The sequence below is a fragment of the Macaca mulatta genome, chromosome 11 (assembly GCF_049350105.2).
Source record: "Macaca mulatta isolate MMU2019108-1 chromosome 11, T2T-MMU8v2.0, whole genome shotgun sequence".
Taxonomy (NCBI): domain Eukaryota; kingdom Metazoa; phylum Chordata; class Mammalia; order Primates; family Cercopithecidae; genus Macaca; species Macaca mulatta.
In genome coordinates, this window is record NC_133416.1 from 58759760 (window position 1) to 59327466 (window position 567707).

Consider the following 567707-nt stretch of genomic DNA (forward strand, 5'->3'; position numbering starts at 1 on the left):
TCCCAGCACTTTGGGAGGCTGAGGCAGGCAGATCATGAGGTCAGGAGATGGAGACCATCCTGCCCAACATGGTGAAACCCCGTCTCTACTAAAAATACAAAAATTAGCCGGGCGTGGTGGCACATGCCTGTAATCCCAGCTACTCGGGAGGCTGAAGCAGGAGAATCACTTGAACCCGGAAGGTGGAGGTTGCCGTGAGCCAAGATCATGCCACTGCACTCCAGCCTGTTGACAGAGCAAGACTCTATCTCAAAAAAAAAAAAAAAAAAAAAGAATTGTGTGTGTGTGTGTGTACTTGTTTAAAACAAAAAGACCCAGTCCTTATTATTATGTCCACATCCACAATGTTAGTGAATGACCGTGTGGAGCAAAGCCACTTCACATCCCTTCCTCCTGCTGCCCTGTGTGTTTATATGGGAAATAAAATTCTATTATGTTTAGCTACTGAGATTACAGCATTTACCTGGTATTGCAGTTTGTATGGTCCTCACTAATACCCTACTCCAGTATACAATTTTCATTTTTTTCACAAACTAAAATTGTAAGTGACTCCTTCAGACACTTAATAATTTATCTCACCTGATAATCATATTTTTGTATACAGACTGGAACACTTGCTGAAACAGATTCACAAATTGCTTTTTCTTTTCTTTTCTTTTTTTTTTTTTTTTTGAGACAGAGTCTTGCTGTGTGGCCCAGGCTGGAGTGCAGTGGCATGAGATGTCATATGTGACATCTCACTCTCTAAGCGATCCAATAGTTTCATTTTCTTACAAGAACTGCATTTTCTTAGACCTTTAATGTCTGTCTGTAGTGTTAACAGCTGCCAGCTTTCCTCTTACTTTTCTTCTTTTTAAAATTTCACTTTTTTATGAGAGGTATTATCATATACGCAGAAGAGTGCACAAAACAGAGAATATAGTTTTCTTTTTTTTTTTTTTTTTTTTTTTTTTTTTTTTTTTTGAAACGGAGTCTCGCTCTGTCACCCAGGCTGGAGTGCAGTGGCCGGATCTCAGCTCACTGCAAGCTCCGCCTCCCGGGTTCACGCCATTCTCCTGCCTCAGCCTCCCGAGTAGCTGGGACTATAGGCGCCCGCCACCTCGCCCGGCTAGTTTTTTGTATTTTTTAGTAGAGACGGGGTTTCACCGTGTTAGCCAGGATGGTCTCGATCTCCTGACCTCGTGATCCGCCCGTCTCGGCCTCCCAAAGTGCTGGGATTACAGGCGTGAGCCACCGCGCCCGGCTGAGAATATAGTTTTCAATAAAAAAGTGCAAAATGAAGATTTGATAACCACCATCCAAGTCAAGAAACTGCACATTTCCAGCCCCCAGGAAGCTCTCCCATCATCCCTTTCAAATTACCGCAGAGGTAGACACTATCCCGACCTTGGGGAGAAGCATTTCCTTGCTTTTCTTTATAGCTTTACCACCTATATGTGATCCCTAAATTATCTAATGTATCTGCTTTGGAACTTTATATGAAGGCATATATTTTGTGCCTTATTTCTGTGTTCAACATTATGTTTGTGAGAGTCATCCATGATTCTTTGTGTAGATCTATTAATAGTTAATCCATTTTCATGGCTGTAGAGTAGTCCTTTCTGTGACCATACTGAATTTCACTTAATTATTCTACCGTTGAAGTGTCTTTGACTATTGTAAACATTGCTTCGGTGATTCTTCTTTTGCATATATCCCAGTGCAGGTGAGCACGTGTTTCCTAGGGTATATGCCTAGGAGTGAACTTGTCAGCATATGGCCTATGCCTGTCTTCAGCTTTACTGGAGAATGCCATACTATTTTGCAAGTGGTTGTACCATTTCATGTGCCCACCAGTGGTATATGAAAGTTCTTGCTCTGCATCTATGCCAACACTGGTGCTTTCAGATTAAAAAAAATTTTCAGTCAATCTGATAGGCATTTCATTTTGGTTTTAATTTGAATGTTTTTAAAGGTTTAAAAAGGTAAAAGCCTCTTTTTAGACTTCTTGGCCATTTGGATTTTCTTTATTGTGAAGTACCTAGTTAAGTCTTCTATTTCCTTCCTTCCTTCCTTCCTTCCTTCCTTCCTTCCTTCCTTCCTTCCTTCCTTCCTTCCTCCCTTCCATCCCTTCCTTCCCTTCCTTCCCTTCCTTCCTTCCTCCCTTCCTTCCCTTCCTCCCCTTCCTTCCCTTCCTTCCCTTCCTCCCCTTCCTCCCCTTCCTCCCCTTCCTCCCCTTCTCTTTCTTCCTCCCATCCTTCCCTTCCTTCCCTTCCTTCCCTTCCCTTCCCTTCCCCTCCCTCCCTCCCTCCCTCCCTCCCTCCCTCCTTCCCTCCCTCTCTCCCTCCTTCCCTCCCTCCCTCCCTCCCTCCCTCCCTTCCTTCCTTCCTTCCTTCCTTCCTTCCTTCCTTCCTTCCTTCCTTCTCTCTCTCTCTCTTTCTTTCAACAGAGTTTTACTGTTATTGCCCAGGCTGGAGTACAGTAGCAGGATCTTGGCTCACTGCAACCTCTGCCTCCTGGGTTCAAGCAATTCTCCTGCCTCAGACTCCCAAGTAACAGATTACAGGCGCCTGCCACCATGCCCAGCTAATTTCTGTATTTTTAGTAGAGACAGTGTTTCACCATGTTGACCTGGCTGGTCTCGAACTCCTGACCTCAGGTGATCCACCCACCTTGGCCTCCCAAAGTGCTGGGATTACAGGCATGAGCCACGGTGCCCAGCCTTTCTGCCCATTTTCTAATGGTTGTTTTACTGTTGATTGTAGGAGTTCTTAATCTTAGACCCATGCCAGTTACATGTTTCAAATATTTTTCCTACCCTGTAACTTGTCTTTTCATTTTCTTTATTGTATCTTTTGAAAAATAGACACTCTTATTTCAGCAGGTCTGAATTTGTCTTTTCCTTTCTAGTGCTTTTCGTATCTTGTTTAAGAAATCCTTTTCCCTGAGGTCATGAAGTTATTTGCCAGTATTATATTCAAAGGTTTTATAGTTCTGGCTTTCACATTTAGATCTTTATTTCACCTGGAACTAGGGGTCTAATTTCATTATTTTCCAAGTAATTACCCAATCATTCTAGCACCATTTATTGAAAAGTCTGTTATTTCCCAGTTGATCTGCAGTGCCCCGTGTGGTCATACATCAAGAATTCAAATATTGGGGGTCTATTTCTGGGCTTTCTATTCTGCTCCATTGATTTATTTGTTTAACCCTGTGCCAAAACCAAACATTTTTTCCCCATTTCAGTTTTCGTCATTCATTCAACACATTTGGAATGCTTAATAGACAACATTCTAGGTAGTGAAGATAAAGCCCTGCCCTCCTAGAATTTATGGTCTAGTGGGAGAGTCACACAATAAACATGATAAATAAATAAAATACATGGTATGTTAGATAACAATACATGCTGAGGAGAAAAATAAAGCAGGGAAGGGGATTAGGAAGAGTTGGGGATGGAGTTGGAATTTTGAGTTTTGGTCAGGAGATAGTAATGTTAATATCTACGGGGAATAAGAGGGCCCCCCATGGCTGTCTGGAGGAAGAGAGCTCCAGGTAGAAGGACCCACAGGTGCAAAGGCCCTGAGAAGGGACCATGCCTGGTGTGTCTGAGTAACAGGTTTGGCCAGTGAGCATGTGTGGTGCCAGCAGATACAGGGAGATGAAGTCGGAGCGTTAACGGGGCCTATCGAGGGAGCCCTGTCATTCACCGTACGGATTTTAGCTTTTACTGCCATTAGAGGCTTTCGAGTAGAGTAACTTGATCTGCTCTATATTTAAAAGGATCCCTCTTGATATTGAGTTGAGAAAAGACCAAAGAGGGGCCAGGGTGGAAATAGGAAGACCAGCCAAGACTCTGCTGAAACAATTCAGGTGAAAGATAATGGTGACTTGGACCAGGGGCGTAGCCCTGGTGAAAGAGGTGAGATTCTGGATGTGCCGACGGATTCCATGTGAGGCTTGAGAGAAAGACAGCAGTCAAGGAGGACTCCAGGATTTCTTCTCAGGGACATTTTCCACAAAGGAAAGAGGTCTTTATTATCTGATGAGCATTACTGCACACAGAATGCTGACAAGCAGGGAACAGGAGCTTCACTCTGAGGCAGGTGCTGGGCTGAACTGATCCACCACTGCCTCCATCTGTGAAAGTCAAGGCAGACTTCCTAGAGGAGGCTGAATCCAATCTCCTTTTTTTGAAGGACAAATGAGAGTTCGCCAGATGAACCCTGGGCATTTCAAGCATGGGAACAGCATGAGTAAAAGTCTGGGAGAGTGAAATAGTACAGAGCAGACATTTCCAAACCTTCTCAGTTTACTGAGCCCTTAGTGTCTTGGTGAATTTTTCATGGCATTTCTAGTCCAAAAATAATGCCTAACTGTTCCATGATTGACTGATTAGGTCCAAACAACTTAATAACTATTTATATCCTAATACCTAAGTAGCTGCTTAAAAAATCATACACATAAATTGAAAAAAAGAATGTTTTAATTTTATTCTTAAATAACCATAATGACATACTAATAGAATGTGTGCACATGCTGGGTACTACTCAGTTTCCCAGACGCTGGGATCAGATTGGACACCACCGCCATGCTTTCCTGTTTCACATTGATTTTTCATATGGTATTTGTGTTTTATTATAGCAACTCTTGAAAACCCAGTTTTGTGAAGAGATAATGTCACTGAAAGGAGTGCGTGTATTTAATGTTGAAATTGTGAACTACTTAAGTTAAAGGTTATGCAGTATCTGACAGATGCTGAGAATTGGTATATTTCCCTCAAAAAGTTAAAATATTTTTCAAAGCCTCTGTGAATTAAGTGTCCTGGGGTGCCTTGGTGCACATTCTGGGAGCCACAGGCCTTGGGTATTTGGGGGAACTAAAAGCATTTTCTTTTTTTTTTTTTTTGAGATGAAGTCTCGCTCTGACACCCAGGCTGGAGTGCAGTGGTGCGATCTCGGCTCACTGCAACCTCCACCTCCCGAGCTCAAGAGATTCTCACACCTCAGCCTCTTGAGTAGCTGGGGTTACAGGCACGCACTACCGTGCCTGGCTAATCTTATGTATTTTTAGTAGAGACGGGATTTCACCATGCTGGCCAGGCTGGTCTCAAATGCCTGACCTCGTGATCCTTCCGCCTTGGCCTCCCAATGTGTTGGAATTACAGGAGTGAGCCACTGCACCCACCCAATTTTTTTGTATTTTTTAGTAGAGACGGGGTTTCACTGTGTTGGCCAGGCTGGTCTTGAACTCCTGAGCTCAGGCAATACGCCCGCCTTGGCCTCCCAAAGTGCTAGGATTACAGGCATGAGCCACCGTGCCCAGCCAAAGCATTTTCATGCTAGGAGAGAACATGTTTGTACAGGGGAGAGTGAGAGGAAATGAAGCTAAACTATCAGGCAGGGGCAACTTACGCAAGACATTGTCTGCCATGTTAAGCTTTATCCAGCCAATGGAACACCAGGAATGCATGGTCTTGGTCTCAGGAAATGTACGTTATAATTTGAAAGACAGATATGTGTACATATATACACACATATACATATATACCTGCAATACATTGTGAATATTCCCCTGAGAAAAAATATGTACTAAATGCTTGATTTTTGACTCAGGAGGAGGTTAGAGAAAGCATTATAAAGTATAGAATATATAGGTTGGTCCCTGAAGAATGAAGAAAAATTTACCAGAAAAATAGAGTCAACTGCAAAAGCAAATCAACAGATGTGATAGCGCATGGCATGTTTGTGAACTGCACAGGACTGGTATGGCCAATGAATTAAAATGGTAGGAGGTGACAATGAAAAGGTTGCCTGGGGCCAACTGTGAGTGGTTCTGAATGCAATACTGTGGAGTTTAGACTTTCTTCCAATAACTGTATGAAGCTGTCAAAGATTTCTAAGAGGTGACTGATTTGATTAGTTTTGTGTTCTAGAAAGACAAATCTGGTAATGTGAAGATTGACTGGAATGTGAAGAGATGAGTTGTAGGGAGACTGGCTAGAAAGATGGTTGTATTGGTTAGCTAGTGCTACACTACTGCTGCATAACAAACCACTCCAAAAGTAAATGTTTCTCCCAGCATTTCTTGCTCATGAGTCTGTGGGTTGGCTGCAACTCAGCTGGGGTAGGCTAGAGTCCAGGCACAATTCTGCAGGGTAGGTCCAAGTCTGTCCCATACTTTTCTACATTAGCTTTGGCCCAGAAACTACTTGGGGGCATGCTCTTCTGATGGTAGATCTTAGTGCAAGAGACTAAGCCAAATGGTGCAAAGGTACATGTAAAGCCTCTGCTTGTATTGTGTCTACTTTCTGTTGAACTAAGCAAGTCACGTAGCTAATCCAAAGTCACTGACATGATCGCTTGAGACCAGGAGTTTGAGACAAGCTTGGCCAACACAGCAAAATCCTATCACTACTAAAAATACAAAAAATCAGCTGGGCGTGGCAGTGCAGGCCTATAATCCCAGCTACTCAGGAGGCTGAGGTGGGAGGATTGCTTGAACCCGGGAGACAGAGGTTGCAGTGAGCTGAGATTGTGCCGCTGCACTCCAGCCTGGGCGACAGAGCAAGACTCAGTCTCAAAAAACAAAAACAAAAACAGAGTCACTGACATGACACAAAAGAGAGGGAAGAATGAACAACACTCCATTAACAATACTCCTGTACTGGCCAAGTACAGTGGCTCACGCCTGTAATCCTAGCACTTTGGGAAACCAAGGCAGTGGATTACCTGAGGTCAGGAGTTCGAGACCAGCTTGGCCAACATGGTGAAACCCTGTCTCTACTAAAAATACGAAAATTAGCTGGGTATGGTGGCACATGCCTGTAATCCCAGCTACTTGGGAGGCTGAGACAAGAGAATTTCTTGAACCCAGGAGGTGGAGGTTTCAATGAGCCGAGATCGTGCCACTGCACTCTAGCCTGGACAACAGAGCAAGACACTGTCTCAAAAAACAAAACAAAACAAAACAAAAAACTCCTGTGCTGTAGTAGAAACAAGATATAATTAGGGCAATAACAGCGGAAAGGTGGGCATAGAATCAAAGGTATTAAGCAGCACCAGCTCCTAGGACTTAGGGTTCTTTAGAAGTGAGGTTTCTATCTTGGGAATATGGATTATAAACTAATACTTACAGGGTGCTCAGTAGGCCCTAGGCACCATTCTAAGTGCTAACCTACACTGATTAATGCAACCTGTCATAACAAACCTATGAGATAGGAGCTACCATTATGTCCATTTTACAGATAAGGAATCCAGACCAGGCACAGCGGCTCACGCCTGTAATCCCAGTACTTTGGGAGGCAGAGGTGGGGGGATCGCTTGAGCCCAGGAGTTCAAGATTGGCCTGGGCAAACAGGGTGAAACCCCATCTCTGCAAAAAATAGAAAAATTAGCTGGGCTGATGGTGCATGTCTGTAGTCCCACCTACTCATGAGGCTGAGTTGGGAAGATCACCTGAGCCCAGGGAGGTTGAGGCTGCAGTGACCCATGATTGTGCCACTGCACTCCAGTGTTCCAGCTTGGGTGACAGAGCAAGACCCTGTCTCAAAAAGAAAAGAAAAGAAAAGGAAAGAAAAGAAAAAGAAAAGAAGGAAGAAACCCAAAGTTCAATGGTTATATAACTGCCCAAGATTAAAAGGCTGCTACATGGTGAAGTGTGGATTTGAATTCAAGACAACTGGCTGCACAGTCCACATGGCTGGCCACAATGAACACGATCTCTCAATTGTGCCTATTCAAGAGTGTACTTACTACATAAGATGCATAGCAGTGCCATCTATACCATTACAGATGCCGATTTTGAGGCATGAAGTATGCTCTTGTAGATGCAGCTTGACCAAATTAATTGGCAAATTATTTGCAAAGCTACAATAATCCAAAAGTAGGATAAACCAAGAAAAGTCCACAGGCTAACACATGAGGCCTATTGTCATAAGTTGCAGTGGAAAGGAGGGCTAGAGGGAGCGACATCTTCCACATCACCAATGTTTCTGCGGGGCTTGCCAGTGTGGGAGGAGATTAAGAGTAATCTCAGAGATAAAATCTTCAGACTGGAGTCTGCTGGCATCATAAAAAGCTAAGGGATTAAAATTCGTCTCCATCGAAGGGAACAGTACATTTAGAGGAAGCAATAATGTCTGGAATGAGGGATGGAAGATTAAGTAAACTATGATTGGGTTAAAAGGTAGAAAGAAGTGAGACAGAACATCCAAAGAAGGAAGGTAACTTCCATTGCTGGATTTCCATCAGGAAACCTTAAATAACCTCTAAGGTAGTGGTGAGAATGGGGATTTAACCAGAGGGTCCTAGACTCCCAGAGGTGGAAGGTGCACAGTCCTACTTTATACTTTAAACATCTGTATACCCCAGACATTGTTAACCTGGGCCTCAAGGATGAGTTTCACAGTCAAATGCAAAATTATGCATTACTCTGTGTGTGTGCATGTGTGCGCGTGTGCGTGTACATGCATACATGCATGAGTATATGTGCATGGATCTGAGCATTTTTCTGGGAAGAAAAAATATCCATAGTGTCCATTCAATTTTCAAAGAGGCCCTTGAACATAAAAGTATTCAGGACAACTGATTGTATAATTTTTCCTTGAATAAACATGGCTGGCTCCTTCTTTTGGTGGCCTATCTTGTTGCTGATCAGCTCTGTGGTAACATCCTTCCTCATATTGGGCTGGTGTTTATCCTCCAGGAACTCCCACCCCCAGTCCTGGTTTGCCCTCTGGAGAACACCGGATAAGTCTAATCCCTCTTTCATCTTTCTAAATGGAAACTCCTTTCTCAGAGTATTGAATTTTTTTTCCTGATATGAGCTTAGTTGTTAAAAGAAATCCTTGACATTTTTGATTCTTCTAAAGATTCTCATGGAGTCAGCAAATATCCTCATATTTGAAAAGTTTGTAAGCTTAGCTACCTGGAGGTGAAAGGTAACCGATTCCATTACTACTTAATCTGATGTAGTCCCATTGTGTGTAATTTTCATGTTTGTTAAAATATTGGAGAAAGGATATAGAATTCCGTCCTCTCTCCCTGTTTGGCAAATAATACTTAATGATAGCTCCAAAAGGTCTGATTTTCAGGAAATGCAGCTTTAACAAGGAGGACATAACATTCTGATTGTAACCACAGAACTTCAGAAAATGCAAAATAAAAACAAAAGTAAGTTTATTACGTGGTCTTTATGTCATAGGATTGAATTTTTTTTTAAATCCATGATCTCAAACTTTTCTTTTTAACTTATTTACACATTGGCTTTCTTATAAATTATACTATATAAAGCCTTTAGTAATTATATTTTAACCATATTTGTGGATTTCTCTTTCTTTCCTTCTGTTTACGATCATGTTGATTTAGTTACCATACTGGAAATCAATGCTCCATTTCCTTTTTTTTTTTTTCTTTTTGAGATGGAGTTTTGCTCTCATTGCCCAGGCTGGAGTGCAGTGGTGCGATCTCGGCTCACTGCAACCTCCGCCTCCCAGGTTCAAGCGATTCTCCTGCCTCAGACTCCTGAGTAGCTGGGATTACAGGCATGCGCTATCACGCCCGGCTAATTTTGTATTTTTAGTAGAGATGGGGTTTCACCATGTTGGTCATGCTGGTCTCGAACTCCCAACCTTAGGTGATCTGCCCGCCTCAGCCTCCCAAAGTGCTGTGATTGCAGGCATGAGCCACCACCCCGGCCTCCATCTCCTTATCTAGTATAAGATCTGCTTCAGTTGAAGCCAACTGCTAATTCAGCTATCTGGAGCAGCCTTAGCAGGTAATCACTAAATGTTTGTTGATATAAGCTGAGAAAAAACAAATGCTCACTCATTCAGTGAGTATGTATTGAAAACCTACTGTGTACAAAACATGCAAAGTGCAAGGAGTCAAAGCGTTATGGGTGGATGGTATCCAGGTAAAATAATTGGACAACATGCACAAACAAAGCAAGGAAAGAATGAAGCAAGGAAAGCACAGATTTATTGAAATGGAAAGTGCCCTCCACAGACTGGGAGCAGGCTTGAGCAAGCAACTCAAGAGTGCTGGTTACGGAATTTTCCAGGGTTTCAATACCCTCCAGAGGTTTCCCATTGGTTACTTGGTTTACACCCTATGTAGTGGCCTGCAATCAGTCTGATTGGTCAGAAGGTGACCAATCAGAGGCTGAAGTGAAGTTACAAAGTTACCCACGAAGTCTTGGCGTACAGCCATTTTGATTGCTGATTGGTTGCAGGAGAGGACCAATCACAGGTACTTTCATTTTTCATCTGCAATGCAGAAAATGGGGGTGTGCAAATGGATTAGCCTCTGATCCTTTTGTTACTTGGTGTGGAGAGGTGGGGTTTTCCCTTTTGATTCACTTTTAGGAAGTCACCGCAAATGCACCTTAGGTTCCCTGCCTCCAGACCCTATTCTCCTGCCTCAAAAGAACTTACAGTTTAGTACCCAAGTTAAGACACATATTTACATTGATGTAGACGTCAAATAACGCAACAAAGAATATAGCTGATACACCAGCAATGTATATAAAAGAATCGTAAAATATATACCAATTAATTAAAAGCAGAAAGAGAGAGGAAACAACATATGGAACAAATAGGAAACAAAATAGCGCAATGTTAGATTTAACCCCAATATTGATAATCACATCAACTATAACTTGTCTAACCCAATTGAAAAAAAAAAAAAGATTGTCAGATTGGAAAATAAAGTAATACCCAACCATATGTTGCCTAAAATAAACCACCTTTTTGTGGTGGTGGTGGGGGAGGGCTTTTAAATTGACAAGTAAAAATCGTATATATTTATGGTGTACAATATAATATTTGGAAATACGTATACATTTCCAAATTTGATTTAGTATACACTAAATCAAGCTAATTAACAGATGCATTTTTTTGTGATGAGAACACTTAAAATCTATTCTCTTCACAATTTTCAAGTACTGGTATATCTTGTTTTACTGTGCTTTTTAAATTTATTTTTTTATTTTAGTTTTTGAGATGGAGTCTTGCTCTGTCACCCAGGCTGCAGTGCAGTGGCACAATCTCAGCTCACTGCAACCTCCACCTCCTGGGTTCAAGCGATTCTCCTACCTCAGTCTCCCGAGTAGCTGGGATTATAGGCACCCGCTACCACGCCTGGCTAATTTCTGTAGTTTTAGTAGAAAGGGGATTTTGCCATGTTGGCCAGGCTGTTTTGAACTCCTGACCTCAAGTGATCCGCCTGCCTTGGCCTCTCAAAGTGCTTGGATTACAGGCGTGAGCCACTACGCCTGGCCTATTGTGCTCTCTAAAATTGCACTTCACAGATATTGTGGTTTTTTTCAAATTGAAGTTTTGTGGCAACCCTGCATTGATCAAGCCTATGGGTGCCTTTGATCCAACAGCACGTGCTCGCTTTATGTTTCTGTGTCGCATTTTGGTAATTCTTACTATATTTCAAACTTTTAAACTGTTATAACATCTGTTATATCTGTGGTTAGCGATCTTTGATGTGACAGTTGTAATTCTTTTGGGGTACCACGAACCATACCCATACAAGGTGGCAAGCTTAAATGTTGCGTGTGCTCTGCTCCATCAACTAGTTGTTCTCTGTCTTTCTTCTTCTCCTTGGGCCTCTCCATACCCTAAGACACAATATTAAAATTAGGCCAATTAATAATTCTATAGTGCGGCTGGGCACAGTGGCTCATGCCTGTAATTCCAGCACTTTGGGAAGCCAAAGTGGGTGGATCACCTGAGGTCAGGAGTTAAGACCAGCCTGGCCAACATAGTAAAACCCCATCTCTACCAAAAAATACAAAAATTAGCTGGGCAGGGTGGCATGCGCCTATAATCCCAGCTACTTGGGAGGCTGAGGGAGGAGAATCACTTGAACCTGGGAGGCAGAGGTTGCAGTGAGCTGAGATTGTGCCACTGCACTCCAGCCCAGGTGACAGAGCAAGACTTTGTCTCAAAAAAGAAAAAAAAAAGAAAGAAAGAAAGAAAGAAAAAAATCCTATAGTGGCCTCTAAGCATTCAAATAAAAGGAAGAGTTGTATGTCTCTCACTTTAAATCAAAAGCTGGGGATGATTGAGCTTAGTGAGGAAGACATGTCGAAAACCGAGATAGGCTGAAAGGTATGTCTCCCAGGCTAAAGGGTAGGGCACAACCATAGTCCATCTTAACCTCAAACTTCTGGGCTCAAGTGATCCTCCTGTCTCAGTCTCCCAAGTAGCTGAGATTACATGGCCCACGTCACTGTGCCCAGCTATGTTTTAAAGTTTTTTGTCAAGAGAGGGTCTTGCTATGTTGCCCAGGCTGGTCTTGAACTCCTGGCCTCAAGTGATCTTCTTGCCTTGGCCTCCCAAGTCCTGGGATTACAGGCATGAGCCACTGCACCTAGTCAAGGAAAAATTTTTGAAGGAAATTTAAAGTGCTACTCCACTGAACACATGAATAATAAGAAAGCAAAACAGCCTTATCGCTGATATGGAGAAAGTATCAGTGGTCTGGATGGAAGACCAAAGCAGCCACAATGTTCCCTTAAACCAAAACCCAATCTAGAGCAAGGCAATAACTCTCTTCAATTCAATGGAGGCTGAAGGAGGTGAGGAAGCTTCAGGAGAAAAGTTTGAAGCCAGCGGAGGTTGGTTCATGAGGTTTATAGGAAGAAGCCAAGAAGCCATCTCTAGAACATGACAGTACAAGGTGAAGGAGCAAGCGCTGATGGAGAATCTGTAGTAAGTTATCCAGCAGAACCAGCTAAGATCATTAACTGATGAAAGTGGTCACACTAAACAACAGATTTTCAGTGTAGAGAAAAAGCCTTCTATTGGAAGAAGATGCCATCTAGGACTTTCACAGCTAGAGAGGAGACGTCAATGCCTGGCTTCAAAGTTTCAAAGGACAGCCTGACTCTCGTGTTAGGAGGTAATGCAGCTGGTGACTTTAAGTGGAAGCCAATGCTCATTGATGATTTTGAAAATCCTAGGCCCCTTAAGAATGATGCTAAATCTACTCTGCCTGTGCTCTATACATGGAACAACAAAGCCTGGAACAACAAAGCACATTTGTTGACAGCATGGTTTATTAAATATTTTAAGCCCACTGTTGAGATCTACTGCTCAAAAAAAGAAAAAAAAAAAAAGATTCCTTTCAATATATTACTGCTCATTGCCAATATACCTGGTTACCCAAGAGCTCTAACAGAGATGTATAAGGAAATTAATGCTGTTTACATGCCTGTTAACACACCATCCATTCTGCAGCCTGTGGATCAAAGAGTAATTTCAATTTTCAAGTCATATTATTTAAGAAGTACATTTTGTAAGACTATGGCAGCCATAGGTAATGATTCCTCTGATGGATCTGGGAAAGGAAAATGGAGAGCCTTCTGGAAATGATTCACCATTTAAAAAGCCATTAACAACATCTGTAATTCACAGGAGAAGGTCAAAATATCAACATCAACAGGAGTGGGAAGAAGTTTATTCCAGCCCTCTTGGAGTGTAAATTAGGAACCATTGTGGAAGACAGTGTGGTAATTCCTCAAGGCTCTAGAACTAGAAATACCATTTGACTCAGCGATCTCATTACTGGGTCTATACCCAAAGGATTATAAATCATGCTACTATAAAGACACATGCACACGTATGTTTATTGCAGCACTATTCACAATAGCAAAGACTTGGAACCAACCCAAATGTCCATCAATGATAGACTAGATTAAGAAAATGTGGCACATATACACCATGGAATACTATGCAGCCATAAAAAAGGATGAGTTCATGTCCTTTTTTGGGACATGGATGAAGCTGGAAACCATCATTCTCAGCAAACTATCACAAGGACAGAAAACCAAACACCACATGTTCTCACTCATAGGTGGGAGTTGAACAACGAGAACACATGGACAGGGCAGGAAACATCACACACCGGGGCCTGTCGGTGGGTGGGAGGCTGGGGGAGGTATAGCATTAGAAGAAATATCTAATGTAAATGACGAGTTGATGGGTGCAGCAAACCAACATGGCACATGTATACCTATGTAACAAACCAGCACGTTGTGCACATGTACCCTAGAACTTAAAGTATAATAATAAAAAAAAAGCATATAAAAAGATTATGATTTGCTGCAGGCTCAGATGATGGTTAGCACTTTTTAGGAATGAAGTATTTTCAAACTAAGATATGTACATTTTTTAGACATAATGCTATTGCACCCTTAGTAACTACATTATAGTATAAACACAGCTTTTTATATACACTGGGAAACCAAAAAGTTTGTGTAACTTACTTTCCTGTGACATTTGCAATATCTTGGAGGTATGCTTGTATGCAATACATTGTTATTAACTATTGTCACTATGATGTGTAACAGATTTCTGGAACTATTCTTACTGTCTAACTGACATCTTGTATCCTTTGGCCAACATCTCCCCAATCCCCTTATCCCGCAGCCTCTGATAACCACCATTTTACTCTTTACTTTTATGAGGTTGACTTTATTAGATTTCACATATTAGTGAGATCATATGGTATTTGTCTTTTTGTGTTTGGCTTATTTCACTTAACGTAATGTCATTCAGGTTTATCTATGTTGTTGCAAATGATGGGATTTCCTTCTTTTTTAAGGCTAAATAAAAATACCAAATTTTCTTTATCCATTCACCCATTGATAGACACTTAGTGGACTTTATATCTTCGCTATTGTGAATAATGCTGCAGTGAACAAGAGAGTTCAGTATCACTTCGAGGTACTAATTTTATTTCCATTGGATATATACTCAGTAATGGGATTGCTGGATCATATGGTAGTTCTATTTTATTTTATTTTATTTTATTTTATTTATTTATTTATTTTTTTGAGGAGCCTTCATATTTTTTTCCATAATGGATGTACTAATTTACATTCCTATTAACAGTGTACAAGAGTTCTCTTTTCCCCACATCCTTGCAATAACTTATTATTATTATTATTTTTTACAGTAGCCATTTTAACAGGTGTGAGGGGATATTTCATTGTGGTTTTGGTTTGCATTTTCCTGGTGATTAGTGATACTGAATTTTTTTTTAAAAATATACTTCTTGGCCATTTGCATGTCTTCTTTTGAGACATGTCTATTCAGGTTCTTTGCCTATGTTTTAACAGGGTTCTTTGTTTCCTTATTATTGAGCTGTTTGAATTCCTTATATATTTTGGATATGAGCCCCTTGTTAGATGTATGGTTAGCAAATATTTTCTCCCATTCTGTTGGTTGTCTCATTATTCTTTTTATTGTTAAGGGACCCATTTTAAATATAAAGACACAAAGAGGTTAAAATTAAAAGAATGGGGGGAAAAGAAATACCACGCTGATGCTATATTAGACAAAATAGATTTCAGAGCAAAAAATATTAGAAGGATAAAGGTCATGCCATAATGATAAAGAAGTGATTTGATCAAGAGGACATAACAATCCTCAACATCAATGTACCTAATAACAGAGCTTCCAAATAAAGGAAGCAAAAACTGATAGAATTGCAAGGAGAAGTAGACTAATCTACAATTATATTCAGAAATGTCCTTTCTCAATAAATGATAGAACAAGTATAAAGAAAATCAGTAGGGATATGGGATACTTGGACATCACTATTAATCACCTTGACCTAATTGACATTTATAGAGCATTCCATCCAATGACAAGAGGGAACACACTCTTCACAAATGCATACAAAACAGCTGGGCACAGTGGCTCACGCCTGTAATCCCAGCACTTTGGGAGGCTGAGGCGGGTGAATCACTTGAGGTCAGGAGCTCGAGACCAGTCTGGTCAACATGGTGAAACCCTGTCTGTACTAAAAACACAAAATTTAGATGGACATGGTGGAGCACACCTGTAATCCCAACTACTCCAGAAGCTGAGGTGGGAGAATCGCTTGAACCTGGGAGGCAGAGGTTGCAGTGAGTCAAGATCGCACCACTGTGCTTCAGCCCAGCTGACAGAGTGAGACCCTCTCTTGGAAAATAAAACAAAAACCAAAAACCAACCAACCAACCAATCAACCAAACAAACAAACAAAATACAGAACATTTACCAAGATAGATCATATTCTGGGCCATAAAACAAGTCTCAAAAGACCATCCATTCATATAAATCTTGTTCTCTGACTACATGCACTAAAATTAGGAATTGACAACAGAAAGTAATCAGGAAAATCCCTCAATATTTGAAAATTAGGTCATATGCTTCTAAATAACCCACAAGTCAAAGAAAAAGCAAAAGGGGAATTAAAAGGCATTTTTAACTGAATTAAAACAAAAATCCAATATATCAAAATTTGTGGGATGCAGCTAAAGTAGTACTTACAGAGAAATTTATAGCACTAGGTGTCTACTTTAGAAATCAGGAAAAGTCTTAAATAAATGACCTCAGCTTTTACCTTAAAAAATTAGGGGAAATTTGGGAGGCCGAGTTGGGTGGATCACCTGAGGTCAAGAGTTCGAGACCAGCCTGGGCAACATGGCAAAACCCCATCTCTACTAAAAATATAAAGATTAGCTGGGTGTGGTGGCGGGTGCCTGTAATATCAGCTACTTGGGAGGGTGAGGTTTGAACCCAGGGGGCTGGAGGTTACAGTGAGCCAAGATCATGCCACTTTACTCCAGCCTGGGCAAAAGAGCAAAACGCTGGCTAAATAAAATTTAAAAATTTAAAAAAAAAATTAGGAGAAAAAAATGAAACTCAAAGTAAATAGAAGGATGGAAACAATAAACATTAGATTAGAAATCAATGAAATAGAACACAGAAATATCAGTGGAGAAAAATCAATGAAACCAAAAAGTATTTTTTTGAGATCAATAAAGTTGATTAAACTTTAGCCAGACTAACTGAGAGAGGGGGAGAGAGATAGATAGAGAGAGAGAGAGAGAGAGAGAGAGAGAGAGGATACAAATGACCAATATCAAGAATGAGAGAGGTGACATTACTACAAATTCTATATATAGTAAAAGAATAATACAAGAATTTTATGAACATCTTTTTAAATAAAATAGACAAATTCCTTGATAGATAAAACTATCAATAAGAAATTTAAAACCTGAAAATCCCTATATTAAAGACAATAAATTTGTAGTCAAAAACTTTCCCTCAAGCCAGGCACAGTGGCTCATGCCTGTAATCACAACATTTTGGGAGGCTGAGGCAGGAGGACTGCTTGAGCCCAGGCGTTTGAGAACAGCCTGAGTAACATAGCGAGAACTCATTTCTATAAATAATAAAAAATTTAGCCAGGCATGGTGGCGCATGCCTGTAGTCCCAGCTACTAGGGAACCTGAGGTGGGAGGATCTCTTGAGCCTGGGAGGTTGAGGCTGTTGTGAGCTGTGATGGCACCACTGCACTCCAGCCTGGGCAACACAGTGAGAACCCTGTTTCAAAAAAGCAAAAATGGGCCAGGCACGGTGGCTCATGCTTGTAATCCCAACACTTTAGAAGGCTGAGGAGGGGTGGATCACCTGAGGTCAGGAGTTTGAGACCAGCCTGGCTGGAGCCCCTTCTCTACTAAAAATACAAAAAATTAGCCAGGCGTGTGGCGGGTGCCTGTAGTCCCAGCTACTTGGGAGGCTGAGGCAGGAGAATCACTTGAACTGGGAGGCGGAGGTTGCAGTGAGCCGAGATTGTGCCACTGCACTCCAGCCTGCCAACAAGAGCAAAAACTTCATCTCAAAAGAAAAAAGAAAAAAACCAAACAAACAAAAAACAAAAACAAATCAAAACCCAAAACCCAAAAACTTTTCCACAAAGAAAACTCCAGGCCCAGATGATTTCACTAGGCAATTCTACTAAACAGTTAAGGAACATGTAATATGAATTTTACACAAATTCTTCCAGAAAATTGAAGAGAAGGGAATACTTTCTTTTCTACCAGGACAGCATTATTGGGATATCAGGACTAGACAAAGGCATTAGAGGAGAACTACAGACCAATGCACTTCATAACATAATTGCGCTAATTCTTAACAAAATGTTAGCAAACCAAAGCCAACAATATATAAAAAAGAATAAGTCATGATCAATACATTACCCTAGGAATGTGAGTTTAGTTTAACACTTGAAAATTCACCACTATATATACGACTAAAAAGAAAAAAACATATGCAGAAAAAGCGTTGACAAAATTCAACATCCATTATTGATAAAACCCCTCAGCCAAATAGGAATAGAAGATTCCTTCCTCAACACGACAAAGGGTATTTAGAAAAAGCCTACAGTCAACATCATGTTTAAAGGCCAAAGATTGAACGTTTTCCCCCAAGATGAGGAACTAAACAAAGATGTCTGCTCTTACCACTTCTATTCAACATTGTACTAGAGGTTCTAGCCAGTGCATAAAGGCAAGGAAAACAACAACAACATCTAGATTGGAAAGGAAGAAGTAAAACTGTGTATTTGCAGATTGTATGTTTATCAGTAGAAAATCTAAAGGAATCTACAAAAAGCTCTACTAAAGGTATTAAATGAATTTAGCAAAGTTTCAAGACACATGATTAATATATAAAAATTAATTATATTTCTATACAATGCCAATGAATAATCAGAAATTGCCATATAAAAATAGTATTCAATAACATCAAAAATAGGAAATATTTAGGAATAAATTCCAGAAAGGTGAGCAAGACCCATATTTTGAAAACTATAAAATATTGAAATTAAAAAGGACTAAAGTGTCCATGGAATGAAAAATTTGATTTTGTTATGATATAAGTTCTTCCCAAGTTGATCTATAGATTCAATGCAATGTTGATCAAAATGTCAGTGGATTTTTGTTGAAATTTGACAACGTGATTCAAAATTCATACGGAAATGCAAAAAACCTAGACTAGCAAGATCAGTACTGAAAAAGAAGGGCAAAGTCAAGGGCTGAAACTACCTGATTTCAAGATTTATTATAAAGGGAGAGTAATCCAGACAGCGTGGTATTAGTGCCAAGACAGACAAATATATCAATGAAACAGAAGGAGAGTTTAGAACTAGATTCTTACATACTTGAGTAAATGATTTTTTGCAAAGGTGCAAGGGTAATCAGTGGAGACAGGATACTGTTTTCAACAAATAGTATGGGGACAACTATATATCTAAGCAACAAAACAACAAAAGAACTTCAAACTACATTTCATACCACATACAAAAATCAATTCAAAATGGATGATAAACCTAAATGTAAACTCTAGAACTATAACATTTCTAGAAGGCAACATAGGAAAAAATATTTGAGGCCTTGTGTCGGGCAAAACTTATTAGATATGACACTAAAAGCATGATCCATAGAAGAAAAATAATAAATTTAACTTCATAAAAATTAAGAAGGTCTTTTTTTTTTTTTTTTTTTAAGAGACAGGTTCTGGCTATGTTGCCCAGGCTTGAGTGCAGCAGCTATTCACAGGCCCGATTATAACACATTATAGCCTCCAACTTCTGGCCTCAGGAGATTCTCTTGCCTGAGCCTCCTGAGTAGCTAGGACTACAAGTGTGCACCAGGGCACCTGGCTGAAGAAACTCTGCTTTTGGAAAAACACTGTTAAGAGAGTAAAAAGAATAAAAAGATAAGCCTAAACTGGGAAACAATATTTGCCAATCACATATCTGATGGATTTGTATCCACAATATATAAACAACTCTTTAATTTTTTTTAAAGAAATTTAGAATCAGAGTCTCCTGTGTTGTCCATGCTGGACTTGAAATCCTAGGTTTAAGCAATTATTCCTGCTCAGTGTCCAGAGTAGCTGGGACAGCAGGCGTGCGTCACTGGGCCCAGCCAGGATATATAAACAACTCTAAAACTTAATTAACATGAAAAAAATTTTTTTAAAAATACACTAAAGACTTGAAGAGACACTTCGCCGGAGGATTTAGTGATGACAAATCCATGAAAAGATGTTCAATATCTTTAGTCACTAGTGAAATGGAAGACAAACCCACAGTGAGATAAAACTACACACCTATTTAAACAGTTAAAATTAATCACCCCAAATGTTGATGAGGATGTAGAACAACTGAAATTCACATGCTGCTAGTAGGAATGGAAAGACATAACCACTTTGGAAGGCAGTTTGGCCCTTTCTTAATAGGTTAAATATACAACTAAAACAGGACTCAGTTATTCCATTCCTAGATACTTATACCCATGAGAAACAAAAGCATATATATCTATACAAAGACCTGCACACGAATGCTCCTAACAGCTTTGTTCGTAATAGGCAAACACTGGAAATAACCTAAATGTCATCAACAGGTGATTGAATAAACACACTGTGGTGTATCCCCATAAAGAATACTACTAAGCAGTAAAAAGGAACTCTTGATAGGCAACGACTGAATAATCTCAAAACGATTATGCCGAGTGGAAGAAGCCATACAAAAAAGAGAGTTTGTACTGTATGATTCCATTTATTTAAAATTCCAGAAAATGCAAACCAATGTACAGTAATAGAAAGAAGATCAGTGGTTGCCTGGAGAGGGTGTGTGGGGGCGAGCGATGCAGGGAGTGATTACAAAGAAGCACACGGAGAAATTTTTGGAGGTGATGGGTGTGTTCATTACCTTGGTGGTGATGGTTTCATGAATGTACACATATGTCAAAATTGTACAATCTAAACACATGCAAATATACTCCAGTAAAGCTAATTTTAAATGTATTGTAGAGGGCACATTATGTGATAAGCATACCGTGTGCCAGGCTGTGTTAGCAATGTGTGAAGTGCATTCTCCCCGTTAATACAAACAAGAAGTTTATCAGGTTGCTACTGTGATTGTTTCCTTTTACAGACGAGAACACTGAGGTCTGGAGAGGTTGTTACACCCTCTTTCCCTCTTGTGATTGGTGGTAGGAAAATATTAAGTAGAGGAGCAGCACAGTAAAGTGCAAAGAGCTCTGGCACTCCTTACCTAGATTCTGGAGTGAGGGTGGAGTGAGTGGTTGAAACGCTCATGCCTACTTTATAGATGGACAGACTGAGGATCGGAAAGACTGAGGTGGCCTGGGGGCTGTCAGGGAGGCAGCGCCTCCCCGCTCCTAGCAATAGGTCCCTGTGGGCTGAAACACGAGCCTCCACCTGCCGCTGATTGACTTGATTTTTTCAGTGGGCCCAAGATCCTGTAAATTGAGTTCCCTGTGCTTTTGGATGTCAGAAACTTCACTGAGAGCGGCACTGCTGCGGGGCAGGAGAAAGGTAAGACTTGGCACTGACGTGGGCCACGGAGCACGCGAGTCACCACGACAGCTTTCGGGTCTTGCCGCCCGGCGCTGGCCGGGAGCCAGCCGGCGTCTCGCGGCGGGTCCCGGCCCTCAGCCCGCGGCCCCTCCCGGCGGCTCGGCGGGGGTGTCGCGGAGGCGGACCCGGGGACGCTCGCTGGCGCTCCCGGGCGGCGCCCCCTGCCGGCGCCCTGCTCCCTCTTGCCCCTGATCAGCTCCCGGCGGCGCGGGGACGCGGGCCTGAGAGCCAGCGGGCGGGCGGCGCGCTGCGGGCGAGCGGGCGAGCGGGCGCGCCCTGCAGGGGTAGGTGGGCCGCGGGGGCGCGGGCGGGCGGGCGCGAAGCACGGGGGCGGGGGCGGGGGCGGGGGCGGTGGCGCGTGCGGGCGGGGGCCGGCCCGGGCAGGGGGAGCGCGCGGAGGGGTCGGCGCGGGGGCGGGGCGGGCGGGGGGCCCGGCGAGCGGGGCGCGCGCGCGGTGGCGCGCGGCGGGCGCGAGTCATCAATTATGCAAGGAGTCGGGCGGCGCGGGGGGCGGGCGCGGGGAGCGCTCCAAGATGGCGCCCACCGCAGTCCCGCCCGCCGCAGCCTCGGCACCTTTGCAGTCCGGCCGCGCCTCCCGGGCCCCGCGTTAGGGCCGCCGCTGCCTCCCTCGCCGCCGCCGCTGCCGTAAGTCGCCCCAGAGCCCCCGCCCTGGCGCTGCTTCCTGCCCTCCGGGTTTCCCTTCTCACCTCGGGACCCTTGAGCGGGGCTCGCCCATCTCCAGTCAGGGGCTTTGCCGCAGAGTGCGCGGCGGGGCTTGACGGGCCGTGGAGCTGGGGTTCTGCTCTCCTTGTTTTGGACGGGTGTTTGGAAGTCTTGCTTCCTTCTACCGTGTGTACCGGGGGTCTCTTAGGACAACTGAGGACCACCAGTCCCCACCCCGGACACCCTGCTCTCTCCGTCTCGGCTACAGTGAGGGACACGGCCCGTCCTTGGTGCCCCTTCCGCGGTGCAGCCCCCCACCCTCCCCCAGTGCTGGGGCAGAGTTGGGGCCCCTAGCCGGCTTGCACTGGGAAGGGCAGCGCTGTCGGGATCTTCCTACAGCTGCCCCTCAGCTCTACCCCTCCCCCATGTCTTACTGCATCCTTCTCCCTCACCCGGCTTCACATTGCTAAAAACTGCAGAAGCCAAGGGCTCCTGGGTTCTTCCGGCAGCCAGCGCTCCCGACTCCCTCTGTCCTTTACTCGGATGCATTCGTCCCCCTCCCAACAGGGTGCTCTGGGATTGTGATGGGGGCTCCCGGGACCTTCCTCGGCAGGCTAGGATCCCTGCATTTGGAAGCACATCACTTTGAGAATATCGCCTTCCCCCATCCCACCCCCACCCCCACCCCTATGCCACCCGATGCAGAGCTTGTTCCTCTCCTCTCCCTCCCCCACCTTACCATCAGCAGCAGCACCCTTGGCTTCTTGTTAGCGTTGGGGTACAGGACTGTTTGCCCAGCTCCGTGGGCTTGGACCCTCCTTTCTAGTTCTCACTTGGTACCTTGGGGCACCGCAAAGCCTCTGCAATTTCTCCTGAGAGCTCAGCTCTATCCCTTCCGTTGCCAGCAGCAACCACCAGTGGAGACTTGGCTAACTTTCCCGGGGTTAGCCAGGACTGTCAGACCCTTTCAGGGGCCCCAGCTTCGAATTGGGATGGAATGGGAACCATTTTTCAGCCCGATAAATAGGATTCTTCAAACCATGCATTGCATCCAACTACTCCGCCCTATGCCCTCTTCCTCACTTACACTGCAGTTTTTGAAGCATGGGGGAATACATTTTATGTGCGGAGATTCCAAGATTCTGCATCAGCGTTCATAATAAATGGATGTCATCTGTTTGGGGGGAGGGTAGAAGAAACTTTGGATTGCATCTGGCTAAATTCAGGGGGAGGGAGAAATAATTAGCATGGAGCAAGCTCTGCCACACAAGGAAAACTGCTTTTCATGCACAGTGGGCACCGGAGAATCAGGGATGGAAGCAGGAAGTGTGGGTGGGGGCTTTGGGGGTAAAGGGGGAGAGTGCTTTTTATAACTGTTTTCTCAAGTTTGAACCTGGAGAGCCTTTAGAGAGAGGTAGCAGTGTGTTAGGGCTGGGGGATGTTTTAGCTTTCCAATGGAGATATCGGGTGTGGTAGGTTTTTCACTATCTCAAAATCCCTCTGCACTTCTCTTTTCTCCACGTGCATTAGAAGATATGGCGGGGGGGATATTGTGCTTTTTTCTCAAAAAAATTTTTTTTTATTTGTAATGCAAATGGCTGGATAACATTACCACACGGTATCATCCTGGTAGGAATCTTGGGGGAATCAGACTTAAAATGCTGAAAGCTTTGTAGCACATTACATGTAACCTGGTTCTTGAAATACTGCAGCATTTTTCTTTGGAACTCATGACCCATAAGGCCTTCATTTCTCCCTGAAAGAGGATTTGGTTGCTGGTTGGTGGGGTGGTGGTTATGGGTAGTGATCCTTTGGTGTTCAGCACGCATTCCCTGTCCTAGAAATTGAGGTCCTCCCTGGAGAGGGCTGCAAGCATGTTCCGTGTTCTCCGAACATCTGATTCAGGGTATATGTAAATGTGTTGTGTTTCTGAGTAGAGCTTGTGGTGGGTATTGCAAAGCAGTTCATAATGGTGCAGGTCAGTTATTGGTTTCTTGGCTTCAGTTTGAGCAGCTTTGGTTTTCATTTGGGGTTTTGTAAACTTTTATCAAAATCCTTTGAGGATTTTGTTTTCAATTAATAAAGGATAATCAAGTGGAATACAGCATCCTTAAAAACAACCATCTGGTTGCTGTTGTTTTCCTTGTAGGACCCTTAACAAATTTTTCTCCTGGTCCAGCTTTGGGTTGCCTCTGTTTAGGCTTGTACTCGGGTTTCTTGCTGTGGTGCTGAAAGGACAGTTCCCCGACCAGTCCTGCGGCGAAGTGCACACACGCTGGACATGATTGGGTTTTTCTCTGCTTTTTATTATCAGCAGACTTTCCCATGGATGTGTATGTACATGCGCAGCTGGGTTTGTACTTGAGGTTGAAGGCCTAGTTATCATATTTTATTACTCCCACATAGCTCTTCATTTTGGCTGTCCCTCATGGAGACAATGTTTTACAGGCTGCAACAGATCCATATGTAAGCCATAGTGACATTTTGCTGACTGCATTATTTCAGCACACTTCAGTCATTTCAAATAGCAAGCAACTGTTAATATTCTTGGTCTCCACAAGAAGTAATCCGATAGCTGACTAAATTAAATTGGATCAGAAGAGCATCTTCTGTGGGTTGATTTGAATAGTGAACTGGGCAAGGCACTTGACACAGCAGAGGTATTTCTAAAGTAGATTTGTCCAAAAAACTATTTTAAAATCATAAAATAGGAAGGAGGCCATACAATTCACTTGGTACCACCTTCCATCCAATACAGGAATCTCCTTTATGGGAGATCTTTGCTTTGAATACATCCATTGGTAGGGAACTTACTGCCACATAACGTAGCTCATTCCATTTGGATTCCACTGTGATCAAAGTATTTTAATCTCATTGAAAAGGTAATATACATAAAGTTGAAAGACACATAAATTGGGGCTATATCGGGGCAAATGCCATTCTTGTGCTTGTTTCCAGGAAAAGATTGAGAATTATTGTTCTGTAGAGAATATACAAGAAATGTGCACTTAGTTGAAAAGAATGCAAAAATAGAGACATGTCCACCTAAAGCAAGAAAAACATTCTGTGAATGGAAAGAAAAATAATTATCTTTAATGTGCTGGTATTATGTAACAAATTGTTCTAGAAGGCACATGTTTGAATTAATGAATATTCAATTCCTATGGATTATATTTAAGGACAATAAAGCTATACTATAAAGTGTTATAAATCCAAAGTTTAAGGCCGGGCGCGGTGGCTCAAGCCTGTAATCCCAGCACTTTGGGAGGCCAAGACGGGCGGATCACGAGGTCAGGAGATCAAGACCGTCCTGCTAACACAGTGAAACCCCGTCTCTACTAAAAAAAAAATACAAAAAACTAGCCGAGCGAGGTGGCGGGCACCTGTAGTCCCAGCTACTTGGGAGGCTGAGGCAGGAGAATGGCGTAAACCCGGGAGGCGGAGCTTGCAGTGAGCTGAGATCCGGCCACTGCACTCCAGCCTGGGCGACAGAGCGAGACTCCGTCTCAACAACAACAACAACAACAACAAAAATCCAAAGTTTATCCAGAGTGAGATCAGTTACCATAATTATAAAAATACATACTTATTGCAGAAAAATTTTAATATATGTAAAAACAGAGGGAAAAAGTCATCCCTAGTTTTACCATCCTTACCATCTTTGCTTCTACCATAAGCAAAACAATTATCTGTGTTTTATTATGTTTTTCCAGTCTTTTTTATTTCCCATAGAGAGGGAAAGAAGCACTTGTAAAGTTATCCAGAATGACAGTATTTTAAAACTGAGCCCTTTAAGCTCTTAATTTTATAGTTCACTAGCTAGTCATTTAGGGACTTAAACAGATTGTTGTATTTCAATTTACCTTTTTCTTAATCCTTTAGAAATGTTCCAAAAAAACTTTAATGTGAAAGAATTCACTCATAGAATTGGACTTCTATAAAGTCTCTTTGTTTGTATTTAGCACATTAACTGAGGAAAAAATAAACCTTTTCTTAGTCAATGAATCAACAAATAGTCTCACTCCGCACCTACTATGTATAAGGCACTGTGCTGAACACTAGTACAATGCCTCTCTAAGCTGGTGAGCACCAGCTTGAAAAGTAATACTGTGCTCAAAAACTGTGGCTATTAAAGTGTCGAAGGAAACAGAACTTTTACTCTATAAGTTTATTAATTGCTGAAATGTGTGGCAGTCTGTTAGGGCCAGCCCAGTGATTTAACCTAAAAAAGAATAGTTTGTGCAAGAATGGGAAGTAAATGCAGGCAAAGAAAAGACAAAGAAGGTTTCTGGAAAAATTATCCCTTTGTGAAGTTAATAGAGACACAGCCAGGACATGTATTTAAGTACTATGTTAGAGATTAAGGTGAAATGAAAATGCAAGAAGGTTGCTATAGTTACACCATTGAGAAGAAAATGTCAGAAGCAGTATGGGCTTTGGAATCAGACAGAACTGGATTCAAATCCTGACTCTGCTACGTATTAGCTTTGTTACCTTGGGCAAGTTATTTAATCTATTGGAGCTTCAGTGTTCCTATCTATAAAAGTGGGAATAATAATACCTACGTTGCAGGGTATTTGTGGGGATTAAATGAAATCTCTGTTTCCTTATGGTTTCTGACACGTAGTGCTTAATATATATTAGCCCCTTTTCCTCTAGGGATTTGGCTGCTTAATGTGTATTTATATATGTATTTGACATGGTATATATGTACTGTATTGAATTTCAGTAGTCTGAAAAGCAGACGGTTGCTTTATCTTCAGTCTGGCATAGAGGATGGAACCCGTAGGTACCCTAACTTGGATGGACATTGCTAAGAAAAGTTTTACTGCACAATTGCTCTGCTGGCTTCCACCAACACAGTGCAAATGTGGTTACCAAAGTAACTTTTGCGTTGTCCATTCCCAAACTACAGTAGAATAGGACTCTCTACCCAAAAGGAATGCTTTGGCACTCTCCAGCTGGCAGGCAGCTGGGCTGTTTTTAGCTGTAGCCTGGGATCTGAAGGTGAAAGGGACTCAAAGGCTGAGGCCTGCCTTATGCTGACTTGAGCTGGATTTTTACATTGTGGTCAATGATTATACGTGTTTGGAGTTGGTTTTGTCTTCAGCACCATTTTACGTTTCCCCACTGTATAGTCTTTGAACTGCTTTATTTGTATGGGTCTCATAGGTGACCTGCCACCTTTGGTAAATGTTACTCTGTGTTTGTCTATTTATAAAAACTTTCAAAATCCTTCTATCAGTCGATTGAGAAGGAGGTAAGGCAAATATCCTACCCACTTTATAGCTGAAGAAACTGAGTATCGAAGAGCTTAAGGAAGGAAGTTGTCCAGGCTAAGGACTATCTACCTGGTGTAGTGGAGACTGGTACCTAGGTTGGTCGACTCATGTTTAATGACTTTTTTCTACTAAATGGTGTTATATTCTGATGTTCATATAACCAAGTAATGTGAACAATTTTAGTTTTATTTTAAGAAATTTTCATTAACCTAGGTAGCTAAACATATCTCAGTGAGTGGGCATAATGAAAGATTCTGGGATAGACAGAGGGAGGGCAAAAGTGCCTTTGAAGGAAAGCATTTTGGAAGCAGGAAGGATGAGGGGAAATTAACAGAAGATGTATCAGTAAGTAGAATATGGATGAAAACAGGAGGCGCTGAAGTAACACTCTTCTGTTCCTTCTGCAGCTATCCTAGCTACTTTTAAAAAGGTCATATCTTGGTGTCTGCTTATCTTTCTCTGTGTCTCTTTCATGTAAACACATATAGTTGGCTATTCATGAAAGCTCTCCCATTGCCAACCTAGGTTGTAACCAGGACTGTAGGGAATTATGACCACTGTTACCTGGACTTCTTTGCTTATGCAAGGCTGAAACTGGTGTGAGACTCAGAGAACAGAATATGCTGGGGATTGGTGATGGGTGCAGGCAGCAAGTTGGGGCCAAAGAAGTTCTGGGAGGACTTTAGGCTAGAAGTACTACAAAGGTAAAAGAGGATAACAGTTAAGATTTTCCTTGGGTATATGGAGATGTATCATACTGAGGAGAATAGAATGAAATAACAGCCAGAAGCCTGAGAGTCTGAGAGGTACTTTTAGTTTGGTACTGAAGCTCTCTTGATCCTGGAAGGAGTTGATTGGGGTGGGTTGACTAAAATAGGCAATGGAGAGATTTGGATCACTTTATATTCTCTATTGATGGTAGGCATCCTGTGTTCACTGGGCGTGTCCCAGGATCTGGAAGTGGAAAGCAATGAACTCCCTCAAAAGGCACATTCACAGGCTCCTTTCATATTCAGCTGATTAGTGCAGTTTTTGTGTTATAGTTTTTTTTGGGTTCCTGGGGAGTAGGAATGTTAGAGAAATGTGGATGCTTACTTATCCAGGGATGGATCATCAAGCCGGTGAATTACACAGTTATTTATTTTTCTCCTTTTTCCTCCATTATGAGCACTTAACTCATCATTAGCATTTCTACCAGCGTGAACTTTGGAAGGGAGAAAAAGCCAAAATTAAAATGTTACTTTTACTTTTTAGATAATGATTGATAAAGGAAGAGATGGCAACTACTTCGTCAATGAAAAAGCACCTCATATTTGATCTATTCTTCTCTGTTTATTTTAATAGTATAGACAGTTGAAGGCCGAGCCTCTAAAAGTTTAATGCCCACTGCAAGCTGGTGTAAATAGCATTTTTCTTTCATTTTACTGAGCAACAACCCTGTAAACAAGTAGGGTTTAATTTATTATATATTTAGCTCCTTGTTTCAGGATTAATTCCTCAATTAAGGATAAGGCAACAGGCTTTTGTGTTACATTCACTACTGTCTTTTTATCTTAGCAGGAAGCTGAATGCTTTTAAATAAAAAAAATTGATGCATTATTAAATTGCAGAAAAAAAAATAAATCAAGCAGGTTGCAAATGAGACTGGTAGGGCATTCTCAGAGGTCAGAATACCCAGAAATCACATTTGCTACAGACTTCTCAATTGGATTTCCTATGATTTGGTGAATACTATAAAGAGGCATAATGCCTTGTTTGTAGGAAAGATGTCTTGAAGATAATTAGTCATTTTTTAAGATGAGTATTGTAATAGGGAGGGAAGAAAGTGTTTGGAGTGTGACGAATCATCATAGGGAGAAAGCAAAAGAAGGTGAATGACAGAGTGAAAATGGGCAAGGGGATTTGGGTGTGAACGTGGGGAACTGCTCATATTTTAAGAGTAGGTATTCACTCCCCTCTGACAATTCTTTTGGGTACACCTCCATGTTACTGAACCATATTCTCATCTGCTGGACAGGGCACAGAACCTTAGGAAGGTGGTTTTTGTTGTTGTTTAGTTTCATTTTATCCTTAGCTCTGCTAGAACTTTGCTGCAAATTGCTTTCTTTATCTGATCTCTGCATTGAGAAAACTGGATAATATTTTCTTGCTTTATGGAAAAAAATGTAGTAATATTCTTAAACGTTTCTTTCATTTCCTCTTGATTTTTAGTCACATAATATAAAAACATTTTCTCAGAAGGCTCTGTTGACAGTTTCTCTTCCATTCTATGTCTTGAAATATTTGTTTGAATATTTAACAGAGGCACAGAATTCAAAAATCAAAAAGTTCGAAGTTAAGTCTTCTTTTACTGTCTCCTAGTCATGCAGTATGCACTCCATAATAGCAGTTACTGTTACTAATTTCTCTTGTAATGCTTCCTGCATGCATACATACACATATACGTATTATCTCCCCCTGCTCCTCACACAGTTATTTCCATTGTCTTTTAAGGAAGACTTAAAATAATTTGGGGATTTGGACTCTCATTTTAGATCATCTTAGATCAATTAATTACCCCTTTTCCTTAAGAAATACATGATCCCTCTGTTTTATTTTTCTTACTAAAATTTATATTCTAATTTCTTGGCTTATTTAATGTACGAAGTTTGTTTGGGCTGAAGCAGCCTTTCCTACTAACCTACATTGCTTTTAGAGTTTTCCTTATAGAATTATCTGTTAAAAATAAAAGTGCAGGGGGAGACATAGCCTTGAGAACTATTGGTTCATTGCTGTCTGTGAGTGAACTCTAAATCACCTGTCTTGACCACATCAGTCAACAAATATTTAGCAAGTAGCAACTATGGGATATGTAAAAGATAGATAGACATTATGTTCTAGGGACTTATTTATTTTGTGAAATAAGTCATAAACACAAAATATTAAATAAGAAAAGATTTTCACAATGGTTGATGATTAAAAAGTTGAAAAGGATTTATTGCTAAATAAATGGTATAGTTAATAAATTGATTTTTTTTTTAGGAAAGAGAGAGCATTTCAAGCTGGTATGATTAGAGACAGGTTGATGGAAGAAGCATGATTTGAGCTGGGCTTTACAGAATGGCTGGGTAGAACAGTGTGAGCCAAAGTGAGAAGGCAAGAATGTACAAAGTGTTTTGGGGGAGCAGTGAGAATCTCCTTGTGGCAGATAAGCCTGCAAAGATAGGATAGAGTTAGCCAAATATTAACGACTTTTTGAAGTTTCATTCATGACATGGAGAATGTAGAATTTCGAGAGTATAGAGTGACAGATGATCGAAGCTATGCTGTTGTGTTTTAGGAATACTGGGCAGCAGTCTAATTGGATGGAGTAGAGCAAGGAATAGACATCTACTTAGTTGGCTCTTTGATTTGTCCCAGCTGTGTAGTGATGAAGGATTGGAGTAGTGTAGTGGTGATAAGGATGGGAAGGAAGGAAAGTAAATATAACTTTGTATATGTGTGTTACATGGATGTGTATGTTTAACATTTTTTCTAATGTAAGAAATAGTTTATAGGAAGACTCAGCAGAACTGTGTGTAAATGTGTGTGTTTAACATTTTTCTAATGTAAGAAATAGTTTATAGGAAGACTCACTCAGTAGAACTCAGTGAATGACTTTACATGGAAGAAAGGGAGAGGGAATAAAGATTATTTTATTTTATTTTGAAGATTAGAGATGGAGAATCTCCTATTTTGAAAATCTGGGGAAGTATGTTCTTTAATACATGGTAGTCTGATCCATAGCATTTTGGTTAACAAGCTCTCTTTATTTCTAATTTTCTAATTGTTTCTCTGCAGAGGGTTTTCTTAAGCTTTTAATGTTATTTCTTGTAGGAAAACCTGAATCTTCTGAACTTTATTATCTAAGCTCTCACTGATAAAGATGATTGAATCTTTGTTTGTGGGTCTCTACCCTTGTTTTGGAGTTTTACAGTCTGTCCATTCATAGACACTTAACTTGTCATTTTCCTTGGCATTCTCAACTAACCTTCAGTTTGGAGGATAAAGGAACAAGAATTCTGTACCTTTTTATAGACTTGGTAAATGACTCTTCTGTCCTTACCAAAACTCAGTATATTTCATTTTTTGATCATTTGTTTATATTCCATGTACTTCATGACAGCCATAGTATTTGAAATTGCAGGCTGAGTTAAAGTTAGTAACTGAAAGAATTCTAGTAGGTGAAAGCAGAGGGAAAGAAAAGGCCTTATGAGCCAGTGATGTTGCATTCTGTTTCAGGTACTGAATCTTAGGCTATCGATGAAAAATGTCAGACTTGACTTACATGATCTTGGTATAGCTGGGGTACAAGACGGTGACCAGAGGGCCCTAACGTACAACTTCAGTATACAGTGGTAACTTAGAGCAAAGGTGGAGCTCAGGGAGCTTGGGTTCTGCTACTGCCCTTTTTCCTCAGAAATGATCTTCGAATAAGAAAAAATAAAGGGTTATTGGATTGTCAGAACATGGACATCAAAATAACAGAATACACCAAGAAAAAAAAATCAGAAATTTAATGCAATTTAAAAATCTCATTTAATTTGTTAAAATTATTTTCTTCTTACCACAAAAGTTACTGAGTTCTTGCAAAGTCCATCACATTTACCACAGTTTGCACTCAGACATTTGGCAGAAGTCCCCATGGTTTGCTGGGGAACCAGTGGAGCAGGCACAGTTCATGTACAAGATGTTAATAAATTTAGCACTCTATTTAGGGGTGTAAAGCACCCTTACAGTAATTCTATTAGGAGATTCTCTGTGCAATCCCATTATAAGTGCATACCTTTCTCCTAGTTTGAATGCTCAAAGTAACAGTAATTAAGAACTGTTATACAATAGCCTCTTGGAAAGGCATTCTTAAGGTAGCTTGGGATGAGGAAAGTCCATAAAGACCACTTAACTGAATGACAGCAATCTGTTTTATTAATCTGGATGTTCTCATGCAAGTAATATTTTAGTAGACCTATAGATTTTTATTATTTCTTAACCATCTTTTTGTTTGTGTGATTTCTTCTTCCTTGTCTTTAGAAATGCAGGAGAGGGTTGTGTAAAACCCAAGAAAGGTTTTACTAAGTGCATAGACTGAATGATTAAGTAGTGTAGTAGGGAAACAAAGTACAGTGATCATATGAATGTTTCACTTACCTAAGGAGGCCTTTTTTTTTTTTTTTCTGACTCATGCAGGAAATGTCACCCATAAGTGCCCAGGGGTAAGACTTATTTTGGGATCTTAAGGTAGACTTCTGGCATTAGAAATTGCTCAAAAGCTTTGTAGGTCAAAGAAAATAAATTCATCTTTGTGTTATGAGTGGATATCAAAGATTTGCTATTAATTAGATATGAGTGTTTTCCATTTTAATTTTAATTAGATTAAAATTAAAGTCTGACCCTTGGGGGCTGATGTGCTTCGTTCCTAGCTAGTTGCCTTGTCTTTCACCTCGCACTTCTCCACAGGCTGCCTGCTGGTTCCAGTGCTGAGGCTCGGCAATCAAATGGGGATGTGACTTATCTGCCCCACTTGGGCTCTACCCTGGAGCCCTATCTTTGCCAAGGGTGGTGCTCAGAGAAAGGTGTTTTTTTTTTTTTTTTTTTTAAAGAGCAATGTGTTTAATACTCAATGCAGTCTGTTGCAAAATCTCAAGGAAAAAAACTCATTCCCAGAGATGAAGGAGTGTGTATGTTTCTTTTCTAGTCAGGATGCTAGAACCATTAGCTCCTTATAGGCACTGCTTCTGTTTATATGGATGTTGAGTTGTCAGGCCTTTCCAGTTTTTTTTTTTTTTTTTCCCTTCCATGGTTTAATCCTAGAACCTAGAAAGAACTCTTTTTTTGTGGGAATTGAATGCTGACTTTGGGAGTGTTAGGAAAAATCCAGTGTGGATCTGTAGAGTTCAGAGCATTGGTGCTCAACAAAGGAATGATAAATATTTGAGATTATGGATATGCTAATTACCCTGATCTGATCACTGTATATTATATGAATTGAAACATCACTATGTACCCCATAAATATGTACAGTTATTATGTGTCAATTAAAAATAAAGTGAAGGTAAAAATTTGAGAAAGTTGGTAACACAAAAGGCCAAACATTGTGTGATTCTATATATGTGAGGTACCTAGAATAGTCAAATTCACAGACAGAAAGTAGAATAGTGGCTATCAAGGGTTGTGAGAGGCGGGTAATGGAGAGCTACTGGTTAAGGACTACAGAGTTGCAGCTTGAGAAAATGAGATTGTTCTGGAGATTTATAGTGATGATGCTTGTACCACAATGCAGGTACTTAATGTTACATACCTGTATACTTAAAAAATGGTTAAGATGGTAAATTTTATGTATATTTTACCACAATCAATCAATCAATATAAAACAAAAAATAGATTATGGATGCTAGTCCAGATTTTGGACAAGAGGGTATGTGGTGTTTTTATGGCCAAAATATAGGGACCAGAAACCCCGCATTCTCTAGTTTGGCTTTGGGCCAATACACAGTGCCCCTGGGACAAGCAGGTACTGTTTCCTAGTTGGAAATACTACATTTCCATAGTATTCCTGTTAGAATACTACAGCCAAATAAAGCACTACTTCCTTCACAAGAATAAGCTCAATAAAACTAATCTTTGAAAAGATTTTGAAGTTCTAGCTCATGAATGGCAAAAATTATTTTCCTTTTTTTCTTTCTTCTTTATCTACCCGAGATAGTATTTCATTTTTCCCTTTTAACATTTTAAACAGGTTTTGTTTTATTTTTTCTTATTTAAAACATTTTACAAACAGTAAAATTGAAACAAATCTTGGTGTACAGTTCTGCATTTTTACACATGTATAGATTCATGTAACCATGCCACAATCAGGATACAGAACAGTTCCATTACCCCAAAACACTCCCTCCTGCTGTCCCTTTGCAGTCAAACTTTCCCTAATCCCCAGCCCCTGGAAACCTGATTGGTTCTCCATTCCTGTGGTGTTACCTTTTCCAGAATGTCATAAAAGTAGAATCATACTACACTATATAACCCTTTGAGACTGACATCTTTTGCTAAGCATAATGCCTTGGAGATTTAACCATGTTGTTATATTTTTCAATTGTTCTTTTTTATTGCGGAGTAGTAGTGCATATAACTGTTCCATTGCATATAACATTGTATATAACAGTTTGTCAACCTGTTCATCTGTTGGAGAACATTTGGAATATGTCCAGTTTCTGGTGATTATGAATAGTGCTGCTGCAAACATTCATGTACAGGTTTTTGTGTGACCCTGCCTTTATATTTCTCAAAGCTGATCCCGAAGAGTAGGATTGCTGGGTAATATAGTAAGTGTATGTTTACCTTTATAAGAAACTACCAAAATGTTTTTCAGAGTGGTTATACCATTTCGCATTCCTAACAGCAGTGTATGAGAGTGCAGCAGTGTATGCGAGTTCAGGTGCTCCATATCCTCATTAGCACTTGGAATTGTCAGGTTTAATTTTTTTTTTTTTTTTTTTTAATCTTAGCCATTCTAATAGGTGTGTAGTGGTATCTCATTGTGGTTTCAGCTTGCATTTCTGTAATGGCTAATGATGTCTAACATCTTTTCACGTGCTCTCTGTGTACCTTCGTGAGGTGAAGTCTTTGGCCCATTTAAAAAAATTGGATTGTTTGTATTCTTACTATGAGTTTTGAGATTTTTGTTTTAAAAAATTTGTTTTTGAGATCTAAATCTTTTATCAGATAACTTACATGGGCATATTTTCTCCTACTGTTTAGCTTAGCTTTTCTTAATAGTGTTTTTTGTAGAGCTAAAGTTTTAAATTTTGATTTAGTCCGATTTGTCACTTTTTTTCATTTATGGATCGTGCTTTTGATGTCATATATAAGAACTCTTTGTCAAATTCAAGATATTCCTGGTTTTCTGTTACAATTTTGTGTAGTTTTGCATTTTACCTTTAGATCTGTAATCCATTCAAGTTAATCTGTGTATTAGGTATGAGATTTAGACCTAGATTTATTTTTATTTTTTTTGCTAATAGATGTGCAGTTAACTGAGCACCATTGTTGTTGAAAAGACTATCTTTCTCCTGAATTGATTTTGCACTTTTGTCAAAAGTCAATTGCCTATATTTATGTGGGTTTATTTCTGGGCTCTCTGTTCTGTTCCATCAATCTGTGTGTGTGTCTGCCCCTTCCTCAATACCACACGGCCTCTTTTTTTTTCCCCAGGTTTTTTTTTGTTTGTTTGTTTGTTTTATGATTTTTTTTTTTCTTTTTGAGACAGAGTTTCACTCTTGTTGCCTAGGCTGGAGTGCAATGGCACGATCTCAGCTCACCACAACCTACGCCTCCTGGGTTCAAGCAATTCTCCTGCCTCAGCCTCACAAATAGCTGGGATTACAGGCATGTGCCACCACGCCTGGCTAATTTTGTATTTTTGCTTTTTAGTAGAGGTGGAGTTTCTCCATGTTGGTCAGGCTGGTCTCGAACTCCTGACCTCAGGTGATCCGCCCGCCTTGGCCTCCCAGAGTGCTGGGATTATAGGCGTGAGCCACCGCACCAGGCTCCAGATTTTTTGTTGTTGTTGTTGTTAGCTTTTATTTTAGATTTGGGGGTACATGTGTAGGTTTGTCATATAGATAAATTACGTATCACCGGGGTTTAGCATACAGATTATTTTGTCACCCAGGTTATAAGCATAGTACCTGATGGGTGTTTTCTTGATCCTCACCCTCCTCCTAACGTCCACCCTCAAGTAGGCCCAGGTGTCTGTTGTTCCTCTCTTGGTAAATATGAGTTTTTCATGTTCCTCAATTAGCTATTCTATTGTCATAGCTTTCTTTTTTTTCCTGTAAGTTATTGGGGTACAGGTGGTATTTGGTTACATGAGTAAGTTCTTTAGTGGTGATATGTGAGATTTTGGTGTACCCATCACCTGAGCAGTACACACTCAACCATATTTGTAGTCTTTTATCCTTCACCTTCGTCCCCAAAGTCCATTGTATCATTCTTATGCCTTTGTATCCTCATAGCTTAGCTCCCACATGTCAGTGAGAACACACGATGTTTGGTTTTCCGTTCCTGAGTTACTTTACTTACAGTAATAGTCTCCAGTCTCTTCTAGGTCACTGCAAATGCTGTTAATCCATTCCTTTTTATAGCTGAGTAGTATTCCATCATATATATATATATATATATACACACACACACACACACACACATATATATACGCACACACATATATATACACACACACACATATATATATGTGTCAATCACAGTTTCTTTATCCATTTGTTGATTGATGGGCATTTGGGTTGGTTCCACAATTTTGCAATTGTGAATTGTGCTGCTATAAACATGCATGTGCAAGTATCTTTTTTGTATAATGACTTCTTTTCCTCTGAGTAGATACCCAGTAGTGGGATTGCTGGATCGAATGGTAGTTCTGCTTTTAGTTCTTTAAAGAATCTCCACCCTGTTTTCCATAGTGGCTATACTAGTTTACATTCCCACCAGCAGTGCAGAAGTGTTCTCTGATCACTGCATCCACGCAAACATCTACTGTTTTTTGATTTTTTGATTATGGCCATTCTTTCAGGAGTAAGATGGTATCGCATTGTAGTTTTGGTTTGCATTTCCCTGATCATTAGTGATGTGTTGAGCATTTTTTCATATATTTGTTGGTCATTTGTTTATCTTCTTTTGAGAATTGTCTATTCATGTCCTTAGCCCACTTTTTGATGAGATTGTTTGTTTTTTTCTTACTGATTTGTTTGAGTTCATTGTAGATTCTGGTTATTAGTCATTTGTCAGATATAGAGATTGTCAAGATTTTCTCCTCTTGTGGGTTGTCTGTTTACTCTGCTGACTTCCTTGTGCTGTGCAAAAGCTCTTTAGTTTAATTAAGTCCTAACTATTTATCTTTGTTTTTATTGCATTTGCTTTTGGGTTCTTGGCCATGAAATCCTTGCCTAAGCCAATGTCTAGAAGGGTTTTTCATTGTTATCTTCTAGAATTTTTATAGTTTCAGGTTTGGTTTTTTTTTTTTTTTTTTTTTTTTTTGAGACAGAGTCTTGCTCTGTCGCCCAGGCTGGGGTGCAGTGGCCAGATCTCAGCTCACTGCAAGCTCCGCCTCCCGGGTTTAGACCATTCTCCTGCCTCAGCCTCCCGAGTAGCTGGGACTACAGGCGCCCGCCACCTCGCCCGGCTAGTTTTTTGTATTTTTTAGTAGAGACAGGGTTTCACCGTGTTAGCCAGGATGGTCTCGATCTCCTGACCTCATGATCCGCCTGTCTCGGCCTCCCAAAGTGCTGGGATTACAGGCTTAAGCCACCGCGCCCGGCCTAGTTTCAGGTTTTAGATTTATTCCTTAATCCATCTTGAGTTGATTTTTGTATAAGGTGAGAGATGAGGATCCAGTTTCATTCTCCTACATGTGGCTAGCCAATTATCCCAGCACCATTTGTTGAAAAGGATGTACAATCCCTACTTTATGTTTTTGTTTCCTTTGTCGAAGATCAGTTGGCTATAAGTATTTGGGTTTACTTCTGGATTCTCTACTCTGTTCCATTGGTCTGTGTGTCTGTTTTTATACCAGTACCACACTGTTTTGGTGACTATGGCCTTATAGTATAGTTTGAAATCAGGTAGTATGATGCCTCCAGATTTGTTCTTTTTGCTTAGTCTTGCTTTGGCTATATGGGTTCTTTTTTGGTTCCATATGAATTTTAGAATTGTTTTTTCTAATTCTGAGAAGAATGATGGTGGTATTTTGATGGGGATTGCATTGCATTTGTAGATTGCTTTTGGCCGTGTGGTCATTTTCACAATATTGATTTTACCCATCCATGAGCATGGGATGTGTTTCCATTTATTTGTGTTGTCTATGATTTCTTTCAGCAGTTTTGTAGTTTTCTTTGTAGAGGTCTTTCGACTCCTTGGTTAGGTATATTCCTAAGTTATTTTATTTTATTTTATTTTATTTTATTTTATTTTCGGCTATTGTAAAAGGGGTTGAGTTTTTATTTTATTTATTTTATTTATTTATTTATTATGTTTTTTGAGACAGAGTCTCGCTCTGTCGGCCAGGCTGGAGTGCAGTGCCATAATCTCGGCTCACTATAACCTCTGCCTCCTGGGCTCAAGCAGTTCTCCTGCCTCAGCCTCCCGAGTAGCTGGGATTACGGGGGTATGCCACCATGCCTGGCTAATTTTTGTATTTTCAGTAGAGACGGGGTTTCACCATGTTGGCCCGGCTGGTCTTGAACTCCTGACCTTAGGTAATCCACCCGCCTTGGCCTCCCAAAGTGCTGGAATTACAGGCGTGAGCCACGGTGCCCGGCCAGGGTTGAGTTCTTGATTTGATTCTCTGCTTGGTTGCTGTTGATGTATAGAAGAGTTACTGATACATTAGTCTTGTATCAGGAAACTTTGCTGAATTCTTTTATCAGTTCTAGGAGCTTTCTGGAGGAGTCTTTAGGATTTTCGAGGTAAATGATCATATCGTCAGCAAATAGTGACAGTTTCACTTCCTCTTTACTAATTTGGATGCCCTTTATTTCTTTCTCTTGTCTGATTGCTGTGGCCAGGACTTCCAGTACTATGTTGAAGACGAGTGGTGAGAGTGGGCATCCTTGTCTTGTTCCAGTTCTCAGAGGGAGTGCTTTCAACTTTTCCCCATTCAGTATTGTGTTGGCTGTGGGTTTGTCACAGATGTCTTTTATTACATTGAGGTATGTCCCTTGTATGCCAGTTTTGCTGAGAGGGATCATAAAGTGATGCTGAATTTTGTCGAATGCTTTTTCTGCATCTATTGAGATGATCATGTGATTTTTGTTTTTAATTCTGTTTATGTCCCTGTATCCCTGATATGAAACCGACTTGATCATGGTGGATTATCTTTTTGGTATGTTGTTGGATTCGGTTAGCTAATATTTTGTGAAGGATTTTAGCATCTGTGTTCATCAAGGATATCAGTCTATAGTTTTCTTTTTTGGTTATGTCCTTTTCTGGTTTTGGTATTAGGGTGATGCTGGCTTCATAGAATGAATTAGGGAGGGTTCCTTCTTTCTCTGTCTTGTGGAATAGTGTCAAAAGGATTGTATCAATTTTTCTTTCAGTGTCTGGTAGAATTCTGCTGTGAATCTTTCTGGTCCTGGACTTTTTTTATTGGTAATTGTTAAATTACTGTTTCAATCTCGCTGCTTGTTATTCGTCTGTTCAGGGTATCCTAATTCTTCCTGATTTAAGCTAGGAGGTTGTATTTTTCCAGCAATTGATCCATCTCTTTTAGGTTTTCTGGTTTATGTGCATAAAAGTATTCATAGTAGCCTTGAGTGATCTTTTATATTTCAGCGATGTCAGTTGTAATATCTCCTGTTTGGCTTCTTATTGAGGTTATTTGAATTTTCTCTCGTCTCTTCTTGATTAATCTTGCTAAAGGTCTATCAATTTTATTTATCCTTTCAAAGAATTAGCTTTTTGCTTCATTTTTGTATTTTTTTGGTTTCAATTTCATTTAGTTCTGCTCTGATCTTGGTTATTTCCTTTTATCTGCTGTATTTGGGTTTTATTTGTTCTTGTTTCTCTAGTTCCTTGAGGTGTGACCTTAGATGTCCGTTTATGCTCTTTCAGTCTTTTGATATAGGCGTTTAGGGTTATGAACTTTCCTCTTAGCACCGCCTTTGCTGTATCTCAGAGGTTTTGATAGTTTGTGTCATTATTGTCGTTCAGTTTGAATAATTTTTAAATTTCCATCTCGATTTTGTTTTTGACTTAATACTGATTCAGAAGCAGGTTATTTAACTTCCATGTATTTGCATGATTTTGAAGGTTTCTTTTGGAGTTGATTTCTAGTTTTATTGCACTGTGGTCTGAGAGAGTGCTTGATATAATTTCAGTTTTCTTAAATTTATTGAGGCTCATTTTATGGTCCATCATATGGTCTCTTGGAGAAAGTTCTATGCACTGTTGAATAGAATGTGTATTCTGTGGTCATTGGATGAAATGTTCTGTATGTATCTGTTAAGTCCATTTGTTCCAAGATATCGTTTAAATCCGTTGTTAAATGGATTTATAGTTAAATCCATTGTTTCTTTGTTGACGTTCTGTCTTGATGACCTGTCTAGTGCTGTTAGTGGAGTATTGAAGTCTGCCACTATTATTGTGTTGCTATCTCATTTATTAGGTCTATTAGTAATTGTTCTGTAAATTTGGGAGTTCCAGTGTTAGGTGAATATATGTTAAGGATTGTGATAGTTTCCTGTTGGACAAGGCCTTTTACCATTATATAATGTCCCTCTTTGTTTCTTTTAACTGCTGTTGCTTTAAAGTTTGTTTTGTCTAATATAAGAATAACTACCCCTAGGCTGGGGGCGGTGGCTCATACCTGTAATCCCAGCATTTTGGGAGGCAGAGGCAGGCAGATCACCTGAGGTCAGGAGTTCGAGACCAGCCTGGCCAACATGGCGAAACCCCGCCTCTACTAAAAATATAAAAATTAGCCAGGCGTGGTGGCGGGCGCCTGTAATCCCAGCTACTTGGGAGGCTGAGGCAGGAGAATCTCTTGAACCCGGGAGGTGGAGGTTGCAGTGAGCCGAGATCGCGCCACTGTGCTCCAACCTGGGTGACAGAGCAAAACTCTGTCTCAGAAAAAAAAAAAAAGGAATAGCTATCCCTGCTCACTTTTGATGTCAGGTCATGTGAAATGCCTTTTTCCACCCCTTTACCTTAAGTTTATGTGAGTCTTTATGTGTTAGGTGAGTTTCCTGAAGTCAGCAGATGGTCAGTGAGTTCTGCAGTTTTGTATCCATTAAGGGGAGCATTTAGGCCATTTATATTCAATGTTAGTATTGATATGTGAGGTACCGTTGCATTCATCGTGCTGTTTGTTGCCTGTGTAGTTTTTTTTCTTGTTTTTTTGTTTTTGCTTTTTAACTTGTATTTTTGTTTTATAGGTCTTGTGTGATTTATGCTTTAAAGTAGTTCTCTTTTAATGTGTTTCCAGGATTTGCTTCAAGATTTAGAGCTCCGTGTAGCAGTTCTTGTACTAGTGGCTTGGTAGTGGCGAATTCTCTCAGCATTTGTTTGTCTGAAAAAGACTGTATCTTTCCTTCATATATAATGTCTAGTTTCACTAGATACAAAATTCTTTGTTGCTGATAGTTGTTTTGTTTGAGGAGGCCTGAAGATAGGGTCCCAATCCCTTCTAGCTAGTAGGGTTTCTGATGAGAAATCTGCTGTTAGAATCTGATAGGTTTTCCTTTATAGGTTACGTGATGCTTCTGTCTCACAGCTGTTAAGATTCTTTCCTTTGTCTTCCACACTGTCTTGATTACTGTAGCTTCACAGCAAGACTTAAAATTGGGTAGTGTGACTTTTCCATCTTTGTTCTTTTTTCAAAGTTGTTTTGGCCATTTTAGTCCTTTTGCCTTTGCATGTAAATTTCACAATCAGCTTTTATACCTGCAAAAACTGCTGGCATTTTGATTGGAACTGCATTAAATCTATAAATCAGTTTGAGAATTTATGTCTTAACTGTATCAAATATTCCAGTTAATCAACATAATACATCTCTTCATTTACTTGGGTAACATTTTATTTCTGTCATCAGCATTTTATAGTTTTCAGCCTATAGATTCTGCACGTTTTGTTAGGTTTATACCTAACTTTTTTTTCTTTTTTTTTTTTTTTTAGACAGAGTCTCTCTCTGTCGCCCAGGCTGGAGTGCAGTGGCGCAATCTCGGCTCACTGCAAGCTCCGCCTCCTGGGTTCACGCCATTCTCCTGCCTCAGTCTCCCAAGCAGCTGGGACTACAGGCGCCCGCCATCACGCCCGGCTAATTTTTTTGTATTTTTAGTAGAAACAGGATTTCACCGTGTTAGCCAGGATGGTCTCGATCTCCTGACCTCGTGATCCTCTCGCCTCGGCCTCCCAAAGTGCTGGGATTACAGGCGTAAGCGGTACCCGGCCATACCTAAGTATTTCTTAAACTAATATTTGTTTGTTTGTCTGTTTGTTTGTTTTCAGACGGAGTTTTGCTCTTGTTGCCCAGTCTGGAGTGCAATGGTGTGATCTTGGCTCACTGCAATCTCTGCCTCCTGGGTTCAGGTGATTCTCCTGCCTCAGCCTCCCAAGTAGCTGGGATTACATGCACCACCATGCCTGGCTGAAATTTGTATTTTTAGTAGAGACGGGGTTTCACCATGTTGGTCAGGCTGATCTCGAACTCCCTGACCTCAGGTGATCCACCCATCCCGGCTTCCCAAAGTGTTGGGATTACAGACGTGAGCCACACCGCACCTGGCCTAATGTAAATATTTCTATTTTAGGTTTCAGTTTCTAATTTATTTCTTGTATATAGAGATATGATTTTTTTAATGTGTGAATTTGTATCTTATAACCTTGTTAAAGTCACTTGTTCTAGAAGCTTTATTATAGGTTCTTGGAATTTGCTATATAGATAATCATAGTCCATGAAAAGTGATAGTTTTATTTCTTCCTGTCTAACCTGTATGGCTTTTCTTTCTTTCTTTTTTTCCCCATTTTTACAGACTTCCAGTAAGATATCAAATGTCGGTAGTGAGACTGGACATCCATGCCTTCTTCCTGATTTTAGGGAAAAAGCATTCAGGTTTTCACTATTAAGTATGATATTACCTCTTAGTTTTTTTGTTTTGTTTTGTTGTTTTGTTTTCGAGACAGGGTGTTACTCTGACGCCCGAGTTGGAGTGTAGTGGCACAAACACAGCTCACTGCAACCTCTACCTCCCAGGCTTGAGCGATCCTCCCACCTTAGCCTCCCGAGTAGCTGGGATCACAGGCACATGCCACCACACTTGGCTAATTATTTTAATTTTTTTGTAGAGACAGGGTTTTGCCATGTTGCCCAGGCTAGTCTTGAATTCCTGAGCTCAAGTGATCCATTCACCCTGGTCTACCAAAGTACTGAATTATAGGCATGAGCCACCATGCCCTAGCTGCTAGTTTTTGTAGATTCATTTTACCAGATCGGGTAAGTTCCCTTCTATTCCTAGTTTACTGAGAATTTTATCAGGAATGAATGTTGAATTTTGTCAAATGCTTTTCCTATATGACTTGATATGATCATATGATTTTTTTCTTCTTTAGTCTGTTAATATAATGAATTATATTAGTTTTCAGATATTGAACCTGCCTTGCATTTCTGGGGTAAATGCCACTTGGTGGTTATGTATTATCCTATATTGTTGGCTTTGATTTGCTACTCTTTTTTTTTTTTTGAGATGGAGTTTCACTCTTGTTGCCCAGGCTGGAGTGCAATGGTATGATCTCAGCTCCCTGCAACCTCCGTCTCCTGGGTTCAAGTGATTCTCCTGCCTCAGCCTCCCAAATAGCTGGGATTACAGTCACCCACCACCACGCCCTGCTAATTTTTTGTATTTTTAGTAGAGACGGGGTTTCACCATGTTGGCCAGGCTGGTCTTGAACTCCTGACATCCCATGATCCAACCGCCTCAGCCTCCCAAAGTGCTGGAATTACAGGTGTAAGCCACCATGCTCAGCCAATTTGCTAATCTTTTGTTGAGAAGTTTTGCATCATCTGTGTTCACTAGGATATTGGTCTGTAGTTTTGTTTTTTTCTTGTCCTGTCTTTGTTTAGTTTTTGCGTCAGGATAATACTGACCTTATAACATAAGTTGGGATATGTTCCCTTTAACATTAAAACATATTTTCGGAAAAAGATTGTGTAGAATTCTCCAGGGAAACCATCTGAGCCTAGGGTTTTCTTTGTGTGAAGGTTTTAAACTATAGGTTAGATTTTTCTAATAGATATAGAACAATTCAGGTTGTCTTTCTTTTGGGGTGAGTTTTGGTACTTTGTGGCTTTCAAGGAATTGGTCCATTTAATTTTTGTTGTCAAATTTATGTGTATAGATTTGTCTGTAGTATTCCCTTATTCTTTTAACATCTATGAAGTTTATGGTGATATACTTTCTTTTGTTCTTGATTTTGATAATTTGTATATTCATTCTTTTTTTCCCTTTGGCTACAGGCTTATTAATGTTATTCATCTTTTCAAAGAACCAGCTTTTCCTATATTGATTTTCCTCTATTTTTCTGTTTTCAATGTAGTTGATTTCTGTTCTTTATTTTCTTTCTTCTGCTTTCTTTAATTTACTCTGCCTTTTCTGTTTTTCTAAGGTGGAAACTTGGATTGTTGATTTGAGACCTTTCTTCTTTTCTAATATAATCTCTTAATGCTATACATTTCCCTCTAGGTACTGTTGTCACTGCATTTTACAAATTTTGATACGTTGATTTTTGTTTCCCCTGAGACTTTCTCTTTGACCTATGGATTATCTAGAAGTATGTTGTTTGGAGTGTTGGGAGATTTGTCAGTGTCTTTGTTTTATTGATTTCTAGTTTATTCCATTATGATTAGAGAATATACTTTTTATCATTTCAATATTTTACAATTTGTTAGGGTTTGTTTTATGACCAAGATATGGTCTAGCTTGGTGACTGTCCATGTGTACTTGAAAATAATGTATATTCTGTTGTTAGGTGGAATATTCTATGAATATTGATTATATCTATTAAAGTTGGCTGATCATGGTGTTTAGTTTCTCTGTATCCCTGATTATTTTCTGTCTACTTGTTTTATTGATTACTAAGAAAGGAAAATTGACTATACTTGTGGATTTGCCCATTTTATCCTTAGTTTTGTCCATTGACTATACTTGTGGATTTGTCCATTTTATCCTTAGTTTTGTTCGTTTTTATTTTGTATATTTGAAGGTTCTTTTGTTAGTTACATACACATTTTGGATTGTTCTGTCTTTTAGTGAATTGACTTTTTAAAATCATTATTTAGTATCTCTATCCCTGGTAATTTTCCTTGCTTTGAAGTCTACTTTATCTGATATTAATATAATCATCCTGTTTTTCTGTCGGTTCATATTTTCATGGCATTTATTTTCCGCTTTTAACTTAAAATACATTTTTCTCTTGAACTAATTTCAGATTTATAGAAAGGTTGCAAAAATAGTAAAGAGAGTTCTTGTATTTTCTTCACCCAGCTTCCCCTAATGTTAGCATCTTATGTAACAATGATACATTTATTAAAACTAAGACATTTGCATTGGTATAATACTTCATTAGGTAAGCTACAGACTTCATTTGGATTTCACCAAATTTTCTACTAATGTCCTTTTTTCTGATCCAGGATCCGGTCCAGGATACCATGTTGCATTTAACATTCTTTTATGTTTAACCTACATATATCATTGTATTTAATGTGGGTTTCTGGTAGATAGCATATTGTATGTTCTTTTTTTAAAAAAAAAATCCATTCTGACAACGTCTCTTCTTCTTATTATTTTTTAAAAAATTGTATTGTGGTAAGAACATTTTACATGAGATGTACCCTCTTAACAAATTTTACATGTACAATATAGTATTGTTGACTATATGTTCAATGTTGTACAGGAGATCTCCAGAATTTATTCATCTTACTTAACTGAAAGTTTATGCCCGTTGATTAGTAACTGCCCATGACAATCTCTTTTAATTGGTATGTTTAGACCACCTTCATGTAATGTAGTTATTAGTATGTTTGGATGGTCTATCATTTTATTATTTGTTTTCTATTTGTTTCCTTTTCCCTCTTTTGGAGTATTTTTAATATTCTTTTTACTGTTTTCATTATATAGTTATTTTAGTGTAGCACTAGGAATTACAATATACACACTTAAGTGTTCAGTCTACTTAGAATTAATATATTACCACTTTAAGCAGAATATAGAAATGTTAGTACCACCGGGTGCAGTGGCTCACACTTACAATCCAAACACTTTGGGAGGCCAAAGTGGGCAGATCACTTGAGCCCAGGAGTTTGAGACTAGCCTGGGCTACGTGGCAAAACCCTGTCTCTACAAAAAATACAAAAATTAGCAGGCGTGGTGGCTCAAGCCTGTGGTCCCAGCTTCTCTGGAGGCTGAGGTGAAGGATTGCTTGAGCCTGGGAGTTTGAGGCTGTAGTGAGCCGTGATCACACTACTATCTTCCAGCCAGGGCAGCAGGGTAAAACCTTGTCTCAAACCAAAACAAAAGAAAAAAATGTTAGTACCATGTAGATCTCTTTTCTGTCTCCCTTTTATGTTGTAATTTTCAAAAATATTGCATCTACATACATGAAAACCCCATCAACAATGTTATAATTTGTGCTTTTTAACCATCCTTTATATATATATATTTTTTTCCATTATTTTTTGTGGAGACAAGGTCTTACTCTGTCACCCAGGCTGGAGTGCAGTGGTGCAATCATAGCTCACTGCAGCCTCAAACTTCTGGGCTTAAGTGATCCTCTCACCTCAGTATCCTGGGTAGATAGGACTATAGGTGCATGCCATCCATCTTGCCTGGCTAGTTTAAAGAAAAAGGTTTTTTTTGTTTTGTTTTTTGTTTTTGCAGAAATGGGGGTCTCACTGTGTTGCCCAGGCTGGTCTTAAACTGTTGGTCTCCAGGAGTCCTGTCATCTTGGCCTCTCAAAATGGTGAGACTACAGGTGTGAGCCACCACAGTTGGCCTCATCGTTTATATTTTAAAGACCCTAAAAGGAGTAAAATGGGTATTACATGTACCTTGATATTTACCACTTCTATTGCTCTTCCTTGTTTCCTGAAGTTCTAAATTTCCCTGTAATATGATTTTCCCTCCATCTGAAGAATTTCCTTTAGCATTTCTTTTAGAGCAGTCTGCTAGTGATGAATTATTTTGGTTTTATTTATATGAGAATTTCTGTATTTCATCATCATCTTTTAAAAATATTTTCACTAGATATACAATTCTGGGTTGACATTTGTTTCTTTTCATTTTCCCCCCAGCACTTAAAAGTGTTTCACGGGGCTATGCCAGGTGCGGTGGCTCACGCCTGGCTCCTGGATCACTCGAGGTCAGGAGTTTGAGACCAGCCTGGCCAACATGGTGAAACCCGTCTCTACTAAAAATACAAAAAAAATTAGCCAGACATGGTGGTGGGCACCTGTAGTTCCAGCTACTCAGGAGATTGTGGCAGGAGAATCATTTGAACCCGGGAGGCATAGGTACAGTGAGCAGAGATTGTACCACTGCACGCCAGCCTGGGCAACAGGGTGAAACTGTCTCCAAACAAACAAAGTGTTTCAGTGGGTTGGACATGGTGGTTCCTGCTTGTAATCTCAGCACTTTGGGAGACTGACATGGGAGGATTGCCTGAGCCCAGGGGTTCGAGACAGTCTGGGCAACATAGGGAGACCCCCACCTCTACAAATAATAAAAAATTAGCCAGGCATGGTGGTGCATACCTGTAGTCTCAGCTGCTTAGGAGGCTAAGGTGGGAGGATCACTTGAGCCTGGGAAGTTGAGGCTGCAGTGAGCCATGATCATGCCACTGCACTCCAGCCTGGGTGACAGAGTGAGACCCTGTCTCAAAAAAAAAAAAAAAAAAACCTTTGTTATGATTTCTGATGGGAAATTTCAGTCATTCAAATTATTGTTTCCCTATGTGTAATGTATCCTTTTTCTCTGACTGCTTTCAGGAGTTTTGTTTTAGTTTTCATTGGTTTGATCGTGATGTTTTTGAGTTTATCCTGTTTGGTGGATTTTATCCTGTTTGAGTTTATCCTGTTTGGTGATCACTGAGTTTCTTAAATCTGTAAATTTATGTCTTTTTAAATTTGGGAAGTTTTAGCCATTGTTTCTTGAAATACTTTTTGTGCACTATACTCTTTCTCCTTACATGTTGGACCTTTCATGATACAAATGTTAAGTCTTTTGGTGTTGTCCCATGGGTCCTTGAGAGTCTGTGCTTTTTTCCCTTCTTTTCTAATTTTTTGTCTCTCTGTTGTTCAGCTTGGATAATTTCAGTTTGTGTATTTTCAAGTTCATCAACTATTCTGTCATCTCTATTATACTATTGAGCCCATCCAATGAATTTTAAAGTTTCTGTTATTGTATTTTCTAATTTAAAATTTTCCATTTGGTTCTTTTTAAAAAAGTGTTCTATTTCTTCATTGAGACTTTTTATTTTTCCATTTATTTCAAGACTGCCTTTCTTTCTTTGAGCATACTTAGAATAGCTGTATTAAAGCCTTTGCCAATTCTAACATCTTGCATTGATATCTGTTGATTGTCTTTTTCCTTGTGAGATGTTGAAATTTTCAAGTTTTTTTGTATGTTAGTTTGAATTTGTATCCTGAACATTTTCAAGTTGTTAGAAGACTGGGTCTTGTTTAAATCCTATAGAGAATGTTTCTTGCTTATTCGTGTTAGCAGGCAATCCAGTTAGATTCAGGCTGTAAATTCCTTCCTGCCTTCTGTGGGTTGGGGTCCAAAATCAGTTAAGTTTTCAAAGTATTTGCCATTCTATTTCTATTTATTCCAGGTATGTACCAGCCAGTGGCCAGTTTCAGATCAGGGCAGCAGTATACTCCAGAGATTAGTTGTCAAAACCTTTGGTGTGCTGTTTGGGGCCAGATACATGCATGCACAGCTTGGAGATGAGCCCCAGAATTCATATACAGTCTGATTGAGCTCCTTTCTCTTCTTGTTGTTTCCCATACTTTCCAGATCTGAAGGGTTTCCCATCCTGCTACCCTGCCTAGAAGTCTTGGACTTTTAGTTTCTCTGTTCTGCCTTTTACTTCCTATGACCACATCTCTCTTGAGAACCAAATGGCAAGATATGGAGAGTCAATAAAGCAAGGGAGGCTTTCCCTGTGCTCTTGGGATCCCAGCTTCCCTGGTCAGGGAAAAACTTTTCCTGTCGGCTGCCACTGCTGCTTAACTGCCGTGAGGTAGGGCCGGAGAGAGCAGGAAACACACACACAGTTCAGATTTTCTCCCCTCCCTTTCATGTGTAGGGGCTCCCTTTTCTGTTTCTCACACCAGAAACGGAGGTCTTCTGCAGCTTTTTCTGTCTGTGTTTGGGGCACAGTTCTGGATTTGGCTGCCTTATTTGAGTCCAGGCCAAGAGATACCAGAACAACACACACACACACACACACACAGAGAAAGAAAAAAAGGCAAAATTCTGCTGATTTTGTGATACGTTGAATTGTGGGTTTATTTTCCTAAACTATCTGCTATCAATTATTTTTCAGACTCATTAAGTAACGGATGGAGCAGCTGTGTCCAAGGATTTTAGTTGAATACAGTGGGAGATACAGGGTAGAGTGGACTTACTTCATGTTGTCTGGAGTGAGAAACTTTGTTTATTTGTTAAACACATGCTCAGAGAGGAACAAGGCTGGCAGGTGTGAGAAAGGTGGTGGCTTTGATGCAGGTTCTCAACCTTGAGAGATCAAGTGACTAGACTGACAGGGCTCAAGGTCCTGGGAGGAGACACCCCGAGGAATGACTCTGGTATTTTTGGTGCAGGATGCCCTCTCCTCCTCCTTTTTAATTTTTAAATTTAAATAAAAAGTGTTTTTTTAATATATAATATCTGCACTTAGCACCAGATTTAAAAGCTATAAAGGGAACAAAGTGAGAGAGGTAAGTCCCCCTTAATTACCTGCCTCCTAGCCACACAGTTCCTTTCCCTGGAAACAACCACTTCCCAGTTTCTCATGTGTCTTTACAGAGACTTTGTACTTATTACCAAACTAGAATATGGATAAGTGTGCATATATTAACAAAAATGGCAGTGTACTGTCCACACTATTATATACCTTACTTTTTCTCTTAATATGTCCTGGAGACCTTTCCATATCAGTGTCAATAGAAGGCCTCGTTCTTTTTAGCAGCTGTGCAGAATGCCATTAAATGGATATACTATCATTTATTTAATAAGTCCTTTATTGATGGGCATTTGTTTCATTAATACATGAATATTTATTCAGTAAATAAAGAAATATTTATTCCATTAATTTCAAACTCTCCTTATTATGGGAAAGTTGCATTCAATATCCTTGTATACATATTTTGCATATGTGAGGCTATATCTGTAGAATAAATAGCTGGGATTAGAATTGCTGGGCTAATGATGTGTGTCCATTTAAAATTGTTAATAGCACATCGATAACTTATTTCATGTAACTACAAATCATCAACTTTTAAGCCTTGGTATGGTAAGGAATATTAGAATAGATAATAGAAGCCTTCATATAATCTTAAAACTTTATTCAAACTCAGGTTAACATTTAACTCAGGTTTTACCAGATCTTTTACCAAAATTATGTGGAAAAAAATTAAAAGGATTAACTGGCATTTTCCTTCTTTCCTTACCCTTCTAATTCTAGTAAAAGATGTGCCAACAAGCTGTGAAAGGAATATTGTAAAATGACTAAATAGTAAACAACCAAAAGGGAAGGATATAATAGTCAAGAGGATTTAGATGACCAAATTGATTGGACAGTCAGTTCCCAATCCTCAAATGTTCGTTGGATTAAAGCTTTTCTTCTAAGAACATTTTGTCTATCATGTGTTCTCGCCTACACAGGCATGTCTGTGTAAGTAGAGAGGGCAGGTGGAAGTTGTTATTTACTGTACCGATGTACTGATAGTGGAATAGAAGCTCTGCAAAAGTCATAATCATTTTTTTTCCTGGTCCCTAGATCGGGACATTCATTGTGAAAAAATTTTGTGCAAGAAGCCGTCTTAGAGAAGTATTTAATATTATGGAGACCAAAGAGTTGTCATTTAGGGTTGTTTTGATGGATCGTGGTGATTATTTTAAATCAAGGCTTTCTTGGAAAATCTGAGATGCAGATTTTTCAATACAATGGAGCATTTTCTTAATAACAATCATTTTAATGTTGTACTAGTGACCAAAAATCAGATCAGTAGATGCTTAAAATTTTTCATGTTTACTTGGGTATGATTGTATTGGTTTCTACTTCAATTAATTTCAATAAATCATAAATGAAATTAGCTTTAAAATTAATCTGAAAAAGACTATTTTAAAGTGAATATTATGTTCTTTGTATGAGAGGACTCTACTTGGGTAGATTATTAAGTAATAAAACAGGTTTTGGTAGCTCTTTAAATAGTCATCTTTCTTTAATTTTTTCTTTATATAACTCTATATTTGAGAAATTGGGATGTGCAGGTACTGATTTATAAAAAAAATGCAATGCAGTAGAAAATATAAAAGAAAGAAAAACAGCTATGTTGGAAGGCTGTGCACTTAATAGAATGAAGCAATCATTGCATAAAACATTCTTGGAATTTCTGTTTTGAATTTTGCCTTCTGAACCTGTTCCACATCAGCCAGACTTAAAAAAAGAAAAAAACTACGTGTGTTGGTACATTACTATTAACTAAATTCCACTCTTTATTTGGATTTTACCACGTTTCACACTGAGGTCCTTTTTCTGTTCCAGGATTCAGTCGAGAGTACTACATTGCATTGTCATTGTGTCTCCTTAGTCTCTTCTGGTCTGTGACAGTTTCTCAGACTTCCCTTGTTTTTTAATGACCTTGATGGGTTTGAGGATACTGATGAGGTATTTTGTAGAACACCCCTCAATTTAGGTTTGTATGATGTTTTTCTCATGATTAGACTGGGGTTATGGATTTTTGGGAAGACTACCACAGAGGTGAAGTGCCTTTCTCATCACATCCTATCGGAGGAATATGATACTAACATGACTTATTACAGATAATGTTAATTTTGATCATTTGGTTGTGTTAGTGTTTGCTAGGTTTCTCACTATAAAGTTACTATTTTTTTTTTCCCTTTCTACACTGCATTCTTTGGCAATGGGTCACCAAGTCCAGCCCACGCTTGGGGAGGGAGGAGTGAGAATTAAACTTTACCTCCTACAGAGGGTGTTATCTACTTTTATTATCTGGAATTCTTCTGCAAAGGAAGATTTGCCCCTTCTACCTATTTGTTTATTTATTGAGTCATTAATTTGTATCTCTATGGACTTGTATTTATTTTATACCTTGGGTTATAATACAATACCATGCTATTTATTTTCTTCCACTGATTGTTCTAGCTTTGGCTACTGGGGCCTCTTCCAGGTTGACTTCTGTGTCACTTTGACATGCCCTCATCCTTTTGCTACTTGAGCACCTCCCTACTTTTTAGAACTAGAAGACATTCCAGGTTCATCTTGTATTTTCCTTGCCCCAGTTCTAGAATCAGCTTTTTCTAAAGAGCCCTAGTTCTTTTTATTGGAGAAACCAAGTTCTGAGCATTGGGTTGCATGCTGCTAGTAGGCCCTCTTAGTGAATAGAGCTGGGAAATAAAAGTATGTGTGCTAACCCATGTATATATACATATTTCTAATTATTTCTGTGTCAGTCTGTATACATACTAAGCTAAATGTGGATTCACACTGGTATCTCTGATTCCAACTCAGTACTGCAGAGTTAATTCTAGCTTTTTCCCCTTGCTGATCTGCATTTCACTCTCTGGCAGTGAGAAACCTGCCTCTCATCATCCACTGTGGTGGATGGGGAATTTACTTATTTGTTCAAACCCTTATGCATGTAAAGCAGTTTCAGATTTGTTAACTCATACTCCTATGAGCTACAGATTTACCAACTAGAGTTCAGTGTTTATGTACAGATTATTTTGTCATTAGCCTATAGTTGTCAGTCAAAACACTATTTTCTAAGGTTATATAGGTCAGCTTTTTTTTTCCTCTACCCCCTTCAGTGAGCTTATGTCATACATTTATAATGTGTTAGGTTAATTTGTCACAGTCTACATCCTATCCTGGGATTCTCTGACATCCTGGTTGACTCTTAAAAAAATGTACATACCTTAAAGTTCACTCTTTGTAAGGTACAGTTCTATGGATTTTAACAAATGCATAGAGTAACATATATGCCACCCTAGTAACACATAGAATAATTCTGTTATCCTAAAAGTTTTCCTATGCATCTCCTGTAGTCAAACACCTTCCACTGCAAACCCTGATAACTAGTAATCTGTTTTTCATCCCTACAGTTTTGCCTTTTCCAAAATGTCACCTGAACGGAATCATATAATTTGTAGTCTTTAACCTAGCAAAATGTATTTAAGATTCACTCATATTGTTGCAAGAATCAATGGCTTGTTGCTTTTTGTTGTTGACTAATCATCCATTCTATGGATATACCACAGTTTCTTTATTCAGTCACCTGTCAACAGACGTCGTTGCTTCCAGTTTTGGATGCTTATACACAAAGCTGCTATAAATATTTCTGTACAGGTTTTTGTATGAACCTGGTTTTCAGTTAACTTGGGTAAATAACTAGGTGTGTGATTGCTGGGTCATATTATAAGTTTATATTTAACCTTATAGGAAGTTGTCAAACTGTTCAGTATTAGTGTTTAATCACTCCCCTCCCTGCCTTTTTTTGGACAGAGGGAATAATCAAACAGTTGTTAAGATTCAGGCTAAAAAATGTCAACTATCTACTTGTCTATGTAAAATTCAGCTTATCAAGTAACTGCATGAAATTTGTTGAGTGGTAGATACAAGAGATCTTGTTCAAGTTTTTAAAGGAGTTTGCTATCTAATACGGAAGGTGAGAGTTTGTAAGCACCATTTAGGGTTAAGTTGGGTTGGGTTCTAGCTTTTTGTGTCTAGTGTCTATAGTAGTGGTAGTATCCAATTGATTTGTGGCTAGTGATGTAATTTATAAAGGTGACTCAGTGACTACACAGAGTGGTCAACGTCATTGAAAGAAAAGTTTATTACTTACAGTTCCCAAGACAACAGGGCATTCTGCATCACACAGGGCCACAGAGGGAAGCACCAGTGTCAGTCAGGAGGCAGAAGGAGCGAGGGAAAAGCATGGTCCAGAGCTCTTACTATGTTTTCTTTGGGAAAGGCAAGGCAGGGCAGGGGAAACAGGTTAGAATTGGCCAATTTGAATAATTCCAGTGGGCTTTAGGGCTGTCCTTAGTTGTCTGGTACCTGGCCCTGGGTTGACTTAGGGCAGGTGAAATATTGGCTTGATGTGTGAGTTAGATAAAGTAGGTGGTTCAGAGAATGGACTTTGGCTCTCAGGGGAGTTTTAAACAACTTTGGCCATTAGTTTGGCCTTGTGATCTGTGGATGCCAGATAGACAGATACAGAATCAGCAAAAACACAGAATACCCAACACGACCTTCCTGCATAGAGCTCTCCATACCTACCAGTTGAATTATTTAATTCAATGCATTATTGACTACCAACTTTGAAACAGGTACAGAAATTTATAGATGAAGACTTTACCCTCAAGGAGCTCATGATATATCATGAAAAACCATTCATTCATTCATTAAGCAAACATTTATTAAATATCTACCATGCACCAGGAACTTGCTAGTCTTTGAAGATTACAGGGCTTTAATCAAACAGACAGAAAGTTTATAACAAAATAGAGTATGTTTCTCTTCCTTATAAACATTAGTATTTAGGACAAAAATACATTCTCTCATTTTGCTATGTTTTCTTTTTTTTTTTTTTTTTTTTGAGACGGAGTCTCGTTGTGTCTCCCAGGCTGGAGTGCAGTGGCGTGATCTCGGCTCACTGCAAGCTCCGCCTCCCGAGTTCACGCCATTCTCCCGCCTCAGCCTCCCAAGTAGCTGAGACTACAGGCGCCCGCCACCACGCCCGGCTAGTTTTTTGTATTTTTAGTAGAGATGGGGTTTCACCATGTTAGCCAGGATAGTCTCGATCTCCTGACCTCGTGATCCACCCGCCTCGGCCTCCCAAAGTGCTGGGATTACAGGCTTGAGCCACCGCGCCCGGCCATGCTGTGTGTTTTCTTTCTCTTCCCTCTCCCACCCCCACTCTCCAGTTGTTTTCTGGATTTTTAAAAAGATTTATTTATTTTTATTAAATTATTAATTTATATTAATAATCTATTATATATTATTATATATTCTGTTAATTATATATAATTTAGATTTATTTATTTTTAGATTTTTTTTTAGATTTTTTAGCTTGGATTATGGATTTGAGTTTTCACATTCATGAACACATAAGCAAAAGCATGTGATTGACAGATTTTCTTTTAAGGATCTGGGGCAGATATTTAAAAAAACTCAAAAGTTTTCGTTTAGTTAGTTGTCTTTTTACTATTGCCTCTAACAGGCAGTAACGGGGGAAGTAGCATAGTTACATGTATGTGTGGCTGAAGGAGTGGGAACATGAGGTGCTGTGGGGGAATATTAACTTGTGAGGAGAGTTAGAGACTAAGGACTAGGAGTCAGGAGACTTATTCTAGTGTTGGTTTTGTTGTTAACATATACACTTTGGGTAGATGTCTTCCTCTTTCTAAAGCCTCAGTTTCCTTGTTTAGAGAATAGGGTTCGTGATTACAACTTGTTCTATCTTGTATTGTTGTTAAACATGAAATGAGATAATAAATATCAGCCTTAAAGTGCAATACAATTGTAAAGTGTAAGGCCTTATCCATAAAAGCCTCAGAAAATATTGAGGGAATGAGTGAGTGTATCTCTTTGTTTGAGATAGAGTCTTGCTCTGTCCCCAGGGTGGAGTACAGTGGCGCGATCTCAGCTCACTGCAGTCTCCACCTCCCAGATTCAAGGGATTCTCCTGCCTCAGCCTCCTGAGTAGCTGGGATTACAGGCATGTGCCACCACACCCAGCTAATTTTTGTATTTTTTGTAGAGATGGGGTTTCACCATGTTGGCCAGGATGGTCTCGATCTCCTGACCTAGTGATCCCCCCGGCCTCGGCTTCCCAAAGTGCTGGGATTACAGGCGTGAGCCACTGTGCCCGGCCCTCTTTTTTCTTTTGTTTCTGACATTTACTCCAAGAAATAAGCACTGAGAGACCTTGGTCTTCTTTTCTGAATTTTCTAGTATTAATAATTTATAGCTATAATTTAGTAATGTGTTATCTTGTATTTAGTAATATTTTTGAATGACTTAGTCTCAGCACTTCAAGGACAGTAAAGAGGGAGCATATGTATTTTCTATCTCCTAGAGTGCAAAGTACATTATAGTTGCTTATCAACCAGTTGTTGATTCACTGATACTTGTTGAATGTGTAGAACATCCAAATAAAAACTTTGGAGACTAATGCTAAAGCAGGATATATGCAAGTGAATGAGAAATTGGTATACAGACTGGGAGAGATCATCATGGAATGGAGTTGATAAAAAGGACTTGATAGAAAGTTCAAGGGAGATCCTGACACAGACCTTTAAGGCATTGTAGGTTTAGTTTGGGAAACAGAAGGGCATGCCAGGTGGGGGATTAGAGGCAGGAATGAGAGTGGCATTAGAAGATGAATGACAGGTGGAATGATAGTAAAGGTCAAATTGGTGAATTTTTAAGACTACTTTACATTTATCATAGACTAGTGACCTCCAAATTTTGTTTAGAAGTGAGTCATTGTCATTATGTGGACTGGCCCTACAAGGTTGAGACTTAATGCTTACAAAGTCCCTTGCTTCTGCAGAAGAAATCTCTGAGGCTACTGATGTCACTAATAATCCATGTAGAGTGTCAGAGGTTTTTTAGCTATTTTGTAGCCTGGTTAAGCAGATAGGGTAAGAATTAGCAATCTTTATGGAGACGTGCCAAAGTCTGGGTTACTGTCCTTCTGGAAGGTGAAGAGGATTCTTACTCTGTAGGGATTCTCACAGTCTGGGAGTGGTGGGGGAAACGGATGGTGGTGACTGCATGCTGGCCCCAGCTGTAGGTGACGTATAGAGATTGTTTCAAGTGGAAAGAAGAGTTGAGTATTGGCATCAACAGGCTGGTGTTTGTGTGGGTCAGCAATTTGGTACTTCTCCCCTGAAATAAAGATATCTTTCTTATTCAAGAATTATAGCAGGTTGGCAGATACCCACCTGTTTCATGTTTGCCTTCAATCTAGTTATATATTAGTAAGTACTGGTTATATATTATTAAATGCTAGTCTGGATAATATTTTTACTGATGAGCTGGGCAACATGATGTAGACACAATTACCTGGTCTTGAGAATTTCAGTCCAGGGTTCTTAAACCTAGATAAACATAAAAGCACGTATAGACAAGTTTGAATGTCTGTTTATAATGGAAGATGTGGTAGCTATCTTCTGATTTTGAAGAACTGCCATGAAGAACAGGGATTTGACTACTGTTTGGCCTCAAAAACTAACAGTAGAGTAATTGATAGGTGAAAGCTCATAGAGGCAAATTCTAATAGTACTTGAGAAATAGATTTCTTTGTTAGCGGATGAAATGGGCTGCCTTGGGAGGTCACTGTTCTCTGTCTGTCATAGCTATTGATATGGCAGAGGCTATTTTTTCCTGGTAATTTGTGAAGGAAGTACAAGCATCAGTCAGTGGTAGAGCTATCAGAGTGTCTCAATCTCGGCCTTTGGCATTATTGACATTTTGAACCAGTAATTCTTTCTTGTGGGGTTGTTCTGTGCATTGTAAGATGTTTAGTAGCATCCCTGGCCTCTACCACTACTTGCCAGTAGTTCCCCCAGCCCCCAAGTAGTGACACTCAAAAATGTCTCCAGACATTGCCAGATGTTCCCTGAAGGACTAAGTCACACAGGTATAGAACCTCTGGGCTAGGTGAAATTCAGGTGCCTCGCAACTCTGGTAATTTATACTTTTTTGTTTTGCAAGTGAATTCTGCAGCATGGTTTTTGTTTGTTTGTTTGTTTTTGTTTGTTTGTTTTTTCAAGTGAAAATGGTTTAGAGGATGTACATAATTGATGTGGTGGTGTTCTGTTACCTTCCAATTCAGGGAGACTTTCTGGGGATGGAAGCTTTTCAGAATCTTTGAGTGATATTGTGCTATTGGAATTTGCAGGACATTCTCTCTGGTGTACTCTTGGGAGAGGGCTAAGAGGTGGGAAGGAGAAGCTGAGATGAGGTTTGAGTGGTGACACCTGGGGTGACTAGTGTGAGGGAGAGGAGGACAGAGGATAGGTGTGAATTAGTCGTGGCAGCCAGATCAGGTTATGGCCATGCAGAGCTCTGAGGTTCTCTTCCTGATGACTGTCTTCATCCTTCTTTTCTCCCAAAGCCTGTGCAATTCTATGGTGGAGGAGGGAGTGCCGGGGAAATTATAAGGTTTAATCTTGTCTTGAGTTTTGTCTCCTCCATTTCCTAGTTTTGACCTGGCCAAGTTTCTTAACCTCACTGTGCCATGATTTTTTTCATTTAAAAAAATTGTGGTAAAATATACATAATATAAAATTTACCATTTTTACCATTTTTTAAGTGTATGGCTTAGTGGCATTAAGTACATTCACGTTGTTGTGTAACCATCAGCACCATCCATTTCCAGAAGGTTTTTATCTTCCCTAACTTAAACTCTAGCTATTAAACATGAACTCTCCATTCCCTGCCCCCAAGCCCCTGACAACTGCCATTCTACTTGCTGTCTCTATGGATCGACCACTTTAGGGATCTCATATAAGAAGAATCACACAGTATGTGTCTTTCTTCAACTGGTTTATTTTACTTAGCATAATGTCTTCAAGGGTCATCGATGTTGTAGCATGTGTCAGGATTTCCTTCCTTTTTGAGGCTGAATAATATTCCATTGTGTGCATATACTACATTTTGTTTCCATTCATCTGTCAATGGACACTTCAGGTTACTTCCGTCTTTTGGCTATTGCGAATGATGTTGCTGTGGCATTTTGTTTCATTTTTGTTGTAAAATGATTTTAAAAATGCTTCTTCCACAGCATTCTGGCATCTGTCTGGAAAGGCTCCTTGCAGAGTGCTGGGCACTGGTTCATCACAAGTGACACTTCCTCTCCTCACCATTTTTATGTCAGTTCATTGTACTTTTGCTTCTTTTACATCTCCCTCCTAGTATAAGTAATCAAACCAAGCAGTGACTAATGGATTTTTTTTTCCTGCCAATTCAAGTCCATTCTAGGACTGACAATTTCCAATCAATATTCTCTGAACTGTTTGTTTCAAGACTTGTCAATCTTTGGAAATTTGAGTTTGTTCTAATACTGCCTTATATGTTCAGGTTCTCTTTAATGGCTCTGGGAGTCCTTCACTACATCTCATTGTCACACTTTTCTCTAAAATAATTTGTTACAAAGCCTTGCTAATGGCAGCTTGCTGTGCCCAGGGTCCTGAGGTCCCATCATCAAGGGTTTTGATTCATCTGCCATTCAAAAGACTGTTGGTATCCCGAGGGCAAGTTTTAGATACACTTGGTGAATTTCATTGCTTTGTTCCTTTGACTTCTTCCTTTAAACACCCAGGCTCCCTCCCTCTGTGGGAAGGCGTATTTTTGGCTGGCCCTTTTCTGTCTGTGCCATCTGTCACAGGGGTCATTGCTCAGAGGCTGGCTTCCTCCCTGCTGGGAGCAGGTGGTCAAAACCAATGGCTATTGACAGGGTCAGGTTGGGGCAGCTTACCAATATGCCCCCCAAGCAGTATGCATAGTTGTTATCCTTCAGAGGAACAAGAGAAAACCTTACTTGGGGGTCTTTTTCTGTATTAAAGAGGAAAAGATGCAGATGTGATTCTAAGTTGTTGGTTTATTCTTGTGGTCCAGCCACTTGTCAACTGTCCTGTCTGTGCTCTTCTCTCTGCGTACTTCAACTGGCTCTGGACTCTAAGACCACTACTTGAAGCAGCCTCCAGTGTAGCAAGAAAGCAACATCCATGAAAATTATGGATGATATAATTACTCAAGCTGGTTCGTGTCTAAGATGCTAGAAGTGATGATCCTGACCCTTGATCAAACAAAATAAAATATCCCTGAGGTCTTTTGATGATCTCCGGTGGTAAAGACCATTGTTACAAAGTCTTACTTAAAGAGATTATACTTCCAAGCACTTAGGATTCTGGCCCTGACTCACAGGAGAGCCAGCCCAGTGCTGAGTCACTTAGCCGACTTCATTCATTGATCATGTGCTTGTGCACAGCTTGGTGGCAAGGTGGGAGAGAATTACTATTTTCAAATGTTCCTTCCTGAGGTAGCATAGTCCAGAAGTAAGCCGAGAGACAGGATGCTAGAGTTCTATTCTTGGCCCAGCTATGCACCTTCAGCAAGATACATCCCCCGACTCCCCTGTCTAATATAGGAGGATCCAGGGAAATAAGTAAAACCAGTAAAACAGATAAGAACAGAAGAGTTTTTAAAAATGCTTTTCCCAGAGAGATTATGGCTCCCAAACCCATGTCTCCCTGGCTGGCCAGGTTTTGTTGCCACCACTTGTTCAAGGAACTTACCATAGCCTCCACTGATAAAGAAGAATTTCTTCTCAAAACAGAAATTCTGGAATTCTTAGTCTTTGTTCTTTTTCAAACCTTTAATGCTTCTTTCCTGCAGTACTCATTACATCATGCTTGGGTATATTAATCTGTTTTTAAAAGCACAAATGATTTTTCTGCTAAGTGGGGGAAATAATTCAGAACAACAGTTTATAGAATAAGTAGTCTTAGATACGTAGTCTCAGGTTACTGAAATCAGCTTGACTCAGTGTAAGGCATTGCTGGTTTCTTTGGGGCCTCCCTAGTTCTCCTCTGAGTTCTAGTGTTGGTGACACTCCCCTCCCTTGTGGGTGTACTCTTACGTCTAACCTCAGTCCTAGACATAATTGTGCCTTTCACCTCTTCTCATCTCTGGAGAGATAAAATCTTTTCTACCTAGTCCTCAAGCATTGTCTACACCCTAGGGTCATATCATAACAGTTCTTTTTGCGGACACCTGAACCACATTGTAGTAGTATCTCTAAACTTGCTCATAGAATTTATTTTTAATATGCAATATAGGAAGCATACAGAAAACTACAGAGAATAATATAATATTTACTTTGGATCTTTCTTTTATGAACAAGAGAATTCATGATGAGTACATTCGAAGCCCGAGGCACCATGTCAACCCCTCTTCCCAGGGCTTTTGAACAAGCCATTTTTGTCCAAGGCACTTTGCAGCATGCTTAGCTTCCCTGTAGGAGGTCTGCCTTCCATGACCTATATTCATTATTTTGTGTCCTCCGTGCTTTTACAGCACCCCTTCCCAACCCTCACTGTGACCTTGGGCAAATTGCTTTACCTCTCTGAGCTTTATATTTCTAATCTATAAAATAAGAATAATAACAACACCTGCCTGCTCTGGGTTATTTTGAGATTCAAATGTGGTAATATATGTGAAGTACTTTGTTAAGCTGTGTGTTACACATGGCATCGATCATCTGTGTAGAGAAACTACAACAGTGTTTTCCAAGCTGTGGTAGAGGGTGCTGAGGGGAGGAGGGTAGCCAAGGGAAGTGGTGGATCAGAATCCCCACCGGCTTTTTCAAACTGCTATGTATCTACCAGTACTGGTATGTGTGTGCATACTCATATATACACATATATATTTACAGATAACAATTAGAAATATTTTGAAGGTAGGGACCAAGGGAAATAATCTCTTATCTAGATTCCCTGCCAGCATCTTCAAGGTTCTATGTTTTCTGGCCTATTCTATCTCCCACATAGTTTTAAACTGGGATGGTCATTAAAAAATGTCAATTTCTTAGTTTCTGTTTGCTCAAAGTTCACATTTTAAGTAAGAAACTTCATCAACTGTTTGACTGAGGAGGTTTGCTTTCACCAATTATGCTTTGTAAAATTCCTCCCACCAATTCTTAATCTAGAATGTCTTTCTCTCCTGCGTGCTCTGTCTCTCCTGCTGCACGTGGTCTGAAAAAGGTTATCCTGCTGTGTAAGCATTATGGGTGCCTCAGCACTTCCTCTGTGGCATATTAAACTTGAAGACAGTTGGGGCATACTCACTGTTGGATCGTTTCTGTACCACTATGGGTCTGTTCTCTATAGACATCCTGGTTGCTGGTCATTATCTCTTATTGTTCCATGTTTATGTAATCATCTGCATTTTATTTGATTATGATACTCTGGCCCAGACTAGGGAAGAGATACTTTGGTGAAGATATCTCTGTATAATTGTATTTAAGAACTATTCAGTTTTTTTTTAAATATTTTTTAAAAAATATTTAAAATATTTGAGATTCAAGAATAAATCTTTTAAGGTCAAATGTTGAAATCAAACACATCCTAGAACCCATTCATTATACTCCTAGGTATCTACCCAAGAGAAACTTATGTGGGCACATGGCAATCTGGACAAGAATGATGATGGTAACATTGTTGATGATAGCACATAATTGTTGGAAACAACGGTTCATCAACAGAGAGTAGATAAATTATCTTAGAGTCAAACAATGAACTACTACTATGGGCAAATACATGAATTAGAGGAAAATGTATCAAAAGAAATAAATGTCAAACATAATGTGGAATAGAAAAATGCAAATTTCAGGATATGATCAATATGTTACATTTATATAAAGTTTCAGAACATATAAAACAATCCTTATTATATATGGATACACTGTATATATGGCAATAATATATAACCCTGCAGGAGAGTGAGGGACACCTAATTCAGTATAGTGGTTGCTTTTGAGGAGGGTAGAGAGGAATTGTATGGAAAAGAAATTACACAGGGGCTTCCATTGTGTCTGCAAAGTTCCATTGCTATCTGTGTTTTTGTAATGTCTGAAATATTTCATAAAACAAATCAACTAATAAAAAGGATTAAAAATGTATATGGAATATGATCTACAACTTTTGAATGTTATTGGCAAAGGAAAGAACATGGATGGATTTAATAGTGATTCTCTAAGTGTTAGGCTCATAGATGGTTTTTATTTTTTATAGTTTTCTATATTTTTCAAGTTTTCTACAATGAAATATGTATTATTATTATTATTATTATATTTTGAGACTGAGTCTGGCTGTCGCCCAGGTTGGAGTGCAGTGGCGCGATCTTGGCTCACTGCAACCTCCTCCTCCTGGGTTCAAGCGATTCTTCTGCCTCCGCCTCTCAAGTAGCTGGGATTACAGGTGCCTGCCACCACGCCTGGCTAATTTTTGTAGTTTTTAGTAGAGACAGGGTTTCACCATGTTGGCCAGGCTCGTCTTGAACTCCTGACCTCAGGTAATCTGCCTGCCTTGGCTTCCGAAAGTGCTGAGATTACAGGCGTGAGCCACCGCACCCAGCAACTTAGAATTTTTAAAGCCAAAGAATGTTGTTTAGTATTATGTAAAATCATGTGATAACAAATAGTGATTTTTCAAAGACTGACAGAATAGTCTGCAAGTTAACCACTTCCTAGTCAGAAGAAATTCTCATGGGGCTAGAGGCAGACAATCAAACTGCAGAGAAATAAACAATTTTGATTTGTTGTTATTTTCTCTTTGTCTTATTCCTAGGACTTCATATATCTCACTACTCATAGAACAGATTTCTGTTTCTTCTTAGGTTGGGTATCACTAAGGGTGATATAAAAATAGGAAACTAGCCCTTCCCTGTCTACAACACACTTGCCCCTAGTGCTGGGTTATGTGGCCCTCTAGTACCTTATCCTTAATGCTGTTGTGTCACTGTATTGTAATTGGCTGGTAATCCATCTGTCTCTGCTGGAGTTTAAGCTCCACAAGGATGAGATGTAGGTATTTTGTTCATCATTGAATCAGTGCCAGTACCTAGAACAATGTCTGACACATAGAAGGCACTGGTAAATAATTCTTGAATGAATGAATGAATGAATGAATGAATGAACAAAAGGTCATAACTGAAGGGGACATTCTGGAAACTGAGCCACTTGATGGGAAACTTTAAACTAGGTTTTTCACTCATAGATACAAGAATGGTAATTAGGCTGAGTAATAAGATGTGAGTAATTCTCTCTGGAACTCTTAAGTGGAAAAGTGAAAAGCCAGAGCCTTAGATGCCAGTGCCTTACTAGAAATAATGAATGAGAAAATGGGGAAATAAAGAAAGTACACCCAAGATAGAGATAAATAATATTTAAAAAGTTTAAGGTGGTTCCTCCTTCATTTTATCCGATTTTAAGTGTTGTTTTTAAATCTTGCCTTAAATGATATGATTTCTTAATATTAGATATGTTTTATCAGTATTCATTTTTTAACATGTGTATAGAAAAATGCAAAAATCATGACCGTATAGCTTCACAAATTTTCAGTGCACAGCAACTCAGAAGCCCCCCCAACTTCTAATCACTGCCTTTCCCCAAAGATAACTACTACACCCAGAGTTTTTGTTTTTGTTTGTTTTGAGACGGAGTCTCACTCTGTCGCCCAGGCTGGAGTGCAGTGGCGCGATCTCTGCTCACTGCAAGCTCCGCCTCCCGGGTTCGCGCCATTCTCCTGCCTCAGGCCTCCCAAGTAGCTGGGACTACAGGAACCCACTACCATGCCTGGCTAATTTTTTTTGTATTTTTAGTAGAGACAGGGTTTCACCGTGTTATCCAGGATAGTCTCGATCTCCTGACCTCGTGATGCGCCCACCTTGGCCTCCCAAAGTGCTGGGAGTATAGGCATGAACCATCACGCCTGGCCGAGTATTTGCTTTTTAATAATACAATCTTTATAGAATGCCTCAACCCATTATGTCCCTGTTCGTATCTGGAGTAAGTCAGTCTGTTGGCCCAACACCATCTTCTACCTAGTAATCTGAATGAAGGCATGGCAACTTTAGTGCAAGAAAGACGACTCAATTTTATTGACAACAAATGTCATACTCCCAAATTATCATTTAACGTGTACTGCAGAGATCCTAAACTATGGATGTGTAGAAAGGTGGAGAACAGAAATTTACTTATATAGTTTATTTGGCATGAGCCCTGGTTTCCTTGGGTATTGAAGACCTCAAAACTGCTGGGTGTGTTATTTAAGAGATATTAGAATCAGTTTGTTTCCCAGTTTCAACATTGTCTTACTTAAGACAATAGCTGGATACCATTCTTTCATTTATGCCACAAACAACTATCCAGTGGCCTACTGTGTTCCTCTTTCAGGGCAAAGCATAATGCAGTGCAAGCCGTTGTGGAAAATATGATTAATAAGCATACTTTTTGCCTTAAGGCGCTTATAACCAAGTAAGGAAAATGAAATACATAAATATAAAAAGATACAGGCATACCTCATTTTATTGGGCTTTGCTTTATTGTAATTTGCAGATACTGCATTTTTTACAAATTGGAAGTTTGTGCCAAACCTGCATTGATTGAGCAAGTCTGTTGGGACCATTTTTTCCAGAAGCATGCGCTTACTTTGTGTCTCTGTGTCCCATTTTGGTAATTTTTGCAATATTTCAATTTTTTTCATTATTACATCTGTTATGGCAATCAGTGATATTTGTTGTTACTATTGTAATTGTTCTGGGGTGCCATGAACCACACTCATATGACAGGCAACTTGATAAATGTTGTGTGTGTTCTGACTGCTCCACTGACCAGCTCTTCCCCCATCACTCTCCCTCTCCTCAGGCCTCCCTATTCCCTGAGACACAACAATATTGAAATTAGGCCAACTAACAGCCTTATATGGCCTCTAAGTGTTCAAGTAAAAGGAAGAGTTGCACATCTGTCACCTTAAAGGCTAGAAATTATTAAACTTAGTGAGGAAGGGATGTCAAAAGCCAACTTAGGCCAAAAGCTAGGCTACTTGTGCCAGTTAACCAAGTTGCTAATGCAAAGGAAATTAAGAGTGCTACTCTAGTGAACACACAAATAATAAGAAAGTGGAACAGCCTTAATGCTGGTATAGAGAAAGTTCGAATGGTCTGGATAGAAGATCATACCAGCCACAACATTTCCTTAAGCCAACGCCCAATCCAGAGCCAGGCCCTCATTTTCTCTAATTCTGTGAAGGCTGAGGGAGGTGAGGAAGCTGCAGGAGAAAAATTGGAAGCTAGCACAGGTTGGTTCAAGAGATTTAAGCAAAGAAGTCATCTCCAGAACATGACAGTGATAAGATGAAGGAGCAAGTGCTGATGGAGAAGCTACAGTAAATTATCCAGAAGATCTAGCTAAGATCATTAATTGATGAAGATGACCATACTAAACAATGGATTTTGAGTGTAGAGAAACAACTTTCTGTTGAAAGAAGATGCCATCTAGGACTTTCATAGCTAGAGAGGAGAAGTCAATTCCTGCTTCAGAGTTTCAAAGGACAGGCTGACTCTCCTGTTAGGAGCTAATACAGCTGGTGACTTTAAGTGGAAGCCAATGTTCATTTACCATTCTGAAAATAATAGGCCTCTTAAGAATTATACTAAATCTACTCTGCCTGTGCCCTATAAATGGAACAACAAGGCCTGGATAACAGGATGGTTTACTAGATATTTTAAGCCCACTGTCGAGACCTACTGCTCAGAGAAAAAAGATCCCTTTCAACATATGAATACTCATGGACACTATACTTGGTCACCCAAGAGCTCTGATGAAGATATACAAGGAGGTTAATGTTATATTCATGCCTGCTAACACAACATCCATTTTGTAGTCTGTGGAGCAAGGACCAATTTCGACTTGGAAGTCATTTTTAAAAAAATAAATTTTGTAAAGCTATAGCTGCCATAAATAGTGATTTCTCTGATGGATCGATCTGGGAAAAGTAAACTGAACACCTTCTGGAAAAGATTCACCATTCTAGAAGCCATTAAGAATATCTGTCATCTATGAGAGGAGGTCAAAATGTCAATGTCAACAGGAGTTTGGAAGGAGTTATTCCTTTTTTTTTTTCCTTTTGAGACGAAGTCTCGCTCTGTTGCCAGGCTGGAGTATAGTGGCTTGATCTTGGCTGACTGCAACCTCCGCCTCCCAGGTTCCAGAGATTCTGCTGCCTCAGCTTCCTGAGTAGCTGGGACTATAGGTGCGTGCTACCATGCCCAACTAATTTTTATATTTTTAGTAGACGCGGTTTCACCATGTCGGCCAGGATGGTCTCGATCTCTTGACTTCATGATCCACCCTCCTGGGCCTCCCAAAGTGCTGGGATTATAGGCATGAGCTACTGCACCCGGCCAGAAGGAGTTATTCTAACCCTCGTGAATGACTTTGAGGAGTTCAGGATGTTCGTGGGGGAGGGGATGGCAGATGTGGTGAAAATAGCAAGAGAACTAGAATTAGAAGTGGAGCCTAGAGATGTGACTGAATGGCTGCAATCTCATGGTGAAACTTGGACAGATGAGGGGTTGCTTTTTATGGATGAGCAAAGAAATGTTTTTTTTTTTTTCTTTTTTGAGACAGGGTCTCACTTTATCGCTCAGGCTTGAGTGCAGTGGTGCAATTATGGCTCACTGCAGCCTCGACCTCTGAACTCAAGTGATCCTCCCACCCAGACTACAGCGTAGCTGGGACTACAGACTTGAGCCACCACACCTGGCTAATTTTTGTATTTTTTTGTAGAGACAAGGTTTCACCATGTTGCCCAGGCTGGTCTTGAACTCCCGGGCTCAAGCAGTCTTCCTGCCTCAGTCTCCCAAAGTTCTGGGATTACAGTGTGCTGGGCTGAAAGTGGTTTCCTGAGATGGAATCTACTCCTGGTGAAGATGCTGTGAACATTGTTGAAATGACAACGATAGATTTAGAATATTCCCTAAACTTAGTTGACAAACTAGCAGCAGAGTTTGAGAGGACCGACTCCAATTTTGTTTTTTCGTTTTTGATTTTTTTAAGAGACGGGGTCTTGCTCTGTCACCCAGGCTGGAGTGCAGTGGTGTGATCTTAGCTCACTGTAGCCTCGAACTCCCTTATTCAAGTGATCCTCTCACCTCAGCCTGCCAAGTAGGTGGGACTATAGCTGCGTGCCACAGTGTGACTCAAATTGTGAAAGATGGTCTACTGTGGATAAAATGCTGTCAAATACCATTGTATGCTGCAGAGAAATCTTTTATGAAAGGAAGAAGTGATCAATACAGGAAACTTCATTGTTGTCTTATTTTAGGAAATTGCCACAGCCACCGCATTCTTCAGCAACCACCACCCTGATCAGTCAGTAGCTATCAACATTAAGGCAAGACCCTCAACTAGCTAAAGGCTCAGGTGATCATTAGTGTTTTTGTTTGTTTGTTTTTGTTTTTAAGCAATAAAGTATTTTTTGAATTAAGGTATATGCTTTTTTTCTTTTTTTTTTTTGAGTTGGGGTCTCAGTTTGTTGCCCGGGCTGGCAGGCTAGAATGCAGTGGCCCAATCATGGCTCACTGCAGCCTGGACCTCCTGGGCTCAAGTGATTCTCCCACCTTAGCTTCCCGAGTAGCTGGGACTACGAGTGTGCACCACCACACTCTGCTAATTTAAAAAACATTTTTTTTTTTTTTTTTTTTTACACAGGATCTCACTGTGTTGCCCAGGCTTGTCTTGAGCTATTGGCCTCAAGTGAGCCTCCTGCCTTGACCTCACAGAGTGCTGGGATTATGGGTTATGAGCACATGTGCCTGGCCTTTTTTTTGTTTGTTTGTTTTTTAAGACAGTGCTTTCCCACACTTTATAAACTATAGCATAGCATAAACATAACTTTTTTATGCACCGAGAAACCAAAAAAAATTTGTTACTGACTTTATTGTGATACTTGCTTTATTGTGGTGGTCTGCAACTGAACCCACAATAAGCCTGAGGTATGCCTGTACTTTAAAGTAGTCTTTTAGAAGTGATCTAAAATACCAGGAGGGAGGGAGAGATTTTTTTTGACTAGGGGAATAAGAACAACTGTCCCAGGCAGCAATAGGTATGATAGCATTCTAATCAATAGGAATGGCACAGCCAAAATATAGGAGTGGAAAAGTACAGTAGGAGTGAGGAATGTTTTTGTGAAGCATTAGACACAAGCAGAGAATGTCTATTAATAGGTTGAAAAGAGCCCTGAGTGCTCGTTTAAGGATTTGAGACTTTATTCAACAAGCAGTGGAGAGTCTGATGTTTCTTAGGAGAAAGGAGCCATGGCTATCAAACCCAAATTTCATATTAGTTTCTGATTCATCCACCAGCTAAGGTTACTGTACCATCCTTGAGATTGAATGGATTGGGCCAACTTTGAGGACTAGTGAAATCATTTGTTATTAATGAAGTGGTTAACAATAGTTAAGATACCATAGCAATTATGAACAATCTTCTACTTTAATTTTTCCTATAGGGTCTTTTGCTTGTCAAGTCTTCTCTGAGTGTATGAGAGAGAGAACTTTGAACATCTCAGGGAAATGTGTAAGAGTAAGTTTTGTTAATACAAGTAACAAGTGAGATTGGAAATGCATTTGGCCCTCCATATGTGTGGTTTCTCCATCCCTAGATCCAACCAGCTGCAAATCAAAAATATCTGAGAGAAAAAACAGTAAACATAATAATATAACAGTAACAAAATTTAGAAATACAGTATAACAACTACTTACATAGCATTTACATCATATTAGGTATTATAGATAATCTATAGATTAAAGTAAACAGACGGCTGTGCATAGGTTATATGCAAATACTACGCCATTTTACATAAGAGATTTGAGCATCTGGGGATTTTGCTATCTAAAGCGGTGGTGGGCGTGTGTATCTTGGAACCAATCCCCAATGGATACCAAGGGAGGTCTGTATATTCTTATCTTACTACCACTCTGCTTGTCCCATTTTAACATTTTTTTCCTGAATGAGAAATATCATACTGTACAGAAAAAGCACACAGAATGAAGAGTCAACTCCTGAGTCTGAGTCCTGGCTCTGCTGCTTACTATCCTTGTGACCCTGAGCAAGTTACTTAACCTTGTGATCTTGTCATATGGTGGTTAGGAGATTCCAGTTGGAAAGTAGTTGTGAAAGCATTATTAACAAAATTGGGATGTATGTTGCCTTGCTTGTATTTGGAGATAGTGTCTCCTGTAGGCATTGTTGACATTGTTTACAGATGCTTCTGAAAAGACCAGTGCGTGTCCCACATCTTGTCCACTGTGCGGAAAGGCAGTGTGTTATAGAAAATCACTGGGGTGGAGAGCAGAAACACTGAATTCCAGCCCACACCCCGCCACTGGCAGTGTAACTCAAATGTAACTACGACCTCATCAGCTACCCTGCTTTTGTCTTAAGGTACTGTAAAAACAAAACACGACAGTCACAAAAACAACAGAAACAACACACACACACACACACACACACACACACACACTCAAATTCGATTCTAAGAGACTTAAAGAACAATGCAGATCTTTACTGGAGAACTGTTGAAGATGCATTGGACATTTTACAACTAGTTTTCTTAAATACTACTTTTTGCCCACATTGTACACTAGTTGTCCTATCTCCTTTTTTTCTTTCTCCTGCACCATGCTCTGCCGCATCAGCCACATTCCTAGATTGCTCCTTCCTGGCCTTTTTATTATTGCCGTCATTATCATTATTTGTAGAGTTTTTCACTTTCTCTTCCTACCTATTGTTCTTTTTAGCATAAGGAAGACAGCTAACTTAAACAAGAAAGGAATTCTCTCTTCTTAGAAAATGGACAGGTGGCCACTTAATATTTTGTGCCTGTGTCACTGACTGTTTGATACAAGGCAATTTCACCTTTTCTGTGAAGCTGCATCTAGCAATATTTGTTCCTTTAAACTCCAAGTAAGGATGAGTTGAGGTAAAGGATAAGGAAATGCTCTGTAAATGTGAAAGCACTATACAAATATGAGGTTGCATTAATTTGTAGCCTCAGCAACTGTTTGCAGTTTGTCACTCTGTCAGCTCAATCTCCTAAGATCCTAACAAGTCTAAAATCTTATTCAGGAAAGTTCCACTCTATTTTGAATCATGGCTGGCCACAGTGGATTGTTGCTGCCATTCATAGCTAGGCTACTGTGTATTTTTATATTTATAGTTGTATGCCACTTTGTAAGCTTTTGACAAACATTCTCTCATCTGATCCTCACAGTACCCTATGAGATGATTTTGTCACCCCCATGGTTGAAGCTGTACCTCAGGCCTCCCCATCGTTTTTGCCTCTTCTGCTTGCAGTTACCTTATTTGAGCACCACTACAGCTACCTGGGTAACCCATCTTCTCTTCCCCTGTAAAACTTCCTAGAAGAGTGAATGATGCTTCTGAATTTAGTCAGTAGGATATCCTCCAGTAACCGTTTGGTGGGTCTGCCCTTCTGCCTGTTAGCAATTGATTCAGCAAATGAGCAAAAAGCACACAAGCCTGACATGGCCTTTGTAATGCCTGTATCCAGACTTCTTAGCCACACTGAAGGCTGGGTGGCCTCACAGCTTTTGATTTGGAGTTTGATATTGCTTTAATGCTCTGTTGTTTCACAGTCATCTTTTTTGGTCAGTGAAGCAACCTGCGTGTTCCCTGAGTAGCAAAACTTCATGCGAGCTGTCAGTTCTCTTGTTGTCATTAGAAGTCTTCATCTTGTTTTCAGAGCTGCTTTGGAGTAGGAAAGAACTTGATCTTAGTCATTGTCAAAGATGTCATGGTACAGGAAAGCATGTTGACTTTGGAGAGGGGCTGATCCCAGTGTGATCCTGGGAATTCCTGTATTTTCTTCGAGTCTCACTTTCTTTCCTCACTTGTAAAATGAAGCTGTCAATGCCTGCCTAATTAGGCTGTTATGAAGATTACATATAATGTTTATAGAGTGCCTGTATATGTTATTATAACGTTCATAGGTATTACACCAGCTTTGCAGACAGGCCTATGACCACTTTCATATATCTTTTTTACTTCTCTGTATTTTGGCATGTCTATTTCAAGAGAACTTTATTAGTAATTAACTCCAGATCTATATTGTTGAAAGAATTGCCATTGAATTCTGGAGTTGAAAGAGAGCCAATTATTATTCTGTATAATAGTTTAGAGCCATCCTTATACTCTGCAGGGCTTCCTGAGAGGAATGAGGTGGACTTGAGGCTTATTCCTGCTTCAACCAGAGCAGAAATACTTTTGTTTATATTATATATTGACATTTCATGTAAGACATGATTTGAAAAAGACTTCCACTGATGGAAAACAAAAAAGCTTTAAAATTTTAATGCAGCTTTCTTCCTGTCCACACAGAAATCTGTTTTCCAGCATGACAGACAGATAATGACTTAGGAGAGTGTATCCTGATACCAGGTTTAAATTCTAAGCTTTCCAATACCTGGAACATAGTAGACACTCAAGAAGTTCTCATTGAATGGATAAATTCTTGGTCGTTGTGGTAAGGGTCGACTGAATAGTGCTAGACCTTTGTTCTAGCCTGTGTGTGTGCATTTTCATTCCTTTATTCAACACATAAATATTTGATGATAGATTTGAGTCAGGATATTATTCTTTCTGATTTAAGCCTCTATATATTTTGAATCTTGGTAATCCTCTCAGAGAAACCAACTTTGCTTAGTCTGTCAGAGTCCAGGAGAGTTCATTAGTTAAGTGTTATGAACTCATAGGGCTGGAAGGGATCTTAAAAGGGATGCAGGGAAGGGGAAAGAGTGCTGATCATAAGAAGTAGTGTAGTGAAGTTGTTAAGAACACAGACCTTGGGGCCAAACAACTTGGGTTTGAATCCCACTGTGGGACATAGAGCAAGTTACTTAATTAACCTCTTTATGCCTCAGTTTTCTCATCAGTGATACGGGATAAGAACAATAACTACCTCAGAGGGTTGTTGGAAGCATCAAAAGAATTATATATAAGGCTATTAGAACTGTGTCTAGCAGGTAGTTATTGGTCCATATTAACAACAATTATTGGAAGTATTATTAAGACCTACTTCATATGCATCAGCTCATTTAACCCTCAAATGAGGAAATGGTGGTCCCCAAGAACACATTCAGGAACACAGGATGCCACTAATGGATTTTAACCAAGGAAGTTAATTGATCAGAATTATATCTTTTAAAAGTCACTCTTGGGACAGGTAGACTGAAAAGGAATGAAACTAGAGGCAGTGAGACCAGTTAGACGGTTGCTATGGTAACTATACAAGAAGTAGGGAGGCTTTCTCTGGAAAGGGTTAGATAGTTAATATTTCAGGCGTTGTGGGCCACACAGCCTTTTGCAACTACTCAGCTCTGCTGTCGTAGCACAGAAGCAGCCACAGACAATACTTACATAAATATGGCTGCATTCTAGTAAAACTTGACTTACAGTGTTTCAGTATGGGATGACAAGATTTGAAGATGGATGGTGCCAATGACAGTACAACAATGTGAATGTATTCCATGCCATGGAACTGTATACTTAAAAATGGCTAAAATGGTGAATTGTGTATTATGTATATTTTACCACAAAAAAAAAAAAAACTTTGTGGGAAGAAATGAAACACTTTTCAGTTATAGAACAATGGGCAGGAAAAATTGTTTGCATTATAACTTAAGTCAGAGAAACTGGTGAAGAAAATGAGAATAGGTGTGGAGGCAACAACTAGAGACCACAAAGGGTTTTCTGTTTGGGATATAAAGGGAAAGGCTCCCGTGCCTTGTGGAAGAAATAAAAGAAACATGGAAAGCAAGTTGAATTTGAAGAAAAAATAGGTGATGGGGGAATGGAGAGGTAAAATAGAGGACAGCTTTGACTTGTAGTGTCTGCAGGGCCGGGGAGGTGGAAGCAGATAGTAGCTTGGTAGCTGTATGGATGTATATACAAGGTGGAAACCTGTCTTCATTTTGGACTGATGGAACTTGCTCAGAGAAGCTTTGGGATACTTTTATAATCATTATAATCATTGGATTGACTTCATTTAAATAGGATCCATTCTTACCTAAGCATCTTTCTTAGTGTTTTTAGATTAAAATATCTAAGTACTAACTTGGTGGCATGCACCTGTAGTCCCGGCTACTTGGGAGGCTGAGACAGGAGGATTCCTTGAGCCCAGAAGTTTAAGTCCAGCCTAGGCAACACAGCGAGACCCCATCTCTGAATTAAAGGAAAAAAATATCCAAGTACTTAAAGTGTAAGTGCTTCACAAGTATCTCCTGATAGTTACTTATGGATAATCATACATTTATATCCACACTAGGCCTCTGTCAAAGTATTCTATGAACAGATCCTTCAAAGGGTTTCTGTGGGAAGACGTACATGTAAGTCAACCAAGAGCGACTATCTCAAAAGAATTAGGAAGAGACCAGTTCTTGAGAATCAGAGGCAAATAGCTCAGCTTTGGGTCAATTTGATGGGGTGAGACGTAGGAAGGACAGACTTCAGAAGTGGCCTCACTAGGTGGAAATCCAGGGAGACAGATGAATGTATGGGCAGTTCCCAGTTAACATGGATGCGGACATTCACTAGGCTGATGAGGTCCCTGAGACCTGGTAGGAGGGAGAGCAGATCTTGATGTTATCAAGAGAGGCTGAAGACTGCAATTTTTAATGTTTAAAATGATTAAAACTAAGCTTTGACAAAATTGTTTTTATTTCAATTTCTAGAACTGTTATAGATTTTCCAAAGTGAAATCTGTAAGTGACAAAGTAGAAAATTGGCAGCATAGCATCTCGTTGTCATTGGAGAAAGGAGGAGCCCAGGGAGTGGGGACAGTGTAAACCATCCATCTGGCTGCATTTTTCTCTTCTCCTATGATAAGAGCCACCCACCTTCCTCCCAGTGCAGAGCTGCTCCTCTGGCTAATTCCAAATGAGCTATATATCAACATGCAAAGAGCTGTCTCGCAGTCCTCAGAGTCTAGCTATAGTTCTGTACCAAGCTTCTTATCTTCTTTTGCTTCTTGTTATTAAATCTTTCCCTTGAGGAGCAAAGATGGCGGCGTGAGGTGTGCTGCCACAAACTGGCCTCTGGGGAGGAGAGAGGTGGGAGCTGCTGACCCATGGGAGGCCAAGTGCATCTACAGGATTGGGCGAGATTTTTTATCACAGGAAGAATTTTTTTCATGACCTTTAGGTGCTTTTACCTTCATCTCAAAAACAAAATTCTGAACTCAGAACTTGGAAAATATAGAGTCTCACTATGTTGCCCAAAGGCTGAAGAGCAGTGGTTATTCACAGGTGTGACCATGGCACACTGAGATCTCAAACTCCTGACCTCAAGAAACCCTCCTGCCTCAGCCTCCTGACTAGCTGGAACTATAGGTGTGCCACCACTCTTAGTGTGAAAATGTGTCTCTATGTAGTCACCTAGAGTGGGCAGTCCTGCTTCTTTAATTAAGCTACTTTCTCTGTGATACATTCATGAAATGTGGATGTATTAGTCCTTTTTACACTGCTGATAAAGACATACCTGAGACTGGGAAGAAAAAGAGGTTTGATTGGACTTACAGTTCCATGTGGCTGGGGAGGCCTCAGAATCATGGCAGGAGGTGAAAGGCACTTCTTACATGGCAGCAGCAAGAGAAAATGAAAAGATGCAAAAGCGGAAACCCCTGATAAAACCACTGGATCTCGTGAGACTTATTCACTACCACGAGAACAGTATGGGGAAACCGCCCCCAAGATTCAAATTATCTCCTGCCAGGTCCCTCCCACAACACGTGGGAATTATGGGAATACAATTCAAGATGAGGTTTGGGTGGAGACACAGCCAAACCTTATCATTCCTCCCCTGGCCCCTCCACATCTAATGTCCTCACATTTCAAAACCAATCATGCCTTCCCAACAGTCCCCCAAAGTCTTAACTCATTTCAGCATTAACCCAAAAGTCCACAGTCCAAAGCCTCATCTGAGACGACGCAAGTCCCTTGCGCCTATGAGCCTGTAAAATCAAAAGCAAGCTAGTTACTTCCTAGATACAATGGAGGTACAGGTATTGGGTAAATACAGCTGTTTCAAATGGGAGAAATTGGCCAAAACAAAGGGGTTATATAGGGCCCATGCAATTCTGAAATCCAGCGGGGCAGTCAAATTTTAAAGCTCCAAAATGATCTCCTTTGACTCCAGGTCTCATGTCCAGGTCACACTGATGCAATAGGTGGGTTCCCATGGTTTGGGCAGCTCCACCCTTGTGGTTCTGCAGGGTACAGCCTTCTTTTCAGCTGCTTTCACAGGCTGGTATTGTGTGTCTGTTTCTTTTCCAAGCAAACAATGCAAGCGGTTGGTGGATCTACCATTCTGGGGTCTGGAGGACGGTGGCCCTTTTCTCACAGCTCCACTAGGCATTGCCCCATTAGGGACTCTGTCTGAGGGCTCCAACCCCACATTTCCCCTCTACAGTGCCCTAGCAGAGGTTCTCCATAAGTGTCCTGCCCCACAGCAAACTTCTACCTGGACATCCAGGCATTTCCATACATCTTAAATCTAGGCAGAGGTTCCCAAACCCCAATTCTTGACATCTGTGCCCTCGCAGGCTCAACAGCACATGGAAGCTGCCAAGACTTGGAGCTTACACCCTCTGAATCCACGGCCTGAGCTCTACATTGGCCTCTCTCAGCCACAGATGGAGTGGCTGGGATGCAGGGCACCAAGTCCCATGGCTGTCCTGGGCCTGGCCCACGAAATTATTTTCTCCTAGGCCTCCTGGCCTGTGATGGGAGGGGCTGCCATGAAGACCTCTGACATGCCCTGGAGACATTTTCCCCATTGTCTTAGAGATTAACATTTGCTCCTGATTCCTTATGCAAATTTCTGCAGCCAGCTTATATTTCTCCTTAGAAAATGGGTTTTTCTTTTCTATCACATTGACAGGCTGCAAATTTTTCAAACTTTTACTCTCTGCTTCCCTTGTAAAACTGAATGCCTTTAACAGCATCTAAGTCACCTCTTGAATGCTTTGCTGCTTAGAAATTTCTCCTGCCCAATACCCTAAATCATCTCTCTCAAATTCAAAGTTCCACAGGTCTCTAGGGTAAGGGTAAAATGCCGCTAGTCTCTTTGCTAAAACATAACAAGAGTCACCTTTGCTCCAGTTCCCAACCAGTTCCTCATCTCCGTCTAAGACCATCTCAACTTGGACCTTATTGTCCATATCACTATCAGGCTTCTGGTCAAAGCCATTCAACAAGTCTCTAGGAAGTTCCAGACTTTCCCACATTTTCCTGTCTTCTGAGGCCTCCAAACTGCTCCAGCCTCTGCCTGTTATCTAGTTCCACAGTTGCTACCACATTTTTGGGTATCTTTTCAGCAACACCCCACTCTACTGGTACCAATTTGCTGGATTAGTCTATTTTCGTCCTGCTGATAAAGACATACCCGAGACTGGGAAAAAAAGAGGTTTAATTGGACTTACAGTTCTACATGGCTGAGGAGGCCTCACTGTCATGGTGGGAGGCAAGAGGCACTTCTTTTTTTTTTTTTTTTTTTGAGACAGTCTTGCACTGTCGCCCAAGCTGGAGTACAGTGGTGCGATCTCGGCCCACTGCAACATCCATCTCCCAGGATCAAGCGATTCTCCTGCCTCAGCCTCCCAGGTAGCTGGGATTACAGGCACCTGCTACCGCACCTGGCTAATTTTTCGTATTTTTGGTAGAGAAGGGTTTCACTATGTTGGCCAGGCTGACCTCGTGACCTGACCTCCTGACCTCGTGATCCACCCACTTCGGCCTCCCAAAGTGCTGGGGTTACAGGCGTGAGCCACTGCGCTTGGCTGGCACTTCTTACATAGCAGCAGGAAGAGAAAATGAAAAGATGCAAAAGCGGAAACCCCTGATAAAACCATCAGGTCTCAGGAGACTTATTCACTACTATGAGAACAATATGGGGGAAACTGCCCCCGTGATTCAAATTATCTCCCACCTGGTCATTCCCACAACGTGGGAATTATGGGAGTACAATTTAAGGTGAGATTTGGGTGGGGACACAGCCGAACCCTAACAGTGGGTATCTCTTCTCTACACATTACATCGATGATTTGGAAGAGGCCACTTTTCTTTTTCTTCCACCTTCCAGATTCAACACAGAGAGCTCCTAGGATTGCAGTTATCCTGCCAACTTCTCCAGGGAAGAAGGAAGCAGCTGATATGGGTCTTCTGCTACTATTTAATTAATTATAAAGAAATTATTTTTTAAGCTGAAGCTGATGTTTCATTTGAAACAGGTGCTTAGCTGGTGGTATTTGTGAATTCTTGGATTTTTGTTCCAAACAAGAAGACTAAATAAATAGCAAGTATGGATGAGAAAAAAATCTTTCCCTTGAGCTTCAGAAGCACATATCCTGCTGCCTATATGATGCCTCCATTTGGAGGTACTAAAGCACCTCAGACTCAGCATGTTCAAAAGTGGTCATCATCTTAACCTGAGAGCTCTGCGTCACATCTTATTCCTTGTCTCGGTGAATTTCACTACCTTTCATCCCTTTGCCCTGATTTGGGTGTCTTCCTTGGTTTTTCTTATATCTTACCTTCCTCTTTTAGTTAGTCAACAGAACTGTCCAGTACATCATCCCTGCTGCTGCTACCTGGCTTAGGCTATTATCTCTCAATGGAATTGCTGCAACACTCTTCTTCCTGGTCTTCCTCACTCTGATCTTATTCCTCCCTCGTCTCATTCTGTACACTATAGCTAGAATAACCTTCCTAAAATGTAACTTTGATCAAATCATCTCCTTATTGCCTTCAGAGTTAAAGCAAAACTCCATCCTGTGAGAGCAGGGCTTTGCATTCCTGATGTGGTACCTGCTTACCTGTTAGCTGATTTTCTGAAATCCGCTTACACTGAACTGCTTGCAGTACCCAAGTGGCTTGATCTCTCTTGTCTGTAGTCCCTTGAATATGCTATTTCTTCTTCCTGCAAAGCTCTACCCATTTTCTTCCCATAACCCACCCTACCAGCCCGTCTGTAGGCTTTAGCTAAGATGTTACTTTCTCCAGGAAGCTTTCCTTGATCTCTCCAAACTTGGTTAGATGTCTTGCTTGTATATTCTGTAAAAGCCTATTTTACTTTATTGGAAGATTTAGCATACTGTACTTTGCCTGTTTACATGTCTACTACCTTAGAAGACTATAAGGTCCTTTGAAGGCAGGAGTGAGCTATTATTCATCAGAGTATCATTTATGGCATATGGTGGGGGACATAGTAAATTTTTTTTCTCTCTTTTAAAAAACTTGTAGTAAAATATCCATAACATTTAGCATCTTAACCATTTTTGAATATATAAACTGGGCCGGACGAGGTGGCTCACACCTTTAATCCCAGCACTTTGGGAGGCTGAGGTGAGTGGATCATCTGAGGTCAGGAGTTGGAGACCAACCTGACCAACAAGGTGAAACCCCATCTCTACTAAAAATACAAAACTTAGCTGGCCATGGTGGCAGGCACCTGTAGTCCCAGTTACTCGGGAGGCTGAGACAGGAGAATTGCTTGAACCCAGGAGGCGGAGGTTGCAGTGAGCTGAGATCATTTATAAACTTTTTCATTATCCCAAACTGAAACTCTGTACCAACTAAATAGTAACTTCTTGTTCCCACACAGCCACTGATTACCCCATTCTGCTTTCTATCTTTATGCATTTGACGATTTTTAGTACCTCATATGAGTGGAATCATACAATATTTGTCCTTTTGTATCTTGTTTATTTCACTTAGCATTTTTTCAAGATTCCTCCATGTTGTAGCATGTGTCAGGATTTCTTGCCTTTTTAAGGCTACATAAATATTTCATTATATGTATATTTCACATTGTTTATTCATTCATCCATTTGTTTATCCATTCATAGACATTTGGGTTGTTTCCATCTTTTGGCAGTTGTGACTAATGCTGCTAAGAACATGTGTGTACAAATATCTTTTTGAGTTCCTGCTTTCAGTTCTTTTGGAATTGCTGGATCTTATGGTAATCCTATGCTTAATTTTTTTGAGGAACTGCAATAATGTTTTCCATAGCAGTTGCACCATTTTCGTTTACCACCAGCAGTGCACTGGAGTATGAATTTCTCAACATCCTCACCCATACTTGTTATTTTCTGTGTGTATGTGTTCTTAGGTAAGAAATTTTGTGTTTTAATACTAGCCATCCTAATGGGTATGAAGTGGTATCTGATTGTGATTTTGATTCACATTTGCCTAATGATTAATGATGCTGAACATCTTTCCATGTACTTATTGGTCATATTTATATCTGTTTTTGGAGAAAAGTCTATTCAAGTCTTTTGTCTATTTTTAATTGGGTTTTGTTGTTGTTGAGTTTTAGGAGTTCTTTATATATTCTGGATATTAATTCTATCACATATGTAATTTGCAAATATTTTCTCTCATTCTCTGAGTTGCCCTTTCACTCTCTTGATAGTATCCTTTAAGCAACAAAAGTTTTTCATTTTGATAAAGTTCCATTTATCTATTTTTTCTTTTATTGCCTATGCTTTTGGTGTTATGTCTAAGAAGTCATTGACAGATCCAGTGTTATGAAGCTTTTCCTCTATATTTTCTTCTAAGAGTTTTATAGTTTTAGCTCTTATATTTAGTTCTTTGATCCATTTTGAGTTAATTTTTGTGTATGGTATAAGGTAAGGATCCAACTTCATTCTTTTGCAAGTGAATATCCAGTTTTGCCAGCACCATTTGTTAAAAAGATTGTTTTCCCCATTGAATGGTCTTGGTACCCTTGTCGAAAATCATTTGACCATATATGTGAGGGTTTATTTCTGGGCTCTTTAATCTATTCCATTAGTCTATATGTCTGTCTTTATGCCAGTATCACATTGTTTTGATTACCATAAATTTGCAGTAAGTTTTGATGTCAGGAAATGTGAGTCCTCCAACTTTGTTTTTTTTTTTCAAGTATGAGACAAGATCTTTTTTATTTTTCCCTTAAATCTTTTGTAGATATGGGGTCTCACTATGTTGACCAGGCTGGTCTTGAACTCCTGGCCTCAAGCAATCTTCCTGCTTTGGCCTCCCAAAGTGCTGAGATTACAAGTGTGAGCCACTGCACCCAGCCTGAGACAAGACTTTAATGCTACTTGCTACCTTTTATTTGATCTTCCTTCTAACATATTTTCTTGTGTGCCCTGTTTGCTTGTTTGCTTTATTTATTTATTGAGACAGTGACTCACTCTGTCACCCAGGCTGGAGTGCAGTAGCATGATCTCGGCTCACTGCAACTTCCACCTCCTGGGTTCAAGTGATTTTGGTGCTTCAGCTACCCAAGTAGTTTGGATTACAGGCATGTACACCATGCCCAGCTAATTTTTGTATTTTTAGTACATATGGGTTTTTGCCATGTTGGCCAGGCTGGTTTTGAACTCCTGGCCTCAAGTGATCTGCCTGACTCGGCCTCCCAAAGTGCTGGAATTACAGCACTTTGTAAGGCGTGAGCTACCGCACCTGGCCCTGGAGTGTTTGCTTTAACAGCCCCTCCTAGATGACTTCTCTTCCTTTTGTTCCTGTTATAACTGCATTTCAATACTGGTTTTCTTTTCCTCTTTCACGCCATGTCCCTTAATTTGGATTCTTCTTTGTGTTCAGGCCACAGTTGGCATTTTAAGGTCTTTTTTTTTTTTTTTTTTTTTTGCCTTTTTTAGAGACAGGTTTAGACACAAGAGTTGTGTCACTCAGGCTGTAGGGCAGTGGCACCATCATGGTTCACTATAGCTTCTAACTCCTGGGCTCCAGTAATCCTCCCATCTCAACCTCCCCAGCAGCTGGGACCACCAGGGGGACCCAGATACGTTTTTTTTACTTTTTGTAGAGGTGGTGTCTTCCTATGTTGCCCAGGCTGGTATCAAACTTCTGGCCTCAAGGGATCTTCCCATCTAAGCCTACCAAAGCACTAGGATTACAGGCATGAGTCACTGTGGCTGGTTGAATTTTAAGGTCTTAATCCTCCTGGACAACCAAAAGAAGAGAGCCCTACCTATTTGTTTGTCCCTATCTTTGAGTCTAGTTCAATCTCTTTTAGAACTGCCAGAGCCAAAAGTTGCTTTTGTTGTTCCTTTATCATCTGGGATGCCTGTGTCATCTTTAGCACTGCAGAAAGATACACAATGATACAGTAGTGGTATGATGGACAAGGTCATTGACTTAGAGATTGGGTGTTTTAGTGAAAAGAGCATTATAGGCCGGGCGCGGTGGCTCACGCCTGTAATCCCAGCACTTTGGGAGGCCGAGGCGGGCGGATCACAAGGTCAGGAGATCGAGACCACGGTGAAACCCCGTCTCTACTAAAAATACAAAAAAAATGAGCCGGGCGCAGTGGCGGGCGCCTGTAGTCCCAGCTACTCGGGAGGCTGGGGCAGGAGAATGGCGTGAACCCAGGAGGCGGAGCTTGCAGTGAGCCAGGATCGCGCCACTGCACTCCAGCTTGGGCGACAGAGCGAGACTCTGTCTCAAAAAAAAAAAAAAAAAAAAAAAAAGAAAAGAGCATTATATTGGAAGCCAAGAAACCTGGGTCATAGCTGTGCATCTGTCACTAATTGGCAGTTAGACAATTCAGCCTCTCTCACATAACTTGTGGATGAGGCAAATTGAACTAGGTGGTCTCTAAGTTCCTTCTAAATCTAACAAGTTTGTTACTGTGCAAGATGACTTCCTCAGAAACAGAAGACATTTAAGCTTGTTTTAATGGATGAATAGAAGAAAGAAAGATGTCAGGAGGTTTAAAATAAGGAAATGAAAATATTTTTAGGAGTCAGTGAAAGTAACAGTGACCAGACATTTTATTAAGTGATGCTGGGTCAATTATATAACCATGGGAAAAAAATGAACCTTGTCCTCCACTGTACACCATACGTAAATATCAGTTCATATGGTTTTCAAAACTAAATGAGAAATGTAAGATAATAAAGACTCTAAAACAAAGGAGAATACCTACATGGCCTTGGAATAGGAACAGATTTCTTAGAACAAAAAAGTACTAACATGAAGGAAAAGACTGATAGATTGGATTTCAATAAAATTAAGAACTACAGCTTATCAAATGACACCATTAAGACAGTTGAGAGGAAATATTTGAAATATTGTATCTGACAAATGACTTCAATGGAGAATATACAAAGAACTCTCACAAACTAGTAAGAAAAACGCAGTTTAACCCAATAGGAAAAAGTGAGCAAAGACTTAAATCGGCACTCCACAAAGGAGGTTGTCTAAAGGGCCAATCAACCTACGAGACAGTGATCAGTATCATCAGACGAATACAAATTTAGACAAGAGTGAGCCAACAAACACATGAGAAAATGCATCAGTATCATTAGGGAAGTGCAAATCAAAACCACAGTGAGGTACCACTTTACACCCACTAGGATGGCAGCAATTAAAAAAGAAAAAAAAAAGAAAAGGGAAAATAACAAGTGTTGGCAAGGATATGGAGAAATTGTAACCTTATATTGCTGTTGTGAATACAAAATGGTTCAGCCACAAAATGCAAAATAGTTCAGGAAAACAGTTTGGCAGTTCCTCAAAAAAGTTAAATGTAGAATTACCAATTCCACTCCTAGGTATAGACTCAAAGGAGTTGAGAACAAGTACTAAAACAAGTACATGTGTGCATTGTTCATAGTAGTCAAAAGGTAGAAAGAATTCAATGTCCGTCAACAGATGAATGAGTAAACAAATTGTGGTATATACATTTTTGGGATATATATTTTGGGGTTTTTTTGCTTTTATTGTTATTTTTAATTGGCACATAATATGTGATATGGTGTGATATTTTGATACATGTATACAGTGTGTAATGATCAAATTAGAGTAATGGCATATCTATCTCAAATGTTTATCTTTGTATTAAGAACATTCAAAATCTACTTTTCTAGCAATTTAAAAATATACAATAAGTTGTTGTTAATTATAGTCACCCTTTAGTACTATAGAACACTGGAACTTATTCCTTCTAGCTAGCTATACTTTTGTATCCATTAACCAACTTTTGGCTATCCCTCCCTCTCTGCTATCCTTCCCTGACTCTAGTAAATCACTAATTGTACTCTCTACTTTTATGAGATCAGTGTTTTAGGCTTCCACATATGAGTGAGAATACTGTATTTTTCTTGCTGTCCCTGGCTTATTACATTTAACATTATCTCCTCCAATCTCATTCATGCCATGAGTGACAGAATTTTGTTCATTTTTTAATGGCTAAATAGTATTCCATTGTGTATATACACCACATTTTTGTTATCCATTCCTTTGTTGATGGACACTTAAGTTGATTCCATATCTTATTTACTATGAATAGTGCTGCAATAAACATGGGAGTGTGGATATCTCTTTGACGTACTGACTTTTTTTCCTTTAGATATATACCCAGTAATGGGATTGTTGGATCATATGGTAGTTCTATTTTTATTTTTCTGAGGCACGTCTATACTGCTTTCCATGATGGCTGTATGAATCCACATTCCCACCAACAGTGTATAAGAGTTCCCCTTTCTCTGCACCCTTGTCAACATTCATTATATTTTGTTTTTTTGATAATAGCTATTTTAACTGGGAGAGATGATATCTCATGGTGGTTTTGTTTTGCATTTCCCTGATGATAAGTGATGAGCATTTTTACGTATACTTTTTGGCTATTTGTGTGTCTTATTTTGAGAGATGCCTATTCAGTTCATTTGCCCATGTTTTAATTGAATTATTTAGTCTTTTGCTGTTGAGTTCCTTATATATTCTGGATATTAATCCCTTGTCAGAGGAATAGTTCGCAAAGAGACTAGTTGTCTCTTCACTCTGCTGATTGTTTCCTTTGATGTCAGAAGCTTTTTAGTTTGATATAATCCCATTTGTCTATTTTTGCTTCTGTTTCCTGTGCTTTTGAGGTCTTCTTCATGAAATATTTGCCCAGACCAATGTCCTGAAGTATTTCTCCTATGTTTTCTTCTAGTAGTTTCATACTTACATGTAAGCCTTTACTTCATTTTGAGTTGGTTTTTGTATGTGGTGAGAGATAGGGTTCCAGTTTCATTCTTCTACATATGGTTATCCAGTTTTCCCAGCACCATTTATTGAAGAAATTATCCCTCCCCAATGAATGTTCTTGGTACCTTTGTCAAAACTCAGTTGGCTATTAATATGTGGATTTAATTCTGTGTTCTCTATTCTTTTCCATTGATCTATGTGTCTTCTTATGTTAATACCATGTTGTTTTGGATACTGTATCTTTGTTATATATTTTGAAGTCCAATAGTGTGATAACTCCAGCTTTGTTCCTTTTGCTCAGGATTACTTTGGCTTTTCAAGGTCTTTTGTGGTTCCATACAAATTTTAGGATTGTTTTCTCTATTTCTGTGAAGAATTTCATTGGTATTTTGATAAGGATTGTATTGAACCTATAAATGGCTTTTGGTGGTATGGTTATTTTCACAATATTAATTATTCCAGTTCATGAACATGGGATGTCTTTCCAGTTTTTTGCGTCATCTTTGATTTTTCACCAGTGTTTTATAGTTTTCCTGGGAGATTTTTCACCTTCCTGGTTAAATTTGTTCCTAGGTCTTATTATTGTTATTTTTTGGTGGCTATTATAATTGGGATTGCTTTCTTGGTATCTTTTTTGCTAGTTTGTTGTGGATGTATAGAAATGCTACTGACTTTTGTATGTTGATTCTGTACACTGCATGAAATACCATAGAAAGAAATGAAGTACTGATACATGCTACATTATGGATGAGCCTTGAGGACACTAGGCTAAGTGAAAGAAGTCAGACACAGAAGCTCACATTGTGTGAGTCCATTTATATGAAATGTCTAGAATAGATAAATCAGTAGAGACAGAATGAAGACTGATAGTTCCCAGGAACTGGTGGTAAAGGGTGGGGGCTGAAGGTTGGGAATGGAGAGAAACTGCTTATGTTTTGGAACTAGATAACAGTGGTAGTGTGAATGTACTAATTGCCACTGAATTGTTCACCTTAAAATGGTTAATTTTATGTTACATAAATTTTGTCCCAATAAATTACTTTTTTAAAAAAAAATATGAGATGCTACTATACCCACCAGAGTTGGTAAAATTCAGAAGACTGTCATTCCAAGTGTTGATGAGTATTTGGAACAACTGGAACCCTCTTATACTTCTGGTAGGAATATTACTAAAGCTAAGTATCTGCCATTCTCTGACCCAGCATTCCACTGCTAGCTATATGCCAAAACAAAATAAATGTATGACTACCAAAAGAGACCTACAAGAAGGCTCTTGGCAGCTTTTATTCGTAATAGCTTAAAACTATAAACAACTTAAATGCCCATCAAGGTAGAATGGATCAATTGTACTACATTCATACATGGAATACTATGCAGAATGAACTGCTGCTACACATATAAGAAGATGAATTTCACAGAAATAGTCTTGGGTGAAAAAAGCCAGAACCCAAAGAGTATGTTTATATTCTACTTATATGAGGTTCAGGTAGAAGCAAAACTAATATATGGTGATAACTGTCAGAATAGCTTTTGCTGGGGGTGATTATTGATGGTTCATGAGAGCTGTCTGGGATGCTGGAATAAATTTTCTACATCTTGATTTCAGTGGTGGTTACATAGGCATATACATATGTACAAAATAAGCTGTGCACTTAAGGTTTGTGAACTTTATTGTATTATACCTTCCGAAAAATTTCAGAATACAGTTACCAGCGCAGGCATTCTTGCAGAGAAGCCCTAGAAGAGAATGTTTGTGATGCATAAGGTTGTAGAATGCCTTGAGTGGCAGTGAAATGGCAGAAATTTGGAATCTGTCCTATAACTCTGGTAAGTTTGACAAAGGGAAATGACTTAATGAAAGCAGATTCTTAGGGAAATGGATCCTTGAAAATATGCCTGGTGGACTGAGGGCTGGTCCACTAGTGGGGAGACTATTGCAGTAGGACCTGAATTAGGGCAATACTTTGAAAATGGAAGCTCTGAAGGAAGAGCAATTGGAAAGGCTGATGACTGGTTGGGTACGGATAGCAAAAGGGGACAGGGCAGAGATGACTGAGATTCCATGCCGGATGGCTGGTCCAGAAATAAGAAAGCCAGGAAGAGGAATCAGTTTTGGAGTAAGATGAGTAGTTTTTAAATGCTTTAGTTTGGAAGTCATAGCAGGCCCCTAGAAGCAACTGTGGGACTCAGGAGGACAATCAGGGCCAGTGAGAGAAATCTGAAAATTACCAGTGTACAAATTTATTTTGAATAAATGAGATCCCTAAAAGACTGTAACAGAGAAATTTCAGAAGGCCAGCCCTTGGAGAAGGAAGAGTTGATGAGGAAGAGGAGACTGCAGCTGTAGTTCAACCAGGAAAACATAGTGTCACTTAAGCCAAACAAAGAGAGTGGGGGTGGAGATGTAAAGGGAGAAGATATAGGAAAAGGAGCGATTGAAAATGGGATGAAGAGCAGGGGTAATTGAGAGGACACAGTCTTGGAGAAGACAGGAAGAAACAGGATCTGAAAGCAAAGACAGAGAACTTAGCCCTGGGCTGCTGTGAAGAACCCAGGTGCCTGCAATTAGATCACAAGAATTTGTCAGCATCTTCAGTGACTTACTCTTGCAGTGTTCTTTGTCCTCTGCGTAGGAACAGAGAGTGACCTAGGACTCAGAATGAGTGTGGATGTAGGAGCCAAGGAATCTTCATGTATTTGGTCTCATTATGGGTTTCAGGCATAATCCTATTCACTGTGAAAGGGATACAAAAGAAGTTTAAGACCTCTGGGAATTTATTCTCTGAAAGGTACAATTCAGCAATGATTAAGTGCCAAAACAAGTTTATTTAGTGTGTTTCAAATCTTCTTCTGGCTGTATAACTTTGGGCAAGCTACATTAGTTTTCTCTGACTCTGTTTCTTTATCTGTTAAGTGGTGATAATAATATCTGCCTCATATGCTGCTCTGGAGATTGAACGAGTTAATACAGGCAAGGTGCTTGGAATAATGCTTGAAACATAGTATGTGATCAATGTTAGCTAAGGTCATGGTGGAGTGCTGTAGGAGTGTAGAAGGGGAAATAATTAGTCAAGGCTGAGTTGGTGGGAAGACTTGGAGGAGTAGGGATTTATTGGGGGGCAATGCAAGGATGGGTAGGAGAAGAATGAAGGAAAGGGAATTTTAGGTTGGGGAAAGCATTGGGACTGGTCTTAGATCAGTAAAGCCATAGCATCTATGCGATTTACTGACTAAACGAAACTATTCCTGTTGGGGAGTAGTGGGAGATAGGAAAGGAGGATAGATAACTGATATTTATTATAATGAAAGAAGTTCTGAGATGGGGCACCAGAGCATTTTGGTTGTGATTTTTATCCTGGACCTGTGACTCAGGGCAAGTTGTCTGATCTCTTAGGACCCTGCCTTTCCTCATCTAAAATCAAATGGACTAAATTTGTAAAATCTCTTATAGCTCTGAAATCCTTACATAATTCCCACAGGGAAATGATTTCTTTGACCCCTCTGTCTATAGGATGGTGGTGTTTTTGCGCAACATGAAGCCAACTGGTCTATGTGGGGCAAACTTGTGGTTATGGCCTACTTTAGCCCCCTGCTGTGAGTGAGTGAGCTGACCGTTCCTCGTACAGACACTACACACTGTCTTGCAACACTTAGCAATCACTACTGCTCCAGAGATCTGGAATCTCAGCAGGTGGATTTGTGGAAGGAGCTCTTGGGTATCTCATTCCCAATTTAGAGTTAACTCTACTACTGTTCTCTTGAGGAGCCTCAAGGTTTAGTTTCCTTGAAGTGGACCTTGAGGGCTAAGTAGGAGAGGAAAGAACAATCTGTAGCCTTAAAAAAATTCCCGGATTGTCCTTGCGGTGTTCACAAAACTAAAGAGAAAAAAGCAGTACCATGAGCACCCAGTGAACTGCCAGCAAAGCCCTAAGCCTTTCACAGTAAACTTACCTGCTCAGGTCATTTTTGTGCCTGAAACAGAATAGTGCTGCTTTTGAAACCAGGGATTGATTCCTCCATTTTACTGCATGTGTTTAAATAATCCAGGACTCTTATAAACATAAATGGAAAATGGGCTTTTTAAATACCATGCTTAGAAATCACTGACTCTCATAAGACATTACTTCAGTTTTCTTTTTAGAAGGGAATTTTTGTTTGCGACTCTGTTCTCACGTCTCCGTCCTTCCTGGTTTGAGCCCCTCTTGGGAGTCGCACGCAGGCCCTTCTGCTGCTGCTCAGCCTGCAGTGCTGCAGTGCTGTTGCATCAGAGGAAGTTCTCTAGGATTCCACTCCCATTTGCTTTTTCTAGTTGCTAAGCAGGCGGCACTTAGAGCAGTATCTGCCCTCTGAGCTTTATCATTAAAGAAGATACTTTTGGACTTTTATACTGGATGGATTTTACACAACTTGATGATTGAAAAATAACTTGAAATGGAAGAACTAAAGCAGATGGAAGCGGTTTTATCTACATTTTGTGTCTCCAAAGTTTGAAGGGTTTATTTTGTTTTCAGAAACTGAAATTTGAGAAGAATGATAATTTATCCTCGTCTTGCCCTTGAAAGGAAGAGTTTTTCTTTGGGGAGTGGAGCTTTAGGAAAGGAAGGTGACTTGAACTATAAGGACTTCACAGCTAACATATGCCCCTGGGTAACGTTACATATCCCTTATTTGTTTAGAATAGAAGTTCCTTGAGGGAATAGACTATATCCTTTTTGTTGTATGTGGTTCCTAATAGTGAGTTGCATCTAAGTGAATATAATAAACACTAGCAATTCAGTAGACTCCTGATCTTTGATCTCCCTTGGCAGATCGGTCCATGCCACAGATTTCCTGAAAAGAAAAATAACCATGTCATGGAAGAAACTATGTGTTTTTTTGCAAAGGTTGTGAATTAAGGTTGAGAATGAGATGGTTTAGTCTGGCCTCTTTTTAGAGCAGTGATTGATTAATGCTGTCTGTGTTGCTGTTTCTTCCAGAGCTGACCTGTCCTGGACGCAGCATAACTAACGAAGCTGCTGCAGGATGAGAAGATGGCAGCGCGGCTGCTCGCACCACCAGGCCCTGATAGTTTCAAGCCTTTCACCCCTGAGTCGCTGGCAAACATTGAGAGGCGCATTGCTGAGAGCAAGCTCAAGAAACCACCAAAGGCCGATGGCAGTCATCGGGAGGACGATGAGGACAGCAAGCCCAAGCCAAACAGTGACCTGGAAGCAGGGAAGAGTTTGCCTTTCATCTACGGGGACATCCCCCAAGGCCTGGTTGCAGTTCCCCTGGAGGACTTTGACCCATACTATTTGACGCAGAAAGTGAGTTGGAGGAGGAGGAACAGCTGCAGATACCCGTTTCCTAACAGGCTTAGGGAGATGGGGGAGAAAGAACTGTGTCTCTTTGCCAAAGTTCGGATAAGTAGTTAACCTTTTGTTTCAGTTCTGGCTTATGGGGATTATTTTTCATTTTAATTGCTACTAAGGGTCATTTGTGGTCTTGGCACTTGTCAACTCTATTAATAAGACTTCTGGTTTTGGCTCCAGGCCAGATCAGAAAAAGGGGAGGTAAATGAAATGGGACTACTTAAAAGAGTTTTTAAAAGATAGGACAACCTCCCTCTCTCAAACACACATTCAAAATTCTGTCTTTAGTATAAAGACGATGTTACTGTTGTGACATCAGTAGAGTAGTATGGTGGAGATGGTGTATTTGCTCTCTTGTCTAGCCCCCTCTGTGACACTAGAGCTGCTGGGGACGGGAATAAAACTGAGTAAAGCAAACAGCCAGTGAGGACAGACCCAGGTCACTGGCCCTGTTACACCGTTGTCTGGATTGATTCTTACAGCACCGATCTTGCAGTAGAGTCAATTCTGTTATTCCTGCAAGTAGGGAACTCAGGTGAAAGAACTACCAATCTTCATTTGGCCAAGAGTTTCAAACTTCCTGAACAAATATTTGATTAAATCTTCAGCTTCTTTCTCATGATTATCTTCTGAAACAAGGCAACAAGCAGAAAAACAAAGCCTCCTCGTTGATCCACCAGCTAAATAATTGAATCTTGAGGACTGGCATCAGACCCCATTTTAGGGGACTCCTCATTTGACAGATTTTTTTTTTTTTTTTGAGATGGAGTCTTGCTCTGTCGCCCAGGCTGGAGTGCAGTGGCGCGATCTCAGCTCATTACAACCTCCGCCTCCTGGGTTCAAGCAATTCTCCTGGCTCAGCCTCCTGCGCAGCTGGGACCACATGCTTAGAACAGCTATATAATAGAAAAAAGTGGAACCATTAGTCTATTCTTTCACTGAGAAATCTAGAAAGTTTAATGAACAAAATGATACGATGTAAAGAACAGTAGATTGGAGGTAAGAAATCCTGATTCTACCATAATTTACCGTGTTTATTATTTACTTTTTTTTTTTTTTTTTGGAAGCAGAGTCTCACACTGTTGCCCAGACAGGAGTGCACTGGCGCGATCTCAGCTCTCTGCAACCTCTGCCTCTTGGGTTCAAACGATTCTGCTGCCTCAGCCTCCTGAGTAGCTGGGACTACAGGTGCATGCACCACCACACCTGGCTAATTTTTGTATTTTTAGTAGAGATGGGGTTTCACTATGTTGGCCAGGCTGGTCTCAAACTCCTGACCTCAAGTGATTCACCCGCCTCAGCCTTCCAAAATGCTGGGATTACAGGCGTGAGCCACCGCGCCTGGCCTTTTATTTATGTTTTATTTTTCAGTAAATGTATTGTCTAAGATACCACAGATAATTTATGGGGAAATAAATGAAGAAAAAAACCTTCTCAAAACTAGTTTGTGACTTTCAGCAAGACACTTCATGTCTCTGGACCTAAACTATTTTTCCAACTCAAATGCAAATTAATTTCTCATTTTCTTTTCTTTTTGTTTTGTAGTTTTTCTTTTTTTTTTTTTTTCCTTTAACTTGTATTTTAAGTTCAGGGGTACATGTGCAGGATGTGCAGGTTTGTTACATAGATAAACGTGGGCCATGGTGATTTGCTGCACAGGTCATCCCATTTCCTACGTATTAAGCCCAGCATCCATTAACGATTCTTCCTGATGCTCTCCCTACCCCCATTCCCTGCCTCTGACAGGCCCGGGTGTGTGTTGATCCCTTCCATGTGTTTTCTGTTCCTGTGTTAGTTTGCTGAGGATAATGGCTTCCAACTCCATCCATGTCCCTGCAAAGGACATGATCTCATTTCTAATTTCTCATTTTCTTAAATCTGACAGGAGATATGAAAAAATATATAGAGCTAATCATTGTTAGAGCCCAATTTTCCTTTGCATACTCTTTTTCCCTGGTTTCTGCCCTGTAGACAGCCTCTTTTCATTCCCAGTGCCTCAGATTTCAGTGGCCTGGCTTGAGAGTGAGGACTTTACCAAAGAGAGTGGGTCTCTGGACCTGATGGGTGCCATTCATTGGATAGGCCAAATTGTTCTTGATGGTGCTCCATTAGAAGACTGGTTCTTCATGGTAGAAATTCTGACTTCAGCCTTCGGCTTCACCACAAGGCTAAATTGTTCCTGGAAAGGATAACTTTAATAATATATTTTTGGTAATCTTGAAAAAATATATACCACCATACAGAAAAGCTCACAAAATATAAATGCGTAGCATAATGATTACAAACTAACAGCATGTCAGGAAAGAACATTGCTAGCACTTTAGATATCATTGTACTTTTAAATGAAGGATATTTTACTTGATTAAAAATAATATTCTTGCTCAAGTTTACTTGCCAATCATTACCAGCAGTGCTGATACTTCTATAGGGGTGGAAAAACTCCACCTCTATTCTCCTAGGGTCCCAGCTGGATCTTAGAATTAAATTGACATAACATAGATTAACAGGAGAAAAGCATAATACATGCTTTATGTAGCACAGGAACCCTCATGAAGAAATGAAGACCGTGGGCTGGGCGCAATGGCTCACACCTGTAACCCCAGCACTTTGGGAGGCCGAGGCAGGCAGATCACAAGGTCAGGAGGTTGAAACCAGCCTGACCAACATGGTGAAACTCCATCTCTATTAAAAATACAAAAATTAGCTTGGCATAGTGGCACTGGCCTGTAATCTCAGCTACTCAGGAGGCTGAAGCAGGAGAATCACTTGAACCCAGGAGGTGGAGGTTGCAGTGAGCCGAGATCGCGCCACTGCACTGCAGCCTGGGTGACAGAGTGAGAGTCTGTCTCAAAAAAAAAAAAAGAAAGAAAGAAAGAAATGAAGACCTAAAGAAGGAGTTAGAGTCGGTTATTTATATACTGGATTGGACAAAAAATAGTAAATTGTGAAGAAGCAACTAAATTATGTGGGCAGGCTTAAAATATAAGACTTTTTATTATAACAAGGTCAGTACAGTATTCTCTTGGTCTCACCTTCTCGCCCTTGAAGGTAAGGATGTTGCCGTTCCTTCAGGTTCAGGGAGTGTCTTCCACACAGGAATTTCATCTTCCGCTCTTAAGAAACAGCAAGAAGGTCAGAGTGATCTTTTTGCACCTGCTGTTTTACAAATATCTTTAACTTAGTCAATATGCCAGAAGAGTATATATTAACCCCTTCACTTCTTGCTAACTAGGACTTGTACTAAATTAGCAAGATCTCTTTTACAAGGAAGCACACTGGGAATTAACCCACAAATCAAAAAGTCATAAGGGTAGAAATGACTTTAAGAGGACATTCCTTTACGTTTGCTCTTCAAGGGCTGCCTTAACTAATTCTTGGCAAAATAGAATCTCTTTTCTTTGCTAAATGATACCAGTGGAATCCTTTATGTTTTCCTCATTGGTCTCATTTTCTAACTGATTAATTATCTTTGTGACTCTCACAAAAACTTGTTTCTCATTTCCTTCCCTCTTTCTCCTAGTGGGTAAGAGAGAACTCGTTTTCTATTAGTAAAGTTCTGGTTTTATCTTGGATTTCACACTCCCAAGGGACACAGGGCCCTAAAAGTTTTGCACCACATTTTCGAGATACTGTTATTTATTCCAGCTGGTACTGGTTTGGCTATCATAGGCGTCTGAGGGCCTTGTTGGGTTTCACACTGACTTTTTCAGCTGGTTCCTGCAAACAATCTGAATCATTCTCTCTTTGAATTGCCTCAGACTTCTCAGTGCTACTTTACATTTTCTTTGTCTCTTGGTATTTCGGTTCTAACACCTCCTTTCTTTGGCTTTCTTGTTTTTCAGCTGTTTGCTACAAATAATTGTTCAAGGAACATTTACATTTTTAAATTCAATTTTTAAAATAGGTGATATATTTAAGTGGTTAAAAATTCAAGGTACTTGGTAAATAAGTTTCCTTTTTACACCTGTCTCTCATCTGCCTATTTCCTATCTCCCTGCACAGGCAACCACTGATAGTAGTATCTTCCAGAGTTTCTTTATGTGTATGCAAGCAAAAACAAATATGTGTTTTATGGAACTTGAACTCCATTAAAAGCCTTTGTTATTGGTTTTTTCCTGTTGTTTTCTTAAACCTATTGAAGTCTTAATTTTGTTTTTTGTTTTTACTTTTTAATTATTATTATTTTTTTGGAGACAGAGTCTGACTCCAGGTTGGAGTGCAGTGATGCAATCATAGGTCACTGCAGCCTCAACCTCCTGGGCAATCTCCATCTCTGTCTCCCAAGTAGCTGGGATCATATGCATGCGCCACCACATCTGGCTAATTTTTGTATTTCCCCCAGTTTTAAAAGATTTTCTTGTTTAGTGAAAAATTAAGAACTTTTTCTCTATTGCTCAAAGTGCCTGTCTTCGCTAAACATATGCTCTCCGATGCTTAATAATAACTTGTTGAATACGAAATGGCCGTATATATTTGTAATGACTATCTGAAGTAGGCATCCAGGAAATCTGTAGGTTAAGCTGAAACAAGGCCTTCAGAATTGACTCCAATCCCTTTTCAATTTCTTAGAACTAACAATTGATACATGTGTCTTTTTTGTTTAATGGGTATACCGTGTTAAAAGAAAGTCATATAAACAAAAATTTAAATTACAAGATTGATCGACGTGTTTTTCAATAGGGCACACTCCTATTGCATTAAAAAAATTATATATGGCCGGGTGTGGTGGCTCACACCTGTAATCCCAGCACTTTGGGAGACTGAGTCTGGCGGATCACCTGAGGTCGGGAGTTCGAAACCAGCCTGACCAACATGGAGAAACCCTGTCTCTACTAAAAATACAAAATTAGCCAGGTGTGGTGACAGATGCCTGTAGTCCCAGCTACTCGGGAGGCTGAGGCAGGAGAATTGCTTGAACCTGGGAGGCGGAGGTTGTGGTGAGCCGAGATCACGCGATTGCACTCCAGCCTGAGCAACAAGAGTGAAACTCCATCTCAAAAAAAAAATTATATATAACTTTCTAAAGTTCAGTTTACCTTCAACTTTTCAGGTTTACGTTTTTTTGCAAAGAGATATCTACTTATTAGAGTAATAGAAAATTATAATTTTGTAGCCTTAGACATCATCTAGTTGATCCTCCACATTTTATAAATTTTTTGAGGTGAAGTACTTTGTCAAAAGCCCACACCACTGTTGGTAATATAACCAGGACTAGAGCTCATGCCTCCTGACTCTCCATGTATTACATCACATTTCTAGTTCCTCACTTGTCTAATTTTTTATTAATTGATTCTCAGCCTCAATTGGCTCAGTTCTGCTGAAGCTGGGCAGGCAAATAGGGAGAAGAAAAATAAGCTCTGTTTTCATTTTTCCCTAATAATCCCTGTGATTTATAGATCAGGTCCTAAACCGTGCAGTGGTAAGAGCAGTGCTTCTGGGGGAAAGGATTCATGTCAGCCCCCTGTATTGTATCTTCTCAAGTGAAGGAGCTCTGAGTTGTGCTATTCCAGGGACTTGGGCTTATTATCAGTACCGCCAGTTTTTCAACTGGACATGTGATCTTGAGGCAATTTATTTAACCTTTCTACCCCTTGTTACTTTTTAAAGGAAGAGTATATCCTATCTGCCATAGTCCATCCCCAACCTATGGTAGGATAGTATACAATCATGTGTCACTTAACGATGGGGATACGTTCTGAGAAATGAGTCATTAGCCCATTTCATCCTTGTTTGAACGTCGTAGAGTGTACTTACACAAATCTAGATGATGTAGCCTACTGCACCCCTAGGCTAAATTGTCTAGCCTGTTGCTCCCAGGCTACACACCTGTACAGCATGTTACCATATTGAATGCTGTAGACATTTGTAACACCATGGTATTTCTGTATCTAAACATAGCTAAACATAGAAAAGGTAATGCATTGTGCTACAGCTACAACTTTATGACAGATACAAGGTCACTGGGCAATAAGAACTTTTCAGCCTCATAATCATTTTATGGAACTACCATTCCAAACATTGTTGACCAAAACATTGTTATGTGGTGTCTGACTATAGTGGAAAGAGTGCCTGACTGGGAATATAAAACCTTGTTTTAGTTCCAGCTTTGCTTCATGTTTGTACTTGGCTAAATCACTTTAATTTCCTTACCTACAATATTTGCAAAATAGAGTTAGACCCGTATCTTTATCTTTCTAATTGTGTTTCACACTTTTGCCTTCACATGTTGTATTTTAGCTGTGGCAAACTACTTCCCGTTTCTTTAGTGTGGAAGACCGCTCCACCCACCCACCTTCTTCTGGTCTCCCTCTCTTCCTGTTGGAATGTACTCTGTCTTTTAGTTTTACCTTTTGATATTCTACCCACACAGGCCCAGCCCAGAGGCCTCTTCTTCCTTGTAGCCTAACTTAATTATCCTACACTTGGAGAACTGATTCCTCCTTTTAAATTTTTAAAATACATTAGGATCTTCAGCCCTACATTGGATAAGAAATTGGTTTCAGGTTTAACTCAGGTTAGATGTGGAGGGTACCTGTGTTGCCAATAATGTTTGCAATTTTCTCCTTACTTCACTAATATTAGTGCCATCAGTTTAAGTGATACACACACATGCAGTCCTATATGAGCTCCTGGCAGAAAATCCTTACCAAAACTATGCTGACACACTTTCAACAGGTGTGCAGCACAGAGACCATTACAGAAGGATTTATGTTCAGTAGATGTGATTTGAAGTATTGCTAATGAGTTGTATTTCCTGCTTTTGCACAATAAGCCTAAATGCTGCTTTCTGTTTTAAATAAAAACTACGTATTTTAAAACTTTGGTTTATTTTCTTGTTAAAAATTTTTTCCCAACAATGTAAGGAAACAAAATGATGTTTCAGTTATTTTATTCACCAAATCAAATTGAGATAAATGCCTTTGAGACATTGGGAGGTGGGCCCTTCCCAAAGGGATGGGTCATTGACGTGCATGTATGGTCTTCCCCCTCTAAGTATGGTTACCTAGAGGAGAAGGAATTTAATTAAGCATTCCTAAATCAGATTTCTCTTTTGTAGCCTTGGCAATAGACCAAAGTTGGGAAATCTTATTTCTGATCCCATCCCTGTCTAGTTCCAGGTGATCTTGGGCATACCATTTAATTTAAGGTCTCAATTCCTCCAATCTAGAAAATTAAGATTATGCTAACAGCTAACATGTCACTTATTTTACAGGTTGCAGTATAGACCATTTCTCTAAGAAAAATCCAGGTCATCTAATTTGATTGGAATGTGGGGAAGTGACAGAGGAGCAGTAGAAGATGAGGCTGGGGAGGGTGAGCTGGAGCAAATCCTGGAGGGCTTAGAATGTTAGACTCAGAGGTATGGTGTTTGTTTGAGAAGCAGTAGAGAACTACTGAAGGTTCCTGAACGGGAGTAAAGATACGTGGTGATAGCTGTGCTTAGGAAGGTGAATGGGACTACAATAATGTAAGCTGGGCCAGAGGGAAAGAACTGAAACAGGCAGATCAGCTATGAAGTAATAAGGGTCTGAGTTACAGTGGTGGGAGTGGAAATTAAGGGGAATTGATTAATTTAATGGTTATTATAGAGGTGAATTGATATGATTTATGATCGATTATGGAGGGTTAAGGAAGGAATCGAGCATGCAATTATTCATTTGACAATTTGATAAATTGTTACTGAGTGTTTTCTATATGCCCAGGCTCTGTTCCGTGCCCTTGGGAACAAAACAGACAAGCCATATACATTCTTGGAAGTTAGTTTTTGTTGGGGAAACACATAACAAACAAATATGGAAATAACATTATTACTGATAATGATATGTGCATTAATGAAGATAATATGTTTCAGCTACTTTAGAGGCTTGTGGTGCTCTAATTTGGTACAGAGACTCATCTTGGAGAATCCAGAAGAATCAAAGATTATATGGTCTCTCAAATATTCAGTATCTTAAATAGGCCTTCAGCAAGTACTAAATTATAATCTTTAAAAGAGCCAATTTTGAAAGCATTTGCCCCTCTTGGATTTTTACATAGATAGGAATCAAATATACTTCAGCATCAATGTGAGCTATGGGGGTACTTACAGAGAAACCCAGCATTTTCTCCAGGTCTAACTCAGGTTAGATGTGGAGGGTACCTGTGTTCCAAATAACGTTTGCAATTTTCTCCAGTCCTAAGTTCTCATGCATGTACTAAGCTGTGATTCCAAAGTTCTGAGCCATATAGGGTATAGACATAGACAGCTTTTACCTGAATTCTAGGATGTGTGTTATTAGTCAGTCACCTCAGCCATAAAATTCCACTGACTGGTAATTTTAGGAATTAGTTTCTGTTGGTTTCTCCAGGGTGAGATTTGTGAAATCTTCATATCGTAATAAAAATTTACCTGTGGAATGGGACTATTTAATATTGGCCATTTAAATGTTAAAGAATGTTTCAAGATTATAATGATATCGATCACCTCTGACAATAATTACGCATATTTTAAGTGCTTTCTTAGTCAAGGAGAGAAGACTGTGTCATTATTTTACAGAGGGATGCTTCTCTTATGAATTGTTTCCAAATTGACAAATGAGTAGTAAATGTTTCTTTACATATAACCCTATTTGACACAACTTAAGATCAGGATTGTCCCATCATATGACAATTTCTGCTAACTCTGATTTTACCAGAAGAATTTTTGATACAAGCTTTGAAGATACATTTCTATTCCAGATACTGTTGAGCCTGCAAAGTTTGGCCTATGGAACCAAGTTTGAATAAAAGATTCCTCTGATTTCAGAGGATAGGGTGCCCCATCTACTGTTCAAGACCAATCCCTCACCCCTGTCTTTGACCCTGTGCCTTTCTACCTCCTCTGGAATTTCACTCCTTTGGTTATCCTCTCTCTTTTCTGTATTTTCCATCTTTCCTCTCATGTAGGTTCCTTTCCCATCGTCTGTAAACACACTCAAAGCCTCTCCCATCCTAATGAATCCTCACTTGACCTCCTGTCCCCAACTAGTCTACTCACTTCCCATGCCACTGAAAATCATAAAGAGGAGCCTTTACTCACCACATACACATATCCTACCTACTCCTCCATCCTTGAAGCCTGACTGCATCCTCACCCCTTTCATGATATTATAAGATCTTCCCAATAACATCTCAAATTGCCAAGTCTAAGTTTTTTTTTTAAGTTCTTAACTCACTAAACCTCTCTGCAGTGTTTGACACCATTTGTTATTCCCTGACTCTTATATCTCTTTACTTCCTTGGCCTAATTTTCCTTTTATCTCAAATGTTTCCTTCTCTTTCATTTTATCAACCTTTCCCTAAAATGTTTATATTCCCCCAGATTCAGTTCTTGGCCTATGTTCCTCTCAGTTGGCACATTCTCCCTGGATGATCTCATCCAACCTCAGTTTGAGGACTCCTGACTCTAGCCTAGCCTAGAATGTTCCTTAAACATTCAACACCTTGCCAGTCATCTGTGTCTGGATTTGCCACAGGTTGCTTAGTATATTCAGAATTGAACTCATTTTCTTCCCCTCAAACCTGCTTATCTTCTTTTGTCTACTTTCCTGGTTGATGGCACCATCAAAATTCTAGATACCATTTTTGACTCCCCAATTTTCTGCAGTCCCTGAGGATTGTCAATACCAGGGATATCTCAGTATAATGATGCACGTTTTCACAAGTGTGAAACAATTGTGGCTCCAGAAACATTAACTTGCTTCCTCAAGTTCCCTCAACTAGTATGTGGTAGAGTCAGGTTTCTGTTCCAGGGATCTGTGAATTTCACCTTCGTGGTCTGTCTTCCATGCCCTGCTGTCTATATAGGGCATATTGCAGAATGATTTTTTGGTTTTGTTTGCTATCATTTTTAGAGAATTTTCTATCATTTTGCATTGCCTCAATATGAAGTCAGTATAGTCAGCCCTCCATACCCATGGGTTCCACATTTAAGAATTCAACCAACTGAAAATATATGGGGAAAAACACATCTGTACAGAACATATACAGACTTTTTTTTCTTGTAATTATTCCCCAAACAATATAGTTTAACTATTTATAAAGCATTTACATTGTATTAAGTATTATAAGTAATCTAGAGATGATTTAAAATTTACTGGAGGATGTGCATAGATTATGTGCAAATACAACATCATCTTATATCAGGGATTGAGTATCTGTGGATTTTGGTATCCCTGGGAGTCCTGGAGCCAATCCCCCATGGATACTGAGGAACAACTCTATGTTGTTGTGTTTAGTTCATTTGTTTCATACCGTATCTTCAGCATGGTATCTGAGACATAGAAAAGGAGAGAAGACTTTTCAAACTAAAATTAGTGAATTTTTATGGGTAGATGAGCTAAGGGGTAGAAAAATAACCATATAGTTTCAGCTGGGCACCCAGAAGAAAGCTGGATATAGTTAAAGGTTAGGTGATTTTAGCTGTAGTATTTCTTTATGAAGAGATTCATACATTCAACAAACATGTATAAACTATCTACCTTGTGCCAGATAGGCATCGCATTATGTACTCTGCTTGCTAAGCTGAGAAAATCATAGTAGATGGAAGAAAACCCCTCCCCTTCACGGATCTCAGGGTCCAGTGAGAGATACTGGTATGTAAACCTCAGTAACAATATTCTGTGTTAACTGCTCTAATAGAAGTAAGTACAAGTGTTATAGGGACACACATGGGGGAAGGACAATTCTATTGAAGAGAGTTGAATGGGGCTGTCTTCATAGAGGATGTGATCTTTGACCTGGACCTTTAAGTATTAAAGTATGGTTAAAAAAAAAATGTACCTGTCAGAGAAGAGATGAGAGAGTAGTTCAGGTATGAGGAACAGTGCATATAAAGGCTGAGAGACACGACACAGGTTTGTTTAAAATAGTGAGTGTAGTTGTGACTGAAGCATAGAGTGTGGTTTGGTAAGACAGGAGATAAAGCCTAGAGGCAGTTGGAGCCAATGAGTGCATCCTGAGGGGTTTTGTTTTCTCTCACTTCCAGAGTTCCCAGGTTGGAAATAACCTTTGGGACCCATTTGGAGCTAGTGCAGCCTTGGTCTGGATTCTTGTGCACAAGTGTCCTACTGGCTTGTGCCAAGTGTGTGGGTCCAAATTAACAGAAATATTAGCCCCTTCTTGTCTTCTTCCTCTTCTTTTTTTTTTTTTTTTTTCTTTTGAGAGAGTCTTGCTCTGTCGCCCAGGCTGGAGTGCAGTGGCACAATCTCGGCTCACTGCAACCTCCACCTCCCAGGTTCAAGCTCTTCTCCTGCCTCAGCCTCCCTAGTAGCTGGGATTACAGGCACATACCACTACGCCTGGCTAATTTTTTTGTATTTTTAGTAGAGACAGGGTTTTGCCATGTTGGCCAGGCTGGTCTGGAACTCCTGACCTCAGGTGATCCACCCGCCTCAGTCTCCCAAAATGATGGGATTACAGGTGTGAGCCACCGCACCTGGCCAGCCCCTTCTTGTCTTCTAAAGGCCACCCCATGTTTGGAGCCAAAGAGCTGAAGGAGTGGCAGTATTGTGTGATAGCAGCGGCAGCATCATAACCACATTTAACGAGAGCCTGTTCTGTACCAGCTACTGTGTTGAGGACTCCTTATGACCCTTCATTTAATCTTGATAACAACCTGATAAAATTGGAATAGTGATTGATGGCACCCACTTTATCAATAAGAAAACTGAGCCTTAGCAACCTTAACATGAGTTGCGTAAGATCATGACAGCTAATGAGCAACAGAGCTGGGTATTGAATCCAGGTCTTTCTGACCTCAAAGCCTGTAAACCACTCTGCTTTCTTGCTTTCTAAGAGAGAGGAGAGTGAGAATAGATTCTAGAATATGAATTCAGTAAATAGAGGGGTTAACATGCTTTACATAATAAGCCTGCATTTTGCTCTTGCTTAGAGCAACTGTAGTCTGTGCACCTTAAGAGGTTCAAGGAGAAGGCGATCAAAGTCAAATTTATATTGAAGGACAACAAGGAAGAATGGCCATGGAGGAGGATCAGACCTGCCCTGCCCTGGGGAGCAGCCTTGTGCTGGCTCAGCATTGAAGCAGGTGCACAGTGCTGCTGTTCTGCCAGGTATGGCTTCCTGTGACCAGATTCCTGTGACATGAGCAGGAAGGGTGGCAGCTACTCCAAATGTGGGTTGGAGAGCATGGGGTTACAAGGTCAAAGCAAATGAAGAAGTGTATGCAGAAGCACCTGGAAAACTGTAAAGCCACAGGCGGATATGGTGCTAGCATTATCTTCATCAAACTGAACTTGGAGAAAAGACCATAAACAGCTGCTGTGACCTCTGAAGCACGTGCAGGGGGTTCCTTTTTGCAACAGTTAAAGCTATTAAGTAGAGGAGATTCGTTCATTGATCTGAGGGTTGGACCAGATGACCTGGTGCGGTGAAGAGTTTAGAACTAGAAGCAAGCCAGGAGGTCTAGCCCTGGCAACTCCCCCGCCCTCCTCCTGCTCACTAGTGCTGTGACTTTAGGCAGAGCATTCTGTGCGTGGTTTTTTGTTTGTGAAACGAATAGTTAGATTTGAGTAATAGTTTTGAAGCTTTTTAAAATTGTAGTATGCCATGATAATTAAGAATATAGGCTTTGTAGTTAGATTGCCTCAGTTTAATGCTAAATTTCACCACGTAATAGCTGTGTTGTGGGCAAGTTACTTAACCTCCTGCCTCAATTTTATCATCTGTAAAATACTACTTACCTCATAGAGTAGTTGTGAGACAATTATTATATAAAGTATCTTAGTAGGGTGACTGCCTGCCACTCAGTAAATGCTTAATAAATGTTGAATGTTATTATTTCTTCAAACAGACTCATAGGTAAAATTATCAGTCACTAAGAAGGAATTTTTTAAATATGGGATTTAGAGGTCTCTTTTGCTCAGTTCTCAGTATAGTGGAATAGAGGCATGGAAAATGATGATTCTAAATAGTCATGCAGCTCAAACAGGAGTACATGCCTAGGGAAAAATTTTGCTGGTGTCCTTCTGTCCTGGTTTGGTTTAGCATTTCTAAGGGGAGCTGGATAGCACCACGACACGGGTACTCTGGAAATGCATTCCAGTTATGCCTTTGCTGGAGCCTTTCCTGGGACACACTAGGGCCATATAATATAACCTATATTGTAATTTTACTGGAGGAATTCACTAGGCAGATTAGCATAAATCAGGATTCTTTTCAGCATGGCGTAGTCATTTTTACATAACAGGTCATTTGTTTCTGAACAGCTTCCTAGCCTGATATAGAATCTGTTTAGATTCTGCATTATATTTTCCCTTATTAAAACAGGGAAATTTTGAAAAGACACTTATTTGTTGCTTGCTATATTGGCTGTATGCATACTCATAAATGAATGCCAAATTGCTGTTGATTAATGAACAACTGGCCAGTTGCCTAGTTCAGAAGAGGTGCATAGGTCTGGGGGAATTAAGTACATATATTTTGTTTAGGCAGACAAGAATTTAAGGCCAGAGAAGTTGGCTAAAAATGAGAGGACCAGTTAGTTCCAGAGATCAAAACAGTTAAGATCTAGGGACAGTCATAGTCATTGCCAATAATAGTTATAGTCAGATAGACTCAAAGGTTCCCAGCTGCCCTCTTGTTGATTTAGCTCAATCTCTGAGCCCCTAGGTGTTCATTATGAAGCTCATCAGATGGCCTGCAGGTTACCTTTGCCCTAATGGAGATGTTGACCTCTCAGGATGGGGAGAATTGGTTGAGTGAAGAGCTGCTCTCCTGGGCCATGTATTTCCCAGCAAACCAGGAGCTGGATAATAAATATTTCTTGAAGAAGCGTTCTCTTTTATGATATGCTCCACCCCTGCATTGAGTACTCTTCTATATAAAGTCTTTTCATATGTATGCATCCTTTATTGTTTTATTTTATTTTATTGAAACAGGGTCCTGCTCTGTTTTCCAGGCTGGAGAGCAGAGGCGTGATCACAGCTCACTGCAGCCTCAACCTCCTAGGCTCAAACGACCTTCCCACTTCAGCTTCCTAAGTAAGCTGGGTCTACAGGCACATGCTACCACTCCCAGCAAAATTTTTAAATTTTTTTGTAGGGATAGAGTTTTGCCATGTTGCCCAGGCTGATCTCGAACTCCTGGGCTCAAGCGATCTTCCCATATTGGCCTCCAAGAGTGCTGGGATTACAGGATTACAGATGTGAGCCCATCCTATTTTTTTTTTTTTAATTTATACTTCTTGTGTGGCTAAAAAAATTATTTCAGTGGGTAGGGGTGGAGACATGCTAATAAACTAGCTGTACTGCAGTACTGTGATGACTGTGTGTGTTTATTGTTTTGCATGTGCAGTATGCTGTTTGGTATGTATGTAAATGTGCTCTACCTGGCCATGCACAATGTTCCTTCCCCTAATAGCAGGCCCCAAAGAGAAGATATCTTACCCTGAGTTAACAATGGCAATGCTCCTACATTGTGTGCTCCAAGCCCCACATTGCTAATTAGAAATGAAAAGCCTGTGCTTTTCAGAAGGCTCATTTTATGCCAGCATGACACATTTATTAATACTCCATGCCATAACTTGTTAAGAACTGTTCTACCGCTCTTAATGGGCCTTGTGCTGAAACACATTCAGTGGCTGTTGTTGTAAACCGATATTTCCCCTTGGGCAGTAACCGCAATCCAATTTCAATTTCCCTTTTAACTCATTTACTTCACAAAGATCTAATTTAAGACAGATTAGGTAAAATATTATTGGACTTCATGGGCACCAAGTGGTTGTTGTTTAAGAAGCATTGTAAAAATCCAAAGCTTGCTGTACTTTCCACTACATCTGGGCTTTGAAGGATCTAGCGTTGGAGCATAGTGTTGAACAAGAGATGACAAATGTCCTTTTCTGGATTCCCACCAGCAGTTTAAGAATGATTACAAAGGTTTAATCAGCCATGTGAAACATACATATATACATGTGTATATGTATATATGTGTATATGTGTGTGTGTGTGTATATATGTGTATATATATATATTTCAAAGTCAACCCATCACCAGTCATTCCTTTCCATTCTCCCATGTTCACTGTTCTCCTGAGAACAGGGGATAAAAGTAGGGGAGATAGTGCAGGGAAAAGCATCGTGTGATGCAGTTCTGCCTTGGGGCTGCTCTATGCTCCCCCCTGCTGACATAAGTATGGTACTATCAAGCACTGTTGACCCTGGACTTGACAGACTTCAACATAAGGAAGCAGAATAACTAATTCAAGAGAGTTCTACAAGGATAAAATGTGAAATAATAATAGGCTCTCCCCTCAAATTTATGGTTTGCTGCTTTGTTGCACTTAATCCTGGATGCTCTGTGAATTTTCTAAATCATAGAATTACAGATATCGGTGCTGGAAAGGACCTGCGCGTGCCCATCAGGCAGCCCTCTCACTTATTTTATAGATGAGGAAAGTGAGATCTAGAGACATGCAGTGGCCCACCCAGGCCATATAGTTAGGTAGAGGCAGGTGAAGAAGGAGAACACAAATGTTTTAGCACATGACCTGAGAGATCACCTAGGGGTTCCACAAATCTGGTGAGCACAGATTCCTGGATTCCTCTGCACACTTATTTAATAGAACCCCTGGAACAGGGATTTATGACTCTCTGTTTTTTAAAAAGCTACTCAGCCCAGGCCGAGCACAGTGGCTCACACTTGTAATCCCAGCACTTTGGGAGGCTGAGGCAGGTGGATCACGAGGTCAGGAGATTGAGACCATCCTGGGTAACACGGTGAAACCCTGTCTCTACTAAAAAATACAAAAATTAGCCAGTCGTGGTGGTGGCCGTCTGTAGTCCCAGCTACCTGGGAGACTAAGGCAGGACAATGGCATGAACTCGCGAGGCAGAGTTTGCAGTGAGCAGAGATCACGCCAGTGCACCCCAGCCTATCCAGCCTAGGTGGCAGAGCAGACTCCATCTCAAAAAACAAACAAACAAACAAACAAAAAACAGCTACTCAGCTCAGGTGCAGTGACTCACAGCTGTAATCATAATCCCAGCACTTTGGGAGGTCAATGCAGGAGGATTGCATGAGGCCAGGAGTTTGAGACCAGCCTGGACAACATAACAAGACCCTGTCTCTACAAAAAATAAAAATAAAAAATAAGACAAAATAGAAAGCTAGTCAGATGATTCTTATGCAGTCAGTCTGGCCTTAGTTAGGAACTAGTATTAGTGTATCCCCTGGGGCAGATCAGCTTTACCGTCTGTTTTTGTATGGCCCACAAGCTAAGAGTAGTTTACATTCTTAAATGGTTGGATGTGTGAAAATGATATGAAATTTAAATATCTGTGCCCATAAAGTTTTACTGAAACACAGCCACTCTTGTTGGGTTGCATGTCGTCTATGGCTACTTTTACACCACAGTTACACGGGTAAGTTGTTTTAACAGATACTGTACAGCCTACAAAGCCTGCAGCGTTGACTGCCTGCCCCCTTTCAGAAAAAGCTTGCTGGTGCCAGGTATATTACTTATCTCTTTCTCGTGTAACCACTGCAAGCCCCAGTATTAAAAGGGAAATTCTTAAGCTTTGAGTACTTGTGTTTATCCAAAGACTATCTTGCTTGTCTTTTTTTTTTTTTTTTTTTGAGTCTCGCTCTTTTGCCCAGGCTGGAGGGTAGGAGTGCGATCTTGGCTCACTGCAACATCCGCCTCCTGGGTTCAAGCAATTCTCCTGGCTCAGCCTTCAGGGTAGCCGGGACTACAGGCGCACGCCACCACATTCGGCTAATTTTTGTATTTTTAGTAGAGATGGGGTTTCACCATATTGGTCAGGCTGGTCTTGAACTCCTGGCCTCATGATCCACTCACCTCGACCCCCCAAAGTTCTGGGATTACAGGCGGACTATCTTACTTTTCAGATAAGATCCATTTGTGAAAAACTGCATGCAAAATATCTGTAAATCTAATTACTTCAATAATAAAACATGTTTTATTGTAATACAATTTCCTACTAAAGTATGGGAGATTTATCTTCATTTCAGTTTAGTGTGCTAGATGTTTATTTTTGTTAATAGAAGAACTGTTTTTATACTTGATGAAGATATAAGGTGTAAATATTTAGAAAGGGGTGATGGTGAATGAATTTCATTTTAAGTGCAACATTCAGTACCCAAATTAATTAGGAAATTTCTATTTCACACATCAAATGTCCGTAGTAAAGCCTTCTGCTTACAAAATCATAGTTTTTGAATTCATTAAAGATGCTTAGTTTCTCGCGGAATCATCAGTCTCCCACTTGACAGCTCATGACTGGTTCTAATTCAGAATCCTACTACCTCCTAGTTTTTCTTCAACCAAGGTATAACAGTTTCCATTTCCTAATGGCTTCCTTTTGTTTTTCTTCTTCTCCTTTCCCTCACCTAAAACAACATAAGCATTTGTTCATGAACCAGTCAACAGACATTTATTAAGCACCTGCTGTATGCCAAGCACTGCCGGCACTGATTTAGTGATAGGAAATATCCTCCATGCTACCTCTAGACCTATATTTCCATCATGACCAAACCAAGAGACAAGAGAAATGGAAAGTATAGAGTACATTACTTTAAAAAATCCTACCGGGCACGGTGGCTCACGCCTGTAATCCCAGCACTTTGGGAGGCTGAGGCAGGCAGATCATCCAAGGTCAGGAGTTCAAGACAAACCTGGACAACATGGTGAAACACTGTCTCTACTAAAATTACAAAAAAATTAGCCGGGCACGGTGGCAGGCACCTGTAATCCCAAGTACTGAGGAGGCTGAAGCAGGAAAATTGCTTGAACCCGGGAGGCGGAGGTTGCAGTGAGCTGAGATTGCGCCATTACACTCCAACCTGGGCAACGAAAGCAAAACTCTGTCTCAAAAAATAATAATAAAAAAATAAAAATCCTGTTGCCTGTCTCCTAATGAGAGGTTTTGTAGGTGATTTTGTAAAGGCCTGGCCTGGTGGTTTTTAGGTCTTGGGGCATGGGCCAATGCTTCTTTCATTGTTGCTTAGCTGCCCTATCCACCCTGGGCACTCAAATTTCTCATTCACCAGAGAATTCATCCCCCACACCAGCTTCATTCTCTGCCATGTTGTCACTAAATTGCCTCCCAATCTGGCACAGTAGAAGCTGTTAAGAGCCTCGAAGCTTGGCATAACATGCTGCTCTTTGTTGCATGACCTTTGATGGGTGGTGTTCTTCTCCTGAGCTTTTGTAAAATGTATAGAGGATAATAATTCCTCCTTCACCCATACCTCATGGGAACCTCATGAGGTTGAATGAGGAGGTTATTTAAAAGGCCATTTTCACAGAGGGAGTTGCTATAGAAACACAGAGGGGTACAAGTACTTCAGAGAAGGGGTTTGGGGGAAGCCCTGGGCTGTTTGTTTCTTTGAGAAGTCAAGATATGGAAGAGCCATAGCTCAGTCCTTGATGTGTTTGTTTCAGGTGAACCCTATGTCTCCTACTTCCCTTTACTTTTAGGATTAGGCTTTTTCTGCAGCATATCCCACCAGAACCAGCAGGCTCCAGTACAGGAAGAATTTCACTGCAGTACAATGTCAAACATTAGGGCTGGTATAGTGGGCATTTGTAGAATGAATCTAGCTCAATACTTTTCCACTGGGAAGAGAATGACATGACTGTGGTAGATTAGGAAAGGAAAGAATAGAAGATAAGAAAAGAACTTTAAAAAAGCATCCCCTAATAACTGTGTATTGGGAGTACATAGGCTGATCATTGTATTGGAACTGTGTAGGGAAGCATAAGATTGGTTCCTGCCCTCAAAGAACAAAAGCCTAATTGTGGGGGATGAAGGTTAAAAAAAAAATGATGGGAGCTTTTCATAAATGACTTTTCATAAATCGGGTTAAGAAAGACCTCTGTTGCTAGTTGGTTGAGTGCTTTTATTATGAAAGGTGTTGAATTTTGTCAAATGATTTTTTCTGCATCTATCAAGATGATCATGTGATTTTTCTCCTTTATTAATATGTTGCATTGCATTGGTTGATTTTCAGATGCTAAACTATCTTCGCATTTCTGGGATAAATCCCACTTTTTATATGCTATTGGATTTGGTTTGCTGGCATTTTTGTTAAGGCTCTCTGTGTCTATATTCATAAAGGATGTTAGTATAGAGTTTTCTTATGACGTCTTTGGTTTTGTATCAAGGTAATACTGGCCTTTAGAATGAGTTTAGAAATGTTCTATTCTCTTCTATTTTATGGGAGAGTTTGTTTAATTCTTTAAACATTTGGTAGAATTCATCAGCAAAACCATCTGGTCCTGGGCTCTTCTTTGTGGGGGTTCATTTTTTAATGCAAGGTACAGAAGAGTATTTATGGAACAATCCCATGTGAGAGAGAGACTTCTTAAGGACATAGATATATGCTTTTATTTACACAGAAAATTTCTAGAAGGATATACAAAAAAACTGGTATCAAAGGTTATCATTGGGTAATGAAATGGAACTTGGTCTTATGTTCCTTTTTTCTTTTAAAAAAAATCATGATCATGCATTGCTCCAAAATTTAAAAATAAAAAACTACTTAAAATGACTAGCATTTGGCCATTTGCTCTTTCACTCACAGGGTGAGATGTTAGGACTGTGTGTCTGCCACTGGCCTGTCTCCTTAGGAACTTGCCGTCTCATAGGCCCTTGCATCTGTCTCCATGGCCTGCTCTCCCTCTTCCCTATTTTATTCTCCATCGACACGGAATTACTGGTCAATTCTCTGAAAAAAACCGCAGCTACATGCTACTATGCTTTCAGACATGTGATTTTTGTTCCCTTACCTTTCCATCCCTTCCCCCTAAATCTGCCCAATTTTTCTTCATTCTTGTTTATCCTTTAAAGTCCCTTCCAAATACTAGTTACCTTCCTTTGTGCACTTCGCAGCTCACTTTCTTTTTTATTTCCCAGTCAAGGGGGAAAAAAAATCTCGCCCTCCTGCTGCCTCTCATACATTATGCATATTTTTGTTATTGAACTTTGTACTTACCCTGCATCATAATTACTAGCTCACATATGTGTCTTCCCTAAAAGTACAGTTTTATTCAGTGTTGTGTCCTGGTAATTAGCACAATGCTTGGCACAGAATAGATGCTCAAAAATATTTTAATTCAATTGAGTTCAGAAGACGGGGCATTCTGGGTAGAATGAGCCATATAAACAAAGGCCAACGTTATGAATTACGAGAACCTGTTCGGAAGACATGAGCTAGTTTGGCTAGATAGGAAAATTCGTGCTGGGAAATATGATTTAATTATTTTGGCAAGGCTGATATTGGGGGCTCTTGAAAGTCAGATAAAGCAGATTGAATAGTGGTAAGTAAATATTGATTGAATGAAGAACATTTCTCACTTCCTTCCAGTCTTTGCTGAAATCTCTCTTTTCAATAGGCTTAATCTGACCACCTCCTTTAAAACTGTTGCCTCTTCATTCACCCATCCCCTGACTCCAGCATTCTTGATCTTCCTCTCCCTGTTCTTTCTCCTTTTCCCATAGCACTCATCATCTTCTGTGTAGCACAACCTATAAGATTTACTCATTCATTACGGTTTCTATTTATTGTGTGTCTTTCCCACTAGAATATAGACTCTTTGGGCCACGACTATCTTGTTCACTGGCTGTTCCCAAGCACCTAGAACATTGTCTGGCACATAGTAGGTATCCAATCAATATTTGTTGAGTGAATGAATCCTAAATTAATGAACTTCAGTATCGTGTACAGAGCTGGCATAGAAGCTTAGGTATGATTCAAATGGCCTGTTTCTGAAAGAAACAAGTTTATTCTGTAAAACTGCCAAGATTGTGCTAGCTATTTGTATTATAATCTGGGCAGAGGGAGGGAGGTGGGGCAAAGGGAGATATATTATGTTAAGGTTGCTTGTTTAAAAACCAAGTTGGGAAGTAAAAATTATTAAAGACTTTTGAGTTTATGTATTCCTTACCTAGAAATCGTTGTTTCATGTGGTGACTCATACCCATGATTTAATAATTTCTCTCTTTTTCTTTCTCCACAGACCTTTGTAGTATTAAACAGAGGGAAAACTCTCTTCAGATTTAGTGCCACGCCTGCCTTGTACATTTTAAGTCCTTTTAACCTGATAAGAAGAATAGCTATTAAAATTTTGATACATTCATATCCTTTTCTGCAAATGTGGAGTGAGTGCAATTGCATGGTTGCTTGTTTACCTTTCTAATATTTGACAACTGGAGTATATGTTAAGTTTTTTACTGATAGTGTAGTTAACTAGCCCATCAGTCAGAGGTTTAAGAGTGAACTCCTGCCACATCCCAAGCTGAGCTTCAGAAAATTATTTTTTTTTTTCCTTAGGATGATATTGTGGGAGTCTGAAATTTTGTCGGTATCATTGTACGGACAAATTAAAATAACCTTTGTTGAAGTCTTAACTTTATTTAGTGCTCAGACTTCAGTGATTTCATTCTGTGGCCAACTATTCAGCTTAATATATTAGAGAGTTTTAAAAGTACTTCTTGAGTTACAAATAGTTGGATGAATGCTTTAGAAATCAGCTTTGAATTTTTTTTTTTTTTTTTTTTTTGAGACGGAGTCTCACTCTATTGCCCAGGCTGGAGTGCAGTGGTACGATCTCTGCTCACTGCAGGCTCCGCCTCCTGGGTTCACGCCATTCTCCTGCCTTAGCCTCCCGAGTAGCTGGGGCTACCAGTGCCCGCCACCACACCCCGCTACTTTTTTTGTATTTTTAGTAGAGACGGGGTTTCACTGTGTTGGCCAGGATGGTCTCGATCTCCTGACCTCGTGATCCGCCTGCCTCAGCCTTCCAAAGTGCTGGGATTACAGGCATGAGCCACCGTGCCTGTCCAGCTTTGAATTTTTAAAAAATTTTTTGAGCAGTGAGCTTAGAAAGTGAGATAGTTCTCAGATGAAATAACCTCTTTGTTATAGAGGTTTAGATGCAGATTGTAGGATAAATAGAATTTTTTTCTGGTATTTTTACTCGCCTTAAATAAAAAAATGCCAGTTTATTCAAGTGGCCTGAGTTGCACCTTATTAACATAGGAGAGTGCATGTGGCGAATGAAAAAATATTTGATGGATTTAGTGATGTTGCATGGTGACTTGAAACTTCCGTGGCTGGTTGGTATTTAACAGCATGTAGTCCCATGCTTCAAAGATTATTGTGCCCTCCAAGTAGGATGAAGGAACCAGCCGTGGCACCTTGGTGAATTGGTTTAGTAAACTTTTGCCACATTTTATTAACTCTTAAGAATTTAGCAACATGATTGTGAAATCTGTAGTTTATAAGCAACACACTTCTGAAACCCAAAGGTTTATAAGGAAATAAATAATTCACAATGGACTTCTTCCTTTCTGTCGGATCAGAAGATGGAGTGTTTTTTCTCTTCTGGTTCCAAAAACCATGAAGACAAATCCAGCTTTAATGAAGAAAAAGAAATCCAGCTGTAAGAAATGTTTTCTCTTTTTAAAACTCCACTGGTAGAATAAAGATAGTGAATGCCATTAACAAGAGAGAGTGAATTAGTGGCAAGTGGGATATGGCTCCCAGGCCTGTTAAGTGACAAGTAGAGTTTGAGTAACTTGTGCTGACCTAAAATGGTTTAATTTTTCTCAGAGACAAGAACAGAAAGGCCTGAGAAAAATTCTGGATGGAACTGAAATGGCAGTATGGTTTGCTCTCCATAAACATTCCTGGACACTTTCAGAATGGATTTTGCTCTACTACCTAATCTTCAGAAGTGTGGTGGTGCAGATGTCCTTGAAATCTTTACCTAACATGCTGCAGTTGGTTTCCCACATTGGACATATTCATCACATATGGGCTGTATGGGCTGATACCTTGCCCCCAAAGACAATTCAGCCCTTTAGAAGGACTAGGGAATGCTGGGTGTGGTGGCTTAGGCCTGTAATCCTAGCACTGTAGAAGGCTGAGGACGTAGGATCCTCAAGTGATCACTTGAGCCCAGGGGTGCAAGCCCAGCCCGGACAACATAGAGAGACCTTGTCTCTTAAAAAAGAAGAACAACTATGGAAAAAAAGTGAACCATTGCAAGTAGATTTTCAAATAACTAGCTATGTAAGGTAATTAACTGACCAATAAATGAACACCTAGTTGTATAGATTTAATTGATTTTCTTATCTGACAACTTTGGTTGAGAAAATGCAAAGGTATTGTACTAAGTGCAAAAAGTATTTAGAGGCTTAGTTCATAGTTGAGCTGAAAAGTGGTTAGAGGGGAGCATGTTTCATCCAAAGGGAGTAGAACAATGACAGCCTTTTTGAAAGAAGGAGAATATCCCTCCTGCCCCATCCATCCACAGTTCACAGTGGCATTCTGTGTTTATGGTGGTGACCACAGTTTTCATTGTCACCTTGTGTTTTTCTCTTCTGTACTTCATCTCCTTTCAGGTTATTGATTTAGATCTGATACCCAATGGAAATGTGTGTGTTTTTTGAGAAAATAAAAGGCAGGCCAGATTTTGATATTGCCCCTTGACTCTTCTCTACAGTATTTAGCATGATCATTATGTGCACTATTTTGACCAACTGTGTATTCATGACTTTTAGTAACCCTCCTGACTGGTCGAAGAATGTGGAGTAAGTAACTCATTTATTTGTGTGCTTGTTTGTTTTAAAGATTTTTAGTCACTGAATCTTGCTTTGCCACAGTTTACCCATAAAGGAGAAAAAAAAATTAGTTATTGCCTCTCTTTATTTCACAGAGAAGGCTGAAAGTACGTGTGGAATTTAGGAAATAGCCCTCCCTAAAAGTCAACTCTAGGAAGACAGAGTATGCTCTGGAATTTACTGCCCTTCACCCTTTCCTGTGCCAGGCAGTGCCACTGCCCTGCAGCCCCATCACCATCTTGTATCCTCAGTTCCTGGTGATGCTGTTTTCTCCAATTTTAGGTTTCCCTGTTTTTTGACTTCTCTAAAGTTAAAAACAGCTCTGGGGCCTCCTTACTTGCTTCAAAATGATCATGTACTAGATAGCAGCACAGTTACTTCCTTGGAATACAATTCAGGACCCAATACAACATTCCAAAAGTCTTGGTTTGTGCATTTCAATAAGTTTCATTCAAAGCATTTCTTTCTCCTCGTCGCTTCCTTCCTGCTGCATTGTCTGTGCCCTTTCTGTTTTGTCTCTCTTAGTTGAAGCGACACTTCAGACAAGTCCTAACTTAAAAGGTTCATTTAAAGTTTCTGTCCAGAAATTACCTCAAGCTATTCATTTCTTTGACAGGTACACGTTCACAGGGATTTATACATTTGAATCACTAGTGAAAATCATTGCAAGAGGTTTCTGCATAGATGGCTTTACCTTTTTACGGGATCCATGGAACTGGTTAGATTTCAGTGTCATCATGATGGCGTAAGTTCTCCCCTTACTTTATTGGTGTTCTGGGTGTGATTCTGTGTGTAGAGTTGTACTCCTGGGTCTGTTTGTAAGTGTGCATTTGTGGACACAGCTGTATGAGGAATTAATGGATAACAGTGTAAGGCCCTATGGGCTTATGTTTATGCTTCTTGCCTGTGAGGGCCTCTTGTGGTTCAGGCGATGATAATGTGTTTATGTGGGAGAAGGCAAGCAGAGGCTTTACAGCTGGGAGAGAAAGGAGGAAGTGATTTCCCATTGATACTGTCTCATATTTTATTCCTCCTTGTAACGTTGATCAAGGTTTGCACACCTATCATTACAAGGCCTCTGTGAAGACTTGAAATTTTTTAGTTGTAGACTTTCAGCTGAAAATGAGTTTCCTGGGTATGTCTTACTGTATGTAATTTAATGAGGCTGGCCAGGTGTTGCAGACTTCAGAGCACATTTTAGAGTCAAAACATGAGCCAAGGTATCCAAACTGGCACTTCCTGAAGAGTTACTAACCAGAATTTCGAACTATTGCTCAAGATCAGTGTAACTCCACATTGGTATGTTACTGCTCTTGCTCATTTGTGTTGTTTTAGCAATAAAAATGTATATTTGGGAAACTTAGCTGATGATAGATGAGTTATAGCAGGCTATTTATTATTCTTATTTCCAGGTTGGGAAAGCATTTTGTGGTTTGAGAGTATAGCAGGGGTGGTGTATAGGTTTTGCGTGTATGCATGATGTGTAAGAAAGAGTGCATTTGAATATGTATTGATCTGAGCATCTGGTGGAAAGATGTATTTCATCTGTAAAATGTGAATAAATGATATGCATTGAATACTTGACACTGAAACTGACTTTCTGTTAAAAAAGGCAATGTCTTAACTTTCTAGCATTATGGATACACATTGGTGTTCATTTAAAATTTTCAGGTGTCCTTGCTAGGCATAGAGCTTGTAATTAAAATGAGCACTTAACACAATATTTGCTCTGATCCCATGATTTGGATTTTCCTGAGCCCTGCTTTTGTATGTCACAGGCCAAAACTTCATTTATAGACATGACTACCATCATATGATTACAACTCTTGAATAAGTCATATATACAGACATTTAGTCAATGTTGCCATTGTCAACTAGGGAGTTGCTTTAATATAGATTTGTTTTTGTGGGTGCTGCAGAAATTTGTCTCTCTCTCCTAAGAAATTGTTCACAAAACCTGGGGATATAAGTCTTTGATACCTCCTGGCCTTCCTTTTTACTAAAAAATGTGAATGGGCTGACAGTAAAGCTGTTCTGATTGGGATCAGCACATTACTATGCTGATTAAAGGAGTAAATCCCAAGAACCTCCTGGTTCTATCAATTCTTTCCAATATACTTTTGAATTCTTCTTGCCCAATTAAAAACAAATGTTCCTTAAATATTTGTATTTTGAAACTTTTCTTTTTCAAGGAAAAAAATGAAATCATAGCTTGTATATAAGACCCTTTCTTCCCCCAATTCTTAAACCCTCGCCCAGTGGTACCATTACAAGTTAACTTTGGTTTGATTCTGCAGGTATATAACAGAGTTTGTAAACCTAGGCAATGTTTCAGCTCTACGCACTTTCAGGGTACTGAGGGCTTTGAAAACTATTTCGGTAATCCCAGGTAAGATGGTCCGGGGTTGGTGTTAGGTGTTGGGATAGGGCCCTGACGTGACGTATTGTACTTTTTGTTTTGTTGTGGTTTTGTTTTTTCCTTTGGTGTTTGTGTTTGTGTCTGTGTTTGTCACTTGTGTCTGTGTGTGACCTCCCTTACTACAGATATGTGACAGAGTTTGTGGACCTGGGCAATGTCTCAGCGCTGAGAACATTCAGGGTTCTCCGAGCTTTGAAAACTATCTCTGTAATTCCAGGTGAGAAAATTTGTACATAAGACTGACTTTACCACATCTCCTCTTTCTCCTCCATTCATTTTGTCCACCATTCTAAAGCAGCATCAGTACAGTTGATAATGGCCTTGCATTCTGCATGTTTTTCCTGGGAGACATTCTCTGGAATGGCCGTTGGGTCCTCAGGCAGTTTTCTCTGAGTGCTTGCCAGGCATGCAACCCCCATTCCATCCATGCTATTGAAAAAGCACGTGCTTAAGAATCACTTGGATCTCACCATATTTGAAAAAACTGTCACAGAGCTAGCTGTCTCTTTGTATATAAATCATTTGCTTCCTGGCTCCATGGAATTACAGTAATTTTGACATTTGCTGTCATTTCATTGCTTGTGATTTCTAGGCTTCCTATCGCATGGTTTGCTGATGGGACGTTATTCAAAGAATTATACATTTACTATTACTGTATTAATGAAATTTTTTAATCACAGAAGAGATCGCCCCAATTATCTAATCCAGTATGAGAGACAAATTTAAGAGACTTGGAGTTAGTGAACCGCACTTAAATAATCACTGTCTATCATGTTCTACTGCTATCTGTCTCACTAGAATAAGAACCAGTAGACATCTTCTGTACATATTCAGGGCTCATTCTCAAACATAAATCCCAATGAAAGCTTATGCAGGCACTGTTAAAAAAAATCAAAGGTAAGATAAGATACAACTAAAGGTATGGGCAATGAAAAGTACAGAAGTTTAAGGGGAAAAAACAATCAGTGGGTGGGTTGAGAGTGGATTGACAATCTCTTTTAAATTTTTGCCTTTTTCTTCTTGGTTCTGGTTGGGCTAGCCCAGTGGTTCTTAACCTTTTGAAGGTTTTAGATCCCTTTGAGAATCAGATGAAAGTTCACAGACCCTCCCCCACCGAAGCCCATCCATGGACCCCAGGTTAAGATTCCTTAATTTAATTTAAATCATTGGTACTGGATAATACTTATCTTTCTAGAGACCAGCCTTGAAATCTTAAAGGAAAGATATTTTAGTTAGTATTGTGAGCCTAAGATATACTGGCAGTAACTTGGCAGAGGTGAAGACTGTGTTGTTGCTCTTTGGACTTTAGTTGTGTTTATGGGTTTTCAAGGAAGACTCCGTAGAGACCAGGCTTTCCACAGCAGTTTTGTAGAAATAGGAATGTGGAGAAAGAACAGAGGCATCCTATTCTTATCCTATCCTATCACATGGCTCTTCCCCTTGTGGCTGACTCAGAAATATCTCTTTTTTAAAATTTATTTTCTAGAGACAGGGTCTCACTCTGTTGTCCAGGCTGGAGTGGTATGATGATGGCTCACTGCAGCCTCCACTTCCAGGGCCCAAGTGATCCTTCCTTCTCAGCCTTCCAAGTAGTTGGGACCACAGGTGCCTGCCACCACACCCAGCTCATTAAAAAAAATTTTTTTTATGTGGCAATAGGGTCGCCCTATGTGTTGCCCAGGTTGGCTGCCAACTCCTGGACTCAAGCATTCTTCCTGCGTCAGCCTCCCACAGTGCTGGGATTACAGGCATGAGCCACTGTATCTGGCCCAGAAATATTTCTTTTTCTCCTTTTTAACATTTATCTCAATAGCAGATAGAGAGGGAGGCACAAAGATAGAATCCTGGAGAGGGCAGACTTGGAATGTGGTTTACTGAGAACCTCAAAGAAGGTAAATTCATCTTCACCACTTACAAATTTGTGCCATGGAGTTGGCCAGTAAATTAGTGCCCTACCAAAGATGAATTCCTTTATTTTTAGCAATGGTAGCTGACTCCCTATCAACCAAAGGCTGGTTGTCAGTTGGAGTATATACTTGTTGGCAAAAAAAACTACAGCCCTAATCTACCAAGATTTAGTTCCTAGCCATTTTAAATCTGCTTAACAGAAAGCCCAGCTCATTCTCCAGACAGCCTCAGATAGCTCATTGATGGTGGCCTAATCCTTAGGCAAGCCCTGTCTTATTTTTTGAGGCACTGGAGTGCCAAATCTTTACTTTCATTTTTCCTATGGTCTCTCTCCTCCTCTGGCCCCTTTTAAATATGATCTTGTGTTTTCTGCTCACTTCCCCCAGCGTACTCTGCAAGGCATCTGTCTCTTTATGTTCTTGTGATCTCAAAACTTCTCTCCCAGAATTAAATTGGAAAGCTGTATTCTGTTCACTAACTAGGGCAGCAGATGCTATCTCTAGTCTAGCTCATAGCTTCTGTCTCTGTCTTTGCTATATTGTTAACTTTTGACCATGGCATTTCTGCAAGATAACTCTTGATTGGTGTCACATTATTTATTCTTTATATATATCCTCAATATGTTACGTTATTTATCCTTTATATATATCTGGAATATATGCAGTATCTAACACCATGCTGGGCCCATAGTAGTGCTCCATAAATGATTGTAGTAGCAGCAGTTATTATTATAAAGAAGAAACCTAAGCCAATAGAAAGGGTTTGTATCAAGATTTAGACATCAGCTTCACAGTTTGAAATAGAGTCCCAGATTCCTATTTCTAGAAGCACCCCCAATTGAGCTGGCTTTGGGAGGCTATCTGGGGTGGAAAATAACATTAAGGGATAGTAAAGCCAATAATAGATCACTGTCAGTAGCTGGTATATTTGGTTCTTGAATTAAAAGTGTGGCTCTCAATTTCAATCTTTTTGCTCCCGATTCTACCTTTTAGAGTTAGCAAGAGAAATCTGGTAATGCAGTTTCCCTCATGGGGAGTTTTCTCTCATCCCATGGGAAATTATGAAATTGCTGATTATGCTTTCTCCCATAGAGGGCTGTTGGTGCTATTCCTACCTGCCTGCTATGCAGTCTCCTTCCAAGGCAGGAGCACCAGTGTATGAGTCAGTGGATCTGGGCCATCTCTTGCTTGGAAGTCTAAGTCATTTTGATTCTTGTGTGGTAGAGCTGGCCCATGATTCCTCCTTATTAAAATCCATTGTTTTGTATACCAAGTTTTCTTGTGGATCACTTCAGTGGAATTGTTGTTCTCTTTGTCTTCTCCTCTTCCCAGTTTGGTTATAGGCTATTGCCAAGGGTGCCAAAAATAGAATGGAAGTGAGAGCGACCACTGACCTGGAGCCTGCAAGGTCTCACAAAGCTCCCCATGTGTCAACTTCCTTTATGAGAGCTTTTCCTTTCCTAGAGCACTCACCCACCCCCAACCTGGGCTGATACTGTCCTTTCTCTTTGTGTCTTCGGTAGATATTCTGAGTATGTCAGGGCTGCTAGGACTCCTGAAGATTGGACAGTGAAGTGCATCAGTTAGCTCTGCCCTTTTTTGTAAGAAATGCTTTGCTTTAGAGCTTTCTTGTAGCTCAGAAAAGATGAAACCCACCTTCTGACCCTTTTTTCTTGCTAACTTGACTTGGGTACATTGCTATTTATGCTTTGCGTTTTGCTTCAGAGGCATCAACTTGGAGAACAGTGTATACAAGCTCTGTGCTAAAAGGGTCAGTTACAGAGGAGACCTTTTCTAAATTTTCTTTAGTCTGGAATTTGTCAGGTTCACCTTGACATTGAAATATCCTGCCTAAAAGTTTATATGTCTTAAAACTTTGTTTTCACTTTGTATTTGTCTGAGTCCCGCATTAAGTGAACTTCTAAGTGACTCTGTCAGAAGCTTCGTCCTCTGCATGCTTTGATCATGTGCCACAGGGCTGACATGCCCAAAGAAAGGGTGGGAATCTTGAAAGAGTTTCTCAGGTTTTTCTTAGACAGCAGCATTTAATAGTATGAGTATTAATAGAACTGGTTGGGGGAAACTCACTTGTCAGTTCCTTTTCTGTCATTTAAATGGCTCCCCCAAAGCACTGCTTATCTGCTGCTCATTAGCACTTATTTAATTTCATTCCACCTTCTTTAGAATTGTACTTTCTTGGTTATTTTTCTCTTGGCAATTTTATTTCTCAGCTTTCATTTCTGTTACTTTCACTCCTAACCAGTGGGATCAGACAGGAAGCTGGGAAAATGATAGGCCTTTCCTTTTCCCATTCTAGTGAAAGCATTTTCTTTAAACGTGTACTTTGTGAATGTGGCAATTTCTGCTGCATAATGATGGGAGATAGAAAGTGTTTTAAGACTATATCCTGACTCATTGTCTCTTTTAAACTGTTCTGGTTATTAATTCTATTGCCTTTGTATTTCTTCTTTTCCCACATTGCTTCTTAGGAAAGATAAAGTTTAACAGTGGTCATAAGTGAAAAAACACTAAATGCTCGCAGGGTCCCACTGACCCATCTTTGAGAGCTAGTTTAGTTTTGGTCGCACTTTGTGATGTGAGTCAGGTCTCAAGTAAATAAATCTTAGCATCCCCCAATCTCTCTCAGATTACTGTTGCTCTAAAGAATCTTCAAGAACTACCACTGTAGGCTGGGTGCAGTGGTATACACCTATAGTCCCAGCTAATCAGGAGGCTGAGGCAGAGGATCACTTGAGCCCAGGAGTTTGAGGCCGCATTGAGCTATGGCCACACCTGTGAGTAGCCACTGTATTCCAACCTGGGCAGCACAGTAAGATCTTGTCTCTTAATAAATAAATAAATAGATAGATATTATCGTGAGGATTGCAGTTGCAGTAGGAAAAGTCAACACAGCACCACTTTATTCCTACACTTTGTCTGAACCCAAGCCTGACACTGGGAACAGGGCAGTTGTTCTTTCCCTGGGTTGAGAACTGCTTGTTACTGCTAGCGAGGCCTGTTCCAATATTAACTTTGTAGGGGAATTAGCTCATATTGCTTCAAACCACTTAAATTTCTCAACCTGAGCTACAAACTAGGGAATATGAATTAACTTTATTTATTTATTTTATTTATACATATATATTTTTGAGACAGAGTTTCACTGTTGTCGCCTAGCCTGGAGTTCAATGGCCAGATCTCAGCTCACTACAACCTCCACCTCCTGGGCTCAAGCAATTCTCCTGCTTCAGCCTCCTGAGTAGCTAGGATTACAAGCATGCGCCACCATGCCCAGCTAATTTTTGTATTTTTAGTAGATATGGGGTTTCACCACGTTGGCTAGGCTGGTCTTGAACTCCTGACCTCAGATGATCCACCCACCTCGGCCTCCCAAAGTGCTGAGATTACAAGCGTGAGCCACCATGCCCAACAAATTAACTTTATTTATAATCTGGCCATCCAGTGGTGGAAGATTTTGACCCCAATATGCTTGACTGATTTTTCTGGACATAGCACATAGGCAGGCATTGTTCATTTGTTCAGAGGATTCCTGGGCATTGTGAAAGGTGACAGGAGGTTCAGAGGTACCTTTGGACATAGAGTAGAATTCTTCACTAGCTTCTCAAAATTCCTTAATTATCCAGCTTTCCCTCTTGTCACTGACCATTCTCTACATTGAATCCAGCTGTCTTTTCTTGGCCTATAGTAAATGTATTAACTGTTTCTACTCAGACACATTTACCAAAGCAAGCTAATGTTAGCCTTTTCCAAGAGTTCTCACTGTCCAATTTGCCCCCACGTGGCTTCTGTTGCACACTCTGTTGTGTAGGAGTCTTCTGAAGAAGTATTCTGCTGTTTTGGATAATCGGTTTCCAGTCAGTATCTTGCTTGTTCTGGCATATGATGTTGTGAGCCAATAGAATGAAAAGACAGTGTCTGTGTACAGCCAGAATGGTGGCATTCTACGTTTCGGCTTGTGTTGGGTCAGGAATTCTACTAACAGCTTTTTGCCTTTATTGACAGGCGTTGATGGTACGAGGGAGCACTTTCAGGCAGTCACAGCTGGCAAGACTATAGAGCTTGAGCTTGGGAAATGAATTGATGGTATCATCTCCATAAATTGGCCTTGATGTCTGCAAATGTGGCCATTTGCAATTTATCCTAATGGAAGGAAGAAGAGTCTTGGCTGAGACCAATGTATAGTTCAGTGACTGTTTATATTTAATACTGCTGTGTGATCATGTGCCTTCCTTTACCTGAAAACATGAAGCCACATTCACTTTTCTTCTTCTTTTTCCTTTGCCTTCTCATTTTCTCGTGGTGATCCAGATGGGAATCTTGGAAAGTAAACTTTTTAGATGGCTGTAGTGTTATTTAGTGATTATCCTTGCATAATTAAGATTTGTTTATCTGACACTCTGTGAAGTATAAGCAGCTGAATACTGTTTCCAATTAAGCTTCTGCTTTAGACATCTTGAAAGCTAACTCATCAATGAGATGATCTAAGCCCCAGACTTCAAAGCTGAGGCTTGAAAAAGTGTCTTTTTAGCTTCCTTGACTCATGTTTACACATTTCTTCAGCAATAACATCTGGTTTATGGAGAAGAGATGTTAAACCAGCTGATTGTGAGCATTTAGGTCCATCTCCAGGAAAGTAAATTCCATGCAGGCTTGGCATATCAGATTAGTTGGGGTCATCTCTGGTTGCAAGTAACAGGACACAGGAATAATTCAGGGAACCCAAGGGCTGGAATGCACTTGTGCTTCTGGGAAGCCGGTAGAAACCAGAATGCAGAGCCAGAAAGCCATGGGTATGTGGAAGTACTTTGACTACATCTGTCTTCTCTCCATGTGTCCATTTCTCTCTCTCAGCATACTAACTTCCTTTACTTCTCAGTCACATCTTAATATAATGACAGAATATGGCTACCACTTAGCTTCCACATTTATTTATTACCATTCCCACCACATGAAAAGATTACTCAACTGTCTCTTATCCTGTTCCAAATTCCAGTAGGAAAGGAGCTGCATTTAGGTCAGATGTCCATCCAGACATCTGCAACTACTGAGAGAAGGTGACCTTGTACAGACATGGCTGCTGACAGCTCATTATTAAGGAACAGGGGATAGTTGGAGCTCATGACCTAGAATTTCCACTTATATGGGCCTGGAACTGTCAAAGACTTCCCAGCCCAGGAAAATCAGATTCTACTAATGCTAAAATTGTATGCTTTTCAAATGATGTACTTACAAACTCATTGGTTTGGCTATTTTATGATATTATACTCTTGTTACTAATACAAAGGACAGCTTACAGCTCATTTCTCAATTCAGTAAAATAGCAATGGTAAAGTCCTTTAACAGTCATCTAGTGTTTGGAAAGGTGATTGTCTGAATTATCTGGAGAGATGGCTGTATACGCTTCATAAAAAAGTCCAGGAAAAGAAACTCTACAACCATTTTTAGTGACCCATTCAAGTATTCTTTTTTAAATCAGTCTTTGAATTTGAAAACAGTAAACTTGCATAATTTTAGAATCCTAGGATTGAATTATTGACTCAATATAGACCTGCTCCAACCCAGTCAAAATATAATGAGGACTTCTCTGTTCCTTAGCAACTAAATGGAAATAAATTCCATACTTCTTGATGGCTGCCTTCTACTTTTTTCCACCAGTACCTTCTTACCTAGCTGTGCGATTATGATATGATTTCCCAGGGCTTTAGGTTTAAAAGATAGTTTGAAATTTCAGTTACTTAATCTCAAACAAATAAACATTTCTGCCTTATTTTGAAAGACTTTTAGAGAAGATTCTTCAGCTTCTCCACCATTGCCCACTGCTCTGTAGTGGGGTGTTTATCCATGTTCTGTAGATGAGAAAATGAGACTCTGAGAAGTAACTTTAAATTTGTTTGAAACACAATAGGTCATAAGTAGTGACTGAGCCAGGGCCAGAATACCCGCTTTTGGATTCCCTGTCTGATGTTCTTTCTGCACAGCCCTGTGAGGAGAAAAATAATCAGATTATAAATGCTTTGTTTTCTGGAGCCCAAGCAAGCTCTTCATAATCCCTTTGTGGCCACAGTCTCCATGGAAGGCTCACTCTAGTAAAGCACAAGACTCTGCATACTTCATCTCTACAGTCTACCTCTTGGCTCTTTTTTCTTTAATTCCTCTTAGATCACTTTCAAGATATTTGTGTAAGAGGAGAGAACTTTCTCATTCATTTACTCTCCCAATAAAAATTTATTAAGTGCCTGCCTTTGTGACAGGTCCTGTGCTAGGCAGAGCATTCATTTCTATTATTGGACTCAGAAAATTCTATTGGGCTCGACTTTGAAAAGTCTAGGTGATTACTTGCAAAATACAGCAAAAGAAGAATCATGTCCGTACCACCCACTAGATCACCATTATATGAGGTTAGCCCTGAGCAGTGCCATTTTCCCAATCATGTCCCTTTGAAGGAGGGACATGTCCTCATGAGGAGGAGAATGGTGATAACGAGTATTGAGTGCCAGCTATGTGCCAGGCACTTTACTAGATACTTTATAAAAATTACCTATTTAAATCTGACAACAACCCAATGAGGTTAGTATTGTAAATCCATTTTTACAGATGAGTAGACTGAGGTTCAGGCAATAATGGTCAACATTTGACTCATTTGCTACGTACTAAATGCTTTGTCAAGTTTTTTGTTGTTTTTGAGATGGAGTCTCGCTGTGTTGACCAGGCTGGAGTGCAGTGGCGCGATCTTGGCTCACTGGAACCTCCGCCCCCCCACTGGGTTCAAGTGATTCTCCTGCCTTAGCCTCCCACAGTAACTGGGATTACAGGCGTATGCCACCATGCCCAGCTAATTTTTTTTTTATATATATTTTTAGTAGAGACGGGGTTTCACCATGTTGGCCAGGCTGGTCTTGAACTCCTGACCTCAGGTGATCCGGCCTACCTTGGCCTCCCAAAGTGCTGGGATTACAGGCGTGAGCCACTGTGCCCAGCTGCTCTGTCAAGTGTTTTATATGAACCACACTTAATCCTCACAGCAGCCCTATGATACTCAACTATAATTTTCCCTACTTTAAAGATGAAAAAACTGAGATTCTAAGAGGTTAGAAGGCGTATTGCGTAGGTTAGACAAGTAAGTGGCATAACTTAGTTAAGATTAGTGATTATCTACCCAGCCACACCCTTCAAAGCCAGGAGTAGGATTCCCTTGAATTTCAGTTCAGTAGTCTTGCCTTCAGAAGTGAGCAGGGATGAGATTCTTCCTGAGGCCTGTGTGTCAAGGCTTAGCACCTGCCTCTTGCTCATCCTGGTGCATTGGCTACCAAGAGTGCTCAGTGCTTTGTTGACTGTATCCTATGGATAGCCTGATATCTGGGCACATAAAGACTCATTTGGACCCAAAAAGCATGAACCTACAATCATATTTTTCTGTCTCTCCTATCACTGATCTCTCCCTGTCCAATTAAGAAATACACCTTCAGTCTACATTTGAGCCAGTGTCTTACATTTAAACTTCAAATTAATTTTTTTATGTTTTTATTTTTAATTTAGGACAGAAAAAAGATTATTGTAGAAAGCAGGGAATATATATGATACAGAAAAAGTATATTTTTTAATGGAAAAAGACAAAGTATAAATACTGGATTAATAATAACCTTTTCAATACCTTGGCATTTCCAGAATCCTTGAGAAAATACTATTGTACCTTCTCACTTATTATTGGCTTTTAAACTTCCCCCTAGTGGTTTTGTTTCTAACCTGGAGGCCTCCTCAATTCCTGATTTTTCCATTTGTTTCTTTGACACATATTTACTAAATACCTACTGTGGGCTAGGCACTATAGATACAGCTATGAACAAGATAGATGTAAAAAAATCAATTATAACCATGACAAATGCTACAGAAGAAATTATAAGATGCTACTGAAACACTGGTAACAATGGGGAAGGAGAAGAGTTGCAAAGTCAGAGAAGGCTTTCTGGAAGAATTGACATTTAAACTGGGCCTTGAAGGATGAGTAGGATTTAGGCACAGAGGACAAGATAATATAGCAGGGAGCATTCCAGGCAGAGGGAGCGGCAGGTATGAAGGCCCTAAGGCAAGTAAGAGCTGGGCTCATATGGGGAACTAAAAAGTAGTCAGAGATGGGAAAGTGTTCCCAGGAAGAAAGGAGCCACATGTTGGTAGAAGGACCTTTCTTTTGCTTTTTCAGATGTATTCACTTAAAAATCGATACTTCGGAATACTGATAATTTTGCTGCCCTATTATTATTCTCATGGTATAAGTATAGAGTGACCATATTTCAAGAGTGGTGCTGTGGGGAGGAGTAGCAGCCAGTGGCTAAGAGGGAGGCTGGGGGAGGTGGGGAGGGCTTTGAGGTGCCTCTAATTCCGCGGATTCTGTCTCCTCAGGCCTGAAGACAATTGTGGGTGCCCTGATTCAGTCTGTGAAGAAACTGTCAGATGTGATGATCCTGACAGTGTTCTGTCTGAGTGTGTTTGCCTTGATCGGACTGCAGCTGTTCATGGGAAACCTTCGAAACAAGTGTGTTGTGTGGCCCATAAACTTCAACGAGAGCTATCTTGAAAATGGCACCAAAGGCTTTGATTGGGAAGAGTATATCAACAATAAAAGTAGGTGGCCTTTTCTCTGCAAGAGGAATAGGAAAAGTCTGTTCCTAGTTCATGTGGTCAGAAGCTACACAGGGCTTAAAAAAGTAGTTGGAGGCCGGGCATGGTGGCTCACACCTGTAATCCCAGCACTTTAGGAGGCTGAGGCAGGCGGATCACCTGAGATTGGGAGTTTGAGACCAGCCTGACCAACATGGAGAAACCCTCTCTCTACTAAAAATACAAAGTTAGCGAGGCATGGTGGTACATGCCTGTAATCCCAGCTACTCGGGAGGCTGAGGCAGGAGAATCACTTGAACCTGGGAGGTGGAAGTTGCAGTGAGCCAAGATCGCGCCATTGTACTCCAGCCTGAGTTGGCAACAAGAGCAAAGCTCCATCTCAAAAAAAAAAAAAAAAAAAGAAAGTAGTTGGAGCTGGAAAGGAATGGCAATGCTACTAGAACTAGCCTTGTGAAATTATTCCTTTCCTCGAGGTAGAATTGTATTCAGAAGCTCTCAAACATCAGCCCTCTCTCCCGTCTTCGCATGTACCCCTAAACTTTTACTTTGAAATTCAGGCTTAGAAGCTTGACAAAAGTTATTTTTTTCCCTAGCTGAGTTACTTGGGGTATTTACATATTTAGTCCAGAATGTATCTATGAAACTCAACTTTTCTTAATACTACTAAGACTATCGCAGTCCATCTAGTCTAGGGAATCAGGTGATCTCCAAGGCACTATTCAATCCTATTGCAGTTGAGGAGTTTTTAATCATTTTATTTGAGGAACCAAAGGAAAATTTGATGTAGTGATACTTTAGACTCATGAAAAAAGTTAGCTATGTCACTATTAGTCATTCCTGAGAAAATAAAGTCAGTTTAGTATCCATAAGAAAATGTTGCAAAGGAGATTTCAGGGACATATGCTGGAAAGGAAAACATGCCTTGTAATTTAAAATAGGACTGAGTATCTAGTGACCAATGAGCTCTAAAATATCTTTTATAAAGACAAGTTGTAAGGATGGAAGAATAGAGTGGTATAAAGGGGTGTAGGACTCAGAAAACTTACTTTTAAGACCTCTTTGATTCAAGTACCAGAATCTGGCATATAGATTAGAAGTATGAGTAGAAGTTGGGTATCTGTGAAAACTATATTGCATCAAGAACTTTGGGATAGCACTTTTAATTTGTAAATATATATAAGAAAATCATTAATGGGAAAGAATTCTTATCAGCTGGTCACAGCTGTTGGAAAAGATTTTTTTTTTTTTTTTTTTTTTTTGAGACAGAGTCTTGCTCTGCCGCCCAGGCCTGAGTGCAGTGGCCGGATCTCAGCTGACTGCAAGCTCCGCCTCCTGGGTTTACACCATTCTCCTGCCTCAGCCTCCCGAGTAGCTGGGACTACAGGCGCCGCCACCTCGCCCGGCTAGTTTTTTGTATTTTTAGTAGAGACGGGGTTTCACCGTGTTAGCCAGGATGGTCTCGATTTCCTGACCTCGTGATCCGCCCGTCTCGGCCTCCCAAAGTGCTGGGATTACAGGCTTGAGCCACCGTGCCCGGCCTGGAAAAGATTTATGAGCTAAAATCAATAACTGTTTCTGCTAGAGCTGGTTAAGAACAGTGTAGGCCGGGCGCGGTGGCTCATGCCTGTAATCCCAGCATTTTGGGAGGTCGAGGTGGGCGGATCACGAGGTCAGGAGATCGAGACCATCCTGGCTAACACGGTGAAACCCCGTCTCTACTAAAAATACAAAAAATCAGCCGGGCTGGATGGCGGGTGCCTGTAGTCCCAGCTACTCGGGAGACTGAGGCAGGAGAATGGCGTGAACCCGGGAGGCGGCGCTTGCAGTGAGCCGAGATCGCACCACTGCACTCCAGCCTGGGCAACAGAGCGAGACTCAGTCTCAAAAAAAAAAAAAAAAAAAAAAAAAAAGGACAGTGTAACCTTATTCTCTCATTCATTTAAATCTGCCTGTTCATTTCCTGCCTCTTCAAACTTTTCTAGCAAATTTCTACACAGTTCCTGGCATGCTGGAACCTTTACTCTGTGGGAACAGTTCTGATGCTGGGTAAGTAGCTCACCTAGTTTGATTCTCTTTCTTTAAAAATGTACCTATTATTAGTTGGGTCAAAATAGGCAAAATGTTTACTTTTCTCTGTGCTCAAGTAGTAGACCTTACAATTGCATCTGACCTATCGGTTGGCATAGATTTTCTGTTTCACATTTGTCCACCTAAAGTTGACATTTCACTAGTAAGTGACTGTGCTTGTAGTCTCAATGCAAAATGAAAGAATCCAAGGATAGAATCAATAACACCAGATAGCTTACCTGCCTGTTGGGGATTCCTCTCATCCTATATTACAATAGAGAGTAAAGATACCGTCTTAGTGATAGTTATGGATCCAAGGATGACCCAAAATATGCTTGACTTGACAGCATAGAGGAGGAAAAAGAGTAGCAACATAGTATTTGAGTCCTGATCCTGATAATTCCTGCTCTAAGACCTTTGGCAAGCCATTTAACTTATCTGAGCCTTGGTTTTTTCATCCATAAAATGGATTTATTTAATAAGCCATGCTCTCTCTTTCTCACAGGGTTACTGTAAGAATCCACTTACATTACATGAAAGTGCTTTGTAAACAGAGGGCTTTATAAATGTAGGGTGGTAGTGTCATTTTTCAGAGTATATTGGTCCTCTAAGAACTGGTGTTTTAACATGACTACAATGTCTAGAAATCCATTTAATTTCTATATTAAAGTAGACTACTAGAGATTACATTGAAATAAATATGAGGTGAATCTAAAAGCAGGAGAAATGGTATAACTAAGGTAACTGAAATCCCCATTATGACTTAGGTTGTCACAGTGAGTATAAAGAAAACAGAAACGATTAAGAGGAACTTCTGGCTGGGCGCGGTGGCTCACGCTTGTAATCCCAGCACTTTGGGAGGCCAGTGCAGGCAGATCACGAGGTCAGGAGTTTGAGACCTGCCAGGCCAACACAGTGAAACCCTTTCTCTACTAAAAATACAAAAATTAGCCAGACGTGGTGGCAGGCGCCTGTAATCCCAGCTACTTGGGAGGCTGAGGCAGGAGAATTGCTTGAACCCAGGAGGCAGAGGTTGCGGTTACCCGAGGTCATGCCATGACACTCTAGCCTGGACGACAGAGCTAGACTCTGTCTAAAAAAAAAAAAGGAACTTCTAGCCGTTTGTCATTTGGGATAGTAGTGAAGTTAAATTTGATTGAATTGCACATTAATATGAATCTAGAACAGTACTTCTCACGCTTTGGCATGCATAAGCATCACCTGGCATACCTCTTAAAAATGCAGATTCATAGATCCCATATCCAGAACTTTTAATTCCTAGATTTGGGTAAGGACACAGGAATCTGCCTTTTTAAAGAACATGCCAGGTGATTCTGATCCTAGGCTGTCCCCAGAAGTTGGCTAGCTGCTTATTTCCTTCTTCTTTTTCTTCCAATTTGTTGTCCTGGCTCTATCAATGGTTATTTATTATCTCCAAGGTTGTGGATTAAATAGAATTATGTTATTTGTTATCTCCAAGGTCACGGCTGGTGGAATTATGTTAAAAGTCCTGAACTTCCCTTTCTTTCTTTAGGCAATGCCCAGAGGGATACCAGTGTATGAAAGCAGGAAGGAACCCCAACTATGGTTACACAAGCTTTGACACTTTTAGCTGGGCCTTCTTGGCATTATTTCGCCTTATGACCCAGGACTATTGGGAAAACTTGTATCAGTTGGTGAGTAATACCTCTTTTCCTTTGGCCATAGAGTTTGCATGAGCATATACAGGGTTAGGGACATTCTGTGTGGGAGACATTCTGTGTGAGAGACATTTAGTAAAGACATTATACAAGATCTAACTGTTGTGTTTCCCACAGTCAGCTGGTTTTTGATGTTAAGTGAATTCTCTCAGTTCTCATCCCTGTTTCTTGAATGCTCAGTCATGTATAGCTGTAGATTCTTACAACCTTGACGGCCTCTTGTCTGACCTGAGAATCTGCTATCTCTATCTACTTCCTACTGTTTATCCTCTGCAGCATATCTCCTTTTGGAAATTTGGGCTTAGGGTTTGTTTTTTTTTTTTGCTTGTTTTCTTTTCTTTTGTTTTTGAGGTAGGTACTACAGGCATGTACCACCACACCTGGCTAATATTTCTACTTTTTGGAAAGTTGGGGTTTCACTGTGTTTCCCAGGCTGGTCTTGCAACTTCTGGCCTCAAGTGATCCTCCCACTGTGGCCTCCCAAAGTGCTGGGATTACAGGCGTGAGCCACCGTTAGGGCTTCTGTTTAAGAAATATTAAACACCTCTTTGTGCAAGGCACTATATAGATGGAATTTCCATAAGGACCTTGGAGTATAAATATATCAACATTTTTGAGATTTGTAACACATTTGGACTTGTTCAAGCAGGTTGTACAGATAAAAATAGGGTCAGTAACGTTCTGTTGGGCTACACTGGTGACTCTGGACATGTCATTTAACTTTGCTGGTTGTAATGAAGTTAGTGTAAGTGATTGCTAAGGGTCTTACAGCTTAGAAATTTTATGACAGTCCATTGTTTTCTGTTTGTCATTTGGTGATACCAGTTACTTTGAAAATGAAAAACTTGTCCCCTCAGGCATGAAGAAACCTCTTTTAAGGGAAGTTTCTATTTCAAATCTCTGAGTTAATTCTTACCTTTCTGTTGGACAGCCTAGAGTTCCCCCAGGTTGAATGTTTCTCATGAAATATTTGTGATTCATGCTGTTTCTTTTTTTTTTTTTTTGATACAGAGTTTTGCTGTGTCGCCCAGGCTGGAGTGCAGTGGCGCAATCTCAGCTCACTGCAACCTCCGCCTCGTGGCTTCAAACAATTCTCCTGACTCAGCCTCTCGAGTAGCTGGGATTACAGGCATGAGCCACCACGCCCAGCTAATTTTTTTGTTTGTTTGTTTTGTTTTGTTTTGTTTTTGTTTTTGTTTTTTGAGACGGAGTCTCGCTCTGTCGCCCAGGCTGGAGTGCAGTGGCGCGATCTCGGCTCACTGCAAGCTCCGCCTCCTGGGTTTACGCCATTCTCCTGCCTCAGCCTCCTGAGTAGCTGGGACTACAGGCGCCCGCCACCGCGCCCGGCTAATTTTTTGTATTTTTAGTAGAGACGGGGTTTCACCGTGGTCTCGATCTCCTGACCTTGTGATCCGCCCCCCTCGGCCTCCCAAAGTGCTGGGATTACAGGCGTGAGCCACCACGCCCGGCCGCTAATTTTTGTATTTTTAATAGATACAGGGTTTCACCATGTTGGTTGGCCAGGCTGGTCTCGAACTCTTGACCTCAGGTGATCTGCCTGTCTTGGCCTCCCAAAATGCTGGGATTACAGGTGCAAGCCACCGCACCCGGCCCATTTTGCAGTTAACAGAATAAAGATGAAAACTCTGTAATAGTGGGTTGCATGTACATAATCTAAAACCTAGTTTCCTTCTGCCTTTTTTTTCTTCCCTACTATCCTTTATGTCATATTGTCATATCCTTTTAAAACTCATCCTATTGCAAAAGAATAAGGAAGGGCGTCACTCAAGATGGGGATTTCCTGGCCAGATGCAGTGGCTCATGCCTATAATCCCAGCACTTTGGGAGGCCAAGGCGGGTGGATCACTTGAGGCCAGGAGTTCGAGACCAACCTGGCAAACATGGTGAAACCGCACCTCTACTAAAAACACAAAAATTAGCCAGGTATGGTGGCGCATGCCTGTAATCCCAGTTACTCGGGAGGCTGAGATGGGAGAATTGCTTGAACCTGGGAGGTGGAGGTTGCAGTGAGCCGAGATCATGCCACTGCACTCCAGCCTGGGTGACAGAGCAAGACTCCGTCTAAAAAAAAAAAAAAAAAAAAAATGGGGCTGGGTGCGGTAGCTCACACCTGTAATCCCAGCACTTTGGGAGGCCGAGGCAGGTGGATCATGAGGTCAGGAGTTCAAGACCAGCCTGGCCAACATAGTGAAACCCCATCTCTACTAAAAATACAAAAAATTAGCTGGGCATGGTGGTGGGCACCTGTAATCCCAGCTACTCGGGAGGCTGAGGCAGGAGAATCGCTTGAACCCGGGAGGCAGAGGTTGTAGTGAGCCGAGATTGCACCATTTCACTCCAGCCCAGGTGATAGTGTGACACTCCATCTCAAAAAAAAAAAAAAAAAAGATGGGATTTCTTGCAACTTGGACCTGATTTCAGAGACACAATGTGTCTGTTAATGCTATTTGAGGACCAGTAGATAAATAAGCTGCAGTCTTGTATTCTTTTCTTTATACTTGTCTTAGCCCAAAATCAAACTTTTTTTTTTATGAAAGGGGTATATAGGGAATATTTAGAAAAATGAGAGAGGATTTTTTTCTCACAATGGTTGGGAGATAACTACTGCCATTTAATGTGAGTTGAGGATAAGTGAAACCATTCAACCATTGAGAATACTGAGTGCCCACAATAGGAAGGAGTACTGCACAAGGAAACACAGTCCTGTTCAAAATGCAAATAGTGCCCTTACAGAGGAACTTGGCCCATTAGCTGTTTTCAGCCTGGTTCATTTGGTACAAGTGACTCAGAAAATGGCCTTTGTCTTTGCAGACCTTACGAGCAGCTGGGAAAACATACATGATCTTCTTCGTCTTGGTCATCTTTGTGGGTTCTTTCTATCTGGTGAACTTGATCTTGGCTGTGGTGGCCATGGCTTATGAAGAACAGAATCAGGCAACACTAGAAGAGGCAGAACAAAAAGAGGCTGAATTTAAAGCAATGTTGGAGCAACTTAAGAAGCAACAGGAAGAGGCACAGGTTGGTGATTAATTCTTTGCAATAGACCTTCCTGCCAGATCATGGTGACTAAGGCCCCATCTGATTTTCACTGCAGTTGATCTTTTCTAGGCATATTTTCAAATAGAGGTCATTGGTCTGATGAAAATAACCCAAGTAACAACTGCAGATGGTTGATCCAATTATTCAGTTTGTCTTAACGGCCAAATTGTTTGTTCATATCATCTTTTGTTGAATTTCTCAACTGTTCAATGTGCAACTGCCATGATTACTGGGAAGAAAAAAGTGACCAGGGTGGTTTATATAGTGTTTCACATAAGCATATTCTTTTTCTTGGGAAAAATGTTAAGATTCCTGTGGTCATAAAAAGTATTACTTCTAATTTAGAAGAAGATACAGGCAAAATATTAAAGTAAAACTTGAAAGACATTTGTGATCTCATCACCTTAACACTTAACTTTCTAATCCTTATCTAAATATACATGTATTTATACATTTTTAAGACCCATAATATATAATGTTACTTAGCATTCATTTCCAGACTTGCTCAGAAGGGATCCTCTGGTACCAAGGCAGCAGCCAAGTCCTTGTCTGAAATGCTCAAGAGAATAACTCCCAAAGTTCTCACCACTGGGTTCTGCTCTGTTCACTTAGGACTGTGTGCCGGAATACACAGAAACCCTCTAACAGTCTAGGTTTCCCGCCTCCTTTTTTCCTCCTTTCCCCTAGGTAGGGAAATGTTCTGTACTAACTGGTTGGCCTTGGGTGGCTCCAGCTAATTGCTCTGATCTGGCTTCCCTGCTGTGGCTTCTTTCCTAGGCTGCTGCGATGGCTACTTCAGCAGGAACTGTCTCAGAAGATGCCATAGAGGAAGAAGGTGAAGAAGGAGGGGGCTCCCCTCGGAGCTCTTCTGAAATCTCTAAACTCAGCTCAAAGAGTGCAAAGGAAAGACGTAACAGGAGAAAGAAGAGGAAGCAAAAGGAACTCTCTGAAGGAGAGGAGAAAGGGGATCCTGAGAAGGTGTTTAAGTCAGAGTCAGAAGATGGCATGAGAAGGAAGGCCTTTCGGTTGCCAGACAACAGAATAGGGAGGAAATTTTCCATCATGAATCAGGTAAACTCTTCTTTTTCCTATACCTTTTCCAAAAATGTATTTTTTATTAAGGTAAACTGTGTATATATGTATTATACCATCTTTACCATTTTAAGTGTACAGTTCAGTGTTAAGTACAATTATATTCTTCTTTTTCCTCTTTCCTCCCCTCTATCCCCTCCTCTTCCTGGCCTCTAGTAATCACCAGTCTACTCTCTACCTTCAAGAGATCCACTTTTTTAGTTCCCACATATGAGTGAGAACATGCTATATTTGTCTTTCTGTGCTTGGCTTATTTCACTGAACATCATAACCTCTGGTTCCATCTATGTTGCTGCAAATGATAGGATTTCATTCTTTTTATGGCTGAATAGTATTCCATAATGTAAATATACCACATTTTCTTTATCCATTTATCTGTTGATGGGCACTTAAGTTGATTTCATATTTTGTCTATTGTAAATAGTACTACAATAAACATGGGAGAGCAAATATCTCTTTAATATATTGACTTACTTTCTTTTGGTTATATACCCCATAATGAAATTGCTGGTGTATTAGTCTGGGTTCTCTAGAAAGATAGAACTAACAGGATATATTTATATATCTTATTAGTGTGTGTGTGTATATATATATACGTATATATATATATATATATATAAAGGGGAGTTTATTAAGTATTAACTTACACAATCACAAGGTCCCATAGTAGGCTGTCTGCAAACTTGAGGAGCAAGGAGAGCCAGTCTGAGTCCCAAAACTGAAGAGCTTGGAGTCGGATGTTCAAGGGCAGGAAGCATCCAGCATGGAAGAAAGATGTAGGCTGGGAGGCTAGGCCAGTCTCACCTTTTTATGTTTTTCTGCCCGCTTTATTTTCACTGGCAACCAATTAGATGGTGCCCACCACATTAAGGTTGGGTCTGCCTTTCCCAGCCCACTGACTCGACTGTTAATCTCCTTTGGCAACACACCTCACGGACACAGATCAATATTTTGCATCCTTCAATGCAATCAAGTTGACACTCAGTATTAACTATCACAACTGGATTATATGGTAATTCTATTTTTAGTTTTTTGAGGAGCCTCCATACTCTTCTCCAAACTGGTTGTACTAACGTGCATTCCCACAACAGGTAAACTCTTTACATTGGTTCAATAAACCTAAAAAAATCTGGTTTTTCTAATCCCACTTGATTTTTATTTTCCCCTTTGGCCCTATATTTTCCAGGCCCATCCCTGCATCCTCGTTTCTACCTCACTAAGCTCCATATTGTTCTCCTCTGGGAGGAAGTGTTACCAGCACATTTGGAACATTCTTCATTCTAAACCTGCCCTCCCTTCTCTGATGTAGAAGCCAACCCTAGACTATGTGATCACCTTTGGCAGACTTGCTTGGCAGTAAAGTATATGTCACACCAGCAATCTTCATGTTCTAAAACATCAGGGAGAGCGTTTCTCCTCTAAGCATCAGAATTTAGCTCAAACATCTCTGTTTAAGAATTGCATTTAATTATAGGGGACAATAATAATAGGAGTCATGAAACAGGACATCTTATTTGAGCATGGCAAGTTCTACTGATTAATTATTCTGGATATATAGTATCACACTGATAAGTTAGCCTATGGTAGATTGAAAGCCTCCAGTTTTTCCCAACTTTGATAAATAAGGAAACTAAGCAAAAAAGAGAAGAGAAGACTTAGGGTAATTGTTGAGCATTCTATTACTATAGATGTCATCACATAGATAGGTATTTTTGGATTTCAGAGAACACTACCAAAATCCAATTCTTAGGCCATTTAATTTCCCATTTTAAAGAAATGCTGGAAAGTTGGTAGGTATAGAATAGATTATAGTTACTGTTCATGGCAGTATATCCAGTGTCTTTTCTTTTTTCCCAGAGATGATTCATTTTCCCACTTGCATCTCTCACTTTCCAGTTCAGTCTTTTGCCAGTCTTACTCATTTCAGGGGATGAGCAAAATCCCTCATGTCCATCCCTTTCTTTTCATTCCTTAGCCTTATCTTAGTTTTGGCTTTACGATTGCATTATTTTGTTCTACTGCGTTTGTCCACTGCAGTTTTGTTTTCTCTAGTCTTTCTCCTTCTCCTTTGTATTTTATATACTGTCAACAGATCACGTCCTAAAATGCACTTCTCATCATTCATGTAGTAGGCATTTATGGAGTACCTACTACATATCAAGGATTGTGCTAGGTCCTAGGGCTTAAAAGGTGATTAAAACATCATCTCTACCCTAGAGAGCTTACCGTACAGTAAGACAGCCAAATACACTAAAAAATTATGTAGTAGCATGTATTATTCCATAATTGAGATACGCTGGGGGTGTTAGAAAAGCACAGATCTATCCCAACATGGAGATTCAGTAAAGTTTCTGGGAAAGGTAAATTTCTGAACTGAAGCTTAAAGGATAGACAGGAATTAGGTAGTGTATGTGTGTGTTGGTGAGGCAGCAATAAGAAAAAAAGGACGATCTAGGTTTAGAAGGGAAGCATATTCCAGTTTAGATATCCAAAGTTTGAATTATTTGTTGGATAACCAAGTAGAGATTTTTTTAGACAAGGATAGGCAAATAATAGCTCAGGCAAGAGGTCCTGAGCTGAGAGGTGGTGATTGAAACCGTGAGACTTGCGGAGATTACTCAAAGAGAATGTGTCAGTTGGAAGAACAGTGAGCCAAAGACATGACCATTGCTGTTCACCGGCATAGGAGATGGAATTCAGGAAAGAAAACAGATAAACAGTGTTAGAGAAGCTGAGAAGGCCAAGAGTTCAGTGAAGTCAGGACAGTAGCGATGTTGGAGAAGGCAGGGCAGTGATCAATGGATTGAAATTTAACAGAGATGCTTAGTGAGGTCAGAACTGAAAGTGTCCCTTGGATTTGGCAATATAAAGTCATTGAGGACTTTAAAGACATGTTTTAGTCCAGGTTAAGGAAGGATGCCATGTTGAGTGGGGAGTGGAGACAATGAGTATAGACTTCTCATCCCTGCTTCTTTAAAGAGTGTGGGTGGAAATAAGCATGTTTATAATCTGTGGAAGAAAAAAAAAAACAGAAAAGGGAGATGCGTTAGAAAATGAAACAGAATAGATAGAAGTAGAGCACAATCTTGGAAGATACCGAAATAGGTGTGGTTTTTAACAGAAAAGGGACCCTGATTCCCTGAAACCTTAAGAAAACAGGGAAGGATGAGGTGGATAAATTTGTAGAAAAAGAGTAGGAAGTTGAGGAAGATAACCCCTGACAGTTTAGTTTTTCGATAATGTCGGGAATTAAAAATCGAGGAGTTTGAGACCAGCCTGGGCAACATAGTGAGACCTCTGTCTCTGCAAAAAATGAGTTAGTTTTTTGATAATGTAGGGAATTAAACATCTTATTGAAGGGAATGAGAGGTTGTGTTTGGAGGTTTAAAGAAAATACTGACAGTTTAGAATAGTTTTTAAGAAGAATGGGAGAGGGAATTCCCCTAATTAGATTCATTCTATTTACTAATTAAGTCCCAACTCCTTAGCCTGGAATTCATAGCATTTCCCCATCCCCTTAGTACGGACACAACCTATGTGTTCATTCTCCAGTCTCTGTGCCCTATCAGGCACCCTATACCTAAACCAGAATGAGCTACTAGATATTTCTCATATATGATGTTTGTTTTCTACCCTCTGTGGTTTGCTCAAGAAACACCCGCTCTAAAATGTCCTGTTGGCCAGCACAGTGGCTCACACCTGTAATCCCAGCACTTTGGGAGGCCAAGGTGAAAGAATCGTTTGAGACCAAGAGTTCAAGACCACCCTGGGCAACATAGAGAGACCCCTGTCTCTACCAAAAATTAAAATATTGGCCGGGCGTGGTGGCACATGCCTATAGCCCCAGCTACTCAGGAGTCTGAGGCGGGAAGATCGCTTGAGCACAGGAGGTTGAAGCTGCAGTGAGCTGTGATCTTACCACTACACTCCAGCTTGGGCAACAGAAGAAGACCCTGTCTCCAGAAAAACAAAAACAAACAAAACAATCAAAATTAAATGCCCTATTTTTCTGTCTTTGAATTTCCACATCATAGTTATTCTTGATATCTGCCTTTCAAGAAACCTTCCCTGACTCTCCTGTTTTCTAGTTGGAAATCTTCATTTTATCTTTCTGTTATGTTTTATATATACCTCTTTATTTGTTGCTTTTTACTCTACATATAGAAAGTACTCTACATATACTCTGTGTACATATTTATTTATGTTCATATCCTCTTCTCTCTTAAATAAAGTGTTAAAGTCAAGGTCTGCTTCTTAGCACATGGCTAGATACTGTTAGACAAATGAATGCAAGACTTTCAGAAATTTGATTTAACCCTTTCTGAGACTTCTTTATAGCCTGAAGCCATCTCTATCTCACCTTCACCTCTCCTTTCTTCTAGTTCAGCCTCTTTTGGGGAAAGAATGATAGTAGCTTTGTTGTCATTTTACCCTTGTCTTCAGAGACTCACTGAGCTATGAATACCTTAGTGCTGTTAACACTTTCCTATTGAATGGTCTCTGATTATTCTATAGGCTTTAGTACAAAGGTACACTGATTGCTCCTTACAGCAAAAAATAAAACCAGGCTTTTGAGATGTCCTGCTTTGCATGAAAATATTCACTTGGTCTAATTTCTCCATTCAAAAAAATAGTAAATTCCCAGAGGCCAAAGCTGACTGCCAAGACTAGCTTAGATGCTCCAAGGGATAGTAGTATTCTTTGTCCCAGGACTTTCCTGAAGTTTCTCTGGAAGAGTGACTGAAGAAATCGAGGCCTAGAAAGATTAACTTATAACTATAACTAGTTATAGAAGGTTATATAACTAGTAAGTGTTCAAGCCAAGATTTGAACCCAGGTTCATCCAACTCCAGCGCCTGTGCTCCTAACCACCCCTTCTTTACGCCTACACACGTGCATGATCATTTCTTCTGTTAGCTTAATAGTGAGTGTGGCTTCAGTTTTCTCACAACATAGTTCAGTTATGTGTCAGTTTCTTTTATTTCCATAGCTTCTGAGTTCTTCTTCTTTTTTTTTTTTTTTTTGAAATTTTGAGATTCTTTTCATTTGAAGGTAATCGTAATGCTATTAAATTCACAAATGCTAATTTAAATACTCAATCCTATTTATCTAAAACACACGTTGCAAACACACAAATTATTTATTCTCTCCGCATGTCAGTACCCATTCATATCACGGTTTGGAAATTGGACGAATAAGATTCCCCTTAAACTGCAAGTCAGCAGGTGTTTCTTTACAGTTAACTTTAGCAAAATTCATACAAAATAGTAATTAACAACGATCTTGTTAAGTCACAAGGAAACACCTTCAAAACTGCATTTTGTTTAAGTTTCTGTACTAAAATGTAAAAAAACTGAACTACACAATATTGAAAAGTTAAAAATTCCTTATTTTTTTATTCCTGGTACCACTACCACAATTTACAGGGCAATATACCTGATGTAATGAAAAGAAAAAGAAAAAGACAAAGCTACAACAGATAAAAGACCTCAGGAATGTACCTCTAATTGACACTACATGGCATTAATCAATAGCTGCACTTTGTGCAAACTGTGAGCTATGACAGTCCTGAACAAGAAGGGTTTCCTGTTTAAGCTGCAGTAACTTTTCTGACTATGGATCATCCTTCCTTCTGTGGCAGATTTTTACAGTTCCTCTAATGCATTTGGGACGACTGTCTCAAAGTAACCTGCAGCTTTCCTGACAACCCCTCACTGTCTCTCCTACTAAGAACTGTAGCCCTTTTCTGCTGTTTTTAGAACCTTCTGCTACCATATCCACCCCTTCCACCACCAGATCCATAACCACTACCACAGGGACTGCCCGAGCTTCTTCCACCAAAACTTCCCCCTTTCATGGGTCCATAATTTGATTGCTGTTGTCCACTATAATTTTCAAAATCATTATAGTTCCCACCGCCACCATGGTTACGACTGCCAAAATTTCCTCCTTCATTGTAACCATCATAACCTCCACCACCGCTACCATATTCACCACCTTGGTTTCCATATCCTGGTCCACCACCACCATAGCCCCCTCTACTACTATAACCAGCACCACCTCCATAGTTGCCACTGTCACTACCAAATCCATTATATCCACCATCACCTCCTCCATAACTACCTCTGCTGCCACCACCTCCACCACCATAGCCTCCTCTTCCACCAAAGTTTCCACCACCGCCAAAATTACCTCCACCACCTCCAAAGTTTACTCCGTGACCCATAAAATTGCCAGATCCACCTCCACGACCTCTCTGTGATCCAGCAGACTGCATCTCTTGTTTAGAAAGGACCTTTTTCACTTCACAGTTATGCCCATTAATAGTGTGGTATTTCTGAACAACAATTTTATCAACTGTATCATGATCATCAAAAATTACAAAAGCAAATCCTCTCTTTTTTCCACTCTGCCTGTCTTCCATAATTTCTATGGTTTCAATCTTGCCATACTTTTCAAAGTAGTCTCTCAAATTATATTCTTCTGTATCTTCTGTAATACCACCAACAAAAATTTTCTTCACTGTTAGATGGGCATCAGACTTTAAATAATCTTCTCTAGAAATAGGAACACTTTTACACTGTTGGTGGGACTGTAAACTAGTTCAACTATTGTGGAAGACAGTGTGGCAATTCCTCAAGGATCTAGAACTAGAAATACCATTTGACCCAGCCATCTTATTACTGGGTCTATACCCAAAGAATTATAAATCATGCTGCTATAAAGACACATGCACACGTATGTTTATTGCGGCACTATTCACAATAGCAAAGACTCGGAACCAACCCAGATGTCCATCAGTGATAGACTGGATTAAGAAAATGTGGCACGTATACACCATGGAATACTATGCAGCCATAAAAAAGGATGAGTTCATGTCCTTTTTTGGGACATGGATGAAGCTGGAAACCATCATTCTCAGCAAACTATCACAAGGACAAAAAACCAAACACCACATGTTCTCATTCATAGGTGGGAAGTGAACAATGAGAACACTTGGACCCAGGAAAGGGAACATCACACACAGGGGCCTACTGTGGGGTCGGGAGAGCGGGGAGGGATAGCATTAGGAGATGTACCTAATGTAAATGACGAGTTAATGGGTGCAGCACACTAACATGGCACATGTGTACATATGTAACAAACCTGCATGTTGTGCACATGTACCCTAGAACTTAAAGTATAATAAAAAATAAAATAAAACACATTAAAAAAAAAAAAAACCTCTCTGGAAACAGCTCTTTGGTTCCACTACATGCCCATCAACCTTGTGTGGTCAAGCACACATTGCTGCATCCACCTCTTCAACACAAGAATAAATCACAAAACCAAAGCCCCTGGAATGTTTTGTTTGGGGGTCTCTCATTACCACACAATCTGTAAGTATGCCCCATTTCTCAAAATGTTCTCTTAAACTATCATCTGTAGTTTCAAAGTTCAGACCACCAATAAACAGTTCTCTCAACCGCTCTGGTTCCTTTGGATCATGGCCCTCTTGCCACCTGCGGCGATGGCGATGGCCGGAGTCGGGCTAGGGGCAACCAGGCGGCGGTTTTACCTCCATTTTGAGCCTGAGTTCTTCTTGAGACATCTCCTGCTCACCCATCTCCTACCTATTTCTCTATATTTTTAAGGCTCAGGGCAGTTTATAAGTATTAAGTTGAGCCTATTTTTTCAAAGTATTTTAATTGCTCTATTGCAGCAGTTTTCAAACTTTCTGGTCTTAGGACCCCTTTATCTTCTTAAAAATTTTAGGTACATATGTACCTAAAAACCTTTTTAAAATGTGCTTTTAATTTCTCATATTAGAAATTATAATTAAGAAAATTAAAAAATATTTATTTACTAATTTTAAAAATATGGTAATGATAAACCCATTACATGATTAACACAAATTATATATTTTTAAGAAAAATGAACTGTTTTCCAAAACAAAAAAAAGGTTCTTTTTTTTTTGTATTACATTTCTGCAAATCTCTTTAATCTGTGGTATAATAGAAAACAGTTGAAATATCATACTGGCTTATGCATGCATTCAGTTTGTTGCAATGTGATTTTCTTTTGTTAAAGTATTTGAAGAAAATCAAGTTTCATACAGATATATAGTTGGAAAAGGGAGGAATATTTTAATAACCTTTTCAGATAATTGTGAATGGTCCTCCTTAATGCTGTTCCAAAACTTAACAGTGACAATTTTTTAAACAGTTAGTTGTGACATGGAAATTGTATTAGTAACTTTGTACTCTGTTATAGTAAAATCCCTTGCTCCATTTTGTGTCATAGATCTTTAACCCATGAATGATTTCTAGCATCATGCATTGATCATTTGAGAAATTTTCATTTCCTGAGTTTATGCAAGTCTTCCAAATACACATGAGATTTTAAAACTATGTTTATTATTACCACCAATCTCATCAGAAAACGATTTAAATATTATGAAGCTGTCAGGCTCCCAGTATCACTGTGTGCTTATGAGAAGATGAGTGATAAAAGCACATATCATCTCAGTATTATTAGGAAAGAATTTTGACCTCGGGAGCCTTCCTTAAAAGGTCTCAGGGACCTCCAGGGGTCTCCAGACCACACTTTAAGAACCACTGTTATACTAGAAAGGAAAAGTGAAATATGGCATGGAAATAGAATATGTAAAGTCACTCCTTCATCACATTCTAGACATCTCAGTCATTGTAAGCCTCATCTTGACAGACAATTTACGTGTATCCCCTATGATCCCTAGAGATAATTTTTCTGTGGAATGCGAAAGTTACACCCTCAAATCCAGAACATCCCAGAGCCATTCTCCCAAGCAAACATCTAAACCTAAGTTGGAATTTATAGTTTAACTGTGACTGCCTGAGGAGGACTAAAAGCTCCTGGTTGGTTGACAGGAAGATTTTGAAAAGAGGAAGTAAGGCCTACTCATCTCATAAACTACACAGGATCCCAGGATTTAATAGAGCCATGGATCCTGAGTCATCACTGAAAACCTCTAGTCTGGGAAAATTGAGACTGGGGAGGGGTTGGGGTTTCAGCCCTCAGGATATAGCTCCTTAGGGAATGCCCTAAATCAGGATTGGATCCTGGGTACAAGGAGAAATGGGGCAAGTCACCTTTACCCCTTTCACATTTGTTCATTGCAGAACTACTCTTTTGCAAAGAGTGAAACAAGGAATTAGAAAATAATAGAACAGTTTTTCCTTGTATTATGGATCTTAGGATCCTGATTTTTAAGTGTTCATAGGTTCACCGAATTGGTCATGACCTTCATCACTGTCTCATCCTTATCACTATCCTCAAGGTTAAGAATAGTCTGACGTATTAGATCTCATGTAGTATATGATATTTCTTCCTGGCCTCCAAGTTTCAAGAGGGCAGGGACCATGTCATATATCTTGTTCACCACTGTATCCATAACACTTAGCCCATAATAGGTATTTGGTTAAATAAAATTAAATTTTGGCCAGGCACAGTGACTCACACCTGTAATCCTGGCACTTTGGGAGGCTGAGGTGGGCAGATCACTTGAGGCCAGATTACTTGAGGCTGAGGCATGAGAACCTGGGAGGCAGAGGTTTCAGCGAGCCAAGATTACACCACTGCACTTCAGCCTGGGTGACAGAGCGAGTCTCTGTCTCCAAAAAAAAAAAAAATTCTATAAAAGTAAATTTTATTGTAAAATACACAAAACCTCTTTCCTAATGTGAAGACCTAATGCACCAGATAGTATCAGCACCCAGCATTGACCTAAGGCAGAATTATGAAATCAGTGTAGTTTAGCTTGCTGTGAGAAGTGAAGCAGTGACCCAGTGCAGGTGTGGAACAACCCTAAAATGGGTGGCTAAGCTGCAGTACCTAATCTAAATGCATGTTAATTAAGTTAAACGTTGTAGTTACTGTGTACAAAGCACTCTAGGAGATATAAGGATGAATCAGTCAATGTGCCCTTAAGGAGTTTGTAGTTGGTTAAAAATGAGAGATAGAACATGTGTATAAGGAACTGTTGTAAAAAGTAGAGCGTAGGCTAGGGACAGTGGCTCACGCCTATAATCTCAGCACTTTGGGAGGCCAAGGCAGGAGGACTGCTTTAGCCCAGGAATTTGAGACCAGCCTGGGCAACGTGGCAAAACCCTGTATCTACAAAAAATATAAAAATTAGCCAGGCGTGGTGTGGCACATACCACATGGTGTGGCACATAGCTATGGTTCCAGCTGCTTGGGAGGCTGAGGTGAGAGGATCACTTGAGCCCAGGAGAATGAGGCTGCAGTGAGTGATTGCACTATTGCACTCCAGCCCAGGCAACAGAGTGAGACCCTGTCTTGAAGAAAAAAATAAAAAATAAAGTAGAGCATAAATATTCTGAAAGGGGGTTTGGTGCTATGGAAAGATTAAGGAAGTTAGTAGAGGAAGAAGCAGAAGGACTGGATCATGGAGAACTGAGAGGATTTCCCCAGCTGAAAATGCAGTGTGCACTGGAAGCAGAGGAAATAAAGACCTGTGGCAGGGTGGCTGCATGGTAAGGTGTATGAGAAAACAGTGAAAAATAAAGTAGAATAAGTAGATTAGAGTCAAAGCTGGGAGGGTCTTGAATGCCATTTTTAGGACGGTGTGATAGTGTTAAAGGTGATAGTGGCATTTAGCAAAAGGGCCATGAGTACCTGAGTCCTGGTTGTCCCAGCCATATTTCTCCCCAGTGATGCCCTCAAGAGAGATATATGTGCCCAAGGCACAGGTTATTAACACCTGGGCTTGTACCCTGAACCTCAGTGTTCTATGTTACGCTTGCCTTCAAACATGTTTTTCATATGCAGATCAACCAGTCCAAAGCCCACATTCCCAGCTACCTCCTTTATCTAACTCACTCACTAAGCCAATATTTCCCTGCCCTAAATCACCCCAGAGCCAGATACCAGACAAGTAGTTACCACCTCTGTAGGCCAGAGACTTCCAAAATTATTCAAACTCCCCAATCCTAAATTTGCTCAGACTTACCTATCCTGCCTCATCGCTTCCTTCCTTGGGAAACCACGGGCTCAGGCTAAACTTCCCCCCCTCACTCCTTCTGCCTCCTGACCAACACTTACATTTCCCCATATGGCCCTCCATGGCATGGCAAGCCCACTCTTTTTGGGAACCGAAGTAACGAACTCCTCTTTCAAAGGCAGTTGCCTCTGTGTCTGTCACCTTACTGTGATCTGATTAAAACAAAATCCCAAGTACATTTTAAGACACCATCTTCTGGCCAGCCACATTGTTTAGAGCAGTGTTTCTCAAGCTGCCTGTGGTAAAGGACTCATTTCTGCTTTTCCCAATTCTTCATGAACTGATACTATTGTAAAATATAATAACAATCAATTTCTAGAAAAATCACATTCTTAGATGTTATGACTATGTCTAATTGTCATAAAAGTTTCTAAATGCCCCTCTCAGTTTCCTTACTTGTCTCATTGCAGACCAATAACAAGTCATGTACTAGCTGCCTGTGAATCACACCGAGTAGAGCTGGTTCAGGGGAATGAATCAGTGATTCAGTGGGGGTGCCCAAACATATATGTAAGAAGAATAGTAAGCTTACCAATCCGGCAACATGGAAGAAGAACAGGCAAGGGCTTCCTCTGTTATGTGCTCCTTTACCACACAGTGTATGTGTCCTTTTAACACACAGTGACAACATCTACTCATAAATGAGCCTCAGTCAACATTCTGGAATCTAACCAATGTAGCTCCTCCTCTCTGGTACAAGGATGAGGCAGAAGAACAAAATAAGTCAGGATAATCCTGTTTTCTAGAGACCTATATATAGCATATGGCGTGTATCTAACAATGACATTTATATAAAATTGTCTACGATTAGTGCTTTTCTTGATGTGGTCCCCAGTGATCAAATTCATTTATTGCCTTAGAAGTTCGTGGGTTGCTTAAAGCCAAAGCAGGAAAAGCCTACATAACAAGTGAAAGACACAGGTGAGAGAATGGAGTATGCAACTAGAATTATCCAAAGAAAATATACCAACCTGGGGACAGGGGCTTTGTACATTACAGGAAGAGACAGGAACTGAAGTATAGAACCAGAAATGGAATTGTAGCCAACAAAAAGATAAGGGCAGAGTTGTTAAAGAGGAGTCCCAAGGCCCTTCCAGTGTTAATATCAAAAGTATTAACAGGCTGGGCACGGTGCCTCACTCCTGTAATCCCAGCACTTTAGGAGGCCAAGGCAGGAGGATCACTTGAACCCAGGAGTTCAAGATCAGCCTGGACAACATAGAGACCCCATCTCTATTAAAAAAAAATTTTTTTAATTAGCCAGGCATGGTGGCACATGCCTATAGTCCTAGCTACTTGGAAGGCTGAGGCAGGAGGATGCAGTGAGCTATGATCATACCACTGTATTCTAGCCTGGGGAAAGAGTGAGACCCTGTCTCCAAAGAAGAAAAAAAGAAATATCAAGAAAGGTTTCTTTAGCACCCGTAATATATGCACTACATTGTCATAGTCTCAGCCCACAAAGAACCTTAACAGCCCAATCATTTTATAAGAGGGTTAAGTCCTAACCTCTAAGACAAAAATCTCTTATAATTAAAGATTGTGGTCAGGCGCAGTGGCTCACGCCTGTAACCCCAGCACTTTGGGAGGCCAAGGCAGGTGGATCACGTGAGGTCAGGCGTTAGAGACCAGCCTGGCCAACATGGTGAAACCCCGTCTCTACTAAAAATACAAAAATTAGCTGGGCGTGTTGGTGGGTGCCTGTAATCCCAGCTTCTTAGGAGGCTGAGGAGGAGAATTGCTTGAGCCCACGGGGTGGAGGTTGCAGTGAGCCAAGATCGCACCACTGCACTCCAACCTGAGTGAAAGAGTGAGACACTGTCTTAAAAAAAAAAAAAAAAATTAAGGAAGATTGTCTAAGGGCAATCATTTGTCAAGTTTGTTTCTCTCAAAACAGTGTTCCTCAAATTGGGGTTGCATCCCCTTGGGACACCTGAAGACTTGCCTAGCACAGTTTTAAGGAACCCAGTTTCTAGATCTTTAATTTATATATACCTGTGCCTCAGATCAGTCCTGTGGTCCAAAATCACACCATCTGCCTTTCCCTTTTCCCTCTTCATACCCTTCTCCCTCCCACTTTACAAAAGGAAGGCATACCTCTATCATCCCAAATCTTACGTGGTGCATTGCCCTAAGGTATGTAAATCTTTGGAATGCCAAACAGAAAGACAATTGAAAATATTAATGTCTACAAAGTTTTCTTTAGTCCAGGAACCTTAAATCTATTGTAAGGTTTTTCTGAATTTATCTATTGTACATATTTCTGTTAAGAGTGAAACAGAATTATAACTGGGGATGTTGAGATGTTTTAATTTCAGGAGATTGTTGCCCTTGCAATACATACTAATACATTTATTAATAGTGAAAAATGGGATCATACTTTTTCAAATGAAAATAAATCTAAAGCAATTTAGCCAATTGCTTTGACATTGAGGACTGACTGCTCATTAGATCATGTGGTTGAACATTCTCAGAAATGAGCTAAATCTGTGACTTTAAGGTAGATTTTGATAAAAAATATTTAAATCATGTGATAAGATAAAATCATATTAAAAAATAAATGTTGGCAATGATGGAAAGACATTAATAATATTTTGATTATTTCAACCATCTGTTGGGTTAAACGCGCTTCTCTTAAGTACAAGAGTAACTCATATGAGAATAACCCACACAATTATTAGTAAATAATAAAGCTTTTTTGATGTCCTCAGAAATCAAGAAAGGGAATATGTATAGGTAACAAATCTTTTGGCAAATTGAGTTTTCAGTTCTTTGCTTTCAGTAAAATTGAAAAAAGACTTAATTGCCAGCCGATAGATTATTACAATAAATTTTGCTGACAGTTTGCTATATACTTTTGGTATATAACTTGGAAGGAGTCTAAAGAATTGAGTGACATTACTATAACAAAGTTTTTCCATTCCAAGATAATATTTATGTGAATAAGGTTTTAGCACATAAAATCGATTATTAGAAAGGTGGGGAGGATTGATGTTGAGCCATGTCTCATTCTAATGATTAGTAATACTACCAACAAATATTTAAACACCAGTTGAAAAGAAAATCTCATCCATCTTATTAAGAAATGCATTTTAATACAATTTTCTTTCTTAAGCCTATTACCTATAAAATGTGTACTATATTTGTATAGCTTGATCAGCTGTATTCATAAGAATATTAATAAAAACTCAATCCAGGAGAATTTTTTAAATGTCTTAAAGACTCATGGTCATAGAAAATTTTTAAATATTAAGTACAGTTTATTTATAATTTTTTGTATAATTTGTTGGAATTGTAGCCAACAAAAAGATAAGGGCAGGGATGTTAAAAGAGGAGCCCCATGGCCCTTCCAGTGTTAACATCAAAAGTTTAACAGGCTGGGCGTGGTGCCTCACTCCTGTAATCCCAGCACTTTGGGAGGCCAAGGCAAGAGGATCACTTGAACCCAGGAATTTGAGATCAGCCTGGGACAACATAGAGAAGTAAATTCAAGGGTGAGCAGTAAAATACATTAAAACATAAAAGTGTACATTCGAATAAAATTCCCTAGGGAATATGGAAAGGAAGTATGAAATTGAAGGAGAAGAATAAATAAGAAAAAATTTGTGCTAAAGAATTCTTTAAATACATTTATTTACCATAAACTTTATGGTAAAGAAGAGTTTTATTTAAAAATGTCAGTGCTGGACATTATATAACTTACAGCTGTTTGAGAATTATATAGTTTACAACTATGTAAACTTTTGATGAACAAAATATGTTTAAAATGGGGTGGATAGAAAACTATGCAACCATAAAAAAGGATGAGTTAATGTCCTTTGTAGGGACATGGATGAAGTTGGAAACCATCATTCTGAGCAAACTATCACAAGGACAGAAAACCAAACACTGCATGTTCTCACTCATAGGTGGGAATTGAACAATGAGAACACTTGGACATAGGGTGGGGAACAGCACACACCGGGGCCTGAGGTAGGTTGGGGACGGGGGGGAGGGATAGCATTAGGAGAAATACCTAATGTAAATGAGGAGTTAGTGGGTGCAGCACCATGGCACATGTATACATATGTAACAAACCTGCACATTGTGCACATGTACCCTAGAACTTAAAGTATGATAATAAAATAGTTTAATTATTAAAGTAATAATAATAAAAAATAATGAGTATATAAATATAAAAAATAATTTAAAAATATTTTAACTTAAAAAATAAAAAAAAAAAGGAAAAATAAATAAATAGATAAATAAAATGCAGTGGGGGGGGGGAGCATACATAATTTTCAACTGAACTAAAAGGCTTGAAGGCCACTCTTGTAGTATTTGACCAAGACATGTACTTGGAGAGAATGGCAAATGATACACGCACGTTTTAAATTATGTCTTTTTGGCCAGGAGCGGTGGCTCATGCCTGTAATCCCAGCACTTTGGGAGGCCGAGGCGGGTGGATCACCTGAGGTCAAGAGTTCAAGACCAGCCTGGCCAACATGGCAAAACCCTGTCTGTACTAAAAATACAGAAATTAGTTGGGGTGTGGTGGTGGACGTCTGTAATCCCAGCTACTTGGGAGGCTGAGGCAGGAGAATCGCTTGAACCCGGGAGTTGGAGGTTGCAGTGAGCCAAGATAGCGCCATTGCACTCCAGCCTGGGCCACAAAAGCAAAACTCCAGCCATATATATATATATGAAATATTTATTTATTGTTATATATATAAAATAATAAATTCCGTCTTTTTGCCCAGTGTGGCATAGACTAACTTAAGTTAAAGACATCTCCTCTGAGCCCATGGTAAAAAGAAAGAAACAGCCATGTGCTTCTCCCTGGATAAGTTGCGTCTAACATGAGATAAAAGCGTCTTAGGGAGGCGTGCAAGAACAGTGGGTAGACGTTTTGCATCCGTAACTGGTCAAGCACAGGTAAGTAACAATGGGTGATGAACCGTAGCAGTCAACATGCACAAGTGCTTTCTGGACACACTTGTGTTCTGATCACAGGACTGCGAGGGTGGGGCCGGCTGGGAACCTAACCACTTTGCTGGGTATAAAGGTCCACTCTTGTCTCATTTCCCCCTCCCTCTCTCTTTCTCTTTCTGCGCCTGCAGTCACTGCTCAGCATCCCAGGCTCGCCCTTCCTTTCTCGCCACAACAGCAAGAGCAGCATCTTCAGTTTCAGGGGACCTGGGCGGTTCCGAGACCCGGGCTCCGAGAATGAGTTCGCGGATGACGAGCACAGCACAGTGGAGGAGAGCGAGGGCCGCCGGGACTCCCTCTTCATCCCCATCCGGGCCCGCGAGCGCCGGAGCAGCTACAGCGGCTACAGCGGCTACAGCCAGGGCAGCCGCTCCTCGCGCATCTTCCCCAGCCTGCGGCGCAGCGTGAAACGCAACAGCACGGTGGACTGCAACGGCGTGGTGTCTCTCATCGGCGGCCCTGGCTCCCACATCGGCGGGCGTCTTCTGCCAGAGGTGAAAATTGATAAGGCAGCTACCGATGACAGTGTAAGGAAGAACAAAAATAGATCGAGGCTAGGCATGGCAGTCTCCCCAGCCCTTTCCCCTCCTCTTTCCCTGCTCTGCCCATCCCACTTGGTCCGTCTGGACCCCACTCCTGTTAAGACCCCAGCCTTTTCTGTGTTCTTCCTGGTCTACTTCTATTTCTCTCTTCAGTCCTCCCTCCCCCTATTACTCGCCCTGTCTTCTCCTTTCCTTTATTCTTTGATCTATTTTCCCCATCTTCCCTTCCGTTTGACATTCCTTCTCTCCTATCAACTCCTTCCTTTATTTTACCGTTTTCTTTCTGTCCATCTTTATCTTTGCAAGTCTGTGTGCCTATGTTTCCCTCCTCCCACCTGCTTTGACTGAATGCCTCTGGCCCCGGAGCCTGCCCGGATGGAATGAGAATGCCATCGAGCCACCACCAATGACCAAGTCTGAGCCGGTTTGGAACTACCATTGCTTCTCTTCCCCCACGTCTTCTACCCTCCTAGAGAAACAGCTTGGAATTTAGAGATCTTATCCTTTAAACTTCAAAAAAGTAATTGAGTTTTGAAAAATGTTCTAAGTCTCTTCTGCAAGAATGAGATGTGCTTTTTCTAAAGAGGAATGCTCATGTGATGTCAGGGTGGGAGATGTGTACCAGCAGAGCCAGGCAAGGAGAGGTTAAAGAGGCCAATAGGAAACTGGACCCGGACTTTTAAAAGGGATTGAAATTGAAATAAAGGAGGAAAAAGTGGGAGGTTGGGGCAAGAACACATTGTATATGGGGGAGGAAGGAAAAGGGAAGCAAAAGATGAATTTTAAATGTAATCAAATGTCAGGCTCTGGAGGAGTTGCATATAATAGCTTCACAAAATCAGTTATCTAGAGGTTTGGATAATGGTGCCCCTCTTTGGGAAGAGCCATCTCCTAACATTTCTTTAAATTCTAAGCTGTTTATACCTTTTTTTATTTTTAAATTCTTATAACCTCAGTGATCCTAATCCTTCATACCTCTAATTTCTAACTTTCCTCAGTCCCTCTTCAGCTGGTATAAGCTCCTTGAGATAGCATGTTAGTCTATTTCGTTCTAATATTTCTTCTAACACAGCATGAAGATAGCCAATCCTTTAATTAGCATGATGCATGTATGGAGGAAAACTGGACAATCATGGATAAAGTTTTTCAGAATTATCTATTTTTAAGCATTTTAGGGTAATTATTGAATGTATAGATAAAATATCAAAAGGCAATTTGTATGTGTTTGGGATTGTCTAGTCTCACCCTTCCCTTTTATTTAAAAGCAAAATACAGCCAGGCACAGTGGCTCACACCTGTAATCCCAGCACTTTGGGAGGCTAAGGAAAGAGGATCACTTGAAACCAGGAGTTGGAGACAAGCTTGGCAACACAGTGAGACCTTGTTTGTACAAAAACTAAAAATAAAAAACATTGGCCAGGCATGGTGGCATGTGCCTATAGTCCCAGCTACTTGGGATGCTGAGGCAGGAGGATCACACGAGCCCAAGAGTTTGAGGTTACAATGAGCTATGATCACTACACTTCAGCCTGAGTGACAGAGTGAGACTGTATCAAAAATTAAATAAAATAAAGCAAAAATACTCTCCCCCTTACATTTGTATAGCTTTTTATAAGCTACAAATTACTCTTACATGCATTATTTAATTTGTCCTAAATAAAAATTCTGGGCTGGGCGTGGTGGCTCACGCCTGTAATCCCAGCACCTAGGGAGGTCAAGGCGGGTAGATTGCTTGAGGCCAGGAACTCGAGACAAGCCTGGCCAACATGGATGAAACCCCATCTCTACTAAAAATACAAAAAATTAGCTGGATGTAGGACGCTGAGGCAGGAGAATCGCTTGAACCTGGGACGGGGAGGTTGCAGTGAGCCAAGATTGCACTGCTGCACTCCAGCCTGGGCAACAGAGTGAGACTCCATCTTAAAAAAAAAAAAAAATCTGTAAGGGTGACTAAGTGAAGATTAATATTTCTGTTTTTCAGACAGGGAGAAGGTTCAGAGAATTTGTGTTCCTTTGGGTCTTACAGCTCATCACTGATAGAACCAGAATCTCAGACCCCTCAGAGACCCTAATCTTCTGTGTGCCAGTTAATTTTAATTTGTTCTCTGCCTAGACACTTGGCCGTTGCTCTTCTGGAGACCTATTTATTTAAGATCAGCAACAGTAAGAACAATAATAATCTTCTGGTTTCTCTTCAGATCGTATAAATCTTTCACTTTTTATAACAATAATAAACAGTGGTCTGGGCATGGTGGTTCACGCCTGTAATCCCAGCACTTTAGGAGGCTGAGGTGGGCAGATCACGTGAGGTGCGGGGTTTGAGACCAGCCTGGCCCACATGGCAAAATCTCCATCTCTACTAAAAATACAAAAATTATCCAGGCATGGTGGTGTGTGCCTGTAATCCCAGCTAATCTGGAACCCAAGGCATGAGAATCGCTTGAACCTGGGAGGCAGAGGCTGTAATGAGCCAAGATTGCGCCATTGCACTCCAGCCTAGGCAAGAAGAGCAAGACTCTGTCTCAAAAAAGAAAAAAAACAGTAGCTCCAGATAGTTGGCCAAAATAAATGTTAGAGATACTTATCTTTACATTTAATTTTTATTTGATTTTCACTAATTCTGTGAACAGGGATAAATTTTGGTCTCCACAATTAGATAATTATGTTCTCAGAAAAAAACAAGAGATAATATCAGTGACAAATGAAGGATGAATCAACATGGGCAGTAGAGTTGGGGCAATTCAAATGTTTAGAACCAAACTGAATTTTGATATACTGGCAGTTTTTAAAAATGTTTAAGCCAAATAATGCAGCTTGCCTTTTCTCTGACCAGAGAGGTATTATAGAAGGTATTCAGGAAGAAGGAGCTTAAACTTCAGCTGAAGAGAGATGATCAGGTTTGGGGGTTTTGTTTTTGTTTTTTTAGCACCTTCTGTTACACTGTGTGGGAGAAAAAATTGAGAGTCAGTGAAGCAGATGGCTGTGGAATGTAAGGCTTTCTGTACTGCTTTACACTGTGGTCTGTAAAGGTCTGCCTTTGGGCTAGGGGACCTACATACCCAGTACCCTATAAACACTTAGGAGGTTCTCTGTAGTGACCTCAAGTGATGATGGTGACAGACTTGAGAATTCCCAAGGCCAGGAGGTCACAGTGGCAGGCATATGAGGTAGGCAAGACCATATCATTCCCAAGGGCCTCATAACTAGGAAAAACTATTTTTATTTATGTGTTTATTTATGTTATTAGAAGTCATAAAGAAACTGTTATGTCTGGTTGTTAATGGTGTGGGAAAATGCCTAAGTTACATTAATAGGCCCAAAGGAAGAAAACAGCAAAACGCGATGCATATAGTTTGTGTGGTGTGATACCAAATTATATAAAGACAAACTACATAGAGAAAAAAGATGACCAGCCGAAAGTTAACAATGGTTGCCTTTGAGAGAAGAAATTATTGACTTTTTCTTCCTTATACTTTTCTGTCCTTTCTGGTTTTCTGTAGTGGGCATACTGATTGTAGCCATCATATATTGAGTTCTTCTTATACTATGCTGAGTACTTTATATGCATTATCTCATTTTATTCTTATAATCACTTCATTCAGTAGGTGGTTTTATCCTATTAGCAGATGAGACTCAGAGAGCGCTCTAGTGACTTGGGGAATTGGACCTTAAACCAAGGTCTTTCTGGTACCAAAAGGAACTTCCTGACACCTTAAATATTAGCTCCTTTAGAAAGTGGGAAAAACAGTCACTTATTTTAGAAGGACACAGTATATTAATAATTTTATGTTACTGAGTATTATAAATTTAATTATAAATTTAAAGAGATTCTAATTGTTTAATATCTCTTAAATTAACTGGAAGCCCAAGCCAGATGAAAATTAATACCTCTTTGGGCTAGGATGTAGTGATTGTTACTAGCAGACACTTTGGATGCATCCACAGCCAGAGATTAGCCTGAGCAATTAGAATGCTTCCAGTCGTGTATACTCATGCTTCATAGAGTGGCACAGGAGCCCCTGATAGTGCACGCACTGGTCTCACACAATATTCCTGCTTAGGCTATGCCAAATCTCTATTTTTCCTTCAGGCTTAAGTTAAAAAATAGGCTGTAAGAAAAAAAAGACATTCAGACATCACTTCATTAGATAGCCTCATCAAAAATTATTTTATATCTTCATTAGTTATTCAGTTGTGATTGAGTGTTGAGATTTTTTGATCATTTTGGAATTTCACCTTTGCTTTTTGCTGAAGCAGAGGATAAAGGAACTTTTTCCTGCATCTCCATCTCTGAGCTGGAAAAGTAGATGAGAATCATTGCTCTTCACTCGTTGCTACTGGCAATCCAGAAATCACATGCAATTGAGAAATCATGTTGAGGTACCTTGCAAATGTATAAGCGTTATCTCATTTAATGCTCACAGCCCCGACCTTATGAAACAGATACTGCTATTGGCTGCGTCTGACTGAAGAGAAGCCAAGGCTTAGAGGACTAAAGTAACTTGTCCAAGATTGCACAGTAAGCAGTAGAGTTAGGACTGAATCCAAGCAATCTAACTCCTAAGCTTTTACCATGAACCATTACAATATACTAACTCTGAAGCCCAAGTTCTGTATTTATGCATGTGATCCTGGGAAAGTAAACTTCTCTAAGCCATTTTCTTCTCTATAAAAAAGAAATAAAAGGACCTCTGTTATAGGGATGTTGTGAAGATAAAATATATATATGTTATTCAATATAATATGCTTCATATATAAAATGTGAACCATATTGTGTGGCCCATTCTTGCTGTTCGGAAAGCCAATTTTCATTCCTTTTCTTACACGTTTTTGGCCCTGATAGCTGTGAGAAGTAAACAGTACCGAATTGCTTGACTTGGAGAAGGTGGGGGCCCCTTCTAAAAATCCTTTGTTTGAGAAAGAGAAATTATTATACAATTATTTTAAAGCAAAACACTATGCAAATTTGAGAAAGGCTTGGGAAGGGGATTATGGCTAGGTTCTAAGGACACTTATAAAATGCTATAAATTTTAATTCCAAGAAAGGTGACTGGCTAATAAACTTCCAATTATGTATTTCCATGTGAAAACAATTTAGAATCAATAAGAAGTCAAGCTTCCTTGGGCAGTTCTCTAGAAATGTGGGCAGAATCTGCCATCTACAGCTATTGTAGGATATTTCTTTGAGAAAGATTGCTGTAATTCAGGAGGTTGGAAGTCAGTGGCTAAATGCCCAAATAAACAGCATTTGGGTTAAGAGAAATGGAACAAACTTGTACTGGGTTTAACTTTCAAAGAACTTACTTGAGATTCTCAGTTGCTTCCTCAGTTACTGAGGGTTTTCCTCCAAGGCTTCTTACAGATTGAATTAAAAAAAAAAACAACAACAAAAAAAAACAAGGCTCCTAACTTTAAAATGTTAATTCTCCTCCCCAATCACCAACAACACAACATAAAACAAAAAAACATACACCTCCATGTACAAAAACAAAAACGAAAAACACTGAAGAGATAGAGAAGGGGAGGGAAAGGGTATGTGATCTTTCCTGTGGCCCTTGGATCACAACATAGTTGAAGGAAGAAGCCCTCTTCCCACTGCCAGGTGATGAGAATTGAGCAGCTGAGCCTGTAACAAAGCTACATCTCACAGAAGCCCAAGCAGAATTCTAGGTAGAAGCTGACTATGAGAAGCTGACAGTGAAGCTGCTTTACCTGGGAGAGAGGCTCCTCCATATTTTCTTCCCTTCAGTTGTCTGTGATTTAACATAAGAAACAGTAGCTCATGCCTATAATCCCAACACTTTGGGAGGCCGAGGGGGGCGGATCGTTTCAGGTCAGGAGTTTGAGACCAACCTGACCAACATGGTGAAACCCTGTCTCTACTAAAATACAAAAATTAACCAGGCATGGTGGCAGGTCCCTGTAATCTCAGCTATTCGAGAGGCTGAGGCAGGAGAATCACTTGAACCTAGGAGGCAGAGGTTGCAGTGAGCGAAGATTGTGCCACTGTACTCCAGTCTGGGTGACAGGGCGAGACTCTGTCTCAAAAAAAAAAAAAAAGAAAGAAAGAAAGAATAGCCAAGAACCTAGCCTTTCAATCCCAGCTTTCAAAACCTTACTTAGGGAAGAGGGCCTGCCCACCCCTCTTGGTGTACCCTAACTTTAACAGATTAGATTTTCCTGGTAGTACACATATGTTATTCTCTGGACACCATCTTAGCCCCCTCTTAGCACTTTTAGTGATGTCCTTCATAGACAATTTTAGTTTGTGTCATGTTAGTTAACACTGGCGAATGTATGTTGCCCTCTCTCTCTCCATGAATCAGCCTATTTTGATGAATACGATGAGACATCTACAAATGGACAATGACTAGACATATATAAAAATAGAACATTGACCTATGACCTGCCCAAGAAACCAACCCCCTTATCTACAATAAACAGTCCAAGAAGCCAGCCTGTTGTAAGTCAAACTTGCAGGAAGCCAGGTTGCTGTCTCTGGTGACAATCCAGGAAGCTAAATAATAATTTCTGTAGCAATAGTCCCCTAATGGGAGCTAGGCATGGTGGCCCATACCTGTAATCCCAACACTTTGGGAGGCTGAGGCAGGAAAATTGCTTGAACTCAGGAGTTTGAGACTAGCCTGGGTAACATAGTGAGACCTCATCTCTACAAAAAAATTAAGAAATTAGCTGGGTGTGGTGACACGTACCTGTAGTCCCAGCTACTTGGGAGGCTAAGATGGGAGGATCACTTGAGCCTGGGAGGTCAAGGCTGCCGTGAGCAGTGATCACATCACTGTACTCCAGCCTGGGCAACAGAGGAAGATCCTGTTTTCCCCCCCCAAAAAAAAAAAAAAATTCCCAAATGGCCAGGACTTAATAACTGACAGCTTTCCTTAATTTTTGTTCCCATTTTCAACTTAGGTTCGACCAGAGAGAGCGAAACATGCATCCCTCAACCCTCATATGAGATGTCCCACTTTTTATTACCTTGCCTCCAGCTTCCTCATGCCAACAACCTCCAATCAAGCCACATTTGAAGCCTTCCCTTTTCTTACCTATAAATCTTTGCCACTCCTCTCCCTGCGTTTGAGTTTCTGCCAAAACACAAATGGCAGTTATGGTGGCTGACTTACTCAGTATAGCAAGGTCTAAATAAATAGCCTTTGCTTTTCTCATTTGGTTGATCTTTATTTCCACAATACAGATAATATTTTATACATATTTTATACTCCATATTTTTGCATTCCATATTTCTTCTCAAAGGAATTCTACTGCATAGTCAAATTGCGGTAGGACATTGGGTAAGCCTCATCCAAAGTTAACCAAAGTTGTGGGTAAAAAGGAGGTGGAGAAGGAGTTATCTGAGCAATTGAGGAGCATCCCCTAAACCCATCATTACCACAAGACTCTCCTAAAAAGTACTCTCCTACCCCTTTCTAATCAGTTCCTTCCACTTCAGGCAACAACTTCTGACTCGTGTCACTATAGATAGATTTGTTTTCTTTTGTATGTGTAGACTCATACAATATGTATTTGTATTTGACTGCTTTCACTCAACAAGATATTTTTGTTTTTGAGACATATTCATGTTTTATATACCAGTAGTTTATTCTTTGTTATGGCTGAGTGATATTTCATCGTATAAACATACCCCAATTTGTGTATTCATTCTCCTGTTGATAGACATTCAGGTGGCTTCCAGTTTGCAACTAGTGTGAATAAGCTTGCTATGAGCATTCTTATAAAACTCTTTTAGAACATAAATGTTTTCATTTATATTGGGTAGATACGTCAAAGTGAAATTCCTGGGTCATATGGTAAATGTATGTCTGATTTATAAGAAATTGCCAAACAGTTCCTCAGAATAGTTACACCATTTTTTTATCCCACCAACAATGTATTAGGGTTACACTTGCTCCACATCCTAGCCAAACTTACTGTTGTTAGTCTTTGATTTTAGCATTTTAATGCAAATAAAGTGTTGTTTTATTGTGCCATTAATTTGCATTTCCTGATGACTAATTATCTTTTCCTATGTTTTTTGGTTTCTCATACACCTTTAATGAATTGTTTATTCAAATCTTTTGCCATTTTGATTAATTTTTTGACTTTTTATTATTGATTTGTTAGTTTTTTATGTTCCAAATACAAGTCAGATATAAAAATGTTTAATGTTAATGAAGTTCAGTATATCAATTTTTTCTTTTATGATATGGCTTTTTGCATCCTGTTCAAGGATGCCTACCCCCAAGAACCTGAAGATATTTTACTTCTGTAAGTTTCATGGTTCTGAGTTTTACTTTTAGGTCTCCAATTTATCTCAAATTAATTTTTGTGTGTGAAATGAGATAGAAGTCAACCTGTATAGATATCCAGTCTGTTAGCACCATTTGTTCAAGAGACTTTCCTTTCTCCGTTGAAGTGACTTGGCACCTTGGACAAAAATCAATTGATGTATATGTGTGGGTCTATTTCTGGACTCTGTTCTGTTCCCTTGATCTGTTTGTCTATGCTTATGCCAGTATACATTTGTCTTGAGTATTGTAACTTTAATTCTTGAAATGAGGTAGTATAAGCCCTAAGAACAAAAAATAATATTTTTAAGATTATTACGTAGCGTCTCAAGAGATTATTTTCCTATTCTAGAACCTTTGCATGTCCTTATAAAATTTTATTTAATTTTTAAGTTTTGTGGGTACATAGTAGGTATATATATATATATGAGGTATATGAGATACTTTGATACAGGCATGCAGTGCTTAATGATCACATTATGAAAAATGGGGTATCCATCCCCTCAAGCATTTCTTCTTTGTATTACAAACAATCCAGTTATATTCTTTTAGTTATTTTCAAATGTAGAATAAATTATTTTCACTATAGTCACCCTGTTGTACTATCAAATAGTAGGTCTTATTCTTTCTTTCTAATTATTTTTTTTTGAACCCATTAACTACCTCCACCTCCCCGCTACCCTGCCCCACTACCCTTCCCAGGCTTTGGTAACCATCCTTCTACTTTCTATCCCCAGGAGTTCAATTGCATTGATTTTTAGATCCCACAGATAAGTGAGAACATGTGATATTTGTCTTTCTGTGCCTGGCTTATTTCGCTTAATATAATGACTTTCAGTTCTATCCATGTTGTTGTAAATGACAGGATCTCAGTCTTTTTTCATGTCTGAATAGTACTCTGTTGTGTATAAGTACCACATTTTCTTTCTCCATTCATCTGTTGTATGGACACTTAGGTTACTTCCAAATCTTGGCTGTTGTGAACAGTGCTGCAACAAACTTGGGAATGCAGATAGTGCAAATACCTCTTCGATATACTGATTTCTTTTTTTCCTTTTTTTTCTTCTTCTTCTTTTTTTTTTTTTTTTTTCTTTGAGACAGTCTCACTCTTTCGCCCAGGCTGGAGTGCAATGGCACAATCCTCAGCTCACTGCACTGTAACCTCCGCTTCCTGGGTCCTATGTTCAAGCGATTCTCCTGCCTTAGCCTCCCAAGTAGCTGGGATTACAGGCATGAGCCACTGCTCCTGACCGGATATACTGATTTCTTTTCTTTTGGGTATATACCCAGTAGTGGGATTCCAGATCGTAAGGTAGCTCTATTTTTAGTTTTTTGAGGAACTTCCAAACTGTTCTCCATAGTGGTTGTACTAACTTACTTTCCCACCAACAGTGTACAAGGATTCCCTTTTCTCCACATCCTCTCCAGCATTTATTATTGCCTATCTTTTGGATAAAAGCCGTTTTAACTGGCGTGAGATTATCTCTCATTGTAGTTTTGATTTGCATTTCTTTGATGATCATGGTGTTAGACACCTTTTCATATACTTGTTTGCCGTTTGTATGTCTTCTTTGGAGAAACGTCTATTCAAATAGTTTGCCAGATGGATTATTCTGTTTTTTCCTATAGAGTTCTTTGAGCTCCTTATATATTCTGGTCACTAATCTCTTGTCAGATGGATAGTTTTCAGATATTTTCTCCTATTTTTTGGGTTGTCTGCTCACTTTGTTGATTGTTTCCTTGCTGTGCAGAAGCTTTTTAACTTGATGTGATCCCATCTGTCCATTTTTGCTTTGGTTGGCTGTGCTTGTGGGGTATTACTCAAGAAATTTTTACCCAGACCAAACTCTTCACTCCTGGAGAGTTTCCTCAATGTTTTCTTATGGTAGTTTTTGAGGTCTTAGACTTACATCTTTAATTCATTTTGATTTGACTTTTGTACATGGCGAAAGGGGACTAGTTTCATTCTTCTGCATATGGATATCCAGTTTTCCCAAAACCATTTATTGATGAGACTGTCTTTTCCCCAGTGTTTATTCTTGGCACTTTTGTTGGCAACGAGTTCACTGTAGGTGTGTGGGTTTGTTTATGGGTTCTCTATTCTGTTCCATTGGTCTTTGTGTCTGTTTTATGCCAGTACCATGCTGTTTTGGTTGCTATAGCTCCTTTGTATAATTTAAAATCAAGTAATGTGATTCCTCCAGTTTTGTTCTTGTTGCTTAGGATTGCTTTGGCTGTTCTGGGTCTTTTGTGATTTTATATAAATTTTAGGATTGTTTGTTCTGTTTCTGTGAAGAACACCATTGGTATTTTGATAGGGATTACATTGAATCTGTAGATTGCTTTGACTAATATGGACAGTTTAACAATATTGAACAATCCATGAACATGGAATATCTTTCCAGTTTTTTGCGTCCTCTTCAATTTCTTTCATCAGTGTTTTATAGTTTTCATTGTAGAGATGTTTTATTTCTTTTGTTAATTCCTAGGTATTTAATTTTATTTGTGGCTCTTATAAATGGGATTACTTTTTTTATTTCTTTTTCAGATTGATCACCTTTGGCATATAGAAATGCTACTGGTTTTTGTATGTTGATTTTATGTCCTGCAACTTTACTGAATCTATCACTTCTAAGAGTTTTCTGGTGGAGTCTTTGAATTTTTCTAAGTATGAAATCATATCACCTGTAAACAAGGATAATTTGACTTCTTCCTTTCTAATTTGGATGCCCTTTATTTCTTTTTCTTGTCCAATTGCTCTAAGTAGGACTTCCAGTACTATGTTGAGTAATAGTGGTGAAAGTGAGCATCCTTGTTGTGTTTCAGATCTTAGAGGAAAGACTTGCAGTTTTTCCCCATTCAGTATATTAGCTGAGGGTCTGTCACATATAGCTTTTATTATGTTGAAGTATGTTCCTTCCATACCTCGTTTTTTGAGGGTTTTTAACCACGAAGGATGTTGAATTTTATAAAATGCTTTTTCAACATCAATGGAAATAATCATACGGTTTTTGTTCTTTATTCTGTTGATATGATGTATCACACTGATTGATTTGCATATGTTGAACCATTCATGCATCCCAGAGATAAATCCCAGTTGGTAATGATGAATGATCTTTTTAATGTGTTGTTGAGCTTGGTTTGCTAGTATTTTGTTGGTTTTTTTGGGAAATATATTTTTGCATCAATATTCATCAGAGATACTAGCTAGCCTGTTGTTTTCTTTTTTCGATATTTCTATATCTAGTTTTAGTATCAGAGTAATACTGGCCTCGTAGAAAGAGTGTGGAAGTTTCTCTCCTCTTTTATTTTTCAGAATATTTTAAATAGGATTGGCATTAGTTCTTTAAATGTTGGTTAGAACTCAGCAGTGAAGCCATCAGGTCCTGAGTTTTTCTTTACTAAGTGGCTTTTTATTACAGCTTCGATCTTGTTACTTGTTATTGGTCTGTTCAGGTTTTGGATTTCTTCATGGTTCAGTTTTGGTAGGTTGAATGTGTCTAAGAATTTATTCACTTTCTCTAGATTTTCCAATTTATTGGCATGTAGTTGCTCATAGTAACCACTAATGCTACTTTGAATTTCTGTGGTATCAGTTGTAATGTTTCCTTTTTCATTTCTGATTTTATTTATTTTGGTCTTCTCCCTTTTTTTCTTCATTAGTCTGGCTAAAGGTTTGTCAATTTTGTTTATCTTTCCAAAAGATAAACAACCTCTTGTTTCATTGATCTTTTGTATTTTCTTCATTTCACATTCATTTATTTCTGCTCTGATCTTATTTCTTCTACTAATTTGGGGTTTTGTTTGCCCTTTTCTAGTCAAGATGCACCATTAGGTTATTAATTTGAAGTTCTTCTTTTTTGTTGTAGGTACTGATAGCTTTAAACTTCCCTCTTAGTAGCGCTTGTGCTATATCCCATAGGTTTTGTTATGTTGTGTTTCTGCTATTTGTTTCAAGAAACTTTTCAGTTTCCTTCTGAAGTTCTTCATTGACTTTGTCCCACTGGTCATTCAGGAGCATATTGAATCTCAATGTGTTTGTATCATTTCCAAAATTCCTCTTGTTGCTTTCTAGTTTTACTCAAAGATGTTTGACATTGTGGTCAAAAATGCTTGATGTTTCAAATTTTTTGAGTATTTTAAGACTTATTTGTGACCTAACATATGGCCTATCCTTGAGAATAATCCATGTAATAAGGTGTATTCTGTAGCCTTTGGATGAAATGTTCTGTAAATATCTTTTAGGTCTATTTGTTCTATTAGGTCATCCTTAGTGTAGGTTAAGTCCAATGTTTCTTGGTTGAGTTTCTGTCTGGGAGACCTGTCCCGTGCGGAAAGTGGGATGTTGAAGTCTCCAGCTGTTATTGTATTGAGGTCTCTCTCTCTTTGAGACAAGATCTTGCTCTGTTATCCAGGCTGGAGTGCAGTGGTGTGATCTCAGCCCACTGCAGCCTCGACCTTACAGGTTCAAGTGATCCTCCTGCCTCAGCCTTCTGATTAGCTGGGACTACAGGCATACACCACCATGCCTGGCTAATTTTTGTATTTTTTTGTAGAGACAGGGTTTTGCCATGTTTCCCAGGGTGGTCTCAAACTCCTGGGTTCCAGAAACCCACCCATCTGGACCTCCCAAAGTGCTAGGATTCTAGGCATGAGCTATTGTGCCTAGCCTGAGGTCTGTCTCTTTAGCTATAATAATATTTGCTTTACATATTTGGGTGTTCCAGTGTTGGGTGCGTGTATATTTATAATCATTATATCCTTTTGCTAGACTGACCCCTTTATCATTATGTAATAGCGATCTCTAACTCTTCTTATAATTTTTGTCTTAAAATCTATTTTTTCTAATGTAAGTATAGCTACTACTTCTGCTCTTTTTTGGTTTCCATTGGCATGGAATATCTTTTTCCATCCGTTTATTCTCAGTCTGTGTATCTTTATAGGTGAAGTGTGTTTCTTGTAGGTAACAGATCATTGGGTCTTTTTTTCCATGCATTTAGCCACTCTGTGTCTTTTTATTGGAGAGTTTAGTTTATTTACATTCAATGTTATTATTGATAAGTTGGGACTTACTCCTGCCATTTTGTCATTTGTTTTCTGGTTGTTTTGTGGTCTTCTTTTACTTCTTCCCTTCCTTCCTTGTCTTCCCTTTAGTGAAGGTTATTTTCTCTGGTGGTATGACTTAATTTCTTCCTTTTTATTTTTTGTGTATCTGTTGTGTGTTTTTCAATTTGAGGCTACCATGAGGCTTGCAAATATTATTAATGTCTTATAACCCATTATTTTATTTTATTTTATTTTATTTTATTTTATTTTATTTTATTTAGTTTTTGAGACAGAGTTTCATTCTTGTTGCCCAGGCTGGAGTGCAATGGTGTGATCTTGGCTTACTGCAACCTCTGCTTCCTAAGTGATTCTCCTGCCTCAGCCTCCCAAGTAGCTGGGATTACAGGCGTGTGCCAGCACGCCTGTCTAATTTTGTATTTTTAGTAGAGATGGTCTTTCTCCATGTTGGTCAGACTGGTCTCGAACTTCTGACTTCAGGTGATCTGCCCACCTCGGCCTCCCAGAGTGCTGGGATTACAGGCGTGAGCCACTGCGCCTGGCATAACCCATTGTTTTAAACTGATGACAACTTAACACTGATTGCATAAACAAACATGCAAAAAGAAAACTAATAAAAACTGTACACTTTAACTTCATCCCTCTGCTTTTTAACTTTTTGTTGTTTCTCTTTGTCTTATTGTACTGTCTGTCTTTAAAAGTTGCTGTAGTTATTATTTATATTGACTTATCATAACAGTGTAATTGGGAGTTTACATGCCACAATTATAGTTTTACAATATTCTGTGTTTTTCTGTATGCCTACTATTACCAGTGAGTTTTGTATCTTCAGATGATTTCTTCTTGCCATTAACATCCTCTCTTCTTTCAGATGGAAGAACTCCTTTTAGCAGTTCCTGTAGGACAGGTCTGGTGTTGATGAAATCTCTCGGCTTTTGTTTGTCTGGGAAGGTCTTTATTTCTCCTTCACGCTTGAAGGATATTTTTACCGGATATAGTGTTCTAGGGTAAAAGTTTCTTTCCCTCAGCACTTTAAATACATCATTACCACTTTCTCCTAGCCTGTAAGGTTTTCACTGAAAGACCTGCTGCTATATTCATTGGCGCTCCATTGTATGTTGTTTTTTTTTTGTTTTTTTTTTTTTTCTTTTCTTTTCTCTTGCTGCTTTTAGGATCCTTTCTTTATTCTTGACCTTTGGGAGTTTTGTTGTTAGATGCCTTGAGGTAGTCTTCTTTTGGTTAAATCTGCTTAGTGTTCTATAATCTTCTTGTACTTGAATGTTTATATCTTTCTCTAGGTTTGGCAGGTTTTCTGTTATTATTCCTTTGAATAAACTTTCTATCCTTATCTCTTTCTCTACATCCTCTTTAAGACCAGTAACTCTTAGATTTTTCCCTTTGAGGCTATTTGCTAGATCTTGCAGGTGTGCTTCATTCTTTTTTGTTTTTTTTTTTTCTTTTGTCTCCTCTGAGTATTTTCAAATAGCCTGTCTTCAAGCTCATTAATTCTTTCTTCTGTCTGATCAATTCTGTTATTAAGAGACTCTGATGCGTTCTTTAGTATTCAGTTGCATTTTCCAACTGTAGAGTTTCTGCTTGTTTTTAATTATTTCAGTCTCTTTGTTAAATTTATCTGATAGAATGCTGAATTCCTTCTCTGTGTTATCTTGAATTTTCTTGAGTTTCCTCAACATAGCGCTTTTGAATTCCCTGTCTGAAAGATCACATATCTCTGTTTCTCCAGGATTGGTCCCTGGTACCTTATTTAGTTCTTTTGGTGAGGCCATGTTTTCCTGTATGATCTTGATGCTTGTAGATGTTTGTTGGTGTTTGGGCATTGACAAGCTAGGTATTTATTATAGTCTTTGCAATCTGGGCTTACTTGTGCATGTCCTTCTTAGGAAGGCTTTCCAGGTAGGTATTCGAAGGAATTTGAGCCCCAAGTCCAATAATGCTGTGGTTTTTGCGGATTAATAGAAGTGCCACCTTGGTGGTCTGGGATAATAAAGATCTGGAAGAATTCTCTGGATTACGAGGCAAAGATTTGTCCTTTTCCCTTACTTTCTCCCAAACAAATGAAGTCTCTTTCTCTGTGCTGAGCCACCTTGAACTGGAGTGTATTGATGTAAGCACCCCTCTGGCCATTACTACTGGGACTGCTGCCAGCACAGCACAAGGTCTTGCCCAAGGCCCACTGTAACCACTACATGGCTGCCATCTATGTTCACTCAAGGCCTTAGGGCTCTACAGTCAGCAGGTGGTGAAGCCAGCCAGATTTGTGTCCTCCCCTTCAGGGCAGCAAGTTCCCCCAGGTCCCAGGTGGGTCCAGACATGTTGTCTGGAAGCCAGGGATTGGAGCCAAAAGCCTTAGAGATTTCTTAGCACTTTGAGAAGCCAACGTGGGTGTATCACCTGAGGCCAGGAGTTTGATACCAGCCTGGCCAACATGGCTAAACCTGTCAAGAGGACAGGGACCATGTTGTATGTCTTGTTCACCACTCTATCCACACCACTTAGCACACAATAAGTATTTGTTTAAATAAAATTAAATTTTAGCTAGGCGTGGTTGCTCACGTCTATAATCCCAGCACTTTGGAAGGCTGAGGTGGGAGGATCACTTGAGGCCAGGAGTTCCAGACCAGCCTGGACAACATGGCAAAACCCTGTCTTTACTAAAAAATACAAAAATTAGCCAAGCGTGCTTGTGTATGCCTGTAATCCCAGCTATTCAGGAGGCTGAGGTGGGAGAATTGCTTGAACCTCAGAGACAGAGGTGCAGTAAGCCGAGATTATGCCACTGCACTCCAGCCTAAGTGACATAGCAGACTCTCTCAAAAAACAAAAACAAAAAACCTTAGAGATTTGCCTGATGTTCTGTTCTGCAGCTATGCTGGCACTCAAACCACATTACAAAGTCCTTCCTGCTCTTCCCTCCTTTTTCCACAGGCAGGAAGCCTCTTCCTGTGGCAACCACCACAAGTCATTCTTACATACACAAATGTTAGTATAGTAATGCAGCAAGGAATTCCCAGGGAAATTGGTTATTTTTTTCTTGCACTTCTTCTGTAGCTTTGCCAAACAAACAAAACAAACAAGACCCCGAGATCACTGATCCAAATCTGAATCAGTGAAATGGTGTGATGAAACACGCCTTTTTTTTTTTTTTTTTTTTTAGATGAGGTCTCTCTGTGTTGCCCAGGATGGTCTCTAACTCCTGGGCTCATGTAATCCTGCTGCCTCCACCACCTGAGTAGCTGGGACCGCAGGCTAATGAAACACTTTAATAAGATAAATCATAATCTGCCAGGAACTTTCTTCTGTTCAGTCCTTAAAATCTGAAGATGTTTAGAACAGATGGGCTTTCTGATGTAGCTCTCCAGAGGTAATTATTTTCTTTTTAAAACAGCTAGGATCATTCTCCTATTGACCAGACATGTGCTTCTCCAGTCTCATACAATCTCCCCTGTCCTCTGAGGGCTGGTGATTGTCTCTGTCCTCTTACCTTCACCATCTTAGAAGGAAGAGCCAAGTCTACATGGGTAATATGGTACTGTGAACAACATGGTTACTAAAGAGCTAGGTTTTAAGCCACCCCATTAAGGCTGAACTGATGTGGAATAGTCACAAGAACATAAGTCAGGGACATTAAGAAGCCCTTTGCTGTAATCTACCATACCAGTTATTGCCCAGGGTGGAGCATGTAATAATATTTTTTATAACAATCTGATTATATTTTCTGCCATTTTTTATTGGGAATTTGAACGTTGCAGGTTAGCTCATAAAACTGAAAGGGCAAGATAAACATAGGATACAATATATTTAATTAAGATAGCAAAACCTTTCTGTACTTTCTTAAAATGGCTTGTAGGAGATCCGGAGCAGATCTTCAACTTGCTAATGTTCAGTTAGGCCCAGATTTGGTATTTGGAAGAGGCAGTTTATTAGAATAATGGTGCTCCTACTCAAGGAGGAAACAGCATCTATAATACTCAGTGTGATCAGGGACTTGACCTTAATGAGATTTCAAATAGAAGTAAATTTGACTGACTTTATCATGTGGACCAATTCTAGCCAAATATTGTGGATTTGAGATTAGGACCAGAAAACTCAGGGTCTACTTCTGATGGCAGTACCCCAGGAGGATCTGGTCTTTCTACTCTATGCTTGGAATGAACCAGGTGAGATGTTTGGGTCCCAGCCAGATTCTTGGGGTCATTGTAGATTCACACAGACTTAAATGACTTGGTCTTATCATCCAAATAAGGATGAACCATGGCCAGTTCATTTCATTCTATTTCTTGAAGTGAATAGGACTGCAGGATCAAAGTTAAAGACTGTAATGAAGATCACACACTGGACTGTCTATCAAGTAAGGCCCAGATTTACTGTTATAGACTTAACTCACTCTATTTGCTTTTTTTTTTTTTTTCTTTCTTTTTGTAGGCTACAACTGAGGTGGAAATTAGGAAGAAAGGCCCTGGATCTCTCTTAGTTTCCATGGACCAATTAGCCTCCTATGGGCGGAAGGACAGAATCAACAGCATAATGAGTGTTGTTACAAATACACTAGTAGAAGGTATGTGCCCTATGATGTCAGTCCAACCTGCTGAGATATAAATATGTAATGTGCATGGTAAATATAATCCCTGTCCCTTGGTCTGAGTTTTACAAAGGCTGTCTCTGAGCTTTAGGAATGGAGCCTATTCCTATATAGAAACTAGAATCACAAATTATCTTCCTAAATTTACATGCAGAGAATCCAATATATGGGCTTCAGATACGCTGTCAGCATTGTACACAGGTAGGTAAGAGATATGAAAGGAGCTGCATGAGTGACCTAGAGGAACTCAAGACCCCTGTCATTGTCATCATGAGGAGCCGGTGGGGTGCCGTAAGGCATAAAGGAATGTAGATTGAAGAACTGCAAAGATATAAAATGATAGAATTTCCCTCATGGCCTGTATTCCTAAACATACCTTCCTTTTTTCCTTTTTAACTACTTACAGCCCTTTTGGTTTTCCCTTAAGGAAGAATGTACTGTGCATTTTGATTGCACCTAGTTCTGTCTCTCTTCAAACACCCCCACATATCCATAAATAAATTTGATGTGTGACTAGGTAAGTTGAAACCCTTCTTTCTTTGAGTGCTCCATGCCACAGGGAAAGAGTAACCACTTTGAATCCATCTGCAGTAATGTTGCTGTCAGTGCCTGAGTTCTCTGTATTAGGTGGGTTCTCTATGACACAACCTGGTGTGCTGAGGAATACCTGAAGATTTTCCATTAGGCCACAGTCCCCCTAGCAAGAATCAGCTCCTCTCTAGTTGTGGTCTGTAGTCCAGGATCTGCATGCTTTCATTAGAGGTAAATTCAGAGACAGATTTCCTCTCCCAAGATTCTGGTGGATTCTGCACCTGTCTTCTTCATTGGATTTATATTGATTTAGCTGAGTTGTCTCATGGTAGATCTAGACTATTCTTGAGGCCTCAAATTGCTGTTCTTCAGAATGCAGATGCCCAGAATAACCAAAGTCCCTGAGACAGGAAAACTCAAAATGGTCCTGGTATCCTTGAGACAAGCGTTTTTTCAGTCATTTAAACCCAGTGCCACTTCTACTGTGTGTGTATGGATATATGTGTGTGTGTATCGTGTGTTGGGGAGGGGTTTGCAGTGGAGGAAGAGTCCCTAGAAAAGAATTCTCTAAGGGTGCTTACTTCCCCACATATGTGCAAAGAATGAGACTATAACTAGACTGACCTTGAGAATATATCAAGTAAAAAAAAATGAATTAACTGCTTTCAGCTGCCTTAACAACCTCTATTTATTCCTGTTTTCTTTGATTACCATCGAGGTTATTGTCTGATGGAACATCTTCAAGCTTTCTAGCTTATACTTTAAGATTGTGGGCAAATAACTACAGGTTCTAAGAATTCCAAGCTAAGAAATCCTAGCCTAAGAACTTTGGCTAATTTTATTATTCACATAGAGACCAAGACAGGATTTCTCTGGGTATCTGTGGCAACTGAGAAAAACTAACAGCCTCCAACAGCTACACTTTATTATTGGCAGAGACATCAGAACAGCAGAACTATCAATACAATGCAACAGTTAGTTATTTATTTATTACTGCAGTGGCTTAGCCCAGGTCCCAGCAAAAGGAGATGCTCAAACAACATTTGTCAAGCAGACGTTGGCTGTGCTTAGAATGGTAGGAGTGCTGGTGCTGCAGGGCTCCTTTCGGAGGCCTTAGAGCTTTCATCCCTTTACTGGGTTGGATACAAACCATACGGGGATTTTAAAATTCTCTTTTCTCCCTCTTTTCTCTGTTCTTTCTCTTTCTGTCCTGCTGTGCTTATTCTCCACCCTCTACCCACCATCACACACATTAAAAAAAAAAAAAAAAAAAAAAAAAAAGGTGTAAGGATAGCTCAGGAGACAGAGACACATGTAGCTGTGTTCCTGAGTAGGAAGATGTTATTCTAGTTCTTTGTCCTCTTTCCTAAGCCCTGATGTTCACATAGTTGTACCTGTCCTGCCATTTCTTGCTCAGGCATTCCTCCTATCCTCTCCCCTTGTATTTGACCCTTTTGCTGAAGCTGATGGGACAGAACTGCTGTAAGCAAAGATCGATGAATGGCTGACCAGAATAACGTAAGAGGGAATGAAGCATCCATGCCTGTTTAACCATTGGTCCCTCTGTATTTAATGCTTGCTACAGCATTAAAAGCCAGCATTGAATGAATTGTAGTTCTTGCTCTCAGACTTTCAGTGAGGAAACTTTGACATTATTTTAATCCAAGGATTAAAATAATTATTATTTAAAACCCAAGAGGCAGGCTACGACGTACCTAATAGTTTAGAAACCACAGTGGAGAATTCCAGAATCCTGTCAATAATCCTGTCAAAACCCTGCCTGTTCTGCCCCACCCCATCCTACTGCAAACATGCTTACCAGGATCCAGTACATTTAGTAGCGTTCACCACTAGCAGAGCTATAAGCTTTGGGGATATTTCAGAGGACTGGGCGTGGGGTGTAGGTAGAGTAGTGTAGTCTCACTCCTCAAAGCAGTAAAGCTGTGGGAGAAGGGGAGATCGTGGTGAAGTAAGAAAGAGGTAGTGATGTACTTGACATTGATTTGCAATATCAAGGAAGTACTTGACATTATTGATTCTCAGGTAAAACAATTCCAAAAATTCCCCTAGAGGTAACTGGCCATAGCTGTTTCTGCCACTATTTGTGTATTCCTTTATTCATCTGACAAGCATCAAATGTCAGTATAGTTACTTGGCTGGTATCAGTCTTTCCTGTGTGGCAGTAACCTTAGCGAGGGTGGGAGCTCTTCATCAGTGTATCCTCGGTGCCTAGCACATTGCAGGTGCTTAAAAGTTGTTGAATTGAGTTGAAAGAAGCTCCTGCCTTCAGAAACTTCATGGTCTACCAAAGCCATTATCTTGGTGAAATTGTGAGGTCCTCTCTGAAAACAATTCCCAGTACCCCTGAGGTTGAGACCTAGAGTAACCTCACTGAAAATGTCCAAAAGCAAAGTAAGAGAAACCCCACAAACATTTGGACATCTCGCTCCTAAATGTTAACCCATTCCCCCAAGCCAAATACTGGGCCATTCCAGGCATGTGGAACCCGTAACAGTTTGCAAAGTCATAAGTCACTTGATAAGCCTTCTTATTCCCCAAATGATCTTTTCCAGCTCCTGAAGTTCCACATTGTCTTACTTTTTGTCGGAGTGAAAGATTATCCTGAGGATCTTCCCTTCTCAGTAAATGTGGCTAAGAGATGTCTGGTATCCCTCGAGGAATTTTCCTGGTGCCCTGTAGGGCAGGAAAACCCCTTTTTCTGTGTGGCAAGACTCAAGACCTAGTTCATTTTAAAACATTACAATTGTGTCAACTGTCATAAATGTGAACAGTCGCAGCTTCAACCTCCACGTGCCAATGAGCAGCAGTCATTTGGAGAAGGGAGGAGATAAAAAAGGGAACGGAACTAAATTTCCAAATATGTACTGTAAGAATTTATGGAAATAAGAGAACCTTGTCATTTTCTTTTTTGGGGGTGAAAACTATATTTACCTTAGGAAGGGAGGGAGTTCTCTGAGGAAGAAGCCGCAGCAGATTTTCCTCACAGACTTCCTTTCCCACGCAGCCTCCCACGTGGCGCTTACAGGGGTCCTTAAATCTGAAAAACCAAGGCAACCATTTTCTTAGCAACCAGGGAGCCAATCAGAAACTCAACCAAAACCACCTTGTCTAAAATAAAGCATCGCCATCCAGCTGGTTGGAAAAGGAAACGTAGGCTAATTTAAGGCAGCCATCTTGGTTTTGGTGAAATGTTAGGGAATTTTTTTTTTTTCTTAAATGATTTGATAGTGTCAGCAGAATTGGGCAGGGAGAGAGTAGCTGTTACAGCCAACCCTGTAGAACCTCACATTCTGACAGGTTTTCAAAGTTCACCTCTTAAAAAGCATCCTCTTAGCTCAGGGTCCTTGGAATTTTGTAATCCTGACAGTTGTATTTCATGCTTAATTTGAGGAGAGCTTTCTTATATAGGGCTTCATACCTAGATTGTTGTAACAGCCAGTTGAGTGTCTGTCTTTGATATCTGATCATTCTTTTGAATCTTTGCTTTGGAAATGACCTTTGAGATCATCTAGTCCAGTGATTTTTCAGTCTGTGTGTATCAGAGTCCTGGGATTCTAGGGGAGTGCCTCAGGAGAGGAAGAAGTCTATCTGAGTGGGCTCCTGCTTCATCTAAGGCAATTCCTGGTTTATTTTATGTATTGGGAATTATGTGAGATCTTGTTTGAAAATAACACGTTCTGTTTCTAAAAGAGACAGAGAAGATAAGACAAAGGAGAGAAAGAAAAAGGGAAAAAGATGAGGACCCAGGGAGGGAAGGAGGAAGAAGCTGTAGAAAGAGAAAAGCAAAGGATGAGAGCAGGAAAGGGCAAAGGGGCAAGAAAGGAGACAGGAGGAGACAGAACGAGGAAGGAAGGGTGAAAAGGGGAGAGGAATGTGACTTGTATTTCTAACTTGACTATGAGCTGTAAACTTGTTGAGGGTGGAGACAGTAACTTGTACTTCTTATGAGAACGTAACAGATGTGTTTTACATGGTGGCTTGGTTGCTGATGCTGGTTCTGCTGATGAAGATAATAATAATAGCAAACATTTTCATGGCACTTTCTATCTGCCAGGGTATTCTGGGGCACTTTGTATATATTTTAGCTCTTTAATTCTCACAGCAAATCAAAGTAACTTGTTCAAGGTCCCACAGTTAGCAAGTGTCTGAGCTAGTATTTGAGCTCAAATATGTCTGGCTTGAGTTCATACTTTTGCTGGCTTCTCTGACAATAATTGAATAATACAGTGTATAATAGAATACCTACCATTTATTGAGGACTTACCCTGTGCCAGATACTGTGGTGACTGCTTTACACTAACATCTCATTTAATCTTTAGTCAAACTCACATAAAAATGAGGTTACAGGACTCATTCACTCCTGTAACCTGTAAAGTAGATGCCTTGTTTTACAGCTGAAGCAGCTGAGCAGAGAAGTCAGTTACCTTGCCTGGTATCACACAACTTGTAAGCATTCAAGCCAGTTGAGGCCAGGGAGTCAGACCTGAGAGGCCAAGCTCTTGACCTCTGTGCTCTACTCCCATAACTGATGGGTTGAGTTTCATTTATAACTAGATCTTTATTAACAGAGAGGTGACTTGTATGGATCATGCCTCCTCTCTACCTTAGAGAGAAGGACAATCCTTAGGAATGTCAGCACTCAGACCACCTTGATTCCATATTAATAACAGTGATAATGGCTGAGAGTGACTAGTGTCTCCCCCTGGTTTTCTCGCTGTGATTGAGGGGCCATCTTTGTTCTTACTTACTGTAGAACTGGAAGAGTCTCAGAGAAAGTGTCCGCCATGCTGGTATAAATTTGCCAACACTTTCCTGATCTGGGAGTGCCACCCCTACTGGATAAAACTGAAAGAGATTGTGAACTTGATAGTTATGGACCCTTTTGTGGATTTAGCCATCACCATCTGCATCGTCCTGAATACACTGTTTATGGCAATGGAGCACCATCCTATGACGCCACAATTTGAACATGTCTTGGCTGTAGGAAATCTGGTAAGATGGAACACTGTCTCCTGATACTAGGAATGTGTTTTGCCTATAGGACTTCTTTTTCTGGTACTGAAAGCTGGAGTTTCTTTGAAGAGAAAGTAATAGTTAATTGGAAGACAAATGCTTCCACATATGCCGGGACACTAGCTGCTTTTCTGCTCACTGTTGTGATCCCTTTCCTCTTTCTGCAGAACTTTGAAGACGTCATTTAGGAGCTATTGGCAGAAAACCAATGTTGGTGACAGAATGGGAGGCCTGGTATAGTGGGTTGGTTTCAGCAGCCTGAGCCAAGTACTTCTGGATTTTTTCCTCATTCTGTTTCTCACACTGATTCCTGCATTGCTCCAGCAAATCAGTTCCCCTTTCACCTTGAGTACCAACTACCACAAAATAGGGGAGCTCTTGTAGTACACTACATATAACTGTGGATTTGCCTGCTCTGTCAGGCCTTAATTATGTAAATGGGTACTATTTATGGGAAAGTTTTCACTCAAGGATGGTTTCCCCCTCCAATCCAACTTCTAGGCCATTATCCAGTTTCTGCCATTAGTTGATCTTTGCCAAATTTATTTTAATATTAGCTTAAATTATGTATTTAATTTATTATATAAAGATAAGTATGTCTTTTTAAAAAACTATATTACAAAGTGTATATTCTGAAATCAAGTAGTTGTGATTTGAGAATTATGTGTTTTCTTTGCTACAAAAATCAGGAGTTAATTGAATTTTGATAAGACAGTAGAGAAGTAGTGAGAAAGAATCCCCTAGGTCACCTGGGCCCCCTAATTCCTTAGGTGTTAACCACAGGCATGTCCAAATCTGGCTGTTACTGTTTATTAATAATTTGAGCATGATTTCTGCCCAGTTTTTCTTGTGCGTTCTCTCTCTGTCTCCCTCTCTCACACACACACACACCACACACTTTTGACCTTAAGTCCTATTACTGTACTATTAGAGCACTACAATATCATTTTCATTTCTTATTCTGAAAACATATGGCAAAGAGATCCTTTGTAGCCCATTGTATTCCCTGGTATACATCCAAGATGATTCTGTGGTCTTTCCAGTCTCCATGTCTGTGGTTGGTGACATGCTCCAGCCTCTCTGCTATGATGTAAACCCTTGTGTGCAGTCCAATGGAATGCCTGGAGTCTTGAAATGGGACACTCCCACAGACTGTCCAGGAAGTCTCTTGACTGGCTCTGAAAGGTGCCTGTCGGTGGGCACATGCTGTGATTGAACATAGTACCTAGGCCATCAAGCAGAATTTTCAGCCTGTCAACAATATCATATAGATATAAGCTTTATTTTAGTAGCCAAGAGTTAAATAATGAGAAATATGTCTTGATAATTTTTATTGTTTGGTGTTGGTGGTTCTGTTTTCCCTGTAGAGCTTTGTTTTTCTCAAAATCTTTACTTTTCCTTGCTTTTTACAGAACCAGTCTTTGCTTTTCAAGGGATTTTGAGAGGCTTTTTTACCTACCCCCACTAGAACTTCAGTCAGACCAGGCTAGCAAATAATGTTATTTTTCCTTTCATGAAAATTTAGAGATTTAGGATGACCCCTAAATTAGAATTGTAAGTATTCAGAAGACTTTGCTCAGAACCATCAGTAAAGAAAGAGAAAATAAGAGAAGGTTGACAGTTAATATTCAGGAACTCCATGAGACAAGCCAACCCAGAACCAAGTTCTAAAATAAGAAAGCTCTTAGGTGACAAGAGTTTTCAAACGGCAAGTAAATGTACAATTAGCAGAGGGGAGGGAGGGTAGTATATGGTCTAGCATACTTTGTACTAGATGTGAGGGTAAAAGGAAAGAAACCAAGAATGGTACCTAGATGTGGGGGTTGAATAACTGAGGGAAAAGTGAAATGACTGCAAAGGAACTGACTTGACGTGTAAAATCAAGAGTTCTGTTTTGGACATGGTAAGTGTCTATTCACTGAGTGGAGATGCCAAATAAGGAAGTTGGGTACGTGCTGGACCTCATGAGTGTTTTCTGGACAATACCAGAAACTCAAAGACATACCTTGCTGCCAATCAACAGGAGCGCCGAGATTGGCAGAAAGAATACAGAATTAGAAATCAGAAGATTTGGGTTTTGGTTCCTATTAGATATTGTACAACCTTAAATAAGTCTTTGATTTCTGTCCAGAAATGTTGTGCATCTGTAAAGTTAGGATAATACCATGCCATCATTGGTTGGGAAGATAAATGAGAACCTACACAGAAGTCTTTGGGATAGCTAAAAGTACCTTATAAATCTTAGGAACTTACAAATCTTAGGAACTGTGTTAGTATAATTCAATAGGAGAATTTTCAGAGATTCGGAGATTTAGGTAGAGCCTTTGACTGAATCTGAGAGTAAGAGGATGGAAAAAAAAATGAGACTGACTTGTGAAATGAAGTATGACCTTGTCCTGTGGTTGGAATGTGAGGCTTTTCCTATAGCCCTGATTGTGAGTTAAGTTGTCTTTGTCTGTAGACATACAGAAAGATGTTTTTAAAGAAAGATGAGAATAGTGTTCTGCAAATTGAAGATCCCTGCCTCTTCTACCCTCCCCAAAAGAGCAAATAATAATAGGAAGAACCTTAGAGATAATTCAATCCAATCTGCATGTTTTATAGAGGAAGTTGAAGCCCAGGGAAGCTGTGTGACTTACACAGCCTTTGTGTTATACAGTAGATAAATGTAATGATTCTTTTCCTGCCTTTTTTGCAACTAACTGAATACAATAGTAAGTTTATCAGGTGACTTTTTAAACATTCTGAATCTTACAGGGAAATTTCAAGTACAGTACAAAAAACTTTTTTTTTTTTTTTTTTTACAATGAAAGCCTTGTCACGTAGCCTTATCACCCCCAAATACTTATAGTATGTATTTTTTTATACACGAGTACATTCTCCTACATAACTATAGTATAATTGTCAAAACCAGGAAATTAACACTGATGCATTACAACCATCTAATTCTCAGGCCCTATTCAAGTTTTGCCAGTGATCCCAGTGGCATCCTCTATAACAAAAGGATGCAGTTTTAGGATTACCCCATTACATGTAGCTATCTTATCTCTCTAATTTTCTTCAGCCTGGAGGAGTTCCTCCATCTTTCCTTGACTTTCATGTCTTGACATTTTGAAGACTACAGGCCATTTGTTATGTAGAATTCCCTCAATGTGGGCTTGTCGATGCTTCCTTATGATTAGACGCAGGTTCTGCATTTTGGTAGGAGTATCAGATGAGTGAGCCTATCTTCTTCATGTTGTATCTACCAGTTGGCACACAGCTTCCATTTGTCCCACTACTGGTGGTGTTCATTTAATCACTTGATTAAGGAGGTGTCTGCCAGGCTTTTCATCTGTAAAGTTACGCTTTTTCCATTTACAGTAAGTCCCCACTTAACATCCTCTATAGGTTCTAGATTCTTGGAAACTGTGACTTTAAGCTAAATGATATACTGTATACCAAAACCAGTTTTACCATAGGCCAGTTGATATAAACAAGAGTTAAGTTCCTGTGGCATGTAGCACATCACGTGGCTTAAAGTTGCTGTTTTCAAGAACCTATTGAGGACATTAAGTGAGGACTTACTGTATACTTAATAGGTATTTGTGAGGAAGATCGTTTGAAGTGATTTAAATATCCTGTTCATTCAGATTTTGATTTATTCCTTTATTTATATCAGTATGGATTAATGGTTTTCTCTTTTATTTGGGCTATAATCCATTTGATGTTTAGACTTACTCTGATGTGGCCAGTGGGAGTCCCTTCAAGCTGGCTTCTGATCCCTTTGACATGTCTTCATCACTTCCTGGCTTTCTGGTACCACAAGGTATTCCAGGATACTTTTGTGTTTTTCCTGCCCCGGGGCTGGAATCAGCCATTTCTCAAGAAGCCCTGAGTCTTTTAGTGAAAAAATGGCATTTACAAGTAGAGATCTAGGCTGAGTATCAGCTGAGGCAGGAGGATTGCTTAAAGTTTGAGACCAGCCTTAGCAACACAGTGAGACCCCATCTCTAAAACAAAACAGAAAAAAAAAAATAAGGAAGAGGTAACGATCTGAGATCTAGGTATGCATATTGCTATGGGAGCAGCATGCACGCCCTCTTAGGACAGGACGAGCTGTTTATATTGAGCTGGCCATGGATATTGAAAACCATGAGTTGATTCTGTCACTTCCAATTCTAATCCAGCACTGCAAGATTCTTTGTAGTTTTCTCCCTTTCTGTATTTGTAACTCCTCCAACAATAAGAAACCTCATTGCCACTGTCTTTGGTGTACTTATTTGATCAAAAAGCCACTGTTACCTCTTACAGCATGGGTACCCTACTCACCCTGTAGAGACTGTGGGTTACCCCCACCCCTTCAGCACCGAGCCGTGTCCTCTGTGTGGACACCTCCTCACACTTATCAGCTTGGAACCCACACCAGTCCAACTCACACATGGTTTGCCCCACCCTGCTCGGCCCCTGTTGCCTCACAGTAGGCCTTCGCCTGCATGGACATCCTTCTCACCCCACATCAGGCTTTCTCCTGAGGTAGAAGCTCTGTTTATCCTGCACAGACTTTAACACCCCTCACCAGGCCACCCCTCCTCACCCTGCTCAGACTGCCACCTGTCTATGTGAACACTCTTGGAAGTTCTCACCTGGTTCAGTGGCTTTATCCCAAACTAGGCAACACCCTCCTCACCCTGATGAGCTCCACACCCTCACTCTCCACCTCCCTGTTTAGACACTTGCCTCACCCCACTCAGGATCTGACACCCTACATCAGGCCTTCCCCTACGTGAGTCCTTCCTCCATTCACCTGGCTCTGGCACCCCTTGTGAGTCTTCCCCTGCGGGGAGTCCCTCCTCAGCCCACTCCGGGATCTTGTCCTGGAGATGCTGTCTTTACCTTGCTTAAGCTCTGACTCTCTCTGCCGAGTTCCCCTCCCCCTCAAGTGTGGACGTCCCCTGTCCCACTTGGGCCCCAACACCTATGTGGGGTAGCCACTCCTCATACCACTTCCAACTGCCCATCCTGGACTGTCGCCCAAAGCAGATGCCTCTCCTTGGCCCACAGGCTCTGACAGTCCATGCCAGGCTGCTCCCCTGCATGGACCTCCTCGCTCCCCTCCATGTCTGACTCTCTTTGCTGGGCTGGGGGGCTTCCTGAGGCTCCAGCACTAGGCGTCAGCCTCCCTCTACCTGCATACCCACCTACAGCCTTCAGGACTGAGTGGTTCAGAGGGAGGGGGATGGAAAGAAGAGCTAGGGCTTAATCTAACATGTAAGTTTAAGTTCTCAGATTCTAAGCAAAAGAAAAAAAGCAAAAGTTATTTTCCTCCTTCACCAAACATAAATGAATGTTATCATTTCTTAATTATAGGTTACCTAGATTTTCAGCTAAAAGGAATTCTTTTCAGATTTTAATTTTTCTTTCATCTGTGCTTCTATAGCCCCATATGGATACTTCTTTTTGAATACTTATCACATGATTTTTAGTTATTGTTCTGTCTCCTCCTGGTTGGGTAACCAACCACCTTAATTTGCAGAGGCCTGAGGAAGCTCTTGCAGTTTTAAAACTGGACAGTCCTTGTCTACAGGTACGAGTTGATTACCCTAACTGGAGACGCAGGATGCAGGATTTTCGGTGTGAAAAGTGGCAAACCAGGATGAGTTACTTACGTTCTGGTGACTGAGTTCCTAAGGAACCATTATTTTTCATGGTCACATTTTTTTTTTCATGTCTCCATTGCGGTACACATAGAACTTTTAATCAAATTGAATTTGACTAACTTTGGGCAAGGATCTACTACAGAACAGGAGCTGACAAGCGCTTTTCCGAGCATAAAGAGAGGAGCATGCCAGAGGCTCGTCACTTTCAAATAAGCCTAAATTTTATCTGCATAAGCAATTAGGGCTGAAGGAGGTGTGTGACTTCTCCCCAGACCCTTCCCAAACCCCACAGTGACCCCCGAGTGAAATATACCCCAATCTTATACCCCTATACAGGCTTTACTTGGTGACCTGGCTTTACAAGTTATCAGGCCTATGACGACAGGCTTGTCCAAACTAGACTAGGCATGGCTCATGCCTGTCATCCCAGCTCTTTGGGAGGCCAAGGTGAGAGGATAACTTGAGCCTAGAATTTATTTTCTTTTCTTTTTTTTTTTTTTTTTTTTGAGACGGAGTCTTGCTCTGTCACCCAGGCTGGAGTGCAGTGGCGTGATCTCGGCTCACTGCAAGCTCTGCCTCCCGGGTTCACGCCATTCTCCTGCCTCAGCCTCCCGAGTAGCTGGGACTACAGGCGCCCGCCACCACGCCCAGCTAAATTTTTTGTATTTTTAGTGGAGACGGGGTTTCATTGTGTGAGCCAGGATGGTCTCAATCTCCTGACCTCGTGATCTGCCCTCCTCGGCCTCCCAAAGTGCTGGGATTACAGGTGTGAGCCGCTGCTCCTGGCCAAGCCTAGAATTTCAAAGCTGCAGTGAGCTGTGTTCATGTCACTACACTCCAGCCTGGGCGACAGAGCAAGACTCTATCTCAAAAAAACAAAACACAACAAAACCCCAACTAGAAAGATACGATGACTGTGAATTCAGAGTATTTTGTAGAGAATAGAGAACCATTGTTTTATAGAATATTCTGAGGAGATCAGGACTCCTTTATACTCTTAAATAAAAGTGCTATGTCTATTGATATTTATCATATTTGAAATTAAAACTGAGAACATTTCTAAGCATTCATTTTGTAGTTAAAGAATTATAATAATATAGCTAGGTAAGTCCCAGCTACTTGGGAGGCTGAGGCAGGAGCATAGCTTGAGGCCAGGAATTTGATGCCGAAGTCCTCCAGGAACACAGGCTATGAATAGCCATTGCTCTCTAGCCTGGGCAACGTAGTGAGACCCCATCTCTACAAAAATAAAAAAATTAACCAGACATGCAGCTCATCTCTGTAATCCCAGCTACTCAGGATGCTGAGATGGGAGGATCACTTGAGCTCAAGAATTCAAGACTATCCTGGACAGCACAGCAAGACCCCATATGTAAAATAAATAAATATATAAATAAATAAATATCACAATAATACACCCATTACACATGAACATAAATAACATATTGGTGGGGGGAAACTATATTTTCTAAGAAAAACTGGAAGAATGGTATCGTTCAACATTTTGTAAATCTCTTTCATGTCTGTCTTGTTTGTTTGTTTTTTGAGGCAGAGTCTCACTCTGTCTCCCAGGCTGGAGTACAGTAGCACAATCTCGGCTCAGTGCAACCTCCGCCTCCCAGGTTCAAGCGATTCTTCTGCCTCAGCCTCCCGAATAGCTGGGATTATAGTTGCCCGCCACCATGCCTGGCTAATTTTTGTGTTTTTAGTAGAGACAGTGTTTCACCATGTTGGCCAGGCTGGTCTCGAACTCCTGACCTCAAGTGATCCATCCACCTGGGCATTCCAAAGTGCTGGGATTGTAGGCATGAGCCACTGTGCCCGGCCTCATGTCTGGTTTAATAGAAGATAGTTAGATTCTCTTTTTCTGCTTCTACATTCAGTCTGTTGTGATATGTTATTTTAGCTAAAGTATAGGAAGAAAAGCTTGCCTCACACAAATAAGTACAGTAGTCCTCTCTTATCCAAGGGGGTTACATTCCAAGGCCCCCAGTGGATGCCTGAAACCTCAGATAGTACCAAGCCATACACACACACACACACATACACACACACACACACACATACACACATATATGTATGTATGTGTGTGTGTGTGTGTATATATATAGCCACATACCACATAACAACATTTTGGTCAATGACAGACTGCATGTCTGACAGTGATACCATAAGATTATAATGGAACATATATAAAAACTTGTTATATGCCATTTGATATTGGCCTTGCAGGTCAAGTAGGGGAAATGATTGATGTTAAGTAAAGGTGCTGGGACATTTGGTTTTCCATATTAAAAATATACATATATAAATGAAAATATATATATAAGATCTAGATTTGTGTAAGTACATTCTGTAATGTTCACACAATGACTAAATTGCCAACAACACATTTCTCAGAACATATCCCTGTCATTAAGCAATGCAAGACCATACTGTGTTTTGTGAATCTGATAACCAAGATGGCTGCTAAGTGGCAAAAGGGCAAGTAGTTTATACAGCATGGATACACTGGACAAAGGGATAATTCACGTCCTGGGAGGGATAGAGCAGGATAGCTCAAGAGTTCATCATGCTACACAGAACAGCATGCAATTTAAAATTTATGAATTGTTTTTCTAGAATTTTTTATTTAATATTTTTGGACTGTAGTTGATGGTAGGTAACTGCAACTGCAGAAAGCAAAACCACAGATGGGGGGTACTTCTGAAGTTGGAAAAGAGAGGACCATGTGCCTCCTGAGAGGGTCTTAGGGACTCTAAAGATCCTCAACTACCCTTTGAGAACTGCTGCATAGGAACATAAATTCTAAAGTGAATATTTGATGACATTCGGGAGAACAACACTATTGCATTGGGGATTAAGTTTTAATACATGAACTTTGGGGGACACATTCAAGCCATAGCAGACACTTATATATAATTACTGATACACTGCATGTAATTCTTCCCTTTCTCCTCTTTGAGAAACATATCACAGTGCAAACAAGAGCATCATAGGATAACCTTAAATCTGCTCTTCTCAATTTTTAAAAAAGCAATTCCTGCACATAGCTAATAGTTACAGATGTATTTTGACACACACCCAACTGATGGCAACACGCCATGTGTTGAAGCAACATGGTGACTGACCTCTGTCACAGACAATTCCTGATACCTGGGGTCATTCATCCTGGTGATAGGCAACACCACATGACTGTTTCATTGTTGATTTCCCTTAGGAACCAGAGTTCCCACAGTATAGATATCCCAGGGTCAATCAGCCAGTGCTTGTTCATGAGTACTTCCTGTGTGTTTACCAGGAACCAGTGGGATAACAAATCAAGTCTCTACTTAATGTGTGTTAGGCAGGCTAGCATTTCTACTTGGAGAAACTTCCAATGGGTTTACACAAAGGGTGAAATGTATGTCAGGATTTGATGAGCTGTCTCTGCTTTCCCTGAACTCACTCAGAGGGATGTTCCATCTATAGATGCTTAACTTGTACTATGAACTTTGATTTTACTTAACTGGATCTCTTTGTGGAATTTTTGTTTCAATTTGAGACTGTTGCATCTTCAATTTAGAAACATGAGGAACTACAGAAAAGCATATGAATACCAAAAACCTGTAGTCCACTTATCCATTTTGATGTATTTCAGTCATCATTCTGTTTTTTTATTGCTGTTCATTAATTCAGGATATTTCCAAACAGCATCTATAATCTAAGTATTTTTTACTATTTTTAATTTTGTCCTCGGACTGTATCTTCAGTTTTCCTTAAACTGTTTCATATGGAAACTTGGTAAACAGGTAGTTACAAGTACTAATGTATTATGACAGTTTTAAATCTCTTGTAAAAATAAGTCCTGTCCTCAAAAACATAATATTCAGTAAGAGTCTGATGTTATATGGTTAGCCTAGAATGAAGGAATTGGTTTTGTCAAAACTGGCGTTCATGGGATTTGACTTTCATCCTGCATATCACCTCCTGAGGCCTGCAGGATACAGAAGGCATCAGAAAGTGCAGGCACTCTGTCAGCAGAAAAATGGGAGACAAGTAACATAGGGAAGATGTCATTTTTGCACACAATAAGCTATAATCTAAAACATTTATTACATCATTGATTATCATATTGAAAAAAATCAAAAGGAAGCACCAAAGTCTCCAACAATAGGAACATTCTTTGAGGAGGTATTTACCCAATAGAATTTTATTCATTATTTGTTGATTTATTATTTATTTATTGGATAGGGCTTGTTCTGTCACCTGGGCTGGAGTGTGGTGGCACGATCCACTGCACTCCAGGCTGGCTCACTGCAACCTCTGCCTCCCAAGCTCAAGTGATTCTCTCACCTCAGCCTCCTGAGTCCCTGGTACCACAGGCACACACCACCACGCCGACTAATTTTTGTATCTTTTGTAGAGACGGGTTTTCACCATATTGCCCAGGCTGGTCTCAAACTCCTGGACTCACGCTACCTGCCTGCCTCGACCACCAGAAATTTTGGGATTATACAGGAGTGAGCCATCGTGCCCAGCCGCCAGTAGAACTTTATACAGGCAATAAGAGTGAGAGTTGGGAGAACTGTGTAGCAACATGGATAGACTTACGATCAGTGAAAACTCAGACCCAAGATATTATGTATTCTATGATTTTCCAACTCTGTCAAAATCCATGTGTATTTGAAAAAAAAAAAAAACAGAAAGAGAATACATAAAAATGATAGTTGTATGCAAAGTGGTGAGATTATAGATATTATTTCCTGTATTTTGCACATTTTGGCAATGTTGTATGCTTTTACACCTTGCAGCAAATGTCTAGGTTTGCTAAGACGTATAATGTCAAATTAGCATTAATACTTTAGTTTTCTAATCTAATTGTAACACAAGTGATTTTTTTAAGCAAACATCACAAGTATTATATACATTCAAATGACTGCTAACCCTTTGAAAGGAGTCGCCTTGTGTAGTATTGCCATTGCTTAGCATATTTTCTCAACTGCACTCTTGAACAGTGTAAATTGAGTGGTTCTGGCAACAAAGACGGGAACTTTGGGGCTGCAGACTTCATTCAAGAGGAAAATAAGATTTTCCTGCATCAGGTGGGGTGCTCATGAGACATCCAGGTATTGATATCTTCAGATGCAGAATTTAACTAAGGTTAACTCTTGAGTTTCTTGGACATGTTGTATTTAAAAATAATGATAAAATCATTCTCTTTTTACTGTTTCTTTTTCTTACCCCTGCATCCCCCATTTAGGTTTTCACTGGAATTTTCACAGCGGAAATGTTTCTAAAGCTCATAGCCATGGATCCCTACTATTATTTCCAAGAAGGTTGGAACATTTTTGACGGATTTATTGTCTCCCTCAGTTTAATGGAACTGAGTCTAGCAGACGTGGAGGGGCTTTCAGTGCTGCGATCTTTCCGATTGGTATTCCATATTTCTCCAATTTCTTTTAACATTTCCTATCTTGCAGCTACCAGAAAGAATTCTGCGTAAATTAATTTGATGATTTAAAAAAAATATATTAGCTGTATTTTACTCCCAATTCCAGTTATTTGGCTTAGCTACTCAAATACTGAAAACTTTCCTAAAATACCTGATATAGAAGTTAGTTGTTAAAAATCAAGAAGCAAACAGAAATCAATTTTAAGAAGCTCTTTAGAAAATGCTGCTTAATCTAAGAGCTGTCTAAGATAATAAGTGAAAAATAAGACCCAAGACACTAGATGAAAATGAACTCTCCCAAAGCCCAATGTAAGGCCTAATTTGGGTTTGCTAGTGAATCTATTTTTTTAATCTGAACATCTCCTTGAAATGGCAAGAATTTCTCCTTGTTCAAAGATTACTTTCTTCATTTCTTCTATCATGGTGGCCCTTCCAAAAACTGCTAATAAAATAATGTTTTTTAATACAGATGGTCCCCAACTTATGATGGCTTAACTTAAAATTTTTCAGCTTTACATTCTGCAAAAAAGCAATACACGTTCAGTAGAATCCATACTTTGAGTACCGATACAACCATCCCGTTTTTCACTTTCAGTATAGTATTCAATAAATGACATGAGATATTCTATAATTTATTATAAAATGGGCTTTGTGTTAGATGATTTTGGCCAACTGTAGGCTAATGTAAGTGTTCAGAACATGTTTAAGGCAGACTAGGCTAAGATGTGATGTTCAGTAGGTTACGTATATTAAATGCATTTTTTACTTACAGCAGTTTCAACTTACAATGGGTTTATTGGGCCATAACCCCATCATAAGTCAAGGAACACCTGTATTATATTGAAATTAGTTGTTGAACATTGGCTTTATTTTCCCTATCATTAGCTAAAAAGGAGTTTGTATTAATGTATTTGAAGAAGTTAGTGTTTAAGTTACTACAATGACTCTGAAAGAATAGTTAATAGTATCTTCAAGACAGCTGCCCATAAACATAAGCATAAGTGATATCCTGATTAACTCCTCTGAGAAACTGAGTTACCATGGGGGCATCCCACTCAGACAGAGGCCACTGCTGCTTCCTTGGCATTCGAATTGGCTTAGGTTTTTCACTCCCTGTTGGGAAAATAAGCACTTGCAACTGAGAATATTTAAGGTTTCTTCACTGAAATATTCAGCAGTTCTAAGAAAGAGAATTGGAAAAAGTGAAACTATTTGTAAAACAGAGATTTCACTCAGTCCAAGTCACAAATAACTGCCAAATTTCTGAAACCTCTGTTTACTACTCTTTGTTTAGGATCCAGTCCACAGTGGACTTTTTTGAGAATAGTTATTATCTAGGTGACAACAGAAAGGATTGAGAGTAGCCTTAGAACTTACATTCTTAAATTAAAAGCCACTCGGTAACAATATGAGTGGCCCAGATGTATGCATGTCGGGTAACACCTGGTAAATCTTGAACTCTGATAAGACAACTTTTCAATTAAAAAAAAAAAAAAAGTTCAAATTGTGCTGTTGCCTTCTACCAAAATTCCTATTACATTCTATGTTAGTTATTTGTTAGTTTATGACATCTAATGATGATCTCATAATTATAATTTTATTGGCCACACTACCATAGCCTTTATGCATTCTAATTCTCAGGCTGGGCCAGGTGTGGTGGCTCACACCTGTAATCCCAGCACTTTAGGAGGCCAAGGCAGGTGCATCACTTGAGGTCAGGAGTTTGAGAACAACCTGGCCAACATGGTAAAACGCCATCTCTACTAAAAATACAAAAATAAGCCGGGCGTGGTGGTGCATGCCTGTAATACCAGCTACTTGGGAGGCTGAGGCAGGAGAATCACTTGAACCCAGGAGGTGGAGGTTGTAGTGAGCCGAGATCACGCCACTGCACACCAGCCTGGGCGACAGAGTGAGACTCTGTCTCAAAAATAAATAAAAAATAATTAACAGGCTGTTAGCCAAGATCTTGTAATTATTTATTACAGAATATAGATATTTCATGATTGACAGGTACTAAAATTTCTGTCCTTTGAATAACAGTATAGGCTCTTTTCTTTCTTTCTTTTTTTTTTTTTTTAGACATAGTCTCATTCTGCTGCCCAGGTTGAAGTGCAGTGGCATGATCTTGCCTCACATCCACCTCCACCTCCCAGGTTCAAGCGATTCTCATGCCTCAGCCTCCTGAGTAGCTGGGATTACAGGCCTGCACCACCACACCTGGCTATTTTTGTATTTTTGATTAGAGACAGCATTTCACCATGTTGGCCAGGCTGGTCTCAAACTCCTGGCCTCAAGTGATCCACCTACCTCAGCCTCCCAAATGCTAGGATTACAGGCATGAGCCACTGCAGCCGGCCAGTATAGGCTCTTTTCATAAGATGACTGATGTTTGTGGAACTGCCCCTGTTTGAGAGTTGTGCTTTTCCTCCAAGTTATTCCAAGCATATCACAATGGTTTTTTTTTTTAATCAACCATTGATTATTTATTGGCAAGAAAATAGATATTTAGAATTTTTTAATGTTTGCTTTTTTGAGGAGACAGATTTTTTTTAACTGTCTGTCCCATACTAGTCTTTTGGTTTCCTACAAATCACATTTTCTTTCACTTGTCCTGTGAGAAGTGAAGGGAAAATCAGTAGGAAAGGGATATGTTCATGGTTTTCAGGGTTTTCATATGTTCAGGGTTTTCAAAAAGCAGATTGACTCAGATCTAAAGTAAAGGAATAAGGCAGTATTCCTGGTTTCTAGTTACAAATTTTTCAACTACTCTGAAATTAATCAGTTTTCCCTTATTTGTGTCTCAGTTTCTCCCCATTTAGTCTGAGACACTCTTAGAAAGTCCTGGGAATTTTCCAAGGGTGCTCAATATATTTAATCTGATCTTACTAATTTTATGTTTTTATTTTAGCCATGTGGTAAGAAAATTGATTAAGTATCATTTATTTTTTTTGTTTGGGTTTTTTTTTTTTTCCTTAGCTCCGAGTCTTCAAATTGGCCAAATCCTGGCCCACCCTGAACATGCTAATCAAGATTATTGGAAATTCAGTGGGCGCCCTGGGCAACCTGACACTGGTGCTGGCCATTATTGTCTTCATCTTTGCCGTGGTGGGGATGCAGCTCTTTGGAAAAAGCTACAAGGAGTGTGTCTGCAAGATCAACCAGGACTGTGAACTCCCTCGCTGGCACATGCATGACTTTTTCCATTCCTTCCTCATTGTCTTTCGAGTGTTGTGCGGGGAGTGGATTGAGACCATGTGGGACTGCATGGAAGTGGCAGGCCAGGCCATGTGCCTCATTGTCTTTATGATGGTCATGGTGATTGGCAACTTGGTGGTTAGTACTAATTTGTAGATATTTTTGTTCTACACCTTGAATATTCTACCCTTGGCCCAGAAGCCCAAGTCCTTCTACTGCTTAGTCCTCCTACTACCTGTCATGTTTGTTGATTTTTATTCTTTCTTGGCCCAGAAACCCTAAGGTACCAATGAAGGAGAGGAGACAGATACTTACAGAGTGCCTACTTAGTCATGACCCCCACCCACAACTTGTCAACCCTTTTCATAGGTTAGGAAAGCAAACTCAGCAAAATTAAGTGACTTTCCCAAATAAATGTAGGGCTTGTATTTGAACCTAGACTTCAAAGTCTGTGCCCTTTCACCTACAGAAGCCTTCTTGTTTCTTAACCACAATTTCTCATCTTTGGCGCTATTGAAATCTTGGACTGGATGATTCTTTGTTGTGGACTGTCCTGTGCATTGTAGGATTTAGCAGCATCCCTCCTGGCATCTGCCCACTAGATGCCAGTAGCATCCTCAGAGCTGTGACAACCAAAAATGTCTCCAGACACTGCCAGATGTCCCCGGGGGGGCAAAATTGCCCTCCATTGAGAGCAACCGCTCTAAACTGTCTTAGACTTTAATTTATATAAATGACAAATCACTTTATTGCTTTACTTTGTTTTGTCCACCTGCTCTCTTCTACCTCTGTCTTTAGAAGAGTCACCAACAGATCTTAACACCTTGTTTCTTAAAGTGTGATCTGGGGACTAGAAGCAACAAGATCACTTGAGAGTGTGTTAGAAATGCAGAATTCTAGGCCCCAAATCAGAACTACTGAATCAGAATCTGCATTTTTAACAAGATCCTTGTGTGACTCATATGTACACTAAAGTTTGAGAAAGAACTATCTTACAGATCAGGGCCCCAATCCCACCTGCAAGTGTAGGGCAAAGAGGACTGGAAGAAGACAAGCTTATCTGTCCCTTGCACGCTCATCCACATTAGTTCTCTTCCTTTTTCTGCCATAGAGAAGCATGACAGTAAAAGACTCCTACTCACCAGCCTCCGAACCAGCTACAGCTATTCTGTTCTTCCATTTGACCTGCAAAAAAATAGCTACTGTGATGTTTAATTCCTCCTGTTCTCCATTCCCAGCCGCCTTTCCCTCAGTCCTAATCCCTCTAGTCTTCTCACTACTTCAGTGACTATAACAATGGCTTCCTGGTATGTAGCATGATCAACATTTCCAAGCCCTGACTTTGTCACCCTTTCTTCATTCTCCTGTTCTTAGTTGTCTCAAAGACATCCCCCCATGGCTGTCTCCAGATACCTGAGCACTTGACAAAAATCAGCTGTTACCACTACCCCCTGATGACACTTTTCAGGTTCCCCTTTGCTTAGTAGTCCCTCTGCCCATCTAGTTTCTAGGAACCTATAACGTTGGAGTATTTTCTGTCTCTTTTCTCTCCATTCCAAGCAAGTATCTTATGTGTCTTAAATGCATCTTTCTTCATAGTATTTTTGTGGGTATCTTTCTTCATAGAATCTAAGATCTGCCCCTTCCTTTGCATTTTTATAATTCATTCAGTACTTTATGAAAGTGTAGTCTCAAGACACCCTGCATCATAATTACACAAGTTTCACTCACAAAAAAAGGCCAAATCCCAGCCTCTACACCAAATCTACTGAATCCAAATCTCTTTAGAGAGTAGGCTAAGGAAATATTTTTAACAAACATCCACACCCCTCACTCCCTGAGATTCTAATGCATGCTAAGATTTGGGATTTCTGTAGCCTGATCCAGACCCTTATCAATTCATGCATGTAACAGCCTCCTAACTTCTGCCCTTCCCCTCTGTATGTAGTTAGTCTGAATGACTTTTTCAAATCTCTGTCATCATCTGTGACTCCTTTACTCAAGAACCAGTAGTGGATCTAATTAAATAAAACTCAGATCCTTCAGCCTGGCCTTCAAAGGCCCCTCCAACTCACCCCCATTTACCAACCATATTCCTTTTTAACTCTACAAATGGTGCAGATAATCTGAATACTTATAGTTCATTTATTGTTTCCACCCTCCCACTCTGCACATGACTGTTATCTCCTCCTAAAATGTATGCCTTACTCTTCTTCCCAAGTATGACAAAGTAAGGACCAAGTATAAATCAAGAAATGAGCACCTCTCCCACTCCTAAAAAGTAAGTCTTAATAAAAATAAATTAATTAATCTTAATGTTCAATGTAGTAAAATAGGAGATGAAAACAAAAGTAAATAAAGCTTGTATCTGATGGCTTGACCTTTGGCTATGCAGAAGAACATAAAAGTCACCATCACTGTCTTGCTAAAGCGATTTTATTTTTGTAAATGTTAGGAAAACAAAATCTGTTCTTAAAATACAATGACATGAAGTGTATTTCAGTCCTACCTTCTTGATTTTGTTGTGGATGGCACTTCAAGCCTAATTTTTTTTTTCTGACGTGGGTCCTCTAAGAACTCTGCTCATGAATACGTGGCATCTACGCACTTTGCGACCCTCCCCAATAATGTATATTCACCTTTTTATTTTGGGGAAATTTCCTTCCAAAATGGATACAGTCTTTGTTTTTTCTAATTATAAGAGAAGTAGTATATTTTGGGGTACATATATATGTATGTAAAACTATAAAAGACCCAAGAAAAGAGGTGCTAAACTCCTTGTATTACAACCAAAACCAAACACATTCCCACCCAGTAACATGAGTATTTAAAATACTACGTGGGCCAAACACAACACAACAAAGCCTCTTTGAGTCTGTCACATGAAGTCCGTTGGCTTCCAGTTTGCAACCCTGAGTTTGGTGGATAACTTTTCTACATTTGTTCTTTTTTTCCAATGCTACTGGCATAGGTGCTGAACCTGTTTCTGGCCTTGCTCCTGAGCTCCTTCAGTGCAGACAACCTGGCTGCCACAGATGATGATGGGGAAATGAACAACCTCCAGATCTCAGTGATCCGTATCAAGAAGGGTGTGGCCTGGACCAAACTAAAGGTGCATGCCTTCATGCAGGCCCACTTTAAGCAGCGTGAGGCCGATGAGGTGAAGCCTCTGGATGAGTTGTATGAAAAGAAGGCCAACTGCATCGCCAATCACACTGGTGCAGACATCCACCGGAATGGCGACTTCCAGAAGAATGGCAATGGCACAACCAGTGGTATTGGCAGCAGCGTGGAGAAGTACATCATTGATGAAGACCATATGTCCTTCATCAACAACCCCAACTTGACTGTGCGGGTACCCATTGCTGTGGGGGAGTCTGACTTTGAGAACCTCAACACAGAGGATGTTAGCAGCGAATCGGATCCTGAAGGCAGCAAAGATGTAAGGTCCCAGCCTAGAAACAGCCTTGATCCTGTGTGAGAACAAACAGGGTGCTGTCAGCCTTGGGGATTGTTTCAGCTATGGGCTTGGTAGAGAGATTCTGGAATAACCAACTTACGTGGAGAACTAATTCCACCCTCCCAGTATCATTCTAGGCCTTTCCTAGATGAAGTGGAATCCTAAGATGATCCTGGACCCACCTCTGTCACTTCTGGATCATCCGGGTCAGAGGCTGGAATAATCCCTTGAGTACTTCCCTGCCATTCATCTTAGTTATAGCCCTGAAACCAACCTATAGCCGCGTTTAGCTTTGGGTGGGTCATTGTCTTCCGTGAGTAGGTTTTGATGTTATATCCCATCTGGAAAGAAGTTTTGAGGGCCCATGGATGTGGTTTGCTTATTGCGAGTTATAGTAAGAATTCTAGAGAAGAGTCAGAACTGGCGCCTCATCCCCACCAGAGGCAGAGTTCTCAGTGTGGAGTGGGCATGTTGCCGCAGAGCTGCCTGATGTCCCTTTTCCTTGCATGTCTAGAAACTAGATGACACCAGCTCCTCTGAAGGAAGCACCATTGATATCAAACCAGAAGTAGAAGAGGTCCCTGTGGAACAGCCTGAGGAATACTTGGATCCAGACGCCTGCTTCACAGAAGGTGAAAGGGGGCGAGGAGGGGATGAGCTTGGGACACTCGTGTTGCTCACAGACACAGCTCTGCCGGGGCTAGTGGTGGGCGAGGGGCAGCTCAGTGGCTATCTTCAAGAACTTTGCTCCCCACCCCACCATTTTGAAGGAAACTTAGATTATTTCCCCTATTTGTATCTGACAAGTATATAACAAGTTTCTATTCTCACTTTTCATTGTCCATTTTCTCTTGGCATCAGCCCAAAAACTTCCTTTCGTACGACCTGTTCTGTCATGGCTGTGCCTGCCTCCTGACTACCCTTTTCTCCTCCCTCTCACTGCTTCTTTGTAGGACATCTTCTTGACTCCAGAGGGCCTTGCCCCGTTAGCCTTTGCAGCATAGCCTCAGCCCTGCCACCCTCTCCATTTCTGAATCAGGCATTCTGATTCAGCCACTGTCCTCCTGGCTGTGTGGTGGGGCAGCACCTGGCAGGGCCTGGGAGATGGAGGAGAGGGCAGGTCTGGGCGGGGCACGTTTCCACGGTCTGACCTGCCTCTCCTGCTGGTGCCAGGTTGTGTCCAGCGGTTCAAGTGCTGCCAGGTCAACATTGAGGAAGGGCTAGGCAAGTCTTGGTGGATCCTGCGGAAAACCTGCTTCCTCATCGTGGAGCACAACTGGTTTGAGACCTTCATCATCTTCATGATTCTGCTGAGCAGTGGTGCCCTGGTAAGGTCCAGGGGAGAGTGTGAGGAGGGATTGGCTGGGGAAGGGTGTAGAGAAGCCAGTGGGAAAAGGCTGAGGCCCAAGCCCAGTGGCTCTGAAAACAGATTGGCTGTGGTCCCAAGAATAATGATCTGTTAAGGTGCTTTGGGCTGCTACTTTGAGCCTGTGGGATTAGAATCCATACCTGTTCATGTCCTGATCCTCTGTAGACTTAGCACTATCCCTCTCATGTGTCCCCACTGCCTGGTTTACCCATCTTTAGCAGCCCCTAAAATGAACTTCCCTCTCTTACCTAATACCCCAAATCTCTTGTTCTTTGCTTTTCAGTTACCCAGGATGGGAGGGAGGTGGTATTCCTCCGCTCACTGTCCCTTCACAGCCTACTGGATATAGAGAACCCGTGACATTAGCAAATGTTTAGAGTCAGATCTCTGGTACAAAGGTTATTTATATTCACATTGTCCTAAGTGCTTATTAATCAGTGAAACATACAAGGCCCAGAACACACAGGCTCCTCCACTGCTGAGACTAATTATCTTGGCATTTGCTTTTATTTTTAGCTGGGTTATAACTGAGGACACCTGGACAGGGTGTGGTGTGAGGGAGTTGCTTGCTGGTTGAATAGTCTTGAGGACAGCAGGGACTAGAGACAGTACACACTTTCCTTAAGGGAAAGGTGACGAATGCATAATGCTGAAGTATATTTAAAGAAGATGGGCACATTCATGTAGGTGTGGAATCAAAGCTTAATCTGGAAGCAAAAAAAAAAAAAAAAAAACATAACAAGGGAGAGTCCCCAAATTCAGTGTTAAAGATTTTGACAGTGACTTGGGAAGTTTCACTGACTTGTGAGGCAGGAGAATAAAAGCTGAGAGAGGCAGCAGTGTGTATTAAAGACAAGCCCAAGGTGAAGAAGACAGCTTTCATGAAAAGGATCATGGGAAGCGAGGGGAAGGTTTACACAGGAAGGTGTCAGGATTAAAGTAGGAGGCAAAAAAGATGGCTTGGTAGCCACTGATCTGAGATCTGAGAGAAGGGGAGCCAGACCGCCCCGCCTGCGCCTGGGCCATTTGTTGCATCAACGAGCATTCACACAACACTTCCTGAGGTGCCGCAGAGGCACCCAAGATGACAGCATAGTCTCTGCCCTTGAGGAAAGAGAGGATCAGACTAAGCCAAGTGATTGGAGAAATGTGTTTTTTTTATTGTTGGTATTGTTATTCTTCAAGTCTAGTAAACAAAAATCTAAACAGTATGACCCATCATTTGGTTCTTCTCTTCCCCATCTCTACAAAAAAGAATAAAGCAGTAGTGAACCAAAGGTTTTGAATGTTCTTTACTGCTCACCTTTGACAATTTTTATTTGTCGTAATGATTAGGCAAAGGATATTTGGTTCAGTACGTACAGATCCTGTGTAACAGTAGGCATGATATTTAAGAATAACAAAGTGAAGCCACTGCTAAAATATCCAAGAAGAAACTAGAACGTGGTTATGATGGGACTAAAGAGGGTGGGGATTAGGGCCTTCAGTGACATGAGATCTGTCTTGGGCATCTCACATACCTTGGATTATAGAAGGGATTCCTAACAGATGGGGTTAAGGGGAAACCTGACATGGAAGCTGTTGCCTTTTTGATTGAGCAAAGGGGATTTATTTGCACCAAGACCCTGAGTAGGACTGTGGAACCCATAACCCCTGTCCCACTGCCCGTTAATGAAAGTGGAGCTCCTGATATCCATGTGCCTCCAGTTTGGAAGGTGAGACTGCAGACAGCCCAATTCTTCCTTCTGGAGCTGTTCAGAGCAGGCACCTCCCATTGTATCACAGAGGACTTCCTCCCCACCTCCACAGGTTTTCCCATGCTTTAGGAATTCCCTCCTCTTGGCACCTCACCTGTGTAGTCCATCACTCTGCAGATGGGAATGCTCACACCACCATATAAGGGATTATCCCACTCATGAATGCCAAATAAAGTAGTGCTAAGATTTTCTTCACCTAAGTGTCTCCCACCCATATGACCCTCCACCCATACTGTGGTGTCAAGGGACTAAAAGGAGGAAAGATTTTATCATGTCTTTTATATATACTGTTGGTGAGGATGGGGAGAAATTGAAACACTCATATGCTTCTGGTAGGAATGTGAAATGATGCAACCAACTTTGGAAAACAGTTTGGCAGTTCCTCAAAAAATTAAACAGTTACCATATGACTCAGCAATTCCATTCCTGAGCATATGCCCTAGAGAATGAAAACATGTCTACATAAAAACCCATACACAGATGTTCACAGCAGCATTGTTCACAATAGAAACAACACACACGTCCATCAACTGATGAAGGATAAACAGAATGTGGTATATCCATATATTGGACTATTACTCAGCCATAAGAAGGAAAATCTAGAGAGAGAAAGTAGGTGAGTCGTTGCCTAGGGCTAGGGGGTTGGGGGTTTAGGGGGTGATTGCTAAAGGGTATGGGGATTCTTTTAGAGGTAATGAACATGTTCTAAAATTGATTGTGGTGATAGATGCACAACCCTGAATATACTAAAAGCCGTTTTAAATGGCTGAATTTTATGATGTGTGGATTATATCTCAATAAAGCTGTTAAAAAATAAAAAGCCTGTGTAGTGGGGGAGTAAAGCTAAGGAGACAGGGAGCTGATGATAGGCCAGCCCATGTAGGAGGGCTCCTTGAGGACAGCAGTGCTCCCTGTGGCCTGCTTGCCTTTAGGCACTATCATAGGCAGCTGCTGCCTCTCTTTTAGGCCTTCGAAGACATCTACATTGAGCAGAGAAAGACTATCCGCACCATCCTGGAATACGCTGACAAAGTCTTCACCTATATCTTCATCCTGGAGATGTTGCTCAAGTGGACAGCCTATGGCTTCGTCAAGTTCTTCACCAATGCCTGGTGTTGGCTGGACTTCCTCATCGTGGCTGTAGGTGTCTTGCTTTCTGTTTCCCACCCCTTTCAGCAGGAACACAGAAACAGAGAGGGGTCTTTCTTTTTCTAAGGGCAGTAGCTGCCCTGGGCCCAGGTTATAGGTCAAGGGGTAGATGTAGGTGTGGGTAAAGTTCCCTTGCACTCAGATCTTCGTTTTAGGAAGGGGCACTCTGAAGTCCCTGCATTTGCTCCAGGAGGACTAACCAACCAACTCTTTAGTCTGGTGGGTTTGGCTTAACTTAGATTCAGAGATTAGGAGTGAGAAGTGGAATCACAGATCTCAAAGGCCCTTGTTATTAGGCTGGGGACAGGAAGTTCTTGCCCCAGGCCAACAGGATATCCTCTTTTTGTGGCTGGGAGAAGGGGTGAGAGAATGAGATGGGGGCTGCTGGGACAAAGGTGGTAGTGGGATCTCTGTGGTCTCTCCTGCTGACCATTCCCCTGAACACATCCATCCAACTCAAGTCTTGATACCAGACTCATCCAAACAAGTCAGTTTATTAGGTGAGGGGAGTTCACACTGAAATAAAGTCCCCCCTTCTTCCCACACGTTGCCATTCTACAGTGATCATGAAACTTGAGAAATCCTTTTTTCCTCCAGGTTCCAAGACCATCTCCGAGGTTTGCTGGCCATGACCTCCTGTGTTTTTTCCAGGTTGGAAGCGACATCCTTTCTAATTCTTTCTCACCCCACCATCACTTGTCCCTTGTCAGCTTTACTAAGGATGATGACTATTCTCTTATTCTGTATAATAACTAAAGCTTCTTTCTTTCCGCCAAATCAGCATTTTAAAGAAAGGATGAATGGGATTTGTAGGACCAAGGCCTGTGGAAAATTTAGTCCCCTCTGAGGGCTGTTAAGTGCCAAGAAAGTAGAGTGGTGGAGGCTAGACTGGTCATGTAGAATGCAGGTTTCATTGGCTGCATGGTGAACTACCTGTAGAGTACCTCTGAGATCCAGGATAGAGCAGCATGGAAATCTCTCCAATGGCAGGCACCCAGCACTGAGCCAGTAATGATTTCTGCTCTATAAATGCATTTCTTTTCCAATACATTGTTTGCAATTTCCATGGTTGATGACCCCCTTCCCAGAACTGTCACTGTGCCCTCAGTTGCATCCCCATTTCAAAAAGCCTGCCTTTGGGAAATGCCTAAATGAGGTGAGGAGCCCAACCCTAGAAGGTACCAGTGTGAGACCCTCGTAGCGAGAGATGTTAGCACTCCCTCCAGCAACTGTTGATACCATCCTGTGGTGGAAGGACCTGTACCTCCCACAGACAGAAAGCTGGAGCTCTAAGGCTTAAAGAATGGGCTTGAGATAAGACCCAGAGAGCCAAAGTGAGACTGGGCCAGTTCTCTTTCTAGAGAAAGAGGAAGTGCCGTAGAGTCTTCATTTCACAATAGCTCCTCAGGACTACCTAGCGTCAGGTGGGACACCTGAACTCAAACTGGTACTCCCAGCTGCCTGGGGAGGCTGTGATTTGAAACAGAGCTTCCCCACCATGACCCACCCTCACCAGAACACGTTCTTCCTCTTTTCCCTAGGGTGAGCTACCTAGAATTTGAGGATATTGATCAGGTATCCCACATGCCCCTGCTAAACAAATAAGCTGTGAAAGCACTAACAGTCCTGCACATTAGCATTTATTTTTTGAGATGAGGTCTTACTCTGTCACCAGCCTTGAGTGGAGTGGCGCCATCTCTGCTCACTGCAGCCTCTGCCTCCTGGGCTCACACAATCCTCGCACCTCAGCCTCCCGAGTAGCTGGGGCTATAGGCACACACCACCATGCCTGGCTAATTTTTGTGTCTTGGGTAGAGATGGAGTTTCACCATGTTGCCCAGGCTGGTCTCGAACTCCTTAGCCTCCCAAAATGTTGGGTTTACAGACATGAGCCACTGTGCCCAGCCAGCATTTATTTCACAAACATTTTTATGACTTTATATGAGGTAGAAGGGGGTAAAGAGCATAGGACAGGCATGCAGTCAACTGATACTAATTCATAAGCCCTCTAGCTTTTGGGGGTTGCTTGATCATTACATTACTGTGGTATCCAACTGGCTCCTGTGAAGACCTCTGTGCCAGTTATTAGTAAATAATATAGTCGAATGCCATTATCTGTGTAGAATTGCTCCAGAAGCAATAAGGAGAAGCAGAGGTTATCCCTGTTGCAAGCACGTTCCCAGCCCCTGGGGAGCTTACACTAGCTTCCACAGCAACTATGGCCTGATTCCAGGCTTGTGCTAGGTGGGGGGACATTCCCAGGCCATCACAGTGGCTTCAATCGCTGCCACTTTTGAGTTGTGGAGGGGCAATTAGTCTTGGCCTGTCACCTGAACAGCTGGAACTGCTGGACTTTTTGGTGTCCATTTGAGTAAAGTGTCTGGTTTCTTTGGCATTTTAGAACATGCAGCAGGTTACGTTCTAACTTAGCACCATCCACTGGTGACTTGATGTCTGAGTCTGTTACTCATTGCACTTGTTTCCCTAATTGATTTTTGTTCTTCCTTGTTGCCCCTTAAAGCTGTAAGTACTTTTCAGAGTCATGGGATTATCCAGATGACTTCAAGGTTAATTCAAGCCATACAAGTTCTCAAACAAGGAAAACATTCTGTTTTGCTCAGCTCCTTGGCTGCATTGGAGATTGTGTCCTGTAAAAGAATTTTGGCATCTTTTCCCCAGGACGTTTATCCCACTGTATATGGAGATCAGCAAGCCTGTCAGTTCCAGAGATGGGGACTTGCGGAGACCACTTGCCTCATCCTGAATTCAGACTGCTGAAACCATTCTCCATTTGAAAATATTCACATCATTTTGGAAGTCACCTAATGTCTTTCCCCCTTTTTTTCCAGTCTGCAACCATAGATGCCCTGAATTTATTTTTTATTTTTTAATGTTTTTAGGTAGGTCTCACCCTGCTGCCCAGGCTGGAGTACAGTGGCACAGTCATGGCTCACTGCAGCCTCAAAGTCCTGGGCTCAAGCAGCCTTCCCACCTCAGCCTCCTGAGTAGGTAGGACTGCAGACACATGCCATGGCGCCCAGCTTCATGCCCTGAATTTGATGTCTCCTCAATTCCTTTGTTTGTTTGTTTGTTTGTTTGTTTTTTAGGTTTGATTCTTTCCTTAAAGAATACTTTAAGCAATGTTAGGATTATCTCCAGGAAGGGCTTAACAGAGACTCAAAGGATTATAAGAGAGCCCTCGACTGCTAAAGAATAACCCAGATAAGACCCTTATTGATCCTGTCCTGAGCCAAATTAATCAGCTGAGTAACAGCTTATCTCTCAGCAACGTTTAGAGCCAGCCACTGAACTGGCCTTTAGACCTCCTCCTTCATTCTCCACACTGTGGGCCTATTTGTTAGCAGATAAGTCACCCACCCTGAAGAGCTGGGATCTTCTTACGTTATATGGTGCCTATAGCCACTCAAAGCTTAGTTTCTTGCAATCTTTACCTGACAGTTTCGTAAGATGAAGCTGACCCAGGGGACTGTTGAGCCCAGGTACTTGGTTGAGAAAGAATAGCTTCCCTTCAGGTATACCTGTTAAGACCTCATGAAGAATCTGGCAACTTTCAATTCTTTTGGATTTAAGAGTTGGCTGTACTTGGTAATAATAGGGAAGTATACACCTCCGTATAAATTCTTATTGATAATGATGGATGGATAGAGAGAAAGGGATTGGTTGGTGCTACTATGTTCTAGATAGGGCTTTTGTGGCCCATAGTTTAGGCAGACGTTGAACTCTGGACCATCTGCCTTTCCAAGAAAATTAGGGTAGCCTAATAGGGCAACATTTACTTCCAGATTTGCTTTGGACACTGCCTAGGGCTTCAGAGAAGATACCTACACTGGTGGATTATGAGCACATGCATAGATCAAGGTTCATACCCCTTTTTATTTTATTATTTATTTATTTATTTATTTATTTATTTATTGAGATGGAGTTTCTCACTTGTCGCCCAGGTTGGAGTGCAATGGCACCATCTCCGCTCACTGCAACCTCTGCCTCCCGGGTTCAAGCAATTCTCCTGCCTCATCCTCCCAAGCAGCTGGGATTATAGGCATGCACCACCACATCCAGCTAATTTCTTCTTGTATTTTTAGCAGAGACCGCGTTTCACCATGTTGGCCAGGCTGGTCTCGAACTTCTGATCTCATGTGATCCACCCACCTCCGCCACAACGCCCGGCCATACCTGTTTTAAATGGAAACCTTTAAACCTGCTCATCCTGACCCTTGCTAGGTCATTCACCTTCCACTTCTATCCCCTGCCAGTCATGCTGCTTAATTATACATGTCTTCATTTTTTTTTAAATTGTGTGTGTGCAATTCACAGACACAGGATCAAATAATTAAAGCCCTAGGATAAAGATAAAAAGCAGCAAATGAAACTAAGTTGTAGATTGTTTCTTTTTTCCTCTCTAAATTTTCTTTAAAGTATCATCAATTTAAGTAAGCTAAGCTGATCTGCAACCACCACTTCCCAGTAGGAAGAATTTAAGAGCTGTTGATGGAAATATCTTAACCTATCGTAGAATTTGTGTTGTAAGAAACCCAGAACCCAGCCAGGCATGGTGGCTTAAGCCTGTAATCCCAGCACTTTGAGAGGCCAAGGCAGGCAAATCACCTGAGGTCAGGAGTTTGAGACCAGCCTGGCCAACACAGTGAAACCCCATCTCTACTAAAAATACAAAATTAGCTGGGCATGGTGGCACATGCCTGTAATCCTAGCTACTCACCCAGGAGGCTGAGGCAGGGAGAATTGCTTGAACCCAGGAAGTGAAGGTTGCAGTGAGCCAAGATTGCGCCTTTGTTCTCCAGCCTGGACAACAGAGTGAGACTTTGTCTCAAAAAAAAAAAAAAAAAAGTAGAAACCCAGAACCCAAGCATTCTGGAGTCTGACTAACTAAAGGTATTTTTAGATCTGTTCTCCCCTGAAGAATTCGGCAACTCTCAGCTCAGGCCCAGGCAGGCATAAATGTAGTTAGCATGGTGTTGAGGAAGCATCGTGGTAACTGCTCTGAGAGCTCTGGTAGAATAAGGTAAGTTTGTCTCTGGCAGAGCAGGAAAGTGACCACATGTCTAGGCCTGGAGGTCTGCAGGCTTCTTCCCCCTGGTACGGCAACATATTCAAGTCTGGATTGTCCAGATAGGCCTGTTGGAATGTTGTCATGTAATCTGCCCACTGGGGACGTGACCTGTCTGTGGAAGAAAAAGCATTGGCCTGGGAGTCAGGCAGTGGAGGTCTTTAATCTTGGTTCTACAACTGCCAGTGTAACCCTGGGCAAATTCTTGTGTACAGGTCTCAATTTCCTCATCTATCAAATTAATTTTTTTTCCAAGAATTCTTCCAGCTGTTATTCTAATGATAATAGTTATAGAAGATTGACATGGAAATGACAGACCTGAGGATAATTCATTTTGGACTGTTCTGGAAGGAAAGAATGAGAATTATAAGGAAAAGTATGGGTTCATTTGTCCAGACTCACCCAAGTTCTTGTGGCCATGGAGGGGTCCTGGTTATAGTTAAAAGTCAAAAGGATTATCATAGTTAAAAGTGAGAGATAGAAGGATATGTTTAAAAGATAGAGATACAACTCACTTAAGTGAGTTCTCATGGAGCACAATTCTTCTTGGGAACTGCAAAGTCAGCCATGGTACTTATTGAACGTTTTCATTGTTCTTAATGTCATGATGCGTAAGATTCTCAAACAAATGGTTTTTTGTCAACCAGGAGTAAGAGAGCTTGTCCCTGTTGGAAAGCCAATGGTGAATGAGCTGAGGAGGGGGCAGTTTGTGTGGAGTATGTGTATTTATCTGTATTCTTTTCCATAGGTACCATTAAATTTGTCTGGCTTAATTTAATGGGGACTTCTGGGACCTGCAGAGACTGTAAAGGGCGAGGGTAAGGCTCTTGTCTGTTCAGGCTCCTCTCCTTCCAGTGGAACTTCCTCACTCTCTCCCTCTCCCGTCAGCCTCTCCCCTTTTCCAAATTGTGTGTATGTTCTACCGCCTTCTCAATTTTCTCTTCCCTCTTGTTTTTTCTTCTGCCTCTCAACCACCTTTCCTTCCAGGTCGTTTGAGTCAAGTTGAAATAGGCAGCTGGTGTTACCCACTTGCTCTACCTGGGGGGCCCAATCTGTGTCTTCAGTGCTAGGGGCTTTATTCTAACACTCTGGAACCTCTGTTTTCTTTTCTTTTTTTTTTTTTTTTTCTTTTATTTGTTTATTTTTTTGTTACCTTTTTTGTTTTTGTTTTTCTCTTCTGTTTCTGTGTAGGTCTCTTTAGTCAGCCTTATAGCTAATGCCCTGGGCTACTCGGAACTAGGTGCCATAAAGTCCCTTAGGACCCTAAGAGCTTTGAGACCCTTAAGAGCCTTATCACGATTTGAAGGGATGAGGGTAAGATACTAAGAGCAGCTGATCCTTCTGCATGCCAATGGAAACTGTTTAAGCATGCTAGAACTGATCACATGGTGGAAAGATCATTCAAACACGAATTCTGTGATGCAGCTGCTGATTTGATCCTCCACTCTCTCCCCCACACCTGCCCCGTGCAAAGGGGAATTGCGTTAAGCTGCCTCATCACATTAATATTGGCCCCACCCCCAACAACATGCCATCGCAGAACATGTTAACATTGGCTATTCTCATTTGGCCTGGCTTACCTGTAGCACTTGGGGCGGCTTTCTGGGCTGTTGATTTAATAGGGAGAATCACCAGGTGCAAAGAAGGGGAATTGTAACCCACAGACCCACTGAAAAGCACAGGCTTCAGGCAGGGAGAGTGCTGTGTAGGGGCATCAGCCAGGTGGGGACTGTGGCCTTGAGGTCACTGAGAAAGCAGCTGAGAATGGGCTTGAAGACATGATGGCAGGCCCGGAATTGGGAATGGAGCAGAATTTGGCATGGCCCTGGGAGAAGAAATGCTTTTCTTTCTATTTGGATTCCTCTTATTGCACCTTGTTGTTCTCAGCCCAGTCCCATACGGACTGGCAGCCTCTGTCTGATAGCAAAGCTTTTTTCCTCACCCCCAACCCCTCTGCCCATGCTGTATGGTCCCCTAACACTGTCAAAATGACAACCAGGTATGATGCTAGATGATTGAATATCAGCTAGTTCTCCTGAAATTTCTTGATACCTCCTATTCCTGCTTTGGTGATACTCCACCCAAAACAATACAAGGTGTTGTCACCCTGCCGACTTAGAAACAGGGTACCTTCTTGGTGCCATTTCCTTGTCTCTTGGTTTAAATAGTTGTGCGTGTGCATGCGTGCATGTGCGCGCGCACACACACACACACACACACTAAGAAGTCAATTTCTTAAAATCAAAGGGGCAACTGGCTTTGGTGGTAATAGTTGTCCTGTGGTGATCAGAGAGAGGTCTGTTATACTTAACGAGACCAAGAAAACTCGCTTCAATTCAGATGTTGAATACATGCAGGAGAGCAAACCAGAGGATATATTTTTAAATGTGCAAACGTCAGAATGTAGGAATAAAAATTAAACTGTTACAATAGTCTACATGAAGCAAGACCGATTGGAAAAACTAGATACCAGGACAGTGCTGCTTCATTCATTCCTCATCTGTGACCCCTGGCTGTTCTTCCATGAAGCCACCCACAGTTATATAGGAAGATGAAAACTTAATTGGGACTTGGGAATTTTATTATGTTAATTTATCCAGACAAATGCTTTTTGTAACAAATTCATGTTTCTTCTGTAGCACAGTCACAGTTTGGTTTACTAAATGTAAGCTTTCTGCAACTCTCCTGAAACCATCTGCAGGAAGGGCAGTTCCACAGTAGTGTAAATTTATTTTAATTTTTTTAAAAACTTGGGATTTTAAGACTTTGTCCCACAGATAAGAGAGGTTTTAGCATGTGTGCAGTAAGGTCATTGCTATGCTTAGGCTAAATTTAGGAAGAGAGTTTATTACACAAGATTCAGTGGTTTAGACAGCCACGGTGGGATTGAACATGTGGTTAAAATGCTCGTCTCTGCTCCCTCCCCCTTTGCACCTTTTCCAGAGCTAGTTAAATGTTTTAATAAACCACACTGGTTTTTTTATAAAGTTGATAATCCACTTTGGTGACTGAAAAACTGAGGACAAGATGCAACCAAAGGAGTCCACTGAAGACAGTACTTGCAGCATTGTACCGGAGCTCCTCCGCATCCCCTTACGGTGCACCCAAAAGGAGATCGGTGATACCTGAAGAAATCCCCTCATCCCCCCACCAAAAAAAATGCCCATCTGACGCATCTGATGCTTGTTACTAACTCTTTCCATCTAGATGCTCATTACTGTCAGTCCTGGCCAGGCAGACAGAAGCAGTCCTCATGGCCGCTGAGGCCAGTTTGCTCATGAGGCAGTTACTTGAATAACCTGGATGCAGGAGCCGTTTTGGGAGCCACAAAATAGTCTACGTGAATAGTCTTCCCTTTAGCTGCCCCTTTTTTCTCTACCTTTCCTGGACCCTCAGTTTCCAGTCCCCTAAAAACTTTTATTTGTCAACTTGAAAGTAGTTTAGGAGCCCAGAGGTCCCAAATGAATAATCAGAACAGTAGATAGTTTTATTTGAAAAGCATTACGATGTTTTGTTTGAAAAGCATCTACATCAAGATTTTTTTCGGTAAAATAATGGGGGAGAACAAGTTTGAACCCAAAGCTGGAATTTAAAACAATAAATGTACATTGAGGGAAGCTTTGGAATAAGAGCGCCACCTCATTTGGTTGACTCCAGCCAACTAACAGACGGTATTGACCATGGCTGGTTAGGCAGGTGAAAAGGGATCAGGGATCCATTCCTGCCCTGCAGGTTTCCTAGCGCTTCTGTGGAAGAGTAACTGCAAGAAGAAAAGATTGGATCTGGCTAAGCTTATAGTAAGTTTCCCAGTAATAAACAAAATTAGGTACACATGTTTTATTTAAATGTCATTTTTCTATGGGGCATTTTTTTTTTATTCTTTGGTTTTGGTTCTTCCATATGCCAACACTTGAGAGATTACCTTTAGAAAATTTTAAATAAGAAATCTTCATAAACTGAACACCATCCATGCAGATGGGCTCAACTGTCACTGTGCTGCTCCAATTACAGACTCAGAGCTTCACTTGAGAAGGGAGCATATGACCCAAGCCTGTCCTGGGACACTGACTTCCGTCTCCTCTCCTTCCTCAAACCAAAGACCAGGAAAACTGAAGCACTTGTGCTATAGGCAAAGGAATACTTAATGTAGTTCTTTGCTTTTCTCTCCTCCATAGTAATCTTCATTTAAAGATTTCGCTGTGCTGTTAAATTTTTGAGGGTATATAATATTAGTGCCATGAAACATGCATGCATTTTTGTTGATTGTCAGTACATAGTTGTCCATTAAAGCCATGTTCCCTCTGCCAGATATTAAAAGCTTGCTGATTTATAGTATTTAATGAGCAACAATAATTTCCAAGACATTATAGAGAAGACAAAAATATTGTAAGAATTAATATCCATTGGAATTTTCTCATCAATTAAATGGGATTTGTATCAATTGCCAAGTATAAACTTCCATTGATAAAAGTAACTTTTTATGGATTACTAAAACCTAGCTTTGAGTGATATTTCCATGTCTAGTTCTTAACAATAATAGATTTCATGATAATTAAAGGCAATGTAGAATAACTAGAGAGCTTGTATAGAGAAGAGAAGATCAAATTCATTGACTATCAGTGGAAATTTGAATTATCATTTATAATATATATTTAGTGTGAGACTTCAAAATAAGAAATATGATCTCTTGCCCAGTGGTTGCTGAGAATAACAGCACAATGATCATTACATACGGAGCACAGTTAAATAGTTTCTTCTTAACATATTGCAGCTTATCAGCTAATGTTCAAAGCAAGGAAGAATTATTAGTACATTTAATCAACTCTGGGCTGGGCATGCTGTCTTCATGCCTGTAATCCCAGAACTTTTGGAGGCCAAGCTGGGCAGATCACTTTGAGGTCAGGAGTTCGAGACCAACCTGGCCAACATGGCAGAACTCCATCTCTACTAAAAATACAAAAATTGGCTGGGCGCGGTAGCACGCATCTGTAGTCCCAGTTAGTTGGGAGGCTGAGGCAGGAGAATCGCTTGAACCCAGGAAGGGGAGGTTGCAGTGAGCCGAGATCGCATCACTGCACTCCAGCCTGGTCAACAGAGTGAGACCCTTTCTCAAAAAAAGTAAATAAATAAAAATTTAAAATTAATCAACTCTGTTTTCTATTTTATTCATAATACTAAGGTAAAAAGTTTTTCTCTGGTTATGATTAAAGTATATTTGCATCTTATAAAACTTTGGATTTTATAGGATTTTATATCAGAGAATAAGGCTCAGTGAATATTTTTGTATATTGATTCACTTGATCAAATGGATCAATATATAAAATTTTGTATATACTTTATGAGAATAAAAGTTCTAAGAGATCACTTCGTTAATTTTTCTTCCCTGTGGTAAATATTAACCCATATTTAACTGTAACCCATAGTATGTAGGACAGGTTAGACTGGGTTTGAGTAGAAGCTTAAGATCATTCTCTGCATAGTCAGAAGAGTTCCTGGAGGAAGTAGGTTCTGAATTGAGATTAAAAAGCAACATGCCTCGGTTTCAAGTCTTTGGGACCTACTTCCTATGCCACATTTGTAATGGTCTAACAGAAGGTCACAGTCTCCCACCTAAGGTCTGCTGCGAAATGCTGTCACATAGACTGGAGCTTTTGAATCTTTACATAATCTACTCCCTTATTGTTTGAGAAATTATTTTTCCATTTGTGGATCATCCTCCTTTTGCCTGTTCTTTTGCACATTTCATTGCTTTTTGGTGCTCCCGCCAAAGGGTGAGCAACTGTAGAATGAGGAGGTAAATTCAAATCTGAGTACATGACAAATTTGGTAATATAAATCAATATGAATATCACTCTCCAAAAAAAATTGAAGATTTTCCAGATTTCAGATATCCTGGCTTTCCTTGCTCAAAGTAATAAACAATTAACAAAGTAATAAACACTTTATACTAATGACAGAGCTGTCAGATCTAGAAGAGATTTCTTGGTCTAAGAATTAAGAAATAACTGCCTCTCAGTCTAAAGGCCTTAATATATGAATTGGAGAAACACAAAATGAATATTTTAATCTAAAAAGAAGAGTGACTCCTTAGCAGAAGAATATCATTGCATTTTTTACACAAGATAGAACAGGTAGCTCTGATCAGCCACATGTCCTGATGAGTGACAATGCAGTCTTAAGGCAAAACCAGAAGATAAGCAAAACCTAAACCCTAAACTGTATGCTGCTCTGACTGACACTGTAAAGCAAAATCAAAGTTGAAAACAACCCAGAAACTTTGATTCCTAAGGGGTTTTTTCCTTTGCTTTTTTTAAATTCCTGAGCTTACTGTAATCAGTGACTTTTAACAATATGCCAATTTTTTAGTTTCCAGAGCAGTGATGATCTAACCCAAAACTCTCTTAAAAACCTTAAGTCATCCTATTTCTAATACATTGTGATGAGTGGAGTCAAGCCCTGGAATGAGCAGAGAGACGACAGCATTAGCCAAGCAGGGAGCGACTCTGATTTAAAAGCCTACAAAGTCAGAATAAAAAGGCTGGAGAAGTATAATGAACCTTGAGTGAAAGCACATCTGTTCAGATTTTATTTTATACTGTTTGGTAGAGGGAATATAGCTTTTTTTTTTTTTCTTGAGCCTGCAAAATATGCATGCTCAGCTATTGCCTGAAATAAAATAACTGGCCTTGCGTAGTCATAAAAGAGACATTATGTACTGTTAACTGGCTCTCTATTAACCACAACGGGTAGTTCTCTGTGATTCTGAACAATTATACCTTGTTTTTCAGAGGGGGAATGTCTGTTGAAAGGCAACTAGCAAGCTGAAAGTTACTCATATTTTCCCACTGGGCATGTTTTATGAATTGAGGAAGAGAGAGACTGGACTAAGAAATAATTTTTCAGTCCCAGGCTGATGCATAGGAAAGAAGACGTAGGTCAACTTGCCTGGGGAATTTGTGTTAGTCAAAATAAAGATGTAACTTTTTAAAATTCCTTCAATATAGGCCTAGACTTAGAAATTTTTGGTTCTACTTGTCAGTCTGTCCAGTTACTCTAATTCCAAAGGGAATGGAATGTTTCCATACAGAACAAGCCACACAATGTCATTCCCCTCCTGGAAATCAAAAAATGTGCTTGCTCCCATTTCCACCCAACACTCAGCAACCTCCCCTTCCAATGCAGGTGGTGGTGAATGCCTTGGTGGGCGCCATCCCCTCCATCATGAATGTGCTGCTGGTGTGTCTCATCTTCTGGCTGATTTTCAGCATCATGGGAGTTAACCTGTTTGCGGGAAAGTACCACTACTGCTTTAATGAGACTTCTGAAATCCGATTTGAAATAGAAGATGTCAACAATAAAACTGAATGTGAAAAGCTCATGGAGGGGAACAATACAGAGATCAGATGGAAGAACGTGAAGATCAACTTTGACAATGTTGGGGCAGGATACCTGGCCCTTCTTCAAGTAGTAAGTAATGTTTTTTGTTTTCAGTTCTGTGAAATTCAGGCAGCTAGCACAAATCCCATTTGGCTTCTTCTCAACCCTGCTTCTAGAATCACGATTATTCTCAATAAGTCCAAGAGAACAGTGTTGTTCCCCAAACCAGTTTCAGAGAGAGACCTTTCCTGAGTATTCTCTGACTTCTACAAGATCTCACTCAAAGGAAATCTCTCATTGTGCTCAGGAGCAGAGCTGTCCCAGCAACAAATAAAGATTCCTGCGATGTAATAAAGTGGCAGAGAGATCATCTTCCTTTCCTGGTCAGAGTGTAGTTAAAGAGAAGGGCAAAAAAAATCAAGAAGATAAGCGCATAGACAAAGTAATGGCAATTGTGATGGAGCAAAATAATAGTACATACTCCCTACACTCCAGTTAACTTAGGAAAAAACCAGGGCAGTGCTTTGGTGCCACACTCACCTCAGCTCCACCCCAGAGAAGGGTATCAGATTAATGTATCACAGGAAGGAAGGATTTAGCTATCTAGATAATTCTCTTTTGCCTAATTTCATTCTTTCGTGCTTAGTTTTCACTTCCTCTCTCACCAGTGTTTCGGAATGTGTGACAAGATAACATAATGCAGTGAAAGCTCGTAGGCTTTGAAATTAGACTGATACTGATTTGAACCATACTCTGATACTTATTGGATATGTAACTTTGGACAAATTATTCAACCTCTCTGACTCTCTGTGTCTTCATCTATTAAATATAGATAATGAAACCTGGCATGGTTGTTAAGAGGGTTTGTGATTTTTAAAAATTTCTTAGCGCAATGCCCAGCATATAACCATGCTTAATTAATGAAAATTGCTATTAAGTGTTTTTGTTACTATATTGCCATGCCTATATCATACAGTTCTTGGGAGACTAACTGCAATAACACAGATGAAGCTCTCAACCTAACCTAACATATAGTAAACACTGTCAACTCATAGTAGAAGGCAAAGTTCATGGAATGAACTATAGTTTTTCCTACCCCAAAGCTTTTTTGCTGTTGTATCCCAGTTCAAAAAATTGGAGCCACAAATTGAATCTGAATTGGAACATCTCCAGAAAACCAGTGCACATCAACAAGCCAGTCAAACATGGTAGTCACAGAGTCCCTGCCATATGCAAGATGCTGTGCGTGACAGTACAGTACTAGGGCCCTCAGATGAATAAAGACCTTCCTGTGCCCTGAAAAAACCTTAGAATCTGGTTGAGTACGTAAAACATGGAGAATAGTACATGGATTATCCATATTTCCAGAATCAGTCTAGATACAGTAGACTGAAGGAGTAGAATTGGGAAGGGACCGTCAAGGATAAAGCTGGTATTGCCACTACATAGGCTACACATGTGTATATCAGTAAAGGGTAAGTCTGATCTTGTTTTTCTTTTAAATGCAACTATGGGTTTTTCCAACCCCTGTCGCTTAACACCTTTTTTTTTTTTTTTTTTTTTTTTTGCTTAACACCTTTTTAAAAAATGATTCCTCAGTGGAATGGAGTGCTAAGTTCCAAGCATTTTCAGTAGATTCCTGCCGTTCACTCATAAAAGTTTTCCCTAACTTTAGGTAGGCTTCTCGGGCCCATGATTTTGAGTCCTTTTGTAAAGCCTTAATCCCACTACCATTTTCAGCATGTTTATTTGCCACACTTTGTTGTTATTTTCAGGAACAAAGCCCTCCTGGGACCTGTAGTAACAAACAGAAAATTCTGTGTCCAAGGGAGGCTGCACCCAAACCCCTGTTCTGTGTTCTCACTGAACCTAAGCCTGGCCTTTGGGACCCCTGCCTAGACTCCTATCCCTTAATAGGCACCGTCTAATGACTGACTCTGTTTGCCAGGCAACCTTCAAAGGCTGGATGGATATCATGTATGCAGCTGTAGATTCCCGGAAGGTAAGGATGTACATGGCAAAAATACCACCTTCTCAGATGGGTGGAAAGCAAGCAGCATGGTATACCGATCCCACCAAGAAAGAGGAAGGGATGGAGGAATGGAGGAGTTGACGTTTCTCTTTGGAACATTTATTGCTTGTTTTATTGATTATAGATCATTTTCCTTGTCTCAGTAAGTCATCACTCTCTTACATTGGCCCCCGATGATTAGACTGTTAATTTTTACTTGGCCCCAGTGAAGCTGTCTATGCTTCAGTCCTGCTTCATAGCAAAAGTATGGCTCCTAGCAGACAGCCCTCCCTCCTTGTGGCTTCATGATTTGCATGTTCTCCACATGAGTCGGAGGAGGACTGGTGCCCTCTCAAGGCAGGACATGCCAGTGTAGAGAAGGAGGCAGGCAGAAAGAATCTAGGGCTCTCCCATCGCAGGATGTTCAGCAGCTCAAATGGTCACAGTTATGACTGATGGTCTTGGCATGTCCAACTGCAAACTAGGAGCTGATTCTCTTCCTTTTATCCTGTCCTTTGACAGCCTGATGAGCAGCCTAAGTACGAGGACAATATCTACATGTACATCTACTTTGTCATCTTCATCATCTTCGGCTCCTTCTTCACCCTGAACCTGTTCATTGGTGTCATCATTGATAACTTCAATCAACAAAAGAAAAAGATAGGTCTCCTCCCCTCATTGCCAGTGGTTGGAAGTCAGCCCAGATAAGAGGCATCTTTGTCCCTATCTCTAGAAAGAAAATGTCCCTCTTTCTTTCTCTAAAATCTATATTGTCAGCTCTCTGTGACCCTGGCCCCCATACATTAGCCCCAACACACTCTTTCTGTTCAGGGCTGGATTTTGCAGCACGTAGTTTACCACACGTACTAGCAGTCTTTTATTCTTGAGGCCTATTACTGGTCTTGGTCTCCCACCAGAAGCAGGTAGGTCAGAGAGTGCAGTCTAGCAACAGAGATGAAAAGGAAAGAAACAGATGAATAGCTATCGCAAGAAGTAGAAACTCTCTAGACTTGTGATTATCTAATCAATCTCTGAGCACAAGCAAATTGGGATTTGAGAGACCACCCTTGGAAAGTTCGCTTCCTTACTTGTTCTAGATGGTTAACAAGTTTTACAAAGCAAATTGAAAAAATTGCTCTTGTTACTCATTTTGTAAGTCAAGTCTATCCCAGCATATTCCAAGACACCCTCCAAATTGCTTTCTTGCACCAGAATTTCCAAATTTGGGGTATCATCTAAAATAAATTGGGTATCAACCAGGACATGAAGATTTTTTTATTCTAAAATGTTTTGTCTAGAATGTATCAGGAAAACTGGCCCCCAGAAAATGAGACTGTGAGATATGACTGCCTTCAAAGTCACTGCTCTCAAGTTTACCCTTTCATGAGGGTCTATAATTGGATAGTCCATTTCCTTTCTACCTCGGGACTGGAAGATCTTAGAAATCCTGTGCTAAAAACTAGGGCAAGTATCTCTTTAGAGCTGAATGATTATCCCAGGTCTACCCCACCCTGGGATAGCTATTAGCTACAAAGGAAAGGGATAGGTCTCCCCTCAGTTCTCAGTATTGATCCTTAGGTCCAAACTCATAGCATGTTGAGAGCCAGTTGTAATTGTCTGTTTTTTTCTTCCTTCCTTTACTTTGGAGGTCAGGACATCTTCATGACCGAAGAACAGAAGAAGTACTACAATGCCATGAAAAAGCTGGGCTCAAAGAAGCCACAGAAACCTATTCCCCGCCCCTTGGTAAGTGCATTGTGCAGGCTGAGGACTTAGTGACAACCCATATAGGAAAAGTACTGCTAGGGTTACTGCAAAGGAAGGAAAAAGGTAAGTGATTAGGCTGCTTTGTGCCTAATCCTCTCCTCAGCACCCATCCAAAAACTCTGAATAGGAGAGCAGAACAGGGATTAAGCATGGGGGCTTTTACATCAATCCTCGACCTATCCTCTGAACTTTCCTTGGGCAACCGCCAAGAATCAGCATGTGAACCACATTGGCTTTGGCCCCGGTAGAGAGATGTTTTTAGAGACAACCAAAAATTAACAAGAGAAGATGAAATAAAATTGCTCTCTTTCCTACCAGTTCAAGATAGGATTTGGTCACAATTTTTTCAGCTTCTCTCTGCTCATTAAGTATGTCTTTGCAGGATGTGTCTAGAAGCTAAAGTCATGCTTCTGGCTATTTGTGGGAGCAGAAGAGGGTAAAACTATGTGAGTCTGGTGCCCTGATTCCCTCTCTTGAGCTGAGCCTTTTATAAAACAGGTTAGGGGGCTGAGATTCTGCTCCATTGTTCCACTGGTGGTGGTTGTCTTGTTTCAGAGAAGAAGGAGATGCCCTCCTCCTGATTCTATATATCCGGTTGCGGGGGACATCACCCCCAAAAGCCAGGCCCAGAGTTCCTTCTTCTGTAACTTCCATTTAGCAACTTCAAAAAACAGACACAACACCACGAAAAAACACTCAGCAGAACCTTTAATACAAAAGCTTCCCTGGCAATCTAATTTGTAGAAATAGAAGTAGAGTGACTATGTTTGAATCAAGAGTTATAGTTCCAGAGCGTTTTCTCCCCTCATCCCCACACACACTGCACATTGGCACATCTATGGCATCAACCTTTGAAGGAAAAGAAATTCTAGGGCTTTGCAGAGCAGATTAAAAACCACCAAGTTAAAGTAATCCTGAAAATAAGCACCAGCCCAAGTATCTAGGTACTTAAAACAAACAAAAAAGCAAGGAATCTTAAGAAAGAGAACAGTTGGGGTTTTTTATTTCCTTGATGTTAAGACTTCATTTTGTGATAGAAATGGGACTAAAGGGAATAGAAAAGGGTTAACATTTCTAAAGTTCTGTTTAGTACTTTACATATGGGAACCTGAGTGTATTTTCTTCCACATTAAAATATAATAACTTTCAGCCTAGGCAACATAATGAGACCCCATCTCTACAAAAAAAAATTTGTAAAAACTAGCTGGGCATGGTTATGGGTACCTGTCGTCCTCACTACGTAGGAGGCTGAGGTAAGAGAATTGCTTGAACTTGGAGGCCAGGACTGCAGTGAGCCATGACTGTGCCACTGTACTCCAGCTTGGGCAATAGGGAGAGACCCTGTCTCAAAAAATACAGAATAGAATAAAATATTTTTTTAAATGTAGGAAACATTAAGAAAGGGTGATTAACATTCATTTAGCAAATATTTATCAGTCTCCACCACGTACCAGGCACTAAGCATTATGTGATGAACAAAAGGTAGACACTGCTGTCATGGAGCTTATAATAGTTGGGGAGATAGATAATAAATAAGTAAGCAAACAGCTACAATAAAATGTGGAAGATTGTGGGGAAAAAATTAACTGGAGGGCTATAAGTGGTGGATCTACTTTAATATAGTAGTCAGAGAAAGCCTCACTAAGGAGGGTCTACTTGAGTGGGTGAGAAGGAACTGGCTGGGCACGATAGCTCATACTGTAATCCCAACTTGGGAGCTAGAGGCAGGCAGATTGCTTGAGCACTCCAGTCTGGGGAAGAGAGCAAGACCCTATCTCAAAAACAAAAAAAAGAGATGGAACCAAAGAGTTGGGGAAAGAGATTCCTGGCAGAATACACAGGACCCCAGAAGCAGAAAACAGTGTGGCCAGGGGGTGGTGAGCCAGAGGAGGGACATGAGCAGAGTCAGACTGTGCCAGGTGTCTCCCTGTAAGCCAGGTTAACAATAGGGATTGTGTTGCAAGCCCAATGGGAAGCTCTTGAAAGGTTTTAAGTAGGGGAATGATGTGATCCATTTGTTTTTTATGTTTTGAGACAGAGTCTCTCTCTGTCAACCAGGCTGGAGTGCAGTGGCGTGATCTCGGCCCACTGCAACCTCTGCCTCCTGGTGGTTCTAGCAATTCTTGTGCCTCAGCCTCCCGAGTGCCTGGGATCACAGGTGTCTGCCACCACGCCCGGCTAATTTTGTGTTTTTAGTAGAAACAGGGTTTCATCATGTTGACCAGGCTGGTCTTGAACTCCTGACCTCAAGTGATCCCTCTGCCTTGGTCTCCCAAAGTGCTTGGATTACAGGCATGAGCCACCACACCTGGCCATGATCCATTTGTTTTAAATCATTACACTTGCTATTGTATGAGGACTGCATTGGATGATGGCAAGAGAAGAAGTAGACCAGTTAAGTGGCCAGACAAGTCCAGATGAGAGATGATGGTGGCTCAGGTTAGAGTAGAGCCAATAAAGATGGAATGAAGTGGATGAGCCCAAGTTCTATTGTTCTATTTTTGGAGGAAGAATCAATAGGCCCTTCAGTGGATCAGATGAGGGAGAAGAAAAAGACAAAGATGATCCTTAGATTTCTGGCTTGAGAGCCTGGATGAATAATTGAGATGAGAGGAACAAGCTGGGTGAGGGACAGGGAACAAACTTGACTCTGCTTTGGACTTAAGTGTGAAAGGCTTGGACATGATAAGTTTGAGATGCTTATGAGTCATCAAGAAGAAGTGGCAAGTAAGCTGCTCAGGTTCAGAGGAAAGGTGTGGGCTGGAGAAGAAAAGCTTGAGAAGGATAAGTACATAGATACCACGTAAGCAGCAGGAATACATGAACTCTCGTAGGGCAAAAATTTAGAGAAAGAAGGGATTAAGAGAAGAATTGCTTGCAGATGAGACCAAAAAAGGAGCAGCTGGGTAAGTAGGAAGCCATCCAGAGTGTGTGATGTCACAGACACAAAAGAGAAGTGGTCAGCTGGGTATAGTGGTGCACACCTGTAGGCCCAGTTTATTGGGAGGCTCAGGCCTAAGGCTAGGAGTTTGAATTGCTGTGTGCTATGATCGCATCTATGCATAGCCACTGCACTCCAGCCTGGGCAACACAGTAAGACCCGTCTCTAAAAACAGAGAGAAAGGCTGGGTGTGATGGCTCACACCTGTAATCCCAGCATTTTGGGAGGCCGAGGCAGACAGATCACTTGAGGCCAGGAGTTCGAGACCAGTCTGGCCAATATAGCGAAACCCCGTCTATACTAAAAATACAAAAAATTAGCCAGGTGTGGTGCTGTGTGCCTGTAATCCCAACTATTCGGGAGACTGAGGTATGAGAATTGCTTGAACCCAGGAGGCAGAGGCTGCAGTGAGTCAAGATTGCACCACTGCACTCCAGCCTGGGCAACAGAATGAGACTCTGTCTCAAAAAAACAAACAAAAAACAGAAAGAAGCTTTCTTTGGAAAGCTCTTGGTGAGGTAATATTGATGTTGGTCTCCATCCATGTTCCTGAATACTGGTTAGCAGAGCTGACCAGTATTACAGAAAAGAAGGGAGAGGGTACCTCGATTAGCAGGGTGACAGCTTCCATAGGTTGGCTTGGAAAGGTTTTCATGAATCTTTTATCTTTTCCTTCCCTTCCTCCCCAGAACAAAATCCAAGGAATCGTCTTTGATTTTGTCACTCAGCAAGCCTTTGACATTGTTATCATGATGCTCATCTGCCTTAACATGGTGACAATGATGGTGGAGACAGACACTCAAAGCAAGCAGATGGAGAACATCCTCTACTGGATTAACCTGGTGTTCGTTATCTTCTTCACCTGTGAGTGTGTGCTCAAAATGTTTGCGTTGAGGCACTACTACTTCACCATTGGCTGGAACATCTTCGACTTTGTGGTAGTCATCCTCTCCATTGTGGGTGAGTGGGGTTGGGGAAGTAGGCGAGGGGAAAGGGGACCTGACTGATTGTGAGGATGAGATATCCCAGAAGAGGAATGAGTGACACAGGTCTGAAGTGCAGGCAAGACACCCTCATAGCTTAAACCCATGTGTGCCCCTGAGTCATCTCGGGGGCGTGCCTAGCAGGTTCCATGGTCAGTGAGTTTCTACTGAGTGTTCTTAGTAGTCTTGGATTATAAATTCTGTGGCTCAGGGAAAAAAGGAAAAAAAAAAGATTGGTTCTTGCTTTTAAGGAGTTTAAAGTCTAACAGGGAAGGTAAAAGAAAGTTGTCATTAAAAAATGTAGCACAATAGAAGTATAAAATGAAAAAAGGAATGATTGTTAACTTGGCTGTTAATGATATAGTCTAGGTAAGTTCTGGTGGTGATGGCCATGGTAGTGCTGCTGTTACTGGCAGGGCTTGTTTACTGAGATTTTTCTATGGGCCAACTACAGTTTGAGAGTTTCTTCACCTGTTTTATCTCATTTGATTCTTATCACATCCCAGGAAGCAAGCTTCTTTATTATCTTGACTGTATAAATGTCCACAACCACTCGCTAAGAGGTGGTAGAGGCCATAACTCAAGTTGATCCCAAAGTCCATGTTTTTTAACAATGACTATGTGCATTTTGCTTCAACATAAAAGTGTGGGGGGCATGATGTCCTGGCAGGCAGGCAGAAGGAAATGCCACCCTGTTGATTGCCCTCCCAAAATGTTTCCTTGCCTTCCTGAAAGGCATCTTGTGTGATAAAACTCAGCCTTGGTTCCAGGTAAGTTTGACTCATTTACACTAGGGAGAGTGCTCAAGACCCATGGGGCCAGCCCCAGAGCTCCAGTGGCCATGCTGGGCCTAGTGCAGTGGTGAGTAAGGTAACAGAAGGCAGGGGTCTCTCCTTGGCCCATGCCACCCTCTAGTTCTGTCCTTCAGAGCAGCATGTCCAAAAGTGTGTTGATGTGTGGAACACTAACCCTATACATTTCTCCCCAAGAAAAGAATCTCATGAGGAAATTACTTTAGGTAACACTGCCTTTAATTTTCCTTTGGAGGTTCACAGTGCACATTACTGAATTCTCTTGGAAGTCCTACAGTAAAGAATTCTGGGCCGGGTGCAGTGGCACATTCGTATAATCCCAGCACTTTGGGAGGCCAAGGCGGGCAGATAGCTTGAGCCCAGGAGTTCAAGACCAGCCTGGGCAACATGATAAAACCCCGTCTCTGAAAAAAAACAAAAAACAGAAATGAGCCAGTCATGGTGATATGTACCTATAGTCCCAGTTACTTGGGAGGCTGAGGTGGGAGGATTGTTTAAGCTTGGGAGGTCAAAGCTGCAGTGAGCCGAGATCACGCCATTGCACTTCCTAGATGACACAGAGAGACCTAGTCTCAAAAATAAAGAAAGAATTCTGTTTAAATGTAACATAGCATCCCACCTTTATTAGACCACAGTTTCCTTTTTTTCAGTAATAATAATGATAGCTCACATTTTAATGGAACACATTGTGTGCCAGGTACCATTATAAGTGCTTTAAATATGTTAATTCATATAATCCTCTCAACAAACCTCTAAGAATCCTGAGGAACTGAGGAGGTTCCCAAGACATGTGGCTGGTAAGTGAGCAAGTGAGGGTTCAAGCCCAGCCCGCTGGCCTCAAGTCCATTCTCCTAACTTCTCACAAAACACACTTTGGACAATGCTACCCTTGTCCACTGCTCTTGAAACTTTCCTGGCCACTTATTGGGTGACGCAGAAAATCCACAGACCAAATCATACCCCCTATTTTCAAATGGTACTCTAAAAAGAGGAAGATGTTTTTGATGAGGAGGATTTTTATTAATCATTGATTTGTTCAGAAAAGTATAGAAATCAACTTTTTAAAGTAAGAAATGTATTAGAGTTTTCTAGAGGAACAGAACTAATAGGATAGATGTATATATGAAAGGGAGTTTATTGAGAACTGACTCACACGATCACAAGGTAAAGTCCCATGATAGGCCATCTGCAAGCTGAAGGGAGCCAGTAGTGGCTCAGTCTGAGTCCCAAATCCTCAAAAGTAGGGAAACTGACAGTGCAGCCTTTGGTCTGGCCAAAGGCCGGAGAGCCCCTGGCAAACCACTGGTGAAAGTCCAAGAGTCCAAAAGCTGAGGAACTCAGAGTCTCATGTTCGAGGGCAGGAAGCATCCAGCGCAGGAGGAGATGAAGGCCAGAAGACTCAGCAAGTCAGCTTCTTCCATCTTCTTCTGCCTGCTTTTTCTAGCCGAGCTGGCAGCCGATTAGATGGTGCCCAGCCACATTGAGGGTGGGTCTTCCTCTCCCAGTCCACTGACTCAAATTAAAAGTAATGGCAAAAACTGCAGTTGCTTTTGCAACAGCCTAATCTCTGGCAACACCCAGAAACAATACTTTGCATCCTTCAGTCCAATCAAGTTCACACTTAATATTAACCATTATAAGTCCACCCCTTGCCAACTTGAATCCCTACACATCTCCTGAAATCATACTTAATATCCAAATAAATACAGTAATAAGGTCATAATTATGCCTAACATAATACAGCTGTCCTTCATACAACAAGAAGCACACTAATCCTTAACCTGAATGCTATTACATAAAGTTAACAACATTTAATGCTGATATGAAGTCAACAAATCTTATGTCACATGATAAAGGAAAAAGAAAACTAAAATGAAGATATTTTCCTAGTACAAGTGTATACATGCACAAACATATTCTTAACAAAATAAGGAGGAAATACTTACGACAACAGTCCTCATTTCTGCATCTGGTCACGTGGTCGTAGCTGGCATTGATGACTACCTTCTACTACTCATTCTATATTCACTTTGCCTTCAGCAAGCCCAGGGCTGGTTGTGGTTTTTAACCTGGTGGAGTGACCCAAATCTTCATTCCTAAAGGGTCTGGGGCATTTGTAGTCCTGCCTGGATTGGGCTGTTGTAGTTTCCCATTGACCTTAATCACAGGGCATGCTAATACTAAGAGACACCCTAAAGGATCTCCTGTATTCCATGCATACTCTTCCATACCTCCATTTTGGAGCAGTAGACTGATTTCATCTTGATTTTCTGGGTCAGTCACCCCAGCCAACACTATAACTCCCTTCTTAGACTGTTGACTTAGAGGTAGCCCAAAGTGGCTAGGTGGCAATCTTAACTTCAGGTTTCATGGAATCATTGTTGTGTTTCCTAGTGGCAGCATTCCTCCCTCTGGAACTAAGACTTCTAGGCCAGCAGAACATAATGTCGCAGGACCAGGAAGCAAAAATTTTGCTAGCCGGTCACTAGGGGTGATGGTGAGTGGTGCCACTTCCATTTCCACCCCTTGATTCCTGGACCCATGAATCCTGGCTGTGGGAGAAATAGTACCATATATTGGACACTGATTCAGAGCATACACAGCCTTCTGGAGAACTTTGCCCCAGCCCTGCAAAGTATTGTTACCTAGTTGGCATTGTAATCATGACTTCAAAAGGCCATTCTACCATTTTATCAATCCAGGTGCTTCAGGGTGATGGGGAACATGGTAAGACCAGTGAATTCCATGAGCATGAGCCCACTGCTACACTTCCTTAGCTGTAAAGTGAGTGCCTTGGTCAGAAGCAATGCTGTGTGGAATACCATGACGGTGGGTAATGTATTCCGTGAGTCCACAGATGGTAGTCTTAGCAGAAGCACTGCTTGCAGGATAAGCAAACCCATATCCAGAGTAAGTGTCTGTTCTGGTGAGGACAAACCGCTCCCTTGTCCATGATGGAAGAAGTCCGATATAATCAGCCTGCCACCAAGTAGCTGGCTGATCACCCCGAGGAATGGTGCCATATTGAGGGCTCAGTGTTGGCCTCTGCTACTGGCAAACTGGACACTCAGCAGTGGCCATAACCAGGTCAGCCTTGATGAGTGGGAGTCCATGTTGGTGAGCCCATGCGTAACCTCCAGCCCTGCCACTATGGCCACTTTGTTCATGGGCCCATTGGGCAATGACGGGGTGGCTGGGGAAAGAGGCTGAGTGGTGTCCACAGAATGAATCATCCTATCCACCTGATTATTAAAAGCCTCCTCTGCTGAGGTCATCCTTTGGTAAGCATTCATGTGGGACACAAATATCTTCATAGTTTGTGACCACTCAGAGAGGTCCATCCACATACCTCTTCCCCAAATTTGTCACCAATCATGCTTCTTTGAAGTCCCTGACCATCCAGCCAAACAATTTGCTACAGCCCATGAATCAGTATATAATTGCAAATCTGGCCATTTCTCCTTCCAAGCAAAGTGCACAACCAGGTGCACTGCTCGAAGTTCTGCCTGCTGGGAAGATTTCCCTTCACTGCTGTCCTTCAGGATGTCCTAGAAAGGGGCTATAGTGCTGCAGCTGTCCACTTTCGGGTGGTGCCTGCATTTCGTGCAGAACCATCTGTAAACTAGGCCCTAGTCTTCTCTTCTTCTGTCAGTTGATCATAGGGAACTCCCCATGAGGCCATCAGTGCAGGCTCCTGGAGAGAAGGCAGGGTGGCAGCAGTGGGGACCATGGGCATTTGAGCTACTTCCTCATGTAACCTACTTGTGCCTTTAGGACCTGCTCGAGCCCCATCAGGTGCATACCATTTCCATTTGATGATGGAATGCTGCTGTGCACACCCAACTTTATGGCTAGATGGATCAGAGAGCACCCAGTTCATGAGAGGCGGTTCAGGTCTCATGGCAACTGGGTGACCCATGGTCAAATGTTCAGTTTCCACCAAAGCCCAGTAACAGGCCAACAGCCATCCCTCAAAAGGAGAGTAGTTATCTGCAGAAGATGGCAGGGCCTTGCTCCAAAATCCTAAAGACCTCCTCTGTGATTCATCTATGGGGGCCTACCAAAGGCTCTAAACAGCATCCCTATCTGTCACGGACACCTCAAGCACCATTGGATCTGCTGGGTCATATGGTCCAAGTGGTGGCAGAGCAGCTTGCACGGCAGCCTGGACCTATTGCAGAGCCTTCTCCTGTTCTGAACCCCACTCAAAACTGACAGCCTTTCAGGTCACTCAATAAATGGGCTGGAGTAACACACCCAAATGAGGAATGTGTGCCTCCAAAATCCAAATAGGCCCACTAGGCATTGTGACTCTTTCTTGGTTGTAGGAGGGGCCAAACGCAGCAATTTATCCTTCACCTTAGATGGAATATCTTGACAGGCCCCTCACCACTGGACCCCTAGAAATTTCACTGAGGTAGAAGGTCCCTGAATTTTAGTCTGATTTATTTCCCATCCCCTGGCACGCAAATGTCTCACCAATAAGTCTAGTATGTTTGCTACTTCTCGCTCACCAGATCCAATCAGCATAATGTCATCAATGTAATGGACCATTGTGATATCTTGTGGAAGGAAAAGCGATCAAGATCTCTGCGAGCAAGATAATGACACAAAGCCAGGGAGTTTATATACCCCTGAGGTAGGACAGTAAAGATACATTGCTGGCCTTGCCAGCTGAAGGCAAATTGCTTCTGGTAGACCTTATGGACAGGAATGGATAAAAAGGCGTTTGCCAAATCAGTAGCTGCATACCAGGTACCAGGAGATGTGTTAATTTGCTGAAGCAATGAAACCACATCTGGTATAGCAACTGCAATTGGAGTCACCACTTGGTTCAGCTTATGATAATCCACTGTAATTCTCCAAGACCTGACTTCTGCACAGGCCAAATAGGAAAGTTGAACGGGGATGTGGTGGGAATCACCACTCCTGCATCTTTCAAGTCCTTGATGGTGGCACTTATCTCTGCAATCCCTCCAGGGATGCAGTATTGTTTTTGATTTACTGTTTTTCTAGGTAGAAGCAGTTCTAATGGCTTCCATTTGGCCTTTCCCACCATAATAGGCCTCACACTACCAGTCAGGGAACCAATGTGGGGATTCTGCCAGCTGCTAAGTATGTGCCAATTACACATTCTGGCATGGGAAAATGACCACAGGATGAATCTGGGACCCACTGTAAGTCAGACCTGAGCTAAAACTTCATTAATTACCTGACCTCCATAAGCCCCTACTCTAACTGGAGGACCACAATCATGTTTTGGGTCCCCTGGAATCAATGTCAGCTCAGAGCCAGTGTCCAGTGTCCAGTAGTCCCCAAAAAAGGACCAGTTACCCTGGTAAAAGGCTGGAGGTCTCCTTGGGGAAAATTGGGAGAAAGATTAACAGTATAAATTATCAGTAGTGTAGTGGGGTCCTTCCTCAAAGGGACCTGGCCTCCCCTTTATTCAAGGGGAATATTATTGTGAGTCTGTACACTGCTTCAAGTCTGGAAATGGATTGAGGGGGCATGATTCTCTATTTTTATAATTCAAATTAGTCCTTTGTCCACTTGACCTGGAAGTTTTCTGCTTATACAAATTAAGAAAGAATGTAGTAGGCTTCCTATCAATTTCACTTCTAGGAACACCATGATTAATTAGCCAATGCCAGAGCTCTACACTAGTCAGACTATTCTGATTGCTGCTTTGCCTCTGCTACCCATTATGGTAGCTACGCCCACCTTACCTTTGACAGTTAAGTGCCCCCACTTGGCCTTGCCACCTCGGGATCCAATTATTCCCATTGCATTTAAATTATCCAGTTGAGTGACTGCAGTTCCCACTGTAAGATCTGGCATACAGGGAAGAGCAATCACAGAGCTCTTCAAGGATGCAGGTGCTCCCCTCACAAATCTATTTTGCAAGGTATTAGTGAAGGGTATGTCTTCTGGACCCTACCAGTTGGGATGAGTAGGTTTAAGGTGACTAATCCACTCTAGCATTCCAATCTCCCTATACCTTTGGATCCCTTCCTCTACATTAAACCAAGGGAGATCAGGCATATCCAGCTCACTCACGGTGGGCCATCTTTCGATCCATGTTTCAGCTAACCAAGCAGATAAACTATTAGAACCTTTTTTAACTCCCCAAGCTGCAATATTAAATACAGAATCCCTGCTTAGTGGGCCCATATCAACAAATTCAACCTGATCCAACTTTATGTTCCTTCCACCATTGTCCTACAACCTCAATATCCATTCCCATCCCTGTTCTCCAGATTTCTGCTTATACAAATTAGAAAACTCCAGCAGGCCAGGCACCGTGGCTCATGCTTGTAATCCGAGCATTTTGGGAGGCTGAGGGGGGCGGATCACTTGAGGTCAGGAGTTCAAGACCAGCCTGGTCAATATGGTGAAACCCCGTCTCTACTGAAAATACAAAAATTAGCCGGGCATGGTGGCATGCACCTGTAATCCAGCTACTCGGGAGGCTGAGGCACAAGAATCACTTGAACCTGGGAGGTGGAGGTTGCAGTGAGTGGAGATTGCATCACTGCACTCCAGCCTGGGCGACAGAGCAAGACTCCATCTCAAAAAAAAAGAGAAAGAAGAAAAAAATCAAGCAGTTCTTTTGGAGTGTAGCTCATCTTGTGGGTCACACTCTGAACCTCACCTCTAGGGACCTGCCATGACTTGAGTCTAGTTACAGGTCTAGAAACAAATAGGGGTGTTGGGGGTGGGTTCAGAGGAGAATCAGCATTGTCTTGCCTGGCAACTGCCTCTGGGGAGACCACTGTTGCCTCAAGCATTGCAGGGTTAATCTCAGACAAATGTGGAAAGGCTGGTGGCAGCCTGGATGAGGGAAGGAATATTGCCACCACTGGGGATGGGGAGGCTGTTTCCTCTGGCAAAAAAGGCTGTCAGAGTTTACAAGCTCAGTGTCCCCAGCTTCATCAGGGTCCTCCCACACATCCCTATTCCAAGTTGCAGAGTCCTGTTCTTTTCCAATCAATGCCCTCACTTTAACAATAGATACCGGCAGGGGGTGGTGGTGTACGCCTGTAATCCCAGTACTTTGGGAGGCCAAGGCGGGCGCATCACGAGGTCAGGAGATCGAGACCATCCTGGCTAACACGGTGAAAACCCATCTCCACTAAAAAATACAAAAAAATTAGCCAGGCCTGGTGGCGGGTGCCCGTAGTCCCAGCTACTTGGGAGGCTGAGGCAGGTGAATGGCGTGAACCGGGAGGCAGAGCTTGCAGTGAGCCAAGATCGTGCCACTGCAGTCCAGCCTGCGTGACAGAGCGAGACTCTATCTCAAAAAAAGAAAAAAAAAAAAATAGATACCTAGTGAGGCTGTGCATGCACCTTTCCTTGCAGGCCAGCCACTTGCATGATAACAGCTTGTGTCTTATTTTCTGTATTTTCAGCCACTTGCATGATAAGAGCTTGTGTCTGATTTTCTGCCATTTCAGCCCTTTGTCTATAGGAGATAAGACTCAGGGCAATCTTAGAAGACTTGAGGCTCAGTATGTGCTTCTGGAGCTGGGAGTTAGCATCCCTGAGCTCCTCCTTTTCTTTCATCACTTTCTCCAGCAAACTTAGGAGCAACCAACCAACTTCATTATAGTCCTTGGTTCTCCACATAGTCACTAAACTCTTTGCCTTTCAAGAGCGATGAATCATGAATATCAAATACCATCTATTTTGCAAAACTCCCTAAACAGTTCACACCAGGGACTATTAGTGTTCTCCATGCTATCAGAAGTAGAATCCTTCGCATTTTGGGGTCTAATCAGATTAAGCAGCCAACTCCAGAAACCCCAAAAGCAACTAAAGAAATCTATCCTTAAAATTCTGTTCCTCTAGAACCACTCCTGGTAACAAAATCCATCAGGGTTTTCTAGAGGGACAGAACTAATAGGATAGATGTGGTCTCACATGATCACAAGGTGAAGTCCCACAATAGGCCATCTGCAAGCTGAGGAGCGAGGAAACCAGTAGTGGCTCAGTCCGAGTCCCAAATCCTCAAAAGTAGGGAAGCTGACAGTGCAGCCTTTGGTCTGTGGCCAAAGGCCCGAGAGACCCTGTAAAACCACTGGTGTAAGTCCAAGGTCCAAAAGCCAGAGAACTTGGAGTCTGATGTTTGAGGGCAGGAAGCATCCAGCGCAGGAGGAGATGAAGGCTAGAAGACTCAGCAAGTCAGCTGCTTCCACCTTCTGCTTGCTTTTTTCTAGCCGAGCTGGCAGCCAATTAGATGGTGCCCACCCACACTGAGGGTGGGTCTTCCTCTGCCAGTCCACTGACTCAAATGTTAATCTCCTCTGGCAACACCCAGAAACAATAGTTTGCATCCTTCATTCCATAGTTAATGGCAATATTAACTATCACAAGGAATTGGGGTAAAACTAGCTCTGAAACCACCTGCAGTACCCCTTAAATGGTGTTTCTACTGCCTACATTACTGTCTGCCCCATTTCTCTCCCTTTTTCTATGGGGACAAACACACATTCATCTTTCAAAACCTACCTCAGGCATCATCTTCTCTCTGAAGCCCTACTTGCCTACCATATATGGGCTGCAAGTATCACATATACTTGAATATATGTTACATAACCTGACTTATTTGGTCAGGTTATGATTTAATTGAGAGAGCTGAGAAATCATCATGGGTGGGTCCTGGCTAAGGTAGAGATTTTCTTGAAAGCTCAAATACCCCATGGAATTCTAGCTCCTGAAGAGGCTCCAAGAGGTTACCTGACCCACTCTCTGAACTTACTGCATCTTGTCTTTTCCTGAAAAGCTAAGATTCTTCAAAGGGGATTCTATAGCCTTGTGCAGTTAACTGCCCCAGTATTTATGCATTCTTATGATTGAGAAATGTTTCCTTAAATTAACTCCCTCATGTCAGCTGAAGCTCCCATTGTCTTGTTAGTGCCTGGACAGCAAGAGAAGGTACTGAACAAAGAGAACATGTCAGTGCCATCCCTTTGGTTGTCATTTCCCAGACTTTTCGACTCCTCTTCCTTCCTTCTGTGGCCCCTCATTTGGGTTCCCTCATTGCTCTGTAGCGTTAAAGAACAAGTGGCCTGGTTGAGGCGAATCCCAGGATGAATATAACTAGAAAAAGGCTCTCTGATTTGTACACTTTCACCTTTTGCCTTTATATCCTAATGCCTTGGCATCTTTACCTGCTGATACTGGTTTCTTTTCTTTTTCTCCTTTTTTTTTTTTTTTTCTTTTTTTTAAGACAGAGTCTCTGCCTGTCGCCCCGGCTGGAGTGTGATCTCGGCTCACTGCAACCTCTGCCTCCCAGGCTCACGCAATTCTCCTGCCTCAGCCTCCTGAGTAGCTGGGGTTATAGGCATGCGCCACCGCACCCAGCTAACTTTTGTACCTTTTTTCTTTTTGAGACGGAGTCTCACTCTGTTGCCCAGGCCGGAGTGCAGTGGCGTGATCTCGGCTCACTGCAACCTCTGTCTCCCGGGTGCAAGCAATTCTTGTGCCTCAGCCTGCCAAATAGCTGGAATTACAGGCATGTGCCACCACACTTGGCTAATTTTTTTGAATTTTTAGTAGAGACTGGGTTTTGCCATGTTGGCCAGGCTGGTCTTGAACTCCTAGCCTCAAGTGATCTGCCCACCTCAGCTTCCCGAAGTGCTGGATTACAGGCATCAGCCACTGCACCCAGCCTGATACTGGTTTCTGATTCACGACTTGCAGCACAAAATCTATCAGCTCAGAGTTGAAAGTCACTCCTGAGAGTCCCTTTAGTTTTCTAGGCTAGTTTGGTAGACTAGGGAGGTAGGGCTATGTGAAACCAAAGATGTTCTTTCAGAGCAAAGAAGAAGATACTTTGAAAATTGCTAGCACTAGCAGAATAACTAAGACATCAAAGTTAAAGGATAATGAGGTCATGAGGTGGAGCCAGGACCTCTCACTTACTGTTTGTGGATATGGAAATTTGATTCCATTGTGGATAGTATTAGTAACATCTTAGAAAATCATATGTGCACAAATCTGGAAAAAAAAAACTAATCATTCTTGAGTAGAAAAACAAGTAAATGAGGACCTATTCATAAAAGGGAATACCACTCAATTGTTAGAATGAATAATCTAAAATTATTTCAACATGAGGGATCAGTCTCACAATTGTAATGTTAAATCTCAAAAACAAGGTAGAGACCTAAACAGATGGACCTCAGAAGACAGATACAGCCTGGATGTGGCATTTCACACCTGTAATCCCAGGACTTTGGGAGGTTGAGGAGGGAGGATTGGACTGCTTGAACCCAGGCATTCAAGAACAGCCTGGGCAACATAGCAAGACCCCCATCTCTACAAAATGTTTAAACTAAATCAATAAGACAGATACAGTATAATTTCCTAACCATAGTAGGAAATTATATAGGATTCTTACATAGTAAATCTATAAACACACACACTAGAATGATACATACCATCTTCAGGATTGTGGATGCTTCATCTGGGAATGATGAAAGAGGAAGAAAAATTGGCAAAATGCTAGCCTGTATTAAATCTTTGCTCCATCCCAGTTACTCGGGAGGTCTGAGGTAGGAGGATCACTTGAGCCAAGAAGTTTGAGACCAGCCTGGGCAACATAGCAAGACCCCATCTCAAAACAAAAAACAGCATCAAAAAACAAATTTGTGTGTTAGTTATGCAGTGTTTGGCACATAGGTGTCTATTTTATTGTCTACTTTTCTGTATGTTTAAAACGTCACTTTTTTTGTTTGTTTGTTTGTTTGGGTTTTTTTTTTTTGGAGACAGGAGTCTTGTTCTGTCACCAAGGCTGGAGTGCAGTGGCATGATCTCGGCTTACTGCAACCTCCACCTACCGGGTTCAAGTGATCCCTGTGCCTCTGCCTCCCAAGTAGCTGGAATTACAGATGTGCACCACCATGCCCAGCTAATTTTTTATTTTCAGTAGAAACAGGGTTTCACCATGTTGGCCAGGCTGGTCTCCAACTCCTGGCCTCAAGTAATCCACCTGCCTTGGCCTCCCAAAGTGCTGGGATTACAGGCGTGAGCCACCATGCCCAGCCAAAATGTCACTTTTTGAGAGTTCAGACTGAATAGTAAGGCACTTATTCTGCAAAGCCCTTTGAACCTAAGGGTTCCACAGTGCCAGGTAAAAAAAGTAAAGAGAAAGGGTGTCTCCAATCTCAATAACATAACGTCTTCTATTCCTCTTCTTAGGAATGTTCCTGGCAGATATAATTGAGAAATACTTTGTTTCCCCAACCCTATTCCGAGTCATCCGATTGGCCCGTATTGGGCGCATCTTGCGTCTGATCAAAGGTGCCAAAGGGATTCGTACCCTGCTCTTTGCCTTAATGATGTCCTTGCCTGCCCTGTTCAACATCGGCCTTCTGCTCTTCCTGGTCATGTTCATCTTCTCCATTTTTGGGATGTCCAATTTTGCATATGTGAAGCACGAGGCTGGTATTGATGACATGTTCAACTTTGAGACATTTGGCAACAGCATGATCTGCCTGTTTCAAATCACAACCTCAGCTGGTTGGGATGGCCTGCTGCTGCCCATCCTAAACCGCCCCCCTGACTGCAGCCTAGATAAGGAACACCCAGGGAGTGGCTTTAAGGGAGATTGTGGGAACCCCTCAGTGGGCATCTTCTTCTTTGTAAGCTACATCATCATCTCCTTCCTAATTGTCGTGAACATGTACATTGCCATCATCCTGGAGAACTTCAGTGTAGCCACAGAGGAAAGTGCAGACCCTCTGAGTGAGGATGACTTTGAGACCTTCTATGAGATCTGGGAGAAGTTCGACCCTGATGCTACCCAGTTCATTGAGTACTGTAAGCTGGCAGACTTTGCAGATGCCTTGGAGCATCCTCTCCGAGTGCCCAAGCCCAATACCATTGAGCTCATCGCTATGGATCTGCCAATGGTGAGCGGGGATCGCATCCACTGCTTGGACATCCTTTTTGCCTTCACCAAGCGGGTCCTGGGAGATAGCGGGGAGTTGGACATCCTGCGGCAGCAGATGGAAGAGCGGTTCGTGGCATCCAATCCTTCCAAAGTGTCTTACGAGCCAATCACAACCACGCTGCGCCGCAAGCAGGAGGAGGTATCTGCGGTGGTCCTGCAGCGTGCCTACCGGGGACATTTGGCAAGGCGGGGCTTCATCTGCAAAAAGACAACTTCTAATAAGCTGGAGAATGGAGGCACACACCGGGAGAAAAAAGAGAGCACCCCATCTACAGCCTCCCTCCCGTCCTATGACAGTGTAACTAAACCTGAAAAGGAGAAACAGCAGCGGGCAGAGGAAGGAAGAAGGGAAAGAACCAAAAGACAAAAAGAGGTCAGAGAATCCAAGTGTTAGAGGAGAACAAAAATTCAGTATTATACAGATCTAAAACTCGCAAGTGAAAGATTGTTTACAAACTTCCTGAATATTATCAATGCAGAACAGCTGTGGAGACTCTAACCTGAAGATCTATACCAAACGTCGTCTGCTTACCACATAACACAGCTGCATCTTGAGCAGTGACCTGCCAAGGGCAAAGGACCCCGCTCCCTAGACTCACAGATTTTCTAATGCTTGGGCAGGTGGTTACTGCATGTTCCACATCAGTCAATGCAACTTAGGACAAAACTAACCAGATACAGAAACAGAAGAGAGGCTGCCGGGACCAGCGTATTTCCGTTGCAGCCAAATGGATTTTATTTTTTCATTTTATTGATTCTCAGAAGCAGAAGGCATCACTTTAAAAGTTCGTTTGTTCATGCAAACTATATTTGCATTCTTACATTAGTTAAGCTAAGCAGCAAAAAGAAAACACACACACACACTCACATTTAGCCCATGTCATTTAATTGTCAGTTTCTTTGACATAAAGCGCATCTTCTCCACATGGGCTTCACATGGTTTGGAGATGGGTGGGGGAAAACAATCAGGTTTCTTCAGGCTGAGGAGGACTTGCTCAGGCCGATTCCAAACATTGTGCTCGTTCAATGCGTAGAAATGATTTGCATGATGGCATGCCGTGATCAGAAGTCATGCATGAGATCCATACACCACAGGACACTACTAATCTAGTCCCTTGCATTGGGTCAGCCTTTGGACAGGACCCAGCCCTGCACCGTTCACTGTATTTGGAGAAAATGGTAAGAGTTCCATACCGGCTATAATTCTTTATTATGAGTTCTTAAAAGTCCTTCATACACCTTCTGGGTAGGGAAATAACCAACTAATTGACTAACACCACCACCAACAAAAAACAAACCCAATCCAACAAGCAGATGGATCCGTTGTGTGTATATGTTTAACAGACATCTCTAACATACAGCCATTGTTGCACATTTTGCAAGATGAACTATTTAATGCTGCTCTGTGTCCAGTACATGGGGGAGACTTTGATCCCAAATGGCTTGTACTATTTATGTCACTGTAAAACCAAATCCTAGGGCTAAAAAAAAAAATTCATTTGTATCTTGCAGTATTTATGATGATCGTTTAGCCTTCATACTGGAGAATTGACACTTATTTGGGATAGAGTTAAAGTGCTATTCAAAGTAGCACCAGTTATCTCTAGGGGTAATTTGGGGAACTTAAAACGACCTTTCATTGGGAGTTACGGGGTGCTCATTTCATTTCGTATCATGTCCTCTGCATTGTGGCTTTCTCCAGGCATGGGTCGATGCCGCGAGGGGTTCAGATACTCTGAACTGGCCTCTCTCTTCTGCAGAGGGGTCGTCGCGTACTCACACACTGCATGGCTCCCCTGCCTCCATCACATTTCTCCACTGAGCAGGGCTTCCCTTGCCCACAGAGGTGGGTGAGGGTAGCAGCACTGGGGTTACGGCTGTGATTTCCTTCATTTATTATTAGAATAATAGTCACTGGTGGGACCTGAGGTAGAGATGGAGCCGCCTCTGAACCAAGCTCACTTGGTTTCTTTACTGCACTTGTTTTCATGAGAAAGCAATTTAATATTAATTCTTTAGGATGTTCCAGCTTCCCCCAGCGCATTCCCTTGCAGCCAGTTTTGCAGTCTGCTTAGCGACCTGCCCATTGTCATTGAAGTGTGGCTTCTGGGGGAGCATCATTTCTTCCATTCCATCTCCTGCTTTAGGAAAGACAGTTTTCAGTCCAGGGGTTTCTCACCTAATGACTGGATTTCAAAGCCAAGATGCTGCAGTTGAATGTGTCAGTAAGTCTATACAAAGAGTGAAAAGACTTTAGCATGTGAACCAAATCAAAATAACTTCTTCCTGAACCATACACTAGAGGGGGAAGAACCACCAACCCATAATCAGACACACCGATCTGCCTTGCAGTAGAAGCACTTTGAAGGTAATTTCACAGTCCACCTGACTAGTTTTGCATAGAACAAACCACAGTAAGTCGGTAAGCAGAGCTTTCTATCTTGTTGGACCACTAGAAACTCTGTCCAGCTCTCTCAAGCGTGCTTCTGCAGCAGCACCCGTAGAATTTTTGTACTACACCCAATACCAGACTGGGAAGGCATCTCTTTCAGTGACCCTGCTAACTGCTAGGATGAATGTATAGTAACATGTACAGGCTACATTGTAAACAGCACAAAACAGAAGCTGACATGTGTGGTTATTCTTTTTAAGAGAATTATAAATACTGTAATATAATTTTATTTTATTGGCATGCCTTTTTGTAAATATAAATTATTAACTTATTAAATAGGAAATGGCTTCTGGCTTATGCCATTGTCATGTTTATTTTTATTTTTTATACTTTTCTTTCTTCTTAGAACTTAGATGCTGTCAGCCAATGTACATCCCCAAACCAGACAGACAGACAAAAAATTTTTTATTGCTAATGGTCTTTTCCAAAACAACAAAAAATATATATTTTTGTTCCAATGTGCAATAAATTCTAACCACGTCTATGCAAGATTTGGCTAAACTTAATAATTGTTCTTAGGTCTTGAGATGGGCGACAGAGCTGTAAGATCTCGCTAAGTACACCATGTGCTCATGCTAGTGATGTCATTAAGCTACTAGAGCATAGTGATGAGATTTTTCTGAGATGTAACCGTTTCCCTCCGCTAGCTCCTGACCCCAGCCCAATAGGCTGTCTCCTCAGTAACACATGGGCCTTGGTATCTGGCACCCATCAGCCAGCCTCATAGGAAAGAAGCCACCTCCGCTGTATTTGAAGTTTCACTTAAAAAAAAAAAAACAAAAAAAAAAAACTTTTCCCACCTTTTTATCCTTCACCCACTGTCCTTCCACCTGCTCACTCACTCTCTCACCCATCCTGCTCCACACTTCTTTGGTAGTAAATGACACCATCACCAGCAGTTTACACCCGCAGTTAACAGGCATTGAACTGAAAGAATCAGCGATGACGTTTGTGTGCATCTTCGCTGAGTGGGTAAGTGGCAACGCTTTGCCAAATATTAACGAAGCCAATCAAAAAGCAGCAGCAGCCACAGTATCACTGCACATATATATAGATATATATAAATATAATATAAATATTTATTTTTTGTAGCCAGGTCCTTGGTGCAGTATTTATACTCCACAATCCACCTTTTAAAAAAAGGACAAAAAGCAAAAAGATGTGTGATGCTGTTAATTTAAAACGCAGAGCCAAAGCCACTGAGCAGCAGCTGACATGGTTGCTGGTTTGTGTGTGAAAAACATTTTTCCCCTCTTCTTTCCTTAACCTCCTTGTTGCTTAGGATGAGGAGACTGTGTAATTTAAAGCAGAGGATGAGAGGAGGAAGAAACTTCCATGTTAACATGGCCTACTCTCACTCCTTTCTAAACGAGCCACTTTTGGCGTCAGAAGTTGACTGGAGAGAGAGAAAAAAACAAACTCCCAGTCAAAGCTCCTAAAGCGACAGTGCCCAGAGTTCTTTTATTTTTGCTGCAACCAACGTAAACCTGTAAAAGACCAACAGTGAAGATTAGTGTATTAGTGAATGCATGGAGGCCAATGCTGCCCTAATGAGACGTGATAAAAAGTCCATCACTCCTCTAAGCCAAAAGGAAACAAAATAAAAATGACCCTTTTTACTGTACAAGGGAAGCCTGTCTTGGTGTGTTTGTTGCTTGACTATCCCAATTCTTGAGTCCTGGGAGGGGTCTGGGAATTGGGACCTTAGCACATTTGGGGAAAAGAGGGGCATGGAGGGAAGACAAATCAAAGGGGCTCTCGCAAAGTTCTGGCTGAGAAGGAGAGATTGGAAGAAAAGCAAGGTCCTGACCCCCCAGATCCCCACTCACCCATTGCATGTGGCATTCCCCACTACTGGCCGGTGCTTAGAGGCCCATAAAACCCCTCCTCACCTAATCCACCTGGCAGAGCCCTCAGAGATGATGTCAGCCAACCCAGCTGGACTGGCCTTACTTCTGCCTTTTTCACCTGTATGTTTAAAAAAAAAAACCTACCCCCATGCCCCAAAGCTAGGGCATGCGCGATGCCCAACAGCCTCCACTCTGCAAGCTCATACTGGGCCCTGCCCTCCATCACCCCAGACAGGCCCACAGACAAGGGCCGGTCTCCTTCACATTTCTGTGGGGGTGGGGGCACCCTTCCCCTTCCTTCTCTCCCTGTCCTCCTCTGGGGACATCCCTCTCTAGGCCTAGGCCATGTCTCCTGGTTCAGGAACACACTCTCAGGAGGATCTCGAAGTGCCCACTCTAGTCCGCTCCAGTAGCTGCACTCTGGAGCGAGATGGCTGGTAGGTCAGTCCCCATCCTTCTCCCCTCGGCCCCCAGCCTCCAGGCCTGCTGTGGAGGTGAGACCGCCATGGGTCATGACTTTGTGACTTGAGACCTGGGCATCTTCTGTAATGATGCCTCTTTCTTTTCTCAGATGTTGCCCACAGTTTAGCAAAAAGCTTTGTTCATTTTCAGGTACCCCCCCACCCCCTAAAGAATTGGCTGCAACTTGCCAGCCAGGGGGACATCAGGAGAGCAGAGGAAGTCTGGGTTGGGAGGGGCCCAAGTTTTGCAACAGAGTTTCCATTGTTCAGCTCTGTGCTTTCTTGGATTCCCTTTCCAAGATTACCATTTCCTCCATTAAAACTCCTGAGGCACCCCTGCCCCCGCCCCCACTGCTGTTTGCTGTACATAGAGGCTAAGTGGGGTGGGGTGGGTGGGTGTGCACGTGTGTGTGTGTGTGTGAAGAATGTACATAGGTAAAGGGGAGTGTGGTCCAGTGGTTCCAGAAAAGGGACAGAACTCCTGTGTTCTATCCCTAGCTTGACCGCTGGCTCGCTGTGTGGCCTTGGGCAAGTCACTTAACCTCTCTGTGCCTCAGTTTCCCCATCTGTAAAATGGGGATAATAATACTGACCTACCTCACAGGGGTGTTGTGAGGCTTTAACTAAATGTTTTGTAAAGCGTTTTGAGATACAGAGGCAAAGGCGCTAGGGAAGGGCAAAGTATTATTGGACTTAAGGAAGCTGAAATGGTACCATAAATGCTGCTATTCTGAGAGCCATTTTAAACTGCACTGCTCCAACCACCCCCGCTTCTCATCACCAGGACAGCAGGTCGAGAAAATGACTTTCCTTTCACTTGCTTCTGGGGTTTGTGATTATTCAAGACAATTTTTCCCCTTGCTGTATCTCCTTCCCTCACCTCCTCGACTTGTTCCCTGTTCTGTTTATGCGGAAATGGCAGAAATGCTTGAGAAATGAGAATGTGTAAGTGGATTGGAAGTTTATAGTATGAAATTTCAATTTTACTTTGTACTGTACATCTTTTTACTTTAGAATTTGCAATAAAGGGTTACGTCAATCTTGTTTTCAACTCTCCTCTTGGACTGGCCTGTCATTCTGTCATTGCCCTCACACTGAAGCCCAAGGTGGACAGGCGCCACCACCTCGCAGGATCCCTGTGGCAGGGACAGAGTCTGCGTGAGGGCTCACCCTGGCTCAGCCCCTTGGCTGGGCAGGCAGTGCCCGAGCCACTCCTAGGTGTGTGGGAAAGGTTTGGGATTTCACTCAGCGTGTCAGGAGGCCTTGCCTGAGGTGGGCAGCACTTTGGAGGCAGCGCCTTGCACGTGGGCACACCCCTCTGTAGTGGTGCTGCCTCTGCACACTCCAGCAGATCCCCAGAGCAGCCCCGAGGGGGAACTGCCCATGTTGTTCTGGTCCCCATCATGTTTTTCAAGCCCCTTATTGCGCACACACCTTTCATTCTGGAGCTCAAACTTTCAGGTCAGAGGGTCGTAGGTTCGAGAACATGACTATGCCACGAACTAGCTGTGGCAGAGTTTCCGCATGTGTGATGGAGACAATACCTTCTCCCTTGGGTTTTGAAAAGTACATCAAATAATGTATGTAACTGGTTAGCATGAGGCCTTGGCACACAGTGCTCAATAAGTGGTAACTCTTCGTGGAAGAATAATTGCAAGATAAGAAGGAATCTGCCTGGCGCGGTGGCTCACTCCCGTAATCCCAGCACTCTGGGAGGCCCAGGCGGGTGGATCACTTGAGCCCAAGAGTTGGAGACCAGCTTGGCCAACAAGGCGAAACACCGTCTCTACTAAAAACACAAAAATTAATGGGGCGTGGTTGTGCACGCCTGTATTCCCAGCTACTCAGGAGGCTGAGACAGGAGAATCGCTTGAATCCTTGAACCCGGGAGGCGGAGGTTGCAGTGAGCAGAGATCACACCACTGCCCTCCAGCCTGGGCGACAGAGCGAGGCTCCATCTTAAAAAAAAAAAAAAAAAAACTAAGCTGACAAGAATTGGTTGGGGCACCTGCCACCCTGGGGCCTGGTACCTGAGTCCCTCTTCCACCGGCAGTCCCACGAGTTTTGCTGCTCCTTTCCATCGAATTAACAAACTCTGCCCTTTCGGTATTTCATAACGTTTATAAACCGTCCAAAGCACCACTCTCCCAAGACTGGGCTCCCATTTTACAGCTGAGGGCAGGGGCACTGTGAGGTGAGGGAGAATCTGGCCCATTTGCAGCCCAGGCTCCCGGGGGTGCGCCCCGCTCTTTAGGAAGGAGCGGCTTTGTTTCCCAACAGCCCTGCACCGTGACGAGCGGGCTGGGGCTGCCGGGCCACGCCTCGTCGCCTCCGGTGATCCACAGCGTGAGCAGGACGAGCAGCGCCCCGGTGCCCAGCGCCCCCACGAAACCGGTGAGGAGGCCGAGCGCCAGTGGCCCCGCCCAACCCATGGGGCTCCGCTCATACAGGGGCTGCGGCAGGCGCTCCACAATCAGCTCCAGGGCGTCCCAGTCCCGCGCTGAAACCGCGGCACGCCGGGGGCGCAGGGCCGGGGCAAGGGCCGCGCGGGCGGCGCCGCTGGGCTGCTGCAGGAAGCGCTGCCCGAACTTGCGCAGCTGCAGCGTCGCCTGCTGGTGGAGGTTCTTGCCCAGCTCCCTGGCCACGTCGGGGCGGCCGCTGCGCCGCAGGGCCCGGGCCAGGCGGTCCCAGGACAGGGACGCGGCCTGGGGGGCCAGCCAGGCCGCCAGCGCCTCCCGGCAGCCGTCGGACACCTCTCCGGGCCCGGCTGCCCCGCCTGCCGGGTCCTCGGCAGCCTCTCGCCGCCGCCGCCGCCGCCGCCGCGGGCTCGGAGACCCCGACGTGGTGTTGAGCGGCTCGGGCCGCGCCAGCCGGTCCTCAGAAAGCCGGGACAACTCGCCCTCCACGTCGGGCTCGGGCGCCTCCAGGAGCGACCGGAAATGGCCGCACTCCTCCGGGGTCAGCAGTTCGGCCAGACGGACGGCTGCGTGAGGGCCCATAGCGTCCACGGCCCCTGCCGGAGCCCACGCCCAAACCCAGAGCGCCAGGACGAAGGCGCCCGCCGGAGTCCGCGCCTCCATCCCTAGCGGGAACCAGGGACCGAGGGCTGTGTAGGGACGGGGACGGGCTCCGAGGGCCCCCGGTGAGCGGTGGGGGAGGGGTTCCGAACGCCCGCGGATTGTGGGAGGGAGGAGGCTCCGAACACCCGGGAAGCCAAGTGGAGGAGGGCATTGGGGACGAGGGGGCTGCCAACACCCAGCGACAGAGACAGGGACTCAGACATGGCACTTGTTGGAGGGTCTCACGAACTGGGATAAGAGGGCTTGCAACCCAGGAAGGGGGTTCTCAGCCCCCCAGGAGGCTAGGATTCTGGGCCTTTACATTGTAGCTCCTGCCCTAGGCCTCCTAGTACCCACTAATACCTCAAACTGAACAAGTTACCAACATCTCTTCTAATTCATGTACTCCCTAACCCCTCCCCTCTTTACCAGAATCCCTAGACCCCTTGCTCTCCATTAACCTCGATATTCAATCAATTCCTACATTCTCTTTTTTTCTTTTCTTTTTGTGCAGATGGGGGTCTTGCTATGTTGCCCAGGCTGGTCTCCAACTCCAGCCTCCGCCTCTGCCACCACCTCCCAAAGTGCTGGGATTACAGGAATGAGCCACCGTGCCTGGCCTCAATTCCTAAATTCTCTTTTTGTCTACCAAATACTAACGTTTAATATTTATTAAATGAATCCATCATCCCATTCCACCACTCTAGTGCGAGTCCAAACCCTCCTCCTCTCTTGCTAGTCCTCCAGCCCCCATCACTGCCCCCACACACTGGGGCCTTGCCTACCTGCACTTACTCCATTTCCCCCAAGGAAGCTTGGCTCTGGCTCTCCTGATCGCGGCCTGCACTCCTCCTGCTGTCAGGCGCCTTTGGGAAGCCCTCCCTGACTCTGAGTCACACCCCTTAGTGGTGTCCCCATTAGGGACTCCTCCTGTCTGCCCCACAGCACACTGCAGCTGGGCCTGTGTACTGTCTCCCCCACTAGACTGCAAGGTCCCTACATTGTCCCCATGGCAACTAGAGCATAATAAAGTGTTCAGTAAAGATTTGTTGAGTCAATGTGTGTATTTTTTGTTTTTTTAAGAGACAGGGTCTCCCTCTGTTGCCCAGGCTGGTCTCGAACTCCTGGGCTCAAGGGATCCTCCTGCTTCAGCCTCCCAATGTACAAGGATTACAGGCATGAGCCACCATGCAGGGCCATTGTGTGAATTCTTAACTTGCAAATCAGTGCTGTCCTCAGCCCCCTAAACTCCCACAAAGGCTTCATCATGGAGCCCCAGCTCGTAACAGGGCAAGGAAGGCCCTCCATGGTGAGGTCCCTGCTGACTCCTCCAGCCTCACTCCTCCGATTCCTGCCCTCACGATCTTGTAACACATCAAGGCTCGTGGCACAGCACGTAAGATACAGTTTCCAGCCTCCATACTTTGCCCAACTATCCCCCTCCCCTCCCATGTAGGAAGTTTTCCTGATACCCCACCAAGACCACCACAAGTCAGGATCTTTTCTGGACGTTCTTTCTGTTTGTGTTTGTGTTTTGTTTTGTTTTGAATCACAGTCTCCCTCTGTCACCCAAGCTGGAGTGCAGCGGCATGATCTTGGCGCACTGCAACCTCTGCCTCCCAGGTTCAAGTAATTCTTGTGCCTCAACCTCCCAAGCAGCTTGGACTACAGGCACACACCACCACGCCCAGCTAATTTTTGTATTTTTAGTAGAGACTGGGTTTCACCATGTTGGCCAGGCTGGTCTCGAACTCCTGACCTCAAGTGATCCATCCACCCTGGCCTCCCAAAGTACTGTGATTACAGACATAAGCCACCATGCCCCCAGCCATTTTTTGGCATTCTTAAGATAACCTGTGCATCCTCCACCAGGGCACTCATCTGGAAATTAGAGGACTTATTCAACAAACATCTATTCAATGTCTTCTGTGTACCAGATAATTGCACTAGGCGTATGAATATAAAGGCTAATTTGATGTAGTCCCTCACCCCCAGTAGCTTTATCCAGTTGCATTTTTAAATGATCAATTTCTGAGCTTTTCCCACCTAGACATGGGCTCCAAGAATAGCAGCTGTGCTTGACCCCTTCTGTATCCTCAGTGCCAGGCCCAATGTTGCACACAGTAAGGTGCAAAATAGAGGAGTGGGGCCAGGTGGGTCTGGACCTCCAAGGGCTGAGAGGCTTGTGGTAATGGACTCTGGGGCAGTGCCTTAGAGCCCCCACCTCCAGGCACACTCACATTCGTGTCTTCTTTGCTTTGCAGGGTCTCCCTGGTGCTCACTCTGCCTCCTGTATGTGTGCAGTGAGCCACAGCAGGGAGCCCGGGGGCACCACTCCCCTGTGCTCTTGCGCATGCTCAACAGTCTTGCCTAGACTATTCAAGGACCTAGGAGTTGTGGGTCCAAATCCCTCATGGGCATCTCTACAGAGCTTTTTCAGCAAGTGTTTCTTCCTAGGTTGTTTAGTCTCCCAGTTTATGATGAGCTGTCACAGATAAGAGTTAGGGGACTGGGCCGGGCGCGGTGGCTCAAGCCTATAATCCCAGCACTTTGGGAGGCCGAGACGGGCGGATCACGAGGTCAGGAGATCGAGACTATCCTGGCTGATACGGTGAAACCCCGTCTCTACTAAAAAATACAAAAAACTAGCCGCGACGAGGCGGGCGCCTGTAGTCCCAGCTACTTGGGAGGCTGAGGCGGGAGAATGGCGTAAACCCGGGAGGCGGAGCTTGCCCTGAGCTGAGATCCGGCCACTGCACTCCAGCCTGGGCAACAGAGCGGGACTCCGTCTAAAAAAAAAAAAAAATGAGTTAGGGGACTGATGGATGGGGGGATGGTAGACAAAGGCCACCACGTGACCTGAAACACCGGAACTCGGCCGTCTCCACACCCCGCCCTCCGCCCACTTTATCTCCACTGAGAACAGAATACAAGTATAACCCTAGCTCTATTCAATGAAGGCTGCTGCAGGTTCTGGATGGCCCCTCCCTCTCTTCAGCACCCCCCTTCCTCCATGCATTCATTCGTTCACTCATTCAACAAACATGTGAGCCCTTCCTTGCCCCCCTATTTTGTGGCTCTGGGGATACGATGAGCCTGCCCCAGAGTTGTGTGTCAGAGCTCAGAACGGCAGGAAGGCCCCTTACCCATGGCTTCTCCCCCATAGCCTCAGTGCCCATTCCCGTAGGTACTCGCTGTATCACAGTGAGTCACAGGAGTCCTTGCTCCTTGTTACTAAGGGACTAGGAACACCCCGCCCAGAGCACCAGCAGACCTGGGTGTCCAGACATCTCCCAGAGGGCTCCCACATCCCACTGCTCCCAAGAAATCTGCAAACCACATGTCATCGCTTTAATACTGTGTAATACTTTCTTTTAAAATACAGTCTCTTCTGAGGTAGACAGACCACAACTGCAGAGCATCGTCAGACAGGAGCTAAATACGTCCATGTACAACACGCAGCAAAATGAGGTAGAAATGGTTACAGTGGGAGGAGAGGATCCCAGCCCCAGTCTGGGTAGAGGAAGGGGAGAGGCCAGCTCGGAAGTCACCCTCCCCACTCCCTGCCCCTGGATTCTTTGGTATGCCTCCCCCCCAACATTACCAGAGCTGGACCGGCCCTTCCCCTACCCACCCCAGAGCCCATGAGGTAGGTGCCACTAGGCTGGGGGCAGTCTCCTTGTGCAAAGCTCCCCAAGCCTGGGGAACAGGAGCCTAGTAGAGGAAGCAGTGGGGGCTCTACCTCTCAGAGCTCCCTGCCTCTTGAAGGGAAGGCTGGGATCCCACCCCAACTTCCCTGACACCCTCCATCCCCCCACCCCCCTATACATACACACCTGAGAGAGAACCCCTCACTCCATGCTCCCTCCGAGGGTCTTTTGCAGCCTGCAGCTGTGACCCTGCAGCCCACTGCTTCTGAGGCACCAAAGCCCTGCTGGCGGCTGGCTCCAAAGAGGGGGGTCAGAAAGCGACAGGGGGTCGGGGGGAAGCAGAGCAGCCTTCCGGTCAGCACTCCTAGGCCAGCACAGGCCCTGGGTGCCAGGGCCCCTCAAAGGTCCCCCACAGACACCCTTCCAGCCAGGAGGGGAGGCAGTAGACTCTAGGAAATGCACGGGCAGGCAGGGAACTGGAAGGGAGACTGAGGTGGGAGAGAGAAAAAGTGGTGGGGCGGGGCGTGCCCCCTGCTTTGGATAAAGATCAGAGTTATGAAATGGGCTGGGGGTGGTGGGAGCAAACTGCTAAAGCCTCATCAAGGTAAAATTGGTGGGAAGGAGAGAAATATGGTTCTCGGTAGGGCTCCAAACCTAGTGGAAAGTTCGGGCAGGACTGAGACTAAGCCCCCAAGGTCAGAGAAAACACCCCTGCCCATCTCCCTCACCCTCTCCCAGCCCTGGAGCTCCAGACCTAGGACTCCGGGGGAAGGGGGGAGACACATTTTCTCACAGAGCCCCCCAAGTAAGGGATGCTCACTCCTTCTCAGAGCCTCCAGCAGAGGAGGCTGAAGTCCAGTAGCTGATTTTGTGGCCAGACTGTCTACCCAGATGGAATCCTCCCCAGTCACCGGGGACTTCTGCCAAGGCAGGGCCAGGGGACATGACCTTTCTGGAGACTTTCTGCTTAGGTCACCTTCCCATTTGGGCCCTCCCAGCCTACTTTCTGGGTCTCGGGAAGGAATTGGGCAAGAGCAGCCTAACTCTGGATAGCCCTTCACAGAAAACACTCAGCGGAGGGGTTGGGTGGGGCAGGGGGCGGGGAGCGGCAGGAGAGAAATAAAGCCTCCCCTCTCTCAAACCCCACATTCGTGCCTAGGCCTCAGACCCTGGGGAGGAAGCCCTTAGGAATACATTCTGCTTCTGACCAGGATTAGCTGGGGTTTCACTGAGGCCTCTGGGTCTTCCTCTCCCCTTCCCCATAAGTCTCATTTTTTGAGTGTCTGGGAGAATGTGCTCCCCTGGATGGAGTGGGAGGGTTGGGGTGGGGGAGAACAGGTGTGAGGGGCACACAGGAGAGCAGCCAAAGTCTAACATTCTTTCTGAGGTCAGTTTCTTCCTGAGTTGCCAAAAGAAAAAGAAAAACAGCAAATTCTACACATTTTACAAAAATAAGCCTAAAATATGAAACAAGCTACATTTCTGGGATCTCCCCTCAAAAACAAACAAAAACTCCCCTTCTTTAGGGTTTTTTTTCCTTGATCCCCCTAGACCCTAGGTTTCAGATGGGTACAGGGGTAACCCTCCTCCCCTCCTCCTCAGCCCATGGGCCTCCAGAGCTCCTGCAAAGAGCCACTGCAGTCCAAGTAAGAACAGAAGGCATGAAGAGGCATTAAAGCTCAGGGACCAAAAGGCGAGGAACGCTGGAAAGCCAGGGATGGAGACAGAAGCACAGAGGGTGAGGGAGGGAGAGCTGGGGAGGGAGGGGCAGGAGAGAAACAGGGCCAGCATTGGGGGGAGGGCTGTCAGCGACAAAGCAAAAGGGAGAGAAAACCAAGAGAATGCAGAGAATGGGATGGAGATAGTGAGGGAGAAGGAGGGTGCCATTCAGATAGCGAGGAGACAAAAGGGTTGTGGCAAGAGAGCAGGAGTTCCTAAGGCCCCGGGTGCCAGCCCATGCCGGATCTGCCCGGTCCGCCGGGCGGAGATGGCGAGCTTCCAGTCCACAATAAATAGGAAAAACCTGAGTACACGGCGCATATGGCATCTATCTGCCTGGCAGAAGCATTTTCCTTACCACGAAAAAAAAAAAAATCCACCAGCAGACCCCCTCCTGTCCTCCATCCCACATTCACCACTCTGGCCCCTGCCAGCCGGGTTTAGTCAGCGACATCCCTCCCACGCGGAGGCGGCGGGGACGGAGGGACGGCGGCTCCCGCGGCCTCCACCGCGCGCCGTCAGTGTCCGGAGCCGTACATTTTGTCCCACTCCACGAACGAGTCCAGTTCCTTGGCGGAGGCCCTAGGGCCCATTTTGGACAGCGCTGCCTCCAAGTCCTTGTAGGAGAGGGGGCGCTGCAGCCCCGGGAGGCCCGCCCCGGCCGCCGCCTGCTGGCACAGCTGCCCTAGCTCGCCCCCAGAGAAGCCCTGCGTGCCCTGCACCAGCGCCGCCAGTTCCCGCTCACTGAGCGCGCAGCCCTGCTGGGCCAGCGCTCGCTGCAGGATCTGCCCGCGGGCCGGACTGTCTGGCAGCGCCACGTAGAAGCGGAGAGAGAAGCGCCGGCGGGTCGCCTCGTCTAGAGCCGCGGGCCGCGAGGTGGTGCCCACAACCAGCACGCCGTCAGCCCCAGCGCCGCAGCCCCCGTCCAGGCAAGCTAGGAGCGGCACCTGCAGCGCGCCCCCTGCCGCCGCGCTGTCGTCCCGGGAGGGAAGCAGCGCATCCAGCTCGCTGATGAGGAGTACGGAGGGTGGGCGGCAGCGCGCGGCCGCGAAAGCAGCCTGGAGGAGGCGCGCGCCCTCGGCGGCGCCGGGCGCAGCTAGGGTCGCGCCGCGCAGGCGCAACAGCGTAGCACCCAGCTGCGTGGCGAGGCAGCGGCCCAGCAGCGCTTTGCCGGAGCCCCTCGGCCCGAAGAGCAGGACAGTCCGCGGCGGGCGCAGGCTGCCGGGGTAGGCGGGCGGCCTGAGTAGGGGCCACACCAACTCCTCCTCCAGCGCCGCCTTGAGCGCACCCTGGCCCGCCACATCCGCCCACTGTACCGGGGGCCCGCAGTCCACCATCTTGCTCGTCACCAGCTCCAGGGCCCCGGGGTCCACGCCTTTGGGAGGCTCCCCCGACGGCACGGCGAACCCCCCACGAGGAGCCGGGGCCCGCTCCGGGAACTTTTCAAAGGGCTCCAGTTGCGGGCCGTAGACGGGGGAGCCCAGGACCTTGAGGGGGACGCCGGCACCGTACTTGCCTGACGCCTCCACCGCGGCTCCCGGCGGCTTGGCCCGGAACCCGTTGCCCCGACACTCGCCGTTGTCGGCGGCGGGGTAGGAGGCCCCGTCAGCCGCGGGGGCCTTGGGCTCGTACGCGTACTTGCGGTAGCGGCCCTCGGGCCCCTCGTCGGCGGCTTTGCGCTTCAGCGACAGCCCGGACTCGGCACCCGGCGCGGCCGTGGGGAAGCCATAGGCTGTGGGTGGCGCCGGCGCTGGCAGGGGCGTGGGCGCGGGCAAGCCCGGGGTCAGGTAGGGGGCCGGGGGTGGGCCTGGGGGCGGCGGGAGCGCGCCGTAGCCGGGTTGCGCCGCGTAGCCCCCTGCGGGATAGTTGTACAGCGGCGCTGAGGGCCCGTACCCGGGCGGCGGCGGGGGCTGCAGAAGTGCGGCCGGGGGCGGCGGGGGCAGCGCGGCACCCGTCTGCGCGCAGTAACCCGGCGCCAGGTACCCCCCGCCGTAGCCCGCCGCGTACTCGGGCGCCGCCGACGGGCCCCCGCACGCATTGCCGGCGTAGAGGGGTTCAGGGAGGTTCCCGGCTAAAACCGGGGAGCCGCCTAGGGCCCCGGAACTGCCCCCACCGCCCGACTTGGTTCCTGGGAGGCCCTCGTGGAGTGAGGCCAAGGGGTAGGGTGGCTCCGGCCCTGGCCAGGGCTCGGGGTCCCCTTTGGCGCCGTTGAGGAATGAGGCGTCGCTGTACCCGCCCAGGGCCGGACGCTCGTAGGGAGAGTCCAAGACCCCAGAGTATTTCTCTGCATAGCGCTTTAGGAGGTTGGAGGCAGTGAGGGCGGAGATGTCGTCGTGTGCCCAAGCGTAGTGGCAGCGTTGGCGACCCCCAGGGGGCAACTCCAACTTGTGGGCCGGCGACGGGGTGGTGGAGGAGACATCCAGGTGCTGCTCTGGCCACTGGTTGAGGGGCTGGGCGTGTTCCGGTGTCCAGTGCATCTTCAACAGAGCTGCGGGCAAGAAATAGGAGGGCTGGTGAGGTCTAGCCACCGAGGACCCAGCGGGCCACTGCTAGCCATAGACAGTCCTCCTAGACTGCGGCTTGGACAGGCTGGGCTTCCGGCATCCACCACCTACCGCCCCACTGTCCTGGGGCCCTCCCTCCAGGCACCAAATAAACTCCTTATGTCTCAGGATTAAAGTTGTCTGAAAATGTTTTCCTCAGCGCCCAAAGGGGTCTGGAAACCATGTGGCTCGCCCTCACTTCACCTTGTAGGCAATGGTCATTATTTTTGTCCTGGCCATTCCAGCCATGTCCTCTGTAGGACACGTGATCCTTACTTTCCAATGAAGGATCGGACAATGGGTGGGACACCCCAGCCCTCGGAATAGTCACATTCAAGTGAAGCTCGCTCGGTAAGAGATGTTTGTCACCCACCATGTGCTGGCCACTACAGAGGCACCAGGGTTATGTAAAGAGATGTATGAGGCCTGCCCAGAGTCCGTGGCCTAGTGACCCAGAAGTTTGTTATTCCTAAGTGCTCTGTTCACCTCAGCCTTTCCTGAGATTCCAAGGCCCCTTCTGGGCCTGAGGTCAGAGATGCTGTCGTGTGTGGCACTGCCTTATCCATGGGAAACCTCAGTGGCTGACCCAGAGCATTCATTTCCTTCCCACTTGGTTTTGGCTTCTGCCTGATGAAGTGAGAGCACGTGGATCCCAGACCCAGCTACATGTAATGGCTGTGTGCCTGGGGCAGGTGCTGCTACCTGCTTTATTCCCAATAGGTCTCACCACAGTACAAAAATATATAGAACAAATAGGTCATATGCTGGAGAAAACGGGGGAAAGTTATTACACAACAATGCACATCATAGGATGTGGACCATAAATTTGTCTCTGAGCTTCCCAGTAGCCAAATAGGGAGAGGTAATCAGACTCACTGCAAAGTAAAAAAAACACCATTACTCAAAGCAAAAGTGTTCCTATCTTAGAGATCATAGAACTTTTTTTCGTAGTCCTCAGGAAGACCTGTGAGATGTAATAAACAATGTCCTTCTTGCCATCCATGCTGTAAACACAGCAGAGGTGTTCCATGGCTGTTCCTGACACTGTCCCTTAGCACCTCCAAGCATGAGCCAAACACTCTGTTAAAGGGGATCCGGGGCTTGCGGAATGGCTCTACCCAGGCACAGGGCTCCTGTGGGCCAGCCTGATAAAATATCTCAAAGACTAAGAGGCCCATGGCACACCCAGTGACAGCTGATGCCGATGATGATTTCTCAAAACTAAGCTGCTGATAAGTTTCTTAGCAGGTTCACATATTCTCATAGGTTCAGTATTCTTTCTTTAATGGATTTTTATGGAGCAAATCCCAAATGTTTTGCTAGGCATGGGGGAAGATTGAAAGGTGAACAGGATGGTTCAGCCAGGTAGAGAAGACAGGTAGGTAGACAATGGCCTCTGTGAAGTGAGAAAACAGAGGTATGTGCCAACGGCACTGGGGCTCAGGGCAACTTCCCAAGGAGGTGGTGCCTTTGCTGGACCATGAAAAGTGAGGGATCAAGTCGACCAGACAGGCTAAAGTGAGCAGGGCATCCCAGATCACAAGAACAGCACCTTCAAAGGTGCAGGGTGCAGTGCCTTCAGAAAGCCAGGGCCGTGCTAGCTCACGTGCCATATTCCCTTCCTCAAGGCACTTTACTGCCACCTTCTGGAAAGCTCATAAATTTAGTGTCTGCTGCACTAGAATTGTGACTTGTGCCCTGTTGGAAGTAAGGCTGTTGTGCACAACCTACATAACCATACACTTCGAGTCCGTAGAGAACACCAAGAAATGTTGGGTCACCAGAGCTTTGAAAGTGGGTGTATATAGTAGAAGAGGAAGGTGAAGATAACCACAGCTGGCCTTCCTAGCAGCAGCTTGTTGACAGCACCCCACCCCTGTTGATGCTGTTTACTTAATGTGGCTGTGACTGACATCAATGGGAGAAGACATTTGAAAATAAAGCTATTTACTATCATCCCCACTGCCCTAGGGAAGGCATGAGCCATAGAAGTATAGCTTAAAAAAGAAGGTAAGTGACTTCTCGAGGTTGTCCTGCCCCCATTTGAGAGGTACTGCTGGCCACTGGGCAGAAGGGAGAACAGAGACTAACAGAGCTGAGTGTGAGGTCCTTGGGGGCAGATATGCAGCCCTCCAGCTCTTGCTGAGAAGTATCTCCAAAGATCAGAGGCATTACCTGGTATGAAAGAGGGTAATTTCCTGGAACATCAAAAATCACAAATTGTTCTGGCTGCAGAGTCTTAGGAGGTAACATCAAAGTTATTGGCTGGGCTCAGTGGCTCATGCCTATAATCCCAGCACTTTGGGAGGCCGAGGCTGATGGATCACCTGAGGTCAGAAGTTGAAGACCAGCCTGGCCAACATGGTGAAACCCCATCTGTACTAAAAATACAAAAATTAGCCGGGTGTAATGGTGGGCACCTGTAATCCCAGCTACTCAGGATGCTGAGGCAGGAGAATCTCTTGAACCCGGGAGGCAGAGGTTGCAGTGACCCGAGATGGCACCACTGCACTCCAGCTTGGGCGACAAGGGCGAGACTCTGCCTCAAAACGAACAAAAGTTACACAAATGCAAGTATTGTGTAAATCTGGTTTTTTGGTTTTTTGTTTTTTTTCCTATTTACTATTTTCTGTGCCTTGTTTCCTTAATATGGAAAGAGAGATTTGACCTTGATAGCATTTACCCTGAGCATATTAAACTGGACAAGCTGGGGAAAGAGTGACATCCTCCCCACCAAGGGCACAGACACCATGAAGAAGGCTCAGATCTGGACTTGTCCACACACATCTCCTTTGCCACCACCAGCCCCTGTGCTCCTAAAGCTATCAGTGATGCCCCTCATCCCCTAGACTTTTGGGCCAGGCTCCCTCTCACCAGCCCCTGGCCTGGCCTTCAGCAATCCTCACTGAAACCTCCACCCGCCAGTGAAGATCCTCTGGCCCTGGCCATCACTGAGAACTGCTCCATCTTGGAAACTGGACTCCAGTAAGCCACCTCCAATCCTCCACCCCATCCTCCCAGCTTCATACCCACAATGTCTCCTCTACTCCACAGCTCAGACCCTCTTGCCCTTCCAGAGAGGGGACCTTGTCCGTGACACTTACCTAGACCACCTGATCTCTATCCTCAATCTTCAGATACTGGCCCTTCCACTCCAGGTAAATTTCCTCCCATTTTAGCCAGGGCAAAAAATGAAGTCATTGGGTAAATCTCCCTTACCTCTAGCCCTCTTTTTATGTTTATCTACATCTGTATCCATCTTGCACCCAGAAGGCCTCAGGGTCCCTCTGCCCCAGTCCTTGGCCCCATTAATTATCCCTCCTAGGTACTGGGTCCCTCCCCACAGTTAGCTTAATTCGTTCTCATCTTCAAAATGACCTCTCTTGACCATGGGTTCCCCACTAGATACCAGCTCATCCCTTTTTCCCTTCTTCACCCTTCTTTAAGGCATCATTGTCTACATGCAGTGACATGGCATCTGCTAGAGATCCTTTCAATAATCTAACAGGGGGCCAGGTATGGTGGCTTACGCCTGTAATCCCAGCACTTTTCAAGGCTGAGGCAGGTGGATCACCTGAGGCCAGGAGTTCAAGACCAGCCTAGCCAACATAGTGACACCGCATCTCTACTAAAAAGAAAAAAAAAAAAAATTAGCCAGGCGTGGTGGCAGGCGCCTGTAATCCCAGCTACTTGGGAGGCTGAGACAGGAGAATCACTTGAACCTGGGAGGTAGAGGTTGCAATGAGCTGAGATTGTGCTATTGCACTCCAGCCTGGGTGAGAAGAGCGAAACTCCATCTCAAAAAAAAAAAAAAAATATATATATATATATATATATATATAAAACCGGGAAGCAGGGCACCAGGTCAGCAACTTCTGCTAAACTTAGTTCCGTAGTGCTACATTTTCCTTTAACCCCTTCCTAGAGAAAGAACTCAGCTGCCCAAGGACCAGCCCCAACCTAAGGGCGGGAAGAGGGCAGAAGTTTAAGAACAGTGGGTAAGGTTGCCTTACCTGCACACAGGCTCAGAATGATGTCTCACGTGAGTCTGAATACACACCAGCATGCATGTGCACACCACCAGGGATGTGTACAGATGTGTGCAGCTGCAGGCACATGTGCATATGGTCATGCCTGTGCCTGGCACACACATGTTTAAAGTGCGATCTCACTTAGATGCTTCCTGACAGACCCAGGCCTGCCAGGCCTTGCCTTCCTCCCCTCGCCCACTATAGGTGGAAAATGCTGCCTCCCTGCCCTCGCCCCCCAGGCCAGTTACAGCCCTCTTGCTGTGACACAGAGACCCTGGGCCGGCTACCAGTATGCCTCCCGCAGGAGCCTCAGGAAGGATCTCCCCAGGACGGGGACCCCCTGTCTCCTGTCCAGGTTCACAAGTCACACGCCAGTGATCAGTGCTGCTGGAGGGGAGGAAAGGCCTTGAGGACATGGGGAAAGTATAGGCTTTGAGTGCCAGAGACCTAATTCGAATCCAATCCCAGACACACACTGTGTGACCCTGGGCAAGTTGTCTGACCTCAGTGAACCTCAATTTCCCCATTTGTATTTGTATTTTTTTTTTTTTAAAGTAGAGACAGGGTTTTGCCATGTTGGCCAGGCTGGTCTCAAACTCCTCAAGTGATCTGTCTGCCTCAGCCTCCGAAAGTGCTGGGATTACAGGGTGAGCCACTGTGCCCAGCCAATTTCTCCGTTTGTTAAAGGGCATAGCATATGTCATTCTGAGTGGCTGTGAGGATTTAAAGATAATGTATATAATGGACACAGTCCAGTGTGGGGCACAGATTACAAATTCAGAACCCAAGCAGTGCTTCAACCTTGCTGAGTGAACTAAACAAGTAACTTCTCCTTGGGCCGGGGGAAACTTGGTGAATGTTCTGTGAAAAGAGGTTCCTTCCAGTTCTAATATGATGGGCCAGTAGCTCATGCCATTTCCCCAAAACCCAGGCAATAGGTACAGAACCTGTTCTATGTTTTACATCTCTAATGCAGCCCTCCTACCAGCTCTGAGATCAATACTGTTATTGTCATCCCCAGTCTACAGATAAGGAGACTGAGGTACAGAGATTAACACATCTTCAGGGTCACATGGCTGTTACAGAGTGGAGATAGGACTCAAAGCCCAGGCCCTGAACCACTTGCCTACAAGGGCTCTCTGGCCCAGCCCTTTGTTCTGACAGCCAGAGAAGAGCCTGAGGCCATTCCACACTGCACACCTACACTCACCAACACTCACTTCCTGGGCCTGTGGAAACAGTGGCTGCGCCCCCAAGTGCTGTGTATTTACCTTGCAGACCAGACAGGAGAATTTGTGTCCTCTCCCGGTAAAACGCCCAAGTAGAGCCTCTCTTTCCCTGTGAAAGGCCATCAGATAACCAGACACACCCCTGGGCTGGGCACAAAGTTCCTTATTTGGGTTTTGTAGCTTTCTCAGGTGGTAGCTGGGACTCCGCACAGAGAAAACACTCTCTCTGAAACTGCCCGGTTTGGGGAGCACAGTCTTGTTCCTGAGGCAACTGTTTCTCTGCAGACCTTGAAGGTGAAGCGCTGCTGTGCACATAGGAAGCTGAAACCCCGCTTGACTCTACCAACAGGACGCAGTCCTTCAAACTCACAGGCAATCAATAGTTACGGAAAGAATTACTGGATGGGAGAGTAAAGTCATTCCTAAAACCCCTCCCCTCATTTTTAGGAAGTCTTACAAGGTTCATGAGAGATGATTCAGCCTTCACAGCCGGCCAGAACACTCAGGCACCGATCTTCCCTGTGGTCCTGCTGCCCACGGGTCCTGTGGGTGCCTCTCCCATCCCTGAGGACCGCAGGCTCTCCATGCACAGGGCCCGATGCAGGCAGTAGGTATCCCCCCAGCCCACCCTGGCTTCCCAGGTCAGCAAACACCCTGAGCTGTCACTCTCTGATCACGGCCAAGACACTTAACCTCACTAAGCTCCACTTTCTTCACCTGTCCATTGAGACCATTGGTTTAGATGGGTAGACCTCTAATCTTCCTTTCTCATTAGAAACACTGAAATAAATTTTGTACAGGGTGAGGTAGGAGGAAACCCCAACCCCACAGCATCAACACCCTCCTCCAACCCCCAAAGGAGACCCCTAAGATTCCTTCGGGATCTTCCAGAAATTCTCTGATTCTGGATTCCGTCACCCATGGGGGTGGGAAGGGATTGGACCAAACTGGGCTGGGGGCAGGGTAGGCAAGGAGGGGCAGCTGTGAGTCAGCTCCAGGCTGGTGTGGAGAAGGGGCCATGCCTCTGGGCAAGCTTCCTCTGAGCTCCATTATCTCAGCCTGGAACAAAGAGGCTGGAAGGGAGAATCCCATTGTTGGCCTCCCTTACAGAAATCTCATTAATCTATTCACCAAGGCTCCCACAGGCCTTTTGTCCCAGGCTTTTTGTCTACTGCTTACAACGGGTGCCCCAGGGGGTCTCTGGCTGCCTGGCAGAGCTTGAACAGGACTGTGCCCCTCCTCTAGGCCCTCTTCCTCATGCCAACCCCCCAGTTACTGCAAGGGGAGAGGAGAGGGAGGGGTAACGAGGGGACTCTGGAAGACTGGTCACCTGTCACAGCCCTGGCACCTACCATACAGGAACCTGTTCCCCCAGTTCTGGGCCAGAGAACAGCCTTCAAAACCTGCCTGGGGGCTGCCCTAGAGCTCACAAGGGGCCTAGCATGAGTAGGACTCAACACATGTTTAGGGATGAGCCAGAGGATGCCATGGGGTGGCTGCATGATTCTTCCTTCCATGATACCTTTGGTGTGCCAGCCACTGTGTGCCAGCTATGACTCCCAGCTTGAGAGGCAAACCGGACCACATTGGGACCCATGCCTGCAGACTTGATCAGCTAACAGGGAAGAGAAAATAAAGTGTTTCCTCAGAAAGGAGGGAGGGAGGGAAGGAAAGAGAGGAAAAAAGGAAGGAAGGAAGGGAGAAAAGGAACGGAGGGAGGGAGGAAGGGAGGGAGAGAGGGAAGAGAAGAGAGGGAAAAAGGAATGAAAGAGAATGGGAGGGAGGAAGGAAGAAAAAAGAGGATTGGTCAAAAGACAAAATTTCAGGAGGAATAGGTTCAAGAGATCTATTGTTCAATATGGTGACTAGAGTTAATAAAAGTGTATTGTATACTTGAAGATTACTGAGAGTAGGCCTGGTGCGGTGGCTCATGCCTGTAATCCTGGCACTTTGGGAGGCCGAGGGAGGCGGATCACCTGAGGTCGGGAGTTTCAGACCAGCCTGGCCAACATGGTGAAACTCCATCTCTACTAAAAATACAAAAATTAGCTGGGTGTAGTGGCGGGTGCCTGTAATCCTAGCTACTTGAGAGGTTGAGGCAGGAGAATCGCTTGAACCCGGAAGGTGGAGGTTGCAGTAAGCTGAGATCGTGCCACTGCACTCCAGCCTGGGCAACAGAGCCAGACTCCATCTCAAAAAAAAAAAAAAAAAAGAAAGAAAGAAAGAAAAAAAGAAAATTACTGAGTAGATTTTAGGTGTTCTCACCACAAATAAGTATATGAGGGAATGCATATGTTAATTAGCTCAATGTAGCCATTCCACAATGGATACATATTTCGAAACATCATTTTGTATACCATAAATATACCCATTTTTATTTAAAAAAGTAAATTTTAAAATAAAAATATTGTATTACCCTTTTTTTTTTGAGACAGAGTCTCACACTGTCATGTGGGCTGGAGTGCAGTGGTGTAATCTCAGCTCACTGCAGCCTCCCCCTCCCAGGTTCAAGCGATTCTCCTGCCTCAGCCTCCTGAGTAGCTGGGATTACAGGCGCCCACCACCACGCCCAGCTAACTTTTTGTATTTTTAGTAGAGATGGGGTTTCACCATGTTGGCCAGGCTGGTCTCAAACTCCTGACCTCGTGATTCGCCCGCCTTGGCCTCCCAAAGTGCTGGGATTACAGGTGTGAGCCACCGTGCCCAGCCTACCCTCTTTCTTTTTTTTTTTTGAGACAGAGTCTCACTCTGTTGCCCAGGCTGGAGTGCAGTGGCGTGATCACAGCTCACCACAGCCTCAACTTCCCAGGCTCAAGCGATCCTCCCACCTCAGCCTCCTTAGTAGTTGGGACCACAGGTGCCAGGTACATGCCACCGAGCCTGGCTAATGTTTGTGTTTGTTTGTTTGTTTGCTTGCTTGCTTGCTTTTGTAGAGACAGAGTTTCACCATGTTGTTCAGATTGGCCTCAAACTCTGGGGATCAGACAGCCTACCCCCTTCAGCCTCCCAAAGTGATTACAGGCGTGAGCACCAACCCCAGCCTGTATTACCCTTAAAACACAGACAACTGTTGATTTTCTGTGCAAGTGAAGAATTACAGGAATAAATATAGTTGACAGATTTTTTTTAAAAAATAAGGTGATATAGCTAAAAAAGAAAAAAGAGGAAAAGAAAGTATGCAGGAGGTTCAGAGACAGCTGAGGTACTTTTCGCTGGGGAGTGAGGAATTCATTTTGCAGCAGTCATGGAGAACACCAGGGCGTGGAGGAGACAGCAGGTCCCAGCTAAGAGGTTCCAGGAGAAAGCAAGGAAAGTGCAGAGCTGAGCAGGGAGCGCTGGCACCCACTCCCCACAGCACCTCAGTTAAGCAGGTATTATTTGCAGATAAAACAGTGCCAGACAGATGTGGCTGGCCCCAGGTCACACAATCCTCTGGAGGCGAAGCTGGGACCTGAAAGCAGATCTCCTCCCACTTCCACAGGCTGTGGAAAGGCAAGGATACAAGGCAGGGAGCACCCCCCTGAGCAGGGCATGAGAGCCGAACACTCTCCTTCCCTGTCCCTAAGCTCACTCCTTGGTGGGAGAGGGGATAGAACAGAGGACGAACAGAGGATAGGTGAGCTGTCTGAAGTCTCCTCCCTCTTGTGCACTGATCCCACCCTCTTTCAACGAAGACACTGTTCCCTCAGTTCCCCCTTCTCCTGCCTGATCCATTTCCATCTCTGCTGGGTCATTCTCATCAGCTCGCAAATATGCTGTTATAGTTCCCGTTTTAGGAAAAAAAGCCCAAAATATATATACATTTTTGAGACAAGGTCTTGCTCTGTTGCCCAGGCTACAGTGCAGTAGTGTGCCCGTAGCTCACTGCAGCCTCCACCTCCCAGGCCCAAGCATTCCTCCCACCCCAGTCTCTTGAGCAGCTGGGACCACAGGCACATGCCACCACACCTAGCTAATTTTTTATTTTATTTTATTTTATTTATTTTGAGACAGAGTTTTGCTCTGATGCCCAGACTGGGAATGCAGTGTCACGATCTTGGCTCACCGCAACTTCTGCCTCCTGGATTTAAGTGATTCTCCTGCCTCAGCCTCCTGAGTAGCTGGGATTACAGGTGCCCACCACCACACCCAGCTAATTTTGGCATTTTTAGTAGAGACATGGTTTCTCCATGTTAGCCAGGCTGGTCTTGAACTCCTGACCTCAGGTGATCCACCTGCCTTAGCCTCCCAGAGTGCTGATTACAGGCATATGCCACTGTGCCTGGCCCCAAAATAATTTCTGAATCCCCCTTCAGCTACATTCTCTCTCTGCTTGCTTTTACCTTTTCTATGCTACTATTTCCGATTCCTTTCCTTCCATTCGCTCTTGAACCCCTTCCAAGCAGGCATTTATCCCCAACACTCCACTACCTTAGCCTCATAACCACACAGCTGAATCTGATGCTCTGCCCTCCTGTTGCAAAACCAGGGCCCTGTGCTCTCCTGGCTCCTGCTGTGCTCTCCTGGCTCCTGTTGTGCTCTCCTGGCTCCTGCTGTGCTCTCCTGGCTCCTGCTGCCCTCCCCTCCACAGCCTATTTGCTGCCCTCTCATCACCCACTCCCTTCTAAACCCTGCAGACCTAGGGCTCAGTCCTGCGACCTTCTCTTCCCTCTCCATGGTAATTCCTTGCATGATCCCATCCCATCTCCTGGCTTTCACCATCACCTGTGTATTGATGTTTCCTAAACATAGTTCTCCAGCTGAGATTTCTCCCCTGCACTCTGTACTTTATTCAACCTTCTTCCTGACACCTCCACTGGAATATTTAATTGGCATAATTAACATGTCCAAAAATGAAACTCCTGGCTCCCACATCCACAACCTAGCCCTCCTCCGTCTTCCCCATTGCAGGAGGTGGCAGCTGCATCCTTTCTAGTTGCTCAGGCCAGAAACTTTGCGATATCCTTAACTTCTCTTTCACTCTTCAGAACAGCAAATCAGATTCTTCAATCACTTCTCACCACCTCCAGGGATGCTGTCACCTGGACCACAGCAGCTGCCTCTCTCTCTCTCTTTTTTTTTTTTTTTTTTTTTTTTTTGAGGCGGAGTCTCGCTCTGTCGCCCAGGCTGGAGTGCAGTGGCGCGATCTCGGCTCACTGCAAGCTCCGCCTCCCGGGTTCCCGCCATTCTCCTGCCTCAGCCTCCCAAGTAGCTGGGACTACAGGCGCCACCACCACGCCCGGCTAATTTTTTTGTATTTTTAGTGGAGATGGGGTTTCATTGTGTTAGCCAGGATGGTCTCGATCTCCTGACCTCGTGATCCGCCCGTCTCGGCCTCCCAAAGTGCTGGGATTACAGGCTTGAGCCACCGCGCCCGGCCCTCTCTCTCTTTTTTTTTGTTTTGTTTTTCGAGACAGGGTCTCACTTTGCTGCCCAGACTGGAGTGCAGTGGTATGATCATAGCTCACTGCAGCCTTGACCTCTGGGGCTCAAGAGTCTTCCTACCTCAGCCTCCCAAGTAGTTGGGACCACAGTTGTGGTGGGCCACCACACCCGGCTAAATTTTTTGTAGAGATGAGGGTCTCACTGTGTTGCCCAGGCTGGTCTTGAACTCCTGGGCTCAAGCAGTCCTCCCTCCTTGGCCTCCAAAGGGCTGGGATTCCAGGCGTGAGCCACCATGCCCGGCCTCACTTCCATCTCACTTCCCCCTTTCTACATTGTCCTCTCTTTTCTTAAAACAGTTGCCAGTGTAACTCTTGAAAGCATATTCCATAAGTTGTTCTTCCACCAAAAACTTCCGGTGATTCCCATCTGACTCAGAATAAAAGCCAAAGTCCTCTCATTGGTATACAGGGTCCTCATGGTCAGCTTCCATTACCTCTCGGCCTCACCTGCTACCACTGCCCTTCCTCCCTCCCTTCCACACCCTGGCCTCCTCGCCGCTCCTCCCACCAAGCTGCCTCCCACCTCAGCACCCCTGCCTCTGCCCTGCCTGGAACACACCTTCCCTGGGCTCACACCCTTCCTAGCGTCAGGTCTCTGCTCAGCTGTTGCCTTGGCAGACACTGTCCCCTTCAACCTGATGTTCCCTGCAACACTCATCCATCAGATTATGGAACAACAGGTTGAAGGGGCCAATCCTATTTGTTGCTTTATTGTTTGTGTACCCACTAGAAAGTTCATGAGAGTGGGGACTTTGTTTTGTTCACTGTTATATCCCAAGCACCTAGGACAGTGCCTGGCACAGAGTAAGTTCTCAATAGACTACAGGATGGATGGACAGACAGATGGACAGATGGATGGATGGATGAATGAATGGACAGATGGATAGATGGATGGATGGATGGATGGATGGATGGATGGACAAATGGACAGACAGACGGATGGATGGATCGATGGATGGATGAGCCCAGAGTCTTGAAATGGCCTCTGTGTCCAAATAAAGAAAGCAATTGGGGTGACTAAATTTGAGTCCACATGTGATGGTGAGGGTGGCAAGGGGTAAAGCCAGGGAATCACCTCAGGAATGGATAGGGGAGGGGAGTCCAGAAGGGGAGTTTGTATCTGTGAACACCAGAGGAAAGTGTCCAGTCCCCGAAGGCACCCAACTCAGCCCCACAGAGACTCCACATGGCCTCCTTCTCCTTAAATCTCTCTCCTTCTGTTACCCCCACCCCATTGGGCCTCTGTGGGAGAGGACAAAAGGGGTGCTGGAATTCCCATCAAAGGCCTCTGGACACATGGTAAAGAGATCAGGGCCCTCGGGATCCTGCTTCCTGGAGGTGTGGATGCTGCCCCGCCAGTCTGGCTCCTCTCTGGGGTGGGAGGTGTGGTGAGGGGTATGCTCTGGCCCTGGTCTCCTCGTATGTCAAATGCCACACAGCAGGAGGTTGGCCTGGGAGAAGCTGGCCAAGTGGCCCCCATCTGGGTTCTGTGTGCGCGTGCACACACTGGCGGGAGGGGACAGCACAGAAATCCCTGCCTGTGTCCACGGTCAGGGCCACAGCCAAGCTGTGACCATCTGTTGTTGTTCTGAGAGGCCAGGCCAGGGGCCCAGCACCCCTGAGGAATAAACTTTCCCTTTCACCCAGCTTCTAGTGTTTGCAAAGAACTTTCATAGTTATCCATCGTTTTTGTCCTCACAGTGTCCCTGCCAGATGGGCATTATTCTTCCCATTTTATAGAAGAGGAAATGGAGACTCAAGTGTGGAAAGAGATTCTCCCAAGGTCATACAAGCTGTAAGGGGGGAAGTGGGACTCAGCCCATGTGTCAGCACCTGCCTACCCCAGCCTAGAGGCGGTGAGGCTCTCCAAGGTGCCTCAAAGCGCCAGGCTTCATTTCAAGCTCAAAATAGGCAGATCTCCAGGGCCAGGCTCTCAGGCACAGCCTCCCACCCATCCCGTGGCTCAGCTCCTGCCCAACCCTCCCCCACCACCCCCTCTTCCAGGAAGCCTTCTTGGACTGACATGCCCAAGGAAGTTCCTTAGATGCCTCAAAGTCCAGAGCTCCCTACAGCCACTTCTTTCCCACTGTGGCTGCCATGCTGTCCCTGAATGTTTATCTCCTCTGTGGTCCAGGACCTCTTGAGGGCAGCCCAGTCACCCAAAGGAACAGATGATTCTCTTAACTGCCGATGGCCCACACTGCATTTCCCTTCGAGGCAGCCCAGCAACCTGGGGAAGGAACACAGTGTGGTGAGAAGAGTCCTGCCCAAGGCCACCAGCCAAAAAGGGGCAGAATTGGCACTTGCACCCAAGGACTTTGCTTCAGCCCTGAACACAGCCTCTAATCCTGTACTGTCCAATGACAGCCACTAGCCCCATGTAACTATTTAAATTTGCAGTCATTAAAATTTATAAAATAAAAATTTTACTTCCTCAGTGGTACTAGCCACATTCCATATGTTCAACAGCCACATGAGGAAGTGGCCACCATAGTAGACATCACAGAAACCTTTCCATCACCACAGAAAGTTCTGTCAGATGGAGCTGCTCTATCTTGAACTTCCATGGAGTCTTGCTTCTTAAGGTCTTCAGGTACACTTCCTTCGGATTTAGATTCTTTTTTTTGTTGTTTTCTTTTTTTAAGACAGAGTTTCATTCTTGTGACCCAGGCTGGAGTGCAGTGGCGTGATCTCCGTTCATTGCAACCTCCACCTCCTGGGTTCAAGTGATTGATTCTCCTGCCTCAGCCTCCCGAGTAGCTGGGATTACAGGGGTGCTCCACCATACCTGGCTAATTTTTGTATTTTTAGTAGATTTTAGCTAAATTTTGTATTTCCAGGTTGGGTGAAAGGGAAAGTTTATTCCTCAGAACAACAGTTTTTGTATTTTGTATTTTTAGTAGGGTTTCACCATGTTAGCCATGCTGGTCTCGAACTCCTGACCTGGCGATCCACCTACCTCGGCCTCCCAAAGTGCTGGGATTACAGGAGTGAGCCCTGCAGACTTCTTTCCCTAGGATTCCCAGGCAGTTTTACAGCTACCCTGGGCTTTCCGTAGAACCAGGGGAGGGAGGATGGGCTAGCTGAGTCAACTCCCTCTGCCCCAGCCCCGCCTGTCTGCCCTGCCTCGGGAGAGGAGGGACAGGCTGAAGAGGAGAGGAAGGTAGGACAGGGCACTTTGTCATCTGGCCTTTGGGCCTCGCTGCCCTCCCCCATCAGTTGCTCAACACCCCTCCCCCACCCCGCCCACCATCCTCATCCTCATCCTCATCCAATCCCAAGGACAGATGGGGGCCAGCAGAGAGGGAGAAACATGACCACAGTGAAAGCACTCTCAAGTGGTAACACAGTGCTGGGGTCACAGCTGTGTCCCCAGAGGCCTGGTCAGTCTCTCATGTCCGGCCTTGATGTCTGGCCAGACCTGGGCTAAAGTGAGTCTCACTTGGTAGGGGGCGGATATTTCGGAATCCTAAGGAGAGATGGAGGAATCTGTTGGTGCCAGATTATTCCAGCAGACACACCCCAGTTAGAAATGCAGTCATTCTTGTGGTCGCTCATCCATCCATCCATTCAACACACATTGATTAAGCCCCCACCATGTCATGATGTAATAGGAGGACGTAGAGGTGGGCAGTGGACTCCCTAACTGGATTGACCAGGTAGGGACATGACTGGTGGGCTTAATCCTTGTCCCAGGCTAGATGAAGGTCCTTTGTCTCTGCCCAGCGGTCTGAGCAGGGTGGACACCTCCAGCCCCCTCCCCTCAGGCACACAGGCGGGCGGGTGGGTGCGCAGACACACACGCTCCCAGCTGCTGCCAGAAACCCCCCTCCTGTGGTCTCTCTGGCCAATCACAGCACTGAGGAGTAAGTCCCACTGTCCGGTGGCCCCCAGGGAGTGTATTAGCACATTTGAACCGCTCAACCTGCAACTGACAAAGCCTGGGGCCTTGGGAGGGGACACAGCAGGAGGGGTGGGGGCCTGTGGGGAGCTCTCCTCCCCTCTGCCTCTCATGGGGAAGCTCAGGACTAGATTAAGCATTCTGGGGCACAGAGGAATTTGGGGGCCCCAGCTCCAGCCGTGAATAAGCGATCCATAAAATCCCAATTTACACACTCACTGATCAAACAGCCCATCTACTACCCCAGGAGGTTGGGGGTGGCTCCTGGGCCTCCCCTGCTCTCAAAGAAGGTCCAGGGGAGCTGGGAACTGGACACAGGACACAGGCTCCCAGTGTTTTCCCTGCAGACTCAGTCCCATTCCCAATCCCCCTGAGGGGCATCCATGCCAAGGGCGTGGGGCCTGCCGGTACCCCCAGTGAGCTGGCTGCCTTGGGATGGGCTGGGGGGCTGCCTCAGTCAGGCAGCCATCTTTGTCCACCCTCTATGAATAACAGCTCCTTTTTTCTCTTGTGTTGCCCTGGGGCCGCCAGGCCTGACTCCAACCTCATCAGAGCTGCTAATCACCTTTCCAGCTCTCCTCTCCTCCCCGCCCCCTTCTTCCCAATAGCCCCTCCACGTTTTCTCTGGACCCTCCGCCAGGAGCTGCCCTGGGATGCTCAGAGCGCCTTCCTTCCACAGTCTCATCTCACCCCAAAGCTAGGCAATATCCAGGAACACAAGGGGCTCCAGGCTGGTACTGTGTCCCCAGCCCATCTTCTGGGAGACAGCAGGTAGAGAGAAATAGCCTTGCTATTACCCTAGTCCCTGCCACCAAAGAAAACACAATGCGTCTCCCTCTTGCCTAGGTGTTGTTTGCTCCCCTTGGTTAGGCTGCCTGCAATTTCACCAAGAGAACACCATTTTGGTTAACAAGGATTCTCTTTTAAACCAAATGGAACCTCTGGGAGGCTCCAGGCTGTCAGCCAGTCACACCTCCAGGAGGATTAGCAAGGCTGATTCTCCTTCTCCCTCCCTCCTGCTCAAGGTGAGCTGCATGGGCCATTAGAAGTGTTCATGGAGGCCGGGGAAAGCGAGTCTTTGGGGCTGGGAATTGCCCACCACACCGCACCCCACTTCTCACTACACGTGAGCTATGTTGGAACAGGTCAGAGACGGATGTCAGCTCCTGGGCCCTGGGGGAAGAAAGGAGTAAGGGCTGCCCTGTCTGTGCTTCCCAGAGGCCACTGCACACTGGGCTGGGGGCTGGATCTCAATTGTCTCATTCAGTCCCCTCAGCAGACTGGTGGGAGGATTGTGGTGTGAGCCTGTACTATGGTGAGACACACCCCTTCCCTTCTCCCCTTTCTCCACTTCACTGGCTGCTCCAGGTACCCCACCCCAATAGAGTCTGGACCCATTAGTAACCTGGTTAAGGCAGATGTCTGAAGGGCGCCCTGAAAGACTGACCCACGGCTTGCAGGGGTCTCTGAGCCCACTCTAGCAAGCCCTTCCTCCCTCCCATGACTCAGGCATTGCAGGGCGTGAGCACTGGCCTCAGAGTCAGCCTCTGAGATGTGGGACAATGTCTTGATCTGTTTCCTCCATTGTGAAATGGGAGGTGGAGAGGCAGCATCCCCCTCACAGGCTGGCCTGAGGGCAGTGAAGGAGAGGTGGAACTTTCCTGACTAGCTGGAGGGGCCACCTGTGCAGGACCCGGGGCAGGCTCCAACTCGCTCCTAGAGACTGGCTAGGTGCAGTGGCCTGGGAAAGAGGTAGGGGCTGCTCTCCAGGCCCAGAAGGACCCCACTGATTTGACAGAGGACTCCAAAGAGAGAACACAATCCTGGAGCTGCCTGCGGGGCCCCAGAAGAGCACTGCCTTGCAGGAGTGAGTTCCCTGTCCTGCCCTGACCAGCTGACCATCGCTGAAAATGCAGTCCCTAGCCACAGCTTCCCAGGATGTCCTCGCCTGACCCCTGGCTGCTCTGAGCTGTGTCCTGGGACATCTGTCACCAGCCTCTCCTCTGCTCATAGAGGGAGGAGCACCAGGACCCTCCCATGACCCTCCCAGCCCACCCTCTGCCACTTAGAAACTGCCAGGCAGGTCTCATGTTCCTGCTTCAGGTCCCTCTTGACAGCCCACTGTGCCCAGACGTAACTTCATCTTGAGCCACATTCTTCACTGTCCCCGGAAATCTTAAGAGGAGATATAGGAATCCAGGTGAGAATCTTAGGACTCTCTGGGAGGGTCCACAGAGACCTCAGACTCAACACGCCCGGGGAAAATATCTCCACTTCCTCTCTCCAGATTCCATCTCTTCAGCTAGGCTGGAAACCTAGGATCCCCCGTGTCTGTCTCTCCAGCCTCCACTCATCTAGCGGGTCATGAAGTCAGGTTAACACTCTCTCTCTAAAACAACCCACAGCTCTCATGTTCCCCACAACAGCTGGCCCCACCTCTGAACTCTGTCTCTGTTCTCTGCTCTCCTAATCCTTCTTCTGTATAGATGCTAGGATGGTCTTTATGTCTAAAACAGAATCAGCCTCCTACCAAGCACAGAGACGAGATGCTAAACCCTTCAGCCTGGCACCAGAGGTGGATGCGTCTGTCCTTCCTTCCAGCTTCAGGCCCTTCCAGCTCCTCCAGTCACATCAGCCCATTCTTTCTGAGGCTGTTCCTGTCTCCCTCTTTGGTGCCCCAAAGCATGTCCTGGGCATTTCTGCCCTTGCACTCCAATGCCCAATTTAGAGGTGACATCACTTGTTAACTGGGTTCCCATTCCCTCCGCTGCTCAGTCAGCCCGTCTGCGAGCCCTGGTGCAAGCAGCTCTCCAGCCCTTTCTGCAGCTCTCTCTCTACCCTGACCTGCCCCTTCCCAAAGTCCCCTCCCTCAGAAAACACTCCCTGACACACAGTGGTAGAAAGAGCAGGGCCACTGGGAACGAGGATGACCTGGACTTTTTTTTTTTTTTTTTTTTTTTGAGACGGAGTCTCGCTGTGTCTCCCAGGCTGGAGTGCAGTGGCGTGATCTCGGCTCACTGCAAGCTCTGCCTCCCGGGTTCACGCCATTCTCCCGCCTCAGCCTCCCAAGTAGCTGAGACTACAGGCGCCCGCCACCACGCCCAGCTAGTTTTTTGTATTTTTAGTAGAGACGGGGTTTCACCATGTTAGCCAGGATAGTCTCGATCTCCTGACCTCGTGATCCACCCGCCTCGGCCTCCCAAAGTGCTGGAATTACAGGCTTGAGCCACCGCGCCCGGCCTGACCTGGACTTTTTAATGATCGTCATGACTTTTTGTCAGCAATTATTTTTTAAAAAGATGACTTGGTTTTTCATTGAGGAACAGGGATTTGCAGTTATCTCTGCGCTTTGTCCTGTCTGGAGTCAGTTCCCCTCCCTGAGGCTCTGTTTCTTGCACACAATGCAGCCTTGCACCTGTGCACTCAGTGCACTGAGGAGAGGGCACAGGTGCTCGGTGGAGACCACTGTGGGCTGTCGTCTGTCCACTTGGGGCGCCCCTGTGATCTGGGGCTGGCAAGGTCCTTCCAGTGCCTGTTTCCTCTTGGGTCTGCATCTGGGGCTCCTCTTTGCTTGGGACTTGGCCCTGCATGAGCGTGAGATGGAGGATGAGGCCAGAGCTCTTCACCACTTTCAGACTTAGGCCCCTTTCGCAGTCTGCAAAACTTGTGACCTGTTCTCGAAAATATTTTCTCAATGAATAAAAGAAAAATACATGGGACTACAAAGGGAATTAATAACATTGGCTGGGCATGGTGGTTCACACCTGTAATCCCAGCACCTTGGGAGGCTGAGGCGGGCGCATCATCTGAGGTTGGCAGTTCAAGACCAGCCTGACCAACATGGCGAAACCCTGTCTCTACTAAAAATACAAAATTAGTTGGGTGTGGTGGCACTTGCCTGTAATCCCAGCTACTTGGGAGGCTGAGGCAGGAGAATTGCTTGAACCCAGGAGGAAGACGTTGCGGTGAGCCGAGATCACACCATTGAACTCCAGCCTGGGCAACAGAGCAAAACTCCATCTCAAACAAAAACATTGGAATACAGTTATCTGCAGAACTCCTCAGGGTCATGGACCACAGGGCTCAGCCCAAGAGCCTAGAGTCTCCTGGAGGGCCCCACACTTCCCCTCCATGTAGCCAGTTTTAGAATCCAAGGTCTGTTTGGGTGGCATGTGGCCTCCAAAAGGCTTAAGCCTTAAGTCTGGGTGATCCTGTGTGCCCTGGCCCCAAATATGGCCCCTTCCCGTGCATGGGGGTGGGAGGGAGACATGCCCCCACAGGGCCAGTCCTGACCAAAAGCGAGGAAACAGGCCCAGGCAGCCCACCCAGAAGTCCCCAGCAGCTGCCTCGGCCCCTCCTGCCCTCTTCCCAGCCCTGGGGGGGCTGAGCCGAGTAACTCCAGCTATGCAGCCCGGCCGGTCCACCTGGGTGTAAGTGGGCAGGGCTGTCCTCAAGGGGGTGGCCCCCCCACACCTGCAGGGCCACAGGGACACAGAGGGAAAAAGATACTGGGGGGAGGGTGCTGGAAAAAGACTGAGCGACCACAGCAGCTCCTGTCTGCCTGCTCCCATATGGGATTCTCAACACAAGCCAAGTCCAGCCCTGAGTGCTTCACACACATGAGTTCATTTAATCGAGCGAGGACATTATTCTCATGTTGCAGATGAGGAAACTGAGGCTCGGCTAACTTGTCTAAGTCACCAAGCTGGAACAGATGGCACCCCCAGCAGTCTTGCTCCAGATACTTCTCTGCCTGCCACAGTAGGGGGTGGTGTTCCCACTGAACAGCTGAGAAAACCGAGAGAGCAGTTCATTCCCACCCTCTTCCTCAGTCTCCCCTCCCCACCCAGCCCTCCTCTCTTGAACCCCCTCCCACAACTTAGCCACCAACCCCACAGCTTAGCATATCTCAAACTTGTTCTCATGGGACTAAATAAATCCTTGCCCAGGTCTGAGAGGTGCTGGCCTCACGGCTAGGACCTGGGACTCTGGTTAGGGTCTCAGCCAGACTCTGCAGAGCGATCAGAAAGGGCGGCAAGACTGAGACTGTGCTCAGAGGCGTGGGGAAGAGAACGGCTCCCGAGGACCAGATTTCTGCACGACTGTGGTGGCCCCTGCAGCTCTGCACAGCCCCTCCTCCCCTTTTCCTCAAAAGAAGCATATCTTCCATGAAAGATTTTTGGCTTCACAGGACTTGGCTCCATCTGAGAACATGTGAGCCATCTCTAGAAGCGCTGAGTCCCCATCGGTGGAGGCACTTAGCACCAGAGAATGCCTTTCCTGGGAGGGGCACTCCCGGGCAGGTGGAAGGGCTCCCCGCTCCTCTCCACAGTTCTCTGATAGCTAACGATCACTACAAACTCAACAAGTCCCAGAATGGACTCCTGACCTCCTCCGACCTCAACCTCCCAGCTGCCTTCCCCATTTTAGGCAGCTCCTTTTTTCTCAACAAGCGGCTCAGTCCCCAAAACTCAGGCCTGAAGAGGACCACAGTGTGGAAGACAGTGGTACAAGAATGGCCAGCCCATGCCGGACACGGTGTGCCTGGAAAGGAAGCCCCTTCCTGGAGGAGTGAGGACCCGGCCACTGATGAAGTGCTGTCTCTCCAGAGAGCAGGGAGGAAGGCGCGGTTTCTCCTGGTGTCCAGAGAGTTCCCAGGGAGTCCCTCTGCTCCAGCAGAAGCCAACAGACAGGCTGGGTGTGGAGGGAGCCGCATGATATAAGGGCTGGGGAAGTGGGATCCTTTTTCAGGTATAACCTAAATCCTACTAGTTTTCTTTCCCCACTGGCCTGGAAAGAACAAACACCTCCAGATTCTTAAGCATCCAAGGGTCAAATAGGGCAATCGGCTGCAGGTGGACCCTCCCCAAGCAGTGGCCCTTGTCTCACTTTGCTTCTAATGACCACCGACACAGCCTCCCGCAGGAAAAGGCAATCTGCTCAGGACTCCTCTGAGGCAAGCCCCTACTGTCAGATGCTGGTCCTCCCCATTACAGCCTCTGAAACCTGTCCTGTACCCTCGCCATAGCCTAGAGCCTGCCATTCCCCAGCTCACATGCCCTCTGTGGCTTCCTTCTGCTTAGAGAATACAGGGACAGTGGTCCTAAAAGCGTAGCTTGTCCCTTTGGCTCTTTGCTGGTCCCCAACATCTTGTGAGCTCCTTGAAGGTGGCACCACATCAGAAAATAATGGTTGCTGGATGAATAGCTACCTGGATAAAATATTCAAGGCCTCACAGCCATGATACATGCTAGGCGCTTATGGCAAAGCAACACCAAAGCTGGGGCCACCCTTGGGCTCTCCCTGGCCATGTGGGAGGCTGCAGGTGGTTAAGGAAGCCAAAGCATAAAAGCCCCAGCTCAGAGCCTGGTCCATAGGTGTCCACTGCATGTGTGGGGAGGCTCAGGAAGGCCGATCCTGGCTGGACACCCGCGGGAGCAGCTGAGGGTCACCCAGAGCCTTGCACGGTACTGGACACAATGCGCAGGTGCTCAACACAGGTTTGTTAATAGTAAATGAAATCTCGTGGCTCACGTCTGTAATCCCAACACTTTAGGAGGCCAAGGTGGGCAGATCACTTGAGGTTAGGAGTTTGAGACCAGCCTGGCCAACATGGCAAAACCCCGTCTCTACTGAAAATACAAAAAAATTAGCTGGGCATGGTGGCCTGCACCTGTAGTCCCAGCTACTCAGGAGGCAAAGGCATGAGAATAGCTTGAACCCAGGAGGTGGAGGTTGCAGTGAGTGAAGATCGTGCCACTGCACTGCAGCCTGGGTGACAGAAGAGACTCAGTCTCAAAAAAAAAAAAAAAGAAAAAGAATTTAAAAAGAGTCAATGCAGCCTCTTTGTCGCATCTTCACATCCATCCCTGATTAATCACAACACTGGGCTGGGGACCATGTGGACCATGTGGCCTGAGTCTGCCCTGGCAGTGAGAGGGGACAGAGGGAGGTATGCTGCTACCTTCCAGATTCCTGTAGGCAACCATGCTGCCTCTCCTCCCGCCCACCTCCCCACCCGCTCTCTGCGCTGACTCCATGTTGGAGGGGACTTCAAAGATGGTCTGGCAGCCTGGTTGCAGTGTCTCACACCTGTAATCTCAGTACTTTGGGAGACCAAGATGGGAGGATCGCTTGAAATCAGGAGTTCAAGATCAGCTTGGGCAACATAGTGAGACCACCATCTCTACAATTTTTTTTTAAGATGGCCTGGGCAAGCACTGCTGTGGGCCAGAACTTTCACACACACACATGTCCTTTCCCCATCCTCACTCCTACACCAGAAGGTTGTTCTCTGGAGTCCCTGGGCCCTGAGCCACTAAGCGGGTCACCAAGGTAGGCTTCAGAATCAAAGGGGCAGACTATTTGAAACCAGGGCCACATCACCATCATACGAGGTTCTTATCCTCATTTTAGAAATGATGAAATTGAAACCCAAACAGAAGAAGTCACTTGTCCGGAGTTACATCTGATTAGCAAAAGGGGGTTGCTGAAGCCCAAGGCTTGGTCTCTAGGGTAGGGGTCATGACTGGTCATCATAAAACTGGCTTGGGGCTACGGAGGCAGGCCATGGCCACTGCCCAGCTCTCCCACTCACTGAGAACCCCCACTCTGCCTCCAGCCCTGAAGATGAATATTCCAAAGGCTGACACTGTCCATACCTCGATGGAAACGGAAAAGACAGAAGGCACTCAGGGGGGTTGCACTGCAGTCTCCTTTCCTTGGCTGAGCAAACTGGGGAAATGCCGGCCTCAACAGTAACCACAGCCTTGACCACCTGCACCTAGAGTCATTCAAGACTAGGACTCAGGTTTCCTAGCTCCTGACTCCTTTCATCCTCACAATATCCTGCTTAGGAGGTGGACACCATTCTTCACTCTATTTTCTCACTTCACAGATGAGATACAGAGTGTTTAACAAGTGTGTGGAAGCGTTAACTATGATTCATCAAGATGCTTATGAAACTGCTCGGAGAAGAGCAATTGCCACTTGTTCCTGGAGACAAATGGACCCTAAAAAAAAAAAGTGCCCGGACAGCCTTCTCTCCAAGCCACATCGTCAGAGATGAGATGACCAGCCCAGACCCTGACCCAGCCAGTGTGAACTCTTCCCACTTAAAACCTGGCCTAGCACCTTGGTCTCATACCCTTGGTACCTTGGTTCTGGAGGTCCCGCTGCCAGTAATAAGACTGTGGAGTGAGCACTGGATGGGGAGGTCAGAAAACCCAGGCCGCAGGCATGACTCTGCCCTCAGCACATCAGAGAGAGCTGGACTGGGGTAAGAGTTTCTTGACATAAGGTCCCTATGGGCTTTAGGGGATCCAAGAACCCTCTAAAGCAGAATGCAAAGTCTGGTGTCGATTAATGGAAGTGCATTTTTCTGGGGATGCCTTTCATCAGTGCCTCCAAGGGCTCTGTAAATCAAAAAAAGTTATGGACCCCCAGAATGGTTAATCTTGGAGGCCCTTCCATGCCCTAGTATTCTTGGGTTACATATGGGTTTAAACGTGAAGTACACTCCCCATCCTTCAAGGCCAATTCAGTGGCTGCTGTGGGAAGCTCTAACACATTTCTTGCTTCTTTGACTGAAGGGAAAGACTGGAAGCCCAATGCCACAGAGCCTGGCAGGGTCCCTCTGCCCTGATCTCCCTCACCAGACAGCCAGCTCCCAAAAGGGGGTAGGACCAGCCCAAGGCTAAGATGGCAGATGCCAGCACCCCATGCTTGGCCTTTTGTGGCTCACCCCCCCACACACACACAGTCTCTGTCCCCTGGAGAGCAGGGGGTCTTAGGGCTACAGAGCACAGGGGCCCGGGGCCTGGAGTCCACATCTCCCTGCTGCAGCCCTGGAGCTTCGAGGAGCCATACTCCTTCCAGGAACCTGGTTTTCATTAAATCGGGTAAAGGAGTCATTAACTGCCAAGTCCAGAAGAGGCAAAGTTCTGCTAGAAGGCACAGGGAAGGTGAGGGAGACCAGCCTGTCCCTTGCCCTCCCTGGCTGACCAACGGCGGGGGGAGGGGAAAGCAGGGCTCCTAAGGGTCCAGCAATGGCAGCAGTCAGAGCTGGCGGGGAGAGTCGGGGGAGTCCTGGCCCAGATAATAAGCAATTGTTAATGTGATCCATATGGATCCTGACTGGCCTCTCTGTTTAACAGGATGATAATGGCAGGGAAAGAATGCTGGTCTGTGGGGAAGGGAAGGGGCAAAGTCCTCACTGGACTTGGGGGGATGGGGTAGGGTCATGGGGAGGAGGAGGAGGAGGCGAAGAAGGGAAAGGGAGAGGAGGAGCCCCACCCAGGGGTCTCCACCACCCAAGAGCACAGAGCTGTTCACCTGAAAGTGGCCAGATTCCATGCTATGCAGACTGCCTGGCTAAAGGCCCTAACAAAACCCCTTTTATTCAGCCAACCAGTATTTATGGAGCACCCACAAGGTGTCAAGCCCTGCGGCAAGCCCAGTGGGGGCAGGGCCAGGGAGTACATGCTCCACTGCAGTCAAAGCCCAGAGTGGATCCCGCCACAAAGGCGGAAGGGAGCACAGGTGCAGGCCACGGAGGGAGGAGCAAGTGACAGAAGCTCCGGGCTGGGGAGGTGATGCAGAGGAGTCGCGCATCCGAGTTGGGCCCTGAAGAATAAGGAGGTTGTGGAAAGACAGGGACAATGGGGAAGGCATTTGGCTGGAGGAACAGCGGGAGCAAAGGCAGAGAGGCGTGAAATTGCGTGGAGAGAGCCCTAGATCTCAGCAATAAAGCTGCGGCCCCGGCAGGGCAGGGAGGGGAGTCCTGATCCATAAAAAGCTGTGGCCATGGGTGAGCAGAAGAAAGTCAGGAAAGGGCTCTCCGACGCCACACTCAGTCTGGGTGGCTCTCCCCAGCTTTTCCCCAGGCTGGCACTGGAATTGACAGTCACGGGATCCTCACCCAGCCCTCAGCCACACCACGGCCAGAGAATCGGGCAGGGCCTCCGAAGCCAAACTCATTTATGTGTCTCTCATCTCCTTCTTTTTCTTCTTCTGGGGTGGGGGTGGGGGGCAAGAGGAACCCCCGCGAGGAGTGCGGGTCATCTAGGCCTCCCTAGAAGCAACTCCTCTGCCCCACACAGCCTAATTCCCTTTGGCCCAAAAGGGCTTCGCCCAGAAGATACTACAGCGAGGACACGAGGGTCGCTCCCGTCTGCCTTGGACGCCAATGGAATCAAGTGGAAAGAAATGAAATGGTGTTAAACATGGGAAAGGGGATTTACGAGGCCTGTCACCCGTCCAGCACAGCCACCCCAGCAAGCCCCGCCCCTTTCCTCGCCCACCCCAGGAAGTCCCGCCCCGCCCCCTGCCCGCGGCTCGCTCGGCCGCCCGGTACCCGCGTCCCACAGCTGGGTGGCGGCGGCACCACAGCACCAGGCTGCCCGGCGCACCCATCCTTGGGGGCTAAGGCACAGCGGGGAATGGCGTCGGCTCCGTACTGAGAGACTCGGGGAGGCTTTAGGAGGATGCTACGGGATTTCGGGGTAGGCTGCGGGAGGGTCTGGGACTCCCTCTGCAGGGTCAGAGGGCTTCACACCGTGCCATCTGCGGGCCCAGCCCACTCCAGAGACTGGGCGGCTCCACAGGGGAGGCCCCACGGCCCAGGAACCGGGAAGCCCCCCTGCGCCGTAAGCCCAGAACTGGGCTGGAACCGGGTCCCCACTCCTCGCTGTCCGGCCGAGAGCAGGAGACAGCTCCGCCGCCACAGCCCCAGCGGACGACAACACAAACATTCTTCCGTCCTCTATTCTCCTCCAAATTAGGTATCCATGGAGACAGGGCCGGCAGCCTGACAGCCCTACGGCCTAATCCTGATTTAGTGACCGTCCCTTTAACAGCCCACCCACCCGTCCACCCACCCCTGCGTTCCGGGCTGCCGCTGGGCGCAGGGTCCAGGCCGCGCGCTCTCTGCCCCGCGCAGACCCCTTCCCAGACCTCCTCCTCCGGCGGGGGCAGGGGGACCAGAGGGGCTGGGGAAGGGGACCAACATTTGTTGATCACCTACAGGGTGCTCAACAATCTGCGAAGGACCCTCTGCGGAGGGGGGTCGCTAGCATGCGAATGTCTGTGTAGACCAGGAGAGGGCTCTTGCGGTGGGGAAGTTTGAGGGGCCCTCTCTGGAGAGCTGGGAGCTCCGGGGGTACCCCTTGTTTCCTGTAGCCCCAGGGTGAAGGTGAGTACAGCCTCCTACAACGCCCTGACTCTGAGATGGGGGCTCTGTTCTCCCAGGCCAGAGGAGAAGACATGAGGAGGGTGGGCGCTAGGGGCGCGGGGACCCTAAGTAGCCTCGGTCTCCTGTCACTGCCCCGTCACCATGCTGGGGAATCTCCGGGCCAGTAACCCAGCCCCCACCCCTCCCACACACACAGGGGCCGCTGGACAAAGACCTGACGGAGTGGGAGGGGCCTGCGGGCCGGCCCTCGGGCTCCGGACGCTGGATCCTTCTGGGACCCGAACCCGCAAACCCTGGCTCCCCACCCCCAGGCCAGCAGACGCCCCCAAGCCGGCTGCTCGCTTTCGCTGCAGCCTCCGCACTAGAGGGGGCTGTGAGACGGGTGCCCGTCGGCGGCCGGGCGGCGATCCCCTGCTCTGCCTGCCCCTTCCCCCCGGGAAGTGACCCTCGGCTCCCACGCACCCGCTAGGGTCTCTCGCCGGCCCTGCCCTCCGACCCCCGCCGAGTTGAACCCCGCTACCCGCAGCCCCCGCCCTCTCGGCCCTCTCCGGCCCCGCGCCGGCGGACAAAGCTCCGGACACCCCGACCAAACGGTCACCTCCCCCCGCCCCATCCCGGCCCGCCCGCGGCCCCGTACCTCGGCATCACGGCCGGGTCCTAGGTGAGTGTGCGCGGCCTGGGGGCGCGTCCGGCCCGGGGACCGGGGCGGGGGCGCGGGCCGGGGACGACAGGCCTGGGCTGGGGGGCAGTGGCGCTCACCATCCTGGAGCTGCTGCGCTGCGGCTGCTGCGGCCGCCGCGGGCGGGAGCCGGACTGGGCAGTGGGGGTGGCCGGACAAGGGGCGGCCCCGGCTCCCCCCGCAGGCAAGACCCCCACCCCCACCCCCGCCTCCCCTCGCCCGCCCCCAGCGCCCTCCCTCGCAGGCCCTCGCTCCCCTCCCCTTTCCCTGCTCCTCCCTCTCCTAGTGCCCCTCTCTTCCCCCAACTCCCGCCCCTTCTCTGGCCCCTCCACCCCCGGCTTCTTCCCCGCCCTCCCCCACCTCGCCCCCGCCCCGCCCCCACCTCCCCTGGGCTCGCCCAGCCCCTCCTCGCCACCCTCCCGGCTGGCCCCGCCCCCTCCCGCCCCTGGCTCTAAAATAAATTAGCCACAGAGGGGAAAAAAGAGCAAATGACCCTCGGTGTGGAGAGTGTCCTTCGCCACTCTCAGACCCGTCCGCCCCGCCTCTCCCGGCCGTCGGAGCGGGAAGTTGGGGTAGGGGTGGGGGTCGGGCCGGCGGGTAGGGGTGGGGGACGGCCCGGAGACGGGGCCGAGGCCGGGACTGAGCAGCCCAGCCCGTCGAGCGTGTCCGCTGGATGTGGGCGGCTTCCTGGGTCGAAGGGCAAAGGGGAAGGCAGCTGGCCTGGGCCCGCCCCGTCCGCGGGCCGCCGGAGACCCCCTTTCCCAGGACTGCCTTGGCCCCCTGGCCACAGCCTGGAGAACTCTAGCTCACTTTCTACGCCCCCAGGTGAGCTGAGCACCCACTGAGCGCGGGACTCTGCTGCGCCTGCCCTCCCGGGCAGCAGAGGGCAGGACGCACCGCCAGGCAAGGCCCCGGCTCTGCGCTGATGCCACTCTGGGCGCGGGTGGGTGCGGGGCAGGAGGGCGAGCACTGGAGGGGGCAGCGGACTGTGGGGTGTAAAATCAAAACAGAGGGCTCCACTGGAAGGCTTCCCCAAAAGGCAGCAGTCACACTGGGCCAAGCAGGATGACTGGCAGGAAGCAAAGATGAGGGATGAGTCCCAGACCTCTAGTCAACTGAGAGGTATCCAAAGACATTCGTTCAACAGATACACACTGAGTGTTAACTTTGTGCCAAACATTGGACTGGGCACCAGGGATACCCAAGAGAGTCCAAGAGGCACGGCCCTATCTTCCTGGAGCTCCTAGTGGAAGGGTAGACAGAATTCTGCCCAATACACACACACTCAAGGCTTCATCAGGGTTAAAGGCCAGGAACCCTCTTTGCCCCAGGAGAAGGTGGGAGGGGGGCTGTGCTGATGATGGAGGGTCCAGAGAACCTTCCTGATGTTGAGCTTCCAGACATCCAAGGCTACGGTGTTTCCACCCAAGGGCAGTGCTTAAGGATCCTCTCTCCTGTGAGCTTTTTTCCTTTTGAGTGGCTGCCTAGCCTGAGTGTCAGTAGGGCAAGATTGGCCCTGACCCCCTAGCCTGCAGAACTCCAAACACTACCCCCTCCCTTCTTCTAATGCGGATTCCCCTGCAGGCTCTGGGGTCTGACAGGTCTGGGGCACTCCTTTAGGTGCCACCCAGAGAAAGGGAAGGGGAGGGCCTCAGTAGCTCCCACTTCTTTCCCAGCCCACATATGGAAGCAACCAGCACCCACGCAGGTTCTGGAACTCGCCAAGGTCAGTGTCTTTTCCACCTCCACAATTCTCTCTTCCTTTCCACTCCACACCCCTGGGCCCTGCCCTGGCACAGGAGGAGGGATGTGTCAAGGCTCAGAGTGCTAGAGTAGCCCCTGGCTTCAGAATCAGGCAGGATGAAGGGAGCCACAGCCACCATGCTAGGAGACTGGAACCCTTGCTGGAAGGATAATCCCAGGATACCAGCTGGAAGGAACTCCTTGAATATTTCCTTATTGTTGGAGCATTGGAGGCCCAGAGAGCAGTGACACACTTGGGGTCACACGGCAAAGCTGGATATAGAATCCACTGCACTTTTTCCACCCCTACCCGTCAGGTTCCCCAAAAGCCAGAGACAGGAACTAAGGGAAAGACTAACGTCCTCATGAGCTGGGTGCCTCAGCCAGCAGGATTAGTGCCAGGAAGCCAAGTCTGGCATTGCCAGTGGGGATCCTGCTCTACCATGCTCCAGGGAAGGGGGGATGACAGGAGTGGGGTTGGACTGAGGGGCTCAGCCTGAAGGAAGGAATTGATCATGCGCTCCCCTGGAGTGGGGATCCAGTTCTCCTTCATCTTCTAGGAGTCTGGGAGTAAAGGAAGGACAAGCTTAAAGCTAATGAAGGCCTTGCTGGTGAGATGGTGAAAGACATCGGCCCACTGAAGAAGGCCTTCACTGGACTCCAGGGGCAAGGCCAGCAGCTTGGCAGTACTGAGTTTTTTCCAATGGGCAGACTGCTGTGGGTCACATTAAGAGGTTTAGTTAGCAGGTGGGGGTGAGGCTGATCACGTCACCCCTCCACCTCCCACCCCGCACCAGTGCTCAGGCGATGAGGTGTGTGGTTCCCCCTCCCAGAGCTCATTAAAGTCCTGTTAATATATCATCCAGCCTCCTGGGCTGACAAATCCTCAGTCCTGGCAGAAGGCTGTTCATCACATCTCTACCTCCTGCCCTCTTGGGTGGGGCCCTGAGAGACTGATCTCTGAGGACTCTGGGCTGACCCCGCTCCTGGCTGTCCCCAGTCAAGGGATCTGTGCCCTGAAAGCCCCTGCTGAGGTGGTTGTGATCATCCGCAGGCAGGTCAAGTGCCTGGCAATGGATTGGATAATAATAGTGGTAATGATGGCGGTAATGTGTGGCTTCTGCAGAGGGCCCTCCATTCTTTCCCAGCCCTTTTGCTGGTATCCAAGGTGGAGAATCCCACCCCTATCCCGCCCCCAGGGGAGACAGGTGCTATGCTTGGCTGTGTGGCTGAGTGCAGGCACCTGCTGCGGGCGCATGCCTGTGGGTGTGCAGCAGAAGTGTGGGAGTGTGTGACCTTCTTGGTCCAGAGACCTGCAACAAGGGCTTTCTAAAAACATTAAGAAGAAAAATAACTCCATGGGTCTGGGGAGAATCAGCACTAAGGATTTTGGAGGGAGAGGGGAGAGTTAGAGGGAGGAAGTAAAAGCTAGAGAGAGAGGGTGGGAGGAGCAAGTAGGGTGAGGAGGAAGGAAAGAAAAGGGCCCTGGGTGGGGGGAAGGATGGGGTGGGGGGAGGAAGGGAGAAAGAAACGGAAGAGAGGAAGAGGAAAGGGCGGGGAGGCCTCTTTGTGGTCCTCTGGACTGGCCACTCAGGAGTCATTATGAGCAGGAAAGGAAGGAAATGTGTCCTGGCTTGGGGATTGGGGTGCGTGCCCAGAGGGCACCACACCCAGCTGGGCTCCCCCCCCATCACACTTGCCCGGGACTCAGGCTGCTGTCCCCACAAATGGAAGCTCTAGCCCTTCTCATTCTTGCTGTTTGCCCATCAAAGCCCAGTTCCCAGTGCCTCCCCAATCCTGATCAAACCACCCCCAAAACTCTTACTCTTCATGAACATATACCAGCTTTGCCTTCCCACTGTGCTAAAAGCTGTGTCTGGTCTGGATCCTATCCCCACCCCACATCCAGCCTAGGAGCCCTCAAGAGCCTCTAGGCAAACTAGAAAACATGTTCCTCCCTCTGGGCAGATGCAGCTCAGACTTGGGAGGAGGAGCTGGGTGGCTATCAGTCTCCACTCACTCCCTGGGGCCTGACACTTGGGGATCCTCATACCTTACTTCCAAAATCCTTATCCCACACGTGGCCCTGCTGTTTGTTCTGTGAGCAGAAGCACATCTACCCCCCACCATCCTGCAGCATAGCTTTTTAGCCAGCACCCCAAATTAATCCCACCATGTACCTTATAGTAACACAGAAACTCACTAAACACTCATACCTTTTTAATACCTCAGAATCTTTCTGCCTGGAGTCTCATTTCCCTACTCTGCCTGGTGAGCTCCTATTCATCCTTCAGAACCCAACTCAGGTATGCCCTTCTCTGTAAAGTCTTCCCTATCTGTCCCGCATCCTAGCAGAGCTAGTAGCTCCACTCCCAGAGCACTTCCAATCCTTTTTTTCCCCCTAGTTTCTAGGGGTTGAACCCACTCCACCCTCTCCAAAGGCAGAAGCCTCCCCTAAGTCCTACATGATCTACCCTCTAACATGCTAGCCCATCTGGAACCTCCGGAATCCCACTGGGCTTCTTCACTCCCTAAAGCTTACAGACCCAGGGCAAAATAAGGAACTGCAAATCCAAGTGGCCCAGAGGTCTCTCCACCCCCACTCTGCCCTCTCTGGGCCTGAGCCTGACAGGAGATTCCCAGCACATCTGGTTGTACTTAAATCATCCAGCACTACTGGAGCAGGTTCCCTGCTTCTCTCCCTTCAGCCCCGGCCTCCTCCCCTTCCTAAACCAGCCTTCCAGGTCTCTCCTCCAGGATGCCTTCCCTGACTCGCCCATCCTTGGTATCTGCAGCCCACCCTTGAATCTCCACCTCTTTGGGCCTGGAGTCTGCCAGGGTGTGGAAGGGAGGGTGTGTGCATAGCAAGACTCAGTGTAGAATCTCATCCTTCCCGAGCATTGGTCCTAGATAGAAACCTTCCCTTCAGTAAGGAAGGGAGCCAGCCAAGAGCCTCCGCTCTGCTCCCTTGGCCTCAGGGGTGGCTGTCTCCAGTTATGGGTGTGTGTAGTGGGGAGGAACAAGTTCAGATCCAGGCAGAGCCATTCCTGTGGCAACTCTTGCTGTCAGCCATCTTCCAAAGAGCTTTGCAAAATGTTAAAGACCAAAAGAGAAATAAATACAGAGAATATAGCAAGTATAAGAATGCACAGTCTAGGCCGGGCACAGTGGCTCATGCCTATAATCCTAGCACTTTAAGAGGCTGAGGCGGGTAGATCACCTGAGGTCAGGAATTTGAAAACAGCCTGGCCAAGATGGTGAAACTCCTTCTCTACTAAAAATACAAAAATTAGCCGGGTGTGGTGGCAGGCACTTGTAGCCCCAGCTATTTGGGAGGCTAAGGCAGGAGAATCACTTGAACCCTGGAAGTGGAGGTTGCAGTAAGCCAAGATCACGCCACTGCACTCCAGCCTGGGCGACAAAGCAAGATTCTGTCACACACACACAAAAAAAGAATGCATAGACTCTAAAGAACAAGTTTGTAACCTACCATGACCTGCTCCACCAGGGCTCCAGGTTTGAATGCGCATTCATTCTTTTATTCAATAGCATGTACTGATGCCTGAGTGTACTAAGTTCTAGGAATAGTGACTCAAGTAAGATCCCAGGGTCAGTGGCGGACAGGGAAAGGTGGATGAACACATGCTGCATGCTGTAATGGACATGAGTCAGGGAGGTACCTGGGTGCCGAGGTTGAAGGTCAGAGACCCTGGGCTGAATACAACCTTTGTCACTTTCTTGCACTGTCTCTGGGGAGCCACTGAACCTGGGGGAGCCTGTCTCCTCACCTGGAAAAGGACGATGATGTGACCTCACAGGGTCGTGGTGGGATTCAGATGAGATAATGTGTGTGAAAACACCTTGCAAAGTGCTAAGTGAGTTGTTGCTATCATGATTAGGCTCAGGGGCTGCCTATCTGACACTCATTTTTCTAATGCCTCAACAGCTGTCTCTCTTACCCTCCCAGGGCAGGTGCCACGTTGAAGAAACTTCTGAGGGTGAAGGACACCCACCCTAGAGCAGTGGGCAGTTAAGCTGCCCGCACAAACACACACACACACTCTTTAGTTACACAAGCAGAACACCTTTTTACAAAAATTCGAACGGCATCATGTGCCTACAACCCCAGTTACTCAGGAGGCTGAGGCAAGAGGATTGCATGAGTCCTGGGCAACATAGCGAAACCCATTTCTATTATTTAAAAAACACCAAAAAGAAAAAATAGATAAGCAGAAAACAAAAAATTAAAAATCCAACACCTTTAATCCCACCACCCAGAGATAACCACCAGTAATATTTTGGAGTCAATTAGCCAGACACCTGTGATCCCAGCTACTTGAGAGACTAAGGTGGGAGGATTGCTTGAGCCAGGGAGATTGAGGCTGCAGTGAGCCGTGATCACGCCAAGCACTCCAGCCTGGGCAATAGAGCAAGACCCCATTTCAAAACAAACAAACAAGCAAACAAAAACCATTTTGGAGTCAGTTAGATATTATTTTAGACAGGGAGAGAGAGAGAGAGATCTCCACAGTGTTTTATAATATAGTTTTCTTAATAGACAATTTTTTTTTGGCGGGGGAGGGATCCTTGCTCTGTTGCCCAGGCTGGAGTGCAGTGGTGTGATCATGGCTCACTGCAACCTCCACCTTCCAGGTTCAAGCAATTCTCCTGCCTCAGCCTCCTAGCTGGGATTACAGGCATGTGCCACCACAGCTGACTGATTTTGGCATTTTTAGTCAAGATGGGGTTTCACCATGTTGGCCAGGCTGGTCTCAAACTCCTGACCTCAAGTGACCCACCCGCCGCGACCTCCCAAAGTGCTGGGATTACAGGAGTGAGCCACCGCATCCGGCCAATGGACATATATTTTGAACATCTTTTCCTGTCTATAATATGTTTATACCACACAATTGTTAATGACAGCTTAATATTCCATCAAGTGGACATGTCTGAACTAATTTAAGAAGTTTCCTGGCCGGGCATGGGTGGCCCTCGCCTATAATCCCAGCACTTTGGGAGGCCAAGGTGGGCGGACCATGAGGTCAGGAGTTTGAGACCAGCCTGGCCAACATGGTGAAACCCTGTCTCTACTCAAAATACAAAAGTTAGCTGGGCACGGTGGCGCACTCCTGTAGTCCCAGCTACTAGGGAGGCTGAGGCAGGAGAATAGCTTGAACCTGGGAGGCAGAGGTAGCAGTGAGCCAAGATCTCACCACTGCACTCAAGCCTGGGCAACAGAAAGACTCCTCTCAAAAAAAAAAAAAAAAAAAAAAAAAAGTTTCTTTTGTTGTTGATTTTTTTCTGGAAATAGAAGCTTCATGAACAAACTTGTAACTTCCACCTTTGTGCACGTGTCTAATCATTGCCTTAGGATAAAGTTCTAGTAACCAGAGGTTAGGAATGCATATTTTTATCTCTGAGGAGCCAGGAGCCCAGGCCTCTGGGCAGTTCTCACCTCTCCTCCAGGCAGCCCTCCCAGACCTCCAGGGTTGAGTACATCTCCCATGGTCCTTTCCTCTCCAAGTAGCTTCATCTCTTAAAGACCTGCCCTGAGACCCCTGAAAAATGCTGAGAAGGTCTTGCTGGTGACAGCCAGGAGGGGCCAGGGTGGAGAACACAAAGCAGGCTTGTCTGGGGCACGGGAAGAGGCCCCGCCCTCCATGCTGCTGGCCCAACATTCCTCCTGGACAATGGCTGCCTTGGGAATCCCGGGAATGAAGGAGGCGGGCAGCTTCCCCGAACCTGCGCCCTCCACCCCCATCAGGTTGTGCCCTTTCCCCAGATGGAAAGCAGGGGCACTTTACATTGTGGCAGGGTGGGGAGGCCAGCTAGCATCCATGTCTACAGCCCCCGCCCCTCCTTTTACCAACACTAATCCACAACGCCCCGCCCCCTCATCCCCATGGACCTTGGGCGAGTCCTGCTCCCTCAACTGTAAAATCAGGAGCTTGGATTCAGTGGTTGCAAAACTCCCCACAGATCTCAAAGACCAAAATATAGTGACTAAGACATGCACAGGCTTTGGAGCCAGGTTGCCCGAGTTCAAATCCTGGGCTGCCCTTTACCCTGGGAACATAAGCCCCTGGGTTGCCCGCTTCTCTCTCTGCAAAGTATGTTTGTTGATACAGCTCCACTCCCTCCCAATGGGAAGGCAAACTCCTCAAAGTCTATGAATCCCGATCCATGTGTAACTCTGCTCAAAATACTAGCCAGATCTCCAACCCCAGACCCCCTCATGCCCTGTGCGGATTTTGACCCCTGGACATTTGCCCAACAATTGGCCACACTTCTGGGAGCTGCGATGGGCACCTGATGCCCCTGAGGAAGCATCCCTCCCCAGCGTGTTTCCATCTTCCCTTGCATCAGTCATAAGGCCATAAAGCTGTAAATGGTAAAGGCTTACTGGGGCACAAAAAAACTTTAAATATAGGATAACTCTTATTTATTTATTTATTTAGAGACAGAATCTCACCCTGTCGCCCAGGCTGGAGTGCAGTGGCGTGATCTTGGCCCACTACAACCTCCGCCTCCCGGGTTCAAGTGATTCTCCTGCCTCAGCCTCCTGAACAGCTGGGATTACAGGCATGCGCCACCTTGCTCAACTAATTTTTTGTGGGTTTTGTTTGCTTGTTCGTTTGAATAGAGACGAATTTTCGCCACATTGGCCAGGCTGGTCTCGAACTCCTGACCTCAAGTGATCCACCTCCCGAAGTGCTGGGATGATGGGCATGAACCACTGCACTGGCCGGAAAACTCTTATGTTAGGTCATATGTCCTTATTTTTGTTTGGGAAATGCAGGCATTTCCAATGCCACTAGCAATTGCCAGGCATCATGGTTGGCATAGACTCCAGGATCTTACTAACCCATTGGAGGGTTAGAACAAACACGCTTCAACAGGGATCCATTCCCAAAGCTACCCCTGGAAATATTTCTGAGCTTTTTGCCACAAATCCCTGCCCACTCTCCCTCATAGACTTGTTCCCTGCTTCCCCTTACTTACCTCCTCCTCAGCCCTATTCCTATACTCCCCTGAATTCAGATCCTCTGCTGCAGGTGCCAAAAAACTCCCCTCATAATGGTTTCTACCATAAGGAAAATACATGGTCGTATTTCATCCAATTTAGACACCATTGATATTAAGAAGCACTGCTGCTTCATGTGATTGATTGATTGATTTTCAGAGATAGGGTCTTGCTATGTTGCCCAAGCTGGTCTTGAACTCCTGGGCTCAAGCCATCCTCCCACCTCGGCCTCCCAAAGTGCTGGGATTACAGGCATGAACCACCATACTTCATATACTTTAGAAAGAAAAAACACTAAAACTCCTGATTAAAGTGACGATGACTTCTTATCACTTAGAATTTTTATTTTACACTTACTGAAAAGGCTCTCTTAGACTTACTACTTTTGTACTTATATAACAAGGAAAACATGGGTGAAATAAATTGGTTAAGGTTTTCCTAAAACTTTACCCCATTCAGAGTCTGATTCTTGGATCACTTTTCAACTCCCAACTGTCAATATCTGTTTTTCCACACAGAATCAGCATCTGGGCCATCTTACAAGTACTGGTGATACAGAGCATTTCTTAAAAGTGCTCTGCCAGGCTGGGCATGGTGGCTGACAACTGTAATTCCAGCACTTTGGGAGACCGAGGTGGGCAGATCACTTGAGGTCAGGAGTTCGAGACCAACCTGGCCAACATGGTGAAACCCCATTTCTATTAAAAATACAAAAAATAGCCGGGGGTGGTGGCTCACGCCTGTAATCCCAGCACTTTGGGAGGCCGAGGCGGGTGAATCCCGAGGTCAGGAGATTGAGACTATCCTGGCTAACACGGTGAATCCCCGTCTCTACTAAAAATACAAAAAATTAGCCAGGCATGGTGGCGGGTGCCTGTAGTCCCAGCTACTCGGGAGGCTGAGGCAGGAGAATGGCGTGAACCCGGGAGGTGGAGCTCTCAGTGAGCCAAGATTGTGCCACCGCACTCCAATGTGGGTGACAAAGCAAGATTCCGCCTCAAAAAAAAAAAAAAAAAAGCAAAAAAATTAGCCTGGCATGGTGGCGCACACCTGCAATACCAGTTACTCGGGAGGCTGAGGAACAAGAGTTGCTTGAACCCAAGAAGCAGAGGTTGCAGTGAGCTGAGATTGCACCACTGCACTCCAGCCTGAGAGAGTGGTATCCTGTCTCAAAAAAAAAAAAAAAAAAAAAAAATGGGCCGGGCGTGGTGGCTCACACCTATAATCCCAGCATTTTGGGATGCTGAGGTGGGCAGATCATCTGAGGTCAGGAGTTCGAGACCAGCCTGGTCAACATGGTGAAACCCCGTCTCTACTAAAAGTACAAAAATTAGCCAGGTGTGGTGGTGGGCGCCTCTAGTCCCAGCTACTCAGGAGGCTGAGGCAGGAGAGTCGTTGGAACTCAGGAGGCAGAGACTGCAGTGAGCCGAGATCGTGCCACTGCACTCCAGCCTGGGTGACAGAGCAAGACTTTGTCTCAAAAAAAAAAAAAAAGTGCTCTACCAAATCATCTATTGCTGCATAAAAGATTACCCCAAATCTTAGCGCTTTAAGCAATCAACATTTTATATTATACTTTCTATGGGTCAGGACTCTGGATATGGCTTAACTGGGTGGTTCTGGCTCCTGGTCTCTTATGAGGCTGCACTCAAGCTGTCTTCTGGGGACTGCAGGCATGTGGGACTGGAGAGCCTATTTCCAAGTTCACTCACATGGCTGTGCACAGACCTCAGTTCCTAGCTGACTACTGGCTGGAGACCACCTCAGGGCCTCACCACATGGGCCTCCCTATAGGCCTCCTAACTGTCTTTATGACATGGCCCTGGCTTCCCACCCCCACAGCAAATGATCCAGGAGAAAGCATAAGTAAGCATTCAAGATAGAAGCCACAGTTTTTTTATTTTTTTATTTTTATTTATTTATTTATTTTTTGGATGGAGTCTTGCTCTGTCGCCCAATCTAGAGTGCAACAGCTCAATCTCAGCTCACTGCAACCTCCGCCTCCCAGGTTCAAGCGATTCTCCCACCTCAGCCTCCCAAGTAGCTGAGATTACAGACACCCACCATCATGCCCATGTAATCTGTCTAAATTTTGTATCTTTGGAAAGATGGGGTTTCACCATGTTGGCCAGGCTGGTCTTGAACTCCTGACCTCAGGTGATCTGTCTGCCTTGGCCTCCCAAAGTGCTGGGATTACAGGCATGCCCTACCATGCCTGGTTAATTTTGTATTTTTAGTAGAGACAGGGTTTCACCATGTTGGCTAGGCTGGTCTTGAACTCCTGACCTCTGGTGATCCACTCGTCTTGGCCTCCCAAAGTGCTGGGATTACAAGCGTGAGCCACCGTGCCCGGCAGCCATAGTCTTTTTATAACCTAATAGCAGAAGTGACATCACAGAATTATTTATTTATTTTTTTCAGACAGGGTCTTACTCTGTTGCCCAGGCTGAAGTGCAGTGGCACGATCTCAGCTCACTGCAGGCTGGACCTCCTGGGCTCTAGTGATTCTCCTTCCTCAGATTCCTGAGTAGCTGGGACTACAGGTGTGTGCCACCATGCCGGTCAATTTTTTTAGTTTTTTGTAGAGATGAGGTCTCCCTGTGTTGCCCAGGCTGGTCTCAAATTCTTTTTAAGAGTGGACACGCAGGAGATCGAAACCATCCTGGCTAACACGGTGAAACCCCGTCTCTACTAAAAAATGCAAAAAATTAGCCAGGCGTGGCGGCGGGCGCCTGTAGTCCCAGCTACTCGGGAGGCTGAGGCAGGAGAATGGCGTGAACCCGGGAGGCGGAGCTTGCAGTGAGCCGATATCGCGCCACTGCACTCCAGCCTGGGCGACAGAGCCAGACTCCGTCTCAAAAAAAAAAAAAAAAAAAAAAGAGTGGACACGTGGCATGATTTGCCCTGTGAGACATAAGGGGATGTTTTGTGAGGGGCTTCTAAAAAGATTTCACAGAGGCTGAAAGAGAAACAGTTTTTCTTGGCCTCTGAATGTCATTGTCTGCCTGTGGTGTCTGAAACTGCAACATCTACCTTGTGACTCTGAGGGAAGTCAGGATACAAAGACAAAAATCCAGAGGATAAGGATGGCAGAAAAAAAGAGAAAGAAATGTGGTAGAATATTTAGAGTGGAAACCTATTCCGCAGTAAAAATGAGCCGGGCATGAGCTCACGCCTGTAATCTAATGCTTTGAGAGGCTGAGGTGGGTGGATAGCTTGAGCCCAAGAGTTTGAGACTAGCCTGGGCAACATAGTGTGACTCTGTATCTAAAAGAAAGAAAAGAAAAGAAAAGAAAAGAGAAAGAAAGAAACTATTGATACAACAAAATGTGTGAATCTCAAAACCACCGTCCTAAGCCAAAGGGCCAGACCCAGAAGAGTACATACAATATAATTCCATTCATAGGAAGGCCTAGAATATGCAAAACTGATCTAAAGATAAACAACAGATTATCTGTAGCAGGAGGTGGCCGGGGGTGGGGGGACTGACTGCCTCTGGACAGGAGGGAACTTGCTGCGTGATGTCAATATTCCACATGTTGATTGGAATGGTGGTGACCAGGTAAACACTTGTCCAAATTCATCGAACTGTAGTTTTAAAATCTGTGCATCCTGGCCAGGTGCAGTGGCTCATGCCCCATAATCCCAGCACTTTGGGAGGCCGAGGCAGGCAGATCTCTTGAGTCCAAGAGTTCGAGACCAACCTGGACAACACAGCGACACTCCATCTCTACAAAAAACACAAAAATTAGCTAGACATGATGGTGCATGCCTGTAGTCCCAGCTACTCAGGAGGCTGAGGTGGGAGGATCACCTCAGCCCGAGGAGGTCAATTCTGCTGTAAGTTGTGATCATGCTACTGCACTCCAGCCTGGGTGACAGAGGGAGACACTGTCTTAATAAATAAATCAATAATAAAATATAGTAAAATCTGTGCATCCTACTGCCTATAAATTGTATTTCAATAAAGTTGACGAAAGAAGAAAAGAAAAAGAAAAAAAAAAAAAAAGCAAGAAACAAAGAAGTACAGAAGTAACTTAGGTCCTTGATAACACTGTTGAGCCACTGACTTCACCAACAGCCTTGGGACTTCTTGTTTTGTGACATCATAAATACTGTATAAGCCATTTTTAAGTTGGGTCTGTCATAGTTGGAAGCCCAAAACATCTTTATGTCAAGAGGGAGGACAGGCATCCAGACCTAGCCTGGGGAAGTGGGTTTTGAGGAGCAGGTGAGAAAGCAAGAGACTCTGGAGCGCTGCTTGATCTGGTGAGGTCTGCTCACTGCTCCACCGTCAGGCCCAGTATAGCTGGGGATTTCTTCCCACAGTTCCCCAACCTTCTCCAGCCCATCTGTGAAATGGAGATCCTGGTAATCAGAGGACCTAGTCTCAGGCTTCTGGAGAGGACTGATGCAGAGACAATGCCTGAAAGCTCTTAGCACAGAGCCTGGCACAGACGAAGGGTTCAATGTGGTGTACCTCCCCTGGCCCTGGCAAGGATGACCTGAGCCTGAACCAAGCAGGGGCAGGCAGAGAGGAGGGCACAGAACTTAGAAACCTTTAGGACTGTAAATGATTGATAATGCCAAGCACTTGGGCATGGGTGACAATGTGGATGGGATCACTTCTCAGGCTTTTGGCAAAGATTACATGCAGTATCTGTTTTGATCACCAGGTAGGTGCCGGTAAAAGGAGAGAAGAGACGCAGTAGGAGAAACAGGTTTGAGGGGTGAAAAAAAGTGTAAGTTTGAGGTATCTGTGAGCAGTACAGAGTGGTGGGCAAGAGCAAGTGTTCTGCCACCCACTAGCTATGTGATCTGGGTCAAGCTACCACCTTTCTCAGAGCCTCAGTATCCTCATCTGTAAAATGGGAATTCTAAAAATACTTAGCTCATTGGGTTGCTATAAAGATTAGATGAGGCCGGGCACAGTGGCTCAGGCCTGTAATCCCAGCACTTTGGGAGGCTGAGGCCGGTGGATCACAAGGTCAGGAATCTGAGACCAGCCTGACCAACATGGTGAAACCATGTCTCTACTAAAAATACAAAAATTAGCCAGGTGTGGTTGTGCACATCTTTAATCTCAGCTACTCAGGAGGCTGAGGCAGGAGAATCGCTTGAACTGGGGAGGCAGAGGTTGCAGTGAGCTAAGATGGGGCCACTGCACTCCAGCCTGGGCAACAGAGCAAGATTCCATCTCAAAAACAAAACAAAACAAAACAAAACTTTAGATGAAACAAAAAGAAAAAGCAAGATTAGCTGAAACAATATAATATATTGGCAGTGCTTGGCATAATGCCTGGCACATAGCAGGTATTCTTTAAACGGTGATAATAAGGTCATCATCCCTTCATCCCTTCACAGCCTGCGTCCTCATGGGCCTAGGAGGACAGTCTCCTGCTGAGCCTCTGCACTGGAATACCAAACTCAGCGTGGGGCTTTTTCCGCTTTCAGCTTACCCTCTCTTGCCTCAAACAGGATGATCCCCTTCGGAAGATTTCTTCTCCTTTCCTTTTTCCTTAACCCCTCTTTCCTCCCTTCCTTCCAGTCTCTACTCTGTCCTGCCCCTAACAGGAAGCTTTCTTTGACTGTCTCTCCATTTTCTGCCAACCTCCCCACTGCCTCCGTGTAGGTTCTGGCCTCCCAGCCCAGAGCTCTATCCACACCACTCCATTGCCCAGGCCCCCAGTACAAACCGTGGGCTTTCTCTGTGCCAGCTTAAGGGAGGCCTGAACCCATGGGGATACCTGCCTGCAAAGGGAAGATGCCGCCTTCCACCGCAGCTCCACCACAGCTGCGTGGACCCGCTGGGAAAGGGGTGGGGCTGGCGAGGAGGAGGCCACCTGCCAGAGTGGCAGCAGACAGGCCAGCTAAATCCTTGACCTATGATTTAAGGGGTCGGGCACAGTTCAATAGAGCACTCCAGGCTGAGTCCCAGCTCATTCACACAGGTCAGAGGGATGAGGGGCAAGGCGGGGAGGAGGGCCATCTCCTCCGAGATGGCTTCCTCCCTAGCCTTCTGGGGCATAATCCAGCCTGAAAACTACCAGTTCCATTCCCATCAGCGTAGATGCCCCCTCGGAGAGGCCGAGGGAGGAGGGCGGTGCGGGGAGAGGGGAGGGCAGCAGGGCAGGAAGGTGGACATCTAGGCAGGCACAGCGCCTGGCACACAGCAAGGGCAGGAAAGGCTCCTCCCTCTGCTAACCGCGGAGCCCTTTGTTAGGTCCCGAGACCCAGCGGAGCTGCCCAGCTTCCAGATCGCCCCTGATCTCTGCTCTCCTTTGCCTTTGGAATTTGCCCTCAGACCTGCACCCTACCAGGGAACAGCGGGATTGTCTGATGGAATTCCACTTGCAAACCGAGAGAGGTTTTGCCATAAATTCTAGTCCGGCCCCGGGAATAGGGCCACGCCTGGGCCCCACTCCCCGCCCCCCGCCCGCCTCCCCGACCCCCGGCCCAAGGCCTCCCCAAGCCGCGCCCGGGGCTGCCTCTGGGAGCGCTATGCAAATGAGATGCAAAGTAGGCCGAGGCAGCCGCGAGGATTGGCTGCCGCGGAGGCTCAGTCCGCCCAATCCCGGGCCTCCCGCCAGCCAAGGCGCCCCCGGTCCGGGGCCCGGTCCCGCCCGTAAATCAGCTCCGTCAGCGTTAATGGCTCCTGACTAATTGCCTGGACTTGGGCTCCGGGCTCGGGTCGCCAGCATTAAAATTCAATCAGGCCTAGCGCTGAGCTATTAAATATTCATTGGGAGAGCTTCCCGAAATCGGGCTGGGGGATGGGGACGGACGGGGTTAGAGGGACTACCCGAATCCCCAGCTCTAGAGGAGGTGCCGCTCCTTCCCAGTGCGCTCTCAGCTTCTGCCCCGGCTGCCGGGCTTCCATTCGGCTGGGCCTCATTTGTCTCTGGAAGTCCCTGCGCCCTCTCTAGAGACTTTTGGGAGACTGAGCTGCCCTGCAGAAGGAATGTTAAGTCATGCTAAGGACGCTGTGTCTCCTCCACGCCTGGTCACCTCGCCGCACTGCCCTTTCCCCAGTGCTCACCATGAGCTCCTATTCATGCTGGAACCTTAGGTCCCACCCGGAGTGGAAGACATCCAGGGCACAGAAGGCTTAATCTTTAGGAAAGCCCCGACTTCCCTGGCACTGCTGCCGGGGCTTTATGGAGCTACGCTGGCCATCCTCAGCGTGGCTAGAGAGAGCATCAGTCTGGGCAGCACCGGGTCTGTGCTGGAAGGGAGGAGTGGGCTTTGTACAGTCCTCCCCTCCTCTTCCCTGCCCTCAGGAATGCAGCCTGTCCAAGCTCCTGGGCCCCTGGCCTGATGCTGAGCAGGCTGCCTGGAAGTTCTCAAAGAGGGTACCCAGGGGGAGGGGGCTGGGCCTGAGGGGGCCCTTGGTAGTGTCAGGGACTTAAGCAGAAAGTGCGTCCTCCACCCACACACACAATAGTTAGAGGATTATGAAGAGGGCTTAGCAGATGTGATGACAGCCATGGCCCAAGGACTGGGTGAGCCACTCAAAGACCAGGAGTTTTTCTAGACCCTCTATGATATTTTGACACATCTCTTCCCGCGGCAGCTCTAGTCCTGAGACAAGGAAGTGTTTGGGTTAGGAGGAAGAGAAAGTCTTGGGAAGTGTGCTAGGAGAGACTCGTTTCCCTCCTCTGGTTTTTCAGGGACTCCTCAGGAGCAAACCACCTGCTCACAGGGCTTGTCTCCTGCCCTTTGGACTGCTCCCTGCTCCGAGCGCCTGAGGATGGTGCAAGGAATTAACCCTGTGGGGCATGGGGGGAGGCTCCGACTGCCAGAGCCACAGAGCACCCGCAGTCGCTGCAGGGGAGGGGTGGAGGCTGAGGGTACCGGTCTCTACAAGGCCAGAAGCCATCAGGACTCCAAGAGGGTTGTAAATTCAGGGAACACTGTTTTGATGGACACTGGAAAGAACTTCTTGGTCAGCTATCTCTGAGGGCATCAACCCTTGGCCCTGCAGGAAGCCTGGAATTCCTGCCTGAGGACCCCTACTCCCCCGGGGCTTAGATGATGATCTTCTTACAGCAAGTGGGGTCCACGAAGCACCCTCTCTTCAGAAACCAGGCAGGCCCCAGGGCTGGGTGCAGGGCTGAATGCGTCTGGCAGCGATTAGGAGGGGAGCTGGGGCTGGGAGGCCTCAGACTTCAGCAGGTCAGGAGTGACCCCAGTCAAGTGTCCGATTCCAAAGCCAAACGTCACAGGCAATCTGGGATTCCAAACTCACCCCACGTGTGGTTCCCATTAGGGCTGGCTGGGGTCTTCCTGAAGGCCAGGCCAGATTCCTGAGCCCCTCCCCCAGGACAACCCCTCCCTCTCCAGGCAGTCTGGAATGTCTTACTAGCCCTATGGGGTGGCCTGCCAGCACCCACCCTTGGGGATTTCCAGGGGTATCCAACCCTAAATAGGCCTCTCTACCCACTAGATGACGATGTTTTGCAATCCCTCAGAGGGAACAAAGGGATAGGAGACTTTAAACCTTTAACTTCCCAGGGTGGGCTAATCCCTGAAGATCCCTACAGTGTGCCTGGGAAGTCTTCCCCATCTCCTGGCCAGTCACTTTTGTTCAGGCCTCAGCCCCTCTGGCCTGGACAACTGCAACTGCCCCCATTGACCTTCCGCTACCAGTCCATTCCTCCACACTGTCCCTGAGCGAGTGGCCTAAAACTCAGGCCTGTTATTCAGATTATTTCCCTCCTTGCAAAACTTCCAATAGCTTTTCAGCAACTCCGAAGCCATTGAAGACTGGTGGCCAGTGGGCCAAATCTGGTCACATTATGTCTGTGTCCTGTGTAGTTCGGGCTCTAACAGAATTAAATTTTTTTAATAGTTGTAAACATTTAAAAGCCAGGAGGCAGCACAAAAATCTACATTTATTAAAAAAAATTTTTTTTGGCTGGGCGTAGTGACTCACGCCTGTAATCAGAGCACTTTGGGAGGCCGAGGTGGGCAGATCACTTGAGCGCAGGAATTTGAGACCAGCCTGGGCAACGTGGTGAAACCGCGTCTCTACCAAAAAAAAAAATACAAAAATTAGCCAGGTGTGGTGGTGTGTGCTTGTAGTCCCAGTACAGGAGACTGAGGTGGGAGGATTGCTTGAGCCCAGTAGGCAGAGGCTGCAGTAAGCCTAGTGGCGTGGCGCCATTGTACTCCAGCCTGGGTGACAGAGTGAAACCCTGTTTCAAAAAAAAAAATTTAAGGCGGAGTCTTGCTTTGTCCCCCAGGTTGGAGTGCAGTGGTGCAATCATAGCTCCCTGCAGCCTTAATTCCTGGGCCCAAGTGATCCTCCCGCTTCAGCCTCCTAAGTAGCTGATGTTACAGGCTCTAGCCACTGCACATGGCTCTATTTTTACATTTTCTTGAAAACATTGGCAACTTGTTTGCATTCCTGGATGGCAACAACTGGCTGGGGTTAAGTAACAACTGTGGCTTTTAGAAGGGATCCCTGGGGCTTTCCTATGCACCATTGAGGGAATTCTGGAAACCTCACCAATCCCTATTGTCTCCCAGGTCTGAGGCCCAGATGAGTGAATAGCCTCTTTATCACTAGGCTGGCCCTTGCCTTTTTATTTTACTTCTTGTCAGCTTCATGTCTTTGGCCATTTATGTTCCTGTCTGCCCCTTCCTACAGATACTTCAATTTGTTATAACAAACTCAAGTCGAAATTCCTTGACCTGGTATGTGTCCCTTCAGACTCCCTTTACATACGGGTCCCCTCCTTATCCCAGTCAACTCCTTCCCTCCAACACTCTTGCCATGCTTCCCCAGACTGCAGCTGGACTTTCACACTCCCATCTTTGCACACACTGCTCCTTCTTCCTGGAGCTCCACTTCTCTTCCTTCTCTGGTGAACTTTTAAACTTTTAAAGAGATGGCATCTCAATCTGTCACCCAGGCTAGAGTGCAGTGGCACAATCCTAGCTCACTGCAGCTTCCAACTCCTGGGCTCAAGCAATCTTCCTGCCTCAGCCTCCAGAGTAGGTGGGACTACAGACAGGTGCCACCACAGCTGGCCAATTTTTAAATTTTTTTTTCTTTTTTTCTTTCTTTCTTTCTTTTTTTTTTTTTTTTTTTTAGAGATAGTATCTCACTATGTTGCCCGGGCTGGTCCAGAACTTCAGGCCTCAAACAATCCTCCCTGGGGCAGAGCCTCCCAGCCCTGGTGAACTTTTATTCCTCCTTCCAACCCCAGCCCAGAAGCCGCTGACTCTGGGGCTTCCTCTTGACCCCTGCAGAAGTCAGTTACCCTCAGGTTGTCCAATGGTCCCTGTGATTTCAGAATTCTCACCATGTATCCCCTTCCTATAGTGACAACCCTTGCAGGGTTTTGAGGAGGCCTGCTCCCGGCATCCCCAGGTTCCCTGTGCTGAGAAGTCAGGCCATCAGACTGGTGGCAGTAATGGTTAGGGGAAGGAGGTGTAGTTCAGTCCTGCCGGAGCTGGCCTCTGGGACAAACACAGGTTTGTTGGAGTCAGCAAGGCTACAGGAGAGGGAGGCAGCAGGCACCTTCTGTGCCACAAGGTGAGGTTTTCTGGGTCCTGGGCAGCACGGCTGTCTGTGTCACCGGGGGACTGGGATGAGTGGCTTTCTGTACCAGGGCAGTCAGGTGCTTTCCGCTACCCTGTGAGTATTCTAGTGAGCAGAAATCCAGAAGAAAAAAAGTGGAGCAAAACATCAGAACTCAGGGTGCTAGGCAGAAGTGTTCTCCTGAGAAAAATGCGGCAGATTATTTGAGACTCTGATAGCTCTGGGGATGATCCACAAACACTCCTGAACTCCTCCAGTGCCCCCAGCACTGTCATCAGACATCTTCACCCGGTGAAGCCCATGCTGCTGGAGACCCCAGGAAATGGCGTTGATACCAGCCTCCCATCCCCAGCCCACACTCCCTCTTCTCCCACAGTCCCTGCCACCTCCAGGTTCCCAGCTCTGTCACAGCACCTTCCCAAGGCGAGGGTCAGGCCTGATGCCCCTGGTCTTCCCAGGCCTAACCATTCTCCCACGCGCAGGTGTTGCTTCCCAGACTGTGGAATCAAATCCTCTGGATACACCCAAGAAGCAGGTACTGGGTCCCCATTTTACAGATGAGGACACGGCTCTGAGCGCCGCCCAAGATTATCATAACTCCAGACCGCCGGGCCTGAAGAGCTGAGTCCTGCCCCCTCCCCACCGGCTTCAGGCTCGGGCCTCGGCTCTGCGCGTCCCTCCTACACACACCCCGGACTCATCTGTCCAGGTCCGAGATCCAGATCCGCGCGTCCGTATCCCGAGGCGGGCGTGAACTACCCACCCGTGTGCACGTCGGCCGAGCGAGTGGCCGGGGGACAGCCCCCATGCTTCCCAAGGCCTGGCTCCACGAGGAGCAGAACCCTAACGGTGGGATTCTGTCTCGCAATGCTGTGTGGCTCCGACTAGGGCCCGCCCCCCACCAAAGAGATGCTGGTGGGTGCTTTCGGTTTACCCCTGCACTCGCCCCAGCGGGGCTCGCGGGCCACCTGGAGCTCCCGCCCCTCGGTGGCCAGGGCTTCGCGTAAAAGGGGGACGTTCGGACGCGAGGGCGCGGGGCCAGCGCACGAGCCTCGGAGCCTCCCCCAGGCTGTGGGGGAAGAGGAGGGAGGAGGGAGCAGATGGCAGCAATTAAGACTGGGACCCTCCCTCGCCGTAGCCCGGGGCCGGAGGATCGGCTCGGCAGCTCGCTCAGGCGGGAGGGGCGGCGGCCTCCCCGGCCGGGAACCGGCGGAGCTGGGGTCCGGGAGAGGCGGTACTGGCCGCTGGGGCGCCGGCATCCCAGCTTCTATGGGAGAGTGATGTGAGGGCCGGGTGGAGTCACCTCCTTCTCCCGGGGGCTGGGAGATTCCCTTTGGAAAGGCCGAGTCTCCGGCCGCCCCCACCCCTAGAGTTGTTTCAGGTCAGGGCCGGCCACAGCCAGCTCTGGGCCTGCAGGTCCTCAAAGTTCCGAAGATTTTCAGGTCGAGCCAGTGGCTCAGGCTAGGGAGAGGGGAGCTGTACGGTTGTGCAGGTTGTGACCCATACAAGGTGGGAGGCGTGGTTGTGGGTGAATGGGATTCCAAGCTGGGCCTTGGCAGGTGCTGACTCGTTCTGAAGGAGGGCAGGGGGCACCATTTCTCACAAAGGTCTCAGATGAGCCAGCCTGGCCTGCCCTTGATTTAGGGCTGCTGAGGGTAGACACAGTGGGAGAGCAAATGGCTAGGGTTGGCCCCTGTGGGTCAGGGCCAAGGGCCAAAGTGGACAGGGGGACTCTCCTGGCCCAAGGTAGGAACAACTGGATCAACTGGGCTCCCTGGGCCTTTCTTTCTTCTTGAATTCCTCTCCCACCCTCACCCTGAATCTTGTTCCTCTGTCTCTAACATAGTTCTTAAAACAGCCCCTGCCCCTGCCCCCACTCAACTGCCCAAGCTCCTGTTACTTCCCTGCACAATGGAAAAGACTCCTGTCCGCTCTCCAACAATCTGTTCACACTGCAGGCAAAGAGACCTTCAAAAACACAGATCAGGAAAACACCAGGGCGTGCGACTCCTCGCTTCACAGCCACCCAGGGCTTCCCTGCAAAGGAAGCCCCAACCTTTTCCCCCAGCCCCTACCTACACAGACCTCTCTTCCTATCCTTCTCCCCACTGCCCAGACACTGCTTACACTGGCTGCCTTTCTGTTCCTTGAACTTGACAAGATTTCCCTCACCTCTGGCCTTGGCTTTGCTGGTGCTTTTCCTGGATCGCTCTACCCAGATCCTTCCCAGGAACCTCACCTTCCCATCATCCCTGACCACAATAATAAAGCAGCCGCATCTGCCCGATCCAGTCTGTCACTTAACCTTATCTATTTCTTCCACAGGACTCACCGCATTCTGTAGTCATCTGTCTTATTCACTTGGTTTGTGGTCTGTTTCACTTACCAGAATGTCAGCTTCATGAATGCAGGGACCTTGTCTTTCTTGTTCTCTAGCACAATGCCGGGTACAAACCAAGAAGCACTCAATACATGCTCCATACATTTCAGGAAAGGAGTCCCTGGGACCAAACTAGTTCATCTGGTCACCTCTGAGAGGGCTTCTCTCTGGGTGGGGCCAGCTACAAATACCTGTACTCACCTGGTACACATCTAGATGCCTTGCACACACGGGCAGACCCATGGCTTGCTACAACAATAATCTTGGCTAACAGCGAATCAGCTGACACTTGAGGGCTTACTGTGTGCCAGACATCATTCTAAGTGCTTTACATAGTTTAATTCATTCCATCCTCTTGTGAAGTAGACACTGATAGCCTCAGTTTACAAGCAGATATACCACACACACAGATCCACACCACAACACACAGCCAGCATAAGCATTGAATCATTATCACTATCCAACAGATAGATGAGTGGGGTAAAGAAATCAGGGTGAGCCTGGGACATTTAATAACTACTGCGGGAAGATGGGAAGAACACCAGGGAAAGCTCAGCATGGGGGTCAGGCACAGAGCCAGTTGGGCAAGTGGTAGAAGAGGAAGGTGAACCTCAGCCCACGCCCATATTCTGGGTCCCCACAGCACTTGGAGTGGTGCAGAAGCTGGTTTCTGGTTCAGTTCTGCCACCCACCGGAGGGGGTGATCTTGCCCACCAGAGGGCAACCATTTACCCTCTTGAGACCACATGAGCAAAGTGGTGGGGCAGGCATACATAATACCTATCTCCCAGGGCCCTCACCAGGCTCAAACTCCAACATGCTCATGAAAGCCGTGTAGGGCTTGCTGATGAAAAAGTACAGGTTGCCAGCTGGGAAAACTGGGGCTGGAGCTACGCTTTGGCTCTTCTGGAACCCCAGCTCACTGCTGTATGACCCTCCAGGGTGGGGGCTGGTGGAGGGGCTGGGTCTCACCAATGATTACCCCTTCTGTACCTGGCCTGGTGCTCAGCTAGAACTCCGTAGGTATTTGTGGAGTGAATGTCTCAGTGAGGGAGTGACCAGGGCATAGGTAAGAGGAGGAGAATGAATACATGAGCGAGAGGCAGAGTGAATAAAGCAGGGACTGGAGATGCCCTCTGCCTCTGAGCCTCAGTTTCTTCATCTGTGAAAGCCAGTGGTGGGGCTTGGCCCACTTCTGTCTCTGGGCTCCAGTGTGAATCAGATGAGATGGGGCCACTCCATGGAAGCCCCTCCTTGCTATCTATGCAGGGCCTCCAGGGTGGACGGGGGAGCTGAACTGACCAGTGTTCCCCTCCCCCAGTCCCTGTCCCCCGGAATTTATAGATTCCTCATTGTCCTGCACAAAGGCCTTCTTGAAAAGGGGGCGGGGTGAGTGAAGAGACGGGAGAATTGGAAAGGCAGAAACTGAGCGACAGCCGGCCACACCCAAGGCCCATGAATCCGCCCAGGCCCCTGTTGGAAGGACTCGCTTTGCCGCACTTGAAGCGGCTTGCAGGGCTCCTGCTGCTGGGATCAGCTCACCTTCTTCACAGCTCTGGATCCTCAGCAAGATGGGGGTGGAGCTGCGGGGGCATGAAGACAAGACCCAGTGGTCAGGGAGGGGCGACTCACCTTGCTTTATCCCCCTGACCTCAGAAAGTCCTTAATCTTATTCCTGTGCTGCCCCCTGTAATTCTAGTCCACTGCTGTTGGTTCTGAGCTGAAAAAGGAGATTTCTGTGGGTATTCTGAGTCTCTTTGTGGGAGGGGCCTGGAGGCTCAGACTCTAAGAAAACGGCCTCTGGGTAGTGGATGGGAGGCTGAGGGTGGAATTGACAGATGGTGCGGTGTTAACAGATGACGGGAAACAAAATTACTCAGCTGCCATGTCTCTCCTTCTTCCCCATGGAAGGGGATGGCCTTTGGACTGGAAACAGACAATGACCTCAATCAGGAGGGTGTCAGAGGACAGGGAAAGAGAGAAGCGACGGGGCATTAGGGCACCATGAATAGGTGTACGAAAGACCTGACTCAGAATCCCATCCCTGCCACACACCAGCTAGGTGATCTCGAGCAGATCTCACAGAGTCTCTGTTTTCTCATCTGTAAGATGGGTCAATGAAAACCCTGCCTTATCTTCCTCACAGGCTTTTGTGAAGATTATATGGATCCTGTGCTTGAAAAATGGGCTTTAAAGACTTGTGAAGCTGTAAAGATGTAAGAGGTTATTTACTGGAAACTCTTAAGTACCAGCCCAGTAGTTGTTGATGGAATCATTTAAAAATTTTTTTTTTCCTTATAACAAAATAGAATAGAGTAGAAAACATCACAGTGCCTTACAGAGTTTTAGGAAACACTGCTTTTAGTTGCATGTGCATTCATGTGTCCTGGATCCAGAAGTAAATGTATTTACTGTGGATGATGGTCAAAAAAGTGAAATACTCAGAGTAGAGAATATTTTTCAGTGATGATCTCCAGAAGGGAGTAGTGGATGAATGGAAACTGACAACGTGAAATGTATACTAGGCTAAACATAAATGCAAAAACTTTTGTAAACAAAAATGTACACCAGCTCTGTGCAGCTCAGTGTAACTGAGGTTGGTAGTGATAGGTGGAAGGGCTTACTTAGGACTTAACTGTCTGCCCTCTTGGTGGGTAATGAAGCTCTCTCTGCTTTGTAAGATGCCTTGAGCGTGATTCCTGAGAATGCTGTCTCTGAACTCCCACTACACCATGACCGTGGCTCCCTCACCATGGCCCTGAGCTGTGCCAGAGAGAATGGGTTATTCAGTGAGAACCTTGAACTTATGTGCCCAGACCTCCCCTCCAATCTACTAGGAGTGCAGAAGGATCTGCAACAGGTATGCTGTAGTGGTGGTCAGGACACCCCTGCCTGAACTTCACCCATGACCCTTGTCCTCACCCCCACCCCAGGGGTCATAGTCCAGTGAGGGTGAGCTGGTCAGAGTGGACCCTAAATCAATCCCAGACCTTCCCGGCCGGCTCTGAGTTATGAGCTGTGGGCTTTGTGATGTAGATCATGGTTGAGGAGTAGGGGGCATGACCTATGGCAGGTCACACAGGACCCCTAGAAGGGGCCAGAGCTGGGGTCAGAGGCCACCTCCTTCATTCTCTGTCCTGCTCTACTGGGTCCCATCCTGAATCTAGTCCTTCAGCTGGGCTGGACCATTTCCCCACTGACTGCTGGCTCCAGCTTAACTGCCACCAAGCCTGGAGGCTGGGAGGAGAGGGGCTTCTGCTGGAAAAAGATCCCAGAAGAAAGGAAAGGGATGAGATGCACAATATTTGGTTCCCTAGAGGTGGCTGGTCCATGCTCCAAACCAGCCTCAAAAGTCTCCTGAGTTCCTTCTCTGTAAATTTGCCCCTGCACCTTCCCCTTCCCCCACCCCACCGCAACCTTCTCTTCTGATTGAATTCCACAAGTCAAGACTCCGGGCAAAAATCCAGCCCAAAGGATTAGATGGCTGGAGATTAGGCATGGCAGTCAAAGAGCAAGTTAGGGAGAACCAAGCCATGCTCCAAACAGTGTATGTTATCAGGGCTTAAGAGAGAGCATCAGAGGGAGAGAGAGATGGAAAGAGCCAGACGGCGAGATGAGAAAGATCAAGCTGAAGAAAAGGGGACAGGAAAACAGAAAGAGGAGTACCAGCAGAAGACACTGAAGACAGCTATTGAGAAATAGGAGCGGCAGGCAAAGGAACATCCTTGTGAACTCCTGTCAGACCCCAGAGGCTGAGAGGCCCAAAGGAGGGTAATCCATAAAGTGCCTTTGCTTTTAATCCTTAAGACCAGCAGCCTGAGACTGCGGAAGGCCCTGGCTGAAGTGTACCTGTATCATCCAGGAGCTATCCTTTATTTTACACATTAACCAACAACTGCACACCCCACTACCACAGTCCTTTCTATCAACAAAGGCATACACAGAGAGGATCAATACCAGGCCTGGGGAACTTGGCAGGGGCTGGGAAGGGATCCCTATGGAGTCCTCTTGAGGAGGGAGGCCTGGACAGGGCACTTCAAGACAGGGCATCAGTGCAGGTAGAAGGTAAAAGAATCCTCACACTTGGCCAGGCGCCGGGGCTCACACCTGTAATCCCAGCACTTTGGGAGGCTGGATGGGCAGATCACCTGAGATCAGGCGTTCAAGACCAGCCTAGCCAACATAGTGAAACCCCATCTCTACTAAAAATACAAAAATTAGCCAGGTTTGGTGGCACATGCCTATAGTCCCAGCTGCTCGGGAGGCTGAGACAGAAGAATTGCTTGAACCTTGGAGGCAGAGGTTGCAGTGAGCCAAGATGGTGTCACTGTACTCCAGCCCGGGCTATAAGAGTGAAACTCTGTCTCAAAAAAAAAACGAAAAAATAAATACAAAAGTAAGCCGGGTGTGGTGGCTCACGCCTGTAATCCTGGGTACTCGGGTGGCTGAGGCAGGAGAATCGCTTGAACCTGGGAGGCAGAGGTTGCAGTGAGCCGAGATTGCACCACTGCACTGCAGCCTGGGCAATAGAGCACAACTCCTGAAAAAAAAAATCCTCACACTTGGGGTGCCCATCCAGGTTGGATAAAGCTGATCTACAGAAATAACTACAGAAATAACTCCCTTTCCTTTGGACCAGAAACAGAACCCCACCACACTCCTGCTGAGCATCTGCCCTGCCAAAACCCAGACACTGCACCTGACCCTAGAACCCTCAGCTATAGCCTCAAGCCTGTGGGGTGGGGATGCTCTTCCAATTCCTGCCCAGGCCTGCCACCTGCTGGCTGACAGTGGCCTCGCAGTAACAAGACCCTTGCTGAGGCTGGGGTGATTGATGCTAGAGGTAGCTTCTCTGGGCTTAGGGGAAAGAGGATTTGAAAAGCAAAATGTGAAATCCCCATTCACCTACCCATGTCTTCTTACAGCCTCTCTGCATAGGTTAAAAAGACTCTGTCCCTGGGCCGAGCACGGTGGTTCACCCTTGTAATCCCAGCACTTTGAGAGTCCGAGGCAGGCGGATCACGAGGTCAGGAGTTCAAGACCAGCCTGGCCAGCTGGTGAAACTCCATCTCTACTAAAAATACAAAAATTAGCTGGGCATGTTTGCGCGCCTGTGGTCCCAGCTACTTAGGAGACTGAGACAGGAGAATCACTTGAACCGAGAGGTGGAGGTTGCAGAGAACCGAGATTGGGCCACTGCATTCCAGCCTGGGCGACAGAGTGAGACTCCCTCTCAAAACAAACAAACAAACAAACAAAAACAAGACTCCTTGTCCCTGACCATCACTCCTGCATGATGCTGGGGATGATCTTCAGGCCAGAGGAGAATCTGGCGGGAAACTCACATTTACTGAATGTCTAACAAGGTACTAGATGCAGGAGACACAGAGATAACCAAAGTGCTGGAATTACAGGTGTGAGCCAAGGCGCCTGGCCAAGAATGAGATTAATGATAACTAGCATGAAAAACACAAGCGCTGATCTGTGTGCCTGACGCAGAGTAATTTTCAATTAATAGCGATTGAATGAATGAATTAGAACTACCACCAAAGGATGATGAACTCTGTGTGCAGAGGAAAAGAAGGAAACAGACAGGGAAATATTTCTGATTCTTTTATTTTTTTTTTCCATCATTACCAAGTAGTCATTATCTAGGTGGAAGATTCAAACATTATACAAGTTTAAAAAACAAACCCAGCTGGGCACGGTGGCTCACGCCTGTAATCCCAGCACTTTGGGAGGCCAAGGCGGGCAAATCATGAGTTCAGGAGATCGAGACCATCTTGGCTAACACGGTGAAACCCCATCTCTACTAAAAATACAAAAAAAAAGAGACCCACCAAAAATTAGCCAGGCGTGGTGGCGGGCGCCTGTAGTCCCAGCTACTCAGGAGGCTGAGGCAGGAGAATGGCGTGAACCAGGGAGGCAGAGCTTGCAGTGAGCCTAGATCGCGCCACTGCACTCCAGCCTGGGCGACAGAATGAGACTCCATCCCAAAAAAACAAAACAAAGCAAAACTTTTCTTCACCCTTCTCTTATTCCTCCTCTTTAAGTTAACCACGTTATAAAGAGCATCATTTTGTCTAGTGATTCCCCATCTGGGCTGTACACTAGAATCACATGGAGATGTTTTTAAAATCCTGTTGCCCAGGTTGTGCCCCAGACCAATTGCCTCAGCATCTCCAGAGTGGGTTCCAGGCATCACTATTTCTAAAAAGTCCTTAAGTGGTTACATTGTGCAGCCAATGTTAAGAATGACCATTCTGGCTGGGCGCAGAGGCTCATGCCTGTAATCTCAGCACTTCAGGAGGCCAAGGCGGGTAGATCGCTTAAGCCCAGGAGTTACCAGCCTGGGCAACATAGTAAGACTCTGTCTCTACAAAAAAATGCAAAAATTAGCTGGGCGTGCTGGCACATGCCTGTAGTCCCAGCTACTCAGGAGGCTGAAGTGAGAGGATTGCTTGATCCTGGGGAGGTCAAGGCTGCAGTGAGCCATGATTGTACCACTGCACCCCAGCCTGGATGACACAGCAAGACCCTGTCTCAAAAAAAAAAGAAAAGAATAACCACTCCAGTTCTTTCTATGCATTTACAAAAACATGTAAATAGCCAGTCTCTCTCTCTCTCTTTCACTCACTCTCTCTCTCTCTCTCACACACACACACACACACACACACACACACACACACACATATAGTAGAGATGGAGTCTCACTATGTTGCCCAGGTTGGTCTTGAACTCCTGGCCTCAAGTGTGTGTGTATATGTGTGTGTATATATATATATGTATACAGTATATGTGTGCCTGTGTGTTTTGTATGTGTATGTGTCATTACATTTGGCTTTTTTTCCAACCATGAACAATGTGGCTCAGAGAAATTTTCAGGGCAACCCATGTAGAGATTCATCTTCTTCTCCTTGAATGGAGGCATAAACTACACGTGTGGTACTTCCTCTAACCCTTCCTCTATTGATGAACATTTAAATTGTTTCTAATTTTTTTTTTACTGTTACAAACAATGTTTCAAGGTATCTTCAGTATATCTTTGTCAATATTATTTCATTATTTATTTGTATTTATTTATTTTTTAGAGACAGGGTCTCCCTGTGTTGCCCAGGCTGGTCTTGAACTCCTGGCCTCAAGCAATCCTCCTGCCTCAGCCTCCCAAAGTGCTTGGATTACAGGCATGAACCACTATGCCAGGCCTACTCAGACTATCTTTGCTCACATATGCAAGCTCTGTTTTGAAAAATATTTCTAAAAGCAGAATTTTTGGGTCAATATGTATGTACATTTGTTATTTTGATAGATACTGTCAAAATGCTTTCCAAAAATACTTCACTAATTTACATTCCCCCCACAGTGTAAGCACTTAATATTATTAATGTTTAATTTTTACCAAACTGATGGGCCAAAAGCAATATTTCATTGTTATTTTAATTTGCCTTTTCCTGCCTATTTGTGAGTTTAAGCATTGTTTCATATATTTATTGGACATTTGTATTTCTTTTCTTTTCTTTTTTTTTTCATTTTTTGAGACAGAGTTTCACTCTTGTTGCCCAGGCTGGAGTGCAATGGCACGATCTCAGCTCACCGCAACCTCCGCCTCCCGGGTTCAAGTGATTCTCCTGCCTCAGCTTCCTGAGTAGCTGGGATTAGAGGCATGCGCCAACACGCCCGGCTAATTTTGTATTTTTAGTAGGGACAGGGTTTCTCCATGTTGGTCAGGCTGGTCTCAAACTCCTGGCCTCAGGTGGCCGCCCACCTCGGCCTCTCCAAGTGCTGGGATTACAGGTGTGAACCACCGCGCCTGGCCTGGCCATTTGTATTTCTTTTATGAATTAATTGACCATGCTATTTGCCCATTTCCTATTGGCCTTTTTTTTTTTTTTTGAGATGGGGTCTTGCTGTGTTGCCCAGTCTGGAGTGCAGTGGTGTAATCTTAGCTCACTACAACCTCCATCTTCCAGGCTCAAGCCAACCTCTCAGCCTCCTGAGTAGCTGGGACTATAGGCACAGGCCACCATGCCTGGCTAATTTGTGTGTGTGTGTGTGTTTTTAATAGAGACGGGGTTTTGCCATGTTTCCCAGGCTGGTCTCTAATTCCTGGCCTCAGGTGATCTGCCTGCCTCGGCCTCCCAGAGTGTTGGGATTACAGCAGTGAGCCACCACATCTGTCTCCTATTGGGCTTTTTTGCAATTAATTAGGAATAGAGGAAATTCTATTTCCAATAATATGACTTGCTGGATTCTGGACTGATTTTTCAGTATAAATCATGTTAAAATGCTGGTTGAAATATGCAAATTATTTTAAAAGTGTAGATGAGCTAGCCAGATAGCAAGAAAGTATTAGGCTAAAGTCTAAGGAAGGCAGGAACTCAGGGAAACAGACAAAGGAATCCTTCTTTAGTGTGAGGATATTTGTCGAATAAGGCAAACTTGAACTTCAACTTTCACAGTCTCTATTTTTGATAGAACCAAGGTAACGAATATAATAGGAGATTCTCTAAAAAGCTGTGACTCCAAAGGATTCATCCTTCATGTAAGATTGAACCTGAAATAAATCTTCCACTGTCGCATCCAGAGGACTTTAATGAAAGCTGCCTCAGTGCTGAGCTGATAGCGAGGCTGTATCTCTGAGTTGTAACCACCAACAGATCTTTGCTCTTATTTGCAGCCCTAGATGACCTAAAACTATCCAAGTTAGGTGTTTAGTTTAAAGTGGTTCAGGACTGGTTAGTACCTCTACATGCCTGGAAGGAAAAAAAAAAAAAAAAAAAAGCTCATATTCTCTGGGGGAAGATACCTTAGTCCTCAGCCTCAAGAAATTTCCAACATCATTTTCTAGGGAAAATAATAAATAGCTCAGAGGGGAAAAAAAATCTCTAGACTGGGCGTGGTGGCTCATACCTGTAATCCCAGCACTTTGGGAGGCCAAGGCAAGAGGATCACCGGAGCCCAGGAGTTCAAGACTAGCCTGGGCAACATAGTGAGACCTCTCTACAAAACAGAAAAAGAAATTAGCTGGGCATAGTGGCAGGTGCCTGTAGTCTCAGCTATTTGAGAGGCTGAGGTGAAAGGATCACCTGAGCCCAGGTGGTTGAGGCTGCAGTGAGCCATGATTGCACCACTCACTGCACTCCAGCCCGAGGATAGAGTGAGACCCTGTATCAAAAAAAAAAAAAAAAAAAAGATAAATCATAAGAAATCCATACCTAAGCATTGAAGTAAAACTTAAAAACATCAAAGACAAGAAGAAGACCTTAAAGACTTAAGGAAAGAAGGCTGGGAGCAGTGGCCCACGCCTGTAATCCCAACACTTTGGGAGGCCGAGGCAGGCAGATCACCTGAGGCCAGGAGTTTGAGACCAGCCTGGCCAACATGGTGAAACTCCATCTCTACTAAAAATACAAAAAATTAGGCCGGGCGCGGTGGCTCAAGCCTGTAATCCCAGCACTTTGGGAGGCCGAGACGGGTGGATCACGAGGTCAGGAGATCGAGACCATCCTGGATAACACGGTGAAACCCCGTCTCTACTAAGAAATACAAAAAACTAGCCGGGCGAGGTGGCGGGCGCCTGTAGTCCCAGCTACTCGGGAGGCTGAGGCCGGAGAATGGCGTGAACCCGGGAGGCGGAGCTTGCAGTGAGCTGAGATCCGGCCACTGCACTCCAGCCTGGGCTACAGAGCGAGACTCCGTCTCAAAAAAAAAAAAAAAAAAATTAGCCAGGTGTGGTAGTGGGCGCCTGTAATCCCAGCTACTCGGGAGGCTGAGGCAGGAGAATCACTTGAACCCGGGAGGCGGAGGTTGTGATGAGCTGAGATCGCGCCATTGCACTCAGCCTGGACATTAAGAGCAGAACTCCATCTCAAAAAAAAAAAAAAAAAAAAAAAAAAGACAGTGCCTAATAACTGTGGTACATCAACATAATAGAGTATTATACAGCAATCAAAATGAATAGACCATAGTAACACAACAATGTGAATGAATCTTAGCAATATGATATTAAGGGATAAAAGTAGACAGCAAATGACTACATAAAGCATTATATGCTTCTAAATAAATTAGCTAAAATTGTATATGCATATATACATAATATAAATACTCTGAAGAAATACATGAAGAGGCAGTAAAACAATGTATAAAGGAGAACAAAAGAATAATGGACAGGAGACTAGGATTATAGCTGCCTTGGATGAGGAGAGGCCGGGGCTATATCAGGGGAATCATGTTAAACTGTAAAGTATTATCAAGATTGAGGCCAGGTGCAGTGGCTCACGCCTGTATTCCCAGGACTTTGGTGGGACTGACTCACAGTTCCGCAGGGTTGGGGAGGTCTCAGGAAACTTACAATCATGGCAGAAGGGGAAGCAATCACAACCTTTTCCACAGGGCAGCAGGAAGGAGAAGTGCCATTCAAAAGGGGAAAAGCCCCTTATAAAACTTATAAAATCGCTGGGCGTGGTGGCTCATGCCTGTAATCTTGGCACTTTGGGAGGCCAAAGTGGGCAGATCACCTGAGGTCAGGAATTCAGCACCAGCCTGGCCAACATGGTGAAATCCCATCTCTACTAGTAATACAAAAAAATTAGCCGGGCGTGGTGGCGCATACTTGTAATCCCAGCTAGCTACTTGGGAGGCTGAGGTAGGAGAATCACTTGAACCCAGGAGGTGGAGGTTGCAGTGAGACAAGACTGCGCCATTGCACTCCTGCCTGGGCGATAGGAGTGAAACTGCATTGCAAACAACAATAACAACAAAAAAAAATCCCATCAGATCTTGTAAGAACTCACTATCACAAGAACAGCATGGGAATAACCGCCCCTATGATTCAATTACCTCCCACTGGGTTCTTCCCATGACAGGTGGGAATTATGGGAACTGTAATTCAAGATGAGATTTGGGTGGGGACACAGCCTAACCATGTCAGTCCTCATATGGTGGAAGGGGTGAGGCAGCTCTCTGGGGTCTTTTTTTATAAAGGCACTAATTACCCCCTAAAAAGTCCCACCTTCTAATACCATCACCTTGGGGGGTTAGGATTTCAACATATGAATTCTGAGGGAGACAAACACTCAGATCATAGCATATCCCATGTTCAAGGAGGAGAGAAGATCTAACATTATGAAGCAATAAATTTTCTCCAAATTACTCTATAAATTCAAATAAATTCCTATTGAAGCTCTAGCAAAAATTTTAAAAGAACCCAATAATCTTATTTGCAATTTTATATGAGAGAATAAAAATCAATTTCGAAAAAGAAAATCAAGTATGGAGAACTCACTCTATCAGGTAGTCAGAGAGACTACAAGGTTAGAGTAATAAAATCAGCGTAGCATTGGCACAGGAATGCCCTAATAAGATGCTATAAGATAACTGAAGTATGGCATAAAACATAAAAGAGAACTCAACGTTTACATGTGATAAAAACGACACCACAAATCAAGGGAGAGAGAATTTTTAACAGATGGAGTTATCTTGCTAAATGGAGAAAAAAAATAAGGTTGGATTCTTTATTAGTCTGCTCAGGTTGCCTTAACAAAATACACAGGCTGGATGGGTTACACAACAGAAATGTATTTTCTCACAGTTCTGAAAGCTAGAAATCCAAAATCAATGTGTCAGCAGGGTTGGTATCCAGAGAGGCCTCTCTTTTTGGCTTGTAGATGGTACCTTCTGACTGTGTCCTCACATGGCCTTTTCTTGTGAAGGCACAGAGAGAGAAAGAGTTCTGGTTGTCTCTTCCTTTTCTTATAAGGACAACAGTTCTGTTGGGTCAGGGCCCTACCCTGCCCGAATAATCTCATTGAACCTTAATTACCTCCTTAAAGGCCCTATCTCCAAACACAGTCATTTTTGGTGTCAGGGCTTCAATATATGAATTGAGGTTGGTTGAGGGAGACACAATTTAGTCTATAACAGATTATTTCTTCAAAATTATAAAAGTGAATTCCAGATGAATTAAAGACTAAATATCAAAAATAAAACTTCAAGATTAACAAAAGAAATGAAGATCTTTGGGATCTTGGAGTAGAAAACTCTTATTAAATAAGACCCTAAAGCGCAAAGTATAAGGAGAAATTCTGATGAATTTAACCGTATCAAAATTCAGGAGTTATTTCAGTGAAGGTCACCATAGATAAAGCTAACAGAAAGATCTACATAATACAGTTGTCTCCTCTATAACCCATCTGACAATGGGTTTATTATCTAGAATATTAAAAGAATTCCTGAAAAATCAATAAGGAAAGGATGGGAAAATTCAATAGAATACTGAGCAAAGGCCATGAACAGTCAATTCACAGGAGGGAAAACAAGAGTAGCCAGCAGGGCATGTGGAGAGATGCTCACCTTGTTGATAATCAGAAAAATTCAATGTAAAATGGCAATATCACTTTATAGTTCTATCAGATTGACAAACATTAGAAGACTGAATAATGACATGTGTTGTCTAAGATGTAGGGAGACTCTTATGCACTGCTGGTAGGCACATATGGCAAAACAGAGCGCAACCTGACAGTATCCACTCAGTAAGTGTGTATGTGCCCTGTGATCTAGTGATCTCAGAGACCCCGATGGGTCCACAACTAGATACGTATGAAGTTGTTCACTTCAGCATTATTTATAGTGACAGGAAGTTGAAGGCAACCTAAGCGTCTATCGCAGGAAGATGTGATAGTTTAAATGAGGTAGATGCACACTATGGAATTCTATAAGCAGGAAGAAAGAGGGAAGAAAGAAAGAAGAAAGTGGCACACCCCACATCTTTCATCAAGACAGTGTTAAATATAGTGAACCCCAAGTTTCTCTTCAAAGCATCAGTGTGTCAGTATGTTCAGCTCTCTTATTCTTTGATTCTCCATTTTAAATTTTAGCTTCCTGGTTCTCTTTGGTCTCCTTGCTCCTAGTTTCAGTAAACAACTTTCCTGCCAGTCCTAATCAGTAGTTCACATCTGTTCTCTGGTCACCTGCTCTATCCTGACTCATCCCGTTTATCTGCTTTGTCCTGAGTCATCCCAGTCACCTGCTTTGGCCTGAGTCACCTTTAGTTACCTGTTCCTAACCATCCTTCCCACCAAACTACCCACCCTGCCACTCTGGCTCATACCCCTGCTCTATTTAAAATAGCCAGTCCGAATTAGCTTAGACTGTGTGGCCCAACCCTAGCCAATAGGGGAACGCCACAGCAGTAGGGCCCTGGGTCAGGAATAAGAACTCCTTCCCCTCCCCTGTCCAGGTGTGCTCTTGCCATTGCTGCATTCATGAGTCGCACCCTTCTATAGAAGTAAAAATTGCCTTGCTGAGAAAATTAAATTTATGTTTGAGTGCTATTTCCTTGCAGCATCGAAATTTTATTTACAACAGCATGAACTTTTTTCCTAGAATCCTTACCCATCAGACTTCTGTTTGCATTTCATTGGCCAAAATTGCATCACATGATTACACCTAACAGAAAGGTAACTAGAGAGAAGGGGAGTTATGAACAGGGATTTTGTTAGATAATCAGAGATGTCCAGTTTATCATCTGATAGATTTTTTCCTAACTGCTGCATAGAATTCCATAGTGTACATCTATCCCATTTTGCTGTGATGGCTAGAGGTTTAGCAGCCATCTTGTGCCTAGGAGGAAAAGTCAAGAGAATCCCAGAGAAGGCCCTGACATCATCAAGTTTCTTAACCAACATCAACAGTTTCCTATTCCTGAACTTTTTCATCATATATAAAAAACAAGCTCCTCTTTGTTTAAGCTACATGTATCAGAGTTCAATTGCAGACAATGGAAATAAATCTGGGCCGGGCATGGTGGCTCACGCCTGTAATCCCAGCACTTTGGGAGGCCGAGACAGGCAGATCAACTGAGGTCAGGAGTTCAAGACCAGCCTGACCAACATGGAGAAACCCCGTCTCTACTAAAAATACAAAATTAGCCTGGGTGGTGGTGCATACCTATAAACCCAGCTACTGGGGAGACTGAGGCAGGAGAATTGCTTGAACCCGGGAGGCGAAGGTTGTGGTGAGCCGAGATCCCACCATTGCACTCCAGCCTGGGCAACAAGAGCGAAACTCCATCTCAAAAGAGAGAGAGAGAGAGAGAGAGAGAGAGAAAGGGAAAGAAAGAGAAAGAAAGAAAGAAAGAAAGAAAGAAAGAAAGAAAGAAAGAAAGAAAGAAAGAAAGAAAGAAAGAAAGAAAGAAAAGAAAGAAAAGAAAGAAAAGAAAGAAAAGAAAGAAAAGAAAGAAAAGAAAGAAAGAAAGAAAGAAAGAAAGAAAGAAAATAAAGAAATCTGATCAGTTTAAAAAAGAAATAAAGGAATGGAGAAGCAGGCTTAGGTCCAGGAACAACTCCCAGCTTTGAGAGTCACATGATCTCTGCCTGTGATTGAGAAAACAACAGTCACTACTACAGGAAGCTGATGAATCAGGAAGCTGCTCACCAGAGCCTTGCTGCTGCTGCCATGACCTGTGACAGCAAAACGGATGTCCCATGCTATGTAGCTCTGTTCCAAATTTATATCTTGCACAAGAGCAGAGCCCAAACCACAGAGTCATAGCTCAAAGGAATCTGGGAAGTGTTGTTTAAGCTTTCCAACTTCCGCAGCGCAGAAGAAGCACTGAAAGGAGTTTTAGATTAGTGTTGAGGAGCCCTTCTATTATGGACAACACACCACTGAGGTCAGCTTTTTGGTTACTAAAAACCAAATGCACATCCAACTGATACACTGCACCTAAAGCAACAAGGATGGAGCTTAAAAACACACTATTAAGTGAAAAAGAAAAAACTAACAGAATACATCCTATAGCACAATTTGTAACATGTTAGTTAAAAACACATACAAGCAGGGCATGGAGGCTCATGCCTGCAATCCCAGCACTTTGGGACACCAAGACAGGAGGATCACTTGATGCCAGGAGTTCGAGACCAGCCTGGGCAACAAAGTGAGATCCCCATCTCTACATACAAAAGTTAGACAGGTGTGGTGGCACACACCTGTGTGCCTCCGAGAAGCTCGTAGCTTCTAGAGAGGCTAAGGTGGGAGAGTCGCTTAAGCCCAGGAGTTTGAGGCTGCAGTAAGCTATGATCATGCCACTCCACTCCAGCCCAGGTGACAGAGTAAGACCCTGTCTCTAAAAAGAAGAAAAAATTAAAAACACACAAATCAATACTTATATTTTTCAATGAAATGTACATTTTCAAGGATATACAAGTGTAAGCTGGTAAAGGGTGGAGGAGAATGGGATGTGGGGATTAAGAATGAAAGAGAGAAACTAAATAAATTAAAACAAAATAAGAGAGAGGTCTTGTACAGTCTGATGATAGGAGTGATACCAATGGGGGAATATCATTGGCTCAATTTTCTACATCTGTGGACCAAAACCAATCCATGAAGCTTAATATGTGATATAAATATTAAAGAATATTTTGATAGCAGTTTATCATTGTATTAACAAATCATTTAATTTAAATATTTCATATTTAATTTATCACACTGAAACTATTAAGTTTAATACATCATAATTTCTGGTCAATCCCTTCCTCACTACTGCCTGCCGCACTTTGTGCCCTGACTGCCCACCTGCACCAGACACATAATGTCTGTACTCACAATTTTGTTTGTTTGTTTCGTTTTTTGAGAAAGAGTTTCGCTCTTGTTGCCCAGGCTGGAGTGCAATGATGCAATCTCGGCTCACTGCAACCTCTGCCTCCCGGGTTCAAGCGATTCTCCTGCCTTAGCCTCCCGAGTAGCTGGGATTACAAGTGCCCGCCACCACACCTAGCTAATTTTTGTATTTTTAGTAGAGACTGGGTTTGGCCATGTTAGCCAGGCTGGTCTTGAACTCCTGACCTCAGGTGATCCACCCGTCTTGTAATCTCAAAGTGCTGGGATTACAGGTGTGAGCCACCCCGCCTGGCCACAATTTTTTTTTAAAGGGGGTCTTGCTCTGTTGCCCAGGCTGGAGTGCAGTGGCGCAACCTCAGTTCACTGCAGCCTCGACCTCCCAGGCTCAAGCAATCCTCCCACCTCAGCCTCCTAGTTGCTGGGATAACAAGCGTGGGCCACTGGGCCCAGCTCTATACTCATAATGTGACAATTATGTTTTTATTTTCCCAGAACCTCAAAAAATAAGTCCAGGTGACCCCTGGAGACCCCACCCCAGAGTCATTCTGAGAGTACCAACCCTATTTAATGAGATACCTGCATTCAACTCACACCCTCTCCCACAACCACTCCTTCAGCAAGTCGCACTTCACCCAGTGAGGAGGGGCTTTAGGCTGGGCCTGAAGAGCTGGGCCGAGACCCCACGAGGTTACATCTCCGCCGACGTCCCCAAGGCTGAGGGTGGGTGTGTCGGTCAGGAGGAGTGGTCTTTGTGAGCCCGCCCCGGCGGGGAGGAGCTGCCTGGCTCAGGCCTCGCCCACCCGGAGGATCTTGGGGCTGGTCTGGGTCAGCTCCCGAGATGTGACCACCCGCCCCACCGGGCCCTCCAATCCCTTCCTACCACTGCTTGATCCGGCTCAGCCAGGTGGTGTTTGCAGCAGCTCTTTCTGAAAGTCCAGCCATCTGTTACCTGCGTTGCTTCCTGGGGAGGGATAGTCCACCTCGGGGCATTCGGAGACCCGGTGATTGTGCTCCGCGGAGCCTGGGCTGTGCCCCGCGTTGACTGCCTCATAGATACCCTCCGAATCCCAAGTAAGAAAACACGACGACCCTCTCTCCGTGAGTCTCACTGGGGTGCTGACCTAGAGTGAACCCTGCCTGCTTAGGGCTCCTGGCCCAGTGCTTGTCCTTTTTCAGGGTGGATGGGGCGAGATCCCTGCTGGGGTGAATGTTTTCCCTGGGAGGGGGCTGTGCACTTCACAGCTGCTGAGTCCCCTCCCTAGGATCCAGGGAGACACTCACTACTCCTCTCCATTCTGCGTTTTAGATGCCAGCTGCATGAGAGGGGGGACCCACCTTCTTGTCCCCTGCCTGGAAGAGAAAGAGCTGACATTGCACAAGAGAGGACTGGACATGTCTGAGGCACTGCCCTGCCCGGGCAAGGACACCTCCACCCCAGGCTGCAGGCTGGGGGCCCTGTATTGGGCCTGTGTCCACAATGATCCCACTCAACTCCAAGCCATACTGGATGGCGGGGTCTCCCCAGAGGAGGCCACCCAGGTGGACAACAATGGGAGGGTGAGATGTCCTGGCTTTCCAGGACAGCTGGGGGCATCTCTGCATCCCCACCACACCGTCCTGGCCTGGCTTCCTGAGAGGGGTTCAGGGGCAATACCCCCCGCAGTCCTTAGGAGGAAGGGAATGGTTGAGGGTGGGTCTTTACAGGGGTTGGGGAAGACTCTGGGACAGATGTGGGTTTAGAGGGCACAAGGGGCCCTGGGGAGGCTCAGGGGGAAAGCAGGGGATCTGAGCTGCCCCTCCCTCAGACAGGCCTCATGGTCGCGTGCTACCGCGGCTTCCAGAGTATTGTGGCCCTGCTCAGTCAATGTCCTTTCCTTGATGTGAACCAGCAGGACAAAGGAGGAGACACGGCCCTCATGTTGGCTGCCCAAGCAGGTGTGAGGCTGCTATACCCCACTTCCGACAGCCCCCCTTTTGATGCAGACAGGGCCTCAGTCCCTTGTTGCACGATGTTCTCCACCAGGCTCTGTCGTGCTGGGTGGAGGGTGGGTTGGCAGCTTCATCACCCCCTTTCCTGGGGACCAAGCTTACCCTTGCTGCCCTGCAGGCCACGTGCCTCTGGTGAGTCTCCTGCTCAACTACTACGCCGGCCTGGACCTGGAACGCCGGGACCAGCGGGGGCTCACGGCGTTAATGAAGGCTGCCATGCGGAACCGCTGTGAGTGCGTGGCCACCCTCCTCATGGCAGGTGTGTGGGACCTGGACCGGGGTGTGTGGCCTCCAGTCCCTCCTCCAAGCCTGCCCACCAGACACTAAGTCAGCTGTGATTCTTTGCAGAGAGGAGAGAGGTGGAGATGGGGGATCAATCTAGTTCATCTTCCTAGAGGTGGGGAGCATGCTTTGGGCTTCGTACAATCAACCAAGTCCTGTTATTGATAGCTCAGACATTGCGTGCGGAGGTCCCAGGAAGGAAAGTGTGGGAGGGGAAACTAGCCCAGCTGGAAAACTTAACATGAGAAAAGGCTGGCACCTGGAACCAGCCCCTGTTCCTAGCTGAGTGGCTTCCCTCTCTCTGGGCCTCACCAGTATTGTGAGGGTGTTAGCTTTCCCTGGGATGACCTCCAACTCTGACAAGCCAGGCTTCCAGGGGACCCAGGCAAGAGTCGTCGAGGCCTGTGGCTCTGTGGGGTCGTTCAGGGGGAGGTGTGGTGAAGTCCACATTGTCCGTGGAGTTGTTTGGGGGCCCTTCTTCCCCGCAGTGGGGCTTTCCTCTGTTGGTCACTCTGGGGGATCCCTGCCTCCACTTTTCCCTTCCCCACCCACCTCAATGGGTTTGGAATGGAAAAGGAGTATAGGAAAAAGGAGGGCGCTCTACACCCTTTCCTTCACCTCAGAGTGACTGCTCCCCCACAACCCCAAGATAGGAGAGGGAGATGGTGAGAAAAGAAGAACCAGGAGAGGGAACCAGCTGACCATCCCCACCCACCTGCCCCAGAGGGTGCCGCTGAGGCCTCTGCCTGTCCTGGGCAGCTTGTACTCCTGCTCTGCCCAGCTCCTTGGACTGAGGAGATCCCTATTCTGCCCCAGGTGGAGCCCCACAATAGGTCTCTCTGAAGTCTTTTCCCCTCTCTGGACCTAAGTGTCTTAATCTTAAACAGCAGGTTGCAACACTGGCCTCCCGATTCCACCTTCAATGGGATGGGACTCCATGGCTTTGAATGTAACCCACATCAGTCTTGCTCCTAAAGAATCTGCCCTTCCGCAAATCACCAACCCCTATCCTGCCCCATGTCACCCCCTGTGCCCCTTCCCAGGTGCTGACCTGACAGCAGTGGACCCTGTTCGGGGCAAGACGGCCCTGGAATGGGCAGTGCTGACTGACAGTTTCGACACTGTGTGGAGGATTCGGCAGCTGCTGAGAAGGCCCCAAGTGGAGCAGCTTAGCCAGCACTACCAGCCCGAGTGGCCGGCCTTGTCCGGGCTCGTGGCTCAGGCCCAGGCCCAGGCCCAGGTTGCCCCTTCACTCCTAGAGCGGCTGCGGGCTACCTTGAGCCTCCCCTTTGCCCTGTCTCCTCAGGAGGGAGGTGTTCTGGACCACTTTGTGACTGCCACAACCAGCCTGGCCAGTCCCTTCGTCACCACTGCCTGCCACACTCTGTGCCCTGACCACCCACCTTCCCTGGGCACCCGAAGCAAGTCCGTGCCAGAGTTGCTAGGCACTGCCCCACCCCCTCCTCTGGTTCCCCAGTCCCCACCAGAGAGTCCCCAGAGTTCCCCGTGGGTCTTTGTCCCCTACCAGAGCCCTCAGGGCATATTGAGCAAGTGCCTTCAGTGGCTACAGCCCAGGGATAGCACCAGCCCCAGGCCCCAAGTCCCCAAGATCCTCCTCTCCAAGGCATCCTCATCACCCCACCGGTGCTGGCCAAAGCCCAGTCCTGCGGGACATCAAAGTCTGGCCCTTCCTCTCTGGCGATACCAGGAGCTCAGGATAGAGAAGAGGAAACAGGAGGAAGAGGCCAGAATGGCACAGAAGTAGGGGAAGATGGGATAGGACAGGCTGGGAACAGGTAATCAGGCCTCTCCCCGGGCTTCTTTCCCCTCCGGAGTGCCTCCGGCCTCCCCATCCACCTCTGCCTAAGTAAATCTGCTCTCAACCTATATACATACAAGGTCATTCATTCCAGCATTGTTTGCAAGAGTGAAAGAGTGGAAACACCCGAAGTGTCCATCAGTAAGGGACTGGCTAGATTGGTTATGGATGTAATTGCTGTCTACCCTTACAGTGCATACGCTACAGTGTTTCCAAAATAAGACTAAGGAGGCTGTTTATATTCTGATACGAAACTACCATCAAGATATATAAAGTAAAAATAACTAAGGAGTGGAACAGTGTATACGGCATATTATTATTTGCCAAAGTAAAATTTTCACGAAGATAAACATGACTAAGACAAATATATAGTGAGTACCAAGATTTATTTAACTACTTAATGAGTGAATCAGCAGGATGGATCAAAAAAAGAAATGAAAAGCCATTATTGACAATCAGTGAAAAAATGAATGCTGGAATAAGATTGCAAAAAGTTAATTCACACCTGGCAATAAAGCCATAACCATTTTTATTTTTTTCTACTAGACCACAATAATTTGCCACTTACCAATCTTTAACAGGTTAATCTGTCCTTCTAGAGAGCCGGGGTCCTTATCAAGAGTAAATATTAATAGCATGTCAAACAAAGTTAACTTCCCCTAGCTGACCCATAGGTGGGGTTATTAGCCAATGATCTAAAATATCTTTGAAAGGGCACTAGCTTTTTTTTTTTTTTTTTGGCCTTTTTTACAGGTTTTGGATATTTTTCTCAGCACTTTTGTTATGTAAATATATTTGCTTGTATGTTTATAATAATGATAGCAACTACTTAGAAGGTGCTTACTATTTATAGTAACACATTTAACCCTCCCAGTAATCCTGAGGATTTTATTTTTGAGGACATGAGGCACAGAGAAGCTAAGGAACTGCCTAGTCCCACAGCTAGACACTGGCAGAACTCAAGATTGCGATCTAGCCATCCAGTGTGGCCTCCAGGCTTTTAACGCTAACCCCCAATGTGGTACTGGAGCATCCCTGGAAAGAACACAGTAGTGTTCTCCAGAAAAGGACTAAACAGATTTATTCACCTTTCTTTACTTTTTTTTTTTTTTTTTTTTTTTTTGAGACAGAGTTTTACTCTTGTTGCCCAGGCTGGAGTGCAGTGGCGTGATCTCGGCTCACTGTAACCTCCACCTTCTGGATTCAAACGATTCTCCTGCCTCAGCCTCTTGTGTAGCTGGGATTACAGCCGTGCACCACCATGCCCGGCTAATTTGTGTGTTTTTAGTAGAGACAGGGTTTCACCATGTTGATCAGGCTGGCCTCGAACTCCTGACCTTAAGCGATCTGCCTGCCTTGACCTCCCAAAATGCTGGAATTACAGGGGTGAGCCACCGCGCCTAGCCCTAATATCCCTTTTCTATCCCAGGATTCTATCCACAATCCCGTGTTACATTTCGTCATCACATTCCCCAGAATCCTCTTGACTGTGACAGTTTCTCAGACTTCCCTTGTTTCTCATGATCTTGACAGTTTTGAGTCGTTTTGGTCATGTAGTTTGTGCATGTCTCTCAATTGAGGTTTGTCTGATTTTTTGTTGGGGGGTGTGTGTGTGTGTGTTTGTGTATGTTTGATAGAGATGGGTTTTTTTTTTTTTTTTTTTTTTTGAGACAGAGTCTCGCTCTGTCGCCCGGACTGGAGTGCAGTGGCCGGATCTCAGCTCACTGCAAGCTCCGCCTCCTGGGTTTACGCCATTCTTCTGCCTCAGCCTCCCGAGTAGCTGGGACTACAGGCGCCCGCCACCTCGCCCGGCTAGTTTTTTGTATTTTTTAGTAGAGACGGGATTTCACCGTGTTAGCCAGGATGGTCTCGATCTCCTGACCTCGTGATCCGCCCGTCTCGTCCTCCCAAAGTGCTGGGATTACAGGCTTGGGCCACCGCGCCCGGCGGAGATGGGGTTTTACCACATTGCCCAGGCTAGTCTCGACCTCCTGAGCTCAAGTGATCCGCCTGCCTTGGCCTCTCAAAGTGCTGGGATTACAGGTGTAAGCCACCACGCCTGGCCTGTCGCATGTTTTTCCTATGATTAACGTAAGACTGGGTCTTTGGGTTTTCAGAAGGGAAGATTCCAAACAGAGGTAATGTTTTTCTCACATGATGTCAAGGGAGGCATATACTGTGAACATGACTTACCACTTGATATCGACCTCAATCACCTGGCTCATGTAGTTTGTCGGTTTTCTCCACTGTAAAGTTCCTTTTTCCCCCCTCTCTGCACTGTCGTCTTTGGAAGGAAGTCTTACACAAGGTCCACACTAACGGAGTAGGGAGTTATACACCATCTCCTTGAGGGTAGAATATCTAGATAAATTACGTGGAATTCTGCACAGAGCGTTTTGACTTTCTAATTATGTCTACCAAATTTTGAAACATTAAAAAATAAATCCACTCTTTGAATAGGGAAAATACACAACCCCCCCACCCCCGACACACACACACACACACACACACACACTGAGATGAAAATGACTAATAGGGTCAGATGATACATGATTTCTCCCAGAAGAGCTCTGAAGGCCACTCTGGTGGACTGGAAGGGTTTCAAGGGTTAACTTTGCTGTCTGCCACCTGTTTGATCCTGAATAAGGCACTTAAATTTCTCTTGACTCGGCTTTCACGTCTGTTAAATGGAGAAAATGGAAAGATCCACTATGGGAAGGATCCACTAGCTAGTATGGGTGAAACAGTTCCATAAACTGTAAAGTACTATTAAGAGGTGAGGTATTAAGGAAAAACCCCAGGGAAGTGAATTGGATTAAACTGCTTCAGGGCCTCCAGGATGGAGCTAGAATTCTTTCCTCCCCACCCACTGCTGAAATCATGACATAGGAAGCCAGCCTTGGCATTGGACATCATAGACAGAGAAAGAAGCTACATCGATAGTCGTGGAACAGCATCGTGGCAAAATGCCTCCCTGGGAGTTGGCCTGTGACCTTGGACAAGTTACTTACACTTTCTGAGCCTCACAGGTGTCACGTGCAGAATAGAGGTAAGAGTAACATGTTCATCATAGGGCTGTTATAAGAATTGAATGAGATGACGCAGCACTTGGCCTTATCTATATCTATATCTAGATATATATACCTGGCCTTATCTATATCTATATCTGTATCTTTTTTTTTTTTTTGAGACAGGGTCTTGTTCTGCTGCTCAGGCTGGAGTGCAAAGTTGTGATCATGGCTCACTGAAGCCTTGAACTCCTGAGCTCAAAGGATCCGCCTGCCTCAGCCTCCCGAGTAGCTGGGACTATAAGCGTGTACCACCATACCTGGATAGCTTTTTAATTTTTTTTTTGTAGAGATAAAGTCTCACTATGTTGCCAAGGCTGGTTTTGAACTCCTGGGCTCAAGCGATCCTCCCACCTCAGCCTTCCAAAGTGCTGGGATTATAGTTGTGAGCCACCACGCCTAGCCCATTTTCCCTTCCTTCCTTCCTTCCTTCTTTCTTTCTTTCTTTCTTTTTTTTTTTTTTTTTGTTTGTTTGTTTTTGAGATGGAGTCTCATCTCTATCACCCAGGCTGGAGTACAGTGGCTTGATCTCAGCTCACTGCAACCTCCACCTCCCGGGTAGCTGGGATTACAGGCATGCGCCATCGCACCTGGCTAATTTTTGTATTTGTAGTAGAGACAGGGTTTCACCATGTTGGCCTGGCTGGTCTTGAACTCCTGACCTCAGGTGATCCACCTGCCTCAACCTCCCAAAGTGCTGGGATTACAGGCGTGAGCCACCACGCCCGGCCTCCATGTTCTTATTTAATCTGCACAGCCTTCCTATTTTGCAGCGGAGGAAATTGAGGCTATAAAGGTTAGGCAACTTGCTCAATGTCACCAGTTGGTAAGTGGCAAAGCTGTGCTTGGAGCTCAAGTCTGTGAGATTCCAAAGCCTGCGCTCATTCCACTGCAGCGGGTGGCATCTGCTTACAGCCAGGGAGGATTAAACTTTGAGCCTCTGATTCTTTGAGCCTCTCCCTCTACCTCCAACCTGCTCAGGGGCGACTACTGTACCTTCAAGGGCAGGGAACTAGCCCTCTGTGGTTCTCTTGGCCCCTCTGTTCTGGCCGGGGTGCATCTGGTGGAACCCACAGTAATGCCTGGGTTCTAGGTTGGAGCATGTTTTCCAGCAGAGGGAGCCTCTCTGCCTTGGAGAAGACCCACCCCTCCAATCCCTGGCCATCTCCAGGGCAGTTAGAGTCCCCAGACTTCACTCTAGCAACTCCCCCTCTCAGGCCAAGCCATTTCTCTCTAATCCTCTAATAGCTCCTAACAATAGCCTTCTCTCCTCCATCCCTTCAGGCTGATCAGAAGGAGAGAAGCCTCGAGGCCTGGAGTTGCTCTGGCCTGTGCCTCCCAAGTCAACCTCTCCTCTAACATCCCTGCCTCCCCCTCCCTCGTCACAGCTCCTGAGGCTTTCGAACTCAGTTCCTGTCAGCAGAGGCCAAGAAATCCACGGTGAGGTCCCTGGCTATGCAGAATGCAGGCACCGCAAAGCCTTTGGAGTCAGACAGACCTGGGTTTCAGTCCTGGCTCTGCCTCTCCCAACCTGAGTCACCTCGTGTGTAGCATCAGATGAGACCATAATCGCTGCCGCCCAGGGCTGTCTGTAGCCCGAGCAGTGAGGGGTATGAGAGGCACCGCCTGGCACATGGTCAGGGCATGGTGGGTCAACAGCAGCCTGGGATTGTACCTGAGCAGCAGGTGGGGAGGGAACAGCCCAGGGTGCAGCTCCGTGGAGGAGGCTGGTGGATGTGCCCTTGGGGCCGCATGGCCTGCCCTGTGATTCTAGGATACTATTCTGGTGGCCCAGGAAATGAAAACACACGTCTCTGCATCCCCCACCCTAGGCCCACTCCCAGCCCACCTCGTCACCACATGCTGGCGGCTGGAGGAGCTGCTCCCGGAGTGTGTACATGTCCTCCCTCCACCTGGCAGGCAGAGGGCTCCTATATGTGGGACTGCAGAGTTGGCTTTCCCGACACACACTGGGATGTCAGCCAGGCTTGTGGGGACTGCTGGGGAACCCTACTCACTCCCGTGTGGGCAGGGACCATGTCTGTGTCCCTAGCCCCTGGCTCAGCATGGGACCCATCCCAGGCTCAAAACATGTGCATAGGGAAGACCCTTGTTCAGGCTCCTCTAAGGTTCTGGATGCTCAGAGGGGCCTTTATCATCTCCCTCCTTCTCTCAGGGGCCGCTCTTATCCATGGACTGGCAGTGGGCATTCCAGGGCATGCCCCAGGAAGCCCCTTGCCAGAAAAAGGCAAGGGAGTACATATATGTAGGGAGGACAGAGGACAGCTGGGGACTCACTGGTCTGTGTCCTCTTTTCTTCATACTGGGGAACCTGGACAGGATGCCCCCTCTCCAGCAGTCACACTTTCCAAATGGTTGGGGCCACACATGCATCTCCCACCACATCAACTACCAAGCCAGCCACACCCTTACCCTGGACCCTGGCCTGTCTGGACCTTCCCCCTATCAGATCTCAGCTGGTCACACTGAGAGAGACCTAACTGGCCACAGCTCACACAGAAGTTTACACCTGCTCTTCTCTCACCTTTCCTTCAGGGAGACCTTTTCATTGCTGAGGAAAATACTCAGATCTGAAGGAGAGGGCTTGAGGACAAGGTTTAGGCCCTCCTCAACACCCCCGCTCCTGCCAACGTCTACTCCAGCAGGTTAGACAGACACATGCAGACAAGCCGTCAGCGAGGGGCTTACAGGCTCGGACATCTGCACAGCCCATTGGTCCGCAAACACCCAGCTGCACGTAGCGGGGCCTCGCATGCAGGCACACATATATACACTTGGTCACACAGGTGCACAAACACTCATTGACCAGGAAAAAATAAAAACAGCCCCCTTTTCCCTAGATTCCTGGCCCATGCCCTGCTCTGCCCTGTCTGCCCCACAACACTGCATCCATTGCCCCAGCCATTCAGAACCGAAAATTGCCTGTGTGACGGGTTGGAGTTTCATGGTCCAGCTATCGGAGCAGGAGTTGGGGTGCTAGGGGGGCCCAGGCCCTGCCCTTAAGTCCTCCCTTCAGAATTTGGCGTCCTCCTTAACTGTGAAGGGCCCTGATGCCTCCAAAGGAAAGGAGAGCCGTGAGCAGGTCTAAACCTCACTCCTTCTTTGTTCCTATTTACTCCAGACCCACCTTGGATACCCCGACCCCTATTTCCTACATCCATGCCAGTGCCCTGCTTTTGGGGGAAAAGGGGCAGAGGCCTGTGGATTTGGGGGTCCTGGAAATAAGCACTCACCTGAGGGCCCTCAGTCCCAGGCCCTCTGGTCCTGGGAAGGGCAGAGCCTGGGCACGGATGCTGGAGGGGTGGGAACGGGGCAGGATTTATGGCATTTCCCCTCCAGCTGGAAACAAAGGCAGATTCCTGTGTCCAGCATGAGCAATCCGGTCCCACCCGCCGGAGTGGCTGGAGTTGAAGGAAATCCCGCTGGCTCTGACCTCTCCCAGACGTGCAGCCCCTCTTCCAAACATTCTCTCCCAGCCGGGGCCATTACCTACTCTTAGATGCTGGGGACCTTTTCTGGTCCACACTGGGGATGGTCACCTTAATACCTCAAACTCTCTCCCCAGGCAGTAAGGGTTCTCTCAACACCACCCAAGAGCCTGCCAGGCTCCCACCCCCTTGCCAGTCAACTCTGCCCTTCCTCATCCAAGCAAACTCAGGCCTTGCTGTTCATTGGAGTGGGGAAGTCTTGATGCCTCCAGGAACTCCTATGCCATCTGGAATGCTCAGCACAGCCGTCAGAGCATCTCCACCTTCAGGAGTTTCAGCTGAACGCCCCCCATAACAAGATGGTTCACCTTAGGTGATTGATATGTCTTCCCTCATTGCAGCTCAGGGAAGCGCAAGGTGCCACTATCCTCAATCAGTACAGTCAAGAGATACTTTCTAATGCCGTAAATAGGAACTAGAGGTTGGGGTATATTACTTAAATTTATAAAATTATAATATAGGCTGGGCGTGATGGCTCACACCTGTAATCCCTGCACTTTGGGAGGCCGAGGTGGGCGGATCACGAGGTCAGGAGATCGAGACCATCCTGGCTAACACAGTGAAACCCCGTCTCTACTAAAAATACAAAAAATTAGCTGGGCGTGGTGGCGTGCACCTATAGTACCAGCTACTTGGGAGGCTGAGGCAGGAGAATGGCATGAACCTGGGAGGCACAGCTTGCAGTGAGCCAAGATCGCGCCACTGCAATCCAGCCTGGGCGAGACTCTGTCTCAAAATAAATAAATAAATAAATAAATAAATAAATAAATAAATAAATAAAATATAATGATCAATAATTAGAGGGAGAGGAGGCCAAGGTGGGAGGATCACTTAAGCCCAGGAATTCAAGACCAGCTGGGCAACATAGCAACACCTCATCTCCACAAATAATTAAAAAATTAGCTGGGCATGGTGGTGCATGCCCGTAGTCCCAGCTACTTGGGAGGCTGAGGTGGGAGGATCACTTGAGCCAGGGAGTTTGAGGCTGCAGTGAGCCAGGACCTCGCCACTGCACTCCATCCTGGATGACAGAATACACAGTGAGACCCCGTCTCCAAAAAAAAAAAAAAAAAAAAAAAAAATTAGAGAGAACCTAAACGGCCTAAATCCTGAACCTTTTAAATCTAGAGACAGCAGTGTACACATATTACTGAGGGTTTGTTCAGGTAAATGTCAAAAAAACTAGTATCTGGAAATTTGAGACAAGGATTGGCCCTAGCAACGCGGTCTGGGGATGGGTACGGTTGCTTCTCATTATAAACTCTTCTGCAAAGTTGTATTTATTTTACTCTAAACTTATCTGGGATTCTTTCAATTTTTTTCAAAATGTCTGTCTCCTCCTTTGCAGCCTCTTCGGGGGCTATATTCATCTGTATCATAACCTCTCATGTAGCCAGTAGTAGAAAGAGCAATATGTATTATTCGTCTTTGAGCAGACAAGGAAATAGAGGCTCCTCCACTGTGTACGGCCAAGCCTCAGGTCTCCTGACTCCTGGTTCAGCGCCCTTCCTCCTAGCCCACACCTCTGCCCCCTCCCTCCACAGAAACCAGTGTCCCTGTGGGTTTTACAGTTGGCTGGTTGAGGGCTTTTGCTCATAGTTTGCCTAGTTTGAGAATGTGGTAGAGAAGGAATTATCAATCTTTTCCTACAGGAATGAAAACAGGCTCACACACAGGTGTTCCAACTCCAAGTCTGAGCTCTTTCCACTAACTCTCCTCTTCCTCAGTGCTGAGGCCAATTTGGAGGGTGACAGTTAAAGCCTATAGGAAGCCTGCAGGGAAGGGCAACGCAGAGCTCACTGAACTGCCGGGCAGGCAGCGCTGGCAGGCAGCGCTGAAACAGCTTCTCCACAGAGACCAGGCTTCAGGCCCACCCACCTCCATGCCATCGTGTGGGCACCGTCCAACCTTAAGACTCTGCTACCCTGATGTGGCATCCCTTCCTCAAGAGGTTCCATCCTGAGAAGAGTCATCCTAAGGGCGGGGGTGGGAGGGGAGTGGACAAGCCCATGGGGAGATCTGGAAGAGCTGGAGAGGAAGAGGAAGATGACTTGGCGGCTCAAAGTCTGGGAATCTGCCAGCCTCTTCCTGAGTTGCCGGGCAGAGCTCTGGCTACCCCCATCCTCCCCAAACCTAGGCACCAGCCAAACTGTCTTTTTTACCTGAGTTCTAGTGACCGGTTCTGGGACCAGCTAGTATTCCCGAATCTTAGAGCCAAAAGAGAACATGTAAGGCAGGCAAGGACCTTCACGATTGTCTGGTCGAAACCCCTCAGTGTACAGAGGAGGAAACTGAGGCCCAGATAAATGATTCAGGCTTGGAACCCAGGCCCCATGTCTCACGGTTTATGTTCTTTCAGGACACAATCATGCTTTCTGCCCTGAGCTGAAGAAGACCTAGAGAGGTCATTTCTTCTCCCTTTTCCTCCAGGCAAAACCCAGACTCCATTTGCCCACAAAATTGATCATCTCCCCTATGTGTTGAATAGATGGATAAATGGAATTTACAGACATCTGTCCCACTTCTCCCCTAAAGGAGACCCACAGTTCTTCCTCCTTGGGTACCCTGCTCTACTGTTTTCATGTTTCTTTTGTTTAAAAAATCCCTAGGTTGGCTGGGTGTGGTGGCTTACACCTGTAATCCCAGCACTTTGGGAGGCCGAGGCGGGTGGATCACTTGAGGTCAGGAGTTCGAGACCAGTCTGGCCAACATCGTGAAACCCCATCTCTACTAAAAATACCAAAAAATTAGCCAGGCCTGGTGGCTCATGCCTGTAATCCCAGCTATTTGGGAGGCTGAGGGAGGAAAATTGCTTGAACCTGGGAGGCCAAGGTTGCATTGAGCGGTGATCGTGCCACTGTACTCCAGCCTCCAGCCTGGGCAACAGAGCAAGACTCTGTCTCAAAAACCAAAAAAAAAAAAAAAAAAGAAAAAAGAAAAAAGAAAAGAAAAAATCCCTAGCTTGTCTGATAGAATTCTCCCACCCTGCAATTTCAGTGGAGCAAAGCCCATCTCATGCCCTGCTAGTTTTCCTCCCTTGTTGTTTCTCCTTACCCTTCCTGGTGCAGAACCAGCTATATAATGTGTGAGGCCCAACGCTGAATGAAAATGCTGAACCTTTGTTCAAACATCATTAAGAATAGCATTAAGAGGTGGCTCAGCCGGGCGCGGTGGCTCAAGCCTGTAATCCCAGCACTTTGGGAGGCCGAGGCGGGCGGATCACGAGGTCAGGAGATCGAGACCATCCTGGCTGACACGGTGAAACCCCGTCTCTACTAAAAAATACAAAAAACTAGCCGGGCGAGGTGGCGGGCGCCTGTAGTCCCAGCTACTGGGGAGGCTGAGGCAGGAGAATGGCGTGAACCCAGGAGGCGGAGCTTGCAGTGAGCTGAGATCCGGCCACTGCACTCCAGCCTGGGCGGCAGAGCGAGACTCTGTCTCAAAAAAAAAAAAAAAAAAAAAAAAAAGAGGTGGCTCAGCGCGCAGGCTCCAGTGGCAGCAAGTTCGAACCCCGCTCCTGCTCCACTTTGGTTCTCGCTCCTCCGGCCCTTGGGCCTCAAAATACCAGTCCCCGGCAGTTCGTTGGGCATTGCACTCTCCCCACCACCAGCATGCCGGTGACCGCGAAGGATCTGGCAGAGGACGCGCCATGGAAGAAGATCCAGCAGAACGCTTTCACATGCTGGTGCAAGGAGCACCTCAAATGTGTGAACAAATGCATTGGCACTGACCTGAGTGACGGGCTGTGGCCCATTGCGCTGCTCGAGGTGCTCAGCCAAAGCACATGTACCTCAAGTACCATCAGCGGTCCACCTTTCGCCAGATGCAGCTGGAGAACCTGTCCATGGCGCTCGTGTTCCTGGACCAGGAGAGCATCAAGCTCGCGTCCATCGACAGCAAAGCCATTGTGGATGGGAACCTGAAGCTCATCTTGGGTCTGGTGTGGACGCTGATCCTCCACTACTCCATCTCCATGCCTGTGTGCGAGGATGAAGGGGATAATGATACCAAGAAGCAGATGCCAAAGCAGAGGCTGCTGGGGTGGATTCAGAACAAGATCCCCTACTTGCCCATCACCAACTTTAACCAGAACTGGCAAGACAGCAAAGTCCTGAGAGCCCTGGTAGACAGCTGTGCTCCAGGTCTGTGCCCAGAATGGGAATCCTGAGACCCACAGAAGCCTCTGGATAAATCAGGAGAAACCATGCAGCAGGCAGACGATGGCTTGGTGTCTCACAGGTCACCACTCCTGAAGAAATCATTCACCCGGATGTGGATGAACACTCAGTTATGACTTACCTGTCCCAGTTCCCCAAAGCCAAGCGCAAGCCAGGGGCTCCTCTCAAACCCAAACTTAACCCGAAGAAAGCCAGGGACTATGGCAGAGAATTGGAGCCAAAGAAGCAGACAACCTGAAAATGCCAGTGGGCACAAACATAGAAAGTGCCAACAAAAGCTGCCCTCTCCAGCCAGAAGACCAGGAAAGAGCAGCCCAATGAGGCAGAAAACTTTTAAACAATCGCTGCTCTACTCCAGCGCCACACCACAGAAAAAACTGTGCAGTCCCGCACTTACACCCGCAAAGGTGAAAGGGGAGCCTAGACTTTGACCACAGTCTAGTAATAAGGAAGCCACTCCCCAGGAAGGTGTCAGTAGAGGCCATGGGGGAGCAGTAATGAGGCACTCCTACTCCCTCCAGCAGAACTGCCACTCACACATGCCAGTAATGAGCATCAGTAGAGGTTGAAAGGAGAACCTAGGCTTCTTCCCCCACTGTAACGAGATGTGTACCCTCTCCTCCCCTGCCAGCATGGTATCATAAAACGCCAGCTATAACAGAACAGTTACAGAAGACTCAGAGTTTCATTACATGATACCCCAAATATCCAGTTTCAAAAGAAAAAAATCACTTGTCATACCAAGAACCAGAAAGATCTCAAACTGAATGAAAAAGACAGTTGATGCCAACACTGAGATGATAGAGATGTTAGAATCATATGACAAAAATTTTAAAGTGGTCATTAAACAAAGGTTTCAGTAGCTGGGCGTGGTGGCTCATGCTTGTGATCCCAGCACTTTGGGAGGCTGGGGCGGGTGGATCACCTGAGGAAAGGAGTTTGAGACCGGCCTGGCCGACATGATGAAACCCCATCTTTAGTAAAAAATGCAAAAAATTAGCCGGGCGTGGTGGTGGGTGCCTGTAATCCTGGCTGCTTGGGAGGCTGAGGCAGAAGAATCACTTGAACCCGGGAGGCAGAGGTTGCAGTAGGCCAAGGTCACGCCATTGCACTCCAGCCTGGGCAGGAAGAGTGAGACTCCATCTCAAAAAAAAAAAAAAAAAAAAAAGGCTTCAGTAAGCAATTAAGAACAATCATGAAACAAATGAAAAAAATAAAAAATCTCAACAAAGAAATAGAATGTCCCAGCAAAATAATAATAAAAATTTAGGAGATATAAAGAACCAAATGGACATTTTAGAACTGGAAATTGCATTAACTGAAATAAAAACTCATTGGATGAGCGCAACAGCAGGGTGGAAAGATGGATAAAAGAATCCTTGAACTGGACAACAACTGGTTGTTTTGTTTTGAGATGCAGTTTTGTTCTTGTCACCCAGGCTGGAGTGCAATGGCGTGATCTCGGCTCACTGTGGTCTCTGCCTCCCGGTTTGGGGCGATTCTCCTGTCTCAGCCTCCCTAGTAGCTGGGCTTGCAGGTGCCCGCCACCATGCCCGGCTATTTTTTGTATTTTTGGTAGAGACTGGGTTCCACCATGTTGGCCTGGCTGGTCTCAGGCTCCTGACCTTAGGTGATCCACCCACCTCAGCCTCCCAAAGTGCTGGGATTACAGGCACGAGCCACCACACCAGGCCTCTATAAGTTTTTTTCTATGTTTAAAACTTTTAATTCATTTTTGTACTTAAAAATTTTTTTTTAAAATTAAACACACACATTAGCCTAGGCTTACACAGGGTCATAATCATCACTATCCCTGTCTTCCACCTCCACATCCTGTCCCACTGGTAGGTCTTCAGGGGCAGTAACGTGTGGAACTGCCATCTCCTGTAATAACAATGCCTTCTTCTGGAATACTTCCTGAAGGACTTGCTTGAGGCTGCTTCACAGTTCACTTTTTTTTTAAAATAGAAGATGCACACTCTAAAATATAATAATAAAAAGTATAGGATATTAAGTAGATAAACCAGTAGCATTGTCATTTATCATCAGGTATTGTTTATTGAACATAGTTGTACGTGCTATATACGTTTCTATGGCTGGCAGCGCAGTGGGTTTGTTTATACCAGCATCACCACAAACACATGAGTAATGCGATCCATTACTATGACGTCAGTAGGCAACAGGAATTTTTTGGCTCCATTTACAGTCTTATGGGACCATCATCGTATGTGCAGATTATTTTTGACTGAAACTTCATTATGCAGCAAATTACTATATTAGCAAATAAAATTGAGCTATATATAATGAAGAAGTACACATCATAACCAAGTGGGTTTATTCCAGGGATGCAAGGCCTGGTTCACTATTAGAAAATCAGTCAACATAGACTGGGCACTGTGGCTCACACCTGCAATCCCAGCACTTTGGGAGGCTGAGGGGGGCAGATCACTTGAGGTCAGGAGTTCAAGACCAGACTGACCAATATGGAGAAACCCCTTCTCTACTAAAAATACAAAATTAGCTGGGTGTGGTGGCAGGCACCTGTAATCCCAACTACTAGGGAGGCTGAGGCAGGAGAATTGCTTGAACCCAGGAGGTGGAGGTTGCAGTGAGCCGAGATCACGCCATTGCACTCCAGCCTGGGCAACAAGAGTAAAACTCTGTCTAAAAAAAAAAAAAGAAAAAAGAAAAAAAGAAAATCAGTCAACATAATCTACCATATTAACAGACTAACAAAGAGAAATTACACAATTCGTATCAATGGATACAGAAAAGGCATTTGACAAAATTCAATAGCCATCCATGATAAGAACGCAGAAAAAAAAAAAAAAAAGAGGAATGGGGGAACCTTCTCAATCTGATATAGAGTGGCTACTACAAGAAATCTACAGCTAACATTATGATTAATAGACTGAGTGTGTTCTCCTAAGAGAAACAAAGCAACGATGGCTGTTCTGACCACTCTTATTCAACATAATGCTAGAAGTTTTAGCCAGTGCAGTCAGGTAAGAAAAGGAAATAAAAGATAGGCATATTGGAAAGTAAGAAATAATACTGTCTCTATTTGCAGATGCAGATGACTGTCAATGTAGAAAATCCCGAAGAATCCATGAGGGGGAGAAAACCCAAATGCCCCACCCCCTTGAATAAGTGAGTTTCAGCAAAGTCACAGTATACAAGATCAATATGTAAAAATCGATTATATTTCTATATAATTTAATGAACAAATGGATACAAAAATTAAAAATAGCATATCCTGTTTATAATTGTTTTAAAAAAGTGTAAATGTAATAAAACACATACAGGACTTAAATGCTGAAAACTACAAAAACACTGATAAATAAAAGAGACCTAAATAAATGGAAAAAAGAAAAAAAGAATATCGTTAAGAATTTTAAGATGGGCTGGGCGCGGTGGCTCAAGCCTGTAATCCCAGCACTTTGGGAGGCCGAGACGGGCGGATCACGAGGTCAGGAGATCGAGACCATCCTGGCCAACATGGTGAAACCCTACTAGTCTCTACTAAACCCTTTAGTCTCTACTAAAAATACAAAAAACTAGCCGGGCGAAGTGGCGAGCGCCTGTAGTCCCAGCTACTTGGGAGGCTGAGGCAGGAGAATGGTGTAAACCCGGGAGGCGGAGCTTGCAGTGAGCTGAGATCCGGCCACTGCACTCCAGCCCAGGCGACAGAGCGAGACTCCGTCTCAAAAAAAAAAAAAAAAAAAAAAGAATTTTAAGATGGCAGCGACAGCACATTAAACCAGGCACGTGTCCCTGTGCATCTGCACAGGTCACATTCCCATGAAGCCAGCCCCTCCCTAGTATCAAGAGTGATGTTTGAGGCTGGGCGGGGTGGTTTATGCCTGTAATTCCAGCACTTTGGGAGGCCGAGGTGGGTGGATCACCTGAGGTAAGGAGTTCGAGACCAGCCTGTACAACATGGTGAAACCCTGTCTCTACTAAAAATACAAAAATTAGCCGGGCGTGGAGGCGTGCGTCTATAATCCCAGCTACTTGAGAGACTGAGGCAGGAGAATCGCTTGAACCTGGGAGGCAGACCTGAGATCATGCCACTGCACTCCAGCCTGGGCAACACTGCGAGACTCCCTCCCAAAAAAAAAGAAAAGAAAAAGAATGATGCTTGAACTTAATACTCATAGCAGGTCCTGCAAGGTGAAGGTGTCCATTGCCCTGCCTTCCTGACAGACTCCATGTCACCCGCCTTCCACAGATGAGAATCTCCTCGAGGTTTCACCCCACACAGAATCTTCAGGCCTCTGCTTCCTGCACTGTTGGGAAATCCTTCTGACTATCTAAATTGTCCTTTGGGCCTGTTTCCTCTTGTTCTGTCCTCACTGAATATGGGGAACAGCTGGTCCCTCTGAGTAATTAATTCTTGCAGACTTGGACACAGTCTGTAATTCCTTTTCCCTTTTCTCATTGGGATGACTCTCTAGGGCTTTCTCCAACTCTGGATCTCCAACTCTGACACCTCCCCCAGGTTCTCTGTGTGCTTTGGAAGGCATGGGGTTCACAAGAGCCCCAAAGAGCACTAGTCAGGGGCCAGAGGGCTCAGTGCTCCGGGGACAGGGGGAAGACTCCAGCACTGATGAACAGACCCCAGCCCCCCTGGGTCTTCTCTTCCAACTCCCAAAATGTACTCTATTTTTATCCGTTTCACAAACTCTGCAGATAGTCTTCCATCCCTCGCTGACTGTCAGAAGTGACTCTCAGCTCTCGTCCATCTTGAAGTCTCTGTGCTCAGTGTGCCTCTCAGACCGAAGGCTTCCCTTGGGAAGCCCCCACTCTCGCTTCTCAAGACAGAGATCTGGGGGTTGGGGGAGGAAAAGGTTGACCAGAAGCCATAGCAGAGCAGGGAGAGACAGTGTGAAAGACAGACCTGCAGCCAGGCTCCCAGTTCTCCAGCTCATAGAGAGCCCAAGTGGCCGCTATAATCTGAAAGAGCAGATATCGTAATCCCATAGTACTTCCTATTGGCTGCAGGACACAGTTCTGTCCTGACACTGAAATTTGGGTGTGTCAGGGTTCTGGGAATTCACGACGCTCACAACTTGTGAAGCAGCTGCAGGGTGGGGGATGGGGAGGGTTTCAGCAGAGGAAGTGAGGTCAGTCAATAATTGATGCCTGTCTGAGCTTTTAGCCATTATCTCCCCCAGCCTCTATTCCTGTCAAAAGGCGGGGCGGGGCGGGGGGAGGGGTCCCTGGCTCATCTTGTAGAATCCCCATATTAGAGTAAGACACCTTAGAGGTCTACTCCTGCTTCTAATACCCACGTCTTTCCAAGTGTCTCTGAGGCCACCCCCTCCCCAGCCTTTTCATTTATTCATTTAATTAACAAACGCCTTCATTGAGGGCCTCCTCTGAGTCAGGCTCAGCCAGCCAGCATCTTTGCTATGAGCTGAGATAAGCATCATTTCCTTCTATTCTCACAACCACCCTATGAGGCTGGCACCGTTTACTATGCCTATTTAGCAGATGGGGGACTGAAGCATGGAGAGGTGTCACTAGCCTACGGTAACACAACCAGCCTGCCTTCCTAGTAGGTAGTTTGACTTCAGAGTCTCTGTGGATAACCAGGAGGCTAGGACTAAGACCAGAGTCCTGCAGGTAGTCAGGTGGTTGGAGCAAAGCAGGGCAGTGAGGTCAGTGCTCCCAGCCTGTGCAGGCGCACCAGGAAGAGTCTGTGTGCCCCTCCGCTGCCTATGTGAAGCCATTCTGCTTCCCTCCCCAGCTGCCTTGTGTCAGCAGTGTTCCAGGGAGGCTCCCTTCCCCACCTCTATTTAAAGTTCCATTTGCTGGGGTGGGGGCCCTGCCTGGAAGGGGAAGGTCCAAGGCAGCTCCCATCGTGTCCCTCCATGCTGACCGTCCCTGGAGGGGCGGGGGTGTCTTTGTCACCCAGCTGCACAGCGGCCAGGAAGGGCTCAAACCATCCTCAGGGCTAACCCAAGGCTGTCCCTCTGGGCCTGTATACCCCTGTGCTGAGTGCGGATGGGGAGAGGCTGCTGAAGAGAGGATGGGACAAATGAGGGATGAAGGGGCCCGAGGGAGGGGACTGAAGGATTTGGGCCAAGTCGGGAGTTCCCGAGGGCGGAGCCAAAACGCATCTGGACTTTTGCTAGCCCCAAACTCTGCCCTCACTGCTCCAAGCCTCCTAGACCGAGGACCCCGGGCTGAGGGTGGGGTAAGGATAGGTAGTGTCCCTCCCCGTCTCACCCCCGCCTGTCCCTTCCTTGGTGGCCCCTTCCCAGCGCCCAGATCCCAGGCGGCCCCTCCGATGCTGCCAGCCATCCCCCTCTACCCCCACCCACTGCTCCGGCCGCCAGACATTGCCTACAGTTTCGCCTCTGTCTCCCACGGCTATGGGTCCAGACCCCACGGGACCCCTATGGGACCCCCACAGGACCCCCACAGCCCGAGTCAAAGGCCCGCCCCCTCGGGGAGGCGGATGTGGGAGGTCCGGCCCGGGTGCTGGCCAGCGATCCGGGAGCTGCGGGCTGCTGGTAGGGGAGGCCCCCTGAGGGGCTGGGAGCGGCGCGGGGGAGGGTCCCGGTCCTGCAGCCCCAGCGAGGGGCGAGCGGCGGCCAGTCGGCGAGCTGGGCAATAAGGAAACGGTTTATTAGGAGGGAGTGGTGGAGCTGGGCCAGGCAGGAAGACGCTGGAATAAGAAACATTTTTGCTCCAGCCCCCATCCCAGTCCCGGGAGGCCGCTGCGCCAACCGCGCCGAGCGAGCCCCTCCCCGGCTCCAGCCCGGTCCGAGGCCGCGCCCGGACCCCAGCCCGCAGTCCAGCGCTCGCGGTGCAACCGCGGCCGCGCGGTGGAGGGGAGGTGGCCCCGGCCCACCGAAGGCTCGCGCCCCGCCACCCGCAGAGCGGGCCCAGAGGTGAGTCGACGTCCGCGGACGGGACCGGGTGGCGGGCGGCCTGACCCCCGCATCAGTGGGCCGTTCCTTCGGGCGGACCCCAGAGTCACCGCAGAGTGGTCGTGGTAGGCTCAATCCCAGCTCATTAGAAACGCAAGCTGCCCCTGGCTGACCCCGCACAGCTTACCCATGACCCTACCTGAGAGGAGGGGACTGGACGAGACCCGACTGGAAATCAGAAACTTGGCTCTAAGTCAGTGACTTCACTTCTCTGTTCTACCCTCTTCATAAAATGGGCAGTGGGATTCTTGTCTTGCTCTACTCACATAGAAGGGATCACACGTCCTCCAGGCCGCTGTGTGGACCTGGAGTGAATGTCCACTTCCACAGCTGTTGAGACTCCCCGCAGAGCTCACCTTTCCCAGACCAGTCCTTCCAGTTGTTGCTTGAGGAATCTGACACTATCATTCCAACCAAGGAGCCTCACCCCCAGCCTCGCATGGTCAGTCATCTCCGTTCCACGACCTTCCTTCAGGACCCAGGCCAAAGGGGATCCCAGTCTCCCTCCAGGCTGGGACCCCAGATTTTCCATCTGCCCTGGAGGCCAGTGCTGTGAAACCCACGGCTGAGCTGGCTGCCCCAGCTCCTCTTTCCTTCTCCAAGGACAGGGGTATAATGGACAGTTGCTCTCACCCTCTCTACCAGCTTCTGGCTGAGTCAGGGTCGGTCCTCATACCTGTTCTCTCACCTGTCCTCCCATTTCATTGGTTTGTTAGAAATAGCTACCATTTATTGAGTACTAACTATGTAGACACTTAGATACATTTTTTTCTCATGTAATCCTGGTCACAACCTAGTGGAAGAGGGGTTACTATGTCCATCCTACAGAAAAGGAAACAGACATGAATAACTTGTCCAAAACTCCTTGGATGGTGGGGTAAATGGCATGGTTGGGGTCTTGATAACATTTAAGTGCTTACTGTATACTACTTATACTCTGCTAAATAATTTTGCTACATTTTACCTATGAGATAACACTATTATTCCCACTTTACATATGATGGGAAGCCTAAGCCTCAGAAAGTTTAAGTAACTTGTTTCAAATCTCATGCCTCTAAGAGGCAAAGGCAGGATTTGAACCCAGGTCTCCATGCTCCTGAGCCCACACCCTAACCTCTGTGCTACTCTGTGCTGCCTCCATGGTCTGCCTGAGACCTGAAAATCCAGGCTTGTTCCGCTGCATCACCCCGCTGTGAGGGGCTAATAAATCACGTGGATGAATCGTAGGGGCAACCCAATATGAACAGCTGGGTCTGGTCCTCTGCTGTTGGGGTAAGGCCTACTGAAGTGCAGAGTGAGTCCAGAAGGTTGTGCTTGAGATGGTGCTTCTCCAGCCCTGTGACAATCACGGCTGTGCTGAGCCACTGCCGTTGATGGGAGTGGGTTTTATCAATCCTTCAGGTGTGCTGGGGAGAAAAAGATTGATAAGCACCTTTGGGGCATACCACTACTCTGGCTCTCCCCACGGAAGGCTCAGACTTTGACTACGCCTATGGCAAACTGATGATTTCTGGGCAGCAACACTGTTGCCTGGGGCAACATAGTGAGACCCTATCTCTACTAAAAATAAAACTGGGCATGGTGCTGCACCCCCCTGTAGTCCCAGCCACTTGGGAGGCTGAGGTGGGAGGATCACTTGAGCTCAGGAGTTCAAGGTTACAGTGAGCTATGATTGCACCACCGCACTTCAGCCTGGGCAACTGAGCAAGACCCTGTCTCAAAAAAAATTAAAAACAAACAAAAACGCTGTCTGCATTTAAACAAATCTGAGTAGGGCACCCGTTAATAACAACAGCAGTGGGCAATTTGTTCATGTCCACCGAGACCCATGTCTTTTTCTTCCTTTGAGGAACTCATCTAACCCCAAACAATTGGAGGAATAACAACGACCAAGGAAGGATTTATTATCAGCAATTTAAGTTTATTAAGACACACTCAGTGACTATGGACAGGAAACCTAACATCTCTGAACCTCACTTTCCCCCATTGGACTGTTGTGATGATTAAATCAGATAAACCATTCAAGTTCAGTACTTAGCACATAATTAGTACTCAGAGAAGGTTAACTGTTATTATTACTTCATAGTGTTTAGCTAACGTTTGAATTTAGTTTAACGTTTGTAATTTCTGGCCAACAATAGTGATGCTTCTGTCAGCAGGAGATCTTTCACAAAGTTTTGCTTAGAAGTGAAAGGATCCTGCCAGGCCCCAGGAGTCTGTTTGTGCTACAGTCAGATTTTAGGGCAAATTGTAAAGAGTCAGCTCTGAGTTTGAACTGGTCAGGACTCAGCACCCTTCTGTTCTTGACCTCACACTGGGTCCAGTTAAAAATTGGACAGTCCCAATTTTACTCCATCACATTCCCAGGATTAGACCAAAGATGGGTTCTGCAGATGCAGACAGGCCTCGCTCCACAGTGTCACCAAGTCCCGGCTTTGGTGTTTACCCTTGGCTGTCCCTTCTCTAGTAGATGGGGAGGGTCCTGGGTGGGAGTGAGTGTCCCCTCCCTCTGCGTCCCACTCCCACTCACCCAGCAGGGCCCTGTACAGCAAAATGAAAGCAGAGGAACCAGACTTAGCATTGTGCAGGACCCATTTCTCAAAGAGTGGTGCCCACACAAACTGATCAGAACTCCCTGGGAAACTTTTAAAAAATGCATGTTTCTTGCTGATTCCAGGACTGAATCAGAGTCTGTAGTGAGGGTGAAACCAGTGAATATGCTTTACTAATTGAGCACTTCAGGTGATTCCGATGCATGATAAAGTAGAAGGAGGGTGGACTGGGGCACGGCCAGAGAACTAGAGGTACGGACAGAGGGTCCTAGAGGAACGCCGGATTTTAGCCTTAGTGTTAGCCACTTTTTTCTTCCCACCTCAAACCCTCTTTTTTGCAGCTTTCTGGGCTAGCAAAGGGCGCCAAGGATGGCTTCCTGCTAGTACCCCAGTGGGCAGATTCAGCCCCTCTGGGGTGCTCTCTCCATCCCATCCCACCACGGGCCCTGCCACACAGTGCTGGCCAGAGTCCTCACTGGCTGCGGGAGGGGCAAGAGGCAGGAGGTCAGGCAGAGGCTGGGGACACAGCTGCAGCAGCCCAGGGCTCTGTTTCCTCCCCCAGCCTGGGCCTCTGGGGCAGAGGAAGCCCAGGCAGGAAGGCCAGGCGTGCCACCAGCCAGAGAGGCCTATGAAGCCCCCCACCCCATCCCTGGCCATACTGCCCTCAGAGCCTCAGGATCTCGGGTCTTCATTTGGCACCATTCTTAAACTATGGGCCTTCTGAAGCCTCTGTGGCCATATGCCCAGCCCTGTGAGGATCACCATGTCATGCCAAAGGACAGTCTCCCTGCCTTGTGCGCTGCCTGAGGATCCAGTCCCCAGACACACACCTGCACACACTCCACCATTCAGAAAGTCCTGTTGCTGTCTGACTAGAGTCCTTCTAGCTGCAGCTTTAGCCCATATCTTCTGGTTCTAAACCTCTGAGAAATGAAGACTGGGTGGCTTCAGAAGCACTGGTTGGTGTGGGACCTGGATTGGGGACTATCACAGACCGGAATTACTCCCCCTGACACTCTTCAACAAACTTCTGAAAAAGTTCAACCCTAGTCAGCCATGGAAGGTCAAACATTCAGTGTCTAAGTGTGTTTCACTTCCCCTGCCACATCACTGGCCCTCCACCCACCCTTTCCTAGATGGCAAGGGGAGAGAAGGGGGCCAGGGAATGACTCTGAGAGGGCAGCTTATACTCTGGTGAGCTTGCAGAGAGGTTCCTCTACACCTGGCATGACCCGGCGCCATCCAAGCTTTGCGTGGTTGTTACAGCCTGAGGGCTCAGACATGGGCTGCCACCACTGGATAGGGACAGTGTGGGGAGAGCACTTGACTAGGAGTCTGGAAGCCTGGGTTGTACTCCTGCTGGTGCCAATGAGTCCTGTCTGACCCGGGACAAGTCTTCTTCCCTGTATAAGCCTTAATCCTTTCTTCTGTAAAACAAGGAGCTGGATTTTGTGATCCACCTAGAATTCTGTCATGTGGGTGTCCCAGGCACAAGGAACTAAGGGTAGCAAGGAACTAAGGGCATATTTAAATAGCCTCTCCAGACCCTATGGCTGCTGCAGCCCACCCTGAAAATATGCCCTTAGATCCCTGCTGTGCGTGACTCCTGCCTGTTCTATCCAGACCCCAATCTAAACAATCTTGATTCCTGTTCCTGGCTTGGCAGGACCCTGAATGGCAGGAAGTGAAGACAGGAGCCTGTTTATGTTTGAGGCAGCCAGGGCTGGGGGGGCACTGGGAAAGGGTAGGCAGGGGTGAAGGCTGTGAGGGTGTGGGAAAGAGACACAGAACAGAAGGGGATCTGCTGGAGAGATGCTCCTTCTACCCCAACTGGGTGCTCCCTGCGCCTCTCCCAACCTGCCTCCAGTCTGAGCTCAGCAGCAGGGGTGCAGAGCTAGGGTTTCCCCAAGCTCTCGGTCACTTAAACATGGCTCTCCACCCTTCACCTCTAACAGGATGGTTTCCATGGGGAAGTGAACCAGGACTTCCCTTGCAGGCCCCGCCCCAAAGCCAGGCGACAGGGAGTAGGGAGGCGGCCTCCCTGCCTCCCCTCCAAAAAAAACTCTCTGTGATTTCCTCTGGGCGGGAGGGAGCCACAGCTGGCGGCTGTCACATTTTGCAGCTCTTACTCCACCTCTCTTGCTCCTCTCTGCAGGGACCATGACCTTGGGCTCCCCGAGGAGAGGCCTTCTGATGCTGCTGATGGCCTTGGTGACCCAGGGTGAGTACTGGGGGAGCAGTTAGGAAACAGGAACCTGGATAGAGAAAGGGCTATCTGGGCCCAGATCAGCTCTGCCTGGGGCTGAACTTGAGAAACTGGGGAGAATTTAGGAGCTTGACTGGAGAATAGAGGAGAGTGAGGCTCCATTAAACTCAGCCCCCAGTTACCCCAGCCCTCCTTTGCTCTCCTCTGGGTCCAGACCTGCAGGCTGGAGTTCTGTCAGGCTAGGGTGGAAGCCTATATGTGGGGCGGAGGGAGAGCAGGTGTTGGCAGGCCAAGCCTGGGAGCGCTCTCAGGACTGGGGCTGGGGGCGCAGCCCAGCCTAGAACTGGGAGGGGAGAACCTAGGAGCCAGGAGGGGACAGAAGCCTGCTTCTCAGTGTCAGCTGCCCTGAGGGGAGGGCTCTGAGGGAAGGATGACTGAGGATGGAAGTAAGGGACCAAAGCTTCAAGGTGTTTGTCTGGGGGTCAGACGAGAGGGACAATGGGACAGAAATGGGTGTCAGGCTCAGCCTGGGGGAGCTGGGCCCAGAGTGGCTGAGCTTCCGGTGTGTCTCCCAGGTGACCCCGTGAAGCCCTCTCGGGGCCCGCTGGTGACCTGCACATGTGAGAGCCCACATTGCAGGGGGCCTACCTGCCAGGGGGCCTGGTGCACAGTAGTGCTGGTGCGGGAGGAGGGGAGGCACCCCCAGGAACATCGGGGCTGCGGGAACTTGCACAGGGAGCTCTGCAGGGGGCGCCCCACCGAGTTCGTCAACCACTACTGCTGTGACAGCCACCTCTGCAACCGCAACGTGTCCCTGGTGCTGGAGGGTACGTCCAGCTGCCCCAGCACTCCCTCCCCATCTTCTCAGCCCCTGCCCTCCCTTCCCTCCTTTCCTCTCATGCTCTGGCCAATAAAGGGGCTGGGGGCGGGGGGGCGGGCAAGACTCTGGGATTTAACTGGCAGAATGGTCTGCCCAAGATGGGGGAAGTTGACCTAGTGCAAGCTGAGCCTCAATGTCCCCTCCCCCAGCCACCCAAACTCCTTCGGAGCAGCCGGGAACAGACAGCCAGCTGGCCCTGATCCTGGGCCCCGTGCTGGCCTTGCTGGCCCTGGTGGCCCTGGGTGTCGTGGGCCTGTGGCATGTCCGACGGAGGCAGGAGAAGCAGCGGGGCCTGCACAGCGAGCTGGGAGAGTCCAGTCTCATCCTGAAAGCATCTGAGCAGGGCGACAGCATGTTGGGGGTATGGGCCTGGGGACCTGGGACACAGGGTGGAGTGGGGCAGATAGCAACTGCGGAATCAGAGGGGTCATCCAGAGAGTAGAGCCGGTGGGGAGCTGGGCGAGTGAGGAGCTTGCAGTGACCCAGCAGGTCCCAGGTTGAGGATGGAGAATGGGGCTGCGGCTGGTTAGGGCAGCTTTTGAGTGGACTCTCCATACCCCCAGGACCTCCTGGACAGTGACTGCACCACAGGGAGTGGCTCGGGGCTCCCCTTCCTGGTGCAGAGGACAGTGGCACGGCAGGTTGCCTTGGTGGAGTGTGTGGGTGAGCAGTGGGTGAGCCCGGTGGATGAGGACCAAGGGCTCTCATGAGCCTTGAGGGGTGAGGGAGTTCTTGGCTTCCGGAATCACAGGCAGTGCCAGGCCTGGGTCAGAACTGGAATTCTGCTGGGCAGGGAGTGGGCTGGAGACGGGCCAGGGCTAGGTTCTTTCTGCAGGACCGGGGTGGAACGAGAGGCAGCTGGGGGTGGCCTGCCGCTGGGTTTGGGTCTGGATTAACTTAAACCTAAGGGTCAGGGGTTCTGTGGGTGGGGTGGGCGAGGGAGGCAGCACAGCATCAAGATAAGGGGCTCCTCCAGGGCTCTGTGTGCCCAGTGTGTAACCCTCACCTTCCCCTCTGGCCATCAGGAAAAGGCCGCTATGGCGAAGTGTGGCGGGGCTTGTGGCACGGTGAGAGTGTGGCCGTCAAGATCTTCTCCTCGAGGGACGAACAGTCCTGGTTCCGGGAGACTGAGATCTACAACACAGTGTTGCTCAGACACGACAACATCCTAGGCAAGGGGAGGGGCCGGCTGTGCCAGGCCTGGGGCTTTGCCCTCCTGCACTCAGGGCTCGAATTCACAGACCTCCAGACATTAACAGAACCCTGAAGGACTCCCAGCCCACCTGCAACACCAACCTCTTTTTTTTTTTTTTTTTTTTTTGAGACAGGGCCTCGCTCTGTCACCCAGGCTGGGATGCAGTTGTGCAATCTCACTGGAACCTCAATCTCTTGAGCTCAAGCGATCCTCCCACTTCAGCCTCTTGAGTAGCTGGGACCACAGGCATGTGCCACCATGCCCAGCTAACTTTTTTATTTTTTGTAGAGACGAGGTCTCCCTATGTTGCCCAGACTGGTCTCAAATTCCTGGGCTCAAGCGATCCTCCTGCCTTGGCCTCCCAAAGTGTTGGGATTACAGGTGCAAGCCACTAAGCCAGGCCCAGACCCAACCTCTGACTCCAGCTCTGTCTCTGACCTAAGCCACATCAACCCCCACCCCAGACCTTGCTTAGCAGTGACCCAGCCCATTCCCTCTCCCCCGACCCCACCCTGACCCTGACCACTCCAGCCTCCCTTAGCCCCAGCCCCTTGGCTGAGTCACCCGACCCTTCTGTGCACAGGCTTCATCGCCTCAGACATGACCTCCCGCAACTCGAGCACGCAGCTGTGGCTCATCACGCATTACCACGAGCACGGCTCCCTCTACGACTTTCTGCAGAGACAGACGCTGGAGCCGCATTTGGCTCTGAGGCTAGCTGTGTCCGCAGCCTGTGGCCTGGCACACCTGCACGTGGAGATCTTCGGTACACAGGGCAAACCGGCCATTGCCCACCGTGACTTCAAGAGCCGCAACGTGCTGGTCAAGAGCAACCTGCAGTGTTGCATTGCTGACCTGGGTGAGCTGGGCAGGGCAGGGGCAGACCCTTCACAGGTGGGCACAGCTCGTGCTCTCTCCTCTCCTTTGCCTATGGGCGGTGACCATGATGGGCGCTTGAAAACAGAGGTGCATGTTGTCTCAGTTCTCCTCTGCAAGACCGCATGAGTTGTCTGAACACCCTTTTCAAACCAGACTCCTTCCACCATACCATCCTGGCTCCAGGAGTTGGGAGAAAGGAGGCAGGAGCCAGAAACCTGGATTCTCATTCCTGGCTTCGCTAACTATATCCCTCCCCGGCACCAGCCTCCGGCTCTGCTCCATGAAGTGGGCATCATAATGCCTGCCTTGCCCACTCACATCTCGCTGGGTTCTTGAGAACCTAAAGAGCACTACATAAGCAAAGAGTACCTGGGGCGGTGGTTCTCTCTGTGGTCACTGTCTTCCAGCCCATCTCCATGCAGGTCTCCATCTGCCTCCCCCTCTCTGTCCCACTGCTTCTCTCAGTCCCCACCTTGCCTGCCCCCTGGACCCCAGGTCAGGGAGAGGGACAGGAGTGACAGGCCTCACCCCCACAGGCCTGGCTGTGATGCACTCACAGGGCAGCGATTACCTGGACATCGGCAACAACCCGAGAGTAGGCACCAAGAGGTACATGGCACCCGAGGTGCTGGATGAGCAGATCCGCACGGACTGCTTTGAGTCCTATAAGTGGACTGACATCTGGGCCTTTGGCCTGGTGCTGTGGGAGATCGCCCGCCGGACCATCGTGAACGGTGAGTGTCCACCCTACACAGGGTAGGGAAAGGGCAATTGGCCCGTGGAGCCAGGGGCTTCCTGCCATGGCCAGTGCCCATGGCCTGGGAGGTTTGCAGCCAGACCTCCTGGCACCCTTTCCATGCAGCCCACCAGCTGATTCAGCTGAGTGACCTTTTAAGGTATAAACCTTAAAAACAGATAACGGGGTCTGTGAGTCTGGCTGTGAAATCTTGTACGTGATAATAACAGAAATATTAATAGCAGCTAACATTGATTGAGCTTAAATATGTGCCAGATGCCATGCTATATACTTTACATGTATTATCTTATTTGATTCTTTGATATGGGCAAGGCAGTGGTATTGCTTAGTGGCTAAGACCATAGGCTTGGAATCAGACTTCCTGGGTTCTATTGCTGATTTTGCCATGACCATGGGTAGGTTATTTGGCCTCTCTGTGCCTCAGTTTCCTCATTTGTAAAATGGGGGCGGTGGCTTATGCCTGTAATCCCAGCACTTTGGGAGGCCGAGGCGGGCAGATCACCTGAGGTCAGGAATTCGAGACCAGCCTGGCCAACATGGCGAAACCCTGTCTCTACTAAAAATACAAAAATTAGCCAGCTCTGGTGGCACACGCCTGTAATCCCAGCTACTCGGGAGGCTGAGGCAGGAGAATTGCTTGAACCTGGGAGGCAGAGGTTGCAGTGAGCCGAGATCGCACCACTGCACTCCAGTCTGGGTGACAGAGTGAGACCCTCTCTCAAAAAAAAAAAATTAATAAATAAAGAAAGAAAGAATAAAAATAGCTTCCAGTTGTTGAGATAATCTAAGTATTTAGAACAATATCTAGAGCTAAATATTAGTGGCCGTTATTGCTGTAGATAGAATGAGTGCCTGACCTCATATTGTCCCCATTGTACAGTTGAGGAGATGGGGGCACAGAATGACAGCGGGCTTGAGGCAGCATCAGGGTCTGAAACCGGCCAGTCTGCTCCAGGGCCAGTGCTCATCATCACTGTGTGCACTTAAACCTCTCTGGCCTTTGATTTCTTCATGCACACAATGCATGTGAGTGCCTGCACTGCCTGCTTATTGCTGCCTCGTTGTTACTGTGGGTTGCCACAGGGGACTCTGATTTAGAGGGACTGCGGCAGGTAGAGGGACCTGCCCCGGGCAGCCCTGTGGTTGATGCTCTCTCAACCCTGGGGTGGATGGAGGATGGGTGGGTCTTCTACACTGGTGGGAACATTGTCAACCTTTGAGGAGGCTGTCCATGGTGAGGGACTTCCAGGAGTCTTGACAGGTTGGGGACAATCCTCAGGATATGGCTGGAGCCCTGCTTCTTGGGGACAAGGATGTCTTCATTTCCTGAGTATCTACTAGGAGCCAGCCCCATGCCAGACTTCATTTGTCCTTAGTGGTCATCGACTGAAAACGGAGGCTGTGGTGTCACCAGTCCCTTGGGGAGACTCACGAGGCGCTTAGATTCCTTAAGACTCTGGGGATGAACTGCCAGAGTGGGCTCTACGGAGACCGGGATGGGGGAAAGGGGAACCTGGAAGAAGCCAAGGCTCTTTGGACCAAGCTGCAGGGCAGAAAGGAAAGGCTGGGAGAGGCTGCCTGGGGCGGAGGGGGAAGCTCCATCAGCCCCACACGGACTCGCGGCACATTATAAACACTGTAATCTGGTGTCAGCCCCGGCACTGATTAAAGGCCCATTAGACACACTCAGGCCTCTGTGCAGCACTGATTAGGGCGTGAGCGGCACAGGGGCCGGCCTGGAAGCTGGCCATGGGGAGAACAGCTGGCGAAGGCTCTATCGAGGTTGCGGCCTGTGTGGCCATGGCCCCCAGCCTCAGGCTGGGAAACAGGATGGGGCACAGGGCTGTCTGCAACTCCACAGGCATTGTTTTCAGAAAGCTCCTACTAAAAACTGTGAACTTGGGATACCAAGAGGAGGGGGTCAGTGCTGGCTGCAGGAGTCAGCAGAGGCCTGTGCCATCCCTGACACTGGGTGATGTTATGTGGACCTGGATAAAAATAAGTGCAGCTCGGAGGTCAAGAGCACATGCTTTGCTGTTAGACTTTGTGGGCTTAAATCCTAGCCCTGTCACTTACTATCTGTTGATCTTAGACAAGTTTCTTAAACTCTCTGGCCTTCATTTCTTGGCTTATGAAGTGGAGCTAATAGTATTACCTACCTCATAGGGCCGCTGTGAGGATTTCATGCAGAGCTCTTAGGATAGCACCTGGCACACAGTGCTCAGTAAACATTTGGTGTTATTATTATCAGGCATGTGTGATAGTTGGGGCCTGCGAGCAGTCCCAGGCACTGGGTGGAAGGCAACTGAGGAAAGACTGGGGACAAGGCTGGCCTAGGAATCCGAGATGGATTTGAGTCTTGCCTCTGCCATTACTAGCTGTGGAACGTTGGGCCCCACTTTTCTGAGCATCAGTTTCTTCATCTGTAAAATGGATGTAATACTAGTAGCCACCCCATAGGGCTATTGTGAGGACAAATAGGATAAAACACGTAAAATATTTACAGCAGAATACCTGGCACATGCCAAGTGCAAAACAAACGGCAGTCATTAGTATTAGTTAGAAACACATTTATTGCATTATACTGTCCCTCTCAGGGACATGTCCAGGCCACTGGTTTCTGGCTGTTGGGATGGAGGGTAGGAAAGGCTCTCCTCTGGGTGGTATTGGGCCTCCTTGGGGTCCCAAGTGATTGTCCCCTCCATTGTCCATTTGCAGGCATCGTGGAGGACTATAGACCACCCTTCTATGATGTGGTGCCCAATGACCCCAGCTTTGAGGACATGAAGAAGGTGGTGTGTGTGGATCAGCAGACCCCCACCATCCCTAACCGGCTGGCTGCAGACCCGGTGAGGCCTCTACTGGGATTAGGATGGCATGGGGTGGTGGCTTACGGCTGGGATTTCTGGGCCCAAGAACTTATGTCTGAGGCCTCTGCTTCATCTCGGGTAGATAGTGGGTGTCCTGGTTAGGGCACCTCTCTAGGTACTCCCTCTTTCAACCCTGGCCCATGCTCCCTGCCCCCAGCGCCATCTGGTCATTCTGAGAATTTAAGAACCTTCACCTTCCTTGTGAAAAGTCAGAGGCTCTCTGTGGCTCTGTGTGTGTGTGTGTGTGTGTGTGTGTGTGTGTGTATGTGTTTGAGAGACAGGGTTTTGTTTGCTCTTGTCACCCAGGCTGGGGTACAGTGACCCAATCATAGCTCACTGTACCCTCAAACTCCTGGGCTCAACTGATCCTCCTGCCTCAGCCTCCCCAGTAGCTAGGTGTAGTACACACCACCATACCCGGCTAATTTTAAAAATTTTTTTGTAGAGACAAGGTCTTTTATGTTGCTCAGGCTTATCTCAAACTCTTGGGCTCAAGTGATCCTCCTGCCTCAGCCTCCCAAAGTGCTGGTGTGAGCCTCCACACCTGACCTCCACACCTGACCACTGTGGCATTTTTGTTGCTGTTTGTCTTTGTTTGTTGCTGTTCTGCTGTTGTTTGTCCTTGTTTTTTCTCAAAACACTTCACTTATACAAAGACACACACACATATATCAACACATACAAGCATGAATATCCTTCTGAACATACACTCACAGATATATACACATGCACATATACGCCAGACTGTTGGCCCCGTGAGGACAAAGAACATGTCTTTTGCTCACCCTTATATCCCTGTTACCTGTCATAATATTTGGCTCACAACAGTTGCTAATAAATATTTATTGAAATAATGAATATATTCTATACATGTATACATGTATGTATACATAGACATACATTTCTGTACAACATACATACATATCCACAAAAAGTCACATGTATGCATTCCTGTACACACACACACACACACACACACACACACACACACTCTCACTTTCAGGAGCCAGAAGTGGGGCCAGCTCATTCCAGGCCCTGGGATGGGTTGATGAGCTCCCTGGGATGGGTTGGTGAGCTTCTTGGGATGGGTTGCTCCCTGGACACTTGCATTTTTAGGGTAGTTCCCACTTCTCAAACTTCCACAGTCCCCTGGGCCCAGCCATGGCTGATGGAGGGGCTGGGAGACACTGCCCTCTGCACCGGGGTCTTAGCCTGTGGATGGGGATGTGGAAGCCCCCAGGCTTGAAGAATCTGCCCCTTCCTGTGGATCTTGGCAAAGGTGGGGATGGGGGTAAGGTGTTTCACAGACACTGCTCGCCCAAGGGGGCTTGAGTGCTCCTGAAGATCTGAGTTCTCTCTTTCTGTCCTCCCTGTCTTTCTCCATCCCTTTCTCACTCTACTCTCTTCCTCTTCCATTTTTTATTTTTTGTCATCCTCTGTTCTCCCTTTCACTGCTTGTCTTTCTTCTCGCTCTCCTGTCCAATGCTCTCATTTCCCTCCTCTCATCCTTTCTCTCCGGCTTATGTCTCCCCATTACTGGCTATCCTCCTCATCTCCTTCTTTCCATCTTCTCTGACCCACCTCCCTCTGCATCTCTCTCCCAACCCCCTCCTCTCCTCTGCACCTCTCTCCCAACCCCCAGGTCCTCTCAGGCCTAGCTCAGATGATGCGGGAGTGCTGGTACCCAAACCCCTCTGCCCGACTCACTGCGCTGCGGATCAAGAAGACACTACAGAAAATTAGCAACAGTCCAGAGAAGCCCAAAGTGATTCAGTAGCCCAGGAGCACCTGACTCCTCTCTGCCTGCAGGGGGGTGGGGGGTGGGGGGTAGTGGATGGTGCCCTATCTGGGTAGAGGTAGTGTGAGTGTGGTGTGTGCTGGGGACGGGCAGCTGCGCCTGCCTGCTCGGCCCCCAGCCCACCCAGCCAAAAATACAGCTGGGCGGAAATCTGATCCCCTGCCGTCTAGCCTGCTCAAAGCGGCAGGCTCCCTGACGCCTGGCTCTCTCCCCACCCGCTATGGCCAGCAGGGTGCACCCCTACCACTCCCAGGACAGGATGCAAAAGAGGCTCCAGAGTCAGAGTGCCAAGCCAGGGAATCCCAGTCCCAGACTCAGAGCCTGGGCCTGCACTTTGCCCCCTGCCCTTGATCAACCCCACTGCTCCACCAGAGCTGCCAGGGTGGCACAGGGCCCTGTCCAGCCCTCGGCACACACTTCCCTGCCAGGCCTCAGCCTCTGGCACAAGCTCCAGAGAGCCAGGGCCCATCAGTTTCTCTCTGTGGGTTTGTATCTCAGTTCCATGATGCCTTGGGCTTTCTGTCTCCTCAACAAGAGCACAGCTTGCTGAATGTCAGCTGCCTGGGAGAGCTGGGGCCTGAGTTACTAGGGCATTAAAACCTAAGAGGTCCTACTGAGGATGTGGCAGGATCACAGGCCAGTGGAGAAGGGGCAGGTCAGATGGGTAAGGCCCAGGACTTTCAGATTAACTGAGAGGATGTCGAGGCCAAGCGTGGCAGAGAGAAGGTCAGTGGGTGTCAGGAGACCCAGGTCTGACCCCAGGTATTTGTTCCATGTGACAAAAGCAGGCCTGTATCAGGACCTTTTCTTTTCTTTTTTCTTTTTCTTTCTTTTTTTTTTTTTTTTTTTTTTGGACACAGAGTTTTGCTCTTGTTGCCCAGGCTAGAGTGCAGTGGCATGATCCCAGCTCACTGCAACCTCTACCTCCCAGGTTCAAATGATTCTCCTGCCTCAGACTCCCAAGTAGCTGGGATTACAGGCACGTGCCACCACGCCTGGCTAATTTTGTATATTTAGTAGAGATGGGATTTCACCATGTTGGCCATGCTGGTCGTGAACTCCTGACCTCAGGTGTTCAGCCTCCCAAAGTGTTGGGGTTACAGGTATGAGCCATCGTGCCCGGCCAGGACCTTTGTTTCTTATCTACATATTGGAAGATTTGGTCCTGATGTCCTTTGAGGCTTCTTTAGCTCTAGTTCTCTGACGTTTCAGCCTATATCAGAGCTAACTTCCTCAGTCTCATCTATTACTTATGCTCCAGCCCCTGCCAATTTGCCTCAAGATGGGGGTTTGAAAATAACTTTACCTGACTCAAGGAGTGTCTGGAGCACCTCCTAGTCTAAGTCTCCAAGCTCCAATTCTTACCTAAAACCATGCCAGTGGCCACCCTTGGGCTCAGACAGCTCTGGGCCTTTTGACCACAAGCCAGCCCCTCGGTCCTCTCTGTGGCATAGTCTACTGTGCCCTAGGACCGCAGGGCGGTTTCCTCTAAGTCTTCCAAGATCAAAAGAAATTTGGCTCCATCCAAGAAGCCTCCAGCTCCCCTACTGGCCCCTGGCTCAGGTCCACACCCCTGGCCAGGCCCAGAGAGTGTGTCTCAGGTGTATTCAATAGCTCTAGAGAATCACACAGAGAGTCTGGCATTTGGAAATGTCAAGGATGTATGTATGCTCACGTATGGAGCAGGTTGCCCTGGCCCCTGGGTGCAGGGAAGTGGGTTGGAGGGGAGCTTGAGGAATATAAGGAGCAGGGGTGGGGACCCAGGCTACGGACAAGGACAGCCCTAAGATTGGGAAGATCTGGCCTAGTAGTCTTCAAACCAGGGATAGGGAAGTGAAGAAAGCTCTCCCCGCTCCTGCTGTAATGACCCAGAGTAGCCTCCCCAGTCTGGCATCTTATGTGTGTCTTCCACCATCCTCACGGTGGCACTTTTCTAGGCCTATCTCCCAGCATTGTGCAAGGCTCAGAGGAGAACCAGGAAGTGAAACTGGGTGAAAACAGAAAGCTAAATGGATGGGCTAGGTTCCCAGATCATTAGGGCAGAGTTTGCATGTCCTCTGGTCACTGGTATCCACCCAGCCCACGAATCATCTCCCTCTTGAAGGATTTTATTTCTACTGGGTTTTGGGACAAAATCCTGCCGAGACCCCACAGCCAGAACCTGAAAGCAGTAGCTCCCCAAAGGCTGGAAAATCCCTAAGAGAAGGACTGGGGCAGGAAGTGGAGTGACAGGAGACAGGTAGAGAGAAGGGGCCCAATGGCCAGGGAGCGAAGGAGGTGGCCTTGCTGAGAGCAGTCTGCACATGCTTCTGTCTGAGTGCAGGAAGGTGTGGCAGGGTCGAAATTACACTTCTCCTACCTGGAGACACTGTTTGTGGGAGTACTGGGCTCGTGCCTGGCACACAATAGGTCTGCAATAAACCATGGTTAAATCCTGAGCTCCCGAGTCTTCCCAGGCCGACGCCTCTGCAGTGGCCCGTCCCAGAGGTCCAGATAGAACCAGAGGGATCGCGGGAGGAGAGGGGCCCAGGATACACGCCCAGCTTTGCCCTTACACAGGTCACAGTTTCCTCACGCCCCTGCTCAGACCCCCGCGGGGGCCCAAATCTCAGTTCCTACCCCAGATTGGGAGCAGCCTGGTCGCCGCACCTGCCACGTCGCCCTCTGCTGGCGGAGGGCTGCCCAGCGGCCGCCGCCCGTCCCCACACAGGGACCGCGGGCCTTTCCCGGCCGGGTGGGACAGCCTTCCCCGCCCCCGGGCGCCAGCGTCCGTGTGCTCGCTGACCTGCTGTTCTGCAGGGACTGTCCCCCGAACACCACACCTAGCAAAGAGCTTTCTGCTTCCAAACTGGCAATTTGGACGCCCCCTCAATTCCTTGTTCTCACTTCCCTTCTCAAATTGGGTCCCCATCTTGCCAGGAGTCAGTCCCCATTCCCAGCATGGGAAGATCCCCTTCCCTGGGGACTTACCTTGTCCTGGGATCAGAAAGCACTTCACACACACATCCCATTCTCATCCCCGGAAATTCGGGGCGGGGACATGCCATGGCGGAGGCAGGTACTAAAAGAAGCTGAGAGGTTCCTGGCCTGTGGGACTGCCCAGCCTAGAAAATCTGTGCCTTTGTGCTGGATGCCCTCTTCGGGAAACATGGGGAGGGTACACCTGACACCACAGATGACTTTGTGGCCCCTTGCACCCCCAAGGCAGCCTCATGCCTGGAACCTCCTACCCTGGGTTCATGGATACCCACACAACACAGTGTCTTCCCCGAGGATTGGGGCACCCGGCCTCAGACCAGCTTTGAGGAAATAGGAGCGTTGCTAGCATCCGGCAAAGGCAGCCTTTCCCCTCCCCCTGTGCCTGCCAGACTCTGTCCTTATGTCCTCCCCATGCTGTCCAGACTATGGTTGGAGAGTTGGGAGAAGGGCAGTGGGGAAATTGCAGAGAAGGAGGTACGTGAACGCTGAGCAGGATCCGTGGCAATACTGGCTCACTGCTCTCCAGTTCTTGCGAAGAGCCCTTGGGAAGTCACCCCGTCCAAGCCCCTGCCTACAAGTAGACCTCAGGGAACCTGCCTGCCTTTGGAGGAAAAAAACCCACTGCTCACTTTGCTTCTCTGCAGCTTTGCCCTGACTTCCTCGGGGACCCCAGGCCCCAGTTTCCCTATCTAGACAAAGAGGGAGAGGACCATCTGTGTGGTATCACCCTGAGGGGTGATAGGTGCCATAGCATGCCACAGTGGGGCTGAGGGTAGCTCCTGGAGCATGAGCCTTGATGTGGAGGGCCACCCCTTCCCCTGCCAAGGCCTCACCAACAGTTCTCCTCTCCACCCTCCAAGGCACCATCCTCCCTCAGTCCTGCCTTGCACCAGCCTCCAAGAAGGGTGCTGTTTCCTCCATATCCTCACCAACATTATGATCAACAGCCCAAGAGATGGCAAAGTCCTCACACCTAGAAGTCCCTGTCCTGGGGGTGGAGTGCGGGGTGCACGTCCTGTGTCCAGTCTCCCAGGGCTGGGACTGATGCTAGCTGTGCAATCGTCACTCTGGGTGGGCGACTCTTGGAATGAGCTGCTTCCACCAGGGCCACATTCAGTTTGCTCGAAATAGAGACAGAGGGCTTCTTGACTTTGCATATGATTTGCATAATGTCATAGACACACAGTCTATTTTCAGGCAGTTTTCAGGTTAAAGTGTTGTCACTGCTGCCCTGCAGGGTGTCATGTCTGGATGAGTCTCTTCTCTGTTCTTTCTCACCCACCCACTCTTACTGACCTACATCCCCAGCTGCAGGAGCGAATGGTGAGGCAGGGGGAGAGTGGGGTTGTCCAGGGAGACACATGGGCAGGGAAATAAAGGGAATTTCCTTATTACCAGCATCACCAGAAACAGAATCTGGTTGCTCAAGGGCAACTAATAGGCAGAGGGTAAGGAACAGGAAGCCAGGTAACCCATCTTCTGTTCTGCACAAACCCTTCCCACCTCTCCTACCAGGAGAACAGCCAGTTCCTGTTTCTCTATTCAGTCTTCTGCTGGTTTGAAGAAAGATGTCTAGATAGATAAACCTGTTTCTTTCAGCCACCCATAAAGCCTTGCTTGGCCCAGACATCCCTCATGGGCATTTATTTTCAATGCTAAGATTAGATCTTCACCTCTTGGGAAATCTGACCTGCAGTCTGTTCCTCTCCTGGGAGCCTTATCTGAAAGATAAGGATCCTAGTCTCATGATCAATATTTTTGGAGCACCTGGCACACAGTAGGAGGTCGGTCAGTGCTGCAGTCCCCTCCTCTTCTTCATCTAGAGGTCTGTACCAAGTACCTCATTGTCCCACACCTGGATGCTCGACACACACACCAGCCTCTGAAGGCTCAGATGCAGAAACAGACTTACAAGAGCCAGTTGATGTAACTGTCACTAAGTTATCTGCGACCTTGGCCAGTTGCTTGGCCTCTTCATCTGGAAAGGAGGGGGACTGGTGATTGGTGGAGACGAGGGGCAAAGACAATTCCCATATTATAGTTTGAGCTGTTTGGCGACCTTCCTTGATCACAGAGGGTCGGGGCTGGTGCCCCACCCAGGGCTCCCTCCTGTAGACCCTCTGGCTTTGGGGCATGTCTGGTGTGCTGTCTTCCTGTGTATATCAAAGGATCCACCAGATGCCAAGGCAAGGAGCCTGAGAACCTTATTGGGTCCTGGGAAAGGAGAGACCACTCAGTCTGGCTGCCTAGCCACCACGCACTACCCAGAATTCCCTGTCCTATGTCCAGCCCCCAGGACCTGCCTCATCCCCTCAGGCAGGCGTTTCCTGTTGATAAGAAGCTTAGTCACAAACACTGATAAAGACATGAAAAAAGGAAATCGACAGGCTTGGGTATAATGGGCATTTTGTCTGCCTTTTCTACCCCTCTTCCTTCTCCCAGCACTGCCCACTCCACACCCCCACCTCATACTGCTTCCCAGAACTGAAGAGAAAGCATTCCCCTACCTCCACGTGGGCCCTATTTTATAGTCTCCAGGAATCTGGCCTGAAGGCTTACACAGGTCTCAGAAGGGGGGCCCAGCGTGGCCTGGGTCGGGATGGGAGCCCTGAGGCAGGAAGCACTGGGTGCTGGGAGGCCTCAGGCCAGGGAAATGGGCAGCAGCACCTAGAGGAAGGACAGTCCAGCACAGGTCTCATCGAGGACCGTCCTCTTCCCTCCTCCTCTCCTCCCAGAGGCTTGGATCCAAGTGGTGGTTAGGTGGCTAGATAGTCTATAATTAGTGCGTTTTCCATAATTTTAGTCTCAAGCTTGTTACTGGAAAATCTCATTAATTTTGAGTCTACTAATTTGGAATCTATGATCCTTCAGGCCAAGAGGCTGAACTGATGTTTAGAAAAATAAAGAACGCAAACAAGTTTTTGAGGCAGGCCCTACCACCCTTCTTGGGTTCTGATTTGTAAGTTCAGCTTGACAAAGGTAGTTGTCCTAAAGCACTGGGCCTGCAGTTGAGATAACCTGCCACCAGGTGGGTGATGAGACTTTGCCTGCCACTGGTGTTTTAAGTAGTCATTGCTCACGGACAGATGTTGTAAAGATTTTATATTCAATGATTCTTTCCCCCTCTTCTCCAGAGATGCAACTCCTTAAGAAAACAGTAAGGCAAACATAGAAAAAAGTGGCATAGATGGTTCTAAGTGGCCAGTGTTTAAAAGAAAACCAACAGCCAGCATATACAACTTGGAGATTTTCTTGATTTAACTGTTTTCCAGTCCTGGTTGCCACCCAACTAGGGCCTTATCCTGGCTTCAGGCCCTCATATCTCTATTGCATTTTTGACACTTGATGGAAGGAGCAGAGGAGTAAAGAGCAAAGAGTTTTATCCAAGTCAAAATTCTAGCTGTTGTAGCCGGGCCCAGTGGCTCACTCCTGTAATCCCAGCACTTTGGGAGGCTAAGGCGGGCAGGTCACTCGAGGCCAGGAGTTTGAGACCAGCCTGGCCAACATGGTGAAACCTCATGTCTACTAAAGATATAAAAAATTAGCTGGGTGTGGTGGTGGGCACTTGTCATCCCAGCTACTCTGGAGGCTGGGGCGGGAGAATCGCTTGAACCCGGGAGGCGGAGGTTGCAGTGAGCTGAGATCATGCCACTGTACTCTAGCCTGGGAGACAGGGTGAGATGCTGTCTCAAAAAAACAAAACAAAACAAAAACAAAATTCCAGCTGTTTTGTTGGATTTTACTTACTTATTTATTTTGAGGTGGGTCCTGCTATATCACCTAGGCTGGTCACAGACTCCTAGGCTCAAGCAATCCTCCTCAGACAGCCTCCTGGGTAGCTGAGACTACAGGTGCATGTCACCATCCTGGCTAATTTTTTTTACTTTTAATTTTTTTTAGAGATAGAAGTCTTACTCAGATGTTGCTCAGACTGGCCTCAAACTCCCAGCCTCAACTCATCCTCCCACTTGGGCCTCCTGAGTAGCTGGGATTACAGGTGCAAGCTACCACACCTAGCCCACCTGTTGTTTTAGTAATTCAACAAATTTATTCTAAATTTATATGGAAGAGTATAAGCTCATGAATAGCTAAGTCAATTTTCTTTATTTTAAGTTATTTTCTGACTATGTTATTCATTCACATGATTCAAAAGCCAATGCATCTACATTGGAGTAGTGTGGGAACAAAAAAAATAAAATAAAGAACTAAAGGCCAGGTGTGGTAGCTCACGCCTATAATCCCAGCCCTTTGGGATTGGGAGGCCGAGGTGTTTGAGTCCAACCTGGGCAACAAAGAAAGAATGAGTGTCTACAGAAAATTAAAACAGTGTATTATTCCACTCTTTGAATGTACCAGTCCCCTATTTTTGGAAGTTTTGTTTTTTTCCAGTTTGGGGCCATTACAACCAAGGCTGCAGTGAATAAACTTGTGTATATATCACTTTTCTTTATTCAAGTATTTCTATAAGATACATTCTAAAAAGTGGAATTCCTGGGTTAAAGTATATGTGAATTTGGCCAAGTCAGTTGTAAAGAAGTGCAAAGGGGGAGACTTACCCCAGAAGACAATAAGACAAGTCACAGAAACATAGAATAGTACCAGACAAGTAGACAAATAGACAAGTAGAACATAATAAAGAACCCAGGAACAGGCCAGGCACGGTGGCTCACGCCTGTAATCCTAGCACTTTAAGAGGCACGGTGGCTCACACCTGTAATCCCAGCACTTTGGGAGGCCAAGGCAGGCAGATCACCTGAGGTCAGGAGTTTGAGACCAGCCTGGTCAACATGGTGAAACCCCGTCTCTACTGAAAATTTAAAAATTAGCCAGGCATGGTGGCACACACCTGTAATCCTAGCTACTCAGGAGGCTAAGGCACAAGAATTGTCTGAACCTGGGAGACAGAGGTTGCAGAGAGCTGAGATCACACCATTGTACTCCAGCCTGGGCTATGGAGTGAGATCCTGTCTCAAAAAAAAAAAAAAAAAAAAGTGAAGATGATGGCTAAAAAATACAGGGTTTTGTGAGGGGTGATGAAAATGTTCTAAAATGGACTGTGATAATGGTTTTACAGTTCTGTTAATATACTGAAAATCATTGAATTATGTGCTTTAAATGGATGAATTGTATGGTATGTACATTATATCTCAATAAAGCTGTTAAAATGTGAGTGAAGAAAGGCTGGATTGTTTAGATAGTGTTGGAAATACTGGATCACTGTTCACATAGAAAATGCAGTTGGGACTCTCCCTTACATCGTCTACAAAGATGGACTCCACATGGATTAAGGACCAAAGTGTAAAAGGCCACACTGTAAGGCTAGTAAAAGAAAATGTAAGAGAACACCCATGTGACCTAGGGTTGGGGAAAGACTTAAAGAAGACCCTTGGCTGGGCGCGGTGGCTCACGCCTGTAATCCCAGCACTTTGGGAGGCCAAGGCGGGTGGATCATGAGGTCAGGAGATGGAGACCATCCTGGCTAACACAGGGAAACCTCATCTCTACTAAAAATACAAAAAATTAACTGGGTGTGGTGGCGGGCGCCTGTAGTCCCAGCTACTCGGGAGGCTGAGGCAGGAGATTGGCTTGAACCTGGGAGGCAGAGGTTGCAGTGAGCCGAGATGGCGCCACTGCACTCCAGCCTGGGAGACACAGCGGGACTCTGTCTCAAAAAAAAAAAAGACCCTTGAAGTGCAAACTGTAAAACAAAATATGAATATTACTATATCAGTTCACTCTTCAATTATACACTATACATATATTTAACATTGAAAAATTAATAAAACTCATAGATAGATGGTAGACTGGAAGGAGATATTTACAGTCCTTAAAACTGTTGAGGCATTAATATCTACAATATATAAAAAAACTCCTGCAAATCAGTAAGACCCAAGAGAAAAACGGGCGAAAGACATGCAGGGTTAATTTACAAAAGAGGAAGCCCAAATGGCTAACTAGTATAGAAAGGAATGTTCAAACTCGCTAGTAATCAGAGAAATGTACATATAAATGACATACCAACTAACATCCATCAAAATGGCAAAATGAGAAAAGTGGATAACGCTAAGGGTTGTCAAGGGTGTGGGGGAATAAGAACTCTTGTGCAGTTCTTGTAGAAGTATAAACTGGCATAGACTTTTTAGCATTACTTAGTAAAAATGGTATTCCTATGCCATTTGACCTCATGATACCATTCCTGGGTATACAGTAGACCCTTGAACAACACAAGTTTGAACTACATGCATCCACTTACATGCAGATTTCCATCCTCCTTTGCCACTACTGAGACAGCAAGACTAACCCCTTCTCCTCTTCTTTCTTCTCAGCTTACTCAACATGAAGACAAGGATGAAGATTATTATAATCCACTTCCACTTACTGGATAGTAAATATATTTTCTCTTCTGGCCAGGCGTAGTGGCTCATGACTGTAATCCCAGTGCTTTGGGAGGCCGAGGCGGGTGGATTGCTTGAGGTCAGGAGTTCGAGACCAGTCTGGCCAACATGGTGAAAACCCGTCTCTACTAAAAATACAAAAAAAATTAACCAGGCGTGGTGGCATGTGCCTGTAATCCTGGCTACTCGGGAAGCTGAGGCAGGGGAATTGCTTGAACCAGGGAAGTGGAGGTTGCAATTAGCCGAGATTGTGCCACTGCACTCCAGCCTGGGTGACAGAGCGAGACTCCATCTCAAAAAAAAAAAAAAAAAAAAAAATATATATATATATATATATACACATATATTCTCTTCCTTATGATTTTCTTAACATTTTGTTTTCTCCAGTTTAAGAATACAGTACATAATGCATATAACATACATATGTGTTAATTGACTGTTCGTTATCAGTAAGACTTCCAGCCAACAATAGACTATTATTAGTTAAATTGTGGGGGAGTCAAAAGTCATACACAGATTTTTGATCGCATGGGAGATCAGCACCCCAAACCTCACCTTGTTCAAGGGTCAACCATATATCTCCTAGAAATTCTCATACAAGTCCACAAGTAGAGACACATGAGGAAGTTCAACACACTGTTGCTTGTGGTAGCAGGGAACTGGAACCAACCTTGGTGTCCATCCCCAGGGGAACAGAGAAGCAAAATGTTTAGAATACGATGTCATCCACTGGAAACAATTAACCAGACATATATGCAGCAACATAGATAGACCTTAAAAACATGGAATTGATTGGCAAATAAAGAGAATGAGGGTTATAACACAATGCCTTTTATATAAGTTTAGGATGCATACATATTCAAAACAACATTATATCCTTAGCAAGGATATGCATACATTTTAGGACATGGAGCAAGCTCACTAGAGTGCCTGGGGATGAGGGGAGCAAGATAGATGGAGATGGAAAGGGGGATTGGAGAAGGAGCTGGAAAATAAAATCTAAGAGAGGCCTTGCTACCTTGCACAGGATAAGGATGATAACATGTTACCCCACGATTAACCTGAAGACCATAGAGGGAGAAGGAAAAAAAAAAAGAATTAACAACTGCAGAGCCCGAGATCCTGGGCATGAAACATAACAGAACCTCCAGGGACTCAGTTTCCTCCTATTCAGAATGGGGATAATATGTAAGGTGGTTGTGAGGACTGTGATCATGTTGGGCAAGAGGCCTGGCCAGAATTGTTGTTCAATAATAAAAATAATGCTGATGATAGTACTCTATCCTTGCCGATAGTGTTCGCAGGTTCAGTTCTGCAGAGCTGCAGACCAGCTTGGTGTCAACACCTCTTGGTTTGCTCCCCAGCTCCTGGCTCTCTTATCTCCCTGGCCTCCTCATCTGGGCTGCAGCTAAATAGGAGAGATTTGCAAGGCAAGGTGAAAAGGTGAAAACCTGTGATTACATATATGTATATTTCTATGTTTATATTTATTTATTTCAATTAGAAAAAGGCTCTTCATCCTGTATTCACTGGCTGCTCCCTTTGGATCAATACTTTAGTTAGGTCTTTAGAGAAATGAAATTTATATTCATGCCCCGCTGTTCCCTTAGTAACAATCTCCGGCAATCAGATCTGCTCTCTGGTGGAAATGGCCTTTGGAAAGCGCTTATGCAGTGTGCAGTTGCACAATCTTACCTTTGCCAGAAACTGTTTTCTGATGTAGCCAGTATCTTTTCCAGAAAAAAAAATTAACTACATTTAAGCAGACTTAACAAGGTCTTAAAATAGATATAAAGTGGTTTCACCCCACAAGGGGAATTCTTAAAATACTAAAGTACTGTTTTTAAGCATAGTCAAGTACTTCAGAAACACTCATTTACATTGCAAACAATTTCTATGCTAATTACAAATGATTCTTTCCCAACCACTAGGTAATATTTTGTGTTACTGTATGTACCTGAAACGAATAATATTACTTCTCTTTCTTCTTCTTTTATTTTTTTGATCAATATTCATTATTCAAACTGGTATTTCCACAATTCTTCCAGATTTGCACTTTTATTGTATTTCAGGTGTGAATTTGAGAATCTAATCCCCATAGTATTGAGGTAAAACCACAAAAACAGATTTATCACAATCACTCCTCTAAAAAGAGACTTATTGGAGAATCAGAGAGTCTCAACCCTCTTTGTGGCTCTCAGATCCTCCAATAAGTCTCTTTCAAACATTCTATACTTCTCCAACAACTGAAACTCCCCATGCTGACTTTGCTTCTTTATGAAGAAAATGGAAGCCCTAGGCTGGGCGCGGTAGCTCACACCTGTAATCCCAGCACTTTGGGAGGCTGAGGCAGGCGGGTCACCTGAGGCCAGGAGTTCAAGACCAGCCTGGACAACATTGTGAAACCCTGTCTCTACTAAAAATAGAAAAATTAGCCAGGTGTGGTGGCGGGTGCCTATAATCCTAGCTACTTGGGAGGCTGAGGCATGAGAATCGCTTGAACCCGGGAGGTGGAGGCTGCAGTGAGCCGAGATCGTGCCATTGCACTCCAGCCTGGGTGACAGAGCAAGACTCCACCAGAAAAGAAAAAAAGAAAAGAGAAGAGAAGCCCTAAGATGCCCTCAATGGCAGACACCAAACTTATGAACTCATCTGCGTCTCTATTGCTTCCTCCTTCTACCTTTCCAGCCCCTTACCTTTCCAGCCCCCCACCTTTCCAGCCCCCCTTTCAAGTTCCTCACCCTTTTTTTTTTTTTTTTTTGAGATGGAGTTTCGCTCTTATTGCCAAGGCTAGAGTGCAATGGTGCAATCTCAGCTCACTGCAACCTCTGCCCCCCAGGTTCAAGAAATTCTCCTACCTCAGCCTCCCGAGTAGCTGGGATTACAGGCATGTGCCACCACACCTGGCTAATTTTGTATTTTTTTAGTAGAGCTGGCGTTTCTCCATGTTGGTCAGGCTGGTCTTGAACTCCTGACCTCAGGTGATCCACCCATGTTGGCCTCCCAAAGTGCTGGGATTATAGGCGTGAGCCACCATGCCCAGCCTCAGTTTCTTCACTCTTAATGACCTTTCACTCTTCTGAATGAATTCTCAACTTACTCTTCTCCATCAGGTCCTTCCCACAAGGCATCAATTGGCTGCCAAGAGAAACCCTCAAGTCCACACCCCTCCAGCCACTCTAGACTCCCTCCTCCTCCCCTTCTTGCTCACATTTATTGGAAAAGCCAGCTTCTCATCTCCCACTCACTCCTTAGCCCACGCCCCCCGACTTTGCCATGGAAACGGATCATTTGGAGGTCACCACTGGTCTTGTTGCTAAATCCAGTGGACCCTCCCAGTCATTCCTTATTCCAGTGACCACTCTGCCTCTTGGTTTTCCTACCCTACTCAGCTCATCTCCCTCCTACCTCTCTGCAGGATTCCTCAGATTTCTTTGTAGGTTTGTCTTTGCTTCTCCTTTAAATGCTGGTGTTCCTAGGGCCCAGGTCCTCTGCTCCCTCTGCTTACATCTCCTGGGTGAGCACATCATGCCTTACCTTTAGTGCTCATTGATCACTTTGAGATCTGTGTCTGCAGCTCATGCCTCCCTCCTGAGCTCCAGACCTCAAGGCCCAGCTCCTTCTGGATGGCTCCTTGGATGGCTCCCAGGCCTCTCAAACTCATCATGTCTGAAACAGAACTCCCCAAACCTGCTCTGTCCTCAATATTCCGAGACTCGTATAACTAGCCAATAAACACATGAGATTTGTTAGGGCTTCCTTCTCTCTTATCACCAAAGGCCCCATCCCCAGTCAATCAATGAACACAAAGTCTTGTCCATCCTACCTTCTGTTATATCTTAACTCTGTCCACCTCTCTTCATCCTTATCCTGGTCCTAGCTACCATCATTCTCACCTAGGGTGGGGGGACCTCCTTCTGGTTTCCTGCATCCATCCTGACCCCTCCAGTCCGTCTTTCACACTGTAGCTGGAGAAGTTCCTCTAAAATACACATTGTTGGCCAGGCGTGGTGGCTCACGCCTGCAATCCCAGAATTTTGGGAGCCTGAGGCAGGTGGATTGCCTGAGCTCAGGAGTTCGAGACCAGCCTGAGCAACATGGTGAAACCCCATCTCTACTAAAATACAAAAAATTAGATGGGCATGGTGGTGCATGCCTGAGGTCCCAGCTACTCAGGAGGCCGAGGCATGAGAATTGCTTGAACCAGGGAGGCAGAGGTTGAAGTGAGACAAGATCGTGCCACTGCACTCCAGCCTGGACAACAGAGTGAGACTCTGTCTCCAAAATAAATAAAATAAAATAAAATAAAATAAAATAAAATAAAATAAAATGCAAAATGTTATTCCATAATGCTCTCTGCTGAGTGTCACTGCCTTCGGGTTAAAGTGCAAACTCCTTATTAATAGGCCCTTATTGCTCGATCTGACCTGGCCTACAGCTCTGGCCACATCTCCCTGCATAGTCCTCCTCTCTCTTCATGTCCCTTTCAGTTCCTTAGACCTACAGTTCCTTTTTGCTATCAGGCCTCTACACATACTATCCCCTGTTGGACATTCTTAGCCTGGCCAACTTGCATTTATCAGCACGTGTGGGTGGTGTGATGGAGTGGACTGTGGAGAGAGGCAGGCATGGGTTTGAATTCTAGCTCTGTTCTTTTCAAGCTGTAAAAACTTAAGGATGTCAACCAACCTCTCGGAACCTCAGAGTCCTCATCTGCAGACAGAGGCATCATAATATTCACCACGTCTCCATATGTTGATTTCTCTTTTCAATTATCTGACCCATCTCCACCCACCCACTCTCACCTGCTTTTTCTGGGAACTGACCCTTCTTCCCTATGCACACAGAGACCATGGTGGTTCCTGGCTGCCATGTTAGTCCAAAAGGACGCAGCCCACTCCCCACAGATGATTGGGCCAGAGGTTGGCACCATTAGCTGCTACATTCCCAATTAGGAATTGGAACCCAGAGAGAGTCACACTGGACTCTTTTCTCATACGGCTAGACTGTCTGTAGACCCAATGGCTCTATATCAGTAGCCATATGTTCCCGTGTGGCTGGGAAGCAGAAAAAGCTGGTCTGCATAAGAGTCTATGGAAGCCAATGCACAAAGGAAGCAAAGGCCCAGAGAGGAAGAGAGGGTGGAAACAGAGAAAGGGTCTTGTACATTTAATGTCCTGGTTTCATTGACCGATTGAGGCCAGCTGCCCTGAGCCTGTAAGAAATTCGCACCCTTAAACCAAAAAAAAAAAAATCTCCTTAAGGCCAGGTGTGGTGGCTCACTCCTGTAATCCCAGCACTTTGGGAGTTCAGAGGCTGGCTAATCACTTGAGCCCAGCAGTTCAAGACCAGCCTGGGCAACATGGGAAACCCTGTCTCTACAAAAAATACAAAAAAGTAGCCAGGCGCAGTGGCTGATGCCTATAATCCCAGCACTTTGGGAGGTTCAGGCGGGTGGATCACGAGGTCAGGAGTTCGAGACCAGCCTGACCAACATGGTGAAACCCCATCTCTACTAAAAATACAAAAATTAGCCAGGTGTGGTGGTGGGCGCCTGTAATCCCAGCTACTCAGGAGGCTGAGACAGGAGAATCTCTTGAACCCAGGAGACAGAGGTTGCAGTGAGCCCAGATGGTGCCACTGCACTCCAGCCTGGGCGACAGAGTGAGACTCCATCTCAAATAATAATAATACTAAAATAAAAATAAAAATAATTAGGAGGGTGTGGTGGAGCGTGGCTATAGTTCCAGATACTCTGGAACTGAAGTGGGAGCCCAGGAGGCAGAGGTTGCAGCGAGCCAAGATCGCACCACTGCACTCTACATCCAGCATGGGTAACAGAGTAAGACCCTGTATCAAAAAAAAAAACAAAAAACAAACAAAAAAAACCCTTAAAATAGCTAGCATGGATTTTTATTACATGAAACCAACAAAGTCCTAATTTACCTATTTTGTGAAACAATTATTGTGAAAATTAGAAATGAGATATGTACACATATAGTAGATTTCAATAAAAATATTAGTCTTAATATGTACTCAATGCATGAATGAGGCAAGGACTGAGGGAGGGATGTTGGAACTCTCTGCACCCATTTCTTTACAATAGTTTCAGAAACAGGGGCAGGGGCCAGTGCTTATCATCCCATATCATCCCATGAGACTTTTGTTTTGTTTTGTTTTACTTTATTATATTTTGGTAACTTTGAAAAGAGGAAAAAATTACACATAATCTCACCCCATCAAATTGAAGCAGATATTTTTATTGCATACATACTTTGCATACTTATAATCATGGTGCACATTCCATTTTGTGTCTAGTATTTTTTACTTAATGTATAAACATTTTAATATCTCTACACAGACTTTGCAATCATTTTAATGACTGTATAATATTTAATAGTGTATTATCTAATTTATTAAGCCATCCCCTGTATAGATGTGATTTCTGGTTTTTTCTATTATAAATCATGCTGCAATGTACATCTCTGTGGATAGGTCATTTTTTTTTTTTTTTTTTTTTTTGAGGTGGAGATCCCAGGCATTTGGGGGTAATGATAAAGATCCAAACACTTGGGTTCCAGGTCTTGGTTCCACATTTCACCAGCTAAATGACTCAGGTGGTTACTTGGGTACCTGAGACCTCAGTGTCCCCATCTGTTAATGAAGCGAATTGTCTCTGCTCTGGAGATGCACATTTGTCTTGAAGGTGAAGAGGAGCAGTAAATCAATTCTAAAGCTCTATTCTAAGCCATGATTCTGTTTAGCCCTATAAGGAAACAATAGTGCTCAGTACCGGCTCCATTTTTGCAAAGGAGCTAGAGGAATGGTGGCGGAGAGTGTTGAATCATAGGGTCTTACCCACTCAGCCGGTGCTAAGTGATTAGGGACCCACTCAACAGCAGATGAGGCCAAGGCAGGAGTGAGCCTCCAGATAAAATCCCCTTCTGGCCCCCCACCATCTGGCTCTATTCTGGAGGGCTAGCATGGTGGCTATCCCACTATTGCAGTGGCTGCAACAGCAGTGGCAGGATTCTTTGGCTTTAATCCACAACCCCTTTCTCCCCTAAACCCAGGCGGCCTCTGTAGGTTCCCATGACAACAGCATGCCTGGGAAGGACCAGCTTGAGGAAAAACCAGATTTTACTGTAAGAAAAAACTGGCCAGAAGCCACAGGCCGGGCAGGCTGGGACACGGGCTCTGCAGTGGGGCTGGGTCCTGGGACACGAACCAGAGAGAGGAGTGAGCACCAGCTCTGTGCTAGGAGCTGACACTTTTTGAGCACTTACAATAGCCAGATACTATTAAATGTGCTGTGTATGTATTGACTTATTTGATCCTCATGACAATGAAGTAGGCACCATAGGTGTTATCCCTGTTTTACAGGTGAGGTGACAGAGGTATGGTGAGGTTCAAACCTGGCAGTCTGACATCAGTGCCTGCATATGGACCCCTTGGAAATCAACTCTCATCTCTGCAGCCTCCAGCAATTGATAAATGACAGTTTCATTCTATCCTCACAACATTTTTCCAAGATTAAAGATTATTATTCCCATGAGGAACCCATCTGTCAGAGAGGTTAAGCAATGTGTCCCAAATCACACAGCTAGCAAGTAATAGAGCTGGGATTTGAACTCAGATGTGTCTGAACCCAAAGCCCATGGTTGCTACTAAGATGCCAGGAAATAGATCTGAGCCTTCCTATCCTCCCATAAGCCTGGGAAAAGGGTCACGTAGCGTAGGCTAGCTTTAGAGATATGAGTGGGGTACATTTCTGTGTCCTCAGTGCCGTGCCAACCCTCTCCCAACACATACACACTCACACATGCACACACACATGCACGCACGCATGGGCGTGAACACAGGCCCTGGCAGGCAGACGCTGCCCTCCTCTCAGCCAGGAATGGGCCCGCCTACTCACAACAGGCTTCCCAGGCTGGTGAGCCTGCCCACACCTGATTGCCTCACCTGGGAGAGGCTGCTAGAAGGCATGGAAGGCGTATCTCCCCACCCCAACTCATTCTGTGTAACCAGGCTGGGGCTTCCCAAGGAAGTGAGAGAATTCCTGAAGTCTGTGAGACCCCTGGGATGTTTTGGGTTTTCTATTTCTAAACCAAGTGGGAGCCTAAACTTCAGAGCCTGGAGGACTCTTCCTATTGTTCTTCCAGTGTTTTTTTTTTTTTTTTTTTTTGAGAGAATCCCGCTCTGTCACCCAGGCTGGAGTGCAGTGACGTGATCACAGCTCACTGCAGCCTCAAATTCCTTGGCTCAAGTGATCCTCCTGCCTCAGCCTCCCGAGTAGCTGGGACTACAGGCACACAGCATCATGCCCGGCTAAGTTTTCAATGCTTTTTGGTAGGGTCAGGGTCTCACTATGTTGCTCAGGCTCCAGTGTTAATTTTTTACTTAATGTATTGCATTACCTTTCTCCTGACTTGATTATTTTCTAGACGGTGGCCTTTGATTTGTTTTTTTTGTTTTTTTTTGAGACGGAGTCTTGCTCTGTCGCCTAGGCTGGAGTGCAGTGGAGCGATCTCGGCTCACTGCCACCTCTGCCTCCTGAGGTTCAAGTGATTCTCCTGCCTCAGCCTCCCAAGTAGCTGGGATTACAGGTGCCCGCCACCATGCCCGGCTAATTTTTGTATTTTTAGTACAGATGGGGTTTCACCATGTTGGCCAGGCTGGTCTCAAACCCCTGACCTCAAGTGATCTGCCCACCTCGGCCTCCCAAAGTGTTAGGATTACAGATGTGAGCCACTGCGCCCAGCCACCTTTGATTTTTAAAAGTTCCCCATTTCCTGTGGTAAGTGCAGTGGCCCTCTGTCTATGTCTTTCTATCTTATCTCTGATAGACTAGTCCATATTTTCCACTGGGAGCTTACCTCTAAAATCACATTTGCATAAGATCAGTCATTCCACAGATATTGATCATATGGCTTCCCCTCAAAGGCAGGATGTACATGGGAAACTAAAGACACATTCAGACCCACCCCTTCCCACCCCTACTGAATTAAAGAGAGGCAACAGAAGCCTCAGGTTCTGCCAGGTTCTCCTGGAGATGGTGGGTTAGATAAGGGGAAGAGACCTGTTGACCTGTCTTGCTGCAGAAAGCTCTACACATTTGATTCCTGGAAGCAGAGCAAAGGTTCTATCCCCAACATCATCAGTCTGACCAGACTGGGGACCATCTAGTTTCCAGTGAAGCATCCACCTAAAGTCCTTGGGGGAGGAAATGGAAATTATCTTAAGAGGCTTGGACACCCCAGCTTTCTCCAGCCTCTGCAGACCCTGCCACGCCTGCACATAAACCCCATTTCTTCTCCATGCCAGACTGCAAAGAATTGGAGTAGCATACTGAGCACACTACAGTTTCTCCCTGGTGTAGATGTTACCCTTGAAACCCTTCTTTGGAAGACCCACACATCCATCCACAGGACAGCATGGACTCCAACGTGGGGTGGGTAAGAGAGAGAGAGGCTGCAGACTCAGAGAGAAGGAGAGCAAGGAAGTGAGGAGATGGGGCTGCTGGGAGAGAGAGCAGGGAGGTCAGAGTTGGGGACCATGCCCAAAATATGTCAATACCGTGTCTGGTTTTTTCACTCTGGGGAGAGGAGACATCCCTGCTGCCTGCAGTACTGAGCACCTGTGCTCCCCACAAGCCCCCTCCACCTGGCCCGGGCACGCAGTGGGCATTTAGTAAGTGCACACTAGAGCTGGTGGTTATGTTGATAAGATGACGGCACACCACTCAGTCTGCAAAGTCCAGACTTCTGTCTCTCTCACCCCCTGGGAATTTCATAAATAAATCCCTGGAGCTGTTCCAAGAAGAATTTCAAGGCTTCTCTGTGTGTGTATGTGTTTCCAGAAACACAATAATTTTACATGATGCCTGGTGTGCAAACTCCTAAGCAAACCATGGAGAGGAATGAGGACTTGGGCATGGCAAAGAGGAGGTGGACAGACCGGGTCAGGCTGGGCTGGCGCAGGCCAGGAAACCAGCAGTCGACGGCGGCGGTTTGAGCCCAGGCTTTGCAGCTGGCAGCTGCTAACCTGGCTCCCCAGACGCCCAGTCTGCCCCAGGCTCAGATTGCCCAGCCTCCCCTCCCCCACCCTTGGGCTTTGGCAGGATTCTCCATCAGGTTTTTGCAAAGTGCTGGGGTCTTAAAATAGCATAAAGGCCCGCACAAGCACACACACACACATGCATGCACACGCACACACACATTTAGACTATAGTGTCAATTCCCATACCATAGAACGAGGATCAAAAAGGAGGGAGAGTAGAGGGTGGAGCGAGGACTTCAGGGCATCTTCCAGAGCTGAGAGCAGTGAGATACCAGGCAGGAAACAGGGGTGGCACTCAGTGTGAAGAAGGGGAATGGGGAGGAGAAAACAAGATAGAGCCTGTTTTTGGGTGTGTGTGACAACGTGACAGGGCTAATAGTCATGTCTGGAGTGTGTGTTTATGTGTAGCTGGAATCATGAAAGCAAAGGCTATGTTGGTGTGACCAGTTTGGCAAGGGGAAGCTGGATTTCCCTCCTGGACTGTGAACTCCTATGGGCCAAGAACTAAGAACTTTATCCTCATCATTCCCAGGGCCTAGCCCACTGCCTGACACAGACACTAAATACGTGTTCCAAGAATAAATAGATGATGGATGGATACATGGATTTGCTAGAACATTAAGTGGTAACCATAAGGACAGTACAATTTCAAAGGGCAAAATTGGAAACGGGCACTGCAAAGTTAGAAGATGTGGCCAATCCACAAGTACGTACTGGATGTTGAGAAGGAAAGGGAAGTGACCGCCACTGTGGTAGGGTTTGGGATCTCTCTGGGGAAGATGAGACGAACACAGAGAGGTAGGCAGAAGGCTTCCCAGAGGAGTCAGGCCCTGAGCTGGTCGAATTACTTGAGCTGATGTTGTAGCCAGGGCTCACAGGCTATAAGGACAAACATGCTCAAACCAGTGGAAGCGAAAAGAGAATTTCCTGGGAAGATAGATGGGAATCTCAGAGAACTCAGCAGTGGAAAATACAGTCAGATCTCATGGGATCTGAGAAGACGCTGGGCTGGTTGTATGTTGGGGACTCTGTTAGAGTGGGTGAGGCCAGAGGGTGTGTGTGCATGGACACATTCCCAGCACACCTGGGGTAAACAATGGGGGTCTCTGGTCTCTCCTTTCCCTGGGCCTCTGCTCCACTCTCCTCTCCTGGCTCACCCTGGCCCAGGGTAGCTTCCAGCTAGTCTCCATTGCCCGCCCCCACCTAAGTAACTCGGTTTTCATAACTCCTTAATTCAAATGCTCATGAGAAAGGACTTGCATGGCTCAGCCAGTTTATTTCTTGCTTTCCCTTGGTTCAATGCCCAGCCCTGGTGCAATCACCTATGGCCAGAGGGCAGACCATGCAAACTCCCCTAGGAGAAGTGGGTGTAGCAGGTGACAGCGACAGACTCTGGTGATCCAGATAGGAGGAAAACTACATGAGGCACTTGGTTGTGTAGTGTGTGTGTGTGAAGGGGTGGATGGAGGAAGCCAGGGCAAAAGAGGAGCTGTCAGGACAGGGGTGAGCCAGGTGACCTCTATGCCTCAGTTCCTTGTTTCTACTATGGGGTGAATACTACTACTCTCATGTGGTTGCTGTGAATATTGAGTAAATAATCTGCGTCAAGTTCTCAGGAGTCAATGTTCTCTACAGCCTTTAGCAATTGATAAACAACAGTTTCATTCTATCCTCACAACATTTTCCCCAAATTAAAGATTATTATTCCCATGTTACAAAGGTCAGAGAAGTTAAGCATGTATATGCAGTCTCTGCATGTATTGTGATGTGCAAGAGAGTTAGGATGGATAGTAAGTTCTCATCACGTAGAGGCCTCACTACAGTTTTGGCTCCGCCCTGGGCAAGTCACGCATCTTTTCTGAGCGTCAGATTCTTCATCTGTGAAACAAGGGAGTCCAGCTGAATCATTTCTCAAATCCCCTCTTAGTTTAGAAAGCCATGCTTTTGGCATGGCCATAGGGAGCCTGTGGATTCTGAAGAAGGCAGATGACAGACAAAATGAAGGAGGCTTTCTTAGAATACAGTTATGTCGCAGGGTGCCTTGTAGACTGGAAGGAGGGTGACCAGGAGGCAGGGAGGTTACAGCACCAGTAGTCCCAGAGATGTGTTGTGTAAGGTTCTGGACTGTAGCATCGCAGGAGGGGACTGGCCAGATAGGCAAAAGCTGTGAGGTCTACAACAAAAGGAAAATGATCAGGAGAGCAATCCTGTTTGGCCACTGGGCATCCCAGATAGATAGAAACTGATGTATTAATCATCAAGGCTGAGGGCACAGGGCCTATTTCCAAGGAGGCACTGGGGGATGGATGGGGTAGGGGGAGGATGAGGTCAGTGTGAGGATTAAAAGAACGAAAGAAGGCTTGCTTCTAAAAATCATGCAGTTGCCTCTGGAGTAGAAAGTGAGCAATAAAAGCCTGAGAGGGTTTTCTCCAAGTACATCACAGCTCCGCATCATCCCATGGGACTGCTAAGCACAGACTACAGGCTGCTGACCACAGCAAGACCCTAACACTGACTCTGGCCTCTGGGCTTCTCGGGCCCAGAGCAATCCCTCTAATTAGCCCCCATTCTCAGCCACCAGGCATATCCCATCCAAGTTCTTTCCATTGCCTAACCTGCCCTCCCTCTGCTTCCCTCACCACCCTGGCTCATTTGTCCCTTCACCAGCTGCTATGGCCCCACCCCTACACCTTCAACCTCCAAATGGTCCCTCTTCTGCTCCCAGCCTGGACTGCTAAGCATTTCCCAAAGAAATGGTAGAGGCTTGTTATGACCTCAACTTTATGTTCTGTAATCCTGCCTGGGCCCCAGTACCACTCTGACAATCCCTTTCTGCTTTTCTATGTTCCTGGACACCACACCCATTCTCCACAGTGGCTTTTTACAAATCCTTACCACCTTCCTCAAGCACATCTACCATCATATACCACCATGCGCCCTGAGCATACTGTACCAAAACAGAGGGCCTGACTGAGAACATCAGGATGACCCTTCATGCCTATAAACTTTCTCTTGGTTTACCTCATTCCTTCAGCTCTAGCAATCTCCTCCAGGCCAAGGCTAATCATTGTACCTCTGGATCTTTATCCTGTGCTTCTCATCTACCCTGGGTACTGGCTCAATTACTTACTACTTCTTCTTCCTGTATCTTTGAACTCTTCTTGGCTCTTTTACTGCAGTCTAAGCTACAGTCTTTCTGTTCTTATTAAAGCAACAAAAGGGAGTAAACACTCCCTTCACCTTGTGTATCCTTCTGAAATCCCCTTTTCTTTTTCTCTTGTCCAGTCTGGAAATCTTTATTTTTAAATTGGATTATTTAGTTCATTTACATTTATTGTAATCACAGATATACTTGGATTTATTTTTACCATCTTATTTTCTTCTTTCTATTTATCCCACTTTACCATAGATTCAGTATCACTTGTCTTGAGACCAGAGTGTTTTGGATTTCAGAGTTTTTAAGATTTTGAAATATTTGCATGGTACTCACCTGTTAAGCATTCATAATCCAAAAATAAAAAATCTGAAATGCTGCAATGAGCATTTCCTTTGAGCATCATGTCAGTGCTCAGAAGGTTTCAGATTTTGGAGCATTTTGGATTGTGGATTTTTGGATTAGGAATGCTCAACCTATATTGTCCTTTTTATTTCCTTTATCAGTTCCTTTTGGATTATTTTGTATAATTCTATTTCTTCATTCTCTTAACCTATAAGTTATACACTCTGTTTCTCTTCTATTAGTGAATACCTGTTAGTAAAGTATGCATGAATTCATACATAACATATGTTTTTTATTTAGCCCTTGATCTTTAAAGCCATTTCTTTGAGTATACAATTTTAAGTTGACTTTTATTTTTCTCTTGGGCCTATTTTGGATTTTTGTCTATGTAGATTATTTTTCTTAAAATTTGGTCTGTGAGAATTCCCTGTAGCCTGAATTGAATTTGGGTTCCTCTACAGATGATTTGCTCTTATTTCTTCCACGTACTACCAGGAAGTACAACGGGCCTCAGACCACTTGAATCTAAATAGTGTGTAGTTTTTCAGACCGCCTAGATTGGGTGAATTTTGAATAAAATCACATCATGGAGGCCAGCTTGCCGTTATGAATTCTCAGGGGATATTTTCTCCCATTCTCACTCGGAGCCAAGGTTTTGTTTTTTGTTTTCTTTTGAGACAGAGTCTCACTCTGTCGCCCAGGCTGGAGTGCAGTGGTGCGATCTCAAGAGCCAAGGTTTGAGTCAGACAGTTTTCCTTGCAGTCTCCTGAAAGAGTGAATTATTTATTTTTCTTTTTTCTTTTTCTTTTCTTTTTGAGACAGAGTTGTGCTCTTGTTGCCCAGGCTGGAGTGCAATGGTGTGATTCCGGCTCACTGAAACTTCCACCTCCCAGGTTCAAGTGATTCTCCTGCCTCAGCTTCCCCAGCAGCTGGGACTACAGGCACACGCCACCACGCCTGGTCAATTTTTGTATTTTTTCTTTTTAGTAGAGACGGGGTTTCGTCATGTTGGCCAGGCTGGTGTCGAACTCCTGACCTCAGGTGATCCACCTGCCTTGGCCTCCCACAGTGCTGAGATTGCAGGTGTGAGCCACCGTGCCCAGTCTGAGGAGTGAATTATTTCTAGTGCTTCCTTAGATGAAGTGTATTACCCTTTGTGGGTCACAGCTTGTGCACAGGATCTGTTATTAGATACCCCACTTTGGATGAGCTTGAGCTCTGTCTCCTATCCCCTATATCCTGCTTGCCTGTGAAAATCAAAGTTCAAGCTCGCCGGTATGCAAAGGCTCTGAACAGAAAAGCCAGCTTTGGTGATCAGCTTTCCTCTTTGATTTTTAGTTTTTTACTTGAGTATTCACTTTCTTGCTAGTTTACTGAGCATTTTGAGTTGTTTTCAGCAGATTTGCTCAAGGAACCTGGTTTACCATTCCAAAGGAAATCCAAATTTCCCCCTCCCATCATAGCCAAGTTATTTGAAATAATAGGTGATACTCAGTGTTTCTAAGCCTTCACTCCCATTTGTAGCCTCCTGAAGTTAGGCCTTCACCCCATCCTCCACTGAGCCTGCTCAGGCAAACGTCACCAATCAGAAGTTACCAAAATCCTAAGAGACTTGTTCCTCATCTTACTTGACCTCTTCTCAACATTACAAACTACGGACCTCTTGAAAGCTTCTCTTGCCTTGGTTTCTATTATTCTATTTTTCCCAGGTTCTCTTCCTACTTCCATCACTGTTCCTTCTCTCTTCCTTTTTCCTGGTATTGCTGTATTTCCAGATTCTCTTTGCTCCCTTGAGCTGTTTGAATAACTATGATATGCTGCTAACTTCCAAATCCACATCTCTGTGGCTCCAGGTACCTTCAAACTCAGTATGCCTGACAAGGAACTCATTTTTTAATTTTTTGGAGATGGAGACTTTGTTGCCTAGGCTGGAGTGCAGTGGTACAATCTCGGCTCACTGCAATCTCTGCCTCCTGAGTTCAAGTGATTCTCCCGCCTCAGCCTCCCGAGTAGCTGGGATTATAGGTGCCCACGACCATGCCCAGCTAATTTTTGTATTTTTAGGGGTTTCGCCATGTTGGCCAGGCTGGTCTTGGACTCCTGACCTCAGATGATCCACCTGCTTTGGCCTCCCAAAGTGCTGGGATTACAGGTGCAAGTCACCGTGCCCAGCCAAGGAACTCATTTTCTTTTTCCCAAACCTGCCCATTCTAGTCTGCTGAATGAAACTGCCAGGCAGCTAGTCACCTAAGATTATCCTGGAGTCATATGGGGCCATCCCCTTGCCTCATGTCCTGTATCTAATCAATCTTGTCATTTCTACCTCTTTGAACTCTTGAATCTGTTTCTCTTTTCCACCTTCACATTGCGGCTGCCTGGGGTCGGGTCCACCTCCTATCTTGCCCGGGCTACGGGCTTTGCCTCCTCTTTGGTTTCCTTACAACCATTCTTGTCCTCCTCCAGCCAGCCTCTGTAAAAAGTTCAAATTCACTTGGTTCAGCAAAGTGATCTTCCTAAAACACAATATGATCAGATTACAAATATGATCAGTTTAGCCTTTCCTAAAACACAAACATTATCAATTTACACTTAGAGGTCCAAGTGTACTGAAGAGGGTCTCTTATTAGACTCCCGATCCAGTGTGCTCCATTTCCACGTAGACTTCCACGTCTGCCTAGCTCACCAACATTACCTTTCCACTCTCCACCATCTTCAACCTGTATCTTCCTGGGTGTGCCGCTAGGCTGCTCACGGTTCTAAACGCCAGGCAAAACAGTCTCCTGCCATCTCCTGCCCTCCCGACACAGGCCTATCTGGGGAGGACTCTTTGATCTTCCAAGAATCAGCGTAGCCTATCTCTTTGTGAAACCTTTCCCAGCTCCTCAGCCTGTCCCCTCACAGCTGAATCACTCATGTCCCCTGAGTGGCCTCCATTGGCTCTTTACAGGCTTGTGTCCTCGCAGAGATAACCTGTTGCTGCTCTTTTTCTCATGCTTTTCTCTATTAGATTTTAAGTTCCATGAAGGCAAGGACTATGACTTATTCACATCTATATGTCGTGACTGGTATACTGTAGGTACTCAGTAAGTGCTTGTGGCATGGATGAGTGAAGATGAGCTATTGCCTTCTTGGAATGAATGACCCTGCTGCTCAGCAAGGCAAATGATCCCCTAGGTAGTGGTGCTTCTGTGCGTTGTGACCAACATGGCAGCTGTCACACTGACTCGTCACTCTAGTCAGTGGGACTAAGGTGTAAGACTTTCTCCTAGAGAAGTGGCTCCTGCTAGCTCTAGGGACTCTCATGACAAAGAGAGCAGAGGGGAAAAGCAGTTCATAGACTATGATGTGGGTCCAGCCCTAAGATTAAGAAGGTTTACAAGGCCGGGCACGGTGACTTATGCCTGTAATCCCAACACTTTGGGAGGCCAAGGCAGGCGGATCACAAGATCAGGAGTTCGAGAGCAGCCTGGCCAATGTGGTAAAACCCTGTCTCTACTAAAAATACAAAAATTAGCCAGGCATGGTGGCATGTGCCTGTAGTCCCAGCTACTTGGGAGGCTGAGGCAGAAGAATTGCTTGAGCCCAGGAGGCGGAGGTTGCGGTGAGCCAAGATCATGCCGCTATACTCCAGCCTGGGTGACACAGCAAGACTCCATCTCAAAAAAAAAAAAAAAAAAAAGAAAAAAAAAGAAAAGAAAAGAAAAGAAATTTAAAAAAAGAAAAAGAAAAAGAAAAAAAAAGAAAGAAGGCTTATGAAAATGGACACTTACTGAGGCCTTCAGGGAGGGTGAGGAGAGCTAGGAGGAAGCATCCTTGGGCCAGGCTGTGGGAAGGAGCGAAGGGCACAGGTAGGAATTAGGCAGTCCCTATGTAGTGCAGGACCTAAAAGGAAGGTAGACACATCACCTAGGAAAGCTCTAGTTTGGAGATGCCCCAAACTCTTACAAATGGGGTGTGAGGCATATGATTCACCCCTCCCCCGCTCCACCTCATGTCCCACCTTCAGCTGGGTCCTGAAGACTAGTCCCCAGAAAAGCAGGAGATGCTATGGTGTTGAAGAAAGCACAGGACCAGTAGGCCGTGGCTTTAATGATGGATTGTATGTGAGCCTGGTACCTTCTCTAAGTCTCAGTTGCTTCATCAGGGCACACTCTGACATGCCTCAACCACTTCCTAGGATTGTAGTGAAGGTCAACTCATAATGATGATGATAGCTATTCTTTTTAGATCACTTCCTATGTGTCAGAGATTATGCTAAACACTTTACCATATTTTATCAATACTAACAACATCTCTATGACATAGAACTATTATTAGCTGCATTTTACAAGATGAGTAAATTGAGGTTTAGCGAGGTAAAGTATCTGCCCAAAGTCCAATGCTATCAAGTGAGCTGATGGAGCTGACAGAGGCGGCATTTCGTCTGTGGAGGCAGCATTCTGGTTCCCTGATCTGTATATTTAGCTGTGTGGCTGACTTTACTGTCTAGGAGTGAAGCAACCACAGGTCCCCTCTGGGACCCCTGGCCTCGCAGCCACAGTGGCAGCACTTAGCGAAGAATAAGGAAAGACACCTCTTTCCCCCTTGGCTTCAGAGATGTGCTCCTGAGGAGTTGGCTTTCCCTTCCTAACTGCAGGGGTTGGTGACTGTACTGGGTTGAATAGTGTCCACCCAAAATTCGTATCTACCAGGAACCTGTGAATGTAATCTTACTTGGAAGGAGGATCTTAGCAGATGTAACCAATTAAGATCATTTGCACTCATACTGGATTAGGGTGGGCCCTAATCCAACGACTGGTATCCTTATAAGAAGAGAGAAACGTGGACTGAGATGTAGACGTAGAGGGAAGATAACCATGTGAAGACATGGGGTTATGCTTCCGCAAACCAAACAACACCAAGGATCCTGGGAACCACCAGAAGCTAGAAGAGGCAAGGAAGGATTCTTCCTAGAGCATTCAGAGAGCACATGGCCCTGCCAACACCATGGTTTCAGATTTCTAGCCTCCAGAACAGTGAGAGAATACATTTGTTATTTTAAGCTACCCAGTTTGGTAGTAGGAAACTAACACAGTAACCTAGCACTGTGTGCACCACAGCTGGGTGGACAGAGCATGGATTGGAAACCACCTAGATGGACTAGGTGGGGTGAGCCTATTTGTGGCAGATGAGGGAGAGGAGAATAAGTTATTTACTCATTCAGCTACACTGACCAACTTGTAGACAATGCCTCCCCATGACTTTATGTGATTGTGTGTACACTGTGTCTGGCGAGTGTGTTTTCAGCTTTATCTTTTCCGGATATGATAATGGGAGTTCTTCACGTTGGTGAAACTTAGAAGGTGAGAATTCCATATAATAAATTGTTCCCCCTACCTCTAGCTGTCCTTACCACCCCTAGATCTCAGATGGTGAAACTGTGCTTAAAGAGGTTCAAACCTTGCCCAAGTTTTCAGTTAGTAAGAAGCAGAATTCAGATCCAGAATTATCTGACTGCAAAAATTCTGCCCTTTCCATTATATCAAGTTCTTTCTCAAGCTAAAGAAACTGACCTCTTTTCGGAAAGATATGGAGTGATTTGTTTACTTTCTTAAGCATTTTTTCTAGATTTGAAAGTAACATTTATTTGAAAAATATTTAAAAATTATTGAAATGGTAAAATAAAAAGTTAAAAAAAAATGGCAATAACTACTGTTACTATTGGGTAAATATCCTTCCAGTCTTTTTTTCCTATAAATACATATTATCAATACAATTTGAATAATGCTGTGAACAGTTTTGCATTTTGTTTTAATTTAACATTATCTTGTAAGCATTTTCTCATGTCATAAGTTTTTGTAGACAGGATTTAAAATTACTAAATAATGTTTCATCATATGGATGGGCCATAATTTAACATTTTCTATTATTGTCTACTTAGTTTCCACCTTTTTACAATAATAAATATACAAGTTAACATTTTTAATAAACATCTGTCCTCTTATTATTTCTTGAAGACAGGGGATCATACTGGGTAAATGGATATGAATATTCTAAGGCATTTGATGCATAATGACAATTGTTTACCAAAAGGGTTCTACCTACCCGCCCAGTCAGAGTGCCTGACACGGCACCCTTACCCATACTGTCATCAGTAAAGATCTTTGCTGTGTTCTGAAAAGGAGCATGCTGCAATTCCATCACACAGGCTACCGCGTCCAGAGGATAGCAGGGGGCAAAACCAAGCAGGGAAACCAGTTAGGAGACCGTGGCGATTATCCCAGGGGACGCGCTGGGGGCTTGCGGCTAGGCGCAGGGATGGAGGAACTGGAACACGCACGGGATTCGTAGAATATTCGACAGGGGCGGGGGATCGACTCTGATAAGATAATCCTGCGTTGCGTGGGGTGCAGGAGAGGGAGGAGACTGCACGTTCGGCTCCGGCCTCCTCCGCGCCGGGCTCGGCACCGATCCGCGAGGTTGGCCGAGGCGTGAGCCCCGCCCACCCCTTTAACAGGGACACTCCCCTTTAAGGCGGGCGCCCGCGCGCGCCCCGGCCCCGCCCTTCGGGGGCGCGCGCGGCGGCCGCGGCGCCGGCTCCGCCGGGAGTGCACGTGCCGGCGCCGGGCGGAGGAGAGGGAGGCGGGAGCCGGGCAGCAGGAGGAGGGGAGGCGCCGGGGGCGCGCGCGCGCGCTGGGCGCTGCTGGGCTGCGGCGGCGGCGGCGGCGGCGGCGGTTACTATGGCGGAGTCGGCCAGAGCCTCCTCCTTCTTCCCCCTTGTTGTCCTCCTGCTCGCCGGCAGCGGCGGGTCCGGGCCCCGGGGAATCCAGGGTGAGTCCTGGGGCGGGGGGCGGGGGCCGGGATGGAGAGGGCTGGGCGAGGGCGAGGCCTCGAGCCGCGGCCGCTGGGCTACAGCGCGCCCCCTCCCCACGCGCACAATATGGCCGGGTGGGGGGCGCGGAGGAGTCGGGGTGACCCCCAGTCAGCTTCCCAGACCTCGGAGGCGCGGCTGCCCTTCGGCGGCGGAGCTCACGCCGGGCCCCTTGGGACCCGAGCCCTGTTCCAGGCGGAACTGGATTCGGGCAGCTCTCGGGGGTCGCGCTCCCAGCGCCCTCATGTTCCATAGAGGGGAGCCCGAGCTTCCAGCCTCAAGATTTGGAGGTCCATGGTTTCTGTCCTTCACCGTGTCCAGGGGCGGGGGGCTTTCTTCCCTCCCTCCAGATGCTCCTGGGGGGCATCTTTCTCCCGCCAAGATTGTGGGGTTCGGGCGGTGGGGTCTTAGCCTCTCCGAGGGATCCTGATGTTGAGAGCCCGCGCACCTCGAGACTGTAGGGGAAGGGGTCTCTAACCTTTCCTTCAGGTCCTGCACTTGGCGTGTTTCTTCCCCTCCCTCTCCTGCCTCCCTAATGTTCTGGGAAAGGGAGTCACATTTCCCCTTCACTCAATCCCTTGAGTTCAGTGGGGCAATCCCCCCCTCCGCCCTCCGGCACACATGCCCCGTGGAGGCTATTTGGAGGAAGTGGGACGAACAGGCCCCTAAACCTTTTTGGAGCCTAGCTTTGGAATCCCTAACCCTATGGAACCGAGTTCCCCAAGGGTTGATCTGAATCTAGGTGTATTTGCTTTCCTCCTCGCTTCCCCTACCCTACCCCGGGGGGCCCATTCAGTTAATCACTTTGTGGATGCCTTTCAGGTGAAATCTTAGAACGTGTCTCCAACCCCCCAAGATTATTTAAAGATCCCACCACCGGACTGTATCCCCGGCCCTTGGTCAGTACTTATTTACCTTCCTACACGATGCCTCTTCCCAGCCCGCCCACCCTCACACACCCCTTACCTTCCAATCCCCACAGTCTGCGGCTCGCCTTATACCACCCCCACTCTCCCCTCTGTAGAAGCGGGTACCTTTTTGCGGGACACTCCGCTGGCTGTGTTGTTTTTGAGGCTTTGGGGGCTGAGAAGAGCAGATGAAACCCTAAAATATTTCATTTAAGAGAGTCCTGGCGAATGTGTTTTGGTCTTGAGGTAGTAGATGAAGGTTATATTTGGCAGTTATATTGAAGCGATTATTGACCCACAGATGGATCTGGGAGAGATGATCAGGATTGTATTCGCTCCCAATGTACAAAGCCTGCTGCTTTGACTTCTCAGCAGCCCCTAACCTTCCAGCAATGGGAGATCAAGTGTGTTCTGTGGCTCTCTTCTCCCCTAAAAATAATGATTCTCAGGTGGGTTCAGTCGTCTTTAATAAACCAGACAGTCAAGAAAAGACACCATGCCACTTTGGAGTCTCAAAAACAAGTTCATTATCTCCGGCTTTGATATTTGTTCCCAGTGGTGGAGCCTGTGCAGCGGGGTCTTTGTTCACGGGCTAATGCTTCTGCTAAGCACCTCGTGTGTGTTCTTCGGCCTCACTGCTCTGTGGCTGAGGGGTTTGAGAAACATGGTGAAGGTGTATGAACCGAGCTTGACATTTGTGGTGAGATAATGATTTGCATGAATAAGGATGTTCATCGGGCCTTATTAAGGACCGTTTTTTGGAATGTGTAACATAATGTTCTCTACTGGGGTAGAAAAAAAAAAGGGGGAGATTGAACCTCTAGGTTTGCCATGTTATTTGTGTATGTATAAATCTTTAAATTCCTCGTATAGGAATTTTTATCCTGCCCCTTATCCAGGATTTTTAACAGTCATTTCCCTGCTGATTTGATGTAGTGTTTGTGGGGTTTTTCTGGTTGTGAGCCTAGTTAAGAATGTTTGATAATCCAATTGGTTCTGATTGGGGCAGAGTTCATTTTTTTGTAATCTTCCTAAAATGGATGTTTGTGGGGGTTAAGGTGGGTGGGTAAAATAGGGAGTTCGTTTCTTTTTTTGGTAAATTGGAAATTAGGTTGTGTGTCCAGCAAACATTCTCCAGGGCCTTTAAACTTCTTGGCCAGACACTACAGTTTTTTCCGGGACACGTCTAGTTGCCAGTAGTGCATGCTATGGAGACCACTGCTGCAAAAGGCTTAAAGTAAAACGTCAGTTCTGGGAAAATAGAGGCTGTGGGATAACAAGAAGTTGATTTTTTTCCCCTCCCCTGCATTTCCTATATAGTGCTCCCCTATGTGGGCTGGAGGAGTGACAGAGCCAGGCAGCTCTGATGCCTGAAGATGCCTGGTACTTGGACATGATGTGAGGGCAGTAAGGGATAGGCATTTCTATTAATGAATTAACTAGGACTTAGTAAAAGGCCAGTGATAAGGAGAATGAGTTTCAGTTAGAAATAGCATCCGTTTGATAGGTGTACATGTTTTAAGGCCTGGCTTTGGAATTTTCACATTTAAAAATGTAAAATTGAGTTAGTAGCAGGAGAACATGACATTCATTTCTTAAGACAAAAGCAACAAGAGAGATATTTGACATTCTCATAGGAACATTTTGAAATTTTGTGAGCGGACTGAAAATCTAATTTCAAGCCAACCCTTGTAATTTTGTTGAGTGGACATGGATTTTAAGTACAGTGGAAGTGCAGTCTTGTAGAGGACCTCTGATTAGTTTTGTTTAAACAGCTCCTGGAACAGATGTGATAAAACATATTAAAATGGCTACTCTGGTTAAAGGTTAAAGCCAGATGGAGGGAGGAGGCTGGTTTTCAGCCCTAGAACTTAGCTCTCTTACAAGTTGTCCTTGAACAAGTAACTTAACCTTTCTGTGACTGGCTCAGTTTTCCCTCTGTAAAATAAGGAAATATTTTGTGTCACTCTTATTGGGACATTTGTGAGTCTGACTTACTGATAGCCAGTTGGCGGGGAGGTATTTTTAGACACGTTTCTGACTTCAGTGAATAAGCAATGCTGGGTTACTTTTTTATCTTATGGAGCAGAAAAACATACTCTGTGATTGATAGACGTACAGCATGTCACAGTGTGGTTAATTTCTTTTTGTGCTTTTTTGTAGACCCCTTTCAGATTTCCTCAAGTTAATTTCTGTCTCTGGCAGGCTCTTACATCGTTGACTAGGCAGCATACCTGTGCTAATCAAAGACAGTCTGGAGGGAGTGACCTGCTTTAGGCTTTATTGGTTTGGCAATGTTTTAATTCTTACGCAACTCTGGGTATGTTTATGGCACTATGTAAATGTTACATAAGAACATGGAGGCTGAGAAGTGGCCAGAATGGTGACTGTGAACACAGGAAGGTTAGACTGAGGACTTTATCCAAAAGGACCTTGGGAACCTGCAATCAGTACAGGAAGAACCTGCACTTTATTTTCCTCTAAGAACCTTTTTAGATGATTATGTCTTTCAGGTGGACTGCTGTGTTATAAATAGGTTTATTCTCTACCGGTGAGCTAATTGTAACCTTGCTACCAAAATATGAATCAGTAAACGATGAGACGTGCTGCTTCTTCCAGCATGTCCTGTTGAAGCTGCTTGTTGCATTTTGGAACATGAGTTGAATTGGGTTGCAGTCTGTTCTCATAATAACTGAGGAGCACAGGGTGTTGAGGTGGAATGGAATTCTCAGTTCGTGGTGCTTTAGGTCATCTTAATTTTTGAAGGTTAAATACAGAATACTGAAGTGGCTCTTTATAATTTTGAAATCTTTATTGTTTACTGTTCAATTTTTGCTCAGAGTAGCAGTGAACATTAATTCTGGGATCTCGCCTCTTTGTCTTCAGTTCTTGTAAGAGGGTCTTAATCTCGTTTTCCTCTCTGTATTCATAAAAAGGGAATTCTAGAGTCCTTTCTCACCAGTGCTTCTGATGCTGGACATACTGCAGGCAGCCACAGCCCATCAGTTCCACCTGGACTGGGAATGCGGGAACCTTTTAAGTCCAACTTGCATTTCTTTCACTCTGCAGGCACTGCCTCATGGCCAGGTTCAGATACCTGCTCTGAGTTTCTGTTCTTCTCAGTTTTTCACTCTCATGCATGGTTTAACTTGAGCTTTGGCTTCAGAGGCATCATTTTTGTCCATGTCTGTTCTCTCTCCTCTGTTATGGAGAAATGGTATGCTAAGCAAAAATACGATTTCAGAGAGTATCTTTCTTTCCTTTACTCTGTAGAGTTGCCAGAGTTTGGTTTAGCTGTGACGTTTCCATCCCCGGCAGTCTTTATCTGCTCTCTAGGGTTCAGAGACAGTGCCACTTTACGCGACTCTGGGCTTTTTGGTTTTCTTTAGTCTCCACCCAATCTTAAGCCTGCATTTGTCTCCCTAAATATTTTGAATTTAGCATAATGAAAGTAACTGCCTTTCCCTTTAAACCATCACATCACCCCTAATATTTACACAGTTAACATATAGGAGATTTCTTTATTCATTGGGTTGGGTATGTGCCTGGAACAGTTTTTAGCATGGGGATTTAAATAACAACAAGATGAACAAAAGTCCCTAAATCTCTGCTACTATGGAACTTGCAATGGCTTAGACTGAAAATAAATAAGTAAACTCAATTAATCAGTCCATGAGTACTGTGAAGAAAATAAAACAGGATGCTCTGCCATAGTGTGCCTGGAGCTGCCATTTCACCTGTCTCTCAGCTTCATTGTTTTATCTGTAAAATGGGGCTAATACAGTCTTGTTACTCGTGGTAGTTCTATAAAGTTGAATTGTAGAACTGAATTACCAAATCTTCAACCATTGCTCCTAGGGGAAATACAGGGTTAGGTTCCTGCAAGCCTCTGGTCACTTTTTCAACTTGTCAATACATAACCTTATTTTATGTGTTTCTTTTTTTTTTTTTTTTTTCTTTTTTTGAGACAGGGTCTCGCTCTGTTGCCCAGGTTAGAGTGCAGTGATATGATCTCACTCACTGCAGTTTCTGCCTCCTGGGCTCAAGCAATCCTTCCACCTCAGCCTCCTGAGTAGCTGGGACCTCAAGTGTACACCACCTCACCTGGCTAATTTGTGTATTTATTTACTTTTTGGTAGAGACAGGGTTTCAACATGTTGCCCAGGCTGGTCTTGAACTCCTGGGCTCAAGCAGTCCACTCACCTGGGCCTCGCCTGCTGAGAATGCAGGTATGAGCCACTGAACCTGGCCTGTTTTATGTGTTTCTGTTTAATTTTAATTTTTATTTTTTTGAGACAGTGTCCTGCTCTGTCACCCAGGCTGTATAGTACAACAGTGCATCACAGGTTGGGCACAGTGGCTCATGCCTGTAATGCCAACACTTTGGGAGGCCGAGGCAGGTGGATCATGAGGTCAGGAGTTTGAGACCAGCCTAACATGGTGAAACCCCGTCTCTATTAAAAATACAAAAATTAGCCAGGCGTGGTAGTGTGTATATGTAATCCCAGCTACTCAGGAGGCTGAGGCAGGAAAATCGCTTGAACCCGGTAGGCAGAGGTTGCAGTGAGCCGAGACTGCGCCACTACACTCCAGCCTGGGAGACAGAGTGAGACTCCATCTCAAAAAAAAAAAAAAAATGCATCATAGTTCACTGCAGCCTGGAACTCCTGGGCTCAAGCAGCCCTCCTATGTCAGCCTCCCAAGTGGCTAGGATCACACGCACATGCCACCATACCTGGCCAATTTTTAAATTTTTTGTAGAGATAGGGTCTCACTCATTGCCCAGGCTGGTCTCTTTAATTCCTGGGCTCAAATGATCCTCCTGCCTTGGCCTCCCAAAGGGCTGGGATTACCGACGTGAGATACCATGCCTGGCTTTGTTTCTGTTTAAAGACATCTTATTTAATACATATTGTTGGTTCATTAACATTGAACTTTACTGACAATAGCACTATTAACTCATGCCTGAACCAAGCTTCTCTAACATGTATTTTCTCCACGAGGCATATCACTATCTTCTTGCGCCTAGGAACACTAGACAGCACTTCAGCACTTCTTGTGGGGGACCATTTTATACAGCAAAATCATCAATGAAAAGCATGACACTAAATATGCTGCAGAAAGGATAACTTGTTTACAGTATGCCAGCTGAAACAAGAAGGCAGGGTTGCCTTGTTTGACCTCAGTTGGGAATGCATGTGGTGGGTGTTTCAAATGTTTCACTATTCTGTGTGTGGCTGTCAGTGAGCAGGAAGGTACCATAAATGTTGATATTAGGGTTACACATAAATTTGCGTTAACTGTATTTTGTTAGAACTGTATACAAAAGTGATAGAAGTAAAATTGTAGAATTTCACTGAACCAGAATTTTAATTTTAATACATATAGTTAGAAGTCCCATTTCCAGACTGCAAACTAAACATATGCATGTTGAGTACCTACCATGGTGATCTAGCACGGTGGTCCCCAACCTTTTTGACATCAGGGACTGGTTTCGTGGAAAATAATTTTTCCGCATGGGAAGTGGGGGAGATACGGTTTCAGAATGAAACGATTCCACCTTAGATCATCAGGCACATCAAGCCGAGGTGGGTGGATCACCTGATCAGGAGTTCAAGACCAGCCTGGCCAACATGGTGAAACCCCATCTCTACTGGAAATACAAAACTAGCCAGGCATAGTGGTGGCAGCATATGCCTGTAATCCCAGCTACTCGGGAGGCTGAGGCAGGAGAATCGCTTGAATCCGGAAGGTGGAGATTGCAGTCAGCTGAGATCATGCCACTGCACTCCAGCCTGGGGAACAGAGTGAGACTCCTCAAAAAAAAGAAAAAAAAAAAAGGATCATCAGGCATGTCAAGCGTGTTAGATTCTCATAAGGTGCATGCAAGCTAGATGGCTCGCATTCGTGGTTCACAGTAGGTTTCCCACTTCTATGAGAATCTAATGCTGCCGCTGATGTGACAGCAGGCAGAGCTCAAATACGTGCCTGCCACTTACCTCCTGCTGTGTGGCCTGGTTCCTAACAGGCTGTGGACCAGTACCAGTCTGTGGCCCCAGGGGTTGCGGACCCCTGATCCAAAGGGTCCCTTGACACGTATTAGCACTTGTCATATACTAGGCATTATCACAGGTGTTAGGAATACAGCAGTAAACCAAAGGAGACAAAATTGCCTTCTCTCAGCTTACCTTTGGCCAGGTGAGGTGAACAATAAACAAAAGCATGAAATGTAAGGCAATTGTGCCTACCACAGTGCACCTTCTGCTCCTCCCTCCCCCAAGATTCCCCATCTTTGGTGTCCACACACCTGCTTCAGGTATTCAGTCAAATGCTAGTCTTTGTCGATAGAATTAAGGTCTTAGTCGGTTGACCTTTAGCCGTCTAAAGGAGGTTATCATGGTGGGTCTGTCCTGATTGAACTAGCCCTTTCAAAGCAGAGAGATTTCTCAGCTGATTGCACAAGAGGAAATCAGATGTTCCAGCTGGCTTGGAAGCAAGCAGACATCCATGTTGTGAACTGCCGATCCCAATAGCCACATGGCAAGGAACTGCAGGCAAACTCTAGCAGCTGAGAGTGGTTCCCAGCTGACAGCTAGGAGGAACATGGGGACCTCAGTCCTTCATCTGCAAGGCTATGGATCTTGCCAACAACCAGTAGGCTTGGGAGAGGACCCAATCATAGATGAGAAGGCAGCCCTAACTGGCACTGTCCATGCTGTGCCTGGACTTCTGACCTGTAGGAACTGTGAAATAGTAACTAGGTGGTGGTTTAAAAAATGTATGCATTGGGTGGGGGTGAGTCACATGGTGATGGTGAAAATAGGTAAAGCAAGAGAGGGGAATGATGAGAAATACCCCAAAACAGTCATGGGAGTACTTGAGACCTGGTGCCCAGCCATCCCATCGCTCACATATAAAAACAAATCCTTTGACCACAGGTGGCTTTCATCTGCCTATAACTTTTTTCTAGATATTTGTGAGTGGAGGGGAGAGGAATTGTGGATGCTTTGGAAATGTTTTTTAGGTGCTTGGGATGTTTGAGGTGAGGAATCTGGGAATTGAAGTATTTTCTGGGTTTGGTTTTTTTTTTTTTTTTTGGGTAGTAGAGGACTCACCTTGCCCCACATCCTCATATATTGTCTTGGTATATGTTTGCATGTTAACTTTTATACCTGTAGAAGATAAGATTGAATTGTAATCAGTCAGTGTTCATTTCTGATATCCAGGATGTGCCTAGCATCAAGCTGAATGCTGAGAGGGATCCTGAGGAAAGAGTCTGTCCTTGCCCTTTACAAGTTTAGACACACAGACTGACCGCAGTGGCTCACGCCTATAATCCCAACACTTTGGAGACTGAGGTGTGGGGGATCACTTCAGTCCAGAAGTTTGAGACTAGCCTGGGCAACATAGCGAGACCTCGTCTCTACAAAACATTTTTAAAAATTACACGGGTGGGGTGGCACGTGCCTGTGGTCCCAGCTACTTGGGAGGCTGAGGTGGGAGGATAGCTTGAGCCCAGGAAATTGAGGCTACAGCAAACCATGATTGCACTACTGCACTTCAGCCTGGGTGACAGAGTGAGATCCTGTCTCAAAAAAAAGTTTACACACAAATGGACTTTTTTCCTGCTTGTTGGAACTACCACAAACTATGAGGAGTTCAGGTGACAATTGTAATAAAAGCATCTGATTTGCTGAATGTTTACTATATACTAAAGTATTATGCTAAGCACTTGTGTTGTATCATTTACTCTATGTAGTTATTCTTTGAGGGGCTGGGGCTCTTATTCCCAATTTACAGATGAGAAAACTAGGGCATAGAGAAGTTAAGCAGTGGGTCCAAAGTCTATCCAAGTCCAAAACATGTGGTCTAAATATTGTACTGTACTATAAACTGTGAGTACTGTAAAAGTGACCTTCTAACCAGGCTCTCTGCCTTCAATCTCCTATTGGTTTTCCATCCTACTGCTGGATTTAACTTTGGAAATGCACCCTATCTGTCTGACCTATAGGTTTTATGGCTTCTAGGATCAACTCTAGACCTCTTAGCTTAGCATTGCAATCAGTTTCATCTGGTCTTAGTCTTCCTGACTGTTCTTGTCTTTGGCTGGAACCTTGGCATTGTTGTAACTGTCAATTTACTGTGAACCCAGTATAGCTAATATTTTTTCACAGCCCTTTGACTTCCCCTTTCTTTTTCTCTGGAATGCTTCTCCCCACTTCTCCTCCTGGCCAAACCCAGTGTCCTCCAGTGTGGACCTTCATCCTCTTGTGTTCTCCGGGTCAGTGATTCCATCCTCTCTGCTTTTCCCCTTGGCCTGTATTGGTAGTTGGAGTTGCACTGTTTATAGTTGTCTTCTCCTCCCACTCTCTATGCCCAAAGAGTTGGTGCGAGGAGCTGGCTTATTCATTATATGGCTTTGGCCTACACAGAGCCTTGCATGTTTTAAGTACTTAATAAGTTTGTTTAATTTAATTCATTCATTTCTTTTCCATCCTCTCAGTAAAATCCTAGGCAAATAATTCCAATTCTGTTTTGCTCTAATTTTATTATCATCTTGTGTATATAGAATTTTAATCCTACTCAAAAAATGCCATGAACATTTGTGAGTTACTTGGAACATCATAATCTCTCTTTCTATTTCACCTCTTTCATCTCTATTTATCCTACGCCTACCCATTTTATTCCAGCCAAATGAACTTGATCTCTCAACCTCATTAGTTTTATTCTCAGTTTGTCTGATTTCTTTTTTCCTTTTTCATTGTCCCAGTTGCCTGAAACAATCATTCCTATCCCTCTTCTCACTCAAAACTGTGACATACACTGTCTCCTCTCCATTCGTCCATATTATAATAAATAGGTCAGGAAGAAAATACCAGAGATAAATATCCTTCCCTGCTCTATTGAGCCAGAAGTATGTTTATTCAGACTCAACAAAGAAAACAGTGGTTTTACATGTTCATCATAAACTGAAATCAAAGGAGAAATGCAATTTCCTGATTGTCTAAATATGACAACTGAGTCTGTACACATAGGTCCCAGGAACATTGGACATACTCCCTCATAATGATGCTCGCTCATTTCAGTTTTACCTTGACATTCTCCTGAGCAGCAGGTGGGCCCTTGCTAGATGTTCAGGTATTTACAGTCAGCCATAAATTAAGTTGCAATGACAGGTCTCCTTAGGATAAACATCAAACGTCTCTTTTGAGTGAGAACAAAGCTTTCATTCTCTAACAGAGACTTAAGGTTGAACTTGTTTAAACAGCTCTCTAGGGCTGGGTTTGTCTCCAAGTAGAATGTCAGAAAGGCAGCTTGTAGAATGGATATAGTGTGGAGCTGGCTTTCCAAACACCTTTCTCTTATGCAAACCCATTCCAAGACTTTTTCCCAGATTGGAATTAAATACCAAGCTTATCAAGTGTCTTATTGTTAAATCTGTGGTTCTCCCCACACCCCACCATACAAATAGCTTCCTTTATTAAGTCAGTTATATTTTTTTTGTAAGTGCTTTTTACCAGTACATTTTGTTTTTGTGTTTTTCTATATACCACCATTGGCACCTGTAAAATTTGACTTTATTATGGCTCTTGGGTACTTGAAAGCTTTTTTTTTTTTGTTTTAATGTATTTTTAAAATCTTAATTCTGATAATTGTAAAAGGTGAAAATGTAACTTGGGTCTTGTTTTCTTTTAACCAAATAGCATTGATTGCTTTACTGCTGCAAGATTTTTCTATTTAGGCTAGTTAGAACCTTGCTAGTACACTATCAGTTCCTAGTTATTGCCTTCCCGCCCCCCAAGAAAGCCAAACATTGCCTCTATTTTGTGAACAGTTTAGTGCCAGACATTTTTTAACCTGATTCAGATTTTCATAAACATTTTGGCAGTTGTCTAGATCAGTAGCTATCAACAGTTGTCTTTCTTTTTAAGACAGTGGAACTCTTAAAAATGAAAACGTAGAAATGTATATAAAGTTATAAAGTGAGTAAAAGCTGAGCAACTCTGGCAGAGGCCCCCTCTGCCCCTGAAATTATTAGGCTGAGATCTGTTGAGTGACATTTATTGGGCACAGTGCTATTTGCCAGGTGCTGTACTAGACACTGGTGAGAAACTGGTGAAAAGGACACTGGTTTCCTCTTTGTGAGTTCAGAGATTCCTGGACATGGTGGAGAGTCTAGAGATTCAGGAAGAAGACAGTTTGAAAAACACTGTAAGGTTTTTGTTTTTGTTATTGAGATTATATTGTGTATGTTGTTTGGCAAATAGGGATATATGGTAGTAGTTTTAAATTGTGGCAAAATACGTGTAACAGAAAATGTACTATTTTAATTGTACAATTCAGTAGTGTTAAGTACCTTCATAATGTCGTGCAAACCATCACCCCTAATTTTAAAGTTTAATATTTATTTAATTTTTATTTATTTATTTATTTTTGAGATGAAGTCTTGCTCTGTCACCCAGGCTGGAGTGCCATAGCATGATCTCGGCTCACTGCAACCTCTGCCTCCCAGGTTCAAGCAATTCTCCTGTCTCAGCCTTCTGAGTAGCTGGGATTACAGACATGCACCACCACGCCCAGTTAATTTTTTGTATTTTTAGTAGAGATGGGGTTTCACCATATTGGCCAGACTGGTCTCAAACTCCCAACTATAAGTAATCCACCCACCTCAGCCTCCCTATGTGCTGGGATTATAGGCATGAGCCACCACGCCCGGCCAACATTTCATATATATATAGAATCTTAATATGTGGCTTCTTTCATGTAATATAATGCTTTCAAGTTTCATCTATATTATAGCATGTATCAATAGTTTCTTTTTATGGCTGAATAATATTCCATAATAAATATACCACGTTTTGTTCATTCATCGTTTGATGGACATGTGGATGGTTTCCACCTTTTGGCTATTGTGAATAGTACTGTTGAGAATAATTCATGTACAAGTTTGTGTTTAAACATTTGTTTCAGTTATTTTGTGCGTATGCCTTAGAGTAGAATTGCTGGGTTATAGGGTAGTTCTAGGTTTAACTTAATAAGGAAACATCAAACTGTTTTCCACAGCAGTTGTACCCTTTTATGTCCCAGCAATGCACGAAGGGTTCCAGTTTCTCTAAATCTTCACCAACACTTATTAAATTTCTTTTTCATATTCTTATGGCCTTCCTAGTGGGTATGAAGTGGTGTCTCATTATGGTTTTGGTTTTCATTTGAATTTGCAATACATTAGAGTCGATGTTGAACATCTTTTCATGTGTTTGCAGGCCATTTGTATATCTTCGGAGAAATGTCTGGTTCAGGTCTTTTGTCCAGTTTTGTTGGTTTTTTAAAAATTATTATGTTTTTTAGAGAACGGGTCTTTCTCTGTCACCCAGGCTGGAGTGCAATGGTGTATTCATAGCTCATCGCAGCCTTGAACTCCTGGGCTTAAATGATCTTCTTGCCTCAGACTCCTAAATAGTTGGGACCTCAGGCATGCACCACCATGCATGGCTCCTGTTCAGTTTTTAATCTGGTTGTTGTTGAGTTTGAAAAGTTCTTTATATATTCTGGATTCTAGGCCATTTTCAGATATAAGATTTGCATATATTTTCTCCTGTCCATTTTCTTTTTACTCTTTTGATATTGCCCTTTATACACAAAGGTTTTTAATTTTGATGAAGTCCAGTTTATCCATTTTACTTTTGTTGCTTGTGCTTTGGTGTCATATCTGACAGACCATTGCCAAATCCAAGGTCATGATGTTTTACCCCTCTTCCGAGTTTTAGATATTTTAAGTTTTAGCTGATACATTTAGGTCTTTGATCTATTTTGAGTTAATTTTTGCACGTGGTGTTAGGTAAGGATCTGACTTCATTCTTTTGCATGTGGTTATCCATTTGTTCATCACCATTTTTTGAAGAGACTTTTCCTTTCCCCTGTATGTTCTAAGCACTCTTGTTGAAAATCAGTTAACCATAGATGTATGGGTTTATTTCTGGATTCTCAATTCTGTTCTGTTGATTTGTGTGTCTATACTTAGCACCATTCTGTTTGATAACTGTAGCTTTGTTGTAAGCTTGAAATCAAGAAGTATGAGTTCTCCAACTTTGTTATTTTTTTTCTCCCAAGATTGAACTATTCAGGGTCACTTGCAATTCCATATGAATTTTGGGATCGGCTTTTTCATTTCCGGAAAAAAAAAAAAAAAAAAAGGCCACTGAGATTCTGAAAGGGATTGCATTGAGTCTCATCTGATGTATATAATTTACATATAGGCCACTGAGATTCTGATAGGGATTGTATTGACTCTCATCTGATGTATATAATTTACATATAATATGTGATCATATATTCACATTTTTAGTGTAATTTAATTTATGTTGGTGGACAAGTTCAGTTCTCAGTTTTTCAGTATCAATTTGCAAAAAAAAATTCCTCTTGAAAAATAGTATGCCTAAGAAACCCTGAAGGAATATACATCAAACATGTAGTAGTAATTGTCTCTGGGGCAGGAATTAAAGGGGCGCTCAACCTCTACATTATATATTTCTGTGGTGGTTGAAATTCTTGTTAAACAAGGAAACACGGGTTAGTTACTTTGGCAAGCAGGGAAAAAAAGGTAGTAAAAATAAAATATATTTTTAAAAAACCTGATATATGATATTCATAATAGCACAACTAACATTTATAGTTTTGGACCCCCCTACCAAGTAGAATTCCTCAAAATGAAATATTGGAATTGAAATGCTTAGTAGCAAGTAAGAGCTTTTGATGTATTTGATTCAGTGTCAGCACCTGGGTGGGAAGACAACCAGTAGGTTGGAGATACTAGAGTACAGACCTGTGGGGAGGATGCGGCCACATTAAAGCACAATGGGAGGTAGAAGCTTTACTAGATAAAAACAGTACCATGTGACATCACTCAGGGTCCTTTCCTTATGTGGATGGTATAGCTGGGCTAGGAGAGATATGATGCAGACCACCTGACTGGGATAATGAGCTTGGAGAAACCACAGAATTAGGCGACGTCAGTGATTACAGACTGGTTATCCAAACACGAACAAGAGAGGGATATAGCAGTTTTGGTTAAGAACCCATCCTTAGGATAGGCAGTCTTAGAACTACTTAAGGAAATACACTGAATTTAATCTTGAGTATTGGATGAAATCGATTACAGAGTAAATTTCAAGTAGTCTGGAACGTAGTCTTTTCTAGACTAAAAATGTGTGTATGCCAAAATCTGTGTAGCTGATATTGTTGGGGTTGGAGGAGGGGAGTGTGGAGGTAGGGGAATGCCTACACAGGACCTGGAAAAGTAGAAGAGGAAAACACTACTAAAAAAAAAAAAGAAATCATTAACATCACAAAAAGACAACTGGAAGTTCTGTGCCTTGCGAGGTATGGTAGGGATGGTATTCATCACTTGTTAGTATTCTAGCCAGAAATTTGCACCTGAATCAGATCAAACCTCTACATCTAGCTAATAGCTTATAGAAAATACAGAGGAGAGAGGAACATGTTAAATGACACCTTGGAGAGTCAACCCAAAAAATCCAGAATGTGGGAAACTACAGGACAAATGGCCTAGATTCTTCAACAGATAACTTGCAAGGAAAAATAACAGCACCTATAATCTAAGGGGGAACCTATAGATTAAAAAAGGTTTTAGGAGATCTCTCAGCCAAGTGCAGTGAAAGAACCTCATTTAGATCTGGATTTTCATTTTATTTTATTTTATTTTTGAGGCAGAGTCTAGCTCTGTCACCCAGGCTGGAGTGCAGTGATGCAGTCACAGCTCACTTCAGCTTCAATCTCCTGGGCTCAAGCAATCCTTCCACCTCAGCCTCCTGAATAGCTGGGATGACAGGCACGTGCCATCACACCTAGCTGATTTTTTTACTTTTTGTAGAGATGGTCTCACTATGTTGCCCAGGCTGATCTTGAACTCCTGAGTTTAAGAGATCCTCCCACTTCAGCCTCCCAAAGTGCTGGGATTACAGGTGTGAGCCAGCGTTCCCTTCCTGGATCTGGATTTGAGCCAGCTGTTAATTTTTTCAAGATAATAAAGGATTTTTGAACACTGGATATTTGATTACATTAAGGCTATTGTCAGTTATTTTAGGTATGATAATGATATTGTGGGAAACTGCAATTTAAAATGTAACTTGCAGAAGATTCCAATATCAATGACAAAAAATTAAAGGCACTTAAAAACATTAAAGGTGGCCAGGCATGGTGGCTCATGCCTGTAATCCCCGCACTTTTGGGAGGCTGAGGCCAGTGGATCACCTGAGGTCAGGAGTTTGAGACTAGCCTGGCCGATGTGGTGAAACCCTGTCTCTACTAAAAATACAAAAATTAGCTGGGTGTGGTGGTGGGCACCTGTAATCCCAGCTACTCGGGAGGCTGAGACAGGAGAATATCTTGAACCTAGGAGGCAACGGTTGCAGTGAGCCGAAATCGTGCCATTGCACTCCAGCCTGGGTGACAAGAGCAAGACTCCATCCTAAAAACTAAAACCCAACACTTTGAGGGGCCGAGGCGGGCCGATCACGAGGTCAGGAGATCGAGACCATCCTGGCTAACACAGTGAAACCCCATCTCTACTGAAAATACAAAAAATTAGCCGGGTGTGGTGGCGGGCGCCTGTAGTCCCAGCTACTTGGGAGGCTGAGGCAGGAGAATGGTGTGAACCTGGGAGGTGGAGCTTGCAGTGAGCCGAGATCTCGCCACTGTACTCCAGCCTGGGCGACAGAGCAAGACGCTGTCTCAAAAACAAACAAACGCCGGGCGCGGTGGCTCAAGCCTGTAATCCCAGCACTTTGGGAAGCCGAGGCGGGTGGATCATGAGGTCAGGAGATCGAGACCATCCTAGCTAACATGGTGAAACCCCGTCTCTAGTAAAAATACAAAAAACTAGCCGGGCGTGGTGGCGGGCGCCTGTAGTCCCAACTACTCAGGAGGCTGAGGCGGGAGAATGGCGTGAACCCGGGAGGCGGAGCTTGCAGTGAGCCGAGATCGCCCCACTGCACTCCAGCCTGGGCGACACAGCAAGACTCCGTCTCAAACAAACAAACAAACAAACAAAATTAAAGGTTGGGGGAAACCTGCTAGAGAATCGGTGGCTGGTGCTAGTGGGAATGTCTAGCATTTGCTTGTACACTTAACTGTATAGGCACTTGGCTAAGAGCTTTATATACTGATTATCTTATTCCGCAGAGCTATCCTATGAAGTTGATTCTCTTAGTTTTCTCCATTTTCTAATTGGGCAGCCCGAGTCCTGTGAGCCTAAGAAACTTGACTCATGTTGCTCAGCTAACAAGTGAACCAGGATTTAAGCTTAGGCTGTCTGACCTCAGAGCCCAGGCTGTTAATCCCTATGTAATTATATCTCCCTGAAGGTGCTCTCAGTGATAGAGGAGGTAGCAGAGAAACTAAAAGAATTATTTCTGGCTGGGCATGGTGGCTTACGTCTGTAATCCCAGCACTTTGGGAGGCCAAGTTGGGTGGATCACCTGAGGTCAGGAGTTCGAGACCAGCCTGGCCAACGTGGCGAAACCCCGTCTCTACTACAAATACAAAAAATTAGCCAGACGCCGTGGCAGGCGCCTGTAATCCCAGCAACTTGGGAGGTTGAGGCAGGAGAATTGCTTGAACCCAGGAAGCAAAGGTTGCAGTGAGCCGAGATTGCACCATTGCTTTCCAGCCTGGGCAACAAGAGCAAAACTCCATCTCAAAAAAAGAGAATGATTTCTTCCATCTGTACTGAGAAGCATGCTATGGAAACACACAAGCCCAAATTATTTCGAAGTGGACAAGTTGTAGGTGTTAGATACCTCTCAAGGTAAAGGTATAAAACCAATCTTACATTCATAGTTGGTTTGTAATAAATGTTATTTTATTCTGAATTTAAGTAGTGATAAATATATGGGATGTTTTAGACCTAAAGAAGTGGGTCTTTGTGGCAAATTGTATTTCCTAAATGACTGCAACTATATTTCCCATCCCACATATTTTTCTTACAATGTGACTTTGATACTCCTTCCAACAGGCAGGGTCTACCCATGTCCCTTCCTTGAATTTGGGCGGAGGTTTGACTGCTTTGATCTATGGTCTATGGTGGATGTGATGCTCTGTGGTATCTAAGGCTAGGCTGCTAGAATAATATAGTTTCTGCCAGGTTCATTTCCTTTTGGTGTCTTGCTCTGGGGAAGGGCAGCTGTCATGCTTTGAGGAGCCTAAGCTAACCCACACAAAGGGACTACAGGTTGAACATCCCTAATCTAAAATGCTCCAAAATCCAAAAATTTTTGAGCACCAACGTGCTCAAAGGAAATGCTCGTTGGAGCATGTTGGATTTCAGATTTTCAGATTAGGGATGCCCAGTCAGATGTATATGAAAATACTCTAAAATCCCCCAAAATCAGAAATCTGCAATACTTTCCGGTCCGAACATTTTGGATAAAGGATGCTCATCCTGTAGTTGAAGAGGACCACATCAAGAAGAATAAAGGCCCCTAGCCAACAGCCAGCATCATGCGCCAGATGTAAGCGTGAATAAACCTTCGGATGGTTCTAGCCCCCGGCCTTGGAGTCTTCCACCTGAAGCCCCAGATACTGTGGAGTAGAGATAAGCTGTTCCTGCTGCCCTGCCCACGTTGCTGGCTTATAGAATCCATGCATAGATTAAATGGTTGTTTGATGCCACAAGTTTTTGGGGTAATTTGTTATATGGCCATAGTAACTGGGACAATATTATTTTTCCTCCCATCTCAAAGGACTTTAATGTTGTCTTCATAAATGGCCATTTTTGAGCAGATGTTTAGTGTGGACCTACTAGAATTCAGCCCTGGAGATGCAAAGGTGAATGGAACATAATCTGTTTCTTTAAGTGGCACCACAGCCAGAAGACTGTTAAATTGACCTGTTACTCTTATATGTGTAAAGATATTTCCAGAGAGACCCTCGTTGCTATGCTGGTGAGACCTAATAAAAGTTAGGGCCACTGAATCTAAGAAAACATTATATTACGCACTCGAGAGAAGGTGGCAGTATGGTTTCTCTAAAGCCCAGGCAGGCTAATAATTTGAAATTTTTTTATAGAGGTAAGCATGCTTGTGAATAAAGAGAAAGACTTTATCTGGACTTTCAACGACCCTAATAAAGTCTGTACAGGTAGTTATTTTAAAGTCACAAAGGAATTAAAGGAATTTACACTGTGTATAAAGAACTATCTTAGCCAGTGTGGTGGAGTACACTTGTAGTCCTAACTACTAAGGAGGCTGAGGCGGAAGGGATCGTGTGTGGCCATGAATTTGAGGCTACAGTGAGCTATGACTACACCTGTAAATAGCCACTGCACTTCCAGCCTGGACGACATAGCGAGACCCTGTCTCTAAGAAAATTTAAAAAAAAAAAAAAAAAAAAAAAACTGTCTTAAAAAATAAAGTAGGGATAAAGCACCACTTCTATAATATTGGTAGAGTCACCAATAAGAAGTAAGGAATTCATGGTGAAACCTTGAGGTTTCCAGTGGCATTGTTATCCCAGGCTGTAACACACTAAATCCCTGGAGATGAACTGCAGGAAGACATGGTGTGGCTCTTTGGTCAGAAAACCAACAGTGCATTTGATACGGGGAGGGTAAGAATGTGTTCAGAGTGATGCGAATGATATTTGCAGGGTGCTGAATCTGATCACATGAAGGTGTTCCTAGTGTGGCCATGGCCCTGCCGACTCTGTGTGCCGAGTGTTGTCAGAAAGAGTGTGGTAGAATGCTGTGTGGTGTTGTGGGGAAAAGATGGGACTTAGACCCTAGAGACCTGAGTTGGAGATGTGCCCCATCGTTTTACTGGTTTACCACTTGTGAGCCCCTTAACTTCTCCGAGGCTTTACTATCCATAAAGTGAGGCAGCTATACCTGCCTCAGCTCCTGAGTTCCTGTGGGGATCACAGGAGAGGATGAAAGTGAAAACTCTTGATACAATAACACAGCGTAGCTCTACACAGTGTTTTCTTACGGGAAACAAACTGAAAACACCCTACCTGAATGTAAAACTGGTGTCTCTGATCCTGCAATCATAGTTCGGTAGAGTTGTGGTCTTTGTTCTATCCCAAAGAAACTGAAGGGGATTGGGATAAGGGCCAGGGAAGAATAATTAAAGTAATCATGGTTGTATTAGGCTATTCTTATCGCTTTGGCCTATCTGGTGAATTTCTCATCCGGAAAGAGTGCTGAGAATCAGTTTATGATAAAGTCATAAAATCACGAAGTGAAAGGGCAGAACTAGAAGGTTGCCTGGTGAAATTTGGAAGAGTCAAGTCTAGGGTACCTAAACAGGACAGTGCTCCACAACCAGTACTAAATTTATGAAATTAATTATCCACAAGTAGTAATTAAGTTAAAATTCATAATTACTGTAGCTTCAAAAGAGTTTTAGGTGCACTCCTGGACCTTCATCTGTTAGGACAAACTTAGATGTTGTGTGCCGTGCCTCTTCCTTTCACAGGGGGCGCCATCGCACTGCACTCTCCCACACTGCTCCTGGTGAGGGTCTGAGGCGGGATGTTGGGCTGAATGGCTGTGAGTCTGACCCTGTGTGGCAGTTTTTGAGAATTCTTAGCTGGGCTATGGTGTCACTGAGTGGCCTGTATTTTCTGAGGCCCAGCTGTGTTAGGCGCCTCTGTAACACGGAGCTAGACAGTCTGCCCAGGTTGGAACTTGTCAGCCTTACTCGAAACACAGCCTGTCTCATGAATCAAATTTGCATTTACATCCTACCACAAACCACCTTCCAATCATACTTTGGAACCATGTTCAAACCCTGCCAAGGTGGTTTTGTCTTTAGTTTAAATTTGACTAACTTGTTAATGACAAAAGTCTATGCTAGTCGGGCTTTTGTTCTGACCACTTCCTAACTGGTTTATGTGTAGAGTGATTTTGTTACTCCTGTGATTTGGTTTTCTGATTTGTGTTATTTCTACTACGTAATTCTTCCGTCTTGGAATAAGGAGAGTTTTAGGTATGTATTGTTTACATACACGGTGTGTAAAATTTTTAACCTGATGAGTCACTATGAAACAGATTCTAAGGGGCTGTTATCATTAGTCCAGATTTAGCTTTTCAGAGAGAATTTAATTTAGTGTGTGTGATTTAATGAACTGAGATTTACAGTAAATTTAGATGCTTTTATAATTGTCACTTTTGTTTCAGTGGAAAATGAATGTTAACAGAAGGCTAGCCAAAATGTCTGTATTTAAAAGATGTTTAGGAAAAGGCATATAAAACAAAACAATTGTCCAGTGTTGGGTCAGTGATCAAACAATGTAAACTTAAAAACAAAACTAGATTCAAACATAGCTGGAAAGGATTTTAGAGGTCATATAGTTCAGTCCCTTCTTTCTGGTTAATCATGAGAAAAATGAGGTTCAAAGAGGTTAAATTACTTGCCCAAAGCCAGGCAGCTAGTTCCTGACAGAGCTGAAACTTGAACAGCAGTTTCTTACTGAAACTTGCCACTTCCTAATTAGTGGTTAAGGAGACACATTTTCACTTGGGTGGTGGTTTTTTGTTTTGTTTTTAGGTTTTACATTGAGGGGGGGATTAATATTTATTGAATCTCTACTAGTTGTTAAGTACTTTAAAAAATACATTAGCTGGGCGTGGTGGCACATGCTTGTAGTTCCATCTCCTTAGGAAACTGAGGCTGGAGGTTCCCTTGAGCCCAGGAGTTCAAGTCCAACTTGGGCAACATAGCAAAACCTTGTCTCTAAAAAACAGATATATATTTCTTCATGTAATTCTTACGTAGCCCTATGAAATACAGTCATGTGCCGCATAACAGCATTTTGGTCAGTGATGGACCACACTGTTGTTATATGATGGTAGTCCCATAAGATAATACTGTATTTTTACTTCACCTTTTCTATGTTAGCTACAAATACTTATTGTGTTACAATTGCCTACAGTATCCAGTAAAGTTACTTACTGTATAGTTTTCTAGCCTAGGAGCAAGAGGCTACACCACTTAGACTATGCCGTCTAGGTTTGTGTAAGTACATGCTGTGAGGTTCACACAGCAACAAAATTGCCTAACACTGCATATTAACAGCCCCACTTTACAGATTAGGAAACAGAGTGCAAGAAGGTTAATACCTTGCTCAAGGTCATGTGGTTAATATTAAAGCTGGCATTTGAGCCTTTCTGACCTGTTCCTGCTATGATTCCCACTGTGACTCCTAGTGATGGTAATTCTGATCTTTTCAGGGGTATGGGCAGTGGTGGTAGTTATCTTTGAAATGTATCTTTTTCAGACTTCTCACTCTGTAAAATATGTAATTAGACACAGATATGTGTAGAGTGGCCTTTCTCAGAAGACCCATAGCTCTTAGCAGTTGCTTGGCTAATCTTCATACCATCTCTGTAAGATAAACAGTGTTTTCTGGTTGGGTAGTTGAGGCCCAGATAGGCTCAGGGACTCACTCAGCGCCTTATCACAAACCCACATGGCCCAGCCCCCAGTTCCGTTCTTCGTCCTGTCTAGCATAGATTTCACCACTTTTGTTCTTTCCTGTCTTACACCAAGATTGTTTAAGTACTTCCCAAAAATAATGAGCCACGTGTGGGTGTGTTCGTTCTCCAGAATGAATCACTGTGAAAGAGGTTGTGAACTAAGGAAAGGAGCATAAGTATCTGGAAGCAGAGGCTCCTGACTCTTCAGTCCCTCTAATTGGTGGGCTCTGGAGTGAGTGCTTTTCTAAAAGGCAACTGTGGGTTTGGGCTTGTGTCTCACTGTGCTCAGAATAGTCCTCTCTTGAAGTTGTTACTTTTCCCTTCTTGCTTCCCAAAATAGAACCAATGTTGTTCTCTTTGTTGGACACCACAACACAAATATTGAGAGGTGTGCTTTCCATAGGGAACCCCTTTTAAAGTGCCTGAATGTCCCCACTGCCACAAAGGGGAATGGGAGTTAGCTTTCTTGAGTTAACAAGATTCCAGCGTGAGTAAAAGAGGTTTGGATCAAGTATTCTGAGACTTTCAGAAGTAAATGTAAAAGCAGAAAGAATAAGAGAGGGAGCAAACAAAGGTATTTGGAAGAGAAAATGAAGAGATTCCTTAGTCTTTTTTGTGTCTAAACGGGTTAGAATAAAAATTCAGGAGAAATTTACTTTTTAAAATCCCTTTTATGATTTTTTTTTTTTTTTTTTTTTTTTTTTTTGAGACGGAGTCTCGCTCTGTCACCCAGGCTGGAGTGCAGTGGCCGGATCTCAGCTCACTGCAAGCTCCGCCTCCCGGGTTCACGCCATTCTCCTGCCTCAGCCTCCCGAGTAGCTGGGACTACAGGCGCCTGCCACCTCGCCCGGCTAAGTTTTTGTATTTTTAGTAGAGACGGGGTTTCACTGTGTTAGCCAGGATGGTCTCGATCTCCTGACCTCGTGATCCGCCCGTCTCGTCCTCCCAAAGTGCTGGGATTACAGGCTTGAGCCACCGCGCCCGGCCAAAAATCCCTTATATGATTTAGATCCTAGTCTAATGGGCACCTACTTTAAATGTTCTGACTTTAAGAAATACCACTACCCAAACTCTTAAGCAAGAGGCTGCATGTTTTGGAATTTCTCCCAGAAGAAAGGGATCTGATGAAACGTGAAAAAATACAACAGGCCATAAGTGAAGATCTGCACTGTCTACACTGTCTGTCCACCTGCCAGGACTGCCTCCTTGGTTTCCTTGGGTGGGACTAGCAAGGAATCGGCTCATTTATAGAAAGCCTGAGGAAGGAGGGGTTGGGCACTGAGATATTTAGAATCTGTCTTTGGATTTGAAAAGCCAAGAGATGACTTTCAGAATATTGGAGGAAGAGACAAAGATAGACTATGTATAGCCTAAATCAGTGAGTTATGACAGGGTAGCTTTTCATGGGACTGCCCATAAGTGTCTCATCTCCAGAGGCCACAGTGTGAATGCATTGCCACTTGTTATCCAGATAGTATTGACTGAGTGTGTGATCTGGGACTCGCTTGGGCCCCCACCACCTTCACCCCTCAATGTGTGAGTGCCTCCTTCAGCACTTCCGAGCCCCGACCTCAGTGTTCTAGTGGGCAAAGCAACACTCCTGCCCATGCCAAGAGGTCAGAGCTAGGTTAGTCTCTTGGAAGACAGTGTTGGGGAGAACCAACTGCTGCTGTCTGTGCTATTCTTGTTAGTTGAATAAATAAAGGATTTCAGATTCCAGGGCTGCTGAAGAGGCTTTCAGAGGCGCCAAATTCATTTGCAGTAATTTCCTGTCAAATGGGACACACTTATGTATGATACTTACCCAGCAAAACTCATTAATCCCAGAGGTGATTGTGTACACTGCCTGTTTGAAAAAAATTGTGTGTGCACACACTGGCATACATGAACGCATGTGCATGCTATCCAGGGGCCTTTCAGGATGGGTTAAATGTATTGAGCACTTTTAATGCATTATCTCACTTAGTTGTCACAATAACTTCACAAGGGAGGCACTCAAGTTCTCCTCTTTGGAGGATATCCTTTGTGCCCTCGTGAATGAGGGGCACCTGACTTGGACTACTAAAGGCAGGAGGACGATAATGGAGTGGTCAGGGAAAGCTTTTCAAAAGAAGTGACATTTGAGTTGAATTTTGAAGGATATGTAAGAATTAGGCAGGAAAAAAGCATTGCAGCAAAAGAATGTGTGAGAGCATGCATGCTGCAGGAAGCCGTGGGCGTGCTTGGTTCCTGCTGGGGGAGATAGGGCTGGTGATAGCTCCAGGAACCCTAGGTGGCTCTGCATGAAGTGGGGGGCAGCCCCACATTCTCCAAAAGGAAGATGCTTTCCTCTTGTCAGGCATCTCAATTTGAAGAAAAGGTAGTTCCTCTGTCTCTCACAGGCATAAAGTAGAGCACTTAGAGGATAATAGCGGAGCCTCAAAAGCTCAATAAACAGGTGAAGTTGTGCTCAGTTAAGGGTATCTGTTTGGCCCCATCTCTATAAAAACTGTTTTGGAACATCAAGTATGCTAACGGATTATATTCTAAGTTTGGAAAAGGACCTGCAAAGGATCTCACCATTGATGTCAATGTCTGCTCCCCAATTTCCTGCAGCTCTGCTGTGTGCGTGCACCAGCTGCCTCCAGGCCAACTACACGTGTGAGACAGATGGGGCCTGCATGGTTTCCATTTTCAATCTGGATGGGATGGAGCACCATGTGCGCACCTGCATCCCCAAAGTGGAGCTGGTCCCTGCCGGGAAGCCCTTCTACTGCCTGAGCTCAGAGGACCTGCGCAACACCCACTGCTGCTACACTGACTACTGCAACAGGATCGACTTGAGGGTGCCCAGTGGTGAGTGCATGCCCTTGTTGGACTAGTGGCTCAGCTTGGAGGTAGGGCACCCCGTCGCTTCATTTTTTTCTACCATTGCCCACTTGCTTGGTTTGACGATAAAGATGCCTTTCGGATGCTCCTGAAGGTGACAAAGGCTGGGGTTTCTCAGGAGTTGCTTTTGTAGATTAGAGGGGGAGGAAGCAGATTTTCAAGTTAGTCCCAGAGGTGCCAGCAGTGTTTTGAGTAGTGGCTGAGCAGCCATAGGCAGTGGTGAGGAGTGGAAGAACCAGGCAGGGATCCCCGCGGGAGGATGTGGGACTGATCCGGAAAGAGATGGCCCTAGAGCTGAGCAAAGGTGACTCCTCAAGAGAGGATGGTGGTCAGATGTGAGAAGGGACCAGAATAGAAAAAGGCCAGTAACCAAAGCTGAGAAGCACCACATACCACCCTTTTGCAAGTCTTCCATTCAGGAGGAGGAGAGAAACTAGAGTGGAGCTTAGGGGAGCTGTGGAAAGTTAAAGAGCAGAAACAGGCAGCTGTGTAGGGGCCTGAGGCGGGGATAGTATCATGAAATGCGTGAGATTACAAAGTGGGTTGTGGCTTTGACTGGAAAGAGGTGCCTTAACTAAAGAAGTTGGGCATTTGAGAGCATCTAGGCAGACAGACTAGCCCAGGAAGATCAGAGAGATCAAGGGAGCCTGAACATGTCAACAGGGAAAGGGTTCTTTTTCACTCTTCACTTTGAGGGAGGTGTTTTTACTCTTTCCCTTGTTTTTACTTCTCATTCTTTCCCTCTCCTCTCTCACTTGACCCAGGTCACCTCAAGGAGCCTGAGCACCCGTCCATGTGGGGCCCAGTGGAGCTGGTAGGCATCATCGCCGGCCCGGTGTTCCTCCTGTTCCTCATCATCATCATTGTTTTCCTTGTCATTAACTATCATCAGCGTGTCTATCACAACCGCCAGAGACTGGACATGGAAGATCCCTCATGTGAGATGTGTCTCTCCAAAGACAAGACGCTCCAGGATCTTGTCTACGATCTCTCCACCTCAGGGTCTGGCTCAGGTACTGAGTTCTCCAGGGCATAGTGTCTGTGGTTGACTTTAATCAGTTTCCCAGAAGGATAGAGTGCTTATAGAGAAGGCTGGGGGCACTGCATTTGTTTCTGCCAGCATTGAGTCATTTGGTTTCCTAGTTCCCCTTCTTTTGGAGTCTGACGTGTAATAAGATAAGATAATGGGTTCACAGAAAATCTCTCATTCTCTGGGATTCCCAAGTTCTAGTACACAATTATCCACTACAGAAGTTCTGCCTCTCTAAGCTTTGCAACTGTACGTACATCTATTAAAATTTAGCTGGTTCCACCTGAGCAGTGGAGTGCTCAATTTCAGGGCCCCTTTTGAGAAACAGGAGTGTGCCAGATTCCTGTGAGGTGGTGACAGCTAATCATTGATCTCTGAGCAACCACAAGGGGAGTTTAAGGACATCCAGTAAAGCTTAGAGTTGGGATTTGGTGAATCATTGACTTGTACCAGTTGCCCAAGGGTTTTTGGTGGGGGTGAAAATAAAGGCAGTGTGGGCCTCCAGCATAGCATCAGCACTATTTCCTGTACTGCCTTTTGTTGACCAAGTCTTTCTCAGATGTGGAAAATGAACCAAACACTAGACCTTGGCATAAGACGAGAATTTAGGATAAAAGGGCTTGGGGTTGTTTAGGTCTCAGGGTATATAGCTCAGCTAGTTGTTAAATGTGAACATGAATGCAGAAGAATTTTTTTACTTACTTATTTATTTATTTAGAAACAGAGTCTTGCTCTGTTTCTCAGGCAGCAGTGCAGTGGCACAGTCCCTGCTAACTGAAACCTCCGCCTGCCAGGTTCAAGTGATTCTCCTGCCTCAGCCTCCTGAGTAGCTGGGATTACAGCCATGCGCCACTACAGCAGCTAATTTTTGTATTTTTAGTAGAGACAAGGTTTCGCCACGTTGGCCAGGCTGGTCATATGTTCTTGACCTCAAGTGATCCACCCACCTCGCAAAGAATTTTTTTAATGAAGATAAACCATTATTTTTGTGACAGTGGTATTGCGTTCCTTTTTTTTATTTTTTATTTTTTATTTTTTAGATATGGTCTCACTCTGTTGTTGCCCAGGCTGCAGTGCCATGGTGCAATCACAGCTCACTGCAGCCTCAACCTCCTGGGCTCAAGAGATCCTCCACCTTAGTCTCCTGAGTAGCTGAGATGTCAGGCATGTGCCACCAAGCCTGGCAATTTTTTTTTTTTTAATTTTTGTGGAAGGTCTCACTTTGTTGCCCAGGCTAGTCTCAAATTCTTGACTTCAAGTCCGTTCTTACCAAAGAAAAAACATCCACAAACATCACTGTTGCCATTCTAGCTACAACACAGAGGATCTTATTTGTGAGAACTTTTGCATGTTTTTATATGTTTCCTTGACGTGGGACAAGACTGTTGTTCTGTGGGGAAATTATGCCGTCAGTCATGCCCAGACATTCTGCTTGACACGGGAGTACTTTGAGCTGTGACATCTCCTGAATTTCAGTGGCTTTGCTTTTATTAAGCTCTGCAGTAGAGAGCACCAAAATGATGGATGTATTTAAAAGCTGCATATTTTTAGAAACAGTAGAAATCTAGGGCTCGTTCCTTGTTGAAAGAGGTAGGGCAGTGGTTAGAACCTCCTGGCTGACTGTGGGAATTGATTTGCTGCTAGAGGAGGGTAAATTGGGTTTTCCAAAGTATTTTTAAGACCCAGACCAGCTGAAACAAGGGAAGGGCCATGGTAGTTGTTTAGTCATCTGTAGCAAAATGTTTAATAACTATTTCTCTCTGAGTGGTTTAGTATATTCTTCATTCAGAATATGCAGAGCTTCCAAGGTGTTAGGTTTCTAATGATGTGGTTTTTAAAGTAGTAAGTCCATGCTGCTCATATGACTTTCAATTCATTTAAATAAGTATATACTGAATACCTTCTGGGTGATATAGTTTTAGACAGATTAGAAAGAGGCTGACCTGGCTGGGCGCAGTGGCTCACATCTGTAATCCCAACACTTTGGGAGGCCGAGGCAGGCGGATCACGAGGTCTGGAGATCCAGACCATCCTGGCTAACACGGTGAAACCCCGTCTCTACTAAAAATACAAAAAATTAGCCGGGCGTGGTGACGGGCGCCTGTAGTCCCAGCTACTCGGGAGGCTGAGGAGAATGGTGTGAACCTCGGAGGCGGAGCTTGCAGTGAGCCGAAATCACGCCACTACACTCCAGCCTGGGTGACAGAGGCGAGACTCTGTCTCAAAAAAAAAAAAAAAAAGTCTGACTCCGGGATTGGATCAGAGAGACAGGAATTGTTGGGAAGAGTCTCACAGAGGAGGGCACATTTAAAGGTGTCTTGAGGCTGGGCAGCCACACCTATAATCCCAGCACTTTGGGAGGCCGGGGTGGGCAGATCACATGAGGTCAAAAGTTCGAGACCAGCCTGACTAACGTGGTGAAACCTCGTCTCTACTAAATACAAAATATTAACCGGGTGTAGTGGCGCATGCCTGTAATTCCAGCTACTCGGGAAACTGAGGCAGGAGAATTGCTTGAACCTGGGAGGCAGAGGCTTCAGTGAGCCCAGATCATGCCATTGCACTCCAGCCTGGGCAACAAGAGCAAAGCTCCGTCTCAAAAAACAAAACAAAACAAAAGGCCGGTCACGGTGACTCACACCTGTAATCCCAGCACTTTGGGAGGCCGAGGTGGGTAGATCACCTCAGGTCAGGAGTTCGAGACCAGCCTGAGCAACATGATGAAACCCCCATCTCTACTAAAAATACAAAAATTAGCTGGGTGTGGCGGCGGGCACCTGTAATCCCAGCTACTTGGAAGGCTGAGGCAGGAGAATTGCATGAACCTAGGAGGTGGAGGTTGCAGTGAGCCGAAATCATACCATTGCATTCCAGCCTGAGTGACAGAGCGAGATTCCATCTCAAAAAAAATAAAATAAAAAAGGAGTCTTAAAGAATGAGTTGGAATTTTAAATTTAAGAGAGGCAAGAGGGCAAAGAACATTCCAGGCCAATGAAAATATCTTCAGTAAAAAGACAAAGACATGAAAGTCCACTGTATGTTTAAAGAACCTTTATGATAAGGAGACCAGCATGATGTGCTTGTGCTAGGGAAGCAGGGGGAAGTCAGGCTGGCCCGGGTGTAGAGGACCTTGAGGGCTGACCTTTATCTTATAGGTAAGGGGCTTCTACTGAAAGTTTCCATGTGGGAAACGAATGTTCATTTTTTCCTTTGGAAGGAATTCTGGCAGTGGTGTGGAGGATGAATTCATTCACTACCAGCCTTCTTTTGGGAAGGGTGCGGTGAGGCGGGTTGTGTGTGGGTGCATAGGGCAAGAGCAGGCTGAGATGGGAGGCAAAAGACCTGTTGGAAGTCTTTTAGAGAAGGTCCAAAAGTAGGACAGGCGGACAGAGATGGAGAGGCGGGGGCTAATTTGAGAAACGTTTTGGTGGTTCTATACTGTTGTCATTAAAAGCATAGATTATAGAGTCAGACAGTCCTAGATTTTAAGCCCTGCTTTGCCACTTAACTGCTTGTATGAATTTGAATATTACGTAACCTCCTCTTTGAGCCTTAGTTTTCTTGTTTATAAAATGGGGATGATAACAGTGCCTTACCTTCCAGGTGGTTTGGGGAAGTGAGATAATTTATGTAAAGCCCTTAGCATGGAGCCTAATGCATAGTAAGCATGCAGTAAATGGTAGTTCCCATCTACCAGACCTAGGGATTAATAATATATTTATTAATTTGGGGGTGGGAGTAAGAGAGTTAAAGAGTCAGTTGTGATGGTAAGGGTGATTAGATACATAGAGACACATTGAATGAGTCACATGAAGCAATGTTGAGTTTTATAAAGACAGTAAAATTAATCTTAGACTAAACATAGATAGTCCTCCATTCTACCTCTGGAGTTGTGCTTGGGAGCAGAGCTTTGCTCTCTTTGGAGGTGGGAACCCGTGGGCCTCACAGCACTGCCCTCTAGTGGCTAATAAGCAGAACAGCCAGAAGGTGGCCCCCAGTACATGAGCCTCCAGTTTCATGTTCTCTGCCCTCTTTCCTTCCTGCACCAAAATAAAGCAGATGTGGGTAGATCGGCCCACAGGTGGCTGGCTGAAGAGTCGGTAAATCTGGTCAAACATTTACGTTCAAATCTATCATCTATGCTTACTGAGAGGAGAAATTGCGTAGATAAGGAGTAGCTAATCATACACGTTTCCCATTTGTGTTCACTCTTTGCCCATCTCTCCGCCTGGCTCAGCCCTCTGGTAGATTACCTGGAAATGTGCAGGAGCAGCAGCAGCTCTCCCTGGTTAATGCACCAGTGTAGGATGAAGACACCATGTTAAGGGTCTTTCCATTGTGCCAGTTAGTGTGGGAGTTGGAAAATTTGTCAAATTTGCAGTGTCAGGTTTCTTCCCATTCTTTGGTCCACAGGGTTACCTCTCTTTGTCCAGCGCACAGTGGCCCGAACCATCGTTTTACAAGAGATTATTGGCAAGGGTCGGTTTGGGGAAGTATGGCGCGGCCGCTGGAGGGGTGGTGATGTGGCTGTGAAAATATTCTCTTCTCGTGAAGAACGGTCTTGGTTCCGGGAAGCGGAGATATACCAGACAGTCATGCTGCGCCATGAAAACATCCTTGGATTTATTGCCGCTGACAATAAAGGTAAGGGCTGGGCTTGGATACAGCATTCCCAGATGGAGGATGCCAGAGAAAGTGCATAGCTATGGGATGCACAGCTCTGTTTGCCTTCATCATTGTAACCCGTAGAAAGAGAACTTGAATAAGGTCAAGGTTTCCACGCTTTTCTTAAGGCGTGGAGCCTTTTATTCCATGAAAAGCTTATACAGAAATCCAGGTTATCAAGCAAATAAACAAGGAGTTCTTAGATAAACAAGATACATCCCCTCACCCTACCTGCTTAATTTCTCTTTCTCCACTCTCCCAAACCCACCTCCAGTGTAGTTCCTGCAGGGGGTTCCGTAAGCTTATTTTGAAAATCACTGTGATGGGCTGGGCACGGTGGTTCACGCATGTAATCCCAGCACTGTGGGAGGCCGAGGCAGGCAGATCTCTTGAGGTCAGGAGTTCGTGACCAGCCTGGCCAACGTGTTGAAACCCCATCTCTACTAAAAATACAAAAATGAGCTGGGCATGGTGACACGCACCTGTAATCCCAGCTACTCAGGAGGCTGAGGCAGGCCAATTGCTTGAACCCAGGAGGCGGAGGTTGCAGTGAGCTGGAGGTTGCAGTGAGCTGAGGTCGCGCCACTGCACTCCAGCCTGCGTGACAGAGTGAGACTCTGTCTCAAAAAAAAAGAAAAAAGAAAAAAAATCACTAGGATGAGGAATTGTGGCCTCAACCCTGGCAGGGAAGGATAACGACAGAAAAGCCTGTAGTCCACAAAGTGTCGCCTAGTGGCCTTCAGACTCCGCTCTTGGTCAGTCCTGTCCCTGAGGATTCTTCTTTCCTTCTTCCTATCCCTTTTATTGCTTTAGTTTTTGAGTCTTTTATGTGCCAGGCACCTCCCTATGTTTGAGGACATCATCGACTAGCAAAGCACGACAAGTAAGGGTGATTAGAGGAGGTAAACATGAGTTGTTCTGTTGAGCACAAATTGGGGCTGACTCACACCTGAGCCCAATGGAGACAAAGGTGGCAAGAGTTCAGGAAGAAAAACCTTCCTTGCAGGGAAGGGCACTGCAGACCTGTGCGAAGTTGAGGTGTTTGGGGCCCTGCAAGTAACTTGGATGGCTGTGGGTGGAGAGACAGGCAGAGGCCAGATTGTGAGGGGCCTTTCTGAGAGGATTGTATTCCGTTCTGAAGATAGTGGGTAGTAATTATAATTTCTTTCATTAATTCTATAACATTTATTGATTGCTGTGGGCCAGACCTCTGCTGGCTGCTTGGACCATCACGCATAAGAGCAAGACACAGTCCCTCCCCTCACAGAGCTCCCAGGAAGAAGGGGAAGTGGCACCCAGAGTGCAGAGAGGATGCCATGAATGGCTGGTTCACATTGTGGAAGGGTCTCTCTAGCAGTTGTGACATGGCTTGCTCCTGTGGCACAGTGCAATTTAGAAGTTAGTGTCTAAAACACTATCACCTTTTGGTAAAGTTTAAATCTTACATGTTTTAAAAGGATCAAATCATGTCTTCAAACGTATCGGGAGGGCGCTCAGGATTTTGGGACTGGTTAGAGTGCGAGAAGCAGTGTGTTGGGCGGGCCCCTTGTTTGTGATAAGAGAAGCGAAGATGTGTGTGTTTCCAGGATCCATTCCCTTTATTGATTCTGGCAGCTTGTGTGGGTAGGGATCTGGCTTTCAAAACCCACATTAAGGCCAGGGAAGGGGAACAATCGGACTCCCTCGTTCTTGCCTTTTTAACATGGTGTATATATAGTATGGTGCCCTGGAATCAGCGCCAGCCTGGAATTTTGGAGATTTCAACTCAATTTCCAATCTTCCTATTGACAATGGTGTGGCTTAATTCGATTCCTGGCTTTGGTGTTTCTTTTTCTCCCTCCTCCTGCTCTCCTCCTCCTTGCTGTCCCTAGTGTAAAAGAGAAAATAAAGTGTATGCACTCTACCTTCCATTGCTCCTCTGAAGGATGAGATGCCTCTCTGGGAATACTTGGAAGTGGGCTGTTCATGCACTGAAAAGCATTTTTTGGCCTGGAATCCAGTAATGCATAAAGGAGATCTTTCCTTCTCACAGAAATACCATAGCCTGGTAAGAACAACAGACTGAAAAGAAACATTACAGATGAGACAGGTGCTGTGTTTGGGCTGTGTTCAGAGGATCGCTGGGACACAGGAGGCCCTCCAAGGCTTTCCTGCTTGGTGGTGGTAGATCCAGCTCATTGTGGTTCTCCTGTGCCCATGAGCAAGTCTTGGTCAGGATCAAAGCAGTGCTGCAGACAAACCTGGTGATAGCTGTTACTTTCCCTAGGCATATGCCTCCTCTTTCCTGAGTATTTCATACTTCTAATTTGACATAATGTTCAGAATCCTACAGCTCACCTAAAAGAAATCAGGAGCCGTCCTAAGAAAGAAATGGTGTCCCCTGTCCTTACTGAGGTCCCAAACTGGTAGACCACTATAAATGAAAGGACGCTAGATGGGGCGTTAGGGGGCGTGGAGGTGGGAAATGTGAATTTGGGAGTCTAACTGGATTTTGTATTGTACACACTCATCCTTACCAACTTTCACCGTTTCGCTGATAGTTACGCATTTTCTGGAACTCATGTGTGGTTCTCTGCAGATAATGGCACCTGGACACAGCTGTGGCTCGTTTCTGACTATCATGAGCACGGGTCCCTGTTTGATTATCTGAACCGGTACACAGTGACAATTGAGGGGATGATTAAGCTGGCCTTGTCTGCTGCTAGTGGGCTGGCACACCTGCACATGGAGATTGTGGGCACCCAAGGTGAGTGGACTAGCGCAGGAGCGGCAAAGTGACATAGGCATGAAAGGTCCGCATCATCCTGATTTAGTTCCTAGAATTTCTTTTCACTGAGGAAGTTGGGGCTGGACCTCAGGAACTCTAGTTTAATTTAAAGGAAAGGAGGTTTGAGCTTCACTTAAGTGAGGTATCTACAGGGTGTTCCCTTCACCTCTGTCTTTAGAACTCCCTCAGGAATCCTATGATATCAATATTCAGCTACTTGTCAATCAATGGCTTGACGTAGTCATTTGTTATGAAGGAGTAATCATCTTAGAATCCCACAGTAGACATGAGAAAAAATGGAAGTAAAAAGATAAACCAGTGTACTGGGAACATCAGTTTAGTGATTTCCATGTTCATAGATGGGGACAGCTGGCTTAAAGGCCACTTGGTGGATTAGATGCTGGGCCTTACTAATCTGGGAAGGTTTTCCTGGAGGAAGAAGACCTGAAGCTCTGCTGCCTGTTGACTGTCATGTCAGCTCTTTGAGACATCCTGGATCTTGTCCAAAGGCAGGTGTGATCCCTGATGCCTGGTTGACCAGTGCCACAATGGAAAATCACCCATGAAAGTTGGGTCCTATTCCTATAGCCTGTGCAATGCCAGTTCTCATCATCGGACCTGTTTCCTTCTGAGAACTAGGAGGCATTGTAGCAACTTGCCTTCAGTCCCTCAGCACTTCTATACCTGAGCATATTTGCTCAGGGAAGACGAGTAGTAGTAGTAAATATTAATACAAATATTAGCTAAATACACATGTCCTTCTGTGGTCTCAGCTACATGAATGCATTTAATCCTCACAACAGTCCCATGAAATAAGTTCTGTCATTCTGATTTTATGGATGAGAAGACTGAGGTACAGAGGGGTAAAGTCACTTTTCCAGGGTCACTGGATTAGCAGGAGGCAAAGCCAGGACTCAAAACTATACAGTCTGGCTGGAGAGTCTATGCTTTTAACATTTATATCATCTCTCTGTAAAGATCCCTGTTTTTTTCTCTGCCAGGGAAGCCTGGAATTGCTCATCGAGACTTAAAGTCAAAGAACATTCTGGTGAAGAAAAATGGCATGTGTGCCATAGCAGACCTGGGCCTGGCTGTCCGTCACGATGCAGTCACTGACACCATCGACATTGCCCCAAATCAGAGGGTGGGGACCAAACGGTAGGAGAGCCTGGGCCTCTGGCCTTGCTAAGCAGCTTCTACTGAGTATCCCATGTGTGCCGTTTCCCCATATGCACAGGAGAAGGAGGTGTCGAAAAAGGAGGCGAGGACGTTGTTCTCAGCCCACTGAAAGTTGAATTGAACATGCACTCCCCACATTGGAAAGTTACACCACTGCATCTAACAGATACAAGTGCTGAGAGCTCAGCTCCATGAACTGTATGCACATTGGTGTTGGTGGTATTAAGGTCAGAGAGAAGGACAATCGAGCAGGATTTAGAAGGATAGCAGGCAACAGGTGTGGCTAGGGAAAGAGGGAAAACACTGCCATCTCCTGTGCAGAGAGCCGTGAAGGAGGCAGGGAGCATGTTGTGCTTAGGGACTGGAGAGCAGATTTGCCAAACTATAGCAGAGGTAACCTAGGGTGGAGATTTGGGACACCCTTCAAGATTATGGGCTTGCTTCCCACTTCATGCAGAAGTGAGGTAAGGAGTAAGGAGCTGTGATTGCAAATTGACTTCATGAGTTGGAAATGGGACCGCCTTTTAATAGAGTGGAAGAGGTGGAAATCTGTTTGCTGAATCTAAATGAATTTCATTAAGATGATCCCCTGATTTATTGTGGGGGCTGGGGTGGCTGGAATCCTAGTAATTACTCATAATTACTACTGAGAGTCATTAAGGGTGCCGCTGACCACCTCTAGAATTAATTTTGACGTATCTATAGTCAGGTAAGATAACAAAAGAAGTTCAGAATGAAACTTAAGCTCAACCCATCACTGTGACTGCATTCAATAAAGTGAAAGACTCTGGTATTAACCAAATATTATGTACTGTTACTGCCTCTCTGACCCACATTACAAGTTCTGCCAAGAAGTCAGAACATGCTTCAAATAAACAAATCTTTTCTCTCTGTTTTTTTGAAACGGAGTTTCACTCTTGTTGCCCAAGCTGGAGTGCAGTGGCACAATTGCAGCTCACTGCAGCCTGCACCTCCTGGGTCCAAGTGATTCTCCTGCCTCAGCCTCCCGAGTAGCTGGGATTACAGGTGCCCGCCACCATGCCTGGCTAATTTTTTGTATTTTTAATAGAGATGGGATTTCGCGATGTTGGCCAGGCTGGTCTCCAACTCCTGCCCTCAGGTGATCCACCCACCTCAGCCTCCCAAAGTGCTGGAATTACAGGCGTGAGCCACTGCACCTGGCCAAATAAACAAACCTTAATAGTTAAAAATAGAGATACACATCAGAGTAGCCTGGTATTGCCAAATCTGTGCTGAAGTGTTTAGAATCAAATCTAAAACATGGGAGTTTGCAATGAAGATATGTGTATACTTCTTCTGCCCCAAGGGACTTTATCAGGATGATACTCTTCCACATTCAGAGGGCCCCTGAATCAATACTTTGATTTAAAGAGAGCAGTCGTCATTTTCTGTGCGTGACCATGTTTGTTTTGCTATTGCAGATATATGGCCCCTGAAGTACTTGATGAAACCATTAATATGAAACACTTTGACTCCTTTAAATGTGCTGATATTTATGCCCTCGGGCTTGTATATTGGGAGATTGCTCGAAGATGCAATTCTGGAGGTACCTTTCTTTTTTGCCTTTGTTCCTACCTCCCATTCCAGGACACTAGATCACCCAAAGCTGTTTTACTGCCCCCTTTCTTTTTACAACCTGTTGGATGCCTGTTGCCAGAGCCTGAATCATCGTTTAAAGTTGCCATCAAAGGTGTGGAACCTTGGAGGCAGCTGTGCTTAGGGTGTGTTTATTCTTCGGGGATCAGCTTGTTGAATAGTGTTGTGTGTTAGGGTAACCATTTCTGAAGTCTCATTTGGCTTTATAAACAAACAAACATTGTTTTATTAGTCTGTGGCAGGGAGTGCCCCAGGTGCAAATAGCACAGGATTCATGCAGGGGTCTCTCACGTCAGAAGCAGTATGTTCTAATGCATTGGCTCCCAAGCCACATTCATGGGAAACCTTGCTGTTTCGTTGTTAAAATAATAGTGCTAGTTTCTAAATTTGTAAAAGTGCATAGATTTTTCTTAAAGTGAGTTTTTTCTCCCATGGTTAAAAATCGTTGGCATTTACAACTTCTTATTCATGACAGAATCCAGTAAGAAATAGTATCAGATTTAGCAGAAACACTTATTATTGTCAACTTAGTATATCAGTATTGTATGATAATTTCCACATACTCTGCCACATGATCAAGTTCCAGGACCTCTAGAGCCCTACCTTCAGCCATTTATCTGTGATATAAGAGATTCCAGGGCAGTGAAAGTGGTTGGAAAAAAACTGGTAGTGCTCATGTCGCCAGCACATATACTAAAATTGGAACGATACAGAGAAGGTTAGCATGGCCCCTGCACAAGGATGACATGCAAATTCCTGAAGTGTTCCATATTTTTTAAAGACCTACTATTTGATAGCACCACAGGGTGACTATAGTCAATAATGTAATTGTACATTTTAAATAACTGAAAGAATATAATTGGATTGTTTGTAACACAAAGTGTGAATGCTTGAAGGGATGGATATCCCATTTTCCATTATGTGATTATTATGCATTGCATGCCTGTATCAAAACATCTCATGTTGTACCCCATAAGTATATACATCTACTGTGTACCCACAAAAATTAAAAAAATCTAATCTAGAAAACATCTGGCAAGTCTTCCAGCAGAACTGTTTTGTATATTAATACCCTTTTCCAGCTTCCGTTTATGACATGTTTGGTAAAATCCAAATTATGGAAATAGTGCCCAGGTAGTATTAATGGAATTGGACCTCTTAAATTTTGATCAGTATATGCAGATAAAACAGACTAAGAGACCAGGCACAGTGGCTCACGCTTGTAATCCCCAGCACTTTGGGAGGCCAAGGTGGTCAGATCATGAGGTCAAGAGATCGAGACCATCCTGGCCAACATGGTGAAACCCTGTCTGTACTAAAAATACAAAAATTAGCAGGGCGTGGTGGCACACGCCTGTAGTCCCAGCTACTCAGGAGGCTGAGGCAGGAGAACTCTTAAACCCTGGAGGTGGAGATTGCAGTGAGCTGAGATCGAGCCACTGCACTCCACCTTTGCAACAGAGTGAGACTCCATCTCAAAATAAAAAAAAAAAACAACAAATAAAACAGACTAAGAAAAATCTGGTCACACAGGTCTTAAACTGTTAATAAGTTTATTTCTTCTTATGACATCCAGAGATTGAGGCTAAATATATAATACTAACATTTATTCACCACTTGCTATGTATAAGCTCATTTAATCTTTACTACTACAAGTAAGTAATAAGTAGGTGCTATTATCATCACCATTTTACAAATGAAGAAAATGAGTCACAGAGAAATTAGGAAATTTGTCCAAGGTCACATAACTATTTTAGTATCTCGGACTTAAGCCTGTAACTACCCCTTAGATAATTACCAAGTCCAATTCTCTATTTAAAAATATTTCCCAGGCTGGGCACTGTGTCACACCTGTAATCCCAGCACTTTGGGAGACCAAGGTGGGCAGATTGTCTGAGGCCAGGAGTTCGAGACCTGCTTGGGCTACGTGGCGAAACTCTATCTCTACAAAAATAAAAATATTAGCCAGACATAAAAGCCAGGCATGGTGGCTCACGCCTGTAATCCCAGCACTTTGGGAGGCCAAGGTGGGTGGATCACCTGAGGTCAGGAGTTCGAGGCCAGGCTGGCCAATGTGGTGAAACCCTGTCTCTACTAAAAATACAAAAATTAGGTGGGTGTAGTGGCAGGCACCTGTAATCTCAGCTACTCAGGAGGCTGAGGCAAGAGAGACTCCATCTCTACTTAAAAAAAAAAAATCTTATTAGCTCAAGACAGCAGGTTTTGTTTGTTTGCTTGCTTGCTTTTCTTTTTCTGGAAAAGGGCTTAAGAAAAATTAATTGGCTTTTTATTTTTATTTTTTTGAGACAGGGTCTCTCTTTGTCACCCAGGCTGTAGTGCTGTGGCACAATCTTAGATCACTGCAACCTCCACCTCCTGGGTTCAAGCCAGTTTCCTGCCTCAGTCTCCCGAGTTGCTGGGATTACAGGCGCCCACCACCACTCCCAGCTGATTTTTATATTTTTAGTAGAGATGGGGTTTCACTGTGTTGGCCAGGCTGGTCTCGAACTCCTGACCTCAGGTGGTCCACCTGCCTTAGCCTCCCAAAGCGCTAGGTTTGTAGGCGTGAGCCACTGTGCCTGGCCTAAATTGGCTTTTTAAAATTATCTTTTTATTATGGAAAATCTTTTAAGTTTGTAGCTTTAAAAGATGAGGACTTTAAAAAATGCAATGCTATTACCACACTTTTAAAAAATGAACATTAGGCCAGGCACAGTGGCTCATGCCTGTAATCCCAGCACTTTGGGAGGCCAAGGTGGGCGGATCACGAGGTCAGGAGTTTGCCACCAGTCTAGCCAACATAATGAAACCCCGTCTCTACTAAAAATACAAAAAAATTGCCAGGTGTGGTAGTGTGTACCTGTAGTCCCAGCTACGTGGGAGGCTGAGGAAGGAGAATCGCGTGAACCCAGGAAGTGGAGGCTGCAGCAAGCCGAGATCACGCCACTGCACTCCAGCCTGTGCAACAGTGGAGACTCTGTCTTAAAAAAAAAAAAAAAAGAACATTAGGGGCCAGGTGCCATGGCTCACGCCTGTAATCCCAGCACTTTGGGAGGCTGAGGTGGGCAGATCACCTGAGGTCAGAAGTTCAAGACCAGCCTGGCTGACATGGTGAAACCCCGTCTCTACTAAAAATACAAAAATTAACCGGGCGTGATGGTGTGCACCTGTAATCCCAGCTACTCAGAGGCTGAGGCAGAAGAATCACTTGAACCTGGGAGGTGGAAGTTGCATTGAGCTGAGATCGTGCCACTGCACTCCAGCCTGGGTGATGAGTGAAACCCTCAAATTCTTTTTTTTTTTGAGACAAGAGTCTTACTCTGTCATCCAGACTGGAGTGCAGTGGCACAATCTCAGCTCACTGTAGCCTCCACCTCTCCAGGCTCAGGTGAACCTGCCACTCCAGCCTCCCGAGTAGCCTGGGACTACAGGTGCACCACCCTGCCCTGCTAATTTTTGTATTTTTTGTGGAGACAGGGTTTTGCCATGTTGCTCAGGCTGGTCTTGAACTCCTGTGTTCAAGCAGTCCTTCCACCTCGGCCTCCCAGAGTGCTAGGATTACAGGCATGAGCCGTCGTGCCTGGCAAACATTAATATCACTTAACATCTAGTCAGTGTTGAGATTTCCCCCGTCTCCTAATTTTTTAAAGCAGTTTGTTCAAATCAGGGTTCCAGTAAGTTTTTCCCCTGCAGTTGATGAATACAGCTCTTACATCTCTTCTTGTCTACATGTTCCCCCTCATTTTTTCTTCCCACTCTGTTTTTTTTGGAGAATCCAGGTCATTTGTCCTGTAGAGTTTCCCAGGCTAGATTTTGCAGATTGCCTAGGTAGAATTCACATATTCTACTCTTCCTGGTATTTCTTATGAATTGGTAGTTAGTTCTGGCAGCTAGAATCATTTCTGGGGGTTCGGGGACACAGGGTTCCCTCTGTCCTTCCGTCCGTGACAAGTTGCGTAGTATTGGTTCTCTATTTTTGTGTTGTTAACGTGCCATGGTGATATTGTCCAAAACTAAGAGAATGATTACTTCCCCTGCATATCTATTTGGTTCCCATGATATATAGTTGGAATAGGAGACAAAGAAAAAATACTTGATTCTTTCCACTTATTTACCATTTTTCAAAATGAGGTGGTTCTTAGCCTCCCACAGAGGTGACTGAGGTTTCCTTTTTTAGACTTTAAACATGTTTGTTTCCATTGAAGTTATTCATCTTATTGTCACTTAAAGGTCCCCATCTTTGGCCAGTTGGGAGCTTATCAAGTTGGTGCCTTTTGTTGTGACCCCAGTAGTCTTTGATAGATTCCTTGCTTTGGCTATGAAAGAAATGTTCCTGGCTACTCTTGTGTATTTCTTTTTGTTAGTTGTTTTGTTTTGTTTTGTTTGTGACAGAGTCTTGCACTGTTGCCCAGGCTAGAGTGCAATGGCACGATCTCTGCTTACTGCAACCTCTGCCTCCAGGGTTCAAGTGATTCTCCTGCCTCAGCCTCCTTAGTAGCTGGGACTACAGGTGTTCGCCACCATGCTTGGTTAATTTTTGTGTTTTTAGTAGAGACAGGATTTTACCGTGTTGGCGAGGCTGGTCTCAAACTCCTGACCTCAGGTGATCCACTTGCCTCAGCCTCCCAAAGTGCTGGGATTATAGGCATGAGCCACCACGCCCGGCCCCTCTTGTATGTTTATTTTTCCATACTTAGAATTAACTAACTTTTCTAAGGAACCTTAGGGGGTAGTGGTATTTACAGAGCACAATGTAGGTTTTGTCACTGGCTTCTGAGTAATCTCTTCCTGCTGTTGATAACTCAGGTAGATATTTTCTTTTCTCCCAGGAGTCCATGAAGAATATCAGCTGCCATATTACGACTTAGTGCCCTCTGACCCTTCCATTGAGGAAATGCGAAAGGTCGTATGTGATCAGAAGCTGCGTCCCAACATCCCCAACTGGTGGCAGAGTTATGAGGTAAGCAGCTGGCCTCCTGTGGCTTTCCCATCAGCCTGATTTCTCCACCTTAGAAAAGGGTTTCTTGACAATGGGGTCAGGCTCCAGAGGGGCCCCCTGAGAGTGTCAGTTATTATTTACTATTAGGTGCTGTTATACATATACCAAGCCCTTTGGAGCTACAGTCTCTTTCCCTGGACCCTGTAGGGTGCCATTTGGAGTTCACAGCCTAGTAGAAGAAAAGGCTTTGGGCCTGGTGTGGTGGCATAGGCCTGTAATCCTAGCACTTTGAGAGGCTGAGGCAGGAAGGTAGCTTGAGCTCAGGAGTTCGAGACAAACCTGGGCAATGTGGGGAGACCCCGCCCCTACAAGAAATAAAAAATTAGGCTTGGCACACCACCTGTAGTCCCAGGTACTTGGGAAGCTGCGGTGGGAAGATTGCTTGAGCCCAGGAGGTCAAGGCTGCAGTGAGCCATGATTGGGCCACTGCATTTCAGCCTGGGCAACAGAGCAAGACCCTGTCTCATAAAAGAAAAAGGAAAAGGCTTTGTCCCCAAGACATAGATGAGGGAGGTGGTCAACAAGTGACAGCTGAACCCAGAGCTGTTAGACACCAGGCTAGGAAAGCAGTGCTGGAGCCCAGGCTGAGCTGAGCTGCGTGGAAGAGTGAGGAGGAGGTGTCCATAAGAGAAGCCCTGAGACCAGACGGAGGAGGGCATGCCTGTGAGGAAAGTGGTCTTTCCAGAAACTCAGAAGGGAGGAGGTGATGTGTTTGACAGGGTTGGGATTGGGATGGAGAATGTGAATTTGGAAGAGCTGGCAGATGAAATCCGGGGTGTGGGGGAAACAACATTTGGTGGGAATAATTGGTATGAGGACATGTTTGTGACATACGTCCTAATAAACATGGAATTCTAGGGTCTTAAGAGTGTTCAGGGGAACAGGCTTTGCCTAGCTGAGTGCTCATGGACCTCCTTTTCATTTGTGGCTCTGCATTTCCTTTTATTTTTTCCCCAACTTTATTGAGGTGTGATTGACAAATGAAATTGTAATGAAGGTGCTGAATTGATACATGTATGTATTGTGACATGATTACCACACTCAAGTTAATGAGCACATCTGTCACCTCACGTCGTTGCCTGTGTGTGTAGTGAGAGCAGTTGAGACCTACTGTTAGCACATTTCAGGTGTACAGTATTGTTACTCTAGTCACCTTGCTGTCCATTAGAGCCCCAGAACTTACCTAGTGAAGTAGAGGTTGGCCCTGCCTTTAAAGGGTCTAACCACTAGAGGGCATTTCTGCATTTCAGAACAGAATTGCATCTTAGCTGATGCATTCGTGTTGCATCATAGAGCAGCATTTCTCACCGCACTCCTTGGAACCTTCAGGGCAGGGTTTGCTTCAGAGGGCAGGTGAGACCAGAAGAGCTGGCCTTTAGCTGCAGCGTTTGCCTTTCACTTGTGCAAGCTGTCCCTTAAAAAGGAAGAGCTGCCGGGCGCGGTGGCTCATGCCTGTAATCCTAGCACTTTGGGAGGCCGAGGCGGGCGGATCACAAGGTCAAGAGAGCGAGACCATCCTGGTCAGCCAACATGGTGAAACCCCGTCTCTACTAAAAATACAAAAATTCGCTGGGTGTGGTGGCCCGTGCCTGTAGTCCCAGCTACTGGGGAGACTCAGGCAGGAGAATCACTTGAACCTGGGAGGCGGAGGTTGCAATGAACCAAAATCGCACCACTGCACTCCAGCCCAGGCGACAGAGCGAGACTCCTTCTCCAAAAAAAAAAAAAAGGAAGAGCCAAGGAGACAAGGGAGTCTTGCAGAGCATTTCCCTAAGGTCAGCCAGCGGGTGGAGGTGGATCTGCCAGACTCTGCACTGAGCGGGAGGTGGCAGGGAAATGAATGAGAGCCTAGGGACCAGAAAGGCTTCTCCAGGGCATGGCCGAGCTGATGGCTCCTGGGTCTTTCTGCACAGGCGCTGCGGGTGATGGGGAAGATGATGCGAGAGTGTTGGTATGCCAACGGCGCGGCCCGCCTGACGGCCCTGCGCATCAAGAAGACACTCTCCCAGCTCAGCGTGCAGGAAGACGTGAAGATCTAACTGCTCCCTCTCTCCACACGGAGCTCCTGGCAGCGAGAACTACGTACAGCTGCCGCGTCGAGCGTACGATGGAGGCCTACCTCTCGTTTCTGCCCAGCCCTCTGTGGCCAGGAGCCCTGGCCCGCAAGAGGGACAGAGCCCGGGAGACTCGCTCACTCCCATGTTGGGTTTGAGACAGACACCTTTTCTATTTACCTCCTAATGGCATGGAGACTCTTGAGAGCGAATTGTGTGGAGAACTCAATGCCACAACTCGAACTGGTTGTAGTGGGAAGTCCCGCAAAACCCGGTGCATCTGGCACATGGCCAGGAGCAGTGACAGGGGCCTGAGAGGGGCCGGAGGAGCCGAGGTGTTGCCAGTGCTAAACTACGCTGAGGGTTTCCTTCGGGGATTAGCCCACAGCACACCAACGTGGCCCGGAAGAACCAGAAGTGCAGCCCCTCTCACAGGCAGCTCTGAGCCGCGCGTTCCTCTCCTCCCTGGGATGGACGCTGGGGGGGACTGCCAGTGGAGACGGAATCTGCCGCTTGTCTGTCCAGCCGTGTGTGCATGTGCCGAGGTGCGTCCCCCGTTGTGCCTGGTTCGTGCCATGCCCTTACACGTGCGCGTGAGTGTGTGTGTGTGTCTGTAGGTGCGCACTTACCTGCTTGAGCTTTCTGTGCATGTGCAGGTCGGGGGTGTGGTCGTCATGCTGTCCGTGCGTGCTGGTGCCTCTTTTCAGTAGTGAGCAGCATCTAGTTTCCCTGGTGCCCTTCCCTGGAGGTCTCTCCCTCCCCCAGAGCCCCTCATGCCACAGTGGTACTGTGTTCAGCAGGCTGCTCTGCCCACCCCAGCGTCAGCACAGCTCTCCTCCTCCATCTCAGACTGTGGAACCAAAGCTGGTCCAGTTGTCCATGACAAAAGAGGCTTTTGGGCCAAAATATGAGGGAGGTGGGTGGGATGGGCAGGGAAGGAATCCTGGCAGAAGTCTTGGGTGTTAGTGTCAGCCATGGGAAATGAGCCAGCCCAAGGGCATCATCCTCAGCAGCATCGAGGAAGGGCCGAGGAATGTGAAGCCAGATCTCGGGACTCAGATTGGAATGTCACATCTGTCTTTCATCTCCCAGATCCTGGAAACAGCAGTGTATATTTTTGGTGGTGCTGGGTTTGGGGAGGGGAAGGGAAGGGTGGGCAAGGAGTGGGGAGGGAGTCCGGGGTGGGAGGGAGGCATCTGCATGGGTCTTCTTTTACTGGACTGTCTGATCAGGGTGGAGGGAAGGTGAGAGGTTTGCATCCACTTCAGGAGCCCTACTGAAGGGAACAGCCTGAGCCAAACATGTTATTTAATCTGAGTATAGTATTTAACGAAGCCTGGAAGCACGGCTGTGGGTGGTGATTTGGTCAGCATATCTTAGGTATATAATAACTTTGAAGCCATAACTTTTAACTGGAGTGGTTTGATTTCTTTTTTTAATTTTATTGGGAGGGTTTGGATTTTAACTTTTTTTAATGTTGTTAAATATTAAGTTTTTGTAAAAGGAAAACCATCTCTGTGATTACCTCTCAATCTATTTGTTTTTAAAGAAATCCCTAAAAAAAAAAAAAAAAAAAAAATTCTCTAATTGAACGCACATAGCTCAATCACACTGGAAATGTTTGTCCTTGCACCTGAGCCTGTTCCACTCAGCAGTGAGAGTTCCTCTGCCCTGGGGCTCAGTCTCTCTCGCATTTTGTCCCCACCCTCAATTCCATGAGTGGTTTTTGCTCTAAGGCCCTTTCGTGCACTGTCCAGCTGGTTGCACCCTCTCCAGGCATTTATTCGACAAATGTGTATGAAGTGCCTGCTGGGTGCCAGGTGCTGGGAATACATCTGTGAGCAAGACATGCTTGGGTCCTACTCCTGGAGCACTGTAAAAAGAACTGATTCAAGTAAGTAGATGCCTGTTGTGAGACCAGAGGGTTTCATAATTGGTTCTACGACCCTTTTGAGCCTAGAATTACTGTTCTTACAGAAGATCACTGAAGAAAGAGGAACCCCCACAACCCCCTCCACAAAGAGACCAGAGGGTGATGAGACCTGGGGTTTAGAATCCCAGGTGAGACCCCAAATCACTGCATTCATTCTGAGCCCCCTTCCTGTCCCCAGGGGAGGTGTATTGTGTATGCAGCCTTGGAGCATCTCTGCCTCCAACCCAGCAGTTCTCTGCCAAAGCCTGTGGAGGAAGGAGAGCCCTATCCCTGCCCTCAGGCTCCCCAGTGCTCCTGGCCCTTCTATTTATTTGCCTGATTATTGCTTCTGTCCTTGCATTAAAGGAGATCTTCCCCTAACATTTGGGCCAATTTACTGGCCACTAATTTCGTTTAAATACCATGGTGTCATTGGGGGGACCGTCTTTACCCCTGCTGACCTCCCACCTACCCCGCCTGCAGCAGAACCTTGGCGGTTTGTAGGTGATGATGGAACTTAGACTCCTCTGCCCAGAGTCACAGGTAGCCTCTGGGATCTGCCAACACATGTCCACTCCCAAGCCACTAGCCCACTCCCCAGGTGGCCCTTCTGCCCTGACCCCACACACAGTCCAACTCTTCACCTCTGGGGAAGACGGAGCAGGTCTTTGTGAAGCTCCCACACCCACTCCTGCCACTTTTAACACTAAGCGAGAATTGGGGAGAAACCGAAGCTGTGTTTTTGGCCCCCGAGACTGACCCTGATCCATAGTGCTACCTGCACCTCTGGATTCCAGATTCACAGACCAAGTCCAAGCCCGTTCTCACGTCGCCGTAAAGGCCCCCGAACGGCATTCTCGGTACTTCTGTTTGTTTTTGTACATTTTATTAGAAAGGACTGTAAAATAGCCACTTAGACACTTTACCTCTTCAGTATGCAAATGTAAATAAATTGTAATATAGGAAATCTTTTGTTTTAATATAAGAATGAGCCTGTCCAATTTCTGCTGTACATTATTAAAAGTTTTATTCACAGAGCTTCTCTGGTGCCATCTGTCCCACATACGTAGTGCGGCCACCCAGCTTTAGTCAGGGGAGTTGGGAATGGGGTGGATGTTCTAAGGTCGGGGTCTGGTGCTCACACCAGCTGTAGCAGACCCCAGCAAGAGGAATGCTGATCCCAACATCCTGGGTCTTCCTGAGATTGTTGCTTTGGGTTCCTAGAGGGTGGGTCTGGCGTGTAAGGGACAGAAGACACCAAGCACCCTTTTATTGGGCTTTGTGTGAATTTGTCTTCTCACGTTTTTTCCTGTTTACAAAAGAGGGTCATGCTCCTGGTTAGTCACACTCTCTCATGTCTCAGAGGCATGAGTCCTCCTCCTAAGCTGAAGTGAAATTCTGGGATACTTAGGTGACTTTGAAGAGGAAGTCTTCAGTGGTTACTCCTCTGGTATTCTCAGCGTGTGGTGGGTGTGAATGTCCTCTCTCTCTAGGCTGAGGGGATCTAAAATAACAAATCCTAGAATCATAGTCTCCAGTTTAGATGAGACCCACAAGATCCCCTGGTTCACCATCAGGCACTCAGCTTCCCTGCTATGTCCCTGTCAGGTGCCTGTGTGGCCTCCTGCTAATGCTGGACCACAGCTCCCTCTGTAGGCTCCATGGCTCAGTGGAAAACCCTTCCTTCTGTAGAGCTGGGCAACTTCCATGAGACTTCTACAGAGTTTTCAAAGCAGTTACTCTCTCTTCCCTTATAAGGTCCCTTAAAATATGTAAAGGCAGCTGTCATGAATCTTCTAGCAAAGCTTCGAGTTTCTTCAGTTAATATTAGCGAATACTTACTGAAAACTCACCACGTGCTAAGCAATGTGCCAAAATTTGCTTTATATATATTAACTGTTTTAATCCTCAGAGCAACCATATGAGATGGGCACTATTATCTTCTCTTTATGGATTAGGAAACAGGATAGGAGAAGTCAAATAAGTGGCCCAAGATCACGTAGCTCACGGGTGGAAAGACCTTGGGTCCAGGATGTTGACCACAGAGCACAGCCCTTCCCCCACTGCACTGTCCTGCTCTGGTTCCATGTTCCTCACCCAGGCTGGCCGCTCTCTTCTGAACCTAGCTAGAGTCTGGGGCCACAAAGGATGTGTACATGTTGCATCCAGGTATTAACAGATATCACAGACTAGAATAAGAACCCCACAGACTGTGTGCTTTATGCCACAGATCACATCCCAGGACTGCATCTCATCTCTTGATTGAGTAAAATCCAGCTACCCTCTCCTTCCTGTATAAGGGAAGTTGGTGTTCTGAACTCAAGTGCAGGACCTTATAGTTTTATTAAGTTTCACTATAGACCATGCCCATTGCTCCAGCCTGTCACTACTTTTAAATCCTGATTATTACCCAGAGTTTTCCATTGTCCTGAGTTTTCCCAGTCTGAGACTCTGCTGGGCTGAGAAAATCAAGTAACTTACTCCTAAAAGTTTGCTTTAAGTTTGGCATCTATGCCAATAACCTAATCAGCTGCTAATTAAATTGTCCTTGTGTCCTGGCCATAATTTTTTATTTTTTGTTCATTTATTTATTGGGACAGAGTCTCTGTCGCCCTGACTGGAGTACAGTGGCGCGATCTTGGCTCACTGCAACCTCCAGGGTTAAAGTGATTCTCCTGCCTCAGCCTCCCAAAAAGCTGAGATTATAGGCACCCGCCACCACACCCAGCTAATTTTTGTATTTTTAGTAGAGATGGGGTTTCACCATGTTGGCCAGGCAGGTCTTGAACTCCTGACCTCAGGTGATCTGCCCGCCTCCTCCTGACCTCAGGTGATCTGCCCATCTCCTCCTGACCTCAGGTGGTGATCTGCCCACCTCAGCCTCCCAAAGTGTTGGGATGACAGGCGTGAGCCACTGCTCCCTGCCTATTTATTATTTTAAATAGAGACAGGGTCTCCCTTTGTTGCCCAGGCTGGTTTTGAACTCTTGGCTTCAGGGAATACCTCCTCCTCAGCCTGCCAAGTTGCTGGGATTACAGTCATGAACCACTTCACTTGGCCCATAATTTTTAGATGGACAGAGATAGCAGAAGAAGCCCAAGTACTTTGTTAAAGTATCATTGTGGCCCTTTTTGATCGATCTACCTGTTCATTGGAAGGAAAGACAGTGGTTTGTGGTGAATCTCGGCCTGGTTCAAATGAGTCTCCTTACAGGCCATCCTGTGAATAGTCAGTCATCTTGCCAGGCATGGACCTAAAATTCACTAGGCTGTGATTGCAGGTTCAACTCTTACCATTTTGAAAATCAGAATGGCAACCATTCTAGTGCCTCTTCCTGTGCCTTTGAAGGTTGCCAACAATGTTTCATCTTAGTGAGGCCTGTGACACAGGAGGCTTGACTTCATTTGAATGTTGTGTCACTTGGGTTATTGTTTCACATAGCTTAAATTTCTGTCCCCCAGCCCATATGTCTTCGGACCTCTACAGGCCTTAGAATGTGCTTGCTAAACACAACCAAACGAGAATGAGGAGTGGTGGAGTTCAAGAGACTCAGGAACATAAGAGAAATGCACAGCACAGGTGAGGGAAGTAGGAGAAGCCCTGGCTCAGGCCAGGAACGGCGTTACCAGTCGGGGTTCTCCAGAGAAACAGAATCGATAGGATGGATGGACAGATAGACTAGAAAGAGAGATGACTCATGGTTGTGTGGGCTGCAAGTCAGGGTAGCAGGCTCAAGAGACCCAGGGAAGAACTGATGTTGCAGTCCTGAGGGCAGAATCCTTTCTCAGAACACCTCAGCCTTTTCTCTTAAGGCCTTCAATTGGTTGGATGAAATCCACCCACATTATGGAGGGTAGTATTATTTTTGAGCTTTACTCAAAGTCTACTGATTTAAATGTTAATCACATCTAAAATACCTTCACAGCAACATCTGGAATGGCATATGACGAAACTGGACAACTGTGGCATGAAAGTTATTGGGGATTCCATGGTCAGAGGATGGGATTTAAGGAATATGGAAGATATCCCTGGGTCCTTCTGAGAATTCTCCTTGGAAGCCAAAATGGGGATTAATGGGGGCTTAGGGTGGTTTAAGGAACAATTGGTTAGCTTGGGCTCTTGTAAGAAGTATTTGTCAAGCAACCTTAATGAATGGAGTGGTAGGTAGAATAGAAAGCTATGGCGAAACCCCATCTCTACTGAAAATACAAAAATTAGGTGTGGTGGCACACACCTGTAATCCCAGTTACTCAGGAGGCTGAGGCATGAGAACCACTTGAACCTGGGAGGTGGAGGTTGCAGGTTGCGGTGAGCCAAGATTGCACCACTGCACTCCAGCCTGGGCAACAGAGGGAGAATTTGTCTTAAGAAAGAAAAGAAAAAGAAAAAAGAAAATAAAGCTAAACAATCCATGGTCCCTGCCTTTCAAGGAGTTTATAATCTAGACAGATAGGATTTGTACAGGCAACAATAAGGCAGATTTGGGCAAATCTCATTACAGAGCAGTATGCAAAGTACCATGGGATCACAGATGAGGTGTCTCGGGAAAGAAGTAACATATCCCTGGCCTCCAGCAGCTCCCCACCTGGTGGAATGGGTGAGTTAACGGCTGGGATGGAATGAGATCAGTACTACCATAGGGATAGAATACTGTGGGAACGCAAGAGAGTCAGGAGGTTGGGGTCAAGAGAGAGACATCTATTTTGGCCTGCTGACTGAGGAGAGGAGGGGGTTTTAGTCAAAAATAATTGCCATTCAAGAACCACACATGTTCAGTATGGCTGCAGAACCGGAGGCGGGGGTGTGATGAGGGAGCCTGCTGGAGCTGTTCCCATTGCTGAGTTCTGAAAGGTCAGGAATTCATCCTGGGGCCAGAAATGGCAAATAGGTAGCACCAGTGCCATCACTTGCCCTGTGACAGGTACCTCAGACTGTACTAATCTATCAGTAATTTGTCCTCTTGAGTTGGTCTCTCTCCACATTTTTCTCAACAGCGTGCTTACTGTCCCATAAGTTAAAACACATTTGTCATTCTTGATGTAGGGAATAGGCCATTGGAGGGTGTCTTGGTCAGCTCTGGCTGCTGCTGCTAAGTACCTTAGATTGATGGCCAGGCATGGTGGCTCCTGCCTGTAATCCCAGCACTTTGGGAGGCCAAGGTGGGCAGATCACTTGAGGTCAGGAGTTCGAGACCAGCCTGGCCAACATGGCCAAACCCCATTGCTACTAAAAATACAAAAATTAGCCAGGCATGGTGGTGCACACCTGTAATCCCAGTTGCTCCAGAGGCTGAGGCAGGAGAATTGATTGAACCCGGGAGGTAGAGGTTGCAGTGAGCCAAGATCATGCCACTGCACTCTAGCCTGGGTTACAGAGTGAGACACAATCTCAAAAAAAAAAAAAAAAAAAAAAATTTCCTTGGATTGGGTAATTTATAAACAATATAAATGTAATGCTCCTAGTTCTTGAGGCTAGGAAGTCCCAGATCGAGGGATCAACAGGTTCAGTGAGTGTCTGGTGAGGGCCTGTTCTCCTAGATGGCGCTTTCTGTGTCCTCACATAGTGGAAGGGGGAAACAGGCTCCCTCAAGCCTCTTTTATTAGGGCATTAATTCCATTCATGAGGGCAGAGCCCTCATGACCTAATCAGCCCCAAAAGATCCCATGTCTCAATACTATATCACATTGGGTATTAGGTTCCAACATAGGAATTTTGGAAGGACACCATCATTCAGACCATGATAGAGGGTTTTAAGAAAGGGAGTGATGTGATCCTGTTTGTCTTTTGGGAAAATCACAGTGCTGACTTGAGAAAGGAATTGCAGTGGTGGCAGAGTAAGAAAAGCTGGGAAGGGGCCGGGCGCAGTGGCTCACGCCTGTAATCCCAGCACTGTCAGAGGCAGAGGCGGGCGGATCACCCAAGGTCGAGAGTTCAAGACCAGCCTGACCAACATAGTGAAACCTCGTCTCAACTAAAAATACAAAATTAGCCGGGCACATGCCTGTAATCCCAGCTACGCGAGAGGCTGAGGCAGGAGAATCGCTTGAAACCAGGAGGTGGAGGTTGCAGTGAGCCAAGATGACGCCATTACACTCCAGCCTGGGCAACAAGAGCAAAACTCCGTCTCAAAAAAAAAAAAAAAAAAAGAAAGAAAGAAAAGCTGGGAAGAACAGCAGGAGAGACAGTGGGTAGAATACTCAGGTTTGTATTGAATAATCAGATATGAATGGTGAGGGAAAGGAAAGCTGACTTCAGTTTGGAGTAAAAGAGAGAATCTGGCCGGGCACGGTGGCTCAAGCCTGTAATCCCAGCACTTTGGGAGGCCAAGACGGGCGGATCACGAGGTCAGGAAATCGAGACCATCTTGGCTAACATGGTGAAACCCCGTCTCTACTAAAAAATACAAAAAACTAGCCGGGCGAGGTGGCGGGCGCCTGTAGTCCCAGCTACTCGGGAGGCTGAGGCAGGAGAATGGCGTAAACCCGGGAGGCGGAGCTTGCAGCGAGCTGAGATCCGGCCACTGCACTCCAGCCTGGGCAACAGAGCAAGACTCCATCTCAAAAAAAAAAAAAAGAGAGAGAATCTTAGCCTGGCAGTTTTGCATATGTGTTTGGGGGTTAGGGAAGTTGGTACACAACACTGTCCCCTGGGAGAGGGAACCAGGGATGAAACAGCTGAGCAAGTGGTTTGCCAAGTGGAAAGAGATGTGGGCAGTCTGGGGCCCTAAGAACTGCCATTTTCTTTCTTCACTATGTGCAACTGTTCTGAAACAAGGCGGGGTAAGATAACACATACCCTATGTCTTAGGAGTTGCGTGCAGATGCTATAGAAAACCTGGAGACTTAACCTTCCTTCCTTCTGCCACTCCAACCCGTTCATGCCAGAGATGCCCTGCCATTTTCATCCAAGAGGCCAGATGGTCCCTGGCCTTTGAACAGGACTAGACCCAGAGACCACCTACATTCAATGCAAATAAACTACCTTGATCCTACTGCAAGACCCCCCAGGATCAGATCTTTGGACTGTGCCAGATGAACCATACTGCTAGATTCTCTCTTCTAGGCCCCCGAACACACACAGACACTGTCCCATGGAAATGGTCCGGCAATAGGAGCCATGAAGAAAAACAGCGACTCCCTGCCCAGTCAGCTGCCCACCAGCTGTCCACCGCCCACAAGAGGTGATGTCATGCAACTGGGGGCCCAGCCCCTCATTCCTGACAGACCAGAGAGCCAGGGCCCCAGGCCCTCTCCCTCCCACCTCCCCAGCTTAGAAGCAGTGACAGTAGCCAGTGAGGAACTCCCAGTGAATTATTCATTTCTGACAGTTCTGGGCCCTACTGATGGACAAGGCCCATGTTAGAGCTCTGAGACTCAGAGGGGCCAGCACTAACCCCAGGTGCTCTGACTTCCTCATGGTACCCTAGAGCTTAAGCTGCTCAGTGGAAGACTCAGCTCTCCCAATTTCCTCCACAGGGGGGCCGCTGACTGTTAACATAGCCAGGCGAGGGGTTGTCCTGAAGAGAAGGGACGTTACCTAGGCCTTGTCCATTAGCTGGGCCCCCGCTGTCTAAGCCCCCACCCCAGGCCAGCCAGGAGTGTCAGGAGCCAGGGCAGGCAGAGCAAAGGGAGGGATACTGAGAGCTCATTCTGAGAGAGGCTGGCTTGGGAAGAAGGTCCAGATTGAGTACAGATGTCTGAGGAGCCAGAGCGGTGGAGGTTTTGTGGGGAGGCTTCCTGGAGGGAGGAGGAGGGGATGTGTCCTGGTATGAAGCTGCAGGTGGTGTGCAGAACGCTTCCCCCACCGCCCAAGCTTTAAAGGGCTGCAGAAGATGGGATGAGAACAGATGCTAGCCAAGAGACTTAGGCTTAGGAGAAAGCTGTGGAGAGTTGGAGAAGGCAAAGCTTTAGAGGCCTCACATATACTGCCTGGCATGCAAAGGTTAGTACACCAAGAACGCCTGCCAGCAGTCTGCCTTCTCCCTGCTGAATTTCACCTGCAGCAGAAGCAGCTTTGATGCAAAAAACTTCCTAACTGACGCTGTGAGATTCCAGAACTCAGTGACCAAAGTGGAGCTTGGCATCCCAGTTGGCCCAGATCCTCTTGGGAGGAAGAAGAGCCGTGGGGGATCCTGAAACAGGGCTGGGATTCCAGGTGGAGTCTTCCAGCCTTTCCGCCTGGCTTGAAGATTTTCCGCCAAGAGACTCATGGCCACCAGAGGGCATCACCACTCCACAGTGTGGCATCCTGGGCTGTGGGGGCCCCTCCTTGGAGAAACTGGGGAGATTGGGAGGGGGAAGCAAGCAGGGACCTCTGAGCTCTCAGGGAGCTACCAGCAGCTGAATTAAACAGTCTTTGGAGTCAAGAGACCTGGGTTCTAGTGGGTTCTAGTCCCTGTTATGATTCTTTCTCTCCCTGGCTTCAGTTGCCTCTGTTAAATGAGGGCTTGGACCATACGGTATCCTTTCCAGACCATAAGGCCATTTCTGGCTCTGAAATCCCAGGATTTAAGGAATCACACAAAGGACTTGGTAAAAATTGCACTTCCTGGGTCCACCTTTACTCTGGGGTTCTCTAGGGCTTTCTGCCTAGCAAGAGGAGGAAACAAGGCGTAAATTTCAGTCCTCTGGTGGTGTTTGCTCACTTGGAGGCCCGGAGGTGGACTGTCCTGCATAAACTGGGGAAGTCTGCCTCCGCCTCAGCTGAAGGATGACTGGCTCCACAGGCTGTTAGACACAGGGGCTGGGCCACACCTGTGGCATCCACTTCTCCAGGTTTCAGGCAAGATGTGTCTAGTAGGTAACCCTCTGTGATAGCTGGAGTGGCTCCTTCACAGAGGAGGTTGTGCAAGATGCCCTTTTGCTGGGTCCCTTTGGGGATAAGCAATGGAATGAATGGAATACATATCATTGCCTTTCCACTTTGCGCCTCCCCCCTCCCACCCCCCACAGATGCCGTCTGTCAGGAGCAGGCAACAGACGGTCCCGGGGTCCATCTGTGCTAATGCTTCACAATAGAGTCCCATGTTTCCCCACCGACACCCCCTCGGCCCCTCAGCTGATGGCCACTTGGTGGTGCCAAGGCGGGAGGTGGGAGGAGGGAGAAGAAGGCACTAAGAGAGCTACCTCTTAGCTCCTGGCAGTCCTCAATCCACCCCGGCCCCCCACCCAACAAGCATCCTGCCATCTGGACTTGTGCAATCACTAAGGGGCGGAAAAGCACCCTCTTCCACCCACACCTCTTGTAGGGGATGGGGGCCTAGAGGACTGGGGGTGGGGAGGAGAACACAGAGTCAAGGAGACTAGAGAAGAAGGAAGAAGAAAGAAGACTGAGCCAGGCACGAGAACTGAGACAGGCAGGAGGCAGAAAGCCTTTCCTGGCCTCGCAGGTGGACGTGGCCATTGCCCCTCTGTGCTCCTTATGCCACGTGTCTAACGCAGCACATGTGCAAGGTACCACTCCCTACCAGGCCAAGAGCCTCTGTAACCCCAGGGCCCAGCCAGTACCTGGCACAGAGCAGGGCTTAAATGTTGGATAACAGCACAGAGTGGTTAGATTGCAGGCTCTGCAACCAGGCTGTCTGGCTTTGAATCTCAGCTCTGCCGCTGAGTGACTTAGGGCAAGTTACTTATCTTCTCCGGGCCTCAGTTTCCTCATCTGTAAGGGAAGATAATGGTGCTTATTTCGTAGGGTTGTTATGAAGACCAAGTGAGTTAATGCATGTATGTAAAAGGACACACAGAACAAACAGTGCGCACTGCACATGGTAAGTGCTCAATAAATGTTAACTGTGAAGGCATAACAGATTTGGGAAGACTGGGGGAGGAGGGGACAGACAGGGGCACCGCATTGCCGCCTCTGCTTCTTGGTCGATGGGTGCTGGGACATGGAGTCCCCAGCTTGTGCTGCTGACGCCCTGTGGTGGCTAGCCGCTCTTTAGACACCAGACGCTGCCTTCCACTTCCTCCTCTCACTTCTTATTCGGGCACCACTGACGACAGAGACTTCGGCTGGGCCATTCCCGCCTCTCCTACCGCCTGGCAGCCATGGTAACAGCCTGGGGGATGGTCCCTACGATGGGGTCAGAGAACGGCTGAGCATGGCCATCCCCCCCGCAGCCCTGAACTCCGATTCGGCCTGGGCTCATCCCAACCTCCTGAGTCAAGTCCATAGTAAGCGTCTGTCTGCTGGGAAGGGGGATCTGGGCCTGGCATCAGGAGCTGAGGAAAGGTGTGTTCAGCAGGGATCACTCAAGCCCCTCGGAGGGGATAGGCCAGAATTAAGCCTACTGCTTTCAGGGTTTCCACCTCTTCCCTTTCTCCTAGACGTGGGAACAGGGGGCAGCCTCTTTCAGCTCTTCTGGGGCAGCTGTGTCAAGGGAAAATCCTGGGCCCTCTCACTCCCTGGGGGCTTCTGTGCAGAGTTCAGGGAGTCTCCTCCCTCCTCTGTCCGGCCTCCACCCCTACTGCTGCGCAGCCCCGCTGCCTCTCTCCCTGCCCTAGAGTCTCCTGCAGCCCCCTGGATCTCCTTGACTCTCCCCACCTCCCTGACTCCCCAGGCTTCCTACAGTGACCTCTTACCGTGCCCCGCTCCATGAATCGCCAGAGCGATTCAAACCTTGCTCAACGTCCCTTCACAGACCCCTCCAGGTATCACGCAGCCCCGAGCCCCGCCCTGGGGGCCTCATCCCGCCCCCTCGCGTCCGCTGCTCGGTTTCCCCCACCGAGCGCCCAGCTCCCGCAGTTTCCCTGGCCGTCGAGCGCCGTGGGCGGGGCTCCAGGGCGGCTGCGCCCCGTGGGGAGGGTCCTGCGTGCTGGGGGCGAGGCCACCCGAGGCCGCTCCCCGCCCGCCCCCAACCCCGCCCCTCTCTCAGAGCCTATAAAGGGAGGTGACGGGCTGCTCGCCCGGCTGGCATCCCCGAGCGGAGCCACCGCCGTCTCCACCCGGCGCCCGGCGCCGAAGCCATGACCCTCCGCCGACTCAGGAAGCTGCAGCAGAAGGAGGAGGCGGCGGCCACCCCGGACCCCGCCGCCCGGGCTCCCGACTCGGAAGTCGCGCCCGCAGCTCCGGCCCCGACCCCGGGACCCCCTGCAGCAGCCGCCACCCCTGGGCCCCCAGCGGACGAGCTGTACGCGGCGCTGGAGGACTATCACCCTGCCGAGCTGTACCGCGCGCTCGCCGTGTCCGGGGGCACCCTGCCTCGCCGAAAGGTGCGTCCCCCGCCCGCCTTCAGGACCTGCTTAGCCCCACTCCGTCCCCCTACAGGGCCTGCTGACCCCGCAGTGCCCTCTCCTCGGCGTCCGCGGAGTCCCCCACCCACCTTCTTCCCCGCTGGGTGCCTCGACTCCCCCGCGTTCCCCGCTGCTCCGAAGGCTGTGGCCCTCGCCTGCACACCGTGCCCAGGCTCGGTGGCTCTCAACTCCTCGCCCTATACGCGCCGCCCCATCGCGCCCCCTCTCTCCCTCCTTGACTCCTCCCGGCACCCCCCTTATCCTACTCGCTCCATCTGGCTTTCTGCTCCCCATGCCCCGCCTCCTCGTGGCCAGGTGTCCTGAATCCCCAGGATCCCCTCGCCCCAGGGGCAGAGACGGCCCTAGACAAGTTGAAGGTCTGAGAGCCCCCGGTGGGAGAGGTGGGCCGGTGGCCGTGCCGCGTGCGTTCTCACCCTGAGGAAGTGCGTGGGGCGCCGCTGACTCCGGAGAGCACACCCTTCCGAGGGGACTCCCCGATTCCTGGGCTCGGGGCCTGCCGCCTGGCCCCACGTCTGATGTTCGGGGCGCGAGGGCCACAGCTCCCTGGACTTCTGCCGGAACCGGACGTAGTGGGAGGGGTCGCAGGGAGCCCACGGGGCAGGAAGGATGCGGGCCGCGCCTACCTCCTACCTCGGAGTCTCCCCTCCGCCAGCCTCTTCCTCTGGCCCCAGGGGACCTGAGGCTCAGAACCTACACAACACCAGGTTAAGGAGAGGGGCCTGGTGGCCTTTCCTCACCCAGCCACCCTCCTTTGCCCCTGGCCCCCAGCTAGCCCCCACACAATGAACAGCTTGTTGAGAATTTGCATTTTATGAAAATCATGTTGAAAGACAAAGGGGTCTCTCTGTGCTGCCCAGTCCTTCCTCCCTGGCCATTTGGGAACTGTCCCCACCCCTGAGGCCAATCTGGTTCTGACCCTTCCCTTCCTTGCCTTGGGCAGCTTGGGGGGAGGGTTAGCAAAGGCACAGACCAGAAAGGCCCTGGGCTGTGCAGGCTCCAAAGGAAAGGGCTGCTCTGGGACTGGACCTCCTCCAAGGACCAAAAAGTTAGGGAGGGTAAGAGACTAGTTTATCAAGGACCCTGAAGAGACAGGAACCTTCATCTCTCATCCTTCCCCCACCCCCCTGCCCCAAAAGAACTCCCGATCTCGCTCCTTTAGTGAGACTTACTGACAAGTTTGACATCTAAGATGTTTTGTCCCAGAAAGCACAAAATGTATGACAATGGAGAGAGACCCAGGTGTAGCTGGGCACAGCTGGTCACCTGCAGCTGGGATCCACAACTGGTCCCTGAAACGGGCTGTACCTTAGGAGACCTGGCACCTATGTCCCCACATTCTGGCTGGGATTGCCAGCCCTTCAGGCCGGGGTCCCTGACCCTAGCCCTCCCAAGCCACTGTCTGTAGCTGAGAAATTAGATGGAGAGACCCAACTGGCAGAAGGTCCTCGGAGCACCTTGATAGGTGAGCCCAGGGGACACCTATCCTCTGAATCCCACTGGGGAAGAGCCCCTGCCTCAGCTTTGGGAGTCTGGATGGCCTGAGCCTCTACAGACATGGGCCCTCGGGGTGGAGACCATTCTAGAATAATGATCTCCCCACCCACTGCCAGTGTGGAAACCAACAAGGGCTTAGAGGTTCATGGATCTGGAACCCAGGAGGATGGTTGTGTCCCTGCAATCTCAGGTATGAAGGTAAGGCCGTAGAGAAAGTTGGGGAGTGGTGCCAGTAGTGACACTTGGCAAATAGTTGTACCAGCACCAAAGCAGGTGTGGATGTGGAGTTGCAAGAGGCAAACAGGAAGTGGGTCGCTGTGTCCAGGGTAGCACTCTCAGCATCTGCTCAAGGACAGTCCTGCCTCACCTGCTCCTTCTGACCATCTTCCTGCCCAGGGCTCAGGATTCCGCTGGAAGAATCTCAGCCAGAGTCCTGAACAGCAGCGGTGAGTCACCAGCACCCAGCCCCTGCCATGGTCCAAAGGGGTGAGGTGCTGGGTTGGGCGGTGCCAGGACAGCATCTCAGCCTAGCGAGGGTAGTCATTCTCCTAGCCTTTAAGCATGGCTCCCCCGCTGAGAGTGAGGGGCAGGTGGGGGTGTGGGCTGTGTGAAGGGGGTGGCAGAGAAAGGAGGTAGGGACTTTTGAGTCATTAGGTGCTCTTCAACCCACCCCCAGTCCCTGCCAGTTACCCCTCCCTGGGGAGATCTGGATGAACGGATGTGGGAGGTGGGAGGGGGTGTAGGCAAAGCCTATGGGGAATGTCCTAACCCGGGCCTCCTGGGCTCCCCTGAGCCCTCCCAACCTTGGCAAACCCCATGGGCCCAGACCTTAGCCAGGCTGTGTCCAGCTGCTTGGGGCTGGCTACCCCTGCCTCCAGAATGTCAGTCCTCTTCTGGTCCCAGCCTGTGGCAGCCCTCTAAGGAGGCATCTGAGTGTGGGCAGAAGTTTCCCTTCTCTACTCAGTTTCCCTTCTCTACTCATGTCCCATCCCTGATTTGGGCTTGACTTTCTCTAAAATGGATCAGCAACTGGCCTGCTGGCCAGATTGGCCTGTTTGGCCCTTGAGCTAATAATTTTTAAAGAGTTATAAAAATAAAAACAAAGAACAATATATGACAGAGATCATAAGGGGCCTGCAAAGAAAGCCTAAAGCATTTACCATCTGGCCCTTTGCAGAAAAAGTTTGCTGACCCTTCCAAAAAACCCTAGAACATTGGGGTAGACGCCGAACTCCCAGCCACCCTGCTCCCTGCCCCAGTAGTACAGAGAGAGGGGAAAGGCCTGCTGTTCAGAGCGAGAGGGGCTCGAGTTGGAGTCGGGAGGTGCTGCTCAGCATTTGGGGGAATATCTGGGTCAGGCTGGGAGTGGAGGAGCCTGGTCTCCAGGGCCTTTCCGAGGCTGAGCTACTTGAAGGGGCCTTTGGAGGCTGCTTTAACTGTGCCTCTGGCTGGGCAGGAAGGAAGGGGGTGGGAGTGGGCAGAGGAAACTCTGGGCTCCCCCAGCAGGCGAGGATCTGGAGCGGCTCCAGACCATTGTGTCCAGCGGGCAGGCCTTCAGTGCGGGAAGGGGCGGCCTCGAGGCTCCCCTCCCCCAGCCCCCACATCTGGTGGGCTGGCCCCAGCACAGCTGGGAGGAGCAGCTGTGGTCTTGCTGAGCCTCGTGACTGGCCTCTGGGGGTGGGGCCAGTCCTCTCCCCAAAGCTGTGGAACAGAGGAGGCTCCAGGCTGTGGCTGAATTTGGGGCCTTAGCTAGTCAGTAAGTGGTACTGTAGGGCTCACTGGAAAGCTGGGGTGTGGCTAAAAAACTCAGCCGGCCCGTCCTTCAGGGGACCGGCCCTTCTCTGTGCTTCCCTCCCACCACTAGAGGCTGGATTGGTTCTCTGTGGCTCCACGAGGCTGATTTCAGTTGGGTATGGGAAAGACATTCCAATAATCTGTGAGGAGACTGAGCTGTCACTGGAGACTGAGTCCTGCTGGAATGTTCTAGACCAGTGGCCAATATCCAGGGAGGCCCAAGCTATGGGACTGCTACACCTTTTAATCCTGATTGTCTTGACCCCTGTGTTTCTTGCAGGAAAGTGCTGACGTTGGAGAAGGAGGATAACCAGACCTTCGGCTTTGAGATCCAGGTGGGAGAAGCTGCACACAGGGGTCGGGGGGTTGAACGGCCAGCCTGAGGGATGCATGGACTTGTCCCAACCCTGGGCTGAGGGTCCCCTTGTCCATTACAGACTTATGGCCTTCACCACCGGGAGGAGCAGCGTGTGGAAATGGTGACCTTTGTCTGCCGAGTTCATGAGTCTAGCCCTGCCCAGCTGGCTGGGCTCACACCAGGTGGGGCCTGAGCCCAGGACACCCAGGTCTGGGAAGGGGATATGACCTTACTCCCAAGCAGAGGGGGTGAGAAATCTCTCCTGAAATCAATTCCTCTTCCTTTTCCTTCTTTGAGAAGGCCAGAGAGAAGAAAGATAGAATCAGGGCTTTGGATCTAGGCAAATTTGCCATGTACTGTGTGATCTTATATACAGCTCCATCTACAAAATGAGGGTAATAATGCATCCAAACATCACAGTGCGGCAAGGGGATTCCCTGGGCACAGAGCCAGGGCCTAACTAATGGTGGATGCTGCTGCTGCTGCTCTGATTCCTCCCAGCAACCTGGCAGTCAGCATGGGCAGGAGCTGGGGAAGAAGGAACATTCCATTAGGTCTGCTTGATATTGGGGATCAGGCCAATCCTGCCCCCAAATGGACCCGACGCTGAGGAACTGATGTTACTCCCTTTAAAACAATTAACAACTTTTTTTTTTTTTTAAGAGACAGGGCCTCACTCTGTCACCCAGGCTGGAGTGCAGTGGCATGATCATAACTCACTATAACCTTGACCTCCTGGGCTCAAGCAATCCTCCTCTTGCCTCTGCCTCCCAAAGCAATATGTTACTTCCTCTAACAAGGAAATTATGCCTCAATAGGAGACCCCTGGATTGAGCAGATCTAGAGTCCCCAGGTTCCAGGAAGGGCAGCCTGAAACTGTATGAATCAATCCCCCCTCCACCATCCTTGCCCCTAAGCTCCTACCTCCTTCCCACTTACCAGCAGCCCGTGCTAGCTATCATAGTCCATTTTCTGTTACTATAACAGAATACCTGAAATTGGGTAATTATAAAGAAAACAGGTTATTTAGCTCATGATTCTGGAGGCTGGGAAGTTCAAGACTGAGTGGCTGCATCAGGCGAGGGCCTCATGCTGCATTCTGACATGATGGATGGCATCTAATGGCAGGAACGCCTGCAAGAGTGGCGAGTAGGCACATGCAAAAGAGACAAAACATGGGTGATCTTGCTTTATAGCAACCCACTCACCAGGTAGCTAAACCAGTCCTGCCAGAGCAAGAACTCACTCCCCAAAAACAGCATGAATCCCTTGATTGGGTGGATCCTTCATGGTCCAAATGCTGGAGTACAATGGCGTGATCTCAGCTCACTGCAACCTCCGCCTCCCGGATTCAAGCAATTCTCCTGCCTTAGCCTCCCGAGTAGCTGGGATTACAGGCACCGGCCACCACACCCAGCTCATTTTTGTGTTTTTAGTAGAGATGGGGTTTTGCCGTGTTGGCCAGGCTGGTCTCGAACTCCTGACCTCAGGTGATCCACCTGCCTCAGCCTCCCAAATTGCTGGGATTACAGGAATGAGCCACCGCGCCCGGCCCCAAATGCCTCTTAAAGGTCCTACTATCTCTCAACACTGTTACATTGGGGATGAAGCCTCAACATGAGTTTTGGGGACAAACCATATTTAAATGGTAGCAGTAGCCAAGTAGTATACTACAACTTCTCAAGGTAGTTTCACATCCACTCTCCTTCCCCATCATCCCTGAAGCAGCCACAGCAGGGATCCATACCCCTTTTTACAGATGGGAATGGAGCCCTCAGATGGAGCACACCACGCTTGAGGTCAGGAGGCTCTGCAGTGGTGCAGGGTAGCAGAACTATCCCTCTAGGGGCCAGTCATTCCCTGTGCTTCTCTCCCACCACCAGAGGCTGGACTGATTCTCTGTGGATCCATGAGGCCCTGCCATGCCTGGGGCCAGGGTTGGTTCCCAGCTGGATGCTGCTCACCTGCCCTTCCCTAAATTGACTCGGTCTTATGGCCAGCGTGGACTAGACAGAAATAACCAACTCTGAGGGCAGCCCAGGGTCCTGGGTTGGCTTAGCCTTGGGACAGAGCTTGAGGGTAGAGTGAAGGTGTTGGGTGTGTGAGGTCCCCGCCCTTTGGCTGGGGTGCTGGGCCTGGACAACCTGGTAGTCACTACAGGCCCAGACGAATGGCTGTGGTTCTGTGTGTTTGGATCTAGTAGGAGAGATGTCAGAGGAAGTCTACCGAGAACCATGAGAAGTTGGAGGAGGGAGTTCGGGAGTTTTCCTTGGAGTTACTACCCACTCCTCTCCCCTTTCTGGCTAAGGTAGGATGCTGGAATTCTAGCATGCCCCATGGAGCAAATCTAACCCCCTTGTCTGCCTGGCAGGGGACACCATCGCCAGCGTCAATGGCCTGAACGTAGAAGGCATCCGGCATCGAGAAATTGTGGACATCATAAAGGCGTCGGGCAACGTTCTCAGGTATGTCTGGGAGCCGAGGTGCCTGAGAACTCCTGAGCTCAGCCTCTTGGTATTTCCTCAGCCTGTGGCTCACTCAGCCTTTGATTCCCCAACCTCAGACTGGAAACTCTATATGGGACATCAATCCGGAAGGCGGAACTGGAGGCTCGTCTGCAGTACCTGAAGGTAGGGAAACCCAGATAATGTCCAGCCTCCACCCTCCTCTTCCCAAGCCTCTGCCCTGTGGGGGGTCATTTATATCTGAATCTCCTTTAACTGAAGGTTTCTTCTGTCTACTCCCTGACCCCTTGTCTGTACCCACGTCCTGCTAGTTTCCTGCTAGCTTGTGACAGTGGGGTGGGGACTGTCTCTTGCAGCAAACCCTGTATGAGAAGTGGGGAGAGTACAGGTCCCTAATGGTGCAGGAGCAGCGGCTGGTGCATGGTAAGTAGATCCCGGGGTGTGAAGGGCCACTTGTTCTGCTCCAGATCCCCCATCTGTGCTACCCCCTCAGAACTGGCGGGTTCTAGTAAAGAAAGGTTTACTAGTAAACCTCCACAGTAAAGCAAGGTTTGTTGAGCTACTACTACTTTGGGTACTGCCGCACCCACATTTCTGGTTATTCTCACACTAGCCCTCTGCAGGTAGTGTCATCTTCACTGTACAGAGGGGAACACCAGGGCTCAAAGAGTGTGTGTCAATTCTTCCCGAGGCCCTTTTGTGCTAAGCGGCCCCCATAAGGATCTAAGTGATAATTCCTGATTTGCGGGTGAGGGAAGTAGGGTCTCAGGGTTGTGCCTGGCCAGGGCCACAGAGATAGATGGTCAGCAGGACGGAGTGGGGATGCCCCATCCATGCCCTCCGACCCTTTGCGGAGGACACTACGGCCCAGGCCTGACCCACCCCCCCACCTCTCCCGTCTCTGCGCAGGCCTGGTGGTGAAGGACCCCAGCATCTATGACACGCTGGAGTCGGTGCGCTCCTGCCTCTACGGTGCGGGCCTGCTCCCGGGCTCGCTGCCCTTCGGGCCTCTGCTCGCCGTGCCCGGGCGTCCCCGCGGAGGCGCCCGACGGGCCAGGGGCGACGCCGACGACGCCGTCTACCATACGTGCTTCTTCGGGGACTCCGAGCCGCCGGCGCTGCCGCCCCCGCCGCCCCCGGTCCGCGTCCTGGGTCCCGGCCCCGCTGAGACCCCTGCAGTGGGGCCGGGCCCTGGGCCGCGGGCCGCATTAAGCCGCAGCGCCAGTGTGCGGTGCGCAGGCCCTGGCGGGGGCGGAGGTGGGGGCGCGCCGGGCGCCCTCTGGACTGAGGCCCGCGAGCAGGCCCTGTGCGGCCCCGGCCTGCGCAAAACTAAGTACCGCAGCTTCCGCCGGCGGCTGCTCAAGTTCATCCCCGGACTCAACCGCTCCCTGGAGGAGGAGGAGAGCCAGCTGTAGGGGCGGGGGCGGGCAGGGAGGTATTTATTTATTTATTCGCAACAGACAGCGCTAAAAGAGGGGGAGGCCGAGCCAAGAGGACCCCAGGAGCCCAGAGCAGCGGGAGAAGGTCGTTGCTAGCCTCAGCCCACCGGGTCGATTCCTGGCTGGTGTCTGCTGAGGGAGTGGGGGGCCCAGACCCTTCTCTTCTCCTCCGCCAAACCACAGTGGGAGCTGGGGCAGGGGGAGAGCCAGGAAATCGGGGGCCAAAGATGGGGGTGCTTGCCTACAGTCTGCATCTGTAGTGCCTTGTGGGGTATCCAGGAACACCCTCCCAGCAGGGGATGGGGACCTTGTCCCATGAAGCCCTCTCCTTAGCTTTACTTGCTCCCCCGCCCTTAGCCTTGGGGAGAAATGGCCCGTGGTGGGCTGACCCCCCACCCTCCACACACAGTTCCATGACCCAGCGGGCCTCCAGGGGCATCGGGTGCTGGTCCTCCTCCCTCCTGGCCTCGACCCCTAAGGGCTTCGCCCCTCCCAGGGGCCTGTAACTAAGTCGGGTCCTGCCAGGCAGGGGGCCTGTGTTCTGTGCCCCTTGGGGGACAGGAACCGGCAAGTTCAGGTGGGGTGGGGACAGCACAGACTGTTCCACCGTTCTGCATATTGTTGCTTCTGAACCACAAACTGTATAAAATGGATGGTTTTTTGCATCTGTGTCAGTGTGGTGACTGCCTGAGGGGGAGGATTGGGCTGGGGCAAGCTCTGACTCCACCATCCCAACCCCCGCCCAACGCACACACGTCTTGTTTTCTTGCAGCCTGAAGCCAGGGAAATAGGCTGGGAGATTTAAACTTACATGTATGGGCCTGAGCTGGAGGCCCCACACTTCTTCACAGCTTGAGCCTCCCTCCCCAGATACCCAAGCAGGTGGTGGCCAAGGCTTACCTCAAGTCCTCAGCCATCCCTGTAGAAATACGTGTGCTTGGCACGCCTTCCCAGCTTCTGAGGTCTCCCTTGAGGGGCACAAGCCAGATCTGCAGGGACTTGAGGCATTACCACCTGGCCTGTGACGGGCCCAATCACGGATCACCCTGTTGTTCTAGCAGTCTTCAGCGGTTTCCCATAATCCCAGGATGAGATTGATTTTTTTTTTTTTTGAGGTGGAGTCTCCCTCTGTCACCCAGACTGGAGTGCAGTGGCCCCATCTTGGTTCATTATAACCTCCGTCTCCCGGGTTCAAGTGATTCTCCTGCCTCAGCCTCCCGAGTAGCTGAGATTACAGGCAGGCGCCACCACACCCAGCTAATTGTATTTTTAGTAGAGACGGGGGTTTCACCATGTTGGCCAGGCTGGTCTCGAACTCCTGACCTCAGGTGATCTGCCCGCCTTGGCCTCCCAAAGTGCTGAGATTACATGCATGAGCCACCGCGCCCGGCCTCCCAGGATGATATTCTGACCCCTGCTGGCCTCTGCTTCTCACTCCCTGCTCTGGCTGCGCTGCTGGCTGTACTTGGCACACTTCAGACCCCTTCTATCAGGGTCTCTGCACTTGCCCCTCCCACAGATGGCTCCTTCAGTCCTCAGCCCTGCCTCCTGAAGACCTTCCCACCCAGTGGGAAATACAGTCATACCCTCCTCTGTGACAGCTCTGTTTTATTCCCATCAGATTATGCATCGCCATCCGGGACTGTCTTGACTTTTATGGGTTTATCTTTGCCTGCCCTCCCCACCCAGGAGGATGCACGCTTCTTGCAGCAGTGCTCAGGAGCCTTTTCTGTCTTCACTGCTTTATTCTTGCCTGATGCTAGCACATGGTAGACCCTCAATACAGCGTGTGCCGACATAGTATGTGCTCAAACATCTCCAAGTGGTGGTCACGACCTCTTTGAAGTGACCTGTCTGGGGTCATACAGCAAACTAGTGGCAGAGCTGGGCCTGGGACTTGAGGCCCCTGCTCCAGTGCTCCTCCCCGGGAGTAACCAGTGTGCAAGGGGTGGCTTTGAGTGAGGTCTGAGCAGACCCTCCCCGCCTGTCCTGCACCATGGTTCTTGCTTTTTGAGTGGGTCCCGTTTCTGTTTCTTCTTTTGCTCCTTGAGCATCCCTTCTGCACACAGCAGTCAGCGTGATCTTTTCAAAAAGGAAACTGGATCACAACCCTCCTCTGCTTAAACCCATTATGCCTTCCCCTGGAATAAAAGAATAAGGTCCAAACTCTTTACCATGGCCTATCCATAACACATCCCTCTGGGGAGACAACACCACAGCATCCCTTTCTCCAGGCTGACAGCAACCACACAGGCCCAACAGTTTGGTAACTGGGAGTCTTTTGTGCAGTATCTAACCTCTGCAACTATATCCTGATGCCCTGCATGAATTTCTCTAGAATTTGGTCTGTGCCTCTCCCTCTGATCTCAAATTGTTTCTCCTTCCAGGTCACTTGTTACATCTAAGCCACACTATCCTTTCTGCTCCTATTCCTCAAATATGCCAAGCTCTCTCCTGCCTCTGGCCTTCGCCCATGCTGTCTTCTCTGCCTGGAACACTCTTCTTTGCAAGAATGATTTCTCTATCCTCAAGCCTCAGCTGAAACATCACCTCCTCAGAGAGGTTTGCCTGATTGAATAGGAAGTAGTTCCCTGACCCCATTATTCTTTATTTTGAGTCATCTGGGGTTTTTGTTTGTTTGTTTGTCTGTTTTTTGAGACAGAGTTTCACTCTTGTCATCCAGGCTGGAGTGCAACCTCAGCCTCCTGAGTAGTTGGGATTACAGGCGCCCACCACCACACCCAGCTAATTTTTGTATTTTTAGTAGAAATAGGGTTTCACCATGTTGGCCAGGCTGGTCTCGAACTCCTGACCTCAGGTGATCCACCTGCCTCAGTCTCCCAAAGTGCTAGGATTACAGGCATGAGCCACCACGCCCGTCTATTTTCTTTTTTACTTCATAGCACTTTCTCCCAATTGGGAATCGCACTGACTTCTTTTGTTTCTGTCTTGCCTTTGTGAGGGCAGGAACCCAGCCTTGTTTGAAGTTGCACCTCCAGGGCCTAACAGAGCCTGGCACACAGGAGGGGCTCGGAGGGGCTCTATTAACTCATGCCGATGAGTGAATGCCTCCTTGGGGCCAACCCTGCCTGGGGTAACCACCACCTCCCCACCTCTGAGCCCCAGGAGCTGGGTGAGATGTCCCCTCTTCTGCTCCATCTGTAGCTGGCATCTGTAGGCCCTTCTCTCAAAATCCCTTTGGGGCTGGGTGGCAGCCCCAGCAAGAGTGCCTGCACCTGGCCACCCTGTCCTCCCCAGTCCCAGGAAGGGAGGACATTTGATTAAGAAAATGGAGCTGCCCCAAACTCCCTGTTTGAACAGCTGCTCTGTGGCGATGACAAACATTGGCTCCCAGAGGCTCAGGTCTAGGGGAGGGGCCCCCTGACACCTTTGTTCCCAGATCCCAAGGCTGCCAGGATACCAACTGCCTGGGCATAGCCTGGCACCTTACAGGGGGTGGAAGGCTGCAGGGGCCTCCCTAGACTCTCCCCCGAGTAGATTCCAAGTCCCTTGGCCATCAGTCTGTCCCTACCCCCTGCCATGTAGCTAGTCCCAGGAGTGATGTCGGTGCCCCCTCACCCAGGCTGATGGGGACTCCTGGCCAACCGTGAGTTCGTAGGGGAGGGTGAGGGGTGCCCAGGGCGGGGCTAGATCCCACCTCTCAGCTGATGGGATGACGGCACCAGCACAGCAGCCTCCTGCCGTGTAGGTGGGTGACAGGGAGTGACTAATGTGCGAGCTGCGATGCTAAAAATTAACCCAGGGATCGTGTTTGGCGGAGGGGGTGGGGGTGGATGGGAAAAGGAGCAGGGACTCAGAATACTGTGTGGTCGGTATTCCCCCTGCCCTGCCACCCCTCCTTCACCTCCCACCAGCCTTCTGCTCCTTTAAGCCTCAGGGAACTCTGTGGGAGCCCCTCCCCCATGCTAGGCCAGAAGGGGCTCCCAACAATTCCAGGGGAGGACAGAGGCCTCCACTCCAGGCTTCATGCATGGTCAGGGGAGGGACATGGCCCTGCTGATAGGGTTCTGGTCTGAGGTCCCCACAGAGCCCTGCAGAAGCAGCCAGTGCACCTAGCAAGGGCAGGTTCCCGTCATCAGGCTGGGGGTGGGCAGTGGGGGTGGCAGCTGCACTACAAGAAAAGAATAGGTGGCCGGGTGCAGTGGTTCATGCCTGTAATCCCAGCACTTTGGGAGGCTGAGGCAGGTGGATCACCTGAGGTCAAGAGTTCAAGACCAGCCTGGCCAACATGGCGAAACACCATCTCTTCTAAAAATACAAAAATTAGCCAGGCATGGTGGTGGGTGCCTGTAATCCCAGCTACTCGGGAGGCTGAGGCAAAAGAATTGTGTGAACCTGGGAGGCGTAGGTTGCAGTGAACCAAGATAGCACCGCTGCACTCCAGCCTGGGCAACAGAGAGAGACTCCGTCTCAAAAGAGAAAAAAAAAGAAAAGGAGGCCAGGCGCGGTGGCTCACGCCTGTAATCCCAGCACTTTGGGAGGCCGAGGCGGGCGGATCACAAGGTCAGGAGATCGAGACCACAGTGAAACCCCGTCTCTACTAAAAATACAAAAAATTAGCCGGGCGCGGTGGTGGGCGCCTGTAGTCCCAGCTACTCAGGAGGCTGAGGCAGGAGAATGGCGTGAACCCGGGAGGCGGAGCTTGCAGTGAGCCGAGATCGCGCCACTGCACTCCAGCCTGGGCGACAGTGCGAGAAAAGGATAGGTGACTTCTGTGTCGCTATGTGCTGGGCTAACACTTCCACATCCATTACCTTACTGAGACCTCACAGTACATCTGAAAGCTGTGTATCACTCTATTTGACAGATAAAGAGACTGAGAATTAGGTGAAGGCAGCATAGCTGGCGCCTGGCAAGGCCAGGATGCTCTCATGCCTGTTTGTCTCTACAGCTTAGGGTGGTGAGAAGGAAGTCTTCCTGGAGGAAGAGGTGTGAGGACAGGGTGGAAGAGATGGTGCAGAATGAGCTGAGCCTCTCAGGCTAGGGGCCTCACCTGTGGAAAAAGAGGTGTTGGTGTGGTGGGTATATGAGAGGTAGGACCTGAAAGAGTAGGTCCGAGGTTTGCCAGGGAGCAGTAAGAGGAGGGGCCAGCCCAGAGAGCTCTCGGTTCCATGCATGCGGGTGTTGTGCTGAAGGGAGGAAGAGCAGTCCCGCCTAAGGGGAGCAGAGCGGGGCTCTGGAGACTTGGTGGGGTCCACAAAACAGGGGAGGAGGGCTTGAAGAAGAGCTTTGCTAACACATGTGGGAAAACTTATTAGAAGGAGTGAACCTCCGAACCCTCCCATTTCCCCTGGAAACCAAACCAGAGACCTTGCGCTGAATGGCAGCAGGAGAAGGACAGCAGGAGGCCCTTTCTGCTGCCCAGCCGGAGCTCATGCGGCTGGGAAGTGAGGGAGGCTGTGGGATTCCCCAGCTCAGGAGAGACGTCAGGCTGGCTGGCTGGGAGGCTGCCTGGTCCTGCACTGACGGGTGGATGAAATGACCGTAACTGGGGAGTGATGAGCTCAGAGAAGTGAGACAGAAAAGAAGCCGGGGGCTGTGGAGGGGCCAGGGGAACCCAGGAGAGTTCCTCAAGAGAGTAAAACAGCCAGAGTGCAGCGGTGTGCTGACCCCTGGTGGGGACCCCGGAACACTGCGCCTCTCGGAGCCCGGACCATACCAGGTGGAGAGGGAGACAGAGCAGGGCTCTCCCATCAGCCAACCGCTGGGAGCAGCCTCCCTCCCTCCTTAGAGCCCACCTCTTCAGCCCTTCCTCAGCCTGCTGCAGGCTTGTACAAAGTGGAGCCTCCCCTGAACCCCACAACCATTTATCTGAAGTGTTCAGACACCCTCCCAACGCTTCTGGTCCCCAGGGCCTCTCCTCACCCCACCACCCAGATTGTGGGCTCCCAAGGGAGTGAACCCCATCTCACGCCAGCACTGATCGAAGGCAGGTACGTCTGCATGAATGAATGAGCAGTTGAGTTCAGAACATCTACCTAAATAACTAAATGACTCCAACCAACAGATCTTCTCTGCACAGAGAACCCTGTGTGGTATGAAAGCTCATGGACTGGGGTTGATAGCGGAGAGGAAACATACTTTTCAACTGTAGGATGCAAGCGTGTTTTTATTATTTATTTATATTTTATTTTTATTTTTAGAGATGGGTCTTGCATGCAATCAATATGGGGACTTCCCAGGAGCAGGAGACCACCAGGTTGCCTAAGACACATGAATTTTTGCTTTCAGGGACACCTCCTAAGCTTCAGTGATCCTTCCATCTTGCAGTTTGCCTTTGTGGGGAGAACACACAAATTTATGCAAAAAGTAAAAATGCAAATACTGCCTCTGGGTCTCTTTCCCAGTTGCTCCCCTACAAAATCACTTAGCCTTTGGTGTCTCACAGTTGATCTGGTCCACTCAGCAACCCACAGAGTGACAGCCCACCCAGGTCCCAGCATACATAGCTTCTTCTGGAGCCCCCCAAATCTCACTCTAATTGAGGGCTTGGCACGAGCCACTGTCTCTGAGGAGTGTGGTCTCTGGGCAAATAAGGCAAGACCAGTGGTTGGCAGCTACAGCAGTCAGTAGGGTGGGGAACATTTAACAGCAGATAGGGCTGTACTCCTACCCTTGCCATTCTTTTTTCCCTTTCCCTCCCCCTTGCAATTCTTTTCTGTTTTTTGTTTCTTGAAACAGGGTCAGCTGGGTGCGGTGGCTCACGCCTGTAATCCCAGCACTCTGGGAGGCTGGGATCACTTGAGGTCAGGAGTTCAAGACCAGCCTGACCAACACGGTGAAACCCAGTCTCTACTAAAAATATATAAATTAGCCAGGTGTGGTGGCACATGCCTGTAAACCCAGCTACTGGGAAGGCTGAGACAGGAGAATCGCTTGAACCTGGGAGGTGGAGGTAGCAGCAAGCAGAGACTGGGACACTGCACTCCAGCCTGGGCAACAGAGGGAGACTCTGTCTCAAGAAAAAAAAAAAAGAAACAGGGTCTTGATGTGTGGTCCAACCTGGAGTGCAGTGGTGTAATCATAGCTCACCGAAGCCTCAATCTCCTGGGTTTAAGCGATCCTCCCACCTCAGCGTTCAGAGTAGCTGGGACTACAGGCCTGTGCCACCACGCCAGGCTAATTTTTGTATTTTTTGTAGAAAGAGGTTTTGCCATGTTGTCCAGGCTGGTCTCAAACTCCTGGGCTCAAGCAATTCTCCTAACTCGACCTCCCAAAGTGCTGGGATTACAGGTGTGAGGCACTGCTCCTGGTTCCCTTGAGATTCTGATCCAGGAGTTCTAGGGTGGGCTGGGGCATTGGTATTTTTAAAGCACCCTAGGTGCTCAGTGAGTCTTTATTGAAAGGATGCTGACTCAAGATGATTCTGGAGACCTCTGAGCTTCCTCCCACACAGATCCTTAGGGCTCTAAATACTGGCCGAACTCGGCCCCCTGAGGCTGTGTCTTCTTGGGGAGTTAAGGACCTGTGCCTCCCACTGGCCCGGAACCACTTTCTGCTTCCTGGTGTAAGCTTTGGTATGGATGGTGGCCGTATCCCTAGAGACTGGGAGCTGTTAGAGGGCAGGGATCCTAGCTGACACATCTGCGTCCTCGCCTTGGTTGGAGGGGGTATGGGTGGGGGCGAGGGAGGAGATGGGGGCGGGGCTCATCACAGTGTCCAGCCCCTGCCGGCTGGCTGGGTGTCGCCAGTACTCAGGGGCGAGGTGGGGGGAGAGGAGGCGGGGCTGGGGCGCACAGCCGGAGGGGGATCCCTGCCGGAGGCTGCTCTTTACGGGTTCCCGTCTATACCAGAGTTGGGGCTCAGCTCTGAGACATGGGACAGGTGGAGGTGCTGGGGGTTGGAGCCCCACGCGCTGCTCAAGAGGCTGCAGGCTGACCTTCAAGGCCTGGGCTAGACTGCAGCGGTTGGGGGCTGGCGGTGTTGCTCGGGTGGAGTCCGCCGGGCGCCGCCCTCCCTCTCCACCCTCTCCCGCCCCGGGGCCGGGAGGCTGTGGGTTGAGCTGCAGAGGCCAGCTCCCTCCTGGGCGTGCCGCCGCCGCGATTCGGGTGGGAGCGCAGAGGGGGCCTCGGGGTTGTGCTTTGCTGGGATCTGGGAAGGAAGTAAGCGGCAGCGCCGGAGTGAGTAACCGCCTTCCGAGGCAGCTAGTCCCGCCGCCTCAGGAAGTCCCGGCGCCATAGCGCACCGCCGCCCGCCACGCCGGGACCTTCCCCTCGCACTAGCCCGCCCCCACCCCGCCTCCATCTCGCGCTCCCAGCCGCAGACGCGGGCGCTTCTGCACGCTCAACCCCTCACCCACGGAGACGCTCAACCTCTTACCCACGCAAACCCCGGCCCGCCGGTGACCTCCCTTGAGGCTCCTCCTTCTGCTCTGGCCCAGCCCATCCCCTGCTGCTGCTCCTCCTGCCCCGGCCCAGCCAGTCCACCGCCCTCCCATCCCCAAGGCCTCGAACCCCAGCCCGCCGAGCCGCTCCTCACTGGGTGCTGTGGTTCCCCGCTGCAAAGGGGCGGGTCCCGGTAGGGGGCGTGGCCCGGCCGACTTGCGGGGCGGCGGCGCCCTCTGTCGGCAGACTCGGGAACTGCCACACTCGTCACCCCGCCCCCGGCCCTGCTCCCAGACCCGCCTGGACCTCTCTGCCAGCTCCCCTCTCTCCAGGACATGCGCCTGCAGGACTCGGAACGTGCAGAGGTCCGTCCTGGCCCCAGCCATGCCACGGGCTGTCTGAGAGAGAGTCGCAGCCTCTCTGAGGCTTGGCTTCCTTTCCTGTGAAATGGCTGTGGTGAGGAGCAAACGCTCAGCAGTGAAGAAGGACACTTTGTAACCGCAAAGGAGCCTGTGAGTGTGAGGTATGGTTGTTATCAACGCTAAGGGTAGTCTCTTGCCTTCTGCGGGGGTGACGACCATCCTTCTCTCTGCTCCAGCCCCACAGTGGAAGGAGAGCATAAGTCACCTCCAGAGATGATCACATGTGGTGGATTGCCTTCAGTCGGCCAGACAGGTGGCTCACCAACACTTTGGGAGGCCAAGGCCAGAGGATCTCTTGAGCAGAAGTTCAAGACCATCCTAAGCAACATAGCCACACCTCGTCTCTACAAAAAATTTTTTTTAATGATTTGAGTGTCGGTCGGGCGCAGTGGCTCACACCTGTAATCCCAGCACTTTGGGAGTCGGAGGCGGTCAGATCACGAGGTCAGAAGATAAAGACCATCCTGGCTAACACGGTGAAACCCCGTCTCTACTAAAAATACAAAAAATTAGCCGGGCGCGGTGGCGGGCGCCTGTAGTCCCAGCCACTTGGGAGGCTGAGGCAGGAGAATGGTGTGAACCCGGTAGGCAGAGCTTGCTGTGAGCCGAGATCTCACCACTGCACTCCAGCCTGGGGGACAGAGCGAGACTCCCTCTCAACAACAACAACAACAACAAAAATGATCTGATGTCTCTAGTCACAGCTACTCGAGAGGCTGAGATGGGAGGCTCACTTGAATCCTGGAGTTCCAGGCTGCAGTGAGCCGTGATTGTGCCACTGGCCACTGCACTCCAGCCTGGGTGACAGAGTGAGATCCTGTCACAAGAAAGAAAGAAAAAAAGAAAGAAAGAGAGAGAGAAAAAAAAGAAACAACCAAAAAACTAGAAACAGACAAACCTGGATTTAGGGCCTTGCTCTGTGACTTTGTATTTCCACCCTTGAGCAAACCACACAAGCTCTACCTTCCTCAGCCTCAGTTTTCTCTTCTGCAAAATGGTGGTAATGACAGGAATACCCACTTCACAGGCAGCGGTGAGGCCCTGCACACAGCCCAGTGCATGCTGGTTAGGCCTCTCCTTTTGCTTCCTGAGCCTGCAGGAGCTCTGCCTTCTTCATGCACCACGTGGTAAGGAAGGAGCTGGAGGCCTCCGCCTCTCGGACCTTGCTCACTGCTCGCTGCTTTTTTTTTTTTTTTTTTTTTTTTTTGACAGAGCCTTGCTCTGCCCAGGCTGGAGTGCAATGGCACAACCTCGCCTCTCTGCAACTTCCGCCCCACGTTCAAATGATTATCCTGCCTCAGCCTCCCGAGTAGCTGGGATTACAGGCGCCTGCCACCACGCCCGGCTAATTTGTTATATTTTTAGTAGAAATGGGGTTTCGCCATGTTAGCCAGGCTGGTCTCGAACCCCTGATCTCAGGTGATCCACCTGCCTCGGTCTCCCAAATTGCTGGGATTACAGGTGTGAGCCACTGCACCCGGCCTTTTTCGGCACTGCCCTTAACCACATGGGCCTCATTGTTCTTCCGGCATACCCAGACTTTCCCCATCTCAGCGCCCTCCCACTCGTCCTCTGTTTCCATGGGCTTTCCCCGGGTAGGGGCCTTTCTTTCCCTAGCTTTGCTGAGGTCCCTGCTAATTTGTCGCCTCCTCGGAGAAGCCCTGTCTGGCCGTTCCGTATCGCTAGCGCCCTCTATCGTTCTCTAGCAGCTCACCCGGTTCTGTTTTTCTTCATTTTACTTCTCGTTGTGTGCCGTTCTCTTACATATGTTTTTGTCTTTATCCCTCCCATGGAAGTCACCTCCATGAAAGGACGGGGCTTTCCGAGGTTCTTTTCCTCTGTGGTTCCTAGAAGAGGGCCTGGCACATAGCCTGCCTTGGCTAGCTTTTTGCGTGAATATGAAGGGATCCACCTTCCTCCCTTATAAGAGGTAGCAGTACCTCCTGTTACCAGCAGAGGGCACCACCGCACAGCACTTGGGGGCCGCAGGGGCTCCTGCTGGGACGGGAAATATTTATAAAGCCCATAGGCCTCTCCTCCCATAATGTGGGCGCTCCACAGCTGGGACCGGAAGCAGGAGGGCCCCCTGCGCTAATCTGCCCTGGCAGCACTGAGCTGGCACGCCCTGGGTGCATCACCCGGTGTACTCTGGTGCCCAAGGTCGGAATACCCTCACTGGTGGCTTGGACACACCCCTGAGCAGCTGATGCTTCTGTACAGATCACACCCCGTCCCGGGCTCTCAAAATGAGGGCAATGACATGAGCCACACTGCTCGCTCACGGGTTTGCTGTGAGGTTGGGACAGGAGTGCAAATGTTTTATGAATGTAAACATGGGACAAATATAATTTATTGGTAGTACAGCAGATTGACAACAAAAGAGGAGAGAAGATAAAGTATTTAAAGGGAATTGCAAAGCTAAATGAAGGTGGGAATTAAGACAGTGAAGGAGAACGAAGAAGTTAAAAATAACAATTACCTTTCACCAAGAGCTTATTAGGAGCCAAGGCAGAGGAAAGTGATCTCCAAACATTGTCTAATTATAGCCAACACTTACATGGTGCTGACCTCATGCCAGGAACTCTTTAAGTGCTTTATGCATAAAAACTCACTGGATCCTCACAACAACTCAGGGAGGTAGGTCATATCGCTGTCCTGTTCTACACGAGGAAACTGAGGCCCAGACAGCTTAAGTGACTGGCCCAAGGCCACATAGATAGACAGGGCTGGGCAATCTGCCTCCTGGAATGTGCTCTTAAAGCCCCACGGTCACAGCCACACCAAAAGGGAGATATTATTATTTTCATCCCATTTCCCAAGCAAGAAACTGAGCTCAGCAGATGTACAAAGCCTGCGTCAAGCCACACTGAGAATATGTGTATTTGAGCCCAGCTTTACCACCCACCAGACTAGGCCTGCAGGAGCTAGGAGAGGGCTTCAGGAATGTGCATAGGTTCTCTCAGAGGGGCAGCAGCAGACATACCCACTCTGCCTCTGAGGGTGGAAGAGAGGGTGAGAGCACAGAGGCTGGGCAGGGCTGATGGGGTTGAGGAAGAGGCTGCTTGGTGGCCTCAACTCCATGGAAGGAAGGTGGCCAGGCATCTTCTGGACAGGAAGTGAGGGGTGTGTTGACAGGCACAGTGGCTGTCCACAGGGATTCTAGCCAGAGCTGTGGGCTCCCCACAAATCTCCACAGGGAGACTAGGGACTGAGGGGCAGGCCTTACAGTGGGAGGTAGGAGCAGCCCCATCCCTACCACAAGTGCCCCTAAGCCCCGCCCCGACTTCCAGCCAGTTACATAAGCTGCTGCATACCCAGGCCTGGAAATAGCTGAGGCTCTACTGGCTGGGCTAGGAGACGTGATGAATGGTCCCCAGGAGCATCAGCTGACCACTCTGTGCTCCTGAAGTGACCTGAGGGCCTGCCAGCAGCTCGGGTTACCCAGCTCTCCCTGGGAGGCAGCCCTGCCTGGTCTGCTGAGGATGGCTCTCATGTGATTCTGTGTCTGGACATTTATGGTTCGAGCGCCTGTGGAATGGTCCCTCTCCCAAGCCGGAGCAGCTAAGGCAGCTCCCAGCCACGCCGTGCCCACTGGCAGCCTCCAGATGCTGGCAGCCAGGGCATTGCCCAGAGCAAGTACTTGGATCTCTGCAGACAGTCAGCACTGGGAGGGCTGAGAGCTTTGCTGCTCTGGGTCCTGTGCTAAGGGCCTCCAAGAAAAGAGGAAGAGGAGCCTGAGAAACTCGGGGTGCACGTGGGGACTGCAGGTGTCATTACAGGGCTGCATTCCACCCACATCCCCATGCCTCCTGTTTCACAGCCCACTCTGTCACTGAACTCGTGGCCCTGGACACAGGGGGGCACCCACATACTCTGATGCCCACTGCAGAGGGCAGAGCCACACACCCCCCCAGGGACTAGGAATATGCACCCTTACTTCTGAGAGTACCATGGCTAGGCTCAGGAGTATAGGAGGGCATTCTCCCAGCATATGGTGATCATATGTTAAGAATTACGATTGTGTTGATCAGGTGCAATGGCTCACACCTATAATTCTAGCACTTTTAGAGGCTGAGGTGGGAGGATCGCTTAAGTCCAGGAGTTTGAGACCAGCCTGGGCAATATGATGAAATCCTGTCTCTACAAAAAATACGAAAATTAGCCAGGCGTGGTGGCATGTGCCTTTAGTCCCAGCTACTCGGGAGTCTGATGTGGGAGGATCACTTGAGCCCAAGAGGTTGAGGCTGCAGTGAGCCAAGATTGTGCCACTACACTCCAGCCTGGGTAACAAAGTGAGACCCTGTCTCAAAGAAAAAAAAAAGAGAGAGAGAGAGAGAAGTATGAATGATTATGGCTATGCCAACTCGACACCTGCTTGAGGGGCCGGGCACGGTGGCTCACGCCTGTAATCCCAGCACTTTGGGAGGCTGATGCAGGTGGATCATGAGGTCAAGAGATCAAGACCATCCTGGCCAACATGGTGAAACCCTGTCTTTACTAAAAATACAAAAATTAGCTGGGCATGGTGGTGCCTGTAGTCACAGCAACTCGGGAGGTTGAGGCAGAAGAATTGCTTGAACCCGGGAGGCGGAGGTTGCAGTGAGCTGAGATCAAGCCACTGCACTCCAGCCTGGTGACAGAGCAAGACTCCGTCTCAAAAAAAAAAAAAAAAAAAAAGATACCTGCTTAAAAAACAAAAAGACCAGGCCGGTTGCAGTGGCTCATGCATGTAATCCCAGCACTTTGGGAGGCCGAGGTGAGTGGATCACGAGGTCAGGAGTTCAAGACCAGCCTGGCCAAGATGGTGAAACCCCATCTGTACTAAAAATACAAAAATTAGCTGGGTGTGGTGGTGGTGGTGGTGGGCACTTGTAATCCCAGCTACTTGGGAGGCTGAGGCAGAGAATTGCTCATACCTGGGAGGCGGAGGTTGCAGTGGAGCCGAGATCATGGCACTGCACTCCAGCCTGGGCGACAGAGCAAGACTCCATCTCAAAAAAAAAAAAGACCAAAAATCAAGTTCTCCCTAAAAAGATTAATGCTTTAAGTGAAATTATCTCTCTATTATTCCCCAAATCCTTTAGTGGAATAGGCACAATAGGCACTCCCAGGGAGCTAGGACCTGTTTATTTTGATTCCAGGACCCTCTGACAGGTTGGAAGCCCCCAGCTGGAGAAGTGTGGGACATTTTCTAAAAGAGCAATGGAAAGTGAGTGAGTTGCCCCACCTGCCTGACCACTGATTGCCTGTCCGATGACGGGAGGGACACACACATGCACACACGCTCCACCTCTCTCCTTGGTGCTCAGATGTGGGGGCAGAACTCCTCTGCAAACTCCTGCAGCAGCATTCCCTGCAGACCCCTTGCCTTTGCCTTTGCACCCTCCTTGTGGGCCTGTGGGTCCTGGAATTCTGACCCCATGTCCAAGGCACAAGGGAAACAGGCTCCTAACGTACTCCAAAGATGGCCAGTGTGGTGGCCCACACCTGGAATCCAACATTCTGGGAGGCCGAGGCGGGCGGATCGCTTGAGCTCAGGAGTTTGAGACCAGTCTGGGTAACATAGTGAAACCCCGTCTCTACAAAACATACAAAAATTAGCCAGGCATGGTGGCGTACGCCTGTAGTCAGAGCTACTTGGGAGGCAAAAGTGGGAAGATCACTTGAGCCGGGGAGGCTGAGGCTGCAATTAGCTATGATTGCATCACTGCATTCAAGCCTGGGCAACAGAATGAGACCCTGTCTCAAAAAACAAAAACAAAAACCACATACACACACACACACAACAGAACACCAAAGAGCTAAGGAATACCTACCCCTCTGCCAGATAAACCTGTGTGGGGAAGGGCTTGGCTTCCTTCAGTTCCCTCCTGCCTGCCTCATGTCTCTCCAGGCACTCTCCCTTGAGGGTTGTCACCGGTAACCAGAGCTGGCTCCGCTGGTGAGAGCAGGAGCAGCGTTACTTAGCAACAGGCACAGCACACAAAATCCAGCTAATCTGGGCTGCCCCAGTGGCCAGCCCTCCCACAGTCTTCAGGGCGGTGGCTGCTGGCCATCAGCACACCCCTAGAAGTGGACACTTATAAACTGCTGCATCTTTCTACCCCAGCAAACCCTAAGTTCCAGCTTGGGCAAGAAGGACTCTTCTTTTCTCCACCCTCCCAGTCCCTCTCCCCTTTCTTAGGCCCTGTCTCCCTTCACAGTATCTGCAGACCTCTCTGAGGCAGAGGTCCCAGCTCTGCAGCAAGCCACGAAATGAAGGGCAAATCCCTTCACCTCTGGGAAGCTCAACTTCTTCTCTGGGAGGCAACAACATAGCAGCTCAGTGTAAGGACTTTGAAGCCACACTGGTCTGGATGCAAATCCATGCTCTGTTGCTTCTTAGCTGTGTGGCACTGGACATGTTTACTTAGCCTTTTATTTATTTTTTATTTTGTATTATTTTTTGAGATAGAGTCTTGCTCTGCTGCCCAGGTTGGAGTGTAGTGGTGCCACCTTGGCTAACTGGAACCTCCACCTCTCAGGTTCAAGTGATTCTCCTGCCTTAGCCTCCCAAGGAGCTGGGATTACAGGCATGGGCCACCATGCTGGGCTAATTTTTGTATTTTTAGTAGAGACGGGGTTTCATTATGTTGGCCAGTCTGGTCTCGAACTCCTGACCTCATGTGATCCGCCTGCCTCGGCCTCCCAAAGTGCTGGGATTACAGGCACGAGCCACCACCCCTGGCCTACTAACCTTTTATAGCCTCAGTTTCCTCAATACTAAAATAGTGCCCACCTTAGAGGGCGCTGAAAGAAGAGACAAAGGAAAGAAGTCGTCAGCACAGAGCCTGGCACAAGGGCCTGTGGAATGGGCTGAGTGCTCCTCTCGCCACACCCCCAGCTCTGTCCCCCTTAGTCACTGGGCTCCAGCCACTTGCTTTACTCTGTTGCTCTAACAAGCCAGTACTCTTTCATTACTGTTTCATCTCCCTGCGACTTATCACTTTCCCCTAACTCTCCACTGACAAACTCCCCTCAGTTTATTTATTTTGAGACAGGGTCTCACTCTGTTGCCCAGGCTGGAGTGCAGTGGTGCCGTCACAGCTCGCTATAGCCTCAGCCTCCTGGGCTCAAGTGATTCTTTCACCTCAGCCCTAAAGTAGCTGGGACCACCGTAACACCAAGCAGGCTACAGTGGCAAGATCTCGGCTCACTGCAAGCTCCGCCTCCCGGGTTCACACCATTCTCCTGCCTCAGCCTCCCGAGTAGCTGGGACTACAGGCGCCTGCCACTACGCCCGGCTAATTTTTTGTATTTTTAGTAGACACGGGATTTCACTGTGTTAGCCAGATGGTCTCGATCTCCTGACCTTGTGATCTGCCTGCCTCGGCCTCCTGTGCTGGGAATACAGGCGTGAGCCACCGCACCCGGCCAAGCGGGCTATTTTTTAATTATTATTATTTTTAGTAGAAACAAAGTCTCTCTATGTTGCCCGGGCTGATCTCAAACTCCTGAGCTCAAATGATCCTCCCATCTCGGCCTCCCAAAGTGCTGAGATTACAGGCATGAGCCTCCAGTGGTGCCCAGCCTTCCCTCAGTTTAAAAGCTACTTCCTGGCAGGCACAGTGGCTCACGCCTATAATCTCAACACTTTGGGAGGCCGAGGCAGGCAGATCACATGAGGTCAGGAGTGTGAGACCACACTGGCCAACATGGTGAAACCCCGTCTCTACTAAAAATACAAAAATTAGCCAGATTTGGTGGCATGCGCCTGTAATCCTAGCTACTCAAGAGGCTGAGGTAGAAGAATGGCTTGAACCCGTGAGGCAGAGGTTGCAGTGAACCCAGATCGTGCCACTGCACTCCAGCCTGGGTGACAGAGTGAGATTCCGTCTCAAAACAGAAAACAAACAAAAAAGCTACTTCCTTGGAGAAGCTTTCTCTTATCCATCCCTTGCCAAAATTATAGCTACCTGTTAAATATCTCACCGACATCCTCCATTTCATTTTCTGTTTATGGTTGTGATGGTTAATTTTTTTTTTTTTTTTTGAGACAGCGTCTCGCTGTGTTGCCCAGGTTGGAGCGCAGTGGCGCAATCTCTGCTCACTGCAACCTCCATCTTCTGGGTTCAAGCAATTCTCCTACCTCAGCCTCCAGAGTAGCTGGGTTTACAGGCACCCGCCACCACGCCCAGATAATTTTGTATTTTTAGTAGAGATGGGGTTTCACCATGTTGGTCAGGCAGGTCTGGAACTCCCGACCTCCAGTGATCTGCCCGCTTCTACCTCCCAAAGTGCTGGGATTACAGGCGTGAGCCACCGTGATGGTTAATTTTAAGTGTCAACTTGACTGGGCTAAGGGATGCTCAAATAGCTGGTAAAATGTTATTTCTAGGTGTATTTGTGAGGCTGTTTCTGGAAGAGATTAGCATTTGAATCCGTAGACTGAGTGAAGAAGATCGCCCTCACCACTATGGGCGGGCATAATTTAATCTGTTAAGGACCTGAATAGAACAAAAAGGCAGAGGAAGGGCGAATTTGCTCTTCTTTGAGGTGGGACATCATATTTTCCCTCCTTCAGACATCCATGCTCTGATTCTTGCACCTTCAGACGCGAACTGGAACTACTCCAGCCTGCGGAGGGCAGGTCCTGGGACTTCTCAGCGTCCATAATCATGGGAGCCAATGCCTCATCGTAAATCTTTTTCTATATCTCTGTATATCCATCCTATTGGTTCTGTTTCTCTGGAGAACGCTGACTAACACCATGGCACTTATTACTTATGTGCAAGATTGTTGAACATTCATCTCTCCTACTTGGCTGTCAGCCCGGGGACAGGAGCTGTGTCTGTTTTGTTCTGTGCTGTGTTTCCAGTGAAAGGGCTGGCCTAGGTGTTTCTCCGAAGTATGTTCCAGCTTTCCGTACCTCTTTATTTCTTATTTCTTCCTTCCCCTGCTCTCCAAGTTGACCTAAATAGTTTTTGCACCTTTTCTTAGGTTCACTGAATCTCTAAGCAGCGAGGTGTATCTGGAAAGACAGCTCAAGAATTAAGGGGGCTCACCCTTAATTACATTCCATTTTCCTCAGGACAGGCTGGAATAGATTTGGGATAGCGAGCCCCCAAACCAGCACCCTACAGATTTCAGGACCCTTTTTAACTCATTTTCCCCATCCTTCCAATGACGTCTATTTGCCTACAACGGACCCGAAGGAAGCGTCGGCTCAATGGGTCATTTGCATGCGCCCGTGCTATTGGCCGGAGGGGCGGCATGGTAGCCAATGGTGTGCAGGGGTGTTGACCGAGCCGCCGCTCCGCGCTGCCGGGTGAGGTAATGGAATCCTGGCTGGACCTGCTGCGGCTCCCTCCGGACTGGCTAGTGACGTGGCGGCTTCCCCGGCCCCACCCCGCCCAGCCGGGCCTGGCGCAGCGCAGCGCGGCCGCCCCCGGGAGCGCAGCGGGGGCTCGGCCCTGTTCCTTCCGGCCCGGCGTTCCGGTCGCGGGCCCCTCAGGGAGGAGCCGCTGGGCCAGATCCCATCTCTGGCGACGCGGAGAGAAATATGGAAGCCAGCGTCGGAGGATGACCAAATCCTCGCTCCTCTGGGAGTGCGATTACGGGCCTCTCACTTCGTAAATCACTCAGGGTCGAAACGCTCACATTTGTTTACCACGAGCATGTTTGATTTTGTAATTTAACAAATAAAATTGCAGAGGATTTTTAAGAGCCCTGGCGTCGATTAGGGGAAATCTCGCATTAATTCTAGCTCTGCCATTTCCGGTCTGGAGACCTCTGCCACCTTCTTTTGGGGCCCTGACGCCTTCCATGGCAACTAAGTAGAGCAAATGTGGCAGTGCTTCGAAAACACAAAGTGGGGTCTCCTCGTCCTTATGCAGTCTGGAGAGTGTAACCCCATCTGGGCGGTGTCTGGACAGCCCTTGAACCCTGAGACAGCCCCAGGAAAACACGTTTCTATGTCTATTTTTTTGGCCCTTGAATTGCTCTTAAGCATGGGGAGAGGTCGGAGGACCCCGGCCAGGTAGTTCTTGATCCTCAAGAAGAGGAAGGAAACCATGAAGGGAATCCCTTCCATAGCCCCTCTCCTTATTCAGGGCTAGGACCTGAGCAGGGGAGCCCCTTCTTGGTCTAAATGCCCTAGGGACATCCTTTTACCCCCGCCTCAGAGGGCCAGGGTGGAGGTAGAGTGGAAGGGTGTCTCCTAGGTGGGGTGGGATTTCAGATGCTGTGAGATGGAAGGGCACCTGGGGAGGGCCACTGAGAGTCTGGCTGATGGTCCTGCGTCCTGTGACTCACCTTGACCCACTGCTTCCCACCCTCAGGATCTCAGCCCTGCCCTGCTGCATACCTAAGCTTTGGGGGCAGCCTCTGTCCTCCATGGAGTGCCTTTTCCCTATACCCTGCCTGGTCCTGTCTCTTCTTTCACACTGGGCCCTACATTCTCTTCCTCCAGGGAGGCCTCTGAGATTAGTCCTCTAGATTCCACTCCAATGCCAGCTCAAGGCTTCTTGGAGGCCACTTCTTGGATGTCCTGGCAATGTTTCCATACCTATTCTTGTGTCCTGCCACCCCATCAGACTAGGAGTCAGCTTTCTGCGTAGGAGCTTGTCCTCTAGGAACCTCCCACAATGTGGGGCGTCACTGGCCGTGGGGCCTGTCTCCCCTCTGCTCCAACTCCCTGGGCCATGCACGTTGTTCACCTTTTCTCTCCTCACCTTTCCTATCTGCAATAGGGGCTGTGAAGCAGTGCCTGTAGAAAAAAGAGGAATCAGATATGAAGGAACAAGAGGCTGGGTAGAAAGAGCACTGGCCTGGGAGTCAGAAGACCTGGGCTATGGAGACAGAAGACCAGGGCTATGGTTCTGGCTGGGCCACTCCTTAGCCAAGTGACCTGGATCAGGGAGACAACAATGGGGCTGATGTTTACTGGACACTTGTAATGACTAAGAGGTGACATTGCTCCTATCTGTGCAACCCCCAAGACCCCCAGTATTCCCAATAAACATACCAGCTGAGCAAAGCTAGGGTAAGCACCTTGGATGTACAGCTTTAAGACAAGGTCCCAAGTCCTCCAAGTCCTCCTGTATGGAAATGGTAGATCTGCCACGATGTGCCAGACTCCATGCTTTATGTCTGCTATCAAAGAGACACTCTCATGGCAACCCTGTGAGATAGGTTTCTTATCTTTGTGTTTGAGGTGAGAAAACTGAAGCCCAGAGAGGGCAAGTAACTTCCCTGAAGCCACACAGCTGCTAAGAGATAGAGCCTCTTGTGGGAAATCACATTCCTAGGGCAGAGCAGGGAGGAGAACTAACTCTGAGTGCCTGCTGTGTACGAGGCACCTCCACAGCTGTTCAGTCCTCTGACAACCAGTGTCCATCCCAGACCTCTAGAGACTGCTTCTTCCACCATCTCACGCCACCTCCACATGCCACCCTAAGTGTGCGTGTTCTGGCATTCCACATTTTAGAATATGTTTTATTTGATTATAAATAGGAGAATATATAATAAAGACAAGTTATGCTGAAAGTATTTATGGAAAGGAGAGACCTCTGTGGGCTGGAAGCCTTCATGGAAAAACTGGTAACTGAGCCCTTTTTTTCCCTTCCTGTCTAAATAAATGTATTTCTCCCACACAGGCAAATATTTTAAAATGTATTTCAAAAGTTAGACTTCTGGAAAAAGAAAGGAAAAGAGGGGGTGGGGTAGCTGCTCCTCTAAGAAGCCCATCGGAAAGGAGCTGCTGGGGTAGGAAAGAGGAGGACACAGGGTGAGTGAGGAAAAGCCTGTCCCTTTCCCCCACCCTGACACCTTGCCATTTTTGAAGCCTCAGTTTCTTTATCTGTAAATTGACCTAATACTTGAACCTGGGAGAGAAATGTACAGGTTCTTGGGAGGTGATTTTGAGACAAACCAGAGGTTCTTGGGATCATTATGAAGAATGAGAGAAAGGGAATTCCGAGTTTCACCAAGAGTTTAGGATTGGTCCAGCAAAGGATTTCTGGGGGTGGGCAGCGGGGTGGAGAGAGGAATGCAGCCCCTGGAATGAGGGCTGAGTGGAGGTGTGGGGCCTCTTTTGGAGAATTTTGAGCACAGAAGAGATTCTTTGCTGCGTGGGGCCTGGCCTGGGTGCTGGAGATTGTATAGCATGCTCATAATTTAAGGTGGCTCCAAAAGGGAGCAGTGACTAGTGGCTGGCACAGCAGAGCACATGACTGCATCCTCCCTAATGGGTGTTCCCCAATGACCTTGCCTGTATGGAGGTATAGGAACAGAGATGGTAACCCCAAACCCCACCCACCCAGCCAGCCCCAACACCATTGCTCCAACCTTGAGCTGGCCTTCCTGACCAGCCTTTCCTGAGTGGGCAGCTGATGGGGGAGAAGGATTTGCTCAGGACAGGATGATTCTCCCATTTCCAAAGAAGGCTCCAGTCACATGGGAGAGAGAAACCTTCCAAGTGCCTGCACCCCCAGGAAGATTCTTACCGTGGAAGCCTGGGCCTGGAGACTCCGGTCAGAGGAGGGTGGGCCTTCCAGGGCTTCCTGGCCACGGTGGTGGGTCTCTGAGTGCATTAAACACTCCTGTGGATTGGGGAGAGCAGGGAGAACTAACCCTCAGGGTCTACTGTGTACAAGGCACCTCCACAGCTGTTATCATCCTGACAGCCAGATAGGGTGGATAATCTGATCATATCATCTTTGTTTTAGAGATGATGAAGCTGAGGCTCAGAGAGGTCAAGTGACTGCCCTAGGTCACACAGCGGTATGGGAGCAGCCAGGTCAGTGAATCCATCATCTGGGCTTTGCCGGGGCCTGCACCACCACCTCGGGCAGTGCCCTCTTCAGGAGGAAGTCCTATTTTTCTGTAAGCTGCCTTCTCGTGTGGAAGCTGGGTACTCTACTACCTGGGTTCCTTGCCCTTGGGATGGCATGAATGCCAAGCGATGCAGGCAGGGCGCCCGCAGACTCAAAAGGCCAGGCCCTGCCTTCGCCAGTAGCCGAATCGCTGTGTGACTTTCGGCCGCCACCGAGTCTCTCTGGGCCTCTCTCTTTCCACCTCTTCCTGGGGAAGCCCCGGGTAAGTTTATTTATAACCTAGCCCCAGGTGCGCCGCCTCGGGAGGTGTGAGCGAGGCCTCGGCACCTTCACCTGAGAACCAGCTCCCCGGCTCTGGCCGCTGGTTGTGTAACCGGGTGTGCGGAGTAGGGGGAGCCGCGGGGCGGGGCGCTCGCGGCTATTCCGGGCGCAGCTATTTTTAGCCCCATTGATGAGGCTGCGTCGGCCGCCGCCGCCGGGATTCCGGAGACGTCAATGGGCACGCGTCACGGTCCCCGCCCCGCCCGCCGGGGGAGGCGCGCCGGGGCTGGGACAGCGCGCGGGCGGCCGCGGGCGCGGGGGCGGGGGGCGCGGCGAGGCCGGAACTGCGGGCGGGGGGCTTCCTGGGGGCGGGGGGCGCCGAGCGGCGGCGGCGCGGCTGCAAGAGCGCGAGGCGGCGGCGGCGGCGGAACTGGCGGGGTCCCAGCGCGGCGCCCGCGACCCCCGGCCTCCAGGCATGGGCGCCCCTGCGGCGCAGAGCAGCTCAGGGCCTGCTGGTGCGCGACCCCGGAAAGCAGGAGTGGAGAAGCTAGAGGAGCCCGCGGGGCCAGGTGAGGGGCTGCCGGTGTGGCGGGAGGTGGGCCCCAGAAAGGCTGGGCAATCTCGGGTCTTTAGTGGATGCCTTGGGGCGGGCTCAGGGCCACGCCGGAGTCCCGCTTGGAAACTGGGGAGTCGGGGGAGGGACTGGATTCCCAGCGGAACTTGCTGGCTCAGAGTCAGTCCCCAAGGGCGACGGCCAAGGCTTTCTCTCCCCAGCCCGCCAAGGGTGGGGTTTGGCCCACGAGGGGCGCTGGAGGTGGCCAGGCCGGAGAAATTCCTTCCATTTCCCCGCCGGCTGCGGGAACCGGTTCCAGGAGCGCGGGAGCTTCCAGGAGTCTACCAGGAGACCCAGCCGGGAGGGACGGATGCTGCGCGATGCAACCCCTTCACGGGACTGAGTCAAGAAACCAAAGCTAGGGGTCTCGTGGAATCAGGCGGAGCTGGGGATTAGGACTTGGGGCTTGTGTCTCCCAGGCGTGTTTTTTTGGTGGTTGTTTTGTTTTTTTGCCGCAACATCTTCCCTCCTTGTATTGGGAGGGGTGGGGGCGCGGTATTTCCAGACCTCCTTACCATGGTGGTCTGTGTTGAGGACAGGACACAGTTCCCTGACTTGGCTCATTCCCCTCCACAACCTACCCCCCCCCCTTTTTTTTTTTGAAATGAAGTCTCGCTCTGTTGCCCAGGCTGGAGTGCAGTGGCGTGATCTCGGCTCACTGCAACCTCCATCTCCCGGGTTCAAGTGAGTCTCCTGCCTCAGCCTCCCCAGTAGCTGGGACTACAGGCGCCCGCCACCACGCCTGGCTAATTTTTGTATTTTTAGTAGAGACAGGGTTTCACCATATTGGCTAGACTGGTCTCGAACTGCTGACCTTGTGATCCGCCCGCCTCGGCCTCCCAAAGTGCTGAGATTACAGGCGTGAGCCACCGCGCCTGGCAGGCTCATATCGTTTTTATGCCTTCGTTTTTGATAGATGACCTGGTGGATAGGGGAAACGCTACAGAGGTGGTTTACAGTGAATTGTTAATTTGGATGTGGGGCTAGTATTAGCGGCACATTGGGAAAACGCAGGCTGAGCAGAGGTCGGTTTCACAACAGTTATGCCCAGTGGGTGCTGATGGATTTGGGGGCTGTTGTCAGCCTGGCCTGGAGCCCTAGTGGTGGGGCTACAAGACTTGCTCCTAGACCTACTCCAAGTGAACGTTTAAGATCGGTGACTTGGATGAAGACTTAAAAAGGAAGTCAGCCGACTCCTTGTAGTCATGCAGAGCTGTGAGGAATGACAAGTGCACAGTATAAAATCAAGATTCTAATTGAAGGCAACTGGGCAGAAGGATGGGCTGAGATTAACAATGTGAATGTGACTGACGAGGCCTGTGCTGAGGCCTCTGCTGGACTTAAGAAAGTCAGCTGAGGAGTTCAGGCCCTGTGCCTGGCTCAAAGGCCCAGGAACCCAGGCCCTTAGCTTCTGACATGTTCCCTGGACGGAGGCTGTGGGACTGCTCTGTGCAGTGTGAAGCCTCCATCCACTACACAGGTCCAAGTGGGCGGTAGGGGGAGCAAGAATGCCTGATTCTGGACTCCTTGGTTAGGCTCCCTGGGTTCTAATCTCAGTTTTGCCAATTCCTAGCTGTGTGACCTTCGGCAAGTTGCTTAACATTTCTTTCTGGGCCTTAGTTTCCTCATTGGTAAAATGTTTATAATAATAATCCCTTCTTCATAGCATTGTGAGGCTGAAATGAGAAAATGCATGTAAAGTGCTTAATGTATCTGGCACATGTTGTTTAACAAATATTAGCGGCTGTTGTTATTGCTAATAGTAGTAATATTCCCATTTCTGGGTAGGGATATTGGCCAATGTAGAGCTTGTACTCAGGAGGCCACCAGGGCCTGTCAGGCAGAGGGCCTGTCAGTGGTGTCCTGTTGCAAGGAGCAGTTTAGTTAAGAAAAGACTAAAATACTTGCTAGGAAGGACTAGAATGAGGCTTCCTGTGGGCCAGTGCAGGGGACAGAGCAGGGATCCAGGGACTTTTAGAGTCAGGGATGTGATTCAACATAAGGAAGAACGCTCTGGCTCTTGGATCTGCCCCCAAATGGAAGGGACAGCTCTTGAGCTGGAATGCTGTCCCCACCTAGCTGACCTTCCTCCCAGCACAGCTCCAATGCAGGCATGTGCACCCCCCACCTTTCCACGCACACTTACTGAGCACCTGCCAGTGCTGAGCAGAGTTTAGAGACTGCAGATTCTGCAGTGATTCTGATGGACAGCATCCTTACATTCTGGTTGGGTAGACAGGTAATAAACCAGTGAACAGATGTGAACATTAGACCTCTGATGAATAAAAATCAGGCTAGTGTGGTGGGGTGGGGGTACAAGCTGTTCAGGGAGGTGACATGGGAATGGAAACCTGGTTGATCAGGAAGAGCCAGTTCTGGGCAGAGGGAACGGTGGATGCAGAGGCCCTGAGTGGGGAGAGAAGGCCCATGTGACGGGACCACAGCGAGTGGCTGGGAAATGAGGTTGGTGGGGAGCAGGAACTGGGGACTGAAATCTGGCCTGATGGTCCACCCCATTTTGGGGGTCACTTTCTCCGCCAAGCCCACTCAGCCTTTGGTTTGCCCTCTGCCCAGTGCAGATTGTCCTTGACCTTGGTTCATCCCTTATCAGATCCTGGGGCTCTGGGATCTTGGTGTGCTCATTCTTGGCTCTCCTGTGGTTCGGGGCACGCTGCCTAGCTTCCAGGGGGTCCTCAGTAAATGCTTGTGGTGTGACTATTGAGGGGGGCATTTTGATCTGGAGCAGGCAGGGAAACAGATACCTGCTTGAAGATGCTAAAATCATTTGTGGGCACCACCAGGTGCCAGACTCTGGCCCCTGTTCTGAGAACCAGATGGGGAAGAGCTGGGTGCTCAGGTTGGGCCTGATTATGGTAGGTGGTATTTGGCCCTCCCTACCCTTCCTTCTCAGCAGTGGGCTGGTAGGGAGAAAAGACAAGGCTGGGGGAAATTATAGACCAGTTTCCAGGGGATGGGAGGATGACACTGTCATCCTGGAAAGCAGGTGTAGTCCATGGGCTGGGGCAGATTGGAAGCCTCGTCTTGCTTTCTGTTTAGGGTTAAAGATGCTCCAGATGTTCCAGTCTGCCCTCCCTTCCCTCCTTCTCTCCTGTGGCCTTTTCCTGCTCCCCATCATACCCACAGGATCGGGAGGGAGGGGTGCTGGTAATGTCGTAAGGGGAGAGCCTGGGTACTGTGGGCCAGAGGTCCTCCCCTTGGCCTGTAGACCTTGGGCAGAGGTCAGGAGGACGAGGAAGCCCATTGCCCACCCTCTGGGGTCCTCCTCCTCTTTGTCCCTCCTAGCTCCCATCATCTCCTTCTCTTTTCCCAGACCTCATCGGTCTTAAGGGCAGTCCAATAGCCAGTGAAGGCCTGGTCCTGCCCTCACTCTGGAGCGTAGTCGAGAGGAGAGAGCACTGGAGTGGGTGGAGGAAGAGAAGGAGAGATGTGGGTCAAGGTACTCTAGCTGAACGGGGTTAGGGGAGAGCTGAAGAGGCTGGGGTGTGGGGTGAGGCACATAGTTGGCTTCCACCCTGGAAGGAGAGGCCAGGTGCCCAGGGTGCCTTGGACTAGGAACCAGGGTCTGTGGCTAGCTTTTATGTGTGTGTCCTCATTGAACTTCTCCTAATAATGACATGTAGCAGATATGTGTATCTAGCACTGTCCTAAGTCTTTTACACATTAACTTTTTTTAGCTGGGCGCAGTGGCTCACGCCTGTAATCCCAGCACTTTGGGAGGCCGAGGTGGGCAGATCACGAGGTCAGGAGATTGAGACCATCCTGGCTAATACGGTGAAACCCCATCTCTACTAAAAATACAAAAAATTAGCCGGGCGAGGTGGCGGGCGCCTGTAGTCCCAGCTACTCGGAGGCTGAGGCAGGAGAATGGTGTGAACCCGGGAGGCGGAGCTTGCAGTGAGCCAAGATGGTGCCACCGCACTCCAGCCTGGGCGACAAAGCGAGACTCCGTCTCAAAAAAAAAAAAAAAAAACTGTTTTAAAAGCCTGCTGATAACCCTGTGATTGTTAATTTTAGAGATGTCATCATTTTTACAGATGAGGAGCATGAGGTACAAAGAGATTATGTAATTTGCCCAAGGTGATAAGCAGTGGAACTAGGATTTGAACCCAGACAGTCTGGGATCCCACATCCACTCTACTCTGAGTGGAACCCTTGCCTTTTGGGGGCCTCTGAGGCTTTAGGGGCCAAACTAGAGCCTCTTAAGGAGAGAGGGGTATTCCGCTCTATCCTCACAATAGCTCCCTTCCTGTGCCTGCAACATGCCCACTTTTGTGCACGTCAGAGAAGGGTATGAGGTGGAGGGACTAGATGCTGATGTGTTTATATGGCTCTGAAATGCCCCAGATGCTGTCAGCAGCTCCTGGCCACACCCTACACCCCTGGAAGCAGATTGCCTGGGGCTTGGGCCCCCAGGCTCTGATGCCTAACCCAGGGAGGTCCTTGGGATGGCTTGTCCCCCTCTTGCGGCCTGGATCCTGCCACTGCTCCCATTCCTGTGTGTCCTGGCCATGCTATCTCCAGGGAATGTGCTTGCTGGCTGGTTTCTCTTCACTCACATCGACTCTCCCTCTGTAGGCCTCCACCATGGACAGAGGCCAGGCCCTGCCCCTCCCAGGCAGCCTGGTGCCTTCTCCTGGGCCCTGACGGCTGACAGGATAATGTGGTTGGCCAAGGCCTGTTTGTCCATCCAGAGTGGTAAGTGTTCTGTTATTGTCCTTTGTACACCCCTCCAGCAGGTGGGGTTGGGGGGCAGAGGTGGGGGTGGAGCTGCCCAAAGCGGATGTGGTTAGGGGGATGGAGGGGAAACCCCGCGGAGGTGGCAGCCGAGGTGCTGTTCAGTGTGGGGGATCTGATTTCTTCAGAGGTGGGGGTAATGTGGGTGTGGGGACTGGGGAAGCCTTATTTTCTTGGCAGGATAGGCTGGAGGGCTCTGGGCCCAGGTGACATGGGCTGGTAGGAATAGGGGATGACAGCTGCTCCCAAGGCAGCATGTGCCTGGTTCCAGGAAGCAGATAGGGTGGAATAGGGTATCTGGGGACTGGGCTGGGAGCATCATGGAGCAGACGTGGCAGTGGGGAACTGGCCTGTCTCCCGGGTGTAGACACTTCTCCAGGTGAGTGCATGAAGGGAAGGCCGGGACCTCCACTCCCTCATGGAAAGCACGGTGCCTGCCCCTCCTTACTGCGGCAGGCCTGAGGGCCTATGGAGTCTGTGGTGTAGGGGGTGGCCTCTGAATGGGAAGGCAGGGACAGCCCTTCCACTACTTGTGATCTAGCACATCTCCTCCACTTACAGAAGAGGAGACTGAGGTACAGAAGGGAGAAATGACTTTTCCAGGGGTCCTGCAGTAAGGATGTGTAGAGCCAAGCCCAGAACCATGCCTCCTGGGTAGCTGGCAAGCACTGGCACCTGGTCTGATGGTGGAGGACATAACTTCCTTGACTGAGGGTGCTTCCAGAGAAGGCCCACACTGATCTGGGACTGAGAGGTGGACGACGGGAATGGGATTTCCAGCAGGCCTTTCCTGGGGACATGAGATGGGGCCAAGGGCACTGTAGTCCTGGTTCTGTGCTTAAAGGAGCTGGAGCTCTGCCTTACACCCCAGACAGACAGGGGCCATGAGATTCCCTTCCTCCTTCCCTGGAAGAGGGCCATCTCTGAGCAGCAGCCCTCCCAGGCCTTGAGAGATCCCGGATGAAGCAGGCGCTGGCTCAATATCTCCCTCAGCTTCCCAAACACTGTTGCCTCAGAGGGGGTCAGCGTTCAGGGTGCAGAGAGCCTTGGAGAGGTGGCTGGGGTGGGGAGGATGGGATGTCTGGTCCCAGCCTGGAGGGAAGGGGGAAGCCCTGGGAAGCAGGGCCTCCTGTTCTAGGGGTGGGGCTGGGTGTGCGCCTGGCCTCCCAATGGCAGCAGGCGCTGTACCACCAACCTCGGGCCGAAGACAGGGAGAGGAATTACTGTAAGAGGCAGGTGTTCTCTGGTCAGCTGGAGATCTGGACTTGGGAGGCACGTGAATGTAGATGACAGCAGTGGCCAGGTGTCCCTCCCTCAACTTGGCCCCCACATCCACCCCCAGTCCAGACCCAGCTTCCTAAGCACCCAGCTCTCCCTCTGGGTACACAGCAGCCTTGGTGGGCAGAATTCCTTGTGTTTACCTCGTCGTCTGGGTGATGGTGGTGAGTGGGTGGAACTCCCATGCCAGATACACTGCCAAGGCCACCCTGAGGGGCTGCCAACCGGGGCCCCATGAGTGCTAGAGCTGCTGGTCTTGTGACGTGGGCACCTGTCTGCCAGGCCCGGGCACGGGCCCAGGGTCACGCTCATGCCGGGGCTCCCGTCAGCTGACTATTTTGGGCTCTTGCTGACCTGGGCCAAAGTCAGGCCCAGCCAAGAGGGCCCAAAGTGGCTCCCCCCATCCCCAGAGGCCGGCTCTGGTTTCTGCTATATAAACAGAGGAGGACACGCCGGCTTGGAGGCAGCACCACATCCAGAGCCTGCTCAGCTGCTGCCCGGCCTCGGCTGCGAGGATAGGCTGGCTGGGCAGCACGTCTCTCCCCACAGGGCTCCCTGAGGCTGCCAGAAAGAGCCCCCAACCAATCTTGGGATTCTCCCTTCGTGCGGTTGTCCAGGACCTTTGTCCAGGGTCAAAGCAGATCGTGAGGAGGAAGCTGGTGAGTCTTGGGACGGGGACATTGAGGAATGGGAGCTGGGCTGTTTGGATTTTTTCCCATTGCGACTGTCATGCCAAACCCTTTGGCCTTGGGCTGCGGGGAGGAAGCAAGGGTGGCCAACAGTTGGAGGCATGAGTGTGCAGCTTGACCACAGCTGGATGACGATAGTTGGACTTGTGAACGCTGTGACTGAGAACTGGGAGAGGTGGACAGAGACAGGTGATGCGGTCTAGCTCCTTCCTCAGAGCTTCCCCACAGGGTCCGTCTTCCTCTCCTGTCTGCCCCATCTGGATGAGGCACTGGTCACTGCGGCAAGTTTGGTGTCCATTGGGGTATCTCAGGATTGGCTTCTGAGTGGGGGCCCCTGAGCCCCCACTAGTTGGGACTGAGTGGCTGGGCCAGGGGCTTGGTGCCCTGCTGAGCCCTCAGCCCCTGGCCTGTCCCCCTTGCCGGGCCCTTGCCGGGCCTCCCAGCTGCTTTGGGTGCCTGAGAAGCAGAGCTGGAGAGAGGTCTGGCAAGTCTGCCAACCAGCTTGCCACAAACACGCTCCGGGACCTGGGCCAGGGACTCTGGCCCAGCATGGAACAGGCAGCAGCTCCTTACGTGGGAGGCTCCTGTGCTCTCCTTCCCAGTTCTCAAAAAAAATTTTTCCCCTTTCTGAACGTGAGTCTCTAAACGAATCCAGAGCCTGTGACTAAAAATACTTTAACAATAGGAAAGTGCATCAGTCTTTCCGGCTGGGACTCGTTATCAGAGGGTTTTTATTTTGGAATTTGAAATTCTGCCCGCATGGGCTGGGTGGAGACCTTGGACAGAGGCAAGGGAATTTGGTGGGTGTTGATGTTCTGCAAGGTGGTGGGAGACCCTCCAAGGTGAGAGGAGAAGAGAGCTGGCCAGGAGCTGAACAGACTGAGGGGGAAACCGAGGGAGGTTCAAGGCGTGGGCCAACCTTTCCCAAAGGAACTCCGTGATCTTGTCAGTGTTTTCCAGCCCCGTCTGGCTGTTGTTCCTGAAGCCTGATCTTAATTCTTTTGTGCTGTATGTTAATTTCTTCTGGCCTGAGAGGGAGGGAGGAAGGGGTAGAGAAATCACTGGACTGAAGATAGCCTCTGTGGCCATACCCTGACCTCCTTAATTAACTGGCTCTCTCCAGAGTATTAATTGACCACTTGCTGCATACAGAGTCTGGAATTCTCCCAGTGCCGGGTAGAGCCACATCGCTGGGCACACTCTCATTTCCTCTCACTCAGCCCAGGAATGGGAGAAGTAGAGATGGGGTTACTGTTTGTAGTTCCTGGAGCAGGAGGGCTGCTGGCTCCCCCGTCCAGCTGAGGACCTTGCTATCTCCTGCCCCTGCCAGTCCCAGGATTCTGCTGCAGGCCGCTGTGGTTGTCCCACTGCAGACACGAGTTCCACAGGGCCGAGTGCGGGACTTGAGTATGCGTGGATTTTGGTATATGTCGGGGTCCTGGAACCCACCCCCCTGTAGCACTTCCCTGTGACTTGGAGGTACTGCCTGCCTCCCGACTTCCACCCTCACTTGCCATTACAAGTTTCCCACGACAGTGGGGGAGCCCAGGCCCCAGGCAGTGCTACATTTGGATGTTGAACCTCTCCCTCCATTGTGAACTGAATTCTACCAGCACTGGGACTGGTGATGTCTGCATTAGGCAGATGAGGAAGCAGTCTTGGAGAGGACAAGGGACTGGCCTCAGGTCACACATCAGGCTTGCTAGCTCCTGGACAAAGATGCCTCTGAAAGCTCTTCCATCTTTGGCCCCTGCTGAGAGCTGAGGGGAGGGGTGCAGGCCTGCCTGGGTCCCTGGGAGGCTGGTTTTGGGGAGATAATGATACATGTGCTCATGGTAGGGCTTGGGCAAGGGCCAGGAGAGCAGAGCCAGGGGTCTGGGCCTTACCCTTCCCCCCTGGTTCCCAGAGCTGCCCATGGGAAGCCCCCGGGGCAGTAGGCAGTGCTTCCCTGCCCACAGTGCAAATCCCCCTACCCACTGCCAGAGCAGGAAGAGGAAGTGGCCAGGTCAGGGCTGGCGATAGACCCTGGGGCCGAGGGGAAGCTCCCAGGGCCACTTCTGAGCTGGAGAAGGCGAAGCTCCTTTTGCCCACCCCAGGGGAAGGGTGTGGAGGCCCATGGGTGGGGACAGTCTCAGTGAAAGTAGGGCAAGTTCCTGACCTCTACTTAGTAGGGGCGGGGCCCAGCCCAAGGTGGAGGAGTAGCGTGGGAAAAGGGCTGTGTAATTCCACTTCCTTCATCTCCTGTTTACCCATCTCTACCCCCACCCTCTGGGCTGGGGAATGGTGATGGACATTGGCTGCTCATCTGGGGCCTGCCCTGGGCTACTTACCACTGAGGATGTATAAAGGATCTTCCCAGCATGGGGTAGCAGACAGTGCCCTTGTCCTCATGGTGTTCACATCTGGTGGGTGAGAGATGGGTCTAAGTACATGATAAATCCCTGGGCCCCATAAAATTTGACTAGGAGGGGTAAGGGCCTGGTGAACTGCTCAGAAAATAAACTGTGTTGTCAGCAGGAGGACCCCTTTCTACTATGAGATGCTGCATTCCCTGCTAACCGTACTTGTACTCTATCTATTGATAGAAATAATACATAATAAGAAACAGCCACTGTGGTTTCAGAAGCACACACTTGAAAGAATTGTTCTCAATAAATTCCATCTGCATCTGGATCCATATGAAGAAATATGTCTCTCTCATTCAGGCGTGGCTATTTAAAAATAAAATTTGGGCAGGGCGCGGTGGCTCACGCCTGTAATCCCAGCACTTTGGGAGGCCAAGGCGGGCAGATCACAAGGTCAGGAGATCGAGACCATCCTGGCTAACACCGTGAAACCCCGTCTCTACGAAAAATGCAAAAAATTAACTGGGCGTGGCGGCAGGCACATGTAGTCCCAGCTACTCGGGAGACTGAGGCAGGAGAATGGCGTGAACCCGGGAGGTGGAGCTTGCAGTGAGCCGAGATCACACCACTGCACTCCAGCCTGGGTGACAGATACCATCTCAAAAACAAACAAAAAACTTTGGGGGGAATATAAATAATACAGAAAAGTGCACACATCATAGATGTACAATTTTTTTTTTTTTTTTTTGAGACAAGGTCTCACTCTGTTGCCCAGACTGGAGTATAATGGCATGATTATGGCTCATTGCAGCCTCAGACTTCTGGGCTCAAGCAATCTTCCCACCTCAGTCTCCCAAGTAGCTGGGACTACAAGTGTGCACCACCACATCCTGGCTAATTTTTAAAATTTTATTGTAAGGAACGGGTCTCACTGTGTTGCTCAGCCTGGTTTCAAACTCTGGGCTCAAGCAGTCCTCTAGCCTCGGCCTCCCAAAGTGCTGGGATTTCAGGCATGAGCCACAGTGCCTGGAGTACAGTCTTTTTTTTTTTTTTTTTTTTTTTTGAGACAGAATCTCACTGTGTCGCCCAGGCTGGACTGCAGTGGCGCGATCTCGGCTCACTGCAAACTCCGCCTCCCAAGTTCACGCCATTCTCCCGCCTCAGCCTCCGAGTAGCTGGGACTACAGGCGCCCGCCACCACGCCCGGCTAGTTTTTTGTATTTTTAGTAGAGACGGGGTTTCACCATGTAAGCCAGGATGGTCTCGATCTCCTGACCTCGTGATCCACCCGCCTCGGCCTCCCAAAGTGCTGGGATTACAGGCTTGAGCCACTGCGCCCAGCCTTCAGTACAGTCTTAAGAGTATAGGTTGGCCAGGCGTGGTGGCTCGTAATCCCAGCACTTTGGGAGGCCAAGGCAGGTAAATCACGAGGTCAGGAGTTCAAGACCAGCCCGGCCAACATGGTGAAACCCCGTCTCTACTAAAAATACAAAAATTAGCTGGGCGTGTTGGCGGGCACCTGTAATCCCAGCTACTCGGGAGGCTGAGGCAGAGAATTGCTTGAACGCAGGAGGCAGAGGTTGGAGTGAGCTGAGATTGTGCCATTGCACTCCAGCCTGGGTGACAGAGCAAGACTCTGTCTCAAAAAAAAAAAAAAAGTACAATTTGATGACTTTTCCAGAGTGAACATGCTTGGGTGATTACCGTCCAGATGGGGAACTAGAATGTGTCCATTTCCACAAAGGCCCCCATTGTAGGCACCTCCATTTTCAGTTTATAGGTTGTGTGTGTACCTGGTTTTGTGGTTCACTTACAAGACTCAAGGCCCATGGGGCCAGAAGCCACAGCCTCTGGAGGTGAGAGTCTAGGGCCAATGGGTCCTGCACAAAACTGGGAGTTAGGGGACCTGAGTTTCAATCCTGCCCCTGAGCCTCTGTTTTTGTCTTTACACAATGCAGATTGTAATTCCAAACCTGGAAGGGTTGGGGAGAGGGTTAAATGGAAGAATCCATGTGAAGTGCCCTGGCCAAGGTCTGACCCACTCCCAGTGAGAAGGAGCTTATTATAAATGAGTTAGTTGGATATAGTGACTTAGGAAAAAAAAAAAGAGTTGGGCTGGTCCAGACTCTAAGCTGAGGTCTTGGAGGATCAGCAGGATTATAATAGAAAGGAGGAAGGGAAACAGTGTGCCCAGTGGGTCAAACAGTATGTGCAAAGTGGGTGATGGGAAGGTTTAGCTCAAGGTCCTTATATGGGGTCGGTGGGGAACTGGGGTGATGAGGGCAGATGGATAGGCTGGGCTGTGGTGCGGGGGCCTGACTACTGGGTGGGGCTGTCTCTTGTTTCCAGCATGACATCTTCTCTACCTACCCTTCTGTGTTGTCATGGCCTTGCCTTACCTTCAGGTCCCTGTCTCTAGTTTTGGATACCTCTCTCATTATTACCTGTTCCCTCCTACCCCATCTCCCTGACAATTAGCTGTTCACTCTGACCTTGTTCTTGAAGGTTGACTTGGGGGGGTGTCTGCTGGGAGTCTCTGGCCAGTCTGGGACCAGCATTTGCTTTAGGCCTCCCAAAGTCCACATCAATTGTGCCTTTCTCCAAAGTTCCACTAGCTGGACTCCACTCTCTCAGAGGCCCAGGCCATCCTCCCTGGAGGGCCCACAAGGCCTGGGATCCCCAAGCCCCTTTCACCTCTCTCACCTTTATCTTAGGCTAGGTGCTCCACATGGGAACCTGCATCGGTGGCCCCAGCTGTGTTTCCACAGAGGGACTTTGCCTTTTTCTCCTTATTTACTTATTTTCAGAATGTGGTGTGTTGAGCACCCCCACCATTCCCCACCCCTGCAAGCATGGCCAGGTGGCAGCTGTAGTTTCTTATCCTCCTCCAGGCTTTGGGGCAGCAGGACTGCAGCCTTCATGACCTGCAGCGGCTTGGGGAGGTGGGGCCTGGGCTGCAGGCCCAGATCTGGAGGCTAGATGCTGAGATTCAGACCAGGGACCGGGACAGCTCCTCACCATACTCAGTTTTCCTTAGGCTTATGGGTGGGCCTACCTCACGGGATGGTCTGTGCCACTTTTTACAAATGCCAAGTTGTTAGGAGGAGAGGAGGGTGCCTGAGCTTGAGGCTGGTTCAACTCTCAAAGAGCTAGCAAGGCTGGGTGGGGGGTGGTGGCTCACGCCTGTAATCCCAGCACTTTGGGAGGCTGAGGCAGGCGGATCACGAGGTCAGGAGATTGAGACCATCCTGGTTAACACAGTGAAACACCGTCTCTATTAAAAATACAAAAAATTAGCTGGGCTTGGTCGGGGGCGGGCACCTGTAGTCCTAGCTACTCGGGAGGCTGAGGCAGGAGAATGGCAGGAACCCGGGAGGCGGAGCTCGCAGTGAGCCAAGATCGCGCCACTGCACTCCAGCTTGGGCAGCAGAGGGAGACTCCATCTCAAAAAAACAAAACAAAACAAAACAAGAGCTAGCAAGGGTGGAGATTGAGCACAGACTGGTCAAGCCATAGACAACACACCTGTTCTTGCTGGTTAGCAGAAAGAACATTGGCTTGACTGATTATCTTTTGCTACCTATTAAAATTGGTTTTATTTTGGCCAGGCGCAGTGGCTCATGCCTGTAATCCCAGCACTTTGTGAGGCCGAGGCAGGCGGATCACGAGGTCAGATCAAGACCATCCTGGCTAACACAGTGAAACCCCATCTCTACTAAAAATACAAAAAAATTAGCCGGCATGGTGGCGGGCACCTGTAGTCCTAGCTACTTGGGAGGCTGAGGCAGAAGAATGGTGTGAACCCGGGAGGCAGAGCTTGCAGTGAACTGAGATTGTGCCACTGCACTCCAACCTGGGCGACAGAGCGAGACTCTGTCTCAAAAAAAAAAGTTAGTTTTATTTTCTAGGGAAGGCCCTGCTGGGGTGGAGGGAGACATCCTGGGGCAAAGCAGGTGCTAGGTGAGGAAGCCAGCCTGTGACACAGCTGGGATCGGTTCCACCCAGCAAGATGCTGTGTGCTCCTGAGCAAGGTGCAGCTCCTCTTGGAACCCTTGTCTCCTAATCTGCAAAATGGGAGGACTTGAATTCTATACGTGGTTTTAAACCTTTTTTTTTTTTTTTTTTTAAAGCTGTGGAGTCATTTTCCACAAAAGGATTCTGTAAAATCCAAGCAAAATCTTATGGAAAAGCCTAAGAGAAAGAAAAGCAAAACTTTGGCTGAAATGAGGTAGGGATCCTGGATGGGTCCAATTGGCAGCATCCTGCCCACACTTCACGCTCAACCAGTGGCCTTGAAGGAAGATGGTTTGGGGCAACCCAGAGCTCTCTGCAGACACATTCACGTTGAGACTGTATGCTGGGATGGAGGGTTCTGGCAGGTTCTGACCAGATCACTGGCCATCAGCATTACAGTCACCCCTCAGTATATGAAGGGAGTTGGCTCCAGGACCCCAACTTGTACTGTGAATACTCAAGTCCCACTGTTGGCCCTGTGGAACCTGCAGATACTAAAAGTCGGCCCTCTGTATATGTGGGTTTTTGGATCCATGTTGGATTGAAAAAATCCCCAAATCCCCATATAAGTGGACCTACACAATTCAAACGTGTTGTTCAAGGGTCAACTGTATGAAGACTGCTCCATCTGTGGTGGACAGTGAGGCTTTAGAAAGAGAAGATAGGCAGGCTACTGGATAGTCTTCATGGGTGTGGGCAAGGAGTGGTCACTGCGCGCAGGCAGTTGGTCTGTGGGACCAGTGAGGCATGGGCTGTGGCTGGCAGTAGGAAAGTGGGAGAGGCTGAGTGCAGTGGCTTATGCCTGTAATCCCAGCACTTTGGGAAGCCAAGGCAAGAGGCTTGAGCCTGGGAGGTCGAGGCTGCAGTAAGCCATAATCGTGCCACTGCACTCCAGGCTGGGCGACAGAACAAGACCTTATCTCAAAAACAACAAAACAAAAATGGGGAGAGGAAAGGACCCAAGAGATGTTCCAAAAAAGAATTTCAGGAAACAATGAAGAGTTGCAAATGGGGCATCAGGAGCAGAGATTAGGTGGCAGGCAGGGGGTGCAGAAATGACAGGCTCTGTCTGGAACAGCTTAATTTTGAGGTGCTTGTGGGACCTTTGAGTGGGCAGAAGCGGGGGCTGGAGACGAGGGTGTGGGAAACCTGTGATGGGGGTTGAGGGCGGAAATCAGGAGCAGGCAGAGCCTCCGGGGCAGAGGAAGTCCTATGGGGTGACCAGATGAGGTGAGAACAGGGTGGGTGGGTGCAGGCTCAGTGGAAGCAGAAACTCATGGATATTGACTTACATGGGAAGAAGGGGAATGGTTGGGGGTCGCAGTGGGGTGGCAGGGCTCTCTTTTCCTTGTGGGTTTTTTTTTTTTTTTTTTGAGACGGAGTCTCGCTCTGTCGCCCAGGCTGGAGTGCAGTGGCCGGATCTCAGCTCACTGCAAGCTCCGCCCCCCGGGTTTACGCCATTCTCCTGCCTCAGCCTCCCGAGTAGCTGGGACTACAGGCGCCCGCCACCTTGCCCGGCTAGTTTTTTGTATTTTTTAGTAGAGGCGGGGTTTCACTGTGTTAGCCAGGATGGTCTCGATCTCCTGACCTCGTGATCCGCCCGTCTCGGCCTCCCAAAGTGCTGGGATTACAGGCTTGAGCCACCGCGCCCGGCCCTTTGTGGGTTTTTTTTTTTTGTTTTTTTTTTTTTTTTTATTCCCTTCCCTCTCTTACCTTGCCATGAGGGCTCCCCAGGCTCAGGAGAGATCAGGGTGGACGGGTGACGGCCAAACCAGGGAAAGCTCCAGGTGACTGAAGCCTGGTCTGTGCCCAGCAGGGCCCTGGCGGGCTGTTCCGCACTCCACCGGGCAGGTGATGACTGGTCAGAGCTGCCGGTGCTCTCTGATGTGGACAGGGGGAGGGGGATTGATAAGAGGCGTGGAGAGATCCCTAGAGATGCAGTCTGTGGCCCTGGGTTCCACCCGTGTGCCACCACTTGGCTGTGTGACCTTCAGCAAGTGCCATTATTTCTCTGAGCCTGTTTATTTATAAAATGGGGAAGAGTTCGCACAAGTTTGAAAAGATTTCTCAGGCTCCACCCGGTTCTGAAATTCGGTAATTTCCCAAGTAGGGTGCACTCCCCCTGTAAGGGGCTGGGGAAGGGACGGTGCGAAACCAAGTTCAGCTTGTGGAGTGGAGCCGGAGCTGTTGGCCCGAGCTTGGGCCTGGCCAACCAGTGCCCTCCGGAAGGTCCTGTGTAGGGAGACTGCCTGGGGGGACTAAGAGGGGGCTCTGACGTCTCAGGGGCAGCCTCTCAGCCTGAGATCCTGCTGGGGAAGCCGCGTCCTGTGCACTAGCTGCGCCTAGGGCTGAGGTGAGGGCGCAGACTCCCCAGGGTGTGTCCAAGTTGCCTGTCCCAGCCCACGGCCTGTCCTGACCAGCAGCGGCAGCAGCGACACCCTAGGGCTCCAGAAAGGTGCAAAGGCGGGGCTGGGCTCGGAGGGAGCCAGAGGGACCGGGCGCGGTTGGCTCCCAGGAGCAGCTGGAGGGTGAGGAGATCCTCGTCCGGGGAAGCCCCAGGGCCGCGTCTCTACAGCGCCCCTCGGCGCTGGCCCTCCCGCTGGTTATTTTGGACCTGGGGGCCCCCAGCTGGGACCCGGGTCCGGTGCGGGGAGCCTAGTGGGCCTAGGAGTTGCTATTTTTAGCGGGCGCGGCGGGCGCGAGGAGCCTATTTATAGATCAAACAATCCGCGCTCCCTGCGTCAATGGAACCCCGCGTGCGTCACGCGCGCAGACATTCCAGGCCCCCCCTCCTCGCCCCGCCCCCTCGGGCTCCCCGGGCCGCGCCTCCCCCTGGCCGCCTCCCGCCGGAACCGCACCGCCCCCCGCGCCCTTGTATGGCCAAAGCTCGCCGGGCGGCCTGCGTCAGTGGCGCCCCCGCCCCTCCCCGTGCGTCACGGAGCGCTTAAGAGGAGGGTCGGGCTCGCCCGGGGAGTCCCAGTGGCTGAGGCTGCGAAAGTTGGGGGAGTGCACAGAAGAACTTCGGGAGCGCACACGGGACCAGGGACCAGGCTGCGACTCGGGGCGCCGGTCCGGGCAGGGGCAGCGGGAGCCGGCCGGGTAGGTTCCCTTCGGGGAATGTGCATCTGTTTTTAGGGGTGGTGCATGAGGGAGATGGGTGTACACGCGGGCAGAAAGGATGTTGTAGGGCCAGCATGCAGGAGGGCGGGTGTAGTGTGCAGCTGTAGTGCAACGGGATAAGAACCCAGGTCAAACTGGAAACTACGAGGTGCGGAGTAGGAGGTAGGGGAGGTTGACTACCTGCAAGGTGGAAGCCACAGGGAGTTGGGGTTGGCGCCGGGAGTAGGGACTTGTCCAGCAGGCGGCTGGCCTTAGTTCAGTCTCCTAGGGTGCCCAACTGGGCGCACGGTGCTCTGAACTTGGGTGGGTGTGGATGGGGATCACAACACCGTGGGGGAACAGGTACACAGAGCTTTGGTGCTGCTGGGGATCCATACGACTCCAACTGGGATTGGGTTTCCAAAAGGCTCTTCTTCCTCCCAGCCTGTCAGCCCCCTCCCAGTGCCCCAGTTGTTTTCAGCTGTGGCTGAGTTGGCAGGAGTTCCCCACCCTGAACTTTCTGTCTGAGGTGCGTTAGGAAGCCTCCGGATCACTGAAGGAAGTGACTGGCTTGGTGACTGAGCTGTGGAGGGCTGCTTGCTCTGTATTGAATAAAGGAGACTTCTTGGGATCAGGGGCAGGGTCTCTGGAAGCACAGGGAGGATTGATTTCGCTGGGGCTTGGATCGTGTGTGTGTGTGTGTGTTGTGTGTGTGTGTGTGTGTGTGTGTAAGAGACAGACAGACAGAGGTGGAAACCCTTGTCCTTGGGGATCCTGGATAGAAGTTGCCAGTGTTGGAGTCTTGGGGCGGTGCTGCCTAGAGGATACCTTCCAACCATTCCAGCTCCAGATGCGGATCATCGCTATGCCCCCTCCCTCAGTAGTCCCTGTTGGATCTTATAGGTAGGGTGCAGCCTGAGGCTTGTTCAGCAGAACAGGTGCAAGCCACATTGTTGCCAGGACCTGCCTGAAGCCGGATTCTCCCCACTCCCTCCTTCAACCCCGCCTCTTCCTCCTCCTGTGGGACTGCTCCCCCTTCCCATGAGGCTAGATGTAGGTCGTATCTTGTGTTGTTAAGAACCTGCATGAAGGGGGAGGGATTGATGGGGGTTGATCCGGATGTGGGACGTCCAGGTGGAGAAACAGGATTTGAATAAGGCAGGAACGAACGCCCAGTTCTGCCCAACTGCTGTCTTTCCTCCTTCACCCCCAGCCCATCCCTGCCCAGGCTGTCCTAGTGCAGGCAGATGTGGCCACCCTCACCTCTTGCAGGGTGCTGCATGCCTGTGGACTGGTGCCACTGGGTGGATGGGGCCCAAGCTACGAGGGTCTCTGTTGTCTTGGTTGGTTATGTGAATGTCAGGCTAGGGGTGGAGGTGCCCTGTTCAGGGCCTGTGGAGTTAGAAGAAAGGCTAGAACCAGAGAGGACTTCCTGGGTTCTTGGCCAGGAGGTGGTGACAGGCTTTACCCCCATCCCTGCACCCCTTGATTATGGTACTCTCTGTTCCTGCTTGATTTCTTCTCCAGCTTCCCTCCTTGACTGGTGAGGCCAGAGTTATGCAGACCCCAGACATGGAGGTTGGGAGGGAGACTGTCCTGGAGCCTCCTTTGCATTATTTTTTGACCATTCTGTGAATATGAGGATCTACCTGAATGATGCTATCTCTGTTCAGGCTCTCTTCAGGCTCCTTGGGACTGGGGGTGTGTAACCCCCTTCGCCTGAGCCCCTGGATTCTTCAGGGCACAGACCCCGATTTAGTGGAGGGGCAGAATGTCTTCCACCCACCCACCAGCAGGCTTCTCCTTCCTGCATAGCCACCTTAAGTCTTCTGCTGGACTCTCACAGTTCTCTTATTAAAATAACTGAGGGCAGCAGAACATTCTTTTAAGGTACTGTTGTCCATTCTCCTGGGAGTCCAGGGGGCTGTGGTGTCCTTCCTCCCCCTTCCCCTGTCCCCAGCAAATGGCCTTTAAAGGTCTGGAGCCAGGTTACCGATGAGGAGGCCTAGGCTGCCTTCCTCTTTGCTTCTGGAGCATCTTGGGCAGTGCAGAGTGGCTTCCCTTCTTAGGCAGCTGGGCTTTCACTCCCAGCTCCTCTTCCATTTCCACGATGTCTTTCTTCCTAGGCACTGCGAGGGGAGGAGAAAAGGGGCTTTGCAGAGGCTGGGATGTGCCTGGGAGTATTCCCAGGAAGTGCCTGGTTGGCGAAACAACCCAGGGAGCTGCTGCTGGGAGCTGGGCTGAGGCTTTGCTGAGCTGCCTCTCCCACTCACCCTTTTCCCAGCCCCCACCACGCCTTCCCCGGGCGGGGGGGCGGGAGGGTCAGGGGGCTAGAGGAACACAGCTTCCCCCTGTTCCAGCAGAGAAATGCTGGCTGGATGCCTCCCCTAGGGTTCCCAGGCTGACTAGGGTGTGGCTGGCCTTCTGACGGAGCCCACTCATGCTGGGCCACTGCCCAGGGGCTTTGTGGCATCTAAGTCGAGACGGTACTCAGGCCAGGGGTCAGGATTCCTGGGTGCTCTGGTCTTGATGCCTCTGTCCCATCTTTAGGCTGGGATTCCTGCCACCTTGCTGCTCTGGGGCCCAAATACTTTGAGACCAGGCTATAGGCTTCTCTCACTGACTCTCCTTTCCCTCCCTGGGGTCTCCTCTCTCTCCAGAGATGCCCTGTATCCAAGCCCAATATGGGACACCAGCACCGAGTCCAGGACCCCGTGACCACCTGGCAAGCGACCCCCTGACCCCTGAGTTCATCAAGCCCACCATGGACCTGGCCAGTCCTGAGGCGGCCCCCGCTGCCCCCACTGCCCTGCCCAGCTTCAGCACCTTCATGGACGGCTACACAGGAGAGTTTGACACCTTCCTCTACCAGCTGCCGGGAACAGTCCAGCCATGCTCCTCAGCCTCCTCCTCAGCCTCCTCCACATCCTCGTCCTCAGCCACCTCCCCTGCCTCTGCCTCCTTCAAATTCGAGGACTTCCAGGTGTACGGCTGCTACCCCGGCCCCCTGAGCGGCCCAGTGGATGAGGCCCTGTCCTCCAGTGGCTCTGACTACTATGGCAGCCCCTGCTCGGCCCCATCACCGTCCACGCCCAGCTTCCAGCCGCCCCAGCTCTCTCCCTGGGATGGCTCATTCGGCCACTTCTCGCCCAGCCAGACTTACGAAGGCCTGCGGGCATGGACAGAGCAGCTGCCCAAAGCGTCTGGGCCCCCACAGCCTCCAGCCTTCTTTTCCTTCAGTCCTCCCACCGGTCCCAGCCCCAGCCTGGCCCAGAGCCCCCTGAAGTTGTTCCCCTCACAGGCCACCCACCAGCTGGGGGAGGGAGAGAGCTATTCCATGCCAACAGCCTTCCCAGGTTTGGCACCCACTTCTCCACACCTTGAGGGCTCGGGGATACTGGATGCACCCGTGACCTCAACCAAGACCCGGAGCGGGGCCCCAGGTGGAACTGAAGGCCGCTGTGCTGTGTGTGGGGACAACGCGTCATGCCAGCATTATGGTGTCCGCACCTGCGAGGGCTGCAAGGGCTTCTTCAAGGTACTGCGCGGCCCCGGGTGGGGCTTTTTGTTGGAAATGAAGAGAGGCTGGCCTCTCATCCCATTGGGACCTGTGGTCACCCCCTGGATTCTCCTCCCAGCTAAGTTCTGTCCTGCAGGATGGGGTCAGCCCTGCCAGGTGGGCCGCCTTCCTGGAGACCCATAGATGCCAGGGCTGGAAGCTTTCATTCGACAGGACACTCAGGGGCCCATGGGATTGCACAGAGCTGGAGGGAGGGGTGAGATATGGGCAGATATGGGCTGCAGGGGTGCCTGGCCAGCCTCTGGTTTTTCTCTGCCTGTCCTCCCCCAACTCAAGGTTCTAGTGGGAAGGGGTGCCCTCATGCTCTCATGTTCCTGGCGTGAGATGAAAGGATCCCGGCGGAGGGTTTGGTTCCTGAGGACTAGGGGTGGACTTGGGAACAGGCTGTGTGTTTGTCCCAGCGATGGTGCCTGCTTAACTTCCCATCCCCGCCCCCAGCCCTTTGGCCCTCTCCTATCTGCCCTAGGGAGAGGGCAGGCGGACAAGAGCCCATGAAAAAATACAGGTGTCTGGACTGCCAGAGAGACCCTGGTCCCCGATACTGTGTCCTGGGGTCTTCCTCAGAGGGAGAAACCTCCCCCAATGTCTTCAAGACTTTTCTCTCCCCCCCAACCCCCTAGCTCTCCCTCCCTTGCCACCCAAATGTTAGAAAAATAGCTGTGAACAGAGAGTGCTTTTGTCTGCAATGGCAGCAGGATCTGGACGGTCCTCTCCCCTAGGCTCCCCCCTCCCCACCCCACACTCTTGACAGCCTGTTCCGTGTTGCCCCCCCACCCAGCGCACAGTGCAGAAAAACGCCAAGTACATCTGCCTGGCTAACAAGGACTGCCCTGTGGACAAGAGGCGGCGAAACCGCTGCCAGTTCTGCCGCTTCCAGAAGTGCCTGGCGGTGGGCATGGTGAAGGAAGGTATGTGGCTGGGGTGCAGCCCAGCGGGGCAAGGGTAGGCTTAATTGGAGTGGGACCAGCAGGCTCCCCAGGCTTCTGCCCTGGATGACCCAGGGGAGGGCACGTCTTATTTCCACCCCATCTCTGAACCCCAGGCCTTGGAGGGAGGCAGCCTACACCTGCCTGGATTGTGAGGGTGGTGGCAGGGGGAGGTCCCTGTAGGGTACCTTGGATCTCAGGGGCTTTGGGTCCTAGGGACTCGGTGGGGCGCATCTCAGCAGTGGTGTGCGCGGCTTGGGCTGAGAGGCCCTTCCTCAGATCCCTTCCTTCCTCACCCCTACCCGTTCCTTTGCAGTTGTCCGAACAGACAGCCTGAAGGGGCGGCGGGGCCGGCTACCTTCAAAACCCAAGCAGCCTCCAGATGCCTCCCCTGCCAATCTCCTCACTTCCCTGGTCCGTGCACACCTGGACTCAGGGCCCAGCACTGCCAAACTGGACTACTCCAAGGTGAGGTCCCACCCCATGCCTGCCTCGGGGAGGGCTATGAGCACATGCAGTGCCTTTGTGCATGTTAGGAGAGCTGTCCCCTCCAGAAGGATAGAATGAGAAAGGAAGTTTAAAAAAGAAAGAAAGAAAAGCTACCCCCTCCGGTTTGATAGATCAAAGAGAGGAGCCCCCTCTGGGCTGACCAGATGGGAAAATGCAACCCCTCAGGCAGGTGGCCAATTAGAAAAATGTGTCCTGTTGGCAGCTGCAGCCCTGGGTTAATATGTGAGACTTGGCAAGCGAGAGCCTGGGCAGGATCTCACATCCACTCCCACCCCCAGGATCTGGCATCCAAGTGTCTGACACAGCCGTGTGTGGCAGTGGGTGCAGGACCCTGCCTGGGGTGCTGACCCCACTGGACCATCCTCCTAGTTTCAGGAGCTGGTGCTGCCCCGCTTTGGGAAGGAAGATGCTGGGGATGTACAGCAGTTCTACGACCTGCTCTCCGGTTCTCTGGAGGTCATCCGCAAGTGGGCGGAGAAGATCCCTGGCTTTGCTGAGCTGTCACCAGCTGACCAGGACCTGTTGCTGGAGTCAGCCTTCCTGGAGCTCTTCATCCTCCGCCTGGCATACAGGTGAGAGCTGCCGACTGTCTGCCCAGCCCCTTTCCCTGATACACCTGCCTGTGAACCACCCTGATCGCTCTTCGTGCCCATCTGCCTGCCAGGTCTAAGCCAGGAGAGGGCAAGCTCATCTTCTGCTCAGGCCTGGTGCTACACCGGCTGCAGTGTGCCCGTGGCTTCGGCGACTGGATTGACAGCATCCTGGCCTTCTCAAGGTCCCTGCACAGCTTGGTTGTCGATGTCCCTGCCTTCGCCTGCCTCTCTGCTCTTGTCCTCATCACCGGTGAGTGACCAGCACCACACCAGGTCCAAGGGAGTGGGTGTCAGGGAGTTGACTGGTTCTCAGGAGGGCACTGTCCCAGGGAGTTTGGTGAGCTGGGATCTAGCACTTTCTGGGCCCCTGCACTGCCCCGGGCTCATACCAACAGTAAAGTAGGGACCATAGGAATTGGAGATGGGCTCAGCTGCATCCAGCTCTAAAGCCCAAGACAGCCTTTGGTCCCAGACTGCCAGGATCTAGACTGCAGGTGTCATGTATGTGGCCTAGGGTATTGGCTTGTTTTTTTTGTTGTTGTTGTTGTTGTTTTGAGATGGAGTCTCACTCTGTCGCCCAGGCTGGAGTGCAGTGGCGTGATCTCGGCTCACTGCAAGCTCCGCCTCCCAGGTTCACACCATTCTCCTGCCTCAGCCTCCCGAGTAGCTGAGACTACAGGCGCCCGCCACCTCGCCCGGCTAGTTTTTTGTATTTTTAGTAGAGATGGGGTTTCACCATATTGGCCAGGATGGTCTCGATCTCCTGACCTCATGATCCTCCCACCTCTGCCTCCCAAGGTGCTGGGATTACAGTTGTAAGCCACCACGCCCGGCCAAGGGTATTGGCTTGTTTTGAAAACCTTCCTGTCAATTTTGCTGCATATAGAAAAGTACACAAATGGTAAATTTTTATAAACCACACTTACCCAACCAGCGCCTTGGTCAAGAAAGAGCACATAACTGCCCCCCAGAACCCATTATTATGCCCCTTCCAGTCATTTGCCTTCCCCAAGGGTAACCACTACTTTTTATTTAAAAATTTTAAAAAATAAGATGGTACCTCACTATGTTGCCCAGGTTGGTCTCAAACTCCTGGGCTCAAGTTATTCTCCTGCCTCAGCCTCCTAAAGTGCTGGGATTACAGGCATAAGCCACCACGCCCAGCCCTTCACTGTGACTTCTGACAGTGCAGATCAGATTGGCTGTGCCTGTTTTGGACTTTATGTAAATGTAGTTCTGCAGGATGGAATCTGGTGTTGAATGCAGAGGTTTTCAAATCTCTGTTTTTTAAAGGAAAGAATCCACCCTCGTTCCTTTTTTCACTTAAATTGCACAGGGGACCCCACTATATAGAACACAATCAGAGGTACTCTGGGCTGAGGGGTGTTGAGTTCTGAGGCTGAGTTTCTCAGAACAGTCTAGATTTTAAAAACCCAATGATCTAGCCGGAAAACCTCGGTTAGGATTTTATTTCCCATTTGTGACCCTGGGCAAGTCATTAGCCTCCTGGGCCTTGGGTTCTCACTTGGAGTATGAGGATAATGAGGGTTACTGCCTCTCAGACTTGTGATGATGCTTACTAATGGCCAACATGTGAACGCGCTTTTGTGAAGTGCCAGCAGAGCCTGAGGGGTGGTCAGGGCAGCAGTTTTAGGGGCCTGGGGAGGCTGGGGCTTTAGGGGCCTGGTTGTCAGATGTGCGGCTAATCCTGTACACTCCCCGCAGACCGGCATGGGCTGCAGGAGCCGCGGCGGGTGGAGGAGCTGCAGAACCGCATCGCCAGCTGCTTGAAGGAGCACGTGGCAGCTGTGGCGGGCGAGCCCCAGCCGGCCAGCTGCCTGTCACGTCTGTTGGGCAAACTGCCCGAGCTCCGGACCCTGTGCACCCAGGGCCTGCAGCGTATATTCTACCTCAAGTTGGAGGACTTGGTGCCCCCTCCACCCATCATCGACAAGATCTTCATGGACACGCTGCCCTTCTGACCCCCGCCTGGGAACACGTGTGCACATGTGCACTCTCATACGCCACCCCACGTGCCTTTAGTCCACGGACCCCCAGAGCACCCCCAAGCCTGGGCCTGCGCTGCAGAATGACTCCACCTTCTCACCTGCTCCAGGAGGTTGGCAGGGAGCTCAAGCCCTTGGGGAGGGGATGCATTCATGGGGGTGACCCCATGATTTGTCTTATTCCCCCAGCCTGGCCCTGGCCTTTATGTTTTTTGTAAGATAAACCGTTTTTAACACATAGCGCCGTGCTGTAAATAAGCCCAGTGCTGCTGTAAATACAGGAAGAAAGAGCTTGAGGTGGGAGTGGGGTTGGGAGGAAGGGATGGGCCCCACCCACCTGGGCAGCCTTTCCAGCCTCTTGCTGGCTCTCTCTTCCTACCCTCCTTCCACATGTACATAAACTGTCACTCTAGGAAGAAGACAAATGACAGATTCTGACATTTATATTTGTGTATTTTCCTGGATTTATAGTATGTGACTTTTCTGATTAATATATTTAATATATTGAATAAAAAATAGACATGTAGCTGGAACTGGGATTCAGTCTGTCTCTGATGCCCGCTCCCCACTCCCCCACCAGACACACCTCATCATTACATAAGAGATGGGTCGCTCAAGATGAAACTTGGATGTTACCAGTCTGAGCTGTCAGGCCTCAGTGTACTTATTTGTAAAAGGTGGATAATAATGACACCTGCTCCACGAGGTTGTTATGCAAAGCACTTAGACTAATTTCTAACACATGGGAAGCCTCCACTAGACATGCCTGGCTCATTGCAGGGGCCTGCAGTGGCCGACTAGCCCAGGGGTTACTGCAGGACCCTAGCAATATACTTAGCCGCAGATCTCAGGGTTGTCACAGTTCCTAATCTGGACACATTATTCTCTGATTATTGATTTCTACATCCATAAAACAGGAATAGACCCAGCCTCACAGAGCTTTTAGGATCAGAGGAGTGTGTGTGTAATGTTTAGCATGGGCTGGGTTTAAGTAAGCCCAAATTGGTAGTAGCTGTTGTATTCAGTGTTTTTTTTTTTTTTTTGAGACGGAGTCTTGCTCTGTCACCCAGGCTGGAGTGCAGTGGTGTGATCTCGGCTCACTGCAAGCCCCGCCTCCCAGGTTCACGCCATTCTCCTGCCTCAGCCTCTGGAGTAGCTGGGACTACAGGCGCCCGCCACCGCGCCCGGCTAATTTTTTGTATTTTTAATAGAGAGGGGGTTTCACCGTGTTAGCCAGGATGGTCTCGATCTCCTGACCTCATGATCCGCCTGCCTCGGCCTCCCAAAGTGCTCGGGTTACAGGCGTGAGCCACCGGACTGGCCTGTATTCAGTGTTTTAACATTCTCAACATTCTCAACATTCCTCCCCACTCTCCTGCCACCCCAGCAAGAGGATCCAGGGATCTGGTGGCCCTCACCTTCTTGGCAAGAAGTCCCTACCTGTGCCCGTGTACCCACGTAGGCCCTCCAACCCCCCGGGCTCATCAGTTGTTTAGTCAGCTGGCTTAAAATGCAGATTCCTGGGATCTACCCCCAAAGACAGATTTGGGGAGGCGAGGGGGCCCACGAAACTTCAGTCTTTTTTTTTTTTTTTTTTTTGAGACGGAGTCTCGCTCTGTCGCCCAGGCTGGAGTGCAGTGGCCAGATCTCAGCTCACTGCAAGCTCCGCCTCCCGGGTTCCCGCCATTCTCCTGCCTCAGCCTCCCGAGTAGCTGGGACCACAGGCGCCGCCACCTCGCCCGGCTAATTTTTTGTGTTTTTAGTAGAGACGGGGTTTTGCCGTGTTAGCCAGGATGGTCTCGATCTCCTGACCTTGTGATCCGCCCGTCTCGGCCTCCCAAAGTGCTGGGATTACAGGCTTGAGCCACCGCGCCCGGCCAGAAACTTCAGTCTTAGAAAGTACCCAGGTGCTTGTAATGCAGGTAGCCTGGGGCCACCCTTTTAAGAAACAGACCCAGACGGACCTAACCTGAGGCCCACGGGAGTTGGTCACCATGCAGGGCATGGCACCCTTCCTGTGCTCAGTGCTCGCCCAGCCTCACTTTCCTTCTCTAGGACCCAGTAGGAGGCCTGAAGGCAGTGCCCTCACACATGTTCCTCATAGCCCTTGGCCCAGGACCCCCAAGTCTCCACCTCCATGGCCCCTGGGAACTGGCTGGCTGAGGGGCAGTTCCTACTGGATGGGGCCAGACAGAATAGGGCTCTCGACTGGATAGGGGTGAGAAGGGCCTTCCCCAGTGCTCCAGCCACAGCTTGCGTGGAGCGCCCATCCACATGCCCTCACTCGGGTTCTGGGAGCACAGTCCAGCTTCAGGCCTGCTGAAGAGTCCACATGAGGCTGGGGTAGGGAGACCATGGCCCCGACCCTGGGACATGCTCCCAGCAGTGCTGTGGACTTCCAAACATGTATCCCTGGCATCGCCCCACCCAGCCCCAGACCCTTGAGCGAGGCTTTGTCAACTGCGCCCGCACCTGATGACACGAGGCTATCAGTAGGTAAGCTTCTGTTTGCAGCCTGCCTCCAACTCCATGCTGCTCTCTGAGAAGGCCCTCCTCCTCACCGAGCCTCGGTTTCCCATCTGTTCAGTGGGGAGGTGAGGCTGGTTAGGAGCAGAGCTTGCTGGGAAATCTCCCGCCGGCCGGCTGGACCAAGTCCTCCTTTGTGTCACTTGACTCCAGCTCCCTGCCTTTAGCACAGACAGATGTAGGGACAGGACAGGACAGGCCGCTGGGGAAGGCAAGAGGGCTGCTCAGATGCTCAGGGAGGGGCCAGGGCTGGGGGTGGAGTGGGGCCGAGGGAGCATCTCCATATCTATGGATGAGGTTAGCAGGTATTAGGGTCCACGCTGGCAGATTCTTTTCATCAGATGCTTGTGATTTCCAGCCCTAGCTGCCATCCCATGAGGACAGCCTGGCTATTCCCACTTCATAGGGGCACCATGGGAGAGTGGCGAAAGCAAGGACCCTGGAGCCCGAGGCCTGGGTTTACATCTTGGCTCCAGCTTTTACTAGCTGTGTGATTTGGGGCAAGTTTGTTAACCTTTCTGTGCCTCAGTGTTTTCACCTAGAAATAAGAAAACAAATTGAATCTATTTTACAAAGTTGCTATAAGGATTACAGAAGTGAATACATACAAAGTGTTTTTTACAGTGCCTGGCACACAGCAAGCACCAAATAAATATTAGCTATTGTTTTTACAAAAGAGGAGAATTCATTTCAGAGAAAGGATATGACTTTCCCAAGGTCACCTGGCTTGTGAGTAGCCGAGCCGGGTGCGTCTGGCTACTTAGCCACTAGGTATCCCTGCCCAGGGCCTCGAAAATAAGAAGCTCCATTGATGGTCGTTCCTTTTCAGGACCCTGGCAATTAGGGTACAGGGTTGGGGGCTGGTTCCTCCAGCCCCACCCTGCCCCACCCTGCCCCGCCCAAGGGCTGGAGCCCGGAGGCAGGCCCTTTCTTTCCACTCAGCAACTGGAAGAACTGGCCTCCAACTCTTGCTATGGGATGGGAGGGCAAACAAGGGGGCATTGAGCCTGATGGGGCCTCACAATGGCTGCTCTGTCCAGGCTGGCCGGGGGCTGGGCCCATTTCCGACGGGGACAATAGTCAAAAGGCAGTGACGCCGGCAGGGCCTGGAATCCCAGGCGGGATTTTCCGAGGCCTCAAAGTCTGCTGTTTGTCCTCACGCGGAGACCCAGGAAGCCTGCCTCTCTGTCTCCCCCACCCCACCCACGCTGGGCCCAGTGCCCAGAGGTCCCTGGCCCCCTCCCCAGCCCTGAGGTGCCACTGTGACTGTGGAGGGGTGGCTTTGAGGTCTAGGGACTGAGGGGGAGCTCTGCCTGTAGCCCTTCCCTGAGGCCAGTGTGGGGGAAGCTGCCCCACACCTGGGTTCCAGCCACCTGGTCTTGGTTATGGAGGGGTGTGGCAAGGATCAGCCTCCAGGGGGTGAGAAGCTCCTGAAGGTCATGGGTGACTGTGCTGTAATGGGGTGTCCTGTCCACATGGCCCGCTCTGAGCACCCAGCATGTTCAGTTGTGTGGCGGCAGCTCTGCTGCTGCAGAGGGCAGCCTGAGAGAGACTCATCAGAGGCAGGTGGCCGCTGTGTGGTCCCTGGACAATCAGCAGTGACATCCTTTTGCAGCCATGAGGCAGTTGTGCCAGGCACATCAGAGTCATGCCCTGGTGAGGCAGTGCTGGGCAACCTTGTGTGAGCTGGACCTGGGATCCTAAGAGAGCTTTAGTTTAGACATCTGGACAAGCCCCAGCCCCTCTCTCACAAGTCCCTGACTGCAGCAGAGCCCCAGGGCCATTGGGCCTCCTTGGAAGATGAGGTTGAAGCGGGGGACCTCTGTCTATCTGGCATCCAGCCCTGCAGGGGCCTGGCCTTGCAGCCTTATAGTTCAGGGGGCAGCTGTACCGTCTTACCTGGGGCAGCCAGTGCTCAGCTCTGGGTTGCAGTCTCTGCCCCAAACCTCTGCCTGCATCCCTGCTCCAGCTTCAGGCTCTCAGGCCTCTTCCTGGGCCCTAGGCTGGAGACTGTCTGGTTTGGCCTAGGCTGGCCAGTGGGACTTTGAAACCTCCAGCCTCCAATGGTGGGTACATGAAGGAGTCAGTGCAAAGCAGAGGAAAAGCCCTTTTCACTCCCCAATGTCTCCTTTTCCACACAAGCCAGGGACATTCTGAAGGCAGGAGGCACATTTCCAGGTCCCCGGCTGGACTCGGAGCCGGTGGGAAACCTATGGGTCCCTGGAGGCCCTGGCCTTGGTTTCCACCTCCTGCCTGCCACTCCTGGGCCCGTGCTGTGTTCATCCTCCCCAGCACCCTGGCTCCCCCTCATCTCCTCCTGGGCCCTGACCCTGCCAGGCCAAGGGTGCCACTTGAGGTCTCCTCAAGGTCTGACCCAGGCGCTGGCACTGTCCAGTCCCAACTCAGGACCATAAATCAGGCCTGGCGTGGCCACAGGGGCTGGGGGTGGCAGCTGGGACAGGGAGGGGAGTGCGGGGGGGCCTGTCCTGGTACATGCTGCGTTAGCAGGGAGCAGTGCCCAGCCGCAAGCCAGGCGGGCAGGGTGCTGACTGTCACTGCGCTCCTAGCCTGGAGAACATCAGAGGAAAGAGGCCTCCAACCAGGGAGCCCAGCCTTGGCATAGCCAAGCGGGAAGTCTGGACTCCACCCCAGGGCCCCAGGTAGCTGGGATACCATGAGGACAGATACAGAGATGCCCCCTGCCCCACAAGAAAGCAGGGACGGAAAAACAGCTCCCCAGAGGCAGATACAGGGACTGCCTTATCAGGGGCGGATAAACAGCCCCCTAACCTTTCGCAAGCACGGTCGTCCAGAATCCTCTTCCTTAAAGAATGACAAATGCTCAGAATGGCCTGCCAAAGGAATAAACCTTGCAGCAAGGAGAGACAGTCCCGCACCCCCGAGGGACGGAGGCACAGAAATAAAGCCCGGCTCCTACTCCAACTTGGCCAGACAAACACAGGCCTTTCTGGAAGAAAAAAAAACAAAAACAAAAACAAAAAGACACCACACAACCCTTCCCCAGCATGGACAGATCCCTGGGTCCTCAGGAGAACAGACAGCACACATGCTGCTCCCGGCCTGGTCCTGGTCTCCAGGCTGCCTGGTGAGGTTGGCAGGTTGGGGCTGGGAGGCGCCCCTTTCTCACGCTCTCTGCCACTCTTTCATCCGCTCAGACATTTTCCCTGTCAGGGAGGGTGGGGGCTGGAAGTGACATCCCAGAAAGGGTGGGAGGTGGAAGAGCTGCTGCCCGCGATCCAGAGGGCAGATGTCAGAGAGGGACAGCTGGTCCTCCTCACCCCCGCAGTCTGCCCAGGCTAGAGGGTCAGCAGGCAGGGTGCTGGCTTTCCAGCCAGCCTGGCCCCCAGCAGGAACCCTGGCCTACGTCAGTCCCACTCATTGTTGTTGCTGGGGCTTGAGTCACTCCCTGTGACGCCACTGGGGTCAGTGCTGGAGCAGCTGGGGTGGCTTGTAGGGGCAGCTTTGGGGCTCAGCTCTCCCCTGGGCACACACCAGGATGAGTTGGGGCCATCTGAGGCCACACTCACCAGGCGAAGCCAGCTGCCTACTCCCAAGGTCTTGGGTTGGCCTTCAAGGTCTCCCCACAGGCCTTTGCTGCAGGCATGGCTCGGAGAGTCTCAGCCAGTTGCCTGTCTGCTTGGCGGCTGTGGCTCTGGGCTCTGGCTGAAAAGTCTGCTCTCTCTATCCTTGCCTCTCTCACCCCAGAACCTTCAATTTCCACTCTCTGCCCCCGTGCCCCCTGGCTTTTTTCTTCCCTCTTCTCCAGGGAGCTTTCCTAGAATAATTCCCACTTCCTCCTGGAATCAGCCCCCTTCCCTGCCATCTCTTCAGGTTGCTGCCTGCTGCTCTCTCAGGCTGTCCTGGTTTTCTCCTGGTGCCTGGTCACTTCTCAACTTGATGAGAGCAGGGCTTGGGATTCCTCTTCACTCTGAATACGTCGCTTTCTGTTTTTTGTTTGTTTTTTTGTTTTTCGAGACAGAGTCTTTCTCTGTTGCCCAGACTGGACTGCAGTGGTATGATCTTGGCTCACTGCAACCTCCACCTCGCAGTTTCAAGTCGTTCTCCTGCCTCCGCCTCCTGAGTAGCTGGGATTACAGGCATGTGCCAGCAGGCCCACCTACTTTTTGTATTTTTAGTAGAGATGGGGTTTCACCATGTTGGCCAGGCTGGTCTCGAACTCCTGACCTCAGGTGATCCAACGCCTCAGACTCCCAAAGTGCTGGGATTACAGGTGTGAGTCACCGTGCCCAGCCTGAATGTGTCACTTTCTATTCCAGGCAACAAGCATCTCTCCATCCTGGCCCTCTTGGGTCCCCACAAAACCTGCTGCCATTTCTTTCATACCACTTGTTGGGTTTTCTTACCCACAGGTATCTCCTGGTCCGCCTCATCTGAAGACTCTGAGCTCCCAGAGGGCTAGAACTATGACTTGTCTCCCTTGGCATCACAAGGTATTACAAGGGCCTGGCATGTGGACAGTTCCACATGTGTGGCATGAATGAATGAACAGACGATTATGTCTTGATCATCAGAGGTAGAGGCATAGAATGAGAGAATTCATCCCACACAGTCCCAGTTTTTTAACTACTCCCTCCCCTCCATGATGGGACTACTCAGAGGGGCTGAGACCCAGGGTTGCAATGAGAATTTCCCTGTAAGAATTCAGGGAGGTAAGAAGAGGCAAGTGTGGGTCAGCATGTGAGATAAAGAGGTGAGAAGACTCAGCCTCCCTTATGTTCCCCAGTCCAGCAGGCAAGGCTCCATGGAAAGGGTAAGTGCCGGAGTAGGTACATAAATGAGTGAAAAGACTGGTGGAAGGAGGAAAGAGCAGCTGCATGGCCTTGGGCATGTACTAGTCAGGGTTCTCCAGAGAAACAGAAGCAGTAGGACATAGACACAAACACATACTATATATAGTGAGAGTTTCTCCCCTATATATATGTGGCGGGAGAAAGAGAGGGATTTATTTATTTATTTATTTATTTATTTATTGAGACAGAGTTTCGCTCTTGTTGCCCAGGCTGAAGTGCAATGGTGAGATTTTGGCTCACCGCAACCTCTGCCTCCCGGGTTCAAGTGATTCTCCTGCCTCAGCCTCCTGAGCAGCTGGGATTACAGACATGCGCCACCACACCTGGCTAATTTTGTATTTTTAGTAGAAACGGGGTTTCTCCATGTTGGTCAGGCTGGTCTCGAACTCCCGACCTCGGGTGATCCGCCTACCTCGGCCTCCCAAAGTGCTGGGATTACAGGCGTGAGCCACCGCGCCCGGCCGAGAGGGATTTATTATAAGTAACTAGCTGACAAGTCCTAAGATCTGAAGTCAGGAAAGCTGATGGTGTCATTTCAGTCTTGAGATGCAGGAGAAGCAGCTCTCTGAAGGCAGTTGGAGACTGAAAGCAGGAAAAGACTGATGTCCCAGTTCTAAGACAGTCAGGCAGGAATTCCCCTTACTCACTGAAGGGTCAACCTTCTGGTTCTACTAGGCCTTCAACTGATTGGATGAAGCCCCTCCACACGGGGAAGGGAAATTGGCTTCACTCAGTCTGCCAGTTCCAATGTTAGGCTCATCAGAACACCCCACAGACACACCCAGAATCATACTTAACCAACTGTCTAGGTACCCTGTGTCCCAGTCAAGCTGACACGTAAAATTAAGCATCACAGCAAACCACTATGCATCACTATGTATGACTGGGCTTCAGTTATAACATTAGTAAATCAGAAAGTGGGGTGTTGGGGAGGTGAACTGTATCTACCTTGAATGGTAGTTGGCAAAATCAGCACAATAGGGTCTGTGAGTGCTGGCATGGTGCCTAGTAAGGCTCAATGATTGGTGGTAGTGATGATGATGATGATGATGATGATGTCAGGCTAGTGGCCGCAAAGGGCTGTGAGATGGAGTGTGTGGATGGCCAGAGAGATCAGTCTCTCCCCTTATTCAATGGCAGTCTCTGGGGATGGGCTCTGGTACCTCCTCCACTCCAGGACTGGTTCCAACCTCCCTTGGTCCCTCTCTTTCAGCTCCTTACAGACCCTTCCCTCTCAATATTTCCTCCTGATTGCTTTCTGGTTTTGTGCAGCTTCCCGAAAATATTGCTGGTCTGCAGGGCAGGCAGCTTTCTCTTTCTCCCAGGAGAGGCACCTACACCTGGGATACGAGGCAAGGGCTGAACAAGGGCAGAACTGTGGGGAGGAAGGAAAGAAGATAGGGAACAGATGATGGAGGAAAGGCCAGCCAGAGGAGGAGCTTGTGCAGCCAGGTTTGGAAGACCTGAATGGGAGGAGGAAGCCTAAGGCTGAGGTGGTGACAGTGGTGTGCTGGAGCCAGCTGGCACTGGCCCTCAAGGGCTGATTCTAACCTTGACAATCAACATGCAATCATCCATCCATTCTGGACTCTGCATTCATTGATGTCTTGTAGCTTGAAATCACCTATGGCAGAAAAAGGGCAAATGCTACAAAGCAAGGCATTTCCCCTACCAGAGAGCAGGTGTGAAGCATTTATCAGGACACCACTGGTGGGTGAGGGTGTATTGGAGAGCAGTGGTACATAGGGGAGAGTTGGCTAAAGAAGTCAGCCAGAAAGAGAGCTCCCATAGTGGTAAAGAGTTTTGGATTTGAATTCAAGGCTCTGTTATTTACTGAGTGACCTTGGGCCACTTACTTAACCTCTCCCCAATCACTTTCTTTTTTTTTTTTGAGACGGAGTCTTGCTCTGTCGCCTGGGCTGGAGTGCAGCGGCCGGATCTCTCAGCTCACTGCAAGCTCCGCCTCCCGGGTTCACTCCATTCTCCTGCCTCAGCCTCCCAAGTAGCTGGGACTACAGGCGCTCGCCACCGCGCCCAGCTAGTTTTTTGTATTTTTTAGTAGAGACAGGGTTTCACCGTGTTAGCCAGGATGGTCTCGATCTCCTGACCTCGTGATCCGCCCATCTTGGCCTCCCAAAGTGCTGGGATTACAGGCTTGAGCCACCGCGCCCGGCCCCCAATCACTTTCTTTTTCTTTTTTCTTTTTCTTTTTTTTTTTTTTTGAGACGGAGTCTCGCTCTTTCGCCAGGCTGGAGTGCAGTGGTGTCATCTCTGCTCACTGCAACCTCTGCCTCCTCGGTTCAAGCGATTCTCCTGCTTCAGCCTCCAGAGTAGTGGGCATTACAGGTATGTGCCACCAAGCCTGGCTTTTTTTAATTTTAATTTTTATTTTTAGTAGAGACGGGGTATCACCATGTTGGTTAGGCTGGTCTTGAACTCATGACCCCAAATGATCCACCCACCTCGGCCCCCCCAAAGTGCTGGGATTACAAGCATGAGCCACCATGCCTGGCCCAATTTCTCATCTATATTGCAGGATTGATTAGTATCAGGTTTAAATTTATATGTACATATATATGGTATTTAAAATCATGACCTTCCCATTCCACCTAATAAATGTTATCTATTACCATTTTGGAAGATAAAAGCATGTGTTTGAAAAACGAGCTTTTTTTTTTTTTTTTTTTTTTTTTTGAGACAGGGTCTCGCTCAGTTGCCCAGGCTGGAATGCCATGGTGCAATCTCAGCTCACTGCAACCTCCACCTCCCAGGTTCAAGCAATTCTTCTGCCTCAGCCTCCCAAGTAGCTGGGATAACAGGTGCTTGCCACCACACCCGGCTAATTTTTTTTATATTTTTGGTAGAGATGAGATTTCACCATGTTGGCCAGGCTGGTCTCAAACTCCTGACCTCAAGTGATCCGTCAGCCTCGGCCTCCCAAAGTACTGGGATTACAGGCATAAACCACCACGCCCAACTTTTTTTTTTTTTGAGACAGGATCTTGTTTTGTCATTCAGCCTGCAGTGTAGCGGCATGATTATAGCTCACTGCAGCTTCAACCTCCTGGGCTCAAGTGATCCTCCACCTCAGCCTCTGAAGTAGCTGGGACTACAGGGGTACGCCAACATGCCCAGCTAATTTTTAAATTTTTTTTTTTTTTTTTTGAGACGGAGTCTCGCTCTGTCGCCCAGGCTGGAGTGCAGTGGCCGGATCTCAGCTCACAGCAAGCTCCGCCTCCCGGGTTCACGCCATTCTCCCGCCTCAGCCTCCCGAGTAACTGGGACTACAGGCGCCCGCCACCTCGCCCGGCTAGTTTTTTGTATTTTTTAGTAGAGACGGGGTTTCACTGTGTTAGCCAGGATGGTCTCGATCTCCTGACCTCGTGATCCACCCGTCTCGGCCTCCCAAAGTGCTGGGATTACAGGCTTGAGCCACCGCGCCCGGCCAAATTTTTATTTTAAAGATGGGAGTCTCACTATGTTGACAGGGCTGGTCTTGAACTCCCGGCCTCAGGTGATGCTCCGTCCTCAGCCTCCCAAAGTGTTGGGATCACAGGCGTGAGGCACCCCAGTGGCCAGAAAACAAGCATGGTAAACACCAAGTAACATCTTAAGAGCGCCTGCTATTGGAGGTGGGTGCATTAACAGAGCTCTCGAACCCCTGTCTGCTCTGGGCTTACAATCTACATGGATAACCAAATGCGCTCCAGGAAGTTACACAGCACTAAAAATACATTTGCATTCATATTACACTTCACAGGTCACAAAAATCTTTCATATGACTTATCTCCTGTGATCCTCACAACAGCCCCCTGTTTATAGAGAGCATCAGAAAGGATGAGTGATGTTAAGGGTCACGCAGACAAGCAATGGCCGAATTACTAGCCTCCGAAGGACTGTCACCAGATTGGTCACCGTGGAGTACCAAGTAGTGCTGCTGCATAAAGGCAACACTGAGAGATGAAGCCCCTTTCTCCAGCATCTGTGTGGGTGGAGGGCCAGGGATCCTGTCTGTTACACACATTGAACAAACTCAAGTTTTGCCATCCACTGGGCGTCCTGCAGCACAGCGGTGTGGGCTCATCTCCAGGACCTCTCCCTACGGGGTATGCCCCTCATCTTGTGGGGATCGGTGCTCCTTCCAGGCCTCTCAGTCCGGACTGAGTTGGGCACCCTGTCTGCGTCCCCGGGCCGGGCTCGCAGCCAATGACTCCGCTCGGCCTAGGGAGGCGGCCGAGAGCCCATCGGGCTCCTCCTTCTCTCTAGTCTCTATGGCGGAAGTGAGTTGTCCCAGCCGAAACACCACAGCGTTCTCGGTGGTGGGTTGAATGGACTCGTCCACATAAGGGGGATCATCATCACCATCAAATCTTAAAATCCAAGACATAACCACGAAAAGAGCAGCCCCCAGATAGAGAGCAACACATAACTATTTTTGTGTGCTCCTGTGACTACGCGGATCATGTGGGCGGCTATATGCATGCGAGGACCCGGCTAGCCGGGTACGTGCCCCCTCCGGGGCCACGGGATCCGGTGAGCCTCCCGGCGCGCGGGGGGCGGTGCGGCTTCCGGTCCCGGCTCGGCCTCCGACCCAGGTGGTCTGGAGCCTGCCGGGAGAGTGTTGGCATCTCAGAGGCTGGTTGCGGACGGGGGTTGGGGGAGGTGGGAGCTGTTTTAACCGTCTCCCCCCTCTCCTGTGCCGGCGTGGGCATCCCCTGGGGCGGCGGAACGGGGGCCCTCCTCCAGCTTCCGAGTCCAGCCAGCCTGGGCGCGGGGCGCCGCCCCCGAGACACCCGAGGAGTCCGCTCTTCCCTGATTACGTGGACGGTGGAGGTTTGCTCGTAGTGGCGGCCGGGGGTGCGGGACCCGGGCGGGAATTCCTTCCTGCGTCCGTCCCGAGTCTCTTGATATGAAGCCAAGTAAGCTTTCTGGTTTTGCTTTTAGCCGGCCTCTTGTGGTTCAGCGCCGCGCGGAGGTTGACGCGTACCTGCGGAGGTCGCATCTGGGCGTGAGGAGGAGGAGGAGGAGGAAGGGCATGAGCCGAGCTTGAGGAATCTGAGTTCCAGACTCTACACTCAAGGTGGGAATTGGCGCACTCTGTGCTCCGACCAGGCTTGAGAAGGCGGCTGTTAACCTCTGCAACTCGGGGGACCAGAGGGACGAGACTTGCCAGACCCTACTCTGGTGGGCCCTGCTGCTCACTGTGTGGTACAGGGGACAACAGGGTTTTCACAGACCAAATGTGGCTGCTGTGGGAAGGAGAGTGGGGTTGGTCAGGACTGACTTCTTGGAGGAGTGGATTCTAAAATAGCACGTAGAGTGAGGGAGGAGCCCAGGCTTGGGGCACAAGTGAGATGTATGGCTTGTATGAACGATTGAGGGGGACACAAGAGGGAGAAGTCGTGGAAGAAAGGGAGCCAGACCAGAGCCAGGAGTCTCCAGATGGGAAGAAGACTGCTGGATGGAGTGGAACTGGAGGGCAAAACGAGCAAGAGAGCCCTTCTCATTCTTGATCCAAGCATGTAGAAGAAACTAATCTAGCAGCCCCTGGAAGGACCTGGAATTCCTGGGTTGGGATGAATTGAGCAGTTGTTTTGTACAAAGTACTAGGAATTACCATTATAGTGATGAATGGAATATAGTCTCTGCCCTATAAGCAGAATATAGGAATTGTCTGCCTAGTGGTAGAAACAAAAACAAAACGTGATGGTACAGGTAGACGCGAGCTGATCGCCAGGTGAGAGGCAGAGCTGGCCTGATCTCTGCGCAGTCCGCAGACTGTTGCCCTGTATCCTGTGCTGAGCAACAGTTTAAAAGGGGGCAGACACAAACTGAAATATATTTTTTATTTTCACCGTCTGTCAACCAGATGAGTGAAATACACTTAGAAGAGAGCTGCCAGGATTCCATGCAGATAAGATGTGATGTGGAACAGGCATGATTTTGAGGACTGGGGACCTTCAGCCTGTAGAAAGGGTGAGGGGGTGGTGGAACAGCTGCCCCTAAATAAAAACTCACTTGTGGAAAAGAGGTGAGACTTTATGTGACTTTGGGTACCAAAACTAAAACTAAAAGTAGTTTGAAGCACTAAGAGACAGATTCTTTTTTTTGTTTGTTTGTTTTTATTTTTTGAGACGGAGTCTCGCTCTGTCGCCCAGGCTGGAGTGCATCCGTCGCCCAGGCTGGAGTGCAGTGGCGCGATCTCGGCTCACTGCAAGCTCCGCCTCCCGGGTTCACGCCATTCTCCTGCCTCAGCCTCCCGAGTAGCTGGGACTACAGGCGCCCACAACCGCGCCCGGCTAGTTTTTTGTATTTTTAGTAGAGACGGGGTTTCACCGTGGTCTCGATCTCCTGACCTTGTGATCCGCCCGCCTCGGCCTCCCAAAGTGCTGGGATTACAGGCGTGAGCCACCGCGCCCGGCCGAGACAGATTCTTCAGTAGAAAGAATAACTGGACTGGGTGCGGTAATCCCAGCACTTTGGGAGGCCGAGGCAGGTGGATGTCTTGAGCTCAGGAGTTCGAGACCAGCCTGGGTAACATGGCGAAACCCTTTCTCTACCAAAAATACAAAAAATTAGCCAGGTGTGGTGGTGTGCACCTGTGTTCCCAGCTGCTGGAGAGGCTGGGATGGGAGCCTGGGAGGCGGAAGTTGCAATGAGCAGAGATTGTGCCACTGTACTCCAGCCTGGGTGATGGAGTGAGACCCCATCTCATGAATAAAATAAATAAATCAGAATAACTGAATAGAACTTCCTGAACATTGAGTGGTTGTTGTGAGAGCTAGTGAATTCCCTGTCAGGGGAAGTTTGCAAGCTGAATACTCTGAGTTATAAGGAACTTGAAGTTCCCTCTCCCTCTGGGCATGTATTTAGTTATTTACTATGTTCTGGTTCTCAAGTCTCTTGTCTCTCCTTCCCACTCCCTCTACCACTACTGTTGTATAGCCTTGCGTCATCTCTTGGCAATAACAATGTACTAATGAATACTTAGTGGATGTTTACTACTTGTCAGATACTGCTTTTAGTGTTTTATACATGCTAACTCATTCAGCCCTCAACCCTTTCAAGGTAGCCATTATTATCTCTTTTGTATATATGGCAGATAGGTGTTAAGTAACTTGCCCAAGATCATGAGCATGGAGCAAGTGGCAGACCTGGAGTTCCAGTCCATGTTGTATGACTTTCAAGTCATCGTTTTTAACCACTATTCTACTGTATTTTACATGTGTTACCTTAATTCTCACTGCTATTCCCGTTTACAGATAAGAAGTTCAGAGAGGTTGAGTGATTTGCTTAAAGTCACAGAGCAAGATGTAGATGAGGTGAGATTCAAACCCAGGACTCTAGGGCATGAAAAACCCCCACACCTGATTATGCTGCCTCCTGTAACTACATCTACTGTAGTGGTCTTTAACTGACTTCCCTGCCCAGCCTTTGTGCCTTAAATCCACAAGTTTTTACCCTGGAGTCTGTGGATGTGGGTGTCCCTAGAAATAGGTGAGATTTGGTATGTGTGTGTGTGTGTCATGTTTTTAAAGCCCAGCCTTCATGGCTTCATTGACTTCTCTGAGTAGTTTGTGACCCCAATACAGTTTAGAGCCATTCTTTGCCCTTTAGCCAGAGGTACTTTTCTTTTTTTTTGAGTTTATTACTTTGTTATTTATTTATTTATTTTTGAGACAGGGTCTCACTTTGTCACTCAGGCTGGAGCACAGTGGCATGATCTCAGCTCACTGCAGCCTCAGCCTCCCATGTTTAAGTTATCCTCCTGCCTCAGCCCCTCAAGTGGCTGGGACTACAGGCGCCTGCCACCAGGCCCAGCTAATTTTTTGTATTTTTGGTAGAGATGGGGCTTTATCATGTTGCCCAGGCTGGTCTTGAACTTTTGGCTCAAGTGATTTGCCTCAGCCTCCCAAATTGCTGGGATTAATGTGAGCCACCACACCTGGCCCAGAGGTACTTTTCTGATGCACAGATTTGATCTTGGCACAGTGCGCTGCTCTTAGGACAGAGTTCAAATGCCTTAACCTGTTCATTCAAGGTCCGAGGAAATCAAACTCGTCTTTCTGTACTTCTTACTCCCACCCTGTACTCTCTCCATGGTGATAATGTTTAGTTGCCTGCTTTTCATTCTGTCAGCCTGAGGGCAGGGGCCGTGCTTGCCTTTGATGTCTAGTACCTGACAAAGGTTGCACAGTGAGCATCTGCTGTAAACTACACTGAAGGTTGTAAAATGGAATCCCGGCCTGTCGTTTGGACTGGTAACTTTGAAGCTCTTGCGCTTTCTGATCCTGAGAGTTGATGATTCTCTGATAGTCTGTGCTGCCAAAATGCAGAGAAGGGCCAGTGGAGGCAGAGGCCGAGCTGAGCCTAGAAGGAAGTGAACAGATAACATGTGGACTATTCTTGTCAGCATTCTGACCTGGGCTCCTCTTGCAGGGTGGCCCTTGGGTAGGGTGAAGATCCCTTGTCTTTATCCTTGTTCCCCACCTTGGTGTGGGTTACTGGGTGCAGGATGAACTGTCGCTCGGAGGTGCTGGAGGTGTCGGTGGAGGGGCGACAGGTGGAGGAAGCCATGCTGGCTGTGCTGCACACGGTGCTCCTGCACCGCAGCACGGGCAAGTTCCACTACAAGAAGGAGGGCACCTACTCCATTGGCACCGTGGGCACCCAGGATGTTGACTGTGACTTCATCGACTTCACTTACGTGCGCGTCTCTTCTGAGGAACTGGATCGTGCCCTGCGCAAGGTTGTCGGGGAGTTCAAGGTAAGGGTGTGGCACAGCGGATGGCGGGGCCTAGGGTGCCCTCCACCCCAGCTTGCTGTTGAACCAGCCTCTTCTTCCTGAGTGTGTGAATCGGGTTCTTTCAGGTTCTGAGAAACAGGCGTGTTGAGAGCTCCTCTTCAGGGGAGGGCGTGTGTGTGCGCGCGCGAACGGTGGTGAGGGAGGGAGACACTCATAAATGTGCTTGGGGGAGAAGGAAGAACAGGAAGCTGAGAAGTGTTGGTGGCCAGGCCCCCTGGGGCCATCCTTGCTTCTGTGGTCTTGACCTTCTCTCTGGCTACAGCTTTCTCTGCTTCTGTTTCCACTTTTCCTTTCCCACATGAAACTCCCCCAGAGGGTGGCTTGCTTGGCTCAGGTGGCTGCCATCCACAGATCTGTTTTGGCGGTGTGGCATTGTGTGCCTGGGTGGAAGAAAGATGTGGAAGGGACATGGCTGGCTGCTGCTGTTGGTCACCTCAGGAGGTGGAAGTGGTAGTGTGGTTTCTCCTCTGGTCTTTGTTCAGAGTCACAGTGTTTGACCATTTCACTGAGTGGGTACTTTTAAATTTTAAAGTAGCGAAGATAATTTTTCTTTTTTCCTTTTTTTTTTGAGACACAATCTCACTGTGTCACCCCAGTCTTGAACTCCTGGGCTTGAGCAGTCCTCCCACTGCAGCCTTCCAAGCAGCTGGGACCACAGGTGTACACCACTACCACCACACCCGGCTAATTTTCGACGATTTTTTTTTGCCAGGCCTGGTGGCTACACCTGTGGTCTCAGCACTTTGGGAGGCTAAGGTGGCCAGATTGCTTGAGCCCAGGAGCTCAAGACCAGCCCCGGAAACATGGCGAAACTCCGTCTCCACAAAAAATACAAAAATTAGTGGGACGTAGTGGCACATGCCTGTAGTCCCAGGTGCTTGAGCAGCTGACGCGGGAGGATTGCTTGAGCTTAGGAGTTCGAGACTGCAGTGAGCCATGATCACGCTACTGTACTCCAGCATGGGTGACAGAGCAAGACCCTGTCTCCAAAAAAAAAGAATTTTTTTTTTTTTTTTTTGAGACAGAGTCTTGCTCTGTCGCCCAGGCTGGGGTGCAGTGGCCGGATCTCAGCTCACTGCAAGCTCCGCCTCCCGGGTTTAGACCATTCTCCTGCCTCAGCCTCCCGAGTAGCTGGGACTACAGGCGCCCGCCACCTCGCCCGGCTAGTTTTTTGTATTTTTTAGTAGAGACGGGATGGGGTGTCACTGTGTTTCCCAGGCTGATCTTGAACTCCAGGCTGGTCTTGAACTACTGGCATGAGCCTAAAGGCATCTGCTCTGGGGTTAGAACACAGGGGAGCTGTGTGTCTGACTTTCATTCCATAAGTACTTGCAGAGCCCTTCACTGTGTTGAGTACTGTGTGCTCGTTGCAGGGGATTGCCCAGTGTCAGGCGAAAGCTGTCCCTCATTGTCCCACCAAACCCAGAAAGGGCAAGTTCATCAGCGGTTTCCCAGTCACCCTCAAGAGCAGCAGCAGCTCTCAGCTCTCTGTCCTCCAGGTGTCCGTAAGAGGCAGGTGGAGCAGAGTGGTGAAGAGCATAGGCTTTGGAGCCGCACTCTACCACCCAGCAAGTGTGTGACCTTGGGCTAGTGGTTCCACTCAAAATTGGAATAGTAATCCTACCTGCCTCAAAGGGTGTGTGCACTGCAAGGACTGAATAAGTCAGATATGCCCAGTGTTTGGAACAGAACCTGGCACACAGTAAACATTAGAGATACTCATTCAAGGTTACTTGACCTTGGTTTGTCAATGAAGGAGAGCCTCTTCCCTGATGAGTGTGGTTCAGGATTTCAGGCATCCTTACCCTCTGGGTTGGCATTAACTCAGATGGAAAGGAGCTTCAGGGTCCTGGCTGCCCTAGGAAGAGGAGTATGGGACCACCCACACCCATAGGGTGGCAAGGGCAGAATCATTGGACTGGATGGTCCTGTTTGCTTCTCAGGGAAGAAGAGGGAGAAGCACCAGGTCTAGTCTGTCCTTCAACTTCCCTTCCCCATTCTGTTGCTTGGTTTCCCTCTTTTTGAGCAAGGATCACTGGGCTCTACAGTTCCCTCTTCCTGCGCTCATAAAAGAGACTGTGAACTGGGCGCAGTGGCTTGCAACTGTAATCCCAGCACTTTGGGAGGCTGAGGCAGGAGGATTGCTTGAGCCCAGGAGTTCGAGACCAGCCTGGATAATGTAACAATACCCCATCTCTAACAAAATAAAAAAAATTAAAAATTAGCCAAGTGTGCCTGTAGTATCAGCTACTCAGGAGGCTAACATGGGAGGATCACTTGAGCCCAGGATTCCGAGGCTGCAGTGAGCCATGATTGCTCCACTGCCCTCCAGCCTGGGTGACAGAGTAAGACCCAGTCTCTTTAAAAAATATCGAAAGAATTATGTTTAATTGGCAGTGGAGAAGACAAATAGTTTACAGGGGAAGAGGGAGATGTTGATGAGGGGATTAGAACATTTTGAAGGATATGGGCTAAAGGGGTGGTGTGGAAGGAGAAGGCCCTTAATGCAATGTAAAGGTGAAAAGCAAGGATTTAGAAATCAGACAATCCAGATTCAAACCCTGGTCCAGCCATCCATAGGCATGTGACTCTTGCAAGTTACCTTACTTCTGTAAGCCTCATCGTGCCTTGGTGAAAGCTCATGGGGTTGTTGGGAGGAGCCAGTGGAATTGTGTATGTTAAGTTCCTGGCACAGGATATGTGCCTGCAGACCAGTAGTTATTCCTGTAATATCAGTTCTTCACCAAGCTGGAGGAATTGGGCTTGGAGACGGATTTTGTTGGTTTGCTTGAACTACATAATTTCAGGTTGGCAGTTTGCTGTGTCACTTCACCCAAATCGTTTACCCTCTCCCAGTCTTGTTTCCTTGCCATCCCTGGATGATTACTAGAGCTAAGAGAGCATAATTCCCTGGGGTGTGGGAAGCAGGCCCTCACAGGTGGGAACTCAGAGGCCTTGGCATGCTCATTCGTTCCCTTCTTCCCCAGGATGCGCTGCGCAACTCTGGTGGTGATGGGCTGGGGCAGATGTCCTTGGAGTTCTACCAGAAGAAGAAGTCTCGCTGGCCTTTCTCAGACGAGTGCATTCCATGGGAAGTGTGGACGGTCAAGGTACATGTGGTAGCCCTGGCCACGGAGCAGGAGCGGCAGATCTGCCGGGAGAAGGTGGGTGAGAAACTCTGCGAGAAGATCATCAACATCGTGGAGGTGATGAATCGGCATGAGTACTTGCCCAAGATGCCCACACAGTCGGAGGTGGATAACGTGTTTGACACAGGCTTGCGGGACGTGCAGCCCTACCTCTACAAGATCTCCTTCCAGATCACTGATGCCCTGGGCACCTCGGTCACCACCACTATGCGCAGGCTCATCAAAGACACCCTTGCCCTCTGAGCCTCGCCGGATCCCTGGGAGCTCCTTGATGGCTCCCAGACCTTGGCTTTTGGGGATTGTACTATTGGGCCTTTGGCTCTGCTGCCTGCTTGGGGTTGTTGGTGAGACTTGGAAGGGGCAGCCCCCGCTGGCTTCTTGGTTTTGTGGTTGCCAGCCTCTGGTCATCCTTTTAATCTTTGCTGACAGTTCAGTCCTGTCTGTACTGTGTCTCCATAGCCCTGGTGTGGTCCCCCTTCTTTCTCCACTGTACAGAAGAGCCACCACTGGGATGGGGAATAAAGTTGAGAACGTGAGTTTGGGCTGAGCCATCTCTCCCTTTTCTTGTTTCTGCCCTGATGTGTTAACACTTTCTGGCATTCCTCTGAGGACACAGGTGTGTGTGGAGGGCACTGCTCCAAGATGAGAGGGGTGGGTGGATGGGATTAAAGATGTATTAAAATGGACAGATTTTGCACTTGACTGGCTATTCACACAAAGCAGGTGTTACCCAGATGTGGCCATAGCCAATCCCATGAATGAAGGTGCATGGTAGGGTGAGGGTCTGTTGCTTTTGGATGTGACTGAGCTGCTCCTCCCTTTCCCCCCCACCAATCGACTCCCTATTTCAACACTTCCAAACTCACTTTCCTCTTTTTTTTTTTTTTTTGTAAACTTTTGTTTTGCAGATTATTTTATCACCCAGGTATTAAGCCTAGTACCCATTAGTTATTTTTCTGATCCTCTCCCTCTTCCCACCCTCCAGAAAGCCCCAGTGTGCGTTGTTCCCCTCTGTGTGTCCATGTGTTCTCGTCATGTAGCTCCCACTTACAAGTGAGAACATGTAACATGTGAGAACATGTTGATTTTCTGTTCCCGTGTTATCTCCACCTTTTCTAAGGAAGCTATGACATCCCTGGCCTTTATGTTGTCTGGTCTTGCTTCACCGTGGCCCCAGAGAGTACCTTCTCTGTCTTCATAGAGCACACAGATCCCCATGTGCACCAGAAAGGTCATTTGATGTGGGTCATGTCTGGAGACAGATTGGCCAACTTGAGACAGTCTGGTATCTGGTGACACTTCTTCCAGCTTGGGCTGGTCATTGCCTCCATCACTCACATTCATTTCTACACCCGCATACTCAAGCCCCCATTGTGTGCTATGCTCTCATCGATACAGTCCATGCTTTACAATGCTTTTTGGCTGCTTCTGGGCCAGTTCTAACCAGACTAAATGAGGTGTGTGTAGGGAGGGATGCTAAGGGAGAAATGGGGTGGGAGTGGGGTATCTCGTCCATGGTCCTGGAGCAGTGTAGGTAGTCAGGATGACCAGGAAGTGTTTGCACTTGGAATGCGCTTTTCCCATTCCAAGTTACCCTTGGCCATGTGATGTTTCTACTCTTGATCTCTGGGTCATCAGAGAATTGGAGGACTCAGGAGGGGGGTTTATAGTTGAAGAAGGCCAATTTCTAGCAAGTCCTTGATAGCATATGACACCCCACTTGGCCTGCTGCAGTCTGGGGACTCTTCTTGTTTTTCTACCAGACGACCATCAGCTAATCTAATCCCTTCTGAGGGGACTGGTACAGGTGTTGGCTGGCAGTGACTTTATTTTTTAAAAGAGGACTCAAGGCTTGCTACAGAATTTGCAACAGAATTGTACAAGAATTGCTACAGGTCCAGCTACAGACCTGGCAGGAGGGTCTTGCTTCTCTGTCCGCTTTTCCAGTCTCTCTGCTTTTCTGTAGCTGAACTCTGCTTCACTCTCCCACCCTGGCTTGGCTGTGGGACACCTAGCTGGCAATGGGCCACCTTGGTAGACAGGACAGTAATATTCCCCTCCCTTATGGCATTGCGATTTTCTGAAGTGGGGGACTGATTTATCCGGAGTCAGGACTGGAGTCCTGGTGGATCAAATCTGTGCTCTCCCATTGGTCTGTAAATGTGACTCTCCTTGGCCTATGGGGCCTGAGAAAAGGAGTGGAGGTGGGCCTTGAATTCCCCATGCTCTGCTCTGCTCTGCTGTACCTGAATGGCCCCCTGCTGTGGAGTGTGCAGGAGGCGTTGGCCTGCTTGTCCAGCTCCAGGAGGCTTCTGAAGGGGATGATGGACGAGGAAGGGTGGGACTCACTCTTATGGCTGCCCATGTGCCTCCTGGCTCAGCAGCCACCTGGGCCCCCTAGCACCATAGAACTTTGGTCTCGGGACAAAAAACTCAAGAATGGGGACAATCACCTTTGTCTTGTGTCCTGCTCAGAGGGGCAGCACCCCAGCCTGCAGCTGGGATGGGGTCTGAGGATCTTCTCAGGGCTCTGCCTAGGTGTACCTCTTGGCCCACTTTGCGAAGGGGAGGGACTCTTGGGGACATGGCTTCTGGTTTTGGCTGACTGGACTCACATGGGGGTGCCTGTGGGCCTTGGGGATGAAAAGAAATACGATGGGCCCAGAGTCTGGGCCTGTGGAGAAAGGGCCGTAGCCACAACGGCTGGAGCTCTTTGTCTAGGAAGTGCCCGAGCGCTCTGTGCAAGGGGTAGGGGCGTAGGACGCCTGGGGTCCGCCCCTTGGTTCCCTCCCCCCGACGCAGCCTCCGGCCCGCCAGCCAGTCTGGGCTCCCGCACATCTGGCGATCCCGCCACATCTGGGCAGCCGGCGCTGGAGCATGAACGGCTCTCAGGCGGGCGCGGCGGCTCAGGCCGCCTGGCTGAGCTCCTGCTGTAACCAGTCGGGGTCGCCGCCAGAGCCCCCCGAGGGGCCGCTCGCGGTGCAGGCGGCGGTGCTCGGCGTGCTGTCCCTGCTGGTGCTTTGCGGGGTCCTGTTCCTGGGCGGCGGCCTCCTCCTCCGCGCCCAGGGCCTGACAGCGCTGCTGGCCCGCGAGCAGCGCGCGTCCCGCGAGCCCGAGCCCGGCAGTGCCAGCGGAGAGGACGGCGACGACGACGACGACTCCTAGGCGCCCAGCTGCGCTCGGAGGTCGCGGCCTCCAGGCGGCCCCTGACTCCCAGCGGTCCGGAGCATGCCCGACGGCTGCTGCGGTCGCAATCCCTTACCCGAAGCGGCGCGCCTCGCACAGGTGAGAGGGAGGGTAGTGGGAGTGTGGGCGCGAGGGTCCGGGGGGCTACAGTAGCTTCCTTACTGAGGAGGCTTCTTGGGGCGCAGCAAGGCACCTGTCTGGGGAATGGGCTCTTCAGCGACTCCGGTTCCCGCCTCTGTAAGTCCACGGCCGGCCGGTGGGGCTGCAGCCACCCAGGTGTACGGAATCAGGAGGAGGCTGCCCCGCCCGGGATTGTGTCTCCTGCAGCTCCGGCCCCCTCCTCCCATCTTAAGTGTTCCAGCATTAAGCTTTTTTTCTAGGAACAGAGGCTGCTGTGTAACTGTGGGGTGGTTGTGGAGGCAGGAGGATGACAGAGGAGGGAGTCTAGAGGCCACAGTGTGCTTTGGGGGCTTCTTCCTTAGCCCCCACCCTCAACCTCACGGTCTGCATCTGCCCCGGGCCCTATAGGTCCTAGGCCCAACTCAGCGGGCCCCAGCACTGCCCACTCCACGGGGCTGAGGAGATAGGCAGACAGCACCAGCCTTTGGCCTCAGCTGCCTGAAACCTTTTCCCTGGAAGGGGGCTTGTGGGAGATTCCTTTTCTGGCCTCCCTCTTGAGACAGGGAGAGGAGTGTGGTCATGTTTGAGGGCAGACCCAGGGGCCTGGGTGGCCCTGGGGAATGGGGAGGTGTGTGGAAGGCCCTTCTCTGGACCCTGCTCAGGTCGTGGGGGCGGGGGTGAGGGGGTGAGGGGTGGGGGAGTAGATGTAGCGCAGACAAAGAGCTTTGTGTGGTGTGTGTTGCGGGGTGTGGATGGCAGGGTTCCTGACAGCTGGGGGGCCTCAGAAGCGCTGCTCCAGGAAGTAGGGCTGAGGACTCCCAGCTGTGGGGGCTCTGTCTGGGTGTCTCGCTCTGTCTTTCCAAGGACAGGAGCCATCTGGAGGGAAGGGCCTGGGTGGCCTGAGGACAAGGTAACTACAGGCGAAAGCCACCTGGGACAGCCACAGGGACTGGAGAGGCCTTCTCTGTTCCTTCCCTCTGTTCAGCTTTGCACCTAGGAGCCCCTGGGGGTTTCTGTGGGTGGAAGTGTTTGTTTGTCAGGGGTGACTTTGGCCTCTCTTGCCCCCTCCCCGATTCTGGAGCCCCTGCCCTGCTTATCTGGGGTAGGGCAGGGTCCCAGTTTCTATCCGAGAAAGGAGTCAGGCTGGGTGCCTGTGAGGGGCAGGGGGAGGATGCGGGCAGGTGCAGCTAAGCAGCTGCGAAGCTGACGACGACGTGTGATCCCTGCCCAGCAGCCTAGGATTTGGCGCTAATCCTGGGCAGCGGCGCCACACTGGCCTTGCTGAGCCAGGGACTTCTCACCTCAGGGTCCCCTCCTATCCCCTACCCTGCCCCCTAGGAGGGAGGGTTGTCCAGCGCCCTGAGGGGTGTGTGTGGTGTGTCTGTTACTGCACCTGGCACAAGCAGGGGGTTGGGCCCAGGGGACATCCCCCCCCTCCCTTTGCTGGGGGAGAGGGTGGGAACTTCCTCTCTTGATTATACCTCGTTTCACCCAGCTGCCTTGCCTGTCACCCTCTGGCCCCATACTCCTCTCCTTTCCCAGCTGGGAGAGAGGGTCTCCAGATCACTGGGAACCCCTTCCTTTTATACGTGGGGAAGCTCAGAGAACAGTAAGTGACATGCTCACATTAATGACAGAGCTGGAAGCAGACCCTGGCCCTGATTCCAAGTTCAAGCCCCATTCTGGCGCTTGGGGGCCCCTCTTGCTCTGTCCTCTTCCCTTCCCTGCTTTCTCATCACTCTTGAGATGCTGGTGCAAAACATGGCTTCTCTTCATACATTTGCGAATCAGGGATGGACCCCCAAACCCCTGTGTCACTGCCCCCTTCCCATCCCGCTTCCCTGGGGCCCTGCCTACCTTCTTGCTGTGGGGAGCAGTCTTCCAGATGCCGGCAGCAGCTCCTCAGCCAGCTGGGCTCAGCTTTCCTGGCCTGAACCTGAGGGGGGATGGGCTTAGAGGGTCAGCTGGAATAAACATCCGTGGAAAAAAAATCCCAGCGGTCAGAGCTGAGGGATCAGGGCCGAAGGCTGATGACCTTCCGTTTGGCCTTTGGGCTCAAGTTCCCGTGGTATGAGGGTGTAGAGTGATTTGGTGTTAGGAAGGGCTGTGCCCCCAGCATCATCATGTCTGCTCACACCCAGGACAGGGCTGGGGCAGGGGTGTAGAGGTGGGGGCAAAGGCTTTCTTCATCCAACTTCCTCCTGTTGCTGTTTCTGAGCCTAGTGCTTGGAGGGCAGGGTGTGGGGTGTGCCTGGGACCTCAGTGTTCCTACGGGAAAGGACTGAGATGTTTGCCGTGGAACTCTGACCCTGGTCAAGGCTGTCAGGCTGAGTGGGCAGGAAAGAATGTGGAAAATTGGGAAGTGGGTGCTGCTGTTACCCCATCAGGCTCCAGCTGGGAGTGAGAGGTGGGGGATGGGTGCAGGTCTGAGTGCCAGGGAGAGAAGCCAGGCACCTGGACTCCTAGCCAGCTCACTTAGCCTGCACTGTCCATAGGGGAAGGGCTGGAGCGGCTGATGGGTTCAGATCTTGCCCTAACCTTCCTCCAGCCCCTGAGATTTTCCCTAAGCTGGGAAAGGCTGTGAGGTTTATGGAGTCCATTCCTCAGTCTCCACATAGTGCAGCTCCCTCTCCAACAAAGACACGGGGGTGGCTCTCTCTACAGATTCCTGAGCCCCGCATCATCTGCCAACCAGAGAGCTCTCCTGCTGCCGCTCTGGGGGTCCCCTGCCACCTTCAGCCCATTCTTGCTGCAGATGAAAGACTGGGAGATACCTGGCTTATGGTGAGACCTCAACCTGGGATCCTTGCACCCAGCCACTGCCTCTGAACTGCTCCACTGGACCTCCGGAAGTGCTCAGTGTGGGCCTGGACTTGGGAGACTTGCACTCCCAGCCCACTTGGGACCTGCTGCATGTCCTGGGCACTGAAGTGGTCACACATCCTGGACGCCTGGTGCAGCAGGTGCTGGCTGTGCCCCCTGCCTTCTGGCCTCTGAGGACATGAGTGCAGCACTTGTCCTGTCAGGTGTGAGGCAGCAATGGTCTGACAGTGACCGGCCCCTGCTGCAAGTCAGTGCCTCCCATTTGCAGGCCTGCAGTGCCCCCACAATCCAGGAATGCTGCATCACTTTCTGTGGCCTGTTATTAAATATGCTGGTAATGCAAGCTTCAGGTCTACAGTCTATGTCTCCAGCCCTTGACTCTAGGAATTAATGGTTTGTTCCCCAACTCTCCTCCAGTTTTACCTGTTTCTAGCAGATATAGCAACCCCAGCCCCTGTCCCCTGGCCTCTCCTCAGTGGTGGCTTTTCCCCTTGCACCCTCAGATCCACATCTTCCCAGGGTGGGTGTGAAGTGGGGCAGAAAGCCACCCTCACGCCAGCACTCGGCTGCCGCCCTGTGGCCAGTGTGGGCAAGAGCACCGCTTCATTCAACCAGTCACTGTTGGGGTCTGTCTCATCAGAGTCCAGCCTGAGCCTTGGCTTTGAGATGAGAGTGGGTTTCGTGAGCATGTGCATGGAATTCTAGATTGCAAAACCTTCCTAAACCTCAGTCTTTTTGTTTATAAAATGTAGGTGACAATATCATAGGTTTGTCATTGATCAAATTGGTAACATGCTTATTTATTGAAAAAAGTCTTTCTGCCTAGTAATCATCCTGTGGCATAATTATTTTCCCTGAACCTGACCATCCCTAGAGAGGAGAGAAGAGAAGAGGAGAAAAGAGAAGAGAAGAGGAGAGGAGAGAAGAGGTATAGAACCAACTCTCTATTCCTGGGAACACTCATTTTATTCTCTTTTCCATGAGTATTTACTGAGTGACTGCTCCGTGCCAGGCATACTCTGGGACGTGGGGATGAGGAAATAAACAAGATAGGGCTGGGTGCGATGGCTCACACCTGTAATCCCAACACTGTGGGAGGCCGAGGCGGGTGGATCATGAGGTCAGGAGTTTGAGACCAGCCTGACCAACATGGTGAAACCCCATCTCTACTAAGAATACAAAAATTAGTTGGGTGTGGTGGTGCGTGCCTATAATGGGGAGAATTGCTTGAATCCAGGAGGCAGAGGTTGCAGTGAGCTGAGATCCTGCCACTGAACTCCAGCCTGGGTAACAGAGCAAGACTCCATCTCAAAACAACAACAACAAAAAAACCCACACACACACACAAAAAAAACAAGACAGAAACCCTGCCCCTGAAGAGCTCACAGTCCAGTAAAGAGTGGTGCTTACAAAACTGAAGTTAAAATAGACAATGAAAAGAGCCCAGAGTGACAGAGCCGAGAGCAGAGAGTGAGAGCTCTGCTGGGATTAGCAAAGCACAACTCACAGAGGAGGTGGCATCACCACTGGGCATTCGCCTGGGCAAGAAGGGGGCAAGAGCATTTCAGGCAGAGATTTGGAGGTGTGAAGCAGCAAGCTTCAGAAGCAGGGGGGCTGGGGCAGGGTGGGTGAGGGAGGTGTGACCAGGGTGGTGGGTAGGGCCAGCCTGGGCAGGAGTTGGAGCTTACCCCAGGAGCAGTGAGGTGTCTGGAGGGTTTCATGCGGGAAGTGACATGTTAAGATCTGGATCTTAAAGAACTTGGCGGTAAGTTTGTGGTGGCTAGAAGTAGAAAGGAGGCAAGGAGGCTGTTGTCAAAACCCAGAAAAAAATGATGATAGTCGCCTGGACCAGAGGTAAGAAGAGGGACAGGCCTGGGACACCAGCTGTGGTCACTGGTTGGATGTGAGGGATGAGGGAGAGAGAGGAGGGGAGGACGATGTTCTGGTTTCTGGCCTGAATACTGTGTGTGCGATGGTGCCACCCACTGAGAGGATGTGTTATCAGTTAGAACTTTTTTGGTCTGAATTTATAGAAAACCCAAACTATATTTGGTTCAGGCAGAAGGGAGTATATTGGCCCATGTAACTGAAAAGTCTAGGGGTGGTTCTGGACGTAGGCCCAGCATGATTCAGGGCTCCATGGTGGGAGCAGGCCTCAGTTTCCCCTCTTCCTATAGCTCTGCTTGCCTGTGTCGGCTTCTGGCAGTAGAGCCTGGTGGTTGAAAGCAAGGACTCTGGAGTCACGTGGTCTGGATTTGAATTCTGGCACCGTAGTTATTAGCTCCATGGCCTGACAAGGCCCTGAACCTCTCTGTGGCTCAATTCCCTCCTCTTTAGGTTGGGAAAAAATAGGGCCTAGCTGGTGCCATGTTTTGTTAGGATAAAGTGAGATCCACACATGTAGGGTGCTTGGCACATACCTGACACCAAGAAAATGCACTGCGAGTGTTGATGGTGTGTGTTCCCGGCCTCCACGTGAGGCAGGGTGTTGGCTTGAAGCCTCTCAGGTTCAAACCTATCAGGAAAAACGGAGGTCTTCTCCCATGTCACTTGGGCCAAACCCCGGGGTTTGCTGCTGTTGGGCCTGTTTGTGCTAACCCTGAAACAGTACTACGCTGAAAGTATGGAATGTTCTAGACTTTGGTAACATGCTGTACTTGGGTTGGGGTAGAGGTGGAGGGAACACCACAGACTGCAGGGTCCAAAGCAGAGGGGGCTGTCTGTGCACCAAATCTGGGCCTGTTCCATCCTGGGGTGAACAGATGCTGGGTGGCCATGAGATAACTCATGTCCGCTGCCGATGGGGCCATGGGCAGACGGGCAGCAGACGAACTCAGCTGTGGCTCCTTGAGTTGGAGGGGAGCTGTCAGGTGGACAATGAGTGTATAGGACTGGAATTCAGCAGAGAGTTCTGAGCCCTGATGCTGCTGGAGGTGGAAAGTGAAGCTGCAGGAATGCATCAGAATGAGGCGAGGAGGCAGGGGGTGGAAGATGCAGCCCTAGTGGACCACCACGTAAAGGCAGGGGCAGACAAGGAGTGCTCAGGGATAAGGGAGGGAGCCCGAGGAGTGGACTCTCTTGGCAGTTGAGGAAGAGAGGATTTCGGAAACTGAGGGGTTGGACAGGGGCCTCCGTACCCTGAGCAGTTCTGGGGTGCTGGGAGGGGACCTGAAGCCTGGAACCTTGGAAGGAAGAAGTGGGGAAGCCTTCCGCCCAGCTGAGCTGCTCCCAGCACTACCCCTCAGGCTCTGAAAAACGCTCCACACAGAGGAAGATGGTGGTGCAGTTGCCTCTGGTCTGCAAGCCCACTGCAGGGTGAGGAACAGACTTATTAGAATATACTCCTTCATGCTGTGTGAATGCTTTCCCAGGCACTTGTCTCACCTAGGCATAATAAGACAATAAAAAAATAAAACAAACACACAAAAAGGATCTTCATCCTGCTCCACAGCTGCCAGGCTGCCCTTCCCAGCCGCAGCTGACTTCCGTGAGGCTTCTGTGAGTCCTGCCAAGAGGCCAAGGCTGCAGCCGCATGCCCACACCCACCACTCCTCTGGGTGTTCACCTGCCCCGGCTCAGAGCTGTGGCCCCTCTGAGATCCCTCCTTGAGAGGCTGTGCTTTATGGCCACGCCTTCTACTCTTTCAACCTGCTCACTCCCACATTGTCCCTCTGGTCCCTTGACCTCTTTTACCTCTGCTTCCTCCCTGACCCTCAGCCCCTTCCCAGCTGCCCCACTTCCAGTGTAGATTGCCTGGTGCATTACCTCAGTCACTCTCTTGCCCATGTCCTAACTTCACTCCATCCACAGAACCGTCCCGGTGAAACCTCATCCCTGGATGACTGCAACTCTCTATCCTTTGGACTTTTACCCAGGCTGCTGGGTGCCCCCAAAGAGTATCACACCCTTGAGCAGACTGATGGCACTGAGAATGGTCACTGGGTCCCGCTGCCTGGCCCTCGCTGCAGCCAGCTGTCTCCCCTGCTGCATGACTGCAAGCCTTCCCCGCTCTTTCAAACCTGACCCTCCCACCTCCCAACTCTGCTCAGATGCCCTCTCCTCCTCCTACTTCCCACGGAAAATAAGTGGGCAGAGGAGGGCTGGGCCTCCGCCTCTGCAGCCCCTCCACCCCGGTGCTGAGCCGCCCTGCTTCCTCCTCAACTCAATTCTTCAGTTGCTCCTCTGTTGGCTGTCGCGTCCAAGCACACTCCGGTTTCTGCCACCTTAAAATAGCGCTCTTTGCACCCACTGCCGCCTCCGGTTACTATCCTATGTCTCACTTGTCTTTACAGCCAAACTTCTCCAAAGAGTTACCCACGCTTGCCGTCCCCACTTCCTTGCCTCCTGTTTATGTCTCCATCCTCTTCATCCTGGCCTCACCCCAGCTAAGCTGACGGCCAGGTCTTCAGATCCCCTGGGTGGTTGCTCCAGAGGCTGCTCTCCCGGCCACGTCTGCTGTGGCTGGCCCCTTCTCGCAGCTCTCCCCCTCCTGTGGCAGTTCCCGAAGAAGATCGGTGCCATCAACAGGAGAGGATGAGACTGTGGGCTCCAGAAGAACACTGCTGGGGCTTCCCCCTGGGTCTGCCACTTGCTGTGTGAGTTAAATCCTCTTCATCCTTAGGAAAATGAGATAGTGATCATACCCACTTGGCAACACTCAAACAAGATGAAGGGCAGCTTAGTGTCTGGACACTGGGGCTCTGGAGCGCCTGCCAGGTTGAATCCAGGCTCCCTCAGTTCCTAGGCCTGCCCTTGGGGCATCTCCCCTCTCTCCTTGAGAGTCTTGTACCAAGGTTTCCTCTTTCCTCTCTCAAAACCAAGTTCCTCCAGGCTGTCTCCTAGATCTTCCCCTGGGCTCCCTGCCCTTCCCCTGCATGGAAATTGCCACCTCTCTGCCCATGGCTCTGAAATCAGCAGCCCCAGCCTAAGCTGGCCCCTGAAGGCCACGTTAATCTTGCCACCCATTCTACAGATATTTTTGAGCAGCTACTGTGCCAGGCACTGGAGACCGTGTTGTACACGGGACAGAGAGCTCACGTACTTGCTGGTGGGAAGGGCCCTTCCGTGCACCTGTGAGCAAATGCATGAGGTGCCTGCAGAGAGTGACTGTGCTGCAATGGAAAGACAGCAGGGTGACGGGGTGGAGACCTGTGGGGGACTTTCATGAAGGTGGCCAGGGAAAGCCTCTCCAAGGAGGTGACACTTGAGCTGAGACCTGACCTGTGAGGTGACTCCAGCCAGGGAAGATCTGGGGCACAGTGTTCCTGCCAGAGGGGCGGGAAGTTACCGGGGTGGGAATGAGCCTGGTGTGTCTGAGGGGACACCAAGAGGCTAGTGCGGACAGAGAAGGACTGTGGAAGGTGCCAGAGCACACCCACAGCCAGGTTCTTCCCTCGGGAGCCATCTCCCTGGCAGGTTCTGCATCTTAGAGGATGGTTTCTCCACCCCAGCAGCTGTCCCTGATTCCCCTCCACAGCCAGTGCGTCACCAAATATGGTCCCTTCTGCCTGATGGAAAGCTTCGTTTCATGTCCCCGGCCGCCACCTCGCCTTGCACCTGGTCCCTGTGTCCCTTGGGGCTTCTCAGCCCACCCATCCTCCACACTGTTGTCAGAGTCGTGTTTAGCAGAGGAGCGTTCTGTCTGGCCACACTATCCGATCCCTGTTTCACACTCTCTCAATGTGGTGTCCACTGCTCATAGGATGGCGTCTTCTTGTGGCCCCTAAACTGCTGCCCTCTTGAGTCACTGCTCCTTCATCTCTCACTACTGTCCCTCACATGCTCCACCATCTCTAGTCTTCTGGGCCATTGAGGATGCTGTGCCCACCCTTCTGCCAGGCACCGAGTCTTCAGTGGCCGTGGAAGAGTGCTAGGCTCCAACCATTCACCCCTCATCCAGCCGCCACTGCTTGTAAAGCTTGTACTGCGTGCCAGGCACTGCTCTAGGCACCAAGGGAACGAAACTGGTGGAATTCCCTGCCCCTGTGCTGCCTGCTTTCTTGTGAGGTGAGACAGATGATAAACCACACAATTTAAAAATAGAGCCTGTCAGATGGTGTATTAACTCCTGGGGCTGCCATAACAAATACCACAAACTGGATGGCTTGAAACAGCAGAAATTTATTCTCTGATAGTTCTGGAGGCCAGAAGTAGGAAATCCAGGTGCTGGCAGGGCCATGCTCCCTCTGAAACCTGTAGGGGGGTCGGGTGTGGTGGCTTACACCTGTAATCCCAGCACTTTGGTAGGTTGAGGTAGGAGGATCACTTGAGTCCAGGAGTTGAAGACCAACCTGGGCAACATAGTGAGACCCCCTCCCCCATCTCTACAAAAACATTAAAAAATTAGCCGGGCATGGTGGTGCATGCCAGCTACTCTGGAGGCTGAGACAAGAGACTCACTTGAGCCTGGAAGGTTGAGGCTGCAGTGAGCCATAATTGTGCCATGCACTCCAACCTGGGCAACAGAGCAAGACCCCTGCCTTCAAAAAAATCAACAAACAAACAAACAAACAAAAACCTGCAGGAGAATCCTTCCTTGCCTCCGCCTCGCTTCCAGTGGTGACCACTGGTGGTGGCCGGAAATATCTGGCGTCCTTTGGCTTGCAGCTGCACAGCCCAGCTCTGTCCCATCATATGGTGTTCTTCCCATGTCTCTGTCTCCAAATTTCTTATGAAGACACCAGTCCTCTTGGATTTGGGGGCCCACCCCAGTCCAGTATGACCTCATCTTAATTTAACTAATTACATCTGCAATGATCCTACTTCCAGATAAGGTCACATCCTGAAGTGCTCAGGGTTAGGACTTTAGCACATCTTTTTGCGGGGGGACACAGTTCAACCTATGGAGCAAAGCAAAGCAGGGACGGTGCATGGAGAGAGCAGGGGAAAGGCTGGAATTTTAAATGGAATTATTAGGGAAAGTGTCGCCAAGAAAGTGTTTGTTTGTTTATGTATTTATTTATTTATTTTTGAGACAGAGTCTTGCTCTGTTGCCCAGGCTGGAGTGTGGTGGCATGATCTTGGCTCACGACAACCTCCACCTCCCGGGTTCAAGTGATTCTCCTGCCTCAGCCTCCTGAGTAGCTGGGATTACAGGTGTGTGACCACCACACCTGGCTAATTTTTTATATTTCTTGTAGAGACGGGGTTTCACCATGTTGGTCAGGCTGAGTCAGGCTGGTCTCAAACTCCTGAACTCAAGTGACCTGCCCGCCTTGGCCTCCCAAAGTGTTGGGATTACAGGCATGAGCCACTGCACCCGGCCAAGAAAGTGTTATTTGAGCGAAGACCTGAATGAGAGTGGGCAATAGGGAGAGTGGGGAGGGGCAGGGTGGAAGCACTCCAGGTCATGGAACAAGTGCTGAGACCCAGAGAAAGAAGCATGCCTGCTGTGGTCGGGGAACCCCGGGGAAGTCCAGGGAGCTGCAGTGAGTGAGCAAGGGAGCACCGATGAGAACACAGAGAGGCTGCAGGTGAAGTGGGTCTTCCATGGAGAGCCAGAAAATGGACTTGTCTTGCACATTTTCTTAGGAAGCCACTCAGAAAGAGTGTGCTCTACCCAAACCAGAGCATCAACCTGAAAGGATGGAGGCCTCTTCATGCTCTGGGAGAGAGGAAAGACCGGGCAGCCTGTCTCTTGAGTTCTCAGTTGTTGTTGGAAATCCACAGATGGCCGCAAATGCTTGTTGGCTGGAAATCCATAGATGGCCAGTGTGTGGGGCAGCTTCTTCTTGAATACAGGTCCCATGCCTGGCTCCCATCCTCACCATCCTCCCAATACACACAGAACCTCACTGGACGCCCAAGATGTACTTTAGTGAAGGATCAAGTAAGGGTTCCAAACCCACAAAGGTGATGAAGCTTAGCCACCTCTCTCCTTTCTTGTTTTTATTTTTGTTATTTTGTTCTTATTAAAACAGGGTATTACTCTTTCACCAGGCTGGAGTGCAGTGGCGCAATCACAGCTCATTCTAATCTCAAACTCCTGGGCTCAAGTGATCCTCCTATTTCAGCCTCCCCAGTAGCTGGGACTACAGATGTGCGCTGCCACATCTGGCTATCTCCTTTCCACCATATAGAGTTCCCTGATGTTTTTGCTCCACGGTTTCAGGTTTCAGGTGGCCATTCAGGGAGCTGTCCTCAGCCTGAGCCTCTGCTCTTTCTGCGTGGGGAGCTCCTGGGGGCTTCAACTCAAGCTCCATCTTTGGAATCTCTCTCTTCTTGAGCAACCCAAACCCATTCACCCCTATGAGAGCTACTCTTTGTTGAAGTTGACAGTCTATGTGGTGAACTCTCCTCTTTTCTTGACTTTGAACCCATTCCTTGCAAAACAATCTGGCTCAAGGTGGCTGTGTCTCCTTCTTGGACTGGTTTGCATGATAAGAGCCGCTATATTAACTGGGAACTTCCTTGCCCAAGCCATCTGCTCAAATGCCAACTCCGTTAGGATGGGGATTTCTGCTGTTTTGCACTGCACATGGAGGACCATGGAGAAATATGTTATGGAACAAGGGGCACTGCCCCTTAAATTTTTCCTTTGATCATAGAGTGGGGAGGAGGGGGGAACTGTAAATGTATGATAGCTCCTTAACTTTCTCAAACAAAAATGTATAAACTCCCAGAAATGTCCTAGAATCTAACGGAGGCACATTAGAGTTGGTCATATGATATGCTGCTGGCGTGAACAGAAGATTTAGGGAAGTGTTAACAGCAAGGTTTAAGGAGGACAGTTGGTAGACTTACAGATATTGTCAGGCTCATCTTTTGGATTTAGCAATAATGAAGTTTTGTGAGGAAATCAAATAATTCCAAAATGTTTTCAAGGCTGTCAATTCTTTAAATACCACTCTTCATGGATTTGCATTTTCTCCCAGTGTGCAGGCGGGATGGAGAGGGACATGGCCATGTAACTGGTTGAAAATTTGAACGGCATGCTCTTGTACCTGCGAGGGCGTTCCAGAGGCTATGAGCACATTGGGAGCAGACTCAACCACTTCAAATGCACAGGTGGCTGGTGAATGGAAGCTTTGCTGCCTGCTGGTTCCCAATTTTGAATGTATCTTTTTGTTTAAAATGTCTTTGTTACAAACTAAATGTTACAAGAATTGTAGGGGAAATGAATTAAAAGTAGAAACAATATTTCATCCTTTGTCATTTTAGAGAAATGATGAATATTTCAAAACCATTTGTCAGAAAGCAGGGAGTTATGTCCCACTTCTCCTCCCCGAGAGACCAAGGTGGTGTTTCTTTCAGTGGGTTCCCAGGTCCCCTAGCACCAAGGGACTTTTGTGGGTGTTACTTGAAAAAAGGGTGGCTAATAACTTGAGGAGTTTGTATTAAGCAAAGATAAACAGGCTTCTTTATTGTAGTTCTTTAAAGAGTAGCGGGATGAATCTAAAACAGGGAGAGAGGATTTCAAAGCAGATTTGGCCAAATAATTCTTTTACCTCCTTCTTATTTTTAAAGGATCATCTCATGGGACCACCATTCCAACAGACATGCTTTGGGAAACATTCTAAAACCTTCCCTTTGGAAGAGTACAAAAATTTTAGAAAACAAAAAACAAAACAAAACAAAACAAAAAAAACCACACAAAACAAAACCATGCCACTTCAGATGCATTTCCTTTGCTTTGTCAGGACAACAGCCTAAAATTAATTTTATTTCCAAGGATCGTAATGCCATGTTACTAAACTTAAATTTAATTTTTTTTAGTAAAGTAGTTTTTTAAAAACTCTTTTAAAGAGTGATTTAGAGAATACACATTTTGGGCTGGGCATGGTGGCTCATGCCTGTAATCCCAACACTTTGGGAGGTTGAGGCGGGCAGATCATGAGGTCAGAAGATCGAGACCATCCTGGCCAAAATGGTGAAACCCCGTCTCTACTAAAATACAAAAAAAAAAAACAAAAAAAGATTAGCCGGGCGTGGTGGAGCACACCTGTAGTCCCAGCTACTCGAGAGGTTAGGGCAGGAGACTCGCTTGAACCCAGGAGGCAGAGGTTGTAGTGAGCTGAGATCTCACCACTGCACTCCAGCCTGGTGACAGAGCAAGACCCCGTCTCAACAACAACAACAACAACAAGCAACAAACAAAAAACCCCACACAGTTTGGAACTACAACTTACATGAAACAAACCTCTACAGGGAGTGATGGCCAAGGATGTTCAATAATTTCACACAGGACGGAAATGTGGCCCCAGAATTTCATTTTTGCCACAACTATCTTACCCAAACTTTGTTGTAGTCTGTGGTTCCAGCAACTTGGCTGGTTTTCCTGCAGCATAGTTATCACAAGGAAGGCCTGTTCCTTGCAGGTGAACTATTTTGTTTGCTGATCTCTGTGGCAGCCCAGCAACCCTGTTGTCTAAAATGAACTGACCCAGAGACCGGGGTCAGTAGCCTGGGCCATTGGCTGAGGTATGGGGATTCCGGGCCAAGCCCAGGGAGCCTAAAGGCCTGACTTGCTGTTTCTGCTGGGAAGTTGGCTGTATTGGCCAAGAGACTGGTAATGTTTTATTAAATTAATCAAGCTTGTCTTGGTATGTTTTTATCATGTTATACATTTGGAACTTTAGCTTCTGAGTTGTAATGCTGGCTTCTGTGGTTATGGCTGAAGATTGTCATGTTGGCTCTATTGCTGGACTAACATAATGGAAATGGACAGATTCTTTATTCAACTGGATTATCATTCAACAAAAGCAACCCTTTTGGAAAAATCTGGCTGGGTAGGGTGCGGTGGCTCACACCTGTAATCCTAGTACTTTGGGAGACTGAGGCAGGTGGATCACCTGAGGTCAGGAGTTCGAGAACAGCCTGGCCAACATGGTGAAACCCTGTCTCTATTAAAAATACAAGAATTAGCCGGGCATGGTGGTGGGCGCCTGTAATCCCAGCTACTCAGGAGGCTGAGGCACGAGAATTGCTTGAACTCAGGAGGCTGAGGCACGAGAATTGCTTGAACTTGGAAGGCAGAAGTTGCAGTGAGCTGAGATTGCACCACTGCACTCCAGCCTGGGCAACAGAGCAAGACTCCATCTCCAAAAAAAAAAAAAAAAAAGAGAGAAAGAAAAATCTAACTTGAACAATTCCCACAAAGCTTTTTGAAATTTTTTTTTTTTTTTTTTTTTTTTTTTGAGACGGCGTCTTGCTCTGTCACCCAGGCTGGAGTGCAGTGGCACAATCTCAGTTCACTGTCACCCAGGCTGGAGTGCAGTGGCACAATCTCAGTTCACTGAAACCTCTGCCTCCCAAGTTCAAATGATTCTCCTGCTTCAGCCTCCCGAGTAGCTAGGACTACAGGCGTGCACTGCCACGGCCAGCTAATTTTTTTGGTGTGTCTTTTTAGTAGAGACAGGGTTTCATCATGTTTGCCAGGCTGGTCTCGATCTCCTGACCTCAGGTGATCTGCCTGCCTCGGCCTTCCAAAGTTCTGGGATTATAGGCCAGAGCCACCGTGCCCAGCCAACACAAAGCTTTGTTCTTGTTGGGTTAAGGCTCACTCAAAGAGGGAAACTCTTCCACGCACATCCAGGTAACCTGTGCCTTTGTATGCCCTGGGATGTTGGTCAAGCTATGGCTTGGCCTCCAAAGGCACTTGCGGCTGACCGTTGACTGCTCCTCCCTCCTGCAGTGCTCTCACCTCTTGGCTCTGTAGCGCTCTTTGCTGTCCTTGCACCCTCTGTTGTCAGTCAGTGCAGGTGTTCTCTGGACTTAGTGGAGCTTCTGTCTCTCCTCTGGGTCTCTCATTTTAAAGTCTAGCTTGAGTGTCTTCACATGGTGCTGGGGATCTTGGCTCACTGCAACCTCCGCCTTCTGGGTTCAAGCAATCCTCCTGCCTCAGCCTCTGGAGTAGCTGGGACTACAGGCATGTGCCATCACACCCACCTAATTTAAAATTTTTTTTTGTAGAGATGGGGTGTCACTATGTTGCCCAGGCTGTTCTTGAACTCCTGGGCTCAAATGATCCACTCTCCTTGGTCTCCCAAAGTGCTAGGATTATAGGCATGAGCCACTGCGCTTGGCCTCCTCCCACCTGCGCTTCTTTTTTTTTTTTTTTTTTTTTGAGACGGAGTCTCGCTCTGTCACCCAGGCTGGAGTGTAGTGGCGCGATCTCGGCTCACTGCAAGCTCCGCCTCCTGGGTTTACGCCATTCTCCTGCCTCAGCCTTCCGAGTAGCTGGGACTACAGGCACCCGCCACCATGTCCGGCTAATTTTTTTGTATTTTTAGTAGAGACGGGGTTTCACGGTGTTCGTCAGGATGGTCTCGATCTCCTGACCTCATGATCCGTCCGCCTCAGCCTCCCAAAGTGCTGGGATTACAGGTGTGAGCCACCGCGCCCGGCCTTTTTTTTTTTTTTTTTTTTTTTAAGTTTTTCCATTTGCTGTACTTCATGCTAAGTAGACTGCACCTTTTGCTGAGAGGAGTGCCCAAAGTCACACCATAAAGGGGCCTGTGACTATGTGTGTGGGGGTTGTTGTAAGTGTCTTTTTTTACATTTTTAAAATTTGTTTTTAGAGACAGTCTGGCTCTGTGACCCAGGCTGGAGTACAGTGTCACAATCATAGCTTACTGCAACCTTGGAGACCTGGGCTTGGGTGAGCCTCCCACCTCAGCCTCTTGAGTACCTGGGTCTACAGGTACATGTTACCGTGCCCAGCTATTAAAAAAAAAAATTGTTTGTAGAGATGGGAGTTTTTTTATGTTGCCCAGGCTAGAGTGCAGCAGTGCAATCATAGCTTGTCCCAGCCTCAACCTCCTGGGCTCAGGTGATCCTCCTGCCTCAGCCTCCCAAATAGCTGGGGCTAGAAATGAACACCAACATGCCTGGGCAACAACAGTTTTTGTAGGGATGGGGTCTTGCTGTATTGTCCATGCTGGTCTCAAGCTCCTGGCCTCAAGCCATCCTCCTGCCTTGGCCTCCCAAAGCCCTGGGATTACAGGGGTGGCAAGTCTCTTTCGCCACATCTACTTGGAGTGGGCAAATACGCTGCCCACTAGTGGTGTCTGCTGGCTGGGTGTCGGCCTGAGGAGGGGCTGCTAGGCAACTCTAGATGACTGTCGCATGAGGAAATTCAGGCCCACTGTTGTCAGATCTTCTCAGTTTTCAAGAGGAGATGGAAATCCAGATTTTTACATAAATTCTGCTAATCTAAAAATGTAGCCTCTGGCCGGGCTCTGTGGCTCACGCCTGTAATCCCAGCACTTTAGGAGGTTGAGGTGGACAGATCACTTGAGGTCAGGAGTTTGAGACCAGCCTGGCCAACATGGTGAAACCCTGTCTCTACTAAAAATACAAAAATTAGGCTGGGCGCAGTGGCTCATGCCTGTAATCCCAGCACTTTGGGAGGCCAACGCGGGTGGATCACCTGAGGTCGGAAGTTCAGGACCAGCCTGGCCAACATGGTGAGACCCCGTCTCTACTAAAAAAAATACAAAAATTAGCCGTGCATGGTGGCACGCACCTGTAGTCCCAGCACCTCGGGAGGCTGAGGCAGGAGAATCACTTGAACCCAGGAGGTGGAGGTTGCAGTGAACTGAGATTGTGCCACTGCACTCCACTCTGAACGATAGAGCGAGGCTTCATCTTAAAAAAAAAAAAAAAAAAAATAGGCTCCATAAGAAATCAATAGTGTCAGCCAGTCTAAACCTCCATCTGTGACCTGAAGCTGGCCTATGGGCTGCCAGTTTCTGACCTCTGATGACTGACAGAGCTGTCTTCAGTTTCAGTTCCCTCCTGAGTATCAGAGCCATACACACAACAGCCTATCAGATGCTTCCACTGGGATGTCCTGAGGCCTCTCAGTTTCCATGTGTTCAAAACTGCACTTGTCATCTCCAAGCTGATTCATCATGGGTTCCTGTTCTTAGTGATGATACACAAGCACCCTGTTGCCCCAGCCAGACCCCCAGGAGACCTCCGAGGCCCTGAGCCTTCCTTCCCTTTTTCAGTGGATCTCCATGATTTCCTGGCTCTGCTCAATTGTGGCATGCCAGTTCTCACGAGCGCAGGCCTCCATAACAACTGTTTCAGTACCGGCTGAGTGGTTAAGTTAAATATTAAAAAGCCAGTGCCCGGCCGGGCGCGGTGGCTCAAGCCTGTAATCCCAGCACTTTGGGAGGCCGAGACGGGTGGATCACGAGGTCAGGAGATCGAGACCATCCTGGCTGACACGGTGAAACCCCGTCTCTACTAAAAATACAAAAAACTAGCCGGGCGAGGTGGCGGGCGCCTGTAGTCCCAGCTACTCGGGAGGCTGAGGCAGGAGAATGGCGTAAACCCAGGAGGCGGAGCTTGCAGTGAGCTGAGATCTGGCCACTGCACTCCAGCCTGGGCGACAGAGCGAGACTCCGCCTAAAAAAAAAAAAAAAGCCAGTGCCCTGACAATCCCAGGGTCCATGCCCTCCCCATTTCTTTGCCACCAGCTTCAGGCCCCTACCCTCCCTCACCTGGACCATCTTCACAGCCTCCTAACTGGTGTAGCTACTTACATTTGAATTAATTAAAAGGGACCAGGCTTGGTAGCTCACACCTGTAATCCCAGCACTTTGGGAGGCTGAGGTGGTGGATCACCTGAGGTCAGGAGTTTGAAACTAGCCTGGCCAACATAGTGAAACCCCGTCTCTACTAAAGATACAAAATTTAGCCGGGAGTGGTGTCACGTGCCTGTAGTCCCAGCTACTCGGGAGACTGAGGCAGGAGAATAGCTTGAACCCAGGAGATGGAGGTTGCAATGAGCCAAGATTGCACCAATCCAGAACCCAAGAGAGGGTTCCAGGATCTTGCACAAGAAAGAATTCAAGGTGAATCCATACAGTAAAGTGAGGGCAAATTTATTAGGAAAGTAAAGGAATAAAAAATGGCTACTCCACAGGCAGAGCAGCCCCGAGGGCTGATGGTTGCCCATTTTTATGGTTATTTCTTGACTATGTGCTAAACAAGGGGTGGATTATTCATGCCTCCCCTTTTTAGACCATACAGGGTAAATTCCTGTCGTTGCCATGGCATTTGTAAACCGTCATGGAGCTCGTGGCAGTATAGCTGTGAGGATGTCTTGGTTTTGGTGGGTTTTGACCAGCTCCTTTACTGCAACCTGTTTTATAATCAAGATCTTGAACAACTTGTATCTTGTACTGATCTCCTATCTCATCCTGTGACTCAGAATGCCTTAACCATCTGGGTATGCAGCCCAGTAGCTCTCAGCCTCATTTTACCCAGCCCCTATTCAAGATGGAGTTGCTGTGGTTCACACGCCTCTGACAGTCGGCTAGGAAGAAAAGGAGGAGTGGCCGGTTGCTGGGGAGGATCTGTCGACTTTCCCAGAGGTGGTTAGCTGGGAGGCAGCAGCAACCCCCTCATGTAGGAGTGGGTGAAAATCCAAGAGGCACCCCTATTCTTTCCCTCCTCCAGCCTCAGGGAGGAACAGTCTCTGCCCACAGCTACTTAATGGAGAAGTTTGGGGAGGTGGTGGTCCCCACCCACCATCCCCCCACACCTGCTGTCCCCCCAGCTCCAGCTGCACTGGCCTCCATCTCCTCTGAGCATGCTGTCCTCACCAACCTCAGGGCCCTGGCAGAGGCTGGGCCTATGGCCTGGAACCCTTCCCCCGAGGGTCCCCTGCCCATGCTCCCTTACCCGTGCTGTGGGTGGCTGGGGACCTGTCTCAGCTTAAACATACCCCGTATAAGCTCTCAAGCACTCTGAAAGGGTGGCCAGGGTGTTGCAGAGCCTGCTAGGTTCTTCACAGGGAAGCTGTGAGTCCAGGAAAGCCAACCACGCAGAGCCCTTCTCGCGTTCTGGTTCCAGCAGGCCCTGGGGACCAGGAAGCAATAAAGGATTCTGGACAGAACAATGGGGACCTCTGGAGCAGCACAGGCTCCTTGCAAATGTGGAAATGCTCTTTTCTCAATCTCATTAGTCTGAACTTCTAGTCCCGGGGAGGTGCTCTGATGTCCGTCACAGCTGGAGCCACCTGGGAAGGAACTGGCGGGACTGTCGCGCCCTCTAGTGGGGGGTCCTGAGAAGGAACCAAATGCCAGGATTCAGTTCATTGTGGCCCGAGGACCCCAACCACTTCTCCCTCCAAGCCCCCTCCCACGGTGCTGCTGAGGGCTGGCAGCAAGGACTTGCCTCTTCTTCTTCTTCCACCCTCCCCTTGCTGAGGCCTAGGGTGCTATTTAGGACCGCAGGACTCAGATCTGACGCTGGTGATGAAGGAAGGTGAAGGGGAAGGAGGCTGGGAGCAGGGTGGTTTCCTGATGGGCAGGGAGAGAAGGAGGGAGTTGCTGGGGGTAGGGGGACCCCGAGAGCAGCTGGAGTGGGGATACTGTGGGTAGGGAGTCACTTCCTTGGGAAGGTCCGGGATCTTTAGGTACATTTTTATGTGAAACTCAAGGGAAAGTCCAAGTCAGTTGGGACTTTAACAGTTTTCTCTCAGAAGAGGAATAATTCCCCTTGAAATTGCTCAAACATGTCAGTAAAGAAATGTGCATGACTGGTAAACGTGTCCTCGGGAGGTTTAAGGGATGCAGTGGCAGTGGGAGCCCGTGGCACTCATTTCTTCCACGTTGCAGCAGAGAAGGTGTCAGCCTGCTGAGTAGCCAGGAGGTTTATGGGGCAATCTAAGGTTCTAGAGGTGGCGAAACAGCAGCGGGATAAATAAACCAGAGGACATATGTAGTGGTGACAGAGACCAGGTCTTCTGATGGTGCCCAGAGAACAGAGAATTCCGCCAACCCTACCCTGGGAAGAAAAGGAGGGTTCCAGCTTCCCAGGGTCCTTCCCAGGAGTTCCAGGAGCACAGATGAGGTTCCTTCATGTGTGCTGGGCACAGTGTCCCAGCCCTCAGCATCCGTACTTCCTCCTTCTACATGTCTTTCTGGACTGCTGAGATGAGAAAGCCAAATGCGCTTCCCAAACTCCCTGCAGCTAGAGCACACTGGGCGCCTCTAATAGACAGTGCTCGGCAGGATTTGGCATGGTGAAGGCCATCTTCCTGCCGCTGCTTCTGCTGACCAGCAGGGTTGTAGAAAGTGGCTGTGGCCTTTGGACTCTGTGTTCCAGTGTCTGGTCATGAGTGTCCTGGGTGTCCCGGCAGTTGTGGAGGCAGCAGCAGTGCAGCAATTATTGATCCACAGATGGCAACGTGGTGGTGGGTGGGTGTGTCCTTGAGCTCAGCAGCCCCACTGGGAGCCTCCTGCCTCTCCAGCTGCCACCCACCACCCACTCCCGTGATTTTACAAGCACCTGATTTCCTGTGCCCCACTTGCTCCTACTTTTTTTTTCCACCTAGAATGGTTTGTTTCTGCACTGCTGATGCAGTAGGCACACAGCAAAAGCTGGCTTGGATGGATAAAACAGGAGTTGAATCTACTTCTAAACAGATCTTTGGGACCATTGGCTGTGAAAGGGAGGGTCACAGTGGATTGGCGGTAGGAAGTAGGAGGAACCCCAGAGGTGCAGGGCTGGATGGAGCCCTGTGTGATGGAAGGCAGTGCGAGGCGGGAGGGGAAAGTGTAGTTGGGTCGTGAAGCAGAAGCTCCTGGGAGGAGCAGCCTCTGGCTAAATGGTGACATTGACTGAGTTGACCTTCAGGACCTTAGACTCTCCTTCTCTCCTCACTCTTCCCAGGATCCTGTTAGGGTGGACTTTTGGTAAAAACACAATGGCCCAGGTGCTCCATCCTCCCTCGGCCACAGTTGCTCCCTGCAGAGGCCTGGTGAGCCCACTGACATGGAGGCAGAAGGGGTGTCAGGGCCCAGTACTTCTCAAGGGTGGTGGGAGAGGGGTTAGGAGGAGCTGCTTTAGAATAAAAGTCCCCTCCAGATCGAAGCCTTCGATCTCTCTCTGGGAATTCCAAGCATCAGCTGTGGGAAGGGGAGTTATTTTTTGATGTTAGGACACCCTGAAATCATAGACCTGAACTGGCTGAGGAGACCTCAAGAGGGCGTCGCTTATGGCGTTATGGAGCATGGCAGTTTAAAACAAGCTCCCACATTCTTTGACACTCCTTCCACGGAAGTGGGGTGTATGTCCCCACCCTTTGAAACTGGGGAGGCTTGTGACTGCTGCCACCAATACAGCATAGGGGATGCAAGGCCACGTGACTTCTGTTTTGTTTGTTTTTTTTTTTTTTTTTTTTTTTTTGAGACGGAGTCTCCCTCTGTCGCCAAGGCTGGAGTGCAGTAGCCGGATCTCAGCTCACTGCAAGCTCCGCCTCCCGGGTTCCCGCCATTCTCCTGCCTCAGCCTCCCGAGTAGCTGGGACTACAGGCACCCGCCACCACGCCCGGCTAGTTTTTTTTTTTGTCTTTTTTGGTAGAGACAAGGTTTCACCGTGTTAGCCAGGCTGGTCTTGATCTCCTGACCTCGTGATCCGCCCGTCTCGGCCTCCCAAAGTGCTGGGATTACAGGCTTGAGCCACCGCACCCGGCCTTTTTTTTTTTTTTTAACAGAGTCTCGCTCTGTTGCCCAGGCTGGAGTGCAGTGGCGCAATCTCGGCTCATTGCAAGCTCCACCTTCCAGGTTCACGCCATCCTCCTGCCTCAGCCTCCCGAGCAGCTGGGACTACAGGTGCCCGCTGCCACACTCGGCTAAGTTTTTGTATTTTTAGTAGAGACGGGGTTTCACCATGTTAGCCAGGATGGTCTCGATCTCCTGATGCTGTGATCCACCTGTCTCGGCCTCCCAAAGTACTGGAATTACAGGCGTGAGCCACCACGCCTGGCCCTTTCTTCCATTTTTTTGAGACAGAGTCTCTCTCTGTCACCCAGGTTGGCATGCAGTGGTGCGATCTCAGCTCAGTGCAACCTCTGCCTCCCAGGTTCAAGCGATTCTCCTGCTTCAGCCTCCCAAGTAGCTGGGACTACAGGTGCCTGCCACCACGCCCAGCTAATTTTTGTATTTTTAGTAGAGATGGAGTTTTGTCATGTTGGCCAGGCCGGTCTTGAACTCCTGGCTTCAAGTGATCCACCCACCTCAGACTCCCAAAGTGCTCGGATTACAGGCGTGAGCCACCGCACCGGAAGGCCACATGACTTCTAAGTGCAGGTCATTAAAGGCCAGGCAGCTTTGGCCTGGGTGTCTCAAAATGCTGTTCTTCAGGTGTCCCACTCTGACACTCCCTCTGAGAACCTCACTGCCAAGCTATGAGAAGCCATGGGGAGGTGCCCTGGAGGTGCTTCAGTTGACAGTCCTACCTGAGCCATGGTCCTGTCCAGATATGGGAGTGAAGAAGCTGGAGCAGTGAGTCCAACCCAGCCGTCCCAGTCACCCCCCAGCCATTCCAGTGCTCCCAGCTGAGGCTCCAGGCTTCAACCCGTCACACCCCACACCCAGTTCCAAACCCCTGACCTCCCCAGACTCTGAAACATAATACAGTGATGGCCGTTGTAGGCCATGATGTTGGAGGTGGTTCAAAACACAGCAGCACCTCAGTGCAACGTGGGGTCACTGTCCCTGCAAGAGCCCTGCTGTGGGCTGGTTGCTGACTCCAACATCAGTGGGTTGTGGTGGGGCCCGGCCCCTGTTAGATTCACATTCCCAGATGCACCTTCTGAAATCTGCCCCTCCACCGTGTGTGCCACCCTCACATGGCAGCCAGGTCACAAGTGGACCCCATCACAAGGCTCAGTGTCTTCACCTGGCTCCGCAGAAATCCCATGACTGCAGTGTTTTGTGATGTTTAAGAGGACCTCACTGAGAGGTGGGGAAGGCAGCCTCCTGCCATTGTTCTCACCGGTCTTCCCTTCCCCCCTTCCCCCTCCCTTCCAGCCCCCAACACCCCATCCCCACTGTTTCTCCCTTTATAATGCAAAGGAGCTTCCCTCTGATGCCTGGTCACAGCCTGTCCTGCAGACCTTAGGTGCTGGCCTGGCCTCCAGACAGGCTTATCCAGGCATTTCCCCACAAATAGGGCCTCTACCGCAAACTGGGCAAGCAGTCTCTGCTTGGTTGAGCAGGTGAACAACAGGACCCAGCCCTCTCAGGGGAGCAAACACTGTGCAGCTGGCAGGCCTGGATTTGGGACTGGCTCCGCCAACCATTGCTATTGAGCCCTCAGGCAGATTTGGCCATTCCTCCGAGCTTTGGTTTCCCCATCTGTAAAACAGGGATGGTGTTAAGTCCTTGTTGGGGGCTATTCTCCCTCTGGGAGTGTTGGTAGTGGAGACTGTGCCAGGAAGACATGCAGTTAGACACAGTGCTCAGGTGCCGGCCAGGTGGCCCTGGAGGAAGGCAGTGGCATTTCATTGGTAGCTCCTGGGACATGAGCTCATCTATAGACTTGTCTGTTGCATTAGAGACTCAAAACAACAGTGGTTTAAACAACATGGAAGCTTGGACTTCTCTCACATAACTGTCTTGGCAGGAGACTTTCAGGGCTGGAACAGCAGCTGCACAGGGCCAGTGCCTCAGGCTCTTTCATCTGGTTGCTCTGAAGGTTGATGGACAAGTTCGATCTGAGATGGCCAGCCACCACCTCCTCTGTGTTCTAGCCAGAGAGAGGGCACAAGGCAGGGAGAGGGTATGTTCAGGTTATCACTTCTACTCCCCTCTTGTTGCTCAGGACTCAGGTGTGTGACTCTCCCAATCGCAAGGGGTGCCAGAAAGCAACATGGGAAGCCATGTGCCCAACTACAGTTAGGGCTCCATGACTTCTACAGAAGCTAGGGGACAAAAGAAGAGTCTGCCACTTCTTTTGATTGAGGGACCCACCTCAATCATCCACCCACCTACCTTTTCCAGTCATCTCAGCTGTTGAGGGTGGGGAAGGCGCTGAGTTACAGAGATAGAAAGATATGTCCCTGCTCTCAAGGGACAACCAGTCTCTGGACTCAAGGGGCAACCAGTTCCTTGGCAAACAAAAGTGGGTAGAGGGTGTTCAGAGCAGGGCTTTGAAGGGCTGAGCTGTCCAGCCGGCTGCTGGGTACTCCGAGTTCTGGTCCTGACCAGACCCTCTGCCCTGGGAGAGTGTGTCCTTGGACCACGCTGGCCTCTCTTCTGGAGGACTCTGCATCCCTGAGGGTTGTTGGCATGGTGTCCTCTGTGTTGGTCAACAGTCACATGAAGTATGCTTTCCTTTTGCTGCAAAAGTGATTTTTCAGGACATAGCCAATCCATTGCATCACTCAACGTTCTTTACAGGAAGGCCCAAGCGAGCAAATTTTATGAGAAAGTATTGTAAGGGGAAAGGTTTGTCCCTGCAGAGCAAACAGTCTGCTTCCTGCAGATAGTAATGGATCAGATTTCTTCTTCCGCCTTGGCTGCCTCGAGACGTCTGTAATCGTGGCATCTGTTGCCGCCCAGTTCTGCCTTTTACAATCTCTGTTTTCTGTAGCCTAGCATTTTACATCTTTGAAGGATGTCGCCTCCTACATTCTCAGTCTATCATTACTGATAAAATAGAAAACGAGGGAAGAAGCAGACCTGGTGGCCATGAGGGCTGGTACCATTGCTGTGCTTGAGTATCGGCATTGTCTCTAGTTTCCCAGCACCCGGGGCAGAAAGGGAGGGTTTACAAGACTGTCTCCGCAAGAAGGAAGCAGAGCGATGTTGTAAGAGAAGCCAGGCAGCAAGCTCTGAGCTTGCGGTAGAGGCCCCTGCAGCAGTTCCGGGTGCAGAGAGACCGGGAATCTGGGCACTGATTGCAGCTCCACCATCAGAAGCTGTGTGACCCTGGAGAAGTCACTTAACCTCTCTGTGCATCAGCGTAGTAATAGTTGCTGCTAGATGGGTTGTTGGAAGGGTTGGATGTTTAAATTAATGCATGCAAAGGGTGAGAATAGAAGTTGGCACTTAGTAAGTGCTCAATACACGTGAGCTTGCATTATGCTTGTTATGGATGGAGGAAGGATTAGGGGGAGGGGGTGAGTATTATGGAGACCTTTAGCTCCATAAGTGTTGATAAGGATTTGGAAACCCAACAAAACCTAGAAGGCAGAGGGTGGGGGTAGTAAGCCCTGATGTAGAACTGCCAGCTGTGTTTTATCTCACTGAAGGTGGAGATTGGGATTCACTGGAATGGAGGAATTCAGGGTGGGGGCTCAGCTGCTTGGCATGGGCATGTCTGAGGTCATCCTCACTGTGGGCAGAGAGGCATGCCTGGGGACCTTCTTGATTCCTTTTGAGGCAGGTCTGAATTGAGTATACACTGACTGTCTGGTTTTGAGAGCCTGGGGCAACCTTGATTGAGGGTGGGCCTAGGCCCATAAGAAGGTAGCCTGGCCCTTCTATGTGAGGACAGACTGGCAACGGGACAGTTTCTTCAGAAATGGTCCCAGAGGATTTTAGGGAGGGCCTGGCAAAGGCCGGATCTCTTCTTAACCACCTGTGACTGTTGGACTATTATTATCTGGACGTGAGATGCAAGCAGGAGCTCTGAAGATCAGAGATGCTGGGACCTCTGAGATCACAGGGGGAAGGTGGGAGAAAGAGAGTGGGGAGACGATCAAGAGAAGCTGAGAGGAAGGAACACTAGGAAACATTTGAAGTGATGAATGTTTATTTTGATTGTGGTGATGGTATCACAGTGTATGTATATGTCCAAACTCATCAAATTGCATACGTTAAACATGGGCAGGTTTTTTTGCTGTATCAATTTCTCAATAAAGCTATAAAAATGAACTGTTATACATCAGTAAGACAAAGTTAGACAGCCCACTATGAAAATCTGAGAGATTTGAACAGGCACATTACAAAGGATAATACCCAAATAACCAATAAGGATGAAAAGTTGTTCACCCTCACCAGTTACCAAGGAAATACAAAATAAAACCACAATGAGGCCGGGAGCGGTGGCTCATGCCTGTAATCCCAGCACTTTGGGAGGCTGAGGAGGGTGAATCACTTGAGGGCAGGAGTTGTCCAACATGGCGAAACCCTGTATCTACTAAAAATACAAAAATTAACTGGGCATGGTGGTGGGCGCCTGTAATTCCAGCTACTTGGGAGGCTGAGGCAGAGAATTGCTTGAACCCGGGAGGCAGAGGCTGCAGTGAGCCGAGATTGTGCCACTGCACTCCAGCTTGGGTGACAGAGCGACACTGTCTCAAAACAAAAACAGCAAACAAAAGAACAAACAAAATCCCCACAATGAGACAGCTAGCTCTAGCTCTACATCTCCATCAGCATGGCTAGAACAAAAAAAGACTAAATTGTTGGAGAAACAGAATTTCTCATACATTGTTGAGGGTTGCACAAATTGGTAGAGATACTTTGGAAACTATTTTGACATTAAGTATCAAATATGAAGATTCTCATATCCTAATCCTAGGCTTATGGCCAATAGCAATGCATGCATATGAGCACCAAGAGGTGTTCATAGTAACTTTATTTGTAATATGCAGAATGGAAACAACCCAAGTGCCCATCAACAGTAAAATGTATTCATAAGGCCAGGCCCGGTATCACGCCTGTAATCCCAGCACTTTAGGAGGCTGAGGCGGGCGGATTACGAGGTCAGGAGATTGAGACCATCCTGGCTAACACAGTGAAAACCTGTCTCTACTAAAAATACAAAAAATTAGCCAGATGTGGTGGCGCACGCCTGTAGTCCCAGCTACTCGGGAGGCTGAGGCAGGAGAATGGTGTGAACCCGGAAGCGGAGCTTGCAGTGAGTCGAGATCACGCCACTGCCCTCCAGCCTGGGCGACAGAGCACGACTCCGTCTCAAAAAAAAAAAAAAAAGTATACCTAAATTATGGTGTATGTAGACAATGGAATTCTACACAGCAATGAGAATTTATGAACTACCAGAAATGCATGCAAAGCGTGAGAATAGAGAATAGAGCATGGTACTTAGTAAGTGCTCAATAAACATGAGCTTGCATTATGCTTGTTATGGACAGGGAGGATGAGCAAGTATTATGAAGACCTCTAGCTCCATAAGCGTTAATACAGTGTTGATAAGGATTTGGAGACATTTAACAAGATGAATAACACAAATCAGACATGAAAGAAAAAAATACTGTATGGTTCTAGTTAGATTAAGTTCAAAATCAGGCAGAACTAAACTATAACATTAGATATTTACAGTGTAGAAGGCCAGGCATGGTGGCTCAAGCCTGTTATCCCAGCACTTTGGGAGGCTGAGGTGGGTGGATCACTTGAGGCCAGGAGTTTGAGACCAGCCTGACCAACATGGCAAAACCCCATCTCTACTAAAAATACAAAAATTAGCCAGGTGTGATGATGCACTTCTGTAATCCAGCTACTCAGGAGGCTGAGGCACAAGAATCACTTGAACCCAGGGGATGGAGGTTGCAGTGAGCTGAGATCCTGCCACTGCACTCCAGCCTGGGTGACAGAGTGAGACCCTGTCTCAAAAAAAAAAAAAAAAAAAAAAAAGAAAAGAAATTTCTAGTGTGGAGATAGAGGGGTAGGCATGAGAGAGGTTAGTGGGGTGGTAACAGTTCTCTTTCTTCACCTGGGTGGGGATTAAACAGGTATTTGCTTTATTATGATTTACTGAGCATTTTTAGTTTTTGTGAATGCACATATATGTGCGTATATATTTTCTGTACGTGTGTTATACTTAATAAAAAAGTTAAACGTAAATCATACACACACACACACACACACACACACAAAAGAGAGAGGCTGAGAGGAGTTGCTCACTTCTTTCTGGGGAGGAGGGTCTCCGCCATCTGGCATCCCACTAGGGGTCCTGGGAAGGAAGGAGCTGAATCCAAGTGCTGGGCTCAGTCCACAGTCCTTGGCGTGCTCCTCACACACCTGCCGAGTTCCAACACCATGGCAATCACCTCCCTGGCCCTACTGTGAGTCTCAGGTGGCCCTGCACAGATGTCTCTTCCAGCCTCTCTGCAAACAAGCCCCAGAAGGCCACTTTCTCCCAGAGAGCTCAGGACTCCAGGCAGCCCGAGGCCTCCTCCCTGTCAGCTTCCCTTTTGCTGTCTGCCTCCAGCTGTGACTTCTGTGCTTTGGCCAGAACAGCCATTCAGCTGTTGATTGGTTCATTGATTATTCTTCTTCTTTCTTCTTCTTCTTCCTCTTCCTCTTCTTCTTCTTCTTCTTCCTCTTCTTCTTCTTCTTCTTCTTCTTCTTCTTCTTCTTCTTCTTCTTCTTCTTCTTCTTCTTCTCTTTTTTCATTGAGATGGAGTCTTGCTCTCTTGCCCAGGCTGGAGTGCAGTGGTGATCTTGGCTCACTGCAAGCTCCGCCTCCTGGGTTCACGCCATTCTCCTGCCTCAGCCTCCCAAGTAGCTGGGACTACAGGCGCCCGCCACCTCGCCTGGCTAATTTTTTGTATTTTTAGTAGAGATGGAGTTTCACCATGTTAGCCAAGATGGTCTCGATCTCCTGACCTCCCACCTTGGTCTCCCAAAGTAGGGGGATTACAGGCATGAGCCACCCCACCCGGCCTCATTTCTTCTTCTTCTTCTTTTTTTTTTGAGACAGAGTCTCGCTCTGTTGCCCAGGTTGGAGTGCAGTGGAGCAATCTCGGCTCACTGCAAGCTCCGCCTCCTGGGTTCATGCCATTCTCCGGCCTCAGCCTTCCAAGTAGCTGGGACTACAGGCGCCCACCACCACGCCCAGCTAATTTTTTTTTGTATTTTTAGTAGAGACAGGGTTTCACCATGTTCGCCAGGATGGTCTCGATCTCCTGACCTGGTGATCCACCCGCATCGGCCTTCCAAAGTGCTGGGATTACAGGCGTGAGCCACCGCGCCCGGCCTCTCATTTCTTCTTTTTAACAAACCTTTTATGAGCACATATTATGTGCCAGATGCTTTGTGAGGCACTGAGAGTACAATGATGAAGAGTTCCTGCCCGCACAGGGCCTACAGTCTGGCAAGGTCCTACGGACATTAGCCGGCCAATCCCTCAAATGACGAAAAATTGCAACAAAGGCTACAAGGGAGGGGCTGAGACTTAGTCCGTAGCACAGGGAACTGGAAATGTGTCTGTGCGGAAGTGATATGTGGCCTTAGTGGATCTGAGGCTCGAGGAGTTAACTGGAGAGTCAGTGGGGGATGGAAGAGCATTCTAGGCACAGGGAACAGCATGTGCTGAGAATGCATGGTGGTGATAGGTGAGGGTGGTGAGCAAAAAAAAAAAAAAAAAAAAAAAAAAAGCCAGAGAGGCTGGTGCAGTGAGGCTGGCTGGGGAGGAGCTTACTGATTTGGCAGCACACTCCTGAGAGACAGGGTTTCACCCCCTGGCAAGGACTCTGGGAGATGAGGTCAACTTACTACTAGGATGGAACCCAGAAGCCCAGAAGAGACAGATTGCAGACAGACTGCACGAAGTGAAGTTGCAAGGCCAGCCTTGCTGTGGCAGAGAGTAGAGGAGGGGAATAAAAGGCTCTGGGAGTGTGGCATGCTGGAGGGGATATGGTGTGTATGGCCAGGAGATTATCCTGATACGTTCTTGGGGCAGGACCAGAGCACACATCATTTACAACTGAAGCAAAAGAAATGGGCTGGAGAGAGGGGCACAGAACCCCCTAAACACGTGGGGAGGCTCTCCTCATGCCAGGCTGGTGGTAGGAGGGGCTTTTAGAGACCAGGCTCAGTGATTGCACAGGGAGGGGTGGGGTGGGCTGAAGGAGGATAGGACCCTGTCCATAGACACTGTCCATCATCTCTCGTGATGATTGTAATGAGCACAGGGCTGCAGCCAAGGAAACCTAACCTACAGAGCTAGGAGATGGTTAAGAGAATACAGTGTTCCTAGGGGCAAATTAGATGAAGAACCAATCCAGAAACTGCCCAACTCGTGCCATCAGGAGAAACCAAGGATGGATGACCATAAGACTGGGCAGTTATGACCCTGTGTCTGGTTTCTGGACATGGAAGCAGAGGAAGAGAATGAAGAGGAGGTTGGGTCTCTGTGAGGAAGGAACCTGCCACACCACAACAGCATTAACAGGATTGATTTCCCCAGCCCTTTCCCAAAGGGACCTGTGGCCACTTGCTTGGAGAAACTGTAGATGGGGGAAATGGTAGTAGCCAAACATTCAAGGGCTTTTAGACATGGAGCCTGAGTTGAGCTCAACACCCAGGAACACGAAGCATCACCGTTAGAGTGGTGTGTGGGGGTTTCGAAGCGTCTCCCTTCAAGAGATGAGCTTACTTACCCTTCCCTTGAGGGTGGGTTGGACCTAGTGACTCACTTCTCAAGAATAGATTATGGCAGAAGGGAAGGCCTGTCACCTCCAACGCTAGATGAGGGGTTGGCACACTTTTGCTGAAAAGGGCCAGAGAGTAAATATTCTTGGCTTTGTAGGCGATATGGGTTCTGTTGCAATTGATTACTCAACCGTGCCATTGTAGTGTGAAAGCAGCTGTAAACAATATGTAAAGGAATGAGTGTGACCAGATTTGGCCAGCAGGCTGAAGTTTGCCAACTCCTGGACTGGTTCATAAAAGGCATCCTGACTTCTTTTCTGTCCTCTCTTATATCAGTCTCTTTGGAGGAAGCCAGCTGCCATATCATGAGGTCAAGTGAGTAGTCCGAGGAGAGGTTCACGTCGGTAGGTGCAGGACCTGAGGCCTTTTGCTTGCAGCCACGTGCATGAGCCATCTCAGAAATGGATCCTCTGTCAAGCCTCACCAGCAGCTTAACTGCAACCTCATAAAAGACCCAGAGCTAGAACCAGCTGCTAAACCATGCCTAAATTTCAGACCCACAGAAATTATGAGAGGATAAATGTTTTTGGTTCTAGGCTGCTAAGTTTTGGAGTTATTTGTTACACAGCAATAGATGACATATCAGGGGACAAGTAAGGGCTGGGTAATAAGGTGTCCTAGCCAAGGTCTGAACTTAAAATGGCTTAAAGTTAATCACATACACCCAGTGGCCATTTCTTTGATCCTGAGATGTATAATTGGGATTAAGAGGGAGTGCAACCCCCACCTTAGGTCCTTGGCCTGTGGGGTAGGGCTATCAGAGTGGGAAAGGCCAAGTGGAAACCTCTGAAACTGCCCCTCCCCACCACCCCTCAGCCAAGAGTGAAAGTCAAAACAATATTTCATCCTGGGGGAATGGCCATTAGTGCTATCCTTTTTTTTTTTTTTTGAGACGGAGTCTCGCTCTGTCGCCCAGCCCAGGCTGGAGTGCAGTGGCGCGATCTCGGCTCACTGCAAGCTCCGCCTCCCGGGTTCACGCCATTCTCCTGCCTCAGCCTCCCGAGTAGCTGGGACTACAGGCGCCCACAACCGCGCCCGGCTAATTTTTTGTATTTTTAGTAGAGACGGGGTTTCACCGTGGTCTCGATCTCCTGACCTTGTGATCCGCCCGCCTCGGCCTCCCAAAGTGCTGGGATTACAGGCGTGAGCCACCGCGCCCGGCCTGCTATCCTTAATCATTGAAAAAATGCAGAGGTGGTGGTCCCCTTCACATCTCCGTTTAATTCCCCCACGTGGTCTTAGCAGAATCTGGAGGGTGGAAGTAGACTACCACATACTTGACCAAGCAGAAGCCCCAGTTGCAACTGCCATGCTGGATGTGGTGTCTTTGCTAGAGAAGATCAACACAGCCTCAGACACTTAATATACAAGCATGGACTTGGCAGACGCATTCTTTTCTATTCCAATCAGAGAAGAGGATCATAAGACAGTTCACATTCATATGAACTGGGCAGTAAAATAATTTGCAGCTTTGCTCCAAGGTCCTATTAAATCTCCTGCATGCTGTCATATGATTTTTTTTGTGACAGGGTCTTCTTCTGTGCTCAGGCTGGAGTGCAGTGGCATGAACATGGCTCACTGTAGCTTCCACCTCCTGGGCTCAAGTGATCTTCTTGCCTCAGCCTCCCCAGTAGCTCTGACTACAGGCATGCACCATCACAACCGCTAATTTTTAAAAATTTTTATAGAGACGAGGTCTTGCCATATTGCCCTGGCTGTTCTCAAACTCCTGGGCTCAAGCAATCCATCTACCTCAGCATCTCAAAGTGCTGGGATTACAGGTGTGAGCCACCACACCCAGTCTGTCATATGAGTTTGAAGAGATCCAGATTCTCTGGACATCTGCAGATGCCCTATTTATCTGTCACATGGATGATATTGTGCTAATAGGGTCTGATGAGCAAAAGTGGCTAGTTCTCAGATATGTGTGCTTCTGCTGGTGGGAGATAAACTCTACACAGACTGGCCGGGTGTGGTGGCTCACGCCTGTAATCCCAACATTTTGGGAGGTTGAGGGAGGCGGATCACCTGAGGTCAGGAGTTCAAGACCAGCCTGGTCAACATGTCAAAACCCCATCTCTACTAAAAACACAAAAAATAGCTGGGTGTGGTGGTGGGCACCTGTAATCCTAGCTACTTAGGAGGCTGAGTCAGGAGAATTGCTTGAACCAGGTGGGCGGAAGTTGCACTGAGATGAGATCACGCCATTGCACTCCAGCCTGGGCGACAGAGTGACAGTCGGTCTCAACACAAACAAACAAACAAAAAAACTCTACAAAGATTCAGAGGACTATGAAATTGGTAAAACTTTCAGGGTCCAGTGATCAAGGTGAATGGCAGGACATCCCTCCCAAAGTAAATGAAGGGGAGAAACAAGAGTCTTATTTGACATGTTAACTTTGAAATGTCCATGAGGAATTTCAGTGGAGATGTGAGTAGGCAGGTGGGGATAAGAGTCTGGAGCTCAGGGGAGACCTTTCACCCTATACTTCTCATCTATGTTATCTCTATGTGCATGAAAATACCTATCAATGACTTATCAACATCACTGAGGTGGAAGTGTTTCCCCCATGTCTCCCCTATGCCGCCTCCCACTTTCTATCTTGTCTGTTGCTGTCTATGGGCAGGACTCATTTCCAACATAGAGGTCACGCTCTGTTGGCAGGAGACACGTCCAACTCACTCTTGGATTCCCAGCAGCTCACATAGGGCTTAGCATGTAGTAGGTGTTTACTAATTATTTTTCAAATGAATAAACTACCCTATGCAGCTCTGTACACTGAATTCCAGCAGCTCCACGGGCAGAATTCTAAGGCTGGAGCTGCATGCAACTTCCTGATCTGCTCTCTGGGCTGATTTGATTGGCTGGTGGGTAGTGCAGAGCCACAGGTTGAGCTTTCCCTGTGGGCTTCTCCTCCAGGGCTGTTTGTGGTTCCCTGCGGGTGCTCCGTTCAAATGCATGATACAGAGTTGGTCTGAAACAGAAAGTTTGTCTTAAAGAATTAATACACTTTAAACAATATATTTCATATCTATAAATATGTACAAAGTTTAATAAAATGAATATCTATGTATCCACCCCCCAGCTTAAGGAAGAGTGTTGCCAGCATGGTGGGTGGACCCCCTCTCCCTTTCAGGGGTCTTGATAAGGTCACCGTTTCAAGTTTGTCTGACACCAGAAACAGGTACAACTTAGCTGCTCAGGGACTGTATGAGTCCTCCTGCTAAACCACTGGGTTTCAGAAGACTTTTTTTTTTTTTTTTTGGAGCGGAGCCCAGGCCGGAGTGCAGTGGGGCCCGGAGTACAGCCGGGCGATCTTGGCTCACTGTGACCTCCGTCTCCTGGATTCAAGCGATTCTCTTGCCTCAGCCTCCTGAGTAGCTGGGATTACTGGCATGCACCAGCACGTCCGGCTAATTTTTGTATTTGTAGTAGAGACGGGGGTCTCACTGTGTTGTCTAGGCTGCTCTTGAACTCCTGACCTCAAGTGATCCACCCGCCTCAGCCTCCCAGAGTGTTGGGATTACAGGCGTGAGCCACTGCGCCCGGCCGGGTTTCAGAACTCTTAAGGTCACCTGCGTTCATACCAAAAATGAGATGAGACCCTTGAACAAACAACAGAGTTTTAGCGGCACCGCTCTGCAGGGGGCTGTCTTCTGACTGGTAACTTTTGGAAGCAGATCAAATGTGCAGCATTGAACGGCACCCCATAGTGGGGAGATGGATGGCGCTGGGGTGCTGGGTCTCTGCCTCAGGGCCCGGTGCCACTGCACTGAAACCTCTGCAGTGCACGCTTCTGTCCCTAGATGGCACTGCTGGACTGTGCTGCTTCTCACCTGGTCCAGGTGTTCTGGGGAAAAGAGGCTTTTTGTATTTTGGAGATGATGGAAGAGAGAAATGCTTTAAATTGAAAAGTGAAACTCTGGCCCAGACTTAAAACCGGCAGAGCTATGTGCTAATTTCAGCTGCCCGTCCTCTGAGCATGGCTCCAGAGTTCACATTCTGCATGACTGGGCTGGTTGCATATGTGAAGAGAATAACAGAACCCGACCTATCTAGGGCTTTGGGAATAAAGAAATAATTTGCTTTATATAAAGTGCTTAGAACAGTGCATATTACATGGTCATTGCTCAATAAAGTTCAATATATATATATATATTTTTTTTTTCTTGAGATGGAGTCTCGATCTGTAGCCTAGGCTGGAGTGCAGTGGTGTGCTCTCAGCTCACTGCAACCTCTGCCTCCTGGGTTCAAGCGATTCTCCCACCTCGGCCTCCTGACTAGCTGGGATTACAGACGTGTACCACCATGCCTGGCTAATTTTTGTATTTTTCGTAGAGACGGGGTTTCACCATGCTGACCAGGCTGCCTTCAAACTCCTGACCTCAAGTGATCCACCTGCCTCAGCCTCCCAAAGTGCTGGGATTACAGGCGTAAGCCACTGCAACTGGGCTCTTTTCTTTTTTCATTTGCATTGTAGTGATCTATCTGAGAGAGTACCCTCTCTCCCCTGAGGGCAGAGACCATAGCTGACTGTTGATACCTGTGTCCCAGGGGCCTGGAACAAAGCAGGTGCTTCAGAAGCTAGTTCTCTCTCCACCCTGCCCCTATCACGTGGAGGAGGAGTCGCTGCATTCCAGGTGTCTTCCATGGAGACCAGGCAGGGACTTAGAGAGAGCTCGATGGGTGGGCAGATTTGCAATCTGAGCTGTTCAAGAATGGAAGGGGCTTCCTGGTGAGGAAGTGAGTTGCTGGGCACTGGCAGTGCACAAGCAGAGTGCACTTGCCACACCGGATGCTGCAGAGGAGACCCTGGTTTCAGGCTGGACTGAGCAGTGCTGTCTTATCTGGAGGTCCCCTCTGTGAGTGAAATGCTAATTCGCTATTGCAGGAGCTGTCATGCTTCCTGAGGTTGTGAGAGAGATGGGAAGGGGTGGGAAGATCTGAGGGAATCAGGAGGAGAAGGTGCCCTGATTCCAGAGAGCAGGAGAAGGTGAGAGGCAGCTCTCTAGGCCTTTATCCTCCTGTCAATATGTAGGAATGGTCGGGCTTCAGTGTGGGGTGGGGTGTAGGTGTCTGCAGGTGGGCCTTTGACTTTGGCAGGGCCTGTGGTCAGTTTCCGGGTGAAAGCTGCCATCCATGGGCCCCTCGTCTCCCCATCATTCACCCTGCTCACTCTGTCTTCTGATGGTCTCTGGATTCGTTTGAGTGGCTCCTCTGCCCTCCTGGTTGCCCAGACCAGACACTTGGGTATCCCCTCCAATGCCTCCACTCCTCCTCCCCGCCTCAGTCCAACAGGCCTACTGGGAGACAGAAAGGTGATTTCAAGTACATGTTAAGGTGATCTCCTGGCCTCCGCCCTTGCCCCTGCAGCAGACGTCCTGCTGAATCCTTAATCAGCTCATGTCACTTTGCTATGTGCCCCACTATGCTATGATGTGCATCTTCTGGTCTAAGTAAAGGAAAGCCAGGTCTTAATGTGAGCCTCTCAGGCTCTCAGCCCCCACCTCCCACCACGCTCTCTCCATCCATCACCCGCTCCCACCCTCAACGACATTGCTGGCTCTCCTGTCTCCTTCAGGTCTTCGGAGACATTACCTTCTAGTGAAGTCTTCCCTGATTACACTATTTAAATGTGTGATCCCTCCTCCTGCTCCTCCATTCCTCTCTCCTGCATTATTTCGCTCCATAGCAGTTGCTGCCTAACATACCGTCTTTGGACTGACTGCATAATTTGTAGTCTCAATGCAAAATGAAAATGTGGGGACTTTCATTTAAAAATTATTAAGAACTCCCAGGCGGCAGCGCGGGGCCCTGGGTGGCTGCCTGGGCTGCCTGACCGCGTAGTGGTCCTCACAGTGTTCTGCTGGTTTATGGTCCTTCTTCCTCAGCCAAGAGGGAAGCCCTACTAGAGGAGGGATCTGGGCTTCATCCACAGTAGTATTTTAGGATCTGCAGCATCTAGAACGAAGATTTCTTAAAGTGAGAAAGAAAAGAGTCACATTAGAGGTCAGCACAGAGAAGGAGCACCTCACTCAGCCAGGGGGCGTGGGGAAAGGCTTCAGTGAGGACATGCGAGGCAGCCGGGTCTGGAAAGGTGGGTGCAGGGCTGGGGGAAGCCAGCTGGGGCCTAGGCAGCCTGTGGGCATGAGTGCAAGCACAGGGGTAAGAGAGTGCTTACCCGGGCTCTGCTGTTTCTCCGTGGAGCGGTGCTGGGGATTCAGGTGTTACCTTATAGGGTTGGGGTTGCATGTGCCTTATGCGGGCCATAAGGAATCTCCCCGCTTCCCTGCCATGTCCCTTGACTCACCAGAGCTTCAGACGTGAGCGTCCTCCTCCTGCTGGCCTCCACCAGGATGCTGCTCAGGTCCCTGAGACCCAGCATGTCTGAGACGAGCTCTTCAGCCGCCTTCCCAGTCCCTTGGTCCCCCCATCCAGCCAGTGCCAGAAACCTGGGAGTCGCATGAGATCCTTTCTTCATCTCCAGCCCCTGGCCCCTCCATCACTGAGCTCGAGGCGACATCTACACTTCGGCCACGCTGCCTTCCTCTGTCCACTGTGCTTTTGCTAGCATGGTGCCAGGCCTGCCCTCCCCTCTCCTCTTCTCCTGGGTTGTGCCCTCTAATGTGGGCCTGGGTGCTCAGTAAGGTCTAGAAGCAGCGAGTGGCCAGGGGGCCTGGGGCATAGAGGACTCCTTTTTTCTGGCCTGGGGCCTGGATGGGGTCCTCGTCTCCTGGGTGTCCCACACCTGTCAGCTGAGGGCGCTCCTGCCCCACAGAACTCCAGCATCCTGGCTCCAAGTGGGGGCGGGGAGCTCTGGAGCCTCTCCTGGCGGCTGGGCCTGCTCAGCCTGCCCAGCAGGTCTGGGCGTGAGTGGTGGAGGCCAGAAGAGGGGGTGGGGAGGAGCACATCTGTGTGTGGGTGCGGGCCTCGGGGTGTGGGGGTACAGGAGCTGGGTGTGTGCATGCAGCTTAGCTGTGTGTGTGTGGTGGGGACATAGGTCATGGTATGGGTTCTGTGGAGCCTGGGGTCCTCACAGTAGGATTCCTTGGACTTAGGTGAAAGTCTGGGCCTGGCCCTGTCTGCCCTCCAGCCCCTTCTCCAGGGCACCCCACCTCGTCACCCACTTGAGGCAGATCTTCAATAGGCTGCTTTGGAGGGCGAGCTTTGAGGTGTAATCCCCACTCTTCACCTTGGTCCATCCCTAAAAGGTTGTAGCCTCGGTGTCCTTGTAAGTCCAATGGGGACAAGGACACCAATGTTGCAGGACTGTTCTAAGAACAGTGGGAAACACCTAGGGCCTGGCCTCCACACAGTGGCAGGAAGGATGGTGGTGTCACAGCTGTGCCAGGCAGCAAGAGCTATACCCAGAGAGGCTGTGCCCTCAGGAAGCTGGAGGGCTGGAGGGTGGCAGAGGCCCCACCACAAAGCTGTGGGGCAGGGGCGGGGAAAGGGTCACCAGACCATGGAATACGGTGGTCTGGGCTCTGCTTGTAGGAAAGACAGGATTTCACCAGGGAGTGCACTCCAGGCTGTGGGCGGCCTACAAAACCAGGGAGGTGGAAACTGGGGCCTTTGGACAGCAGTAGTTGTCTGGTGTGGTGGGCTCTGTCGGGGTCATGCTGCCGGGTGGGACGGCTGAGTGTTGAGGCCTTGACCACTAGTGAAGAGCCTATAGTGGAGGGGAGGGCTCCAGCCAGGGAGACCAGCTGGGGTAGGGGTAGGGGCCCCAGTGGTCAGTGGACAAGAGGTGCCGGGGCCTGGGCCTGGATGGCAGCTGGAAGGGAGAGGTTCACTGGGAGGAGAATCTCCTTTTCCTCTTGGAATGCATTGTAGGGAATCGAGGTTAGATGACTAGAAGAACTTCCTGGCACAGATCTGGGGACGCCCTGGCCCAGGGACCTGGCCCTTACCCATCCCTGGATCCCCTGCCTCTCCCCAGCTCCCACTGTCTTCAGACACCCCTTGCCCTTGTCTGGGCTTCTAGGGGTGAGCCCTACCCTGGCTGAGGCCTGCTGCCGGGTGAGAGTTCTGTTCCAGCTCCACTGAGTGACAAGTGACGCACGGTGACCTCTCTGGGTCTTCCTTGCCCACCACGGTGGGGCGTGGGGCCCCTGCTCCATGGGCTGGGGCTTCTGACAAGACGGTGGCAGGCCAAGGGAAGGACCTACCAAGGCCACCTTGGCTTGAAGGCTGAGGGGGTGAGAGAGGGCTGGGCGGGCCTGGTGAGTCTGGGGCACCTGGGCCTGCCTGAGAGGGGTCCCTGGAGCCTTTTGACAGTGACTGCAGCACGAGGGCTTCAGGCTGAGGCTGAGGCTGAGGGAGGAGTCCCAGCAGCTTCCTGGGAAGCGGAGGAGGGTGCTGAGCTCAGCTTGTGTGTCCCTGAGTGGCAGGTCTGGGCTTTCTGGGAATGCAGCCTGGGCCTGAGGGCAGGCGAGGGAGGCCAGCCAGGGGCCCTGCACCCCCGCCTCCATCCACAGGCATTCCCAGTCTGGCTAGGAGAGTGGGGGGTCTCCAATTCAGCCTGCTGGGCCTTTAGAGCAGGGCAGGGGCTGGGGTGATCTGGGGGCGGGGCAAGAGCGAGTGGTGTGGGGCGAGTGGGGAGCTGAGCCCCCTGGGCGTATTAGAACCCATGCCTAGGGCTTGGGTTTGACTCCCTCCCCTGAGGTGCGCCTGGGGTGTGCCAGGGCCTGGGGGAGAGGAGTGGGCTTGGGAGTGTGCAGTGGAGCCCTGAGCTGGGAAGGCACAGAAGTGCCTGCTCTGAGCCGTCCTCGACCTCTGCAGGGCAGGCAGGCTGGGGCTGGCCAGCAGGCCTGAGTCTGAATGACCCCATACAAGTCCTGTCAAAAAGCCACTGGTGCTGGGAGAGCGTCTGCTATTCTTAGTAGGGGACATGTCAGGTCCCCAGCCCCTGTTCCTCCATGTTAGCTCCCAGCCTGGGTGTGCACACCTGGTGCAGCAGAGGCTCCTGATGGCTGGACAGTGGGCCAGGTTGGGCGCAATGTGGGCAGTCTGCGCACAAGTGGGGTTTGTGAAGAGTGCGGAGGCTGTGAGGCTCAGTGGAGGGTTACTGGAGAGGATAGAGGTGTGCAGTGCTCCTGGGCTGTGGAAAGGGGAGGAGGATTAGAAAGGGCCTGGGAAGGCAAGGCTTGGAGGGCTGGTTAGGTTTTGGAGCTGTGGTAGGGCTGACAATGGAATTTTGGGCACACAGATGATCTGAGAGGGGTGAGGGTCAGAGCTGGGTTTCGGATGGGATTGGTTTAGGGTTGAGTTGTGAGGATGGAGTGGGGCTTAAGCATAGAGAAGAAAGTAGAGTTTGGGGCACAGTTCAGATTTGGGGTTAGGGTTGGGATTAGTACCATGTCAGATGAAGGGATGGGTTCAGGGCTGAGAGTAAGGGTCATTTGCAGTTAGCACCGGGCACAGCTCGGGGTTGGTGAGGCTGGGTCAGGGCGAGGGCTTCTGGGGTAGGGTCAGGTGTGCGGGGCCTGCTGAGGGTGTCTGAGGATCGGCTCGTTCTGCCCTGTGGTGTCCCTGATGGGCCTTTTCTCCCTTTTTGCAGGGTTGCTCTCAGCTATGGCCTTGGTTGGAGACCCAGCTGGTGGCCAGACCCTGCCACCCTCTGGGTTTGGACCGGGGCTCCAGGAGGTGGCATCCTGCAGTGGAGCCCCAGACTCTCCAGTGCTGGAGTATCAGCTGAAGCAGGGGCCCCCATTTCACACTGGAAAGGGCCTGGGGTTTGCGGTTCCTCCTTGCCGGGGAATCCAGGGTCCCCACTCCTGGCTGCTGCCTGCCCTCCTGCCTCGGCCTCACCCTGGGTCCTTGTCTGGGAACCTTAGCACCTTCTTTGAGCCGCTGGTGGTGTTGGGGCACTTAACAGAACATGCTCCGGCCCCTCTCCTCACAAACCTCACTCCCAGGTCTAGGCAGGGAGGCTGGGCTGCTCCGCATTGTCTTTAGCAGAGCTCAGTGAGAGCCCATGGCTCTCACCAAGGCCCTCTACTTCTGCCTTGGTTTCCCTCCAAGTCCAGCCCTGTGGGGAAGCTGGGCTCCTGGGCCTCAGGCCTGATGCTCCCCATCCTGGTGCCTGTCCCCTGCTACTGCGCTGAGCTGGAGTCGGCAGCCCGGTTGTGGGCTTCTGCTCCTGGTCTCAGCGAGACCTCCAGGCTTCCTCGGGCCCAGCTCCTCAGCTTGGCTGGTCATACCTGGGCATGCCCAGTCAGTGTGAGGGGCTATCTCGGTTCCCTCACTGCGGCATGGGTTGGGGGGGCTCCTGAGCCCTAGGTTGGGGTGGGTCCGGAGGGGTGGGGGCACCTGGCTGGGTGTGCCTGTGTGTGACTCAGTCTGGATGCCCAGGCTCTGAGCTGGCAGCCTTGTTCTCCCACTGGCTGGGTAGGCTGCGTGCTGCAGCCCTGAGTCACCCGGGTGTGGCCGAGCTGCTGGCGGGACATACATGGCCACATTCACAGAGAACCACACAGAAGCTCAGGACACAGCGCCCTGGGAGTGGAGGGGCCCCCTGGTGTGGGTGCTGTCGCTGGTGCCTTTCCCTCGGTGGTGCTGTGAGGCATTCCCGAGAAGCTCCTTGGTGACTAAGGGCCCTGTGCCCCTGGAGCAAACTCAGCTGTTTACTGAGAAAGGCTTCTCTCTCTTCGTGGTCACTCCCTGGTTCGGGCCTGGAGGGGGACCTGCAGGCACAGCCGGAGACCCTGAGGGGTACACAGAACCTTCCCCAGCTACCTGATAAAGGGCATATGCAGGTGACCATGTGCCATCTGTCCAAACTGTGCACCCATTGGATCCTTGGAACAGCTCTGAGAGGAAGGTGCATTGTTCCCACTTTACAGATGAGGACACTAGGGTGGCTAATAGTTGTCTAGAGTCAACTGACTAGCGTGTGTCCCACTGGGACGCTCCTCCTCAGGTGCTCTGTGTGGCCTGGCTCCGGCCCTCCCTCCACTTCAGTCCAGCTCATCACTAGGATCCCCTCGACACCACCCCTTGCTCAGTCAGGCAGGGGCCCACAGGGACTGGGGCCAGATTTTCCCATGGGGAATGGTGTCACTGTCCCTCCCAGGCCCTTCCACTGTCTCTGAGGATGAAGACACAGGGCTCTGCTGGACTCCCTGGAGGGTACCTGACCTGCTTTCTCTAGGCTAACAGCAGGAGGTCCTGGGGCCCTGAGGAGCAGCTCCCTACTTGGGGGATCCAGGCCTCACTGCCCCCAGGGACAGCGCAGGAAGTGTGTGCATATCTGTGTGTGTGGGATGGGACAGGAGAAGCAGCTTGGCTTATACCGGGTGTAGGGGGGAAGCAGTGCAGGTTAGGGGAACCTGGGCTCTAAACTGCCTGTGGACAGCCCCCTCCCACAAGGGTGAGGATGGGCACACTGGGCCCCTGTGTCCTGGGCCAGGCTTGGGTTCTTGGAGGCCAGCTGGAGCTTGCCTGCTTTTCTCAGATAGACCGGGGTCTGCTACGGACCCTGCTGCCCCCAGAAAGGACTAGCCTGGTACAGTGGGGTGAGCAGGTGGGGTGTGGCCCCAGGAGCTGGCCCCACCCCCTGCACCATCCTGCTTTGTCAGAAGCTGTTTGAGGGAGAGAAGAAAGCACCTTATTAGGTAAGAAATGCCTTCTACCAGGTGGGGAGAGGCCAGGCCCGCCTCTACCTCCAGGCCCGCCTGCCCCGCCCTGGCAGAACACCAGCTTCTGTGGCATCTCAGTCCTGGCCCGAGCCCAGCAACCCCACACCCCCTCACCCCATGGAGCTCCGGCTTCCTGCTCCACACTCGGGTGGGGGCATCTGGCATGGGGAAGCCTGGCGTCCCACCTGGGAGGCAGAAGGGGCAGCCTCACGAGCGTCAGCTTGGGGGCTGTGTGACCTTGGCCAGGTGACCCCTCCTTCCCAAGCCTGAGCTTCCTCTTCTATACAATCAGCAGGTGTGCGAGGGACCTTGAATTGTCCTGAGGCTTCTTAACCCCATAGGGTGTCCCTCCACTTACAAACATGGAGCCAGGGTGCACCCGTCTCCAAGGGTGTAGTCTCAGCCCCCTTGCTCCAAACCCAGAGCTTGCCTATGGGGCTCCCCGTCTCTGTTCCAGGGAAGCAGGGGCTCCAGGGCAGGTCAGTCAGTTCTCCAGGCAGGGCAATCTGCTTGGCTTGGCTGCTTACAGCAATGGGGCCTTGTAGAGACAGGGCCTGAGGAAGCCGGCGCTGCCTCCTTAGATCTGTTTCTGTGCCAGAAATGCTTCCATTTCCAGCCGTCAGCTAATGCTGGCCCCAAAGCCCCCAGGCCAGGCCGTAGGTACATCATGTATTGCATCTTCTCCTGCCATTGGAACTTGGCTTTGGAGATAAAAACCCTGACTCCACATTTCCAAAGTGTCTTTTAAGCATTATCTGGTTTGACTCTTGTCTACAGGACACTTTGGCAAGTGAGGTTTCACAGCATGGCCGGTGCTCTCTGCCCTGGACCCCTGGTCAGCACAGTAAGGGAAGGGAGCCTGTCTCATTTCTGTCGGTCCTGGGAAGATTGGAGCTGGGGGCGTCCTTGGATAATGTCTAGTCCAGCCTCCCACTGTGGAGCCCAGATTGGCCAAGAGCCCAGGATCCTTCCCCTCCTCCTGCCCCCGGTCCTGGCCAGAGGCTGCCTGCTCTCCCTATTCCCTGTGTCTGGCCCAGCCAGGGGAGACAGGGTTGGGACAGGTTCCAAGCCTCTGCCTCATGGAGGATCCCTGCTGTGGGCCTTCCTTCCCTCCGCCTCCGTCCCACGGAGCCTTCTGGCTTGCCCATTCCTAGCATAGCAATTGCACAGAGGTTTTTCAAGAGGGCTGACAAGGCAGCTTCTGCTGTGTGAAGAAAACAAGGCCAGACACGTGAGCATGGCTGCCATGCACAGCTGCCCTCTCCCATTCCCAGCCTCCCCTGCCCTCTCCCGTTCCCAGCCTCCCCTGCGTGGAGTGGTTCTCAGAGGCTTTTTGCGCTCCCCTGGCCAAGTGCACAAAGGACCCTTCACTTCCAAGTCCCTGTGGCTGCACCCCCTCCTGAAAACCCTGGGGCTCAGGGAGTCCCCCAGTGTCATGCCAGTTTGGAATCCAGGCAGTCCTAGCAGGAAGTTCTCCCTGTTGCCTGGCGCCAGTCTCTCCTGCTGTGTTTCAAGCCCCTTCTCTTCTTGCCCTGTCCTCTGGAGGGAGCAGGCTCCCCAGTGCTCAGGCCACAGTAAGTTGTAGTACAGGGGCCCTAGTTCTCTCCTGTTTGTCCATATCTGTGGGGTTTGGGCAAACTGAGGCTCTATGCTGAGCCCCCATTGGGGATGACCTCTGTTCTTCGCCAGCCCTCTGGCCTGTCCTGGCTTTCCACACCTCACGCATGCTCCTCTCCAGGAAGATTCTGCATCTTAGTTGGTCCTCGCATCTTCTCTGTGTCCCCTGCCAGCCTGTGTCCCCAGTGCCTCTGCCAGTGTCTGACACTAGTTGGTGCTCATTACGTATTTAAGAGCTTGAACAGTTTCCACAATGGGGAGCTCACTACCTCATCATGGCACCAACCACTGTGGGAAGCTCTAATTCTTAGAACGGTCTTTCTGGCACGGAACTGACACCTACCTCCCGTCAACCTCCATTGTGGGGAAGGACACACACGGGTCTCCACCCTCTTCCCAGGCCAGCAGCCCTTCAAACACATGCTAAGAACCATGGTCAGCTGACTTTTCCTGACTTTCCAAATGGAAATTCCAGAGTAGACCCTGTGGGTCCAACCCACTGGGACCTTTGGTTCACAATGCTTTACCTGGGGACATCTGAACACCACATGTAAACTTAGACTACCTTTTTCTCCCAGCCTGTAGGCTGATGCTAGGCCCTGGAGGGGGTTAAAGAGAAGAGGGGACTGTAGGGTCTCTTGAGATCACCACCCCCTCCGGGTCACTGATGTGGCTTCTTTAGGCCTGGACCAGGATTCATGAGAAGGTTCTAGAAGCCAGGAGGGCCAGGGCATGGGAGGCAGAGGGTGTGGCTTCTCCCAGGGCCTGGGATCAGAGAAGGCCTGAGAGCAGAGTTACAGTCTGTGAACAACTGTTAGTGAGCACTCACCGGATACAAAGCCCTATGACCCTGGGAAAGGAGAGCACATTTTAAAGTGAGTTAGGCCAGGCCCGCCCTGAACCCCAGATGCGCAGGTCTGATGTGGGTCTTAGAAATGGGCTCTTCCAACCAACTCAGGGACTGAGGGCCCAGAGAGGGGCATGTGCTGCCTTGGGCCACACAGCAGTATGTGGTGGCTGGGACTGGAGACCATGTTCCTTCCCCAGCATGTACTCCCCAAGGAACTGCCTGAGCTCCTTGAGAATTCAGTAGTGGGGAAGAGGAGGCTCCGGCCAAGGTTCTGAAGCACAGCTGCCGGTGGCAAGGAGGCCCAGAAAGATCTGCAGAAGCCCAGTCCCAGGAACGTGGAGCTACCGACAGGCATCAACGGGTGTGTGTGTGTGTGTGTGTGCATATACATGACATGTGTGGGTGGCAGGGGCTGTGCAGGGTATGTTGTGGGCAGGTTGATGAAATGTGATAAAGCAGGAAGAACAGTGTTGCACATAGTAAGTACCGTGCTGTTATTTTGAGGGGTCTTAGCCTAGGTAAGGCAAGGAGGACTGGAAAAGTTGCAGGTGGGGGACCCTGGCTGAGTTGTGGGCAGGAGGAGTGGGCGTCAGGGGTAGCAGGACAGGTGGGCTTGGAGGGGTGCTGGAGATGCTGAGTCAGAAAGAGGAGGCTCCCGCTCTGCCCACCTCCTGGGCAAGAAGAGTCTAGAAACTGGAGGCTGCTTCTCCAGCCTAGCTGCCGGTTGTGCGGAGGCTGTGGCTGGTGTGGTCTGTTGGGTGGTGTGGCTCAGAGCCTTGGCAGGTCAGAAGGTCAGAGAGGGCGGAGGGCCAGAGAGGGCAAGGCTCTGGCTGTGTCCAGCTCCAAGACCCCCCGCTGTGCCTCAGGCACAGGCGGGAAGTGTTTGATGAGTGACTGATGGGGGTAGCGGGACGTGAGAGGCTCCCTAGGGCTGGCGGCTGGGTGGATGCCGCCCTGCCTTCACCCGTGGCCTGCTCGGGGCCTGCAGAAGCCCGCGGCAGCCGGCAGGGGGCGGTGCCCGACCGGCTTTGGGAGACTCCCCTCCCCTGCCCCAGGCGGGGCGTCCCGAAGGCGGCGGGGCTCAGATGTGGCGGCGCCTCCAGTGTCCCGTCCCATCCCGTCCCGTTCCGTCCTGTCCCGTCCGGGCAGCCCTGAGCGGCCTTCCTGCCCGGGCATGTTGGCCTGAGGGCGGGTGGGCGGGCGGACACCAGGTGTCGGCGCTGCGGAAACAGAGGTTTCTGAGCCCCGCCCAGGGACTTGGCACCCCACCCTGCTCACCCCACGCCGGGCGCCTGAGGGTGGGCGCGGCGCGGGCGTGTGGTCGGGGAGGGAACCGCCGCGGGGGACAGGCCCCAAGTGCCTGGGTTTGGGGTTCGGGGACCCTCCACGGGAGGAACCAGGGCAGCGTGAGACACACCTGCCCTGTAGGTGGGTGTCTGGGAGACCAGACCCCTAGTCCCAGCATCATTGGCTTACTGCCTGTCCTGGCCTGTGCTGGAGTCTTGGTTGGGCCTTGGTTTCCTCATCTGTCAAGAGAGTGATACCTGTAGTCCTAGCTACCTGGAAGGCTCAGACACGAGGATCCTTTGAGCCCAAGAGTTCCACTCCAGCTTGTGCATACTGAGACCCCGTCTCTAATACAACGTAAAATCCCAATAAAACAAAACAAAAAAGAGAGTGATGATCCTACTTCGAAGCACTGTGGTGTTGACCAGTAGGTAAAGCTTATGACATCAGGCATCTCCCTCATCAGACTGGCAGCCCCTCAGGGCAAGGCTCCTCAGGAAGGGGCTTCTTGGGGCCCCAGCTCCATCCCATGGCTGCCTGTGGCTCCCAGGCTAGGTGGGTGGGTAGAAGGTGAGAGGCTGAGAAGGAAACACAAACTTTGGCCTGTTCTGGTACTGCCTGGCCTGGCCTCCCCTGCCTGGTGTCTCTGAGGGGAAGCTGGGGCCATGGGGAGCCTGGAAGGGGCTGGAGAGTGGCTCACCCCTCAGCCTCTGCTGACCCTGCCCTTGACCCGCAAGGCCAGGACAGAGAGGGGAGGCACATTCCTGGCATTTGGAGGGAGAGACTGAGGCCATGAAGGTCAGGCTCTGGCAGCATAGGAGGGTGGTGGGGGAAGGGGAGTACAAACTTCATTTGTGTCTGACAGATGGGTAAACTGAGGCTCAAATTCCTCCAACAAGTTAGTGGCAGAAGCAGGACGAGAACCAGGGCCGGCCCTTGACTCCCAGCCTAGTGCTCTTTTCCCATTTCCCTATGTCCACATTTTTTGAGTGGTTTGAAGTGGCAAAGTCATGGTAGTAGAGAGGGTATGGGGTCTCAGAATATGTTCAGGGTCTCCTTCCCAAGCCAAGGTCTGGCTGTGGCCATACCAGTGACACTCTCCATGGTCTGGGTTTGGAAGTTCCAGAAGGGACCTTGTCTGGGCAATGTAAATCCCACCAACCCTAAGGCTCAGCCCTGGGGTAGGTCCCCCTCAGCCTGCTCCCTGACAGAGGGCATCAGCTGTTTCCACTGGTGTATCCCCTCTTTCCCTTTCTTCTCCACCAGTGGGGCAGTGCCAGGACACAGGGCAATGCTCAGAGCGCAGGGGTCACCTGGAGTCCTGACCGTTCTCCAGAAACAGTGGGGAGGGGTCAGGAGGTCCAGCTCCTGGTTTAAAGTCTTGCTCTGTTGGTCGACAGGCTGTGTGGCTTAGAGCAAGGCCCTTCCTCTCTCTGGGCCTCAGTTTCTCCATCTGTAAAATGAGGGGGTAGGTGACATTCATGGTTTTAGTATGTCATCCCCTCAAGGGTGCCTGTGTTACCCACTATATCACCAAACCTGAGGTGTGAGGTGGCCCTGACCTATTTCGGAGGGAAATGGGAGGGGATGGCCTATCTGGGCTCTACCAGCTACTTTTTGGCCGGTTTAGTTTTCAGAGGACTAAAGGAAGGGGATCATTGTCTGCTAAGTATGGCAGCAATTTCTGCTATTCCTCGAAGCTCTAATGTGCTCCAACTTCCCCTCAGAGACATCAGGTAGGAGAGGCCAAGTCAGGCAGTACCATAACAGGCACAAGTTTGTGTTTCTCTTCTGCTTGGGGTAAGGTCAGGCAAGGGGAAGGGACCCATATTAGCCTTTTGAGGCTTGATAGGTTGAGTGTTTGGTGTCTGAAAGCTACACTTTCTTTTCTTTTTTGGGACAGGGTCTCACTCTGTCACCCAGGATGGAGTGCAGTGGCACGATATCCACTCACTACAACCTCTGCCTCCCAGGCTCAAGCCATCCTCCCACCTCAGCCTCCTAAGTAGCTGGGACTACAGGCACATGTCACCATGTCCGGCTAATTTTTGTATTTTTTGTAGAGATGGCATTTCACCATGTTGCCCAGGCTGGTCTTGAACTCCTGTGCTCAAAGCCATCCACCTGCCTTGGCCTCACAAAGTGCTGGGATCACACACAGGCATGAGCTGCTCCCAGCTAAAAGCTACGCTGTTTTTTTTTTTTTTTTTTTTTTTTTGAGATGGAATCTCACTTTGTCACCCAGGCTGGAGTGCAGGAGCGCGATCTCGGCTTACTGCAGCCTCCACTTCCTGGGTTCAAACTATTCTGCTTCAGCCTCCCAAGTAACTGGGATTACAGGTGTGGGCCACCACACCTGGCTAATTTTTTGTATTTTTAGTAGAGACAGAGTTTCACCATGTTGGCCAGGCTAGTCTTGAATTCCTGATCTCAGGTGATCCACCTGCCTTGGCCTCCCAAGTTGCTGGGATTACAGGCGTGAGCCACTGCACCCGGCCGGAAAGCTATACTTTCGAAGGTTGACCTTGAAACTATGTGGGGACATGTGGCTATCCTTGATCCCCTGGAAGGTCTTCAGAGTTAGCTTATCAGCTCAAGTTATTCTCCACTCTGAGTACAGGACAGGGAACTCCTCTCCGTCAATGCTCTGGCACTGGGGTGGCCATAGGGGTGGGGTGGCAGTGGCCTGTCAGGGCAGGGTTTTGCAAGGGGATTTAGCATCCTCAGGAGAGGAGGACACTGGCCATCTTCCTTTTCCCAGGAGGTCATGGGGAGAGTATGCGGTGGGACGCCGTGGGCCTCCCTCCACCAGAAACGTAATCTTAGCAGCCACAGGCTTGTAGGGGGATGGAGCTGGGGAGAGGACTGTCAGGCAGGCTGGAGAGCCTCCAGGGGGACCCCAGGCTCCCCCAATCTCAGGGAGCTCCTTAAAGCAGCCACAATCCACTGCAGCAGGGCAAAGCCTATGGGGGGACCTGGGGGAAGTAGGTCTCCAAGGTCTCCATTTTGTACCCCTAAAGTCTGTAGCCAAGAAGAGGAGGAATGAAGGGCTCCCCGCCAGGCCCTGTTCTGACAGGCTGGGGAGGATGGGTGGGGCTCCCAGGTGAGCCCATGTGCTCCTGATCTCAGTTCGTAGCTAGGCAGCTTTGTAAACAGCGGAAACACAGAGCAGTTTCTCTCTCTTTCTCTCTCTCTCTCTCTCTCTCTCTCTCTCTCTATCTGTGTGTGTGTGTGTGTGTGTGTGTGTGTGTGTGTGTGTGTGTGTGGGCCTGTGCTGGGGGACTCATGCCTCAGAGGGGGCCCTTCTCATTACTTTATAGTCACAGTTATATACAGGTCTGAGGCTGGGGTTCTGCCAGCAAGCGCTTGCTGAGCACTTGCTGTGTCGCAGGTCTGCTTCATGTATTATGTCCTTTAATCTTCCCAACCCTGTAGGCAGGCACCCTTATTACCCAGTTTTATAGGTGGGGAAACTGAGGCTCTGAAAGTTGCAGATGCCCAGGGTCACAGAGCAACTGAGTGATAAAGCCAGGCCAGAGTTCAAATTGAGGTCTGTCTGACTTCAGTCCAGTTATACTCCTGGCACCTGTGGACGTGTGTGCATGTGAGCACTGATCAAGGGCTGTGTGTACGCACGTGTGCGGATGTGTGCTTTGATGGTGGGCCTGAGTCGGCCTGCGCCTGTTGAGGACACCTGCATAGGCGTGGTTGTTTCTGCCTAGGGATGCAGGTGTGTGCACAGATGGCCACATGCACCTACGTTGGCACAATGCACATATATTGGGTACAAATGTGTGTGTATGTGTGCACATGTGAACATATGCATAAGAACATATGCTTGTGCACAGTGTGCCTGCATTTATGAGTAGGTGTATGCATGGGCTGTGCACATGCGTGTGCATATCTGCAGATAGCCATGTCCCCGGGTATACGTGGTCATCTCCAAAGGCTGACCTCACTCCAGTTCACTCAGCCTCTGTCCCCTTCTCAGGCTCCTGACTCAGGCACATGTGTGGACCTATTTGCATGTTGGTCCCACTGAGTCAGTGTCACAGCAGGATGTGTGATGGCCTTGCTGGTGGTACAGGGACTTCTGAAGATTATTTGAAGGAAGGACACTTGGGGAGAGGTAGGATTGGCAGGGATGGGTGTTGAACAGGAAGGTGGCAGATGGGGTGGAGGCAGGCCTAGCTGTTTTTCAGCCCCCCAGTCAGGGGTACAGGTCTCGCAGGAGCCTGATCCTGTACCCTGTACTTACCTCTTTCTTATTTATTTATATTTATTTTTTATTTTATTTTTATTTTTAGATAGAGATGAGGTCTCACTGTATTACCCAGATTGGTCTCGAACTCCTGAGCTCAAGCGATCCTCTGACCTCAATCTAAAAAAGTGCTGGGATTACAGGCGTGAGCCGCCACGCTCGGCCTACCCACCTCTTTCAAGACTCAGCCCCACTACCTAGGGAAACCCAGGTAGGGAGGACATGTTTGTGCCCTGTCCCCATATCTGTGTACCAGGCAATCCTCTGAGGGAATGGAAGGGTTGGGTGTGGGGGGCAAGATGGGAATGCTAAACCTCCTCTGAGGTTCACAGGTGTTGGAGAGAAGGGCTAAGGCCAAATTCCAGCCCCAGGAACCGCTCTTTGCACTGTCCCAGACCCCAGGCCATAGGTATCTGGCTCCCCATTGGGCGTGGAGGTGCAGATGAGGCACTGGTCAGCAGAGGGCGCTCACAGCCTGCAGATGGTGGGGAGCCATGAAACAGGCAGGTGGGGATGGGAGTAGGGAGGGTAGGGCTGAACCACGGGCATAGACCCACCTGCGGGGAAAGGGTGGAGGAACATGAACTTTGCAACACGAGGGGCAGACTCCCCGAGGGCCAGATATGCACATCCTCCCCAGAGAGAGAGGCCCTCTCCAACAGACTCACAGACCCTCAGAAGGACAGACACAGGGACAATCCCTCACCCTCTGAGAGCACTCTGGGCCCAGTGAGCCAGAGGGAGGTGAGAGTGAGCATATCGGCCCACATGTCCCTCTGGAGGCAGGGGGTGCTGGCCCTTGGTGACAGTGAGGAGGGGAAGGAAGGCAAGGACTCTGCAGTCAGGCATGCTTGAGGTCCGACTCCAGAGCTGCCTCTGGGTGACCTGAGCTCTCCTGAATGGGGCAATGTCTGCCAGGTGTCCAGTTCAGGCCTTGACGCACAATGTCACCCTGGAGGTTATGAGAGGTTGTCGGAGCCTCTGTCAATGGTATGTCTGCAGAGTTCTCCAAGCACCTACTAAGTGCCAGGTCCATTGCAAGGCACTGGGGATACGGTGATGATCAAGTCACACCCTGTGGCTCCTGCCACTGTTAGGGAGCTAACATTCTAATGGGGGGAGTATCTTAGGATACTTGGGATACAAAATGATCACTACTCCCCCCTTTTGATTATTTGAAGTGGAAATTATGGGATAAAAGGCGGAGACTGGCAGGGAAGGCCCTTTCCTCTTTCATTGCTTATCAAATGCAGGCTGGGAAAAGTGCAGATATTATGGTACTGTTCTGGTCCCCTGCCTCTTACTGCAGAGGTCACATTCAAACCTTCCATCTCATTCAGTCAAAGCTGAGGTTCAACAGCGGCCCCTGAGGCCCAGTGTAGGCTGAACCCCCCACCTCTTCCCTCATCCCTCCTTGCAAGTCCTCAAACATGATAGGCAGGTTCTGCCTCTGGGCCTTTGCCTTTGCTGTTCCCTCTGCCTGGAATGCTCTTCCCCAGGCTTCTGCATGGCTTGTTTCTTCATCTCCTGGTTTTTTTTTTTTTTTTTCTTTTTTTTTTCAGATGGAGTCTCCCTCTGTCGCCCAGGCTGGAGTGCAGTGGTTCAATCTCAGCTCACTGTAACCTTTGTCTCTTGGGTTCAAGCGATTCTCCTGCTTCAGCCTCCCCAGTAGCTGGGACTACAGGCACCTGCCACCACACTCAGGTAATTTTTTGTACTTTTAGTAGAGACGGGGTTTCACCATGTTGTCCAGGCTGGTCTTGAACTCCTGACCTCAGGTGTTCCACCTGCCTCAGCCTGCCAAGATGCTGGGATTACAGGCGTGAGCCACTGTGCCCAGCCAAAATGTTCCTTTCTTAGTGAGGCTTTTCCTGACCTCCCTATTAACCACCCTACTCTCAACATTCCTTATGCTCTTTCTGCTTTAGTTTTCTCCATAGCACTTTTTATCAACATCTAGTCAGCCACATCTTTTATATGAATACATTTCTTCCTTGTGTTTTTCTTCCCATGAGAACATAAACTCCATGTGGGCAGGGATTTGGGCAGATTTGTTCACTGCCATATCCCCGGGCCTAGAATGTGCCTGGCACATTGTAAGCATCAATAAATATTTGTCAATGCATGTTTGTCAAGTGAATGTTGAGTGCTGGCCCTGCAGTGGCATACCCGTCTTTCTGATGGGGGTTAATGATGGGTTGGGGGTCGGGGGCACGACTTAAAGGCTGCAGTTGAGTTGATGCTGGCATAACCTTTTGGGGGCTAGGTGCCTGGGGGTGTCTTAGTCCCTTTTGTGCTGCTATAACTGAAGACTATAGACTGGGTACTTTATAAACAGTAGAAGTTTATTTGGCACATGGTTCTGGAGGCTGGGAAGTACAAGATCATGGGGCTGCATTTTGTGATGGCCTGATGGCCTCTTGCTGCATCATGACATGGCAGAAGGCATCACATGGCGATACAGTGCATGACAGGGAACAAGAGAAGGCCAAACTCAACTTTTATAACAAACCCATTCATGCAGTAACATAAATTCATTCATGAGGGTAGAGCCCCCATGACCTAATCACCTCTTAAAGGTCCTGCCTCTCAACATGCTGCACTGGGAATTAAGCTCTAATACATGAATTTGGGGGACTTACTCAAACCATAGCATTCTACTCCTGGCCCCTAAAATTCATGTCCTTCTCCTATGCAAAATACATTCATTCCATCCCAATGGCCCTGAAAGTCTTAACTTGTTCCAGCATCAACTCAGAAGTCCAAAGTCTAGAGTCTAAATCTAAATCATACATAGATGAGACTGAAGGTATCATTTGCCCTGAAGCACGTTCCCCTCCATCTGTGAGCCTGTGACATAAAAACAAGTGATCTACTTCTAAAATACAATGGTGGGACAGGCATAGGACAGAAGTTCACATCCCAAAGGGAGAAACAGGCAAGAAGAAAGGGGGCGGGGGGTAATAGGCCCCAAGCAATTCCAAAACCCAACATGGCAGACAACATTACATCTTTTTTTTTTTTTGAGATGGAGTCTAGCTCTGTTCCCTAGGCTGGTACAATCTCAGCTCACTGCAACCTCCGCCTCCTGGGTTCAAGTGATTCTTCTAGCTCAGCCTCCCGAAAAGCTGGGATTAGAGGTGCGCGCCACCACACCCGGCTAAGTTTTGTATTTTTGGTAGAGACAGGGCTTTGCCATGTTGGCCAGGCTGGTCTTGAACTCTTGACCTCAGGTGATCTGCCCACCTTGGCTTCCTAAAGTGCTGGGACCACAGGCATGAGCCACCATGCCCAGCCAACATTACAACTTAAGACTCCAGGATAATCTTTCTCTCTGTGTGCTTCCTACACTGAGGGATTTGGGCCCCCAAAGCGTTGGGCAGCCCAGTTCCCATGGCTTTGCTGAACTCAGCCCATGCAGCAGCTCTCCCACGCTGGAGTGGCACATTGGTAGTCTACAGTTCTGGGGTCTCTGAGGTGGCCTCACTCCCATGGCTCCACTAGGCATTCCTGGCAGGAACTCTCTGTGGCGGCTCTGCCCCTGTGAGAATCTCTGTCTGGGCCCTCAGGCTGTCCATGACATCATTTGAGATCTAGATGGAGGCCACCAAGGTCCCACAGTTTTTTCATTCTGCCCGCTTGCAGAATTAGCATCACAGGGATGCCACCAAGGTTTACAGCTTGTACCTTCTGGAGTGGTGGGTCAAACTGCACCTCGGCCTGCTTGAGCCGTGGCTGGGGCAGCCAAGGGGCACTGCACTGGAAATCGGGAGCAGAGTCTTGAGGTGGATGGGGCAGTGAATGCTGATTTCCCTTGGGCAGCTCTCTGGAAACCTTGCCCTCAAGCTCCTTGTTTGCCTTGAAGATCTCTGAAATGCCTTCAGGTTCATTCCCCCAATTGTCTTGGTGAATAGAACCTGGCTTCCTTTTATCCATATTACTCTCTTTAGCAAAAGGTCACTCGGCTACATGCTTAGTGTTCTCCCCCAAACATCCTTTTTTTATTCTTTTTTTTTTTGAGACAGAGTCTCGCTCTTGCCCAGGCTGAAATGCAGTGGCATAATCTTGGCTCACTGCAACCTTGGCCTCCCAGGTTCAAGTTATTCTCCTGCCTCAGCCTCCTGAGTAGCTGGGATTACAAGTGTGTGCCACCACGTCCAGCTAATTTTTTGTATTTTTTTTAGTAGGGACGGGGTTTCATGGTGTTAGCCAGGATGGTCTTGATCTCCTGACCTTGTGATCCACCCACCTCGGCCTCCCAAAGTGTTGGGATTACAGGCATAAGCCACCATGCATGGCTGCTTTTTTATTCTTTAAATGGCCAGGCTAAGAGTTTCCCAAATCTTTCTGTTCTGCTTTATTTGAAATTATAAATTCCATCTTTGGGTCATTCTCTCTTCTCCCACTTTATTGTAAGTGGACAAAAGAGGCCATGTGGCACCGTCGGCACTTTGCTGCCTTGCTGTTGCTCCTGCCGGATATCCTAGGCCATTACTCTAAAGTTCTGCCTTCCATAAAGTCCTTGGGCATGGACATAATTTTGCCAGGTTCTTTACAACTGCAGAGCAAGGAAGGCCATTACTCTATTTTCCAATAGGATGGCCTTTACTCTATTTTGCAGTAAGATAGTCTGCTTTTCCCCCAAGACCTCATCAGACTGGCCTTTTCTGTCCAGATTTCTACCAACATTTTGATCTACATTTCCAGGTATTGATTATAACAACAGACCCACTTCTTGGTACCAGTTTCCTGTCTTGGTTTGTTTTGTGGTGTTATAACAGAATACTACAGACGGGGTAATTTATCAGCAATTAGAAGTTTATTTGTCTCACAGCCCTGGAGGCTGGGGAGTCCGAGATCAATGGCCTGTGTCTGGGAAGGCATCACATGGTGAGAGTGTGTGAGACAGCAAGAGAGGGTAAGAACTGCTTTTCTTTTCTTTTCTTTTTTGTGATGGAGTCTCACTCTGTCACCAGGTTGGAGTGCAGTGGCACAGTCTCAGCTCACTGCAACCTTTGCCTCCCTGTTTCAAGTGATTCTCCTGCCTCAGCCTCCCGAGTCGCTGGGACTACAGGTGCGCACCACCACGCTCAGTTGATTTTTGCATTTTTAGTAGAGATGGGGTTTCACCTTGTTGGTCAGGATGGTCTCGATCTCTTGACCTTGTGATCTACCCATCTCAGCCTCCCAAAGTGTTGGGATTACAGGCGTGAACCACTGTGCCCGGCCCAGACCTGCTTTTCTAATAAACCCACTCCCACATCACATCAATCCATGCATGAGGGCAGAGCCCTAATGACCAAATCACCTCTTAGAGGTCCCACCTCTCAACACTGTTGCACTGGGGGTTGTTGTGGGACACATTCAAACCACAGCAGTGGGTAGGGGTATTCTGGTTCTTTTTTGCTCTTGTTAGGACAGAAGTTGAGTGTTTGGGGGACATCTACCAAACTTACATATCTGAGTTGAGACACGGAGGGGTAGTTTCTCCCCTTGAAGAAAATTAAATGCCAGGTGCGGTGGCTCATGCCTGTAATTCCAGCACTTTGGGAGGCTGAGGAGGGCAGATCACTTGAGGTCAGGAGTTTGAGACCAGCCTGGCCAATATGGTGAAACCCCATCTCTACTGAAAATACAAATTAGCCAGGCATGGTGGCACGTGCCTGTAATTCCAGCTACTCAGGAGGCTGACACAGGAGAATCGCCTGAACCCGGGAGGCAGAGGTTGTAGTGAGCCAAGATCGTGCCAATGCACTCCAGCCTTGGTGACAGAGCCAGACTTTGTCTCCAAAAAAGAAAGAAAATTCAAACTACAAGAAAGCTAGCATATAACGGAAGGGTGTTTATTGTTTGTGAATAGAGGGGTTCTGGTAGGGGACCTGTGGGTGTTACGCATTACCCACCTGGAGCACACGTGCAGCCCACCTTCTAAAAGCCCACACTGACTTTGGCCGCCTTGTCAGGACAAGTACCCTGTTCTTTAAGTCCCAGCTGCTCCCAATAGAAGGAAAACGTACTCCCTCCAATCTCTTCCTCTAGGCCCAAGAACTAGCCCCCTGGGGCCCTTGCCTGTGCTCCTGAGTTTGGGTAAGGCCACTTATTTTAGCTCTAGGGGAGGTATTGTATGCCACTGACTAACTTCTACAACACTGCAGCTTTCCTGCTTTGCCCTTGAAGCTTTCAATAGCCACTCTGTCATTTCCTCTCATTGAATCCCCTGTGTTTGAGATAGCTAGCTTGGCTTCTCTTTTCCTGACTGGACCCCAGCTGATTCACTAGAGCACACTGGACCCCAGCTGATTCACTACCATCGACTGAAGAGAAAGTAGATTGTGCTGAGTGTGATGAAGAGCACAGCACAATAATAATAAGTAAAAATGAAGAGTATTGTGGAGGAAGGAGGGGGCTATCTGAGATGGGCATCAGGGAAGGTCTCTGTGAGGAGGAAACGTTTGAGCTGAGACTTGGAAGATGAGGAAGAGCCAGATCTAGGGGTTGGGGTGAGGATTCCAGGTGGGATCAAGGTCCCTGAGGCCTGTGGGCTGTGGCAGCCCGCTCTGTGGAAGGCACTGAGCCTGCGCCTGCTGGGGAAGGGAGGCCAGGGCAGAAGAGATGGCTCAGCCCTGGGGGATTCTGGGTTTAAATCTGAAATTTGAGCCTGAGTTCTGGGTTTAGCTCCTGCCCCAGCTGTCTTCTCTCCTCCCCTCCCTAGGGGAGAGCCTGCAGGGCTCACTCAGGCTCCGAAGGAGCACGGTCTAGTCATGGCCAGCAGAGGGCAGTGGTTGCTGTGGTGCGGGCTGGCAGGGCAGGAGCTGACCATTCCCGAATAGAATGCTGCCTGAGCAGTCAGCTCCAGAAGGGAAGGGGGCATTGGGCCACTTTCCTCACCCTCACCAGTCCGCAGCTCCCCTGAGACAGGTCTTGGAGCCCTGGCCTCTCCTGTGGGGAACGGGGAAGGTGGGGATGGCCGACTGTGTGGACACTTGCCTGATCACTTCAAGTCAAGCCCCCTGGGCCAGGCTGATTCCAACCCGACTCGGGATAACGGGAAAAGGGGAAAGTCTCTCAAAGTTTATTTAGTGTGCTTATTATTTTGTTATTATTAAGCACTTACCATGTGCCAGGGACTGTGCTAAATTCTTTTTTTTTTTTTTTTTTTTTTTTGAGACAGAGTCTGGCTCTGTCAACCAGGCTGGAGTGCAATGGTGCAGTCTCGGCTCACTGCAACCTCCGCCTCCCGTGTTCAAGCGATTCTCCCCCCTCAGCCTCTCAAGTAGCTGGGACTACATGCGTACGCCACTATGCTCGGCTGATTTTTGTACTTTTAGTAGAGACGGGGTTTCACCATATTGGCCAGGCTGGTCTTGAACTCCTGACCTCAAGTGATCTGCCCGCCTTGGCCTCCTAAAGTGCTGGGATTACAGGTGTGAGCCACTGCACAGGCCGCTAAATTCTTTTATCATGTATCATCGCTTTAAAGCTTCACAACAAACCTAGGAAGCAGACAGATGCTGTTTACCTCCTGGAGGCTGTCCAAGACCACACAGCTGGAACCAGGGTTTGCTCTACAGACCATGGTCTCAGTGATGATCACTGCTACCTCCTGGGCAGGGACCGCCTAAGGAATTGAGGTGGGTAGGGAGGCTGAACAGAATTTCATGGTATTGGTGTAGAAGGGATCTGTGGGGTCACTCAGTCTAACATCTTCATTTACAGATGAAGGAAACTCCAGAGAGGGACATGCCTTGCCCCAGGTCCCACACAGCACAGGGCTGACCAAAACTGGAGGGACTTGGGTACAACAGGGAGCCCTGGGCCAGATCCTGGCTACCCCACATCAGTTCAGAGGCGCTTGAGGGCAAGGACCCCATTTCACCCTTTATTCCTTCCTTCTGCCCCACTGTGCCGACCACAGGGCGGAGCGCAGAGTAGGTGCTCGAAACATCCTCGCCATGGACCCACCTCTCATCCCTCCGCAGCTGCAGCCCCCGGCCACTTAGGCCTCTGCATGTAGCCAGCATTTAGTAAGTGCCGACTGCATGCTTAGTGCATTACCAGACATTGGGGGGCACGGCTGAGTAAGATGCAGTCCCTGCACCAGTTGACTTACACCTTGTGGGGGCTTCAGGGGTCACCCCACATTACAACGTGTGCTCCCAAGTTTTCCTCATTCTCAACTCAGGTCTCCCCTGCTCCTGTCTGGTAACTCACAGCCCCAGACTGAAGACTGAGCAAATCCCTTCCACTTCCCTCCCTTGGGTCGTTTCCATTCCCTTCTTCTTTGCTAGCCCCATCACCCCTCCTTCCCAGCAGCCTCCTCCCCTCCTCCAGGAAGCCCTCTTTGACTAACTTCCCCAGCTGTTCTGCAGGCCCCAGTTTTGAGGTCTGGAGCTCTGCCCAGGCGGCTCTGGTTGTGTCTGTCTCTCTGCTTCTGTGTGGGTCTCCCTCATCAGCTCTGGAGGACGAGGACAACTTTCCCTGCCCGCATCCCAGCCCCCAGCTATTTTCCCTCAGGCCTGAAGAGAGGAGGAGAAGGTGCAGGAGGGGCGTGTGCAGTCAGTCTGCAGCACACAGGGCCTGCCTTGGGCTCTGGTCCTGGGTCTTTCTCGGAGGTTTCTCTAGAGCCACCAGGGCACTGACTTGCCAGTCCTGGCACAAGGCCTCTGAGTTCTGATCTAGGCTGAGCCTGAGGAGTTGGGCTGGGCACCACCTCTTGGGTGCCTGCTTGAACCCGCCTACATGTTGTGTTTCAGTCTCTGCCTCACCAACTCTTAGGTTAGATCACTTTTTCTGCCCCTATGGGAGGCAGTCTGCAGGTAAGAAACCGTTCCAGGCAACCACAGGGCTTCCTTTCGCCTGCCTGGTGACCAGAGTTACAGTGCTTGGCCACTCTGAGTCTCACTGATGGCAGGAGAAAGAGCCAGACCTGTGCAGGGGCTTATCGTTGCAGCCAGAGGAAGGCTGGCGCTGTTGGCCAGGGGTTCACTGAACAACTGAGGAGGGCAGGAGTGGGAAGGAGGAGAGAGGAGGTAGTTTTGTATGCGAAGGGGGATCAGACTCTGCCTGTTGGAAACGGTTTAGGTTTTGCTAGCCTGAAAGGGGCAGGAGCGTTTCCTTGTCTGGGTAGGGAAGCCCTTGTTTTCTCCCGTCTGTTCATTCATCCTGCACACTCTCACTCTGTTCCTTCAGTGTCCAGGCATTGCACCAGCACCTGGGATCCAAAGGTCAAGAAGATGTGTCCTCACCTTCGTAGGACTTTTAGGCTGGAGGTCTTGGCTGCGGAGGGACATTGCTCATTCATCCCTTCATTCATTTTGCATTTATTGAACACCTACTACGTGGCAGGCACTGTGTAAAGCCTTGGGAAGGCAGTAGGACATGATCTTTGCCCTCAAGGAGTTTAGAGTCTTCTGAGGATAAAAGTCACAAAAGCAGGTGACTGAAGCACTGCTTAAGTAGAGGAGTGGGGAGTCAAGGACACAGAGAGAAATGTTGGATGAATTTAATGTCCCCTGTGTGTCCAGAGCAGGGCCAGTCACAGGCTAAGTATGTGTTCAGTAAATGTTTGTGAAATGCAGGACCCATGGGTGGGTCGTAAGTTTCTTAAAACTTATGAGTCAAAGAATCAAGTCGTTTTAACTCTACAATAAAAATTCTACAAATAAAAATGACTGGAAGCAGTCAAATGATACTTAGAGGAAAATATATGGTCTTCAAAGCATCTTATATTTAAAAAGATGATAGAAAATTAAAGCATTTAACTCAAGAAGCTGAAAAGCAATAAAAATAATAAACTCAAAGAAAATAGGAAGGAAATAACAAATATGTCATCTAATTCTTTTATTTATTTCTTTTAAAAAATTTTTTTGAGATGGGGTCTCACTGTGTTGCCCAGGCTGGAGTGCAATGGGCGTGATCATAGCTCACTGCAGCCTCCAATCCCTGGGCTCAAGTGATCCTTTTGCCTCAGCCTCCCAGGTAGCTAGGACTACAGGCGCTTGCCACCTGGGATTGCTGGGATTTTAGGCATAGCCATCACCTCCTGGCCTCATGAAATTCTTGGCTATGAAATTCATATTCATATTCAGAAATTCAAACTCCAATTCAGAAATTAATAAAATAGAAAACAAAGATAAAATGAGAGAGCTGGTCTCAGCTCTAGGCCTCTCTTGGACAGTTATGTGGCTTATCAGTCTCTTCTGAGTTTTGAGAGTGGAGCCTGCCCTTCAGGGTCTTCAGGGGAATGGATAAACTCAAGCCTCTGAACTTTAGCCCAGGGGCCTGGCTGTGCTGTGCGCTGAGCCGGCATGAGGTCTATTTGCTTGCATTTGAGTCTCCTGATTAGTTGGTCACCTTTAATCCTTAATGTCTGCTGTAATAATCACACCATCACTAATAAGCCTTTACAATTGTTGAGCTATTATAGTTCAGAGTGCCGGAAGCAAGAGATGTGGCTTTCCTGAAAGGAATAAACATAGCCACCTCATCAAATGCCCAAGCACCCTGTGAGTTAAGTAGGGAAGGGGTGTGCCCCATTTTACAGATGAGGACAGCAATGCTCTATTTGCCTGAAGTCTCCTTGCTGGTGAGTGGGTGGGCCAGGACACAAATGCTTCCATGTCCCTTCCCGCTATTCCTTTCCTTTGAGACACCTGTTCCTCCTTTGGTCTGTCTCCTAACTGAGTTCCTTTGTGTTCACTTGAAGTCCCCCTTCCTCTAAGCAGCCTGTTCTGATTCCCTGATTCCCTCCACAAATCCTTCTCTTCCCTGACCTTTGATAGCACCCACTTCTGCATGTGGCGAGGAAGTCCAGGGTGGCTACCTTGGGTGGATATCTCATCTCTCAGCCTGACTGTGAACTTCTTGCGGTGAAGGGGTGGACCCTTGTCTTGGAGGAGTCTTAGCACAAGGCTGGGCTTGGAGGAGGTCCTCAATCCTTATGCGTTGACTTGGGATTTGATTTGGCAGGATTGGGCCCATACCCATCAGAATACATTCTGGGCTGTGTCAATTCCCAGTAGGGCAGAAGTGCTTAAGAAGAAAACCTGCCACCACTGGGGAATCCCTGGCATGTGTGTTGGCTAAAGCAGCCTGTGTGGTGCCTGGATATGTCAAGAGGCACTGGGAACATAGGTCAACATTGGTGTAGTCTCGGGGCAGGACAGTGTATTAGTCAGCCTAGGGGCCTGGCTGTGCTTATAGTGTGTTCTTAAACACACTATAAAGAAATCCCTGGCTGAGCGTGGTGGCTCACGCCTGTAATCCCAGTACTTCAGGAGGCTGAGGAGGGCGGATCATTTGAGGTCAGGAGTTCGAGACCAGCCTGACCAACATGGTGAAACGCCATCTCTACTAAAAATACAAAAAATTAGCCAGGCGGCCGGGCGCGGTGGCTCAAGCCTGTAATCCCAGCACTTTGGGAGGCCGAGACGGGCGGATCACGAGGTCAGGAGATCGAGACCATCCTGGCTAACACGGTGAAACCCCGTCTCTACTAAAAAATACAAAAAACTAGCCGGGCGAGGCGGCGGGCGCCTGTAGTCCCAGCTACTCGGGAGGCTGAGGCAGGAGAATGGCGTGAACCCGGGAGGCGGAGCTTGCAGTGAGCTGAGATCCGGCCACTGCACTCCAGCCTGGGCGACAGAGTGAGACTCCGTCTCAAAAAACAAAAAAAACAAACAAACAAACAAACAAAAAAAAATTAGCCGGGCATGGTGGTGGGTGCCTGTAATCCCAGCTACTCGGGAGGCTGAGGCAGGAGAATTGCTTGAACCCGGGAGGCGGAGGTTGTAGTGAGCTGAGATCCCGTCACTTGCACTCCAGCCTAGATGATAGAGCAAGATTCTGTCTCACACACAGACACACACACATAAAAAAAAAAAAAAAGAAAGAAAGAAAGAAAGAAAGAAAGAAATCCCTGAGGCTCAGTAATTTATAAAGAAAAGACATTTATTTTGGCTCACAGTTCTGCAGGCTGTACTGGCATGGCACCAACATTTGCTCAGCTTCTGGTGAGGGCCTCAGGAAGCTTACAGTAAAGGCGGAAGGTGAAGGGGCAGCAGGCATATCACATGGCGAGAAAGAGGGGAGAGGTCTCAGACTCTTTTAAACAACCACATCTACGTGGATTGAGTGAGAACTCACTCATCACCAAGCGGATGGTGCTGAGCCATTCATGAAGGATCCTCTCTCATGATCCAAGTACTTCCCACCAGGCCCCACTTCCAACA

The 567707-nt window shown here is 47.1% G+C and overlaps 11 protein-coding genes, 9 long non-coding RNA genes and 1 other non-coding gene across 63 annotated transcripts; 11 read left to right on the forward strand and 10 right to left on the reverse strand.

The window, feature by feature from the left end:
- Positions 1 to 21729: 21729 nt before the first annotated feature.
- SCN8A (sodium voltage-gated channel alpha subunit 8) lies at positions 21730 to 235294 on the forward strand. Of its 5 annotated transcripts, none has more exons than XM_028829498.2 (27): positions 21730 to 21856; positions 89580 to 89909; positions 110970 to 111088; positions 113458 to 113547; positions 114194 to 114322; positions 115875 to 115966; positions 126322 to 126543; positions 128523 to 128586; positions 130142 to 130283; positions 133140 to 133346; positions 134145 to 134438; positions 150600 to 150962; positions 168818 to 168950; positions 174280 to 174518; positions 185421 to 185594; positions 188592 to 188948; positions 191782 to 192252; positions 192785 to 192902; positions 193444 to 193598; positions 196363 to 196536; positions 202823 to 202945; positions 208814 to 209098; positions 210957 to 211010; positions 211542 to 211679; positions 212661 to 212765; positions 216417 to 216687; positions 228722 to 235294. In XM_028829498.2, exons 2-27 carry the CDS (start codon positions 89634 to 89636, stop codon positions 229867 to 229869), a joined length of 5943 nt encoding a protein of 1980 aa, XP_028685331.2. In that variant the 5' UTR covers positions 21730 to 21856; positions 89580 to 89633; the 3' UTR covers positions 229870 to 235294. The 5 variants fall into 5 exon arrangements, with proteins under 5 accessions (XP_028685331.2, XP_028685328.2, XP_028685330.2 ...); XM_028829495.2 differs by lacking the exon at positions 115875 to 115966 and adding an exon at positions 116122 to 116213 and having other exon boundaries at positions 150600 to 150995; XM_028829497.2 differs by lacking the exon at positions 115875 to 115966 and adding an exon at positions 116122 to 116213.
- On the reverse strand, positions 135633 to 142029 carry LOC100427130 (heterogeneous nuclear ribonucleoprotein A3-like). The gene is given in 2 exon segments (XM_077954331.1): positions 135633 to 141014; positions 141684 to 142029. Coding segments are annotated over 2 exon segments (1140 nt in total). The 5' UTR covers positions 142024 to 142029; the 3' UTR covers positions 135633 to 140214.
- LOC144332914 (uncharacterized) lies at positions 177311 to 181582 on the reverse strand. Its single transcript, XR_013401119.1, has 3 exons — positions 181307 to 181582; positions 181015 to 181225; positions 177311 to 178930 (listed from the first exon to the last, which is right to left on the reverse strand). It is a non-coding gene; the product is annotated as an uncharacterized LOC144332914 (long non-coding RNA).
- A 994-nt stretch (positions 235295 to 236288) lies between the features above and the next one.
- TMDD1 (transmembrane and death domain 1) lies at positions 236289 to 240543 on the reverse strand. Its single transcript, XM_077954333.1, has one exon. The coding sequence runs from the start codon at positions 237316 to 237318 to the stop codon at positions 236359 to 236361; it is 960 nt and encodes a 319-aa protein (XP_077810459.1). The 5' UTR covers positions 237319 to 240543; the 3' UTR covers positions 236289 to 236358.
- Positions 240544 to 240645: 102 nt separating this feature from the next.
- Positions 240646 to 272117, reverse strand: FIGNL2 (fidgetin like 2). Of its 3 annotated transcripts, XM_077954282.1 has the most exons (3): positions 271622 to 272117; positions 263209 to 263377; positions 240646 to 245154 (listed from the first exon to the last, which is right to left on the reverse strand). In XM_077954282.1, the coding sequence occupies exons 2-3, from the start codon at positions 263345 to 263347 to the stop codon at positions 243185 to 243187; spliced, it is 2109 nt and encodes a 702-aa protein (XP_077810408.1). In that variant the 5' UTR covers positions 263348 to 263377; positions 271622 to 272117; the 3' UTR covers positions 240646 to 243184. The 3 variants fall into 3 exon arrangements, with proteins under 3 accessions (XP_077810408.1, XP_015007236.3, XP_077810409.1); XM_015151750.3 differs by lacking the exon at positions 263209 to 263377; XM_077954283.1 differs by lacking the exons at positions 263209 to 263377; positions 271622 to 272117 and adding an exon at positions 254175 to 254336.
- On the forward strand, positions 270143 to 271628 carry LOC144332906 (uncharacterized). Its single transcript, XR_013401111.1, has 3 exons — positions 270143 to 270574; positions 270819 to 270984; positions 271181 to 271628. It is a non-coding gene; the product is annotated as an uncharacterized LOC144332906 (long non-coding RNA).
- A 37126-nt stretch (positions 272118 to 309243) lies between the features above and the next one.
- ANKRD33 (ankyrin repeat domain 33) lies at positions 309244 to 313420 on the forward strand. The gene is made up of 5 exons (XM_077954332.1): positions 309244 to 310048; positions 310284 to 310534; positions 310783 to 310912; positions 311085 to 311195; positions 312292 to 313420. The coding sequence occupies exons 2-5, from the start codon at positions 310295 to 310297 to the stop codon at positions 313011 to 313013; spliced, it is 1203 nt and encodes a 400-aa protein (XP_077810458.1). The 5' UTR covers positions 309244 to 310048; positions 310284 to 310294; the 3' UTR covers positions 313014 to 313420.
- Positions 313421 to 329896: 16476 nt separating this feature from the next.
- Positions 329897 to 346338, forward strand: ACVRL1 (activin A receptor like type 1). 6 transcript variants are annotated; one of them, XR_013401099.1, is made up of 12 exons: positions 329900 to 330024; positions 330526 to 330724; positions 335471 to 335536; positions 336097 to 336348; positions 336551 to 336762; positions 336965 to 337064; positions 337427 to 337573; positions 338180 to 338455; positions 339012 to 339209; positions 341951 to 342081; positions 343745 to 344328; positions 344483 to 346338. XR_013401099.1 is itself a non-coding variant. In XM_077954298.1 (11 exons), exons 3-11 carry the CDS (start codon positions 335476 to 335478, stop codon positions 343877 to 343879), a joined length of 1563 nt encoding a protein of 520 aa, XP_077810424.1. In that variant the 5' UTR covers positions 329897 to 330024; positions 330526 to 330724; positions 335471 to 335475; the 3' UTR covers positions 343880 to 346338. The 6 variants fall into 6 exon arrangements, 4 of the variants coding, with proteins under 4 accessions (XP_077810424.1, XP_001091113.2, XP_077810426.1 ...); XR_013401100.1 differs by lacking the exon at positions 329900 to 330024 and adding an exon at positions 330102 to 330343; XM_077954298.1 differs by having other exon boundaries at positions 329897 to 330024; positions 339012 to 339231; positions 341922 to 342081; positions 343745 to 346338.
- A 27093-nt stretch (positions 346339 to 373431) lies between these two features.
- ACVR1B (activin A receptor type 1B) lies at positions 373432 to 419213 on the forward strand. Of its 17 annotated transcripts, none has more exons than XM_077952456.1 (11): positions 373509 to 373645; positions 374508 to 374584; positions 381820 to 381951; positions 397683 to 397922; positions 398720 to 398968; positions 403399 to 403629; positions 406229 to 406396; positions 407419 to 407575; positions 409039 to 409163; positions 414043 to 414173; positions 416126 to 419213. In XM_077952456.1, the coding sequence occupies exons 4-11, from the start codon at positions 397748 to 397750 to the stop codon at positions 416249 to 416251; spliced, it is 1362 nt and encodes a 453-aa protein (XP_077808582.1). In that variant the 5' UTR covers positions 373509 to 373645; positions 374508 to 374584; positions 381820 to 381951; positions 397683 to 397747; the 3' UTR covers positions 416252 to 419213.
- LOC114671254 (U6 spliceosomal RNA) lies at positions 409883 to 409989 on the forward strand. The gene has a single exon (XR_003721128.1). It is a non-coding gene; the product is annotated as a U6 spliceosomal RNA (small nuclear RNA).
- LOC114670850 (uncharacterized) lies at positions 419180 to 430720 on the reverse strand. The gene is made up of 3 exons (XR_003720627.2): positions 429844 to 430720; positions 427685 to 427835; positions 419180 to 427048 (listed from the first exon to the last, which is right to left on the reverse strand). It is a non-coding gene; the product is annotated as an uncharacterized LOC114670850 (long non-coding RNA).
- On the reverse strand, positions 427946 to 429633 carry LOC114670849 (uncharacterized). Its single transcript, XR_013401105.1, has 2 exons — positions 429499 to 429633; positions 427946 to 428249 (listed from the first exon to the last, which is right to left on the reverse strand). It is a non-coding gene; the product is annotated as an uncharacterized LOC114670849 (long non-coding RNA).
- On the forward strand, positions 429089 to 437645 carry TAMALIN (trafficking regulator and scaffold protein tamalin). 3 transcript variants are annotated; one of them, XM_077954329.1, is made up of 8 exons: positions 429089 to 429388; positions 431321 to 431370; positions 432999 to 433053; positions 433156 to 433324; positions 435448 to 435541; positions 435640 to 435706; positions 435898 to 435964; positions 436451 to 437645. In XM_077954329.1, exons 4-8 carry the CDS (start codon positions 433300 to 433302, stop codon positions 436954 to 436956), a joined length of 759 nt encoding a protein of 252 aa, XP_077810455.1. In that variant the 5' UTR covers positions 429089 to 429388; positions 431321 to 431370; positions 432999 to 433053; positions 433156 to 433299; the 3' UTR covers positions 436957 to 437645. The 3 variants fall into 3 exon arrangements, with proteins under 3 accessions (XP_077810455.1, XP_015007239.1, XP_077810456.1); XM_015151753.3 differs by having other exon boundaries at positions 433156 to 433258; XM_077954330.1 differs by lacking the exons at positions 429089 to 429388; positions 431321 to 431370 and adding an exon at positions 431377 to 432680.
- A 4995-nt stretch (positions 437646 to 442640) lies between these two features.
- NR4A1 (nuclear receptor subfamily 4 group A member 1) lies at positions 442641 to 483764 on the forward strand. 7 transcript variants are annotated; one of them, XM_077954295.1, is made up of 9 exons: positions 459205 to 459392; positions 464033 to 464152; positions 465911 to 466128; positions 478277 to 479154; positions 479975 to 480104; positions 480439 to 480590; positions 481002 to 481204; positions 481297 to 481475; positions 482951 to 483764. In XM_077954295.1, exons 4-9 carry the CDS (start codon positions 478279 to 478281, stop codon positions 483205 to 483207), a joined length of 1797 nt encoding a protein of 598 aa, XP_077810421.1. In that variant the 5' UTR covers positions 459205 to 459392; positions 464033 to 464152; positions 465911 to 466128; positions 478277 to 478278; the 3' UTR covers positions 483208 to 483764. The 7 variants fall into 7 exon arrangements, with proteins under 7 accessions (XP_077810418.1, XP_077810421.1, XP_077810422.1 ...); XM_077954296.1 differs by having other exon boundaries at positions 466019 to 466128; XM_077954292.1 differs by lacking the exons at positions 459205 to 459392; positions 465911 to 466128 and adding an exon at positions 442641 to 442934.
- On the reverse strand, positions 444880 to 445502 carry LOC107000864 (uncharacterized). The gene is made up of 2 exons (XR_013401106.1): positions 445321 to 445502; positions 444880 to 445092 (listed from the first exon to the last, which is right to left on the reverse strand). It is a non-coding gene; the product is annotated as an uncharacterized LOC107000864 (long non-coding RNA).
- LOC114670851 (uncharacterized) lies at positions 466873 to 475626 on the reverse strand. Its single transcript, XR_003720628.2, has 3 exons — positions 474231 to 475626; positions 468489 to 468560; positions 466873 to 467186 (listed from the first exon to the last, which is right to left on the reverse strand). It is a non-coding gene; the product is annotated as an uncharacterized LOC114670851 (long non-coding RNA).
- LOC144332920 (uncharacterized) lies at positions 483100 to 487871 on the reverse strand. Its single transcript, XR_013401126.1, has 2 exons — positions 483364 to 487871; positions 483100 to 483296 (listed from the first exon to the last, which is right to left on the reverse strand). It is a non-coding gene; the product is annotated as an uncharacterized LOC144332920 (long non-coding RNA).
- A 6994-nt stretch (positions 487872 to 494865) lies between these two features.
- ATG101 (autophagy related 101) lies at positions 494866 to 503091 on the forward strand. Of its 7 annotated transcripts, none has more exons than XM_077952469.1 (5): positions 495160 to 495422; positions 495534 to 496747; positions 497275 to 497911; positions 499029 to 499356; positions 502383 to 503080. In XM_077952469.1, exons 4-5 carry the CDS (start codon positions 499105 to 499107, stop codon positions 502785 to 502787), a joined length of 657 nt encoding a protein of 218 aa, XP_077808595.1. In that variant the 5' UTR covers positions 495160 to 495422; positions 495534 to 496747; positions 497275 to 497911; positions 499029 to 499104; the 3' UTR covers positions 502788 to 503080.
- Positions 503092 to 503234: 143 nt separating this feature from the next.
- SMIM41 (small integral membrane protein 41) lies at positions 503235 to 509016 on the forward strand. 2 transcript variants are annotated; one of them, XM_077954347.1, is made up of 2 exons: positions 503235 to 506760; positions 508515 to 509016. In XM_077954347.1, exon 1 carries the CDS (start codon positions 505422 to 505424, stop codon positions 505707 to 505709), a length of 288 nt encoding a protein of 95 aa, XP_077810473.1. In that variant the 5' UTR covers positions 503235 to 505421; the 3' UTR covers positions 505710 to 506760; positions 508515 to 509016. The 2 variants fall into 2 exon arrangements, with proteins under 2 accessions (XP_077810473.1, XP_028685337.1); XM_028829504.2 differs by having other exon boundaries at positions 503235 to 505829.
- LOC144332913 (uncharacterized) lies at positions 504355 to 508504 on the reverse strand. Its single transcript, XR_013401118.1, has 2 exons — positions 507708 to 508504; positions 504355 to 506863 (listed from the first exon to the last, which is right to left on the reverse strand). It is a non-coding gene; the product is annotated as an uncharacterized LOC144332913 (long non-coding RNA).
- A 1338-nt stretch (positions 509017 to 510354) lies between the features above and the next one.
- LOC144332919 (uncharacterized) lies at positions 510355 to 518250 on the forward strand. Its single transcript, XR_013401125.1, has 3 exons — positions 510355 to 510438; positions 513172 to 513268; positions 517547 to 518250. It is a non-coding gene; the product is annotated as an uncharacterized LOC144332919 (long non-coding RNA).
- Positions 518251 to 567707: the final 49457 nt, after the last annotated feature.

What these genes read in the sequence shown, in the direction of transcription:
- SCN8A (XM_028829495.2), top strand. Translation starts at nt 89,634, where the DNA reads ATGGCAGCGCGGCTGCTCGCACCACCAGGCCCTGATAGTTTCAAGCCT. An exon ending in AGCAACAGGAAGAGGCACAG is followed by an intron (nt 133,347 to 134,144) that starts GTTGGTGATTAA and finishes CTTCTTTCCTAG; the next exon opens with GCTGCTGCGATGGCTACTTC. An exon ending in TCAATCAACAAAAGAAAAAG is followed by an intron (nt 211,680 to 212,660) that starts ATAGGTCTCCTC and finishes TCCTTCCTTTAC; the next exon opens with TTTGGAGGTCAGGACATCTT.
- TMDD1 (XM_077954333.1), bottom strand. Translation starts at nt 237,318, where the DNA reads ATGGAGGCGCGGACTCCGGCGGGCGCCTTCGTCCTGGCGCTCTGGGTT.
- FIGNL2 (XM_077954282.1), bottom strand. Translation starts at nt 263,347, where the DNA reads ATGCAGACCCAAGAGGAAACAGGCACTGGAAGGACCTTGCCAGCCCCA. An exon ending in TCAGTGCACTGAGTGCACAG is followed by an intron (nt 245,155 to 263,208) that starts GTGCAAGGCTGC and finishes TCTTGCCCGCAG; the next exon opens with CTCTGTTGAAGATGCACTGG.
- ANKRD33 (XM_077954332.1), top strand. Translation starts at nt 310,295, where the DNA reads ATGAGAGGGGGGACCCACCTTCTTGTCCCCTGCCTGGAAGAGAAAGAG. An exon ending in CATGTTGGCTGCCCAAGCAG is followed by an intron (nt 310,913 to 311,084) that starts GTGTGAGGCTGC and finishes GCTGCCCTGCAG; the next exon opens with GCCACGTGCCTCTGGTGAGT. An exon ending in GGCTGCCATGCGGAACCGCT is followed by an intron (nt 311,196 to 312,291) that starts GTGAGTGCGTGG and finishes GCCCCTTCCCAG; the next exon opens with GTGCTGACCTGACAGCAGTG.
- ACVRL1 (XM_077954299.1), top strand. Translation starts at nt 330,203, where the DNA reads ATGGGTCCAGACCCCACGGGACCCCTATGGGACCCCCACAGGACCCCC. An exon ending in TGCCTTGGTGGAGTGTGTGG is followed by an intron (nt 337,065 to 337,426) that starts GTGAGCAGTGGG and finishes TCTGGCCATCAG; the next exon opens with GAAAAGGCCGCTATGGCGAA. An exon ending in CAGACACGACAACATCCTAG is followed by an intron (nt 337,574 to 338,179) that starts GCAAGGGGAGGG and finishes TTCTGTGCACAG; the next exon opens with GCTTCATCGCCTCAGACATG.
- ACVR1B (XM_077952452.1), top strand. Translation starts at nt 373,555, where the DNA reads ATGGCGGAGTCGGCCAGAGCCTCCTCCTTCTTCCCCCTTGTTGTCCTC. An exon ending in CGACTTGAGGGTGCCCAGTG is followed by an intron (nt 397,923 to 398,719) that starts GTGAGTGCATGC and finishes CACTTGACCCAG; the next exon opens with GTCACCTCAAGGAGCCTGAG. An exon ending in CACCTCAGGGTCTGGCTCAG is followed by an intron (nt 398,969 to 403,398) that starts GTACTGAGTTCT and finishes TTTGGTCCACAG; the next exon opens with GGTTACCTCTCTTTGTCCAG.
- TAMALIN (XM_015151753.3), top strand. Translation starts at nt 429,143, where the DNA reads ATGACCCTCCGCCGACTCAGGAAGCTGCAGCAGAAGGAGGAGGCGGCG. An exon ending in GCACCCTGCCTCGCCGAAAG is followed by an intron (nt 429,389 to 431,320) that starts GTGCGTCCCCCG and finishes CTTCCTGCCCAG; the next exon opens with GGCTCAGGATTCCGCTGGAA. An exon ending in GCGTCGGGCAACGTTCTCAG is followed by an intron (nt 435,542 to 435,639) that starts GTATGTCTGGGA and finishes CCCCAACCTCAG; the next exon opens with ACTGGAAACTCTATATGGGA.
- NR4A1 (XM_028829501.2), top strand. Translation starts at nt 459,299, where the DNA reads ATGGGCGCCCCTGCGGCGCAGAGCAGCTCAGGGCCTGCTGGTGCGCGA. An exon ending in CCAAACTGGACTACTCCAAG is followed by an intron (nt 480,591 to 481,001) that starts GTGAGGTCCCAC and finishes CCATCCTCCTAG; the next exon opens with TTTCAGGAGCTGGTGCTGCC. An exon ending in TGCTCTTGTCCTCATCACCG is followed by an intron (nt 481,476 to 482,950) that starts GTGAGTGACCAG and finishes CACTCCCCGCAG; the next exon opens with ACCGGCATGGGCTGCAGGAG.
- ATG101 (XM_028828818.2), top strand. Translation starts at nt 499,105, where the DNA reads ATGAACTGTCGCTCGGAGGTGCTGGAGGTGTCGGTGGAGGGGCGACAG. An exon ending in AGGTTGTCGGGGAGTTCAAG is followed by an intron (nt 499,357 to 502,382) that starts GTAAGGGTGTGG and finishes CTTCTTCCCCAG; the next exon opens with GATGCGCTGCGCAACTCTGG.
- SMIM41 (XM_077954347.1), top strand. Translation starts at nt 505,422, where the DNA reads ATGAACGGCTCTCAGGCGGGCGCGGCGGCTCAGGCCGCCTGGCTGAGC.